The 576,716-nt window shown below is 46.1% G+C and overlaps 1 pseudogene; it reads right to left on the bottom strand.

The window, feature by feature from the left end:
- Positions 1-528,102: 528,102 nt before the first annotated feature.
- On the bottom strand, positions 528,103-536,843 carry LOC126949808 (uncharacterized; annotated as a pseudogene).
- Between the last annotated feature and the right edge of the window lie 39,873 nt (positions 536,844-576,716).

Here is a 576,716-nt window from a genome sequence, read left to right on the forward strand (position 1 = left end):
CCTCCCAGGCTCAACCGATTCTCCCACCTCAGCCTCCCAAGTAGCTGGGATTACAGGCACCTGCTACCATGCCAGGATAATTTTTGTACTTTTAGTAGAGACAGGGTTTCATCATGTTGTCCAGGCTGGTCTTGAACTCCTGACCTTAGGTGATCCACCCGCTTTGGCCTCCCACAGTGCTGGGATTACAGGCATGAGCCATCATGCCTGGTCTACTCTTCTTTAATCTTTTGATATGGTGAATGAAGTTCATGAATTTTCAAATATTAAAACACTCTTGAATTTCTACAATAAATCCAACATGGCCATGGCAAGAGGTATTTTCTTATTCACTGTTGGGGTTGATTTACTAATATTTTGTTTAGGATTTTGGCATGTATATTCATGAATAAGGTTAGTCTTGCCTCAATTCAACAGGAAGTTTGCACTACCCTCATGGAATAAGGTGGAGATAGTCCTCTTTTTATTCCCTAGAAGAATAAGGTTGCATGAGATTGCAATGACCTGGTTCCTGAGAATTTGTTAGGACTCACTTGTAAAAACTGTCTTGCTTTGTGTTTTCCTTCTAGGAAAACCCTTAACTATGGCTTTGGTTTCTTTAATAGTAAACAGATTCTTTAGGAATTCTATTTATTTTCCAGTTCTTCTAAGTTATGCTATTAAAAATTTATCTTTGTCCACGTGTTCCCATTTTTGGCATTAAATCATTTTAAGAGTTATACCTGGCATCCTGTCTCTTTATTCACGACTAACATTCCTTAGTTGTATCTTCTGTCTTTTTCTGTATCCGTTTCTCCAGAAGTTTTCCTATTAACTCTTTCCAGAGAACCTGTTGATGGTCTTCAGATTCCTGGAGGCATTTCGGGAGGGAGTAAGTTTGTGAGAGGAGTGAATTCACCTGAGCTGCAGCTCACTGCTGAGGATAGACTCTCCAGGGGTCTTGACACCTTGCAGGTGTCAAGCCCATCAATGGGCTCTGATCCACTGGAGAAAGGGCAGCATCAACCACTGGCCAGGCTGCGGGACCAAAGCTGATTTACGATGGTGTCATTGGGTACGACCTCCCCTGCGCTTGGATCCCTCTTGCCTCCCCCAGCCCCTTGACCCCCAACAAGAAAGACATGGTGGTGGCTGATGGCATCAGGCGCCTAAGCTGCTGGCTGGAGGAGGAGCGTCGTGAACCATGGAGCTGCAGCAGGAGCTGGGTGGCCACAGAGGTCTTGGTGGGGCGGCAAAGGTCGATTTATTCAGGGCAGAGGTTTTGGTGTCTGGAGGGGACTGGGCATTTTAAATTGCTGACTTTGGATGGCATCTGTTGACCCCAAGTGGCTAAAGAACTTCTTATTTCCTGGGACTGATTAGAAAATGTATAGGTCTGGCCTGGGTTTTCATCCAGGGATAGAGGGTGTCCAGCGAACAGGCTTAAAAGGGACAGTAGGAAACAAGCCAAAGCTGTGTCGGGTTACATCCAGTGCACCTGCCTGTACCACACACAGTTCCTCAGACATCTCCACCTAATCACAGAATGACGGAGGCTCACGTTTCCTCTCACGGCTGCCAACGCTGTGGGGCAGCCAACTTACAGAATGTCTTCACTTCAAGATGGGATACAGCCTGAAAACACAAGCAGCAAGTGCAAAATGGGTGGAAGAGGTATGGCTAAGCCTTTTGAGGTTGGCAATGGGACAGCAGCGGCACCTCCTCCTGACACATCCCCGAAGGTGAAGGCTGGGCTTCCACGGAGCGTGTGGATGCCTAACGCGGTGTGTTTTCTTACTTTTTCACGAGTGAGGTTGAATTTACTATTTTCCCTGGTCCGCGCTGTTTCATTTCTGAGGGTGCTTTTGTGACAGTGTCTTATGGAGCAGTCTGTCAGCAAGGATGATGTGTTATCTTTCCAAAAGTTCGGATGCTTGGCATCTGTCTGCACCATTTAAACATCGGTAACTAATTAGCTGCACAGAACGCATTTTTATTTTAAAAGTCTGCTACCATTATTTCATTCCCTACTTTAGGAAATTTTGGAACTCCCAAATAAATACCAGTCAGATATTTTGAATGATACTGTCTCCAACAGGAAACTAGCCTGAGAGGCTCTTTACCCGATAAGAACATCTCTAAGTCACCCTGCAGATTCTGTTTCTGTGTCTCAGAATATCTTTTCCCCTAGGGATTCTGCAGTAGCTTGTGACACCCTTATTTGGAAGAAGCACTTGCTGGAAAGTGAACTGGGTAAGGTGCAACTCAAGTCTCCTTCACCCTTCTTAGAGCCTCATGTGTCCTGGAACAGAGTTTGTTGGCTGTTACTTGGGTTTGGGATTCCCTTGTGAGCAATTCTCTGTCTCTGACAACTTTCAGAATTGTATCCCCTAGCCATCTAAACACACACACACACACGCACACTCTTACACACTCATCATTGTGACATTGAAAGAGATGAGTGTTTGGCCACATGCTTCAGTGGCGTAATCAGTGTTTAAGGTAACTATCCCCACCCCAGCCTCCCCCTTCTCTGTCTCTTCCTTCTTTCCTCCCTCTGTCTTCATCTCCTTCTCTCTCTTCCCTCTTCTTTCTTTTTCTTGTTTCACTAGCCCAGCCATTATGCCTCGACTTGCCCAAGAGAGCATCATTGAAAACACTGTCAGTAAGGGCTGCATGTTATTGCTTAATTTGGGGGATATTGCTCCATCTTTTGCTTTAAGGGAAGTGTTAACTGACGTTACAGTGCTAATGATACAGGTCTGCCTCTCCTAAAATAATTATAGATCAATAAATTACAGGGTGAATTATAGAACAATTATAAAATAATTTACTACAGTGTTCCTTCAAGGGTTGATATAATGGATTTAATTTATAAAGCTTTGCTTTTTCCTCTTTTCATAACTATTCAGTAAAGCAACAGTAGCAGTCATGATGGTGAGTATTATATTCCAGTGAATATCCAACGACACCACCAATCAGGAATTCCATGCTTTACTGTGGGGAACAAGCTATTCTCCAGAGCAGCTGCACCACTCTGCATTCCTGCTGCACTGTGTGAGGACCCCCATTCTCCATGTCCTCACCGACACTTCTTTCCCAGTGTTTGATTATAGCATGCTAGTGGGTGTGAGGTGCTATCTCATTGTGGCTTTGATTTGCATTTTCCTAATGAGTAATGACATTGAGCATCTTTTTTGTGTGAATTCTACAAAATTGGAATGGAAAATAAATAAGAACGGTAGATGCAGCACTTTTTTTTCTCTCCCTCTCTTTAAATTGATTTCCCTCTGTCTCTCTGTCTACACACACACCCCCCTGAGATGGCAGACCTTTTGGCTAGAAGGGCTCTGTGGGGGTCGTTTAATCCACACCCTCGGCTCAGGAGACCCAATTCAACACACATTTGTGTGGGCCCAACAGTGACGCAGAAACAAGATAGGCTCAGTTCATGCCCTCAAGAACTGACAGCCTAGTGAGGAGAAAGGCCTCCAACCGAGTCACACAGATAAGGAAGGAGGTGAGTGTGCAGCACACAGGTCAGCCGTGGACTGGCGCCTGGTGAGGAGAAAGGCCGAGTCACACAGATAAGGAAGGCGGTGAGTGTGCAGCGCACAGGTCAGCCGTGGACCGGCATGGGGTGCAGGCCTCTGTAGGAGCACATGGGCAGTCGCCTGGCCTGCCTGGCGGGTCAGAGAGGGCTACTCTTGGGGGTGACTCTCAGGCTCTGACACCTCTGAGAGAGCTGGGGCTGGGGGTGGAGGCAGCCTGGCGAAGGTGCCAAGGCCCACAGCGGGCAGGGAGGATGTGGTGGGTGCTGGAGGACACAAGGGTGAACTCGGCTGACAGCCCTGAGGCTGGTGTGTGAATTAGAAGGCAAGGGGAACCAGCAGCTGGGGAGGGTGGCTGGGATGAACGGACCTCAGGCAGCAGGAACGTCTGGCCCAGGAGGCCTGCCTCTGGGTGGGCAGCACCCAGGGCTGCCTCACCTCCTGAAGTCACTGCCTCCAGGGTCAGCAGAGGCAGAGCTACCAAGCCCTGGTCCAGGGCCCTGACCTGGGGGGTCCTGGGTGAGCCACTGAACTCCCTGTGCTTCAGTTTCTTTACTGGGACATGAAGAAGGTAGTTGAGGACCGTTATAGCCTTCCCACCCTGCCATTTGGAGAATCTCTGAGGCCGTCGTCCGAAGCGTCACTATCAAACACAACTTTGTCACCTCCTTTATCCTCACTTCCATCTCAGTCCTCCTGGCTCGTCCCTCACAGAAAAGAATTTGCTCAAGAATTCAGGCTTGGACAACATGGGATCCAAAGATGGATTTCCAGGTCAACTCGTAACTATGATGAAAAAGCAGCTCAGCACCCGCTCAGCCTTTGGATTTGTGGGGGTTTCTTTTTCCTGTTTTTAGTGGACAGATAGCCATATGTATTTACCGTGCACAGCTGATGTCCTGAAGTTACATACATTATGGAAGAGTGAAATCTCGCTAATTGACAAATGTATCCAAAGGTAGTTATCCAAAGGTAAGTGAGTTAACCTCACTTAGTTATTATTTTTGTGGTGAGAACAATTCTCACTCTCACCATTTTTTGAGAATGTGTCATCACTACCTATGGTCACCGTGCTGCACAACACACCTCTGGGGCTTGTTCCTCCTGTCTGACTGTAATATGTATCCTTTGACTAACGTCTTCCCATCCTCCCCTCCCCGAACCAAGCCGTCAGCTGGTTAGATTCTACCTGTGAATGAGGCCACGTGGTATTTGTCTTTCTGCATGGGGCTTATTTCACTTAACATAATGCCCTCCGAGTTTATCTAGATTGTCATAAATGATGAGATTTCATTCTTTTCATGGCTAAATAGTATTCCACTGTGTATCTATACCACATATTCCTTATTCATTCATCTGTTGATGGACACTTATGGTGATTCCAAATCTTGGTTGTCATGAACAGTGCTGCCTGTGCACGGGAGTGCAGATGTCTGCTCAGCACACTCATTTCATTTCCTTTGGATCCATACTCAGCAGTAGGGTTGTTGGATCATATGGTGGTTCTATTTTTAATATTTTGAGGAAACACCATACTGTTTTCCACAATGGCTCTACCAATGAACACTCCCAACAACAGTGTATGAGGATTCCCTATTCTCTACATCCTTGCCAACACTTGTCTTTCTTCTTTTTGATAGTAGCCTTCCTAACAGGTGCAAGGTGATAGCTCACTGTGGCTTTGATTCGCATTTCCCCGATGAGTAGCAATGTTGAGCATTTTTTCATAGACCTCTTGGCCATCTGCGTGTCTTCTTTTCAGACATCTTTTGTCCATTTTTAAAAATTGGGTTGTTTTCTTACTATTAGGTTGTTTGAATTCCTTATATATTTTGGGGATTAACCCTTTATCAGATGCACAGTTTTGCAATTATTTCCTTCCATTCTTTAGGTTGTCTCTTCACTCTGTCGATTGTTCCTTTTGCTGTACAGAAGTTTGACACATTCAAACATTTTAGTTTGATGCATTCCAATTTGTCTATGTTCGCTTTTGTTACATGTGCTTTGAGGTCATATCCAAGAAATCACTGCACACGCCCATGCCATGGAGTTTTTCCCCGTGTTTCCTTCTAGGAGTTTCATAGTTTTGGGTCTTACATTTAAATCTTTAATCTATTTTAAGTAGTTTTTTCACATGGTGGGAGACAAGGATCTAGTTTTATTCTTCTGCATGTGGCTATCCAGTTTTCTGAATATCATTTTTTGAAGAGACTGTCCTCTCTCCATTGGGTGTTCTTGGCATGTTAAATATCATCTGGCTATAAATGCACAGATTTATTTCTAGGCTTTCTATTCTGTTCTATTTGTCTGTGTGTCTGTTTTTATGCTGGCACCACGCTCTTTTGATTACTACAGCGGTGTAGTATATTTTGAAGTCAGGTAATGTGATGCCTTCAGCTTTGCTCTTTTTGCTCAGGATAACTTTGGCTGTTCTTTTGTGGGTCCATAAAAATTATATATATATATATTTTTCTATTTCTGTGAAGAATGTCATTGATATTTTTGATGGGGATTATGTTGAATCTCTACATCACTTTGGGTTATACGGACATTTTAACAATATTTATTCTTCCAGTTCATGAACATGAATATATTTTCATTTATTTCCTTTTTAGTGTCTTTCATCAATGTTTTACAGTTTTCAGTGTAGAGATCTTACACCTCCTTGGTTAAATTTGTCTCTATTTTATTTTTTGTAGCTATTAAAAAGTGGTGTTGTTTTCTTGATTTCTTCTTCAAGTATTTCCCCATTAGTATATAAAAAGGGTCCTGATGTTTGTATGTAGATTTTATATCCTGCAACTTTACTGAATTCATTTATTAGTTCTAAGAGTTTTTTGATGGAGTCTTTAGGGTTTTCCATAGTTATGATCACGTTGTCTGCAAACAACAATAATTTAACTTCTTTCCTTACAATTTGAATGTCTTTTCTTTCTTTCTCTTGCTTAATTGCTTTGGCTAGGATTTCCAGTGCTACATTGAGTAGAAGTGGTGAGCGTGGACATCCTTGTCTTATTTCTGATCTTAGAGGAAAAGCTTTGAGCTTTCCCCTGCTGAAGTTTCTTGAGAAGGAGAGTGACATACATTTCACAAAGGAAAGCAAACCCTTGTGGTCACAGACAGGGATTCTGGGCTGGAAGCCCTGTGTGCTTCCCCACGATATTCTTGGGACCTGAGAGAGGCTGCCTGATCATGAACCTGCTGCTGGATGAAGCTTTAAAAATTATACAGAAAAATGGATGATGCCCCCCTAAAGTTAAAAATGAGGTGGCCTTAGAGGTGGTTGAAGACAGCAAAGCCTCTCAGTATAATTTTCTGAAACCTTTTTGTAATAGCCCTGCTAAACCTTCCTGTTGTCTGTGCGTTTCCCCATGCAGGGACGTGCTGTGGGCAGGGGTTGGAGATAGAAGTGGGTTGACTTTGGCCCCATAACTCACTCCCTGGGGAAGTTGTAAGTGGGTTGCTTTGCAGAGAGAAAAACCTGGTGTGGATTTTTGGTGTTCTCAAAGCCATGTTGGATTCAAACTCATTAGCCACTTTTCCCACCTCCTCTAGAGGAATCTGGCACCATGAGGGGTGGACACAGAGTGGTTTCTTTTGGAGAAGGAAGGTGGGATTTGGGATTCTCCTCTGCCTGAGTAGGGCATTGATGGGTCCCTGAGGACACAAAGCATGAGTGTCGCCCATGTGGACCCTATAAGTTGGGGGGATGCCAGTGTGCCCACTTGCCGTCTTCAGGTCCTAGGCCGCGTCCCTTCTCTTCCTGTTCTTCTTTCTTCCCTTCGCATGCTCTCTCGGTCTCTGTCTCTTCTCGTTGTTTTCTTCCCTTCTCTCTCATCTGCTTGTGCGTTCGTGCATTCATTCCATCAGTGTTTACTGAGCGCCTTGTACCAGGCAAGCATGAGAACTCTGCCCTCAAGAGCCTGCAGCCCAGGACTCAGGACACATCAATGAGGTTGATCAGGCATGAAATAAGATCAAAATGGAGGAAGGAGCTGCCTGAGCATGGCGGCGGCGGGGGCGGAGGGGGGGGTGCTGACCCTGCTTAGGGACTTGGGGACGCTCCTGGGAGGAGCTGGCTTTGGGCTGAGTCATCCAGATAAGTAGGAATCTGCTGAGTGGACAGGCATTCCAGAAAGGCACATTGCACGTGGGAAGCAAGGGAAATGGGCCAGGCCACGTCCTGAAGGAATGAGGTTATTCCTGGGGCAGTAAGCAGCTTTAAGGGTGTCAAGAGACAGAGCTCAGCGTGGCAGGAGCATGGGGAGTGGTGGCGATGAGCCTGCGGGCCGTCCATCCTGCAGACCTGGGGCTGCAGTCTATGGTTGGTTTATAGCTCAAGGGCGATGCCAGACCTGCTGTGCAGACTAACAGAAACTGCCAGTGACCAGCTGCCTTGGGGATATTGCTTCTGACATTCCTTGTATGGGTTTCTTTTAACCCTCAAGGCCACCCTGCACAGGGTGCATGATTAGCTCCATTATAGGAACAAGAAAGCTGGGGGTCAGAGAGGTGGAGTCAGTCATTTGAGGTTAGCACCTGGTCAGTGGGTGACGTGAGGCTGAGACCCCTGGCATGCTTCCTCCCTCAGACCAGTGCCCCCCTCTGTGTGTGGTGAGCCGCAGGGATTGTGTGTGGACAGTGGTAGTAGTGTGTGGTGTGTGGCTGCGTGGCTGTGGCTGGAGGCTGGAGGTTGTGGCTGTGCCTGAAGTGTTGATTAGCATTGCTTGTCCTCAGCCTTCTCTGTTAAACACGCACAAGCCTGCTGTCTGTCACTGATTGCCGTCTCCGTGAGCCTGTGCTGAGGTGTAGGTTCACATGGCAGCGCAGACGTGGGTTGCGGAGCAGGCAGAACTGGGTGGGATTCCAGCTCTGTTATGTTCCCGCTCAGTGGCTTTACCTTTTTTGCTCAGTTTCCTCATCTTTAAAGTGAAGGAAATAATAGGGTCTACCTAAAGAGTTTTTAGATAAACCACTTAAAACATAGCAATTAGGTAACAACTGCCAATAAGTATTAGTTATCATCATTGGACACTGTAAAACGTTTAGTTTGCAAACCTATAAAATAGCTCCTAAATTGAATGATCTCATGGTCTAGCTGGGAAAATCATGTGTAATTCAAAAATAAAAATAAAAATATCAACTCTGTACAGAAATTCCCAAATGAATGTGTAGAGTCTATTACCCACATTGAGGAAAATGGAGAGATCATGACTTGGAGCCCCTGCAGAAAGTGTTTAGGGAAACAATGGGACTTGAACGGGAGCCTTGGAGGCATTAGGTAATGAGACAGGAAGGGAGAGAATATTCTAGAAAGGAAGAATACCAGGTAAGAAGGTCTATGATGTATTTGGAAGCCACCTCCTATGACAGTCGTGCTGAAATACTAGGTTTGTGTGGAAGAATATGGGTGAATCATGCAGAAAACTGATGAAACAGGATGGCGGGTCAGCATCATCCCAGGAGCCAACTACTGCTTGGAGAAGAGTTAACTCGGTGGCTGTTTGTACGATGAACTGAAGTCAAGAAGAAATTAGAAGCAAGGATGAAACAAGCGAAGTAAACCCTTCTATGTTTAACCACAACTTAGTAAACGCAGTGACTCATCTCCATTCATGGGTGTCAGCGTGGTTCTGAGCGTGCAGATGAATGTATCCAACCAGGGCTGAGGAAGCCCGGGTGACCCTGAGCTTCGGCCTTTTCGTTCTGTTCCTTTGCAGGCAGAAACAACTAGGAAATGAGGCCCATATTTTGGGAAGTAAAATTATTCTACTCTGAGATATTTGCAGTTTTATTTCCCTAATTATTTTGGATAATCAACATTTTCAATTTTTTTTTCCAATTTTCAAATCAACTTTAGATTTAGGCCCTTAAATATATCTTTTAGGAAGCAGCATCTTGTTGCCTTAGGAATGGTGTTTGAAAAAGTTCTTACTTGTGCTGTACATTTCAATGACAAAGAAAGTTCACTGCCATCCCCCTGTGGAAAATGCTTTTATCATTTAAAAAACATAGGCACATAGAAAGAGTTAGTAGAAGTCACTATGTTGTAAGAGCCCAGGGTTGGTATCAGCAGAACTTAACGTATTCCCTCTCAAAATAAGATCATCGTTGGAAAAACTATAAATAATTTTCAAGTTTATTTTCAGACTGCGTTTGTTGTTAGTAGCACTTTAGGATTTACTGTGATGAAAGACAATGGTTGTGTTTTTAAAAAGCGTTCCCCACTTGGACTAACAAAGAGACTCAGCACTGCAGCCTCGATGGCACGTTCTTCCTCCACACAGGCACCAGATGGCGCCAAGCCGCAGGTCCTTCGCCTGGATCAGCTCATTATTTTAAAAATGAATTTGGGAATTATGGCTGCTGGCATTCTGGGCTCACTAAAATTTGTGTAATGTTTCCAGCTGTGGACAGAAGGGTCAAAGGCTATATTTAATAGGTTTTTCGGAATTTATTCTCATCAGTGGTTGGAGTTGGAAGGCCATCTTCCTTCTCAATTCTTGACTTTGGAGGGAGGTGAGGGAAACAGCTTTCTGCTCAGGCTGTCCTGGGCAAAATCTGGACGTCTGCACCACCTGCCTTACAGTTTTTCTGTTGTGCTTCCCTTTAACTTGTAGAAAAGTGATTTAGTAGGAGTAACTTACACTAAAGCGTTAGTGACTTACTTCACTAGAGGAATAGTCACAAAAAATAATGTCAGATGCAGAGGGTTAGGTTGCTAGAGGATTTTAAATTCTCAGTGACAAGGCATTTCAGAAACTATGTTTAAGATTTACGTTTACTTTTTTACCTCTAACCTTACCAGTATTATTTTTATGTGAACAGATAATAAAAGCATATGACATTTTTGTATGATGAGTATTTCTTATCAAGGCAAATTTGGTTTTGGTTGTTTTCACAAGAGTAGTAAAATTAAGATTAGCCATGCTGAGCTCACGATGAACAACAACAACAACAACAACAACAGTTTTTGGAGGTTTGATTTGAACTCTGAGAGGAACAGCATAAGAAATGGAACAGGAAAAGACCTCCGATATCCAGGAATGTTGTAATTGACATATTTGAATCTGAAAACGCTGTTTATCCTTGCGGCTAATGCAGGGTAATATACACTGCCAATGCTTCAAACAAACGGGGTAAATGCCACTGCTGAAATTACAGCTTCTGCTCACATTCTTTCAGCTTATCCTTTATTTTTGTAAAAATATTCCTCTTGCCGAACATATATTTTGAGATTAAGAAGTGTCTTTTCTTTCTCAGAGAAAAATATTTCTCAGCCCTCCGTTCTCAAGACAGACGAGTGCTTTAGAAAGAAGACTCCACAGCAGCAAGGAGGAAGGAATGACAGGCAAAGCACTTAGGACCAGGAGATGGCTTCATTCCCTCAATCACTCATCCAAAGATGTTTAATGAGCACCTACTGTGTGTCAGGCATTGTGCCGGGCAATGGGGATGTCGTGGTCAGTAGTAAGTGAGGGGAGATGAGTTCATTTGTGAGAGGCTTTGACCAGTGGAATCAGAGGAAGGGAGGGCCCAGGGTGGGCCAGGTTCAAAGACATTTTGGAAGTAGAATCTGCAGAACATGATGATCCTTTGGAAACAGGGCAGGGATGTGAATGAGCACGTAATGTCTCCATGGGTTTGTCTTTCCGAAGGTTTAAAATCCTCAAGAATAAGGAACATAGGCATGTGTGGTAATGGTCTCCGCGATGGGGAGTATTATGTCAGTGCACCTGCATGTTAACTCTGCTCATGTAGAGGCCATGTCTTCACCACCACAAAGCCTCAAGTCTCTCCTACCCCCTCCCTATTGAGGTGGAATAAAGGTCCATGTGTCTTCTAGTATGGGAACAGAACTAAGTCCTTTGTTCTATTATTTGGCCGTTATTGCCTCAATCATTCGATGAGTATTGATGAAGTGTGTTCTAAGTTTGTACCGGGCTAGGTCTTCTACTACAATCCCCACACTTACAAACCTTGCCAAGCAGTGCCACCTGCAAGCTTTCTGACCTTGGGCAACCTCATCCCTTCACTTCCACTGGTAAAGATGAGCTATGGAAAGAATGTGGAGTACTCCTCAGCACATAGTAGGAATTTAGTGAATATCAGTTCTCTTCATTCACAAGCACTTAATAGGCCAGGTCCTGGAACAAAAGACAAATCAGATGGAAAGACGCTCATACCACATCCAGGCCTGGCAGAGTGAGAGCAGCTCCTGGAACTGGAATCCCACGTCAGCTTTCAGCTTTTTTTCTGCTTTTTCCTTCTTCTCAGGCCTTTTAGGATGTGGGTCTTGTTTTAAAGCTTCTGAAGGAGTGAGCCAAGTGGCGTGTCCTTGCTCTATGGGCTGGGAAGCAATGAGTGATTGCTGAAGAGGCTTTTTTTCAGCAAAGGGCAGAGACAAAGGAGAGAAGAAAGGAAGGGCCCCGTGCTGCGAAGGAATTTTCTCACCTTCTGCTGCTGGTGCTTGCGTTGGTGTCTTCCTCAGCGTGCAGGGGAGGCCCAGAGAGGCACTGCTGCGGGTTCCAGATGTTCCTTGTATTCTCGCTGCCTGGCTCTGTCCTCAACAACTTAGTTCTGGTGTTAGCAGTGAGTCTCAAAGGAACATCTTGCTGAACTGTTCTCCATCTCAACTACATGATCCTGCAGCCCTCAGAATGAAGGATTTCGGTCTATGATTCCAGTGTCCTGGAGTCTTGCTTACTGTCAACTCCATGCAGAGAACCATAGAAAACAGGATAAAGATGGAGACTAGGCCAAGGCAATGAGTCCACAGTGAGTGTGGCAAGTTAGGATGTTCCCACACTGCTCTAAAGAAATACATGAAATTAGGTAATTTAGAAAGAAAAGAGGTTTAATTGGCTCATGGCTCTGCAGGCTGTACAGGAAGCACGGTGCTGGCATCTGCTGGGCTTTTGGGGAGGCCTCAGGAAACTTACAGTCATGGCAGAAGGTGAAGGAGAAGCAGGCAGGTCTTACCTGGCGGGAGCAGGAGCAGGAGAGCAGGGAGCTGCCACACACTTTTAGACAACCAGATCTCGTGAGAGCTCCCTCACTATCACGAGAACAGCACCAGGGACGGTGCTAAACCACTCACAAGAAACCACACCTGTGATCCAGTCACCTCCCACCAGGCCCCACCTCCAACACCAGAGATGGCATTTCAATGTGAGGTTTGGTGGGGACAGACATCCAAACTATAGAAACTGGACAGGATGGCTGGAGCGGCAAGTTTTGGGAGATGAGGGAGGATGTCTGAGGGCCCTGGAGCCCGCTGGAGGGTAGCCATGATTGAGGGGAGCTGAGCAGGGCTCATGGAGGCGGGGCTTCTGTTGACCCGGATGGAGCGACTGGGCGGGCCCCAGCCCCAGCCATCCCTGCTAGTCTGCTGAACTGTGGGCTGGGGAGTGGTTTTTCTGTTGGGCCACATTAGTGGTATTGAGTTCAAGGCTGAGAGCACAGAAAGAACCCTGAGAAGCCTTTTGTGGGGGCCCATCCCATCCAGGACCTGGGCATGAGAAGCTGTCATGTGCATGCCATGATGACCGTTACTGTCAGGACCGAGACATCCTTGCGGTGCCACCCTCCTGGCACAGCACACCTGCCAGTCATTGGGGCTTTGCCCTGGTGTCTTGTTGGGACCTACAGTTCAGGTAAAACATCATTACACAGAAACTACTGCAGAGAAATTTCATAGAGTGCAGTGCCCCTCCAGCTCAGTGAACAGTTGGTGTTAGATGATCCTTGGCTAAAATGCTTCGTCTTAATCAGAGAACACCTCGTTCTTAGAAGCTCTGTATAGCAGTTTACTTTGTAAGCTGGAAGGGCCTTAGAGCTGTCCTATTGTTGCTGAGTTTTGTGATTTTTCTACTCTGCTATCCTGACTTTGCCTCTTGCCACATTAAGAATTCCAACCATTCCAGCCAGGAAAACTCACTTCAGCTCCTCGGTTACCAACAGCAAAGACACACATAGAGCTGCCCTCAGATCCCAGAGAAGGAGAAACGTTTGCATGGTGCCCTCTTGTTCTCCTGGGTACAAAGAGTTTCATTTTAATTACTAATTTACCGTAGGAACCCAGGGATTCGTCTATTGCCTCTCTTTGTCTTGTAGATCAGGAATGTGGTTTTAACAGTTTATTTGTTACAACAAAATTCCACTGTAAGAGAACCTGTAGAATTTTTTTTGGTTTTATTTGTAGGGATTTAGACCATATAATGAGTCCCTTTATAAATGGGTTGAGATAACACAGCATTGGAGTAGCTTTTGTCTCCAACAGACTGGAGGAATAATAAAATGTAGTCACTACTAAATTATGTCGTGGACTGAAGTAGATTTTTACCATTAATTGGATCTAGGCCCTCTGACCTTTTCGCAGGAAGCAAACTAAAGGTATAATAATTTTTACAAGGATGAGCTTTCTGCACTTCCGGTAATTTTTTTTTTAGAACACTGAAATAATTTCTGGACATTGAAAGAACTCTGACGTATCGTTCTCGAGATAAACAGAGCTTTGAATTTCAAGGTTGTCACATTTTTCTTTCTCTCTCTCCATACCCTCTGCCCCCACAAAGTTAAGATAATACAGGTAAATGAACTCAAAGATAACCCGCATTCAGGAACAAAAGTCTAATTGAATCACATTTATATTTTTACTGGAAAAGTTTTAAAATGATCTCATTCAGTCTCTTCCCAAGAACATCAAGATAAATAGAAGCAGATTACAACGTTTGGCAAATCTAAATGTATGTATTCAGTGGCATTTTCTTCTTCTGAGATTAAATACTTTTTATAAAACTCAGAAAACTCTGAAACTAAAATATTGAAAGGAGGCTAAAAAAATGGGAAACTCCGGAAGGGCTTTCCAGGTAATACAGGATGGAGAAGCAAGAGGAAGTTGTAGATGGGTGTTACTGTTGATTTCATATTTCAGTTTATTTTTGCTTTTTCCCTTCTGTGTATTTTGCCTGCTCTTCGCCCCACATGTTGGTGGGGCCACTATTGTTCTTACCAGCTCTGCTAAACCCTGTCCGTTGGTTCAAGATTTTTATCATTTTTAAAATGATGCTTACAAGTCAATTGATAGGATGGAACAAATACCGTGGGTGATTCACAGTCTGTCATTAACAGTGTGCTGAAAAGGAAGACTTTTCTGAGTTTAATAATAGGATGGCTGGGTCAAATGCTAGGTCCGTAAGAGCTGCTTAGTAAAATTTTTTTTTTTTTTTTTGAGATGGAGTTTTGCTCTTGTTGCCCAGGCTGGAGTGCAGTGGCACGATCCCGGCTCACTGCAACCTCCGCCTCCCAGGTTCAAGAAATTCTCCTGCCTCAGCCTCTGGAGTAGTTGGAATTACAGGTGTATGCCACCATTCCCGGGTAATTTTTGTATTTTTAGTGGAGACGGAGTTTCACCATATTGGCCAGGGTGGTTTCGAGCTCCTGATCTCAGGTGATCCACTTGCCTTGGCCTCCCAAAGTGCTGGGATTACAGGCGTGAGCCACCACGCATGGCCTGCTCAGTAAATTTTTAGTGATAGTTTAACATAGCTAAAGACTATACAAAGAACGGAAACTTTCCCAGTACCATCAGCTGCATCCTGCTCTCTGAAGGTGGAGAGGGTGTTGGAACTTCAGTTTGAACCACTTGACAGAACCAATCAGATCAATGTTCAGTTTTTATAAATTTAAATAAGAAAACCAAATAATTTAACCTTTAGATATGAAATAATTGCCTTGGGATAATAGTATAGAATCTCTCATTTAAGGACTATTGTATGAAAGGTTAGAGCTAATCATTTTGTTTTAGAATTTAATATGCAAAAAGTATGTGTCTCTTGGGCATATACTTATATCCATGTATTTTATGAAATTATTTCCAAGACATGGACGCATCTTTTTTCTACGCCTTCTTTGTGCAGCTGTGGGAGGATAATTAGCAACATGGAGAAAGTATTTTGAAAGTAGAGACGTGACAAGCAATCACTCATACTTCTGCCGAACTGTCCCAGGCTGTTTGTAAGTGGGGTCAACAACATGTTGACGACGTGGTTGAATGCTTTATTTGAAGTAAAGATGTGTGATCTTTGAATGAAGTTATTAATGATGTGACAGAAATCTTGAAAACCTCTCATTTCAATGGGAAACGACAGTCAAAGCCTTGTACTAACAAGTCAGCTGCCAGGACGCAGCTTGGAGCACAAGATGCTGTGCCTGTGGAGGTTGGCTGCACCAATATGAAGCAGGAGAAGCATGAACGCTGCGAATCTCTGTCTTTCTGCCTAGAACCTCATCAGGGCAATGTAGTACATGGCTAATGGTTTTCCTAATTAAGTTAGAACTTTCTTTTTCTAGTTTTGTACTGAATCAGTATAGATATGATTGTGCTAGAGAAGGAACAAAAGATTTCATTTCATGCTAAGTCTTGTTCTCACCACTCCCATAGTACAGGGGACCTGATGGAGAAAGGGTAGGCGCGGAGGTGTGGGCCAGGCCGAGGGGACTAGGCAAAGCTGGGGGACCTAGCAGAGTCCCCAAAGGTTGGAGGGTGGCACAAAGAGCAAATGACCATTTATTCCTGAAATTCCAGTATTCTTAAATAGTATTCTAGGCCCCACATCTCCCGTCAAGAAAAACATTTCAGGTGGACTGAAAATGAGGGAACCACTCCCTTAAAACAAAGAGAAAGTCTCCTCCCAGGAAGTGATGTGGAAGCTCCATCCACCAAGTCGTGGGTGGCAGCTGGACAGTGAACGGTGACTGACCCGTTAGTCCCGGGGTCACTGCAGGAGGAACGGATGCTCCTCCCTCTTCTCCTTCAGCTCTTTCGGCCACGGTGTCACTGAGAGGGACTGTCCTTATGTTATTACATAATCAGATCATGCAGGTAATAGGAGCTCTGATCCTTTTAGAAATAATTTGAGGGGAATGTTTTTAGGAGAGGATTGGAACAAACGCTTCTTTCTAGTTTACTGCACAGAAACCATTTGCAGCTTAATGAACCCCGATCGATCGCGAACCATCACATCAGGGTAACCGTCCTCATTTTCTCTGTTTTCAGATTTATTTTGGTTACTCAGATATCTACCTCTGCTCCTCAGAGCTAGTGAACTGATACTGTATTTTTCATCAATTTAGAACAATGCATGAGAAAACAAAATACTGGCTTTTCCGCACCTGCCCACTTCTCTGATTCACATCCAGAAACAATTCACTTCTGAGCAAAAAGGCCCCGCTCCTCTGTCATTTTTTGCAGCATACTGTGCTCCCTGAAGCTGTAGGTATGTCCCCTGTTGTTGATGGGATAGCCCCATCTATGTTTATGCTGTTTAATTGTGTGAGTTCCCCTGTAATCTGTAAGAAGAGAGCCGCCTGTCCCGGGCCGTGAAACGCCTGAGACAGCCGATCGTTATGCTCCGGTTCAGACTGTTAACGCTGTAAAAACAACAATCTCGGTTTGAAGGGAGATCAGCGGAGCTTATTCTGATTAAAAGGAAGCAAAGTATTTTAAGTGGCTGGTGGGTGAGGGGAAGTCAGGTACAGCCGCGGTATCTGATAGGTGGGGTCTTAGCCGGTGTTGACAGCTGAGGTTTAGGAGAAAATGCTGGGAGTAAAGAATGCCATTCTCTTCCCAAACATCCAACTATTTGTTTGAATATTATCGGCATTTTCAAGAGGGGTTTTCAAACATGTGCAGAGCTTCAAATATGTAGTCCTTCAGTTCAGCTTTTTGAAGCCTTGGGAAATCCAGTGTAGCAACCACAGTTGGACATTTTATTACAAAAATAACCTGCAAGTAAAATGTAGAGTGAAGGCGTTTTTCCCACTAACTTTTACAACTATGTTTTAATGTTAAATTTGTTAAAGACTCTTTAGTACACACACATATACACACATATGTATTCACTAATGTGCTTGTAATCTAGAAATCGTGACCTTGTAATTTATCACAAACAGGGTAAATAGGTACCATTTATAAAAGCCATTTTATGCTTAGCTAATTATGTTTTCCTCTGCTTGATACACACATCATATGGATTTTTTTTTTTAACAACATTACCTGGACATAAAGGGAAACAATCTGCATACACAGATTTTGAGTTTTAGAAAAACCTAATATTTCAGAGAAAAGATTCCTCTCCTTTCATAATCAAGCTGGATGTAGGCCTCATTCACTCACTCACTCACTCAGCAGGTACAAGAGGTGGACACAGAGCACCTGCTGTGTGCCAGGCACTGTTTGGTGTTTGGGAAATGTTAAACATACAGAGATCAAATCTGAGCTTTAATAGAAATCACATTCTCATTTGAGGAGACAGATAGTAAATAAGTGAGTAAGTTCCATGTCCATTAAGTCAGCCAGCCATGAGTGCTGTGGAGAGAGACCGAGGCAGGGCATGCTGGGTGGGGTGGGGGCCAGGGGTGGGGGCCGAGGGTGGCCTGGGCCTCGCTGGGCAGAGGCTGCAGGAGCGTGGGCATCCCCCGGCTCTGGGGAGATGTGCCTGCCGGGCGGCTGCAGGTGCTGTGGGGAGAGGCCCACGTGGCGGGGACAGAGGGAGCAGAATGTGCCCTTGGCCCAGGCCAATGGGCAGTGTCGTGAGCACAGAACCGTGGTGAGAAGGAGCCCTGAGGGTCGTGCCCAGCAGAGACGGGACTGATCTGAGCTTGAAAATCATGCTCTGGCTTCTCTCTCTCTTTTTTTATTGTTGTAAAATATGCACTATGTAAAATTTACCATTGTAATTGTGCAGCAGCATCAAGTACATTCATACTGTTGTGCAACCATCACCCCATTGTCTCTAGAACTTTCTCATCTTCCCAAACTGAAACTCTGTCCCCATCAAATTATTCACTCCCAATCCTCCTGCCAGCCCCTGGCACCCACCGTTCCACTTTCTGTTTCTGTGAATTTGATGACTCAGGGGACCACATACGAGTGGATCAGACAGTGTGTGTCATTTGGTGACTGACTTCCTTCACTGAGCATCGTGTCTTCAGGGTTCATACCCACTGTGGTGTGCGCCAGGATTTCCTTCCTTTCTAAGGCTGAAGAATATTCCCCTGTCTAGATGGACCACATCTGGTTTGTCCCTTCATCTGTTGATGGACACTTAAGTGGCATCTGCCTTTCGTCTGTTGACAATAACGTTGCCACAGACCTGTTTGAGTCCCGGCTTTCCCTTCCTTGGATGCACACCCAGAAGTGGAAATGCTGGGTCCTGTGGTGACTCCGTGTGACATTTTGAAGGATTGTCACACCCTTTTCCACAGTGTTGCACTGTTTTGTATTCCTGCCAGCTGTGCATAAGGGGTTGGGTATCTCCACATCCTCACTGATGCTTATTTTCTATGTTTTTTTTTTTGTTGTTGTTGTTTGTTTGTTTTGTGTGTGTGTGTGTGTGTGTGTGTGTGTGTGTGTGTGTGTGTGTGTTTATAAACTGGCTTCTCTTTGGGACAAGATTGTAGGGCCAAGGGCTAGAGCAGGAGGAGCCGTCCAGGTGGGAGCAGAGATGCTGAGTGGCGGTGGTGTCCTGGGATGGTGGGAGGTGGGGCACAGGCATTGCTGCTTGGTTAAACGTTGGGTTGAGAGAAAGGGAAACACCTGGGAGGGGCCCAGTGTTTTTGGCCTGAACAACAGACAGGAAGGTATTTCCTCTGCTGTGAGGGATGTGCAAAGAGCAGCTGGGGACAGGAGCACCAGAGGGCTTGAGGTGGATGTGTTACGTCTGAGATGCTCTTTGGCTGTGGATGTGGCGGGGATGGGTTGGGGCTGAGTGGCAGGTGGACAGGTGAGACTGGGCTCCGAAGGAAGTTTCCACTGCACATACAAATGCAGTCTACTGTGAACTGCCTTCATCTGGCTACAAGACGAGGAAAGGGGTCTGCTGTGACCTGTGTATCTCTGGTCACATCCTGACCCAGCTAACAGAATGACACACAGAAAGCACGTGATGGGATGCAGCGAGGGAAGGTGAGAACAGCCACTCAGCAGCAGCGTTAGAAAAGGCTCCTCCTTGGAAGGGCTGTGGCATTTGTCGTCTTGTCCTCCTCTGTCCTCTGCACCTCTCGGTCTTTCCTCTGTCCTTTGAGCCTCCCTCCTTTCCCCCAATCTCCCCTCTTCCCCCAGGTGACACCTGAATCCTGAGGGCCAAGGTCTTCCTCTTGTAGGTCTCACAGAAACCTTTTCTTCTCAGATTGCAGTGATTTCCATTTCAAATCCCAAGCTGAAGCCAGGAGCCACCGATTCTTAATTATGGAAAGTCTTATGCAAACCTGACGAATGTTCATGTCTTCCCGTCAGGCCTGTGTTTATGGTCCGATCGCTCTCCGGGTGTCAGCCATGTGAGAACGAGAAGAACATGGTGCAGGCCACACGCGGCACCTACCCATGTGATTTCCTGGCTGGAGCTCTCCCTGGAGCTGGAGAAGTCCCCAGTCCCCCATGCGTCCCCCCAGTGTCTCCTTTCTGGGCCTCACTTCTGCTGTCTCCCTGCATGAGATGATGTCATGATCACCGATTCTTCCCACCTCTTCCCCCTGCTCCTGCCACCACTGAGGTTCTTCCCAGGTTTCCAGGGCACTCCAAGACCTGTCCCCTCTGTAAGATCCTTTCTCATCATCACAGCCTGGATTCTTTCCCACTTCTCTGAAATCTCAAAGCTTTTTTGTTTCAAGCCATCTGATCATGTTAATCATGTTTTGTGGGAAGGTCTTGCTCTTCCACTCTGCCAGGCGGAGCTTCTGAGGACAGACGTCATGTCTGTGATCCATTTGGTCTCCTGCTGGTTTTCTGGCCCTGTGGTGGGCAGATCAGAACAGGCTCCACCAGTATTGCTGAAGGAGAGACAGAGCCTACCCTGTATACACCTTGTATATGAGGGTGTCTCACGGTTTCTTCCACATAAATTGATGGCTTCTTGTAGGGCATTACATGGTAAAAATAACAGAAGCAAGATTACCCCCAAAGATGGCCCATCGTTTTTGGTGACTGTGGTCATCTTTCTGCCAATAGTTCAGTCTGATGTCGGTACAGTGTCTGGATGTGAAAACAGAGAGCTCCTTGCGGGAGGCGTTAACCTGGCCCTGTGCTCACATGGAGATCTGGCCATGAACTAGAGCTAGGACGGGTCTGTGCACTTTGGAAGGCAGCAGAACTGGTCCCGTCCTACTCTTGAATTTTCACCAGGATCAAATGTTTGGGAACATGGGACGTTGGTGTGTTGGAGGAATGTGTGTCTTTGGTTGGCCCAAGCACTGGGGAGCTGTGTCTCAGAAGCCTGGCGCGTGCTCCAGATGTTTGGGGGAGACCGCGTAGTAGAAGGGCAGGGAGCAGCACCTCTCAACACGGCACCGGGTGTGCGTCTCCATCTCAGGCCACACAAGGCCACTGCAGTGCAGCACCCGGATCTCCCTTCAGGAAAAAGGATGAATTCCTCCAGCTTCCGGGAATGTTGCCAGCAGACAGCACTCACCGTGGGCATTCCCTGGGAACCGCTTCAGGTGAGTGGACAGACCTGCCAAAGTGCACGTCTCCTCAGAGAAACCCACATTCAGTGACGGAGAGAAGCAGGTATGCAAAGGCCTGGTCTCTCGCCCCGCGAGGGAGAATGCCGACGGTTGTGGGGTCGGTGGAGGCCTCCCTGAAACTGCAGCTCTGCTCTCCTCCTCCCCGCAGGCTGAGATTCCGCAGGCCGTCCTGGCACACTCCCGGTATGCCAGCCTCCTGTGCAGGGTTTTTCTCTTGTGGAACCCACGAGGACAGCCCCAAGGCATCTTGGCCGTTCACCCCCCAACAGCACCTTGCATTCGCCTTCGTGAGTTCCATCAACACCACCTTGGCCTTCAAGCCTGCCCTCCCCCAGGAGTAAGCATGGGGTGCTCGGATGGAGTTCATCGGTAAATCACCCTGGATGCTGAAATCCATCTAAATTAAGTAACGTGCACACAAAACCAGGTCTCGCTGGGGCCTTGCACATGTGCACATGTGTTGTGAGTTCTCTGGGTTTGAGATGATGCCAAACATGTTTAACACTCCCCTCGCGCACCCTACACTGCCGCATCTGACCGTCTCTTCCCGTGCCTGTCAGGGGCAGTGGGTGAGCTGGCAGCCCACTTTTTGTGTCCTGTGAACTCTGTGGCCCCTTGTTGTAGTATCCCTGTCTTGCGTGGCTCCATCTGCAGCATCTGATCATCTGTCTGTCGGGAGATGCTCTCAGGGCACCCTAACCGTGTGGTGGGTCCCATCGTGGTAGCTGGTGTCTTACCCCTTTCCATTGTTTTTATTCTCAAAGACCTAGCTCAGGGCTTTTGCCTTTCCTATTTGATCTGATGCCGTTTAATCAGCTAGAAGTCTTTTCCCTTTAAATTGATGAGCAGATTTCTTCATGGAGTTTTGTTACACTATGAGTTCCTTGCAGGCAGAGCCTGTGTTTTGTATACCCGAGCACGTCCCTGGGCATCTGACTTTCTGCTTAGTCCATAGCAGGCGCTCACACCTGCTTCCTGAAAGAGTAAGAGAATGCTGCCGAGGTCAGACTGCACCAAAACTCCCAGCCTGAGCGTGGCAGGTAGAAATGCCTTCTGTGGTTACCAAGGCAGGTTAATGTTCGGTAAGAATTCCTTTCAAACGCCTTCCAGTCTCCTGGAAATTCTATACACGAACAGTAACCTGCCAGGGATCGAATTGCAAGCCAAAAGTCGTCCTATGAGGGTGAATAGAGTTCTCAAAGTTTTATTTAGAACCTCCCTTTACAAAGCTATTTTTTTTTTCCTAAGTGAGAAACAAAACCAGAATTCTAACTCCAAGTTAAACCTAAGCAAACAGTGGTGAACACAATGGATTATGGAGCTGTAACCGGAGCTGGGCCCAACCCTGAGCAAATGGTGCAGCCAGCGAAGTGTGTCTTTGATGCCCTCTCCCTTCTGTGGGCTCCACCTGCACCCTGATCCGGGCTCCCTCACAGGCATCTCCATGAACTTCAAAGCTGGAACTCCACCCACAGCCGAGCTGCACCCAGACAGAGATGCAGGCGGAGCTTTCTAAGGAACCCAAATTAGCAGCTCATGGACGCAGCGTTAATTTGCTCTTGCTGCTGGCTGACTTTGAACTCAGTATCTCGGTTTTCTCTCTGTGTCACTGGCTTTGAACTTCAATGCTTCGGTGCCTGCGTTCTCTCTTTATAACTGACTGCGCCCCGGGACCTCAGAGGGCCCCATGAACCCAACCACCACCTGCCTGGACTGAGCCTGCCTCTGCTGCTCAAATCCTCACCTGCCTCAGCACCCCGAGACGGACACCTCGGACCCCGCGTGGGTTAGAGACACTTATTGGCAGTCCTCATGCACTTCTGTGACCTTGGAGGGCTCTTTTGGTTTAAGACTGAAGCCCAGGACTGAGCAAAAGGAGATGGGGCTGAGAAAATGGGGTCATCCTGTGTCTGTCCTGGGATTCCGGGCTTTTCTGTCCATTAATTCACCAAAGGAGGAAACTTAGCTCCCTGATCGTTCAAAACACATGTGCCTTTTCCCCTCAACTCCTCATTTTCTTTTCCTGACCAACCTCCAGTTGTCGGATAAACAAATCAGTGTGACTTGCCAGTAGTGACAGACCCTTTTGTAATGTGAATGCTTCCAAAGTAGTGGGTGCATTTCCAGAGGGTGTCCCTTTATCCACCCAGGTCTCATTTTCACAGGGACTTCAGAGCAGAAAATAATTTTGGTGACTTTTAGTTCTTTTCAAACAATAGACGCACAGCTGGCTACCTATTCTGCCTATCTAAGGTGGGCATCCAGAACTCAGTAGAAATGGGGGCTGAGGAACACACACTTGGAGAGCTTTAATCACGAAATAAGAAAAATAAACACAACTGCAACTTGCAAAAGAAATAAAAACGAACAGCTACCTAGATTTTCCCCTGCTAATCCCACACATTTTATGATTTGAAAACCAAGATATAACCGGCATCCCAGAATTCTTGAGCTAGACCTGGCTCCACCCCCTCATTTTAAAGATGAGGAAACTGAGGTGCTGAAGGGTTAAACGCCCAAGGTCAGGGTTTGTGGCAGTGGGTGGCAGGCAGGACCAGGTGCTGCCGGTTTCTGGCCATAACTCCAGGGCTCTCCAGGGGCAGAACAGGGCGGCGAGGCTTTGTCAGGCGGTGCTGCAGCTGTCCATAGCCCACTCTAATCTCAGTTCCGCTTCTCCCACAGGGACTCCTACTCCTGACATGTGGCCACTAGAATGTAGCCCATGCGAGGGTGGGTTATTTGTTTTGTCCACTGATGGATCCCGGTGCCTGGACTCATGCCTGCCACAAGTGTGTTGGGAGAACATCTGGGGGTCTCTGAATTCATCCTGTGTCCTCCTGACTCCATGGCTTCAGATGGGCTAACTCCTCATCCTTTCCACCTCTTCGGAACCTATTCCCTTCTTGAAGCTTCAGCTCAAATGCCTTTTTGTGCAATCATCTTTCTGAAATGTTTCCTCCTCTCCCTCTGGATTCCAGTGGCATCCCTGTGCATGGTGATTTGAAGTTGCCTTATTCTGTCACCATATGATAGGCACTCAGAAACATGTCTCATGTACCTAAGATGCTGCCCATTGACACCTGTTCTTTGGTTGATTGGCCCCTGTCAAGGAAGAGTTGCCCTGTTCATTGGTTGACTGGCTTTGTCAAGGAAGAGTTGCCCTGTTCATTGGTTGATTGGCCTTGTCAAGGAACAGTTGCCCTGTTCATTGGTTGATTGACTTTGTCAAGGAAGAGTTGCCCTGTTCATTGTTTGATTGGCCCCTGTCAAGGAAGAGTTGCCCTGTTCATTGGTTGATTGGCCTTGTCAAGGAAGAGTTGCCCTGTTCATTGGTTGATTGGCCTTGTCAAGGAAGAGTTGCTCTGTTCATTGTTTGATTGGTCCCTGTCAAGGAAGAGTTGCCCTGTTCATTGGTTGATTGGCCTTGTCAAGGAACAGTTGCCCTGTTCATTGGTTGACTGGCTTTGTCAAGGAACAGTTGCCCTGTTCATTGGTTGATTGGCTTTGTCAAGGAAGAGTTGCCCTGTTCATTGGTTGATTGGCCTTGTCAAGGAAGAGTTGCCCTGTTCATTGGTTGGTTGACCTTGTCAAGGAAGAGTTTCCCTGTTTATTGATTGATTGGCTTTGTCAAGGAACAGTTGCCCTGTTCATTGGTTGATGGGCCTTGTCAAGGAAGAGTTGCACAAGTTCCTTTCTCTGGAGGCCCTTAGGGTTTTGCTTCAAGGGTGGAGGTGGTGAGTCTCTGGGTCTCATGGAATAGACACTTTGCCTGACAGGGGCAAGTGCTGGAGGAGAGACCCGACAGCAGCTGTGGTGGAAACTCATGATAGGCAGGGAGGACTACTTCTGTTCCTGAAGGGAAGATAGGACAACTTTCAAGGCAGTAATTCAAGGCAGTTTCAAGGCTGGGTGCTGGCAGAGTCTCAGCATTTTTGGGCTATGGCAATCAGCCCCATGCCAAAAAGGACATAGTTTAAAAGAGTCAGAATATGGATCTCAAAGAACTGAGAAGAGCAGAACTGCCACGCTCCGGACGACTGGGCTGGGGGTGGGTGCAGGAGAGGGAGTGAAGCCACCGGAGTTGAGGGTGGGACGATTTGGGATGGTGAGCTGGCCAGGTTATTAAGAGTTTTCTGATTCTTCTATATTTATTAGTATTTTAATTTCAATCCTGATGACTTTTGTCAGTCCAGTGACTCCTAGTGATCAAAAGCACTTGAAAATCATGGGTCTTCAGATGGAAACCTCAGAGCACACAGACATTTTCCATGCAGTGTCTTTATTTTTATTCTTTATTTCCATGGTCATCACAGAAATTCCTGAGAGGATGGTCAGTGGCTCTGCCGGACCGAGGGCTTTGAAAAATGGCTCCATCTGCCTCCTTAAAGCCCAGGGCCACAGTTTGCCCCATGGAACTTACAGCCAAAGGTAACGCCCAGGAGGTTCCCTCGCTTTTGCTGAGGAGGCCGTGGCTGCGGAGGGCCAGTGTCTTGTCAGAGACCTCATCTCTTCTCACTGGTACTGGCGACTTCCTCCTGAGGTCCGGCTCTCCTCCTGTGTGGGCTCCTCTCTGGCCCTTTCTTCCTCTGCCCTCCCCGCCCGATGCTGCCCCGAGAGCTTGGCCCTGGACTGCGGCACACCCAGCCCCGTCCCTTCTGTCCACTGCAGACCTTCCTCGGGCTTCCGGTTGGGAATGCTCCCCTCTTCCTGTCTGAAGCTTTGTCATCTTGGAAGGTCCAGCTGGTGTCATTCTCCCCGGCATATGTTTGCTTATTTTTCACTTTACCCCATACAGGTTTAGAGCACTAATAACTCCTATTCCGCCCATCATCAGTGGCACACCCTGAATTATTCCTAGACTCTTAGCTGAAACATCTCTGTCCTAAGGGCAGGGGCTGCACCTTCTTTTGAATCCTGGTCATGTCTATTCAGTCAATACCTGACTGATACTTCAGAGTGAGCTGCCTAAAGTAACAGCTGAATTTTCTCTGTGAAATATAAGATCATAACTCATAACTCATATGCTCATGCAAAAGATGGGCCTTGTGGGAAACATGCTTATCTCTACTCCAGAGGCCTGCGTCCTTTCTGCAATGGGATTCAGGGAGCCCCAGGGCTCTGCGTGGCTCCTGCAGTCTTGTTGTTGTTATTATTATTATTATTATTATTAGAGAAAGAGTTTTGCTCTTCTCACCCAGGCTGAAGTGCAGTGGTGCAATCTTGGCTCACTGCAACCTCCACCTACCAGGTTCAAGCAATTCTCCTGCCTCAGCCTCCCAAGTAGCTGAGATTACAGGCACCCACTACCATGCCTGGATAATTTTTGTATTTTTGGTAGAGATGGGGTTTCGCCGTGTTGGCCAGGCTGGTCTCAAACTCCTGACCTCAGGTGATCCACCCACCTCGGCCTCCCAAAGTGCTAGGATTACAGGCATGAGCCACCACGCCCAGCCAGTCTTGTCCTTATTCTTAAAAGGATTGCCTTTCAGGACTCAGCCATTTCCCTCTGTCCCCTCTTCCCATGCCTGTCAGGGGCAGTGGGTGAGCTGGCGGCCCACTTTTCATGTCCTGTGAACTCTGTGGACCCTTGTCCCAGTGTCCCTGTCTTGTGTGGCTCCAGCCTCTCAGCCGCCACAGTCCATTGCTATGTGGTTTTGTGACATGGAAACACGTATCCATTAAACATGGAATTGAGAGCATTAAGCCATTGAAGCTAATAACACATTGCACTTAAGCGCCTCGAAATTCACCCATAAACTTGGGAAGGCTTCGCAGTCCTCACCTGGAATCGAAAGCTGGGATATGTTGCAAAGGCTTTGATGCAGGAGTGGAGTCAGAAGCCGCCAGATTTGTTAATAATTAGGCAAGAGAGCCACGTTCTCGACGTGGACTCGTTCCAGGCAGCAATGACATCTTACTTCCGGGTGCCATGCGTTTAAAGGCCCTTCCTCAGTTCCGAGTTAGCCCTCAGTACAGTCTGCTGAGGTGGGCAGGGCGGCTGGGACAGGTCTCACTTTATCAGTATGCAAAACACAAGCGAGAGAGAGAAATGTGCTTTTCCCAAGGTAAGTCCCTGGGGCTCTGGCCACGAGCATGGCTCATGTGAGACACTTCGTGGGTGCCATCCCAGGAAACCTGACCCCACCCCACTCCTTCAGCCAGCAGGACAGAGCCCTCACCCTGGGCCAGGTGTGGTGTTTAAGAGTGAGACAGTCAAAACAAATCTCATCTCCCAAATTTGGAGGAGTGCTCTTCTCGCCCCTAATGGCACGTGTGCAAATCCGTGCTGCGTACGTGCTGTGTTCTCCCTTCCAGACAGACACCCTTCTAGGATTAGCCTCTCTGGGTTCCCACTGTAAACCTTGGAACTGTGTTATTGCTGTTGTCATTCTCCCTTGGCATCCAAAACACTTCACATACGTTCACATTTTGCCCCCACGCATGCCCATGCACATAGAAAACTCTACCGAAGTCACAGCTGCACCTCACACTGAGAAAGTTCTGCTAGTTTCCATAACCCTAGAAGAGCTACTTTTACACTTTTATGAAGGGATTGCACAATATTATAAGCCGTAATTACTTTTAGTAATTTAACCATCCCTGATTGAGATCAGCAACGTCAACGCAATGCTCTCAGACTGCTCAGTTTCCCCAAATGGACTTTTAAAATATTTGGCTGAATCTTTAAGGGGCTTGCCAAGACTGAATGCCGTTCACTCCACTGCACAGCACTTTAATGTGACCAAAACTACATCAGATCAAAAGCTGAAGGCTTTCTTCCTTCATGTTTATTTGATAATTGTGAGCCATTAAAAAGATGGATTTGCTGTAAGCCTCTGATCCCGTAAGCATTTCACCAGCCTTCCCTTCGCTGCACTGTGGGTGACAGGAGCAGTGCACCGGTGTGGAGGCCACGGAGGCACAGGCTCATTGTGTTGAGATGTGTTTCAGCTTTCCTGGTTGAATTTCACTTTGACAAGGAATATGGAAGCAGTTAAGACCTGAAAGCTCTGAGCTTCAGAATCTTGTTCTAAGCAGTCGTGAGCTTGCTCTCTGCCCTTGGGAAAGTTACTGATCCTTGTAGAGCCTCAATTTCCTCATCTGTGCAAGGGTGATGTAGCTATGACCCACCCCATGGGGTTTGTGAAAAACCACAAGATAGCATCTAAAACAGCATTTGGGAAAACAAAGCATTCACGAAATGTGAGGATTACAATGAAGTGAAATCATGCATGTGTTTAATTTACGTCAGTTTGACTCTATTGCTGTGGGAGAGGCACCATTCAAACAGAGCCCAGGTTCCACCTGCCGTTTGCCATCGGCTCACTACTGGAGTTGGTCCCGTGGCTGGTGGTACAGACCCAGAGACCTCGGGGGGTCAGTGCCCTCGTGCCTTTGACAACAAGAGTGTCCCATGGAGTCACCTGCAGTGCTCAGAGACACCTGTTGCCCTATATGCACGACTCCCCACATGCATATCAACCACTCTGTCTACCCACTTCTGCATCAGTGATTTGTGGAGTTTTGGGGACATTGTCATTTTCAACACCTCCATCTTATTTATTTGCTCACAGTTGACTCAGCTCTTCTGACCGTTTCCAGACCCAAGGGTTCTGGATTGCTGGGGCTCGTGTTAGAATTTCTGAAACGTGTTTCATAGACCCAGTAAGGAGTTCGGAGTCACAGTCAGAAAGACAGTGCGGCACCTCCAGACAGAGCCTGACTCATGAGTAAAGAAAATCACCAGGCAATCCCTTCTCGAGTCTCCTTTACCTGCTCAATGGAATTCCTTATACAGACATAAAAAGTTCGATCCAGCCCTGAGTCTCAACACAGGGGATTAGGGCACAAGCGAAACAGAAACTCCAAAGTCATGAGAGGGAAGAAAAGGCCTTGGAAGGAATTAGATTCTTCTTCTTTTTTTTTTTTTTTTGAGACGGAGTCTCCCTCTGTCGCCCAGGCTGGAGTGCAGTGGCCGGATCTCAGCTCACTGCAAGCTCCGCCTCCCGGGTTCACACCATTCTCCTGCCTCAGCCTCCCGAGTAGCTGGGACTACAGGCGTCCACCACCTCGCCCGGCTAGATTTTTGTATTTTTTTTTTTTTAGTGGAGACAGGGTTTCACCGTGTTAGCCAGGATGGTCTCGATCTCCTGACCTCGTGATCCGCCCGTCTCGGCCTCCCAAAGTGCTGGGATTACAGGCTTGAGCCACCGCGCCCGGCTAGATTCTTCTTTTTTAAGCATTGAAATAACTGTCATGAAGAAACCAGAACTTGTTGAACTTCTTCACAACCATTTTATGAAAGAATTGGTATGGGCTGAAGCAATTTTTTCGGGGGCTCCTAAGCTCCAAAGGTCTTTATCTCCCCTTGACTTAGTGCCACGCTTATAAATGTGTCGGCTGGGCATGGTGGCGTGCGCCTGTAATCCCAGCACTTTGGGAGGCTGAGGCGGGCGGATCACCTGAGGTCAGGAGTTTGATACCAGCCTCACCAATGTGGTGAAATCCCATCTCTACTAGAAATACAAAAATTAGCCGGGCATGGTGGCGTGGCTCAGGCCTGTAATCCCAGCTACTCGGGAAGCTGAGGCACGAGAATCACTTGAACCCGGGAGGCAGAGGTTGCAGTGAGCTGAGATTGTGCCATTGCACTCCAGCCTGGGAGACAAGAGCGAAATTCTATCTCAAAAAAAAAAAAAAAAGAAAAAGAAAAGAAAGAAAGAAGTGTCAGTGATACTCCCTGCAGCTATGGACATGGAAGACAAACACTCGTGAACACTTGGCACTTGGGTGATGGTGGCTTAGATGTTTTTACCCTGACAGCACATACAATGTTAGAAGGTGGAGGGGAGGGGGTTTAAAAGGGTGCTATGGATATGAAAACAGTGAAAAGAAAAATCGGTGCTGCAGAGGAAAGCCAGCCTACCAGACACCCCTGTGGCCGCCTCACCTCTGTTCCCACAGACACTTTTGCTTCGTGTCCTTTGAACACTGAGGGGAGGAATGCATTCTGCACATACAAGTTTAAGGACCTGCATAGGATAAGCAAGAATATGGGAGAGTTTTTCATGCTGTGCAAATTAATGATATGCTTCCTAGAATCACAAGAAGTTGAAGAACTAAAATGAAAATAGTCGCCTGTGTTTGAGTGCATTCTTGCCTCCAAAAAATGACCATCTGTTGCTAAATACATAATTAACACATCTGAACCACTAGGATAACCATAGTATACTGCATAATAGATAAATAATTCATATTCTTATGACTTATAGACAATTAGCATTTTAACAAAGTCTTGGCATCTGTGGGAGACCCACAAAATATGGAAAAGGAAGACATTTTCCTAATAGTGTGAGCTTATTCATTTTTTAGTTAGGTAAGTTGATAATGAAAAACTAATTACCATCTTAACTCTACTAGTTCACGGAGTCAACTGAAAGTCCTGAGAACCACCTTCCAGCGGACAGCAAAGTAAAGTGGGCACATTTTGTCGTCTTCCTCCAGATCAGGGAATTAAGTAGATCACAACTCAGTCCTTTTGTAGTCTGGACAAATGTCCCTCCACATCGGGAATGCCTGAATGCAAGGCTGGTTGTCAGCCCTTTGGAGAATGATCTGAGATGCCCAGGATTCATCCCACAGTTCCGATTGCCTCACTCAAGATTTCCACCAGGCAGGAGAAGCCCCGTGGCCCCTATAATATGTGCAGGCTTCCCACCTGCGCGTATTATAGACAAATATGTTTGTTTTCCCACTGCAGCCTGTGGCACAGGGTGCTTTGGCATCGTGCAAGCTAAATGCACTAAAAAGAAATCATCTCCACAACCGAAAGTAGCAGTTTATCACTGCTACAGTGATAAACAGCGTTTAATATGAAACATATCTGGAGACTTACGTAAAATCAACCAACATATCGTCAATGCTCCCTTGTTCTCCTTTCTTCACATTTTTCTTTTTGCAGGGTGTGCACTCAGTAAAGGACGATTTTCTTCTGGGGGCGTTTGGATGATGTTCACAGCAATCATCTCTCACGTTTTCAGCTCTCACCTCCGACCCGAGCAGGCTGCTCTCCCTCCATTTCCAGGAAACCATGTATATTTTTTCCCCACGTTGAAACTTTCTCTTGTTTCTCTTGGCCAAATGGCCCATCCTCTACCCTCTGACTCTCCAACCCTTAGGAAGTTGCTCGGCTGCTCTGGGAGTGCCTCTTTTCCATCCCCAGATCACGTATTTCTTCCTTCTACAGGTGACTGTGATCATTTTTATGATGACTTTGCTCTGGTATGTAGTAGCTTTCTGTACCCATATCTTTCCCTGACTGTAATTTAAGCTTCTGAAGATCAGGGAATTTGGTTTCTGTGTCTCATTGGGTGTTCAGCAGGGTGCTGTGCACACAGTTAAGGCTGAAAAATGTTAACTGAATGGTTGGTTTCTACAAGTATCTACCAAGATGTATTTAGTGATATATGCTAGGAACAGATATCTTAAGGGAACCTGTATTCATGCCTGTGTTTTTCTAATTTTAACCAAAGTCTCTCTCTCACTATCTCTTACACACACACACACCCCCGCCCCCGCACCTGAGTGTATCACTGAGCCTTTGTAAGGCATTTCAGGGAATCAGAGCTGTCCTCAGTCAGTCCCTGTCCCTGCGTAACTTTGCTTTGCGTGATGTCTGCACATTTCATCCCCGCTGCTGCATCTGTTCAATAACTGATTATTTGCTGACAGTCTGTTGTATTCCAGAGAGTGTTCTGGGCAGTGAGGACACAACATGGCACCAGACAGAGGAGGTCTGTGTTCCCAAGGTGCTTATATTCTATTGGGCAAGCTCAGCAATGAATAAGGAAGCAAATAAATAACCAGTTTGCACTAGGATAAGCACCATGCTTCACCTCTCCCCCAAAATACCAGCACAATGTGATGAGAGTGACAGGGAGGGGTCTGGATGGTCACGAAGGGACTCTGTGTGGACGGAACATGCGGGTTGAGGTTTCTATGTCCAGAGGAACCATATCAATGAAGACCAGGAAAGAACATTCCAGGCAGACGGAACAAGGCCAAGGATCCTGTGTGGGAGCTTAGAAGAAATGAAAACTTTAAGCCTACTTTACTAATGTACATGCATGCAGTATCCTAAAGGAATATTAGTTTCCTTAATCCAATGGTGCATTATAAATGGTTTGGCATGGTTCATTTCGGGAAAACAAGACTGTTTTATCATTAGAAATTTCTCTAAGCAATTCACTATATTAACGTACCAAATGATAATTACTTCAGTAGATGTAGAAAAAGCATTTGATGAAGTTCAACATTTACTTTTGATGAACCTTCTCAGAAACTAGGAATAGAAAGAAATTTCCTTAACCTTACGAGGTCTGTATAAACAAAAATGAAGAATAAGCAACATAGTTTATAGAGAAACATAAGATTATTTCTTTATGATTAGAATCAAGACACGGATGACTGCTATCCCTGTTAATGTTCAACAGATGTGCCGACCCAAGAAATAAGACACAAAGATTAAAAAAATACCCACAAAGATAGAGATGTAAAGATAATAGGAGATAGACAAAACTATCATTTTTCATATGATATGATTTTCTATGTGGAAAACCTAACAGAATCAACAGATAAATTATTAAACGCATAAGAAAGTCCAGGAAAGAAACTGGATTCAAAATTAACTTACAGTTTTCAGTAATGTTTTTCTTCATCAACAGAAAGCAACTGGGTTATATAATATAAAGAAAGCAACACTCAAAATAGCAACACAGTTATACAATATTTAGAACCTAACTGACAGAGATGCATAAGACTTTTACAAGAAAATTAAAAGCTCTGTTCTATAACATAAAAGGGGATTTTAACTGGTGGGAAGATATACCAGGTTCATGGATGGATAGAACAATTTAATACCATAAAGATGTCAATTTGTCCCAAATTAATCAATAATTTCAATGTAAATCCAACAAACATTTCAGCAAATAATTTTAGGAACTCAACAAGCTGATTTATTTAGAAGGATAAAGGCACATGGATAACCCAGCAATTTTTGTAAAAGCAGATCAAAAAGAGAAACATTCCCTGTCACAAGGTGCTGAGGAATGTAGGGGTGAGGGGAGCCCCAGAATCTCTCAGAAGCTCAGGAGCTGTATCCTGTGGAAGCCGTGGACAATGGAAGGAATGCTGCCTTTGAAATGGGCAGTTTTACTACTAATTAAAGGAATGTAAATCAGGACGAGAATGTTATATGCACTGCTGTGTACACATCAGGTTAGCAAAAAGTAGACAGTGTTTTAATATCAAGATAGGCAAGGATGTGGGGAAATGGGAGATCTCACGAACACTTGGAAGGAGGGTGGGTGGGGCTGCCAGTCTGGAAGGCAATCTAGAATTCTGCTGCAAAATTAAATATTCATATATCTGATGATACAGCAACCCCACTCCTGGGCATACTCCAGAGGAACTGTCATTCAGGTCCGTGTATTCCAAGTTTGGGGTGTTTGCTGTAACTCTGAATGTGAGGCTAGGTGTTGGAGGCAGCCTTGGGGTTCATCACTTGGGAACAGCTGGGTCAAATGTGGCAAATGGACACTGTGGGACATGGGGCAATGGTAAGTGATGGATGAGACATGGCTTGCGTAGCAGAAACAGATCTTAAAAATGTGTTAGCCAAAAAAATAACAGACAGCATGAGATCTATACTTCATGACCACTTAGATCGATGTGTAACATACACACAAAAAACTGCAGGCATTGTCTGTTGAGTCTTCCTGGGTAACATTTTTGTTTTTCCCTCCAGTGGAATATCTCTTGGTTTTTAAATACCCAATTGTCATAGAGGCACGTTTCTTTCAATGCAACATTTTCCGGCTGATGTTTTACAAAAAATAATCTTATGCTTAGGATTCTAAATGTCAATACGAATACAATATTTAAAACAAAAGCAAAGAAGTAAGCAGGGAGAGCTCATTCCTTTCTAAATTCAATGACTGGATGGTCAGAGTCCCACGTGGATGTTTTGTGAAAGACAGGGCTGTGTGTCTTGGGTGTTGTTAACACTGGGTAAGACCACATCACTGCATGGAGCATATCTCATCTGATCACAATAATTTGCTTTCCAGTATGGAGGTGTTGTAGTTACATTTGGAAAAGTTGGTTTGGAGTTATTGGCTAAAAATTTCCTTTGAAAATAATAGATATAGGTTCCCAGTTAGCATTTTCACGATTTTAAAGAATATATTGCCTATGTTAAGTGGCAATATCTGTAAAAAAGAGATATACATATATGTGTGTGTGTGTGTGTGTATGTGTATATATACATGTATATATAAATAAATAAAATGCAGTTAACTCAACTGTTCTTGAGGTTTACGAAGAAAAAGTATCACCAGCACTACCTCTGTCACTACTACCCCCACTACCACTAACATCATCACCACCACCATCATTACCATTAACCCCCGACCATCATCATCACTATCACTTCCGCCACCACCATCATCATTGCTACCACCACCACCACCATAACTATCATCTCCACCACCACTACCACCATCATCATCATCTCTATCACCTCCATCACCATCATTACCATCACTACCACAACCATCGTGGTCACTGTCACCACCACCACGACTATCACCTCCACCACCACCACCACCACCATCATCATCACTATCACCTCTACCACCACCATCATCATTGCTATCACCACCACCACGACCTTCACCACCACCACCACCACCACCACCATAATACCTCCACCACCATAACACCGCCACCACCACTACCACCATCATTACCATCACTTCCACCACCACCATCACCATCATCATCACTATCACCTCTACCACCACCATCATCATTGCTATCACCACTACCACTACCACCACCATAACACCTCCACCAACATAACACCTACACCACCACTACCACCGTCATTACTATCACCTCCACCACCACCACTGCCACCGTTCCCATCACCACCACCACCTTGATGATCACTGTCACCACCACTATCATCATCACTGTCACACTACCACTATTACAATCACCACCGCCATTATCACAATCACTATCACCTCCACCACCATCATGCTTGCTATCACCTCCACCACCACCACCATTATCATCACTATCACCACCACTACCACCATCATTGTCATCACCACTGTCACCAGCACCACCACCATAACTATCACCTCCACCACCACTACCACCATCATCATCATCACTGTCACCATCATCATTGCTATCATCACTGCCACCACTACTGTAACTATCACCTCCACCACTACCATTACAATCCCCACCACCATTATCATAATCTCTATCACCTCCACCATCACCACCACCACCATTATCATCACCACTACCACCATCATCGTCATCACCACTGTCACCAGCACCACCACCATCATCATCATCACTATCACCTCCATCATCATTGCTATCATCACTGCCACCACTACCGTAACTATCACCTCTACCACCACCATTACAATCCCCACCACCATTATCATAATCTCTATCACCTCCACCATCACCACCACCACCATTATCATCACCACTACCACCATCATCGTCATCACTACCATCACCACCGCCACCACCACCACTACCACCATCACTTCCATCAGCATCATCACTACCATCACCTCTACCACCTCCGACCCCCCTACCACCACCACCACAGCAACAAAACTTAACAAAATCCATGAGAAACAACCAAAGGCAATGGCAAACAAGAAATCAAAAAAGCATGTTAATTATTAGTAATAGTAATACCTGATGTGAGCGGGTAGGACCATGGTAGAGCTAAAATACTGGTTAACAGAGCGTGGAGGAGGGGAATGAGTTAAGAAGTCAGACACTGTGAGATCTCTTTCTCCTTGGCAGGCATGAGTAGCCCATGGCTTTATACTCCTCCGTGGTGGCTCACTGGGAAATGGTGAGCCTGGGATGGGCAGTCAGTGTCCTTGCCTGAATCCCATCCGTGCCGGTTTGTGGCCTATCAAGATGCTGGTTTATTTTAATGTAAATGCAGCCTCCCGTCCCCTAAATGAAGATCAACTTCAGCTTTCAGCCTTAATGTCTTGAGAGAGAGACTTCTCTGTGAGAGTAAGTGCAGCGCCATAAACTAATTCCAGCTGAACTCCATTTCCCACTTCATCTGCAGGAGCCAAGTCCTCATCCTGGAGCTTTTTATGACAGTTTACACCATGTTGCATAAATTGAGAATCTCGTCGAAATAATCCCTTTCTATCCTCACTGCTTCTACTCTTTAAATATCTGATGATGTTTGTCTTGTCTTCACTTAGTCCGTGATTAGGAAAGCTGTACACACTTAGCGTCCTTAATCTTTCTTCGAACTAAATCAATCCTTGAAACCAGCCCCTTAATATTGTTGTTACTCTGTTCTTCTCTGAACCTATTCCAAATTGTCTCTCTTTCTTGTATTGAGCTGCCAGGCCTGAGTAAGCTGAAAGCGCTGTTGTAATGCGTACAGACTCACTAATGCACCCTTGCAGCATGCTAATACTTTGGCCCAAGTCTCCTAAGATTGTCTTCTCTCCCTCCTCCTCCATTTCTCTCTGTAGGTATAAGCCAGATTCTCCGCTCTCTGCTGACTCTATTTTGTCGTGCAGGATTATTGCTTTTTAATGATCTCCCCAACGTGTTAGAGAATGGAATGCAAACCGGGAGGAGAAGAAAGCTCAGACTGTAAAAGGAGGTGTGCGTTACTTCCTTCCCAGTCCTAAGAGTCAGTGCCCCTTATCTCTTTCCCTGACAATAACTGTATTTTACATGAATCTCTCCCTTTAAGCTTCCCCATGAGTTTTCATATAAGATCCTGACAGTCACTGCATAAAATAGAGAGGCAACATCTGATGTCTCATTTTATAGGTGTTGCAACCTGAGGCTCAGAAAGACAGGAAGTCAACTGCTCAGGCCACTGCGTGTAACTTGAACTTCTTCCCATTTCATAAATCTGTTCTTATGCTCCCTTCTTAAGTGAAATCTTAAAATAATTCCTGTAATACCCGGGTAGACACATTCCCAGTTTGGCAACCTTTTATCCTCTCTCATTTGCCCTCTTGTTGCGGGCTTTCTGCGCAGCTATAATAGACATGACTTATTTATATGTTGTAAATGCTAGGATGAGTTACCAAGCAAGCTTTTAGGACAGTCTGTCAGCTTTATTCTGATTAGTTCTAATGCATGACTGGTGCTAGTTTCAAGTCCCAAAATATCTAACTGCAAAACCCTGCTTTTTATATGAAGAACTGTTAGGGGTGGTGCCACAGTTTGAACGTCCCCTCCAAAACTTTTGCTGAAATTTAATCCCCCTTGTGGCAGTATTGACAGGTGGGGCCTTAAAGAGGTGATTGCATCATGAGGGTCTGCCCTTGGGAATGGATTAGTCTGTTCATAGGTTGATGGATGAATGGGTTAACCTGGGAGTGGGAACTGGTGGCTTTGTAAGAAGAGGAAGAAAGACCTGAGCGAGCACACTCAGCCCCCAAGTTGTGTGATGCCCTGGACCACCTCTGGATTCTGCAGAGACCTCCCACCAGCAGCAAGGCCCTCATCAGATGTGGCCCCTTGACCTAGGACTCCTCAGCCTCCATAACGGTAAGAAATAAACTCCAAGTTACTCAGTTTCAGGTATTCTGTTATAAGCAACAGAAAATGAACTAAGACAGGTGGGAAGAAAGAGTGAAGGGCAGGGCAGCCTCATCTGGCTGCATCGTTGAACACTGTATAAGCCTGGGAGCATCATTCTCACACATTCCAATGTGAATGGCCTCCCCTGCTGTTCTGTAGTGCACCTCTACGTCAGAGACCCTGGCAGTGGTTAGGATGTTCTGTGCAGCCTGCACCTGCACATCACAGACCCTGGCAGGGGTGAGGCTGTTCTGTTCAGCCTGCACCTCCATGTCAAAGACCATGGCAGGGGCGAGGGTGCTCTGTACAGCCTGCACCTCCATGTCAAAGACCATGGCAGGGGCGAGGGTGCTCTGTACAGCCTGCACCTCCATGTCAAAGACCATGGCAGGGGCGAGGGTGCTCTATACAGCCTGTACCTCCATGTCAAAGACCATGGCAGGGGCGAGGGTGCTCTGTACAGCCTGTACCTCCATGTCAGAGGCCCTGGCAGGGGCGAGGGTGCTCTATACAGTCTGCACCTCCACATCACAGACCCTGGCAGGGGCGGGAGTGCTCTGTGCAGCCTGCACCTCCATGTCGAAGGCCCCGGCAGGGGCGGGAGTGCTCTGTGCAGCCTGCACCTCCATGTCAAAGACCATGGCAGGGGCGAGGGTGCTCTATACAGCCTGTACCTCCATGTCAAAGACCATGGCAGGGGCGAGGGTGCTCTGTACAGCCTTCACCTCCATGTCAGAGACCCTGGTGGGGACGAGGGTGAGGGTGTTGCCAACTGCAGAAGCGGGGAACTGTTGTGCTCAATGGCTTCATCACACCCCATGCCTACAGGGAGGGGTTCAATGTAGCATTTGAGATAATTTCCAAACCAGCTTCCATTCATACTTTAAGCCTTGCCTTCCTTCATTTCCCACGCCAAACCTGTAGAATTCCCAAATCTCCTCCTTTGGCTCTGAACTTGCTTCTCTCCCCACCCAGTGCGGCCCGTTCCTGAGACATCTCCCCCACTCCAGAGCGAGCTGCTTCCTCCTCTGTGCCCTTACCTGTTTGCAGGTGCATGATTGCCTGACCACATGGATCAGTAGTAAATTCCCAGTTGGGCTGTGAGTTCTGAGGGGACTGGGCTCTTGGTTCAGTTGCTTCTTTCCAGCCCTATACACAGGTTGCATGCATGGCTGGCACTCAGTTTGTTGAATGAATGTTTGAAAAGACAATATTCTCTATTCTTCATTCATCTCTCTTATCCGTGATCCAAATTCACAAAATGGATTCTTAGGGAAATAAAGCAACGACCAAAGGCTATCACAAGAAAAGTTTACTCAAAAACGATCCGTTCAATGAAACATGAAGTGTCTAATATGTGCCCATTCTATGGTAATGTTTTTTAATAAAAACTTTTGTTCTTGCTTTCCAGGAGTTTGGAAAGGCAAGGCCAGCATGCTCTACAGGAAAACCGGATTGGTGATAACCTTGTTGGTCAATGGCACTGCCTGGAGACTTCCCAAGGGCTGCCATTTGGTTAGGCTCATTGAGAGATACACAAAAATAGGAGTAAAAGGCTTCACAATTTTAAGCATCTTGAGGAAGAGTGCTGCGTAAGGGGCTGAATGATGCCCCCAACCCCCCAAAATTAGTCCACTTGGAGCCCATGAATGGGACCTCATTTGGGCAAAAGGGCCTTCGCAGATGTAATTAAGGACCTCAAGATGAGATCATCCTGGACTAATCAGGGAGGCCCGAGACCCCATGACACAGACAGGGACACAGGGAGCGTTGCACGTGACAGTGGAGGAAGGGATTGGAGGGATGCATCTGTGCCCAAGGAACACCAAGGGTTGCCAGCAGCTCCCAGGAGGAGACGGGATGGAGCGGACGCTCTCCAGAGCCTTTGGAAGGAACCAACTCTGATACCGGATTTCTGTCCTGCAGAACTAGGAGAAAATGCATTTCTGTTTGAAGTTACGAAGTTTGCGGTCATTTGTGACAGCAGCCTCAGGAGATGAACACAGGGTGGCTCCATGCCAGGCCAGGAGGGCAGGAGGCCGGGGCTCTGTGTGCTCCAGGGCTCACTCAGGCTCACTCTGGGCATTCAGTGCAGTGTTTGGGGCGCCTGGCGATGCTGGGTGTGAGGAGACGTGGTCTGTGCCTTCTGGCCCATCACATAATTTGCTTTGGGTGCTGATACCAACCACAGGCAATTTAATTCTAGACTGGAATGGAGCTGGGAAGGGTGCACCTTCCTGGCAAAAGCAGCTTCGTCCAAAGCCTGCGCCTCGGAGGCTGAGCGTGGCAGGCCGGGCTGTTTTCACACGGCCACTCTAGAAAGAGCGGAAATGCAGACGCTTTCCTCCTTCACGATTTTTGGTTGCTTTGACTTTTGGTGTGTCTGAGAGGCTATAACTCAAATAGCTGTTCTCCACCTTTGGTTAAATCCTGGAGTCTCTGGTACGTTGTCGGTCAATGGTGCTGCGTGGAGGCTTCCCAAAGGCCGCCGTTTCGGTGGCTCCTTGAGAGATGTAGAAGAAATAGGAGCAAAAGGCTACACAGGAGAGATACAAGCTTCTACCTTCAAATTACTGTGGTTTTTATTTGACCTGTTGGAAGTTCTGGGGTTTCTATGAAGGATAAAAACTCCCTTTGGCACAGTTTGGATCAGAAAAGTCCTGACTCCGGCCCCTTCAGTTTATGACCTGAGGAGCCTGAGGAGCCTGAGGGCCTGAGGGCAGCCAGTGGCCCGAACACACGGGCTCTTTAGCTGGGGAGGGACTTGAAGCCAGGTGTTCCGATGCGAGGACCCTCTCCCACCACATGCAGCACAGCACTGCTTGTGTTTGGTTTCGTATTGCTTTGGGATTAGTCCAACTATCACCATTGATGTGAATAAACAGACGTGTATCTTTTCAGTTTGCACAACTTCAATCATAAATGAGTATTAGTGTGAAGACATGCCCAGGTCCTGGAACACTCAGCACATGTAGAGCCGGGTGAGTGCCGTTATCCAAACGATCACGTTTTGTGGATGAAGAAGCTCCACTCATTTCACGCTCCTGTGGAAGACGAACCAGAGCCTGTTTTTCTTCGTAGCAGCTGGAAGTCAGTTGATCTCGATTCATTATTCACTGTATTTTTTTAGATTACTTATTTCATTATTTTATGAAGGATAGGATTTATTTAACTGTGATTGCTATGATACATTTCCCCCCGCTCTCTCTAAGGTACCATTTCTTCTAATCAATACATCAAGATCTTGCGGTGAGACTGGGATAGCGCGGGATATTTGGGAAGAAATTCTGATGGAGTTTTAGAACATGAAGCGAGATTGGAAATACAAGTTCTGATTGGGAAGATGTTGCGAATCCTGCAGATGAGTAAAGACGCTAAGAGATACAAACCACGCAAGAGGTGGTCAACCAGGTGGCTCAGCGGCAGCCCTGAGTGCAGGCCGTGAGTGGTGCCTATGTGCAGGTCCGAGGGAGAGTCAGTTTGGGTGCGGAAGAGGGATACAGAGGAGTCAGCGATAGGATCTGGCTTTAAAGGGACTTGCAGCATCACGAATGAGCTGGGACATAATTACAATTAGGGTGCAAGTCAAAACGTGGCAAGTTTCATGGAGAGATAAAAATACAGTGGGAGCTCGATGGGGGAGTGATCACTTCTACGCGGAGGATAAGAGCGCCTCTATGGAGGAGAGGCATTGAGCTACGTCTTTATTATTACTTCCAGAAGCCAGTGAATTTTATAATCTTAATTTTCTAGATGCCTCAAAGCATGGAGTACACTTAGCTTCCCCAGAGCTTAACTTAAAAAGGAACAACTCCATGCACATGACCCAGGCAGGCCAGCAGCTGGCACATGCCACCCTTTCCTGGCCCTCTCTGGCAGTGCTGAGTTCAGAAAAGGTTATGCTTTCTGTTTCTTCACAAGAAAACTGGGAGGGGGGGGAGGAAGGACAAAAAACGTCAGTGCACCGTGTGCTGCTTCACAAACCCCCTGCCTTTTTCATTCCTCTGCTGCTTCCCCAGCTACAGAGAAAACGCAGGGATGATTGCTAAGAACTTAGAAGGAGAAAAAACAAAAAAAAAAGGAAGAAAACCGACCAGAGCTATCTCAGAAATGAGATCATCTTTTCATGTGTGCGCTTTAATGATCTCTTTCATTTGAAGCAATTGTAAAGGCCATAATTACTGTTATTCCTAATATTCTAATGCCAAATTGTCAACCAAAGGCGCTGGGGGAATCAATGGGGCGCTGCTGTTTGATGATCTCACGTGTGATAGGACGCTGCTGATAAGATAGATTAGGACCATTGCAGAGTTTGATCAGGTAGCCAAGAAACATGTCAGCAGCTTACTGCATTCACGTGTGTGTGTGCTCCACGCCGCGTCCTTCCCCCTGGAAAATAAAAGCAATTTGCAGAAGTGCATGGGGCTTAGTCCGGTGGAGCAGCTTCACCCGGTGAACACCCCAGGCGTTCTGGAAGGCTGTGTTGCAGGAGGCGAGTATCAGAGGTTTCTCCCTGCAGCCAACGAGGCTGCGGCTCTGCCTCGCAGCTCTGGAAATGCTAAGCAGGTAATTAACAAATCACAAGGCACAGGTGCGCCAGGTGAAGTTTGGTAAACTGCTTTTGATCTAAATTGAGATGCTTTGGGGATTTAACTTCTTAGACAAAAAGGGCATAAATAAATAATCAGGATTTTAAGGTTGGAACTTGCAAGCAAGCTCGAAAATGTCTTAATGCACTTGAGGAGGTGAAGCAGGGAGACTGTTTGAGGCCAGCTGTGGATGTTGTCTGCTGTGCCGTGATGTTCACGCACCTGATTTGCTCAGAAAGGCAGCTTGGCCAATGTCACACAAGTTTGGAAGCTGCACATTTTGTGAGGAGCTCAAAATGCCTCCAGTGTTAGTTTTCGTATCATAAGAAAGAAAGGGGAAGACGAGCACGGGCCACACAAGTTTGGAAGCTGCACATTTTGTGAGGGGGCTCAAAATGCCTGCAATTTTAGTTTTCGTATCATAAGAAAAAAAGGGGAAGATGAGCATGGGCCACATGGTCAGCCCTGTTCCCTGGACAGGGCAGCGGTGGACCCAGGAGTGTGGTTCCTAAACCAGGTTCCTGTGGTTCCGAGGAGGACAGATGCTCCCGGGACACCTGCATACGATACATAGTCTCTGAGCTGTGCCACCAGCCAGCACCTATTGCTTCACTAAACCGCACGCAAAACAAGGCCTTGTGTGTGAGAGAAGAGAGACCTCAGCTCTTGGAGGTGGGAGCTTTCTCCATCATCTTTCTCTTATGTCCACCTGGCAAAAGGAACAGGTGTGCCAGGAAGTCCCTCTTTGTCCTTTCAGACCCATATGCTGACATTCCACATCCAGTCTGGGCCCTGGGAGGCTGGTCTCTACGGACGCCACCCTCCAGGGCTCTGGCCTTCAGTTGGGTTTGGGCAATGGAATCCCTGGTGTAAGATCAGAAGGAGGTAAGGGGAGAGGCTGGGCCCTTATTTCCTGGCTACTTTCCTGCCAGGCCGTGTTTGGATGGGGTCTTATTTCTCTGCCTGCGGCCCGTGGGTTTGGGTAATCACTCTTTCCCCCGTCCCTTAGGGCTGGGGTTTGTGATGGCCTCCCACTGTGTGACTCCGGGTGCCTTGGTCCCCTGCTGAATTCCAGGCCCTGCTGTGCCTCTGCAGGGTCTGTGTATGCTCTGCTCTGTGGCTCCTCTGAGCGTGCAGTCTCATCATCACTGTCATAAATTGTCGTAGAAAAGTCCTAAATCCCAGAGTTTGCAATGGTCTTCTTCGCACCAGTTAGAAAACACACCACCTGCCCGAACCCGGGAGGCGGAGCTTGCAGTGAGCTGAGATCCGGCCACTGCACTCCAGCCTGGGCGACAGAGCGAGACTCCGTCTCAAAAAAAAAAAAAAAAAAAAAAAAACACACACCACCTTTGGAAGGGATTCACCTCTTGCGATTCAGGTAAATTGGATCTGATGTAATGCAGGAGTGTACAGCGGTGGTTTCTGTTGTTTGTTTGTTTTTTTTAGATTTATTTACTTATTTATTAGATGTATTCATGAGTCCATGCAGCAGGAAGTGGAGCTGTCACAGGGTATGAAGGGGGGACAAGTGCAGCGTCGTGAACGTGTACAGAGGGAAGTTGACAGCGGGGAGAGGCTTTGCTGAGGAAGTGGCATTTGGAAGAGGAAGAATGAGGTAAGTGAGGGGAGTAAAGAGCAATAGGGGCAGTTTATGCAAAAGCTGGGGGTGCAAGGATGCTGCCGAGCTGGAGGAAGGAGGCCAGAGGGACTGATCACGGCCTTGGGGGATGGGATGTGAGGTCAGTGGGGGCTTATGAAGAAGCAGGAGAAGGGGTCTGGAATCTCTTTGGAGGGTCACAGAGAGCCGCGGGAGGGTTTCGGGTGCAGGAGTGACCCAGTCAGATGGGTGGCAGATCAGACACTCTGGCTGTCGTGTGGGAATGGGCTGCGGAGCGTGGTCCATCCTACAGGAGCTACTTACAGGTGGGAAGCGGCGATGTCTTGGATGGGGGTGGGAGAAGGGCCAAGGCTTATGTGTGGGGTGTGGAAAAAGCACAGGCGCAGGGGAAAGCCCGATGGGATGTTGGTAGCAGCTTGCATTTGATTTTGGGGATGAAGTGGAAAGTGTGTCAAGGCGTGTGCCCTGGTTTTTGGTGTGTGCAGCTGGTGGTGCTGAGACAGGACCCTCAGGGAGGCTGGGGTGCAGGGGAATTGCCGCCTGGGTGTTGAGCCATCAGGACCCATGGAGGGGCTGGCAGCTGGACCTGCCGGTCTAGAAGGGAGGGCTGTTGGGACCTCAGCCTGGGTTTGGGAGGCATTGGTGTCGATTTCCTCACTGACATTTCCACTGGGCAAGAGCCAGGGACCCTTAAGGATCTCATCGTTTAGTCAGTAACGATTTTTGAACATGAAATAATTAGGCAGAAATATGACCAAACAAGCCTGCTATCACATAGGCAGTGTGGAAAACAGCTGTTAGGGGAAGCCGGGAGAGGAGGATGCTCCATGAGCCAGGGGTTCGACGGCTTCCTTCCTGGGCGTCTAAGGGACCTGGTGCCCCATCTGAGCCTGCCCGTTCTCCTTCCCTCTTCCCTAACTCTGGTGGGGCAGGGTGGAGGTGTCCGTAGAGGGCTTCCTCCTCTCTTGTCTTCTAGGCCAGGCACCAAGCCCACCCTGCATCCATTCCCAGGGAGCAGCCGTGGGCACAGGAGTGACTGCAGAAGTGAGTCAGATTGGAGCCCTGTGAGGTCTAACCCAGGTGACCAGGCATGGGCTGAGAGTCCAGGGCCAGAGAAGGAAGGGGCATAAGTGAGGGGCAAGCAAGTGGGCGCTTAGCACCCTGACATGCAGGTGGCTTGGCACCCCAACATGCAGATTGGAATGAGAAACCCACTCCTGTTAGGGGAAACCTGGAGAAGCCAGTGAAGGACACTGTGACTAGCGAACAGCTTCTCACATGCTTTCTTCACCCGGCGGCTGGGTGGCCCCGGGAAGCTCAGACGGAGGAAGTGGATGGAGCTAAGTGGCCCCAGGAGGCTGGAGGCAGGAGCAGATGCGGGAGGCACTGCTTCTCCTCTCTCTGGGACTCAATTATCTGCACAGGGTGTTTCCTTCTTGTTAAAAGTGCCACTGTCCACCGGTCAGTGACTCCTCAAGAAATCTCTGAAAGTGTCACTGCAAAGAGGCAACTTCCGCAGGGACCAACGGATGTGACGGGAGATGTGGCCACAGAGCAAGTGTGAATAGAATCTCTACAGTGGGCACTCACACAGACTTCGTCTTTCCAGAGGTCGCCCGATAGTCATTCCTGACCAATCTCTCAGCAGTGGCTCCTCTGAACTGTACACTTCTGTGCCTTATCCGTCTCCGCTCAGTGTGGTCAAGAAGGCACCACTTTATTTTTTAATTTTTCATTTGTTTTTGAGACAGGGTCCCACTCTGTCACCCAGGCTGGAGTGCAGTGGCATGATCTCGGCTCACTGCAGCCTCTGCCTCCCAGGCTCAAGCGATCCTCCCACCTCAGCCTCTCAAGTTGCTGGGACTACAGGTGTGCACCACTGCGCTTGGCTGATTTTTGTATTTGTTTGTTTGTTTTTTTTAGTGGGAATTTGCCATGTTACCCAGGCTGGTCACGAACTCCTGTGCTCAAGCGATCTGCCTGCCTCAGCCTCCCAAAGTGCTGGGATTGCAGGCATGAGCCACCGCGCCCAGCCACAAAGTCACAGCTTTATAGGCCACCACTTAAATGCACCTGGCAGCTTAATGTGCGAGAGAACTTTCCTGCAGCTCCTTTAAGTTTAACAATCCTTTGGCAAAATGAATAATACAAGCATGTTTCTTCTTCATATGCTTTGTTTTAGGAACATTAAAAAATACAGTTATTAAAAGCAGAAAGCAGTTATATTTGTATGTTTTGTAACAAATACTGTGGCCTGATAGAATGAGCTTCTGACAAAGGCTTGTACTTTCCAAGTGGGCCAAGTTCCAAAGTTGTCCGCAGAGTTGTCTCACGGGCTCATCCAGCCCATCATTCAAATATGTAAAGGTGCTACTAAGGGCCAAGTTACTCACTGTACATCTTTAAGGATGAGTTTAACTTATTTATCTATTTATTTTCAATCTCAGAATACTTTATATTGACTCCTAAAAGTATAGTGTATGTTTGTTTTGGGAATTTCATTACAATCCGTAAATTTATGTATCTCAAATGTACAGGGACTCATTGAATCAGACAGTGCTAATCTTCCTAAAACAGTGTCAAAAACAAGGGAATCAATCATGAACACGCTAAGCATGAGGATCTACTGTCACAAGACATGGCTGAGTTTATTTTTTCTTCCTTCTTACTACACTCATAGAACAGAGTTCTTTTGTTTGATTATGACCTGGGCAAATTTGCTGTATGATAGAAAAAAAAAAAAAAGTCACGTATGCATTTGATTCTCATCCAGATGCCCTTAGGATAAGAGGTTCATTTTCATCTTCTGTTTTCCAAATGAAGCTTTAAATCTAATTAGATCTTGAAAGAAAATAACTGCAATAGGGTTTCTGTAAGTAAAGGGCCCTCATTTAAATAATGCTTTTATTTGTTTATGTGATTTACAGTAAGTGATGAAACTCTTTGTGGCCAGCACGCCGCTCACTGCAGGGATCCTTTGCACAGAGCACTTTGAGTTAGTTACAAACCATTCTAGACATAGAAACATTTCATTGTTAGAACATTTCATAGTGTAACAGCATCTCTCAGTGCCTGGCATGGGCCTTCTCCATATCGAAGGCCCAGTAAATATTTGTAGAGTAAATGAATTCACACCCATCCATTGCCCGGATGATAATTGAGTGGCTCTTCTATTAAGGGTTAGCGTTTTCATGTTAATTTAAAGTGGGGGAGTTTGAAGGGAGAAACGCTAATTTCAGACTCTAAAATGAAGACAAGTCTCCTATAGAATGAGGTCCCAGAGACTCTAAGACATCTGTGTTGATAGGCATAGGGCTGCAGGAATTGAGAAGTGGTTGATGAGGGAGCATCTATCTGTTTCAGAACTGCTGTTTGCAGGTTGTATTTGTTTGTTTGTTCCACAGCTGTTTTTGAAGGATCTTTCTACTCTTAATGGAATCAGGTACTTCACTCAGAGGCCCAAAGGTGTACCTTAGGCTGGGTTTATGGCTCAATCCAGCATCCTAAAAGAAAATGTTTGCCTAAGCATTTTTTTTCATAAAAATATATACACTCATCATCATAAATTCAGATTTCCATGGTATTTGCTTTGTGATAGAACCCCAGTGTTAGGACAGTCTTACCAGGGACAGGACTAACGTGGAAACAGCTGACTCCGCTGGCCCTGGCTGAACCGCGACGTGGATGGAGTGGCCTGTGAAGTGCTCTCAGTTCCTGGTTCAAGGTTAGGGAGATGGTGAAAAAGGCTGAGCACCTGTCAGTGCATTAAAACCATCAACCATCACCGAACAGCTTTGGAATGAAGGCTTCCTACTCCTTAGAAATTCTGCCCTGGCTTCATTTCCTTTTAATTTTTTCCCCTACTTGGTGAACCCAAAGACACTTGCCCAGTGGACTCCCACTCTGAGGGGATTGGTAAATATTTGACAGAGTCGAATTGAAGATCAAAAATAAAACCCGGCGCCGCTCTCCGATTTTCTCTGTGCTCCTTGCCTTCGGGGGATAGCATGATAATTAGGACAAAGGGATATTTGAGATTATGCCTTAAATAAACTGGGGCAGAACTCCTTTAAGCTTCGCCAACTATTTTTATCTCTGAGGCAGAAGACACCAATTTCAGTGCTCAGCGTAACTTGACTTTGACACCACGTAAGAAAAATAAAGATGGGAGATGCTCAGCTCTGGGGGATTCCAGGCCCAGTCAGAGGAAAGCACTTAAGGGTTGCCCCCAGCTCTGGGACACGAAACAGGAGCTGGGAGAACAAGGCAGGCTGTGTTCTGATCTTGGCTTGGGCCACCCAAACTCAAGATTTTCTTACACTATCTGCTCAAAATTGAATGATTGGGATGAATGCAGTGGAAAGAACTGGCTGGGAATTAAAAAGCCCAGGCTTACAACTTCGGATCTGCTAGAATTTGCCAGCAACCTGTAGGAAAGCTCTCTCTCTTTGAGGCCTCAGTCTCGACAGTTCCTTCGCCTGTGAGAGCAGGTGGTGGTGACGTCTGACTCACTGCAGGGTCGATGGGAGAAGGGCTGTGATTTTACTGTCTGTGGGTTCTGAGGGTCTTGCTTGCACAACCAAACTTTCCTGGTGTGAAGGGGACGATGGTCTAGACAGGCAGGGTTTTCTGGGGATTCCTCTGCCGCCGTGGATTATTGATCAGCTAACTAATAATAACCTGGTGATTTGAGCCCTTTTGTAGAGGTAGGTGAGAGGGATGGGTCTGGATTAAAGGACAATTTGGGATCAGCCCGCAGGACAGAACTCTGAAGAGCTCAGGGACAAGCTGGCATGCTGGCCACATTATCAATTAATTAATTATTAATAACATAATACAATTATATTATCAACATATAAATTTATGTATTTATTAAAAATAATTTAATGATTAATAATAAAATTAATGTATCAATAACTATAATACAATTAATTATTAGTTAATATAATCCCTAACACATACATTAATAGTTATGTATTATATTAACTAATAATTGTATTATACTTATTTATTAATATACCATCAATTCTCACTTTCACATTCCTGACAAAGAATGTCAGGAATATTATTAATTATATTATATTTTAATTACTTATTTATTAATATACCATCAATTCTCACTTTCACATTCCTGACAAAAAATGTCAGGAATATTATTATTAATTATATTATTAATTACTTATTTATTAATATACCATCAATTCTCACTTTTGGATTCCTGACAAAGAATGGGTCTAGTCCACGAACTCCCTTTGGGTACCTTGCTCTGCCATGCTTGAATGACTGACTCTGCGTTTCTTTGTGTGCACGTGAGCTGTCACTTCTCTGCCACGTTGTGAGCCGCGTAAGTGAGTTAAAGGAATTGCTGCTCCTTAGTGGGGAGAATGGGTGGTTGTGAGGCTGTGGGGTGGGGGCTGGGCCTCTGGGAGCAAAGGCGCTGAAGTCACACCAGCCAATCTCGATGGAGGCTTTCCTGTCATGGTGATGTGTCCGGCGCTGTGTGGGTATTTTGGGACACACAAAATGTTGAGATTCAATTGGTAAGGACCTAGTCTCACTCTCAAGACACTGGGGAGAGAAGGTAAAACGTGATGTCAAGGAGGGCTTGGGGAAGTACTACCCAGAAAGTCACAAGGTGGGGGCTGCCATTTCTCTCAGTGTGACGCAGAAACATGGCACTGCCTCTTCTGTTCCCCTCAGGGATGCCTCACCTTCTACACCAGCCTCGAACGTTTCACCTGCCTGCCTCCTCCACACAGCCTCTCCTCTGTGCAACCTCATAAGATGACCTTGCCTCCCTCCAGAGTGAACAGACATCAGGCAGTGGTACCTGACCCCTCCCTGGCATCCTCCTGACCTGTCCTCCTTCCCTCCTACCAGGGGTAGCTTGGCCACCTGCCTTGGCAGTGACCTTCCCTTATGGACGCCTCTGCAAAATTTCTCTCTTTTTTGACACTTTTTACTAGACCAGAAGAGTTCAATCTCAAAATGCCTCTCCCTGCCCCCTGGTTTTCCATCACCCCAAACTCCATTTCTTTCCTTCCAGTTACACCAAATTTCTGAAGTAGCCTATCCATGCTAGCCATCCCTTGCTCCTACACACTCCTCAGTCCCCCGTCATGGGTCTTCTGCCCCTAAGTCCCTGGACTGGCCTCCCAGTCCGAAGGTGTTTCTTGTCCTCACCAATCTTGTGGCTCCTGCCTCCTTCTGAGGCACTGAGATCCACCTGCCCCACCTCCTAGAGCTCCATCATGGGAGCTTCTTTTTTTTCCAGCAACTTCCTAGATGCAGATGGTCCTCATTCTTGCTGTTTCCTACATGCAGGTGGTCCTCAGGCTTCTCCAGGCTCTGGCCTTCTCTCGGCATTGGCTTTTCCAGGCCGTATGTTCTGTACTGGTGCCTCCTGCGTCCTCATCTCATGCTCGGTCCCTCTTTTCGGCCTCAGGCCCACCTGTCTTCTGGAGAGAAATTGCATTTTGCACGTCCCACAAATATCTCAAACATGTCCCCAAATGAACTCATCCATTCTGAAGCTGCCTGGCTTAATGAATGGTGCAACTGTCTCCCCAGCAGCCTAGAAAGAAATGTGGGAGCCTCAGTCCATGACCTTGCCCAAACTCCCCGCTGACCATGGTCTGAGCTCCAGATGTTTCTGTCCAAGGCTGTCACCCCAGCAGCCTAGAAAGAAACATGGGATCCTCTGTCCATGACCATGACCATGCCCAAAGCTCCCTGCTGTCCCTGGTCTGAGCTCCGGATATCTCTGTCCAAGATTGCTTACTCCCAGCTGGTCTCCCTGTGTTCACCATGTTCACCTTTAACCCATTGTCCACACCGAAGATCCAACCATAAACCTGATCTAATCCTGTTTAGACTCTTGGTAGTTTCCCACTGTCCTTGGTGAAATCCTGAGTCCTGAATGCAGGGCCCAGACCCCTCTTGGTCTGGTTCCTGTTTATGTTTCTATCCATCTGGTCCTTCCTCTCCTCCCAGACCTCAGTTGCCTCCTCCACACTCTTCATATTCTAATCATACAAATACTTTGTTTTTGGCTTTCTGATTCCTCGAGGTGTTCTCTGTGTTGTTCCTTCTTCCTCCTCACTTTCTCTGGCTATTTTCTGCCCAGCCCTTCAGATCTTGGCTGGTACAACTCTCCCTCAGTAACCTTCTTTCCCATCCTAGCCAAGGCGGGGCTCCACGTTCACACTTCTGTAGCACCCTCACTTTCTATAGCATAGACCCTGTGACACTGTGTTGAAGCTGATTTTACATTATCTATAGCCCTCCTAGTCTACAGCTTTGAGAAGGTTTGGATCCTCAGGGCTTGGCCAGAGTATAAGCTTTAGTAAACTCTCAATGAATGCTAGTTGAATGAGCAAATACATGTATACAGAGGTACTGGAGTTCCAAGCCTTGTACATATGCACACACTCAGATATATACACAGATACTCCTGGACTTATGACAGTGCCGTACCCCAACAAACCCATTCTAAAAATATCTTGTCAAAATGCATCTAATACTCCAATAAACTCATCTTAAATTCAAAAAAATTTAAGTAGAACCATAGGTCTAGATGCTGTTTGACTTACGATGGGGTTATATCCCAACAAAGCCATTGTAAAGTTGAAAAATCATAAGGTGGGTATGGCCCGTGTGTGTATATGTGTGTGTGTGTGTATACACATGGATTGTAGATACATATTTAACATATATATGTATATATATGTGTATACAAATGTATACGCATGGGATAATTTTACTTTATAGCCCTGCTAGTCTATAGTTTTGAGAAGGTTTGGATCCTCAGGGCTTGGCCAGAGTATGAGCCATAGTAAACTCTCAATGAATGCTGGTTGAATGAGCAAGTAAGTGTATTCAGAGGTACTGGAGTTCCAAGCTTTGTATATATGCACACACTCAGATATACACACAGATACTCCTGGACTCTACTTACACATGTATGTATATATGTATATATGTGTATATACATATATATGTTAAATATGTATATATGGTCCATATGTATATACACACATATATATGTGTATACATATTTAAACCACATTATTGAGATATGATTGACGTGTCAAAAGCTGCACATACTGAACGTATACAACTTGATGAGTTTGGGGCTATGTAGACGCCTGTGAAACCATCACCACCATCAAGGTCATAAACATTCAATGCTTTTAAGAGCAGGGCTTCCCAGAATTAGGAATTTCATAGACCATTAAAATTGCAGAAAAAATGTAAACTACATTCAGGTCACCAACTTTACATTTTCTAAGTGAAGACATTGATTAAAATAATATTTGTTTTTTTTTTCTCACCACAATCCCACAAAAGATATAAAACTAAAATGGGGCTGGGCGTGGTGGTTCATGCCTGTAATCCCAGCACTTTGGGAGGCCGAGGTGGGCAGATCATGAGGTCAGGAGATCGAGACCATCCTGGCTAACATGGTGAAACCCCGTCTCTACTAAAAATACAAAAAAAAAAAAAAAAAAAAAAAAAAATTAGCTGGGTGTGGTGGCAGGCGCCTGTAGTTCCAGCTACTTGGGAGGCTGAGGCAGGAGAATGGCATGAACCTGGGACGCGGAGCTTGCAGTGAGCTGAGATAGCACCACTGCACTGCAACCTGGGCAACAGAGTGAGACTCCGTCCAAAAAAAAAAAAATCAAACAACACCAAAATGGTAGGAGGACATTATATTAGAATAAAAAAAATTAACTTAAGTAAAAACTCTCAGATTGTCATTAATCATAATATTTTTCCTCTTTTCCAAAGCTACTGAAAATCTCCTTGCAGACTGGTACCAGCCTACAGATGTACCATTAGGAAGCTGTTCTCTTCAAGAGCAGGCTTGGAAGCTAGAGAGGACTGAGATTGCAGCTGTGGTCTGAAGGACTGTGTGTGACTGGGGGAGCCAGAGAGACCTGGATCTATCAGTCAGGGTTTTCTAGAGAAGCAGAACCAATAAGAAGGAAAGAACAAGAGTTACGATGAGGAGTTAGCTCACATGTTTATGGAGGCTGATAAGTCCCGAGATCTGCAGGGTGAGTCGGGGAGCTGGGGGTCCGGGAGAGCCGATGGCGCAGTGCAGCGAGGTGCTACGGACCCTGGCAGACCGGTATGGATGATATTCTTTGCCAACTGCCTTTGGACAACCTCAGATTTCACCATGGTCAGCAAAGAGAGTTACCTCTGACTTCAGTTTGGAATTTTTTTTTTCCCCCACAGAGAATTCTTTGCAGAGTTCCAAACTGCTGTTGATTACTTTGTCAATAAAATTTATTGAGTGCCTTCCCATGTGCCAAGAACCATGCTCACTACTTTCCTCGACTGTCTCATGCAGTTGGCCCACAGCTGGGCGAGGTGATCCCAGGTCCCCCGTGAGGCCATGCAGCGAGCACTGGCTGGAGTCAGGGTTGGAACCCAAAGTCTGTCTGCACCATTAGCTACTACACTCCCTTTGAGGGACCTGAACGTGCTCCTCCTGTTCCATGTGACCTGCAGGTGCTTCAAAACAGCCATCGTGTCCTCTCCAAACCCTCTCTTCTCTGTCCTCATTTTTGATAGTTCCTTAAGTGGCAGTTTCTATCACTGCATCCTTGTCATCACCCTTTTCTGGATGAATTGTAGCATATTAGTCCGTTCTTACATTGCTATAAAGAAATACCCGAGACTGGGTAATTTACAAAAAAAAAAAAAAAAGGCTTAATTGGCTTATGGTTCTGCAGGCTGTACAGGAAGCATGATGCTGGCATCTGCTCAGCTTCTGGGGAGGCCTCAGGAAACTTACACTCGTGGTGGAAGGCAGAGGGGAGGCAAGAACCTCTTCCATGGCCAGAGCAGGAGGAAGAGAGATGGGGGGAGGTACTGCACACTTAAACAGTCATGAGAACTCGACCACAAGAACAGTACTGGGGGATAGTGCTGAATCATTAGAACGCACCCCCATGATCCAATCGTCTCCCACCAGATCCCACCTCCAGCATTTGGGATTGCAATTCAACATGAGATCATGAGATTTGGGTGAGGACACAGATCCAAACCATGTCATCTAGCTTGCCAACACTTTTAATATATGGCATCCAGAGTTGGGCAGAATGTTCCAAAATAGTCTGAGTAGTGTGAGGTTACCAGAATGGTTCTTTAAGATTTATACGTGTGGAGAAAATATCAGAGGGATGACATAGAGTTATTTATCTGACACGGGGAAACGTGGGCAAAGAAAGTTGATTGTGTTCATTAATTGCCTTCTCTCCCTGTGAATGATCTCTGATAAAGAATGAAGATATTCAAATATAAAGCGACTGCAGATAGAATTTTAAGAACAAATAAAGGGAAGTTAATGACAGTGCTTTTATCCTTTGATTTACACATTAGCTATAATTAATGCTTAGAAAATATTCTCTGTGGTTGCTGTCCTGAAGTACTGATTTGGGTAACTATGGCCTCGTATGTGCAGGAGTTGATCACAAGTGCTTTAGAAATGGGCTGCAGCTTTGTGATTTCTCCGTTGTGGTACAATAGCGCTATCACAGTCCTCTCCTTTATCCTCTTATTTTCAGAATCTTTGTTGTCTACACAACACTACTATATATGAAATATGCCTGAGGCTTAAAAGTACTATGTAATATGAACTGCAAAATTATTTGGGGTTAACAAAGCAAAATTTTATTAAAGTGGTGAGGAACAACTAGTGTGGGTCAGGGTGAGCAGGCATTCCCAAAGGCAGTGGAATATGGAGGTTACCAAGTGCTCTGCTCACTGAATATGATTTTTAAGCATCCAGCTTCCTATAATGTCTATAATTGTCCACAATTAAGGGTCAAAGCCATTTAGGTTTAGCCTTTGCTTCCAGAAGAGTTCTATAACATCCAGGAGTGCTGCCTGGTCTATTACCCCATCTACTCAGCTGGTGTCACATTAGTTTATCAATCTGACTGGCTGCTACCTTAGTTAGGTCCTGAAAAAATGGTGCCTAGGTCAGTACATTTTTTATCTAGGAAATAGATACTGAATGTGAGGGGTTATGATAATGGAGAGGAGAGATGACAAGTTCATAGCTTATTAAGCTCTGGCCTTAACCAAGGATGCAGATTTTATACAAATGTGCACATATGCAAAAGTGCAAACACACACACAACTGCTGAGCTCATTATATGGAAGACCTTAAGCATGAGGAGTCTGTTACACACAGGTACAACGAGACATGGAAATGAGGAAAGCCAGGCTTTGGGAAAAACAGGAGGCTCCATTGTGACTATGTTGTTTCTGTTGCTGTGGGAACTGCAAACAGAGGTGTTCAGAAGCTGAAATGTGCACCTGGTGCCACTGAGGAGAGGGACCTGGGCTGGAACTATACATTGTGGAACCATCAGTGTGCTGATGGCACTCGAGGCCATAAGTGTGGGTGAGAAGAGAGTCCCCAGGAGGAGGCCATTGGTCCACAGGCTCAAATGTTGCTTCTGGGTCAAGTAGGGCAAGGACTGAAAAGTATCCAGTGGATCCAGCGAAAAGAGTCATGGTGGTCTTGGCCGTAGCAGTGAGAGTAGAGGCTGGTCGTGTCGGGCTTTGGCTGAGTGACAAATGGCAGATTGCACAATTACAAGTGTCCTCTGCGATCATGTAGTTACATACTTTGTAGTATTCTGGGACAGGGAAATCCTACTTTAAAATGAAATTTCAGAGCCTCAGGGAGGAAACAGATACTACTTGGCTGATCCAGTTGAGTCAGGGGTGAGGCCTAGAGCCTCATCCCTTTGGTCTCCCTCTCATCTCCTGGGCCCTGGAGCATCTCCTGAGGAAACAGTTAGAAAACCACCTGACCTCTGAGGGAGCTGTAGCTCAAAGGCCTACCTGGGAGCTGCACAGCTAATGAGAGGCCAAGGCAACCAGGTGCTCCTCATGTGAGCCTGACCTCCCACGGAACGGCAGGGACTCCTTGTGGACTAACTTGAATGACTAAAGTTTAGTTCAGGTTTATGGGCAAGATCTGCAAACTTTATCAGTGGGTAGGAGAATTGTAGTCACCGTGATTTCATTTTAGAGTGATTTCTAGTGGATATATTTGAGACCTGGTAGTGATGAAAATACATCCAGTGAACAGCTGTGCATGGTAACTGGCTGTCTTGTAATTGATCACCTTTAAATGTAGCCCTGAGTTTTTCCCTCATCTGAGTTACTAGTGAGTAGCTAACTTCATTTCTACCTCTCTGTAGCCCTGTACTTCTGGGCAAGTGCTGAAATGCGGCAAAACTTCCACAGGGTAAGTCAAAGATGAACATGAAGCACTCCTGAAGTCATATGAGCTGCTGGGTTCTAGGAGGCCCTTCCTGGTGCTCCTGCCTTTGCTCTGCATAGTGAACGGCTGGGTTCTAGGAGCCCCTTCCTGGTGCTCCTGCCTTTGCTCTGCATAATGAGCTGTTGGGTTCTAGGAGCCCCTTCCTGGTGTTCCTGCCTTTGCTCTGCATAATGAGCTGTTGGGTTCCAGGAGCCTCTTCCTGGTGTTCCTGCCTTTGCTCTGCACAATGAACGGCTGGGTTCTAGGAGCCCCTTCCTGGTGCTCCTGCCTTTGCTCTGCATAGTGAACAGCTGGGTTCTAGGAGCCTCTTCCTGGTGTTCCTGACTTTCCTCTGCACAATGAACGACTGGGTTCTAGGAGCCCCTTCCTGGTGCTCCTGCTTTTGCTCTGCATAGTGAACAGCTGGGTTCTAGGAGCCCCTTCCTGGTGCTCCTGCCTTTGCTCTGCACAATGAACGGCTGGGTTCTAGGAGCCCCTTCCTGGTGTTCCTGACTTTGCTCTGCACAATGAACGGCTGGGTTCTAGGAGCCCCTTCCCGGTGCTCCTGCCTTTGCTCTGCATAGTGAACGGCTGGGTTCTAGGAGCCCCTTCCTGGTGCTCCTGCCTTTGCTCTGCACAATGAACGGCTGGGTTCTAGGAGCCCCTTCCTGGTGTTCCTGACTTTGCTCTGCACAATGAACGGCTGGGTTCTAGGAGCCTCTTCCTGGTGTTCCTGACTTTGCTCTGCACAATGAACGACTGGGTTCTAGGAGCCCCTTCCTGGTGTTCCTGCCTTTGCTCTGCCTCTCTATAGTCTACACAGAAGTCATATTGGTGACTTTAAAATGTGACTCAGATCTTGTCATTATTTTGCTTAAAAGACGTTAGTGGCTTTCTGTGGCATTTCCAATCTAAGCTCCCAGCCGTTTTCTGTGTGGCTCTGAGCTCCCTTCTCCCCCTTCTGCAAACTCAGTCATGTGTCCCCTCATCTGTGGGCTTCTGTAGCCACATTAGGGTTCACTTGCTCCTGGCTCTGCCCTGGCACTTGCGGTTCCCTGGGCTGAGTCTTCCCTGTTTGTGTGCAGCTCCCTCCCTTCCCTCCCTGAGACCCTTTCTCAGGCTGAGCTTCTCTGAAGTCTGTCTCTAGTGGCCTTCAGCCATATATGTTCCTTCCACTTCCTTTGTCAGAGCTGGGACAGTCTGCTTACTTGAAAAGCATCAGTGTCTTTTATATTTATGACAGTATCCGCAGCAAGCATTTCTGGCCTGAATCTTAGAAGGGGCTCCACGGGTATCTGTCGGATGAAGTAGTCAATGGGACAGGTTACCTCTCTCAGTTGACCTAGGTTATGCTGTGGGCCTGTTGTCTGCCTTGTTGCGGGTGCTGAGAGCCTGGACTGGCCAGTTACCCCAGGGCTATCTGATGACCTTTATAATTCTTCACTGAAAACTCATTGTTATTATTAAATCTTTATTGCCAGAGATGGTAGGCAAGGGAATAGCCATCACGAAGAGGTGGCGCCTTAAGTGATCACCGCTTTAGCAGATATCTGTCTTTGCGACAGACAGGTTTAACACTGTAAGCGGCCATTTATATTAATGGAATTCAAAGATCAGTATATTAAATAAACCGGCATTCAGCTCCCTGGGATGACACCACTGGGGCTCCTAGATCAATGGAGAGACAGAAATACAAACGTCTATATGGGATTTGGATCGCTCAGCCAGGGCTTGAATATTGATAAAGGCATGGCAGCATTTCCTGTGCCGCTATCGCTCTTTAACTGACAGGACTGCCTGAGTTCTCCTGAAACCGGGAACTGAGCATTTTGGATGAAATCCAAATGTCTGGACTTCGACCTAAGTAAGTCCAAGGGGATTCTGCTAGGCAGAAAAAGAACTTGAAGAAAAGATTATCTTTAGCTAGCAGTACATCATAGACATCTATCTTAGCTTCAGCGGCATTCAGAGCCAACCAATTTTTTCCCTTAGGGCTTGTGTTTCTTTCTTAATGTTTAAGTCCTGACTGACGAAAACCATGTAGTTAAATCATCAATGTTTGGCCAATCCTGCTTAGGTTTTGGATAAATTGAAGTGAATTTTTATTGTGCTGGTGCTAGCGACCTGGACTGATGAAGAGAAACTGAACAGTAGAGCTAGACCGGGTCAATCTGAGGAGAGGATTCACAGGGACAGCAAATGTGTTATGGTTCTGTCAAGTTCAGACACTTTTCCAATCAAGGTGTCTTTGGTATTTACCTTACAGTTAATAATGGGAACGGAGGTGGCATAATAAAATGAACACAGACTAATTGCTCAGAAATCTGGGTTCCAAGTCTAGGTCTATCCAAGCTTTGTTACCTTGGCCCCAGCACTTATAATGTCTATGATTAATTTCTCTTATAAACTGAGGATGCATATAAATCTAAATATACTCCATCTCATTCTACTCACTCCAAAAAGGATTTGAGGCAGGTTAAGACAAGCAGAAAAATACCATACTATTAAAACATACCAGCCTGAAACAGGCAGAAAAAACACCATTACTAAGAATTGGTAGTATGGAAATGGAAGTAGGAAAGTGGCCCTACTTAGTAGAAAAGGTCCATCTTTTGTGGACCAAAAGCCCTACAAAAACACAATATGTCAGCTTCAAATTTGACTCAGTTTCTTGGAATGCATAAAAAAGTAGAGACATGGTGAGAAGCAACATTTTCATTAGACATGAATAAAACATTTTAGTTCTTGGGAAGAAGGAAATCTTTTCTGAAAACCGAATGCACAAAGCATTACCTTGAATTTTTCTATCAGGTTTGAGGGTTGGTGTGCAGTGTCCTCAACAGTAACAAGTGCAACAAGAAATTACTTATTTATATTCTCATTTGTTCCATGAAAGATTTGGAGTGACCGTTTTCATAAAGAGATTTCTTGCAGTGACCCTCCGTAAGACACATTGCTCCAGGAAGCCAAATCTGCAAGAGACTAAGTGGCAAGGGCAGGTCCCCCATCTCCTGGTGGGCTGCCTTGTTCTAAGGCTAGGAGTTAGTGTGCTTAGAGTGGGGTTATCTCCCACCCCACCTGACCCCATAGGACTATGTGTGGCTAATGACAAAGTGGTTCTAGGGAGCAATTTAGAAATTTTAAAGTGCTAAAAGCTGCCAGTGGTTATTTATCCACTATGTTATAAAACCTGTCTTATTAGAACTGTTCTTAAAAATACCTACTTCCTGAGTCTTATGAAAATAAATAACTAAAATGGCATACTCTTGCCACAGCATCTGAAGCCCCTGAGACAACCCATACTGGGACATTTATTTCTTACCGTTGCCTGTTGGTCATGAAAACCCCTAGCAAGTACATATTTCAGAATTCAGAATTCCAGGTAATGGCTTTTCCAAAATGAGATTCATGATAGATTTCACAGATATTCCATTTATTTTTATTTTCTACTGTTGGAACAGAGAAAATTTGGTTTACAAAACAAAATTGAGGAACATGTTAAAAATTCTCTCTAGAATGTAAACTTCTTGAGGACAGAGTTATTTGTTTGTTCAGCTCTATCCCTGGTGCAGAGAACAGCGCCTGGCATAGAATGGAATTCCATGAACCTTGAACAAATGAGTGATGAAATCTTAACAGAGAGTTAATACCAGTGAGTATTTGAGATAAAAGTTGTCAAAGATATATGGTTATCATTATTATGAAGACAGAATTATCAAGGGTAAAAACAAAAGTAAATGGTGAAGTGTGATAAACGATCACTTACTCAAACCTACCTGGGTTTCCCCGAAGTTATTAACATGATTGCTTCTAAATACCTATTATTAATATGACTTCCTAATTTTGCCCGAATGTCACAAAAAATTGTAATGTCTCTGTAAATATCGGAGGAAGACTCTTCAAGTATGGAAATTTTGAATTCCTACTTGTAAAAAGTCTATTAAAATCCTTCAAGTGAATCTTTAGATGACAGATGATTGGCTGTTTGCCTAATTTTTTGTATCTATTTAACTTGATGCCAATGGACACAGGTGTGCAGCTCTCTTCTTCACTTCCAAGCACTAGTGTTTGGCAAGGACAAGAAATTGTTGCATAATAAGATTACCCCTCCCCCGCCCTTTTCAGGTTTAGCCTAAAGTGTTTTCAGTGGTTGCATTTGAAACCTTTGTAGGGAGCCAGAATGCTTTTTTTACATTTTAATCAGACTGTGCTTACAGAAACACCAGTGAATCGGGAACTTGTCTGCAAGTGTGTCTGTGCATGTGTGCATATGTATATATGTACACACACACGCATACACAAACATACAACACACAACACACACAACAAGAATGGGCTTAAAAGAAATGAACAAAACCTGCTTGTTTTAAAAATAACTAAATTTAGAGCAGAACTGGGCAAACTTAAGACCCAAAGTCCATACAAAAAATCAAAGAAACCAAAAATTTGTTCTTTGAAAGGATAAACAAGATTGATACACTGCTAGCTAGATTAACAAGAAAGATAGAAAATCCAAATCAGAAATGACAAAAGTGACATTACAAGCAATCCCACAGAAATACTAAAAATCCTCAGTGACCATTGTAAACATCTTCTATGCACACAAATTAAAAAATCTAGAGGAAATGGATAAATTCCTGGCAACACACAATTTCCCAGGATCGAATCAGGAAGAAATTGAAACCCTGAACAGACCAATATCAAGTTCCAATATTGAACCAATAATAGATAATACCAATAATAAAAAACCTACCAACCAAAAAACTCTCCAGACCAAATGGATTCACAGCTGAATTCTACCAGACGTACAAAAAGAGCTATTACCAATTTTATGAGTGGTTACCAATTCTACTGAAATTATTCCAAAGAATTGAAGAGGAGGGACTCCTCCCTAACATGCTACAAAGCTAGCGTCACCTTGCTGCCAATACCTGGCAAAGACACAATGAAAAAAGAAAAGTACAGGTCAATATCCCTGATGAACATAGATTCAAAAATTCTTCACAAAATACTAGCAAATCAAATCCAATAGCACATCAAAAAGTTAACTTACCACGATCAAGTAGGGTTGGTATGTAAGGTTGGTTCGACATACATAAATTAATAAATGTGTGATTCCCCACATAAGCAGAATTAAAAACCATACAATCATCTCAATAGACAGGGAAAATACTTTGGACAAAATTCAACATCTCTTCATGATAAAAACCTTTAAGAAACTTGGCATCAAAGGAACTGACCTCAAAATAGTGAGTCATCTATGACAGACCTACAGCCAACATTGTACTGAATGGGCAACAACTGGAAACATTCCCCTTGAGAAGTGGAACAAAATAAGAAGTGGTGAGAATAGGCATGGTAGTGGTATAAAAACAGACACAGAGAACAATGGAACAGAATAGAGAACCCAGAAATAAAGCTGCCCACTTACAGCCATTTGATCTTTGACCAAGTCAACAAAAATAAGCAATGGGGAAAGGACTCCTTATTTGATAAATGGTGCTGGGATAGTGGGCAAGCCATATGCAAAAGAATTAAACTGGACCCCTACCTTTCACTCTATACAAAATTTAACTCAAGATGGGCTAATGATTTGAATGTAAGATCTCAAACTATAAGAATCCTTGAAAAAAGCCTAGGAAACAACATTTGGACATTGGCCTTGGAAAATAATTTATGACTATGTCCTCAAAAGCAATTACAATGAAAACAAAAATTGACAAGTGAGACCTAATTAAAGAGCTTCTGCCCAGCAAAAGAGACTATCAATTAAGTAAACAGATAACCTACAGAATGGGGAAAATATTAACAAATTATGCATCCAACAATAATATCCAGAATCTATAAGGAACTTAATTCAACAAGCAAAAAACAAATACCCCTATTAAAAAATGGGCAGAAGACAGTAACAGACACTTCTCAAAAGAAGACATACAAGTAGCCAACGAACATATGAGAAAAGGCTCCACATCACTAATCATCAGAGAAATGCACATAAAAACCACAGTGAGATACCATCTCACACCAGTCAGAATGGCTATTATTAAAAAGTCAAAAAACAACAAATGCTGGTGAGGCTGTGGAGAAAAGGGAATGCTTACACAGTCTTGGTGGGAATGTAAATTAGTTCAGCCACTGTGGAAAGCAGTCTGGAGATTTCTCAAAGAACTTAGAAGTAGCAAGTGACCCAGCAATCCCATTACTGGGCATATATCCAAAAGAACACAAATCTTTCTACCACAAAGACACATGTACTTGCCTGTTCATCACAGCACTATTCACAATAGCAAAGACATGGAATCATCCTAAACGGTGGACTGGATGAAGAATATGCGGTACATACACAGCACAAAATGTTATGCAGCCGTAAAAAGTATCATGTCCTTTGCAGCAATGTGGATGCAACTGGAGGCCATTATCCTAAGTGAATGAATAACACAGAAACAGAAAACCAAATACCGCATGTTCTCACATATGTGGAAGCTAAACATCAGGTACTCATGGACATAAAGACAGCAACAATAGAAGCTGGGGACTACTAGACGGAAGAGGGAAGGAAGGAATCAAGGGTTGAAAAACTAATTATTGGGTCCTATACTCAGTCCCTGAGTGGCAGGATCATTCATACCCCAAACTTCAGCATCCTGCAATATATCCTGGTTACAAATCTGCCACATGTACCTCCTGAATCTAAAATAAAAGTAGAAAAAAAGTTAAAAAAGCAAAAACAAAATAAACAACAAAACATCTTTACATAAACGTGGTTGTCTCTCAAATTGTTTTTCTGTACCCTTCAAAAGTTTATAAAATGTCTTAGCTATATGTTGAGTCAACTTGAGTTCACAGAACTGAAGAGCATATTGGCAGGTATGGAAGATCCAGAGTGGACCTAGAGATCAGCAGCCATGTTTCCATTCTACCCATCACATTGAGTGTGTGGTCTTGGCCTGTGGGTTCTTATCTCTGGTCCTCAGTTTCCTCGACTGTAGACTGAAGATACTAAAAGGGACAGTCACCCCAACATTCTATGTGTCTGAGTCAAAATCTCAGAGTCTTTCCAAGGTATTAATTGCTATGTGGTGGGAAAACAGTCTTGAGATGGCACATGTTTGGAAAGTGTTTGATTAAACAGCTAAATTGCAGGACCTTTCAGACATTTTAATATATTAACACACAGTTTGACTCCAAAAGGAAGGTTAGTTCTTTTTTCCCAACTTGTTTGTCCATGGGACCTCTTGTTTCCCCTAATACCTATTAACATCTCACTAGACAGCAGCATTCTGCAGAATCACTTTGGAAAATGCTAGTCTAAGTCAATTCTTTTCTCTTGCTGTTCTCACATATGAAATGAAGCTGTGTTACAAGCTCAGTGATGAACAAGTTTTTCACACCAAACCGTATTTTGTGATTTTCCACACACTTTGAGCAACATATTTGGAAAGAATTGTCTGCACAGCACAATGTGTTTGTGAAATAACTGCTGGGCAGCTTCATTGTGAGTAGATGCATTGTTGGCATTAGGCTTTTGTTACATTAAGAAAGTCTCATTTTGCCCAATTTTCTCCCTTCAGGATCTTCCTGTTGGAAGTCACTTGGTCCAAAGATCTTGACTATTGTTTTCTGGAGATCTGTGTTAGTCCATTTTGTGTTGCTATAAGAGAATACTTAAGCCTGGGTATTCTGTATAAAGAAACGAGGCTTATTTGGCTCATGATTCTGGTGACTGGAAAGTCCAAGATAGGGCAGCTGTGTCTGGTGAGGGTCTCATGCTGCTTCCATTCACAGTGAAAAGAGGAGGGGGAATAGGTATGTGCAGAGGAATCTCATGGCCAGAGAGGAAGCAAGAGGACAAATGGAGGAAGTGAAACTCTTTAACAACCTGCTCTTATGGAAATTAATCAATTCCTGTGAAAGCCAGAACTTACCCCAGAGGGAAGGCATTAATCTTTTCATGAGGGATCCACCCCCATGGCCAAAACACTGCCCACTAGGCCCCACCTCCAACACCGCCACACTGGGGATCAAATTTCAACATGCGTTTTGGCAGGGACAGACCACATCCAAACTATAGCAAGGTGCGTTTGCTTTTTAAACTTTTTAAAACAATGTGGTATACATTCAGGAGTAACTCTACATAACAAACAGAAAAATGTTTAGATTCACATGTTTATCAATGCTTGCAGCACTGGCTTGTCCCAGGCAATCCTGGGAGTTCTAACCTCTGGAGGCTCCTGGAAGCTTTACTGGATGTTTTTAAACTAGTGGAAATGATGGACTCCATCAGTCATGCCCCTTGTAAGGATGAATGACCCTCTTCCATGGATGAGTGTGTTCCATGCTATGGCGGTGTGACTACAGATGGCTTATTAGGAGAAACTCCTTGGTGGATCTATTGTTGGGTGAATCTGGAAGCTCTTCTATTTAGAGTTGAGGTTATGGTCAGGGGATCTGCCTGGAAGATCCAGTCAGGGCCTGGAGTTGTATCTTAAATGTATTTTCTTTGGAGATTCTGATATACTCAATGATGTTCACCTGATACCAGAGTATTTGAAACATCCGACTTATGCAAGAGCCCAGGGAAGAGGTGTCTGACATGACATTCTCCACACAGTATCTGGCTCCCGTCACCTTCCATACCACCTCCTGCCCCACCTCCCCCTTCAAACCTCAACACAGGTGAGTTCTCTGCATGAGCTATGTCTCTCCCAACACTGAGGACATCCACATGTGGCAACATTTCCCTACAAAGCCTTTCTCTGCCTCATCCTCATGGTACACCAGGTACACAGAAGGTGCTCATTGCAAGCTCTGTTGTAAGAGCAGATAGATTCGTCTTTTAGCAGTTCTTGTAGGAAGTCATTGGATCAGTCTGTGATAGGTCCATGATGGAGAGATGATTGCTGTCCAGAGGAATCATCGCTGTCCAGGGCTGGGTGTTTTATGGCCTGGCAGTTCTGTGTCTGGATAAAACTATTTTTTGCTCTAACCAAAATATGTCTCCTTGGAGGTCAATCCGTTGGTCCTTGTTCTGAACTCAGGTTCTGCAGAAAGTAAACCCACTTCCATATGACAGTCCTTCAATCAGTGAAAGCAGTCATCATGCCTACCTTGGTTTTTGCTTGTTTTTTCATCTTTTAATTTTTTATTTTCACAATATGAATACTTACAGTGTCTTCCCTTCCCTAGGTTCATCTTACAACACAGTTTCAACATTGCCTCAGTATCTCATTTTTCTACTTTTGGGCTTGCAACGTGGTGTCTGCACCAAATTGGAATTACCAATGGATGCTGGCCAGTGTTAGCCCCACGGGGCCATCCTGTCCTTGCCTGGACAGGTAAGTGCTGTGGGAGCAGCCCATCCTGGGGCTTCTTTCATGCCCACTCTACACGCCTTCACAATGAACTCACCCAGCACATGTTTACTAAGTGCTTGATGTGTGCTCATTACTGGGTGTGATGCCAAGCAAACAAGGTACAGCCCCGGATGGGAGAATTTAATCACCTGTCCTCTGATGGACTGGATTTAAATGCTGTCATTAAAAAGACTCTGACATTTTTTTCTGAACATAAATGGCTATCATCAGTTTCCCCTAGATTCTGAACATTGTCACTGACATTTTGAATCACAGGACTTTTTATAGACAGTTAGTTTCAGCTGTTTAGAGGTTTTTTTTTTTTTTAGTCTGTCAATTATTTGTAATGCCACATATTATTTCTCCTCAGCCTTGTCACAGATGCACTTGATGAACGTACTTTGCAGTAGTTTACCCAAATTGTTGATAAGAATATCTGTCAGGACAGGGTCACACATGGAGCCTTGTGGCAGAACCCTGGAGGCTTCCCTCTGGGCAGGCCTTCGTCAACACATGGACCTTCCACACCATTCAGTCCATGATTTATGTTTCCCAGGAGCTTGGTTGAAATTAAGAATTCGATTGGTGGTTTACTCTAATTAGAAACCCAGTTGTTTGTGCAGATTGCGTTTTTGGTTAGTACACGGTGATAAGATTTTGGATCAATCAATGATAGGCTTTTACATCTTCTAATAAGTACCTTGTATCTTTGCTCAAATGGAAGGAGAAGCATGACAATTACTCTGGTGAAAAAGAGGAAGCCTTCAGCACTCTCCACTCAACCCCAGAAGCTTTCAGAGATGCCAAAATCTGTAGAAAACCAGAAATTTTTCCATGGCATGTTGAGAAACTAGAATTAGGTGTCTGAAGAAGAACTTTCTTATAAGAGATTAATTCTGAAGATCCAGTTATTAATAGATAAACCAAACCACCGAGGTGAAGTTTAGATACTTTTGAATTATAATCGAGCTGGAGAAATGAAAAGCCTTGTGCATCATGAAGAAACATAATGTATGCATTTTCAAGCCTAAGAGCTGGATTTGGGAATACACTCAGTCAAATTAGTAAGGAATTCAAAATCCACCCCAGGTAATTTCAGGGGCCTGACTGGGCCTCCTGAGAACTTGTGGTGTCATCACTTTCATCAGACCCTGTTGCTAGCATCAGACGATGAACGTCTCAGACAACGAGGAGAGGCATTTGGAGGCTCATGGATTTCTTAATGAAGAGTGTTCAGCTAAACAGAAGTGCAGATTCAAAATGTTCTCACCTCGCCTGACTTCTGTGTTTATGTAATCTTAAATTGCATGGCCTCATTTTCTCTGCTGATTTTCGAGATTGTCTGCCTGTAAGGAACAGGGAGTACAGGGGGTGAGAAAACATTCACAAGCCTGGAGAGGCCCTTAGTAGAATGAGTCTCACATTTTCTTACATTTTACCAAGGTAAAGAGGTTCTTATGCTTTTTTCCTGGCTTTAGTGGAGAATTATGGCTGTGCAGTTTGTCAAAAGTAGTATTACCCTCCATTAAGATTAAACTGTAGCTCTCAGAGATGACCTTTGAGCTTTGTAATAAATATTTCTGTTGGAAAGTTCCTTCCTCCAGACTGACTCTGCTTTTCCACTGTTCATTTCCTTTGCTGACATTTATAATATTTACAATCACATATTTACTTATTTGTTTACATGGGGTCGTCTCTCTTCCCCATCAGACTCTGAATCTTTTGAAGTTAGGGACTGTGTCCTGTTTTAGATGTCAATGTGTACTTGGGCCCGTGTAAGTGCCTGGCCCAGGGTAGGCCCTTAACTTAAAACCAAAGTTGGAGTTAAAGTTTGTTGTGAAGATCTAAAATCTAAACTTCTTGTATGGCCTCCAAAATTATGCCAATATATCATCCTCAAACATCATGTGGGTGGCTGGATGGGGGAATCTTTTCTTTTCTTCTTCTTCTTTTTTTTTTTTTTGAGACAGTTTTGTTCTTGTTGTCCAGGCTGGAGTGCAGAGATGCGATCTCAGCTCACTGCAAACTCTGCCTCCTGGGTTCAAGCAATTCTCCTGCCTCAGCCTCCCGAGTAGCTGGGATTACAGGCGTGTTCCACCACACCCAGCTAATTTTGTATTTTTAGTAGAGATGGGGTTTCACCATGTTAGCCAGGATGGTCTCGAACTCCTGACCTCAGGTGATCCACCTGCCTTGGCCTCCCAAAGTGCTGGGATTACAGGTGTGAGCCCCTGCATCTGGCCAGATTGGGGAATCTTTAGGATCCCTCCATGGGAGACTTTAGAACCAAGATGGCTGCGTAAGCATGGCCTCATGCGACTGACCCTGTTCCTTGGTGTTGTGGAGGCTACAAAAGAGGCAAGAGGGTGGAAAATCAGAAGTCTGTGATGCAGCTGAGAGGTCTAGATGGACTCATGCCAGACAATTAGTGACCATGATGGGACCATATAGAACCACGGATTATTGTAAACAGCAGGGACTATCGGATTTTGAGAGAAAGGAGACCATCGAGGCCTGGAGTCTCAGCCGCAGGCTTTGGAGAATCGTTGGTCATGAACCGGTCTCAAACAAGCTCGATTGTGTGCCCCAAACCAACTCTCTTGTCCGTTCTGAGTTGAGTGGTTTGTGTCAAAGGGACACAGTGAAGAGCAGGTGGATTAGGCTTCAGAAGAGCTTGTCATAGAGAAGGTGACGGCCTGCAGGACCTTGCCCAGTGCTGATCAGACCCCCGCCTGGGTGTGTGTTTGCACTGATGCTGCACCTGCTTGCTGCACATGCACCAATGCATCTCTCCTGTTCTCTGCTTTCAAAGGACAATGATAAAAAATCTCAGAAGTGGCCAGGCTCTTGACTTTCACGTCCATGTTTGGCTCTTCCCCTGAAAGATGAGGACTGTTATGACCTTTAGGGGAGCTCCTGGCTGAGCTGGGAATAAGAGTATTTGGGGCTGTTGTTTGTGCAACACTGGAGCCATGATAGCTCGTGATCGAGAGCCCTGGATGGGGCCCGGCTGGCACGCTCATCCTGGGCCTCTTAGCAGTGGCCTTCTGCCTTCACAGAGCATGATGCCTGCAGATGCTGCATCTCTGGGCGGCATCCCTGGCCCGTCACCTGCGAGCACAGAGATCGGAAATCGGCGGCTCTGATATCCGTCCCCTGTGGCTGCAGCAAAACTGTGGGGTTGATGAAGTTGGCTTTTGGTCTCCAGCTTCCACCTTTTCCTTCCTCTGTACAGGGCACCGATTCACACGGGGTTTTGTACAGAACATGCACACGTGTGTGCGCACACACACCTACGCAAAGTCCTGAAACTCTGTCTCTATCAGGATCTTGGCTTTGATTGAAATATTTATGCCGTATTTTCTTGCTGTGGCTGCATCGTCTGATTAGCTGCAGCTGGACAGAGAGGCTGGGGGCAAGTGAAATCCGGAAAAGCCAAAATTGGAGGAGCTCATTGACAACCAGCTTTGGAGAGGTCAGTCCCAGACAGAAGGGGCAGTCCCTGAGTCAGTGCCAGACAGGAAAACTTGCAAGCATACAGTCAGATTCCAGGCCTCACAGAGCAGAGCGGCAGACAGGTCACAGAACAGAGAAGGCGAGAGCCCATCGGAGAGCTGGGCTGCGGGGTGTGCTCCACCTCAAGAGCAAGCAGAGGCAAAGGCAGGACCAGGCCAGGGCGTGGGCACTTTGTGCAGGTGAATCCCAGACAGTCGGGGCTGAGCGGCCCACAGACAAGTGATCTTCTCTCCTCCAGGGCCTCAGGTGGGGGCCAGGGCGGCAGCTCTTGGAGGGAAATGCCGTACAAACAGGGGACCCAGTGTTAGTGACAAGAGTCAGTTTGTGTTACCCCTTTTGGACACAGTCGCAATTCAGAAGGGGAGCGGGCTTTGAATGAAAAGGATGAGTCCAGGGACAGAGGAGCAATTTTGGACAGAGGCCATGCCCCGTCTTCTGTGGGCCTGAGACAAGGCCAGGCTCTCCCTGCTGGCAGTGCCTCCTAGGCCTCTGGTGTTTGTGGTCAGCAGAAGCTGCTGCGCAAATTCCCTTAAAACATCCATTGGAGCTAACAGTCACATCCAAGGAAAAACACCGTTCTACTGTAGTTTTGGTAAAATTGGTGAAACTGCCATGTGTTCCCAGGGCCACGGTGTCAAGGACCTGCTTATCAGGATGGTAATGATGACTGGACAGTGGGACAAGCACTTCACTCGTTCTGAGGGCTACGAATAATACAGAATTTCAAAAGAACCTGTCCTTTTACGGCAAAGTTGTTCCATCATGAACGTATACAACTTCCACGTAAGGGTGTAACTGTCTTTGGAGGAACCCTGGGCATTTAGGGGGATGCAGACGTTCCTAAGGTGGCGTTTTATGTGGTCTGGGATGTGGCTTGTAGTAGGAGGTGGGCCAAAGGTGGTTAGGAGGAAATTGACTAAGGAAAGGAGCAGATGCAGGGGATCTTGCATGCTGGGGCGTTTGCTGTGCTGGTCAGCTGTGGCATGGGGTGCCATGAGGAGCTGCGAAGTGAGCTTGAAAAGGCGGTTAAGCCACACGGTGAGAGAGGCTGAATGACAGACAGGGTGTCTTGTCTTTGGTAGGTAGTGGTGCGGTTTCCAATAGCGAGTCGTGTAAAATGGAAAGCGGGGTCTTGTCCTTGTCCCTGGCACCGACATTCCTACGGGATTTTGCTGAAAGACATCACAGCACAGTGGGACAGCATCTGCTCTCGGCTGGACCTGAGTCAGAACCCTGCCAGCCCAGCTCTGGGGTGCCGGAGGAGCCATTTCCCTTTGCTGCTAACCTGCATCATCTGTGCACAAATTCTGTCTTTGCAGGGTTATTGTGATTTCTCCTGTGTGTTGTACGTTTAAGTAGCAAGGATTCAATGAAGAGCTCCTGTCAGTATTATTACTTGAGTGTACAGTCAGTAGTGACTGAGTGAAAAAGCAAGTGAAAAACACATCCCTTTCCTTTCCAATGTTGAACCTCCTACCGGGTGGCCTCGGGGCTGTTTCTGGTGCTTAGCTGTGACGTTACTGAAACACAAAGCTTCGGGGTGAAGTTGTCAGATGGAGGAAACTCACCGCGTAGGAACAGAGTGTGAATTCCGTCTCAACTCCTGAGCCCTGTCTGCAGGCAGTCTCCCTGGGACAGTGGCCGTGGAAAAGGTGGACCACACACCTCCCTTCTGGCCCTCAAGTCCCCTGCCTCGGTCTCGCTGTGTCTGCTCAGCTTGGCCAATTCTGCGCTGTTCACGACATTTCATTCCCAGGTCTCCCAGCACAGAGGACCCCCCTCTCACTTTCCCAGCCTGTGTCTTGCCTGCTCTGTCCATGGACAAACTGCATTGTGCTTAAATCATCACTTTCCTCTGAGCTTGAACCCCTCCATAGTTCTAGGTCAGTTTTGTCTGCACCAGTCGAGGTGGAGGACAGAGATGTGTCCTGTGCTTTCTCCCACCCCACAGGCCCAGCAGCCCACAGGCCAACAACAAGCCCTCGGGAAATGTAAACATTTAACAGTGCTTTTGGTAAAACACTCACAGGAGCATTAAAGATGCTAACTCTCCTGGAAGGTGTGGGTTTTCATTCTCTTCAGGAGAATTAGAGGAAATGGTATTATTCTGGGCATAAAAAGTGATTTTTGGCCCCGATGGGCTTGCTGTGTCCTGGTCTTGCTCTATGCCACAGTCATGGCCGATGGGCAGCTCAGGAAGCAGATGGTGCCTCTGATGAGCCGGGGTCAGGATAGTGCTGTAGGATGCAGGGGTCAGGATAGTGCTGAGTGTGCCCAGTGTTCTTGGCTGAACTCACGGGTATTAGGGAATCAGGGACAATGCAACCATTTGTGGCCTCAGTGGACCCTTGGATGGGAGTCTGAGGAGGAGGCTACTTCTCATTTATTTCCTCGCACATTTCCTCATGCGTCCACCATGGGTGCATTGCTGTGCATTTCCTCATGTGTCCACCACGGGTGCATCGCTGTGCATTTCCTCATGCGTCCACCACGGGTGCTTTGCTGTGCATTTCCTCATGCTTCCACCACGGATGCATCGCTGTGCATTGCCTCATGCTTCCACCACGGATGCATCGCTGTGCATTTCCTCATGCCTCCACCACGGATGCATCGCTGTGCATTTCCTCATGTGTCCACCATGCATTCCTGCATGTATTTCCTCATGCCTCCACCATGGATGCATGGCTGTGCACACTTCCTCATTCATCCACCATGCACTGCTGCATGCATTTCCTCAGTCCTCCATCACAGATGCATGGCTCTGCTCATTTTCTCATTCATCCACCATGCATGTCTGTGCTCCTTTCCTCATTTATCCACCATGCATTGCTGCGTGCATTTCCTCATGCCTCTACCATGGACGTATTGCTGCACTCATTTCTTTATTCATTCAGCAAACATTATTGAGCCTCTGCTGTGTACAAGGCCCTGTTCTATGTACTGGGAACACAGCAGTAAGCAAAGTGGAGAAACTTTGATTCATGAAGCACTTAGTGTAACAAGAACAATCAACAAAATAAATGAGTAAAATGCACCATGTTAGCATAAGAGTGGGGAGTGGCTGGGGGATGGGGCTGCGATTTTAAGTGGTGCCATTGTATTTGAGTGAAGGAGGAGGTGAGGAGAGAGATGCCCAGATATCTGAGGGGAGTCAGAGAGAAGGGTGCGTGTGAGGGCCCTGGTGAGCCCAGGACTGTCAGGGAGGCCAGTGTGAGTGGGGGCAGAGGGAGCCCAGAAGCCCCAAGAGTCCAGCATATTGCAAAACTTTCTCAAGGCACTAAAAATACCAAAGTACCAAATATTTAGAGGCCTTCATGGTCCTTAATATTTGCCTATTTTTTATTATGTTTTTAAAGATGTCATTGTGAAATACACATATGGAAAAGTGAATTAAGCATAAGTGTATAGTTTAATAAATAATTATAAACAAAATGTGAAACCACCTCTCTTACCTATTTATTTATCCTCCCCTCCCCTATTTATTTCACATTTATGGTCATTGTTCTTTGCTTTGCCTTGTAGTTTTACCACCTATCTATGCATCGCTAAATCATAGAATTAAAACAGTTTATTGTGAACTTTATATGAGTGGAGTCATATGGTCTCTATTCTTTGGCATCCTGTTTCTATTGGCTAATATTAGGTTGGTGCAAAATTAATTGCGATTTTTGCCATTAATATCATGTTAGTAAAGCTCACCCATGATGTCACATGTCGTTATAGTTTATTTTCATTTTCATTTAGTTTTAATTGTATTTGTGTATAGTGTTCCATCATGTAAATACACTCAAATACTTTTATTCATTCTCCTACTGGTCACTATTTGAATTGTTTCCAGGTTTTGGCTATCACCCAAAAATGCTATGAAGAGCATTCTTTTACATGTCCTTGGGCCTTGGTACATGTATGCATGAGATTATTTAGGGAATAAATGAAGACAGAAATTTCTGGGTTGAAGGGTATGTGTATCTCAACATTACAGGATAATGCCAAAATATTTTCCAAAATGGCTGTGCCAATGCTCACATCCACCGGCAGTGACAAACATTTCAGTTACTCCACATCTCTGCAACACTCAGCACTGTCAATCTGGTGGGGCATGTATTTCTTTTCCTTCTATATTTTCCTTAATTATTAATACATTATTTTCCTCAAAATACACAGTGATGATCGCTGGCTTCCTTTCAAATGGCAGAATTAATTATTAAGCACCTTTCTCTTAAGTTTATATTGCCCTATAGAGAAAAAAGAAGAAGACAGATTGCAGTGATGGAAAGCCTGGGTGCACTTCCAGGACCAGCTTGGCTGTCGTCAAAGGTCGCAGCCCTTTCTCTCTGCTTTTCCAGGTCTAGGCTCTAATAAAATGACATCAGGTCTCAATTTTAAAAACCACAATAATCTGATAAAATATTGGCCAGTTCTAAGATAGGTAAGAAAAGAGAACAAGGAGGAACATTTATTCCCAGAAACAGAATTTCTGAAGATTCCCAGCTCATCTGTTTTTTTTTTTTCCTACCAAATTAGTTTTAAAAAGGCATACAGTCTCAACCTGAGCTTCAAAATATTGTCTATGAGAGGCGATTGTGGTTGCTTTTCTGAGGAGGAGCATGGCAAGTTTAGATTGATTTTCCGACAGTGCTTCTCAACTTTCTGTTCTACTTGTCTTCAGAGTTTGAGAGAAACATTGACAGGCAATCCTGACCTGGTCTGGTCCACTGGACTTCCTCTAAGTAGTGTAAGAACTTCTGCTGGGAAAGATACAGGAAGAAAACGAGCCAATGCTAGTTCAGGTTAGAACTCGATTTAGGGAATCACTGGGTTAACGGAAGGCAAGAATCAAAACCCAGAACATGGGAGTTCAAGTTTATGGCAGCAGAATAGCTGGGTCAGATTAATTCTCCCACGGATAACCATTAGAAAATCTGAATGAAATGCACAGATCATTTCTGATAGTCCTGGAGAGTGATAACAGGTAGAAACTGGAGGAGAATCTACCCTTGGAATACAGGCTCTACACTTGGTAAAAACCTTTCGCCAGAGGCTGCCCTCCAGTTCACCACTTTGGACAGTGGAAACCTGCGGTGTTACAGGATTGAGGTGTCAGAAGAGAGAATTTTGGACTGTAAGACAATCTAGAAAGTTAGAGGGAAAACCCAGAGACTGTTCCAGATCTGCATATAAAATCTACCCAAACCAATGGCTGACTGCTACGCTATGCTAGTAGCGGGGAGATCACAGACAGTCTGGTGAAAAGCAGCATCTGGAAGTCAATATGATTAAACAGACATTTTATCTGTCGCCCCCTGTAGATTATGGAGTTTCAGTCTAGCCAAAGTAACTGCTTGGCAAGATAAAAGTTATTCCCCAGAGGAGCATAAAAACAATCCAGAGACTCTACAATGTTTCATACAGAATGACTTGCATTTACTAATAACAGAAAACCCCTACACATGTGAAGAAACTAGAAAATGCGACTCATACTCAAGAAAAAGGAAGAAACAAGTAACACCCAACCTTGAGTGAGCCAGATGTTGCGATGAACAGACAGAGACTTTAAAGCAGCAAATAAAGTGTGTGAAAGAACTTGCAGGAAAACAAATGCATAATCAATGAATAGGTGGGAAACTCTGACATAGAACCATAAATCTTTTTTTTTTTTTTTTTTTTTTTTTTTTGAGACAGAGTCTTGCTGTGTCACCCAGGCGGGAGTGCAGTGATGCAATCTCAGCTCACTGCAACCTCTGTCTCCCAGGTTCAAGTGATTCTCTTGCCTCAACCTCCCAAGTAGCTGGGATTACAGGTGCACACCACCATGCCTAGGTAATTTTTGTATTTTCAATAGAGACTAGGTTTTGCCATGTTGGCCAGGCTGGTCTTGAACTCCTGACCTCAGATGATCTGCCCGCCTTGGTGTCCCAAAGTGCTGGGATTATAGGCATGAGCCACCGCACCTGGCCTATAAATAAAATTTTTAAAACTTAGATGTTCAATAATAAAAACCAAAATTGTATAAAATTGACTTAACAGAAGAATAAAGATGGCAGCATAAAGAATCAGTGAACTTGAAGATAGATCAATAGAAATTATTATTTTCAAAGAAAAGGAGAAGCATTGAAAATGGACAGAGCCTCAGGGGCCTGTGGGGCGGTATCAAGTAGTCTAATATAACCATAATTAGAATTCCAAAAAAGAGATAAGACATATAATGCAGCATAAACATAGTTTTGAAGAAATAATGGCTAAAAACTTACTAAATTTGATTAAAGACATCAAGTAACAAATCCAAGAAGCTCAAAAAACACCAAGTAAGATAAATACAAAGAAAACCACACCTGAGCATATAATAATTAAGTTGATTAAATCCAAATATAAATACACAACATTAAAAAGTAGTCAGAGGAAAAATGCATGTTACATACAGAAAATGGTTATGCAAATGACTGAATAATTCTTACCAGAAATGAGGCAGGTGAGAGGACAATGGAATGACAAAGTGATGCAATGATAAAAGGGCTGTTAACTTAGAATTCTATACTCGTGTAACTAGTCTTTAAAATGGAAGGGAAAGAGACGTTCCAGGGATGTGTTGTCCATTTCAGTAGCCACTTAGGAAAACTATTGGGCACTAAATGTGGCTAGTCTGAATGGAGATGTACATGTAAAACGCATACCAAATTTCAAAGACGTGAATAAAATAAGGTAAACTATATTAATAATAATTTTGTTATATTTATAGCATGTTGAAATAATATTTTGAGTATATTGGGGTAAATAAAACATACTAATAGCATTGTAAAAATGAAGGTGAAAGATGTTTCAGATAAGCAGGTACTAAGATAGTTTATATTAGCAGACCCACACTATAAGAAATGCTAAAGGAAGTTCTTCTGGTTAAAGACGAATAATAAATGGTACTTGGATCTAGAATAGTTAGTGATGATCCCTGGAAATGGTAAATATGTGGGCAAACACAAAAGACTATATCATTTTCTTTCTTGTCTAAATTTTTAAAGAAGGCCAGGTGCAGTGACTCACACCTATAATCCGAGCACTTTGAGAGGCTAAGGTGAGTGAATTGCTTGAACCCAGGAGTTTGAGACCAGCCTGGACAACATGGTAAAAACCTGTCTTCATAAAACATTTAAAAATTAGCCCAGCGTGGTGGTGGACACCTGAAGCCCTAGTACTTGGGAGGCCGAGGTGAGAGGATCACTTAAGGCCAGGAGATAGAGGCTGTGGTGAGCTGAGATGGCATTACTACATTTCAGCCTGGGTGGCAGAGTGAAACCCTGTCTCAAAAAACTTTCTTTTTAAAGAAAACAAAATATTTTTTAAAATGCAAGTTACAAAACTATGTTCTAGGATTTATCATGTATGTAGACACAATATATATGAAAGCAATAGCACATAGGAAGATGGAACTGTAGTGTTGCATGATTACCATATCTTATATTAAGTGACTCAATATTACATATATGTAAATATAAGAAATTATAGATGTATATTATAATTTCTAAGGCAACCACTAAATTAAAAAATATATATATAGCTGAAAAGTCAATATAAGAATTAAACAGGAACATCAAAAAGTCTTTCATAAACTCAAAATAAGTCAAGAAAGGAAAAACAAAAAGCATACGAGATAAATAGAAGACAAAGGATAATACAGTAGAGCCTAAATTCAATGATATTAATAACTAGAAACATAGATTAATACACCATTTAAAAGGCAGACATTGTCAGATTGAATTAAAGAGCAAGATGAAGTATATGCTGTCTTAACAGATGTACTTTGAATTCAAAGACCTAATAGGTGCAAAGTCTGTGTGTGTATATATATATATATGTAACTAGTAGAAAACTGAAGTAGCTACAGTAACACTAGACAAAGCTATCTGAGAGAAAGCATATTACCAAAGATAAAGAAGAACATTTCATAATGTATTAGTGTGTTTTCATATGGCTGTGAAGAAATACCTGAGACTGGGTAATTTATAAAGAGGTTTAATGGACTCACAGTTCTGCATAGCTGTGGAGGCCTCAGCAAACTTACAATCATGGTGGAAGGCATCTCTTCACAGGGTAGCAGGAGAGAGAATGAGTGCCGAGTGAAGGGGGAAGTCCCTTATAAAACCATCAGATCTCATGAGAACCCACTCACTATCATGAGAAAAGCATGGTGGAAACTGCCCCCATGATTCAATTACTTCCAACTGGGTCCCTCCCATGACATGGGGGGATTATGGGAACTACAATTAAAGATGAGATTTGGGTGGGACACAGCCAAACCGTATCACATAATAATAAAAGACTTCATCAGCAAAACATAATTAAACATTTTTAAAAGCTTAGTAATAGAACTTCCAAATATATGGGCTAATAAATGAGAGAAGTGTGAGAGAGAGAGAGTGAGAAATGCATTATATTTATTTGTAAATACATACATTGAAATCATAAATCTAAATTATAGAATTTTAATGACATAATTGACATTTATGGGAACTCCACCCAACACTGCAGAATCCACATCATTTGCAAATGTGCATGAAACGCTTATGATACTCCATAAGTTGAGCCATAAAACAATTCTTAATAAATTTCAAAAGACTGAAATATGTTTAGAGTTGTTTTCTGGCTTCAGTGGAATTGCATTTGAAATCAATAAGAGTAAGAGCTTTAAGAAAGCAACAAATATTTTTGTTTTATGATCTTTAATAAATCTCATATATCAAATAAGAAATCACAATGGAAACAATAAATATTTCAAACTGAATGAAAATGATGGTGGCTTATGTTTTTAATCCCAGTGCTTTGGGAGACCGAGGCAGGAAGATCACTTGAGCCCAGGAGATCAAGACCAGCCTGGACAACACAACGAGACTCCATCTCTACAAAAGAAATGAAAAAAGTAGCCAGACATGGTGGCATGTGCCTGTAGTCCCAGCTACTCAGGAGGCTGAGATTGGAGAATTGCTTGAACCCAGGAGGTTGGGGCTGTAGTGAGCCATTATTGAGCCACTGAACTCCAGTATAGGCAACAGAAAAAAAAAAAAAAAGAAAATGAAAATAGTACATATAAAATTTTATGGAATATAGTTAAAAAGTACTGTTTAGAAAAGAATTTGTAACTCAAAATGCTTATTTTAGAAAGGAAGTGTTTTAAGTCAATGATCTAATTCTCCACTTTAAAAAGCTAGAAGCAAATGAACACATTAAATGCAAAGTAACTAGAAGGAAGGACATGATAGAGACAAGAGCAGAAATAAATACAATGGGAACAGATGAAACAGTTGAGAATTTAACAATGCTCAATTTGGTCTTTTGAAAATATTAATACAATTCATAAACCCTTGGCAAGAATAATTCATAAAAAATAGGGAAAACATAAATTAATAATATTAGTAATGAAAGAAGGGAGATAATTATGGAAGCTACAGACATAAAATACGTCTTATAAACAATTTTATGTCAATAAATTTGGCAAACATTGAAAATTTGTCAATAAATGACAAGTTGAAATGGACAGATTCCTCAAAAAAACTAGCTTATTAAAAATGATGCAAAATGAAAGAAAAAATCTGAATAGCTTCATACCCATCAAAGATCTTAAGCTTTCTATCAAAATAATTTTCCACAAACATAACTTTAGACTCAGATGGCTTCACTGGTAAATTCTTTCAAGCACCTAAGGAAGAAATGTTACCAATTTTACAATATTTTTTTAGAAATGAGAAAAGAGAGTATTCTCAACTCATTTTATCAGGGCAGTATAATTGTGACATCAAAACCTGACAAAGGAATCACAGGAAAAGAAAATTATAGACTGATATATTTTATGAGCATAGATGCTGAAATCTTTAACTAAATATTAGCACATGAAGTCCAGCACTACATAAAAAGGATAATACATCATAACCAACTGGGCTTTCTCCTATAAATGTAAAGTTGGTTTAATGTTTGAAAATCAGTATAATCCACCATAGTAATTTAATACACAAGAAAGTGATATATTCATCTCAATAGATGCAGAAAAGCATTTGACAAAAATTCAAACCCATTCAAGATAAAACCTCTCAGGAATCTCAGAATAAAAGGGGACTTCTTCAATGTGATCAAAGGCGTCTACAAACACCTTCATGTAACATAATACTTAATGTTGAAAGACTGAATGCTTTCCTCCTAAGATTGAGAACAAGGCAAGGATACCTGCTATCATCACTTCCATTTGTCGTTGTACTGGAGATTCTAACTAGTGTAGAAAGACAAGAGAAAAAAATAAAAAGCATACAAATTATAAATGAAGAAGTAAAACTGCCTTATTCACAGACAATATAATTGTTTACACAGAAAATCCAAAATTATTGATAACAACAACAATGAAACAAAACAACAAAAAAGCTTACTAGAATAAATATGTGAATTTACCAAGGTCTCAGGATAAAGGTCAATATTCAAAAATACAGTTGAATTCTTATTAGCAGCAAAAATTTAAAAAATAAAATACAAATTCATGTGTACTAGGGTCAAAAAAGCATACATGAACAGAAATAAGGTTAACAAAACATATGCAATAAATCTACACTAAAATCTATGGAATATTGATCGGATAAAATAAAGAATACCTAACTAAACAGAGATGTACCATGTTCATGAATGGTGGGAAGGCTCTATACTGTTAAAATGTTGTTAGTCATTCCTAATTTGATCTATATTTTCAACACAATCTCAATCATAAGTCTATAGAAACTTAAATAGTTGATTTTAACATTGATATGAAAAAACAGATAATATAGACTAACCAGAAAATTATGAGTGAGTTTGTGATATCTGACTTTATGACTTGTTAGTAAGTACAGTAATCAAACAGTGTGATTTTGGTGTAAGAATAAATAAGTAGAACAGTGAAAGAGAACAGAGATTATAGAGCTCACACTAGTATGGCCAATTGATTTCTGACCAAGGAATTTAAGAAAGTCAATGAGAAAAGTAAGTCTTTTCAACAAATATTACTAGAATAACTTGATACTCATGTGGAAAAATAAGAAACTGGGTCTACTTAACACCATAAGCAAAAATTAATTGGAGATCGATTATGGACATAAAAGTAAAACCTAAAGTGATAATGTTTTTAAAAGAAAACATTGAAGAATATCTTCATTACTTGGAGGTAGGCAAAGGTTTCTTAGGACACAGAAAACTATATTTGTAAGAGAAAAAAATCAAACTGGAGCAAACTTCCTTTTCTTGTTATTAAAAAGACAGTTTTTAAGAAGAGAATGAGCAAGCCGACTGGGAGAGAATATGCTCAATATATGTAGGTGACAAAGGACTTGTAGTAAGATTATAATTCCTATATTCGATAATAATAAAATGCACAAAAGACTTGAAGAGCTGCTTCTCAAAGGAAGATGTGATTCCTTTGTGAAGGGCCAAATGAGCACACAAAGAAGTGCTCAGCATCAGAGCCATCAGATACAAATTAGAACCATTACAGTAGGACACTACACATCCATTAGAATGACTAGAATTTTAACAAAGGAGCAATTAGAGTTCTAACATACTTCTGGTAGGTATGTAAAGTGGTATAATCACTTCAGAAAATGTTTGACAGTTTCTTATTAAACATACACTGAACCTTTGATGTAGTAATTGTACTCATATGTATTTATTTAAAAAAATGCCCAAAATATTTGTATCCTAATGATCATAACACCTTTATTCACAATGATAAAAAACTGGAAACAACTCCAATGACCACTGATGGGTGAAAAGATAAATTGTGGTGTATTTATTCATACAATGAAGGCCACTAACCAATAAAAAGAAACATACTATGGACAGAGCCAATAATGTGGATGATTGGCATAGACATTAAGCTGAGAAAAGAAGCCAGACCCCCTGAAACCCATTTCATATTACTCCATTAAGTGATGTTCAAGTACAGGCTAAACTAATCAATGGTGAAATATACACCAGCATTGATTGTTTCTAGGAGGTGGGACATTGACTGGGGAAGGACAGGATATGATGTCCTGATGAGGTGGGAATGTTCTAGATCATGAGAGTGTGTGGATTGCACAGGTGTCACTATTTGCCAACATTATTCAGTTATGAGGTATGCATTTCAATGTGCTTAAATTTATTCTCCAAAAAGGACTGTAAAAAACTATAATGATAATAATTGAGTGGAGAGTGGAAAGTGGTTGGAGGTCAATGAAACAAAAATGGTAGAAGGCATATAATTGTTGAAACTGGTGCTGGATCTTGAGACTTCCACATACAACCCATAGTGCGTGTCTGCAAAGGCCCAGTCAGGAGGCTGTGGTGCCTCTGGCTTCCCTCACTAATTGTTTGGTTTCGATCGTCACTCAATCTTGGCAGGTGTTGATAACTGTGCTGTGAAGTAACCAGAACACAGATCACAGGAACCCGTACCTGCACTAGATGGAGAGCTAAGAAAGAGAACCTAATGCACAGGCCAGGCAGACACTGAATGCCGTGTTGGAGAATTTGAGGCATGTTTATTTTCTACTCCTCCACAACTGGTTCATTTCACTGAGAGTATCAACAGGGAGGGCACGGACTCAAGGAAATGTAGGCTTTGGCATTTGTACCATGTGAAGAGCAGAGTAAGGCCTAGGCCTGTAGGCTTCCTGGAACTGACGAGATTTTAGGAATTCCCTTCCCACTACCCCCACCTCCAATCCATGCAAAATAAAATGAAACAAGCCACAAGGTGGTAGATTGTTGAGTGGCAGGATGTGGTGCCTAAGCCCAGAGGTCCAGATTACCACCCATGGAGGTTGCACCTTGTAAAGTGGGAAGAATTTGATTGGCCGGAGGAGAGTGGGTGTGCAGTGTCCAAGCCAATCCTGACTGCTAAGTAGGAGGCTGCTCTCTCCATTGTCTTCCAATTTATAAAATTCTACTGATGCTGACAGTGAGAGAGGCAATGTTGTATAATGGAAAGAATCCAGAGTTCAAAGTTTGGAGAATTATGCTGGAGTTCTGCTCTGTTGTTTATTAGGTAATTTGTGGTTCTTTTTTACTGTATTTACTGATACCATCATAACCCCAACTACTAACATTAGGTAGTTTGTTTAGTTGAATCTTTCTATTTATTGGAGTCATCATTGAATGTTTGTTTGACAACTGAAGGTCTTGAAAAGCCTCATGGTAACCATTTTCAAAACCAGTTTTTTTACTAGCTAGAAAGTTAAGGTGATAGGTCTACCCCAGGTAGACCCCGGGAAATTCTATGTTTGCATAAATGTTCGTTTTCAGAAATGTTTAGATAGTTTGCACTTTTCATTATAGCTTTATTTCTGTGCCTCTGCTCAAGTCTGTCTCCATTTTGCTCTCCAGTCCAACACATTCAACTACATTCTATTCATCCATAAACGCCAAGTTCAAATCCTGCTCCGTCCACGAAGTCTTCCCTGGTGATCTGGTGTAATATAGCAAATATAAGTAAACTAAACATAATAAAACTAGGATATTAAACATGTATATAAATGTGCTATTGTCGTTTGCTTTCCTTTTTGTGACCTCTCTTCTTCCTCTTCTTTTTTTTTTAGACGGAGTCTAGCTCTGTCGCCCAGGCAGGAGTGCAGTGGTGCGATCTCGGCTCACTGCCTTTCCTCTTCTTCAAGACACCCGTGGCTCAGGTGGGCTAGAATTGGTGCACAGGAGTGGGAAGGGTCAAAGCAAGCTGATGTTCAGTGTTTGATGTCCCAAATAGGATCTTTACAATGACAAGAAGATCATGAATTCCAGGCTTAGTCAAGAAAGAAAATCTCTAAATTCCTTTATTCCCATTAACCTACTGAGGACAAGGGCTCTGGATAAGACTTTAGGTCTGAGGTGGAGAAGACCCAGGACAGAAGGACCCTGATGTGACACTCCCTCCTTCTGCCACCGGCTGGGGGAGGAAGGGAGGGGAAGGGCGACAGCGAGGGCAGATAGAAGATGCCTTTTCCTGACTGGCCCTTGCAGAGTCAAAGTCTCAGAGGGTGGCGTGTGGAATAGTCAACAGCCGGGACATTCACCCACCTCCCCCATGATGCTCTAGGAGGAGTTGCACCCACATCCAAGATGGCGCCGCAGCTGCTGTGGGCCTGGCCGGTGGACGAACCTGAGGCCATACTCCTGGCTTCCCCATGGTCTCCTTGGGGTAGGAAGGGAGTCCAGGTGTCCACTGGGGTCTTGCTGAAGGGATACAGTGGGGGGTAAGTGGCCCAAGGTGTGGGCAGAGACTTGGAGTTAGGGCAAAGAGGAGCTGTTTGTGTGAGGATTTCATAACTAGGGTGCAATGGCCAGAACCCCCACAGGCCTGATAGGACTGAGGGTAACTCAGCAGTGACCTGCTCAGAGGTCACAGGGTCTCAGCCTGCAGAGCTGAGACCAGCAGATCCAGAGAGCCCTGTGTGTTATCAGGTGCCTCTCCTTCTTGTTGCCATTCGGTCACAGAAACCTCAGACATCTTAGGAATACTGTACCTTTACCCCCAAGAGACGATGACAGTGGAGAAGACTGGGATGACGTCTTGCACTGTTTTAATTTGTGGTCCTCCTTCCACCCACTCCAAAAGTACACACTATTTTTTTCCCATGTGCTGTGACTGTCACCATGAGGAGGGACCAGGCAGTGTGGCACAGCAGAGCGGTTGGTGGGACACGGGGAGCTGCTGGCCGTGTCTCCAGTCCAACTTCCTAGGGATTTGGTGAATCTATTAGATTCATCAGTTCCTGGCCGACTCATCTTTGCTATACACTTTGATACCATACGATCAATGGTTTTTACTGTGGGACCCGCAGCGCACACCAGAACATTGTCTCATTTACTGACTTGCTATGATTTCTCCTCTCCCTCTTCCCAAAAGGATATCCAGGATTTGGAGCAAGGGCATTTGCTGTTTTGCACTCCCTAGCAATAAGCATAATGCTAGAAAAATACATGCCCAATAAATATTAGCTGATTAAAGAGGTATGCAAGACCTTGGTCGTTTCTGTGTCATTGATGTTTTCTTGCCCTGAAATCCATTCTCACCAGCACCCGGTGTCTTCTCAGAATGCCCCATGAAACAAGTCCTGGTTTGCTTTTCCTTCCTGCATTTAATGAAATAACAATGTTTATCTTTAGTGATGCTGCTGTGAAATGTGCCTCTTCTCAATTTCACTAGAAATCTAATTTATTTAAGTATTTTAAAGTTCTTCGTCTTCAGAATGTATCTCTGACACAGACTTCAGTTTCTGTATTAGATAACATCGTTTAAATGAGGAAAGACTGTTTTAGTGAAATATTTTGTGTTTAAGTCTGCTGCACCCTCGAACTTTTCATGATTTTACCCCTCTCATTGGGAGGTAGACCATAGTATGCAATGAATGACTACATCTTTCTTTGAAAGTGGAAGCCATTTCAGAGAGGTGCTTCTATAATTAAGAAATCAAATAGGCCGGACACAGTGGCTCACGCCTGTAATCCCAGCACTTTGGGGGGCCGAGGTGGGTGGATCATCTGAGGTCAAGAGTTTGAGACCAGCCTGGCCAACATGGCGAAACCCCGTCTCTACTAAAAATACAAAAATTAGCTGGGCGTGGTGACACATGCCTGTAATCCCAGCTACTAGGGAGGCAGAGGCAGGAGAATTGCTTGAACCCAGGGGGCGGAGGTTGCAGTGAGCTGAGATTGCGCCACTGCACCACTGCACTCCAGCCAGAGGGACACAGCGAGACTCCATCTCAAAAAAAAAAAAAAAAAAAAAAAAAAGAGAAATCAAATAAACTTGAGAAGGACACTTTGAAAGGTTCTAGGTACAATTGGAAGGAACCTAATTCCCTCATTCCTGATTCAAGCTCCTTATCTTTTTGCCCTTCCCCACAGGTGATGAGTAAGTGGTGTGCCATGTGTTTAGCCTCAGCCCAGCGGGGCAGGTGTGAGGCCCTGTGGCCCTGCAGGCTCCACCACTGCTAAGACTTTAGGTCTGAGGTGGAGAAGACTCAGGACAGGAAGACCGTGATGTGACACTCCCTCCTTCTGCCACCGGTTGGGGGAGGAAGGGAGGGGAAGGGCAACAGTGAGGGCAGATGTAAGACACTTCTTCCTCACTGGCTCTCACAGAATCAAAGTCTCAGAGGGTGGCGTGTGGAGGAGAAGTCAACAGCCGGGACATTCACCCACCTCTCCCATGATGCTTAGCAGGAGTACAGAGTGACTGCCCATGCTCACCACCAACCAGCCAGCAAATGGAATCACAATGCCTGCGTCTGCAGAGAGGACATCTCAGTGTAGAGTGTCAGTTTCCCAGGAAAGCACATCCTCACCTGCACCGAGCAGCTGGAACCTGATCGAGCTGCCTGATTTAAGTCACAAGGCTTCAGAAAGGGAGATTCAAAATTTAAAATTTGTTCTACAGAACAAAAATCATCCCTTTAAAAATGCATTTGCAGCTGTGCCCAGTGATGATGGATTTATCGCCTGAACCGGGGATTAGTAAACAATGTGTGCCCTATAAAGAGCGAAACAAGTCCTTGCTCATCAGAGCACTTAATTGCAGTGGTTATATCAAAGCGATATAAAACTTAATCACCAACCACAAGTTAGGCTCTGCGTTTTACATAGGTGCTTCTGTCACTGTTTTTCCACCTGTTAAAATGAAAGATTCTTGGAATATCATAATATGTAAAACTTGTTTATGATGCAGATATAAAGATGCCCTTTCATCTTTCTGCAGCTTTGATGTCGTGATATGAAGCTTTGGTGCCCCTCCTTCCAGACACGCACCCAAGGTGTCATCTCATTCATAAACTTGTGTTCCATGTGTAAATACATGGAAACCAATTGCGAGATATTTCTGTTTTCAGTACTTTTTATGAGGAATTGGTCCACTTCTAAATTAATAGAAAGATGAGAAGAGTTTGTTGATATGTTTTTCTTTAACAGCTTGAGCAACAAGGTAAAGAAACCTGTTAAAATGGGGAAATAAAAGTCAGAACCTAAGTAAAGAGTTAATATACTACTTCCAGACAGAAAGGTAAGTCCTCAACACATCAGAAATACCTACTTGAGTATTCTTCCACTGATAAAAATGTGAATTTCCTTCTGTTTAGGTAAGGCAGATACTTCTCATTGTAATACGCATTTAACTAGAAAACTCAGACAGATACTTCTCATCATAATACACATTTAACTAGAAAACTCAAGACAGATACTTCTCATCGTAATACACATTTAACTAGAAAACTCAGACAGATACTTCTCATCGTAATACACATTTAACTAGAAAGCTCAGTTTTTCTCTCTGCCACATTGGTCTTACTTTTGATCAGGATCTCCCAACTTTTAAAAAACATGAAAGGTTGGACCCTGCCTTAGACCGTTTAAGTAATAATAATTTTTAAAAACCTCTAGGAGCGGGCCTGGGCAGAGTTTGTCTTAAAGGCTCGTGGGTCCTTCTAATGTAAAACTGGGTTAGAACCACAGATCTGCTGAGTCACATTATCTTTTCATGTTATTTTATTCACATACAAATATACTTGACCGGGCACGGTGACTGATACCTGCAATCCCAGCACTTTGGGAGGCCAAGGCGGGTGGATCACGAGGTCAGGAGATCGAGACCAGCCTGGCCAACATGGTGAAAGCCCGTCTCTACTAAAAATACAAAAAATTAGCTGGATGTAGTGGCGGGCGCCTGTAATCCCAGCTACTTGGGAGGCTGAGGCAGGAGAATGGCTTGAGCCCCAGAGGCGGAGATTGCAGTGAGCCAAGATCACGTCACTGCACTCCAGCCCAGGCAACAGTGAGAGACTCTGTCTCACACACACACACAAAAACCCAAAACAAACAAACAAACAAACAAAAACCTCATTATTCAAAGACTCATGAGCACATATGCATAAAGAAACCTATGCTTCCCAAAGAAAAATAGATTGGAAATGATAGCTGGTATGTTATTTTTGTTTATTAGAAAACCTTTGAATGAATACATTAAAAGTTTCATGAAAGCTATATCAACATACTAAAAATTTAGTTTTGTCCACTTTAATTTCTGTTGAGGTGGCTGGTAAACTGTGTGACCTGAAGCAGGATTTCAAAGAGAGAATACTGTAAAACAGACAAAATTCTGATAGTGGAAAATTCTTAACATTCAACCTCCCTAAAAATTTGCTCTCAAACTATCCTCTCATTCATTTTAACATCTAGAAACAATCTTCTTTAAAATATTTTTTTATCCAGAATTATAACATCCAGGAAGTTGATGTAATTAATTATAGTCTCTGTTATTAAAATAATGATGTTACTATAACATTTTAAAGGGAGAATGTCGTGGATATTTTGGGGGCCAGAAGAGATTTAAACCTGTGCTGTAACTTGCTGTGCCTACAGGACTGTGGATTTTTCTCTCCAAATTGATTCCCTGTGCACTCCACTCAGGGTCTAACGTGAGTCTTTTAGGTCATTTTCGAATGATGCAATTACATCGTGTTTGGTATAATTTTATCGTAATTTGTGAAAGCGAGTCTTCTGCATACATAGGTTCTTTTTCACTGACCAGAATGTTTAATTAATTAGAAGATCCCATCTCACCATCATTCTGCATAATGAGAGTTTACTGTACAGCTATTTTTGGTCGCTTGAAATAGTGGAAAGCTATTCACAGTGATGAGTACCTGAATCTGCTGATTGTAGACATGAGTAATTCACAATATCCCATCAGTCACGAGGGGAGCAGACAAGCTAATTGACCCACTTAACGGATAGCACTCCCCAAAGAGGGCTGTCTTTCATGGCTGAAGCCCCATTAATCAAAAATACTCGTCGGGCTCCTGCTGTGCGCCTCGCATGATGCTGGGGATGCTGGTACAAAGCGCAAATCAGGACCCCGGCCCGGAGCATCTTTGATTTGGCTGGAGAACGCGATGTACACAGGCAGTGCCGGGAAAACACGCTGCATTCGTGAAAATGATCACGTCGCATGCCCTGGAAAGAAGGTGCCGACTTGCACAGGATGCAAGAAAAGAAACAAAGAATGTGGAAGAGGAAGCCCCTTGCCCACACTGAATTCACGGGGAGGGAGAAAGCACAGAGCCTGCCTGCAGCAGGTGTTAACACAGAGGGCGCAGCGTCACGCGTGTCCACCTGAAATACTGTGTCTCGGATAAGAAGTAGACACCAAGGGCTATTGTCGGAGTCTGGGGAAAAAAACAAAACCCAAAAAACAATCGCCCTCAGTTGCTGGAGATTTTTGCTTTGTTCTGTTTCTGCTTGTGTTTTCTGATTACACTGGGAGTTTGCTCCAGGAGCACAGGATGGATGCAGTTAGGAAAAGGGACCTTTCCATGGGGCAGATTCACAGCCCAAAGTCAAAACAGCCACTTCTGGATTCAAAGTCCAATTAGAAGGTACATATCACTTCCATTTTATTATTAATTAATTAATTAATTTTTGAGATGGAGTCTTGCTCTGTATGTAGCCCAGGCTGGAGACATGATCTCGCCTCACTGCAACCTCTGCCTCCCAGGTTCAAGTGATTCTCCTGCCTCAACCTCATGAGTAGCTGGGACTACAGGAACCCTTCACCATGTCCTGCTAATTTTTGTATTTTTAGTAGAGACAGGGTTTCACCATGTTGGCCAGGCTGGTCTTGAACTCCTAGCCTCAAGTGATCCACCCACCTCGGACTCCCAAAGTGCTCGGATTGCAGACATGAGCCCTGCGCCCAGCCCATTGCTTCCATTTGACAAGGTAAACGCTTCTTGGTCGTGTAACCATGGGACCTGGTCGCACTTGAAAGTGTATTTATAGCATTTTTCACTTACAGGTTGCAGGCTAAACTCAACACTTTCATTCAGTCAACACTGTCACTGCCTGAAGTGCACCTCTGTTCACTCTGAGATTGTGTGTTTGCGTGTGCGCACCAGTGCGTGTACGTGGAGAAGGTGTGAGCAGTGGTGGAATGAGAGGAGCTACCCTGTGCTCTCACGGTCACCCTGCCTACTTGCTCACACCCAACCACCTTCCTAATCCAGGAGCTTCATGAAACCCCGAGGCCTCTCCTGAACTCAGAGATGGGGAGAGTGGAGGAGCCTGGGGAGGGGGGATGCAGCGTTGGGAATAATTTTTTGTCCTTTGATGTCTGAATAATTTTTTGTCCTTTGATGTTTATGAAAAATTCAGCTTAGATGTGTACATATAACACACACATTCATTTGTATATACCATCGCAAGCAATACACATTTTTTTTTTTTTGCGGTGGTATGTGTGGCTTTGGTAGAGACACTTCAAGTTTTTTGGTGGTGGGAGGGACTGGGAGAGGCTGGGGAGAGTGGGTGGCTCTGAGTCTGACAATATATTCTGCCCGCATGACCCCATTAGCTCTGACTTTGTGCTGAAGAAGTGAGAAACATAACAGCAAGTTTAAAAAAGACCAGAAACAAGGTAATGTGGGGCAGAAAGTTATTTCTAATAACACCCGATAGTCCACACAGGAACCTTCACTGGAAAGAAAGTGTTCAGCCAAAAAGTGATTAGTTCATGCCAAGATGGCCTCTCGTTTTTAAATTCAGCAACCAAATGCAATATGTTCCCCTTTCTTCTGTTTCATCTCCACTTAACCCTCCCACTCAGGCTCATTTCACCTACTTTTGATTTGATTTACAAATTTGCTATTGGATTTTCGAGGCATTATGGAGCCTTTGCCGGTGCCAGAATACTCATCAGAAGCGCCTCTGTTAGGCTTTTTTGGTGTCACTTCAAATTTCAGTTGTCATCTTATATTCCTGTTGGGATGTAGGCTGAGCACTCACTAATAATATCATTGCAGAGGCTTAAATTGCAGCAGGTGAGAACTGAGTTAGAACGAAGCAGTACAGTCAGCCACTTTATTTAGATATACCGTGTCCCTAAGAATGGGTCAGCACGCAGGGTGGCCCTGAGGGAAATATACCGACTCTCCCAGATAGTTCAGAAATGTTACGTGTCATCTTGTCTGTCTTATTTTGTCTGTTCAGTCCTACTCTGTGTCCTACGTAGAAGCCATCAAATGGTAGTGAGAAGGGACCTTCAGGGCAGTATTGTGCAGAAAATGTGGCAAAAAGCAGGTGTCGTTGGTAACTTGACAGTAAACAGCATTAAATATTAGAGATGAATTCCTCCTCTTGAATATAGCTGGGAGGGCAAGCTGACTTTCATAGTACAGAATATTTGAAGACTTTTAAATGACTAGATTATTATATCTATAAGTATCTTTGGACTAGAGGGTTAGAGGAGGGGAGGGAGCTGGCAGAGGACAGGTTGCATTCAATGCCTTGTGGGTTTGTGGGATGTACGCACTCTGCCTCACACAATTGGATTCTAGCCAATTCGATAAATGCTAAATTTCTAGAACAATCATGTCCACCTCTCCACACACTTTGCTTCACAGGTTCTTTGGTTTCTACCTCTGGCGTTTCCCCTCAACCTCCTCTGCCTCTCTGGATTTGGTGTAAAAGCAATCCTGCCTGGCAGACCCCACCCCCTGGACCAGCCCCACCTCTGTACACAACTGGCCTGATCACTGAGCCGCCCACCCCAAGACCCCAGCCGCGAGCTGGACACCCCCTGCCCTCTGTGTGTGCACATTCTCCCTCCCTGTCTTCCTCCCTTCTCCACAATTCTGGATCATGCACAGCTCACTCAGTGGACACAGGTCTTGCTTTCTCTATTGCTATCCTGGATGTTGTTTAGGAACATCCCAATAGGGTTTGACATTTTGTATTGTATTTTATTTATTTATTTATATATATTTTTTGAGAGGGAGTCTTGCTCTGTCACCCAGGCTGGAGTGCAGTGGCGCAATCTTGGCTCACTGCAACCTCTGCCTCCTGGGTTCGATTCTTCTGTTTCAGCCTCCTCAGTAGCTGAGATTGCAGGTACCCGCCACCATGGCTGGCTAAGTTTTGTATTTTAGTAGAGATGGGATTTCACCATGTTAGTTAGGCTGGTCTCGAACTCCTGACCTCAAGTGATCCGCCTGCCTCGGCCTCCCAAAGTGCTGGGATTACAGGCATGAACCACTGTGCCCAGCGACATTTTATATTTTAATATGGTGGGAAGAAGCATCTCCACCTTTGTAAGCTACACCAGGTGCCGTGCGTGCTCTGCCAGCACCCTGAGCAGGCGCTGCTTTCGTCCATGCCTGTGGCTCCCGGGAAGCAGCTCCAACTCCCTGCCTGAGATTTCTCTGGAGGTCAAGCACTTGGAGTGTTCCGTTCCCAGGGCCCTCGAGTCACACCCAGCTTTCTCCTCCCTGGAGTGAGGTGACATGGAAGGACACATCTATGCCCTTTCCCAGCAGCTGCTGGAGAATTTGGGCCTCAAGAGTCACGATTGTCTTATGTCCCACAAGCACCATTGCAACCATCCATGTGTAAACCCTCACCGCAGGGTCTCTTCTGGGAGAGCCCCACCAAAAGCACTCCAGATATCAATTCGAGTCATATTCGACAATTTCTGGTTAAATCTTCCGGCCTTTTCCTTCTGCCTCTCTCCATCTCTTCCTGTCTCCCCGTCTATTCCTGACATCACAAATCAATTTTCAGTTTCACAGATGGCTTTTTGTCCCCGACAGTGTATCTCAGAAGATCAACATAATGCGTGACTTTTAGGAACTGGTCTTTTAAAATTTATTTTGGTATTTTCCTCAAGAATTCCAATTATTTTTACCTTGGATCTTTGTTTTCTGTCTCTGATAATTACCATCTTCTCCCATTTTAATTTTGTCTCTGTTCATTGTGTTGGCATTGGAAAGCTTTTCAGGTTGGCCTCCAGACTGATGAATAATTCTCTGTGGGGGTCGTCCTCTTCCCCTCTCTCATGTGCTCATTCTAATGGGGATCCCACCACTTCGATCATGGTCTCTTTGCCATCCTTCTTCATCCCAGCCAACTTGCTTTCCATTTCAGCTCATTGTCTTACCATTTCGTCTTTGACTTTTCATGAGCGAATCCCTAGATTTCCTGATTTTCACTGGGAACACAGATTGGGTAGAGCTCCTTACGATCTGCTGGCAGCATTTAGCCATAGTTTTCCTGATTTTTCACTGGGAACACAGATTGGGGAGGGTTCCTTATGACCTGCTGGCAGCATTTAGTGACTTCATTCCAATGGGATGTTCTTCTTCTGTATAAAAGGTTCATACTTCTTACAATTATTTTTTGGTCACAAAATCTTTTCACTGGTTCTAAGTTACTTTCTGTCCATCTTCTCACTCCTGCAATGGTAAATTAGAATTTAATCTAGGATGATACATCCTCGTAATTCTGGTGTTTTCCCATGAACAAGGTTTAATATTTCCTTTCGTTCCACTCACGTTCAACTTGGCTGCTCGAAGAATCTTCCTTTGCGTAGCGAGGGCTGGTCGGGGTGTGTGTCCCTTGGTCAGCCTGAAAGATTTCCCAGTCTTGCATTTAGAATCCATCTCGTGGCTCGAGGAAGTGTCTGCTCACCCCATGGGAGCAGAATTTATTTTTGGAGTGAAAGATTCCGTAGTTCTTTCTTAACCAGAAACAGGAAAGAGGCACTGCCTGGTGAAGCACAGAGCATGCCCCTTTAATAACTGTTCTCTACTCTCACCCCGCGGCTGCGGTGTGCACTCCTGTCCCGTATTGGGGAAGGCTGTTCCGGGTGCATCGGACCCTCAGTGCTTCTTGGCTGCCACGTGTGTGAGCTGAGTTCCATCACACAAGAGCAAGGAGGGGAGAGGCACTGGCATGAAGGGGAGAGGCTGTCGGCGTGCCCGGGACCTCACCATCACTGCTGCACATGGATACCCAGGTGGACCCAGGAGGGGAGCCCTGGGCTCAGCATGTGGCTACCTTCCTGTCTATGGCCACTCTGCTTTCCCACCTCATTGTGCCGATTCACACCTCCCCTGGCAGCGCACGGGACTCCCTATTGCTCGACATCCTTGCCGATACTTGGTGTTTTCAGTCCTGGCAGTTTTGACCACTGGTAGGTGTATAGTAATACCTCATTGGGGTGTGTGTTTGAATTTGCTTGATACTGAAGTGGCTGAGTGTCTTTCCGTCTATTTATGAGTCATCTGGGTATCCTCTTTGGTAATCACCTGTGCAGGACATAGTGGTTTTAAAACATGTTTACCAATTCTTTGACATTCCAAGGGCGGCGGGACCAATTTCTCTCTCTCTTTGAATATAGGGTAGACTTGTGACTCACTCCACTAATGGAATTCATCACAAGTGGTGCTGTGTGATGTTCAAGGCAGGCCCCAGATGGCTTCATATCTTCCACCTGTTTCTCTCTTTTCCTTGGGGGTGTGTTTCTGCATCTCTCAGTTACTGTTCAAGGGGGGTTACTTTCCTGAAGCTGGCGTGCTCGGAGAGGCACATGGAGAAACTGCAGAGGGACAGAGGGAGACACAGAAAGAGACAAGAGACAGAGACAGATAGAGACACAAAGAGAGACAGAGAGAGGGAGAAACAGACACACAGAGAAACAAAGAGAGACACACAGATAGAAACAGAGACAGACAGAGAGAGAGGGAGAGAAAGGGAAACAGAGAGACAGAAACACAGAGAGACAGAGACAGAGACAGAAAAATAGAGAGACAGAGTGAGAGACAGAGAGAGACAAAGACATACAGAGAGAAACAGAGAGAGACAGAGACAGAAAGAGACACAGAGACAGGAAGAGAAAGAGGGAGAGAGAGAGGGAGGAAGGAAGAGGGTGAGGGGAGAGGAAAGAGGGAGGGAAAAAGGGAGAAAGGGAGGAAGAGAGAGATAAGGAGGGAAAGGAGGGGAGGAGGTTGGGAGAAAGGGAAGAAGTGCTGAGGAGGGGAAAGAGGGAGAGGAAGGAGGCTGAGGGGGAGGGAGAGTGAAGTGCTGGGGTAGCCGTTGCTGCTTCCACTCCCCTCGAGACTCATCCCCACCCCGGTGCCAGAGGTCTAAATGGAGTCTTAGGGGGGACCCAGATGCAAGCCACTGACTGCATGATGAAAAGAGCCAGCATGGCCCACAGCGGCCCCTCCCGAATTTCTGATCCACCGACATGGGGAGAAGGAATGATCAGCTTCGGTGTTACGCAATCCCCGCATGGCAATTCACCATCACGCAGTAAGGCTGGCACAGACTTCACCACTATTGGCTAGGGCGGTACTCCATCAAAACCTGTGGCCCACACGGGCGGCTTTGGAGTTGGTCAGCGAGGGAGCAGGGAAGACCTGGCTGGGGGTGCCCCATGAGGTGGCCGTTGGTGAGGAATGAAGGAGCGAGGAAATGTTTTGAAAATGGCCACCTCTGTTGACGTGGAAAGCAGAAGCTGTGCCTCAGGAACCACACGGTGGGTGGAGGTCGCTTCCAGCCAGAGCACCGGGGCTGCTGCCCACTGTCCTCACTGCCCACAGGACAGCAGGAGGGCAGGGACACCAGCTGGAGAAGGGACTGCCGGGCATGAAGGAGCCAGGAGGTACTGGTGTGAAAATGAACCTTTCTCAATCCAAGCTTCTCTGGATGGCAGACAAGACTACCATGAAGTGAATGTGCCAGGGAAACCTGGTCTGAGGAAGGAGGCCAGGGAGCGGGCCAGGCCTTGGTGGAGACGGCAGATGGACGACGATGCCTCGGAAAGGCAGGCGTCTCTCTCGGGGTCTTCAGGGCGTTTTCTCACGCAGCCTCATAGAAGGCTCGAGGCAGAGGAGGTGCTGCCTCAGTGGAGCATGTAGTGGCGGGCTCTTCTGTTCAGTGGAGTGGATTACGAGCCAATGTATATACCAAAAAAAAAAAAAAAAAAAAAAACCCCCCCAAAAATTGAACAGAATTATGTTGGCCAGGTGCAGTAGCTCAGCCCTGTAATCCCAGCACTTTGGGAGGCCGAGGCAGGCGGATCACGAGGTCGAGATCAAGACCATCCTGTCCAACATGGTGAAAGCCCGCCTCTACTAAAAATACAAAAATTAGCTGCGTGTGGTGGCACGAACCTGTAGGCCCAGCTACTTGGGAGGCTGAGGCAGCAGAATCACTTGAACCTGGGAGGTGGAGGTTGCAGTGAGCCGAGATCGTGCCACTGTACTCCAGCCAGGCAGTAGAGCAAGACTCCATCTCAAAAAAAAAAAAAAAAAAAATTATATCAGTGTGGACTAAAAGGACCAAAAACAGTAAAAAAAAAATCGAAAGAGGCCTTTGTACCTCGAAACCCCTGGGTGAGAGAAGCCCCCGAAGAGACAGGTGTAGCCACTGAAGAGATGGAGGCACGCGCTGGCGGTTTCTTGTGGAAAATGAAGTCTCAGAGGACAGAGCCCGGAGTCCAGGGGGCAGAGCCTGCAGCCACGAGGGGCTTTCTTGGGCAGGAGGAATGAAACTTTGTCAACGCCTTGACTGCAGGTGCCCACGTGGATTCCTGAGTTTCTGTGGCCTGGTGGCTGCGATGTCTCCAATTCTCCATTTGGAAAGAGGGCACCCACTGCACTGACCTGTGTCTGCCCAGGACTGCATGGGGGTGTGTGATGACACCTTGTCTCTTCAGTTCTCAGGTCTTCAGACAGACACTCTCCTCGAGGTGCCACCCTCCAGGAACCACACCCCAGGAGGTCATCAGGCACGCGCACGGTGGGTTCCGGGATCTCATCCCTGAGCTCAATGCCAGGAGAACGGTGGCCCGTGCTGCGTTGGAAGCAAGTGTGCTTTGTATGGAGAAGAGTGTAAATGACCTGTGGCGGAAGGTCATCTGCAATGGTTTTACTTATTCTCTCACGGGGTGGGGTGCAGCTGTCCCCCGAATCTGGGTTAGACTTTGTGGCGGCCTCGGTGAGTAGATGGGAAGTGTGGTGTGGTTTCCGCGCAGCACTCTGTGTGTCGGGACCAGGTGCGTGCCTTTTGGAGATAAAGAGAGACGCCAGGGCGGCCCAGTTGTTTCACAGCAAGCGCTAGAATAGTGGGGAAGACCCCTGTGAGAGGGCCCAATGCCACCATCTGAAGGTGGCCTTGGGACAGACCCCGCGTCGGAGCTGCCTGGCAGGGCCACTGCCGACTTTGTGACCTACAGAAGCAGTGAGAGGTGACAAAGACTGTGGCTTTGTGGCTCCCGTGTTTAGATGTGACGGGAACAAGTCTCTTGCCCAGTTTTGTCTTGGGTTGTCTTTCTTAGTCTTACAGATTTATTTACCCCGGATACAAGTTCTTTGTATTGTAAGCAAATTCTTCCCATCTGTGGCTCTCATTCTCACTTTATTAATGGACTTTTTGACAAACAGAAATTATTCATTTTATTAAAGACAATCTTATCAAATCTTTTAAAGGTTTTTTTTTTTTTGGTAGGGGGTGGAGATGGTCCCAGGGAAGAAGTCTTTTCCTATCCCAAACTCATGAAGATATTTTCCTATATTATATTCAACATGTTGTCTGGTTTTATTTTTTGCAGTTAGTTCTACAATCCATGTGTAATTGATTTATATGCACAGTATGAGGTACTAATCAAGACTTCTTTTTTAAAAAAATGTCATATCTAATTGTCCCGGAACCTTTTATTAGAAAGAATAGCTTCTTCTCACTCTTTATCACCATCTTCTTTGTAAATAAATGAACTAAATTTAGAGGTCTATTTCTGGCTGTCAATTCTGTTCTATTGGTCTCTGTTTATAATTTCACCAGTACCACATTATATTAATTCCTATAAATTGAAAAGATCTTAATATTTAGTAGCACACGTTTCCTGCCTTGTGTTTCTTCTTCAAGAGTGTCTTAGCTCTTCTTTGCTCTTTGAATTTTTATAAAATTTTATAATCAGCTTGCCAAGTTTCCTTAAAACAAGTTTCTTGGGTTTTGATTGAAATTGCATTTAATATATAGATCCATTTTGAGTGAATTACTATCTTTACCCTATGTAGTCTTCTAATTTACGAGTACTTTATATACTTCCATTCATTTATTTTTTAACTTCTCATGATGATATTTTACTATGTGCAGAGAGGCCTGGCACACCTGGAAGATTTACTAGTAGTTATTGGTATGGGCTGATGCTGCTGTAAGTGGCCTTTGTTTACACGCCTCTGAAGGACGAACGTGGCAGAGGGGAGTGTATTTAGAAGGCCGCCCAAGATCCAGAGAGGCGGGTGGGACAGGGAAGAGAGGGAGGCCGAAAAAGTGTGTTATTGAACTAGAATCACTCTGGGCACTCACAACCACGTGGACACTCGCAACTTGGTCTCACAGAAATGAATGGACCTCAGGGTTTCCCCCACAACGGGCAGGTTGGCACATTTGCCAGTGGTCCCACCCTCCAGTGGCTGAGGGCTGCCTCAGGGCTATCGATGCTCCTGGCCTTCTGCGTGCCTCTGAGCCTCTGCGCAGGGACTGTTGTTCCTTGGTTGAAGGCCTAGAGGCAGAAACGCCGCCGAAACCTCAAGACGCTTCCTTGATGCGGGCCCTGGAATGTGCGTGGAACTGTCCACCACGGCTGTGCTGAAATCAGGTTGGCCAATGGGATGCAGCTCAGGCACTGCAAGCATCTGCCACGTTTTCTTTCTTTCCTTTTAAAATTTTGTTTGCTGTTAGTAGAAAGATATCCAATTGATTTTTATACTTTTACATATTGGCCACAACCCAGGAACTTTTCAAAATGTGCTCATTAATTCTAGTAATTTACCTATGGATTATTCTGGATTTTCTACCTACATGGCTATATCATCTGTGAAAAGTGACAGTTTTACTTCTTCTATAGAAGTCCCATCCTTTCACTCCTTTTCTTGCCTTATTGAAGTACTTACATCTTCCAGTGCAATGTCAAACAGAAGTGGTAAGGACGGGCAATGCTCCCTTTCTCTAAGGGACATTTCACAGTTAGAGCAGGATGTTTGCTGCAGGTTTCTTGGTGACATTCTTTATTGGGTTGAGAGCACTCTGTTCTCACAGTTTTCTAGGAGTTTTTAAATCAAAAGTGGATGTTGAAGTTTACTAATCTTTTTTTATTCTATAGAAATGCTGTTTCTTCCTTTGTCTTTTTTTTTTCGTGATGAACGACACTGGAACTCACTGCTATTCAGTTATTACCAAAAAAAATCAAAAGAATATTTCTTTTGTAATAGAAAAAGAAATCTTTCATTTGCAAGAAAAAAAACTGAGAGAGGAGCCCCTGAGAGATATTTAGTTCACGTATTACACCGCTGGGAATATTAAGAAGAATGGTTTTTCGTTGTTTTTGTTTGCTTGTTTGCTTAACAGATTGATGGGCCACATACCTCCAGTGAAGCCTCTGGGCTCCTTCTCAGAATAAAATTTCCCAGTCGTAAAATAAAATAAGATAAAATAAAATAAAATAAAAAGAATTTTAAATGAAACAAATTTTGTTGAGCTATGTCATTGCAAAGGAAGCAAATGTAAAAATTTAAAACACGGTGGCTCAAGCCTGTAATCCCAGCACTTTGGGAGGCCGAGGTGGGCGGATCACGAGGTCAAGAGATCAAGACCATCCTGGCTAACACGGTGAAACCCTGTCTCTACTAAAAATACAAAAAATTAGCCGGGCGAGGTGGCGGGCGCCTGTGATCCCAGCTACTCGGGAGGCTGAGGCAGGAGAATGGTGTGAACCTGGGAGGTGGAGCTTGCAGTGAGCTGAGATCTGGCCACTGCACTCCAGCCTGGGCAACAGAGCAAGACTCCATCTCAAAAAAAAAAAAATTACAACAAATGGGTGATGTAGTAACATTGTACTCTTAGAGTAACATGTTTGATAATAAGATCTAGCAGCAGGTAGTATAATTTTACAGTAGTACTGAGCCTACGCGGCATTTGGAGACAGCTCCCGCAGTATCAACACCGGCAAACAGCATAACCAAGTCAAGCAAAATGTAGTGCACCCTGGCTCTTCTGGTCCTGAGATGGAGAATCTCCCATGCAGGTCCCCACGCTGGCCACTGAGATGCAGTGACGGCAGCTCTCCTAGCCCGACAGGACGTGGAAGAGTGAGGTTACCCGGCTTGTTCCTATGGGGGCCTCCACTGTTAAAATGCAATTCAGAAAAGGGCAACTTTTCTTCTTTCGACAAACATTGCTGACCGCTGCCTGTGTGCCCAGTACCTTGCTAGCAGTGACGACGAATGAGTACACAACACGGCTGGCATGTCCCCTCAAAACGTGAACCGCCTGGCAGGGGAGACGCAGGTGCAGCCGCGCAGCCGCGGTCAGCCCAGGCCTGGGGCTCCTGGTGCGTGTTGAATGTAGTCATGTGGTCCCTGTTTCATCTGATTTTTCCCACCCTTATTCTTTCTTTGTTCTGGTGGTAGTGCCTCTTTTGAAATTTTATTTTATTGTGTGTGCTTGCTTCTGGAAGCACCGTTTAACTCTTTTCTTTTTAACAAGGTGTGTTTTTCTGTGCGCGGGTTGGGATGGAGAGTGGAATTAAGTAGGCGGACAAGTCTTTCTCTTCCTGCCCGGCAGGACCTCAGGGTCTACTGAGCACTTGTACTTCCTGCTATGGTGTCAGGAAATGTGGATATGAGGACACCGCATCCCGCGTGGATGGAGTCCTGGCAGCCCCGGGCCGGGGTGGGGAGGAGGTGGCACGCGTGTGCTGAGCCGTCCAAGGGGGCAACTCCCTCAGTCTGGCAGAGCGGAGCCCAGAACTTCATCTTTTGAGGGCACTGAGGGTGACCCAAGAAGGCTGGGCTAGTGATGCCTCCTGCAGCCCCAGTTATAAGGGATGGTTCCCCCAGGGGGAACCCATTCAGCCACTTGTGGGCCACATGGCACACTTACATCTGCATCTGATCCTGAGGCACGCCCCATTCATAAGCTCAGCTCTGGACAAACTGCACCCCATTCACAAATTTCGGCTCTGGACAAACTGCACCCCATTCACAAATTCTGCTGCATGGCAGCTTTTGCAACAACTTATTTTTGGTAAAAGTTTTGTGTATGTGTAAAGGTTCTCAGCATCTCTGACTCCCCCACTTCACTCTCCCTGGTTGCAAACCAAGCTCCTCCCATTAATTGCTGCAAACCAGATTTGCTTTCAGTGACCACCTGGCCCAGACCACTGGGATTGTGGGGAGGGGACAGGGAAGCTCTGTTCTTGGTGCTCAGGGTGGAGGCAAACTGTATCCTGTGTCTCTTAAGAATTTGTGTCTCTTTTGTGTAGAAGACAGAGAACAGAATAAAGAGTGTGTGATTTTTTGGTAAGCTGTTGTGCTTTCTCTATAATAAAGTATGTTACTTTTCCAGCACAGGGTAGCTTTGGCATAGTAAACAACATGCATAATGGTAGGTTATCTTTTCTGAGGGAGCCGCCATAAGCATGCTTCACATTTTCTCCCACATGATGGAAAAAGAAAGAAAGATTTTCGCTCCTCATTTTAGCATTTCGTTCCATTGCAAAGGACTTTGGGCTTGGAATGACACACATTCCATAATCTCTATAGTCATTCTGAATTCCAAACATGCTTCTGCATCTCCACGTCTTCTGAGCTTCCTGGGTCTTATCTCTGAAGTGCACTGCTGGTCTATCAGCAAGAATTCAAGAAAAGCAGACCTCAGCCTTCTATGCATCTTTTAATTTGGCCAAAATTAAATGAGAATAGCAAATCATGCCCTTTTCAGTCCAAATGGAGACTTCATTGTGAGCTACAAAACCATTTTGATTTTGCAGAAACTCATACAGTGCTGGTACCTGAGAAGCAGTTCTTGACATCGTTACAGTTAGCACCTGCTGCTTGGGAATCAGTCTGCTGAGAAAGGACATGTTTGTCCAAATGCATGAGAGGGAAACGAAGGGCGGCTGCTCTGGGCACTGGGCCCCTTAACTGAAGGTGTGTTTTCTGTGCACGGTCCTGCTTGGTCACAATAGGGTGTGATCCTAAGCAAGGGGGGTCTCTCTGTGCCTTAGGCCCCTCATGAGGACAGGCCAGCACATTAGAAAGCTTGTTGATGTCTACACCTGTGGGTGTGTCATATACAGTGAGCAACATTCCAGGGAGGTAAAAAGTAATCTGGTACTGAGGAACCAGGGTTTGCTGAGGCGGAGACCCTGGTCCCTGCGTGGCTTTCGACATCATGCACACATCTGCTCAAGCATCCGGGGGGCAGCAGGCCCTGCCAGCCTCCAGGGTCAGACCCCAGGTCAGGAGGCCACAGTCACAGTATCGAGTCTCCCATGGGGCAGGGTCTCAGCCTGGCCCCCTTTCAGAAACCTCAGCTTTTGTGCACACTAGTGAGAACGGCGCCATCTCCCAGCTTCTGACAAAAACACTTCGTAGTGTGTTGGCCCAAGGAAGGGGCCCAAGGCACGGCCCAAGGAAGGCAAGGCAGGATAGCAACCACCTTTAAATAGAAAAGAAGAAAGGCCAGGGATGAGAGAGGGATTAGAAATCGTCTGATTCAACTTTCCCCAAGACCTACAGGGGCCACAGATGGACAGGAGTACATCACCCCCAGCAGGGGAGGAGGAAGCCCCAGCTCCCTCCAGCCAGGTGCGTTTGAAGCTGTGCTGGCCGGCCCGCCCAGGCTGCTGCCAGGAGTGAGAACTGAGGAAACCCCACGCAAACCCCCGAGGGCCCCATGTTGCCCATGGATTGGAGCCAGAAATGCCAACAGAACCGCCCCTCCACCTGCAGGGCTGCGGGCCTCAGAGGGAGAGCTGGTAGACGGACTTTTCTTTTCAGGAGCAGCAAAGGGCATCCCGTGGTCGGAGATGTGGAATGAGATGCCCACGGGTAGCAAACCATGACACATGCTGCCACCTGCAGCCAGATCAGGAGACCCCAGCACCAACTTGGGAGCCCGCAGCAATATCCCCAACTGGCTGGGAGCTCAGGCTCTGAGGCAGAGGGCCTGGATTTGAGTTACCTTGGTTATGTTATTGAGCCTCTTGACACTTGAGTTTTCCCTTACCTAAAAAGTCAGGGCAGGGGGTGATGGCTCAAGCCTGTAATCCCGGCACTTTGGGAGGTTGAGGCGGGTGGATCACCTGAGGTCAGGAGTTCGAGACCAGCCTGGCCAACATGGTGAAACCACATCTCTACTAAAAATACAAAAGTTAGCCAGACGCGGTGGCACATGCCTGTAGTCCCAGCTACTCGGGAGGCTGAGGCTGGAGAATCACTTGAACCTGAGAGGCAGAGGCTGCAGTGAGCCAAGATCACACCATTGCACTCCAGCCTGGGTGACAGAATGAGACTCTGTCTCAAAAACATAATAATAATAATGAAAAATAAAACATGGGGACAATAATGTCATCTTTATAAAGTGATATGAGGTCATCCTTGTGCGGTGCTTAGCTTATTACCTGGCACCTGGTACTCAGCCAATGTTAACTATTATCAAGTGTCCAGCATAATGCATAAATAACTACATGAAGCAACACATTCTCCATGAACAGGAGCCGCGATTCAGCACGCACTCATGCCGTTCTAGTCACCGTTCTGGGCACAGCCACCTCTTTCAGCTCCCCTCATCTTATTCTGCATCGCATGCTTTTGCTACTGGAGTGTCAGGAATTTTCACACCATCTGAAGCTGCATGCCAGACAAAATATCAACACAGGGCCCAGCCGGGAGGAGCACTCAGGTGCAGGGGTGAGGGGCTGCAGGGTGCACGTGGCTGGCTTTCCCTCCTCGCCTGTGACGGGCTCTTCAGGAATGAGATCTGGGGAGTGGGAAGGAGCCGGGAGGGGTGAAGCATTGGAAACAGTTCCCACTTTCAAAAGGGAGCCTTACCCACAGAATGAGTGCTTGCCTCTGCCTTGTCGGGGCCACAGGGCCACTGGCTCAGAGGGTCTCCAGGCTGTTGGAGCTCAGGCCATGTCAGCTAAGCGGTTTCTCTCCACTGCAGGTGTTGCTGCCCTCACGTTGCCAGATGAGGGTAACCTCCAGTTTCTGCAGAGCCAATGTTCAGAATTAAAACACATTTGCTATGACACGCAATGCCCTGCGTGGTGGTTGGATTGCGGCACCAAACGGTGAAAACATCTTTAAACTACCAGTCTACATTTCAGCTGTATTTACCCACCGGGGACTGGTGGATTCAGAGCTGTCACTCAGAGCTGGAAACACACCTGTGATTCTGGAAGCTCGGGCTTCAGAGCTTCTGATGTTCCAGGCTGAGAGTGGCTTGCACAGGACCTGGGGTGGTCCTGCCTCGAACCCACCCACCCCCTTAACATAGAAGGGTGGCCCTTGGTTAGAAACTGCTGCTGGGAAGCAGATCACAAACACGCTTGATTTCAGGACGAATGGCTTTCTGACAGGTGGTCTTTGATTAATAGATGGCCTCTCAGAGAATAGCCCACTAGCCGGACTTGTGTCCACTATGGACAGTTTGGGAGAACAACTTGGTTGATCCTTAGCCTTCTGCTGCATGGCTTAGGTCAACCGACACCTCCTTCCAAAGAACAAGAAATTCATCTTTTTTTTCCCTCCTGAAACGTGCAGCAAGGTGCCTCCCAGACTGCTTCCCTGTGCTCCTGAATGTGTTTTGTAACTTTGGTATGTACCTATCAGGTGGATAAAGTTTTTTTAAAAAGAGCCATATAATTGCCTGATGAAGATTTATTTCATGAAAACACTCAACTTCCTTTGTTGTACTATGAACCCAAGATTACGAAATTCAGAAACCGAGGACGGCACAGTGTAAGAAATGAGCTGGGCCAGGGCTTAATTTGATAAACAGCCGGGAACCAGGTCTTGGGTAGCCTTAGCCAAGAGGTCATTCTACTTTCATTCAAGTACCTGAGTGACTCAGCAGGAAGTCCTTTACATAGTTTAGACCATCACATATTTTCCAGGGAGTTTTATAATCTTTCACCGTTCTCCTTCTGAAGGCTATTGATGGGTTAAATAGTGACTGTTTTGGGACATGTCTTCTAAAAGTAGGAGCAAATTGCATGATGCTTATTGCCACGATTTTTCTTCCAGAATTCAGCGTTGTTCCTGAAATGCAAGACAGAAAGTTGAAGTGTTTTTTCTGTGGTTATGATTAAACAAAAATGAGAGAAACATAGGAAACAAAAAAGCCATGGGGACTCTGCCTCATCCTCCTTCCTCCTTAGAAACTAATGCTTTCTCCTCCTTTGAAGAATGATGGTATCACCTTAACTTTTTCAAACGTCTGAGAGTTAAAAGCTGCCTCTTGAACCTGCAGTCCTTTAAAATTTACGGAGGAACATGCTACATCAGGCTCAACGAGGCTGGCCTTGCATAAAGTCAATACTTGTCTAAAAGCAAATACAGTCTTCGAATACAAGGTCAAAGTGAAAGAATGGCATCTCCCTCTGGCTTCCCCCAACCACTCGTCTCCCTTCAAAGGCTGAAACAGTGCACTGGCTCCTTGTGTGGGTCAAATTCGTGTCACAGCAGACACTGGAGTTAATGTTAAACTAAAAATTAATAGATTAGATAACTGTTACATGCTTTTAGTGCCAATTAATTTAATAGCTGTTTTTTTATTCTTCCTTTTACAAGGCAGGAAAATACAGTGCATAGTTTCCTGTGGTGAGTCCTCAGGTAGATCTTTTGTGTGGCAATTGCCACCAATTGATGGGGCTGACACGTGTAATCCCCTCCGACGCGGCCTTGGTATGATGTCAGGCAGGAGCTCTTCAGGCAGGGCTATTAAAAAGCACATTAACCATGCTCCTTGCTGTAAGATTTATGCTAGCTTATGCTAGAATAACAATGATGCAGTGGTATTTGTTTGAAAATGAAAGGATTATATGGTCTTTGTAAAATGAGGAATTTCATTCTGGGGAGGGGCAGTGAAATGGTGATTTAGTTTTTGTTTATGTTCCATGAATCCTTTGATATGTCAGCTTCTGTCACTAAGTATTAGGACACTTGTAATTTCTTGAATCAACTGAGATGAAATACATATGGCTTCAAATAATTTATGTCAGAAACTCAACTCTGCAACCTCAACGCCAGTGCTTATGGTAAGATTACAATGGCCACGGGCTACCTGGTCTTAAAAAATCTGCAGGCAATTAAATTTTGTGTTTCAGGTGAAAAAAGCCACAATTCTCCCTATAGTAGTTAATGGTAAGAGGAGTGTTTCTCTTACGTTCAGTTTTGTTCCAGGAAGAAACTATAAAAGCAGCGACTCCTGGGGCGGTTTGGTCACTTTCCCAGACAAATCTGGGGCTGCTTTCAGGATAGCCGCTGTTCCTCCGATCGGCTCTCAGGAGTCTAGAATTCTCACATAGGGTCTTTTCTAAGGAAAGCAATTGCTTGAATTTTGGGGTTTGATAAAGCAATGGCCTTCAGGGAGTGTGCCTTCCTTCACGTCTCATACACGGGAGACCCCGCAGGTGTGAAACACCTGCTTTCTCTCACCCTCCCGCCTCCTCCCCTGCACGCCCAGACACACAGGGGCAGCGGCCACGGGCCTGTCTCTGTCCCAGCACATCCCGGACAGTTAGGTTTCATTTGTGGGTGATGAGATGAGCGAATAGGATCCACTATTCTTCAGATGAAGAAAGCCAGGACCAACCAGGAGGGTTCCTTAGCGGAGGCCACCCAGCCCCTCCATGGCAGCCTGGGTCTCAAGCTCAGGTTTCTGGACTCCGGCTTCAGAATCTTTAAAGAACATGGGTGTGGACCCTTCCTGATGGCTTGGGGTTGCCACTTCTCCCACAGTAAGTAAACCAGCCAGAAACAAACAAACCACCTCAAACAAAGCCAACCTGACTGCCATTCCTGCCGGCAACAGCTCGGTCTCCCTGACACACTTACTGTACGTAATGTTTTGTGAGTGATAGTGTCTGCTGGCATTTTCCTCTATTATTGAATAACTAGAGTGTAAAGAAAGTATCAGACACCTTTTATTTCCTCTTTCTTTTTTTTTTCTTTGTTTGTACTGCCATCCTTTAACAAATTGGCTCCAAAGAATACATCCTATGAAAAATTAGAAATGACGCAAATTGTATCACCAGCTAAAGGAACAAAAAAACAGTGTGGAATCTGGAGAAGGTCCTGGCACTTCTTAAGGGAAAACTCGAGGCACCCAGAGTGAGATGAATCACTGTGAGGTTACTGAAGACAAGGGACTGGGGATGCCGGACGGGTCTTTTTTTGTTTTGTTTTGTTTTTTATTTTTTGTTTTGAGACGGACTCTGGCTCTGTCACCCAGGCTGGAGTGCAGCGGCGCAATCTCGGCTCACTGCAATCTCTGCCTCCCGGGTTCACGCCATTCTCCTGCCTCAGCCTCCAGAGTAGCTGGGACTATGGGCGCCTGTTTTTTGTAGTTTTTAGTAGAGATGGGGTTTCACCGTGTTAGCCAGCATTGTCTCGATCTCCTGACCTCGATCTCCTGACCTCGTGATCTGCTCACCTCGGCCTCCTAGAGTGCTGGGATTATAGATGTGAGCCACCACGCCTGGCCCAGAGTGGGTCATTTTGTGATGAGACCCTTGCAAGATGCCTGGTCTTCGTGTGCAGTGACATTCAGAGGAATCACCCTCGATCCGAGAGTATTCGGCTCTTAGAAGGCATATTGTTTCCCATCGTTTCCTTACACAGGAAGCCCTTCCTCTGCAGTGCTGACGTCCTGTCCTTGGTTTTACCTGAAGGACTTTCTAGAAGGGGCAGCTAGATGTTCTGGCTAATATCCATCTCCTAGATGGATATGTCCTTTGGAAAAAAAAAATCATTATTGAGCCATCTGGGAATCCGAAATAACAGAAATGGAGTTATTCATTTCCTATGATTAATTATGCATCAGGAGCGTATGGCTTGGTGGGGTTGGGACGAGCTTGATGAGTGTGAAGCACAGATCTCATTTCTCGGCCCTGGGAAGGTCACCCACATGACCTTGGAGACTCCTGGCCTCAGTTTACTCATCTCTACAATGGAGAGTGCAGGTGTCATACAGAAAGAATTAGACAAGTAGTAAGAAAAATGGCATCTACTCTTCCAAATCTGTGAGATACGAGCCATGCTGGATGCCTTCTCTTTAACTTGCAATTCAGGACTCTTTACTTTCTAGCCTCAACCCCTTTGCTTCACTGTCTGGAGAGCTGTGTCATTCCCACCTGTGTAGTCACCACCCACCCCGGGTGCCCGGCTCCCTCATGGGACGGTCCTTTCATCACAGACGTCCTCTGGAGCATACGGGGGGCAGGAAGGACACGGTATGATCAGAGAGGGCCACTCTGTAGACAGAAACAAGTGGTGTCCCTTGTCTGTCGTGCACACTGATACAGACGTGTGTGTGCACACACATATGTGCATGCAGACAGACATGCACACACATGCTTACACAGGCGCACACACACCCTTGATGTTTGGTGTGTTTTTTTTCTGAATCCAGTCATTTTCAACTTTTCATCCTTTTCTAGCTGGCCTGTGTGTGGACAAAACAAAGCAGAAAATATTTTTTGTTTTACTCTGAGAAAGCGGAGAAGGGTTGTAATTTATTTACAAAATAAACTTTATAAAAAAGTAAAGAAAATCAAACTGCTGAAGGTGGACATCTTAGATCATGGCCAGTTTGGAGAGACCTCAACTAGTTCACATTGATATTTGGCCCCTTGTTCTTGTGAGAACACAGTTTTTAGTCTCTTGGGAGTGAGATCATCATGGCACATTTTTAAACCCCTGAGCGGCTGCACTTGATCTCTGCAGAGCTGCTGGGGCCGCAGTTGCTCCCTAAGCACTGGTCCCAGGGGACAGAAGCCTTTTCTGAAACTTACCCATGAGGCGTCTGCTCTGCCGCCGGCACAGCCAGCTCAGCCTGGGCCTGCTTGTCCCCCCGAAGGTGTTCAGACCTCTGCTCATCTTCTTTTTGCCCTTTTGCCCATTTGCATTTAAAAAATGTATTCAGAATTTATTGAGAGAGTCCAGTTCGGAAATAGCTACGTCAAGACAGCATTTTCCATCTTATCCTGTCGAAAATCACCCAAAAGAGTGAGAAGAATGAGACTAATAAGGCAAATGCCATCTTCACAACAAAATCAGGAGACATCTGTAAGCCTGAAACACAATATACAGGGAAGGCTGCCAAGGAGAGAGAAGGTCAGAGAGAGGCTCAGGAAGACTTTAGGGAGAACGCCCACAGCTGCAGATCTCAGGAAATGTAGACAGAACCATCCCTTCCGGAGAAAGTGACCTATCCCAAGGGGACAACCAACAACCGTTTGTTGGGAAAGAGGGAAGAAAATGATGGGACTAAGAGCAGGTGTTTTCTGCGTGTAGTTTGCCATAAAGTCTCAAGAAGCAGAGGAGGCATGGAGACATTGAGAAATTATGCAGGCGGCTACATTTGTAAAAAACACAAACAAACAAAAAATCAAAATAAAAAAACCCTGCAAGTTGGTGAGGCAGGGTGGAGAGAAACTCTGCATTAGGCACAGCCGTGCAGTCCTGCCTTGATTGGCTGGAGCTGAATTAATCTAAATGAATTTACTCACACAGAGAACCTGAGATTTACATCTCAGGAGCACTCAGGAGCACTCCTCCCTGCTTAGGATAAGGCCTGCAATTTTCTACCATGTGTAGCTTCATTTAATGGCACCTAGGAATTAATCCTCTTGCTCAATAATAAATTATAATCTTAAAGGTCTAAAACACCAGAGGGAAGTGTATTAAGTTAATAAGATGAACAGATAGCAAGTGAAAGCCCTTATTTGTAAAATATTTCTAAAGGGAAAACAACAATTGTGAGCAAACCTATCACTATGATATTTTAACACTAAGAAAGGAATTTACTTCTGTAAAACAAGAGTATGAATACAAGGTATAAGAGCTCATGAAATATCGTCTGCTTGTAGAGAATAATCAACTATAGGCTGCCAGACTTCAGGAAAGAGCTGAGTAAAACCATGAAACTATGATAGGCAGGAAAGTTGAATTGGGAACCTCAGAAAGAAGAAATAGTTGTAAAAACACTCTAAGGAACATGGAGGATACGACTGAGAAAAAAATGAGCAAAATGAAATGCAAATGAACAGATGAGGGAAGACAGAAAAAAAAAAGATCCTTCATGCACATCACTGTATCACTGAAGAAAAAACCAAAATTATTATTAGATAAATTAAAAATACATATACTTTAAAAAGCGTTTCAGAAATAGAAGAATCAAGGCTGGGGCATGGTGGCTTACGCCTGTAATCTCAGCACTTTGGGAGGCTGAGGCAGGTGAAACACTTGAGGTCAGGAGTTTGAGACCAGCCTGACCAACATGGTGAAACCCTGCCTTTACTAAAAATACAATAATTAGCTGGGCATGGTGGCATGTGCCTGTAATCCCAGCTACTTGGGAGGTTGAGGTAGGAGAATCGCTTGAACCCAGGAGGCAGAGATTGTAGTGAGCTGAGATTGCACCATTGCACTCCAGCCTGGGGCACAGAGCAAGACTCCGTCTAAAAAAAAAAAAAAAAAAAAAAAAAAAAAAAAGCAAAAAAAGCCAGACCAAGAAAAAAAAAAAAAAAAGAAATAGAAGAATTAAATGATTTAGAAAGCACACTATGATGCTAAAAAACAAAACAAAACAAAAAAAAGGCAAATGGTGAACAATCTGCCATATAGCCTAAAAGTGTTATTGCACTTCAATAAACTTGAATAAAGAAAGACTACTTTGGGATCTAGAGAGAAGATGAAGACCCCAATAGAAGGCATAAAATCTGGTCAGCCATAAACTTTCTTAGCATAGCTTTCTATGCTAGGAGTGAGGTGATGCCCACAACTTACTCAGGAAATGAAAACACAACAAAAGAAAAATGTATTTCAAGTCTGTGTCAGTTTTAGACATAAGCAAATTCTTTGACACACTCCTGTTTGAGAGATCGGGTCTATTTCTCCACCCCTTGCATGTAGGCTGTTGTGGTTCCTTGTACAATAAAGTCTGGTGGAAGTGTCCCTTGAGCTGGGTCACAAAGCTGTGCCTGGGAACACTCATGGATGGAGCCGGAGCCCTGGCGTAAACAGGCTCACTACCCAAACGCCACTGTTCTGGAGAAGCCACAGCTGTGTGCTCTGAGAGGCAGCCCCAGCAGGGCCCAGCAGTCAGCCAGCCCAGCCCAGAGGCCAGACGTTTCAGCTTTCTGGGAATGGACCCCCAGCCAGTGTGCTCCAGCTCAGCCCTTTGAATTATCTCAGTGGATGTCCAGGACATTGTAGACCAAAGAACAGTCATCCCCACTGGGCTTTTTCTGAATTCCTGACACAGATTTTTTTTTCTTTTTTTAAAGACAGGGTCTTGCTCTGTTGCCCAGGCTGAGTGCAGTGTCACAGTCACCATTCACTGCAGCTTCGACTTCCTGGGCTCAGGCAATCCTCCTACCTCAGCCTCCCAAGTAACTGGGACTCCAGGCATGTGCCACCATGTCTTGTATTTTTACTTGTATATTTACTTGTGTTTTTGTAGATACGAGGTTTCACTGTGTTGCACAGGCTGGTCTTGAACTCCTGGGCTCAAGCGATCTTCGCATCTCAGCCTCTCAAAGTGCTAGGATTGCAGGCAGGAGCTACTGTGCCCAGCCAGAATTTTTAAACACGATAAAATGAGAGTGATTCTAAATTTAGGGTAGTTTTTCACACAGCAACAGATAAGCAGAACACAGCTGAACCAATGTTTAGGTATAAAAGGTGACAGGCAATTGCTTTTCTGACATATAAGAACTTAGATAATATAATTCCCATGGGTCATACCAAAGATTATTCTTAAAGATACTGGCAGAGGACAAACTTCAATCGAAGAGATGAATGACAAAACTGTAGTCCTCGTTACTCAGCAGGCTGAGGTGGGAAGATCACTTGAGACTGAGTGATGGAGTCTGCAGTGAGCTATGATTTCCACACTGTACTCCATCCTGGGCAAGAGAGTGAGAACTTGTCTCAAAAAAAAAAAGGTTAAATGATAAAGATTATAAGAAATTATGTAATATATGAGAATACTTGGGAGAGGGTAAGAAGAAAACGAGAATGAGGATAGCAATAATATCATTAGCTTATTTAATATTATTTATTATATGCCAGGCTCAGTTTTACTTTACTGTGGATACTAATTTATTCACTCTTGAAAACAATAGTAGGTACATTTTGCAGATGAGGAAACTGAGCACAAGGAAGTTAGGTAAGCTTCCTGGAGACTCAGTTAGAAAGGAAGAGGAAGAGGGTTTGGACACACACAGTCACACTCCAGACTGCACTCCATTCACCACTCTGCTATCCTGGCTCTCATCAGGAAGATGTGAAAGCCTGAGTCATTGTGCTTGGCTTTTAGTAAGGTGTCCATGGATATTGTCTAAAACTGTGCTGTTCACAATAGAAGCCATGAGACACATGTGGATATTCAAATTTAAAACAAGTAAAGTTAGATAAAATCACTTTCTTAGTTGCACAAGCCACTATTCAACTGCTCGATAGTCACATCTCGCCAGGGCTATCATATTGGACTGCACAGTTATTGAACACCTCCATCTTAGCAGGAAGTGCTACTGGACAGCTGTGGTCCATGAAATAGTGTTTTCAGAATATTATATAAAGTTATAATCTTAAAGCCACCTTTAGAACAAAATTAAAGACATTTAAAATTATTAGAAGATACACGCTTCTATGATTTGAATGTGTCCCACAAACTTCATGTACTGGAAAATGAACCCCTCAATTCATATGTTGATTGGAGGTGGAGCCTTTGGGAGGTAATTAGGATTAGATAAAGGCTTCATGGTGGAACCCCATGATGGGACTGGTGGTTTTAAGAGAAGAGGAAGACACCTGAGCTGACGTGCATGCTCTCACCCTCCCACCATGTGATGCCTTCCACTGTGTTATGACATAGCAAGAAGGTCCTCACCAGATGCCAGTACCATGCTCTTGGACTTCCCAGCCTCCAGAACTGTAGGCTATATAAATTTATTTTCTTTATAAATTATCCAATCTATGGTATTCTGTTATGCAACAGAAAATGAACGAAGACACACGCACTGATACAGGAAAGGCAAAGACCATCCAGCAGATAATAAAAGAAAAAAAGAATTAAAAACAGAGACTATAACAAAAATATAAAAGAAAATAAACTGCAGTGTTCATAAGAGTTTGTGAGCTAAATCAACTGTTAAAGATATTTTTAGATTATATCATAACACAAAAGTGAACTATAAACTGTGTGTAAGATATGCTTCTAAAACAAAACGTCTCAAAATGAATTTTAAAATACAAAGACACAAAGGTTAAAGTTGAATTTGGGGTCCAAAGCATTATCTGAAACAAAGAGGGACAGTTATTCACCAAATAACATTTGTACCTAATGTCATAATGTTAGCATTCCTAAAACAAAATCTATAGGACTTATAGAAGTACATTAAGGAGAAATCCTGAACTTGGTCTATGGGAGACAAAGTGGTTTAAAAAAATGAGGTAGATACATAGATACATATTGAGTTCTATACCTTAAAAAGAGAAAGTACATCTTTCCCCCAAAGGATAAAATACTAGGGTACAATAAAACCTTAAAAAATTTTGGAAAAGCAGGAATAGCACAGATAATTTTTTTCTGACTGCATGTAATGAAACTAGAACATAATAGTAAAACCAAAAAAACAAACAAAAACTCTCTACCACTCAAAATTAAAGTTATCTTTATTTAACAATTTTACATCAAAGAGGAAGTTAAAACAAATCATTACATCAATGCAATGGAATGCTCTTTGTTATTAAAAACAATGAGGTACCTTTATGTGCACTGCTAAGGATGAATCGTGTTGACCCAAAAATTCATCTGTTGGCCCTAACCACAGTGTGGCTGTATTTGGAGACGGGGCCTCTAAGGAAGCAATTACCGTCAAATGAGGTCATGAGGGTAGGGCCCTGATCCAATAGAATTGATGGCCTTAGAAGAAGAGGAACAGAAGACAGTGTCCTCTCTTTACTTTCCCCCACCATCTCTTTCTCTCTTTGTGTTTGTTTCTCTGTCTTTTACCCCACTCCCCTGAGTTTGTACAAGGTGAGGTTAGGTGAACACACAATGAGATAGTGGCCACCTATTATACAAGCCACAAAAATAGACCTCAGGATAAAATCTACCTTACTGGCACCTTGATCTCGGATGTTCAGACTCCAGAACTGAGGTAAATACATTTCTGTTGTTTATGCCACTCAGTCTATGGCATTTTGTTATTGCAGCCTGAGCTAAGACACATGCAGCAGTGCCCCTTTATCTGTGGTTTTGCTTTCCATGGTTTCAGTTACCTGAGCTCAGTCCCAGTCTGAAAATAGCCAAGTATAGTACAATAATATATTTAGAGAGAGAGAGAGAGGCCACACTCACCTAACTTTCATTACAATATGTTGTTACAATTGTTCTATTTTATTATTAGGTATCATTACTGACCTCTTACTGTGCCTGATTCATAAATTAAACCTTATCATAGGTACGTATGTGTAGAAAAAACCATAGTGCATATATATAGGGTTTGGTACTATCTGTGGTTTTCGGCATATACTAGGGGTCTTGAAACAGAACTCTGTTGAATAAGGGAGAACTGCTGTATTATGGTTCAGGACTTGGACTCATCAAAAGTGCCAGAAAGTCATTAATATCCAGCTTTAGTGAGCAGGCTTCACATCAGCCAGATTAAGAGAAGCCTACTAGACTCTCACAAATTTGAAAAGATATTTTTGAAATAGATAACATGTGGATATATACAAACTCAAAATGTCCTGAAGGATAGAAGGGAAGAAAAAAACTTCCCTTCCCAGAGGCATCTCATGGTAGCTGAGAGATAGATAACTAGAGAGAGGATAGGCAGGTGGATAAAGATAGACAGATCCTTTGAGAAATGGTGTATGCATATATTCTATACAATTATATGCCTATATACATTCTTTTTTATAAAAATTGTAGCAAATTACACACACTATCCTGCATTTTGCTTCTCTACCTAAAGTCAGGGGAGATAATTTCATGTGAGTGCAGAAATCCCTCTCTAGCTATGTGTTCTGAGATCCCCAGGGCTTGCCTAAAACCGGATAGTACCAAACCCTATATACATATATTATGTTTCTTCCTATACATACTGTATTAGTCCATTTTCACACTGCTGATAAAGACATACCCGAGACTGGGCAATTAACAAAAGAAAGAGGTTTAACTGAACTTACAGTTCCACGTGGCTGGGGAGACCTCACAGTCACGGCGGAAGGCAAGGAGGAGCAACTCACATCTCACATGGATGGCAGCAGGCAAAGAGAGAGAGCTTGTACAGGGGAACTCCTCTTTTTAAAACCATCAGATCTCTTTGGGAGGCCGAGGCGGGTGGATCATGAGGTCAGGAGATTGAGATCATCCTGGCTAACATGGTGAAACCTCGTCTCTATTAAAAATACAAAAAATTAGCCGGGTGTGGTGGTGGGCACCCGTAGTCCCAGCTATTCGGGAGGCTGAGGCAGGAGAATGGTGTGAACCTGGGAGGAGGAGCTTGCAGTGAGCCAAGAATGCACCACTGCACTCCATCTCAAAAAAAAAAAAAAAAAAAAAAAAAAAAAAAAAAAAAAACCAACCAAACAAACAAAAAAACCCCATCAGGTCTCAGGAGACTTATTCACTATTATTAGAACAGCACAGGAAAGACCTGACTCCATGATTCAATTACCTCCCATTGGGTCCCTCTCACAATACTTGGGAATTCAAGATAAGATTTGGGTGGGGACACAGCCAAACCATATCACATACCTACTTATGATAAAGTTTAATTCATCAGTTAGGCAGAGTAAGGGATTAACAACAATAACAATAAAATACAACAATTGTAACAATATGCTGTAATAGAAGTTACGTAAAGGTGGCCTTTTCTCTCTCTCTCTGAATATCTTTCTGTACCGTACTCACCTATTTTCAAACTGCAGCTGGTCACGGGTAACTGAAACCATGGAAAGTGAAACCACAGATAAGGGGCAACTGTGGCTTCTGCTTGTGTTCAAAGCTTATGGACCCTCATATAGCCCATTTCTAGAACTTAATCCATTCACACGTCACTTTTTCCCTCTCAAAACACAAACTGAGCACCCTGTGTACTTTGGGAACCTCAAGAGGGTTCCAGTCTCCAGTCTGGGGACTACTGGACTCATAGTTCCAAGTTTATAAGAGGATAACAGATGTTGACCAGGTTAGTAATCTAGCCCTTCCTGTGCTACGTATCTGTTCTTCAGTCGCCAGATTTTAGATTTTCCCTGATGACTGACTGACTTCATTTCATCTCTACTTTTTCCTTTTGTCTTGGAGGTGATATTTTAAAATCACAGTCTTATCACAAAAATATAATTGTTCATATCATAAGAAGTGGAGGTGAGGTTCTTACAAAGCCTTTAAGATGTTCTTTTCTTTTTGTAGAGACAGTGCCAGTCGTCCTGATTCACTGAGTGCTGGGATCCTGTCTTACATCCTCCCTGTCCCCTCTGAACAGGTCATGCACAGGATTTTAGGTACCTGAAATCCTCACTGAACTCTGGGTCCTCTGCTCTGGATCATGGATTGTTTCTGCTGGGTGAGACCCTGGCAGCCCCACCCCTTCCACTCTCTCTTCACCTCGGTCTTTAAGAATCCCACCTTTCATTCCTGGGAATGTCCCTGTCTTCTCGCAGGGATCCACATTTTATGCTTCTTTCCAAGATCATGTAAATCTCATTGTTTCCCCCTCCAAGCCTTTTCAACGACTTCAACCAATTCCTATCTCTAATTCCAATCTCTTCTTTCTCTGAATTCCCATTTAGGACATGGCTCTTTAAGTTGTCTTGATTGGAAAGACTTGATGCCTTATGAAAATGACAAACCCTTGAGCATCATTTCTCATGTTCTAAACAACACAAAAAGTGAGGCTGGGCACCCAGGAAGGGCTCAATGACTGTCTTTTTACTACTTGATTGACATGCACGCTTGCGGGGTGTCGCCTGGGGACAAGCAGCGAGTGAGGCTGCCCAGCATGTCAGCAATCTTGCACCATGCAGGCCTGGCTTACTTGGGTTTAATTATTGTACAGATGTTTAATAGCCTGTGTTATGTGTGCATTTCCTAAATTGTCCTAGTTTATCCATAATTGACTTAGGGGATATGCAGGCTAAAATATTGGTGGTTTAAGAAGGATGGAAACTTGAGTGGCAGACGATTAATAATTGCTGTAAAAGTGAAAGTAGAGACGAGTTTTTAAGGCTTTGGCAAGGGAAGGATGATGACTCTGCAGGTTGCCCTGTGCTGAGAGGAATCCCCTTCCCTGCAATGTCCTCCCCGTCGAATGCTCCATGAGCCTTCTCTTTAGAACTCACCTCTTGCAGTGCTTCTAATACACAGATGGGGCTAGTTTTCCAAGAGCTGATCCAACCTTTGCGTAACTGATAAATTACAACAGAAAATTAGGCTGGAGTGGAAAAAAACCAGTTTGGCAGTTACAGTGATTGCCTCACGCAGCTGGCCCCTCCAGTGTCCCACGTCCCCTGCCTGCCAGCTCTGCCTGGGCATCCCAAGTGACTGGCTGGCACGTCTAATGAAAGATTAAATGTTGAGGGAAAGGTTTTTTAAAGCAAAAGTAGTAAAGATTTTAAAGAGATTTTTTGGTGTGGGTATTGTTCAGAGGGAAAGACAGGCTTGACATCGTCATCAGTGGGTCCGCAGCTCGGAGTTGCAGCAAAGACAGTGCCTTTCATCTCACTGAGCTCCTAAGTCCCACCTCATCAAAGTCATCTTCCCTGAGATCATACAGAACAGAGAATCTCAGAAGTGACAATATTAGGAAATTAAAATTCCCTCACTTTATGGATGAAGGAATTGAAACCTGGAAAAGAGCATTGACTCTACACAAGACGTTCAGCCAATGACCATTTGCTATTTAACTGACCAGCCATTCTGACGCTTTCTAAGTTCGTCTGAGTGTTTAACCACTGTGTGCTTGCTTTTCCTTTCTACCTCGCGGTTTCTACTGGAAGTACAGGCGACTCGATGGCAGGGAATGTTTTTTATGTATTTTATCTCCGCCGTGATGCTCACATTGTAAGATGGTGCTAGATAGGAAATGGCGCTCAGTGCTGGTTGAATTTGCATAAATATAAGTAAATCACCAATTAGTTAAACTGTTGTAGGTAGCTAAGCTGTTTAGCTGGGGCTCAGTTAAAACCGTGCCTTTGAGATGCTGTGTTCACAAGTTACATCTGTCTTTCTTTAATTTTTATGTATTAGTAGGCACATTCTTTGGCGTTACCAGTATTGTCCAATTTGGAAGGGCTTTATTCATTTATTTATATTATATTCATTAATTCATTTCTCCATTCATAAAAGGAGGCTATCCCTCACAGGGAGATGTTAAACAACGACATCACAGCAGGCCAGAGAGCACAGTCAAAAAATTAGGAAGCATGGATCTTTTTCAAGCCTTGACTGGTTTGTGACCTTGCCTAAATTATCAAAACTCTCCTGGTCTCTTGTTTTTCCACACAATGAAGAAGCGGGACCAGATGATCTAGGGTGGGGACACAGCCAAAGCTCTGGTCCTTCTGTGCTTCCCAAGAACAAACAGAAGGTCATCTAAGGCTGTGGCCAGGGGTCTGCGCTGTGAGCTTCCCTCTTCTCTTCTGACGATGCTACCGGGCCTCATCTGTTCAAGGTCTGTTAGGAGCATTGCTGCGGTCACGGCCGTGGAGCGAACGCAGGAGGCTGTGGCACACTCAGGGTGAGGTTCTTTCGCAGAGACGCTGAAGCCGTCCTGTGCAGGGTGACTGGAGTCGCCTCACACGTGGCTGCCGGGTGGCAACTTGTCACTCGGAATAAAGGCCCCAGGAACGTTGGACTGTGAAGCTTCCTCCCTCTCACTCTTCCCAAAACTCCTCGTAGGGGCTCAGGCACCCAGTGAAGGCAGGAGGATTCCCTTGTGGAATTCCCTAGGTGAGAGGACTCAGGGTGACAGGGGCAGGCTGCAGTGGGGAGAGAAGGAAGGCGTGTGGACACTGGACCTCCGAGTGCAGCAGCCCCAGGGGAAAAGCATGGAACCTGGCCCTGCCTGCACACCCAGCTGGTGAGTCCTGGTCTGGACCTGGGCCTTGGGTCTCCTGTTTCCTGTGGCTGCTGTGAATGGCCATCAGTCTGCTTTTCATGGAAAGCATGTCTTCTCTTCAACAAGTGCTCAATTTATCAGTTAAAGGTCAGCCTGTCAACTCAGCACAAACGAAAACACAGGTTCTTATCCACGAAAGGAAGGTGGACAGAGTGGTCCGCACGCCTCGTTTCCTAGGATGGTGGAAATCATCTGGTCTTAGCCACTGATCCGGTTCAGACTTCTCATTTTGCAGAAGAGGCCTTGAGGTCAGGAGCGGTCAAACAGCCTCATGTGACCAGTGACTGCTGGAGCCGAAACCTGCAGCCCCGCCACCTCCCGTTCCTATGGACGGATTTTCCCGCCAGCTCTGCCACCAGCTGCTTTGCCCAGGATCAGCCAGAAAACGGAAGGCTTGAGTTTGGCCTCGTACAAGGTTGGTTCAATCCTGATAAGAAAGGCACCCACAGGCCAGCTGCTCCTCCGCGGGGACCTCAGCCCTGCTTCTTAAACTCTCCGTGTTTTGGTTTCTTCATCTGCGAAGTGGGGAAAAGACTCACCTTCTGGCTTACTTAAATCAATCGTGAGAATTAAATTGGTTGACATGTAAAACCCACACTGAAACTGGCAGGGAAAGTCAGGAGAAAAATCTCAGCGTTGACAAAGGGACAGTCATTTCAATGAAGTGTTGGTTTAATGAGCGCTGGCTGCATGCCCAGGACCCTGCAAAGGGCTGGGGCATGTGAGAAACCAATGTGCCCCTCAGACCCAGGTGAGGGCTGTCCCAGGGAGATGCCAGGCAGACACCGGGGACCTGCCCTGATCTCAGTGCAGCAGAGCCGTGATGGTTGGAAGCCGGGCTGGTCCTGAGCTGCTGGGGGCCGGGGCTGAGCACAGCATTTTGGTGCCAGCTTGTGCCTATGCGAGCAGGAGGTTGCCATGGGTAGGCCTGGACCACACGTGGGCCCCACCTGGAAGCAGGGCTCACACACAGAGTGCGTCTCTTCATTAAGAGCTCAAAACGTGAGGACAGGACGTCACCAACCGCCATGCCACGGACTTCCAGGGAGGGACCATGACTTTCTCCTCTGAGCCCCGGTGGTGCCATGGAGCATCTGATCTGCAGGGAGGTGGGGCCACCTCTGCTTTCAGGGCCTCAGTTTCCTTGTACATTAGAGAGGGGTCAGGCTGGGGGCACCGTCCAGTTTCTTCTGGCTCAGTTGTTTGTAAATTCCACATCAGAGAACATGGAATAAAAAATGCAAACCATTGAGTCAGCGCAGGGAGCTGCAGTGACATATTCACGAGCAGCGCTGCTGTCTTGGAAGGCTCCTGATGGGGTGTCGGAGGCAGCTGGTGAGAAGCCTGAGGACGCGGAGCTGGGTGTGATTTATTTCATTGGTTTGCAGGCATGAGAGGGGCCCGTTTGTGTGTGTAACTGTGAGATTTGTGAGAGATCCTCTGCACGTGGTTTAGCAGGTGCACTTTCTCACCGGGATGCATAGAGTTTGTGTCCAAACGTGGCCCCGGGGGACGGGTGGGAGGCTCGAGAACCAGCCCGACTGCACCACAGGAGCAAGACGCCCTCAGGAATATTGACTTTCCCATGGCAGCTTCCCGGTCCAACGGGCAGTCATGAGTCTTTCAACTGTTGATGAAGAAGGGGATATTCTTCACCCGCCCAGCAATGATTCCAACACATCTGCTCCCAAACCTCTGCCCTGCCCCGCCTCTGAGCAGCCTATCATCCTCAACTCTCTTAGAGCAAATGCTGCTGCTTCCATGTCTTCAGTCCTATTTAACACATGCACGACCTTTCCCCAAACACCGATCTTCCTGGTGTCATTTTTTGGGCTCCTCCTCTTCCGCCGTCTCACCCCCTCGTCACTGGGGAGCTAAAATACATGGCTCCAGGCTGGGCTCAGGTCCAGATGTCTTCTTGCAAACCCCACCATCAAACTTGCATTAGTAACTATACTCATAACTGTATCCTTGAGTGGTGATGTTTGCTTCACAAAAGCCCTTTCAGAGTTATTTTCTAATCTGAGTCTCACGACAATCCCAAGACAGGCATTTTTAACCTCATTTTCAGCACAGAAACTGTAAGAAAGAGGTAAACCGCTCACAACAGCACCTGGGTGGCGAGTGTGAGGCAGGACCCAGTTTCTTGGTTTCAAGTTCAATGCCCATTTCCCTGGATTTACCTGCTGGGGAACCCTTGGGTAAAACCCTGACCCGAACCCACCTTCCTGGAGGGGCCTGCCCCCCAAGTGTGAGCAGTAGAACACATCTCTCAGATTCCATGAGACTGGTGCCGGGAGAGCCTGGTCTCACACGCAGACAAGGATGACTAAGCTGTGCTGGGTGCAGAATGCCCCCAGTTCAGGCTCACCCCGGGGAGAGACTGGAGAGGAATCCTTTTCACCCCCAGCTCTTAACTGCTGCTGCCTAATTCTGATCCTCCGGTCTACTGAGGACTTCTGAAACAAACGCTTCCCGACGTGATCACTTAAATAGTAACGCAACAGAAGATATTACTGTGCTTCCCCAAGGAGCTCACCTGCTCCCAGCAATGACTTGCTATTAGAAATGATTACCCTGTTAGGGAATTTGTCTTTTTCCTTTAAGGCTTCTGGGATAAATTGCACAGAATAATGCCTGGCAACAGAGTAGGCACTTAATTAAAAGATTTGTGGAGTGCTTAATTAATTAATAATATAGTCATGCAAATTTAAGAAAAAATGACACTTCTTGTTTGATGTCTGATACAGAGGGATTTGGGCTCTGCTTTCTTTTTATGAGCTGTCTTTTGGGGTGACACAGTGGAGCAGGAGAGGTAGGTCAGTGGGGCAATATTTTGGGACTGCCACTGGGAAAATTTTTGCTTGTTGCTTTTTCCTTGCTTTAGTGGTTAAAATACACTAGCACATTATTTTAAAACCTCTTAGTAATGGCTGAACCAATTCCAAGAAGTGAAGAAAAACCATGAGTGCAAAAGTGATCCACAAAAAAAGTGTCTGAGAATGGAGGCTGTCCAGCTAGTTTAAGTGCCCTGGTCCCTGCTGTGTAGGTCAGTGGCTCACCAAAGTGAGCCTAAGCTCACTGACCAAAGCTGACGCATCTCAGCCAGGCTGGGCTCCTGGGTTATGCTGAAGTTGATGCCTCGGGACAAGGTCATCTCAGAACGAAGGAGGCCAGATCGGTCAGCAAGGTGTCCAGGTAACAGAGCAGGTGAGGAAGCGTAAGTTTTGGTCTGAGGTTTGGAAGCAGGGTCTAGAATTCGATACGAAGGAGGGCCTGGGGTTGGGAGCCTCACGTGGCCATGGGTTCTGATATTCAGGAGAGGCCCCATGGCAGGAGTTTCTTAGTATCAGAATGCACTGGAAGAGGAGCCTGCTCCAGTTGGAAAAGGTGCAGCTGAGAGACACGGAAATGCACTTTGGCAGCTGCACCCTGGGGCCATTTTGTTGCCGTTACATTCAGAGCACCTTGCAATGCCACAGCTCAGTCTGACCTTGTTTCCCTACGAAACGATGAGGAGCTCTAAAGAGAGTCTCACTCAAGAGACTAAAGTCTTTCAGGAAGTTCGTGCCGAAAGGCCTGCTGTGGATAGGAAATTAGCCTAGCCATCGTGACATTTAGAATGTCCTTTTTGTATTTCTACATGTTTTAATTAAAACACTGAATTGCTTATTGAAATGATAAAATTGCAACCATGACACGTGTCCCATGGGGTCCAACTTCATTTTTCCGCCATAACCAAGTGTTGTCCTTGAGCCAGGACAAAACCAAATGAACCAAAATAACAGCAGCAACAACAAAGGCAGGTGACGTTTCTGTGTATGCCTCCGTACTTACAAACAAACAAACAAACAAACAAACAAACAAAAAATGGTGTTAAGGTTTAGTGTTAATGGTGAAAATGATGCATGTAATCTCAAACAGGAACCAAAGTCTGACCCCCTCCACCTCCTGTTCAGTGATCGGAACTGCTCCCACCCCAGCGGGCTGTGGCCTATTAGGATGACACAGAAAGTCCCCGCGGCTCTATTGTGTTTCCAGCAGTATCTGTGGCTCTTACTAGGCAATAGAAATCGTGTCCTAATAATAATTCCTGTGACGGATCCCTTTTTTGATGCCTTTTGACATCCCCACGGCTGGTTCTGTCACCTCTTTTGCTGAAACCTCCTCAAGCAATGTGATGAACCCAACCAAGCAGTGAAGTACCTGTGCGACTGCCTGACCCCAGTGGCTTGCCGTTCCCATGTTATCTGGGGCTCAAGACACGCTAGGCTGGTTTGTGGTGGTTTTGGCTGGAGGGGAGTCACGGCTGTGGAAAGCGTGTGCAGACAGGACATCAACGCACAGTGACCGTGTGGACTTGGGGGCTGCGTGTCCCCTTCACGGCAGTCAGAGGCTCTTGTTCCTCAGAAGCTGCCTGCTCTTGGATCACGTCTCTGCTCAGGAGCCCTTCTCCCATGGAATGCGGCTGCGGGATTCACAGGAGAGGAAACTTTGCTCCAGTAAAGGAGCTCTTCAAAGCTGGCACAGCTGCCATATCCGTAAAACACAGAGGGACACGGTTAGAGGCAGACACAGGAGAGCAACAGACGCGTGCAATTCCTTGCCGGGGCGAGCCGCGGCCGTGCCCGCCCTGTGCTCTGCACCTGCCTTCTCTTCACCGGGAGCCGCTGTGCTTTGTGAAGCCTGCCCCATCTCCAAGGCTGCACTCCTTCTGAGCCCACAGACACCTTCTCCAACGTCCTCAGCCCGTGCCGTTTCCTTCATGGCCCATGGTCCGGATGATTTCTAGGAGGAGGCTAATTTATTCTGTGAATGATCTTTTGGGGTATATTTTGAAGGGGAATCTTTGATTTTGTCACTGTGCCTAGCATCGCACCTGCCCGTGATAGACACTCCACAAACGCAAGCTGATGCCTGGCCTGGGTGGTTGCCGGATCTAGGGCAACCTGGCCTGGGTGGTTGCCGGATCTACTACCCTGAGGCAGTAGGGGAAGTAGGGCTTTAGTGGGTTGCAGTTGGGCGGGAGGGAGAGAGCAAGCCCATCCCTACTCTTCACTCACGCGTAGCTGCTGAGTCAGAAGGGCAGCCGAGGCGGGCGCCACCCTGGGAAGCTTCCTGGCTAGGCCCACTATGCCTGCGGGATGGCGGGGCATGGGTTGGCTCTACCTTGCAAGACCAGGCCTGGCTCTCCAGTACGTCCTGCAGCTGTGTAAGGATTCTCTGTGAGAACGCTCTCTCCTGTGGGATGGAGGCCTCTGCTGACGGTGGCCCGTGGGCTGGGAAGAAGGATTAAAGGACTCATTAGCATGCAGAGTCTTTCCACTGCAGCAGAAGTGACTTCATGCTTCTCTGCTCATTCGGGGGTCGTTTTGCTCACCTGAAATAGCCTCAATGCTGCTTCTGTTTTAGAAGACGCATGAAAGTCCTGTCGGGACTGGATGGCTCGGTTAGGGATTGTCTATTTTTAGGTGCTAATTTATGACTCGAGCGTTGACTTCATGGAGATGATGTCATCGTAAAAGTTGTCTGAAAATGGAATCTTCCGAAATCTAAACGCATTTCTCTACTGACTTATGTAATCCTCTCAGAGATGGAAATCCTACCCTAATTTTGGATTGATTTTCAATCAACATCAGCTACTAAAACATTAAAAATCTCTCTGCCTGATTCCTTTGAGTAATTAAGAAGCTGTAAGCAAATGTTTATTATTGGTGCTTGGAAAGCTTTTTAAAGAAAACACCAAGAGAGGCATTTTGTAAAATTCTGTACATATTGACCAAGGTCATTGTCGAAAGGGCCACACAAATGTAACTTTTCAAGTTGAATTATGTTAATTGATAATCACCCAGGTCTCTGCAGTGTTCCTCGCCTTAACTGTGGAGTTGTAGTCTCTTCTTTCATGGCGCAGGAGCCATCTCGGTCAGTGCTGCTGTCACAGTCCTTTCAAAGGTGGAGTTACTAAATTCTGCAGGCTCAATCCCATGGGGATCCCCCAGCTCCCATCCAGGGCAGGAGACACTCACTGGCCGTGTAAGCCCTGAGTGCTTGGCTTGGGCCTGTCCCTATCACCTTCTCTATGGCTTGTTCCTTGAAGCCCAGCTCAGTTGTATGAGGGGCCCTCGTACTTCTTTGACTGTAGCTATTGGGATAGATTTTTTTTCTCTGTCACATCATAGGAAAGTGACTGTCACTCAGCACCACATCACCAGCATCTCCTGCTCTTTGGATGCTACTGTGGCATTCACTTCTTGATGGGATGCCCTCTCTTTCCTCTCACACCCTCATCACCCCTAAACCTCCCTGCTCTTCAGTTAACATGCGTGTCTTAGAAGAGACAGGAATGCAGAGGCACCAAGGAGGTGAGGGAAATGAGAGGAGGACGGTGGAGCGGGCCTCTGTGTCCCAAGGTGCAGGGTGAGATAAGGACAGGTGGTTGGAGAGGAGGTCAGGTTGCCCAGAGAGGAGCAGTTCGTGGGTCTCTACAGACATCCTCCCTTCCCACCTTCCCCAGGACCCCACACCAAGGACACACTGAGTGCCCCTGCACCCATGTGCTCCTCAGAATACCGGTCTTCTCTCCCGCATGTCTCCCAACCAAATCTGTCTGCTCTGTGCACTGTTCCTGCAGAAGCTGGACTTGTTCTTTCCAAAAACCCATTATTTAAGTTTTTCAAAAGAAAACTTAAAGTGATGGCAACCTATATTTTAATAAAAAGTAACAATGATTAACTCATGGTGGGGGAGGTCCCTAATAGAATTTGAGGTATGAGGACATGGTTAAAAGGAGAACCATGGCTTTTTAAAAGAAATGTTGCTCTTATGATGGCTTTAAAAAGTCTGTAAAATAACATTGTACAAAGATTTACTTTCTTTACCAATGTGTGAACAGTCTTCGTGGATAAAACAGTCATAGTTCCAATTATTCAATTCATTCATTAATTGCAAAAAAACTCTTACATACCCGTTAGGTTCTAGGCCATGCACTGACTGTGGATATGAAGGTGAAGAAGATACCTTCCTTAGAGTCCGCGAGATTCTGGAAGGAACCAGGAGAGTTAGAAGGGTCTCAGAAGTCACACAGTCTATGTCACGGTCACACAGGGCCACTGCTGGGATGACTTTGGCCAGTAGCCAGCTCTGATCCCGTCCCTCCTATGATGGGTACTGACCACCTGGTAACATGGCCACTGCATTTTCGGCCAGCTTGGTTATACTGTGCTTCCTTATATTGTGCTCAAATGTGTCTTCTTTTATTCCTACTTAATAGTTCTTCTAGTTCTTCGTCTTAGAGAAACACAAAAAGTACTGAATATTTGAAGAAAGTTAGCAAGACTCTCCATTCCACCCAAGTGTTGCCTTCCCAGTCTCCTACAGCCATTCTCACCGTCTGTGAATATTTTTCCCAATGGAAATGATTTGGATTTTGGAGTCTGAGTTGAAGCTGAGATGCGATTCTGTGTTCTAGTTGCATGAGATTCTGTGTGTTCATTGAACACTTTTGAGATTGATTACAAGCCTGTATTTGCTCACTTGTAAAACGAGAACAAAAATCGTGCCTTGTAAGGTTGTTCTGAGTATAAATCAAGAACGCCTATGTGGGCTGGGCGTGGTGCCTCATGCTTGTAATCCCAGCGCTTTGGGAGGCCGAGGTGGGGGGATCACTTGAGATCAGGAGTTTGAGACCAGCCTGGCCAACATGGTGAAACCCAGTCTCTACTGAATATACAAAACTCAGCCCAGCATGGTGGTGTACACCTGTAATCCCAGCTACTCAGGAGTCTGAGGCAGGAGAATTGCTTGAATCCGGGAGGTGGAGGTTGTGGTGAGCTGAGATAGCAGCACTTCACTCCAGCCTGGGAGACAGAGTGAGATTCTGTCTCAAATGAAACCAAACCAAACCAAAACAGAAAGAACACCAGTGTGAACATGCCACACGCATTCAGCACATGTGTGGGCACAGCCAGTGTTTGCTATGACAGCAGGAGTGGGCCAGCAAACAGCTGCGGGCCCCACTCTATCTCGTTAGCTCCCCTTGGACGCATCCCGACTGTTCACCTCCTCGTTTCCAAAAAAGCGTGTGGACTTGAGCAGAGCTTTTGAATGTCAGTCTGAAATGAGCGGTGGCTTTAGTTCGTGGTTTTGTCTGAACTTTTACGTACGACGCCTCATTGTACCTATTTTGTGCAGCCTTCAATGATGTGACATGTATCTCCGTGTAGGCTTCTTGAATTTGTCATTCAACCACAAACCCTAGATTGTTGTTCGTGTGAGAGATTGAGGTAGACCAGGCTTCCTGACCCCAGTAGTCGGTATCTGATTTAAAACTTCAAGGGCAGGGTTTCCACCTTCCTCTCAGTTGAACTGCAGGCACTCTCTCAAGTGCTCACCTCAGTGTCTCCAGGTAGAGTTGAATCTTGATTCATCATTGGTTTTATTGCTGCCTCTCCCAGCTTTGCATGTCACCTGCAGTTCAGTTGAGCAGATTTTATTTTAAAATCTGAGGCTGGTCTGGCTGCTGCATCTTCTCTTCATTGATTTTCAAGGTTGTATCAGCATGTGAGGACTGCACAGCAAGCACCCCACACCTCTAAATGAACGTGACCTTCCAGCTTAGAGGCTTTTTCTCCACTTAAGGACATGTCTTCTATATCTTCTTCTAGTCAACTCACACAAACATCAACATGGAACATGGACTAACGCAAAATCCTGCCATATGCCACTTTCCTCCAGAACAATGAAGACCCTTGTGCCCTCTTTTTTTTCTTTTTTTCTTGAGATGGAGTCTTGCTCTGTCACCAGGCTGGAGTGCAGTGGTGTGATCTCAGCTCACAGCAACCTCCACTTCCCAGATTCAAGTGTTTCTCCTGCCTCAGCCTCCTGAGTAGCTGGGATTACAGGTGTGCGCCACCACACCCAGCTAATTGTTGTATTTTTAGTAGAGATGGGGTTTCACCATGTTGGTCAGGCTTGTCTCAAACTCCTGACCCTGTTATCCGCCCGCCTTGGCCTCCCAAAGTGCTGGGATTACAGGCGTGAGCCACGACACCTGGCCCGTACCATTTATTCATTGTTCAGCCAACCAGGCATTTGTGTAACAATGCTCTTGAACAGTCACACCCAGGATCATCACTGAGAAAGAGCATCACAAAGGCACCACGCATGGAGATGTGAGATCTCAACAGCTGTGATGGCAGCGCCAACATTTACTGACAACACTGTGTGAAGAGGTGGTACTAAACTATCACGAGGAACCTGTATATTGAGTACAATTATTATCCCTGTTCTACAGATGGGGAAACTGAGACTTAGGAATGTTCAAGAACTTTCCCCAAATTACAGACAAGAAAGTCATGGAGCTAACTCTGAGCCCTGCAGACTGGCCGAAGTGCCATGGTCTTGACTTACTCTTGGATTTGGTGCTAAGTATCTCTGAGCCCTGCAGACTAGCCAGAGTGCCATGGTCTTGACTTACTCTTGTATTTGGTGCTAAGTATCTCTGAACCCTGCAGACTGATCTGAAGGCCGTGGTCTTGACTTACTCTTGGATTTGGTGCTAAGTATCTCTGAGCCCTGCAGACTGGCCGGAGTGCCATGGTCTTGACTTACTCTTAGATTTGGTGCTAAGTATCTCTGAGCCCTGCAGACTGGCCGGAGTGCCATGGTCTTGACTCACTCTTGGATTTGGTGCTAAGTATCTCTGAGCCCTGCAGACTGGCCGGAGTGCCATGGTCTTGACTAACTCTTGGATTTGGTGCTAAGTATCTCTGAGCCCTGCAGACTGATCTGAAGGCCGTGGTCTTGACTTACTCTTGGATTTGGTGCTAAGTATCAGCAGGTGTCTGATGTGTTGTAAATAATTATTGACTGTATCATGGATAGTGGTCAAATTCTTTTCAGGATTAATTTGAAGCAAGGGGTAGATGGTCTCTTTGGGGGAAGTTTTCATACTATTCCTGTTAAGGACGGAGTCAGTCTTATTTTACTTTTTTCATTCCAGGATAAATTAGCTTTTTAGGTTTTCTTCCATCCAGTGCAGCACACTCTGTCAGGTGCAATATTTTCACCATTGTGACATGTTCTCTTTTAAAATGAAGGGGCAAATACATTTACAAAATGGTAGTGACAACTGCTTTCCTGGAGTTATGACGACGTTAGCCTGGTTCTTGTATTTCACAATGGTCCCCCGAGGCGGAAAGCACAGATATCGGCACCGTGACGTTACTCATAGGTAGTGGCCACCGAACTTTGAAGCAACAAGTTTGGGTGGAACTGCAGTGTCTTCAACAAGAAAAGTCATTGAAAATCCACTTGCCAAGCCCTGCTCACAGAGCAGTGATAAGGAGAGGAATAAAAGGGCTTTTTTTTTTTTTTTTTTTTTTGGTGATTTTGAGGTAAACACTGTATTTTGCTGGTTAGAATGTGTCTTCCTCCAGTATTCCCATTCAATGAAGTTTTTACTCTACTTTATAGGTCTATGAATCCAGTCATCACTTTGACATCTATAAAAAAGATAAGGATGGGAACACATTGTATGAAAATCCAATTCAGTAGAAAACATCATGGCTGTCGATGGTCATACCTCCATTATTCACATTTTGATTACACTGTGATTCCTTCAAATTGGGTCCTGTTTTGTGCTGCACGTTGTTGAATTTTAAACTCCTCAGCAAACTGGCCTTTATCAGAGAGAATGTCAAGTACTCTCAGTCACTAATGAGCTGGCATTTTCTTGAAATTCTTCAAATAGTTACAATTACCCAGGATATAGTGAGACATCTGGCGTATGGGAAACGGGCCTCCAAATAGACCAATGAGAGAGGCCATTGAGAGGGAAACCATCAGAATGAGGAAACAGACATCACAGGGCGCCAAAGCATGCTGGGAGTTCAGGGGACCATCTGCTTCCTGCCTCCCTCCCCACCTGTATCATTGCCCTTCATCATCAAAGAGGCTGCGGCTGCTGCTGACATGGTCGTTTCCTGGGCCAAGATGTCCATTTAGCGTGTACTTAGAGTGCATCTTGCTGTGCCTGTGAGGGCGGGGAGGCTGGAAGACGGCTCATGTTGCAAGCCGGGTCACTGAGCAGCAGGTTATTCTGGGAAGATGCTCTGCAAAGCGGCCCCCGTGAGCATTCACCCAGTGTCAACCGGAGGCAGTGAAAATAAGAAGATGACGACATTTATTCTTCTTTAGAGATCTTGAAATACTTGACCTTGTCCTTGGGTTTCCCAAAGCAAGCATGCTTTATCTCACAGCCTTTACAATCAATGGAAGTCTCTCAAGCTGGTTTAGAATGCAGTAGCTTAGGGAAAAGGTTCTCTCGTTTTACGTATATATCAGAAACCTGTCCTCAAGAAGGGTACCATAATCTGATAAGAATAGTCTGCATATCCAAGCCTAGCTCCACACACCCACAAAGACAGGTGTGTGGTGTTTAAGGACAAATATTCCGGCAGAGGATGGGAAGCTCCAGGTGTACTGTGGTAAGAACGTTAGTCACAAGAGGAGAATTCTTCAGAAAGCATACTAAATAAATAGCAGAAAAAATACAGGTAGGCGTTGTGGTACAATTTTAGAGTTGCCTGATTCAAAATTGATATGAGAAGGTATAGAAAAAAATATATTGATTTATCACTGAATACCCAGAGTTTACAGTTAGATTTAGTGAGAAGAAGGTCCCCAGGGGTGACTGGCTCTAAGATCCCTACCATGGAACAAGAGGTCCCAGAGCATTAGCATTTAAACAAGACGGCATGGAAAGTATGCCACGGGTGAGAAATCAGGACCTGGTGAGACGGCCTGGGAGTGACCAGAGCCTCCAGGTGCAGGGAATGCTGGTGTTGACTAAAGAAGGGACTCTAACCCAGGTAACACCCAAGATTTTACACACATCAAACTCATCTATCCAAAAATCTATACCTTGAAAATATACATATAAGAACCTTGTATAATCATGTTTTAACTCAATATTTTAATAAGTTATTTTAATTTATATGACTATATTATGAATAATATTGATTTGCAAAAGGAAAAATAAAGCGATGGAAGTAAACACATTCAGCAGCAAGTTCTCGTGAAGCACTCCTAGGTCTGGGCATTGCTAAAGCAACCGCAGCCCTGGCCCTTGACACGTAAGGTTTAGTGGAGCTTACGGTGCGGAAATAAAAAGACAGTGGACTAGAGAAGCTGGTGTAGAGAAGTCTTTGAACAATAGAGGAGGACACTGAACCGTTAACGGACAGCTTACTTAAAAACCAAGCAAACGCGGGTCAGGCATGTCCCAAACTAAAGTTATTCAAAAGAGATTTAAACCATTGATTTGACACCTTTGGCCAACACAGACAAAAAGTCACCACATATGCAATAAGTAAGTAATAATATTTTTTAAAAAGCCAGGTGATCAGTAGACACATAGATTTCCAGAATAATCAACAGAAACATTATTGGTATTTGCAGTACATAATCATGGATAGTAAGGAAGGTGAGACTCCATTCAAAAGGTGTCAGAATTCTGTGCATGCCCCCTAAGGACGTCTCACTGAAGCAGAGCAAATTTGAAAACCGAGAACGTCGAAGCGAACCCATCTCGGCACCGGGGTTGGTAAAACATGCTCTAGGATCACTCGTGGCCTTGGGCACTGGTTCTTTAGGTGACGGTGCAGAAATTAGCACCTCTAGATACTTGTCATCTCACCTCTTTTTTAAAAAAAGAGCAAGGAATTTAAGTGTAATGGCTGTTAAACCAAAAGACATGGCCAGAGGATCTAATCTGATTAAAACCTATGCATATTTCTACCTGTAACTATTTAGTAAGGTCTTAAATCTTATAGGTCCTGCCTAATTTCTGTGACATCTGTGAGGTCATGAAGAAAGCAACTAAAATTAAAAATGAAATATTTGACTTTGAAGCAAGCAAAGGCCTCTTTGGTGGAGGTTGAGTGCTACGGAAAGCCTTTCTGCATTATGTATCCACGGTGCATTGTGAACATGTATTTATTTTCCAGATTCATTGAAATAGTTTTTAGGAAAACATTTCAGGAGCTCATTTTTACTTTACTTCAGTTTAGGAGAATACTTGCCGTGTGCCGACTCTGTAATTAAACGTGGGTGGTGTGGACATGAATAAAAATGAAACTTGCTTGAGGAGTGGGGAGGTGTAGACACACACGAACATATTTCAAGGTGGGACTGGGTTCTGGACAGAGGGGTACACGCAGTTCTGGGAGAACACAGAGGAGCAGCGCAGGGAATGGAGGGTACAGGGAAGGGTCCCAGGAAAGACGGTGGTAAAATTACTAGGAATGAATTGATGTTCACCAAGGACAGATGGGAGCCAGATGTGTGTGCACGAGTGCTTGTGTGTGTGCACGAGTGTGCGTGTGCATGAGTGTGTGTGCACGAGTGTGCATGTGTGCATGAGTGTGTGTACGTGTGTGCATGAATGTGCGTGTGTGCATGAAAGTGTGTGTGCGTGTGTGCATATCTGGGTGACTAAGTTGGGAGTGACGTGGATAAGATTCGGGAACATAGTAAAACTCAAGCTTGGGAATGATACAAGCATGTGTGGCAAAGGCAGTAGTGAGGGGCAGTGAGTACCTGTACCAGGAACTGAAGCAGGAGTGGGGATGGTTAACAGGCACAAAAATATAGGTAGAGAGAATAAATCAGATCTAGTGTTTGATAGCACAACAGGGTGACTATAGTCATCAATTTATAGTACATTTAAAAATAACTAAAAGTGTATACTTGGGTCATTTGTAAGGATAAATTCTTACAAATGGAAACAAGAAACAAGAAAGGATAAGTTCTTGAGGTGATGGATACCCCATAGGCCCAGATGTGATTATTATGCATTGTATACCTGTGTCAAAATAGCTCATGTAGCCCATAGATATTGTATATACACCTACTATGTACCCACAACAATTAAAAATAAAATGACAAAAATCAGTATTTTTCTGTTATTGTCTCATTTCGACATAACCTTTTCCAGCGCCTTCCCCACGTTTCCACCATATTTGGAGCTCAGATGGAAATCAAGCTGAAGCACTCTCGTTCCTCGTGCGGATCTGCTTCGGTTTATCCTGTTGTGCTTCTGTTCTCGCTGCTCTATACTGCTGGAATGCCTCAGCTTTGGTAATCAATGCTCAGTCAAAGCCCTGTTATCAGCACCACCCTTGCACCTCACAAGAGCTGCTCTTCCCTCGACCACCTTGCTGTAGAGAGACTGGGTCTGGACTTACTCTAAACTGTACTAGATGAGGCAGGATGGTTGAGTCGAGCCTTTGGGTAAAGGGGAGCCTTTGAAAGATAGTTTTTAGGCGGGGTGCGGTGGCTCACACCTGTAATACCGGCACTTTGGGAGGCTGAGGCGGGTGGATCACCTGAGGTCAGGAGTTCAAGACCAACATGGCCAACATGGTGAAACCACATCTCTACTTAAAAAAATAAATTAGCCAGGTGTGGTGGTGGGCGCCTGTAGTCCCAGCTACTCACCAGGAGGCAGAGGTTGCAGTGAGCCAAGATCGCACCACTGCACTCCAACCTGGGTGACAGAGTGAGACTCCATCTCAAAAAAAAAAAAAAAAAAAAAAAAAAAAAAGTTTTTACATAGAGAATTGACGAGGAAAAATTAGCATTTTGGACAGTTTATTCCGACGTGGTGCTCATTAAGGGTAATATAATGAAAGACAGACATGGGTGGGGGAAGATGTGCTATGCATCTACTGAGGTAGACTAGAAGAGGGAGGATGAAGTCTTCCTCTGGGTAACAGTGACCAGGATGACAAGAAGGGCTTGGTTTATAAAATAAGTTAGACTGGGTACGGGGGCTCACCCCTGTAATCCCAGCACTTTGGGAGGCGGAGGCAGGCAGATAACAGGGTCAGGAGTTCAAGTCCAGCCTGGCCAATATGGTGAAACCCGGTCTCTACTAAAAATACCAAAAAATTAGCAGGGCATGGTGGTGCATGCCTGTAGTCTCAGCTACTCAGGAGGCAGAAGGCAGAAGAATTGCTTGAACCTGGGAGGTGGAGGTTGCAGTGAGCTGAGATCATGCCACTGCACTCTAGCCTGGGCAACAGAGCAAGACTCCATCTCAAAAAAAAAAATGATAAAAATAAATAAATAAATAAACAAAATATATTAGAAGACTAATGAGCAGAATTTGCTTATTAGCCAGGCGGGAGATACTGTCATCAGAAGTCAAAGCGCTTACTTTCCGTGAAATGGATGGTTTTGAATGCAGACAGGCCCCACAAATACCATTCCTGAGTCATTAGACTGTAAGCATTTTAACCCACCTTCTGAATATCACCCAGTTGTTACTTTTGTTCCTATACCTTTAATGAAGAATATTTGACTGTTGAATACTCAAAGGCCTAGAGATCTCATCAAAAACCACAGATAAGAATTGTGTTGTTTCCAGGTTGGTGGGAGGCACAGTCATTTAGATTGTTTCTTCATTGGTCCTCAACATCGTTACTCAGTGTTTCAGAGAATGCACAGAGCACCTTCCCATTTTTAGAAAGAGGATATTAATTCTTTTTAATTAAGAAAAAATTGGTGGCTCACACCTGTAATCCCAGCACTCTGGGAGGCCAAGGCGGGCAGATGACTTGAGGTCAGGAGTTCAAGACCAGCGTGACCAACATGACGAAACCCCGTCTCTACCAAAAATACAAAAATTAGCCAGGCATCGTGACAGGCGCCTATAATCCCAACTACTTGGGAGGCTGAGACAGGGAGAATTGCTTGAACCTGGGAGGTGGAGGTTGCAGTGAGCTGGGATCATGCCACTGCAATCCAGCCTGGGCGACAGAGCAAGCCTCCATTTCAAAAAAAGAAAAAGAAAAAATTCAAACTTTCTAGGAAAGCGAGGAAAATAAGATATTAAATATCAAAGTACCTATGACTGGCGTTTAATAAAATGTTGCCATCTTTGCATTAGCTATTTTTCTACTTGAGCATTTTAGAGAAAATTGAGATATAATGATAATTTGTCTCTCATTACTTCAATATGCATCTCGAAAGTATAAGGGTAGTTTTCCTCACACCCACAAGGGCAAATACCTAACACAAAAACTCTGTTCTCATCTGTTATCTAACTTGTATTCGGGCTTCCCCAGAGCCCCCAGTGTTTGTTCTACAACTGGTTTGCTCTGTTGGGCTGCACCCAGAGGCTGTATTTGCTTTTGGTTGCCAAGTCCTGGGATCTTCTGCTTTCCAGCAGTAACATCCTTCATTTTCTGCTTGTGGTAAAATTATACGTAGGATTTCATTTCTAAAATGAAGGGACTATACTTAATTTTCATCAGAAATTTTACTGCCATTAAAGCTTTAATCAGAGCACCAATAAACCACAACTAGCTGATAAGTTTCATTCACTTTCTACTCACACTCTGATTGAAACAAACATTCATGTCAGATAGGCAACAAAGAGGTGTCATGGGAGTCTAAACATGGCCCGGGAAACAGGGCGTCATTCTCTAAGTGATCAGGGTTTCCTGGACTATGGATGAATTCATACCCAACAGTTGTTCTCTGGTTGTTAAGAGATTGATAAGGACTTAAAGAACATAGACATGCAGAATGATGAACACACCAAAAATAGTTGTGGGTAATTCAGGATGGAAATAAATGCTGAATTCTTAGAAATTGATTGTAAGGGTTTTATACTAGATGAAGCAGGTTTTTGTTTAAAATGTTCACTGTGGTTAGGTTTCCTTTGTTTTTAGCTGAAATTTTGGATTTTCTGCTTTAATTGAATTGAAATTTAATTTCTAACTTTAATCCCAATCAAATTTTGCTGAAATTTTGGATTTCCATCTGAGTTTCATGACCCCTTTTATTGCTGAAAGCACCTTTTGGGATTGTTGAAATTAAAGTCATCCTTCTCACAGAAGAAAACAGAAAATCCAGAGCTTCTCAATCAGTCTCCATCCACCCTTATTATTAAATGTACAAGCTCTGTTGACCCAGAAATAGGGTGACAGATGACATATTTCAGAACGTGTATTACATCTTTGCTTCTGACGTGGTTCAGTGTGTCTTCCTGCTCTGACCATCTCTGCCTGTCCATTTTGAAAAGCCAGTCATTCTCCCAAAGTTCTAAAATTAGCAAACAGTGACTAACGGAAGGCGCAGGAAGCCCACTGTAGGGTCTGGAGAGGGGGTCAATAGGAGGTGAGGGCTCTTCAGTGAGTGCAGTCTGTGCCTGTGGTTAGACGTCAATCCATCCCTGCATTTAGAAGTCTTCCTTTAGATATTGAGCTGTGGGGTCAAATTTTAAAATGGTCCTAAACATTTCACACGTTGAATTGTTATGTCTTTTAAATACGTGCCCTTGAAGGATTGTGCATCTATGATCGGGTCACTGCCAACATGATCTTCATTATTATCTTGAGGCAAAATACATACGCATAGAGACCTGCACGGGACGACACACCCCTATCGTGAAGTTCTGTTTAAGGAATACGACTTCCAGCACAAACATTCCACTTCTGGTAAATCTGAGAGCAGCATATCGATTCTGTGAAATGAAGTATCCCTCGCGACATTCATCAAACAGAACTGAACTCAGTTTGAGACGTGGCCCTTGGTTTTAGATGTCTCGCCGTCTGGAAGTCAGGAAGAACTGATAACAGAGCTAAGAACACAACCTGGGTTTCAAGGATCTTTGGATTTGTATCTATTGCCAAATCTCTTGAGATGTTGTAATTCAAGAAAACACAAACTTTTACTATTGTTGGTAAAATAAGAGACCCACCAGAAATTCCAGTGGTCATGAATCCAAGGGTCACTTCTTAAAGCTCAGCGTTTCCACTGAGATATGAACGGTTCCTTGTTTCCTTCTAAGGACAACAGACTTGGGGCCTGGACACCTGAGTCCTTGTCCTGCCTCTGCTGCTGATGGAATGCGGCCCGATGCCAGTCCTGACTCTTGAGTCCTGACTCTACTTCCACAAAGGAGTCGGCTGAACCTGAAGGCCCCTTTCTGAGGTCCTAGTCCATGTGTGAATATTCATAGATGGCCTAATTTTACTTATATTTATTTTTCCCCCAAAATTCCACTTGCATTTTTCACTTCAGAAGATTGTACACCTAAGTACAAAAGCTTTCACTCTCTTGTGTTTCTACATACGCTTACAAGCAAATAGAAAAATTCCTACAGAGCTGGGTATAAAAGCAATAAATGCCGGGAGCGGTGGCTCACGCCTGTAATCCCAGCACTTTGGGAGGCCGAGGTGGGTGGATCACCTGAGGTCAGGAGTTTGAGACCAGCCTGGCCAACACGGTGAAACCCTGTCTCTACTAAAATTACAAAAATTGGCCGGGCATGATGGTGCACGCCCGTAATCCCAGCTAGTCGGGAGGCTGAGGCAGGAGAATCACTTGAACCCGGGAGGCGGAGGTTGCAGTGAGCGGAGATCATGCCATTGCACTCCAGCCTAGGTGACAGAGCAAGACTTCATTTAAAAAAAAAAAAAAAAAAAAAAGCTATAAATGCTATAAATACGTAGGTGTTAATTTTGCTAGTCACTACAGAGAACATAAATCCCACCGTTGCTATCAAGTAACTTACAACTTAGAAGGAAGAAAAATCTCTCATTAAACAATGAGAGCACTGCTTAGCACAGCATGAGAAAGATGTGGAGAGGTTGATGGACAAGAATGGTGGCAAAAACCCACCACCCCCATTGACAAGCACTGAGGTGGGGCCGGTAGATCCCAGGTGTGTGTTTGTCCTTTAACAAGTCACTTGCAGGCTTCGAAGCTTGGTGTCCTGGTGGGTGAAACTAGCGGAACCGGACCTTCTCTCCGGGGTGGAAATCAAGGTCCCAGGAGCGATGTGTGTGGAAGCCCTTCCAGCCCGAGAGCCACGTAGCCGCAGTGCCCGTCGCTCTAACCATACTCACGTGGGCGGACAGGGACTCCATCCCCAGGGGACCATCCTTTATTTGGCAGTTAACAGAGCACAGGAGGCTCTCTCAAATTTGTATTTGAAGGCCCCTCAATGACCTCTGGTTATAGTCCAGTTCTACATTACTGACTAGATATACTGCTTTGGTCAAGAAATGTTTATCTCTCTGGGCCTATTTCTTCATTTGAAAAATCGACTAGATGACCTCTAGAACGCCATGAACTTAGGGAGTAAAAGGAGTGGTAATTATCCCCTAGAACGTATAGGTTCAAACTTCATTGTGTGCAGGGAAGGTGTTTGAATCACTGCCTTGCTTTTTTTTTTTTTTTCCTGGAACAGAAACAGATACACATTACCAAGCGTAATCGTGTGCCAGGACTTTTAAAAATTACTTTTTGTCAGCTGTGGCACGTTTAAACACCTGAAATATTTCAGGAGACAGTTAACTTCTGTGTTTTAAAAAAGATTTAATAAAGACGTGCGTGTTGGGACTTGCTCTGCCGGCACCTCTGTCTGTAGCCTTTGACTGTGTAGTCAGGGATTTTCACTACTTAACTTGCTCCACACACCGTTTTAACTCTTCATTCATTTCCTTATTTTCTCAAATCACCGTCAAACATTAGCATGTTGCTTACTGGACGGAGGCCCTAATAGCATATTAAGTTATTTCTTGCTCATCTAAAAATACCAAATCTATCCCAGTCTGGTATCCCTGGCTTGCAGCAGGATTGCTTTAGTTCAGAGATGGGCAATTTTACCTTTTGCGAGGGAAGGCGGGGCAAGGCTGGGCATTTGTTGTTTTGTACCAGTCTCTGGGTCCTCAAAACGCCCGCCATGGAAATACCCTTTGGTTCTGCAAAGCAGTTAAGATCCTATCTCTGCTCAAATCATCATCACAGGAGAGAGAAGCAATTTCAGTGAGACTATTAGCAGCATGCCCGAAACACCTTATTAACTTTTTCTTCTTTTGTGGTCCATCTTTTATCGAGGCCTATCTGCATTCAGCATCTGGCCCGCCTGCCAATACTAAATATCATTTTAATAATAATAATACGTTGCACTTTTCAAGCTCCCTTTCATCCGAGGAGCCGAGAGCACTTTGCAACATTAATTAATTAAGCTCCGTACAACACCCCTTTGAGGTAGGTACGCCCTGGTATGATACAAGATGGTTCAAATGGTTCTCTCTCAGGCTCGCCCACTCTCGAGCGTAAGCAAAAATCCCTACAAAGGCTCCCTGCTGCAGGGTTCAAGCGAGTCCTGGATGAAAGGCAGGCTTCCCTACTGAGAACTTTCTGGCGTGGATCGCTCTGAGTCCTGGCCCAGTCCTTCACCGCAGCTTCCTGCAAAGGCCCTTTGTGTAAGATCCGGAGCGTTGATGAGTCCTGGCGTCATCCTCTCTCCTTCTCCCTGCTTCCTTCTGCTGATGTGTGACTCGTCTCCAGGGAGATGAGACCAGCACTGATTCTAGAGCCTCTGCTCTTCTTCATGGAAGAGTGAAGGAATCAGAGGCATCAGGCTGTTGAGAAGCCCTGCTATGGCCGAGGTCAGAACAGAGACAAATGTTACCTTTCCAGGGTTCTGTAGCAACAGAAGTAGCAAGCTCTGTCACTGAGGAACTGGAACAAGATAGAAAAGCTGCTAGTTCACACACTGACGCTTCCAAATACTTGTGGGACAGCCCGTGATGACAAGGAGTGGAGTTAACGGGGCTGAAGCTGCGTTCCCCTGGGCCTGTCCTGTGTGAGACGATGCACACCCAGGGAGGTGAAAGGTGGCATTTGGTGGAAGGAAGGGAGCGGTGCCTGGTTCTGCCACAGTAACCAAGCTGACCAGGGCTGCAAGGAGCTCGGTTCTGAGCTCCAGGGGGGCCCGTAGGCTTCTCAGGGGAGCTGGTGAAGGCTGGCTGTCAAGATGGTCTGCTGGCTGCAGTGACCTGGTTCTTATTATTGGCTCGTGGGATTTTTCCATCTGTGAGCCCACTTGTCATGGTCGACGTAGAATTAGAACGGGATGGCCTACTCCCTTCACAGCTATGGGCTTTGATTCAGTTCGAGAGAAAGAGCGAACAGGTACCAAAGGGTCGATTGGGTAAAATCGACTAAAGACTGAGAGAGGAGAGAGCACGAGGCCGCTGTTCCCTGCCCGCTGGCAAACAAGGAAGGCGGCTCCTCTGCAGGACTCCCGGGAGGTGCCAGTCTAAGCCAGTCAGACCTGCTGCAGCCCAGGCAGAGGCCCCAAGGGGACAGCTGCTGTCCTCCCAGGGCAGACGTGGGTGATTAAGAGGTGTATGTGTGAGAGAGTGTGACTGTGTGTGAGAGAGACTGTGTGTGAGAGAGACTGTGTGTGTGACTGTGTGTGAGTGTGAAAGTGAGTGTGACTGTGTGAGAGTGTGACTGTGTGTGAGAGAGACTGTGTGTGTGACTGTGTAGTGAGTGTGACTGTGTGAGAGTGTGACTGTGTGAGAGTGTGACTGTGAGGGAGTGAGACTGTGTGTGAGCGTGACTGAGAGAGTGTGACTGTGAGAGAATGAGTGTGACTGTGTGACTGAAGGTGTGACTGTGAGAATGAGTGTGACTGTGTGTGTGACTGTGTATGAGTGTGACTGTGTGTGAGTGTGACTGTGTGAGAGAGTGAGTGTGACTGTGTGAGTGTGACTGAGTGTGACTCTGTGAGAATGAGTGTGACTCTGTGAGAATGAGTGTGACTTTGTGAGAGTGTAAGTGTGACTGTGAGAATGAGTGTGACTATGTGTGAGTGTGACTGTATGAGTGTGACTGAGTGTGACTGTGTGTGTCAGAGTGAATGTGATGGTGTATGTGACTGTGCGACTGTGTGTGACTGTGGATGAATGAGTATGGCTGTGTGAGGGTAAATGTGTGTGAGTGAATGTGTGTGTGACTGAGTGAGAATGAGTGTGACTGTATGTGTGACTGTGACTGTGTGTAAGAGTGAGTGTGACTGTGTGCTAGTGAGACTGTGTGAGTGATTGTTACTGTGTGTGAGTGACTGTGTGTGTAAATGAGTGTGACTGTGTGCATGTAAATGTATGTGAATGTGTGACTGTGAGAGTGTGACTGTGTGAAAGTGTGTGTGACTGTGAGTGTAAATGTGTGTGAATGTGTAAGTGTGACTGTGTGAGTGTGACTGTGAAAGTGAGTGTGACTGTGTGTGACTGTGTGACTGTGTATCTGTGTGTGAGAATGTGACTGTGAGACTGTGACTGTGTGTGACTGTGTGTATGTGAGTGTGACTGAGACTGTGAGAGTGGGTGTGAATGTGTGAGTTGACTGTGTGCATGAGTGTGACTGTGAGTGTGTGACTGTGAGTTTGAGACTGTAAGAGTGAATGTGACTGTGACAGTGTGACTGTGTGTGAATGTCTGTGTGAGAGTGTAAATATGTGAGTGTGAATGTGTGTAAATGACTGTGTGAGAGTGACTGTGTCACTGTGTGAGTGCAACTGTGTTGTGTGAGTGTAAATGTGACTGTGAGTGTGACTGTGTGTGAATGCATGTGTGACTGTGACTGCATTGTGTGAATGTGTGTGAAAGTGTGACTGTGAGGGTATGACTGTGCATGTGTGTGTGAATGTGTGCATGAGAATATGATTGCATGTGAGCTTGTGTGTGGGTGTAAATGTGTGCATGAGTGTGACCATGTGTGAGTGTGAATATGTGTTTGTGAACGTGTGTATAAATGTGACTGTGTGTAAATGTGTGTATGACTATGAGTATGTGTGAATGTGTGCAAGAGTATGAGTGTGAATGTGTGTATGTGAGAGTGTGTGACTGGGTGTGTGACTGAATGTGAATGTGTGTGTGAGAGCATGAGTGTGAATGTGTGTATGGCTGCGTGACTGTGACTGTGTGATTGTATAAGAGTGACTGTGTGAGTGTGAATGTGTATGACTATGAATGTGGCCATGTGTGGTATGAATGTGTGTGAGTTTTGTGTGTGGGGGGTGTCACTGTGTTTTGCCCATATGAGTGTGTTTGGTATGTGAATGTATCTGTGTGAGCATGTGTGAGTGTGATTGTGTATGAGTGTGTGATTGGGAGTTTGAGTGTGAATATGTGTGTGACTGCGTCAGCATGAATGTCACTGTGTTTTGTGAATGTGAATGTGTTTGGTACATGAGTGTCTCTGAGCATGCATGAGTGTGTGTGTGTGTGTGTGTGTGTGTGTGATGCTCAGTAGGGCTCTTCCATAGGACAGGCCTAACCCCAGGGCTTGTGGTTGCACACACACAGTTGTGGCCTGGCGCAGAGCTGGCTGGGACGCCGCTGTGCATGCATCTTTCTGGGGAGCTGGTAGCTCCCAACTGCACTGGCTTCGCACGTGTGAAGAGGGGCTGAGTACTTGTCTGACCTTATGACCAAAACGTTTCTGGGTTCTAAATATATGACCCGGAAATGAAGACCAGCCAGGCCTAGTCTTGGGTTATTTTTGCACAGTCATTAATGTTCACTGGGCTTTGCACAGCTTCAGCTCCCCGAGGAGCCCTCTGCACAGGAGCAGCTTTGCAGCCTGACTTGAGTTGCTCAGGGCTTCCCCACGCTCTCTGTGTACTAAACTCGCCTAGAGAGCTTTCGGAAATCCCACGCCCACACCTCAACCCACCACAATTAAATCAGCATCCTGGAGATGCGAGCCTGGCATTAGGATTTTCAAGGCATCCTCGGTGATTTCTGGCGCAGCCAACTTTGAGAATCAGATGCCTGGATGGTTCTTCTGTATCTTTAAATGGTTATTCTGAAAACAGCGACTTTTTCAGCCACAGCTATAGACCATTTTGTATTTTATTTGGGCTTGTTGTAATTATCTAGACCTATTGGGCTAGAGCAACAGTAGCAACAAGTCATCTGGAGATGAAATCTGAGTGACATTTCTCATAGCAATTACCTTAATCTTTGGACAACTCCCACGCTGGTTACATTTTGTTTCTCTCCCAGATATTTTTCTGCAACACTCTCAACAGCCAAATCTTCCTTTGCACAGTTGGTTTGAGGTCTAGAGATATTTGGCAATGTCTGTTTCAAAATGGCATCATCTTCCCAGATCTTAGCTTGTTGGATCATCTTTCCTAACATTACTGAAGAGAGAAGACAGAGAAGAAAAAGAAGGATATGTCTCATGTTCTTTGAGTAACACGAAGTCCACCTGCCATCTGTGCTCTAATAACACGCGTGTACACGACTAGTGTGGCACTCTTCCTTCTTGGGAGCATGCCTTCCAGCTCATCTCATCTCGAGTCATTCCCTCTGATTGACACACGAGTATCAGGGCCCCCACCCTTGGCATTCAAGAGGCCTGGTCGATGGACATGGTTGGACACCAGGGAAGAGGGCATCTGACCACGTGGCCATGGTGGACAGTGAGTTCAAACTGCACCTTGCCACCTGCAGCGTTCTTACCCGCTGAGCCAATTGACATGTTGCTTTTGCAGCTCTGCAAGGAATATAATACAGCAAAATACTTTCATCACAGTGCCTAGGAATATTCCCACAACTTCCCTGCTGGAAAATCAAGAGAGGGACATTATATAAGACTGCAGTAGAGAGGTAGACACCCCAGTCAAGTTTAGCTTAGGCTCAGGCAAGCCCCTGACAGTTCAGGTGTTTATCTGGAACTTTGCATTCTCTGCACGCATGGATTCTGAGAGACTGGCCAGGGATTTGGGGGAGTGTGAACTTTCGGCTGGAATGGGCTGCACTTGACCACATCCTTGGAGATCCCCTCCTTTCTCCAGGTAGACGAGGAAGATTAGCAAGCTCAGCAACAGAGACCAAAGCTCCTCTGGTGACCCTAGGGCTAGGATGGAGGAGACTGGGTGATAGGGATCATAGGCAATGTGGCATGGCTGGAAGAAGCCTAGTGAACAGCTTGTCTGCAGCTTTCTTTTAGCTCCAAGACCCATATTTTTAGTTTACGATATGTGGTTTTGTGTAAACAAAAGTACTAGCCATTGGGGAAACTGGACTTTGGTGTTGGCTGTGCCCATAACTTACTTGTTGGGAGCAAATCTTTTATTATTATTTTTTCTGGGATTCAGTTTCCTTATGTATGAAATGAGGACTAAGATTTATCCTATAGGCTTATGTTAATAGAAATAAAATTATGCATATTCAATAATTTCGAAGAATACATAAAGAAACACCACTTTTCATGTGACTATTATCATTTGAATACATTATTCTCATATGTTTGATGCACTAGCAAAATGGAACAGCAAATGGTTAACATAAAATTAGCTGTTTAGATGCTTTTACAATAATAAGTTGCAAGTTTGTGTAAAGTTGCGAGTTTGAGTGATAGAAAGGGCAAGTTTGAGATTTATTATGAAGATTTTTATTGATTTTTAAATAGATTTTTATGTGGGTCTTGGTATGTGCCTGCCACACTTTAATTCAGGTTCTAAAATGAATTTACGGTTTTAGTAGACATTTACTGTATTTCAGTACAGTGCATCCCACTTTCTCCCCGTCCTCTCCCACAGTGTTGTCAGGCCAGTCCCAAGGGTTGCTTAGAGTTTGGGTGTCCCTCAGGCCCTGCACAGAAATCATTTACAGAAAATGGGCTCAGGCTTGCCCTTGTCCTCTCTGGCTTTGGGCCCCATAGATGTGGGGTAGAGCCGCCGCCTGCCTGGGGTCTGTGGCTGGGATTCTGGGGCCATTGCCTTGGGCTCTTGAAGCTGTCCCCATCCTGGGCACCAAGGCTCCCACGCCCTCACTTGGGCTTCACTGGCAACATGCTGTCCTCAGCGACCAGCCCCCGAACCAGCCCCTGGCCCCTACATCCACGGCTGAACTGTTATTGGCTCTTCTTCAGAAACTGTTTTCTGAAAGGGCCTCTTTCCTAAAAATAAATTAGGACATTTGGAACTATTTTAAACAAGGTTTTCACATGCCCTAATGAACGGTGTTTGCTCTGAAAGAACAATTCCATGCAGCTGGGGTCAATGAGGGTCTCTTTCCTTCACACCAAAGCAGCCTTGGCAAAGTCCAGAAAGGAGGGGTTGGCCTGGGCCGTCCTGAAAGGAGCATGAACCCAGCTAGGCAGGATGTGGGGTCCGGTCGCTCCTGCGTCTCGGAAGGCTCTGCTGCTGCTCTTTGCACAGTTTGAAATGTACAACTTCTGTTGTGAGTGTCCCGGGAGTGCATTTTAGCAATAGGATTTTCTGGCTTAACTCTGCCCTTTGAATGTAAAAGGGCTTCCCTGCTGGAGCACTGGGCAGCGAGAAGGATGCTCCTGGCCTGGGATGTTGGAGTTGGCAAGGGGGAGACTCTCTCCCAAATGTACAAGACCCTCCTATGATATGCACCAACATTTGCCAAAATGTGCTGCCAAGAAAAGACCAGAGTAGAAAATAAAAGCCAAAGTCTCTCCCTCCTTTCTGTTAAGAGAAGTTAGAGTGCCTCCCGGGCAAAGAGACGTCTCTGATAAGTGTCCACTCTGCACTCTGTCCACTTTTTTTTTTCCTTTGGAGTAAGAGTCTTGCTCTGTTGGCAGGCTGGAGTGCAGTGGGGCGATGTTGGCTCACTGCAACCTCCTCCTCCCAGGTTCAATTGATTCTGCTGCCTCAGCCTCCCTAGTAGCTGGGACTACAGGCGCGTGCCACCATGCCCGGCTAATTTTCTTGTATTTTAGTAGAGATGGGGTTTCACCATGTTGGTCAGGCTGGTCTCGAACTCCCGACCTCAGGTGATCCACCCACCTCAGCCTCTCAAAGCGCTGGGATTATAGGCATGAGCCACCACGCCCGGCCTGATAGAGTCCACTCTTAATGTTTGGGTGAATGTAGAGGAAACCCTTGAGGATGGGGATTGGCTTTGCTCTCTGAAGACCATGACTCTGTTATCGACATGGATATTTCTGCATTTGTGTAATTACGTGTTGACAGTGACACCATGATGATGTTTTCACACTGTCAGTGTTCCAGTGGTGGGAAGAACCTGCCTGAGGACAGAAGGAAGACTCCGTGAGCAGAGTGGAGCTTGGCAAGCCAAGGTGGTGGAGTGGGGAGCCTTTCCATGGGCTTTCAGGCATCCTCTTGGGTTCCTCCTGTGCATATCTGAGACCTCTAATTCCATCTGCCCAGTGTGGTCAGGGCCCCTCCCCGGATATGCTTGTCCCTCGCAATCCCCAGGCTTAGCTTTGCTGATAGTTGAAGGGGCAGATGTATTAATAGAGGAGAAAATTTGGGTGTGGCTCACACTGTAAGGGTGTTTGCATTCTAATAAGGACCCATGAGACCTAAAGCCGTGGTCTGAAGGATAGATGTCTGGTGGTAAAATTTTAAGACATGTGGAGAAGTGTGTTTTACTTCTCTGTTTGTTGGGTTATATTTGGAATTTTGGTCTGTTCTTTTCCCTTGAATATTTTTATTGAAGCATAATTTATATATAGTAAAAAATCCTCTTTAAAGTATACAGTTAGGGGTTTGACAAATGTGTACAGTCATGTAACCACGATGACCGCAGCCAATAGAGAAAACACCCCCACAATCTCCCAAATTTCCTCCTGCCTTTTGCAATAAGTTCTCTCTTTCTACCCAAGACCCTGGAAACCACTGATCTGATATCTGTCCCTATAGTTTATCTCCTCTGGAATATTGTATGAATAGAATCATACGCTATGCAGGGTTTTGTGTCTGGCCTTCCTCCAGTTAGCAGAATGCTTTTAAAATTCCTCTGCAGGTACAGTAGACGGTAGTATCTCGCTTCTAATGATTGCTGCGTCACATCCGATTATACTACTTTTGACAATTTGTTTATCCATTCACCAGTTGATGAACATCTGGGTGTTTTCCATTTGGGGCTATTATGAATAAGGTTAATATAAACATTCTTGTGCGGCTCTTTGTTTCTCTTGGGTAAATACCTGGAGTAGGATCCTATGGTAAGTGGATATGGCTACTGAGCATAAGAAAATGTCAAGCCGTTTCCTAAAATAGCTGCACCTTTTTGTATTCCTATCAGAAATGTGTGAGAGTTCCAACAGCCAGCCTTTACCAGAACTTTAGTCATTCTAATACATACGTAATGATGTCTGATTGTGATTTTAATTGCATTTCCTTGATGACAAATGGTCTCAGATGTATAGATGCATCCTCTTTGGTGAAGTGTCTGTTCAAATCGCTTCCTTCTTCCCTTTTTAAATCATAGCGTTTGTCTCATGATTGATTTGTAAGAGTTCCTTATAAATTCTGGCGCAAGTCTTCGTTAGATATGTGTTTGGAAACATTTTCTCCCAGTCAATAGCTTGCTTTTTTTAAAAAAAATTTTTCTGAATAGCATCTTTCAAAGAGCAATAGTTGTTAATTTTGATGAGTTCCAATGTACAATTGTCCATTGACTTAGCATTTCTTTTTTTTTTTTTAATTTATTTATTATTATTATACTTTAAGTTGTAGGGTACATGTGCATAACGTGCAGGTTTGTTACATATGTATACTTGTGCCATGTTGGTGTGCTGCACCCATCAACTCATCATTTACATCAGGTATAACTCCCAATGCAATCCCTCCCCCCTCCCCCCCTCCCCATGATAGGCCCCTGTGTGTGATGTTCCCCTTCCTGAGTCCAAGTGATCTTATTGTTCAGTTCCCACCTATGAGTGAGAACATGCGGTGTTTGGTTTTCTGTTCTTGTGATAGTTTGCTAAGAATGATGGTTTCCAGCTGCATCCATGTCCCTACAAAGGACGCAAACTCATCCTTTTTGATGGCTGCATAGTATTCCATGGTGTATATGTGCCACATTTTCTTAATCCAATCTGTCACTGATGGACATTTGGGTTGATTCCAAGTCTTTGCTATTGTGAATAGTGCTGCAATAAACATACGTGTGCATGTGTCTTTATAGCAGCATAATTTATAATCCTTTGGGTATATACCCAGTAATGGGATGGCTGGGTCATATGGTACATCTAGTTCTAACTTAGCATTTCTATTATTTTTCTCAGCAAAATCTCTCCCCTAAAAGTTTGTACCAATAGGAGTGCCAATTTCCTGACTTCACTGGTGTCACTGGATTCATATCACAAATTTTAAAATTTTGGCTGTTTAATAGGCAGAGGGTGCAATCACGTTATCTTACGTGGAATTTGTTCTATGGTCAGCGAGATTGAACCTGTTCTATGGTTTTTGGCCAGTGGTCTTTCTCCTGTGAATTACTTGTTCTTGCACCTTACTGGTTTTTCTACAGGGTCTCCAGTGTTTTTTCTTATTAATTTGAACAGAACTTCCAAAAAATCACTAAGTGTTAATGATGATAAGGGACTAGTTTGGTCCCTGTTTTTAATGAAAGACTTAATTATTATTAAGTAGCTAATATTAAAGTTTCAAATATCAGATTTTGAAGAAATGTTATTTTAAAACAATAAAATGGGTACAGGTTGAGTATCTCTAATCTGAAAATTCAGCAGTCAAAATGCTCCCAGATGATGAACTATTTGAGTGTTGACATAATGCCCAAAGAAAATGCATCACTGAAGCATTTTCAATGTTGGATTAGAGACACTTAACCAGTAATTACAATGCAAATATTCCAAAATCTGAAAAAATCTGAAATCTGAAACTCTGCTGGTCCCAAGCATTTCAGATAAGGGATATTTAACTTGTAATGCTCATCAAATATTCCCTTTGACTGTGTGTTGATATCAGTAATACCTGTTTTTCTCCCTGATGGTCTTATATTTTCTAATGTCAAACCATCCTATTTCTAGGATAATTGCAATATGATCATGATGAGAGATACTTTGCTGTATTCATGAAATACATATTTGGCTTGATAAAATCAAGAATTTCTGTATGTCAATATACATCATGCATCACTAAAAAAAGAAAAAGCCATATATCATCTCAATAGATACCAAAAAAGTTTTGACAACATTCAACACCACTTCATGATTTAAAAAAAAATTCTCAGAAAATGCTGGATAGAAAGCTCTGTCTTAATCTAATAAATGCATCTGTGAAAAATCTACAGCTACCATCATCCTTGGTCAAAGAGCACACCCTTTTTCCCACAGATCAGGACAGGAGCAAAGGTGGTGCTGCCTGTTCAACATTGGGCCTGAGATTGTAACCAGTGGTGTAAAGAAAAGAAAGTTAGTAAAATTCATACATACTGATGGAAGAAATAAAACTGTTTATTCACATGTGATGGGATTATCTATATAGAAAAAACAAAACAATCTATAAAAAGTGTACTAGAACTCGTATAGCAAACAAGGTCAGACTGTAAACAATTGTGTTTCTGTATGCCAGCAATGAACAGTTAGAAACTGAAATGAAAAACAACACCTTTTGCAATAGCATCCAGAATCAGGGTTACATCTCACAAAATACATATGAGAGTAATATGTTAAAATGACAAAACATAAAATAAGTTATGTACAAAAGAATAATGCAATAACACTTTCTACCTATTAAACTGTCAAAATTAAAAAATGCTAATAATGTCAAAGAGACCAGAAAATTGGCACTGAGGTACAAACTTGGAAAATAAGCTTTGTTCTATGTATCAAGTGTCTTAAAATAATTTCCACATGGAGAAGTCTAGAATTATGTACCATTATATTGGTATGTACAACTGAACTTTATAAAACTGAAATTGTGAATAACACGATTGTGGGGAATTGATTCTAGAAACCCCCACGGGTACCAAAATTCATGGGTGCTCCAGTCCCGGGTAGGAAATGGTGGTGTATTTGTGTGTAACCGACACACATACTCCCGTGTACTTTACAGCATCTCTAGATGACTAGTAATACTGAATACAATGTAAACGCTGTATAAATAGTTGTCATACCGTATTGTTTTTTCATTTATATTATTTTCAATTATTGTACTGTTATATTCACTTTTAAAAAAATACTTTTGATCTTCTCTTGATTGACTCTGAGGATGCAGAGCCCGTGGGTATGGAGGGTTGACTGTAGGACATGATCATGAGATGGTTAAGCCAGTGATGGCTCCGCAAAAGATGGATGTAGCAGTTTGTTTTTCAAGAACATGAAGAGGCAGCTTCCCATTAGCATCACGCATGACGCACAACTGTGGAGGCCAGGGGTGCAGACATCAGAGCCAGCAGTGATAGTGTTCAAATTCTTGCTTCAATAGTTAACCAACCTTTCTGAGCTCCATGTTCTGCATCTATGAAATAGGATTAACAACACAGTATGCACGGGCTTAAATTTTATAGACGTCAAATTGCCTGGTAAGTATAAATACTCAGCTAACACTAGCTATCATTATTAACATCCTTTTGGTAGCAGGAAAGCACTATCAGAAATGTGCACGTTCATAGAACCAGGCATGTTCTATGTCTCTTCGTGGCAAAGTGGGGGCAGAAATGATTTCAGTTTTCTTCTCTGTACTTTCCCCTGTATTTCAAGTTTTCCTACAATGGTAATTTCTTATTTCCGTAACAAAAATTAGCTGTGCTAAAAACACTTTTTAAAGATACTTAATAATGATAAGTTCATGATACAAGGTGAAAAATACAGGAAACAGAATTGTATAAACACCGTAAACTTTAATTTATATGTAAAAGTATATATTATAGTGATTCTCCTGCCTAGTCTCCTGAGTAGCTGGGATTACAGGTGCACGCCACTGCGCCCAGCTAATTTTTGGATTTTTAGTAGAGACAGGGTTTTGCCATGTTGGCCAGGCTGGTCTTGAGCTCCTGACCTCAGGTGATCCACCTGCCTGAGCCTCCCAAAGTGCTGGAATTACAGGTGTGAGCCACTGTGCTTGAATTCGGGATGTGGAGGTTGCGGTGAGATGAGATTGTGCCACTGCACTCCAGCCTGGGTGACAGAGTGAGACTCCGTCTCAAAAAAAAAAAGTATAAATTATAAAGACTGAATGGAAATAGAATATGGCTGTCTCTTGGTAGTGAGAATAGATTTGAATTTTTGTCATACTTTTAGTTATTTAAATTTTTTTCTAAATGTCGTGTTTTTACAATGGGAAGAGAACATTAAGGAAAATTAGAGTAATCAATTCATTATAAATACAGTCCATCCTCATTTTTGGTGGATTCCATATTTGTGAATTGGTTTATGCACTGACAGTTTTAGCCCCCAGGTTAGTACTCATGGTGCTGACGTGGTCATTCACGAACACATGTGAAGCAGCAGAATGTGTGAGGCACCCACGTGCAGGTTCCCACCTGAGCTGAAACAGGCAGTGCCCTGCCTTCCTGCTCCAGCTTATGCTGTAAACAAGTGTCTTTTACATTATCTGTTTAGTTTCACATTTTTGTGCTTTTTTGTTGGTAATTCTGCTGTTTAATCTGGCCCCAAGCTTAGTGCCAAGGAGCTATCCATGTTCTCAAGTGCAGGAAGGCCATGATGTGCCTTACAGAAAACACGTGTGTCAGAGAAGCTTTGTACCATGCTGCTGTCTGTGAGTTCCGTGTTGATGGACCAGCAATATCCACCTGTTCAATAAAGTGTCCTGGGACAGAAACACACACCAAACACGGTACGTACTGATCAGTTGATCAAAGTGGTGTGCCCAGAGGCTTGCAGGAACCTAACCCTGTTTTTATGATAGGAGCGATGGTTCAGCAGCCTCTAGTTTAGCATTCACGGTGGCTTTACAGAGCGTGACAACCGTGGGTCGTGAGACTCAGCTGCATGTACGTTGGTTTAGTACTGGTCAGTCACTGTGATGGGGACCCATGAGCCAGGGGAGAGTAATCATGGACCTTGCCTGACACAGTCTCCACTCTGACCCACGTGGCTAGAGCCAGTGGAAGCCTTCATCCTGTGCCAGCCTCCTAGCCCCAGCCTCTCCTGACCTCAGCTTTTGCTGCCTGCTCACTGATCAGGCAGGGAAATCCTGCACCAGGCAGGCATGTTCTATGTCATTGCCTGCATGACCGACTACATGGTCAGTTTCCTTCTAGACTGGACTCTGCAGAGCCTCCTGGGGCCGTGGCACAGTGTCTTCAGTTCCCCTGGTGACTCCGTGGGGATGGGCTGGCTGCCACCTGATGTCTGGACCTGGGCTGTGCATCACCCACAAAGCCAGGCCTGCTGTGTGCCAGCAGGTCCCCATCTCCTGTCTTCCTCCCTGTGACTGCAGTGCTGGGTTAAAGGGGGCAGGCGGAGCTGCCTCCAGGCTTATAAAGGAACCTATGTGAACACTCGCACTTGGGAGTCTTTTGATGGAGAAAAGTGAAATCCCTGCCAAACAGCTCCTGTAAAACCTCTGAAAACTCCTGCTTTTCTTTCCTCATCTAATGAAGACATTCAAAAACCACCACTGACAGTGAGATTAGATTGCAGGGGACCCTCCACGTGGCCTCTGCTGCATCCCCTGGCCCTGGCATCTCACCTCATTCCAGCCAAGGGCCTTTCACATGGGGACCCTCAGCTGCCATCAGGGTTGCACGGGCAACTTCCCAGTGGCCCCATTCTCACCTGCATAATGCAGGTAAGGGGGGGCGATGGATGTCATGAGACATACCTGCACCGTTACATTCAATAGTAGCTGCCATACAGTTTTTTCTAAATGAAATTATTTTTTATTTTATTTTATTTTATTTTTTGAGATGGAGTTTCGCTCTGTTGCCCAGACTGGAGTGCAGTGGTGCGATCTTGGCTCACTGCAACCTCCACCTCCTGAGTTCAAGTGATTTTCCTGCCTCAGCCTCCTGAGTAGCTGGGACTACAGGCATCCACCATCATGCCTGGCTAATTTTTGTATTTTTAATAGAAACAAGGTTTCACCATATTGGCCAGGCTGGTCTCAAACTCCTGACCTTGTGATCTGCCCGCCTCAGCCTCCCAAAGTGCTGGGATTACAGGTGTGAGCCACCGTGCCTGACCCAGTGAAATTATTATTTTTTATTATTATATTTTTTTGAGACAGAGCCTCGCTCTGTGGCCCAGGCTGGAGTGCAGTAGTGCAAATTCGGCTCACTGCAGCCTCCGCCTCCTGGGTTCAAGCAATTCTCCTGCCTCAGCCTCCCGAGTAGCTGGGACTACAAGCACGCAATGCCACACCTAACTAATTTTTGTATTTTTAGTAGAGACAGGGTTTCATCACGTTGGCCAGGATGGTCTTGATCTCCTGACATCATAATCCGCCTGCCCTGGCCTCCCAAAGTGCTGGGATTACAGGTATGAGTCACCATGTCCTGCCCCGTGAAATTATTTTCACAATATATTTCACCGAATCCAATATATTGTCCAAAACACCGTTCAGTGTGCAATTAGTGTGGAGGTTAGGAATGAGACATGTGTGTTCCTCGCACCCCATGTGTACCCCACACCTGTCCCTGCCACTTATGGACTTGGAGGAGCCACATCCCGGCATTGCAACCACCGTGGCCGGTGACCGCCATGTGTGAAGGCACCATGTGTGCTCCACAGACAGTTTTCCCTCAAGGAGCTCATGGAGCTCACTCCATACACAGTCACAGAAGAACGGGAGACCAGGATGTCCCTGGGATCTGAGGCTGGGGGGGAACAATGTGGCGAGGGCAAAATGGTGAACAAGACGGGGAGGCTTGAATGACGGGACCGAGACCCGAGAGAGATGGAGAGCCCAGTCCTGCTCTGCTTAGAGAGAGGTTTTTATAGCTTTTTAAATGGTGCCTATCATTTACATCCCAGTGAAAGTGAAGGAGCTTAGAATGGACTTTGATGAAAGAAAGAAGGGGAGAGTTTGGCTCGTTGGGCTGGTGAGAAGGGAGCTGAGAAGAGAGGGAGAGAAAGCAAACAGCAGCTGCCTGCTTCATCATGTTGCCATCTCCTTTCTTGCCAGCAATGTGAGTCTGACTGCTTTGGTACAGGAAATAAAAGGGCCCAGTGGCTTTTACCAACAATAGAATTATTTGTTCCGGAAAGCCTTGCATATGTCCTGCACACCATAGATCATGGTCAAAGCCTCTGGCACAGAGGGAAAGCCGTGTGAGCGTATGTGTAGCCCCAGCCGCTGCAATGGAAATATCTATAAAATGATACTTACTTCATAATATTTTGTGAGGATTCAACTAGTTAATTTATGCAAAGTGTTTAGAATGGTGCTTGGCACATAGTATCCACTTTGTGAGTGCAATTATTATTAGTATACTACCCATAGTACATTACATTATACAATAGTGTAACTATTGTTGTTATTTTATTTCTTTATTTCTTTTTGAGTTGGGGTCTGATTCTGTTGCCCAGACTGGAGTGGAGGGATGCAATCATGGCTCACCGCAACTTCAAACTCCTGGATTCAAGCTATCCTCCCACCTCAGCCTCCTGAGTAGCTGGGAATGCAGGCACACACTACCATGTCTGACTAATATTTTACATTTTTATAAAGATGGGATCTTGCTATGTCACCCAGGCCAGCCTTGAACTCCTGGCCTCAAGCAATCCTCCTGCCTTGGCCTCCCAAAGTGCTGGGATTACAGGCTTGAGCCCCTGTGCTTATCTGTCACTACTATTTTCATGTGGAAAGTGTGTTTGTATCATTCCCTAGGTGATTTTTGAGTCTGTATAAAGCACCCCCCCAGGACACTGGGTGCTGCAGTGGTCATCCAGCCAGGTAAGCTGTGGTTTCCATTCCTTAAGGACTCTCTTCCTAATCTAGTAGATGGGATACCTGCAGCCAGACAGCTACAGAGGATAATGGAGGGCAGCACCGCGCCCTGTGAGCTCTGAGAGCTACAGATATTGGGAAAGGGGTTAGCCTCCCTCCCTCCCCTCACTCCATCATCAGTCAGTAATCCCATGACCTGTTGTGATCCCATTGTGATCCCGTGATCTGTCAGTGATCCCACCCATGCTCTCATAATCTGTCAGTGATTCCATGACCTGTTTGTCAGTAATCCCGTGACCTGTTGTGATCCCATCAGTGATCTTGTGATCTGTCAGTGATCCCATGACCTGTCAGTGATCCCACCCATGATCTCATGACCTCTCAGTGATTCCCATGACCTGTTTGTCAGTGATCCCGTGACCTGTCGTGATCCCACCAGTGATCCCATGACCTGTCAGTGATCCTGTGACCTCTCAGTAATCCTGTGGCTTGTCAGTCATACCACCAGTGATCCCATAATCTGTCAGTGATCCCATGACCTGTTAGTGATCCTGTGACCTCTCAGTGATCCATGACCTGTCAGTGATCCCATGACCTCTCATGATCCCACCAGTGATCCCATGACCTGTCAGTGATCCTGTGACCTCTCAGTAATCCTGTGGCTTGTCAGTCATACCACCAGTGATCCCATAATCTGTCAGTGATCCCATGACCTGTTAGTGATCCTGTGACCTCTCAGTGATCCATGACCTGTCAGTGATCCCGTGACCTCTCGTGATCCCACCAGTGATCCCATGACCTGTCAGTGATCCTGTGACCTGTCAGTGATTCCATGACTTATCAGTGATCCTGTGAGTTATCAGTGTTCCCACCAGTGATCCCATGATGTCAGTGATCCCATGACCTGTCAGTGATCCTGTGACTTCTCAGTAATCCTGTGGCTTATCAGTGATCCCACCAGTGATCCCATGATGTCAGTGATCCCATGACCTGTCAGTGATCCTGTGACCTGTCAGTGATCCCATGACCTCTCAGTAATCCTGTGGCTTGTCAATCATCCCACCAGTGATCCCATGATGTCAGTGATCCCATGACCTGTCAGTGATCCTGTGACTTCTCAGTAATCCTGTGGCTTATCAGTGATCCCACCAGTGATCCCATGATGTCAGTGATCCCATGACCTGTCAGTGATCCTGTGACCTGTCAGTGATCCCATGACCTCTCAGTAATCCTGTGGCTTGTCAATCATCCCACCAGTGATCCCATGATCTGTCAGTGATCCCATGACCTGTTAGTGATCCTGTGACCTCTCAGTGATCCATGACCTGTCAGTGATCCCGTGACCTCTCGTGATCCCACCAGTGATCCCATGACCTGTCAGTGATCCTGTGACCTGTCAGTGATTCCATGACTTATCAGTGATCCTGTGAGTTATCAGTGTTCCCACCAGTGATCCCATGATGTCAGTGATCCCATGACCTGTCAGTGATCCTGTGACTTCTCAGTAATCCTGTGGCTTATCAGTGATCCCACCAGTGATCCCATGATGTCAGTGATCCCATGACCTGTCAGTGATCCTGTGACTTCTCAGTAATCCTGTGGCTTATCAGTGATCCCACCAGTGATCCCATGATGTCAGTAATCCCATGACCTGTCAGTGATCCTGTGACCTGTCAGTGATCCCATGACCTCTCAGTAATCCTGTGGCTTGTCAATCATCCCACCAGTGATCCCATGATCTGTCAGTGATCCCATGACCTGTCAGTGATCCTGTGACTTCTCAGTAATCCTGTGGCTTATCAGTGATCCCACCAGTGATCCCATGATGTCAGTGATCCCATGACCTGTCAGTGATCCTGTGACCTGTCAGTGATCCCATGACCTCTCAGTAATCCTGTGGCTTGTCAATCATCCCACCAGTGATCCCATGATGTCAGTGATCCCATGACCTGTCAGTGATCCTGTGACTTCTCAGTAATCCTGTGGCTTATCAGTGATCCCACTAGTGATCCCATGATGTCAGTAATCCCATGACCTGTCAGTGATCCTGTGACCTGTCAGTGATCCCATGACCTCTCAGTAATCCTGTGGCTTGTCAATCATCCCACCAGTGATCCCATGATCTGTCAGTGATCCCTCCCCATCTTTCCTCCAGTCTCCCCTAACTCAGACAAATGGCAGTGTCTGCCCACCTTGCTCACAATGGAAGCCCGGGAACCAGCCTGGGCACCTTCCTTTCTCTTGCCCCTAAACAGAACAGGTCTCCAGGCCCGGTTCACCCACCATTGACTGACATCTCTCCCAACTCTGACTTTGACTGGTTCAGATTGGCTCCTTCCTGCCGGGACTCCTTCAAGACCTTTGCTATGACTCCGTCCCCACAGCCTCTTCTCCACTTTGTGTCCAGAAGGAGAGTGTGAGGCGCTTGCCTGGCTTTCTGCTGACTTAGGAGTGGTCTGGACTCTGCAGCCCGCACACGACATGGTGGGGCCTCCCCATCCTCAGCCTCGGCACCATGCCCCCCGGCTCTGCACACTCTCTGCTCCATTTTGATTACCCTATGTCCTTGCCATCTCTGTGCTGGTCTGCCATCCTTCTTAACTCCTTTCCCAGAAAAGTCTATTTCAACTCTCTCACCGGAGCCTCCACCTGGCCTCTTTCCCCTGCCGGCGGGGGTGGGGGTGCAGGCTTGAGGAGTCCCTCCACCTCAGTGCCCCCTCTGCAGACTCCGTGCCTTCTTCTGGCTGGTTCTGGGCATCCTTGCAGTGCTGGACTAAGACGTCCCTTTCCAAAGTAAACACCCCTATCCCTGGATGGGGTGAGCTCCCTCCACAGACTGAAAGCCTCTGGCCTCCTCCCTTCGGGCACTTGCCCTCTTGGTAAGGAATTGCTCACCTGGGCAATTCTGTGATGAGCCTGCCCTCTCCTGAGGCTGAGTTCAGCAGGGCAGGGACTGCCATCTACTGGGTCACAGCTGGGGCCTGGCATGCAATAGGTGCTCACAGAGCAGTCATCAGACAGCTCTTAGTTATTTTGATGAAAAAGCGTAATGAAGCTGCAGGAATGAGAGGGTGTGAAACCAGACGTAGGGCTGGGGCTGAGAGAGGGAGGATTTGGAAAGTTGAGGAAGACTGCGGAGGAGGGGATGACAGGCGCACAGCCCTGCAGACCCTGCCCTGGAGGCCAGGCAGTGTGCAGGGGAGAAGCGTGGAACCAGCAATGGCTATTTTAGTCTAGGGTCATACTAAAGGCTCTTGAAAGCCAAAAGAGAAATCAGGTCATCTTGCGTTAGAAAATAAAATCAACGAAGAATTTTGAGTTGAGGGGATTTCTTTATTGAAGCAGTGTCTGGCTTTGAGGTCTCCAAGTCAGTTTTCAAAATGCACCAGGAGGGCTCAGTTTACCTTTGGTGTCTCTTGTCACCCAGAATAGGGTCCAAGCACATTGTGACCCTCCCAGAGGCTTCTATTCCCACTAAGATACACAGTACACAGCTCATTGCTGCAGAAACATGAAATGGTCACTGTACATTTACGTGACTAAAGAAGCCAGCCTGTAAAATAATTTTTTAAAAGTCTAAATTCATATATCTCTGAGTATTGGGATAAGGTTAGTTGAATGTCTTCATAAGGAGTAAGTAGGCGGACACTGTAACTTCTACTGTTTTTTCTTTACGTTAAGGAGAACTTAACCTTTGTGTGCTTTTCTGCAGTGGTGTGGGTATGGGTGGCAATTTGCTGGACTGCCCATAACTTCATTTTCTCATCTCTCAGGCAAAGATGAAGACAACACTTGCCCTGTTATTGTTCCCATTGACAAGGTATAGTTGTTTTGAAATATTCCTAGTTGTTTTGAAATATTCCCTCTTTTTTTCTGAGCACAGGGTGGATGGCTGGTTGAAAGGTTGAAAGTTCATGGAAAAGCTCTACAGATAATCCCACAGCGGAAGGGCTTCGCATATATATTCCTGCACATTCAAACATGGCAGGAATTTCAGGGTGAGCTGAGCAGGCGTAACACAACCTGGGGTACCCTCATGGGAAAGAAGTCCACTTCCCAGGCAATGTGCAGAAGCCAAGGGCCCCCGCAGCTTCCTTGGCAGCATGCTGGATGGCAGAGAAATCTCTTCGAGCTGGAGGAGCATGAGGGCATGCACTGAGCTCCAGGGGCTGGTGGGACTCAGAGTTCAAATCGTGGCTCACCTGACCTCAGGATATCCATGTCAGCTGCCAGGGGTGGGAAACTGTAATCAAGAATGAACCAGATGAAGGAATCACCCCGCAGAGGGCCATGGAAAACAGCCCAAGGCTGCCCCCTTGTAAAGTTTAAGAGTGGCATTTGCTGAGAGGCACGGTGGACACTGTCCCCTCTACAGGCCAGTACAGGTGCCTCCCACAAGCAGGAAGGGAAGCCTGGGGCTGCGGGGCCCAGGGAGGGGATGGGGAAGGGTCTGGGGTTCAGAAGACCCAGAAACTGTCATGACCCCTTGCACCAGAAGTGATGAGTTGGGACTTAGCATTTCAACAGCTTTGCTTATGAGAGGGACCCAGGGAAAATGACTGTTGTAGTTTCATTACATCCTCATTCCAGAGCCTTGCCTCCCACTATGCTGGTGAGATGTCCTTAGCACAGTCGCCTCCAAAAACCATGTCTTGTGGATGTCTTGGAGCCAGCATCCCACAAGCTCATATCGACTCTGGTCCCTGGAATGCATGTTCATATTTGGTGCAGAAATGTGGAAACACACTTATGTATTTACTTTTGCTGTTATTTTGTTCACATTGGTATTTGCTATCCTAGTGATTCTCCTTAATTTAACATAATAGGTGAGTTATAGGGGAAAATAATCACACTAAAACCTCAGTTCTACCAACAATAGAATCATTTGTTCTCATTTTCTCTGGCCAAGAAGAAGCAAGGAGCCATTGGTATTCTTACTAATTATTTTAGACATTTAATAATGGGCTGACTCAGGAAGCCAACAGAAGTTTTCCCATAGGGTTTCAATATTCCCTGAAATTGTGTGGTGAACTGCAAGCAAGCATTTGGTTTAGAGAAACCGCCCGACTACAAAAGGCTTTTCTTTTAGTTGCTGTACTGTACCTTTAAACACCCCAAGCGGCTCCCACGCCCATCAAAGGGTCTTCAACTCTTCCTTCAATTTGCTTTTTGCTTTCAAGACATTAAAGAACACTTTCAAGTCAAACTTATAGCAGGAGAGTGTGAAAAGGAGTCGCTAAAGTGCCGTCCTTGCTAAGTTGACCAAAGGGATTGTGCGGAAAAGCTTCGTGTTTTCCCAATTCAGGCTGAAAGGAGTTGGGGGATCTTGCACAGAGCGAACTGTGGATCCCTCCCCGGACAGGACCAGCTTTCATCGGCGCGGCCCCTTCCCCCACCTCCCTTGTTTATGTTCTTCTCCAGTCCAGGGAGGGCCCTGAATTTTTCTTTAGCTTTTGTTTGCTACAGGAAGGTTCAGGGCTTATGTAAAAATTGGCACCTAAGTCTAAAATAGTTTCTCCAGCCTGCAGGAGCGCAGGCCTCTGAGAGAGTGAGGTCAGCTTTTAGGCTTTGCTTTAATTGTTGCTCTTGTAATCCCAAGATGTTCAATGCTTTTTTTATTGCAGACATGGGCTGGGGAGACAAACCTTTTTACAAACTAAGTGCCCTGCTAAGCTTCTGAATGTTTTCATAAGACACCTCAGGGAATGTTGAGCTACTCGGGCTTTAGCCACTCTGGTTTTTGTGGAAATGTGGCTTTGTGAAGCCCCTGTCCCTGGCCATGGGAGCTCACAGGCTAGTTGGAGGGGATTAGCTTCACAATAGACTGCAGTCAATATGGGTGATCCCCAAGAACAGTGTCCTTGCTGAAAATCATGACCAGCAGTTAAGAAATTAGTTCCAATATGAACATTCCAGGGAGCATGAATACCATGTCTAGACTTGCTTTCACTATTGGGCAACAGCCTTGCCAGCCAGCTCTGCAGGTGAGGCCAGTGCTGTGCATTGGAAATACAGAGGGTGGCCTGGCTTGAAAACCCGTAAGGTGTCACCAGTCCTAGGAAGGGAGTCAACAATCTACTACCAAAGAAGGGATGTGGGGTGCCAGGTTTTGAAGTAGATCTTGTGATTAAGGCAACAGCATGGCCTTGGGCACAAGTATGGTGATGGTATTCGTTGGTATCTGATGGCACCTGTTGGTATCTAATGGTGTCTGTTGGTATCTGTTGGTATCTGATGATGTCTGTTGGTATTTGATGGTGTCTGTTGGCATCTGATGCTGTCTGTTGGTATTTGATGTTGTCTGTTGGTATCTAATGGTGTCTGTTGGTATCTGGTGGTATCTGATGATGTCTGTTGGTATTTGATGGTGTCTGTTGGTATCTGATGGTATCTGTTGGCATTTGATGGTGTCTGCTATCTGATGGTGTCTCTTGCTATCTCATGGCATATGGTGGTATCTGATGGTGTATGTTGGTGTTTGTTGGTATCTGATAGTATCTGTTGGTATCTGTTTAATATCTGATAGTATCTGTTGTTGTCTGCCAGTATCTGATGGTGTCTGTTGGTATTTGATAATATATATTGGTGTTTGTTGGTATCTGTTTAATATCTGATGGTATCTGTTGTTGTCTGTTGGTATCTGATGGTGTCCGTTGGTATCTGATGGTGTCTGTTGATATCTGATGGTATAAGTTGGCATCTGTTGGTATCTGTTGATATCTGTTGGTATTTGATGGTGTCTGTTGGTATCTGATTGTGATACCAACATATATCTGGTGGTATATGTTGGTATCTGATGGTGTCCGTTGGTATCTGATGGTGTCTGTTGATATCTGATGGTATAAGTTGGCATCTGTTGGTATCTGTTGATATCTGTTGGTATTTGATGGTGTCTGTTGGTATCTGATTGTGTCTGTTGGTATCTGGTGGTATATGTTGGTATCTGATGGTGTCTGTTGGTATGTGTTTAATACCTGATAGTATCTGTTGTTGTCTGTCAATATCTGATGGAATCTGTTGGTATCTGATAATACATATTGGTGTCTGTTGGTTTCTGTTTAATATCTGATGGTATCTGTTGTTGTCTGTTGGTATCTGGTGGTATATGTTGGTATCTGATGGTGTCTGTTGGTATCTGTTAGTATTTCTTAGTGCCTGTGGGGCCCATAGAGCTGCCTAGGAGTGGGGGTACAGTATTATGCATGGGGGAGGAGCTGTGATTTTGGACATCTCTGTGGAAGGTTCCTGAAGTTGTCGTTCTTTTGCAGTTTGATGCTTTACACTTCATGTAAACTGGCCCAAAGTATCCAGTTTGATTGAAAGTTGCAGGTGGGAGTGTTTAGCTGAACATGCAACTAATTCTGTAGAAGGGGGAACATTTTGTACAGGAAACATCAGTGAGCCACAAACCAGACCAGCAGGTCTGAGTTCAAATGTTGGCTCTTCTATCTTCTGGCTACTTCAACATGAAAAAAAAAAAACAACACCATGACTTAGTGAATTTAATAAATGCTTTAGGGACACCCAATATATGTAAGCTGTTTTGTTACCTGCTGAGAGTAAGAACAATTGGTAAGGCAATATCTTCTCTCAGGAAATTCATAATCCAATAGGGGATACAAACTGCGAACAACTCCTCAGATGTTGGGAATTAGCATGATAGATACATGATTACAAAAACACACAGTTACAGGGTGGAAGAGGCCTTAAAATGGTCAAGGTTAAAAGCATTTGGGATGTATAGAATAGGGAGTTATTAATTCTCTCTCTCTCTCTCTCTGTCCTTTTTAAGACAGGGTCTTCCTCTGTCGCCCAGACTGGAGTGCAGTGGTGAGATCTCGGCTCACTACAACCTCCACCTCCCAGGTTCAAGTGATTCTCCTGTCTCAGCCTACCGAGTGGCTGGGATTATAGGCGCACACCACCACACCTGGCTAATTTTTGTATTTTCAGTAGTGACGAGGTTTCACCATGTTGGCCAGGCTGGCTGTGAACTCCTGACCTCAGGTGATCCACCACCGTGGCCTCCCAAGGTGCTGGGATTACAGGCGTGAGCCACCACGCCCAGCCAGGAGTTATTAATTCTGACTAAAGGTTTGGGGAGGGCTTCGCAGAGGAGAATCCATCTGAATTGAACCTTAAAAGTGAATAGTTCAAAATAGCCCTGTTGCTGCAGTTCAGGGCAGTGGTGAGGGTGCTGGGAGTCTCACATCTGTATCTCCAGAGTGAAAGTACTGGTCTCAAAGCTCCAGGCTTTCCCTCAGCACATGTCTCTAAGTTGAGAGGAACTGACAAGTGTTTTCTGATGTAAGGGCATCTGCAGCGTTCTGGTTATCACAAGACTTTTGGAAAATTTGGAGGGTAAATAAAATACTACTTTGTACTGGAAAACCTAACATTGGGAAGACTTTGCTCATGGAGATGAAGGCTCCCATTCAGTATCAGCAGCAGCATTCCTGGGTCTCGCTTACCACACTGCAAGCTCCCACAAAACCCTCGGAACACAGCATCTGTTTCAGATTGTGGGTCCATCCCTTGAATAACATGTCACTCTGTATAGTCTATTTTACAATTTAAGACAAAACACACACACACATATGTTTTGAAATTTAACTTGAAAATGTAGCAACTTACTTTATACTGCAGACCATTTGGACTCTGAGTTTTGAGAGCTCACTAAATACACTGATCTGTAGACTAAGAAAGAGCCTTTCCAAGTTCTCATAGTATTTTGATATATCCACACAGAGGCCTCTGAATCTGACGACCTGAGTCCCAGCCTCCACCCCTATCTCCAAAATTGCATTTGATGCTTATCAGCAGAGGAATTTGAAATTTTTTGTGTCATACGGAAAAGCCCATTTTTTTAAATTGGACATGAATTATTTCAGAGCTTTTGTTACCCAAGGCTCTGAAAATTATAACCAAGTTCAAAGAAGCTCACAAACATGTTCAAGAGCTTAGTAAAATAGAAACTTACTGTTGCCTTACTTAATATTACAGGCACACATTGTTTTATGGTGCATTGCTTTATTGAGCTTCACAGATACCATGTTTTTTACAAATTAAAGGTTTGTGGTGACCCAAGCCAGGCAAGTCTATTGGCGTCATTTTTTCAGCAGGCTGTGCTCACTTCACTTCTTTGTGTCACATTGCAGTAGTTCTCTCAATGTTTCAAACTCTTCCCTTGTCATGATATCTGTAACGGTGATCTCTGATGTTACTATTGTAATTGTTCTTAGGCACCATGAACTGTGCCCATATAAGGTGGCAAACTTGATTGATAAACGTTGTGTGTTCTGACTGCTCTGTCAACCAGCTGTTCCCCCACTCTCTCCCTCTCCCGAGGCCTCCGTATTCCCTGAGAGACACCAATATTGAAATTAGGCCAATTAATGAACCTACAATGGCCTCTAAGGTGTTCAAGTGAAAAGAAGATTCATTGTACATTTCTCACTTTCAACCAAATGCTAGAAATAAACTTAGTGGGGAAGGCAGGTCAAAAGCTGAGACAGGCTGAAGGCTATGCCTCTGCACCAGTTAGCCAAGTTGTGAATGCAAAGGAAAAACTCTTGAAGGAAATTAAAAGTGCTACTCCAGTGAACACCCAAATGATAAAGAAGAAAGCAAAGCAAACTCATTGCTGCCAGGGAGAAAATTTGAGTGGTCTGGATAGAAGATCAAACCAGCCACAACATTTCCTTAAGCCAAAGCTTTATACAGAGCAAGGCCTACCAGTCTTTAATTCTATGAAGGCTGAGAGAGGTGAAGAGATTGCAGAAGAAAAGTTTTAAACTAGCAGAGTTGGTTCGTGAAGTCATGAAGTTGATTCGTGACTTAAGGAAAGAAGCCGTCTTCATAACATAACAGTGCAAGGTGAAGCAGCAAGTGCTGATGGAGAAGCTGCTGCAAGTTCTCCAGAAGATTCAGCTAAGTGATTTGGTGAAGGAGGCTACGCTAAACGACAGATTTTCAGTGTAGACAAAACAGCCTTCTATTGGAAGAAGATGCCATCTAGGACTTTCTTAGCAAGAGAGGAGAAGTCAGTGCCTGGTTTCAAAGCTTCGGAAGACAGGCTGACTCTCTTGTGAGGGCCTGATGCAGCTGGTGACTTGAATTGAAGCCAGTGCTCATTTACCATTCGGAAAATCCTAGGGCCCTTAAGAATGATGGTCAGTCCACTCTGCCTGTGCTCTGTACATGAAATAACGAAGCCTGGGTGACAGCATGTCTTTTTACAGCCTGGTGTGCTGAGTATTTCCACCCAGTGTTGAGATCTACTGCTCAGAAAAAGATTCCTTTAAAAGTATTACCGCTCACTGTCAATGCATCTGGTCACCCAAGAGCTGTGATGCAAATGTACAAGGAGGTGAATGTTGTTTTCATGCCTGCTGACACCACATCCATTCTGTAGCCCATGGATCAAAGAGTAATTTTGATTTTCAAGTCTTATATTTCAGAAATAGATTTCATAAGCGTCTAGCTGCCTTGGGTAGTGAATCCTCTGATGGATCTGGGCAAACGATATTGAAAATGTTCTGGAAAGGATTCACCCTTCTAGATGCCATTTATTGAGAACATTGGTAGTTCATGGGAGGAGGTCAAAATATCAACATGACCAGAGGTTTGGAAGAAGTTGACTCCCACCCTCATGAATGACTCAGAAGGATTCAAGACTTCAGTGGAGAAGGGAACTACAGATGTAGTGGGAACAGCAAGAGAACTAGAATTAGAACTTGAGCCTGAAGATGGGACTGTATTGCTGCGATCTCTTGATAAAACTTGGATGGGTGAGGAGTTGCTTCTTATGGGTGAGCAAGGAAAAGTGGTTTCCTGAGATGGAATTTACTCCTGATGAAGTTGCTAAGAACATTGCGGAAATGACAACAAACAATTTAGAATATTACATAAACTTAGTTGATAAAGCAGTGGTAAGGTTTGAGAGGATAGATTCCAATTTTAAAAGAAGTGCTACTGTGAGTAAAATCTTATCAAGCAACATCACATGCTACGGAGAAAGCTTTTATGAAATAGAGTCAATCATATGACATACTTCATTGTTGTCTTCTTTTAAGAAATTGTCACAGTCACCCCAACCTTCAGCAACCCTCACACTGATCAGTCAGCAGCCTTTGACAGTGAGGCAGAACCCTACACCAGCAGGAGGATTACAACTTGCTGAACGCTCAGATGATTATTAGCATTTTTTAAGTAATAAAGTATTTTTAAATTAAGCTGTGTACATTGTTTTTTAGACATCATGCTATTGTACTACTATAGTGTAAATATAGTATTGACTGCTATAGTGTAAACATAACATTTATATGCACTGGGGAACCAAAAAAGTTGTGTGACTTGCTTTATTGAAATATTCCCTCTCATGCAGTGATTTGGAATGGAACTCACAATATCTGTGAGGTGTGCCTATAGATTTGAAAACCCAGCCATCTTCTATTAAGTCAGACATTAAAGAGATTTGTAAAAATATAAAACAATGACACTCTCCTAAGAAATTTCTATTTAGCTTTGAAAAATGTAACTATTTTCCAAAACAGTATGTTGTTTAAAAAATAAGTATAAATAGAATATTTATATGAATTAAAAAATATATATGTGGCCGGGTGCGATGGCTCACGCCTATAATCCTAGTACTCTGGGAAGTCAAGGGGGGTGGATCACAAGGTCAGGAGTTTGAGACCAGCTTGACCAACATGGTGAAACCCTGTCTCTACTAAAAATACAAAAATTAGCTGGGCATGGTGGCGCATGCCTGTAATCCCAGCTACTCAGGAGGCTGAGGAAGGAGAATTGCTTGAACCCAGGATGCAGAGGTTGCAGTGAGCCGAGATGATGCCACTGCACTCAACCTGGGTGACAGAGTGAGACTCCATCTCAAAGAAAAAAAAAATTATCTATCTATCTGTCTATCTATCTATCTACACACACACACACTCACACACACACATATATATTCCAAATTGTTTTGATTTCTAATACAGTAAATTTTGAGCTACATAACCCACATAATCATAAACTCTTTGAGGTTCTTTGTAATTTTTAAGAATGAGAAGGGGCCCTGTGACCAAAAACGCTGGAGCAGGGTGCTTAGATGGCTGCTTTTCTAGGGCATTGCCAGCTCATATGGGCATGGAGGGTGCTGCCCACCACTGCACCTGCCCTGAGTGTGCCTGACTCCAAATTCCATGTCCTTTCCAAATATTGTTTGGCCCTTTCACTTTTAATGGGAGGTGTCTAAGACATTGGAGTCAGCGAAGTGGGCATTCAACTGCCTGGGCTCCAACCATGAAATTCTAGGAAGTTAGCACTTCCTCTACCATTCTTTTCTCTCTTAACCACTTTCCAAACTCAACTAATCGTCTTCTGGTTTTCAAACTGCTCTGAGGGTTGCTGGTAGAAGAAGCCAACCCAAATGCCCATCAATGATAGACTGGATAAAGAAAATGCAGCACAGATACACCACAGAATATGCAGCCATAAAAAGGATGAGTTCATGTCCTTTGCAGGGACATGGATGAAGCTGGAAACCATCATTCTCAGCAAACTAACACAAGAACAGAAAATCAAACACCACATGTTCTCACTCATAAGTGGGAGTTGAACAATGAGAACACACGGACACAGGGACGGGAATATCACATACCAGGGCCTGTTGAAGGATACGGGGTTAGGGGAGGGATAGCATTAGGAGAAATATCTAATGTAGATGACGGGTTGATGGGTTCAGCAAACCACCATGGCACATGTATACCTATGTAACAAACCTGCACGTTCTGCACATGTACCCCAGAACTTAAAGTATTAAAAAAAGAAGAAGAAGTTAGGCAGTTGTAATGGTATGATGAGGAGATGCTTGTCTACATCTTAGCTTAATGTTTAGAATGTGCCCAGGACTTCCTTCTGCCTGTCTGCCATTCCTCTTCACTGTAGCATCTGTGGTTCAAGGAAAAAACAGCATCTCTCTGCACCATATTTCTAATTCCCGTGGATTTTGTCCTTTCAGTGGTAACTGATGAAATATCAGGTAATAGCACAAAGTTTTCATTAAACAAAAAACCTCCCTTACTTTAGAAAACAATACTTGTGGGGTTTTCTCTTTGACTTAGACAGGTACTTTGTTTCTGACACTTTTAAAAGGGTCTTCAAGATCAAAGATTTTTGTACAACACCTGTTCCAACATTATTTTCAATGGCTATTGACCCATTCTTTAAGATTTTTATTTTATGCAGGTGCTTTTTCTTTCAGTGAGATTATAGAATTAAAATGAACAAAAACTAAAGTCTGTGTGTTCACGGGGATCTATAGGTACACGCATACACAAGTACATAGCTTTTTATAGCACATTTCCAGAAATCTCAGCGTTAAGTCCTTGGCTGCTACCAATGCTGAGTTATAAATGCTCTTTTGATAATCTTTTATTAACAGTAAACTGAATAACTGAGGGATTAATGCACAAAAAAAAAAAGGAAACAAATACATTAAGAAATGTCTGCTTCACATGAAAAATACATCTGGGCATTGATCACAGTCCCTATTTGAGTTTTCTTTTGCATATTATCAGAAAAAAAGCCAACTTTTAGAATCTTGATGCCCTTCAAGGGTCTTTGACTAAAGAAACATCAATTAGGTTAGCTGCTGTACAACAGTAAAGTCCACAGGCCAATTCACCAATATATGGTGTAAATATCAATATCAAATGGCTAAATAATAACAGAAAATAAACACACAAGATTTTCTCCAGAGACGAAGAGCCACATTCACTTAGACATTTCTGTCTAAGCTGGCCCTCTGGATAAATTTTTTATGTTTAAGAACTATTCTGTTGAGTTAAAACCAATGCTTCTCAATCACTCACTTTCAGAAGTTGGTCTTCCAGATACCTCAGCTGTCTCTGAGACTGGCCCGGAAGACATTAGGATTCTCCAGCTGCAGCCAAGGGCCTTGCCTAAGTGTCCAAGAGCTGCTGCACTGGGCCAGGCATGGTCCACACCTGCCTCGTGTTGGGGCTCACCAGGTGCCAGTGAAGGCGCCAGGAAACACAGGACTGCCCTCCATGATAACTAGGAAATAAGAGAAGTACTTAAATAGCTTACAGTTTTTTCCTTTCCTTTCCTTTCTTTTCCTTTCTTTTCTTAGTTTTTGAGTCTCACTCTGTCACCCAGGCTGGAGTGCAGTGGTGCCATCTCGGCTCACTGCAACCTCCACCTCCCGGGTTCATGTGATGTTCCTGCCTCAGCCACCCAAGTACCTGGGACTACAGGTATGCACCACCATGCCCGTCTAATTTTTGCATTTTTAAAATAGAAGCAGCGTTTTGCCTTGTTGGCCAGGCTGGTCTTGAACTCCTGACCTCAGGTGGTCTGCCTGCCTCAGCCTCCCAAAGTGCTGGGATTACAGGCGTGAGCCACCGCGCCCGGCTCTACAGTACATTTCTTACTGCAGGAGGGGTTGCTCTGCTTTTCACCGTACCCTGAGCCGTCGAACCATCTTCCCACAGCTGCTCTCTGTGCAGGCATCGGCCGCCCCTCCAACCACGAGACCCTTATCACCCTGCTCTGTGCTCCCCAAACACTTCGCAGAGTCAAACTGGAGCCCTTTTCCATCTCGTGGGCCTCAGCTCTCAGGATCATTGCGCTGGCACTCAGTGCAGTCTGAAAAGCCCCGCACACCTTGTCTTCCCCAGCAGACCCAGTTTTCAGAGGCCAGAAATAGCATCTCTGTGCCTTGAGCTCAGCGTTGGTTTTGAAGGACGTAGGTTGTGTCAACACAAGTACACTGGAGTTGTGTTTACGTGAATTCCCTTCCCTGCTTGGTCCTGGGCTGTGAGGCCCAGAGACACCTTGTGTGATATTTAGCAGGTGGATGTTTTGGTGGCGAGTCATGATTCTAGACTCAGAAGGTAAGAGCAGGGGCAGAGGCTTCCCTGGGGCTCCCACATGGGTGCCCGCTGTTGGCTGACCGGGTGGGTGGGGCAGCCACTGGGCCCTCAGCAGCCTCCACTCCTGTCAGATGGAGCCTCCTTCAGTGTCCGTGTGTTTAGCTGGATGATGGAGGGAATCGCTTCTGCTGCAGGAAGCCGCGTAAGGAAGCATGGGGCTTCCCGGGGGAGAGAGAGGAGAGGATGCAGTTCAGGGCTGCCCTGGCGGGTCCAGCTCAGCCTCCGTGTCATGGTTATTTCTGTTTCCCCAACTTCATTTTCATTTTCACCTTCCTGGCTGTGTGCTCCATGGATTTCAGAGTCCAGCACCAGACACAGAAAGAAAGTCTTCACACACGGTGTCCAGCTCGCTCCCACAACTGCGTGAGGTCGAACCCCTCCAATGTGCTCTCCTAGTGGTTCTGCTTCTCCCCCGTGGTCATGCGCGCAAGTCAGGAAGGGGCCTCATCTCCGGGTCAGGGCCGGAGCCATCATGCTGCTGTTCCCAGGTACTCAGTGAGTGAGCGCGGGAGCTGGGGTACTCGTGGTTTGGAGCTCTTTACATTCTAGGGTGCACTTGGTAAACTTTGTTTTAAATTACCCTCACCTTCTCAAGCTTCATGAGAACACACAGATTTTGCATTCCGGGTTTTACTGCAGCTGTTTCACTACTATTGATTATTTTTAAATTTCTTCTCTTCCGAGCTTTGGCATTTTTTGGTTAAAAAGCTCTCTCTCCTCTCTCTCCCTTTCTCTCTCTCTTTTCTTCCCTAGCCCCTTCTTGATAACTTGTTTTTTCTGACTACGTCCTGCTTATTTTATGTGTTTCTTGAGGCCTGGTGATCATATTTTACGTATGGAAACTTCACATCTTTTATACACATGAAACTCCACCACCAGAAGGGGATGCTTCGGTTCATCTCTGTCCATAAAGTTACAGGAGAACCAAGGAAAGTAGGATGAGGTGTCACAAAACGTCATCCCTCCCTTACAGTAGAGGGAAAAAGATAACACTAAATACAGAAACAATCATCTTTTACTTTTGTTACTTTTTGCGAAAGCTTGTGTTTTCAGGTACTTTCTAGCAATGAATGGCAATAGCAGGCAGAGGCTGTCTGCCTCATTTACCAGTGTAGATCTCTGGCGAATCAGAATGGCGATTTTCCTGGCACCCAAACTCCTCTTAGAGCTGGGGCTCAATCAAGGTCTGATTTCGAAGAAAAAATTCTGTCATCACTTGAACATTCAGGCTCACATAATGACGGTAGAAACCTCTGCCATTGTAATGGGTCTTCAGTCTTTCAATATTTATTCACTAACCTTATTTAATAACCAAAGTTCTGTGGCATTGGTAGTCTGGGCTTTACTGCCATAAGATTCTTTGACTGGTTTTATTGATGCTGATGTATAGGGTTGAGGAACTGTGCATGGCTAGACAGTTTGTGGATGATGAGCTTGGGGGTAGAACCTGGGCCCTGAAACTTTACTCTGAGCCCTTCCCACAAGATCACTCTGCTCATGTGGATAATATTTCCCTTATTTCCTTTATTCTAAAGGCTTTCTGACAGACCACATTCTGGAAGCCAAACAATTAAAGTATACAAAAGCGAGAAAGTTTTTTATATCCATCAGAACCCAGGTAATGAAATGTACTGTGTGACCACCAAACCTAATTATACCATGGTGCATGTGTGTTTTTATAAAACACTATTTTTATATATTTTAAGTTTTTATATAAGATCTTATAACAACATTATTTTTCATTGCATTGTTATAGTAAATGTGATAGTGGAACACTATGTTTAAATACCAAAGGCAGGAATTTTGACAAACATGCATGAATGAGAGTACCTTTGTGGAAGCCTGAGAGTTCAGTGGAGAGGTCCCAGCAACCATTTGGAGCAAAAAATCCAATAGCAGACACATTGAAGGGGGTAAGAAGAACAGTTTCATGTTACTCACATTATCTCTCCCTCAATGTGGCACTGCTTAGTGCCATGGGAGACCTCCTTGGCCTGTGATTTTTCCCAAGGGGGAACATGAGAATGTAGTGAGTGCCCAAATTCTTCAGCTACCTGAGAGGCTCACGTCTTTCTTCCTATACCAGGACACTGAGGATATTGGCATGGCTGAATAGTTTGGATGTAGCTATGATCAAAGAAAAGGAGCAGGGGCTCACAGCATTTGGGTGCAGAACTCAACAATGAGTTCAGTTTCTACTAACAACTTTATGGACTTCACGAAGAGATTTGCCTACAAACCATGTAGGGAGGATCAACTGTGAATCCCCTCCTCCACCAAATAGCCCATGCATATTCCCCACACTCCATGCACCTCCTCTCCATCCCCTATAGTGGGCAGTCTGTGCATAGCCCTTCAGACTGTGTGTCTTAGTCTCTGTTAGATTGTGCATAAACACATGTAGATAGCTGGCTCAATTCTGCGAGACTGGAAGAAGGCACACAGCCTTGAACAAGTCAGGATGCTACACTAGGACAAATAAATGGAAGACTCTCTGGACTTGACCTGGTTTTGTGGGATGAAGGGAAGGCTTATAAGACTCTGCCCACTCCCAAGAGGAAGCAAGAGGAGTGAAGTGGGCAAATCTATAGAAAAGGTCTGAGAGACCCTCAAATCCCTCACTGAGCTGACTGCAGAAGGTCTTTCTCTCTCAAAGCCAGTCAGTAAAGACTAGAGGAGGTGACTACATCTTCAAATGCAAAGGTCCAGGTACAGTGGCTCATGCCTGTAAATCTACCACTTTGGGAGGCTGAGGTGGGTGGATTACCTGAGGTCAGGAGTTTGAGACCAGCCTGGCCAACATGGCAGAAACCCATCTCTACTAAAAATACAAATATTAGTGGGTGTGGTGGTGGGCACCTATAATCCCAGCCACTCTGGAGAATTGCCTGAACCCAGGAGACGGAGGTTGCAGTGAGTCGAGATCACACCATTGCACTCCAACCTGGGTGACAGAGAGAGACCCTGTCTCAAAACAAAATAAGACAAAACAACACAACAACAACAGCAACACCAAATGCAAAGACAGCAATGCAGGACTTCAAGGAACATTAAAATCAAGGAAATATGACACCAACAAAGGAGCATAAATTTCCAGTAAGTAACCAACCCCAAAGAAATGGATACCTATGAATTACCTAACAAAAATTCAAAACAATTATTATAAGGAAGCTCAGTGAGCTACAAGAGATCATAGACAATTCAACAAAATCAGGGAAAAAATACATGAACAAAACAAGAAGTTCAACAAAGAGAAAGAGGTTATAAAAAAGAACTAAACAAATTCTGGAGCTGAAGAATAGAATGAATGAAATGAAAAATACAGTAGAGTGCTTTAAAAGCAGACTTCTCAATGAGAAGAAAGAATCTATAAATTTCTAGATAGGTCATTTGAAATACTCAGTCAAAGGAGAGAAAAGAAACAAGAATGAAAAAGAATAAAGAAAGCCTATGGATTTTATGGGACACTATTACATTATGGCAGTTCTAAAAAGAGAAAGGTGGGGGGCACATATAGCTTATTTAAAGAAATAATGGTTGAAAACTTTCCAAATCTTAGGAAACATATGGGCATCCAGGTTCATGAAGCTTAAAGCTGTCCAAACAGGACAAACTCAAAGAAGATTGCACCAGGCCATATTCAAATTGTCAAACGTCAAAGACAAAGACAGAACTTTGGAAGCAGCAAGAGAAAAGAAGTTTATTATGTACAAGAGAAGTCCCTATAAGATGATCAGTGTATTACTCAGCAGAAACCTTAAAAGCCAGGAGAGACTGAAATGATATATTCAAAGTGCTGAGAAAAAAGAAAAACTATAAATAGCTATATTTTATGTAGTAAAACTGTCCTTTGGAAATTAAGAAGAGATAAAGACTTTTCTAGATGAACAAAAACTGAGGGTGTTCATCACAACTAGTCCTGCCTTACAAGAAATGTTATAGAGAGCTCTTCAAGTTAAAATGAAAGGATGCTAATTAGTAACATGAAAACATATGATATGTAAGACTCATTGGTAAAGGTAAGTATATGGTTAAATTCAGAATAACTCTATTACTGTAATGATGGTACATAAATGACTTAACTCTAGTAAAAGAGTTATAAGACAAAAATATTAAAAATAACTATACCCACAATAATTTGTTAATGGATACACAATATAAAAATGTAAATTTATGATATCAATAACATAAAAGATGTGGGAAGAAGTAAAAGTGCAGTTTTGTATGTGCTTAGACTCTTGAAGCAGCTTAAAATAGACTGTTATTGCTATATTTTACGTAAGTCTCAGTGGTCACTAAGAAAAAAGCTGTAGCAGACACACAAAAGATAAACAGAAAGGAATCAAATTATATCACTGCAAAAATTATCAATTACAAAAGAAGAAAGCAAGAGAGGAAGAAAGGAATGAAGAACTACATTTGGAAAAAAATTCACAAAATGGCAATAGAAAGTCCTTACCTATTAATAATTACTTTAAATATAAATGGATTAAATTCTCTAATCAAAAGGCATAGAGTGGCTGAATTGATAGAAAAAAAAAAAAACAAAATCCAACTATATGGTACCTACAAGAGATTCACTTTAGCCTTAAGAACCTAAATAGGTTGAAGGTAAAGGAATAAAGAAATGATATCCCATGAAAATGGGAGAAGGGCTGGCTATACTTATATCAGACAAAATGGACTTTGAGTCAAAAACTGTCACAAGAGGCAAAGAAGTTCACTCTATCTTGATAAAGGGGTCAATTCATCAAGAGCATACGGTAGTCCCCTTTATCCATGGGGGATGCCTAAGAATTGTGGAGAGTAGTAAACCCTGTATATATTATGTTTTCCTATACATACATGCCTATGACAAAGTTTAATTTGTAAGTTAGGCACGGTAAGAGATGAACAACAATAACTAATAATAAAACAATTGTAACAATATACTGTAATAAAAGTTATGTGAATATGGTATTTGTCTCTCAAAGTATCTTATTGTACTATACTGTGGGTAACAGAAACCATAGAAAGTGAAACTACTGATAAGGGGGGAATACTATATAACAATTGTAATGTACCCAATACTGGAGCACCTAAATATAGAAAGCAAATATTAACAGAAACAAATGAAGAAAAAGAAAATAGTACAGTGATAGTAGGGGACTTCAAAACCCCACTTTCAACAATGGATAGATTATCCAGACAGAAAGTCAATAAAGAAACAGCAATCTTGAACAACACTATGGACCAAATGAAACTAATGGACTATATGTAACATTTAATCAAACAGTAGAATACACATTCTTCTCAAGTGCACATGGAATGTTCTCCAGGATAGAGCATATGTTGGGTCATAAAACAAGTCTCAACAAATTTAAGAAGATTGAGATCACATCAAGTATCTTTCATAATCACAATGGTATAAAAAAAAGACAGGAGCAAAACTAGAAAACTAACAAGCATGTCAAAATCAAACAACATACTCCTGAGCAATGGATCATAAAAGAAATATAAGTGGAAATTAAAAAATACCTTAAGACAAATGAAAATGGAAATACGCATTCCAAAATTTATGGCATGAAGCAGAAACAGTTTGAAAAGGGAAGTTTGGTTAGGCACAGTGACTCACGCCTATAATCCCAGCACTTTGGGAGGCAGAGGCGGGCGGATCATGAGGTCAGGAGATCGAGACCATCCTGGCTAACATGGTGAAACCCTGTCTCTACTAAACATACAAAAAATTAGCTGGGCATGGTGGTGGGCGCCTGTAGTCCCAGCTGCTTGGGAGGCTGAGGCAGGAGAATGATGTGAACTCGGGAGGAGGTGGTTGCAGTGAGCTGAGATCGCACCACTGCACTTCAGCCTGGGTGACAGACCAAGACTCCGTCTCAAAAAAAAAAAAAAAAAAAAAAAAAAAAAAAAAAAGAGAAGGGAAATTTATAATGATAAATGTCTATGGTAAGAAAAAAAGAAGGATCTCAAATAAACAACCTAACATTAGACCTCCAAGAACTAGAAAAAGAAGAACAAAGTCAGCCCAAAGTTAGGAGAAAGAAGAAAACAAGAAAGATTAGGGCAGGAATAAATGAAATAGAGACTTGAAAAACAATAGAAAAAAAATCACCAACATTAGTACTCATGTTTTTTGTTTGTTTGTTTGTTTGTTTTTGAGACGGAGTCTTACTCTGTCACCCAGGCTGGATTGCAGTGGCACAACCTTGGCTCACTGCAACTTCCACCTCCAGAGTTCAAGTGATTCTCCTGCCTCGGCCTCCCAAGTAGCTGGGACTACAGGCATGCGTCACCATGCCTGGCTAATTTTTTTTTTTTGTAGTTTTAGTAGAGATGGGATTTCACCATGTTGGCCAGGCTGGTCTCAAACTCCTGACCTCGTGATCTGCCCATCTTGGCCTCCCAAAGTGCTGGGATTACAGGCATGAGCCACAGTGCCCGGCCAGGACTTGCTCTTTTTAAAAGATAAACAAAATTGAAAAACCCTTAGCTAGACTAACCAAGAAAAGAAGATGATGCAAATAAACAAAATTATAAATGAAAGTGAAGACATTACAACTGCTACCACAGACATACAAAGGATCATAAGAGACTGCTATGAACAATTACATGACAACGAATTAGAGAATTTAGAAGAAATGAATAAATTCCTAGAAACATATGACTTACCAAGACTGAATCATGAAGAAATAGAAAATCAGAAGGGGCCAATAATCAATAAAGAGATTGAAACAGTACTCCCAAACCACCCAATAAAGAAAAATCCAGGTCTAGATGACTTCATGGGTGACTTCTACAAAACATTTAAACAATAATTAACACCAATCCTTCTCAAACTCTTCCTAAAAGTTGAAGAAGAGGAAATACTTCTAAACTCATTTTACAAAACCAGCAATATTCAAATACCAATGCCAGACAGGGGCACTAGAAAAAAGAAATTAAAGGTCAATATGCCTGATGAATATAGATGCAAAAACCCTCAACAAAAACTAACAAACCAAATCCAACAGTACATTAAGAGTATCATACCTCATGATCAAGTGGGATTTCTCCCTAGGATGGAAGAAAGTTTCAGCATATGCAGGTCGATAAAGGTGACACGCCACATTTATGGAATAAAGGACAAAGATCATATAATCATCTCAATCGATGGAAAAAAGGATTTGACAAAATTTAACACTCTTTTATTATAAAAACGCTCAACAAATCAGGTGTAGAAGACTATATCTCAACATAATAAAGGCCACGTATGGCAAGTCCACAGTTGAGATCATACTCAACAGTGAAAAGCTGAAAACTTTTCCTCTAAGATTAGGAACAAGATAAGGTTGTCCACTCTCACCACTTCTATTCAACATAATACTGGAGCAATTAGGCAAGAGAAAGAAATAAAAGCCACCCAAATTGTGAAGGCAGAAGTCAAATTTTCTCTATTTGCAGATGATATGACATTACATATAGAAAACCCTAAAGACTCCACCAAAAAGTCTCTAAGAATTAATAAATGAGATAAGTCAAGTTTAAGGATACAAAATAAGCATACAAAAGTCAGTTACATTTCTAGACACTAACAACTAACTATCTGAAAACAATCTCATTTACAATAGCATCCAAAGGAATAAAATACTTAGGAATAAATTTAACAAAGGAGGTGAATGATCTGTACACTGCAAGTTATAGGACATTGAAGAAAGAAGGACACAAATAAATGAAAATACATTCTGTGCTCACAAATTGAATTAATGTTGGTAAATGTCCATTCTACCCAAAAGAATCTTAAGATTTAATGCAATCCTTATCAAAATTCCAATGACATTTTTTCATAGAAATAGAAAAGCAATCCTAAACTTCATATGCAACCACAAAAGACTACAGATAGCCAAAGCAATCTCGAGCAAGAACAAAACTGAAGGCATCACACTTACTCATTTTAAAATATATTATCAATGGCAGTAATTAAAACAGCATGATGCTAGCATAAAAACAGTCATACAGACTAATGAATAGAATAGAGAGCCCAGAAATAAATTCATGCACCTACAGTCAAGTGATCTTCGAAAAGGGTGCCAAGAGCACAGTGGTAAAGGATAGGGTTTTCAACAAAAGGTTCTGGAAAAACTGGACATCCCCATGCAGAAATTAATTTTTATCTCACACTTAGTAAAATCAACCCCAAAATGAACTAGAGATATAAATCTAAGATGTGAAACTGTAAAACTACTAGAAGACAACGTAGGGAAAAAGCTCCTTGATTGGTCCAGGCAGTGTTTTTTAAAAATAGGACACCAGAAGCACAGATAACAAAAGCAAACATAAATGACCGGGGTTACATCAAACTGAGAAGCTTCTGCACAAGAAAGAGGATGATGAACAGAGTGAAGTGACAGCCTATAGGCTGAGAGAAAATGATATGTGCAAACTGTTCATCTGGCAAGAGGCTCATATTCAGAATAGATAAGGAACTCAGATCAATAGCAAAACCCAAAGGAAAACAGAACCAAAAAACACAAAAAATTGATTGGAAACTAGGCAAAGGACCTGAATAGACATTCCTCCAAACAGATGGACAGTAGGTATTTGAAAGCATGCTCAGCATCACTAATCATCAGAGAAATGTAAATCAAAGCCACAGTAAGCTATCCTCACATCTGTTAGGTTGGCTATTATAAAAAGATGAAAGATAATACATGTTGGTGAGGGTGTGGAGAAAAGGAAATCTTTGTACCCTGTGGTGGGGGTGTACGTTGGTACAGCCGTTATGGAAAACAGTATGGAGGTCCCTCAAAAAATGGAAAAGAGAGCCACTATGGGATCCGGTAACCTCACTGGAGGGTATATGCCAAAAGGAAATGACATCAGTGTATCAAAGAGCTGTCTGCACTCCTATGTTTACTGCAGCACTATCCACAGCAGCCAAGACGTGGAATCCATCTAAGTGTCATCAATGGATGAACGGATAAGGAGAATGTGCTATGCATACACAATGGAATACTATTTAGCTTTACAAAAGAAGGAAATCCTGTCACATACTATCACATGGACGACTCTGGAGAACATGATGTTCAGAGAAATAAGCCAGACACAGAAAGACAAATACTGCACTCATAAAACCGGAGAGTTTTTTGAACTCATAAAACCGGAGTTCATAAAACCGGAGAGTAGAATGGTGGTGTCCAGGGGCTGAGCAGAGCGTGGGGGGTGGGGTGCGGAATGTGGATATTCGGGAAACGGGTGCAAAGTTTCAGTTATGCAGGATGAATAACTTCTGGGACAGCCTGGGACCACAGTTAGTAAGGCTGCACTGTACACCTGAAATGTGACAAGCAAGTAGATCTTAACTGTTCTCATCGATGGACAAAAAGGTAACTATGTGAGGTGATGGATATATTAATTACCTTGATCATGGTAATCGTTTCACAATGCACAGGTGTATCAAAACATTATATTATGCATCTTAAATAGACACAATTTTTACTTGTCAAGTATACCTCAATAAAACTGGAGAATTTATTTATTTCTATTTATTTATTTTTTATTTTACTTTAAGTTCTGGGATACATGTGCAGAACGTGCAGCTTTGTTACATAGGTATACGTGTGCCACGGTGGTTTGCTGCACCTGTCAACCCGTCGTCTAGGTTTTAAGCCCCACATGCATTAGGTACTTGTCCTAATGCTCTCCCTCCCCTTGCCCCCCACCCCTGACAGGCCCTGGTGTGTGATGTTCCCTTCCCTGTGTCCATGTGTTCTCATTGCTCAGGGAGTTCTATTTTCAAATCCAGTCTAGCTGTGACAAATTAAAGAAGCAAATGGGAAAATGCTTTAGTTTCTCCCAGCAGTGCTAGCAGCTGAGGATGCCTAGGCAGGGCTCCCTCCATCGTCACACCAGCCCCGCGTTCCCACTGTCTCCCACCATGAAGCAGCAACAGCGTTCCATGAGAGACGGAATTCCTGTCCCTCAACTGTGCCAGACTGTTTAGGAAGAACCAAGGCCCTGCTGTTACGTTTGCTATTTCAATTGGCTGATAGTAGAATAGATGTCATAGTTTCTCGGGATGTAATGACAGATTTATCAAATTGTTCCAGCCGATTACAACAAACAGCTTCAGACGGAGAACGTTATTCAGTGCCAGTGGATTTCCAGGGAGTGAGTTAAGCGGCTCCTTCCTTTGGGGCTGGAGTCTTGGCTGCCGTCTCTGGCCCAGCAGCAGCTCAGAGCGGCTTGCTGGAGAGCTGCCTTCGTGCCCACTTAGTATTCCAGACACTGCTGCTCTTTCTCCTGAGTGATGCTTTTGACAACTAGAGAAGGTCCTTCAACACCGTAGGATTATTTGGGAAATAGAATGCAAGTCTTAAGGCATTGTCACTGGTTTTGATACAATGGGATTTTAAATCTCTCCTTTGTAGATAAATATATTTTTTTCCTTTGCTGCCAGAAAACATGTTAAGGCTTTCTGCCAAAGTCAGTACAGCTTAATCAATTAGCAAACACTGAGCACAGTCTACATGCAAAACATCAGTTGCCATTTGGGGAGCAGGAGAAGTAAAACGACATCTTACATTTGCAACATTGGCAATTGCAAAGCACCATGTTTCACTTAATTTGATCTTTCTATCAACTATTCATTTAGGTTTCTCTTGGCAGGATTTGTTTTAGATTTATCATTTTTTATTCCTCCAATCCCCCTGGCTAAAGTTAGTACTGAATATTTATTGAAGAAGAATGAATGAATGAATGCCCAATCTTAAGCAAAGTGAAATTTCTTCACCAGCCTAGAACAGTATTGCTGTGTGAAGATTCGCCGGCAGGTCTCTAACCTCTACAAGTCACTGTTGGGATGGAGCAATGAACCTGAGGTAATAAAAGGTGACACTCGCAGGTGTCTGACCCCAGGCCAGTGGGGCAGTGAGAAGGAATTCAGAGGAGGGAGCCCTCAGCCTCCGTGGTCTTTCCTGCTACCTGGCTCTCCACCTACTCCTTTGCATTGCACAGACTTCCTGCAGGCACTCACAGCCAAAGCGTCTGCCCCCGCCAAGAGGACAGCATATTTTTCACTCTTTTCCTTATCATTTTTTTCCATAAGTGAATAAAATGTATTGGGAAAGGGATAACCAGTTCCCTATCAGTCTCAGCCTGTCCCGTCTTCGTTTTCCTCGAGTTAGAACAAAATCGGAAATATGGATGGAACTTAGCAAAGAGAAAGGGCTCTCGGAGGAACTGCCTTCCTCAAGTGTTATCAGAGGACTGTTTGGCATCCACAACGGCCTCATGACTTCTCAGGATTTGCCCCTCTGTGTGCACTGACTTCACCCCCAGCACTGCATGGTGGGTGCAGGAAAGGGCACGTGGCTTCTCACAAGGGCAGGCAATAGAGAAAGTCCAAAAGAAAGCAGGAAGGGCATGAATAAGAACAAAGAGCAATGCTACAGAGAGGAAAAAAAATGAGAGCACTTTGGAGAGGGGTAGCTTCGACTGGCTCCCGTATCCTCGATAACCACTCCTAATTTCACAGGCCTGACAGATAATCAAGGTCTCATTATACCCGGTGTCAGGGAGAGGGTAATATTTTCAGAGGGCAACTACTTAAAAAACAATTTCTGTCACACCGTCTGCCCATGCGGCAGGCACGCTGCCTCCGCGTCTTGCTGCTGATTTGGAGATAAATTATGCTGATTGCTCCCGATATGAGGGGAATCCATCATCATTCCCCTTTGATTCATCTCGGCCACCCTGTAATTGCTCAGGGCCTGTCTCCGAGGAGCCGCCCCTTCCTCCGGGGTGCTAATGAGTCCCTGGGCCCCCTGCCTCCTCCTGCAGGCCCCTCGCTGAGCCATGGAGGCTGTGCGGTGCCGGGAGACCCTGGGACTCCCCAGGCCAAACCCTCTGCCACGGAAGGATTTTCCGCTTCTGCCCGTGATGACCAGAGGCCAGCCTCTCTTCTGAAGTCCAGCGGAAATCCACCTGCTGGTTATGGGTGGTCAACGCTGCTGGACTGGGTCTGGGGAGGGCTCTGTTGATTTCAAAACCTTCTACTGTTAGTAGTTTTGGGATGAAGAACCACATCAAAACTTCTCCCTACCCTGTCTCCTACGTTTTCTTCCTTCAGCCCTGATGTTTGGATTATGGAATACAAGATGAAGTTTTTAGGTAATCCACGATTTCCTAGGCCTCAGAATCTCGAGGTTGGTAGCAGTATGCGCTTTGTTACAGTTCAGACACCCTGAATCAGGGTAGGGTTTTAGAACTTACAGGACCCCATAGCTCAGCCCAAGTGTGCCCGTTACTGAATATGTTTATTGGATCTCAGGAAAAGGGTAAGATAAAATAACAGGCATGAAAGCACTTTGAACTTTGAAAGTTCTAAATGAACGTATGTTAGGAACCCTTAACACCTAACCAGCAATTGGAAGCAAAATGTCGTGGGACTGTCCACGCCAGCCTTTGTCTGGAGAGTGGGCTTAGAGCTTTCATCAGATTCTCAAAGCCGTCTGTGACGACTGAATAACGAACTAACTCGATAGAAGTAAATTGCTGCAAATCACAGATATACGGCTCTGCTGTTGTTTTGCTGGTTAGAAGCACTGTCGATGTTGTGAAAATTCACATGCGGTTTGATGATATTTTTCTTATTTTTGCTGATGAGCTGGAGGCAAAACTGGGATTCAAATCTGGTTTCCCAGCTCTCTGTCTAGGCTATTTTTGTGACAAGCCCTCTTCTCCGACCCTGGAGGGATGGGCTGCAGAACGGACTGTGGGATCCTGTGTTGCTTCATGCGGTTCCCTTCCCTGTTCATGTCCTTGTCCTGATTCCCAGCAGGGACTGTGGTCACAGTCATGATCTCACACTCTCATCCTATTGTTTTCACTGCAGCATTCAGCTTTACAGATGCCCCCCAGCCTACAGTGGGGCCCCATCCCCATAAGCCAATTGCACTGAAAATACCAAAAGTCGAAACTGCATTTAATACACCTCACTTACAGGACACCATAGCTCAGCACAAGTGTGCTCAGGCACTTACATTAGCCTACAGTGGGGAAAAAGCAGCTAACAGAAGTCCTTTTTTATAGTAAGAGTATGATACCACATATCCGTAGCCCAGGAAAAGATCACCATGCAAAACTAGAAAGATGGTGTCTACTGAACTGCTATTGCTTTCACCCCACTGTAAGGTTGAAAAATGAAAATATTGTTAGTGGAGCCATCCTAAGTCAGGGACCATCAGGAGGACTTCCCTTAGCAGATGCATCAGACTCTGCTCCCCTCATTATCATGAGCTGTGGACAGAAATGAAAAAACTCCATTGTAAAATGGCTGTGGGATGCTGGAGACACTGGAGGCCCCAGACCCCAAGCTTGCAGCAGGATGTGGGTGATGTTGGAAATGCTGAGAGGACCAGAGATGCGCTCTGTGGCTGTGGGCAGAGCGTGCACCCAGCAGCACTGTGCTGGCTGTCAGAGTCCCTGGGGCAGGGAGGGGACAGGGGGACCCAGCAGGACCATGAACTGAACAGGAATACGTCCAAGAGGCCATTGGAGGCAACACCCACAAATATGACGGGGACACCCAGGCAAACCAGAGACGTCTTGCAAGGGATTCAGGTTTAGCAGGTGAGGTAAGAACCGTGACGTGTGGGTTACACGTTCTCTCACGGATGCACACCTGCATTGATTCCTGGCTCCTTGTGTCCATTTATTCACGGGATGATTAGTAAGTGCTTTTCCATTCACCATGCTTTCCTGCTGCACCCCTGTCCTGAGGCCCCTCCACCTCCCCACCCTTGCACCGTTTCCCTCTCTCTCCCATCCAAACCGGCTCTGAGCCAGGAATCAGACCTTTGGCCCAGCGTAGGTATTTAATACAAAGGACAGGTGCTCAGCTTCCAGACTGAATATACTCGCTTTCCTCCTCTAACCTGGACAGGAAAAAGCAGGAGAGGATGCATTCTTGCTTTGAGGGGCCCTAAAACCATCACTTGGTGGGACACATGGCAGTGACTCCGAGGCGGGGAGGGCGGGGGGGCTTGGATTCCAGGGAGAGGGAAGAGATGAGTCAGAAGACAACCTGCCAGGAGGAAGCTGCGAGACCCTGGATTTCACAAGAAGAGCTGCTGATTACACTTGATTGCGTGAAATTTATTTTGCCTTTTTAGTCTTGTGAGCCTGGAGAGAACGCCAAGGCTCCCCAGCCTCTCTGGGTGGATTTGATCTTGCATTCTTCATGGTGAGATGAGACGCTCTAGAGGCGACTGGGCTGGGTTTTCCACTTCTTACCACAAAACAGGTATTGTTTATTGAGTGCTTACCCTGCGTTAGACACTGCACCAAATGATTTGCAGAAATATCTCACTGAGTGCCACCTTGAGCCACAAAGTCAGCACCTTCCTCCCTGGTTCTCAGCATACACTGGTTTATTTTAGAGGGATGTGCTTGTGTGTGTGCACACGCGCACGTGTGTGTAGTATATGTGTCTCCTGTTCCCCCTATTTGGTAGGTTTCTTAAGGATGGAGTCTGGTCTCCTTAATCACCTCTTTAAACTTCAACGGCCAGCAAAGACTCTTCCATATCATAGGCCTCGAAAGCATTGCATATATAGAATTAGAAAGAAAATCTGGAAGGGGGTTATCAGGATGCTCTGTGGGTCTGCAGACACAGAGCGAGAACAGCAGAATTGGTCTCCGTGGGGGAGCCCTGGTCCATAGGCCTGCAAGCCAGCCCTTTATTTTTTATGTGCCCTTGGCTTTGTGGGCTTAAGCCACCTTCTTGATGCTGTTCTTTCATTTAATAGAATGGCTCGAAGGTGAGCATTTTCTTTCAGAAATTGTATATAAACCCTGTGTGTTGAATCGGAATTGGAGGTATTAGTATGAATCCATAGTTTTTAATATACTTAGGTAGATCATCAGCTTGCTGGGGGAGCAGATACAGATGTGTGTTCCTGTGTTTGTGTTTCTTACATAGATTCCTGGCTTTGTCTGCTAAGAAGGCCTGGAAGCTCAGGCACCCTAAAGCAATGAGCACCCCACATGCCCAGGCCTTGGTTTCTGAATCCCATTCTGCAATGAAAGGAAAGAGCATTCTTTGGAGAAATGGCTGATTTAAGGGCTGGGCTGGGCCAGGGACTGAATGAGATGAGCCTGCAATAGGAGGTGCTCAAAGCATGGTGGGGATGCTCCAAAAAGATGCCACTACCAGTTTGAATGTCCAGTTGATGACAATTTGTTGTTGTAGATATCAACATTGGAAAAATGTACTATCACAGTTTTTTAACAGTATCATTGGGTTATAAGATTGACACACAATAAACGCTACCCCTTAAAAGTGTACAGTTTGCCGGTCACAGTGACTCACACCTGTAATCCTAGTACTCTGGGAGGCCGAAGTGGGTGGATCACTTCATGCCTGGAGTTCGAGACCAGCCTGACCAACATGGTGAAATCCCATCTCTACTAAAAAAAATACAAAAATTAGCCGAGCGTGGTGGCAAGCACTTCTAATCCCAGCTACTCGGGATGCTGAGGCAGGAGAATTGCTTGAACCACGGAGACAGAGGTTGCAGTGAGTTGAGATCGCACCACTGCATTCCAGCCTGGATGACAGAGCAAGACTCTGTCTCAAAAAAAAAAAGTGTACAAGTTGACAAATGTAACATCTGTATATACCTGTGAAGCCATCAGCACAATCAAGACAATGGACACAGCCCCCGAAACTTCTTTATGTTGCTCTGTAAGGCCTGGTCCCTGCTCTTACCCTGACTGTCCTGATCAGCTTCCTGTCACTAGAGATTCATTAACAATTTCTAGACATTTATGTAAATGGAAATATAAGGTATATATTCACTTTTTCTGACTTCTTTGCACAGCATAACTATTTTGAGATGTTATTGTACACAACAACAATTCATTCTTCTATTGCTAGTAGGATTCTACCATATTATTATAATATAGCACAATTTGCTATTCCAGTCACCTGTTGGTGGGAATTTGGGTAGTTTACAGTTGTGGCTATTACAAATAAAGATGCTGTAAGGTATCATGGATAATTCTTTGTGTGGACATATGCTTTCAGTTCTCTTGGGAGTACTTACGAATGTAATGGGTGGTCATAAAATGGGTGCATGTTTAACTTTTTAAAGAAACTGCCTGTTTCTAAAAGTACTGTAATTAAGTTAAAACGAGGTCTTAATTTCATATTCTTTTTTTTTATTTTTGAGACAGAGTCTCGCTCTGTCACCCAGGCCGGAGTGCCGTGGCGCGATCTCGGCTCACTGCAAGCTCCGCCTCCTGGGTTCATGCCATTCTCCAGCCTCAGCCTCCTGAGTAGCTGGGACTACAGGCGCCCACCACCACGTCCGGCTAATTTTTTGTATTTTTAGTAGAGACGGGGTTTCACTGTGTTAGCCAGGACGGTCTTGATCTCCTGACCTCGTGATCCACCTGCCTCGGCCTCCCAAAGTGCTGGGATTACAGGTGCGAGCCACCGTGCCCGGCCCTTAACTTCATATTCTAAACAGAAGGTGGGAGAGTTCCAAGGGCCTTGTGTCATTGCCAGTACTTGGTATGACCAACGTCTCCGTTTCACATGAGCCATTCTTATAGGTGTCTAATCTCATTATGGTTTACATTTGCAAGTTTATAATGACTAATGATGTTGAGGATCTTTTTCAGGTGGTTATCTGCCACCTGTCTATCACTTTGATGAACTGTTCATTCACACTTTTTTATTTTTATTGAATTGTTCTGTTATTGAGTTTTGAAAGTTCTGGTTACCTTTTTTTAAAAAATCAGATACTATTTTCCATTTTTTTCCAGCCTGTGGCTTATATTTGCATTCTCCTAACAGTGTCTTCTGAAGAACAAGTTTTAAATGCTGAAGAAGTCTAATTTATCAGTACATATGTTTACAAATTGTGCTTTTACAGAGTTGTTTGGCTATTCTAGATCCTTTGCTATTCTAGATTCCATGTGAGTTGGAGAATCAGCTTTTTAAATTTCTTCAAAAAGAGAAAGCCAGCTAGGCTTTTGATTGGGAGTGCATTGAGTCTGTAGATCACTTTGGTGAGAACCGTTATCTCAACAATACTAAGTCTTCCAATCCATGAACATCTTGTAGCTCTCTATTTATTTAATTCTGCTTTATTTTTTTTCTCTGCATGTTTTGTGGTTCTCAAGGTACAGTTTTTACACATTTCCTAAATGTGTTTCTAAGCATTTCATTTTATATTTTGATCTATTGTAGGTGGTCTTACTTTTTTGACTTCAAATTCTGATTGTTTATTGTTAGAATAGAGAAATACAAATGCTTTATGTTTGCTGTATTAGTTTGCTAAGGCTTCTATAACCAAAGACCACACAGGTTGAGTGGCTTAAACAATAGACATTTATTTTCTCATCTCCCAGTTCTGGAGAAATCCAAGATCAAGATGTCCTCAGGGTTGATTTCTTCTGAGCTTTTTCTTATTTTAGCTTAATTATCTCATTAAAGTTTTTATTTTTATATATGGTTACATTCTGAGGTACTGAGATTAGGACTCCAACACATACATTTTAGACTGACACAATTCAGTCCAAAACAATATTGGTCTCATATTCTGCAATCTCACTCAATTCACTTCCAGTAGTATCTTTATAGATGCCACAGGATTTCCTAGACAGGTGGTCATGTCATCTCACAAGAAATGCTACTTAACTCCCAGTTTTCCAATCAGATGTTAATTTCATTTTTTCTTTTCTTTCTCTCTTTTCTTTTCTTTTTTTTTCTTATTGCACTGGCTAGAACCTTGAATGCAATGTTGAATAGAGGGATGAGAGCAGACATCCTTGCTTTGTTTTTGAATTTAGATGGAAATCACTCAGTCTCTTATCATTAGGTATGGGGTTAGCTTTATCATTTTCATAGATGTCTTTTATCAGGCCAAAGAGATTCTTTTTCCTAGTTTGATGAGATTTTTAAAAATTATGAGTGGATGTTGGATTTTGCCAAATGGCTTTTCTGCAATATTATCATATGGTTTGGTGTTTACTGTGTTCATAAGTTGAATTACATGGATTGATTTTTGAGTGCCAAAACAACTTTGTCTTCCTGAGATAAATTACACTTGATTATTATGTTCATGAGGGATATTGACTGTGGGTTTTTAAATGTTATGTCTTTGATTTTTTTGTAGCATACTAAAAAACAATTTTTGTAGCATACTAAAAATAGTAGTATACTACTTTGTAGTATGGGAATAATGATGACTGAATTGAATGAGTTAAGAAGTATTTCCATCTCTTCAATCTCCTGGAAGAATTTGTATAGAGCTGTTATTGGTTTTCCTTAGATATTTGAGGAACCCAGACATGAAGCCCTCTGGGCCTGAAGGTTTCATTATGAAAAGTTTTTCAACTACAAATTGAATTTATTTGATAAATTTTGGGGTATTCAATTTATCTATTTCTTATTTAGTAAAATCTGATAGTGTCCTTCAAGAAATTTACCATTTCATCTAAGTTGTCCAATTTCTTGGTGCAAAGTTGTTTATTATATTCTCTTATTGTCCTTTTCATATCTGTAGGATCTCTAGTGATGTCACATTTCTCATTCCTGATATTGGCGATTTGCATCTTCCTCCCTCTCTCACTTCTAAAAATCAGTCTTTGACAGGTTACTGATTTTACTAATTTTCTCAAGGTATCATTTTTGGTTTCATTGATTTTCTCTATTATATTTCTATTTTCTATTTGTATTATTTTCCACTTTGACTTTTATTATTATTATTTTGGTTTCTGTTGGCTCTTTTTTTTCTAGTTTCTTAAGAAGCTAAAATCATTGACTTGAGACCTGTCTATTTTTGAGTATAGATATTTTGTCCTGTAAATTTCCCTATGAGTACTGCTTCCCATACCTTTTTTTTTAACATGTTGAATTGTGTGTGTGTGCATTTTAGAGACAGCATCTTTCCATATAGCCCAGGCTGGAGTGCAATGGTGTGATTATAGTTCATTGTAGCCTTGACCTACTCAAGCTGGAGTAACATCATCATCAACAACTAATGATGTTGAGGATCTTTTTCAGGTGCTTATCTGCTGCCTGTCTATCACTACTCAAGTAATCCTCCTGCCTCAGTCTCAAGCCTACTCAAGTGATCCTCCTACTTCGGCCTCCTGAGTAGCTGGGACTACAGGTGCATGCCACCACATTGGCTAATTTTAAATATTTTTGTGAAGACAGGGCCTCATTATGTTGCCCAGGCTGGTCTCGAACTCTTGGCCTCAAGCTATTCTCTTGACTTGGCCTCTCAAAGCACTGGGATTAGAAGCATGAGCCACCACACCTGGCCAACATGTTGAATTTCTATTTTTACTCAGTTCAAAATATTTTCTAATTCCCCTTTTGCTCTCTTTGCTGAACATAAGTTTTTTTTTTTTAACAAAAGATTTAGAGATGTGTTAGTTTCTAAATATTTTAAGATTTTCCAAATATCTTTGTTATTAATTTCTGATTTCATTTTATTGTTATCAGAGAACATTGTGGTATGACTTGAATGTTCTTATAGTTATTTAGACTTGTTTTATGGCCCATAACATAGTTTGTCTTGGAAAATGTTCCAAGTACTCTTGAAAACTTCTTGAAAAGAAGTTATTACCAAATCCAATGTGTATTTTGCTGTTTTTAGATGGAGTTTTCAATAGAGATCCATTAGGTCATGTTGGTGGATAGTGCTGTTGAAATCTTTTATATCCTTACCAACTTTCTGCTTACTCGAATTCTTGAGAGAGGGTGGTATTGACATTTGCATCTATAAATATGGATTTTTCTGTATCTCCTTGTTCTATTAGATTTTGCTTTATGTCTTTTGAAGTTCTGTTAATAGATCCATAAACACTTAAGGTTACTGTGTCCTCTTAATGAATTCTTCTTTTACTATTTGGAAATAGCCATGTTTATCTCTGTATAATGGGCATTGTTTTACAGAGTCCCCATGGTTTCTGCCTGCTGGAGTTCACGTCCTGTGTGGCCTTGCCATGACGGGGGCAGTACCTGTGACTTGGTTCTAGCAAAGGTGACAACATGTGCATAATTATAAGTAAATAACATATAATTTTATTTCATAATTAAAGTGACCCTCTTGCTTGTGTCTCTCTCACTCTTCCTTTCTGACTGTGGAGGCAGGAAGCCATGCTTGGGAATTCCTCATGACCAGGAACCTAGCGGAGGCATGCTGGACTCCAACCTGCAGAAACTGTGAGACAGCAAAAGTGTGATGCTAAGTGTGTGGCGATACTGTTACATAGCAATGGAAAGCTAATCGACCTGATAATAGTCTTTGCTCTGAAATCTATTTTGTCTGATAGCTTTATTTTGATTAGCAATAGTATAGGAGATGTCTTTTTTTTTTTTTTTAAATAAAAGTAGGTTCGTTATAAGTAAGATATATTTGGTCTTTCTTATTTTCTTTCAATCTGACAATCTCTGCCTTTTACTTGGGGGTGGTTACAGTCTTTATATGTATTTTTTGTTTTTTATTGTCACATACATAATATAAAATTAATTACTTTTGCCATTGAAGTGTACAGCTTAGTGGCATTAAGTATATTCATAATGATATGTAACCACTACCACTATCAATTTTTCAGAACTTTTCTAATAATCTCAAATTGAAACTCTGTACCCAATAAACAATAACTCCCAATTCCACCCTCTCTCATTCCATCACACACAACCCCAGCCCCTGGTAACCACCATTCTGCTTGGTGTTTGTATGAATTTGACTACCCTAGGTGCCTCATACAAACGAGATCATATAGTATTTCTCCTTTTGTGTTCAGGCTTATTTCACTTAGCAGAACATCCGGAAGGTTTATCCAGGTTGTTACATGTATCAGAATTCCCTTCCTTTTTAAGGCTGAAAAATCTATTGCACGGATATTCTACATTTTGTTTATCTGTTTATCTACTGATAGACATTTGGGTTATTTCCAATTTTTGGCTGTTGTGAATAATGCTGCTATAAACATTGGCCTGCAAATATCTGCTTGAGTCCCTGCTTGCAGTCCTTTTGGGTATATACCCAGAAGTGAAATTTAAGGACCATAGGGTAATTCTATGTTTAACTTTTTGAGAAACTGTCTGACTGTTTTCTTCCAAGGCTGTACCATTTTACATTCCCACCAGCAATTTAAGTTTCTTCATATCTTTGCCAATACTTATCTTCTGATTTTTGATAGTACCCATCCTAATGAGTGTGGATTTCACTGTGGTTTTGATTTGCATTTCCCTAATGACTGGTGATGCTAAGAATCTTTTCATGTGCTTATTGGCCATTTGTATATCTTTAAAGAAATATATTTTCAAGATTTTAGACCATTTTTTAAATTGCTTTTTTCTGTTGTTGTTGCTGGTGGTGGTGAGCCAAGATTCTTTATGTATTCTGGATATTAATCCCTTATCAGGTATATGATTCACAAATATTTTCTCCTACTCAATATGTTGTCTTTTTAATGCCCCCAAAGTTTTTAATTTTTATGAAATCTAATTTAACCATTTCTCATAGCCAAGAAGTTATTACCAAATCCAATATCATGAAGATTTTCTCCTCTTTTGTTGTAAGAGTTTTAAAGTTTTAGTTCTTAGGTGCAGGTATTTGATCCATTTTGAGTTAATTTACCTATAGGGCCTAAGATAAGGGTTGAATTTCATTCTTCACATGTGAATATCCAGTTTTCCTGGTACCTTTTTCTGAAGACTGTCCTTTCCTCATTAAATCGTCTTGCCATCTTGTCAAAAATCAGTTGACCAGATATGTGAGCATTGGTTTCTGGGCTCTCTATTCTAGGCCATTGCAGACTATTTATATTTAATGTAATTATTGCCATGGTAGGATTTAAGTCTATCATCTTGCTATTTGTTTTCTTTTGACTAATGTTCACTCCGTTTCTTTGTTCTTTTTCTCTTTTTATTTAGACTAGTTTAGTATGTTTTATAATTTTGTTTTATCTCCTATTTTGTCTTTTTAGTTATTACCCTTTGTTGTGTTATTTTAGAGATTGGTTTAGGGTTTTTAGTATATATCTTGAACTTAGTCACAGTCTACTTGCAAATTATAATGTAGTACATGTGTATAGTATTAGAACTTTTTAACCGTATATTTTCATTTTTTTCCCTTCTAGACTGTATACTCTTACTGTCATTCATTTTCCTTCTACACATGGTGTGAACTCCGTAATGCAATTGTCTTTAAATGGGATTCAAGTAATAAGAATTTTTTTATGTTTACCCACGTGGCAACCATTTCTGATGCTCTTCATTTCTTTGTTGCGATCTAGGTTTTCAAGTTGTTTTCCATGCCGCTCAAAGAACTTCCATTCGTACTCTCTGTAGTGTAAGTCTTCTGGTGATGAACTCTGCCTGCTTTTGTGTGTCTGCAGAAGCGGGCTTTGTTTCCAATGCATATGGTTCTTTGATTTCCGTCCTGTAGAGGTTGCCTCATTCCTTGGTTCATGGTCATCTTCCTCCTCTTCTTCCTCTTTCTTCCACTTATAGTCTTTCAGGATTGCCTCAGGCCCACCCAGATAATGCAGAAGAACATCCAGGTTTAAGGTCATCTGATTAACAACCCTAACCCTGTCTGCTACCTTAATTCCCCTTTGCCATGAAGCGTAACACATTCACAGGTTCCAGAATCTAGACTTCACAGGTTCTTGGACATGGGTCTCTCTAAGGAGGGGAAATGATTCTGTCTACCACAGCGGAAATATGCTGCTTAGAGGTCAAGGAAAATAAACACGGAGAAGTTCCACTAAATCCAGAATCAAGGTGGCCATGGGGGAACCTAACTTTCATAAAGGCAGGAGGCCAGTGAGAAATGGGTTACAGAAACAGTGGAAGGTGACAAAGTGGAAAGATCAACTTTAGACTTCTCTTTTGGGAAGTTTAGCAATGAGGGGAGACAATAGTCACCAAAAACTGTATTGGCAATATCCAGAGACAGTGTGGTGAAGATAAAAGGAGTTTAGATTACACGTCTAAGACTGGGATCTGCTCTGATTCAATGTCTGAAACTAGACAATTCTTTGAAGCTCTGGGGGCCTCAGTTGTATATAGAGGGAAAGTGAAAATGCTGGCCTTATCTACAGAACTATTCTCGAGAAGCAAATGAGACAAGGGATGTGAAAGCGCTTTGTAAAGTGCAAAATTCCACATAGCATAAGATGTTATTTTTGGTGGGCTTGCCTGGCCTACTGTTTCCATGTTTAGGTACCTTGGGAGTTTGTAACACTTCGGCTCATACTCAATCCAAGCAACGGTTCACTGCCAGCTGTTCCCCAATCTGTACTTCCAGCAAAACACCTTCAAATGTGCTTTCCTAAGGGAGGGCGAGAGTTACAAGAAAAAAATGTACTTTTACTAATATTTAGAAGTCTTATCCTTTATTGATTTCCTAATTATTCTTCATCTCATAGAAACCATTATGGTCTCCACTATCAAAAAATCCAACTTTAGTTTCTTCTACAGTTAACACTGAGATCGTTCCAAGACTTACTTGGCCTGGAGCAAGACAGCACCATGGTTTCTTTATTCAGTTGCTGCAAAATCCCACAATTATTGAACAATGCTTTTTTGTTTTTCTTAATAGAGCCACCAGTTGTAACTACTTTCCTTTCTTCATCTGTGTTATCTTGGTTGTCATGATTGGAAACTCCTATTGTTATTATTTACATGAATAATGCTGAGAGACCTTCCCCTGCTCTGTGCCTCCCCCAGCCTTAGGGAAACGAGAGTATTGAATGCCCAGTTTCTCATGTCCCCAAGGACCACTGTCGTCTGGGATACACGGTTGCCATGTTGTTCAAATCATTGCTCAGAGGATTCTTTCCAAATGGAATAATGAATGATCCAGGATTTATGATGTTTTTAAAATACAGTAGAGTGTTTTAGTTTCACATGGTAAATCATTAGATGTTTAGATGGGAATGCATTGTTGGGAGTTAGGCCTAAAATAAGTTCACAAAACATTCAACAAAATGGTGATTTTCATGAAATTTTTGTCTGGGACAGAGCCTGTCTGCTGGCTGCAGAAATGAGAGCTATGAGAAACAGGCTAACAAAAGAATGGCCGTGGCCAAAGCACTTAAAACCCTTTCAAAGGAGATTTGCCATTTACTTATGGTGACCGTAGGAATTCCAGAATTTTAGCCTTTTCCACCTAGTGCTTTTTATTTCTAAATATAGTTGTGTTGTGAAGTTGAAAAAAATGATCTTTGAGTTACGGTATACCTTGACTGAACTAATTATATTTCAGCATGGATTCTCAATTTCTCATCTTTGCGAAGAATTATAGGATTTTATTAAAAACACATTCTAATGTAAGAAATACCTGATTTAAAAAAAATTAGAGTGATGCATATAATTCTATGGACCTAGAAGAGTGGGGCGTTGAAGAGATTTGGAAGCACTGACAGTATTCTGCTGCAACTGGCTTCACCCCTTTGATCAGACCTTGACTGATACAAGATAAATAAAAACAGAGGCATCACCTTTAGCCTTCTAAACATCCAATAGCAATTTCCTGACGTTATGGACTTTAGTGTCTAATCCATAAGCTGTGCCAAGGGTTTGATTTGTGGCAGAATTTCAGTGGATGGGGAGTATAATATGTGAAATAATCTCCTCCCTGAGTAATTTCTTGGGCTTTAGGGAGCAGAGAACATAGAAATAAAGAGAGAAGATAAAATAAATGAGGAAGATATAATTGTCCCTCTCATTTTAAGAATTCTACCTAATTTCTACTTCCCAGGGGTATAGAATAAGTAGTTTTTTCTCCTTATTTAAAAAAAGAATTAATTTGATTTTTCTAATTGGAACACTTTCTACCTGCTGATTACCAACTGGAGTCAAGATCATGAATACAAGTTTTGAATTATAATTCAAGAGAATTATGTAGTTAAATAATTAAGTTATCAACAAGGAAAAAGAAAGTCTGGATGCTATGAAGAACAAATGGGAGCTGCTGGGCCTTTCTCCCAAACCCAACCCTGCAGATATAATGCAAGCCATGATGTGATGAACAGTCGGAAATGTTCAACAGCAGACATGAGTATGATCTCAGCAGCCAAATGGTGGGAGGGTCCAGATGTGAGGGAACAAGGCTAGAGAGCGTCAGGGACAACAAATGGGGGATCTGCTTGGCCTGTCTTCCTAGTTGTGCTCTTTCTTCTTCCTTACCTTGCTCTGAATGGGTCATTTCCTGCACAATATAATTGTATCAGGAAAACTACAGTGCCAGCCAGAAGAATTTATTATCAGGACAGCATCAGAAACTGGCTGGGGGCCAAGCAGTCAACAGTAAAATGCCCTGGTGGCTGGCCCACCCTTAATGATCTCTGCTACTCCTTTCCAATGCAAGAGTTAGGCACAACTGTTCCTGAAAAGAACAGGCACGGTAATGCCTAGGGCAGACCTACTGGTAGACTCCTTAGGGGAAAATGAAGAATGATGGAAACCATGCTGTGAAACTGGGACACCCTTCCCTGGGGTTGTCCTGTCCACCCACCTGGATAAGAACACAGTAAACTCCCCACCTCTCCCAACTGTTAGACATCAATTGACAGCCCAGAGAATGAAATTGACCCCAAAGGGAACATCACCTGACATACAAGAAACTCAAGCACTGAGAAAGACAACCAACAGAGCAGTCTATGCCAGAGGAAGCAGATGCCGTGGAACAGACAGAATAATGACTGAAATTAGGAAGGTGCTCTTAGAGAGTGAATATGTTCTAAGAGCTGAATGAAGATGTTAGGAATGTGGAAAATGAACAACTAGCTACGAATAAAAGACTTGTAGATTTACACTGTAGCCAAAATAAAGCAACAGGGATCAGATTTATCCTCCTGCCTAGGAAAACCAACGAACGAAAGAAAGAAAGAAAGAAAGAAAGAAAGAAAGAAAGAAAGAAAGAAAGAAAACAAAAAAACCCCAATGGTTTTCAAGAAACTGGGCATCACGCGATGAAGGACAGCGATCCCTGGGAGATGGGAGCAGGACTGTGGACCCCATGACTGCTTGGGCATGCACCCTGGAGAGAGCTTCCCAGGCACGGTAGAGGAGGGGGAACTGAGGTGGATCCCAGAGGACTGCCTGAGTTGAGAAAGAGCTAAGAGTCAGAGAGAAGAGGGTGACTAGAGTTCATAGGACAGAGAACCATAGGAGAGAGCCACAAAGAGAGAAAATCCCAGAGATCTGCAGGGGGTTTCCAATGAATATCCCACAGAGTATTGATCAGCATAGGCGTGTGACAAAATTATTTTATCTCAGAGAAAGAACCATACAAAAGAATTAGAGAGAACAGTGTCCAGTCTTCACATAGGTCTCAGAATAATACTGGTTTCTACCAGCCAAACTGGAAAAAAATCATAGCTCATGGGAAACTGGGTCGAATATTCAGGGAGCTCTTGCCTGAATAAAGGGTGATAATTACCCTACACTGATCTGTACTCGAGAACCACCCAACAAATTGTAAAGCAAAAGCCAAAAGGCTCAAATCATTTACAAATAACTAAACTACATCCCAGAATAAAGTTGAAGATTTTTAGAAAACAAAAATATCCAGCACACATCAATGTAAAAATGTGTGTGCTAACTACACAGCAATGTAAAATTCAATATGTGGCATTCAATCAAAATTACCAAGTCTACAAAGAGGCAAGATAATTAGATGCATAATGATAGGAATAATCAATCAAATCTAATCCAGAACTGACAAAATGTTAGCATAGTGAATAAAGACATTGAAGCAGTTATTATAACTATATGTTTTAAAGGAACATATATTCTATATTTTATATGAGTATAGACATTAACGATACAAAAATACCCAAATAGAATTTCTAGAGATGAAAATTAGAATGTTTAAGAGGAAAAATACACTAAAAGGGATTAATGGTAGATTAAACATTGTAAACGAAAGATTAATGAACTTGAAGGTAAAACAACAGAAACTATCCAATAGGAAATACAGGAAGAAACAAGAATTTTTAGAAAATTAAAACAGCATTGGTGAGTTGTGGGGTATATTCAAGTAGCTTAATATATGGATATTTAAAATACCCAAAGGGAATCATAAAAATATTTGAAAAAATAATGACCAAATTATTTTAAACTTGGGAAAAACTATGAGCCCATAGATCCAAGAAGATCAGTGAACCGTAGCACATTTTAAAAATGACACTGAAGCACATTATATTTAAATTACTCAAAAGCTGTGATAAAGAGAAAATCTTAAGTGTACTGAGAGAGACAGATGGATACACAGTCAGACACAGACATATTACATACAGAGGAATAAGAACCTAAATAAATGGAGCATTATTATTTGTCTGTAGGTCAGAAGACTCAATTTTTTTTTTTTTTTTGAGGCGGAGTCTCGCTCTGTAGCCCGGGCTGAAGTGCAGTGGCCGGATCTCGGCTCACTGCAAGCTCCACCTCCCGGGTTCACGCCATTCTCCTGCCTCAGCCTCCCGAGTAGCTGGGACTACAGGCGCCCGCCACCTCGCCCGGCTAGTTTTTTGTATTTTTTTTAGTAGAGACGGGGTTTCACCGTGTTCGCCAGGATGGTCTTGATCTCCTGACCTCGTGATCCGCCCGTCTCGGCCTCCCAAAGTGCTGGGATTACAGGCTTGAGCCACCACGCCCGGCCAAGACTCAATATTTTTAAGATGCCACTTGCCCCCAAGTTCATCTACGGAGTCAGTGCAATCCTAATCAAAATACCAGCAGATTTTTTAAAAAAGAAATTGAACTGAATTTAAAATGTATATGGAAATGCAAATGATGTAGAATGGCATAAAACAAATCAACAACAACAACAACAACAACAAAAACCAAGACACAAAACACTTTGATGAAAAGAAACAAAATTGGAAGACTCACCCTACCTAATATTAAGAATGATTATAAAGTTACAGTAATCAAAGCAGTGTGGAATTGGACTTATGATAGAAGATGGATCAATTTCTGAGAACAGGGCATCCCAAAATAAACTCACACGTATAAACCCACAGAAAACAGATCTTTGACAAATGTCAAAAATCCATGCATTTTAGAAAGAATATTCTTTCAATACATGGTGCTGGAATAATTGCATAGGCAAAAAAAAAAAAAAAAAAAAAAAAGAAACACTTGAATCCATATTTAACACCATATACAATAATTGACTCAAAATTACTCATAGACAATGTAAAATTTAAAACTGTGAAACTTGTAAAAGAAATCATTAGAGAAAATAATTGTGACTTTGGGCTAGGCAAAGATTTCTTCAATATGATACCAAAAAGATAATTCATAAAAGAACAAATTGATAAATTAGACTTTGTCAAAATTGAACACTTTTTAAAGACACTATTAAGAGAATGATAAAAAACAAGCCATGGGCTTGGAGAAAAACTTTGCATAGCATATCTAATAAAAATACTTGTGTCCTTGATATGTAAAGAACTCTCAAATTCTGCAAGAAAATAAGCAGCACAATTAAAAATGAGAAAAGATTTAAACACTTCACCAAAAAAGATGAAAAATAAGCATAGAAAAAGATGCTTAACACCACTAAGCATTAGGAAAATGCAAATTAAGATCACAATGAGATACTACATCTGATACCAGATCTAGCAGGCTAGTTAAAATTAAAAAGACTGGTTGCACTAAGTGTTGGGAAGGATGTAAGGGAATTGGAACACTCATACACTGCTAGTTGGGATGTTAAATGATGCAATGGAAAATAGTTTGGTAGTTTTTTTTTTTTTTAAAGTTAAACATCCATCTACTGTCTTATTCAGCCATTCTACTTTTAGGTATTTGCCCAAGAGTAAAGGAAATATATTTTTATAAAAATACTTGTAAATGAATGTTAATAAAAACTCTCTTCATAATAGCCAAAAATCAGAAACAACCCACGTGCAGATCAACAGTTGAATGAACAAACACATTGTGAGGATCTTGCAATGGAATATCACTCAGCAAGAAAAGAAATGTATGACTGATACTCAAAACAAACGGATGAAACTCAAAATAGCTGCAGTCAAAGCCAGGCACGAAAGAGTATATTGTATAACGCCGTTTATATAGCACTTTAAAAAGTGCAAAGTATTCTGTAGTGACAGAAAGCTCAATGATCCCACTTGCAGATATTCATGCTCTTGTGTAAACTCCTCATGTTGGATGTGGGCTGGACCTAGTGATTCACTTTGAATAGATAGACTTCAGCACACATGGTGGGCTGTCTCTTCTTAGGTTAGGTTACATAAAGACCGTGGCTTCTGTCTTGGGCTCTGTCTCTCACTCACCTGCCTGCTCATTTGCTCTGAGGGCACCATGCTGCCATGTTGTGAACAGCCTTAGGGAAAGGCCCATGTGACAAGGAACTGATGTTTCTGTCACAGCTACATGAAGGAGCTGGGAATCAAGTCATCATCGCAAGATGACAAGAGCACCAGTTGACAACTTGACTGCCATCTTATTAAATAGTATACCTGCAGTACTCAAGAAAGCTATGACTGCATTTCTCATCCTTAGATGCTGTGAGACAAAAAAAATGTTGGTTGTTTTAATCTGCTAAACTTTGGGATAAATTGTCACACAGCAATAGATAACAAATACACTATGCAAGGTGTGAATATGGATACGAGGAATGTTATTATGCTTCTCATTTTGTACAGGGAAAGACATTAAAGATATAGATGTTATGCTTTAGACATTAATAAGAAGAATAAGCTGATATTAGGTCTTAACAATGTGTAGAGAGCAGTAACAAAAATAAAATAAATAATTTTCAAACCAGTAGAATGAATATCTGTACTCAAGGCAAGACAGAAGAAGAAAACCAGAAAGAAAATCTATAAGTTAAAAGTGTACAATAAGATAAAACAAATTGCCTAATATTATAGTATTTGAATAAATATAAATGGTTAAAATCATTGCTCAAAAGAAAAGAGACTCTCAGATTCTGAAACCAATGAAGGGGACTCAGAAATATGTCATTAGTAAGATTCATATTTAAAAGGATCCAGGAAGGTTGAAAATACAGCAAAGGGAAATAATATACCATACAAACGTGAAACTAAGGGAAGGCAGAGTAGTAACTTTAATTTTGTGTAGAGTATACCTTAGTGAAAAATGTAAAAATGTAAAAAAATAGATGTGTTTCACCTGGGACAGATAAGTGAAGGGGCAGAGAGAGAGAGAGAATGCATTTGGGAAAAATCCTTACCCATCGAATAAAAGGAGCGAAGAAAAGACAATCCTTTCATAAATCACAAACTGAGTGAATTGGAGGAAAATAGATAAATGAACAAAGTTTATTGGATTTCTTAGTACACATCTCTCAGAAAGTAATGGACAAGCAAACATGAAATAAGCAGACTTGGCTGCTTCCAGTAATAGTGCACCAGATAATTCAGACCAAAGCATATGCTGAGAACAACTAGAAGACCAGACACACACACACACACACACACACACACACACACACACACACAGAGTCCTTGAAGAATCTGGAGAGTTAATGATGTGGTGAAGAAGTCTTGTAGCAGGGCCCGGCGGACAACTGAGAGGAGTAGGTAACCCAGCATGGAGTCAACTTCGATCCCTGGGAGATTCTCCGATTCAGGAGGGAGCAGCTAGAGGCTGACTGGTGGGGGGGTGGTGGGTAGAGAGTTGACAGCTCTGTAGGGGTGGAGGCCCTGAAACCTACTCTTTAGGAGTGATCTAGCAAAGACTAATCAGTTTCAAGTTAATTTTTGTGTATTGTGTGAAGTAAGGTTTGAAGTTTGTTTATTTATTTATTTAGAGATGGAGTCTTGCTCTGTTGCCCAGACTGGAGTGCAGTGGCGCAATCTTGGCTCACTGCAGCCTCTGCCTTGTGGGTTCAAGCGATTCTTCTGCCACAGCCTCCTGAGTAGCTGGGATTACAGGAATGCACTACCATGCCTGGCTGATTTTTGTATTTTTAGTAGAGACGGGGTTTCACCATGTTGGTCAGGCTGGTCTTGAACTCCTGACCTCGTGATCTGCCTGCCTTGACCTCCCAAAGTGCTGGGATTACAGGTATGAGCCACCATGCCTGGACTATTATTTATTTTTTTGCATGAGGATATCTGGCATCATTTATTGAAAAGATGATTTTCTTGTTTCCATTGACTTTTCTTGGAAGTTTTGTGTAAAATCAATTGACCATGTTCGTGTGGTTGTTTTACTCTCTACTGTCCCATTACTTTTTGTGTCTATGCTTATGCCAAAAATACATTATGTTGTTTTCTATAGATTTCTAAGTCTTGAAATCAGGTAATTTAAATGCTTCATCTTAGTTTACTCTCAAAACCATTTTGGCTACTCTAAATCCTCTGTAGTTCTATATAAATTTTAGAACCAACATGTTAATTTTCACGTACAAGGGATTTGTTCTAGTATTCCATTGAATCTATAGATCAATTTGGTGAGAAATGACATCTGAGCAATTTTGAGTCTTCTAACACACAAATATGATGTATCTTTCAATTAGATTTAAAAATTTCTCTTAGCAACATTTCATAGTTCTCAGTGTTCATGTCATATATATACATATATACACATATATATATACACATACATATGCATACATGTATCCATAAGTATTTAATTTTTGTATTGCCATTATAGTGGTTTTAATTTCCCATTGTTCATCACTGGTAATTTTGTCTTTGTATCCTGCAAACTTGCTTATCTCACTTATTCATTTAGAAACTTTTGGGGGGAGTTACTCTTTTAAAGATGTTCTACCTAGACAATCATGTCATCTTCAAACAAATATAATTCTTCCTATTCTTTTCCAAATAGTATGCGTTTTATTTTTTTTTTTGTCTTGCAGAAATGCTTTGGGTAGGTCTTCAAATACAATGTTGAGTAACAATGGCAAGGGTGGTCATCCTCCACATGTTCTCAATCATAGGGAGAAAGACTTTCGTTGTTTACTATTAAGATTGGTGTTAATCAGTCTTAACAATCTGGTGTATTAGTCAGTCTGGTATATTTCTGGCATAATGCTGCATGTTTTTCTCTAAAATTATTGTTTTAAATTCACCATTTAAATTTCGATATGTTGTGTTTTCATTTTCATTCAGTTCAAACTATTTTCTCATTCCCCCTATTCATTGTTTTTTATGTTTTTACCTTTTCTCAACTTTTACTTTAGATTCAGAGGGTACATGTTACCTGGGTATACTGTGTAATGCTAAGATTTGGGGTACAAATGATTTAGTCAACCAGATACTGAGCGTAGTATCCCACAGTTAGTTTGTCAATCCTTGTCCCCCTTCTTCACTCCTCCCTCTAGTATTCCCCAGTGTCTATTTTTGCCATCTTTATGTCCATAAGTACTTAGTGTTTACCTCCCAGTTACAAGTGAGAATGTGGTATTTGGTTTTCTGTTCTAGGATTAATTTGCTTAGGATAATGGCCCCCCAACTGCATCCATGTTGCTGCAAAGGACATGATTTCATTCTTTTTTAATGACTGCATATTAATTCTTTTTGATACCTACATTATTTAGATGTATGTTGTTAAATTTCTAAATATTTCAGAATGTCCCCAAATCTTTCTGTTAATATTTTATGTTAATTATTTTGCAGTCAGAGTAAACACTTTATTGCAATCCTCTTAAATTTTATGAGGCTTGTTTAGAAGACTTGAACATGGTCTATTTGGTGAATATTCCATATGCCCTTGAAGAGAATGTTCTTCTGCTATTGTTGGGTGGAGGATTCTATAAATGTCAGTTAGGTCGAAGTGCTTGAAGGGTTGCTAAAATCTTCTGTATACTTACTGGTTTTATGTTTACTTGTCCTTGTCTACTCTGGCTGCTATAACAAATTACCATAGACTAGATAGCTTAAACAATAGCAGTTTATTTTTCACAGTTCTGGAGGCTAGGAAGTACAAGATCAAGATACCAGCAGATTTGGTTCCTGATGAGGGCTCTCTTCCTGGTGGGCAGACCGCTGTCTTCTTGCTGTGTCCTCACATAGAAGAGAGACAGTTGTAGTCCCTTTCTCTTCTTGTAAGGATACTAATCCCATCGAAACCTCTTCTAAACCTAATCACTTCTCAATGGCCCTACCTTCTAAAGCCATCACATGGGGGTGAGGGTTCCAGCATACGAATTTGGCAGGGGGAAGGGCACACGCATTCAGTACATCACACTTGTTCTGTCAAATAGTGAGAAAGGAAGGCTGAAATTTTCAACTACAATTGTGAAGTTGTATATTTATCTTTTATTTGTTTCACCTTCTGTTGCATTTCTTTAAGCATTGTTATTAGGTGTGTGCCTATTTAGGATTTTTTTATCCTTTTGGTTACCAATTTGTCATTTTGAAATATTTCCCTTTAGCCCTGGTCATACTTTTTGTTCTAAAATCAACTTTGCCTTGTATTAATACAGCATCTTAAGCTGTACGTGTGTGTGTGTGCGCACTTGTGTGTGTGTGTGTTTGCCTGGTACCTTTTTCCATCTGTTTCTTTGTATTTAAAGTGGATTTCTTGTAGACAGCATAATGATGGGTCTTGCTTTCTTTTATTCAACTTGACACCATCTATCTTTCAGCATTTATTGACATGCTTGGATTAAATTTACCATCTTGGTTTTGTTTTGTTTGTCCTACCTGATCTTTGTTACCTTTTTTCCACTTCACACATAGTGTAAGGACCTTATGAGGCTTTCCTTCTGTAAATTCCTGCTCTCCACTATATAATGCTGGCATACATTTTTCCTTCCACATATGCTACGAACCCCACAATTTAGTGTTATTGTTTTGTTCTTAATAGTCAATTATCTGCATTTCTGCTGTAGTAAGGTATAACTAGTGTATAAAAACTATGCATATTTAAACTATATGGTTTTGATAGGTTTGAATAATGTACAAGCCCATAAAACCATCACCACAACCAAGACAATGAAGATAGTCCACACTCCAGAATTCCTTATGCCCCTTTGCAATTCACTTCTCTCTTCCCCAGTCCCAACCCCAGGCAATCACTGGTCAGCTTTCTGTCACCATTGTTTAGTTTGCTTTTTAAAGTATTTATTTAAGTGGAATTGGGCACAATGAGTTCTTTTTGGTTTAGCTTCCTATACTCAGCTTAATTATTTTAAGAGTCAACCTTATTGTTATATATATTAAGGATTTATTGGTGAGTAATATTCTTTTATATTAATAAATAGTATTCCATTGTGGATTGAAAAATTTGTTTATCCACTTATCTGTTGATTAACATTTGAGTTGTTTCCAGTTTTGGTGTGTTGCAAATAAAGCTGTTGTGAACATTTGTGTGCAAATTTTCCTGTGAAAATATGCATGTATTACTATTGAGTAAAACTCAGAGAAGGATGATTGGGTTATATGGTAGGTGTATGTTTAAACTTTTAGGAAATAAACAAAAGACAAAATATAGGAAATAACAGTTTTTATTATTCTAGACATCAAGCAACAAAGAACACAGATCCATGAGAGATGGGAAATAAACAGGGTAAGTCCTACAAGTACTCTGGCAAACAGCCTTATAAGAGTTTCCAGGTCATGACACAGATGCAGGAAAGCCATACAGAACTTAGAAGACCCCCTGATTTGAAGGGATGAAGCTAAAAATTTTACAAGACCAAGGCTACTAGAGTTCATATTACAGAGTACCAAAGAGGAGATGGCTGCATAGAGAGAGAAGTGTGAAAATCTACTGAGGCCCTCCTCAAGTATTTATATGAGTTTTGATCAGCATAAACATATGAGGAAAATACCAAAGCCTAGCACAAAAAAGACACAAAATGATTAGAGGGAACAGTGTCTTGTGCTCACACTAAGTTGCCAATAGTGCCTGTTTTTTCCTAGCCAGATTGGAAAATCTTATGACTCATGGGGCAATGGGTAGAATGGTCAGAAGGATCTTGCCTCAGTGAGGAACAAGTAGTCCCAGACTAAGCACTATCTTGGTTCCACTTAACAAATATTAAAAGCAAGATGCAGAAGAATCAAACTGTCTCCAAGTAACTTATCTGTGTTCCAAGATAAAGATCAAGACTATATCTAGAAATATTAAAATACCTACTACCAAACAGGGTAAAATTCACAGTAGTTGACATCCAATAAAAAGTTCCCAGGCATACAAAGAAGCAAGAAAATATAATACATAAGGAGAACAAAAGTCAGTCAATTGGAAATTGACTGATTACTGATACAGATATTGTAACTAACCAATAAAGACATTAAAGCAGTTATTATAACAGTATTCATATGCTCAAAAAGTTAAGTAGAAATAGTAAAGATATGAAAGAAGACCAAAAGTAACTATGTAGAGATTTTGAAAATACAGTATCTGAGATAAAAATTACTCTGGAAGGGATTAATAGCAGATTAGATATTGCAGAAGAAAATAATAGGTAACTTGAAGACATAGAAATAGGAACTATAAAAAATAAAATACAGAGAAAGAAAGATGTTAGAAAATGAACAGAATATCAATGAACTATTGAATGGCTTGAACCACTTCAATCACACACACACATACTCACCCCCCAAAGAGGAGAAAGGGTGGAACAGAAAACACGTTTGAAGAAATAATGACAAAAACTTTCCAAATTTGCTTAAAACTCTGAGCCCATACATCCAAGAAGTTTGGCAAATCCCAAGCACAAGAATATAAAGACACTATACAGAAGCACATCATAATCTAATTTCTCAAATTCAATAAGAAAAATCAGTCAATAAATAAATTCAATTAGCAATCATAAATTTTGCAAAAACAAAGCAATGCAAAATTATAAAGCAGTGAGTGGAAAAATGCAGGTTATATGGCAAGGAAAAAATATGGGAATGGCAGCTGACTTCTTGTTGAAGACAGTGCAATGGAGAAAACAGTGGAATGGTGTCATTAAAATACTAAAAGAAAAACTTGTTAACTTAGAATTGTATATTTTGTGGAAATATCTTTCAAAACCAAAGATAAAAATAAAGACTTTTTTAGACATAGAAAAATAGCAATGTATGGTGAGTTTGCTAATGTGTGTAAGAGAAGATATAGATGACAGTAATATCACTAAGGTTGAGAGGAGAGAAAGGGAAGTACACTATTTTAAGCTTCTTATTTCATAGGCTACATGGTATGAATAACTTGAAGGTATACTTCAATAAGTTAAAGATGTATATTATAAACCCAAATCCACTCCCACCCACAAAATCCTCCCAAAACAATTGAACAAATAATCCAACAAAGAAAATAAAAGGATTACTAACAAAGACTCAGTCCGAAAGAAGGGAAAAAGTAACATGAAACAGGTGATCTAAATATAAAACACGTAAGATGGTATGAATATATTCATACCCTAATATATCACTTGTCATGTTAAACATTAATGAACTAAACACTTCAATTAAAGGCAGAGTTTCTCAATGGGTTAAAAAATAAAATAGCAGCCAACTGTATGTTGCTTATAAATGACATATTTACATATAAGGAGACAGAATGATTAAAAGTAAAGAGATAGGAAAAGATATATTTTTCAAATATTAACCCTATAAGTTCCAAACGGTGTACTGATGTGTCCTGTGTTACCATAGCCAACTCAGGATTACATGGAATATTTAAAAAATTGTAAGAAAACATAGCAAATCTGTTGTATTCCACACAAACCATAAGCTCTCGGAAGTTTGGAGTTTCAATGTTAGATCTCTTACATTTTTTTGGATGATGATGTGTCATTGCGAAGTTGATCCTTCATCAGTTGCTGCAATAAAAGAGCAAATACTGTGGAAAAGTTCTTGTGGTCCCATAAACAAAGGGGTGGTGTCTGATCTGATTCCAAGTTCTGAGAAGTCCGTACAGTGCCCAGTAAGCGCCGAGTTCTTAGGACATAAATATTTATCAGTTGTTTGGACCTGTTTGATAAAACTATTGGGTTTTATTTTTGTCTTGGGCCCTCCTGGCGGAATTACTGAGACACTAAGGGTGCCATGAACAGGGAACGTTTGAGAACCTCTAAACTAAATTTCTCAAAGTGGTATTGTTACAGTAATATTAAAGTAGAGATTAACTTCAGAAGTGTTACTAGAGATAAACAGGAATGCTTCAAAATGAAAAAAGGCTGAAGTCACACAGAGGATACAACAATTCTAACAAAGCCTCAAATTCTAGTAAGCACAAACTGACATGGAGATTATGAGGAGTCAAAGAGCCAAAGTCATAATCATAATGGACATTTAAAAAACGTGTCTCTGTTAATTATCTGATAAAACGACTTATTAAATTTTAAAAAGACTTGTGTTGACTGTAAAATCAATACCATGGTTTGAATGTTGGTGTTCTCTCCCGAATTCATGTTGAAACTTAATCCCAAATGTAACAGAATTGAAAGGTGTGGCCTCTAGAAGTGACTGAGTCATGACGTCTTCACCCTCATGAATGGGATTAGGTGCTCTTATAAAAGGGCTTGGCAGAGAAATTCGGGTCTTTTCACCCATTCTGTCCCTTCTGCCACATGAGGACACAGCGTTCCTCCCTCCAGAGGACACCGCAGGGCACTGTCACAGCAGAGAGCAGCCCTCATCAGACATTGCACCTGCTGGGGCCTTGATCTTGTCCTCAGACTCCAGCACCATGAGAAATACATTTCTGTTCCTTATGAATTACCCAGTCTCAGGTATTTTGTTATGGCAGCACAAATGGACTAAGATAATCAATAAGGATTAAACATGTCAACAGTGAGAAAACTTTATCTTATGGATGTATTTTTTTTTTTTTTTTGAAATGGAGTCTCACTCTGTCACCCAGGTTGGAGTGCAGTGGCACGATCTCGGCTCACTGCAAGCTCTGCCTCCCGGGTTCACGCCATTCTCCTGCCTCAGCCTCCCAAGTAGCTGGGACTACAGGCGCCGCCACCACGCCCGGCTAATTTTTTGTATTTTTAGTAGAGACGGGGTTTCACCATGTTAACCAGGAGGGTCTCGATCTCCTAACCTCGTGATCCGCCCCCCTCAGCCTCCCAAAGTGCTGGGATTACAGGCGTGAGCCACCACGTCCAGCCTTATGGATGTATTTTTAAACACTGCACCCAATAATAACTGCAGAGTACAAGTTATTTTCAAACACATGCAAAACATTTATAAAAGTTGATATATTATGGCCACAGAGCAAGCACATATCAACAGATTTCAATAAACTAAAATAATAAGAGTGTATATTTTGAACATAATTTACTTGAATACCAGTAATAATAGGACAACTAAGAAACAAGAACAAATACAAAAAGATTCTTAAGAGAACTAAGACATAAACTTCTAAATAATCTATGGGTGCAAAGAAAAGTGATGGTGGAAATTAGAAAATACACTGAACCAAATGATAGTAAAATGTAATGTATCAACACCCGTAGAGTGCAGTTAAAGTTTCAGTTTCTTACTTAGAAGAAAATGTATGGATTTATGTGCATAAATTCTTTTAAAAAAAGAAAATAGCATAAAATCGTTGTGTTAAGAATCTGTCTTAATCAATTCGATGACAACAGCAAACTAACTCCAGGAAAATAGAATGATGAAAAAAACACAAATTAATAAGCTTAAAAATGTGTAAGAGAGAGGATCAAAAAGAGGCAAAATTTGGATCTTTGTAAAGACTGAGAAAATTAGTAAACTTTGGGAAAGATTAACCAGAAGAAAGAGAAAAGAAGTAGTTAACCAGTGTCTATAATGAAGGATTCACCTCTCTAGATCTTTTAGACATTAACATAATAAAAGTGTTTTTTCTTTTTTCGAGATGTAGTCTCCCTCTGTCACCCAGGCTAAAGTGCAGTGGTGTGATCTTGGCTCACTGCAACCTCCGGCTCCCGAGTTCAAGCGATTCTCCTGCCTCAGCCTCCTGAGTAGCTGAGACTACAGGCATGCACCCCCACACCCGGCTAATTTTTTTTTCTATTTTTAGTAGAGAAGGGGTTTCACCATGTTGGCCAGGCTGATCTTGAACTCCTGACCTCAAATGATCCGTCCACCTTGGCCTCCCAAAGTGCTGGGATTACAGACGTGAGCAAAAGTGTTTTTAAGAACCACTTTATGCCAATAAATTAAAAAACTAGATGAAATGAAACTAAAACTTATCAAAAATTGACCCCAAAAGAAATGTAAGAATAATTCTATGAGTATTAAAGCAATTTAATTAAGAAAAAATTTAAAAATTTTTCCTCAGAGAAAATGCTTGGGTGGTTGCTTAGGCTGGTAAATCCTACCAGTTACTTAAGGAGAGAATAATGTCGCGGTGGCACCAGCTCCTGTAAGGAGCAGGAAAACTGGGAACACTTCCCACTTTCTAGTAGCGTGACCTTGAGCGAATTACTTATCTTTATGTGTCTCCATTTCCTCATTTGTAAAATAGGATAATAATAATTACTCTATTGGGTTGTTATGAAGAGTAAATGACTTAATAGTTGAGACAGTTCCTGGCACATGGTAAGCCCGTATAAATTTTGTTAAACAAACTAAATTGTCATAATAACAACAAGATCGATCCACTAATATTTCTCAGCTCTGCCTGTGTCCCAGGGGCCATGCAGAGCACTTTACATACAGTACTTAGTTCTTGCTAAGGTAAATCTTATCAGGCAAATTGAGATCAGAAGCTGACTTAGACACTGTATTTTCATTTCTCAGCGTGCAGCTCCCTGCACCCCACTTAATTTGTAAAGTTGAACCTCCCACAAACCTAGGAAGACAAGTCTCTGATTCAGCATCCTTGGGGGAGTACATTTCACTCTTCAAAACCATGTCAGAGAAATCTCACTCCCCTTCACCAGCAGGTGTGTCCTCATCTGTACGTTCCTGAAATGTGTTGCTTTTGAGCTGATCCTCCAGTTGGCCGACCCCCAAGACCCTTCTCTCCTCCTTTTAGTCCCCACACTGTCCGTGGAGGGCTACACTATGACCATGGCACTAGGAACCTCCTGCCCACTGGCTGGGTTCTGGTTGGGTATAGCCAGTGGAAGCACTGGGCAGGAGATCAGAGGTCAAGAGGAGGAAGAACTCATAGCTCATCTTGCCCTGCCCATCCATGCCCCAGTAGCATTGTTTGGCCAAGGGCTATGAACCCTGTCCACTGTGTTTTCTGCTGGATGGGTGGCCTCCTCCTGTGGCTCTGACTTGGACTGAGGTCTCCTTTGCTCAGGGTCTTCCCACAATTGCCAGTCCCTCAGCCCTTCTCATTCCTCTGTTCATAACTTCCTCTTGATTGGATTGAAGGATGCAAAGTCTTGTTCCTGAGTGTGTCTGTGAGGCTGTTACCAGCAGAGATTAACGTTTGAGTCAGTGGACTGGGAGAGGCAGACCCACCCTCAATCTGGAGAGGCCACCATCTAATCAGCTGCCAGCACAGCTAGGATAAAGCAGGCAGAGGAACTTAGAAGGACTAGACTGGCTGAGTCTTCTGGCCTCCATCTTCTCCTGTGCTGGATGCTTCCTGCCCTTGAACATTGGACTCCAGGTTCTTCAGCTTTTAGACTCTTGGACTTACACCACCAGTAATTTGCCAGGGGCTCTTGGGCCTTCGGCCACAGACTGAAGGCTGCACTATTGGTCTCCCTACTTTTGAGGATTTTGGACCCTGACTGGCTTCCTTGCTCTTCAGCTTGCAGATGGCCTGATCGTGTGAGTCAATACCCCTAATAATCTCCCTTTCATCGACATATCTACATATCTATCCTATTAGTCCTGTCCCTCTAGACAACCCTGAGCAATACAATATCTTCAGCCTTGGGCACTGGCTTATGATTTAGTGGAGTGATAAGTCATTGAGCATGGTCATTATTCTCTAGGAAGAAGCTTCTAGTGTCCAGATTGATATTCTGCTTCCTTACAAACTGTATATTCTAGAGGTATAGATGACAAGCTTGAAGGAAAATAGGTCAACAGTACTTAAGATAAGTAATAGTTTAATCAATCTGAAGGTAGTTTCTGATGGCTAATGTGTAATGGTAATATATTACTTTTAAAATTTCCCTTTAAAATGGTGTAGGCATTTAGAAACGCTATTGTATAAATTCCTTTTCAGAGACGCAAATACTCATTTTATCTCTCCTCAAGAGTTATGTCTATTAAAATAGGCCGTAATCGAGTTTTCATATTTTCTATAATTTTTGTTGTGGACTTAGGACTCGGGAAAAGTCCCATATTACATTGTGGACTCAGGAAAAGTTGGTGTGAATTTAAACAGGGAACTCACGGGGCATAAAAAAATATAGAAGCAGCTTTAAAAATTATCAGTCACATTATCACCTTTCACTTCATGAGTACTAGGTCCATGAAAACAAGGTAGGTCATCTCTACATTTCCCAGGGTAAATGAATCCACCAGGTGCCTCTGGAGCAACAGCAAAAAGCAGCCAGTCAGAGGTACTTTCAATTTCCCATCTGCCGTGCTGAAAAGGCTGGGGTGTACAAAGGGAGTAGCTTCTGGTCCTTTTGTTACTTAGGCATGGAAAGTTAGGGTTTTCCTTTTAATTTAGTTCTAGGAAGTTGGTGGGAGATGGCCTTAGGTTCCCTGCCTCCAGACACTATTTTCCTACCTCAATATTACCCCCAATACAATAAAAATGTTTTAAAACAAAAGAAGGCTCAATCGGTATTAGCATTTCTGCACCCAGCATTGGAGAGACTATAGGAAGTCGGGACCTCATGAATGAGGAGGGACCAGGTGCAGGGGTCTCAGCATGTCCCCTGTGGGTGCCCCTAAAGGAGAGGGAAGCGGAAGGTTGGCTGGAACTCAGAATGCTTGGGATTTGTGAGGCCACAGAAGCTGCTCTGATAATGGCAGGACCATGGGTAAGAGAAGACGCCCTTGAGGAGAGGGGTGACGAAATTCTCGGTTTATATGTGGGGAAACTGGACATTAGCTAGACCAGAGCAACAGAATTGATGAGCAGCCCCACAGCCAGGCATCAGTCTCAAAGGAAAGACTATTTTGTTAAGAGCTGTAAAAGCAGTGGTTGGTGGAACTGACAAGAATTCTTGACAACTAGTGCTTAGTCATGATAGTACTATGCCCACATAAAGAAAAAAGAGAGCTCCAAGTTTTAAAAATTAATTTATACACAATAAAGAATTACATACATAGTACTATGTATGTAATTTATGCATAATAGAGCGCTAGTGTCTTCAATCTCTAAAGAATTGGAAAGGCTCAGAAGTTCTTTCCCCCTTGCCACCAGAAAACGCTATCTACTGCCTTTCTTCCACTAAAGCAATCTATTTTTAGGCTACAGCACAGGAAAAAATGACTATCACTCTTGAAGTTCAGAGGATTTTAAAAAAATTATTGGTGCCATCATCCTAATTTCTACTATTTTTTTCCAGCAGCCATGGTATTGCAGCTGTATTTTTGGTTTAAATAAGCCTTGTGGGTGAGTCTAGAAACCTCGTCACCATTTATAACATTGTTTTTATGGGAAAATGCTTTTAAATTAAAGTAACTGAATTAAAAATAAAGTGTTGAGATGGAAACAATTTTTAATAAGGGATTTCATGCTTATGCAAACCTATTTTTATACAATAAAAGCATCTGTACAGTCTTGGCCAGTAGCTTATAAATAAAGCACATAATTCTTATTATTATGGTTACTTACATGTGGCTAATTACATTATACGACTTACATTTAAATATTCCATCAAATGGTCTGTATTCGTCTCTCTGTGCCTTTGAGCTCAAACTATTATTCCGCAGCAGGTGATAGGCAGAGAGTGGAATGAGATGCCACTAGGTTGGTTATGTAAGGCTCAGTCCAAGTCTAAAAGCTAGGAATAAAATCAAAATTACTTTCACATGAGTTGGCCACGTTTTAAGTTGTGCCAGTGAGCATAATGGAGTGGATAGAAACTCTTGAAACTGTAGAAGCTCTAACCCAGCCCGCCCCGACCTGCAGCCTTGTCAACACATCACAATACTTCCTTACCACTCCATGCCCACATAGATGGCTCTTGATTTTAATGAGGGACCCTTTAACTGTACATAAAATAACTAATGGAACAATGGATTCCAACATCGATCAGTTTGGTAATGGGAATGAGACATCAACAAGCTCATTATAATGCTCTAAGCGCAATTATTCTTTTAGATCCTCTTTATTTTCTTTTAATGTTTCGTGGCAAGCTAAAGAACTAAGAAATTGCAAATGTGGAACAGCACATAATTCTTCTTATTATTTTAATTAAATAACACTCTCTGTGACATGTCATGGTAATTATCCCTTCCCCCTACTCTTCTTTTCCTGTTAATTTAGTTCCTAAATTCATTTCTGAACTATGGACTTTAACAGAGAGTTGTTTTAATGAGGTCTTTAAAAATGCGAGTGCTGTTGATAAGCTTGCTTTTAAGATTCATCTTGAATGTGACAGACATCTCAGGTAATTTAAAGGTGATTTAATGAGAGGCCCAACATTTCTTGTGAAATAATTAGGAAAATAATGGAACTATTTAGTAGTAATCCAAGCCTTAGCAATTTCCTTCAAGTCTTGATTTCTATTCTGTTGTGATCTTCTCTGATTTGATTTCTTGTCTTGAGTCTGATCCACTAGCTATGATCCAAACGTTTTGTAAGGTGTCAATTTATGTTGTCCTGGGAGTATAGCCCAGGTGCAGGGAAATGCCACAGGCACCAAACGCAAGGCAAATTAGGGATGTCGGCAAACGCTGTCTTTTCCTTAGGCTGCTGCAGACTCCACATGTCTCCTTGTGTGATGCCACAACTTTTTAAATAATATATTTCTGATATTTTAATTCAGGTGGAAAAAAGGGGAGTTATTCTGAACATTGAAATTATATATCCTAGAAGAAATAAGACATTGAAATCACATTTCAATATCTGTGACTTAAAATCTCTAACACTGGGCCAGTAGAGCATATGTTCAGGAATGCTGCGGTCGTTCTCTGAGTCATGTCAGCCTGAAGGTTCAGGGCCATCTCCCAACCCAGCCCTGAGGGGATCCATCAGCCAAGCTTGTTGATTTCTTTTCTTTTTCTATTTGTCCATTAGGCTCCATCTCTATTTCCAGCATCTGGGAGATATCACCTTGATCCTTCCAAAATGGTTGTATTATGTTGCTGTCCTTTTCCAAAGGGAGGACGGTCTGGAGCAGTGGGAGAGGCTCCCAGGAAGCGTTGTGTCTTGTCCTGATGTGGAGGCCTTCCCAGGTGGCAGATTGCAAAGCAAGGGAAGGAATGGCTTGGCTCAAGGCAGGACCCAGTCTCCTCTGAATTCACCGACCCCGTGGTATTCACTCTCCTTGGTATCAGTCTAGTTTAAGGCTCTTTGCACAAATCTTCAGCCTGCAGCTCAGTGTTTTTGGTGTGTCCACAACCATCCCCATGAAGCCTCCCCATGCCTCTTTCTTTCAGCGGCCCCCATAGTAAGCACCATCCCACAGGTCATGAGCTTGTATTTTGCTTAATTTGTTATTGCTTCTACAGCCCTCACAGTGCCTTGTATAGAATATTTATATAATATTTAGTCACATTACTCTGTAAAGGAAGGAAGGCTGCAACATGCATCACGTTTGATGAAATGTCAACGTCCAAATACAGATCTCTGGACTTGGGTCTTACCCAAGTAATTTAGTTCCTAATTCATTTCTGAACTATGGGTCTTACCCAAGTCCAGAGATTTTTGTTTCTAAGGGTATCTTTTAGTTTATATTTGTCTTTTGTTATAAATTTGTACTTGTGCTCTGAAGGCCTTTTATTCTGAAATTTTAAAATATTAAATTCAAAGCAAACTAGTATTTACCACTGTTCATTAGAAACTAAATGACCTGTCATGAATCACAAATTCAACCTTTTCACCCAGGAGTCATCTTGAAGAGTGAGATGCCACACATTTCCGTTATAAGGGTAACTTCCATAAGCCCACTGTGTTTAGTGCAAAGGAAGAAGCTGAATGATGTTAAATGTCATTCATGATTTACCAGTATCAGTGAAATCACAGTTTAAAATGTTCGTTTATTTCACACTTACAGCTGAAAGTGGGGGAGAAAGAGATACTGGTTTCTCTGCTCCTGTAATCACCTGCCCAGTTTTTTGAGACAGAGTCTCTCTTTCTTGCCAGGCTGGAGTGCCATGGCACAATCTCAGCTCGCTGCAACCTCTGCCTCTTGGGTTCAAGTGCTTCTCCTGCCTCAGCCTCCCGAGTAGCTGGGACTACAGGTGTGCGCCACCATGCCCAGCTACGTTTTGTATTTTCAGTAGAGACGAGGTTTTACCATGCTGGCTAGGATGGTCTCAATCTCTTGACCTCATGATCCACCTGCCTCGGCATCCTAAAGTGCTGGGATTACAGGCGTGAGCCACTGTGCCCGGCTGTGTTCTTGTATTATGATCTTTGCATAAGCAACCGTGCCTAACTCAGTAACCTGGACAGAGTAGAATTCACAAGTGCTTGCTAACTTTTGAAAAAGAAGGTAACTACAGACATAATGACCTCTCCCTTGCAAGAGACCTGTGAGGGGTACATGAGGCCAGAAATTATGGTTACCCTTCTCTTACTTGTTTTGCCTTAACTTTTATGGACTCCATCAGCTAAGATTTCAAGATGAAGAAGTGACCAGACCTCAGCATTCTTCATTCCCTTGCTCTTCTGACCCTTAGCAGTTGGACATTTTTGTCATTTTTCCCCCAATTTTGGATGACACAGAAGCTGAGTGGACATCCAGTTTTCTAAGCAGATTTTTTTGGTTGGTTTTGCCATTACTTTTTGAAAAGAAAGGGCTAGGGGCGTGTCTCAACAACATTCTTGGAAGGAAAATTAACAAGAGTCACAAGCTACGGAGATGGTTAATGGCTATGATAGTGGCAGGAGGCAGACAGATCCTAGGCAGACAGGGGCAAGTCCCAGGGAAACCTGACCTCCAAACCAAAGACAGTTCAAAGCCTGAAAACCCAGCCACAAGTTTCAGATAAATCCACAAATGAGATTGAGAACCTCTCTCCCCATTTGGTGCACTTTCCTCTGATAGATTGCCATCCTTCACCTATTTTACACATACCTACCCTTCCCTAATTAGTTTTTTACCCTGTGGTTCCCATCTGTGAGTGGTGCCTTTTTTGTAGCCTTTTTGCATACTCACAAACCAGTCAGCACGCACTCCCGCAATCTGACCCCATAAAAGCCCTGAACTCAGTCACACTTGGGGACTCCCTGCCTTCTGGTAGGGGGTACTACCCAACTTGGGTCCCCTCTATGCTGAGAGCTGTTTCGTCGCTAAATAAAACTCTTCGCCTTGCTCAACTGCCAGCTGTCAGCATAACCTTGTTCTTCTTGGATGTGGGACAATAACTCGGGACCTGCCAAAAGCAGGTATGAAAAAGGCTGTAACATGGTAGCCCTCCACCCTCTGCCAGCACCAGGGAGCCACCCCACATGACAGGAAGCAGCAACAGAACTGGACCAGCCCCAGAACCATGGACCAGAATGGGGCAGGGGGACTGAATGAGCTGTAACATAAACGGGCCCAGTGGGTGGGGTACCTCCAGCAGCCAGCCTGGGGCTGAGCAAGGCCTGGGCAGGGGCGTCACCAGCAATGGAGGTCTCCAGTTGGTGAAGTGACACCAGAAAATCCTGTGTCAGGTGGACCGGCATTGGAAAACGGTCCATTCTGGAGTATCCCACTGGGCCATATCTGTCTCCTAAGGCCAGGGATGGCTTTGTCCTCATCAAGATGACTTAATGTATGTTTCCAAGATCTGCTTTTGTCTGAATGTTCTAAGTAGTAAGTGGAAAGTTATAGCATTGGTATGGATTAATATTCAAAACCAACTACACTACCCGGATTCATGGAGCAATTGTTCATCTTGTTCTCAGAAATCCTGTGGATACAATCAAAAGCAATCTCACAGTGTGTCCCCTTCTATTAATGTTGTTGTTGTTCAATTTTCCTGTTACTTTTATGATGTCTTGAATTAAAATGAATCCTAGCAGAAAGTTAACCAGGCTTGCTTCAGCTTCGAGAACTCAAGAGGAAGCACCAGGACTTTTTGTCAGGGAAATCGTGTCCCATCTATAAAGTAGGATCATTCCTGCCATCCTTCTTCTCATCTATATATTAAGCTCTGCAAAATCCCAAATTGAGTTTGACTCAACATATTTCTTGTAACCACATCATTTTAAAGGTTAATATCATTGGCCAGATCCTCATGGGATAAATCAATGAGATGGTAATTACCTTGCACAAATTTTTGGCTAAAAATGAAGTCCCACACAAAAGTGAAGCAAAACAATTCACATTTCAACTCTAAGACTTCTTAGCTGTGTGTACACAAAAGTATTATTTTACATTTTGGTGACCCAGGTTTTCCATCTATAAAATGAGGATACTATTAGGAATCACCTCCTAGATTTTTGTGTGAATCAACAAGTTCACAAATGCTTTAGACAATCCTGGCTTGTAGTAAGCACTCAAGAAATATTAGCTATTGTCATAATCACTGTTATTTATTACCTAAATAGAAATACAAAATCTACAGACAATATTGCATTACAACGGGCTAGCCATGTCAAATTTGAACCTAACTGGCCCTGAGCATACTTTGTAGATAGGATCATCTCAACCAACTCCTGAATGGGCTTCCCCAGGGTACTCCATACTATCTTCAAGTCATAACTTTAAATGGAACAGTTGTTCTCAGTATCTTTTCTGTTATGGTCAGTTTTCTGTCCTAACCAAGAAGAATCCATATAAGTAGAGAAAAAGTGTACTCTAAAATTTGTCTCCTTGCTCTCCCTGCCCCCAAATTATGTGATGCCATAGAAAGCTGGAAGTAGTTTTTACTATTTTCATTTATCAAATTCTATGCACTGCAAGATAGATATAAAAACAGGACTCAGAGGGTAAAGGAATGGGAGAAAGTGAAGGATGTAAAGGATGTGGAAGAGAGAAAGGAATGGGATCTGTGCCCAAGATACACTGGCCATTCTCAGATTCTCTCCCTCTTTCCCGCCTTCACATCCCAACCCGACTGAACCCTCCACACAAGCTACGACTCTAACAGTAAAGCCCTCATTGGTCTCTCCTAGATGAGAAGTTCTGCTGTGGTCAAAATGCAACCAATTCTGCTTACTTTGTTATTTTGTTGTTCACATTTGTGACTTAGACAATGTTTAGAATGTCACAATTTGAAATTACTGGGTAAGTGGCAGATATTTTGAGCTGACCACATATTTTCTTGTGCATAAATTAACCTGGATGTTCGGTTGGACGTGTAAGTGTGTTTAGACACGTCAATTCCAAGGAAGTTCCAAAGAACTATTCTCTTTCAGAAGAGTTATGTGGCTTATGTTGTGTTTCTAAGGCGCTGGTCTTTCGGTAGGCTGCTGCAGGCTAAAGACGTGATAAATCTTTTCCATTGATCTTTTTATTCTACAACCCATAAAAGAAAATGCTAGACTCTCCCATTCATTCCTTTCTCCCTCTCCCATCCCTCCTCCCCATCTGCCCCCAGCCTCTCATGTGTGGTCATTAGAAGCAAACAGAGGACCACACTTCTACCTTTTAATTGGGTGTTTAACGGGACAGTGTTTGAAAGCAATTAATGGGGAAAAACATTTTTGTCCTGTTTTATCAATTGGTCTTCAAGAAAAATGCCTACCCAAGGTAATGATTCCGTGTGAGCCAGGAAACTGCTGTCCTTTTCAGTTTTTCCCATGTCACAATTTATTCATTTAATTCAGCTCTCCAAAATCACCACAGTGCCAATTATCTCTCTGTGTGTGGAAAATGAGTTCGGCCTACTTGAGTTTTTCCTTCATCTGATGCCTGCTTTTGGCTTTTCTTCTGTGCCTGAGTCATGTGCGATGCGAAAAAAAGGAGAGGATCTTCAGAAATATGTGAAGTGGTTAAAGTGGCTTCTTGGTACCTGCGAAGAGTCCCCTCGAAGCAGCTTAGGAGACAATGGCAGGTTGCGTCTGGCCGGGGTTTGTTTTGTCCACATGATCCATTTCACACGCACCCAGGCAACTGATGAATAGAGGATTAGCACAAGTTTTCACCTTATTGAAATGAGTAATTCAAAGCAAACAAATAGGGCTAACTAGTTAGAATATGAAATTAAAGATTCTCTAAGTCCCTTTGTTGTCCTGCAACTCACATTCACACTCAACGAAAAAATATGCAGATAGACACACAAACACCAGGTCACACGGTGGCCTCCAGGTTAGCCTGCTCGGGTGAGGCTGCATGTTGGAAACGCTAGGCAAATGGATGGGCACTGCACAGTGTGACCTCTCACACTGCGAGGTCATCTGCATCTCCATCATCAGGACTGGAATTTTAAAAGTAATTAATCTGTGCATTGAAAAACATGAAGATGATGCTCTGCTTTTAGGTTAATCTCTCTTGATACGACGTTTAAGTTTTTAGCCACTGTGACTGTTATAAAATCTGTCATTAAATTGTGTAGAACAAACCCAGACAAATGCTGAACCTAGGATGTCTTAAGTGCATACTCTGTAGCTTTCTTGGTAGCCAGAATTTCTTTATGACTATTCTTGACTAGTTCATCCCATTGGGGTCACTGTGGCGATTAACAGTGATGTAAAAGAAGCACACACACCCCTTTACAATCAGAGTCCCTGAATTTCAGTTTGTTAAAGGGTTGGATGCCAGAATATGAAAAGCCAGCATGAAAAGGAACTAACTTGATGAGTATTTCACTTCTCAATAGTTTTAGTTTATACAGTGACACTCACATCTGTCTTTAATAACTTCAATAGCCTGTTTATTTCTATGCATGCTCCGCAAGCAAAACCAGAATGTGAGCTCAATTTCCTATCCCTAATGGGATAGGATGCCTATTTCCCTTTCCTAATAGTCCAATGTTATTGAGCAATAAGGAAAATAAATTCTGAAAGGAAAAGTGACTTTTTTTTGATATGTTCGTTTTCAGTCATTGAAATGAAAATTTTTGCAGATGCATAAAATCTATTCTCAGTTATTCATTTATTTTTGGGCACTGAAAAGATGTCCAGCTTGTGTCTATCAAGGAGAGAAAAGATAAAAAGCAATAATGCCCAACTTTTGCAAACTCATGACCCAAAGAGAGAGAACAGATACACAAATTCAAAAGCAATATCACGCAGTCTGTCATAAGTATCAAACTATTGGTGTTGACATTTAGAGAAACAGAGCAGGTGTAGCTAGTAGAAACACAAGGTTCTTGTTGCAGAGTCATGGAAGCCTAGATTATAAAGACAAGTTTTTAGGAAGATGGTTGAGAAATCTGCTGTATCTGGCCGGGAATCCATAAATGGAGTAAGAGGATGAAGGGGCATTTCAGGAAGTCATCCAGCACTGATGTGCAGATGAATTATATGGGAAGAGAATGTTTGCAGCAGAGCAGCCAAGATGCCATCCCACAGGCATGGAGCAATCAGAAGGCAGTTACGGACATTGCAGGAGGTGAATGAGGGATATCAGGCTCCTCCAAAGAAACAGTCAACTGGATACTGGGAGGTGGAGTGGATGCATGACAGACCATGTACCCTGGGCTTGTAGGTCTCTGAGACCTCAGAGACACAATACGGTCTCCACCATGTAGACAGACTCAGCATATAGGAGAAACAGGACAGTCTCCACCGTGTAGACAGACTCAGCATATGGGACAAACAGGACCGTCTCCACTGTGTAAACAGGCTTAGCATATAGGAGAAACAGGACAGTCTCCACCGTGTAGACAGACTCAGCATATAGGTCTGAGCTTAGGGGCAAATGGGCTCATTCTGAAATGGCGGAACTTGTGTTGTTGATGGGAAATTCAAGCTGGAACGCCAGGGTGGAGTTGATGGTGGAGGTTGAGTTGGAGACATAGATTGGGAAGTCAGCCTATGGGAGAGTAACCCGAGAGTAACCAAGGAACCAAAGGCAGACAGTGGGGAAATGCTGGGTGCTGTGCATCTGGCTAAATCTCAGGGCTGGGTGGCACGGGGAGGAACAGAGCCAGAGGAGTCCAGGAGACGTGGTGGTGGGGGACGCACACATTTGGTTTGGAGGGATGCTTGGACATGACAGGCAGTTCTCTGGATGCACAGTGGGGTACTCATGGCCATCAGGGGAGAAACAGCTTCCAGGACGTCCCCTGCCGCCCACAGTGCTGACCCTACCTGCGCGGTGAGCCCAGCTTCTTCACCAATACGATTATCTTCACAAATTTCACAGCTGGAAAGTAGATAGAGGAACAGCTACCTTTTCCTTAAGATGAGCAAAATAAATGATCTTTAGTACAAAAAAAAAAATCTTCTTTGGCCTGAGACATGCACAGTAATGCTATAGTCAAACCCTGATGAGACAGGGCAAGTTGGGGATTTCAGAACCCAGTAAAATTCTAATCTGTTCTTTGAGAATATGTTTTTGCTGTCACCAGTGACATATCTTTTATTTTTTGGTAAATTGAACTGGGTTTAGTTTTTGTGGTAATTGTAGTACAAAATCATCATTTTTAGATTTACATTTCAAATAGACAAAAATAAATGCGAAATGAACACATGCACATATGCAGATGATGTTTGTATATCTTGATATCACGTCTTACTATTATTTGTTTCTAATGAAGAATTACAAATACACTTGGCCCCTATTTCTCCCTTTCTAGTAGACACTTTCACTAGTGCAGCGTTCGCCACTCCCACGCAGTTTTATTCTTTATCTGCATTTTTGTGTATCTATAAATGTTATATAACATTAATTTAGAGGGTTGTTTTTAAGTTTTTACAGTTTATTACTCCTCTTGAGAGATGCACATGACAACCGTGGCTGAAGTCACGCAGGATCTCCCTTGGCCGCTCTACAGTCTCCTGCCTGCTCTCTGCTGGCACCAGCACCTGCCCCACAGCACCCCCCGCGTCCTCACTCTGCCCTTGCATTCCCTCTGCTGCTTCTTTGAGATCTTTCTGTCCTCAGACAGGCCATGTGTTGAAAGTCTATGTCCAAATTCATTTTTCTTTGCATAATTTCAGGAACCCCAAGTCATGCCTAAGCCAGTGGCCTTGTCACCTCCCAATGGGATATGAATCCACATACGAAGATGACATCTTCCACGTCTTGTGTTCTTCAGTTTAATTAGATCTCACTTGTCAATTTTGGCCAATCTACCCATCTGACAAAGGTCTTATATCCAGAATCTACAAGGAACTTTAAACAAATTTACAAGAAAGAAACAACCCCATCAAAAAGTGGGCAAAGGATATGAACAGACACTTCTCCAAAGAAGATATCTATGCAGCCAGCAAACATATGAAAAAATGCTCATCATCACTGGTCACTACAGAAATGCAAATCAAAATCACAGTGAGATACCATCTCATGTGTCAGAATGGCAATTATTAAAAAGTCAAGAAACAATAGATTGGTGAGGCTGTGGAGAAATAAGAATGCTTTTTCACTGTTGGTGGGAATGTAAATTAGTTCAAGCATTGTGGAAGACAGTGTGGTGATTCCTCAAGGATCTAGAACCAGAAATATCATTTGACTCAGCAATCCCTTTACTGGGTATACACCCAAAGGAATATAAATCATTCTATTATTAAGACACATGAATGTTTATTGCAGAACTATTTACAATAGCAAAGACATGGAACTAACCCAAATGCCCATCAATGATAGACTGGATAAAGAAAATGTGGTACATATACACCATGGAATACTATGCAGCCATAAAAAGAAATGAGATCATGTTGTTTGCAGGGACATGGATGAAGCTGGAAGCCATTATCCTCAGCAAACTAACACAGGAACAGAAAACCAAACACCGCATGTTCTCACTCGTAAATGGGAGTTGAACAATGAGAATACATGGACACAGGGAGGGGAGCACATACACTGGGGCCTGTCAGGAGGTGGGGGGAAAGGAGAGGGAGAGCATTAGGACAAATACCTAATGTATGCCTGACTTAAAATCTAGATGATGGGTTGACAGGTGCAGCAAACCACCATGGCACATGTATACCTATGTAACAAACCTGCACGTTCTGCACATGTATCCCAGAACTTAAAGCAAAAAAAAAAAAAAGAGTAGTTTTTTAACAACTGCCTTCATTTTCGGCATCATGTTTTCAGTTGTGCCCACAACAGTTAAGTATGTATCCTTAGCTAGTTTGTCTTTCTGTGTCCCACATCTGCATTTTCACCTGCATCTCTGCTATTGTTTTTGTTGGAATGTATTCACTATGAGCTCCCTCAGAAAGATTTAAACACTGGTAAATTTTTAAAATCTGAATCTGAAATATATTATTTTTATCTTATTTTTGTGCTTGTATCAAATTTTAACTAGGTGTCAAATTCAAGCCTTCATATAATTTTTCTAATAACATTTAAAGGCATTATTTCATTCTCACATAGCCATGCTGTCAGTAACTAATTTCATGTCAGTCTGATCATTGCACCTTTGTACGTAAGCTGGTTTCTTCCTGAGTCTATGGCTTTTCTGGAACCTTGGTAACCTGGAATCTCTGTAAGTCATGTGAGGGAGTGGGCATGCTTGGCACCGTGTGGCCTTTTCCATGGGAAACTCAGAGTCTTTGTTTATACAGCAAGTCTTCTGCCATTTCTCTGATCATGTTTTCTCCTGTTCCACAGCTGTGAACATGTGTGGATCTATTTCCCACTTCTTTTAATCTTTCTCTCATTTTCTTCTTTTTTTTGTTTTTTGCATTGTCTTCTGTGAAAACAATTTAGCTCCAGCTTCTGGTGTCCTAACCTATTTTGAAAAATTGTTTTGCAATAGCCATTTCAACTTTAATTTCTTTTTTTATTTATTGCTTTTTTGGGGGACAAGTTCTTGCTCTGTCATCCAGGCTGGAGTGCAGTTTCACAATCACAGCTTACTGCTGCCTCGACTCCCCAGGCTCAAGTGATCGTCCCACCTCAGCCTTCCAAGTAGCTGGGACCATAAGCGTGTGCCATATGTCTGGCTAATTTTTTAATTTTTATTTTTTTGTAGAGACAGGGTCTCTCTATGTTTCCCAGACTGGTTTTGAACTCCTGGGCTCAAGTGATCCTTCTGCCGCAGCCTCCCGAAGTGCTGGGATTACAGGTCTGAACCACCATGCCCAGCCTATTTTCTTAATTATTATTGTTTCCTTTATTTTCAAGCACGTTTCAGTCATAGTTCTCAGCATCTGGAAGTACGACAGGTTAGCATGTTTGATATTTAAAATATTTAATTAATATCTATAGTTCTTTGCTTTTGTTAATTTTATTTCTTAATTGACAAATAATTGTATATATTGATGGGCACAACATGATGTTTTGATATATGTTTACATTGTGGAATAATTAAATCAAGCTAATTAACATATCCATCCCCTCGCATACTTATCATTTCTCTTTTAGCAATTTTGAAAGGCACAATGCATCATTATTTATTATAATCACTTTCTGTGCAATAGATCACTAAAGCTTATTTCTCCCGTCTAACCAAAACTGTTTACCCTTTGACAAACATTTCCCCTTTTCCCACCCAATCCTCCCACCCCCACCCCCAGCTTCTGATCACCTCCGTTCTGCTCTCTACTCCTATGAGTTAAACTCCTTTGGATTTTTCATCTGAGCGAGATCACGCAGTATTTGTCTTTCTGTGCCTGGCTTATTTCAGTTAGCATAGTACCTTCCTGACTCAACCATGTGGTAGCACGTGATGGGATTTCCTCCTTTTTTATGGCTGAATAGTATTATTACATGGTGCCATTGTATCACATTTTTCTTGATCCATTCATCTGCTGATGGACACTTACGCTGATTCCGTGTCTTGGCTATCGTGCACAGTGCTGCAGTGAACACAGGCATGCAAACACCCTTCCGCATACTGATTTCAATCCTTTGGGTCTCTACCCAGAAGTTGGATTGCTAGACCCTATGGTAGTTCTATTTTTAGTTTTTTGAGGAACCGCTGTACCGTTTTTCATAACGGCTGTATTTACTAACCCATTTTTTAATCCGGCTCTTCCTGCTATTAGGACCTTCTACTGAAGTTTTTGTTTGTTTTTACGTTCATATTTTAAATTCATAATATATTTGATAAATTAACTTTCGTATAATCTATTTGTAAGCATGAGCTATCCTTTCCAATTTCTCTGAATGTATTTTTTAAATATTGATTTTGGCACGTTTCTTCATATCGTTTGTTTTCCCCAACACTGAATGATCCTCTCCCTTGTTGCGGATACGGCTTTCCGGTCGAGGCTGTGGGCTGAGCAGGTTTCACTGTGGGAATCGGTTCTCCTTGCAGGGAGTGCAGGGGCCCAGGCTCAGGCTGTTTACAGGGAGCAGTGAGAGGGGAATGGGGGTGGCCCCATGAGCATCCGCCCATTCAAGGGTGTTAGGCCTCTGGGTGCAGGAACGCCCTCTTCGTGATGGCTGTGACTTTGCCTGGGCACAGGATTCACAAGTCACAAAAAGATATTTGCGGATCTTACCTAAATGGAAACGCTGAGGCCAGCCAATTCGGAAGCAGGACCCTACTTTGTGATTAATCACTGATGTAATGAGACCCTGGGCTCCTTCTTCCAGCCTGTGATGTCTCAAATTCTATGTCTATTCTCACTGAATTCCATGGGAAAAGCCACTTGTCCCCAGGTTCTTTCTGGCCTGGACGGGACTGCTGACTCTTTGGTTTTCATCCTCCAGACGGTTCCATTCAGTCCATTCAAGAGATATCTTCCAGCGATTCCTTACTGCTCTGCTCTGCGGGTGGAAGCCTTCCGAAACTCAAATTTTAAACATTTCTTTTGTCATTTCAATGGGATTTGAGGAAGCAGGAAAAGCGAACACATGCTAATTCAGCCACCTCTTTAAAGGCTTCTCTTTTATTTTTCTCCATATCCTCTTCTCTCAGCACCAAAGTCTACTGGAAGACCTGCTCCTTTAAAAACATCTCATACTTGGGGTCATTCCTGCCAGCCCCAGCGCACCAGTCTGTGTGCGCAGAGTGACACACTGGTATGACAAAGATGTATTTAAATTGCCCCTCAGCCTCGCAACCCCTCCCCAGCTCTACTGATGCTGAGCTTGAATGTCTTTTAAAGATCTGCTGGGAATATCAACACCCTTTTTTCCTTCCTTGAGTTGCAAACTCTTCAGATCTGTAATTTCAACCCTATCTTGTCTCAAAAATTGTAAAAGTTTCTAATTGAATGATAGTTCACTTTTAATTTTTCTAGCGGTGCTATGTACTGATCTATTCCCTTTTTATCTTTTTCTAACATTTCCATGTTAACTCTCAATAAATATCAGCTATAATAATCTCAGGATCAGATCTAGCAATTATCGAGTGTTTGTTACTTACCAGGCACTTCTCTAAGTGCTTTACACATATTAACTCATTTAATTGTCTTATCATCTTCAATCTTATAAGGCATTATTGAGAGGCCAAGTGACGAGTTCAAGGTTATAAAAGCTACTAAGTACAGACTTGGGATTTGGAGAGAAGAATTATTAACACAGTCTGCAATCTTAAACAGAAAACCTTTTATATTTTCATTTTATTAATAATTATACACATCATTTTTCCTTTAAAGTTTTTTACTGTCTAGAATTATTCCTCAATAATACTAATAAAGTAGTACATGGAGTGAGAGAGTATAGTCATAAGCTGACCCCACTGGGTACCAGTTAGGATTAGTTTAGCTGCATATAACAGTAAAACTTTAAACAATAGTACTCTAAACAAGATCAAAGTTACACAAGATCAGTTAATCAGGCTGTTAATTGTGTCCTCTAAAAAGACATGTTGAAGTCCTAACCCTCAGCAGCTCACAATGTGACCTCATTTGGAAGTAGGGACATTGCAGATGGAATTAGTTAAGATGAAGTCATGCTGGAGTAGAAGGGCCCTTAATGTGATCTGACCGGTGTCCTTTTATAAAGAGGGAGATTTGGACAGGACACAAACACACAGGTGTAGGGCAGAACAGTAGGTGACCATGGAGACAGAGACTGGGGTGATGAGTCAACAGCCAAGAAACACTAAGAATTGCTGGCAAAGGCCAGAAACCAGGAGGGGCAAAGAGGGCTTCTCCTCTGTGGGCTTCAGAGAGCACGTCCATGTTGACTTTCTGCCTCATAATTTGTGCTACTTTGGGTGACTTTGCCATATTCTAGGGCTTCACTCTCTTCTCGTCCCCATTCAGCTAGTAGATAGGAAAAGAGAGGTGGTGGAAGAGCCCTTAGGAGATTTTTGGAAGCCAGGCTTGAACTGGTAGCCACCAAGTTTATTTCTTCCTCTAGGAAGAACACACATATAAAGTCCATGGGTAGGTATGGCAGCCCCATTATGTCACTGGCCATCTTTCTGGTCTTCTGCTCAGTGTTCATAAGGACTGGCTTCCATCCTCAGGTTACCTCATGGTGAAAGGTGGCTGCCTGAACTCCAGCTATCACGTTTGTGTTGCAAGCCACAAGCAGGAGCAAAAGCAGAACAACTAAAGGGCTGTGCCTCTGGCTGAGTCAGCTTCCTGTAATCCCTCCTCTGGAAGTTCATTTAACATTTCTACTCACATCTCACTGGGCTTACTCATAGAACTGCACTTAACTCCAAAGAAGGCTGACAAACATCCTCTTGTAGCAGGTAGCCAAGTGTCTTGCTAAAACAAGAGACTACTGGGAGAGGAGGAGCAATATTGTTTGGATCTGTGTGTGTCCCCACCCAAATCTCATGTTGAAATGTAATCCTCAGTGCTGGAGGTGGGGCCTGGTGGGAGGTGATTGGATCATGGGGGTGGTTTCTAATGGTTTAGCACCATCCCTTTGGTGCGGTTCTCCTGATAGAGTACTCACGGGATCTCGTTGTTTAAAAGTGTGTTGGCACATCCCCCGTCCCTCTCTTCCTCATGCTCTGGCCGTGTAAGACGTACCTGCTTCTCCTTCACCTTCTGCCATGACTGTAAGTTTCCTGAGGCTTCCCCAGAAGCTGAGCAGATACTGGCACCATGCTTCCTGTACAACGTGCAGACCATGAGCCAATTAAACCTCTTTTCTTTATAGATTACCCAGTCTCAGGTATTTCCTTATAGCAGTGTGAGAACAGACTAATACAGAGAGAATGGATATTGGGGGGTAACCGGCAGCCCAGATCTCCACTACTAACACTTTTTACTTCCCTGGTACAATTTCCTAGGAAAGCAACAGCCTTGTGGGCAGGCTGAGCTGTTCTGCTGGATCTGAAGTTAAGCTGATTTGGGTTCTTTCTCCCTTGGTAAAGTGCCTTAACTCTTAATTGACTTACTATCATCAGTCCATAAGTCAGTAAAAATAACTCATGTGATAATTTTTGAATAAATTGAACCAATTAGAACATTCTTGCTATAAGTCATATGTTGACATTCTTTTTGCCCAGAGAGTAGGTGGTATAATGTCCTAGAATAATTAACTGGTCTAGTGATACACTGATCCTATATCAAAGCCTCAATCACAAAAAGAAGATTTTAAAAATTCCTTGAAACTTTATTAAGTAAGATAAATTAATTATAAACATTACAATGCACTTTTTTTGAGACAGAGTCTCCCTGTGTCACCCAGGCTGAAGTGCAGTGACATGATCTCAGCTCACTGCAACCTCGGACTCCCAGGTTCAAGTGATTCTTGTGCCTTAGCCTCGCTGAGTAGCTGGGATTATAGGTGCACCCCACCACACCTGGCTAATTTTTCTATTTTTGGTAGAGATGGGGTTTCATCATGTTGGACAGGCTGGTCTTGAGCTCCTGGCCTCAAGTGATCCTCCTGCCTTGGCCTCCCAAAGTGCTGGGATTAAAGGTGCGAGCCACTGCGCCCAGCCCCAAACATGATTTTTTTGATTCAATAATGAAAGTCTTTCTTATTTTAACATGCTCTTCATTAGCTTAAAGTTTTAGAAGTTGTGGGTTTTCACTAAGTTCTTTTTAATTTAAAATCAATGCTTTCTTTTTTTCCTAGTGAAAGTAGAAGATAGAGACAGATTTACAGTAATAATAAGAGTCTTGCCCCTTGCCTGGCTCTTCAGCCCCAAGTAACCATTCCCGACCACGCTTGGGCACCTTGCCATATATGTACGTGTATTTGCACACATGCAGAATCTTTTTTCTAAAATATAGAAAGACAAACTTTATTCTGAAGCTTGCTGTCTTTGGTTTCTGAGACACCTTCACTCTGTCTCCATGGAAGCTCATATAGATTTGCCTCATCAATCCAGACAGTCACAAAACATCCCATTGTATAACTATATCATGGCCCATTCAAGTAGGTTTCTATGCAAAACATTTGTTTCCAATATTCTGTAATTGCACATAATGCTACAATAACTGCCACTCACACACCTTTGCCTATTTGTGTGAGCAAATCTGTAGGCTGAATTCTTAGTGGTGAAAGCGTTGGGTCAAACACCATGCACACTTAGATTTTATAAATGATGTTGCACTTCCCTCTGAAAGACTGTGTGGATATAAATGATTGTATTTCACTCACAGCGTGTGACAGTACGTTTCACCCCACGGGTTTATTAATGCTGCATGCGACTATGCGACTATACTCATTTTTAACCTTTGTCAATTGGAGAGGAAAAAATTTTTATATTGTTTCCTAAAAGAACGTAGTTGATCATCTTTAGAAAAGCAGACAAGGAATACGCATAATCAGTTATCAGAAAAAATAAATGCAAATAGTCATGCAGCAAAACTCTTAAGCTCAGGAGCCTCAGCCTTCCTCCGGTGTCAACACTCGCTGCACTGAGCCCCGCCGAGAACTCCCAGACACCTGCCCGTCTCCCCCGCACTTGCCTCATCTCCAAAGATGGGAGAGGTGTCTCTTGATGTTTCTATCATTCATCAACTTAGACTATTACAAAGCTGTTTCATAGTTTGGACAAGAGCAAAACAGAAACCATTACATAAACATTACATAATGGGAACATTTTTATACTCATTTTAATTTTAAAAGAGGAGTGACTTACATGCCACATTTTTAACATTTTGAAGGGCTTGATTTATGCATGTCAAGGTGAGGAAGAGAATTGCCAGGAAATGCAACATAACCAGGCATACTTAAACGAGCGTCCAAAAGAGGAGAGCAATACAGTCACTCCCCACCGGTGAGACTAGTAGAGAAAACAAGGCCAACGAGCATTTTACATAAATTTATTGACAATCATTTCAAAATTAACGATTAAGGGGAACTCAAGGATGATCAAAAAAGCATTCTTCATCTGTTGAGACTCCTATAATGAAGGTAAAATATGCTTTTCTACAAATCAAAGTCAACAATAAATATTTATAGCTGTGCTAAGCACCGTGTTAGGAAGTTGATGAGATGAAAAGTTAAGATGTGTTTTCCGGGCCAGTGTATGTTGCAGAAAGTAAAAATACACCATCTTCCCCACCATCTGAGTGCAAGGGATGGGAGGAGGGAGACAAGGAGAGTGGCCTTGTTTATCGAGGAGGGAGCTCCCCAGAAAGCCAACACTGGAAGACTGGTAAGCAGGACGCGTAGGAGGAGAGGCCCAGGACTCATACCCAGGGGAAGAGTGAGGCAGCAGGACTGGGCGGAGGGAGGTGCTGAGCTTGGAAAGCCACCACCAGACCTCAGCCGGGCCACGGGAGCTCCAAGGCCGGGTGGCCAGTGTGGCTTATCCAGTCCTGAAGCAGTCTTCTGATGTCTCAGTCCATGCAGGCTGCGGTAACAGAGGACCACAGATGGGGCAGCTTATAAATAACAGAAATGGATTTCTCCCAGTTCTGGAGGCTGAAGCCCAAGAACAAGTTGCTGGCAGATTCGGTGTCTGGAAGGGGCTGTCTCATTGTCTTGTAGAGGACACTGTCTTCCTGTGTCCTCACAGGATGGGTATGGGGACAGAAAGAGAGACTATGAGCTCCCTGGGGTCTTTTATAAGGACACTAACCCCATGCACGCACACTTTGCCCTCATGACTTAATCATCTCCCAAAGGCCCTACTGCCTGGCACCACTGCATTAGGGGTTAGGTTCCAGCACATGAATTTCGGGAGGGCACACACATTCAGACCGTGGCATTTGTATGGCAGCAACATGCCCTGCAAGCTGATAGCCACTGGGAGGAAGACAGGAGTAAGGGAGCAGATATTGCCATTGAAAACCTCCTCTTTGCCCATGGACTGTAATGCAACAGAGGTAGATCAACTCCGGGAAGTCAGAGAAACGTCCATGCTCAAGTAAAACAATAGTAACCTTCGTCATCACAGAGGCTGTCCTGCAGCTAGATTGACCGAGTTCAAATTCCAGCCTCACCCGTCACTGATTTGAACTCTCTGAGACTCCATTTCCTCAACTGTAAAAAATGTGGACACTCTCTCACCTCCTTGGATTGTGGTAAGGATGAATTGAGTTAATATTTGTAAATAATTTAAAACACAGCCTGTTGCGAAGTGCATGCTATTTGTGAAGGTTGTATCTGTCATTACCCTGTGGTTCCTGCCTCATCCCGCCTCCACCATTCCTCTCCAGGACTGTCTCTCACTGCAGACCCTGGCATCTGTTCTGACGGCTCCTGCTGGAGCCCAAGTGTCTTTCGGGTGGTCTCTTGCTTCCTGTCATGTTGCTCCTCCTTTAGGAAAGTCTGGAGATGCACACATCTGTTTCCAAGTTGTCTGTGTCCATCCGTTCTTGCATTGCTATAAGGAAATACTTGAGGCTGCATAATATAAGGGAAAAAAGGTTTAACTGACTCATGGTTCTGCAAGCTGTACCTGCTTCTGGTCAGGGCTGAGGAAGCTTCAAACCATGGCAGACGGTGACAGGGAGCCAAGGAACCACCTGCTGAGACAGAGAAAAGGGGAAGGCACCACACACTTCTAAACAACCAGATCCCCTGTGAACTAACCCAGTGAGAACGCACTCATCACCAAGAGGGTGGCACCAGGCCATTCCTGAGGGATCCTCTCTTGTGAATGTAATGTCTCGTCATCTCTTTGGACATTACATTCCATATGTTTCAAACTGGCTCTGGAAAGTCCAGAGCGGCAGGCACTCTTTGGAGGCCACCCCACAGGTACAGCATCCCTCTTCCCAGCAATAAACATGGATATTTGCTCAGCGGTGATGGAAGCCCCTTGGTCCTCACCATCCCCAGGACGTAAATCATGTTTGCTCTGCATCAGGGCTTCTCAGCCTCGGCACGATGGCCTTGGGGACTGATAGTTCTTTGTTGTGGGGGCTGCTCTGTGCAGCGCAGGATGATGAGCCGGGCCTTCACCCATGAGATGCTCGCAGCACCCCTGCCCACATTATGGTAACCAATCATGGGGTTCTGCAGACACTGCCAAGCTGCCTGCCATTGAGAATCACGGGTCCAAGGCGGTCTAAGCCCCTCCCATTCACCGAATATTTGCTTTCCTGTTCTCTCTGGAGTTGGGGGCCAATGAAAGGAGTCTCCCAAGAGGCTTTGAAAAAAAACATTCTTCCTGACAAAAATGAATGACCTTTTCAGGAGGAAACCTGCGTCTGCTCCTCCTTCTGACTTAGGACACCTGGAGCTGCTCCACCCACCAGCAGCCCCGGAAGAGGGAGTGACACTCAGGGACGCTGAGCTGCCAATGGGGTGTGGACGTTCCTACCTCTATTCCTCTCATTCTGTGACATCATTAAATACCATCATCATCTAAGCCATTTTTATTTGAGCATTCCATTATTAGTAGCCAGGCATATTTTTAATTAACTCATGAGAAGGATTTCCTCTGTGTTCGCCTTAGAAGTGTCAGGCATCCCCCAAACCCCTCAGAGCTGAAAAATGAGCCCCTATGTGTGGTCTCTGTAATATGATTTACAGACCACAATTTCATTTGCCCACAAATGTTAGCTACTGAGGCTGAAAAGTTCTGTTTTTTAAAGTAATTCTAGATTTTCTGTGTAGAAGTGAGACTCAACCAGCTATGGTCAACATCCTTTCCGGTGCCCGAGTTGTGTGTCTGTTTTGATCAATTAGGATGCGTGCATAGAGATGTAAGTTGTTACACCTTTGCCACATTTCCAAGGACCGAGTCTCCAGTACGATGGGGCTCACCTGGAAACAGCTGCTGTCTCTGGTCTTGCACATACATGAGCCTCCTTCACTAAAGCCATTGGCCCACATATATATATAATAATATATATAATATTAAATATATATATGTTTAATTGTCACTGGAATTCGTGGCTGGAGGGAACTACAAAGGTCAATGGGTTCACTTTTCCCGCTGTACAGATGGAGAGACTGAGAACCAGGGAGGCTCAATGACCCAGGGCCCCACAGCCACCAGGTGGAGGCGGAGCTGGGAACAGGACTCTTTGGTGCCCTTTATATTTTTCTCTTTTGTTGTTCTTCCAATTCCTCCCCGCTTCTTATGTTTCTCTACCTGGATATTATGTCCTAAATCACTCATTTACAACATACCCAGGCACTCCCAAGTGCTGTGCCAACTGCCATGGGGTGCCCAACAGAATAACCACCACGGCACACCCTCCAGGTCCACTAGCTAAATCAGCTTTCCCTGGGAGGACTCCTGTGGCCCAAAGTCCTCCAGCCTCATAGCATGACTGGAACAACCACAAGCCTCCCTGGAGGGCTCCGTGCCTCCTCGATGTGCCTTCGATTTGGATGCCATGGCAGAAGAGCTGCACCATGCCAAATGTGTCTGTGATGAGCCCCTGTGTCTGTGAGCTTCTGCAGGCCCAAAGTGCTTCCCCATCCAGGATGCAAGTTGGGCCTCCCACCAAGGTGGCAAAGTCAGTAGGGCAGATACTTTTCTCAAATACAGCTGAGGGTGTTGATGTTTAAGTCCTAGTCAGAGGCTGTGCACCAGGGACCATAGCAGCAGCATATACCAGGGTCCTGGTCTCAACTGTGTCTGTTCTGGCCAGAGGACCAGCGTCTCCTTGCCTGAGCTGCAGCGTGGACTTCTGCTTCTTCTGGGGATCCTTGAGCTTTGCTCCCTTCTATCTCTTAGCAAAATATGTAGTGAGAGTAAACTTGACCCTCTCGCCAGTATCCTGACACACTCGGCTTTTTATTTTGGAATGTTCATAATTTCTGGCTTCCAGATAACCTACCTCTGATGCAAATTGCACAGGAATCCCTCATTCTGCATCGCTGATCCTGATGTAGACGCACTTGTAATTTCTCTATGAATAGACGTCTAAGTGCTGGTTAGCTTTCACAGAGCGACACGGGAACGAGCAGAAGTGGGCACAGCAGCACATGAATATCAATCACCTCTATTATGATCCATGCACAGTGGAGCCGCCTCGGCAAATCAACAAAAGCTTGCTTCTCCACTCACGGGGCCAGCATGGATTTCGAGGCCAGACCGAGCTGCAAATGCATCTCTTAGTTCAATAAGCACAGAATGGTTTTGTTATGGTAGTTTTAATTTCCGTTTTCCAGTTGTTATATGTGACTTTCATGGCTAGAAATCCCAGCGTTGCAGGAGGCGTTGCCCTCCCTGAGCCCCTGCATTGTCTGCACACACACTGCGACTCTCACGAGAACACATCCCAGCCTTGCCTTCCCGTTTCAAAGGCCACCAGTGACCAGAGCACCAGGCACTGCCGTTTCCACAACTGCACGGGTTTGGCGGGGGAATCCCCTTTAGATAGATCTCTTTTTCTTATCTCAATGACCAAAATCTCTTATGTTACCTTTATCTCACCTGCAGCTGCTAAATTGTACTTCTGTAGGCTGAAAACTCATTAATAATTGTAGGACTGTTATCAAAATGTTTAAGCCTTATTGGAAGATAATGGAAACTCAGGGAGGTTTTAGTGCTTCATCAACAACTTTTCTAGGAACTCTAATGGGGAAGCAAAAGAAATAGCAAATGAGAAAGGATTTACAAATTTGGATTTCTTTATTTTTTTTTTCTTGTTTGGAGATGAAGTTTTGCTCTTGTTGCCCAGGCTGGAGTGCAGTGGCGTGATCTCGGCTCACTGCAACCTCCCCTCCCAGGTTCAAGTGATTCTCCTGCCTCAGCCTCCTGAGTAGGTGGGAATATAGGTGCATGCCACAACTCCTGGCTAATTTTTTTGTATTTTTAGTAGAGACAGGGTTTAACCATGTTAGCCAGGAGGGTCTTGATCTCCTGACCTCAGGATCTGCCCGCCTCAGCCTCCCCAAGTGCTGGGATTACAGGCATGAGCCACCGCACCCAGTCACAAATTTGGATTTCTTACAACAGATACTTGGAAGTCAACTGAGGCTACTGGGTAGGGGAGTGACTGGGGAGGAAGGAACAGGTTCAGAGGGAGTAGAAGAATTCCAGGGATGTGGAATGGGGGCTCTGAAAGAAAGCAGGGGTGGAGCTTGGCTACTACTTTTAATATTTTTATTTCAGATTTTGTTTCCCATTACTTATTGGCATGTTTTTATATAGCTAGGTTAAATATTTTCAACAATTCTTTGACATAGTAGGTCTATTTAAAAGATACTAGAGTACAGAAATATAGACCGAAATATACAGGAAAAATATGTCTATATGTGCACACACACAAAGATACTCTTTGCACATTGTCTGTAATAGTGAAAAAGTAAAAACAACTTACGTATACATTAATAAGGGACTGGTTAAAAACTGACGGTACATCTACAATAGAAAATATGTGGCAGGCATTAAAAAGGATGAGATCGACCTGTGTGTTCTGGCTTAGGAACATGGCCACAATGTAGGCAGAGTTATAATAACAAGTTGCAGAACAATATGTATAGAATAATTGTATTTACAAAATAAATACATGTGTGCACATAAAAAGCTATGGAAAGGATGCAAACTAATCTCCTGAGTTGCTGTCTCTGTAGATGAGAAATGCAGTGGGTGTCCCCACACTTCCTCCCCTGTCCTCTACTGTGGTGTTTGACTGTTTCCTACAAGCGTGTATTACATTCTTAACAATAACAGGAATGGTTGAAAATTGTAGTGGTTCTATTCTTAAGCATACACCGAGGAGAACTGCAATAATACACCCACACAAAGTCTTGTACATGAATGTTCGAGCAGTCTTAGCTGAAAATCAGTGTAGCTTCACTCTCCCCACATCGCCTTCCTTCTCATGGTGCTCCAGGCCCAACAGACAGCGCGTGGCACAGTCTGCCGCAGCCTTCCTGGTGGTGCCTTGGCATAGATGCTCCCTCAGGCAAGATTCATCTCCACTACCGTCGTGTCTGCCTGTAGACCTCTACCTCTTCTGTGAGCTAAAATGTTCATGTCTGGTTATGACAGTTCCAGCTAAAGTAGCCATTTATTTCTGGTGCTTTCCCCGAAACCCTCCAACTTTCCATCCTCAGAACACCCCTCCTTTCCTTCCTCACTCATGGATTTTCTTAGCGACAGCGACTGCTGCATGTACCACTTTTACTTTTTCTCCAGAGTGGTTTCTCCCTGTGTCTGTCTCCCCGCGAGCTCCTGTTCTCTTGGAGGCAAGGACTGTCTTGTACACATCATAGTGTTTCCACAATTTCTGGTTCAATGTCTTGAACTTGGTACATTTTAGTAACTTAATTGGATCCATTTCTGACTTCCCTGAACTTCAACTTTTGTCTGCTACATTTATAATATCCACATTACACTTCCAGGCGAATCCAGCCTTCCCTCCCCTGAAGTGAACTAATTTCAGGTTGGAGGAATCTTTGTGGTTCCTTATATCCAGGATGAAGCCTATCTTTGAAGTTTATGCAAAAGGCATCTTTGAATAGATCATCAATATGTCTGATAACAAAACAGCATTTTATCCAGTACGATTCCGTCTTTTCTCTATCCATAAAAACCGTTCAGTGGATCAGAACTGGAACACAGTTCCTTCAAGTCTAAAATGCTGTGAAGTCCAGTGGACAAAGAGTGGTCACTGGCCAGTGATCCAGAAAGGGCGCTGGAGACCTTCCATCTGGAGGGCAGGGCGGGCATGTGGGCTGGACTCTGGTGCACAGGGAGGCATGGCAAGCAGGGTGGTGAGAGATGTGCTTGCTTAGACCCCTAAATGACTGTCGATCTTTCTTCATCCTTTTTCTCTGAGGTCCCTCTGGATGATCTGATCTATTCAAACGTCTACACACTGATGATTTTTGAGATGGTAGCTCTCCTGAATTCCAAACCTGAATGTTCTTTCTATGGGAAATAGCCACATGAATGTCCCACAGGCATCCCAAATAAAGTATTAATGAAACTGAACTCCTTATCTTTCTTCCAAAACCTTCTGGTCTTCCTGGATCTCTATCATGGTTCAAGACATCGCTCTATCTTGTCCCACAAGGAATCTCAGGTAAGATTTTAGTCCTCCCTCTTTTTCACCCACACAGAAGCCTGTGACACCACCTGTGAAGCACCTCTGTGGTCCATTTCTCTGCACCCATGGCCATCCCACCACTCCCAGTCCATGGGTACTTAACAGTGTCCAACATGCTTCTCTCTTTGTTTACCATTACTCTGATCGGAGTGCTATCTTTTAAGAATATAAAATTGTTATGTTACCCTTATGCTGAAAACCTCTGAGGGATCCTAGAAGGGGGGTAGAGCAAAACTGCAGAATAGAAGGTTCCACTGATCATCCCTCCTGCAAGGACACCAACATAACAACTACCTACACAAAAAAGCACCTTCACAAGAATCAAAAATCAGATAGGCACTCACAGTACTGGCTTTAATATCATATTTGCCAAAAGAGGCACTGAAGAGGCAGGAAAAGGTCTTGAATCGCTGGTGCCATCCCTTCCCCACCTCCAGCCGTGGTGGCATGGAGTGGAGAGTGTGTGAGAGGGAGGGGGAGAGGGAGAGTGCAGCAATTGTAAGGCTTTGGATTCAGTGCTGCCCTGTTATATCAGAAAACAAAACCAGACCAAACTCAGCTGATGCCCACACATGGAGGGAACATTTAAGCCAGCCTTATCCATGGGGGAATTGCAGAGCCGAGCCGTTCAAACTTAAGGGGAGGGAAGGGTGAGGAAAAGTGCATCTTGTGGTTTGAGTACCAACTCAGCTGCGGTACGATAGAACACCAGGTAGAGTTCTAAGGTTTTTGGCTGTAGTCTCTGGCTCCCAGATGGCACATCAAGCCCAGCAATTCAAACCTAAGCCTTGCCTCTGCAAGCTAAAGTGCTCTGGGCTCTAAATAACTTGGAGGGCAGTCTAGGCCATAAGGACTGCAACTCCAAGGGGAGTCCTAGTGCTGAACTGGGCCCAGAGACAGTGGACGGCAAAGTGGCATGGGGAGGGCATGTGACCTACTGAGAAACCAGCTGGGGTGGCTAAGGGAGTACTGGCATCACCCTTCCCCTAACCCTAGGCTGCACAGCACACAACTCCAAAAGAGACCCCTTCCCTCCTCTCAAGGAGAGGAGAAGAAAGCATGGGGAGAACTTTGTCTTGTATTTTGGATACCATCTCAGCCACAGCAGGCTAGGAGGCCAGTCAGAGTTGTAAGGCCTCCTTTCCAGGCTGTAGCTCCTAGACAGCATTTCTAAACATACCCTGAGCCAGAAGGGAACCCACTGCCTTGAAGGGAAGGACCCAGTCCTGGCAGGATTTATCACCTGCTAACTGAAGAGCCTTTGGGCCCTGAATAACCAGCAGTGATACACAGATACTAACTATATCGAGGGCTTTGGGTGAAACTCTGAGGCTTGATGGCTTCACGTGAGACTCAGCACTTTCCCAGCTGTGGTGGCCATGGGGCGAGACTCCTTCTGCTTGAGAAAAGCAGCGGGAAAAGTAAAGGGGACTCTGTCGTGCACCTTAGGGACCAGCTCAGCCACAGAGGGATAGAGCACCAAGTAGGTTCTTGGAGTCACTGATTTCTAGGACTTGGGTCTTGACATCTGTGGACCTGCCCAGAGTCAGAGGGGAGCCCACTGCCCTGAAGAATGAGTCCCAGGCCAGGCAACATTCACCACAAGCTGACTGAAGTGCCCTTGGACCTTAAGGGTACATTGGTGGTAGTCTGCTAGTATTCTCCATGGGCCTGTGACAGCGGTGGCCGTGGGAGAGGCTCCTCTGCTTTTGGAAAGGGGAGGGAAGGGTGAGGAAAACTGCACCTTGTGGTTTGAGTGCCAACTCAGCTGCGGTGCAATCGAACACCAGGTAGAGTTCTAAGGCTTACGACTGTAGTCTCTGGCTCCCAGATGGCACATCAAGACCCACCCAGAACCTGGGGGAGTTTACCATCCAAAGAGGACACGGCCTGCCTGGTTTTGCTACCTGCTGATTGTAGAGCCCCAGGGCTTTAAGCAAACATAGGCCGTAACCAGGGAGTGATTACAGTAGGTCTTGAGTGAGACCCCAGTGCTGTGCTGGCTTTAGGTATGACCCAGCGCTGTCCTAGTGGTGTTGGCCACAGGGTTGCTTTTGTCACTCCACCCTCAGTTCCAGGAGGCTCAGAACAGATACAGAGTGACTCCGCTTGTCTGGGAGAAAGTCAGAGAGAAGAACAAGAATCTTTGCCTGATAACCCAGAAAATTCTTCTAGATCTTATCTAAGATCATCAAGGTGGTACCTCTATGAGTCTGCAAGAACCATGGCATTACTGGGCTTGGGGTGCCCCCTAAAGCAGATACAGCTTAGATCACAACACCCAAGTCCTTTTGAATATCTGGAAAGCCTTCACAAAAAGGGCAAGTACAGACAAGCCCAGACTGAGAAAACTACAATAAATACCTAACTCTTCAATGCCCAGACAAAGATGAACATCTGCAAGTATCAAGACCATCTAGGAAAACAGGTCCTCACCACATGAACTAAATGAGACAACGGGGACCAATCCTGGAGAAACAGAGACATGTGACCTTTCACACAGCGAATTCAAAATAGCTATTTTGAGGAAACTCAAAGAAATTCGAGATAACACAGGGAAGGAATTCAGAATTCTATCAGATGAATTTAACAAAGGGATTGAAATAATTAAAAAGAACCAAGCAGAAATTCTGGAGCTGAAACATGCAATTGGCATATTTAAGAATGCATCGAAGTCTCTTAATAGCAGAACTGATCAAGTAGAAGAAAGAATTAGTGAACTCAAAGACAGGTTATTTGAAAATACAGAGTCAGAGGAGACAAATCAGAAAAGAATTTTTAAAATGGAGCACATCTATGGGATCTAGATAACAGCCTCAAAAGTGCAAATCTAAGAGTTACTGGCCTTAAAGAGGAGGTAGAGAAAGAGATAAGTGTAGAAAGTTTATTCAAAGGGATAATAACAAAGAATGTTCCAAACCTAGAGAAAGAGATCAATACCTAAGTACAAGAAGGTTACAGAACACCAATCTGATTTAACCCAAAGAAGACTACCTCAAGGTATTTAATAATGAACCCCTAAAAGATTCAGGATAAAAGAAAAATCCTAAAAGTAGCAACAGAAAAGAAAGAAATAACATAAAATGGAGCTCTAGTACATCTGACAGCAGACTTTTCAGTGGAAACCTTATAGGCCAGGAAAGAGTGACATGACATATTTAAAGCACTGAAAGAAAAAATACTTTTACCCTAGAATAGTATATCTGGTAGATATAGTATTCAAATCAAACTATATATACTATTCACTGTCAAACATGAAGGAAAAATAAAGACTTTCTCAGGCAAACAAAAGCTGAGGGACTTCATCAACACCAGATCTGTCCTACAAGAAATGCTAAAGGGATTACTTTAATTAGAAAGAAAAAGATGTTAATGAGCAATAAGAAATCATCTGAAGGTACAAAACTCACTAGTAATAGTGAGTACACAGAAAATACAGAATATTACAACACTGTAACTGTGGTGTGTAAATTACTCTTAAGTAGAAAGACTAAACAATGAACCAATAAAAAATAATAATGACTGCAACTTTTCAAGACATAGACAGTATGATAAGATATAAATAGAAACAACAAAAAGTTGAAAAGCAGGGGGATGAAGTCAAGGCTTAGAGTCAATAAAGACTCTAAGTTTTCATTTTGTTTGTTTATGCAAAAAGTGTTAAGTTGTTACCAACTTAAAGTAATGGGTTGTAAGATAGTATCTGCAAGCCTCATGGTAACCCAAAAATATGCAACAAATACAAGAAAAATAAAAAGAAAGAAACTAAATCACACCACCAGAGAAAATCACCTTCACTAGAAGAAAGACAGGAATGAAAGAAAGAAGGAAGAAAAGACCACAAAGCAGCCGGAAAACAAATAACAAAGCGGCAGGAATAAGTCCTTACTTATCAACAATAACATTGAATATAAATGGACTAAACTTTCAGTCAAGAGACATAGGGTGTCTGAAGGGATTAAAAAAAAAATAAGACCCAGTGATCTGTGGCTTACAAGACACATACTTTACCTATAATGACACATAAAGGCTGAAAATAAAGGGATGGAAAAAGATATTCCATGCCAATGCAAACCAATAAAGAGCAGGAGTAACTTTACTTACATCAGACAAAATAGATTTCAAGACAAAAACTGTAAGAAGAGACAAAGAAAGTCACTATACAATGATAAAGGTGTCAATCTAGCAAGAAGATAAAAAAAATTGTAAATATATATGCATCCAACACTGGAGCACCCAGAATATGTAAAGCAAATATTATTAGAGCTAAACAGAGAGATAGATCCCAATACAATAACAGCTGGAGACTTTAACACCTTACTTTTAGCACTGAAGAGATATTCCAGACAGAAAATCAACACCAAAACCTCAGACTTAATCTGCACTATAGATCAAATAAACCTAATAGATATTTACAGAACATTTAACCCAATGGTTGCAGAATATATATATATATATATATATATATATATATATATATATATCTTTTCCTCAGCACACTGAGAACATGATCATTCTCAAGGATTGATCATATGCTAGATCACAAGACAAGTTTTAAAACATTAAAAAAAAAACTGAAATAATATCAAGCATCTTCTCTGACCACAATGGAATAAAACTGTTAATTAATAACAAGAGGAATTTTGAAAACTATACAAATACATGAACATTTTAAAATATGCTCCTGAATGACCAGTGGGTCAATGGATAAATTAATAACAAAATTGAAAAATTTATTGAAACAAATAATGGAAGCACAATATACCAAAACCTATGAGATACAGCAAAAGGAGTGCTAAAAAGGAAGTTTGTAGCTATAAGTGCCTACATCAGAAAGGAAGAAAAACTTCAAATAAACAACCCAATGATACATCTTAATGAAAAAAGTAAAGAGCAAAGAAAATCCAAAATGAATAGAAAAGAGATAAACCAGGGCAGAAATAAATGAAATTGACAGAAGAAAACAATATAAAATATAAATGGAAAACAATATAAAATATAAATGAAAAACAAAAGTTGACTTTTTGAAAAGTTAAACAAAACTGGCAAACTTTAGCCAGACTAAGAAAAAAAGAAAAAATCCAAACATATGAAATCAGAAATGAAAAGGGAGACATTACAACTGATACCACAGAAATTCAAGGTATCATTAGTGGCTACTATGAGCAAGTGTATGCCAATAAATTGGAAAATCTAGAAGAAATAGACAAATTCCTAGACACATACAACCTATCAAGATTGAATCACGAAGAAAACCTAAACAGACCAATAACATGTAACAAGATCAAAATCGTAGTAAAAAGTCTCCCAGTTAAGTCCTTGACCTAATGACTACACTGCTGAATTCCTACTGCCCCCCTGATATTTAAAGTAGAACTAATACCAATACTACTCACACTATTCTGAAAAATGAGGAAGAGGGAATACTTCCAAACTCATTCTATGAGGCCAGTATTACCCTGATCCTAAAACCAGACAAAGACACATTAAAAAAAAAAAAAAAAAAAAGAAGGAAGGAAGGAAGGGGAAGAAGGAAGGGAGAGACAGAGAGAGAGTGAAAGAAAGAGAGAGAGAGAGAGAAAGAAAGAAAGAAAGAAAGAAAGAAAGAAAGAAAGAAAGAAAGAAGGAAAGAAGGAAAGAAAGAAAGGAAGGAAGAAAGAAAGAAAGAGAGAGAGGGAGAGAGAAAGAGAGAGAGAGAGAAAGAAGGAAAGAAAGAAAATGAACAAACTACAGGCCAATATGTCTGATGAATATTGATGCAAAAATTCTCAAAGAAATGCTAGCAAACCAAATTCAACAATACATTTAAAAGGCCGTTTATCATTACCAAGTGGGATTTATCCTTGGGATGCAAGGATGGTTCAACATATGCAAATCAATCAATGTGATACATCATATCAACAGAATGAAGAACAAAAACTATATGATCATTTCAATTGATACTAAAAAAGCACTTGATAAAATGTCAACATCCCTTTATGATTAAAACAACCCAAAAAACTGTGTATAGAAGAAACATACCTCAACATAATAGACAGCATATGCAATAGATCCAGCTGGTATCACACTGAAGGGAAAACTGAAAGCCTTTCTCTAAGATCTGGAGCACAATAAGGATACCCACTTTCACCACTATTATACAACATAGTACTGGAAGTCCTAGCTAGAGCAATCAGACAAGAAAAAGAAAGGGGATCCAAATTTAAAAGGAAGAAGTCAAATTATCCTTGTTTGCAGATGATATGATCTTACATTTGAAAACATCTAAAAATTCCACAAAAAACTATTAGAAGTAATAAACACACTCAGTAAAGTTGCAAAATACAAACTAAATATACAAAAATCAGTAGCATTTCTACATGCTACAGTGAAAAATCTGAAAAAGAAATAAAAAGAATCCCATTTACAATAGCCACAAATAAAATTAAATATCTAGGAATTAACCAAAGAAGTTAAAGATGTCTATAATAAAAACTATAAAATATTGATGAAAGAAATTGAAGAGGACACCAAAAACATGGAAAGATGTTTCATGTTCATGGGTTGAAAGAATAAATATTGTTAAAATGTCCACACTAGCCAAAATAATCTACAGATTCAATGCAATCCCTGTCAACATACCAATGACATGCTTCACAGAAATAGAAAAAAAGATCCTAAAATTTATATGAAACCACAAAAGACCCAGAACAGCCAAAGCTATCCTAAGCAAAAATAACAAAACTGACAGAATCACATTACCTGACTTCAAATTATACTACAGAACTATTCTAACCAAAACAGCATGGTACTGGCATAAAAACAGAACCACAGACTGAAGGAACAGAACGGAGAACCCAGAAGCAAATCCACACACCTGCAGTGAACTCATTTTCAACAAAGATGCCAAGGACATACACTGCCAGATAGCAGGGTTGATGTGCTCTTCATTTTCATGTTACTAAGAACTGGCACAGGCTAAGTTCCAAATAAATGTTTGCTGAGATACAATACAAGCCTTAGGGGCTACTGACATGTGAGGGCTTTTGTCATATAGCAAAGGATCTCAGGCTACTTTGCTTTTTGAGTTCTTGAGCTTACTTTGATGGTTTTTCTTTCTCTTCTCTTCCTGTTAATCTGTCAGGATAGTCTGCTTCCTGCCCTGTGTCCAGAAGCCCCACTTTCCTCTTTCCTAAATTACTGTCATTCTGTTGTGTTGTAGAAAATGAGATAGCAAAGCTTGTTGTAATCCTCACAAAATGAAGTTCTTTGGGGTCTGAGTAAATGCCTCCCAAAGCTCCTCTTCTGAGCCCAGCGTGTGAACCTAGAGACCTTTCCCAGTGATTGCAGGTAGCTGAGGTTTCTGGATAACAGCCCTCGAAATACATCAGGGTATTATTATAGAATATTAATTCTTAAAACTTTCAAATGAGCAATATGGCCATATCAAAGTTGTGGAGAATCCCTGGGAGTTTTCAAAACTTGAGGAATATAAAAGGTAAGTAAAAAGTAAGAATTTTTTTTTTTTTTTTTTTTGAATACTACCCAGGCTGGAAGTGGCCGGATCTCAGCTCACTGCAACCCTAAATTCTCCTGCCTCAGCCTTCTGGGACTTCCATGGAAAAGGTTATGAATGAGAATTATGGACAGATAGCATAGGAACATTTATAATTAAATTTTTACAATGATATTAGGAAAGTCTGTTCACTAAGTCAATGACCTAATCCTGTCAACACTTTTTTTTTTCAGCTGTGTGGTTCCCAAGCCACTTCAGTCTACTCCATGTCAGAGGATTGTGTATTCCCATGAGGTCAGCCAAGTTTTTCTGGAGGTCAAATAATCTCCCCCAGCCACTGGGCCCACAGCCTGTGTGTGTGTGGGGTGTGCCGATTTGGCTGTCTGGCTCTTCTCCTGTGTCCTGAGAACCACCTGCCCCAGGTGGCTGCCTGCCAGGTTGGATCCCCTAGTGAAAAGGCCTGTGGTAGAGGTGTAGCAGCCAGCTCACCACACACGCAGGGAATAAGTGCTGGTCGTGACCAGCCCCTGGGATGGGGATTGTGGTTACTGCAGCAAAACTGACTAATACAAGCATTAAGGGGTATTTATTTACCTGTCTCCTAAGCTTTCCATTAGCTTAGTTTCCATGTTTTAGAATGATTTCTGGTGTATAAATATTATAGGAAGAGTTAGAGCCATACATTTATTTTAAGCTTCTCAAATCAATAAATTGTCATTATTACACTTCTCATAAGTGTCATAAAATCTGAATTAAATAGGACCCTGGAGGTGACCTAATCATCCTCATTCTAAGTTCTTCTATAAGATTGTCTCTCAGCCTCTGCTGAGCTGTTTTCACTGATATGTGGCAGTGCAGACGGGTTCATCGTGGGACAACCCTGATTTGTTGAAAATTCTCCACTGAGAGAGGCAGTTTATCCTCAGCCATAAGAGCGTGGACTTGACTGTCAGACAAGTGTTCGTTTTCTATTGCAGCTTAACAAATTGCCACACTCTCAGAAGCTGAAAGCAGCACGCATTTATGATGTTTCTGTGGGTCAGCAAAGCTAACTCCTCTGCGTGGGTCTCTCAAGGGCCACAACCAAGGCTGCAGGCTGGGGCTGAAATTCTCGTTCGAGCTCACAGGTGTGTTGGCAGCATTCATGCAGAACTCATGGCAGTTGGCTTCTAGAAGGCTGGGAGAGGAATCCCTGATTTCTTATCTCCCCTTTAGGGAAGGCCTGGCTTGCTGGGTAGGTCAGGGACACCTAGGGCAATTTCCCTATGGTTGAACTGAAAGTCAACTGAATAGGGACCTTATTTACATCTTCAAAATCCCTTCACCCTCACTGTAGACATAACCTGATCTCGGGAGTGGCATCCTAGCCTGTTCACAGGCCTCCCCACACTGGGGGAGAGGGGCTACAAAACATGTATACACCTGGGGCGGACTCTGGGACTGACTCAGAAGCCTCCTAGCACACCTGCCTTCAGGACTGACCTCTGCAGACTGTGGCTACATCCAGTTGGTGCTGTGCTTCACCTACCTGCTTCTCAGAGTCTTCAAAGACTGAGACAAAGATAAAGCAGCTTCACTGCAGGGCTGTGATGAAGGCTCCCATGCAAAACAGCCCACAGCGTGCTTGGCATGTGTTAAACCCTACCATGTTTCTAACGTTACCTTGGGTTAGAATCACGTGAATGAGGCCAATCCTTCCCCAAGTAAGATGCTCTGGTATTTGAAGTCACCCACCAGCTTCAATGGTGCGATTCTGTGGCCACAGCCCCAGGCTCTCCAGGCACTGCCTGTCCGCTGTTTCTTAGAGAAGCTTCACTGTCACTGTTAACCTGTTCGATGTTCTCTAAATGGAACACAATATTTGGGCTGAGATGCACTCTCCTCAGAACGAGAAGGTGCCTGGTCTGCCCTGATGTGGCTTCTTGGGGACGTGGGTGGCAGGGTGGGGGGGTGTAGGTGGTGAAGCCGTTCTCCTGTATCAGCCAGTGTTGTGCTCAGTTAATCCTCAGGTGCATTTCAAACGAACGATAAAGGAACCTTCCAGATCTGAGTCAGATAACTGCAGGGCTGTCTGGAATATAATTTCTTTGAATGCAGAGAGAGCTCAAAAGTGTGCATTTTGGACAACACATACGACATGCCCCGACAAGGACAGGCACTCTGTCACCAGCAGCAGAATGCAGGAGGCCTTCAGGGCTGGACCATGGAGGCGGGCGCAGCATGAGGCTCGAGCATCGCGTTCGCTGGGTGACCTCGCTGCACCGCGGGAGACGCGGGTGTTCTGAGCCTTGATAATCTCCCATTAATTTGATTTTTCCAAGACCTTACAGAACACTGGTTATATTTAGTTCCAGAGGCCTCCAGGAAAGAGATGGCTGACTGCTAACGTTTCCATCTTTAAGAAGATGAAGTGGGTTCTGAAACAGATGAGATGATGCTGACTTTCCTTTTTGTGGGGCGTAGGTGCAGGGGTGGTGGGTCCTGGGTGTCAGGTAGGCATCTTTTGTAGGATTCTGGATGTTGCCTTTACCTTGAGGAATAGTATTACAAGTCCCTGCACAAAGGCAAAAGCTCTGGTTGCTATGGCAATAGCCAATCTGAGGAAGCTGTGACCTAAATCATGACTGAGAAAAATAGTACCTTGTCTGTATCATCGCCGCTATCGCTTCCTTGGATTAGGGGAGGCAGCATTTATTACCTAAAATGAACTCTTTTACCTCAGGAAAAGTGAAACAGTGATATTTTTCTGCAGAAACTTTTAGGGAACACAGGTCATAAAAACTGTGCTGCTGCGGGATCAAAGAAGGGGAGGAGGTGGCCCAGGGCTTTCTGCTCCCAGGTGAGGCCCAGTCCCTTTCCCTGCACAGGGGCTGCTCCACCGGCCTGGGCCTCCAGGAAGGGCTCTGAGGGCCCCACCTGGAAGCCGACCACCTGCCCATCCTCAGCAGGTGTGCCTGTCACACACCTGGCTCACACAGCGCACACACATGGCACCTCACCTCACACAGACCATGCACACAACACACTAGGCACATGTACACTAGGCACACACACAACACGCATCATGCACACAACACGGATCATGCACACACACACACGGCACACAACACACACAGGCAGTCAACACAGACCATGCATACGCACACACACAGGGCACATGCACAGCCCACACAACACACACCAGACACATAACTCAGACCAGGCACACACACATGGCACACACACACAAGGCACACAACACACTCTAGGCACACAATACAGACCATGCACACAAACACACACAACACACCATGTACATACACAACACACACTGTGCACACACAGACCACACACACACACACGGCATAGAACCACACACCATGCACACACAACACACACCAGGCACACACACAGCACATACAACACACACCAGGCACACAATACAGACCATGCACACACACACAAGGCACTTGTCATGCACATACACAACACACACCATGCATGCAGACACATACCACGCAGACACAACACACATAATACACAGCACACAACACGTAAAACACAACACAAAAAACAAAAACACAACACACACACACACCATACATGAAACACAAACACACTACCTCAAACACCACATATCCCACATACACCCCACACACCACATGCACCACACAGATGCACCATGCATGCACACACCGACACACAGACACACATCACACAGTGAGAGCGCCACGTGCTCTCCTGAAGGCCTCTGCATTGCACAGATGCGGTGGTGATCTTGATCACTTCTATTGAAATCTTCAGTAGAAGGATTCAGAATGATTGTCACTTTCTGCTCTAGTGAGAAATGCCCACAAGCTCCCTGACTGTGATGCCTCCTCTGGTCTGGCCTGGAGCCTGGTGCCTGGGCAGGAGTGGTGCTGAGCTGGTGAGGGCAGACATCCCCTCTTCCGCAGCCTGCACGCATGGACGTGTGTGTGTGTGTGTGTGTGTGTGTGTGTGTGTGTCGGTAAGTTCACTCACCCTGGCACACCAGAACCCACAGTCTCGCTGTATAGCCCCACATCCCCTTGTTGGTGTTAATTAAGTCACCCCTGACATGCGTTTGGAAACTGGGGCTGAAGTGGAGGCCGGCCTTGGTGAAATGGTCCACATCCCTGACCACCTTTGCCTTTTTTATTCTTCCTCAGCCTGAACATCCAGGTGATGAAATCCTGAGTGCCTGGGGACAACTAAGGACATTTGGGAATCAAGGTTGATGTCTATGCTACTCTCAGGGACGTTGACAAAAGCTCTCGGCCTGGGAGAGATGATGCTAAAATTGCCTGCCTCCCTAGGCCACCTGGTCTCTCCAACATCTGTCGAGAATCTGGCTCCGAGACTCTGGCAGCTCTAGGACAGTGAGCACTGCACAGGACGGGTGTCAACGCTGCAGACAACTGTGCCACATGGGGTGTGCTCAGGGGAGCTGTGCTGCAGCCTCGTCAGCTTCCAGGCTCTTCCAGGCTGTCCCTGTTCTTAGAGGGACGACAGAGGATGCCTGGGACTCATTTCCTTAACAAGGATTTCCAGTTGCCCAAATTGACAAGACTTTATGCTGTGTCCAGCACAAAGAGTGCTTGCACATTGGTGGTGAGGACATTGCCCTCATTCACCCCATGCCGCTCTCAGTACCGATCCTCTGCACCTCAGTCAGCAGAGCTCATGGAGCTGCTCATCCCTCCTCTCTCTTTTATCCTCCTAGAACAGCAGGCAGGGACGGTTGGGATTTGTTATAAAAATGGGAACAACTACCCAGGAGGCTGAGGCTGGAGGATAGATTGAGTCCAGGAGGTCGAGGCTGCCGTGACCTGGATCACACCACTGTACTCCGGCCTGGGCAACAGAGCGAGACCCTGCGTCAAAGAAACGAAAGGCAAAAATAGGAACACCATCTCCATTTTTTGTTGTTGTTGTTGTTACTCCAAAAGCAAAATGAGGGTTTCAGATTTGCTTTGTTTTTTCACCTGGAGGGTTTGACGTGGGCACAATCTTCTTTTCCCCCTCCCCTTCCAGTTCAGCGTCTCCATCCAGTGTGGTCCCCCTGCATCAGGCATGACAGTGCTCCCTGCGGAACAGGGGAGCCATCAGGAATAGGTCCATAGACGTGAAGGTGCTAGCCATATTCTCCATCACTTTCGCCTCCTCCCTCCCAGCCAGCCCTTTCTTGCCCTGTGTCCCACCCTTCAGAACTCTATGGTGGTGGAGCTAATGCCGCCAATCCTCAAACATCCAAGTTGATAATCATTCCATATGTCACTCCTGTGGAGGGAATGTGCATTTTATCATGGTCTCTGAAGCATTCGTATTAGGAATTAAAATCTAGCGTTAAAGGGTCAGGTGCATTCAGTAGCAGGTAAGTAGGGAATGCATGTGGGGAAGGCACAGTTGGCCCCTGAGCTGGTCTCATATGTGTGGCTGTCCAGGTGATAATACTTCAAAGAGTAGTGAAGGGTCCTTTGTCCTCACTGCCCTGCTGCTGTTCTCTGCTATCCTGCCTGAACCAGCCTGGACCTTCAGCGAGGTCCGTGCAAAGACTCCATCCCTAGATGACCACTTTGTCTGGTATGTTTCTGCATTAAGTTGTTGAACAACAGTGCAAGTAAATTAAGGTCCATGGAAAAAAAAGCCATTTGAATGATGAGCTTGCTACAATAATCTATGTGCACAAAGATACCCAGATTGGCTGGCTCTTTAGGGGTTGGGTCTTCAGAATAAGCATCTGGGTGGCTCGGCCACGTGAGTCTCTATTCACTGGGCCACCAGCAGGGTGGCCAGGGCAGGAGCTCAAATGCTTTCTGGGAGGGGCTTTTGGTGGCTTGTTCCCCCACAACATACAACCACTGGTTCTTATGAGATTAGAAAAGGCTTAGACCCTGTTCACCACCGAGGCCCAAAGTAGAAAAGCCACATCCTGAAAAGGAGGCAGAAGAAAGAGGCAGACCTGGCCCAAGAAGGGACCTTGGCTAGGACTCTGTCCACTAGGTAGCCAGGGAGGCTCCTTTCTGCACTGCAGCTGAATAAATGACAAGTGCGATCCACTAGGACACTGCCCACTACATGGCCTGGGAGGCCCCTTTTCACACCAGAGCTAAACAAATGCAGAAGTGTGATCCACTAGGACACTGCCCATTACGTGGCCTGGGGAGCCCCTTTCCACACCACAGCTAAATAAATGCAGAAGTATGATCCTCTAGCTCTCCATGCAGTGGCCACATGGAACATGGGGCATTTCCAGGGCAGAGGTCCAGGAAAAGCAGTGAGGGCCCATCCCTACCCAGGACTGGGGTCTGATTTCCTGCAACCATGCCAGTCAGCGTCCCTAACCACTAAGATGGGGATAACATGTGGGGTCCACTCACTGGGTATGTGCTCCCAGCCTTACCACTTTGCTCAACTGTAAAGTGGGACTGATAACCCCATAGGGTTGTTATGGAGATTAAAGGGTTTCATACTTGTAAAGCACACAAAACAGTGCCTGGCACATCACAAGGACCATGGAAGCGTTAGCACAGGCATTCGTGTTAGTGGTACCATGAGCGTTAGCACTATTAGTATTAGCATCAGCATTACTATTGGCATTCACACTAAGATTATTACTAGCGTTAGCATTATTTTACTCTTAGTATTAGCATTAGTATCAATGTTCCTATTAGCATTAGTGTTACTAGTGATATTAGCACTATTACTAGTGTTACTATTAGCATTACTGTTATTAGCATTAGCACTAGCATTAGTGTTACTATTAGCATTAGCATCACTACCTGTATAATTATAGTATTAGAATTAGCATTAGTGTGTGTTGTTATTAGCATTATCATTAGTGTTAGCATTATTACTAGTATTAGCATTAACATCTGGTATTACATCAGCATTAGGATCAGCATTAGCAGTGACATTAGTATTAGCACTAGCATTAATAATATTACCAGCATTTGCATTACTATTGGTATTAGCATTAGCACTACTATCAGCATCTAGTGTTTGCATTACCACTGGTATCAGTATTAGCATTAGCATTAGCATCCATGTTACTATTGCCATTACTGCTGGTGTTAGTATTAGCATTTGTATTGGTGTCAGTGTTACTCTTAGCGTCAGCATTACTGCTCACATTAGTACTAGCATTAGCACTGGCGTTGGTGGTACTACTGGCATTAGTGTTGCTATGGGTATCAGTATCAGCACCAGCCTGCATATCAGCATTAGCGCTCTGCATCCTCCAGCAGGGAGAAAGACCCCACGCAGCACGTCAGAACTGGTGGCAACATGTGTGGCTTCTCTTGTGTCTACTGAATTGGAGAGTCACCTGGGGGCTGTCACGGTGGACAGATGCCATACGGGAGACAGAGAAGCCGCATCCCATGTCCCATGGCTGCCCTTATTGGAAGTTCCACCTGTTGTGACCCCTGCCTCTGTCCAATCATCTCTTCTGTTCTCTTTGACTCCTTCCCAGAAGACGCTCCTGCAGGGCCCTCCAAGCTCTGGGGACCTGACTTTATCAGCCTCTCCAGGGAGGACACCTGTTTTCTTCCCCCGTTCCCCGCAGCCCTGCGCGGGTCCTGGTGGTGGCTCTAACTTCCAGGCCGAGTTCGCCTGCAAGGTCTTGGGGGTGCCCCTCCCCCTCCCCAGAATGGCATCACGAGGCCCGGGCCTCCATGCAGACCTGTCCTGTGCCGTCTCAGCCGCCCAAGCACCCCCTGCCAGCGGTGGGGCACATCCATCCCAGGAGGCCGGGACCTCGGGGAGAGCCCCCCCACGCTCCATTTCTGTCCTCCCCGCGGGCTCTGTGGGTGGAATGCGCCGCTTCCCACGTGCTGCCCTTGTCGTTGACATTCTGATGCAGTCTGTAATCAACGCAAGCTTCAGCTCCTCTCATTACTGGCTCTTGAAGGGATTCTTCAGACTCAGCAAGAACAGCCGCCTCGTCAGAGGACAGCATCTGCTCCCCCCGACCCCGCCCGCCGCCCGCGACAGACAGGGGGGTGCGCATTTGCATTCGGGTGCTCAGCCCGGGAAGGTGCCCGGGAGGTGCGGCCTGCTCTGCCGCTCCTGTCCGGGCTCCGTGGACTCTTCCCCTCACCTGAACCACAGGTGGCTCCTGTCCTGGTTCTGGGTCACGGAGCTGCAGGGTTCTCATGGGGACACTGGGCACTACGGTCCCCACTCCACCTTTACAACATGGACTCTGACCAGAGAATGGGACTGGGGGCAGGAGTGTGTCCTCATACATTTACGTAATTTAAACCCCACATGTTCCCAAAAAGGACCCATCGCAATGCAATTACAACCCACGTATCATGATTAATTAAAAAACTAAACGGACCTTAAGAAATGCGTATGTGTGCACACACATGCAAGCATGTCTGGTGGAGGAGAAACGTGCAGAATTGCAACAGGACCAGAAGCTGGCAGGGACACAAGCAAGTGCTGTAAGATCTGACGTGATTTTTAAGACGGGGCTGTAGGTTCAACTCTGATTGTAGTAGCAGCGAAAATGAAAAAGGAGTTGTGACATTTTCCAAAGTTTATTTTTGTTTTGAGCTAAAGTCACACCAGTGGCAAGGTCAAGAAAAGGTGACTGAAGAAGATCTCAGTGCTCGGAAGGGGACACAAGGTGGGTGCAGCCAGGCGGCAGCCAGGCCATCATGATGGTCCTACAGTTAGCCAGGCAGACGCAGCCTGGCAGCACCCACAGAGGACCCTGCGATTTCAGGCCAAAGGAATTCTTCAAGGGGAGATATAAAAGAGACAGCTTTTTAGTGTCTTGGCTTAATGGAGAGATAAAAGCAAAACATCTAGAAGAATAGATGGGTCTGAGCAACTTGTCCCAAGGCACAGTCGGTGGGAGGCAGAGCCTGGCCTCGATCCTGGGTCTCCTGACACTGTGCCCAAAGGGCAATGCCAATCCCAAGCTGCTTCCAGCTGCCATGCCTCTCCAAGCCACACCCGTCCCTGTGGCATTTCTCTGTTCTCTGGGTTCAATCGATGATAATGTCATGGATATTTGAATTCCATTGAGGTAATTTCTAGTTTGATACTTTCCCACTATGAACATTTAAGGCCCATTAAGGAGGCTTCAGTTACCCATGTTTTCAGTGGTTTTCACAGCTACCTAAAACAAACAAGAAAGCATCTATAAGTGTTTTATTTTTGGTGTAATTTCGAATTCATCTGTTGCCTCGTTTGAGACTAAGAATTAAAAGATTAAAAACAGACTTCCTAAGGGACAGTAACCAGGTAAGCCACAGTGGGTGTTCTTTCCATAACACTGAAAATTTATTTGGTTTAAGAGGCAGACATCTGAAAAGTAAACAGAGAAAAGCTCCCTAAGGGGGACCACATGGTAGGCTGAAGCAAAAGTTTTCTCAATAAAAACAGAATTTATTTGGTTTGAGAGGCAGACATTGGAGTAGCAAAGGGAGATGTTACAAAAAATATAACCTGTCCCACCACAGAGAAAATTCTGTGCAAGGCATGGCCATCACTCAGAGATCTGCCCTAAATTTATAGAAAATATAGGCCAGAAAGGGATAGAATTGAAACTGAGTTGTTTGTTATTCTCCTGAAGAGGGAAGAGCAGCTAAAATCACCTTGATTAGTTACGAGCCCCTGACATTCAGTGGAATAGCTGTGCCAATGGGACACTTTACTATTACACTGTCCTGGGTTTCTTTTCTTTTTTTTCCCTGCTGTGGGACAATGGTTTGATTAGACTGTATCAGCCCAGAGTCCCATGCCCAATCAGAATTCAAAAGTTCCTGCTACCGGAGATACCAAAGGATCCATTTCTTCATGTATATAAAAAAATAAACCCACAATTTATATGTTGAAGGCTTTTTTAGTAACATATGCACATGTAAAAAAAATTCAAAAATTATAAAAATTATAGAGCAAAAAAGGATTTTCCTTCCACTGCCATCCCGTTGCCAACTGGAACCCTTCATGGAGGTGGCTGCTGGGTTCTTCCAGAGATGAGTTACACATACGCGGGTGCGCGGCGGGCACACGGTGGGCACGCACACCAGCGCACGCACTCCCCCCTTACGTCGCATGCTCTGTATGTCCTGCATGAACAACAGTTATAGCAGAATTTTGTTTCATATAAAAGCATCTAAAATGGCTCCGTTCTTCACACCTGTATGACATTTCATTGCGTAGCTATAGCGTGACTTGTTTGACCTGTTCCCTCTGCTGTTCTCAATCTTTTGCAATTAAAATCAGTGCTACGTTGAGTGTCGTTTTATGTATGCCATTCTCATGTATAGGACGAATCATTAGAAGTGGCATGGCAGGGTCAATGGTATGAGAGATTTCAGTGTTTATAGCTCTTACCAGGATTTTCCCCTCAAAGCTTTGCCTATTGCAGTCATCTCTGCACTGCAGGGCCCGCTTCCCCGGCTCTTTTTTTTTTTTTTTTTTTTTGAGACGGAGTCTGGCTCTGTCGCCCAGGCTGGAGTGCAGTGGCTGAATCTCAGCTCACTGCAAGCTCCGCCTCCCGGGTTTGCGCCATTCTCCTGCCTCAGCCTCCCGAGTAGCTGGGACTACAGGCGCCGCCACCTCGCCCGGCTAGTTTTTTGTATTTTTAGTAGAGACGGGGTTTCACCGTGTTAGCCAGGATGGTCTCGATCTCCTGACCTCGTGATCCGCCCGTCTCGGCCTCCCAAAGTGCTGGGATTACAGGCGTGAGCCACCGCGCCCGGCCAAACTAAGCCCGGCTCTTAACAGAATAATATGTCATCAGGTGCTTTAATCTTTGTCTAACTGACAGATTTCTAAGCATTATTTCCTTGTATTTTTAATGCATACTTCTCTTATTCTGAGCGATAGTTTCTTTTTATATATCTAAGAGTTATTTGGATTTCCTTTTCAATGAAGTACATGCTTGGAAAAATTGCCAATTTTTCTATTGTATTTTTTGGTTGTTTATTTGAAAACCCCTTTATAGAAAAAAATTGTCTCTTTTTTGTTATGTCCTGCAAATATTTTCTATTTTCCTACTTTGAATTGGTTTTTGACTGTATTTCCCACACTTTTCCTTATAAAGATAATATTTTATATTTTTAAGTATTATACCAATTTTTATGGCTTCTGATTTTTGTATCATACACTAAGATTTAAAGAAACCATCCCATATTTTCTTAGACTATTCTTATATTTGGGGTTTTATGTGTAAAATTGTATCATTCTAAAATTTACATCCGTTGAAGAAGTGAGCAGTGCTGTAACTTTATGTTTTTTCCGATGCCAACCCACTTATTACAACATTAATAACGAGACCATTCATCTTTCTCTCTACTGATTTGAATTTCCCCTTTTATTCTACATGAAATTCTATATGTATTTGGTCCTATTAATGGACTTTGTCTTCTGTTACATTGATCTGTTTATCTATTCATGTACCAGTGTAATGCAGTTTGATAGTTACAGCTTGATTCCTTCCCATTCATTTCTCTTCTGCAAAGTTGTCCTGGCATAATACTTTCTGCAGGTTTGCCTTTCTTTTCTTTTTTTATGAACTGAACTGAATCTACCTGATTTTTTTTTTGCATCCTTTTATTTTTGAAATTTCTGAGTCACTGTTGAGGTGTGCTTCTTGTGTATTATATTGGCTGCCATGGTATACTATTAATATACTCTACCTGATCTTTTTCTTTAAATATAGGAGTTTATCACATGTCTATTTCTTAACTAACTGATGTTTGCTTGCAGCATTGATCCACATTTGATGTTGCTGTCATCTTCATGTTTGTGTGCCTCTCAAAATAATAATATGTTGAATTCGAATCCCCAATGTGTCGTTGTTGAGAGGTGGGGCCTTTGGGGGGTGATGAGGTCATGAGGGTGGAGCCCTGTGAATGGGATTAGTGCCCTTTTAGAGAACGAGCTTATTTATCCCTCTTGAGTTTCCGCCATGTGACGGCACATAGAAGGTGCCATCTATGAGGAATAGGCCCTCACCAGGCACCGAATCTTCTGGCACCTTGATTGTGGACTTCCCAGCCTCCAGAATGGTGAGCAATGAAGTTATGTTGTTTATAAATTGCCCAGTCTCAGGTATTTTGTTACTGCAGCCCAAGACATATGTCAGGCTTTGGATATTTACTGATTCTTTTTTTTCATAGTCTGTCATATTATTTTGTTGTGTGTTTTGCTTTGGTGTGTTTTGTGTGCTTATAGATTTGTTTTTATTTCAGTAAAGTTTTTTTAATTATATCTTGCAATATTTTTATGTCCCGTTATTTTAGTTCTCTTCAGGGATGCTCATGTATGTGTGTCAAGAGCTTTCTTTTGTCTAGCTTTAAAACCTAACATTCTGTCCCTGTCTTTTTTGCTTTGTGCAGTAGTTCTATTTCATTTTCACTTCTCCGTGTCCCTCACTGTGTTCACAGACATGTCTCATCTCCTTTGTGCTGTTTTTTATACGACTTCTGGTCTGTGGTGATTTTGTGTTCTGCTCATTTCTGGAATGTCTCCAGCTCCTGATCCATTCTGATGGCGATCTTACTTTGTGTTCATAACCACTAACTTCACGTGTCACTTCCCTCCCCACCTCACTTATAGCAAAACTCTACAAAACGCTTTTCTATCCTTGTGTGACCTTCCTCTTCTCCCATTTTCTTTTTAGCTCACTCCAATCAGCCATTTAGCCTTCCACCATTCCATGGAAATTGCTCCTCCTCAAGCCACCAAAGGTCTGGAAATTGTCAAGTCCAGGCGTAGATTCTCAGTTCTTACCTGACTCCACTTATCAGAGGTTTTCACTCATATGCTCACAGCCTGCTTCTTAAAAAAAACATCCATGTGGCCTCCAGGATATCCATCTCTCTATGTTCTCAACCTACTTCACTGGTCTTCCTTCTCAACTTCCTTTTATGGTTCATCTTTTGGCCCCTAAAATTGTCTTGTCCTAGGGCTTCCTTTGGTCCATTTCTCTTCTGTGTGTACCTTCATTCTCGTAGTGATTTCATTTGACCTGGGAGCTACATTATAATACTATAGGCTAAAAGATATGCAGAATCACACGTTGAGCCCACATGTCTATGCTGAAGTCTAGAGTTACATTATCTGCATGCCTTACACCATCATTTGTTTGTTTTTTGACATTGCAAGCTTGATAGATCAGAAGCCTGATCTCCACCCCTTTCCTGCACTCCTCCTTTTGATGTCTTTCCTACTTGGAAAGTGAATCCAAACCACTAGAAGAATGCAGTTCTTGAAACAATGACCACTCTTGGGCTGTGCCTGGAAAATAAGGTGTTGCCCTGGGACTGCCATTGGTCAAAGGGTCCTGGGAGTGGCAGTGATGGACCAGAGCTATTGGAACAATGCAAGCCTATGCCTTCAACTGCTCAGGTCCAAACTCAGACTTATCCACAACTTCAGTCTTTCATATCTCACATCCAATCTGTCTGCAATTCTTGTCAACTCTACCTGCAAAGTATACCCCAAACTTAACCACTTGTAATCATTTCTAACACCACCATTGGGTCCAACCCATTCATATAAAATGAAGCAAACATGTGTCTGATATTTCTGTGATTAAAGTCTGTGCAGATTTAATTGCATGTGCATCGTTTCTGTTGCCTTTTGTTCATGGTGTCTTGCTTTCTTGTGCACTTTTTGTTTTGGAGTCTGAGCTCACATTTCTTGGAATTTTATCTATGGGGATTTTCTGAGGCCTGGTTTGAAGTCAGGCTCTTGTGGAGAGGATTTTCATTTGCTTCTTCAAATGCCTGGGTTTACTCCTAAGCCCAATTAACCAGAATAAAAATGCTGGCTTGAGATTTAATGGGCCACTGGATAAAACAAATTTGAAAGACAAACTTGCATGGGGACAGCTTTTAGTTTCAAAAACTCACAAGAGGTATTTTCACCTCTTCTACTCAAGATGGAAAATGCCTGGTCTCCTGAGAGGTATTTTTCCTAAATGATTCGTCTGAAGTCCTTTAATAAGGACAGTGAAAGTTCATGGGGAGAGTTCCTTTAAACACCTCAGTCTGCCTTGAGCACCGTCCTCTTTCCTCCAATCCTGGGAAATGACGGGAACCAAAGGTCAAGTCCACCTGGTTTATCAAGTCCACAATTAGCTTCTGTCTTATTCTTTCTTCTCTATTAGGCCTGATGAACCAAGAGGTCCCTGGCTGATGCCCCCATCCCTGACCCCTCTGGCACCTGCCTGGGACACTCCTACCCTCATTCCTCTGCTGGCTCAGTAGAGCCATTTTTTAAGGACTGCTGCTCACTCTTTTGGGCATGATAATGGCCCCATCTCTGGATCCTGTAACCCTGTCTGCTTTTCAATTTCTAATTCTGCAGTAGTCCTGTCTCTTAAGTGAGATCTGTCTCCTGATTCTTCCCAGTCCCCCTTTATACTGCCATTTGTGAGAAGAACATCACGCTTCACAAGAAGATCCTGAGTTGTGGCATGGAATAGCTTGAACTTTGCTTTTCAGTGGCCGGCGATGACCTGAGCCCTGTGCTGACAGAAGTTGCTTGACCATGATAGGTTTGTAATGTGGTACTTTGTAATCTCACATGGCACTCCAACAAGGGCCCTGCGGAGTTTCTTCTGCAGTGACTTATATATACTCATGAAATTTATACTCAGAAAATAGAATGAGTGTCTGAAGAATATCCCATGACAGTCACAGAAACAGCAAACCCCTGCTGACAGTCCTTTCAGATAGAAACCAAAGAAGCAATCACATGTGTCTTACCCTGGGGATTCCATGCCATGTTCACCTCACAGTGGCCTGTTCTTTTCCAGAGCTTTGGAAGGTAGTTGAAGAAAGAAAACATATCGATCACAGTTTTAAAAAGAGATAGGGCAAAAAACTAGAAAAAAAAAGAAGGCGCTATACTAAAAAAAAGCCAGGAACATTGTGAAATTGTGCATGCTTTACAGTTGTCTTCTATGTTTATATTCTGTGCCACACATTTCTAGTGTTGGTAGGTCTTGAAAGATGGCTCTGTTTAGGCAACTGTATAGAGATGACTGGCACTTGGAGTTGCTTCAATATAAGCCCTTGAAAATGAGTACGCAGAAACCTTGTTATTGTTATTTTTATATTATTATTATTATTATTATTTTGAGATGGAGTCTCGCTCTGTCGCCCAGGCTGGAGTGCAGTGGCCGGATCTCAGCTCACTGCAAGCTCTGCCTCCTGGGTTTACGCCATTCTCCTGCCTCAGCCTCCCGAGTAGCTGGGACTACAGGCACTCGCCACCTCGCCCGGCTAGTTTTTTTGTACTTTTTAGTAGAGACGGGGTTTCACCCTGTTAGCCAGGATGGTCTCGATCTCCCTACCTTGTGATCCGCCCATCTCAGCCTCCCAAAGTGCTGGGATTACAGGCTTGAGCCACTGCGCCTGGCCTATTTTTATATTATTTTTAAGCTGACTTCTGGGACATATTCCTATGGAGCCTGAAGTTTTGTGGCACGTAGATGAGGAAATGAATGGTTGTGTCAGGCTCTTACCACCTTCTCCTCCTCTTCCAAGCTGGTGCACCCTGTCATTCAGCTGGGTCACACAAGCCCTGGTGGTGAAATTCGAGGTTTAAAAAAAGGGAAGGGTCACTTCTCAAAGATTCCAGGCAGGACCAGTGCTCAGTCAGTTCATGAAGTGGTCTGATTTTCTGTGGTACCCTTCATCTCCTCTCTTTTTCTCTTGTTCTACCATCTTGCTACATCTTCTAATTCCTAAGGATGTACCAGCTACTTTTGCCATGTATCTCACCAATGTTTTCTTACTATTGCATATGAGTAGCTAATTTCTATCCGAATTTCTAGATAGATATAGGAACTTGAGCTGAGCTTCTCCTTTCTTTGACTCTGATGGTAAAACAGGATAATAAGCACCTATTTGCAAGTACCAGGTAAAACAGGAGGATTCTAAGAAATGAATAGCTCATAAACTGAATATTCAATAGGATTTTGCTAGTGCACAAGGATGCATAACCTATTAAAAGTATGAATGAAAGAGAAATGCCTTGGTTTCAACTTGGCCATTCTCCCCTTTGCCAACTTTTGAAAAACGGAGCTCAACATTAGTTACTGAACACATAATTATTATGACTGTAGTTTCTCCTTCTAAAAAATAATTGTGTTGAAAAATGTAAAGATTCATTGCAGTCACAACCTCTATTTAGTTAGTTGGAGTGGATTAGTAACCTATGACTACATAACAAATTACCACAAACTTTGTGACCTGAAAGAACATTTGTTATCTCATAGATTCTATGGATCAGGAGTCAGGCATGGCTCAACCAGATCCTCTGTTTCTGGGTCTCACAAGGCTGTAGCCAAGGTGTCATCCAGGGCTGCAGTCTCATCTGAGACTCGACTGGGGAAGGATCTGCATCCAAGCTCACTCACATGGCTGTTGGCAGAATTCAGTTTCTCACTGCCTGTTGGCCAGAGACCATCCTCAACTCTTTTCCAGGAGGGCTTCTCCAACATGACAGCTTGCTTCATGAAAGCATGCTGGACAAGAAGTCCAGAGAGAGAGTGCCACAGAGATGGAAGCGACAGTCTTTTGTCACCTCATCACAGAAGTGACATCTCATCAATTTCGTCTTATTTTTCTTGTTAAAAGGAAGTCTTTAGGTGCAGATCACACTTAAAATAAGGGGATATATCACAGAGACGTGAAGAGAAGGGGTCTTGAGTTACTGAAGACCATCTTGGAAAGACATCTGCCACAGCAAGGTCTGCCTGCATTTCACCCCAGTTTCTTGTTCTTTAGCAGTTTTCATCTGGTCCTGGCAAGGCAGGGCAGCCTGCTCCTCAATGCCTTGGAACTCTGTCATGAGAACAGACACTTTGGGCTTTTCCTTCCTGCCTCCCTCAGTCCAGGAGTGGGTTGGGAGGGAGCAAGAAGCTAAGGAAGTGTGAGTCCAGTAGCCCCACTGGTTCAAAGCAAGCCCAGGAATGCCTCGTCACCATCAGAACAGGTTCTCAGTGTTTGAGACAAACGCTATAGCCTTGGCACAGGGCTGGGGATTTTATGTACCCCAGTAATCCCCATAAAGTCCTGTGTCTTTAATTAGACAACCCACAGAAACTCTTAAAGTGGATGATTAAATAGGAGATAATTAATGACTTTCCATGGAAACCTGCTCATTTGCCAGTGGAAATCATTGGCTAGAGAGTTGCCTGAGTGCTCATGCCGGCTAGAGAGTCTGCGTCCTAATCTTCCAAAAGGCTGGGAACCTCCTGCTTCTGAAGCCCCTGGCATCTTACCCCTGCTGCACGCAGGTTGAGCACCCCTGTGTGACTCCATGGGCTGGTCTCCCCTGGGAAAGACTGTGAGACCTCTGGGGCTCCAGGCTGACATTGTCACTGCTCCACTAATAGCCCAGTGGGAGGGGGATGCATTGTTGCCACAGCACACACCAGCAAGCAGAGGCCAGGGCACGGGGGCTTGCCAGGGAGTTGCCCTGTTCCCCACAACCCAGAAAACCCTTGAGCAAACTTTTCACTGATAATGGCTTTGCTTTAGACTTTGGGATTGAGCCTTCACCTGTGAAAAGCTTAGCCTACTTCTCAACCAATGGAAACAATTGTGAGTGTGTGTGTGTGCGTGTGTGTGTATAACAGACAGTGAGAGAGAGAGAGAGATATTCAGATATAGAGAAAGATGGAAGATGTAGAGAGAGATAGAGATGGAGAGACAGAATCAGAGACAAAGACAGAAAGAGGCAGACATGGAACGGCTTAAAGACAGAGAGAGCAGAGACAGAGAGAGACAGAGTCCGAAAGAGACAGAGTCCGAGAGAAAAAGACGCAAAGACACGGATACAGAGATAAGAAAAACAGACAGAGAGAGATGCAGAGACAGAGGAGAGGGGGAGGAGAGGAGAAGGAGAGAAAAGAGGAGAGCAAGTGAGAATACAAAATAAGATGGTTGTTGCCAACCTGTGGCGTTTTATCCCAGCATTATCACTGACACTGATAAAGGGTGAGCCAATGTTCCTGAAAACAGCCCCGGGGTGGTGCAGCCCCTCCTGTGAGTAGCTGGCTACAGTTGGCATTGCTCCAAATTAAAGGGCAATTGTAACACCATTGAATGTATCGCTGTTACAATGAAAGAAACGCACCAAGAATCAGAAGCAAAGGTGTCTGCGTATGATTCTTCTGGAGAACAGCCTATTTTTTTACTCATAGCTATTATCCTAAATGGGGCCTCTTAGCACATGAAAGTCAAGAAACACTAAAGGTTTCACGTAAGTGTGACAAATCAACACATTACATTCTGATAGACATTTGCCCACTGGTTCAATAACATAACTTCCTAGGCAGTTACTCCTTATTGCTTTGTGGTTGATCAGCGGAGTTGTTGATTTGCAGACTTAAGTTGTGATGACATTTTTAATGAAGCTTCTGCTGAGTTTTTGCTCAGAATCTTAATTCTGGCTTAGAGGAGTCATGTTAATACAATCAGCTGAAATGCCCTTCCCTGCAGTTAGGCCTGTCCCCATGGTTGGGCCTCTCGTGCTTCCTGCACAGCCTGTGTCTCGTGGGTTCGCTTGGTCATTGTTGCCTTCTCGTAGGAGGAGTGAATGATTCGGCCTCAGCACCATCCACTAAGTTGGAAGCTGGAGGGAATCTGCCTTTCTTCTTGCCTCAAGCACCCCCAGGTCCTGAGCATTTGACCCTTTCTACAAGCAGAGGAAAGCCATGTACAGAGCAGCTTCTGCAAAAACCCGTTGTGCTTCTCCTCCCTGTTCACTAACCACAGCTTGGCCTACTGCAATTCAGGATGAGGCCTGAACATAGAGGCTACCGGGTAGCTTCTAGGTAGTACCCATGGTGTGGGTCCAGGGAAGGGGAGGGGAAGCTGGTTTTCAAATGGAAACGAGATTTGAGTCTAGTTATCCCCAGTCACCCGGAGTGTATTGAGCACTAGTTATGTGCAAGGCACGAAGCTTTGTGGCCAAAGAAAATAAGTCTCTGCCCTCAAGCAGATCTTAGAAATGGAGGAAATCCTATGTAATGGGAAGATGCTACTCATTGTTATGTCTGGGACAGGCTCTTCTCTGGAACTAGCACAGGGCCAGTGTCCCCATCCAGGTGCACGAACCTGCCAGGATTGCCGCAACCGAGTCCTGCAGACTGTGGGGCTTGGACAACTGGGATTCCTTCTCTCACCATCCTGGAGGGCAGAAGTCCCAGATCAGGGTGTCAGCAGGGTTGGTTTCTCCTGAAGCCGCTCTCCTGGGCCTGCAGATGCCGTCTTCTCCTGGTGTCCTCTCTAATGTGTCTGTGTCCTCGTCTCCTCTTCTTAGAAGAACACCAGTCATATTGGATTGGGGCCACCCTAATGAGCTCATTTCACCTTAATAACCTCTTCAACGTCCTCATCTCCAGATACAGTCACATTCTGTGGCACTGGGATTCAGGACTCCAGCATATGGATCTGGGGATAGGGTGGGATAGAATTCTGCCGTAATGCCAGGCTTTTTTTAAGATGAGGAGGTTTTTACAGGCAGGGAAAAAGAAGTAGTGTTTGTGGAGCAACAGATAACAGGAGCAGAGGCAGCAGGGCGGACGGTACTCAGTGTGCACCGGGGGCTGCCCTGTCCAGAGCCCAAAGCCCACTCCAGCAGAACCGGGACCTTGCTGCAGCCTCCGATAAAGAAAAGTTTTCTTTTGCAACCAAATCATCTTTCAGAGGAAAGCCTTAATAAATAGGTTCAGCATAGTTTGATACCCATTTATAAGAAGATACTAAAACAAAAATTAAAGGTAAAACATTTATTATATCAACATATAATCTGTTTGTAATTTAGACTAATGACAGTCTTGAAACCTGTCATTTTTAGGCCAAAGTCAATACCAACATTAAAGAGGGGAACATGATCAATCCAGGTGTTTCCTTTAGCAGGACGATCTCAGCAGGGAGGGCCCTGCTTTTCAAAGTTGTTTAGAGGACGCTTAAACCACGGGCTTGTGCCCCGTGCAGAGACCTGGCTGATAAGAACTCGACGAGTCAAATCCTTGCTTCCATGAACTCAGCTGCCTTCTGCCTGTGCTGGAACCCCCTTGCATTTTAAAAAGTATTTTAAAAGTATGTGTGTGCTAATAGCTGTGAGAGATTACATGGCTCTGAAATGTACAGAAAACACATGTGTTTTCAGAAGCCACAGGCCAGTCCCCGAGGGGTAGAAGTGGTCAGTGTGGCAGTGGCCCCAGCCCTATTCTTCCTACCAGTCTCTTCGCCCCGTTCTAACCTTCAGAATTGTTTTATGAGCATGATTGCTTTGTATACCATGGGTGCACGTGTTGTGTGTGTGTGTATTTGTGCTATGCACATACCACACAGCCATCTGTGCACACGTGTCATCACACACACAGTGTGTGTGGCGTCATCTATGCCGTGTGTGCGTGTGTGTCTATGAATTCCAGGTTATCTCGGCCTCATTTCTCCAGCAGTTGAGATGACGGAGATTAAAGTGTCAAAGCTCCGAGCTGACGAGTGGGTTCTCACGGTGCACATCACCTGTCTGTTTTGACAGTCTTTGGCTGTTAAGAGTGATTAATGGAAGGCATCACAGAAAGGAACGTGTCTCAATTCTGTCCCATTCTTTGCAGCTAATAGCCCCAGTATATGAAAATGTTAATGTGTGGCTCCCGGGGAAGCGTCACCTATCCTAATATTGTTACTGTCGTGGTAACGTCCATGAAGCTCGTGCTGGAGCTGGAGGAGCTGGGGCCTGCAGCATGGGGTGGAGAAAAGTCTGGTGCCTCTGCCTTGTTACCAAGGACCCTGCACACCAATGTCCTCTCAGCATTTGGGCGTTTGAGAGGAGCAGGGAAGAGGGGCTCTGTGAGAAGAGCAGGGAGACAAGAGGAGTCCGGGAGGGGAGTGCTCAAGAAAGAAGATGAAAGCTGGGGACAGGACAGATGTGCCAAGTATTCACCCAAACCAGAAGGCAGCAGGACATTCGAGAGCCACCATCCTGCTCTTCGGAGATGCATTTGCACTTGTGCCTTTCTTGGAAAAGTCAAGTTGTCATGGAGTCACCAGTGCCCCTAGTACAGGGCTGTCTTCACAACACCCCAGAGTGCTCGCCCCGAATGCTTGCTCACCATGTTCACACGCTCTGGAGACAGCACACAGCCTGTGGCTCGCCACGTTCACACTCTCTACAGACAGCACACAGCCTGCAGCTTGCCACGTTCACATGCTCTGGAGACAGCACACAGCCTGCAGCTCACCATGTTCACACGCTCTAGAGACAGCACACAGCCTGCGGCTCACCGTGTTCACACACCCTAGAGACAGCACACAGCCTGCGGCTCACCGTGTTCACACGCCCTGGAGACAGCACACAGCCTGCGGCTCACCGTGTTCACACGCCCTGGAGACAGCACACAGCCTGCGGCTCACCGTGTTCACACGCCCTGGAGACAGCACACAGCCTGCGGCTCACCGTGTTCACACGCCCTGGAGACAGCACACAGCCTGCGGCTCACCGTGTTCACACGCCCTGGAGACAGCACACAGCCTGCGGGGTCACTCTATTAGGAACCTTTTCTCCTTGGATTTTCCTGAATTCCCTCTCCTGTGTGCCTCTTAATCCTCAAGCTTACTAGACAAAAAGGAGCAGGAAGAAATCCTAGGCATATGTGAAGGCAACTCCTCTCTTTTCCCTGGGTTTTCTGTGGCCTTTGCTGGAGCACTGGGTCAGGAGCAGTGTCTGCTTCTGCGGCTCAGCCTGGCTGCACCCTGGCAAGGAGGGGGCAGGCAGTAGCCATACAGGTTACAGGAAGCATCCTCAGAGACCCAGAGGGACAGGTGTGGGAAAATCAAATTGTCTACCAGATTGGTCACAGTTTATGAGGAAATTGTTCAACAACAACAGTACCTCCAGCCCAGCTTCTCTGAGGAGGAGTGTGCCATCTGAAGCTCGTGAGGTAGGTGCTGCTGTCGTCCAAGCTGGACTCATGGGTGTAAGTCAGCCTGATGCTTAAAGGAAAGGCGAAAGCCTCCAGGATCCCCTGGGACCCACTGGAAAGAGCGCACAGAATGGAATAAATAGTGAAGACCAAAATAAAAGGACCTTAAGCGGGGGACATCGAAGTCTGCATTGGATCGGATGTCTGAACAAAGGAGACCAAGGACAAGCAGGAGAGTTGGAAGTCCTGGTCCCATGGGACAGGCGGGGACCCTGGAGAGGAAGCGGCAGGGCCCATGCGTCACTGTGGGGTAGGAGGAATCACAGGCTCCGAGGTTGCAGCCCTGAGACCTCCTGCTGCCGAGGACCTCCTCCTACTCCATGTTCCCTGCAGACTGAGGACCTCCTCCTGCTCCGTGCTCCCTGCAGACTGAGGACCTCCTTCTGCTCCGTGCTCCCTGCAGACTGAGGACCTCCTCCTGCTCTGTGCTCCCTGCAGATTGAGGACCTCCTCCTGCTCCGTGCTCCCTGCAGATTGAGGACCTCCTCCTGCTCTGTGCTCCCTGCAGATTGAGGACTTCCTCCTGCTCCATGCTCCCTGCAGACTGAGGACCTCCTCCTGCTCTGTGCTCCCTGCAGACTGAGGGGACAGTGGGGCAGTGCTCCTTCTGTGGGGCCTCAGCCAGAATACAGCACCCCCCTTGACAACTGCCCATCTGCTGACACATGTGCCAATGAAAGTGGCACCCAAAGGAACCTGAAAAACAGCCAGCAACTCATCAGAAAGAGAGCTCACTTCTCAGACACTTAGGCAGATGTCTTCCTGAGGGCATGCAAGAGTTAAGCCTTCAGAGTGAGACCAGCCCCAGTCTGCAGGCTGCTTCTGTTGATCTCCAGTTATGTGACCTTGAGCAAAGTCTACCAGGTTCAGCTTTTCCTCTAAAAAGCAGGAAGAATGATGCTGCCACTCAGAGCTGCTTGGACACAGGAAGGGGAACATCACACACCGGGGCCTCTTGTGGCATAGGGGGAGGGGGGAGGATTCCCATGCCAGATGGGAGTCTGGACTAAGACTCCCATCAAGGACTAAGCCAGATGAAGCAAGTGAACGTTAGGGATAGTCTAATACACAACGTTTGCTCAATCTACAGTACCTACCTTTTAGGATAACAGAGGAAAAAAAGGTTCAGATAAAAAAAAAAGCAGAAACTACTCTGCCACAAGACTGTGCCTTTGAACACTTAGCTAAAAGTTGAAGGATATTTATCAAATATGTAAATGTACACAATTAACATGTTGCATATTTAATCTAGTTTCAACAAGATTGCAAGAGCTTTAAAGATTGCCAGATCTTTATGCATGAATTTCACTTAAAGCCATTTACAGTAAGAAAATAATCAGAAGTGCACAAAATGATTTATGAGAGTGTTCATTGCAGATTGATTAACACTATGCAAAGATTTGAAACAACCTATATCCAACAATAAGAGTTTGGATCATTTTTATTTCCTTGATTATACTGTTCTCTCTTTCTAAAATTCCTCTTAGAAATAAAGGAAGACTATTAAAATAACTCAGAAGTCTATAAAAATGACTAAGCTGTGACAAGAAGAAATGGAAGATGAGTTCATACTGTCTTCTGTAGTTGGGTCCAAAAAGTTAACTCTGTTTAAAAAATAAGAGAAAAACACTTTAAAATGTCATTTTGTCATACACTTATTTTCTGTTTCCATGGGTTGAATCTGGGCACAGCTTAGCTGAATCCCCTGCTCAGGATCTTCTAAAGCTACAATCAAGGTGTTGGCAGGACTGAATTTCCTTCTGGAGCTCAGGTTCCTTTTCCAAGCTTTCATTGTTGTTGGAAGAATTAACTTCCTTGGGACTGCCTGCCTGATGGCCCTGGCTTCTTACTGGCTGTTAGCTGGAGGCCATCCTTGCGTCTCAGAGGCCACCTGCAATTCCTTGTCACATGGCCATCTCCATAGGCAGTTCTGGCATGTCTGTTTGCTTCTTCAGTGCCAGCAGGAGAGTATCCTGCTGCTAAATCAGCTAAGATGGAGTTTTAAAAAATGAAATAGTCACAAGAGTGACATCCCATCCCATCACTTTTGCCATATTCTGTTGGCTAGAAGAAAGTTGCATGTCCCACTTATCCAAGGACTGGAGATGATTACGAGAACATGGATCACTGGGGGGTCAAGAGTAGGGTGTGTCTGTTACAGATGGCCAAGCAAACAATGAAAACAATATTTTAAAAAGACCAAAGCCAAATCAAAACCAGAAATGATTAACATCTTATTACATAAAATTACATCTATGTGTTGGATAATTAAAAAAAAACAGACATTAAGAAAAGAAAATTACTTATACGCCTCAGACCATTAGCAATATGTATTTCCATAAGCTCTTCTGAGAGTACTATTACTATGCATTGATAAAATATCATGTACTTCCTTGGGTTCTTCATAATGAATGTCCTCTTGGGTTTTGTTGTTTTTCTTCAGACTTTGCTTCCATTCTATATTTCATCCATTCTAATTTGGTGTTAATTGTCAGAGGATTATTATTTTATGTACTACAATTAAAGGAAAAGAACTCTGGTTAAAAAAAATAAATAAATAAAATGTCATTTTGTGAGAGATTTTGTTTTCACTAACCTCGATAGGAGTGGTCAATGAGACGTAAGTTCCCAAGGAATATTTCCTTTCTTTTTTCTTTTTTTCATTTATTTATTTATTTATTTATTTATTTATTTATTTTTATTGTACTTTAAGTTCTAGGGTACATGTGCACAACGTGCAGGTTTGTTACATATGTATACATGTGCCATGTTGGTGTGCTGCACCCATTAACTCGTCATTTACATTATGTATATCTCCTAATGCTATCCCTCCCCCCTACCCCCATGCCACAAGAGGCCCCGGTGTGTGATGTTCCCCTTCCTGTGTCCAAGTGGTCTCATTGTTCAATTCCCACCTATGAGTGAGAACATGCAGTGTTTGGTTTTCTGTTCTTGTGATAGTTTCCAGCTGCATCCATGTCCCTACCTGATGGTTTCCAGCTGCATCCATGTCCCTACAAAGGACACAAACTCATCCTTTAATATGACTGCATAGTATTCCATGGTATATATGTGCCACATTTTCTTAATCCAGTCTGTCACTGATGGACATTTGGGTTGATTCTAAGTCTTTGCTATTGTGAATAGTGCCGCAATAAACATACGTGTGCATGTGTCTTTATAGCAGCATGATTTATAATCCTTTGGGTATATACCCAGTAATGAGATGGCTGAGTCAAATGGTATTTCTAGTTCTAGATCCTTGAGGAATCACCACACTGTTTTCTACAATGGTTGAACTAGTTTACAGTCCCACCAACAGTGTAAAAGTGTTCCTATTTCTCCACATCCTCTCCAGCACCTGTTGTTTCCTGAGTTTTTAATGATTACCATTCTAACTGGTGTGAGATGGTATCTCATTGTGGTTTTGATTTGCATTTCTCTGATGGCCAGTGATGATGAGCATTTTTTCATGTGTCTGTTGGCTGTATGCATGTCTTCTTTAGAGAATTGTCTGTTCATATCCTTTGCCCACTTTTGATGGGGGTGTTTGTTTTTTCTTGTAAATTTGTTTGAGTTCTTTGTAGGTTCTGGATATTAGCCCTTTGTCAGATGAGTAGATTGCAAAAATTTTCTCCCATTCTGTAGGATGCCTGTTCACTCTGATGGTAGTTTATTTTGCAGTGCAGTAGCTCTTTAGTTTAATTAGATCCCATTTGTCAATTTTGGCTTTTGTTGCCATTGCTTTTGGTGTTTTAGATATGAAGTCCTTGTCCATGCCTATGTCCTGAATGGTATTACCTAGGTTGCCTTGTAGGGTTTTTATGGTTTTAGGTTTAACATTTACATCACTAATCCATCTTGAATTAATTTTCATATAAGGAGTAAGGAAAGGATCCAGTTTCAGCTTTCTACTTATGGCTAGCCAATTTTCCCAGCACCATTTATTAAATAGGGAATCCTTTCCCCATTTCTTGTTTTTGTCAGGTTTGTCAAAGATAAGATGGCTGTAGATGTGTGGTATTATTTCTGAGGGCTCTGTTCTGTTCCATTGATCTATATCTCTGTTTTGGTACCAGTACCATGTTGTTTTTGTTACTGTAGCCTTGTAGTATAGTTTGAAGTCAGGTAGGGTGATGCCTCCCCCTTTGTTCTTTTGGCTTAGGATTGTCTTGGCAATGTGGGCTCTTTTTTGGTTCCATATGAATTTTAAAGCAGTTTTTTCCAATTCTGTGAAGAAAGTCATTGGTAGCTTAATGGGGATGGCATTGAATCTATAAATTACCTTGGGCAGTATGGCCATTTTCACGATATTGATTCTTCCTATCCATGAGCATGGTATGTTCTTCCATTTGTTTGTGTCCTCTTTTATTTCACTGAGCAGTGGTTTGTATCATTGTCACAGCCCAAAATCTCCTTAGGCTGATAAGCAACTTCAGCAAAGTCTCAGGATACAAAATCGATGTGCAAAACTCACAAGCATTCTTATACACCAATAACAGACAGACAGAGAGCCAAATCATGAATGAACTCCCATTCACAATTGCTTCAAAGAGAATAAAATACCTAGGAATCCAACTTCCAAGGGATGTGAAGGACCTCCCCAAGGAATATTTCTTAAAGTCTATTATCTACTCTTCATTTTTGATGACCAAGGCAGTTCATAACATATCTCAAGAATCACATCATTTCTGGCAATAGAGTTGTAGGAGAAGCATTGATAAGGAGCCTGAGGAGGTGGAGAAGCAGGTAGGGTTCCTGGGACCCGTGCCGCGGAGATAGTTGAAAGATGCCCTGGAGGAGAAGACACAGAGAGGATGGAAAAGGTGTCTTCAAGGGCTAGAAGGGCCTTCGCCAGGCTTCTCCTGCCTGTCTTAAGCTGGAAGCCCCCAGAACCAAGGATGGAAAGCCGTGTGGAGGGGAGTTTGCTGAGCATGATGCTGGCTTCCTCAGCAGGGATCACCAGGGAGGGTGGGGCAGCAGGAGCCCAGAGGCCTTGGGTTCCTCTCCAGGAGGCGTGGGAGTATTTTTCAGGTTTAGCCTTCCCTAGTCCCTGTGCCACGTCAACTAGTGTCTCAACCCTCCATCCCCTTGACTACAGCAAATGGCCAGGGTGAGTGATGCTGACACGCTTGCTCCCCAGCTTCCAGGCCTGATGGGTGGCAGCCGGGTTGGGTAGAAGCAGTTATAAGAGCAGAGAGCTGCTCGGAAAGACAAAGGGGTTCTAGAACATAGACAGAAGGTCTTTATCATCCAAGGTCACTAAGCACTGGGAAAAGGTCACTCAGAAAGAATTCAGTTAAAACATAGCCAATATGTTTTAGTAAATATTAAAAAAAAAAGAGTCAATTGGAAATTTAGGAAAAATAGGAAGCTAACAATATGAAGATATATTCCTCTCTTCTAGTCAACAAAACATGCTATCATTGTGATTATGTGCCAATTTTTAAAGTAATAAACGAACCAAGTGTTGACTAGCTTTGTCATAATATTCTGGATACAGTTGCAAGGTAGCATTATATAGTATCCCGTACTTCCCATTTGAATTTCCTGACATCATCAAAAGAGAATCTTTTTTTAACACACAACAGCAAAATCAAGAGTAGCATCAATTTTACCATGAGGTTCTCTTAAAACTTCTTAAATCAGTCTCTTCTGAGTGCATATTTTATAACCGTCTTGTAAATGTCTTCTCTCCTGTTGTTCATAGTTCAAACTCTGCCATCTCCTCATTTGTGAGCTGTGTCCATTTGCTTAGAACATGGAGAGTTCTACGTCCCTTTCACTGACTTGGAATCTGCCATGTTGTGTCGCGCTCTCAGCTTCTCCTTGGAACTGACTCCTATTGCATTTGCCCTGTGTTCTTGGATGTTTGCAACCTCAGACCATCGCTGACTCACTGGCCAGGGGAGACTTTGACCTCATGGACAGAAGAATGGAGGCTACATATTTTAAGCGTTAAGTTCATGAGCGAACGTTTTAATCCTCCAATGTTTCCTTGTTCTGTCTGCAGGTTCACAATGGAAGGAGCTCAGATGCTGAACATGGGGGAATCAGGACCATTTATTTCACCTTCAGGCGGGGCTGAAGAGACTCAGAGACAGACAGGGCCTCGGGTGAAGGAAACCTGTTCTGTTGATGGAAGACAAAAGCTATTTCCAATGGGGTTCACTCTTCCTTCTACATTTGAAATCCTTGGGACCAGATGTGTTTCAGAATTCAGAGTGACTCCGGTTTTAGAAAGGTGGTAAGGTGCACACAGTGAAGATTATGCAACAAACCCAGAGAATCTGGAGTGCCCCCGAATCAAGCACATGAATTCTTCTGCAAAGAAACCTGAATCTTCACATTAAGTGGAACAAATAAAGACTAAAAATAGTCCCATGTCAGTTCAGAACAGGATTCACCAAATGAGTGAGAATGTTCTGTGCTTAGGGTGTCGAGCTTGGGCTTCAGGGTGTAGGGTTGTGAACTGGCCTGCATGTTGCATTTGAGGACCTTGAGATAAGAGGATCCTGTGGCCTGTTCATATCTATGCAGCTCGTGGTGGAACTTGTGTTCCAACCCAGGTCTTCTGTCTCTGACTCCGGTGAGTTCTCTGCCACACCCACCTCTTGGGGTCGTATTGACTAAGATGGGTCCGTAACTCTCACTGCAGTGGGCACTCGGGGGAACCCTGGAAAGTCACAGAGAAGAGCCACCAGCACAACTGCGCCTTGAGGAAAGCACTTCGTCTGTTTGTTTCAGCTGTTCAACAAGTCCTGAGCTCCTGTACGATGAAAATGTTTCTTCATCTCTGACACTTCCGTGGGGCTTAGCATTCAATGCTGAGTTATATCGCGAGTTATCAACAAACATTTCTGAAATGAATGATCCACTGAGCTGGGACAGAAAGGCCAAGGGCGGATTTTAACACAGAGGGCTTTCTAACTGGAACTAGAAACTGGTGACTCCATGTCCCCTAGGAATAAAACAAAATAGGAGAGAACTGAAATACGAGGTTACAAATCAACAAGAATTCCCCATTTTAAAAAGAGAGAGAGATGAAAGATCTAGAGGGGCTGTGCGTCAGACCCTGATGTCTCACCTCTCAGAAGGGTCTTCCTAGACTTCAGGCCCCAACTGTCCTGGCAATTCCAAGAACAGGAACTGGGAAAGGAGGACCATCCGTCCAGGAAGCACGCATCTGGTCCTGGGTGGCTGGTCACTAGGCGTTCCTCCTCTGCCCTTAGAAACATGCCAGGGGGCATATTTCTCACAGAGCTCCAGGGGCTGGGGTAGCTGAGGGCAGGAGGGTGGGGCCTTCATCTGTAGTGTTTGCTGGTTTCCACACTAAATACTCCTGCCAGGACCAGTGTCACTTAAACTGGCTTGGCAAATTCTTGCACATTTCACACTCAGCTGTCTCCAGTCAGCCTCACACACCACTGTGACCTCTTTAAATCTTAAGGTTTTTTGTTTGTTTTGAGACAGAGTCTCGCTCTGTCACCCAGGCTGGAGTGCAGTGGCACGATCTTGGCTCACTGCAACCTCCGCCTCCCGAATTCAAGTGATTCTCCTGCCCCAGATCCCAAGGAGTTGGGATTACAGGCGTGTGCCACCACAACCAGCTGATTTTTGTATTTTTAATAGAGGCACGGTTTCATCATGTTGGCCAGGGTGGTCTTGAACTCCCGGTCTCAAGTGATCCCCCCGCCTTGGCCTCACAAAGTGCTGGGATTGCAGGCGTGAGCCATAGTGCCCAGCCCTGAATCTCAAGTTTAAGGAGGCATTGCCCAAACAGGGGACCCATCCCTGAGGCATACATAGTATCTGAAGTAGCACAGCCTTCCCATACACAGCATCTAAAACGAATACGCTGGCTGAATTTGTGTCAGCAAGGACTCCGAATCCTGGACCTCTGGTCAATACTGATGACATGCTCATGAAGGAAATGGGTGAGCACACACCAGCGATGGCAAGGGCCATGCCAACCCCACTTCACATTTCCACAGATCTTTACTTTTAAGGCATTACACGGCTATTAGATCATTGGACATCCTCACATCTCTATGAAAGGGACAGAGTGGTTATTTATTATCATCATTTGCAGATAAGGACATGAGACAGAAAGATTAAATGACTTGTCTAAGATCACACAACGCATTAGTTCCAATCAAGCACGGATGTCAGGTTTTCTATTTCCCGATCCTTTTCCTAATTCTGCCTCCCCCCACCCCCAGCTCCCAACAGGGCTAAATAAGTCATTCTCAAGAGGAGTTTCACTTGAATTTTAATCAGAAAACCTCTTTTACTTCCCAGACACAATACTTTCTGTCTGCTCTTCAAGGAGGACAGTGTCTATGCTGGTGATCTAAGCTGCAGACTGGGCATCCAGATCTCACAGGCCGTTTCAGATCCAACATTTCCCACCCCTCCTGCAGGTCCACGAGCAGCACCCAGCAGCTGGAACGAGGCCCTCACTCAGGGTCTCTACCGACCCCTCATCGACTCAGCTTCTGGCCCCATGGCACAATTCAAGCCCTGCAGCAGGGAGAAGCGGGGCACATCCCTCCAACACAGGCCCAGAACCTCCCCTTTCACCCACAGAAATGCACATCAGTCCCAGCATCACTGCACTCGGGCCTCGGGCCAGTCCCTCATGAGTTCTGCCTGTTATCCAAGACCCCGACACCACAAACCTGGGCTTCAGAGGCAGCCCGACCTCGGTGCGTTAGGCAGAAAACTGGAAACTTGCAACGCCGGCTTTCAGAGTAAATCTTTGAAAGTTGCAAATTATTTTTTTCACTATGAAAAAGTTAACTTGTGGCTGGGCGAGGTGGCTCACCCCTGTAATCTCAGCACTTTGGGAGGCTGAGGCGGGTGGATCATTTGAGGTCAGGAGTTCAGGGTCAGCCTGGCCAACCTGGAGAAACCCCATCTCTACTAAAAATACAAAAATCAGCCAGGCGTGGTGGTGCTCACCTGTAATCCCAGTTACTCGGGAGGCTGAGGCAGGAGAATCACTTAAGCCTGGGAAGCGGAGATTGCAGTGAGCTGAGATCGCACCACTGCACTCCAGCCTGGTCAACAGAGACTCCATCAAAAAGAAAGAAGGAAAGAAGGAAGGAAGGAAGGAAGGAAGGAAGGAAGGAAGGAAGGAAGGAAGGAAGGAGGGAGGGAGGGAGGGACAGAGGGAGGGAGGGAGGGAGGGAAGGAAGGAAGGGTGAATTTGTAAACTGAAGTCTGTGCTTGGGCAAGACCTCATATACATGGCCTCTGCCTACCTTCTGAGTCAGCAGGTGTCTCCCAGGTGCTTTGTGGAGGACACCTGACAATTCCTGTCACGAAGCTCCTAACCCAGAGACAGAGAAACACTGAGAAGAGAGATGCGCAGTTTAGCTTTTCGTCAAGGCTATGAGTTTAGAGAAAGAAGCAAACCAAAGCCAGGGGGTCTCAGAACCCCTCATGGGAGACGTGGGCTCTGGGACTTGTGCAGCAGTAGATAAACACTGGCTCTGGGCCCGTGTCGACCAGGGTTCAAATCCTAGGTCTTTTCTCATGGTCTTGGCAGATTATCCTCTGGCAGATAGCAACAGAATCCACCCCATAAGGGGCTGTAAGGGTTCCATCATGTTTTGCACATTTCATTAATTCTTCAGGCAGGCACTGATAGAAAACCAGAATGCAGACTGGCAGAATGAATGGGAGAGAGCAACGTGAATGACACGACCGAGATTGAAAGGGTCTAGCAGACAGATTTGCCAAAGCACTTGTGGGAAAAGAAAGCAAGTTGGAAAATCAGGTGACCTGGCTGTGGAGAGGCCCTGACGTCTGACTGGGGAGACTTCTTGCTATAGAAAGTCAGGAACTGGAGAAGAGTTTTTGAAAAGGGAGTAAGCATCAGGAGTTAAGTTACTGCAGTCTAAAAGAGTCACTGCAGGCTCTGCAATATGCTCAGGCTTTGCAGGTGTCGTTTAAGCATTTTCAGTGTGTACGCTGACCGATCACTTCTGATGGAAGCTTGTAGCTCAGTTGTCTCACCTGTGCAGTCTCATGATAATACTTGCCAAAAATTCTGTCTTCAGTGTGGCATTTTTTCTTTATAACGGGCCCTGCCCTACCCCCATGAAAATCTGCATACCATTTGTGTGTGAATTTTCTCTCTCAACCGTCAGTTACAAGCACTGCTAATTGGGGATCGGAGACCACAATCCAGCTGTTAGGAGAGCAGGTTCATAAAGAAAAGAGAGCAGGTTCAGATGCAAACTTCCTGGAGTCACATCCTTTGTCCATCACTTACAAACTGAGGACTGGGCTCGGACAAGTCAGTGGCCTCTCTCAGCGTCCGTTTCCGCATTTGTAAGTGAGGGCCCTGAGAATGCCTCACCTGGATTGTTGTAAGGATTGAAGCAGGTGGCACAGGTAACCCCACAGTCCCTGGCTGTCATCACCATTGTCATCAGCATCTTCAGGGTACCTTGGCCAGCCGGGGCTGGGCTTCCTAAAACTGCCTACTATTCGCAGTGTGGCAGCAGCCTAATTCCACCAAGGCTGAAATCCATCATTGTGTGAAGATTAGCAAATGCTGCTCTATTAATGATTTGTAACCATCATCTTCAATACACTTAGGGCTAGTGTGTACCTCTAGAGTGAACCAATGAGACGTTTTGGAGTGGTACAGATTCATACTAAAATTCAAAGATTCATAGTAAAAGTAGTAAAAGTCTGAATCTTTCTATACCTTATTTTTTGTTGTTCAGTTAAATGCCATATCCTCTACGTCACCTGTTAGGAATTTTTTTCCTGGAATATTGAATGTTCTTTTTGGCAGAGAATCAATAAAATGTTTGGCGTCTATGAATCAAGGGTGCATATGAGGTACACCTTAGCTTCACGGCCTTTATGTATCGTATCTGTGATCACCATTGTCTTAGCTGGGAATTACGACGCAAACTTTCTAAACATTGAAGGATTACTCAGGATATCCACTGTTGTGCGTATGCATATCGTGTTTAAAGCAACAGGCCTGAAGTTTGAGCAAACGTGCAATGTTAGATCCCTAACTGTGAAAACAGCATGCAGGTGTCCAGCCCATACTGAAAGCCTTGAGCCCTGATCTGCTCCCAAACAATGGGGTGGCCGGGGGAGCTGTCTTGGGACTCTGGGAGGTGCAGGTTGACAATAACTTTCATCCAGCTGTAATGGTCTGGTTGGGTTATTGACAATGGCCAGAACCATTGAAGAACAGCTCCTTGCCTTCCTTCTTTGGTGAATATAGAGAGACCTATGCCAAAATAAAGCAGTTATATGACATTTTCTTTTGATCCTTGAAAATAAAAATAGTTTGTGGTTCTGTTAAGATTTCTTGATCATATTGGGTAAAATACTACATTTGGTGAAGCAATTGTGTTATGCTTGGTTCAGGCCTGTGTTACCAAGAGTTCAACTGTGGAGTCCAATGTTCAATTTCTGAGAGTGTGATTCTTGTTTTTGTTTTTTGTTTTTGGCTTGCCTTTTGGATATTAGAGATTTTCTAATGCCGAATGCTATGAATTCAGTCTCCGGTTGAAAATTTTTCTTCTTTGTAAATATTCGGTCATTAATGAAAAGAATCTGGAGCTTCGGAGACTTTAAATAAATTTCCCTAATTTATTCAACCTAACCCTAATAATTCCTGAGATGCTCTAGTGAATGCGGGGAATTTGGCCGTGTCTTCTCCCATCTCAATCTCTGGCACAAAGGGGTAAGTCGTCACTTAACTTCCCCGGGATCCAGACGGCAGTGTTTCCCAGAGAAAGGAAGAAGTGTCGAGTCTCAGTGCCCTCTGGAACATTCTGGTTATTCATGAGTTAACTGACAGGTCCCATAAATAAATTATAGGTGTGTTTTTAGAGCACTTTGCTAAGAACAAGGATGGCAGAAAGGATCACAAGGCTGTCAAGTCACATTAAAGCTCGACTACTCGCCATGCTCTGTGGGGAAAACGGACAAACTATACTTTTTGTCATGTATTAAAACCTATTTTACTGATTGGCTGGTTGGAAAAGAAATTTATCCATCACTGTTTCCTTCCCTCGGAAGCAGCCTTCTCCCAATGGCTTGTTCTTCCTCCACCGTGTAGGGCTCAGTCAGGGACATATTTCACAGACATAAATATCGTCCATTAGGGCCTTTAAAAGTGAAGATAATATCATTTTTAATGTGGATTCCATTATGGAGAAAGCTGCCCAGGATGGGGGTTCTGTCTCAGCGCCATCTGCTCGCCTTGGCTGGATTCTCGCTGCTGCTCCTAATGCGGACGCCCCACCCCTTGGAGCCCTAACCTTCAGGTCCCTCACTGTGGGAGCTGGGGTAGGAGTTTGGGCAATTGCACAAAGGAAGTGATTTAGGACATTACAGGCCAAGAAGAGGAGGAAAAAATCAATATCCATCACCATCAGATGGAAGCTTGTCACCACGGCTGTGAAACAGGCCATTTTCCCTCGGCCCCCACTTCTCCATTGTGAATGCTGCGAGAAATAAACTCCCTTCCTGAGCCCCGTGGACGCCCCCAAACATCACAGACCCACCAGGTCTACATGAACCTCCCCCATCATCTTTTCTGCCTGTGTCTGAGGTTTTTTTTCACTTGCAAATACGATGAATGTTTACCAAGCACGTACTCTCTCTCCGGCGTTGTTCTCCAACTCTCACTCTGTCGTTAACTAAAGCAAAACCTTTATTTGAGAAATTGTATTTTTCTCAGCTATCTCATACTGCATGTGTAGTCTGACACGTGAGAGGGATGAATTTTTAAAATATTAAAATAAGAAAACACGAATTTTTAATGTATCCATTAAACGTGGTCTACAATTCATTCATTCAGTCTTTCATTTATTCCACAATATTTACAGTGTCTCAACTCTCCAAAAGCTTTTCTGCAGGAAAAAGTCTCCTGCAGATACTGATGTCAGGTCTGGAGTGGATCCGGGACCCTGGGAACTGTAGGATCATTTAGACCAGAGCACTCAATACGGTAGGAAGGGTCTAGGTAAGAAGTGGCCATGGTCAAGAATTTAGTTCCTGGAAGCACAAATAGGGAGAGCATAAAAGGAATCTGAAAAGGGCTGATGGGTGTCAGAGTCCCAGACAGGTTGGATCTAAGACGCTCATCCCCTGCATAGCCCGTGGCTGGGGAAGAGCTGAGGCAGACGAGAGAGGCGCAGGGATTGGGACTTCCGATCTGGGATCCTGGGTGATGCCAAATAGATCTGGAGTCTGGCTAAAAGTATAGAAAATTTCCCCAAAACATGGGCAAGAGGATCAGAAACCCACTAGCACTAGCAGAGTCCTGTGATGCTCCGGGAACTCAGCACAGCCAGGTTGGCGAGGGGGCTGAGCTCCACTTCTCTTTTCTGTCTCTCTCCTCCAGAGATGTTCTCTTCCTCTTTTCCAGCCTTGGAAAACAAGAAGGTTGGTTCCAAGAAAATGGAGATAGCAATCTGCATCAGACTTTGTTTTCGCCTCCAACCTTGGCCTTTCTCCAAAGGCAAGGAAGAGGAGTTTCCCAAGAGCAATTCTCACTGAACAACTGGCCAAGCTGGAGACAATCCTGTCTGGTAACTTCCAGTTCGGGGCTCATTCCCTCAGCCACCGATACGGAGACGTGAAAACACCCATGTCCGAAAGGGTGAATTTGAAGGCTGGGAGTCCCCTGTTTATATTTTTGGGACCTGGGAAGATGTTGATCCCACTGGGGTTCTTTTCATGGTCAACCAAAAAGAAAAGCTTCACTGACATCAGATAAAGAGCCTCGGCGTGTGACTGGATTAAAATGCTTCTTCACTGGAACCCGGTCAGGTCTTCATGAGTGGCATACCTTACTGGTGCTTCCTGCCACAATCAAGAATTAAGGTCACCATGAACAGTCCATATTCGCCAATCTAGATCAGGGGTTAAAGATCCATTCCTCAGGAACCCTCTCTCTTTCTGAAGAATCTTAGGGCCACTGCTTCTCTTCCAGAGGGTGGTACTCAGTGTTAGTTTAGGTTCTGTTCTGCAAGCCACAGGAAAGAATTCTAACTTATTAAAAAATTGAGAAAATCAGAAAAATCAATGCTCAGGAAAGGGAGGGATTAGGGTAGCTCCAGGAATCTCTGCAGGGGAATCCTGTGGACTTCCCACTAAGTGCCACCATCAGATGCATTGGCACTCACTGTCTTCTGTTTATTTGCACTCAACGTATAAGTCCCATGACAGAATTCCATTGCTTCATTTCCTCTGGTGCTCACCCAGTGGGTCTGCCACCTGATTGGGGAGGTAAGATGCTATGATCAACCCAGGGTGTTTCACATGCCTTCCCTGTGGCCAAGAGATAGGACTTGCTACCTGAACAGGGTCAGGAGGGGTTGCTAGGAAGACTAAAGACACAGCCATGGTATGGTCCACAGCTTGGCCACTGAGCGCATATCACACTCTCTTCTTTGTGCTGATGTCCACGTCACCCCCACCTCCGCCCTCAACATAATGGAGTCCTGCTGCTCCAACTGCAAATGTGCTCACTTTCTCACCCGCGGGAGGAAAACCCAAGGTATACACAACCCTCTCACCCACAGTTGGTGCTGTGGAGTCCTGGATCTCCAGGTGGACGGTCTCGACTGATGCCCATCCCATGGCGATCCTAGCAGGATCCTGCCTGTGAAATACATGGCACATTTTGCCAACATCAATGCATTATATATATATCCACACACACACACGTGCACACACACACGGTGTATATAAATTATATATATACACACGATGTATATAAATTATATATATACACACACACGTGCACACACACACGGTGTATATAAATTATATATATACACACACAAGATGTATATAAATTATATATATACACACGATGTATGTAAATTATATACACACACGATGTATATAAATTATATATACACACGTATGTAAATTATATATACACACACGATGTATGTAAATTATATACACACACGATGTATGTAAATTATATATACACACACGTATGTAAATTATATATACACACACGATGTATATAAATTATATATATACACACACGTATGTAAATTATATATACACACATGATGTATATAAATTATATATACACACAGGATGTATGTAAATTATATATACACACACGATGTATGTAAATTATATATACACACACGTATGTAAATTATATATACACACACGATGTATATAAATTATATATACACACACGATGTATGTAAATTATATATACACACACGATGTATGTAAATTATATACACACACGATGTATGTAAATTATATATACACACACGTATGTAAATTATATATACACACATGATGTATATAAATTATATATACACACACGTATGTAAATTATATTTACACACACGATGTATGTAAATTATATATACACACACGATGTATGTAAATTATATACACACACGATGTATGTAAATTATATATACACACACGTATGTAAATTATATATATGTATGTAAATTATATATACACACACGATGTATGTATATAATTATATATATACACACACGATGTATGTAAATTATATATACACACACGTATGTAAATTATATATATACACACACGTATGTAAATTATATATACACACACGATGTATGTAAATTATATATACACACGTATGTAAATTATATATACACACACGATGTATGTAAATTATATATACACACGATGTATGTAAATTTTGTATATACACACGTATGTAAATTATATATACACACACGATGTATATAAATTATATATACACACACGATGTATGTAAATTATATACACACACGATGTATGTAAATTATATATACACACACGATGTATGTAAATTATATATACACACACGATGTATATAAATTATATATAAACACACACAAGATGTATGTAAATTATATACACACACACGATATATGTAAATTATATATACACACACGATGTATGTAAATTATATACACACACGATGTATGTAAATTATATATATACACACACGATGTATATAAATTATATATACACACGTATGTAAATTATATATACACACACGATGTATGTAAATTATATATACACACACGATGTATGGAAATTATACACACACACGATGTATGTAAATTATATATACACACACGATGTATGTAAATTATATACACACAAGATGTATGTAAATTATATATAAACACACACAAGATGTATGTAAATTATATATATACACACACACGATGTATGTAAATTATATATACACACACGATGTATATAAATTATATATACACACGATGTATGTAAATTATATATATACACACGTATGTAAATTATATATACACACACGATGTATGTAAATTATATATACACACACGATGTATGTAAATTATGTATATACACACGTATGTAAATTATATATACACACACGATGTATATAAATTATATATACACATGATGTATGTAAATTATATATACACACACGATGTATATAAATTATATATAAAAACACACACATGATGTATGTAAATTATATACACACACACGATGTATGTAAATTATATATACACACACGATGTTTGTAAATTATATATACACACACGATGTATGTAAATTATATATACACACGTATGTAAATTATATATACACACGATGTATATAAATTATATATACACACACGATGTATGTAAATTATATACACACACGATGTATGTAAATTATATATACACACACGATGTATGTAAATTATATATAAACACACACAAGATGTATGTAAATTATATATATACACACACATGATGTATGTAAATTATATACACACACGATGTATGTAAATTATATACACACACACGATGTATGTAAATTATATACACACACGATGTATGTAAATTATATATACACACACGATGTATGTAAATTATGTATATACACACGTATGTAAATTATATATACACACACGATGTATATAAATTATATATACACACACGATGTATGTAAATTATATATACACCCACGATGTATATAAATTATATATAAACACACACAAGATGTATGTAAATTATAAACACACACACGATGTATGTAAATTATATATACACACACGATGTATGTAAATTATATATACACACACGATGTATATAAATTATATATACACACGTATGTAAATTATATATACACACACGATGTATATAAATTATATATACACACACGATGTATGTAAATTATATACACACATGATGTATGTAAATTATATATACACACACGATGTATGTAAATTATATATAAACACACACAAGATGTATGTAAATTATATATATACACACACACGATGTATGTAAATTATATACACACACGATGTATGTAAATTATATACACACACACGATGTATGTAAATTATATACACACACGATGTATGTAAATTATATATATACACACGATGTATATAAATTATATATACACACGTATGTAAATTATATATACACACACGATGTATATAAATTATATATACACACACGATGTATGTAAATATATATACACACACGATGTATGTAAATTATATATACACACACGATGTATGTAAATTTTATATAAACACACACGATGTATGTAAATTATATATATACACACACACGGTGTATGTAAATTATATACACACACGATGTATGTAAATTATATATACACACACGATGTATGTAAATTATATACACACACGATGTATGTAAATTATATATATACACACGTATGTAAATTATATATACACACACGATGTATGTAAATTATATATACACACACGATGTATGTAAATTATGTATATACACACGTATGTAAATTATATATACACACACGATGTATATAAATTAATACACACACACGATGTATGTAAATTATATACACACACGATGTATGTAAATTATATATACACACACGATGTATATAAATTATATATACACACACACACGATGTATGTAAATTATATACACACACACGATGTATGTAAATTATATACACACACACGATGTATGTAAATTATATATACACACGTATGTAAATTATATATACACACACGATGTATGTAAATTATATATACACACACGATGTATGTAAATTATATACACACACGATGTATGTAAATTATATATACACACACGATGTATGTAAATTATATACACACAAGATGTATGTAAATTATATATAAACACACACAAGATGTATGTAAATTATATATATACACACACGATGTATGTAAATTATATACACACACACGATGTATGTAAATTATATACACACAGCCGATGTATGTAAATTATATATACACACACGATGTATGTAAATTATATATACACACACACACAAGATGTATATAAATTTTATGTGTGTGTGTGTGTGTATATATATATATAGAGAGAGAGAGAGAGAGACAGTCTTGCTCTGTTGCCCAAGCTAGAATGCAGTGGCACCATCTCGGTTTGCTGCAGCCTCCGTCTCCCAGGTTCAAGCAATTCTCTTGCCTCAGCCTCCCGAGTAGCTGGGATTACAGGCGTACACCACCACGCCCAGCTAATTTTTGTATTTTTGGTAGAGACAGGGTTTCACCATATTGGCCAGGCTTGTCTCCAACTCCTGACCTCCAATGATCTGCCTGCCTTGGCCTCCCAAAGTGCTGGGATTACAGGTGTGAGCTACTGCACCCAGCCCAATACATATATATTTTTAGATGGTAAGCAGAAAGAAGAAAAGGAGTACTTTTTAAATTATATGAAACAGCAAGGAAGGTAAAGCAAAATCAGGAAGCCTAGCGATGACAGTTGGCTTAGGCTACAGCCAGTATCAAGTGCATCCGTCCTTTTCCTCGGCTCTCTCTCTTTCCTTCTTCTGTGGACTGGGCCACTTTGCTTGGCAGGGGGAGGCAGCATTTATTCCTACAGGGCTGGGTCTTGGCCGTTCTTCCTCAAGAGGGCTATGGTGCTTTTCCACTGCTGTGATCACTGAACAAGATACTCTAAGGGGAGACCTGCAAGGGTCGCCATATTTCACCATACGCTTCCCATCGATTTTGATTCAGAAATTGTATGTCGCTTTGTTTGATCAGGAATGAAATCACCCTGGTTAACTTTGCCCACATGCATCGTCTAGCGGCAGACTGAGCTCCCAATTCAGTGTAGAGAAAGAATCGCGTACCCTGGAAGATAATCTCTCTGTTGAACACCAAGCCGTCTGGAAACGAGAGCTCATAATTCCAGGGCCGGGGGCACAACCCTGAGAGTTTTTTGAGTATTTAGCCATGAGACAATCATCGCCTCTTCCACCAACGCGACTTGTGACCAAAACAAGGCTAGAGGGGAGTAACACCAGAACACTGGGGAGTCTTTCACTGGGGTGGCAGCCCCTCCGTTTAGTGACCTTCTCTTTCCTTTAATGGTAACCTTCAGGAAAGGAGGAATTTGATGCCAACTTCTCACCACTTGGAGGAGAAATGGTTACCAATATGTTCCGTCTCACTCGGAATGTTTCCTCTTTAAAGCCTTCTTCAATTATGGAAAAAACAAAACAAAACAAAAGCACCTGTTTCTAGCTAAAGAAATTTCAAATGCCATTGACCTGGAAGGAAGAGAATTTAGAATTTAGAGGTGGGGGAGAAGCTGGATTACGCAGGCAGCCACTATTTTGCTTCTGTCTGACTCTGGCTGGGGCTTCTCAGCTCCATCTGTGTTGCTGTTTTTGCTGTTGTTATGATATTAACCCGAGATCCACACTGCACTGCGATTAGACGGTGTAGGGGCGGGGAGTGAGGTGTACGTCTGAAGAGGTGAGTGGGGAGAGTACGTTTCATCCTTCCTCAACAGTGCAGGGCACTTCTCTCAAAACAGCCTTGCTCCTGAATATTGTCCTGCCGGTCATCACAGAAATCACAGATGTCTATGGCCACATGACAGTGACCATCTTTGCACTCACAGCACACGCCTGCATTCAAACCATTGCCTTGTACTTAGGAAATAAATGCAGGCTGGGCGCAGTGACTCACACCTGTAATCTTAGCACTTTGGGAGGCTGAGTTGGGCAGATCACTTGAGATCAGGAGTTCAAATCCAGCCTGGCCACAGAGACGAAGCCCCATCTCTACTAAAAATGCAAACAAATTAGCTGAGCGTGGTGGCAGGAGCCTGTAATACCAATTACTCAGGAGGCTGAGGCAGGAGAATTGCTTGAACCCAGGAGGCGGAAGTTAAAGTGAGCTGAGATCATACCACTGCACTCCAGTCTGGGCCACAGAGCCAGCCTCTGTCTCAAATAAATAAATAAATAAATAAGATGCAGAGTAAAAAAAAAAAATCAATACTCTATATAAGGCACATTAAAATGGAGCACTGGAGCAATGAAGACTCTTTCATTAAGGAAAAAAAGTAAATTTGGAACTGAATTATTGGGACTGAACAGCTGGAATGGTCTGAGCCGCCAGACAATGTCCTCCCAGATAACCCTTCTCTCTGCTCATACAGAACTGAGCGGGTCCAGTACCACAGAGGACCAGACCAGAAGGCACTTGCTGTTTCAGGTTCCACGTGGTAGAAAGAAGCTGCCATTAACGGCCTTTGGAAATCTGTTTAAGTGGAACTTCATTGTCCTCTGAGCTAGAACCCAAACCAAACTGGTTCCCTACTTACTTTGATTCCCATAAATAATTTGAGCCCTTTTTCAGAGCCCAGGAAACCACTTTTCTACTGCCTCCTTATTCCTTCTAGGATTTCTGTGGCTTTTTATTAGTTTTAATTTGTGCAGTATTCTGAAACTTTGAAGCAATTTGAAATACGTTCTAGGTCTGCTGGAATTGACAGAGTAGGAAAATATGAAATCAGGGATCCCCTGGGAGAAAGGGCTGAGAAAGCTGGGTGCGGTGGCTCACACCTGTAACTCCAGCGTTTTGGGAGGCCGAGGGGGGCGGATCACCTGAGGTCGGGAGTTTGAGACCTGCCTGACCAACATGGGGAAACGCTGTCTCTACTAAAAATACAAAATTAGCCGGGCGTAGTGGCACATGCCTGTAATTCCAGCTACTTGGGAAGCTGAGGCAGGAGAATCACTTGAACCTGGGGGCGGAGGGAACTGTGAGCCAAGATTGCGCCATTGCCCTCCAGCCTGGGCAACAAGAGCGAAACTCCATCAAAAAAAAAAAAAAAAAAAAAAAAAAAGAAGAAGAAAAGAAAAGAAAGGGCTTGGGAACCAAGGCAGAGGCTATTAGGGGATCTTCCTGACAATACAACAGACTCTGCTTAGAAATGCAGGGAGAGACGCATGGCGAGCAGAGAGGGTAATGAGAACTGACAGGCCAGGCAGTGAACATACATGACACATTCTAACAGGAGAACCACTCAGCGTTGAATTCCACATGGACTGGGAACTATTTACAAAAAAATTAAGCTGCATTGGTGAAAAGGACTTCTGAGGTCAAGTCGCATCAGGGAAATAAGAGCTTATTCAGCACTGACTCAGGGGCCTTACCTTTCAGGTGTGCATGTGCCAGGGTGGATGTGTGTGGTTGGCCATTGGGAACCTTTGCTTAATGCCAGGTTGAAGGCAGACTGGGGTCTGGGGGTGCAATAATGGTTAGAAGCACCGTGTTCAGGTGATGGAGGGCTCAGGCACTGAGACGGAGGGGTGATGGTGAAGGGCCCTGTGCTCAGACGCACAAGGTCATCATGTACCGGTTGGGCGTGGTCAGTCTGTCTTGGGCTGACTTAATCTTTGGCAGCCCTGATTTCACTCTTAACTAACTTTGGAGTTATCTTGCCCTATCAAACTCCCTGTGGTTCTACTGCTTCTTCAGGTCCACAGATCTCTATAGATGGAGTGTTTGAAAAAATTACCATGGGTTCCGTTCACAAAATCCCATTGTTTTGAGATGGATAGGGGATGAATATGGGTTTGAGTTAGGAAAGCTTATAGGATGCAGTAAGGGCTGAAATGAATTTGATTATGTGACCGCAGGTCAACAGTGAATTCAAGAGCCTTTCACTCAATGGGATCTTTACATAAGGTGTAAGGATTTCCACAGAAAAGACCTGGGTCTGCTCCCGAAGCCCCTCCCTCACTGGGGGACAGGCCTCCCCTGAGCAGCCCAGGCTTCCCGGCCTCCCCTTTCCTAGGAGTGAGAGCAATGGGCTCTGCAGGCCTCTGGAAATTGCCTTGTGTGTCCATGGGCAAGATGGCTCGATGGGCCTGGGCCATGACTAAGGCAGGGAGGGTTTCTCACCAGTCTCCAGCTGTCGTCCACCCCAAGCAGACATATTGTGAGCAAACCCAGACCCTGCAACAGGGCGGGCATCCTACCGGGGTGAGCGATGCTGCTCCTCGCCTATGTTTTGCTTCTCGCTTTGGGAGCTTGGCCTCTTCGGTTTTGCAGCAAAGAGGCTCCCGTTTTCCTTTCTTCTCCATGGAGCAGAGACATGATGGTGCCACAGCGAGGACATTGATGCCTCCGGGGTCCTGCTTCTCTCTCCAAATGCTCCCTTCAGGGGCATCTTCCTGCCTGTTATTCCAGACCCACGAAGGTCAAGAACTCAGAGAGACGTCTCTATGTGCCTGGCCTCCAAGCACCAGACGGCGGAAGGGAAGCTTCCCACAGCCAGTCTCACTGTCCCAGACGCCAAGTAGAGCTTTACATCCTGGGGATCAATGGAGGGCGAGTTAGGCGACGCGTTACCGAGCGGCCTGGAGACCTGCGTCGGAATCTCCCTTTGATCTCTCGGGGAGAACTGGTGTCATGCTCTTCCCTTCCTGAGAATTGAACAAAGGCATTTGAGCACGGTATGTTTCACAGGGGAAAACAAAGACACGATTACAGACTGAAATAATCCCGGTAAACAATTATTTCATAGAATTATGAATATACAAAGATTTCCAACTCACCTCTCCTAAGACTATTAAAGTGCTGGAATTTTGAATAGTAAAACAGACAATGGGAGATATTCAGAAGTTCAAATAAATAAAAACAATCATTTTCCTTTGCAGCAGCAAATAGTTCAGTAAATATATGGGAATGGTGAGACACTCCCATGAAAAACATTAATTAAGTAAATTCTGTGGGGCTGGGGGTGGGGAAAGTAGACTCAGAGAAGCAAACCTGGGCCTCGGGGACACCTGACTCTTCTTTAAAGGTAACCCACCCCGCAGGCGGGACCAACAGGACCACGCCAGCCACAGCACCACTTTCATCTTAGAAGGTCCTGGGTTCCGCAGACCTCAGAGATCTGATGACACTGAAACTCAGAAGATGGCAGAACGTTCTAGAAGGGAGGGGCTGTCAAGGGGGATAATCTTGTGTCATGAGCACCCAACTGTGGTCAGAGATGGTCAGGGCTGTGCTGGGTGCAGATGGGCCTATGGGGGCTGGGGGACTGCCTCGGATTTCTGTAGAACATGATTAGAATACATCCCCCTAACCTTTTCTTATGGACAAAGCACTGTGCCCATGGAGGACACACAAGAATTCCTTTCTTTTCGATTTAAGATGACGTCTGCCTCTTCTTTCTTCTCATTGTTGATGTTTGTCTTTTCTTTTTTTGTTAGCCCTGCCGAAGTGACCCTTCCCATCAAAAGCCAGATCCTGGGTTTCCGTCCCCTAGAAACCCCCTTCCTCAGGCTGGAACCTGACTTGCAGTTTGGAGCTAAGTTGCTGATGACTAACTAATGGCCGTACATTTTTCCCTTGCACTTAGCACCATCTCATTCGCGGGAGCGTGCTGAGGGTCAGTAAGGAGAGGATTGGGCTGGAGCCTGCAGCCCCTGCAGGTGTGGGAGCTCTCCCCGTCACCTCCTCGCAGATGTGGGCCTGGCAGATGTGGCTCAGATCTCTACAGTAGCCACATACGCTGTTTTACTTGTTTGTACTTTGACTCTTTTAAGTGACATTTTAGACCATTAGAAGCTACTTGTAACAAAATGCTCATTGCAGTAACCTGCCAGCCAGTGGATCTTGTTTTGGGGTCATTGAGAGGATGGAGAACCTTACAGCCGTGTCTCTCCTGGAGTGGAGCCGACATTTCATAAATTCATCAGCGTTTTGACCCAGTGAGTTTTTATTCCCATGATGGTAATGCTTCCCTCTTACTCTTTCCACTTTCTGGTTGATAAGGCCCTAAAAGTTCTTATTGAAATCTGCAGTTGAAGATTCCAACAAGATTTAAGGCTTGCCAGATCTCAGCTTGCGAAAAGCAGACATCCCTGTCGTTTGGGACACACTGGGAGCCTGGAGTCCGGCATCTCATGTGTGCTCAGTGGCCTGCACTATCCAGAGCCCAAAGTACAGTCAGAAACCAGGTGCAGCTCCTTGGGGGGTTCCGGAGACTCCCTTTGGTCTCGCCAGAGGTGAGGCTGGGTCTGCTGAGTAGAGGTATGGGACGAATTATTAACAAATGTTTGTGGACGACCTGAGTGACATGCTCTCTTCATCATCCTGCAGCAGGCAGTGGTGTGTGGAGCCACCTTGGACTGGCTCCTGACACCCAGGGGGAAAATACACTCAGGAATGTTTACACCACAGGAATCAGCATGTGCTACAAACCAGGGGGCTTTCTCCCCTCGAGAGGCCTCTCACCAGCACAGCACTGCGACTCTCAGTGACAGAGTCAGGGTGGAGTTCAGAGCTCAGGTCAAACGAAGCCTGCCTCTATGGACTCTAACAGGGGGTCGCTGGGATGCTCCGAAGGGCGTGGTCTGATCTATGCAACCTCCGTGTAAAAACAAGTTGTGTAATAACAGCCCTCCAGTTTATTTCTTAAATCTCAGCATCTCTTTAAGCCAGCTTCCTGAAGGTGTTAACTTCAGGATAAAAGGTGAGGAAAAAAGTGAAGCCTTTCATCTTTTGCCTGTCAGAAGTCCTACATTCCCTCTGTGAATTAATGTGTCCATGTTTGTTTTTGCTCTTTGGCCTTAAATGCATAACAAATATTTTCTAGAGACAAACCAATAGGAAAGGATTTAGAATACTGTTTGTTTTAGAATCAGGTGGCACTCAAGGACGAATAGATGTAGTTTTCCCATATATGCTTGGGAAATTCTTAGGGTTACTTAACATTCTCTAGTTAGATCCAGTTAATTAAAGCCAAATAATTCTGAACCTTCTCCCTAAATTATCTGGATATTTCAAATAGACACAGTACTTGGATCTAAGCTATAGGGTGCAATTCACTGGCCCACAGTATTTTTCTTCCGAAGAATTGGAAAATGAGCCACACGTGGATCTTCTGTGCTTTACTACTCCTTCTGTGTAATACTCTGGACTGACTTCCCACCAGACAAAAGCTTTCTGAGTCGATCTTGGTCCCCAGAGACTTGCTGTCTTGTTTTTTATTCTCCTTGTCACAATTTGAGGTTGGCTAAAGGAAAATCCACTATTTTTGATTTCTAACTCCCCAGCTCACCAACATATCAAAATAGGCCTGGACAGATACATGTCACCATGGGGCCAGTTGCTGGCACCAGAACAGAGCCACTCGGCCATCAAGACTCAAACCCCAGTCCCCGCTTGCGTTGCTTAGCTAGCCGGGAAACCGCAGGACCCCAACCTTGTGCTGCTCCCTGACCCGACTTGCCACGCTCCCCACTGCCCTACTCTTCTCCAACAAGCTGCGTGGAGAGGGGTGGCTGCACTCTACCTTGTCTTTAAGGAAACCTTTTGATGTATTCTCCATAGGAAGATTAATACATGAGGCCACGGAACACGTGAGGTCACTCAGCACAAGTCCTGAAGTGGGATCAAAATGAGGTGTTTGTGGCCTGCAGTGATCTGAGGCAGAGCAAGGGGTTCCCCCCAGACCAGAGAGATGGTCCTCAGGGCGGGTGCTGCTCCTTTGACACTGCAATGACCTGGAGAGTGGCACTCCTGGGCAAGGCGATGGAACCCGCTGTCAACACCGAGGTGCAAAGGCCAAGAGTCATCAAATCGAGGGCGACTCACTCACCCACAAGCAAGCTCTAATACGCGGCTTCAGAGAAGAAGAAATCCAAGGACGCACCTGCAGTTCTCTGTGATCCTCTTTCCCCAACAAAGGAGGGTAAAGTACAGGAACAGCAGCCCTGGCCCCTGGAGAAGAGCCTAGGGCAGCAACTACGGATTCAAGAGGATTAGCTGCAGGAAAGGAAAGGATTGGGGACATGTCACCCGCAGCCAGGAGTCACCTGAACTACGGCTCGGATGTGGAGACCTGAGTGGAATCATATTGCTGTGGCCCGGGACAATTTATTGGCCACACGACATCACTCAGTTTGATAAGTCACTTGGCATTCTTTATAGGATACAGTATGCCATCCTCATGCTGCCAAAATAGATTAAGACAGACTCTGAAATGACATCAATTCCCTGCCATCCCCCAAGCAGTAGCAGGAAGGACGAGGAGAGTGACAGCTGTCTGATAGTTCACTGCGGCGAAGAGGGAGCAAGACACAGATGCTCCTTGAGAATGAAATGTGTTGAATTTGTCCATAACAAATGAGGGCGTCCAGGTGAAGACTTAGGGACTTCCTTCATGAAATGGGAGGAGCACTCACCTGATGTTATTAGGAGCCAACATTTTATAAAGGACCTAGTATCTTTTACAGGTGCCATAGATAGAAATTAAAGTCCTGTAACATTCCTTCGTCTGGTCTTTTTGGCCCCGCACTTTCTTTCTTTTCTTTTTTTTTTTTTGAGACGGAGTCTAGCTCTGTCACCCAGGCTGGAGTGCAGTGGCCGGATCTCAGCTCACTGCAAGCTCCGCCTCCCGGGTTCATGCCATTCTCCTGCCTCAGCCTCCCGAGTAGCTGGGACTACAGGCGCCCGCCACCTCGCCTGGCTAGTTTTTTGTATTTTTTTTTTTTTTAGTAGAGACAGGGTTTCACCGTGTTAACCAGGATGGTCTCGATCTCCTGACCTTGTGATCCGCCCGTCTTGGCCTCCCAAAGTGCTGGGATTACAGGCTTGAGCCACCGCGCCCGGCCGGCCCCGCACTTTCTGAAACAGTGTGTCTTGAATTTAGTTTGCAACAAATTACCTGAAGAGCTTGTTAAAAGTGTAGATACTCAGGACACATCATCAAAGAAGCTGACTCTAAAGGTCTGGGTGGCACAGAACTCTTCACCGCTGTGGGGCTCTCGGTGAGTTTGGAGACCACCCTTTGAGAAACCCAGCTCCAACACAGGGATCTGAATGGGATGCTGCAGGGGGATGCCGCAGGGGGATGCCGCAGGGGGATGCCGCAGGGAGATGCCACAGGGGAGGCTCCCCAGGAACCAGCTCTGGAAGGGAGCCTGGTGGCTGGGAGAGGGTCCACACCTGCAGGCGAGGCAGAGGGAGAAGGTGAGCGGCCTCATGGGCCCACAGGGAAACTAAAGCTGGGGGCCCCTTCCAGGGTATCCAGAGCCACGGAGCAAGGGCTGGGTGGTACGAACACCCCACATGGACTGATCTAGGATGTGGGTAGCTCCTGGAGCTGTGGCCCTGAGTGAGGCAGTTCTGTTCTTCACCTGAGACAATTCCCGGAGTTGACCGTGAGGACTCAGGGAGCAGGGACTGCCATGGCTGGGGACACAGCCCTTCACCCCGGGACAGGGACTCCCATGGCTGGGGACACAGCCCTTCACCCCGGGGCAGGGACTCCCATGGCTGGGGACACAGCCCTTCACCCCGGGGCAGGGACTCCCATGGCTGGGGACACAGCCCTTCACCCCGGGGCAGGGACTCCCATGGCTGGGGACACAGCCCTTCACCCCGGGGCAGGGACTCCCATGGCTGGGGACACAGCCCTTCACCCCGGGGCAGGGACTCCCATGGCTGGGGACACAGCCCTTCACCCTGGGGCAGGGACTCCCATGGCTGGGGACACAGCCCTTCACCCCAGGGCAGGACTCCCATGGCTGGGGACACAGCCCTTCACCCCAGGGCAGGGACTCCCATGGCTGGGGACACAGCCCTTCACCCCAGGGGCAGGGACTCCCATGGCTGGGGACACAGCCCTTCACCCTGGGGCAGGGACTCCCATGGCTGGGGACACAGCCCTTCACCCCGGGGCAGGGACTCCCATGGCTGGGGACACAGCCCTTCACCCCAGGGCAGGGACTCCCATGGCTGGGGACACAGCCCTTCACCCCGGGGCAGGGACTCCCATGGCTGGGGACACAGCCCTTCACCCCGGGGCAGGGACTCCCATGGCTGGGGACACAGCCCTTCACCCCGGGGCAGGGACTCCCATGGCTGGGGACACAGCCCTTCACCCCGGGGCAGGGACTCCCATGGCTGGGGACACAGCCCTTCACCCCGGGGCAGGGACTCCCATGGCTGGGGACACAGCCCTTCACCCCGGGGCAGGGGTATTGGGGCGGTACTCTCAGTGGGCCTGCATGTGGAGGCCCTGCCTCTGCCGGGTGTTCTCCCCACTGGGCCTGTCTGCCTTCCCCTGTGTCTCACTCTCCCTCCTCTTCCCTTCCTTCCTTCTCTTCAGCTTCTTTCTTCTTTTCTCTCTAGTTTTCTAGACTCACATTTTCTTAATTTAAAATTAACCCCTTACCTTTTGTTCACAGTTCCTCTTTGTACCATCTTCTTCTCTTGATGGCTGCAAATAAACATCCTTATCTCTCCTATGGTTTCCTCGAGCTATGAGTGATGTGTAAATTCCTTATCACTGATCATACAATGCCACAGTGTAATGTAAATTCCTTATCACTGATCATACAATGCCACAGTGTAATGTAAATTCCTTATCACTGATCATACAATGCCACAGTGTAATGTAAATTCCTTATCACTGATGCCACAGTGTAATGTAAATTCCTTATCACTGATCATACAATGCCACAGTGTAATGTAAATTCCTTATCACTGATCATACAATGCCACAGTGTAATGTAAATTCCTTATCACTGATCATACAATGCCACAGTGTAATGTAAATTCCTTATCACTGATCATACAATGCCACAGTGTAATGATTTGTTTGTTTGTCTCGTAGGGTCCTGTTTTCTCGAGTACAGGGCATATGCTCATTAAAATCCAGACTTAAATTCTATATTAGGAAATCTAAAGCCTGCTCCGTTTAAGAATAAGCCAAGAATACCTGCTCCCCCGAACTGGCACAGGACTTGGGGTAACCCGGGCAAGGCCCACCGTGTGGAGCGGGTGAACTAAGGACACCTGGGAGCAGCTCCCCTTTGGCTCCTTGTGGTCCCGGGCATTCGCATGGCACCTGTGTTTAGTGAGTCACCTTATGGTAAGTCCAGCTTGAGTCATTGACAGAAATAATCAAACGAAGCATACGTGTATCTCATGAAGCAGAGGGGAGCCCTGATGGGCACTTTCGGGGAGGCTGAGAATGTGTTAATCACAGGCATGCCGAGAAAGAAAATGCAGACTCAAAGCAGATTAAAGGGCAGTGACTTGTGCTGGGAAAGAATCCCTCTCGTTCTGACTTTTCTCAGGGCGTACGCCTGAGGCACACCCCTAGTGTCCTCCAGGGTCACTTTATTCTGTTCCGGCATTCGGTCAACACGGCACTGGAGCCCTTACTGTGATGTAGGCACTGTTCCAGGGGCTGGAAATCCAGAGGCTTTGGCACAGAGAGACTGCACCTGGGCCCAGGGATGGAGGTGGAGATGGCCCCACACGTGATCCCGTGGCCTGTGCAGAGCTCCCACGGCAGGACTGCTGGAGGAACACCTGGAGAGGGGTCTCAGGGCCCAAGCCATCACAGCTGCTTCTACTTTTTATAGTTTTCCCCAAACTGAGAGCATCCTAGGGATGAAGATAGAGTCGTTCTCACTGATACGTTTATTCTACGGATAGGGAAACGCAGGCACTGGAGCTTAAGGGACTTCCTCATCACACAATTCTTTCCCACTAGGGCCGAGACAGATGCCATCATGCGTGGCACGGTGTCCCCCACAACTCTCTGCTACCTTCCTACTTAGAGATTGCAAATTCAACCTCCAGGAGTTGTTGGTGAGACAGGGCATTCCTGGGACCACAGTAGGCTTGGGTCAAAGTCAAGTTCCTACAGGAGACAGCTTGTAAGTAACTTAACTCACAATCCTGACGGCACTTGGCATTTGCAAACTTGTATTATTATTATTATTATTATTATTATTTCTTCTTTACAAAGGTGTCCTGTATCCTAAGCTATGTCCTGAGTCCAAGAGGGGAGATGCTTCACGTTTCAACTCCTATCAAGTTTAGCACCTTCTAAGGAGTGGGTATGCAGTGCCGATGCCCAGGCGTAACTACTGAGAGCTGAGTTGCCTTGTTTCAAATCCATTTGCACAGGACATTCCCAATGTTGTTAATGATTGTAGCACAGGGAGCACTGGTCAGAGATGACCAGCTCACAGCTAGAAGCAGAGCTCAGTGATGCCAGGAGGAGGCAGCAAGCCAGAGAAGGCAGGTGGCCTCGAGAAGCTGGGAGGGGTAAGGAGACTTCTGCCCCGGAACCCCCAGGACCAATCCTGCAGCCCATACTGGACCTCCGGCCTCCGGAACTGTAGGATAAGAGGCTTGTGTGGTCCTAAGCCACGAAACGTAATTCGTTACAGCAGCCGCAGGAAGGGAATATGCCGTCCGTTTTAAAAGAGTGAATCATATGAAGATGTTTTATTTTACAATACAGTGACCCCAGTGTTTCTGTGGTTTCTTGTAAATCACGCCACCTTCCCTAGCTGGGAAAATGGGTAGATGCTTAGATTTGCGGCCATGATTGGAAAGTATAGGTGGATTTTATTTTAGCTCGGGTGGTCATGTTGCCTTCAGAACCATTTAGAAGAGAAAGAAAGAGAAGCTAAGAAAGAAATGAAAACAAGAAGAAAGGAGCAGGAGAAAGAAAGAGGAAACGAAGAGAGATGGGAGAGAACCTGAAAATGAAGGGCCTTGGTGTGCAACAAGTGGGAGGAAAGCTTGCTTGTCCTCTGAGCATTTGCTGATGCAGGCCATGGTTCCCCGCACTGGCCGAGGCCACACCGTGTCATGACGGTGAGTGTGGCCTTTGGAGCATGACCAAACCTCAGACCAACACTGGACTCAGTTTCCTCCTCTATAAAATGGATCTAGTGACAGTGTACTTCTCATAGTCTTGCTCTGAGGATGAACAGCACTTAGTGGTGTGACTGGCACATGGTAAGTCAGTGGAAAACGTTGGCTATTACTTAAAAATAAACAAAGAAACAAACAAAAAAAAAAAAACATGAGCTATGATGACATTTGACCGTGCTGGGAGATTTTTGCAAAGTCCACCTTGCAGAAGGTGGACTCACTCCAGCACCAAGGAGTATAGACCATCAGACATAAGGAGACACGGTGCACATTCCGGCCTGGAAAGGAGCTATTCTCTTGTCACACACTTTGAATAGGTTTCAGATGGAAAAAACAAAAAGCAAAGAAGCAGTGGAACAGGCACGCGTTTGTGTGCGTGAGTGTGTGAGGGTGTGTGCTTGACTTACTGTGGTTTCCAAAATGCCTTGAAGCAGAAACTGTACCCGTCCAATAGACAGTTTTGGCTTTGGTTTTGGTCAAACTCACCACGCTGCAAACATCTACTCCTGATGTATTTACTCTTTCACTCTTTCCAATCCTCTGTTCATGTTGGCTGCAAGATAACACAAAAGGTTAACTTTGCCGTGATCCACAGTCGTAAAGTACCGTGCCAAAGTAACAAGATTAATACCTTTTTGACAGAGTTTAATAATATGGTTTTATAATATTTAATTTTGTTCAGCAAATATCTCCCAGTAGGAAGCCTTTTTTCCTTTACTTACCTAACATTATTGCTTTAAAACAATTTAATTCCTATTTCCTGGCACAAAGAACTTATTATGTAGACATGTTGTGATCTGATTCTTATAGGCCTTTGAGGGGTGGATTAACTTCAAGTTAATTTGGACATCCAACCAATTTTGACAGGCGGAGCTGTCAGCCTCCTGTAAAGGAGGGTTGTTAGGTCTGGGTGTATCTTACTGTAAGGATAACTGACAGAGAGAAATGTTGTGTTTTGCTTCAAACAACAGGGGCTCTTTCCCGTTGAGTTTCCCTGGCGTTGGAGTTGGGCATCGTTAGCCACGCTTCCTTGTCTCCCCTGTCGGTTTCTGAATACAGCTCACACATAACTGCCCCAATTACCTCTCTAACCCCCCAAACAGCGATGTACCATCCATTAGGAAATTCCTAGTGGCATCTTCTTGCTAATATGCTCGTGATAAGACCAATAAAAATAAATTGGTTCTGTGGAATATACTCTGATGAGGCTACAGTTCTCTTCATACAGTGAGAAGCGGAAGGACTTCAACTTGCCCCGAAGGGCAGTGTCAGCAGTTGCAAACAGCCTCCAAAGTGTGCAAAATGACTTTTTGGAATGATCTACATGGTGTCCTCAGAACCATTATACTTAAGGGAAAAAACGGACTCTGGACCCGTGGCTGCCTGGCGTCCTCACTCCCGCCCTGGCTCTGACCCCCGCAGTGGCACTCTGTGGCTCCCCGGGACATGGCAGGAAATAGATGCCTCATGCAGCTGGCAGGAGGGGCAGCCCTGAAGACCAACAGGGAAGTGCCTGAGACCTGGCCACGGCTCTGCACTGGTAACGCTGAACCTGGTAATCAAATGGGACCTGGCTCTGCCTGTCTCTCCCTGCCCGTCTTTGCTCCCCAGTTCCTTTTCAACATGTAACCCCATCGCAGAGGCCCAGCTGTGCTCATTTCAGAGGAAAACTCCAGTGAAGATATCAGGGGGAAAAAATATCAGAAAGAGGCCAACAGGATTTCTGAGTGACAAGACTCTAAGGTACAACTGCACTTCTAAAAAGGGTGTAGGAGGGCACAGTGACCACACATCACTTTCAAATGCGCAAAATAGCAGCTTATGTCGAACTCTTCCTCCGAGGTACTGGTAGTGTGCAGAAGGCCTCATACATATCATCTCTGTCTCCCTCAAAAAACACTATGGTTTCCATTCTGTTATTATCCACATTTAATTGAAGGGGCAATTTAAAAAGATCACGTGAGTTGTCAGTGAGAGGACTAGTTTTTGCGTAAGATACATTTATTCCAAGAAGAGTAAGTATGGAGAAGAAATGAAGAAGCACATCTAGCAGTCTCCGCATGTGAGCTCCAGCCTTTGGAGAAGATCGCTGGGTCACTGTGGAAGGGATGCTGCTGTCCCACCCAGATCCTCCAAGAAAGACCCTCATCTCCAGCCTGCGAGGTCCTGGGGCTCCCCTTCTCCAGGAATTGTCCCCCAATGAAGGAGCCGCCTTTCCAGCGTTAGGGCCTCTCCCCGGGGGCACCCACATTCACTGACCTACTGCTACAGGGATCAAGGCCCCGTCCCACCCGGATTTGGGATAACTCCGAAGTAGGTCAACTTCTCTCTCGGCCCAGTTCTGCTTCTCTTACCTTCTTAAAGGTGCTATTCCCAAGAGTACCCCACACGCCCCTGCACACTCATCTCCATCTCAGAGTCTGTTCCCCGGGGAACCTGACTGAACAATTCATGGGCAGGGCAGTCATAGGTCACAGACTCTAAACTGGGATTTTGGAATTGGATCTCCTGCTGGCCAGCTGGAAGCGAGAATGTACCATTGGTGGTGGATGAGGTGCTGACGGCCCTGACATGCAGGGGGGCGTGGCTAAAACTGCACCAGGGTGAACCGGGGCGATGTACCGTGGAAGGGAACCGTAAGTGCCACATCTCAGGTGTGTGAGAGGTGCTGGGGCAGGAGTAACGGTAAGGGACATGGAATTGGACGGCTTCTGCTGGGAGTCACAGAGGTATCGGAGGCAGCCAGCGAAAGCCTGGAGGTGCATTGTGAGTGCTGCAAGGCCTCCTGGGAAGCACACAGAGTGATATGGTTTGGCTGTGTCCCCACAGAAATCTCATCTTGAATTGTAGCTCCCATAATTCCCACGTGTCACAGGTGGGACCTGGTGGGAGGTCATTTCATCATGGGGCGGGTCTTTCCCGTGCCATTCTTGTAATAGTGAATAAGTCTCACGAGATCTGATGGTTTTATAAAGGACAGTTCCCCTACACACACCCTCTTGCCTGCCTCCACGTAAGATGTGCCTTTGCTCCACCTTAGCCTTCCGCCGTGATTGTGAGGCCTCCCTAGTCATGTGGAACTGTGAGTCCATTAAACCTCTTTCCTTTATAAATTACCCAGTCTTTATCAGCAGTGTGAGAACAGACTAATACATAGAGAGAGTCTCATCTCCCTCCAGTTGCACAGCATCCCCTAGGAACTCTCCCTCCTTTTGTCCCTAGGCCCTGGACCAGTAGCTAGGATCCAGGCTCAGCATATCCCAGCCATGAAGGTGTTGGGCCTCAGAAGGGAGGAAACGCATGACTCAGCAGCAAGCCAAGAGCTGAGTCATCAGGGCCACAGAGGCTGGAAGAGGAGATGTGGACATGGATCCCTGGGAGCTGGATCAAAGGGAAATTCAGGACCTGAAGTTGGGCAAGGAAGAGGCTGGCAAAGATAAACCATGTCGATAAACCCCTCCCTGCATTGATCAAAAAATAAATTCCCAGGATCAGGAATAAAAGAAGGATTATCACTACAGATCCTAGGGAATTAAGGGGATAAAGAGGGAATATTATGAAAAGGTTTATGCCAACAAACTTAACAACACTTAGATGGTAGGAGCAAGTTCCCTGAAAAAACAGAAATGCCCATGAAGAATGTATTGGGGAGTGGACATAGGAATCTCCGAGAGACTCCTTGGTGGCCGTTCTCCGTGGATCTGCACTGGCAGAAAGAAGCCATCATGGAGCTCGACGTGCTGATAGCAACAATGGCACCGGGAGCGACAGAGGCCAAGTGGCAGCACTCAGGCTTTTTTGTTACTAGCGGCCCATTTGGAGGGGTAGCTCAGGACCTGAACTACAGAGAGTGGTTTTAGAAAAATACGTACATTTTCAGAGAAACATAGTATTTAAGGCTGGGTGTGGTGGCTCACGCCTGAAATCCCAGCACTTTGGGAGGTGGAGACAGGAGGATCACCTGAGGTCAAGAGTCCGAGACCAGACTGCCAACATGGTAAAACCCCGTTTCTACTAAAAATGCAAAAATTAGCTGGGCATGGTGGCAGGCACCTGTAATTCCAGCTACTCAGGAGGCTGAGGCAGGAGAATCGCTTGAACCTGGGAGGTGGAAGTTGCAGTGAGCTGAGATTGCCCCACTACACTCCAGCCTGGGCAACAAGAATGAAACTCCATCTCAAAAAAAAAAAAAGAGAGAATATTTAAATAGAAAATAAATGGGGAGCCAAGGAGGTGCCACACAGTTTATGCTATCGGAAGAAATCCGGGGTGGCTGGGCACAGGTCCTCCAAGCAAGCATCACAGCTTCTCTCCCCGTTTCTGGGCCTCAGCCCAAGGACAGAAGAAGAGGGTGGGTCCCTAAAAGAGGCCTTCCGTAACCCAGCAGATGTTCCTGACAATGATTCCAACACATCCCACAGGGCTCTGCAGCCATTGGCCCAGGCGGTCACACCCTGAGGAAGGAGGAATAGCAAGGATGTGACGACTTCCAGCGGGCACAGCCAGGGGACATGTTTTGCACCCAGGGACTGAAGTGTCGTCTGTGCTAGAATAGGGGGTGGAGATCAGGCAACACGTGGCGTCCTGGCCGAGGACTGGCTCACCTGGACCCCCAGGTCCACAGGCCTGCCTCAAAGCATATTCCCGGCCCTAATGTACAAGGGGACCAGGCACACGTGGCCATTTTGCTTCCCCTCTGAGGAACTTCAAGTGGAAGATTCAAAAATGTCCGGTGACTCCCTGACCCCCGCCATGCAGTAAATAAAAACAATATCGTTTCCCAGCGGAGATGGTGAAAATCAGTGCCACTCGTAAAGACGGAAAGGAAGCGAGCATGGTGGCCCCATCCTACCTCCATTTAATTCCCCAGTCCCTTCCCTGCAAAACCAGACAGATGCTGCAACGGGAGAATCTCAGGCAATCCCCTAGGATTCCCAGGAGGCCATACCCTCTGCAGCAGAGAATTACATGCCTGTTGACAAACAGCTCCTGGTGTTCTACTGGGCTCCAGTGGAAACAGAGCACCTGGCCATTAGACACAGAGTGACCACACAGAGACAACTACCTGTCACAGAGTCACCACATCAAAGATTCACATGAGCCCAGTAATCCATCATGTGGATCGCGCATGTGAAGAACCACAGGGCACAGGTCACAGTAGATGACTCAACCAGGACCACAGGCGTGGCTGAGTAGTGGCCCTATTGCAGTTCCTGGGCTGGAGGCAGTATCATGACAAGATAAAGTGTGCAAAAATTTCCATGCCTGCTGCAGCGTAAAATGTTAGGCGGTTCAATAGCCAACGACATGCTGAGTGTCCCATTTAAAGTACAGAAAAAACACTCCATCCTGCCACAAGGAAGCAGGTGCAGTGCGTAGTAGGCCTCCTTGGGTTCCACAGGCAGCATAGACTGTACTTGTGAACGGTGCTCCCACTACCAGTTTTCTGTGGAGCCCGGAGCAGGAAACAGCTATTTTGCATGTCCACGCTGCGGTACAAGCAACCCTGCCACTTGGCAGATCCCATGGCATTAGAGATGTCATTGCTGGGAGAAGATGCAACGGGAGAATCTCAGGCAATCCCCTAGGATTCCCAGAAGGCCATGCCCTCTGCAGCAGAGAATTACATGCCTGTTGACAAACAGCTCCTGGTGTTCTACTGGGTTCCAGTGGAAACAGAGCACCTGGCCATTAGACACAGAGTGACCACACAGAGACAACTACCTGCCACAGACCCACCACATCAAAGATTCGCAGGAGCCCAGTAATCCATCATGTGGATCGCGCATGTGAAGAACCACAGGGCACAAGCAGGCTGCACAGGCAGGAAACCCGGGTCCCCAGACTTTCGCAACTGTTTCAACACCACCACCCCCTCATCCCATGCTTAGCGCCACGTGGAGGGGCACGTACAACCAGCTGGTGGGGAGAAAAGGCCTGAGCACTCGCTTTATGAATGAGTTGCTTTGATCCCGATATATAGGTGCCACCCAAAAGTATCCGAGCACTGCACTTGGATCTTCTGCCTGAGTGATGTTGCATGACCTGGCCAGGAATGCCCTCCCAGTGGGCGAGGCTGTGGGGAGTCCATGGCCATCCACTTGATGTGGAACAAGAAGTGGCTCAAGGTGAGAATAAATTTTGAGAAAATGAAAAGACACCTGGGCAATGGCAAACAGTCTGGCTGGCTAGTCAGGGGCTTGGAAGGGGAAAAGCTGGAATACTGGGGACAAGGAAATCTTGGCTTGTGGCTGGACATATGGAGTGGGCACGAAGTGCAACTATCTTTGTGTGGAACATTAATATTTGACAATTAACACCCATCAGGAAGAGGCACTAAAACCTAAAGAAGACACAAAACCACAATGCTGGCCCAATGACACCTGAAAAGGGTAACGCTGTTGGTGAGGGTGGGAGTCATGCATGGGTCCCAGGCTTCTTGTACGGCCAACACGCCACATCAGCAACAGAAACACATGCTTCACCCTCAAAAAGGCTCCATATCTTGAGGACACTTACCAGCCACTCAGTGGCAAGTTGACTGCACTGGATTCTTTCTAGAGGAGATGGGCAGTGATTTACCTGGACTGGGATGGACACACATTGCAGGGATAGGACAAGATTGTCTTCCTTACCTGCCAGCTAACATAGGGCTGGATCCGCTAACACAAAACATGCCATCATATCTCCTTGGATGAAAGCCACATCTCACCAAAGAAAGTCGGCGGGAGGCACAAGATCATGGCAGTCACTGGTCCATCCTGGTGCCATCAACCTGATGGAGAACTCGTTGGCTTGAAGATGAATCCCTGGGGCATCTGTTGGAACTCTGCCCAGCTTTGATGGTAAATGAGCAAGCACAGCGGCTACATCCTAAGAAGAGCATAATTATCACAGGTGGGAATATGGTTTTCTCCACATCGATAAGCCACCCAGGGCAGCAGGGGTGCTGGCCAGGGCTGAGTGCTGCCATGCATGTGTGGGGTAGCCTCAAGGCCACTGTAGTAGTGAAGGTCAGAACTTTTGGGGGCTGATTCTTAGTGAACCTGTCTTATGATACATGATTGGAACTGCTTTTGAAAAATTAGAAATACCATTTCTGCGATTGTTATTTTATTAATTAATTAATTTATTTGAGATGCAGTCTCTCTCTGTCACGCAGATCTGGAGTGCAGTGGCATGATCTTGGCACACTGCAACCTCCATCTCCCAGATTCAAGTGATTCTCCTGCCTCAGCCTCTGGAGAAGCTGGGACTACAGGCACCCGCCACCATGCCCAGCCAATTCTTGTATTTTTAATAGAGACAGGGTTTCACCATGTTGGTCAGGCTGGTCTCGAACACCTGACCTCAAGTGATCCACCTGCCTCGGCCTCCCAAAGCGCTGGGATTACAGGGTGATTTTATTTTTGGTTTATTATAGGCAAACCTCAAAATTCCTGACCGTGTCTCTACCCAGCTACTTAATCTGTAAATCTGAATAGAGAAGTTTCTGGCCCTAAGGCTTTTTCCTAGGAAACTCAACTTTCCTAAAATATCCACTGGACCGACTCTTGTCTCAATTCCTGTGTTGTTCATCCCAGACACACTAATATTCACACAACTTGGATTCATTCTTTCACCAACTTAAAGCAGCAAAGGTGCTAGCTGCAGCTGAGTGACGAAGGAGATGACTGGCATCAGAGGCATAAGCCAAGCAATTCTCTCTTCCCTTGGGGCTCAAAAGGTAAGTTGTGACTTCCAATGGCCATCCATTTGATAATTAACATAGTCAGAACTACGCCGTTTAAAAATATGGCTATGCCACTAATTGTGTCACATTAGGTAACACCACTGGTAGTGCACCTGCGATGATTTATAACACGGAAGACCTCGTGTGGAGTCGCATTTTATGGTTGATGGAAGGCTTTTAGATACTTATCTCCATAGTTTTCAAAGCGTACTCCTGAATATCCAAGGGGTGTGGCAGGAGCGTCTTGGAGTTTGGAAGTGTGGGTGGACGACAGGGACAGGTTCTGAGGATTCTACCTTAAATCTACCTGAGTGTCTCTGCTGTTACCTGCTTCCTATGTGGGGATTCCTTACAAGATTTCCTCTAAAGAGAGTCTGTTTCCTGATGACTCCAACATTCAAGATTTTGGGTGGACTGAGCATGAAAATTCCACCACCCCCAGGGCTCAGGGTGGGATATGAGCCCCTTTTGTCTAAAGAGTCTCTTGAGTGTTCTGTCCCCCAAGTGACTTCGGAAAGTTCTGGTGTTTTTCAGTGAATATGAACAATGACTTTGCCAAAATTCTTTCATGATATCCTGGTACAGCTAGGTTTTATTTGGCCATTATCTCCGATACTGCGTTCTGGGCACGTGTGCCCTCGATAGCTGAAGCAGGAGACACAGCCAGTGGGGTGAGTGAAGGAGGATGTGGTTCAGCACAGTGACATTTAGAGGGATCTTACACGGACTTTTTGGAATTGTATGATGTCCTACTTGCTTAAATCAAACTCCCTTATTTTTCATAGAAAATGCCACATGCATTTAAGAAAATTCCATCACTGGATAGTTTTTAGCAGTGAATATTAATTAGAATTGGTTATTATTGCATTAATGCCTCCAGGCACATAAATGCTCTTTGTTAGTAATATTAATAATAGTCCTAATAGTATCAATCATCCGTTCAGTGCTCAGATGTGCTAGGCACTGTTCTAACTGCTACTTTATAACAATTTAATCTTCATGGCAGCTCTCTGAGGTGAGTGCTATTAAAAGTGCTATGTTGTAGGTAAGGAAACTGAGGTACGGGAGTAATTGCCTGAAGACACAGGGCTAGGAAGTGGTACAGTCTGAAACCCACTCCAGGCAGTCTGACTAGACTGCTCACAATCGTACTATGGCAAGCAATTCTGCTCATATTCAGTGGCCCATTTCTTTTTATCTGAAGAACAGTGAATTCCGGGATAAAAGAAGAGAATGCTGATCTCCCTGGTTTAACTATCGGTGCATCTCCTTTAAAGAGGAATTATGAGCAAAAGAGTCTGTTTCATAAAGATCAAGTTTCAGATGTTGCTGATGTTGCCTTGTCAAAGCCCAGCATCCCCTGGGGACTGCAGCATTGCTGGAGGGCATCCCAGGGCTCAGTGCCCAGGGAGGCAAGCCCACAGCTGGGCAGCCTGCTGCTCGGAGTCACACGTGTAGAGTGACATGGAGGACTTCAGGCTCAGACACACACGACACTCGTGTGTTGAGTGGAGTTGTGCTATGCTGATTGGCTTACTGTAGATAGTGTAGGATGCTCCCACTTCTTGTGTCATCTCCAACTTATATTTGGAATATTCATGGTAAACAGTACCAAGCCATGCTGTTGGTACTGCAGTTAAGTAGTCCAAAGTTTCCTCAAATCCCTCAACTCCATTCCACTGCACCAGTAGCCAATGCATTGGTGATCTCAACTCTGTTCCAGGACTTTGTGTGTTATGATGTCAATCTTTATGTTTTCTTCACTAGACTGTGAGCTACTCAAGGCAGGGACTCACTCATGAGGTTTATGTCTTTCCCAGTGGAGAGTCCAAGCCAGTGTAGATACTCAGTAAATATTTCCAGAGTGTCTTAGTCTATTGGGGCAGCTATAACAAAATACTGTTAGTTGTGTAGCTTATAAGCAACAGAAATTTATTTTTCACAGTTCTGGAGGCTTGGATGTCCAAGGTCAGGGCAGATGTGGTGTCTGGTGAGGGCCTGCTTTCTGGCTCATAGACAGCACCTTCTCCCTGTGTCCTTACATGACGGCAGGGGTGAGGAATCTCCATGGAGTCTTTATAAAGGCACTAATCACATTCATGAGGGCCCCACCCTCATGACCTAATCTTCTCTCAAAGGCCCCATCTCCTAACACCATCATATTGGTGATTAGGTGTCAACTTAGGAATTTTGGGGAGACAAAATTATTCAGACCATAAAATGAATTAATGAGTGAAAGTTCAGTAGAGAAACAGATCCTTAGAATTTAGGGAAAAGAACTTTATGGAAGTGGAATATGAGTTCTAAAATAAATTAATATAGTGGTATTTGATCCAAGGCTTCCCTTTGGGAAGGAAGTTCCACCTTCTACTTAAAGATTTCTTCAACTATCATAGGCTACAAGGACATCCCTTTTTAAAATTCCTACATCAATTTAAGAGGGAGCTCCTAAGATGGGCTGCTGAATACCAACTCAGAGTTAACAAGAAGAGGTCTCAAGCCTTGGTGGGAAGGATTTTCACTTCTAGCTATGGTGGAATAGCTGGTTTTAGGCTATCCTCCCACTAAGTACAACTATACAATATGCACACACAAAACATCTGTGTGCAGGCATCAGGAAATAGTTAAGATAGGCAAGGCTAAAGAGCCAACATCCTTAAAGAATCCACATAAAATCGAGGTGAGCACTTAGCTGGTCTGAGTACAGTGGTGTTTACACCTAATTGATCACAACCAGCTACGGATTTATTTGTTCCTTCTCCACTCCCACAGCTTCACTTGACTAGCCTTAAAGAGGTAAACTAAAATTGAGGTGAGCCCAACATTTCCCACCACTATTTCTCCTCAGAAAATTTGACAATTATTAATACAAAGCATTGTATCCTTAGGTTTAGGGTTAGGCTTAGGGCTAAGCAGACACTGAAACACAATTGGGAGTGCACACAATTGTTTTGAGGATGATTCCCATGAAACACAAAAGATAGAGGAAGCAGAATAGGGCCAGGATGCATAAATGAATCCCATAAAATTAAGTGGGATGGGAATAAGAAGGATTTGAACAGGGAGAGCTGCAGGCCTGGAAAAATCTTGGCCAACCATAAAGGGAGCACAAGAGCAAAGATTTCCCTGTAGAGAAGTCCTGCATTAGGTGGAAATGGCCAGTCATTTGCAGAGGACTGGGAAGGAAGAGTGGACTGGGAAGGTGGACTGAAAGCTGAAGTGGATCCTGGAGACATTGAACTAGGGCCTGTCAACTAAATGCATTCATTTTGGATGAATTGCAAGTCCTTCCTTTGAAAGGAGATCCAAGAAGCACACCTCCATGGCTGCCACAGAGGTGACAAAAAGATCTAATGTGTGAGTAACTAGACTCTAAGAAGGACAAAAAAGAGAGATTAGGGGAATAAGCAGTATTTGAAGAGAGATTGGCCAAGAATTTTCCAAAATTGATGGATGGCAACAACTCGCAGATTCATGAAGCCCTAAAAAATGTTAGCAGGAAAAAAATAAAGACAGTCACATTCTGTACATCAGAGTCAAAGTGCTGAAAAATTGGGACAAAAATAACTCTTAATAGAAGGCAGAGAAAATAAGTATTGCTATCAAACAAGCAATAAGATTAGAAATCACTGATGTTTTAATGGAAATGATGGAACCGGGAAGACAGTGGGATTGCATCTTGAAAGAGGGATGTTGTAACAGCCTACATCTAGACCTGGGTTACACAGATGTAATAGCTTGGCAAAAAATTGCTGAGCTGTACAATTGAAATGTGTGCATTTTAGGTATGTATGTGATACTTCAATAAAATTATCTGAAACAACCGAAAAACCTGTATAGTGTGAACAAATCCAATGGTAAAGTAAATGAAAAACACAATCCTATTTACAGTTTTAAAAGGCTATTCTGAATCCTGTGTGGAGAATGGCTTATCACAGGGGATATTTAGAAGCTGAAAACCATTTAGGAAGCTACTGTAACAGCACAGGAAGATCAGGGTGGTTGCAGCAATAAAAAGGGAGAGAAACAGAAAAATAGGTAAGTCTTGGCAAGACAGTTCACAAGGTTGCTGGATGTGGGGTGTGAAGGAAAGAGTGAACATAAGAACGACTCCTAGAGTTCTGGCTTCAGCCAGTGGATGGAAGGTGTTGCCCATTACTGGGATGGTACCAGCTTTGAGAAGAGCATGTTCACATGAAAAAATAAACGATTCCATTTTTGACATGTTTTTTTTTCAAACAAATTTGCTATTGGACATCCAAGTGGAGATGGACTATCAATTTGGAGTTGGTCATTGTCAGATATGACTTCATTTCTACTTTTCCCAGTGTCTATACAAGTTAATTCACTTTCTTGTCTTATTGAATTCACTAAAATTCTTTAAGATAATGTTAACTTCTAAATTTAATTTCTATTGAATCACACCCATATGCTCATATGTGCAATAAATAATTTTGTGAATGCAAAAATGTGATTCTCTGGTATGTTCTTTTTCTTTATAGTGGGTTCTTTTCCTTTTTCATTTTAAGCTTGACTCCTCCTTATTTGCCTCTACTCATCATACTTCACTATCCTTCAGTAACCGTGGTAACAACCAGGTAGGCTCCCTTCCATCCCTCACACTGTGCTCTGATGACTGCATCTGACAAGCAATCATGGTTGTGCAAAGACTGGATTACGTCAGACACTTTCCTGCTTCACTCAGTGACTCTGTATGGAGATCTCACCAAGTGACTCTGCTTACCTCTGGTTTATTACATTTAATGGTTGCTTTCTATTCCATAGGGTGGGCACCATCATTAATTTGACAATTCCTCCATTATTCTTGTAGAGATGGGGTCTCACTACATTGCCCAGGCTGATCTCCAACTCCTGGTCTCAAAAGATCTTCCCACCTTGGCCTCACAAAGTGCTGGGATTACAGGTGTGAGCCACTGCACCCAGCCAACAATTCCCTATTGACAGACATTCTCTTTCTTCCTAGATTTTTTTCCTGCTGTGAAGAATATTGCAAGAAACATTCTAGAATATATGTCCTGACATGACAAAGTCTTTCTTCTGTGAGAGGTTCTCAAGGAAGAATCTCTGGGTCAAAGAGTAAATGTATTTTTAATTTTAATATATGCTGCCATATCATCCCCACTGCTCCCTCCAAAAAACTATAGAACTTTTCTCTTTGTATGATTAACATATGTATGCCAACTTACCAAGCTTTCAAATTAATTCTAGTAGTTTTTTTCAATTCAACTTCTTCGGGATTCCAGTATACAATCAATCTTCAGCAAATTCAGCAACCAGATATGACTTCATTTCTAATTTTCCCAATGTCTATACAAGTTAATTCACTTTCTTGTCTTAATGAATTCACTAAAAACCTCTAAGATAATGTTAAAGTGTAATGCTATTATGCACAAATCTTCTAGCTCTGGATTTCAATTTCAATTACTTCAATATTTTGTTGTTCAACATTTAGTATTGTAACATTTGCTTTTGGTTTCTGTTAAATAATTGATATTTATGTTTTTTCCTTTTTTTGTATCTTACATAAAGTTTTCATTAGAAATTATGGCTGTATTTTTCAAATACCTTTTAAGTATCTATTGATGTGACTAATTTGTTGAGGTAATGGTATATTGTTTGCCTTTTTTATGTTGATATAATCTTGCATTCTGCTTGGTCATGGTGTGTTATTTTCTTAAGATAGTGCTAATATTATGTTTATAATTTTGGCACATATTTTAAAGTGAGATTAGTCTATTTTTATATTGTTTTTATCATTAATAGGTTTTTGTATTAAAAGTCATGCTGTTTTCATAAAATGAGTTTTCTATGTCCTGAAACAGTTTAAATAACATTAATATCACACATTTGTCAAATCTTGATTCCCCTCCTATATGGTGATTTGTTAGTGCTTCCTAGTTTTGTAATCAAATATGACCTGGAGTCAGTTAAGATGAAATTGTAACTACTTGGCACAAAAAAGACAGGGAATTTAATGTCCTCTGTCTCAAAGTAAGCTTAGTTTTTGCAGTGGGAAACTTCTTAGAAGAAAAATGTCATAACCAACTTCACAAGCCATTTCTTAAACCATGATGCATGTTTATGTGTGGCAGGTCACATGGCCGACAGAATGCTCAACCCAAACTGAGAGGGTTTATTTCCAGGACTGACATTATCTGTTCTAATAGTGTGACCTTGGGCCTTAGTTCCCACGGCTGTAAAAGGGAATTTAAAAAGCCACCTCACATACCACCTTATAGGCAAAGAAGTGAAAACAGGAGTGCCCCTCATGCCAAAGGCTTCATATGTCTTAAAACCAAGCAGACCTTGGGTCCCGTGAAACGTATTTCTTTACAAAGCTTCCTGCAACCCCTGCAAAGTTCCATGCAACTGCCATGTGTGCAAATCATTTCTTTATAACCCAGTGACTTCACCTGTCTCTATTGGGAGTTTTAGATATTCAGTAAGCTTTCATTGATGGTGATATGTAGAAAGCAGGTAAAAAGGGAAAGAGAGAAAATCACCTTACCTTATTCTTTTATAGCCAATACCTGCATTTTTTTAAAGGTGATTTTAAATCTGAAGGTCAGGTCCACTGTGATAGTTCCTTTAAAATGTTCCAGAGTCTGTATTTAAATGATGGCTATTTCTATGTTAGCCTTCCCTTGTATTTTAACTCCTGTCAATCTCAACTTACTATCCAATAGTCTAAAGGCCAAGCATAATGTAGACCCGCAGCAAATGACACGTCTTCAGCTGCACACTCAGCGCATCTCCATCACGCCTTCCAGGAGGCTGTCATTCCCACTAATGACACAGTTCACATTCCACTTGGCCTGCTTCTCACCCAGCCTCTCCAAGGCTCGCATTCAGAAAATGGCTCAATTAGGACTGGCTTTCGGGTGTTTCTGCTGGATATCTGGAGTGGTGAGGGGGTGGGGAGACAGAAGAAGGTGCATCGTTTTTCACCTCCAGAAAGTTCACCCATCTTCACGATGAGTGATTTTCTCTTAAAGTCAGACACATTTAGGGGGACTGAATGAGCCAGACTTTAGGTCTTGCCCTTGCTAAGGCAGAAGAACGTAATGACTCCATCAACAACCAGATGCATAAACACTGGGAAAGGGGAAGAGCACTGGGCGCTCTGGGTGTGGGTCTTCAGGAGGCTGTGCAGGCTTTCCCTCTAAGGGAAACATGTGGTCAGCAGGGAACAGGGAGCGCTGAGGCTGAGCATGTGCACGTGAGGTTTGCGTCTGCTTCTAAAGCTGTTTAGGAAAGCAAGTTTCTCTGTAACCACTGTCTTCCCACCTTCTGGCTCTAAAAGCAACATTTGCTCCTGAATCCTGAAGTATGAATGGCAGCTGCTCTGACTCTGTCCCTTTCCTTGGACTCTCATCTTCCTGGGTGTTGCTGCTCATGCCTGGATGGGAGAAGCCTGGAAATCCAGTAAAGCTTTGGTTCCATGGCACTAACGTCCTGTTGATGCTGACATCACGTTAATTGAATGCCTTATGGGATTTAGCCCCCCAAACCAGGCCTTATCTGTGTTATTGAAGGTGGCTGATTGGCATGAAGTGGAGCAGATGAGCTGGAGATTCTTCTGTTTCTGTGTCTTCACGTGCAAACGCCACCAACGGGGACACCGACATTTCAGTCAACTCAGAAAACAAGGTGCTGTGTGGGCATTTGCTCTAAAAGAATCCAAGGATGGTCACATTACTAGGCGCTTTGAGCCAATCGTCTGGCCATGGTGGAAGTATTTCATCCTCTGAGCTCCAACCCTGGCATGTCAGGGCACTCCAGTGGCAGGAGTCGGTCTCATAATGTGGTGCTTGTTTCCAGAGCAAGGAGCCGGCCGTGGGCTGGAGGGTGTCTTGGTGCAGAGCAAGGAGCCGGCCACAGGCTGGAGGGGTCTTGGTGGAGCCTGTGAAGGCAGTGCTGCATGCATTCTGTGCTTTTGTGCTTTCTGTTTCTCCTCCTTTCTCCAGACACTGCCTCTTTTCTGCCTGGCAGGGCCTGGGCCCTCCGGCTGAGGCAGGTCACCTGGGGAAGAAAGCTGGCTCTCTCCTAGAAGAGCCATGCTGGTGACAGGAAGAGGGGTGAAGTGCCACAGATTCCCAAGTATTGAAAAGTGCCTCTGATACAGGGAAGGGGAGGTGGGCAGGGCAGGTCACAGAAGGTCGAGGAGTTTCCCGAAGAATTTGTCCACCCACCACCCTCCACCACTGTCAGCCCCCGGGTGTTCCCACCTGTGCAGGTGAGCAGGCTCCTCTGCAGGAGGCCTCTGCGGGGCTGCCCTGGCTCCCACCCTCCTCCCTGAGGCTGCTCATTGCAGGGGAAGATCGGTCCCATCACGCCTGCTAACGACCTTCCCATAGCAGCCCACGCTTCTCAGATTTGAGTAACAGTTCCTTTTATTTTATTTTACTATTTTAAATTATTTTATTTTATATCTTATTGTCATCAACTTTTATTCTAAGAATGGCCAGGGCAGATAGGGAATCAGGTTAGAGAAATCAAGAACTGTTATGGCACACGTCGCAATTCTTGATTCACCCTCTACCCTGGGCGTCTCGAATCACCTTGTGCTTTCCACCACGGGCCTCTCGCACACATCTGGCCCTTCTATGTGCTTCTCCATCAGTTTTCTCCTCCCCTTGTCTTCACCTGGCGTGGATGTCTTCCAAAACTAAACAGAGTTGTCGCTACCCCAGGAGAGTCTCCTGAGCACACTGGGTTGCCTGCCTGAGCCTTGGCATCTCCCGGTCGTTTAGATGAGTCCAGTGGCTCACAGCAACCCCGGGGCGGCCGGTTCCACAGGTCTGTGCAGCGAGGTGAGACTATGATGACAAGGACGCATGTAACACATCCCCCGGGAAAGGTCTGCTGAGAACCCGCTGTCTCTTTTGAGTGTGGCTGTCTTCGCTCACAATACTTTGCGGAGTCCTTTCACAGCACGGCTTCGATGTGTACAGCACAGCCTTTGAGTATTTCCACAGCAGCAAGTATTAATCTTTTAAGTCTAGGCGTAATTTTTGGAAATAGTCAAAATCATGAGGAACATGGCTGGGGGATGAGTTGGGTGACTTTATTTGGGATGAACTGTGGCTCATGGCTGTAAACAGTGTCTCTGAGGACAGTCCTGTGAGGGCAATTCTGCGAGACTTACTACCAATGAGAACATCACTGAAATTAGGATACACCATCGTCAGGTGCTCTCCGCTTTAAAAAGACGAAATCTGGGGCCTTAAAGCCATCCTCGCCTGCATGTCACCTCTGGCTAGGTTTCTCCATCACTCGGGGAAAGGTCCTGGCGTCCTAGGGCGTTGGAGGTTTCATTTGGGAGCCAGCAAGGCTCAAGACAACAGGAAGGGCAGTTCCCATGCCCAGCTCTGGCCTGCCCTCCTCCCCAGCGACCCTGCAGATCCCCAGGAACAGCTCCTGCTGTCTCTGATGTGTCTCAAGAACGTTCTGCTCCTATGGGGCTGGAGCTGTTCAACCTGCCCAAGTGGGGCTGGGAGGCTTCCCATCTCTTCTGGTACTGACAATGCCAGAGTCCCTCGCCAGGACTGGAGAACACACGGGAGACACGTCACGCAGGCTGGAGAGCCTTTGATCCGCCAGCTGGGAGATCCGGGAAACGTCCACCTCCCCGTCTCTGCACCTCTATGCCCCAAGCAGCTTCCTGTTGCTCTCAGATCCGTGGTCCCCCCTTTTCCACTGCGGGCTACACAACAGGGCCCTACTTTTTCCCGGATGCCTTTGACCTCCAGCTTCTCTGTAGCTTTGGCCAACAGGAGGCACAGGTGGAAACCTTCAGGGTGGTGGAGAAAGGAGCCTGTGCCACTTCTCCCCCCACCCTCCCTGCTGCCCCGGCCTCTCTGTGGTTCTTGTTCCTGGCGAGGGCCCTGACTCTGGGCTCTAACGATGCCAAAGGGTGCAGCGGCCCTTCTGTGAGTGACCTCAGGGCCTGCATCGACTTCACGAGAACCATCTGGATCAGTTTTCCTGCCGAAAGGCCTAGAGTGCCTCCATGGCCCTGAGGAGGACCGGGCCTGGGCCTGGATTCCTCCCGCACTGAGCGGAGGCCAGAGCTGTCTTGCCACGAGGTTTTTATAAAGGTCTATTAACGAATGCACTGAGCACACCTTTGTGCAAAGGGAGACGCTATGGAAGAAAGGATGACCGTTATCAGGAATCATCAGGAAAGCCTGTGGCTGCCTCGGGTCCACGACATGCTCCTGCCGTCGTCAGCAACACCAGGAGCCAGATTTCAACAGACAGTGAGGAAGGAAGATGCCCCTTTAGTTTTCTTTTTGAGAATTCCAAGTTCAGCTTCCAAGAAGACCCTGCAACCCCAGTTTTCCCTCCCCACCTTCACCTCCTCTCTCCTTCCTCTGCCTTCACTCCCGCGCCCTCCCTTCCTCGCCCCCCATCCCGCCTCTCCCTGCTGCACTGACTCCGGCCCGGCTGGTGGGGAGGATGTGTGGAAGCTCAGCAGAGCAGCGCTGTCTTCCTCCCTCCCTCCCTCTCACCACAGGCTCAGACTGAGCAGTCACCCTCCGGAGCAGGACGGCCTGCAGAGCCTGCAGAGATGTCCCCAGAGAGGCCTGCTCCTTCCCCGTCTCCACGCAACGTAAGCGTGGATCTTCTCAGCCTCGGCGTGTCCGAGTGTGTAGCGTGTACATTCTCCTGCTTTTCTTCTTCCTCTTCCTCTTTCACTTTTCTCTTTTCCTTTTTTTATTTTTATTTTTGAATTATAAATTTTTTATCTCAATAGGTTTTTGGGGAATGGGTTGTTTGGCTACATGAATAAGTTTTTAGTGGTGATCTCTGAGACTTTGGTGCACTCATCACTCAACTACTTTTCTCTTTTCTTCTCTTCTTCCCTCTCCTCACGTTCCCCTTCTTTCTTCTCTCCTCTTCCCTCCCCACTTCTCCCTCTTTCCCGACTTCAGCATTCAAATCAAAACCAAATGCAATAAAGAATAAAAGTCCTGTGGTTCCCCAGCCCTCTCCCAAAGTGGGGAGAAGGGCACGTCTGAAACTCCCTGTCTGCTGACAAAGGAAAAGGTAGTGAAAAGCTCCCTCTTTCAAGAGACCTGGCCGCCGCCGTCATCCTGCCTTAGAATTAGACATCATAGACATCCAAAACAAAAACAGCAAATCCAACGCCATCCACGAGATACACATTCCCTAATTGCTAATGTTTCCTTTTGATAACTAAAAAGACTGTGCACATTAAATAAAAGGAGATTTAATTTCTAGTTTAAATACAGCTGCTGTGATTCTTATGCACCACACAGCTGTGGTGAGGCTGGCACGAGGCCACGACGCGGAGGCCCCTCGAGCCGGTCCGCATTGTCTCTGACACGCGTACACAGAGCATCCTGGAGTGCTCGGGAAAGATTTTTATTCATTCTCAGGTCTGCACTGCATCACGGGGATGAGCCTCACGAGCCCACACCTCGGGGCTCCTTGCACCTGTCAAATCATTTTATTTTTCTCCCTCTGGCAATGTTTTTTCTGTAGGGGAAAATAATTTGTTTTACCATTTGTCTTCCAATTCTGGGCAGAGACAGACCTAATCGAGTGCAATATTTCTTAGTCTTCCTAAGAAATTTCTTTTCAATGAAAAGGACTGATCACATGTTTTTATTTTGAAAACCACGAGAGCAAAATTTGGGCTTGGAGTCTTAAAGAGACATTGTCGATCTGGGTCTGTGTCTCTTGGGGTGGGGGAAAAGAAATCCCTGCCAACTGGTGTCATTCCCGACTCATTTCAGAATGAAAATAATCTTAGAAGATACAGGAAAAAATTAGAAAGATTAAAGTCTTCAAGGACATTCTGGCCACTGATTTTAATTTAGGAGCTCTCCTCCAGGAAGCCTGAAGTATTTCCTGCTCTGTTCAGTAAATGAGGATTGTTGCCGTTGGACTGCCGTGAGGCCAGCATTTCCTGGAGCCCTCCGCAGTCCTGATGTGGGACCACTCTTGCTTTGAGAGGATTTAACCTCAGGAAGGGCCCTGCAGCCACCTTCGCCTTTGAGCATTTCTATGGCTCCCAAACTGTGGACACGACCCACCTCCTTCGAGGCCCCCTCCTCCTGACCACAGCTCTGCACGTCTGTTAACACTACCCTCAGCCTTCGGTCTCCAGCCTCTGACCCCATGTCGTTGAACACGAAACGGACTTCCCAGTGCAGCTTGCAGAGGCAGGGTGTGAAGACTGCGGCCCGAGGAAGAGCCAAGGTGACGTCCTAGCCAGTGAGGTGGAGACTTGGGTCTCACTTCCTCTTAGGAACATCGCCCGTGCAATCCCTTCCTGCAGACATGCGGTGAGTCCCCCTGAGGCTGCCGTCACAAAGTGCACAGGCTGAGACTCGAACAACAGAAATTTATTTCTCACAGTTCTGGAGCCTGAAAGCCCAAGATCAAGATGTTGGTAGGTTTGGTTCCTCCGGGGGCTCCTCTCCTTGGCCGTCTCCTCCCTACGTCCTCACATGGCCTCTCTGTGTGAGTCTGCGTCCTGATCTCCTCTCTTCATCAGCCACATTGAACGAGGGCCACCCTAGTGACTTCATTGATTCCCTCTGTCAAACCCCATTTCCAAATGCAGCCACCTTCTGAGGGACTTGGGGTCTGGGCTGCACCTTATGACTCTGCGGCCACGGCACACGCTGAGCCTGTAGGGAGGGTATGCAGTGAGGACCTTCCAGCCAGAATGCAGGCCAGGGCCACTCCAGGGTGACACACATGTCCTTTATCCCTTAGCCCAGGCCATTGGGACACAGCCACTCTGACAATCCTGGGAGTGAGCTCACCAATGGCAAGAGGAGGAAAGGATAAAGTGACCAAGCAAAGGTGTGGACAGGGACCCCAGACCCAGCTCAGCTATTCACAGACTCATGTGGCATGGGAAGATGACTTCGTTTCTCTGTGAAAGGAAGGGGTGGGGTAAGTGTCCTTGGAGGTTCTGGACACACCCCATGTTGACCAGATGCAGGAAAGAACATATAGTCAGCAAACTACAGCCTGAAGGTTACATCCGGCCCTGTATCTATCTTTGTAAATAAAGTTTTATTGGAACACAGCCACACTCATTCACTTACACATTATCTCCATGCCACCATGCAGAGTTGATGGAGACCATATGGCCTCTAGTGCCTTAAGCATTTCTATCTGGCCCTTTAGAGAAAACACTATTCAGTCCCTGGACTAGAGCCCTGAAACTGGGCAATGATTGACTTTTGTTGGGAGGGTGGCAGTTTGGCAGAACTGACTTACTAGGCCTCAGTGGGATACCCATTCATTTGCCATGATGTACAATATTTACTTGAGTCTGTGTGAGTGAAAGTTGAGACTTTGGGGAACAGCAGGCCACCCACTGTGGACCCAGAAACTCAGCCATGCAGGATTTCTACTGCCACTCCCCCTGGGCCCACCAGACGGAGCCAACAAAAGGAATGGGAACGGGGAAACAGGACGAAGGCTGATAGACAGGGGTTATGGCGGGGGCCCAGCACTGCCTACCTCGGGCAATAGAGTGTGTGTCTGAGATTAGAGGGCAGGGGCTGGGGGCAGCAGTCATTCAGGGGCTAAGAACCACGCAGGAAGGGAGTTCTGTAGGTGCGGAGGCACAGGAGGGTCACCCGCATCCCCATAGCTACGCTCCCTCCGATGCCTCTGCAATGAGGACGTTCAAGACCTCAGCTGGTCCAAAGAGCGGTGCCACGTGGACTAGGAAAGGCCTGACACAGCTCGGGCGCAGGGCTCGCCGAGTAGCTGTAGCTGGTCTCCAGTTCCTGTCTCTACGGCTGTGTGGGATGTGGTCCCAAGGGGCAGGGCTGTTGAGAGGAGCGGATGAAAGATCTGCTGCCCAGCACTCAGCTCAGGCCCTTCCATCTGAGCACCCAGGGCTCCTGCACCACTGGAGCCAGAGCTGGGCCCAGCTTCTATGTAGAGGGGACACCCTAACCCCGCTCTGACTCTCTCCACACCCACCCACCTCAGGGAAATGTGCTTTGGTAGGTGGAGAACTACTGAGGGTGTTTCTTGGATGTTCAAGATTTCACTGTGGTTTGAGGGATTATTTCTTCCCTTCAATGCCAAGAAGGGGAATTTAGCCATGTCCATGATGGCCAATATAACCTGTCTAGTCTGGGCAGCGTCTTGGGGGCCCCAGGCCCCACTGCCTCCAGGACAGCATGGCCAAGGCCCACCTGAGTGGGTTTGCTCATGCCCCCATTCTTCTCCGATTTCTGTAAACTCCCGTTCATCACGCCAGAGAGCCTGGGTTCTGCCCCGACCTGTGAGCCGGCCATCCAGAGTGGTGTGGGCCACGCCTCAAGTGTTCTCTCCTGTTCTCCCTCTGCTCCCTGTGCTGTGCTGCCTGGCTGGGTTGGCTGGGAAACCTGCCCCTCCCAGGCGCCCCAGCCTCTGCCCGTTGCTACTCTGTAGCTCCTTTCTCTGCCAGCTCTCTCTGGTTCCACCTCCATGTTCCAACAAATTCAAAGCTGGCTGTGCACCGGGGGTGTTCTGCTGACATCTCAGCCCCTTCCCGGGGCTGGCAGGTGCACGCTGTCAGGATTCTGGCGGGAGCAGAGAATCCCTGGCAGAAGGGCCTTCTGGAAACAGCCCTTGCTGCCCACCATGCAGCTCTGGGGTATTGGGCTCAGCATGGACGGCTGTAGGAAGCCCTGAGCCTGGGGTCCTCTGGAAGCTGAGCAGCAGTGCGAGTGTCTTCAGCAGCAGTGCAGGAAAAACGAGCTGAGGCAGGGATACACCTTGGAGTCAACACCTCACAGGCTCGCTGGTCCGTGACGAGGTTTATGGAGTGCCCACCATGTTGAAGGCCCTGGGATCCCGCATGCCTCAGAGAAGGTGTCAGCCAACTGTGTTACGCAGGAGCCCCGGCCTCACCCTTCACTATAGGGAACCACCCAGCAGCTGTCACCCGTTCAGCACATGCACCCTGAGCCTTTCACATGAGCCAGGCACTCCTGAGGGCTGGGGACAGAGCCACCCCCAGCAGAGGTGGGGTTGCCCCCTCGGGACTGGACACACACTTGCATGCCCACATGCACGCTCAATACACAGACACACACACACAAATGAGAGAGAGAGAGGAAACTGAAGGTCCAGAGAGGGGCTGGTAGCCTCGAGCCACGTGTCCTGTGAAAGGGGCATCAGGACCTGGACAGAGCAAAGCCAGGACTCTGCTGTTTCCTCAAATCCGAAAGCCGGGCTGGCCCTGTCTCTGGAGGGCACTGACATTCAGAGCCACCACCGTGCTGGTCTAGGAGAACACAAAGTGGACTGGCCTGGCCCGGCCTCAGCTCAGAGGGATGGAGGGTGTTGGGCCGGCAGCACGGGACAGTCGGGCCTCCCAGAGGAGACATGGCAGCAGCTTCAAGGCTTTTCACTGCTCACTCTCCATTCTCTTCTCCTTTCCCTCTCTCACTTCCTCTCACTTCCTCCAGCCTCAGCCCTGCAGTGCCTGTCTCCTCCAGGTTGCCCTTGTCCTCTCGGAGGCCCGACTGTCCCGTTGATCTTGATGTCTCACCCAGTCTCACACCTATCTTGGAGAACCAAGGAAATTCCAAAGGCTATAGTCTACGTTTGACAGTTCAGGCCGGGACGATCACTGTGGGGACAGCCTGGCCCTTGGGGAAGAGACAGAGAGACAGGCCTTGTTGCCTCACCTTGGCAACCTGCAGAACTCTGGGTAACACATTCCAGGTCTAGATGAGCTTTAGGGAACGAGTGAGCCAAGAACCAGTTCAATATCAATGATGAAAGGGAGTTGAGTCCCTTCCTAGGTACCCAGGTCGCCTCCCTTCTAGAGAGCTATGGGCTCATCAGACATCTCCTCAGCAAGCCTTCACTCAGGGAGCAAGAGGACGGGAGGGATATTCCCAACAGTGTGCTGAGCCTGCAGGGTCACTCCTTGGTGACCGAGAGTACCTTTCAGGCGGCTGTATGCTTGGGTCTGCCAGGTACAGGCTTTCTCTTTGCTGGCCAACATGGACCACCTTATTCCATAGCTTTCATCCTAAAATATTTCCGTCTTTCTCCACCCTGGCAATGCAGTCCACCAGGCCTGGTGGGGGCCGCTCTCGGGGGTGTGTTGAGGTGAGGCAGCTGCCTCATCTTCTGGGGCAAAGCAGGAGGTGGGATGCTCTATTTATAATTTGGGGGATTTTTGAAATCATAACTCTTTCATTATAAAAATGCCTTAAGCTTTCAGACAGCAATCAAACACAGCAATATCCGGTGTTGTTAAAGAAGGACCTGTGTGTTTTTAAAAACATTATCAAAGAGCATGAGTCTAAATGATGTTCACCGAAGGAACACGCTGACAATACTTCTGACTAAGAGATGCAAATATACGTACCGATAGGGAAGAACCAAAGCATTCATAACTGTGAATTATTTAATGTTCCTAATATCAGAGTCTTCCTGGGTGCGATATTATTTTTTGACATGAGTTTATAGATGTATTCTAATGCCTCTGGTATAACCAATAATTTACAACTCAACCAGACATCTACTCTGTGGAGCAATTCAGAATTTTTGCCTTTGAAATCCCCTCAGGAGACCTGAAAATCCAGTTTGTTGTGTCTTTCTTTAAGACTTAAAATAAATTAACATGGAACTGAAAGATGCTGAGGTTCATTTGCACACCAGCCTCTTCTACAAAACCTGTTTGTACATTCCACTGAGAAAGGCCTCTGCTATGCTCCTTGGACTGCTTTAAAACGCTCCAGATTTTAAAGAAGAGCAGGTAGAACCTTTGTCACTTGGAAATGATACAGTTTGCTGGAATGAGTGGGCATCCATTTTGCTCATATAAACTCCTGGGCAGCAGAAGGAATCTCCCGTTTGGCATTCCCTGTGGTCTCTTGCACACTTGGAGAACATCTGTGGACTGAGTGGCAGCTCCGGTGTTTTAAAAGCTCAGGAAACTATTGCACGTATCGTGGAACAGGCCAATGGTGGAGCAAGTCTTTAAGTTACTGGGAGCCAAGGCAGGACTATCTGAAGCAGACAGGGCAGAGCCAGGGATTTGATGCATACCTGATTTTTAATGGCATGCCTGAAAAATCAGTGCCAGAAATACGATACCTAAAATAGGACAAGGGCAGCCACAACTTGGTATGCATCATGACAAACTATGACAAAGAACTTACTGAGCACTCTGTCCCATTTTCATAAGAGTGCTTGAGGGTCCTACGTGAGATTATCCTGTGAAAGTTCATTTTTGTCTTTCCCAAGAACACTCTGGTCTCGAGCTGCACCCAGTGTGGCTGCCACCCGCCTCCGTCGTCCCTGAGTCCTGGAAAGGTAGCCAGCCCAAACTGGGATGTGCCGTTCTAGGTTTTGAAGACTTAGTAAAAGGAAAAGAATGTGACCCTACCACGGACAATTCTTGACGTTGATTCAATATTGAAACCTAATCTTTTGGGTTGTTCAGTTTAAAACGCATAGTATTAAAATGAATTGCACCTTTTTTTTTTTTTTTTTTTTTTACTTTCAACAACGTGGCTATTAGGAAATCTCAATGTCACATGCAGCTTGTGCTGGAAGCTGCCCTTGGTTGTCTGAGGATGGTGTCGGCCTAGAATAGAGAGGAGCACACAGCTCTCACCAGGAGGCCGCATCTGAGGGGCCACACCAAGATCCCAACCAGCAGGTGATCTAGGAGTTCACAGCAGAGGGAGCGTGCTGGGACCTGGGAAGGCAGAGACTGTCCTGGGAGGGATGTTTCTTTTCAGCCTCCTGAGTAGCTGGGATTACAGGCATGCTCCACCACCCCGGGCTAATTTTGTTTTGTATTTTTAGTAGAGACGGGGGTTTCTTCATGTTGATCAGGCTGGTCTCGAACTCCCGGCCTCAGGTGATCCCCCCGCCTTGGCCTCCCAAAGTGCTGGGATTACAAGCGTGAGCCACTGTGCCTGGCCTCTTTTCAGCTTTAAGAACGATGGTGATCTAAGAAAATGGCCTGGAAGTGGTGGAGTAGGCAAGAAGGGCCCTTGCAGGTGAGCCATGGGTGCAGCAATGAACGTGTGCAGGACTGAGCATGAAATGCAGGGACGTAGCCTAGGCCTTGCTACGCTCCAGGCACTGCGCACATCTGCTTCTAGGCTGAGTCCTCACAGTGAGCAATGAGTTTCACACCAGCCATCTCCCATATCACAGATCAGGAGGCCGGGGCTCAGCAAGGTGGACGGACCCGACTGAGGACGCCCTCTGAGAGGAAGGCGGGATTCACCTCCCGCAGTCTAACTGATTCCAGGGCTCAGGCTTTCAGCAGTTAAGCCTTGAAATGGATATTGCTGAGGGTTACATTAGGGCAAGCTGGGGGCCACCTCCCTACCTCTCCTAAGCCCTCAAGGAAGGGCGTTGTTTGATCTGTGTGGCTGTGCAGGCCTTGGCAGGCAGGCATCTCGGAAGGACCTGCCGCGCTGGGCTTTGGCCACCATAACGTCCAAGCATCATTTCTGTCCCTGCCGGCTGTCCTCACGCAGGGTGAGAACACAGAGCTGGCCACAGAGTCCTGGAGCAGTGGCTGGTGACTGGTGGAGAGGAGAGCACTCCTGCCTCGCCTGGAAGGGGCCGGGCCTCGGAGGACAGGCAGCGCCGCAGAGCTGGAGGGCCTGGCCCTGTGAAGGGCTCTGGGAGTGGGAATGTGTCCTTCCTTGGGGTGTGTCCACGCGGGGCCGGACCCAACACTTTCCCAGCCAGGCTGGAACTGCCGAGCGGGGGCTCCTTGCAGACACGCGGCTGGGCTTCTGTAGAAAGTGACCATGCGGGGAGGGGTGGGGCAGGCGTCTGCTCTGTGCTCCCCCCTGCACTTCCAGGCCTGGCGGGTCCCAGGACGGCTCAGGGTCCACTCCCTACCGACATCCGCTCTGGCTCAGGCACAGCTGTCCCAGGCCACCAGGAGCAGGGACCCCCAAGGGGAGCGTCTTCCTGCAGCGCAGCAGGGAGCCCCTACTTCAGAGGAGGGTGTTTGCAAGACTCTAAGGGCGTCAGCCGGAGGCAGCAGAGGGGTCCTGGGCGACCTGCGTGGTGTGGATTCTCTGGCATCGACCCGGGGTCGATGAGAAGGGGCTGGAGAGGAACGGAAGCTGCTTCCCCACTAAGTGGCAAGGGCGGCCCCTGCCCCGGGCCCGGGAGGACCAGGCTGCAGGAAGCCTGAGAGGCACAACCGGCTGCAGGAGAGGAGCTGGGACCCCGCGTTCCCATCAACGGTTCCCTCCCCAGGAGACGGGACAGGCTGAGCCCTCCACCTACCCCCCGGACAGGCTGCGGAGGCCTGACCTGTGACCCCGTGAAATAGAAAGAGGTGAAAGTGCAAAGTCACTTAAACCATCTCAGTTCCTTTTCTTTTCTTTCTGTCAAGAAACACAGATGGAATCCCTGGCAAGACCGCTGGGAGCACCCACCCCGCCCAGTGCCCTCCCACCGGGAACGTCCCACCCCACACACGGTGCCCCGCTGGAAATGTCCCACCCCACCCGCTGCCCTCCACTGAGAACATCCCGCCCCACCCACTACCCCCCCAGGAGCCTCCCACCCCGCCCACTACCCCCTCAGGAGCCTCCCACCCCCCCCACTACTCCCCCCAGGAGCCTCCCACCCCACCCGCTGCCCTCCACTGAAAACATCCCGCCCCCCCACTACCCCCCAGGAGCCTCCCACCCCTCCCACTACCCCCCCAGGAGCCTCCCACCCCACCCGCTGCCCTCCACTGAAAACATCGCGCCCCCCCCACTACCCCCCCAGGAGCCTCCCGCCCCCCCCCACTACCCCCCAGGAGCCTCCCACCCTGCCCACTACCCCCCCCCAGGAGCCTCCCACCCCACCCGCCACCCTCCACTGAGAACATCCCACCCCCCCACTACCCCCCCAGGAGCCTCCCACCCCGCCCACTACCCCCCAGGAGCCTCCCACCCCACCCACTACCCCCCCCCCCAGGAGCCTCCCACCCCACCCAGTACCCCCCCAGAAGCCTCCCGCCCCACCCACTACCCCCTCCCCCCAGGAGCCTCCCGCCCCACCCACTACCCCCTCCCCAGGAGCCTCCCGCTCCACCCACTACCCCCCCCCAGGAGCCTCCCACCCCACCCACTAACCCCCCAGGAGCCTCCCGCCCCACCCACTACCCCCCCAGGAGCCTCCCACTCTGCCCACTACACCCCTCAGGAGCCTCCCACTCCACCCAGTACCCTCCCAGGAGCCTCCTGCCCCACCCAGTACACCCCTGGAGCTTCCCACCCTGCTCACTGCCCCTCCCAAGAATGTCCTGCCCCATCCACTGCCCCCCCTAGAGACATCCCACCCTGCCCACTGCCTCCCCAGGAGGGTCCCACTCAACACATGGCCTCCCCTACCCCGCTACGAAGGTCCCACATAAACCCACCAACTGCCCTCCCCAGGAGCGTCCCACCCCACCCACTGCCACCCCTCTACAAGCGTACCAGTGCCCCCACTGGGAGCGTCCCACCTCACCCACTGCCCCACTGCCCCCTTCTGCTGGGAGCGTCCCACCCCACCCACTGCTCTGCCCCTCCCACTGGGAAAGTTAGGAGTGTGTCACCCCACCCACTGCCCCTGCTGGGAGTGTCCCACCCACTGCCCTCTGCAAAGAAGCAGGAAAATGTGTGCTCTGCCCACCAAGGCACCCCAGATTTGGCCTTGTCCACTCCTCTAGCTACTGTAGGAAGGCCTCATGGATGGCAGAGCCCCTGGGCTTTGGGGCCACATTGCAGCCTGATTACCCATCAGTCCCTCGTCTTAGATGAAGTAATGGAGTAAACTGTTCACCCGGCAGCACCCCAGGGAGGTAGCCGGGTGTGTCACTAGCGTAAGACTCTTCCAGAAGAGCGTTGGAGTGGAGTGGACGGTGAGATGGGAAGGGGCCGCGGGCTCGCTGGGCTGGAGGAAGTCATGCATTGCTGGTGGTGGTTTTGTTGTTGTCATTACTAAACAGCAGTTACTGCATTCATGGCTGAGTTCTTACCAGGTGAGGATACTGTCCTAGCTGAGTTACTTGGCATGACCCTCACAACATTCATTTGAGACACTTACTGTTAGCTCCATTTCACAAGTGCAGCAGGTAAGGCTTAGTGCAGGGCAGAAATGTGTCAGATCCCAGAGCTGTGAAACAGGCAGGATCGGCCTGACCCTACGTCTGGACCACTCCAAAGCCTCCACCACTCCAAAGCACGCTGCCGCCCCACTGAGGCTCTGGGCCCAGTTGGAGGAAGCTGGGAGCTGGGCTTGTGGAGGGGGTGGATGGAGCCCTGAGGACAATTTTGTCCAGAAGGAGCTCTTGGCAGAATAACTGAGATCCAGGTATCGGCTCACTCACCTCCATCCCAGCTGCCAAGCCGCTTCCTCTCTGTCTCCAGTTGCCCAGCTGCGGGAGTGGTGATAATATCTACCCCAGAGGATATGCAGCCGTTCACTCTTACTGCACATAAACTGATGAAAGACCCTGCAGAAGTTCAAAGGCTCTGGAGCTATGTAATTACTGTGAAGCAAAACACCTTTTAGAAGTCCTGAATTAGCTTTCTCTCTGAAATGTCTATTTCTTCTCAGATGTGTGCTTTCTGCATCATAAGAGGCTGGAATTTGGCCTTCGTGCCAGCAGCAAATGCCAGCTCTGTAAGGGCTGCTGGATGGTAGCTCACATCCTGTGGCATGTGGCCAGAACGCCTCACCTTGTGTATACGACACTTTGTGGGTCTAGGGGGCCTGTTACATGTGCACTCTCAGAAGCCACCTTCGAAAGCTAGATGCCCAGAGTTTATACATGAGCTAGAACTCAGCTTCCAGTGTGACCTAGAACAGCTCATTTGGTGCCTTTGATCCTTACTGTCCTCACTTGAGAAACGAGGATGGCAGCTGGGGCCTCTCCAGCCTCAAGCCTGCGATCTGGGATTCTGAAGTGGAATCTGTTATCAGATGTTGCAGTGTTTGCCTGCTCATGGCCCATAAGCAAAGACTTATAAACAGATCAGAGTATCCTTTTAATTAAAATAACTTAGTAGGAAAAAATTTCACTCACGCCCCAACTCTCCAGTTTCACTAGTGGCCACAGAGTTGCTGAGAACTGGCCGCGGCGAGCACCTTGCGCACGGAGCACAGCTTCCTGAGTCAGCACCATTTCCTCACGTGTGTCAGGATTCACACTGCAGAGCGGGCGTGTCCGGCAATGGAGGGAAAGATTCAGGCACATGGATAAGTTGATCCTTGCTACTGGGATAAGAGAAGGTTTTGGAAAGAAACACGGTTTGAAGAGGGTCTTGAAGAAAACATTGGTGTTCTCCATGTGAACAAAAGGAATGAACTCCATTCCAGGCAGAAGCATAGGCATGTTAATCGCTGGTTGTGTGTTCAGTACCGTTGGCCATTGGCAGTCCCTTTGCTCAGGCTAGGGTGAACACGAATCAGGACCTATGGCGGGTCAGGTGCGAGAGCCGGGGAAGGAGGTGTCAGGGAACCCTGAGAGCCTGTGAATGAGGCAAACATTGGAGGTGGGGTCCTCGAGGAAGACCAGGGAAGGTGGGAAAAGCTGGACCGGAAGGAGGAGTCCTGTGTACCTGGAAAGGATGTGGCAAGACCCTTCAGGATAGGGAGGAGGCATCAGCTCATCAGCAAATGTCTGGTACAATCGAGTGTGCAATGTATTGGGGCAGTGTTGGGATTGTGTTGTGGCTGAACTGTTTGTGTAAGAAAGTTATAGAGGACAAGTCCTAGAAGCAATGAGCTTCCCAGCTTGAGGGTAACATAGACCTGAAGTTTTATGGATTGAAGCACAGCCAGGTCATTTGCTCAAAGGCTGATAGGGTTAGAAGCAGGTTGGAACCCAGGGTCTTTACCCCAAGCCACTGCTCTTTGGGGCCAGATTATAGATTATGGGGGTACAATGTGATGCTAAAATATATGTGCACCTTGTAGAAAGATTGAATCAAGACAGTTAATATGTCCTTCACCTCAAATACTCATCACTTATTCCTTCCGCCTAACTGAAACTTCACACCCTTTGATGAACACTTCTCCATTGATCCCAGTCCCCAGACTCTGGTAAACGCTACTTCTACTCTTCTTCTACAAGTTTGGCCTTTTTATCCTCTGCATAGGAGTGAGAACAAGTGGCATTTGTCTTTATGCTTATTTCACTTACCATAATGTCCTCTAGGTCCATGATATCACAAATGACATAATCTTCCTCTTTTTAAAAAGGCCAAATAGTGTATATACCACATTTTCTTTATCCATTCATTCATTGTCAGACGCTTGAATTGATTTGATAACTTGGCTGTTGTAAATAGCACTCAATGAACATGGAAGTGTAGATATCTCTTAAACATTCTGATTTCAAATCCTTTGGGTATATATCCAAAAGTGGAATTTATGGAAGTATAGTGGCTCCATTTTTAGTTTTCTTGAGGAACCTCCATACTGTTTTCCATAACAGCTGTACTAATTCACACTTCAACCAACAATGTACAAGAATCTTCTTTTCTCCACATCCTCACCAGCACCTGTCTTTCATCTTTTTGATAGCAATCATTCACAGTAAAGTGGTACCTTCTGGTTTTAATTTGCATTTTTCTAATGATTAATGATGTTGAGAATTTTTTCTGTCTCTGTTGACCATCTGTATGTCTTCTTTTGAGAAATGTACATTTAGTTCCTTTGCCCATTTTTAGTGGGTTGTTTTCTTGGCGTTGAGTACTTTGGGTTCCTTATATATTTTGGATATTAATCCCTTATCCGGTGTATGACTCACAAGTATTTTCTCCCATTCTGTGGGTTAGCTCTTCACTCAATTAATTATTTCCTTTACTGTGTAGAAGCTTTTTAGTTCAATGTAATCCCATTTGTCGATTTTGATTTTATTGTCTGAGCTTTTGGGGTCAAATTCAAAAATCATTGTCCAGACTAACGTTATATAGTTTTTCCCCTATGTTTTCTTCTAGTAGTTTTAGTTTCAGGCCTTACATTTAACTCTGTAATCCATTTTGAGTTGGTTTTTGTTGAGACTGTGTTGTGGACAAAGAGTGAGAGATACATGGTGAGAAATAAGGGTCCAGTTTCATTCTTCTGCATGTGGGTGTTGTTTTCCCAACATGCTCTTTTGAAGAGACTGTGCTTTTTCCATTGTGTATTCTGAGTGCCTTTGTTGAAAATCAATGGACCATAAATCCACGGGTTCATGTTGGGCCTCTGTTCTCTTCCGTTGGTTGACATGTTTGTTTTTATGTGAAAGGAATGTACCTCAGTGCAATAAAGGCCATACATGACAAGCCAACAGCCAACATTGCACTTAAGGATGAAAAGTTGAAAGCTTTTCCTCTAAGATCAGGAACAAGACAAGGATGTCCACTCTCACCGCTGCTTTCCAATAAGCACTAGAAGCCCTAGCCAGAGCAATTAGGCAAGAGAAAGAAATAAAGGGCAACTAAATTGGAAAGGAAAAAGCCAAATTATGCTTGTTTGCAGGCAACATGATTTTATATGCTGAAAACCCTAAAGATTCCACACACAAAAAAGGTTAGAACTAATAAGTGCAGGAAAGTTGCAGGATACAAAATCTACATGCAGAATTTAGTACCATTTCCATATAGTAACAACAAACTATCTGAGAAAGAAATCAGGAAAACAAATCACACTTACAATAGCTCCAAAAAATTAAAATGTTTAGAAATAAATGTAACAAAGGAGTTGAAAGATCCATGCACTAAAAATTATAAAGCTTTGGAGAAAGAGATTAAAGAAGATGTAAACATATGGAAAGATACATGTTCATGGATCAGAAGAATTAATAATATTGTTAAAACATCTCTACTACCCAAAGCAATTTACAGATTCAATGCAATCCCTATCAAAATTCTAAGATACATGTTCATGGATCGGAAAAATTAATAATATTGTTAAAACATCTATACTACCCAAAGCAATTTACAGATTCAATGCAATCCCTATCAAAATTCCAAGATACATGTTTGTGGATCGGAAGAATTAATAATATTGTTAAAACATCCATACTACCCAAAGCAATTTACAGATTCGATGCAATCCCTATCAAAATTCCAATGTCATTTTTCACAGAAACAGAAAAATCAATTCTAAAATTCATAGAAACAGACTCCCCCAAATCCGGAATAGCCAAGGCAATCTTGTGCAAAACAAACAAACAAAAAGCTAGAGGCATCACATTACCTGAGTTCAAACTCTAAAGCTGCAGTAATTAAAATAGCATGGTACTGGCCTAAAATTGAGATGTTTAACTTAAATTAATAATTGCTATTTGTGTACCCTTGAGTATGAGTTGCATCCTGGAGTAAGCCCTAAGTGATGAAGATAATGGTAATGATAGTAACAATAGCAACAGCAACATTGTCACCATTTGCATTAACTTCTTTTGTGAGATAGGTACTATTCTCATTTCTATCTACAGGTGGGGCCCAGACAGTTTCAGGGCTTCCCCACAGCTGCTCATCCAATAGTGGCTGGGCAGGATTCAGACTCAGGTCATCCAAATGCAGAGCTTGTGCCCTCTATCAGTCAGTTCCAGGGTTTACACATTGTGCCTTTTCTATTTTAAAATTTAATGTATGATTTGCATACACTACTGCTGGTTCTCACGTTGCCTCACCAGGTAGACATAATCATCCCGATCTTACAGATGAGCAGGCTGAGTCCCAGAGAGGTGTGCTGCTTGCAAGACAGCTCAGTAGTGAGAGGCAGGACCTAGGGATTTGGGTCCAGACTGATCCAAAGTGCAGGGTCCTCCCCCCACTCTGTGGGCTTCCTATAGGCATCCCAAGGGAACCACTGAAGATTTCTAGCTGGAGAATACCGTGGCCGAGGTAACATTTTGGACGTCCTTATCTGTGTGCCGGGGAGATACATAGTTCCTTCTGACAGTGTCTGGGCAGATCTGGGATTTGCATTCTCTCTAACCCCCTAGCCCTGCATCCAGAGGTACCAGGGATCAAATAAAAAGATCCCACAATACCCCTCCGATGACGATGATGATGATTGGTGATAATAATAATCTTTATGAACAATGGCAATAACTATAATGATAGATTCAAAAACGTGGATGAGGTTTTGCCTGGTGTATCTCCTTTCATCTCAGGATTTCAAAGTACCTTGCAAATATTGATTAAGCCCTGGGAGGTAAATATTATCATTTCAGTTTTATGAAGGGGGAAACTGAGGTACTGCGAGGTTTCGGTGCTTTGTGATGGACCACCCGGTGGCAGAAATCCAGTGGAGGGGTGATGTTTTCCCCAAATGCTCATATTTTCTTCAAATGTCTTTGGCTCAAAATATTAGGATTAAATTCCCTAAGTATCTATTTTGTATCTAGATCTGTATTAAAGTATGTGAACCATCTAAAATAAATATTTATGGTGCCTTTCCTCTTATCGAGGGGAAACATTTATATGTACCTGTAACACAGATAGGATGTAAGATATGCAATCACTTATCAAAGCGATGTCCAAAGAAGCAAGAGAGCAGAGGAAGGACACAGAGATGGTCTCTTAAGACAAGGCAGAGTTAGGGTCGGGGAGGTTCAGAGATGACTTTTCAGGTAAATAAGAGAATAAGGCTAGCGGAGGGGTGCCAAGGAGACGGGCTGCCCTGGGGGACATGGGCACCGGGTGGAGTGCAGCAGACATGCTTGGAGGGATGATGTCTGGCTGGAAACTCTTGACTTGGAGCTGTAAAATCTGGATTTGATGTTATGGGTAAAAGTGGTTTCTTGAGGGCTCGGCGATGAGCATCAGGAAGATGAGCGTGGCAGCCAGGTGAGTGGCCATGGGCCGGCGGTGGGAGTGCTCCTGCCCACTCCAGTGCAGGGAATAAGTGCCTTGTTTGTGGAGAATTTACAATCACTGTAATGCCAAGGGGGAGTGAGCCTGTGGTCCTCAGCACTGTGCACCTGCAATTCTGAACACTGGCAATGACTTAAAGACCTCCACTAACAAAAGACCGTTTGTTTGAAACAATTGCTGTGGTTACTGCTGACTTTTAGTGACATATATGTAAGATTCAAAGGAGTGCTTTTTTGTCATTTATTCTTGTTTTTGTTTTTCTTTTGAGATGGAGTCTCACTCTGTCGCCCAGGCTGGAGTGCAGTGGCACGATCTCAACTCACTGCAACCTCCACCTCCCAGGTTCAAGTGATTCTCTTGCCTCAGCCTCCCAAGTAGCTGGGATTACAGGCACGCACCACCACACCCCACTAATTGTTTTGTATTTTTAGTAGAGACAGGGTTTCACCATCTTGGCCAGGCTGGTCTTGAACTCCGGACCTCAGGTGATCTGCCTGCCTTAGCCTCCCAAAGTGCTGGGATTACAAGCGTGAGCCACTGTGCCCAGCTATCATTTATTCTTAATTGACCTTCTTATTTACATGGAAGTTAATTTGGAGAATTGCCTGTCACAAAGTGAGCCCCTGACCCAATGGGCAGGTTTTTAATCGTTCAGAACCTTTGAGCTGGCTTTGGGTGAAGTCATATCTCCAGCTTCTGCATTTAAATAGTAGATTCAGAATAAACAATCATGACATACCCATCAGAAAGACGAAGACACGATACTGGAGTCTCAAACACTTGTAGTTTTCAATTTCATTTAAAATTTAAAACAGTGAAATGGCAAACCTGCGGAGGTAGAATATTTTTGTTTGGCAATTACACATTTTTATTCATATGTGCGATATTTCCCTGAACTTGAATCATATATTTAAAATGAAAATGTGTTCTTCTTTTAAAAATGTTACTTGTTTTGACTCTAAAGAACAAATCAAGGGAATAAAGATTACTGCTGATTATCTGTGGTTACTTCTAAAAATAATCTATTGTGCCGAGGAGGGAGGTGTTGAAATGGTCCACGTGAGGGTCAGAAGCCCTGAAGAACGCCTGGCGGGTAGAGAGGCAGCCCGGAGGAAGGCCGGCGAGGAGGGCGTGGCATTAGAGGAGGGGCGGCGAGGGGGGCGTGGCATTCGAGGAAGGGCGGTGAGGGGGGCGTGGCATTAGGGGAAGGCCGGCGAGGAGGGCGTGGCATTAGAGGAAGGCCGGAGAGGGGGGCGTGGCATTAGAGGAAGGCTGGCGAGGGGGGCGTGGCATTAGAGGAAGGCCGGAGAGGAGGGCGTGGCATTAGAGGAAGGCCGGCGAGGGGGGCGTGGCATTAGAGGAAAGCTGGCGAGGGGGGCGTGGCATTAGAGGAAGGGCGGTGAGGAGGGCGTGGCATTAGGGGAAGGCCGGCGGGGAGGGCGTGGCATTACAGCTGGTGGGTGCAGTGGTGGGAGTCGCTCAAGGCAACAAGGAGAGAGAAAGGGAAACCCAGGTTGCTTTATGGTTAAGAGACATCCAGGGTCAGAAGAGGAGAGCGGCTCTTCTGTGTAGTCCTATGTACAGCCTGGCAATTAAATTCTGAAATGTCTTGTTCTATAACTGTCGTTTCTTTCTTTCTTTTCTTTCCTTCCTTTCTTTTCTCTCTCTCTCTCTTTCTTTTCTTTTCTTTCTCTCTTTTTGAGATGGAGTCTCGCTCTTTCGCCCAGGCTGTAGTGCAGTGGCGCGATCTCAGCTCACTGCAACCTCTGCCTCCCGGGTTCAAGTGATTCTCCTGCCTCAGCCTCCTGAGTAACTGGGATTACAGGCATGTACTACCATGCCTGACTAATGTTTTGTATTTTTAGTAGACACAGGGTTTCTCCATGTTGGCCAGGCTGGTCTCAAACTCCTGATTTCAAGTGATCCATCCACCTCGGCCTCCCAAAGTGCTGGGATTACAGGGGTGAGCCCAGCTGTCTTGTTTTTTTCACAAGCCGCTGTCACTCCAAAATTATGAGTTCCACAATAGAAACTGACCTGCACGTCATGTTTCCCCCGCGTGCCTAAAATGGTGCTGGGTGGATTCACCATTATTTGCCGATGGGTTTACTTGGGTAGTTCATTGTAAACCGTAGCTGTTCCTGCTCAAGCCCCTTTACTTCTCCTCAGAGATCCTTCTCCATCCAATATCAAGGACTCAACTGAACTGCATTCAGCAAAGCCCTCTCCCAGTGTCTCACACCACACCATGCGCGCATGGTACTTGCTGTATGGAGTGAGTGGGAAGGTCAGCGACCCCACTGCACCAGCCAGGACGGATTTACAGCCTAGTAGGAGGATGAAGCTACAGGCACAAAACAACGCAGGCGAAGCCCAATGCAGGATTGGGCGGCCAAATAGGCTTCTCTGACTGTAAGTGAGCTAAGGTGTCGTGAAGACAGCAGGCTCTGGGCAAGGTCCCGAAGAAAGGCGAGAATTTGGACGGGAGCAGAGAACTGGGAAACAGGGTAAGCACAGTGTGGCAAGTGGATCCTCAGGAATCCCGTGCCCCGTCATTTATGGAAGTGATATTTACTTGATTTCAGTATACTTTCCGCATCCTTCCTAAAGGTGGCCAGGGAGGGCCTGAAGTGCTTAGAAGTCCAGGGAAAGAAGGAGCCCCACAGCAGGGAGGTGTGGAAGGAGCTGCGTGAGAAATATCGCCAGGCACATCATCTCGGGTGCCCACCGTCAGACCTCCGCCCTGCCTGCCCAGCCCTCCAGACAAGCACGGGCTCACGCTCAGTCAGGCCAAGAGGCTTGGGAGATGTTTGTGGAGTGACTGGGAGCTGAGGCCACGACCGGGGTGGGCTTTGGGTCTCTACAGCCCTTCCGTGCTATTCAAATCACACAGCGTGTCTCCCTCAGGGAGCGTGTGGCTAAGTCCTAGAGGTGGAGGCCCCTTATGAGAAAAGCAAAGTTTCTGCAGAGTAAGTTGGGCTTTTTTGGTTTTTTTTTTTTCACTTAGAAATCACAGAAATGCATGGTCTGGGGCCTCCTGGGGCTGTATGTTCATACGGCGTTGGCATGTCCCCTCGGCCCACGGGCCTCGTTGTCCCCCAATCCTGGCACTGTCTGCTCTTGATCCAGGTGCTTCCCACATCCTCAGCTCTGAGCCTCCCCGCACAACTCAGCCCAGCAGATGCGTGAATGGGTGCCCAGGATATTAGCTAGTAGTTTAACATTGGGGCATTCCGTACTGGAAGAGGAAATTATCCGCCATCAAAGAGTGCCCAAGGCCACAAAGAAAGGTGGAAGAAGGGAGAAGCCACAGCTAGTGGGGCTGGTGTTCTGGGGGAGACACGTGCTCGCATATGTGTACACACGTACAGGCAGCCTGCTCCGCTTCCCCGGAGAGTCTGACCAAACGATCCGTCCCCATGCTGCAGGAGCGGCCACTCGGCCCACACACCTGGGAAGAGCTGTAGCCTCCTGGAGAACCTGCCTGTTGGAACCAGGCAGCGCCTGAATCTTCGTCCTCCCAGGGGCCGGCCATCTCTCCTGAGCACTGCAGCCAAGGGCAGGTGGGGCAGCCAGCTGATCCCCTCGGCAGGCTCACTGGCAGCAGCTAGAGCACTTGCCTTTCCAGTGTTAATAAGCGGTTGCTACAGGTCATCAGCAGTCACCTGATGATTTTGAAGGCTTATTTCAAAGCCACATGCAGCGTTGTCATTTGGGGTTGTTCAAAATTGTTCGAACAGCCCAAATCGTACTAATCCCATTGTTATCTGGTGATCAAATAAAAGCCGACTTGGTGATTGGAAAAGCAAATGGACACAGTCAGCTTGGAGAGGGGCACTCCTGCAGGCTCGGGGCCTGGAAAGATGAGGAGATGTGGGGAGTCTAGCGAGGCCGGGCCGAGGCCTGGCTCTGCCTCACCTGACACTCAGACTTGGACAATGACACAGACATTTTATGCCCCATCCTGACGTTTGCTCCCCCCACACTAACACACAGAAACGATCGTGGGGAATGATCCCCCCCAAGTCAAGGCCACTGCCCTTGCCAGTTTCGGGGCTCCAATACCCCAACTTATAGCCCATTAAAGCCTCCCCAGGGCAGAAACAATTAATGATCGAATGATTAATGATGGAATTGCACATAGGAAACCCTGAACAAATGTGTGTTTGAAAGAATGGGTAAATAGATACACAAAGGTGCAAACGAATTCCTACCGTCTGGGGCCAGACGCTAGAAGACAGAAGGCTCAGTACAGGTGGGCATGCGAGGCTGTGGGCCAGGATGGAGGCTGCGTCCGGGTCGGGACTGGGCTGTCACTCCTGGAGTTTCTGCCCACACCCTCCTGTCTCCTGACAATCTCAGAAACACAGACACGGTTTTAGAGATCTCCGTGGACAAGCAACAACAACATGGGCTGGCCCCGGAGGGGTCCCCCTGTGTCATCAGGGATACCCACCAGGGACTCTGCCTGCAAGGCCAGGCATCTACAGGTGGCATCGTGTTCTTGTTGGAGACGCACATCTAGAGAGGGAAGGGGTGGCTGCACCCAGTCAGCACGGTGGCCACACAGATTAATGCAGATATATATACTAATGCAGAGATATATACGCCTGTGTAGACACAGGCATATATATATCTGGCATATATATGGCTCTTCTGCCATTTTGCAGGATCTCCCACCTCCTGTCACACACCCTGAGCTCCTCCAACCATAATATACTTTCAAAAAGACAGACCACCTTCACCTCCCCCACTTGGCACCCCCACCCTTGCACAAACCGTTTGCCCAGCATCTCAGTAAACTCTGCTGCCCTGGCCTCCACCAGTCCCTCGCTCCAAATGCCGGAGCCCTGGGTTGCCAGATTGCTCAGGAATTTCTCAGGTGATGCAGAGAGCAGTCAGTTCTGGAAGTTGACCAACTGAGAACTTGTTGTTCACTACTGTCTCCTCCTGAGACAGAGGAATGGGTAGCTGTCCTTGGAGATTGCCCCACAAGCCGTCCCCATGGGCAGCTGCTCACCTGATTATACAGGCACTCTTCCCAAGGGCCTTACCATGGCCTCCAGGCCTCACCCAGTACACCCCATGGCATCCGGCTCTCCAGAGGCTGCCTTCTTGCACAGTGATGCCTTTGGCTGTGCCTGGTGGTCTCCCTCTGTCCTGCTCTCCCCTTCCGTCTTTGCTCAGGCTCCTGCCCGGCAGCAGAGCCTGGTGTGCCTAGTGGTCTCCCTCCATCCCGCTCTCCCCTTCTGTCTTTGCTCATGCTTCTGCTCAGCTTGCAGCAGAGCCTGGTTCCTCGGGTAACATTCTTCCTTTCCATGCTCTTCTCCCGCCCCAGCCGCACCTGCCTGGCTTTCCCCTGCTCCGTGCTGGTAGCATCCAGGTCCCACACAGGATGCCAGCAGTGCTCGCCGGGCAGCCGGAGGTGCCAGGGTGGTCATGCATTGCCACGTAATCATTGCTCACCTATCTAAGGGAACACGTGCTCCCCTGCTCCTCTTGGCATTGTCCCCACTCCTCCCTAGTGCCCACCCCTGTGTCACTATGGGCCAGTGAACCAGTGGCACCGAGATGTGGCCAGGGGCTCAACTCTGGAGTGGGAGGTGGGTTGCAGGCCACATTGTGCCTTAACCTCTGGGCTAAGACCCTGCAAATCCTCCAACGAAATGAAAATATCCCGTGGGACCGGAAGACGGGGGAGCTCATTAGGCCGTGATCTGCCAATAAGTGACTGAATGAATTCGTCAGCCCAGCCCTGGCAGAAGCAAGATCCCTGAGGCATAGGCGGGGGAGGGGAGGGGACCCGGGACAACTCCAGGTGGAGGGGGCCTGGGAAGAAGGAGTGAGATGGCAGCAGAACTGGGCAGTGGGGGGCAGCGGGAGAGCATGGAACCCCCAGCCAGGAGCCCACCTGGGAGGCGAGAGGAGACAGAGGCGAGCCCTGCACCCCAGGGTGGCTACAACCAGCCTGGAGCTTGGGAGCAAATTGCTTTGCAGTGAGCCCAAATGAAAGCATCCATTATAGTTTCTGCTCTCAAGAAATCAGTTGATTTCCCCTCTGTTTAATCAATCAGAGACATCCACAAATGGCAATCTACGGGCTTCTCTGTGTCTAGCTCCTGTCTGGCTCTCTGCCCGGCACTCATCTGCATCCTAATCCAAGCAATTCACCCTCCTCCTCACGGCCCAGCTCAGATCTCAGGACCATTGTTCATCTCTCAGCCATTCTCAGGCCACAGGCAACAGCAGACTCAGATGGTTCTCGTCCCCAAACCTCCATTTAACCGGCTTTGGCATGGCTGCCCTGGGAGGTGAAGGCCATGGAGACACAGAAGGAAGGAGTGCAGAAACAACCTTTCCCTGTCTCCACAGCACACAAATACCACAGCCGGGGCCTGGGAACGGTCCCACGTAATCCAGTCCTGCAACTACAGTCCAGCCCGGGTCCGTCCCACAGTAATCCAGTACAGTCCAGCCCGGGTCCGTCCCCCGTAATCCAGTCCTGCGACTACAGTCCAGCCCAGCTCCGTCCCACGTAATCCAGTCCTGCAACTACAGTCCAGCCCGGGTCTGTCCCCCGTAATCCAGTCCTGCAACTACAGTCCAGCCCGGGTCCGTCCCACATAATCCAGTACAGTCCAGCCCGGGTCCGTCCCACATAATCCAGTCCTGCAACTACAGTCCAGCCCGGGTCCGTCCCCCGTAATCCAGTCCTGCGACTACAGTCCAGCCCAGCTCCGTCCCACGTAATCCAGTACAGTCCAGCCCGGGTCTGTCCCCCGTAATCCAGTCCTGCAACTACAGTCCAGCCCGGGTCCGTCCCACATAATCCAGTACAGTCCAGCCCGGGTCCGTCCCACATAATCCAGTACAGTCCAGCCCGGGTCCGTCCCACATAATCCAGTACAGTCCAGCCCAGCTCCGTCCCACATAATCCAGTCCTGCAACTACAGTCCAGCCCGGGTCCGTCCCACATAATCCAGTACAGTCCAGCCCGGGTCCGTCCCACATAATCCAGTCCTGCAACTACAGTCCAGCCCAGCTCCGTCCCACATAATCCAGTACAGTCCAGCCCGGGTCCGTCCCACGTAATCCAGTCCTGCAGCTACAGTCCAGCCCGGGTCCGTCCCACGTAATCCAGTACAGTCCAGCCCAGCTCCGTCCCACATAATCCAGTCCTGCAGCTACAGTCCAGCCCGGGTCCGTCCCACGTAATCCAGTCCTGCAGCTACAGTCCAGCCCAGGTCGTCCCACATAATCCAGTCCTGCAACTACACACATGCTTTGTGTCTGCACCTTTGTGTCTGACTGTGTCCACACCTGTACTATGTTCAACCTGCATGGTGCCAAAACCTGAACTGTGTCTACACCTGCCCTGTGTCTACACCTGTACTGCGTCCACCCTGCACTGTGTTTACACCTATGCTGTGTCTACACCCACAGTGTCTACACCTGTACTATGTTCACACTTCCAGTGTGTCTCACCTGCACCATGTCTACATCAGCACTGTGTCTACACCTGTACTGTGTCCACACCTATACTGCATCCACACCTGTGGACTGTGTCTACACCTGCACTGCATCTACACCTGTACTCTGTCTACGCCTGTACTATGTTCCACCTGCATTGTGCCAAAACCTGCCCTGTGTCTACACCTGCCGTGTGTCTACACCTGCCCTGTGTCCAGACCTGGGCTGCATTCACACCACACTCTGGTCACCCTGTACTGTCTATACTTGCACTGTGTCTACACCTGTACTAGGTCTATACCTGCACCGTGTCTATATCTGCACCGTGTCCACACTTGTACTATGTTTATACCCATACCTGTGAGGTTCTCACTTGTCCTACGCCTATGCCCATGCCGTGTCCACACCTGTGACATCCCCACTTGTTCCACATCTATGCCCCGTGCCGTGTCCACACCTGTGATGTTCTCACTTGTTCTATGTCTATGCCTGTGCTGTGTCCACTTGCACCATGTCCACACCTATAATGTTCACACTTGTTGTATGTCGACACCCACAATGTGTTCACAACTGTAATGTTCTCACTTGTTCTGTCTACACCCACACCATGTCCACACCTGTAACATTCTCACTTGTTCTATGTCTACACCCACACTGTGTCCACACCTGAAATGTTCACACTTGTTCTAAGTCTACACCCACACTGTGTCCACACCTGTGATGTTCACACTTGTTCTATGTCTACACCCACAATGTGTTCACACCTGCAATGTTCTCACTTGTTCTATGTCTACACCTTCACCATGTCCACACCTGTGATGCTCACACTTGTTCTATGCCTGCACCCACACCGTGTCCACACCTGTGACATTCACACTTGTTCTGTGTCTGCACCTGCACCGTGTCCACACCTGTGATGTTCACACTTGTTCTATGCCTGCACCCACACCGTGTCCACACCTGTGATGTTCACACTTGTTCTATGCCTGCACTCGCACCGTGTTCACACAGGGGACCTGGTGCCACCAGGGAAGAGTTGAGTACTTGTGACAGAGGCCATATGGCCCATGGAGCCCAAGATATTTATTATCTGGCCCCTTACAGAAGAAGTTTGTGGACCCCTGATCTAGATATTACATTCACGAATACAGGACCATGATTGCTTCCAGCCGAGGTTGTCTCCCTGGAGCCTCCTGGGACTTGGCAGCAGTGGGCACTTGGATGTGCTTCATGAACAGATGGATTCGTGAATGGAGGAATGAATTCACACCAGAGATAGTTAAGTGAACACATCTTAAACTTCGATTGACACCTTTTTCTGGGGTAGTATTTTATATATGAGGGTATTTCTGTGGTTGATTGGCAGATTTGTTTCTCAATTTAATTTAAAAGTATTCCCTATTGGTGGTTTCATAACAGAAAGCCCTGGAACAGGCCCTCCTCCTCCAGGAAGCCATCCCTGACTTTCACTTTCCGTTGATCTCTCTGCCTTCTATTCCTATAGCCTCATCCTCTCTGCCCCCTGATTTTGTGCTGTCTTATTTGCCTTTGATTTCCTCACAGAGCCTCCCTGTGAAAGATAGTTTCCCGGCATGTCTTGGCTTTTAATTGATTTTTAGAAAAAGCTCACTTTTTGTGGCACCCTTTGCTCAGCACCTCCGTGCCCTCCGGGGTGAATCTGTGGGTGCACAATTTCCTCTGGGCACACCCCCCCCTTCACTGAACGAGCCCTTGGAACCTGGCACCCACAGACAATGCCCTGGTGTGGTGCATGGGCATGTGTGGGGTCCAGCCGTTCAGGAACAAAATTCTAGACACTCCTGCACAACCGAGGTCACTGTTCCTTGGCTGGCTCCCTCGGGTTCTTCCCACTGACGTCATCGCATCCTATCTTTTGCTATCTTGTTTTTCCCAAAGTTGTATCCTGTGAGCATACTCTGATGTCTTTCTAGATTGTGGCGGGGGGATTCTGCCATCTGTGTGGTGCTCATGGCTGGGCCCTGGGGATGGGGCAAGAAGGTGGCCAGGGGCATGCAGCCTCCTGGCATATGGGCAGCCCGGGAATGAACGTGGTCCCTTCCACAGGCCTGGCTACCCCGGAGCCAGCACTCGCTAACATTGCATCTCTCCATTGCTCTTGGTTTATCCATGTGTCTTCTCTGGATGGAGAAGAGGAAGGAAAGGGTGGGAAGCTGACAGACAGGTTCAGAGGTTGGTCCTTCCACCTATTCCCTGTTAGTCCTAAATCAGTATAAAATATCAACTTCTTAGAATTAGAATGAGAATTAGCTGAAACAAATGAATGCAAAGTGCAAAACTCCTAGCTTTCAATGAGTGGAAAGTGAATGTGCTCCTTCAAGTTCCAAAAAGCAGAGTGGAGAGTGGAGCCTTATTTCTATGTCATGCCGTCCGTGGCTCCCAGTGCAGAGCTGCATGGTTCAGTTGCTGTATTAGTCTGTTTTCATGCTGCTGATAAAGACATACCTGAGACTGGGCAATTGACAAAAGAAAGAGATTTAATTGAACTTACAGTTCCATGTGGCTGGGGACACCTCACAATCATGACAAGGAGGAGCAAGTCACATCTTACATGGATGGCAGCAGGCAAAGAGAAGAGTGTGTACAGGGGAACTCCCCTTATATAACCATCAAATATAGTGAGACTTATTCACTATCATGAGAACAGCACAGGAAAGACCTGCCCCCATGATTCAATTACCTCCCATCGGGTCCCTCCCACAACATGTGGGAATTCAAGATGAGATTTGGGTGGGAACACAGCTAAAACATATTAGTTGCTATGTAATGGCCACCAGGGTTGGATGGAGTTAGCTATTCCCAAGAATTGATCGAAGTCTGCTCTGACGAACTTGCCAGATTTTGTCAATAAAAATAAAGAACACCCAGTTAGATTTTAAATTCAGATAATAACAAATACTTTTAAGTGTAAGTATGTCCCAAATATTGCATGGGAGATACTTACACTAAAAAAATACTCATTATTGATCTAAAATTTAACTTGGCTCTTTCTACCTGGCAACCCTGAGTGGAAGGGATTTCGGAATCACATTTATGGGAGGATGGAAGGAGAAAGTACTTTCAGAAGATCTGTGTTTCTTCCTGTTAGAAAGCCTGGCTGGAAAACCTCCCGATTTACTGAAATACGCGAGCAGGAAAACCTACCGGATTTACTGAAATATGTGAGCAGGAAAACCTACCGGATTTACTGAAATATGTGAGTCCTGATTTTTTTTGTTTGTTTGTTTGTTTTGTTTTGTTTTGTTTTTGAGGCGGAGTCTCGCTCTGTCGCCCAGGCTGGAGTGCAGTGGCCGCATCTCGGCTCACTGCAAGCTCCGCCTCCCGGGTTTACGCCATTCTCCTGCCTCAGCCTCCCAAGTAGCTGGGACTACAGGCGCCGCCACCTCACCCGGCTAGTTTTTTGTATTTTTTTTTGTTGTTGTTTTTGTTTTAGTAGAGACGGGATTTCACCGTGTTAGACAGGATGGTCTCAATCGCCTGACCTCGTGATCCGCCCGTCTCGGCCTCCCAAAGTGCTGGGATTACAGGCTTGAGCCACCGCGCCCGGCCGTGAGTCCTGATTTTTATGGGCATTGGCCTCAGCTTATTGACTCAGAGTCAAAGCTCCTAAGTGGGGAAGACATGGAAACACGCTGGAGATCTGTCGAGGACCACAGAGACAGCTTCCGGCACTCAGCCTTGATTCGCTGGAGCAAGTCCATCAGAAACCGGAAAGAGCCGATGGTCATTTTTCAGTTTAGGTCAGTTGATGTGAATTTTTGTTGTCATTTTTATTTCTGAAATTTGAGGCATCTGATCAATGTGGTAATAACATTTCTTATTACAGATTTGAGCTGACCTGAACTTATTACATCATATCCAAAGGGCAGAAATGAGTTTTCTAAGACTTTGTGGAAGTCACTATCAATTTGTCTTCCCTGGAGTTATGCTTTAGAAATACTTCTGAAAACCAGGTTCTGTTTCTCCCTCGTGGACAAGTGACAACTCCCTTCTTCTCATAGTGGTTCTTAGGGATTCCGGATCGAAAAGCAAAGTATGTATGATTATCATTGTCTTCCCCACTACTTCTCACACCTCCTTTTATGCAGCAAAAACACTCAAAGAGAGTGCCACGAATTACAAGGTAAAGCAGGCCCGAAGAATTTTTTCTTAGTAATAAGTTATCCATTAAATACCACTGAAGCCGTTCTTGTTGTAAAATGCATGTCCACATCATCACAAATACTTTTTATAAAGTACTAGTAGTAAGACATTAAAAATGACAAAAATGCCTTTAATCTATAAAAAAATTAATTCCCTGAGATATCATTTCCCTCACAATGAAATAAGTGCTGCCCAGACTGGTCTCTCCAGCTAGAGGCTGCTGTGTGAGTCAGGAAGACCACGGCTTTCGAATAAAGCATCGGTAAGAACTGGATCATGTCGCCTTCTCTCCTCTTCAGTGAAGACGACTGCTCTTCTCATGGTTTATAACAATGGAGGATGTGACAGAACATCTCTTTTTGAGAAAAATGAACAAGCACTCTAAGTTTTACAAGCTGAAATGTGTCCATGGATCAGCCAACAACCACTGCTTTACAGAGCCAGAGAGAAAGGGAGACAGAGAAAGAGAAAGAAGAGCTAGAATGGTTTAGGATTTAGAGGTCTGAGTCTTCTGCTGTCCCATCCAAAATCCAGGTCAGCAGTTCTGCAAATGCAGTGTCATATCAGCCCTATGTCCAAAGACTGTGGTTTCCAGCGTATGTCTGTGCCTCACAATCACACCGCACCTTCCGTCTGCTTCAGCCCCCATGTTGGCCAAGTGGGTCTTGAACTCCAACATGGTGAAACCCTGTTTCTGCTAAAAATATAAAAATTAGCCAAGCGTGGTGGCGGGTGCCTATAGTCCCAGCTACTCATGGGGGCTGAGGCAGGAGAATCGCTTGAAGCCAGAAGGCATAGGTTGCAGTGAGCCGAGATCACGCCATTGCACTCCAGCCTGGGTGACAGAGCGAGACTCGGTCTAAAAAATAAATAAATAAATAAAGTACAGTTCAGTCGTGTTAAGCATATTCAAATTGCTGTGCAATGGGTCTCCAGAACCTTTTCTTCCTGCAAATCTGAAATGCTGGCCCCACTGAACAGCACCTCCCCTCGCCCCCGCAGCCAAGTCAGTAATTTGGAAGGGGGTTCACCATCAAGGAGGGGGCAAGGAGAGGCTTGAGCATGTACAGCTTGGAAAAGCGTCCCTAGGATTCTGATGGGCCCCTTAAAAGGCGCCTCTGGGAGTATCTGACCTAAAGGCACATTCATTTAAACAGACGGAAGGTGCGGTGTGATTGTGAGGCACAGACATATGCTGGAAACCACAGTCTTTTGATCCATTCAAACAACAGGAGCCTTGGCCCTGCCAAACACGAGCAGTGTGATTAGAGGAAGCGCTTAAGCACAGGGAGCCTCATTTTCCTCACCTGTTGGGGGAATAAAGCAATAGTAACTTGCAGGGCTTCACAGGGTTTAAATAAGATTCTCTGTAAACCACGCAGCACGCTGTGTGGCATGCATTAGATGCTCAGTAAACGCCAGCAAGTGCTACTGCAGTGTGTGCCTGAGGCCTCCTCCCTTTAATCTGGATGGATGAATTCTGGGCAACATGGCCCAGCTGTGAGTGGAATAAACTTAGAACCTGCAATGATGTTAACAGTCTCGAGTTCTCATATGCATGTTAGAATCATCTGGAATTTACAAAAAGTTACAGAGGCCTAGGCCTCCACTAGATGAAATGAATTGGTATCTACAGGCATGGGATGTCCTAGGTCTAAGCATTTTTCAAAAGCCTCCTGGGTGTTTGTTACTGTGAAGCCAAAGTCGAGAACGTTAGATTATGGGAGCAATGAAAACTCTAAGATGAAATCGGAGGGGAGGGATGTGGCTCTGGGAAGGAGGTTTTGCGATGCTCACAGCACGTCTCCAGGTGGCCCTCGAGATAAAATATTGGCCCCTTGGTGAGCCTTGGAGGAAGCACAAATCAGGGGAATTCAAAACCATGGGGTTCTGGCAAGAGCAGCGGATATGAACAACACAGGCGTGGCGAAGGCCCATGAAAGCAGGAAGATGAGCTCTGGGGAGAGGTCCTCGGAGCTGGAACAATCCTTCCTGTGCTTTCAATGGTTTGTTGTCTCTGTTTTGGTCTGTCTGGCCTTGGTCCTGTTTAATTGGCTTTACTCGGTGAAAAGACACGCTGAGGGCTGTCAATGAACCAGACCTGGAGTCTACATCCTGCCACTCCCTCCAGTGGGCCAGGCTTCAGTTCCTCACCTGTCGAACTCATGGATGGAATTAGATACGTGGAAACATTTCCTAGGTTTTGAAACCTTCATAAACTGGTATTGCGTGTGTGCGCTCGAGGGCCCTCGGTGTCCGTCCTGATGGTCTGGAAGCTCTGCCTCAGGATGCCCAGCGTGAGGAGCCCAGTGAAGGGGGAACAGGGAGGCCATGAGCCCCTAAGAGGCCCCACATGTGCAGCCAGGAGGGTGAAACTTCTGTGCAAAGCCAACCTCACAGAGCTTTGCACACACACCTCACAGCACAGGAGTCTGTCCCGCAGTAAGATCAGCAGACACACAGCCAAGTGACCAAGCTGAACAGACTCTGCATGAGGGGCTCCCCTTGCCTATAATGGAGACGCAGCCAGGCAGGGCACTGGTCCTAGCTAGAGAGGGAGGAGGGCAGGCGTGTTCGCACCAGGAGGGAAGAGCCGTCTCCAGCCCGTGGTGCACAACGCAAACCAGCAGCGCAGCAGGAAGGCCTCCACGTGCGGGCAGTTTTCTCGGGCACTCATTCGGGTAACTTATCTTTTTATTCACTGCAAATCCCAGGCCTGTGCCTTTTCCCTCTCAAGAACATTAAGTTCTAATCCCTTCACAATCCTTTCCATAAAAAATGTGATACTGTTAAGAGTTCTATAATGTCATCTTCCTGGGGATTCGGATTTTCACTAGGAAAGTTTTCAGCTACAGAAATAAAGCTTTTAAAATACAAGTTCAAGCAAAGCAAACAGGCAGACGCGTGGCCTAAAATACAGGTGGGCTTTCCAGGGCTCCACAGTGACTCAGCAGATGCAGGGCTCCCCTCACGGTGTCCACGGCCCAGGCCCATGGTGATACGGCAGGTGTAGAGCTCCCCTCGCAGTGTCCACGGCCCAGGCCCACGGTGATACGGCAGGTGTAGAGCTCCCCTCGCAGTGTCCACGGCCCAGGCCCACGGTGATACGGCAGGCGTAGAGCTCCCCTCGCAGTGTCCATGGCTGAGGCCCACAGTGATACGGCAGGTGCAGGGCTCCCCTTGCAGTGTCCACAACCCAGGCGCATGACCCAGGCCCACGTTGGGTCGCCATCTATGATTTCAACTCTCCTTATAAAATGTTAGGGAGTGGCTAATTTTACACGGGGCTCTGAGAAGCTTTGCGACTTACCCAAGGCCAGCAGGGACTTGTGTCGTGACGTTCAGAAGGGAAGGCTGAGCTGGAAAGAGTGGCCACATCATATTCTTTAGATATAATATTTTGTAGCACCAGCTTCTTAGTCATTTCAGAGCTGGGAAAAATGTAGTTTGGACTTTGGACTTTTGATAAATTGCATTCCCACTGGTCAGGGTTTGGCTGTGGTGACTCCTGTGGTAAGCTGGGGTGGCCTTCCCCGTGCTTGGTTAAAAGCGCTTCGGGATTTGAGGGTCATGGCACTAACCTGACACCCTGGTTCAGGAGCCCAGAGATTCCAGCAAGTTTCTCGATCTCCCCAGTGAATTCTTCCCATGGGATGGAGAGAATGCCGTGTCACTCCAATCCTCCTATTTAATGTCCAACCATGAATCGTTTTTACATCTTTAGTGTAATTAAGACCCTTAATCCCACTTAATCCCCCAGCCCCTATCACTGGACAGTGTCTATGTGCTTGGAATGGGCCATGAGGAATTGTCTGTCTTATATAAGTTTTGCTAAGTGAACTTTTATTGAAAGTGGCTTTAAACAATTTCAGTCTTCTGCAGTAGTTTTCAGTGACTTGTATGAAGGCTAGAAAGTAATAGGCTAATGTTCCAAGATAATAGAAATGAGGAAGATTTGTGTAGTTTGAGGGTTTGGTGATTTTTCCCCTGAGGTATATAAAAAAGATGTTCTTCTCCACTTCGTTAAGCCCAAGGAAGAATCCCATCTTCATGGATGGTGGTCAGCCTGTGACCCCTAGAAAGGCATGCAGTAACATTTTCTCTGGGTCTTTGAAACTCTTAACAGTCAGATTCGCAGTGCAGCTTGATTTCACTCCGAGTGGTTTCTTTCTTTCTTTTAAGAATTTTGCTATTCTTAAAAGCGGAATTTAAGCAGAATGGCAAAGGGGCTGACCAGGAGGGACATGGGATGACCAGAGGCAGGCCCAGCTCCCTGAGAGCATCTCAGCGGACTGTCACCCGTTCCTGGCACCCTTCCCACCTGCCAGAGCAAGTTGCAGCACAGCTTTCTATTCCTCCCTGTTCCCTGCCTTCCCGGAGCCTGAGGTGCTGCTCTTCACCGTCTCAACCCCTCTTTGGAACAATTAAGAAGAATAATCCACCACCTCTGACTCTTCCCTTCGTATGCCTTCCCCTTCTCATTTCCAAGGTCCCCCACAGGAGAGAACCTGTTGCCATGTCCTTCAGCTGGCTCCCCTACACCGCAGCCCGTGTGAGCTGGCGTTTACGCCGAGTTCATGCAGTTTCTGATCCCAACTTTCCTTGCTGCTCCTCTGCAACTTATCCAAATCCCAGTCACCCCTCAGGGGCCATCTTGGTTTCTTGTTCTTCCTTGAGGCCTTCTCCAGCCCTCCCAGCCACAGCAATCTCTTCTCTACTCCTTCTACACATAGAACTCCCTAACCATGACATGCACGGAGCCTGAGTTGTTTCACGGGACCTCCTAATCTGCTTGCCCTGCTGTAACAAAGTACCCCAGACTAGGTGGCTTAAACTGAAAACACGTATGTCTCACGGTTCTGGAGGCAGGCAAGTCCTAGATGAAGACCCTGGTGGATCCAATGTCTGGCGAGGGCTCTTCCGGGTTTGCACACGGCTCTTGACCTCCTTTACACCTACCACTCCCGGAGGCCCCACCTCCTCACGTGTCTCCCTGGGGGTTAGAATTTCAATAGATGAATTTCGGGAGAACAAAATGCGCCGTCCATAACATGGGGGTTCATGATTTTTTTAATGTGTGTATATTTCCCTAATTAGACTGCATGCTGAAAGGAGGTACCCAATCAAAATGTGTTGATGAGAAGGTGAATTGAACTGAAAACATTTAAAATCTATTTTTTAGCAAATTTGAAACACACCATGCATTATTATTAACTACAGTCATCAGGCTGTGCAATGTTTCACTAAAACTGATTCTTCTTGTCTGACGGACACTGTGGACCTTTTGACCAACGTCTCCCAGTCCTCACTCTGCTCCCCACACCCACAGCCCCTGGCAACCACCCTCCTACTCCCGGCTTCTACGAGTTTGGTACTTTCAGATTCCACACCCAGGTGAGATCACGTGATATTTGTCTTTCTGTGCCTGGCTTTTGGACTTAGCGGAATGTCCTTCAGGTTCTTCTGGTGCTGGATATGTTAAGTAGCTTGACTTAATCATTCTGCAATGCATGCATAGATCAAAACCTCACATTGTACTCCATAACTATATATAATTATTATTTGTCGATTAACAATTTTTCAAAGATAGAATTGGGCACAGCAAAGTAAGGTAAAGCTCTAGGTCACATTTTATTGGTGGGAGAAGAGCCTGGGCTCCTGGAAGAATCGGCGCCACCCCTTCTGGTCTAAGTGCCACCCGTGTGGGGAGCTGGGAACCCAGAAGGGAGCATGGATTCCTGTGTGCATGGGCAAAGCGATGTTTTCCAAGGAGTGAAAGAAGTGGGAAGGAGCATTGAAAGCCCATCTTCCTTAATAAGCAGCCTAAAAATAGAATGAAAATAAAAGCGTTATTCAAATGTACACAGTGTCATACAGTATGCACGTCTGCTGTCCGCGCTTTTCCATAACACGGTATCCCTCCATGTTCTACACACTTCTGCTCCTAAATTGATCACTGAAATGCAGTCGTGAAAAGTCTATTAGAACAAATCTGAGGCAAAATATCATGGGCTTGAAATAATGAGATAGAAACAACTATATTTTTAAGTGGGCATTTTCAAAGTAGACTTTTCCTAAGTTGGGGAGAGAATTTTGAATATATTAAATTAAGAGGAAGCATCCCCCTGCTAAGATCCAGTATAAATTAAGAAAATGAATTGCCCTGACGCCCCAAATGAAGAAACCTGGTTTGGAGGTCCAGAAGATAAAAGCCCCCGAGCTTCAGTGGGATCACAGATGGAAGAGCCGGACCTCACTCTCTGCTGGTCAGTCGGTCCCTGGAGTTGCATCCAGTGTGGGTTGTCACACGTAAAAGACGCAGGATACATTGCAATGTCCCCAGAGGTGACAGGGCTGCAAGAGATTGTGGACCGTGTCACATAGGGACGAGCTCCATGGACTGACAGGTTTCATTTGTCCTGAAGAAAAGCAGCTAGTAGTTGTCTTTGTCATTTAGGAAATGCTCTGAGCTGCCTCCAGGGCTGGAGCTCCAGGGTCCAGGCTCCATGGAGGGAAGGGGCAGGAAAGCAGTAGAGGAGTTGCACAGCCCTTCTATAGGACGCCTCCCAAGAGCGGGGCCCAACTCCCAGGAGGATGTGCCAGAGTCAGGGGACCGCACACTCAGCCATGGTGGAAGAGAATTCAGGGCTGGGCTGGAATTCCTCCAGTCCTTCCCCACCCTAGAGCTTGTGAAATAAAGAATAGTGAGGATGCAGGAGGCGGGGATACACGGCCCCATCCTTTGCCTCTGCCAGAGGCCTGTCCTCCAGCAAGGTGCCCATCTGGGCTGAGGGGTCCTCCGGGAGTGAGGGCCATCATGCTCCTTCCTGCTGGGCTGGGACAGGTGGTGAGCCAGGGGTCCCATCTCCTGCTGGCTCCCATCCGCCCTGGCACTGCTTCCTGCCTCTGGGGACCCTTCCTTCAGCAGCTCTGCAAGTGCCAGGACCCTTGTTCCCTGGGGCCCTCCTTTCAGGCCACGTGTGCAATGAGAGGTCCCTGAAGGCCCCAGATGTGGCTTTCAGGGTGACGGGGCGATTTGACACCAGGTGTGCCAGTGCTGTCCTTTTCTGAGTGTTGGTCAAAATTGTTCTAGTAAACAGGTGTTTTCTAACACGCCCGCCTCCACTGAGGGTCTGGGAGACTAGTGCCCCCGCCATGGAGAGGGAACTGGGAATGGCCAGGGAGGAAGAGACAGCCCCCTTCCTGAGCCTCTGAGGTCTTCACTGCAAGGCAAGGTGCCCAAGCAGGGCTGCCGGGGCCTGCCGCTCACATCCCCACAGGGAAGCCAGGGGACGGGGTGGCCATCTCGGGACGATGCAATGAGGAGATGAGCATGGAAGTGCACATGGAGGCCGACACGGCCCAGCATGTTCGGGATTTTCCATCTGCTCTTCCACTAACTAGGTCTGTGGTAATGAGCAAGTTGGCCCATTGAATGAGAAAATTCTAGAAGGTTGCGCTCTGAAAATCATCCAGCTCTTACGTCTTCTTTTCACATACTAGGCCTGTATTTGTCATGTTGGGAAACCATAGAGTCATACTTAGAATCACAGACGCTCAGAGCTGGAGGAATCTAGCCATGAACTAACACCACTGGAAAGCATAAAAACCTCCTTTAGAGCAAGGGTAGGAAGCAACTATACGGTCACATTTTTATTTTTTATGAATAAATGTGTGGTCAGGATGGATGAGTTAACTTAATTCATTCATTAAATGGAGCATGTGATCATAGAGAGGCTTTTTCCTCTTCACCCAACATTCTTCAAACTACCACAAAGTCAGAATATTACTTTGAATAGAGTCTTAAAAACAAAAATTCCATTTTTTACATCATACCATTCTAAGTGCATGACAATTTTCTTTCACTGTTTTAATCTTAACTTTCAAAGCAAGATATGCTTAGAACATTAGAGTGTATTTATATAAAATGTGCATTGCTGAGTAATCAGTGCACGCTTGAGAATGCTGTTACATGTTTAATACAACTTTTGTTTTAGTTGAGTTTCTTAAGCTGATTAGTAAGGATGACAGGATTTTAATTAGGGTCCTCATTTTCTTTTAATCTTTGGAAGACATCAGGTTTTTGTTGTTTTTTTTTTTTTCAGCCCACATAGTTAATCAGTCATGAAAATCTTCTCAAGAAGATCTTTGTTCTTAATTATTCATAGAGAGCATTATCCAGTTCTGGTCAAGACAGGTTAGCATTCCAAACAAAAGATATCTTAATGATGTCAAAGTAATGTGCACATTTCTCACCTTTGGGCCAGAAAAAATGGAAGAGTATCTTTTTTTTTTCAAATAGCCAATCTTTCCAAAGTATTCAGCCCTAACTTCATTATACGTTGGACTTGCACAAATCCTTACAAGTGTGGGTGCCTTTGACAAGAGCTTCCTGCCTGGGCCTCAGAGTGGCAGTGGGAATGGGACTCTCCATCACGGCAGGAATGCATTTATGATCATGCATTGCTTAAGTCTGTTTTTATTTCTCGTTTTATGGAAAATGCAGCAGTAATCCCTTTAGAATTCCCCTCAGCTTAAATCTCAGAGACCGTTCTCGGCCGCCTCTTAATGTCTCAAGAGTACTTCAAGTTGCGTAAGCCCCATATTCAACAGGTAAAGCCCACTTTGTTCTATAGAGATGGCTGGAAATAATGTGAAATTAAAGATTTAATCTTCTGGGGGCAACGCAGCCTTTCCATAGTTTGTCACAAAGAAACTAAAAAGTCTAGCACCTTTTCAGTAAGTAGAAAAGTCTTTGATTGGCAGGGCCTGCTGCATTGATCCCCAAAACTATGTTGCTAAAAATTTTATTAATACAATTAGGCAAAGAGACGACTGCAGAGTCTTAAATGTTGGGGGAGATTTCATTTCATGATGAAGTTTGCTTCTATTATTAACCTAATTGACAGGATTTATGTGCAGGAAAAAAAAAGGAATCAAGCTTTGGTGACAAATGAAGTCCTTTTTTTTCTACTCACAAGAAAACTCCGACTCCACCGACACGAATTAGAAGTGGCAGTCAGAGGACATTGCTGTGAGAGGAAGGGGTTCGATGAGCAGAGATTATCCCAGCCTGAATGTGCCCGTCGCTGATTTCATGACAGTGCATTGTATTTTGCTTCTAAGCAGAATATTTTTGATCTGGTCTATAATTTAATTTCCCATATTGAGATTTTTTTTGGAAACACGATAGGAAAATGAAAAAACATCTACACACTTTTTTAGAACCTGGCCCACAAACACGCTTTCTAGAATTTTGCCCAAGGATTCCTGGGCCTGGGCACCTCTGAAATTGTACCACAGCCATCATTACCAAAACCGCTGTGCTGGGGCTGAGCTGCCCTGGAAGACGGGAGGTGTGGAGGGTCATTCAGAGACATCTCTCATCCAGGCTCTGAAATTCTGAATTTGGCCAGTCGTCTCAGAAGACTTCAGATGCAAATATTTTTATTCTCCACACCCATGGTGCAGTAGCAGGCTCGTCTGGGCGAATGAACCGGGACACATGAACTTCATGTGCACACACTGTCCACGGTGGCAGCCGATGCTTGACACAGTTGAGGCCAGTGGAGCCTCCCAGTGGAGCCTCCCAGAGAGCGAACTGGCAACTCGGAATGAAACCATCTAAATACTCAGGCTTTGGGTTTAAACCCTGAGTGCTTAACCAAACACAGGATCTACAGAGCCACAGACCCTTTACAGATAAAGTCCACTGCAGCTGCCAGCCCTGCCAATGGAAGCTGGCACTTTCAATCAGTCAACAAGCACACAGAGGGCATCATTAGTTCATTTCAGCAAATTATTTTCATTGCTGTTTCTGTTATCTGTGTAACAAACCACACTCCATACATAGTGGCATAAAACAACAACTTATGACTTCTCTCGATTTTGTAGTTTGGACTGCGCTTAGCCGGGTGTTCCCACTGCTCTAGCAGCTGGGGCAACAATGTCAGGGGTGTGTCCTCGCTCACTCGTCCAGCGCCTAAGACGGCTGCAACAGCTGCAACCACAGGGGCTGGCTGAGCACTAACCCCCTACCACCCCACCCCCTGCCTGCCTCTTTCTCCTCTCTCTGTCTCACCCCTGTCTCTGGGTGTCTCTCATTATTCTCTTCATGTATCTCTCTCATCCCCTCCCTCTCCTTCTCTCTGCCTCAGTTTCTGTCTCTCTCTCTCTCTCTCTCTCTCTCTCCATGTAACCTATCCACATTCCCCGCTTGGGCTTGCATTAGTAACTGTGTCGAGATCCAGGACAGACAGGGTGATGTCTGTGATGACATCAGCTGGAAGGAACCACTGCAGGGGTTAGTCAAGCATACCTGAACCTTAACATGGTTAGGAGTCAGCCTAGAACCCAGTGTAGAATATGAACCCAAAAGAAACCACAAGAGGAGGGCTGTGGACATCTGAAAGCAGCATTCAGCTTCCATACAGGACTGCAGTGAGAAAGCTGAGGGTCCTAAGAACACACCTGCTTCTCATTGAGCCCAGTTATGCTCATGATGTGGGACAACTTGGGGATTTCTGGATCAAAACTTGTTTTAGGAAGGAAGCCAAAGCAATGTCCCAGTGATGACTGGAAGGAACAGGTGAGAAAGACTGCGCCTATCCTATAAACTGGTGGAGCTCAGAAAGTGATGGCATTAGTGGTGGCAGACCCTGGGGGCTGGCTGACACAGTGACCAAGAGGAACAAACCACTTCTCTCTCATTGCTCTGCCATTAGAGATGCTGATGAGGCCAGGTGTGCATGTCCTAACCTCCCATAAAGCTGGTGTACACGGGCCATGCGTCGTGGTCAGCAACCCAGAGGAGGAGCCGCAGACAGGCATTCGGGAAGTTCGTGCATCTTTAATAAATGGAGCTGAGAGGAAGAACAGTGGAAACTCTCCCTCCCTCTCTTTTCTTTGTCCTATTGTGGCAGCCACTTTGCATCAATGAATTGATGAAGAGGAGGTTGGAAAGGTGAACATTGATCCTTCATGGCATAAGAAGCTGTGATAATCGCCCCAGACTTCATAGCATGGGAGAGAAGTAAAGGGTCCTATTGCCAATGCCACCACTCTTTGAATTTACTTGCAGCCAAAAGCCTTCCTAACTGATAAAATCAAATTATTTTTCTTTAAAAAATGCTTACTTCGTCAAAAATTTGAGATGTGTGTAATTCGCTTTTCCCCCAGAACAATATCACTTATATCACTTAAATAGCTTTTCTTAACTAGTTTGCTTCAAGGTACCTCAAGGGAGCATAACAGGCACATTATGGTTAGATATTCTTATAGTAAGGATCACCTTTATTCTGAAATGCCATCTTAGGAGCATTTACAGATAAATCAGGGCTTACTTTTGCTGACATATTTGCAAGGATTGGTCCAGAAAGATTGAGGTTTTGTTGTGCTGGTCTATTTAATTCACTCACAGTTCACTTTGGTCTTGTATTGCTAATGCCACTGCTCTGAATTTACTTGCAGCCAAAAGCCTTCCTAACTGATAAAATACCATCGAATTATTTTTCTTTAAAAAATGCTTTAATTATTCAAGAATTTGAGAAGTGTATAATTTGCTTTTTTTCTCCAGAACAATATCACTTAAATTAGTTTTCCCTGACTACTTCACTTCAAGGTAACTCAAGTGAGTGGAATAGGCAGGTTATGGTTAGATCTTCTTACAGTCAGGGTCACCTTTTTTCTGAAATGCCACCTTAGGAGTATTTACAAAAGTGCTTACTTTTGCTGACACATTTGCAAGGAATTGTCCAGAAAAGGTTGAGATTTTGTTGCACTGGTCTATTTAATTCACTCACAGTTCACATTGGTCTTCTACTTTTCCACTTTTATAGGCTCATTCCATTCTTTAAACCACTCTTCTGAACATAAAAAAAAATGAGCTGCCTTTTGTGCAGCATTTACTGTAAGCCAGAACTAGATCTGCTGTGTGAGGCCCCTGTGGGCACTCAGGGCAGTCGCATGAGGAAGATGCTATCATTACACCCATTTTGAGGAAACAGGCTTAGAGTTAGCTCACTTGCTACAAAGCACAGTTAGGAAGCAGAGATGCTGGGGTGCAAGTCCAGATCAAGCTGACTACAGTCATATTTTTAACCACAGCACTATTCTGTCTCTCTAGAAGACACATCTCTTGATACAGGAATTATAAGTTTCCCATGTGAGCAAAGTGCCTTACCTTTTGATCTAATAGTTTCCCAGGCTGAATTAGACTCATTTCTTGTCTGTCTTAATTTGTGTTTCCCCAATAGCAGATACTGAGAAAACAATTCCAGTGAAGTGCTTTGTTTGGAATAGGATCCCAGGAAATATTGCTGGGAGAAGTGAAACTGAGGAGGAAGGCAACCAGTAGAGCATATGATACATTCTCAAATGATCACTGTGGGCATGCAGAGCCCAGTCCTACCAGGGACTCAAGGCATGTAGCACACAGCTTAGAGCTAAAGACCTGAGGAGGAGGGAGCTGGGGTATTTATGCACCAATTTCTGTTGGGCATCGGTTGAAAATTACTCTTGAGGACATTAATTCCTTGCACTCTGGTGTGCCAGGTAAACCAGTAGCATGGGATTCTGCAGTCAAAGAAGGCATTGGACAAAGGCACGGAGGTGGGCAGGCTGGGGCGGGAGCTGGGGCAGCATCACTGATGCAGTGAGTGAGGAACAGGATGAGCACCAATGGCATCTGCTACGTGGATATTCCACACAATCCAAGTCCAAATCATTTTTATTTTTATTGAAGCACTTTATGTCCATAGTTTTAAAAAGTTGCCCTATAGCCCTTATTCTAGATGACTCTCTAAGCTTTCTCTTTAACACACCCTTCCCTGCTCCAAACATACAGCAACTATAGATAAAACTAGAAAGAGGAAATTTTGAAGCACAGTCAAAAAACAAGAAAGCATGAATACATATTTTAAAAACTGCCCTAAAATGCCTGTAAATGGAATATATGAAAAGAAGTATACACCATGACCAATTAGGATTTATTCCAAGAATGCAAGACTGGTTCAATATTTAAAACCAATCAATGTAATCCACCACATTAACAAGGTAAAGAAAATTCACAGGATCATATCAATCAATTCAGAAAAAGCATTTGATAAAACTCAGTGCCTGCTCATAATAGAATCTCTCAGAAAAAATAAGAATCGATAATTTCTTTGACTTGATAAGGGCATCTATAAAAAAAAACCCTGCAGCTAATATTATACTTAATGGTAAAACACTGAATGTTTTCCTGCTAAGATTGAAAACAAGGCAAGGACAGCCTCTCTAACCATTTTCATTCAACATCGTGCTGGAAGCTCCAGCCACTGCAAGAGAAGGAAATAAAAGGCAAACATTGAAAAAGAAGGTATAAGACAGTGCCTATTTACAGGCAGCATGATTATACACATTTAAAAAAATCTAAGACAGTTTGGAAAGGAAACTAAAATTAATGAGTTCAGCAAGTTCACAGGATATAAGATAAACATTCAAAATCAATTGTATTTCTATAGAATATCAATGAATTCATGAACACCAATATTAAAAATACAGTACCGTTTATAACTGTTCAAAATACTAAATACATATGAATAAATCTATTGAAACATGCACAGGGCTTGGGTGCTGCAGGGCATACTATCTATGTTCCTGGACAGGAAGACTCAACATAATAAAAAAAGTCAAGTCTCTCCAAATTGACACAAAGTTTTACACAATTCCTATCAAAATGTCAGCAAGTTTTTTAAAGACACAAGCAAGATTATTCTAAACTTACATAGAAATGTAAATGAGATAGAACAGCTAAAACAATTTGAATCAGTCTACTTCCAGACTTATTGTACAGCTACTGTATCGGGGCATGTGTTTTGGCAGAGGGACAGATACATAGCTCAATTGAATAGAACAGAAAACACAGAAATAGACCCATACAAATAGGCCTAACTGACTTTTGACAAAGATGCAAAAGCAGTTTACTGCAGGAAGAGTGGCCTTTTCAACAAATGATGCTGGAGAAATTGTGAATATATAGGGAAAAAAGTAAACCTCAACCTAATCCTCACACTTCATATTTAAAAAATCATAAACTAAAATACAAACTGTAAAAGTATAGAAAAAAATAAAGAAGAATATCTTCAGGGTCTAGTCCTAGGCAAAGTGTTCTTGAACTTGACACCAAAAACATACTCCATAACAGAAAAAAAAATGATTAACTGGACTTCATAAAAGTAGATCACTTTTGCTCTCTAAAAGATAAGCTACAGACGGGAGAAAATATTTGCAAACCATATCTGACAAAGGACTAGTCCATAGAATATATAAAAATTGTCAAAACTCAACAGTGAGGAAGAAAAAAAGAGAGAGAAAAAAAAGAAAAACAAAAAGGAAGAGATATTTCATTGAACAGAATATAGAGTTGGCAAATAGGCCCATAAAAAGATGTTCAACATCATTAGTCATTTGGAAATGCAAAGTGAAACCACCACATGCCTATTAGAATGGTGATATGTTTGGGTCTGTGTCCCCACCTAAATCTCGTTAATGATGTTGAGCATTTTTTCATATGTTTGTTGGCCACTTGTATATCTTCTTTTGAGAATTGTCTATTCATGTCCTTAGCCCACTTTTTGATGGGATTGTTTTTTTCTTGCTAATTTGTTTGAGTTTGTTGTAAATTCTAGATATTAGTCCTTTGTCAGATGTACAGATTACGAAGATTTTTCCCCCATTCTGTGGGTCGTCTCTTTACTCTGACTGTTCCTTTTCTATACAAAAGCTCTTGAATTTAATTAAGTCCCTGCTATTTATCTTTGTTTTTATTGCATTTGCTTTTGGGTGCTTGGTCATAAAATCCTTGCCTAAGCCAACGTCTAACAGGGTTTTTCCAATGTTATCTTCTAGAATTTTTATAGTTTCAGTTATTAGATTTAAGTCCTTGATCCATCTTGAGTTGATTTTTGTATATGGTGAGAGGTGAGAATCCAGTTTCATTCTCCTACATGTGGCTTGCCAATTATCTCAGCACCATTTGTTGAATAGTGTGTCCATTCCCCACTTTATGTTTTTATTTGCTTTGACAAAGATCAGTTGGCTGTAAGTATTTGGGTTTATTTCTGGGTTCTCTATTCTGTTCCATTGATCTGTGTGAGTATTTTTATACCAATACCATGCTGTTTTGGTGACTATGGCCTTATAGTATAGTTTGAAATCAGGTAATGTGATATGCCGAGATTATTTATTTATTTATTTATTTATTTTTGCTTAGTCTTGCTTTGGCTATATAGGCTCTTTTTTGGTTTCATATTAATTTAGGATTTTTTTTTCTAGTTCTGTGAAGAATGATGGTAGTATTTTGATGGGAATTGCACTGAATTTGTAGATTAGTTTTGGTTGTATGGTCATTTTTACAATATTGATTCTACCCATCCACGAGCATGAGATGTGTCATCTATGATTTCTTTCTGCTGTGTTTGGTAGATTTCCTTGCAGAGGACTTTCACCTCCTTGGTTAGGTATATTCCTAAGTATTTTATTTTATTTTATTTTATTTTATTTTGCAGCTATTGTAAAAGGGATTGAATTTTTGATTTGATCCTCAGCTTTGTTGCTGTTGGTGTATAGAAGAGCTACTGATATTTATGTACATCAATTTTGTAACTGGAAACTTTGCTGAATTATTTTATCAGTTCTAGGAGCTTTCTGGAAGAGTCTTTAGGGTTTTAGGTAAATAATCATATCATCAGCAAACAGCAACAGTTTGATTTCCTCTTTACCGACTTGGATGCCCTTTATTTCTTTCTCTTGTCTGATTGCTCTGGGGAGGATTTCCAGCTCTATGTTGAAGAGAAGTCGTGAGAGTGGGCATCCTTGATTTTACAAGTTCATAGGTGGAAGGGACTTGACTTGTCTCAGATGAGACTTTTGACTTGGACTTTTATGTTAATGCTGGAATGAGTTAAGATTTTGAGGGATTGTTGGAAAGGCATGATGGGCTTTGAAATGTATAAAAGACATAAGATTTGGGAGGGGCCAGGGGTGGAATGATATGGTTTGGCTCTGTGACTCCACCCAAATCTCATCTTGAATTGTAATCCCTGTGTCAAGGGAAGGATATGTAATCCCCACATGTTGAGGGAGGGAAGAGATTGGATTATGGGGGTGGCTCTTCCATGCTGTTCTCATGACAGTGAGTAATTCTCATGAGATCTGATGGTTTTATAAATGGTAGTTTTCCCTGCACTCTCACACCCTCTCTCTCTTCTGCCACCATGTAAGACGTGCCTGCTTCCCCTTCTGCCATGACTGTAAGTTTCCTGAGGCCTCCTCAGCCATGCAGAACTGTGAGTCAAGTAAACTTCTTTGTCTGCAAATTACCCAGTCTCAGGTAGTATCTTTATAGTGGTGTGAGAACAGACTAATACAAAAGGTTAGAATGAAAAATGATGACAACGCTAGATGCTGGCAAGGATGTGGAGAAACTGGATCACTCACACGTTGCTGGAGGGGAAAGCTGTACAGACTCTCTGGAAAACGGTTGGCAGTTTCCTGGAAAACTAATCATGCAGTTATCACACCATCCAGTGATTGCACTCCTGGGTGTTTATCACAGAGAAATGAAAAAGCATATTCACATATAACCTGTGCACAAATATTTGTGGCAGCTTTGTTAGTAACCCCAACTGAGAGTCAACCCAGATGCCCTTAGCAGGTGAATGGTTAAACTAACTGTGGTGCCTCCATGCCACCAAGTGACAAAGAGGAGCAAGCTATTGATGCACGCAAAAACTCGCACAAGTCTTCAGAGAATTATGCTAACTGAGAATAAGCCAGTCCCAAAAGTTTACAGGGTGACATACTGTACGATTCCACTCGTATAAACCTCTTCAAGTGACAAAATCATTGAAATGGAAATCAGATGAGTGGTTGCTGAGGGTTCTAGAGAGGATGAGGTGGGAGGAAAGTGGTTTAGCTGTAAAAGGTCAACACGAGGATCCTTTTGTGGTGGAGGTGTTCTGAAGCTTGACCATACCAGTGTCAATGTCTTGGTTTGTGATGGTGTACTGTAGTTCCGCAAGATACGACCATTGGGGAGAAACTGGATAAAGTGCACACAGGGTCTCTCTGTGTTCTTTATACATATGAAACTACAGTTATCTCAAATAAAAACTTTAATTAGAACAAAAGCTTGTAGCGCAGTGATGGGACAAATGTTCAAAGTTTTGAGGTTCAGAAGTTTGCAGAGGTGTCCTTAGTTGGGTTTCTAAGGGGTAACAGGGTTATGTTCCCCAGGCAATGTCATAGACCAGATCTGGGATCACCATTAAATACCGGGAGTTCTAGGACAGAAGGCTAAATGCAAGCCCCTATGGAGCCCTGCATTGAGCTGTGGTTCAGGGAAAGCTGCAGGCCTAAGGGAGAGGTGAAATCAGACGCAGCATGGACCAGGAACTGAGGCAAGCTACCTGTGATATCCCCAGCATCAGCACAGGGCAAGGACCCCAAGCATTTTGTGAGTTGGCTCTGGACTAGGGACCCAAGAAACAGCTGAAAAGGCATGAGACAGAGAAGAATGGGTACAGAAGACACGAAAAAGACAGAGAGAAAATAGAGTATTCCACTCAACCTGGGACTACAACACAAGAAGAAAAACAATGTAGAAAACAACCAGCATAGCCCCCAGAGCACAAATTCCCACCAGATGAAAGAAAAATAATATAACAATTCAGAAGGACCCAGAGAAATTAAGCAATAACAGGCTGAAATTAAATAATAACAGACATAAACAACAAATCAGGATGAGCTCTTACAAATTAATGGTAGTCATTTAAAAAATAAACTTCATGGATGGAATGTACTCTATCCCAGACACGAACAAAGAATTAATAAACTTACGTTCTTTAGTTAGAACTCAAGAATTCATCCAGAGCACAGGGCAGACCCACAAAATAAGCACATGGAAAGCAGCTAAGAACAAGCAGGGAGAGAATTTCCAATCTAGATCAAAGAGGAATTCCAAAAGAAAAGAGCAAATCATGAAGAAGCAATATTTGGATGACTGGAAACTTTCCAGGATTGAAAAAAGACCTTAGTCCTCACACTGAAAATGCACTCAGAAGACAAAGACGCTTAAATAAGAATGAACTGACATCTAAAGACGTCATAATGAAAATGTAAAACATTAACAATAAAGAATAAAAATAGCATAAAGACTATGCGCTATTTACCATATATCTGCAAAATATAACATTTGAAAGCATAAATATTGAATAAAGAACTTAGCATCTTAGAAGCCACTAGGGAGGAAATAGAGATTATTATCAAATGGAACAATAATTACAGCAAGAGCAAATAGTCAGCAACCGAAGATGGTGGAAGGTCAGGACAAAATGACTTCAGAATGCTGGGGAGAGCAACACACAGCCTGGAGCTCTGCACCCAGAAGTTCTGGTGATGGCTGAAGCCGGGCAGCAGCTTGCTGCCTGCAGACAGAGCCGGCAAGGTCCAGATGGCCCCGGAAACCCACACCCTTTTTCGTGCAGTACGAGCCCTCCCAAGCTGCTGGAGCATTTGCCGGCATGGCCCCTGGAGCAGACGGAGAAGCCGGGTCCAGAGCAGTTCAGTGACTGACCCATGCGGATGCAGGGAGGACCAGGGTGTGAGGACCAGGGCATGAGGACCAGGGTGTGCGTGTGCTCGGGCCTGCCCCGAGAAACCATCGGTGCTGTAAGTGCAAAGTCGCGTTTCCTCTGCCTGTTTAGGGCTCTCCTCTGGAGTCCTTACCTAAGGCTTCCTGGACTCACCCCGGAACTGCCTGTACTCTATGTAACAGGAGTTTTGAAAGTGCAGGGGCCTTCGGTCTCAGAGATAAAGATTGCTGTCATTACCGACTTAGTGAGGGATTGGCAGTGGAGGCGATGCCTGTTTGTTAAAGTCCTTGCCCTGAAGGTTCATCCTAGAGGCTCTCTGGGGGCTGGTTGTTGTCCTTGTTGGCTACATATCCTGAATTTAGTGACAGGACAGTCTCCTTGTTCAAATTTCCCATGTGGTTGCTGCTTTTTTCCTTGGACAGATTTTCTGGGCAGTGGTCGGTTTATCTTCATTTGCTTTTGAAACTTGGACTTGAACACAAAACCATTTGAGGCTCATGGGAAGCTGTCAGATCTAGGAGGCTGAGTTTCAGGATTTTAAAACGCTGGCTGTCGGCATTCAGCCCTATTCATTGATTTTGGAAAACATGGAAAACTCCAATTCTCCTCCTGAAGACTATGACTGAAAATTCAGCCTAATGTGAAGTCAGCTACTTCCTGCCTGTATGGACTCAGGCACCTTGAGAACACTGAGCAGCCAGAACGGGAAGAAATGGGAATACAAAGTGGGAGGAGTGGCCGGAAAGCAGGCGGAATCCACGACTCCTGACTGTGCAGCCAGAAAGCAGGCGGAATCCACGACTCCTGACTGTACAGCCGGAAAGCAGGCGGAATCCACGACTCCCTGACTGTACAGCCGGAAAGCAGGCGGAATCCACGACTCCTGACTGTACAGCCGGAAAGCAGGCGGAATCCACGACTCCCTGACTGTACAGCCGGAAAGCAGGCGGAATCCACGACTCCCTGACTGTACAGCCAGAAAACAGGAGGAATCCACGACTCCTGACTGTACAGCCAGAAAGCAGGTGGAATCCACGACTCCTGACTGTACAGCCGGAAAGCAGGCAGAATCCACGACTCCCTGACTGTACAGCCAGAAAGCAGGCAGAATCCATGACTCCCTGACTGTACAGCCGGAAAGCAGGCGGAATCCACGACTCCCTGACTGTACAGCCAGAAAGCAGGTGGAATCCACGACTCCTGACTGTACAGCCAGAAAGCAGGTGGAATCCACGACTCCTGACTGTACAGCCGGAAAGCAGGCAGAATCCACGACTGCCTGACTGTACAGCCCCAAAGCAGGTGGAATCCACGACTCCTGACTGTACAGCCGAAAAGCAGGTGGAATCCACGACTCCTGACTGTACAGCCGGAAAGCAGGCAGAATCCACGACTCCCTGACTGTACAGCCGGAAAGCAGGTGGAATCCACGACTCCTGACTGTACAGCCGGAAAGCAGGTGGAATCCACGACTCCTGACTGTACAGCCGGAAAGCAGGCGGAATCCACGACTCCTGATTGTACAGCCAGAAAGCAGGCAGAATCCACGACTGCCTGACTGTACAGCCCCAAAGCAGGTGGAATCCACGACTCCTGACTGTACAGCCGGAAAGCAGGTGGAATCCACGACTCCTGACTGTACAGCCGGAAAGCAGGCAGAATCCACGACTCCCTGACTGTACAGCCGGAAAGCAGGTGGAATCCACGACTCCCTGACTGTACAGCCGGAAAGCAGGTGGAATCCACGACTCCTGATTGTACAGCCAGAAAACAGGAGGAATCCACGACTCCTGATTGTACAGCCGGAAAGCAGGCGGAATCCACGACTCCTGACTGTACAGCCCAAAAGCAGGCAGAATCCACGACTCCTGATTGTACAGCCCAAAAGCAGGTGGAATCCACGACTCCTGATTGTACAGCCGGAAAGCAGGCAGAATCCATGACTCCTGATTGTACAGCCAGAAAGGAGGCGGAATCCACGACTCCCTGACTGTGCAGCCCGAAAGCAGGCAGAATCCATGACTCCCTGACTGTACAGCCGGAAAGCAGGCAGAATCCACGACTCCTGATTGTACAGCCAGAAAGCAGGCAGAATCCACGACTGCCTGATTGTACAGCCAGAAAGCAGGCAGAATCTATGACTCCCTGACTGTGCAGCCAGAAAGCAGGCGGAATCCACGACTCCCTGATTGTACAGCCAGAAAGCAGGCGGAATCCACGACTCCCTGACTGTACAGCCAGAAAGCAGGCGGAATCCACGACTCCCTGATTGTACAGCCAGAAAGCAGGCGGAATCCACGACTCCCTGACTGTACAGCCAGAAAGCAGGCGGAATCCACGACTCCCTGACTGTACAGCCAGAAAGCAGGCAGAATCCATGACTCCCTGATTGTACAGCCACTGACTGCTCCTAATGAAGAGGCGAAGATTGTGTGTTTAGAATTTAAACTAAAATCAATCAAAAATAGCCATTGTGATTCTAGGATGCTTAATCATTCTTAGGACCAGTTTCCCTATGAAAAAGGAAACCAGTTTCCCTATGAAAAGGAAAAGGAAATTCCCTACAATGTCGCACAGAAACTTTACAAATAACGAAACATCTGCACTGAGGGCTTCGTCGTTTTGGGGTGAGCATTCTCTTACAAGGGCAGGGTGAAAACAGGAAGCACTTCTCCCCCAAACCTCAAAATAATGTTTTAAACACAAATCAGGCTCGCCGCAAACACCCATTTAAACCATCACCGAGCTGAGCTGTTTTACTTCTACACTTGTTTCCATATTTATTTGTTTCTACATTTGACATGAAGACTTTTTAGAGATAAACTACCAATACGAAACACTTCATTCCAACGTGTTGCATTCACCTTGGTGAGCTAGCCTGAGAACCTAGCCAGGGCTAGCGTTTTCCATGAGAAAATATTTCCTAAATGACAAGCCACTGACATGCAAATCAATGTTTGGAGCCCCATAGATTCGTAACTTGGAGATGGGGGTAACTATTTTATTCCCGAAGCTGTTAACAGATGCAAAGAATAGAAACCATTTACTCGCCTGAAAAAAGGAACAGAAGAACTTAGTAATTAATTATTATTAATAGTTACTATTGCTCTAAATAAATATGCTTCCGTTTGGCACACTCTTCTGGTGGCAGAGCTGTGAAGAGTCACAACTGAGGAGGCCAATTGGGCCTCTCTCTTCATTCCTACCATGAGTGCTGGGCAGGGAGATCCCCCCCACCCACCTGACCCAGGCTGCAGTGTGGTGTTTTTTTGTTTGTTTTGAGACAGAGTCTTGCTTTATCACCCAGGCTGGAATGCAATGGCGTGATCTCGGCTCACGGCAGAATTGCCTCCCAGGTTCAAGCAATTCTCCTGCCTCAGCCTCCCAAGTAGCTGGGATTATAGACATTCATCACATCTGGCTTATTTTTGTATTTTTAGTAGAGACAGGGTTTCATCATGTTGGCCAGGCTTATCTCAAACTCCTGACCTCAAGCGATCCACCAGCCTCGGCCTCCTAAAGTGCTGGGATTACTGGCATGAGCCACTGCGCCTGGGCAGCTGCGGTGTTCTCTTTGTGGCAAGTCAGGTAAGAAGTGAACCAGGGTTCCCTACCACTTTTCGTCTAACGTGCCTGCGTCCATGCGGGCCGGGGCAGGTGCTGTGCCTCCTCTCTCTCATTCCCAGCCCCGAGTCAGCTGCTTCAACCCGAGCCCATTGGCCTCCCGTTCTAAGGATGAAGACTTCCGTCGTGTTTTCCTTCTGTGGGTTACCCCAGGGTGCACGGAGTGCATAATCTTAAAGGCCAAACCTGAGCAGAAAGTGACTCGTGCCCAGACTTGATGAATGAGGGACGAGGCCGAGTTCACGGTGCCAGGAATTCGCAACTGGCCTTGGAATCCTCCTCCAGCTGGGAGAACGAGTCTCCATGGGATGACTTGAAAGGGAAGTCAATTTATCTCAAAGTGGAAAGGCAATGGCAAAATGGGAAAAGGCCGAGGCGGGGAGATCTGTCGCTTGACAGGAATCTACCGTGGGACCCTCACTGCCCGGAAACACTGTTAGGACGTGCACTTCTCTGTCTCCACTACTCGCTCCTCCAGGCCCCACCTGTCTGCATGCGGCCTCACGTGGTTTACCCTTTCCCTCTCTGCTCCTGTTCTTCCCGTCTGACCTCCCATCCTGATGACCCCCCAGCCTCCATCATGTCCACAGCCTCGAGCACAGGGTTTTCCTTCTTATTCCTACCAAGGTCTAGACGTTTACTACATCACTTTTCCCAGGAGTATTTTCATTTTAAAAGAGGACACAGGCCGGGCACAGTGGCTCACGCCTGTAATCCCAGCACTTTGGGAGGCCAAGGCGGGCAGATCACCTAAGGTCTCGAGTTGGAGACCAGCCTGGCCAACGTGGCGAAATGCCGTTTTTACTAAAGATTAAAAAAAATAGTGGGCTTGGTGGCAGATGCCTGTAATCCCAGCTACTGGGGAGGCTGAGGCAGGATAATAGCTTGAACCCGGGAGGTGGAGGTTGCAGTGAGCCAAGATTGCACCATTGCACTCCAGCCTGGGTGACAGGGCCAAGACTATCTCACACCAGAAAAAAAAAAAAAGAGAGAGAACACAGGACGAATGAAGGGAAACTTACCTCAAAGGAATGGATCGGGAATGGTGGACTATTAAGACTCAGTGGGTGAGTTTTGGAAGGCAAGACCTTCATTGCCTGCAGGTCTTATATTGCTGCAAGGGCCCAGAGATTGATTTTTCCTCTCCCTGGGGCCCATCTTCCCACAACACAGCAGTTTCTGTGGCATATATGAGCCTAGAAAATACCTTCTGCCTCCAGGTCATCCTGAGCCAAGCATGTTTCTCCCATGATGCCACCAGCATGCATGAGGGCCGCCCACTTAGGAGTTCAGAGTTTGATCCACTCCTCAGTGGGCAGTCGAGTACCCCCTCAGCAGTGTGTTCTCCACCTGTCTCTGGCAGCGTTCGCAGAGGCTCCCCAGCTGTTCAGGCAATGGCCCTGCAGTTACTCTCCAACCTCCTGCAGCAAGCTCGGCCTCCCAATGCTGCACTCTGGGCACTGCCCAGAGAAGCCCGGCTCCAGGATGACCCCGCACAGTGATGTCTGCATCATGGTGCCTTGTGTTGAGCCCGTCCCCTGAGAGCACCTTCCTACGATCCTCTCACTGGGTCCCATCTGACCCTCCCCAATACCAGCAGGTGCCTGTGGTACGTGGGAAGAGGATTATCATCCTGGTTCTACCAAGAAGGAAAACAGGGCACAAAGGCTGCGGCCATCCAAGGTCACAATCAGGGACATGCACCACCAGTGTGGCATTAGGGCTCTTTCTCTGGCATGGTCCACCACCCGGCCACTGCACCCGGCCACAGGTACCCACCCTCCATGCATCCTGTCTGAGTTAAAACAAACTAATGCCATTGGATTTGCTAAACCGAGGTTCTGAGCATTGGAAACGAGACTGGAGAAGGGATTCCCGGCTGTGCAGGTGCACTGGAAGCACCGCCGTGATGGGGGATCCTTCCAAGATTCCCCCAAAACAGAAGACCAGCAACCTTGTCCCAGAGCTGCCCTGGAGTTCTCAGGGCCCTCATTTGAGGAGGAGGGTGGGGTGGGGTGGCGAACAGGGAGGGCAGACACCTCCCCTGCATTGTTGTGCTTATAAAGAAAGCAGCTTCCAGAAATCAGACATTGTTTAATCACTTGCTGCCAAAATTCATGATTGAAAATAGAGAGTAGGCCTGCTGCTTCACATTTTTATGCATTCACTAAGCAAAGGGTTGCCAGGCTGGGGATTCAGAATCGGGCAACACGGTCCCCACCTGCCTGGGGTGACAGCAGGCGACTCCATCATCCTTGGGTGCAGGTGGGGAGGGCTTCTACTGCTGGGCAGCACGGAAGTCCCCTTCGGGGCAGAGGGCACAAGTGAAGTCGAGAGAGCTGGTGACAAGCCCTGGCTCTGGACAGAAGCAGCGCCTGCCTGGGGACAGAACTTCCCCGTTCTTCCTGTCGTCGTGAGCAGGTCGCCTCCTCACTTTCTGTCCCCAGGCTCTCACCCGCGGTAGAGGTGACAGCAGCACAGCCCACTCCATGGAGCTTCACTGTCGACCACACACATGACCTTGGAGGGAACCGCCACCAGCCTGGCCCCTAACATCAGACAGACGCACCCCGCAGCCCTCCAGCGCTGCACAGCACACCCCAGCGGTGGTCACCTCTCTTCAGCCTCGCTCGCTGACACCTCTTTCAGGTTGCGAACCACAGCCTAACTGCTGAGAACATTTTTCTGGAGCCTCCTCCGCCCCCCAGAAAAAGCCGTGGTGTTTCTGTCCACGCAGAAGGGAGAGGCCGGGATCTGCTGGGTGAAATTCACCGAGTCCCACTGACAAGCTCTGCATGGATGGAGCTTTCACGTGCTTTCCTCTTGCAGGATTACCAGTCCCAGGTAAAGAAACAGGTGTTCCGAGAGGCTGCTGCCCAAGCCGGGAGGTAAGCTTCGGTCGCCTGCCCCTGAGCTGGGACAATCCCTGTAAGGCCAGTCCTTTCTCGCGGCCTGGTGAGCAGGTCTGTGTTCCAGGTCTCTTGGGGGTGTTAGAGTTGCCCCACAAATCAAAAAACCATCCCTGATCCCCCTGATAACAGCCTCTCTGTGGTAACCGGCAGAGTCCAGGGCCATCCTGGCCCCAGGGAACAGAGCACAAAGGGGTCAGGGCCCAGGGCGCGTGAGGGACGGGGTGGATGCAGAGGTGGGGAGGATGTAGCCGTCAGCTGACACTTACCCACAGCCACTGCTGGAATCGGGACCCTGGCCCCAGTGAGGGACTCAGGACACCACAAGGAGGCGGGGGGCGGGAGCGGGCGAGGTGCGGAGGGCTCAGGAGGAACCCGGAAGACTCAGAAGGAATGACTGGGCCATGGCCAGGCCCTGCCTCCTTTCCGGCCTTCTGGCCGGTGTCGTGCTCTCTGTGTCCTGAGGCCCAGGGAGGGAGGGCATGGCCTGGTTTTCCCAAGAAACTAAAGGGCCACATTCAGTGCGGTTTTCTTCCAGCTTCTTCCTCAAACAGCGCCGGGCAGAGAGGGACCTCCCAGTTACCACGTTCTTCAAACGACCCCAGAGAAGCACAGGGCAGAGCCAACGGAAAGGAAGTGGAAAGGCTGCATGTTAGAGTCTCGTCTTCCTCCCAGTGAGTGGACGTGACCTTAGCTCATCATGGGCGACCTCTCCCGCCAACGCTCGAGGTCCGTGACAAGGAAACTCCCCGGCCAGGGAGAAAGCGTGAAAATGGCAGCGACCGCCCAGTGAGGTGGAGTGGTTTGGGAGGAGTGAAGCCATCCTGATAACGCCATCTGTGCCACCCAGAGACTCCCCCAGATGGGAGACTGGCCATGGAGAGGAGACCATGTGTTATCGTCCACCGAGCTCCCACGCAGCCGTTGCTAGTCAGTGCCGCTGCCTGGCCGCACCCTCTATTTTAAGTCTTTAAGTCTATGCTCCTAGTGTCTGGGCCTCTGGGATTTTGCCTCCACAAGTAACTTTTTTAGGATTGCCAAGTCCTAGACAGTGGGGCATTTAGGTGTAGACTATTTAGTACCAAGCGGTGTATTCTCCTGAATTAGGAAATTATCAGATGCCACCGTTTCCACGCCAAACTGTTCAGGGCCCCAGGGCTCCAAGACCACTCACAAGGACCAGAGCGAAGAGCGCTTGCGGGAAACGGCCCCACACCCTGGCTCCCACTGCCCCAGTGCCCTGGGTCAGCACCGCTCCCGGGCAGGACACACGGGTGGAGGCAGGCGTGGGATCAAGCCTCGGGACAGAGACCTGGCGCTCTCCCGGTGCTTTGTGTGACACCCATTTCCCTGTGGGAGACACCTGGATGCATGTGACCTGGAGGTTGGTTGCCATGGCTCCTGAGGCCTTCAGTTTCCATGGTACCACTCCTGGAAGGCGGAGGGAGATGGCAGGTCCCTCTGGGTTGGCTTCTCCTTTGATTGTATAAAAAGGCCACAGACACGGGAACTGCAGAGGGCTAAGGCCACCCAAGAAGGAGTGAGCCACAGCCACGTGGAGCGATCACGCAGGTGATGCACGCTGGGTGCCCCAGATCCAAGCCAGCAGGGCGCCCATGGTCCTTTCCTCTCTCGGGGCTGGTCCTGGCCGTGTCACCTGAGGACGAGGTGAGGGGCGAGGCTGGACACCCCAACCCAAAGTGACCGGGGTGGCTTCAGCGGGACACAGAGGCTAAAAATGATGCCAAACAGTGGGGGGCCCTGGGATGGTTTTCCTGGCATCTGAAACTCCTGTGACAAGAGCTGTGGCTGAACACGGCAGAGGTCGTGAACCTGGACTCCAGGGAGGAGCCTCGTGTAGGGGGAGGACATGGAGCTGGCGATGGCCTTTCTTCAGCCCACCCTGGCCCACCTCGGTGCATGCCTGCTTCACTAATGAACGCAGACTTGCCTCTGAAGCCACAGACATGCTTACGTTGTGGGTAGCACAGCGAGAAGGCGGATCGGAAGTCACACGTGGCCACAGGGGGCCTTGCTGTAGCCCTGATCCTAGAGACGTCTGCCTATGTGCTGTTGACTCGTTCACGGATTCCAGGGGTCCATGGAATCATGAAATATAGAAGCAGCTTCCCCCTGTGATCTCTGTGGACGGATCCAACCTCTTCCAGCCTCTGTGTCCCACCTGCTGATAATGAGACACGGCGCCCTCACGCAGGAAGCTCGTCCTCCCAGCAACCAAGCCCCGTGTCCACCAGGATGTCAGTCCTCCCGGAGAAAAGCGCCCGCCCTGCTTGTTCACCCCTGTCAGTCCTGGATCTCGACAGCTCCGGGGACCTATCCCGGGCTTGCTATATATCCCATGAAACAAATGAGTGAGTGGATGAACCAGGGATCAAGCAGGGCCATTCTGTACCTAGGAGCGCAGACCGCCCCTCACCTGAAGAACCCTTCTTGAGCCCAGTAATTCAAGACAGGCTCCGGGCTCAGCCTCGGTGGGGGCCGTCCCCTGTCTTTTGAGTTTGGCTTGTCAGGCCTTCAGTTTTACATGGGATTCTCTTCTGCACTGGACGAAGACCAGGTAGAAGTTTCTGGCAAGGCTCTGACTCAGGCAGGCGATGACGGAAGGGCTCGGTCCCACTGCCCTGCGGACCATGCCACTGTGCGGTGCCTCCAGTTGTCCCTGCGGTCCCGCCAACTCCTGGTCATTCTTGACCTGTCCCGGTCCTGCTGGGTCCCTGGCTCCTTCCCCGTCAGCTGCTGCCAGAGCCCAGCTTCCCTCACTTGCCTTTGCTGGCTTTCCAAGCATGGCAGGTGGGATCCAAGTCAGGAGGAAGCACCAGCACCAGGTTTCCACAGGAAGATTAGTACAAGGAATTGAGTGACATAAGCAATCGATGAAACGGGGCTGGAGGGAAACCGTGAGATGGCTTCTCCAGGAAGGAAAGGTGTGGGTTGATGAGAATCCAGGGGAGGATGAGAATCTGGGCAGAGCTGGACTCAGGCCACGGAGTAGGGGCCTGCCACAGGGGCCGGGCTGAGTAAACCCCACCACACAAATGGGGTGACTCCTGCTGCAGTGGAGACACTTCCCAGGTGAGGCTGCAGGACAGAGGGCGCACAGCTCTTCCTCCCCTGGACTGGGGTGTCACTAGCACCCATCTAGCGGCTTTTCACAGGGGCCCTGCTGGCCAAGGGGGCCCAGCTGGCATCACAGGGTAGAGTCTGGAAAGAGGCATGCTGCTGAGGGGCGCCTTCTGCACCCACCTCGCTGGTTTTGTCGTCTCATCTGGAGCAGGTGCTTCTGAGGGCCTGCCCGGGTGCTTTCAGGCCTTCTCTTGGCAGAGCTGAGGGACACACGGTCCCATGTGCACAGACGGCTTTGCTTCCTTGGCTTTCTCCAGGGCCCAGTGCTCTTCCTCAGCAGGTGCACAGGCACCTGGAGGTGTGGGGGCTCCACACACCAGGCAGTCCTCCATCAGTGTGGCAGGAAATGAAGGTCCTGGCTCCCCCCACCATTCCTTGGCATGGCTTTCACATGCCAAGGGCTTCCTGCAGGAGGGGGGCCCCATCTCCCTTCTCCATCCCACTATCCCCACCCCTCCATTTGGATCTCGTGACGTTGCCTTCCAAAAACCCATCTGCACCCAAGTCCTTCCCTCGGGCTTGCTTTGCAGGAAACCCATACTGAGAGTTTGCCCTGCTGGCCGGTGGCCCCATTGCAGTGGTTCAACATCACCAGCAGACGGGGGCAACGGCCCCGTCCAGGGTCTTCCCAACAGTGCACTGCTTGCTAGACTCATTGGGACATTTTAAAATTTGTGAGTTCCATGAACTTACTGACTTTCCTTCCTCACATAAGCCATATAAAGTTTTTATTCTGAATCCGGCCCCTTTTCTGCTGTTGTCTGCCAAGTAACTGTAGCATTTGGTCATCTCTAACAACATGTCACATCAGAGGGACAGTGAGCAGCCAGGGAGCAGATCAGTACAGGTGGGACACGTGAAGAAGCACCTCACTATCTCTGTATCTCCCTCCCCACTTCTCACCCTGGTATTTTCCTCCCTATACATCCCACCACCTGCCCCTTACGGGGATCACTGTCCACAGATGGCAGTGTGTATTTTCACTCTCTCTGCAATGACTCTTGGTCAAGATTTCAGGACGCCTTTTAGAGGAAAGGGGCTATGTCTATAAACGTATGCTCACATAAATTACAAAATGTAAACCACCTGAGTGCAGGTTACACTTGTCTCTGGCATAACAAATCCTTGCCTTTCTTCGCACAATAGTTTTGCAATCCACAAGGTGTCTCCTCCATTTAGTGAAAATCGTTGTGTGCACCAGAAGCCTTTTGCTCATCAAAGATAAAATAGATGAAAGCACCACTTCTTTCAGAGCCTGATGCTTTATCGGAGAAAAAGTTTATTGCATCTTCATAGAGACATGTCAGTGAGAAGTGGATGCTGGGAGAAGCTTGGCCAGAGGCAGCTGTCATAGAATTGGTTTGGGCTGGGAAAGGGGCACTAACAGGCCTTCTCCTCTCTAGGCTGAACAAGTGGCTCTGTGCTAATGAATTTCAGGTCCGGGCACCAGGTTTGAGTGGCGAAGGTTGCTGTTTATCGAGGTCAGGCACCTGGCAAGTGTGAAGAGTGAAATGAGAAATGAGGTTTCAACCTGGAGGGAAACACGAAGAGGGGAGACTCAGAGGGCCGCACTCCAATGACGAGGAGGAACATGGTCTCAGCAACTCCCCAGACCAGAGTGAGGATGAGCAGGTGAAAATTCGAGACAGGTTCTGGCTGGGCATGAGGATAGTCCAGCAGCTGGAGCTGCCTAGAAATGGAATTGCAAGATCTCAAGTAGTAGCCGTCTAGAGTGGCCCCTTGATTTCCCACGGACTGGACTCCAAGTCACACCTTGACTAGCCCATGAAGTCCCTCCTACCTTGAATAACATCTAAGTCTGTTGGGTCTCCCGTCTCCAATCTGACCTTCTCCAACCTTATCAGTTTGTGCTTAGCATCTTATTCCATCCTAAGGGCTTGGAAGATGACTATATGTTTATTGTTTTAGTAGTACTTGAGTTTCATAGTAATTTTAAAAGTTATGGGACTATTATCCTTTTTAAAAAATATAAATGGGACACATTAGTTTCCTTCTATTTTCCAATGTCACATCCAAATCTCCTTGAAATCTCAAAACAACTACTGGGCTTAATAGTGTTCCAAAGCTTAGGGTGTATTGGATTATATTTTCCTAACATCCCAGGACAAACCTTACATAAAAATACACATTAATTTGCTTTAAAGGTTACATATATTTTGAACCCTTGCGTCATAGCCTCAAGGAATTTGAAGGACCGGGGTTTGAGATAGAGACCTTCTTGAACATTTTCTAAAATGTTTGTGTCTGTTTCCCTTAATAAAAGAATCCAGTGAAGAGGACCACAACTTTAAGAACATTGCCAAATCACAAGGGCCACATTAGGACTATAAATATTAGTTGACCGGGACTAGATTTTTGGAAAAAGAAGATTTAGATGTTATGTAGAGTTATCTGGTATAGAATATTTTGCTTGTCTTTCAATATTTGCCATTTCCCTTTTATTTCAAGTAGGGCACAAGAAAAATAGAGAAACTTGGCTAATTAGTTGCTTGGGTTTATTGGCTTCTTATCATGGAAATTCTCTATACACAAGACATTAGTTTTTACTTTCAAAGATAGAGATAGACGTCATAATCTGAGTGTGCTGAAGCGGGTCGGGGCCCATGCTGACCGTGGCTGGTTACATATCCATCTATCCATCGACACCACCCACTGATTTTGCAGCATTGGCTGCCAAGTGATCAGGACAAGTCCCAAGTGTTGCTTTTCCATCCTTTCTGGTTGCTTTTTTTTTTTTAACCCTTTCTTCCTGCAGTAATGACTTGCATCAGTTGCCCCATGTCCTTCTGTTCTAGAAAATGCCTGATAGCAGTCATATCTTCCTTGCCATGAGCATATGTCATTGTGTTCCTTATTTGGAGCATTTATATGTTAGGCCTTCAGTCAAAAAAAAGGCTTGGTTGGAGAAATTCAGACATCAGACAGCAAAAAAGAAGAGGAACTCGTTTAGCATGGGAAGGCGAACGTCACAGATGTCCCTGAAATCACACTGTCTCTTGGCAAATCTGTTTTGGGGACTCCCTGGTCAGGCCTCTGCAGGATTCCAATAATAGTCTCCATTTCCTGCTGGCTGAGGATGCAGCTCCCAACTGCAAGGTCACTTTTTGAAGTTGAGTTTCATCTCCACTGTGATGAATCGATGTGTTAGAATGAACAGAACGTTCTGTCCCGCCACTAAAGATAAAGGATATAGATAGCAGTTTTAAAGGCTAAAGAGCAGAGACCCTACCAACAAAGACATTTTGTTTGCTTTAATTGTGGCTATTCTAATGCATATTGGTGGCTTGAGTCTATAAAGGCTGCATGAGATAATGCAATTGTGCTGAAAAATCACACACACAAAAACTTTCCAGCTTTATAAATTAGAGAAATTAATCAAATTAAAAGAGCCTCAAGAAAGCTCTCAGTGGGATTCCGTCCAAGTGGCCAACCAGCTCCTGGGCTTTTTGATGGCAGAGTGCCAAACCTTTTTCTCGCCACAGACACGTGGTTACCGGGGCTGCTCACCCAGGGACTCGCTCTGCGAGCTGCTGCCGTGGTGTAGGGCACACGCTAACGACTAATAACTGCAATCATATTAATAATGCTAATCTGAGTATGTTCAAGATGAAAAGGCAGCTGTCTTGACATTTAATTTTCTTCTGATAATGGGTTTGACTTTTAGAAACAGTCAAGAGTTGTGAACCAATGAAGATAAATATTTTTTCCCTTCCCAATACGGTAGAAGAAAATGCAAACTCATTGTCTTATTGTTCGATCTGATTGCTCATGGTGTGTGTGATGTTTCCAGGCCTTTATTGACTATGCATTTTTTTGTGTGAGTAAAATGTCCGTTTATGTCTTTTGACTCTTTTTAGTGACTCATAACGTCCTTGATCTATAAAGGCTGTTCCTCTTTTGTCATATATATTTCATCTGCTTAACCAGTTTTGTATGCTGTTTTCTTTCTTCAAAATAAAAAATATCTTTATTGTCTTCATGAACCGTGAAAAGTATCCATGTTCATTGCAAATGAAGAAAAAAGAGAATCAAGTACACATACAAAATAGGAGGAAGAGAATTAACATCACCCAAAATTACATGACAGCACCACAGAAAACCACTGTAACGTGTTTGTGAAAATTTCCCCAGACATTTTGTGTGAGTTAGAATGTTACACAAAGGCATTTTACTGTATGTACTTTATTATGTAACCTTGTATTCACTAAAGTATGTATCATGGATCTTTTGGCCAATACCAATGAATATATATCATCATATTTGGATACTGCCTATTATTCCAGTCTAAATAAGTACGAAATCACTAACTTTATTATTTTTGGACTTTTGTTTCCAGTTTTGGCTATATTATAAACAATGAATAGACAACTTTGAACCTACATTTTAAAATACATTTTTTGGTAATCTCTTACAGATAAATCTTAGATGTGGACTTGCCGGGTTAAGGCCGAGCTGCATTCTTTCCGGAGGCCCTCGGCTCTGGCCAGTGTCCAGAGGCGGCCTGAGTTCCACGGCTCATGGCTTCTTCCTCTTCAAAGCTAGCTATGGAGCATCTTCAAATCACGTGCTCCTCTCCCTCTCTCTCTCTCTCTCTCTGTCTCTCTGTTTCTCTCCGCCCAAACTTTCGTCACCCCGTCTCTGACACTTTCACCTCCCTCTTATAAAGCCCCTGTGATTACCCTGGACCTATCCAGATAATCCAGTATCATCTCCATCTCAGGACCCTTCGCCACACCTGCACAGCCAGTCCCCTTTGCCGCAGAAGGTCACTCATCACAGGTCTGGGGCTCGACTGTCTTGCGGTGCTGGTGCAGAGGTGGCATGATTCTCCCTGCCATGCTGGGCACCGCCACCATCGTGACCCTCAGCTCTGGACCTATCTTATTTTCATAAACTGATTATTCCAGATGAAACCTTTCTCAAGGCTTAACAACATCAAAAACATATGTATGACTAGGGTCTGGCCGCACTGCATACGTTTAAAATTAAGTGTGGTGGTGTGTTAACCTCAAGAGCCAAGAGTTGAATTCATCAGGTCCTTGAGTCTGTGTCACATTCTTATCACTGGCACCCATGGGGCCCACCTCCTGTCTCATTTATTCTTCTACTCAATGCCTTTATTCCCACTCGCCATCCTCTGGAATAGGCAACTATCCTAAGTGTGCCTTTTGGTCTACATGTGCTTCTTAAAAAGAGCATCGTGTGTGTGCCTGTGTGTGCACATGAATGCTGTGGGCATGTGCGTGTGTGTGCGTGTTCTCTTTTGCCAGAGATCTTATTCGGCTTCTTACTCCTTTCACCCAGGATTATATTTTAAGACGGTCTTTGTTGCTGTCAATATCATTGCGAAACGCCAAGTATCATGCATCCGCCACACACCCCAGCAAAGAACCACCAGATGTTTCGCCTTTATTTTCTATTTTTACTACTGGGAATTGGATCTTTTTCCTATTCTATTTTCGAACTAGTTGTTTTGATTCTATAGGTAAGCTCTCATTTTTGTATGTTTATTTTATATTTTTAGCTGATGTAATTCTGAGTTTTTGAAAAATATTTGTTTCACTTATGAGAAATAATAATTGCTTCTCCTGCTTTCTGTGTGGCTTTTTTAGGACCTCCATAATGAGTCCCATAAGCTGGATGGCTCTACCACGGTGTTTTGGAAGCGGGAAGTCCGGGGCGAACGTGTTGGAAGGGTTGGCTCCCTCTGTGGACGGGGAGGGAGGGTCTGCTCCAGGCCTCTCTCCAGCGTCTGCTGGTGGCCGGGTCGGGGGCATCTCTTGGCTAGCAGAAGCGTCACCCCGGTCTCTGCCTTTATCGTCACATGATGTTCTCCCTGCGTGTCTCTGTGTCCAGATTTCCCCTTTGTATAAGAACACCCGTCCTACTGGATCACGGCCACTTTCAAAATCTCATTTTTACTTGGTCATTCACAAAGACACTATTTCCCCATAAAGTTGCGTTCTGAGGTATGGATTTAGGATTTCACCATGTGAATTTGGGGGTGATGCATTTCAGCCCATACTACTTTCCAATGTTCATAACTCTAATTTGTTTTCTTATTTCATCACTTGGTCTTGGACATTGAGAATAATTGTTAACAACAGTTGCTCCAGCAGCTATCTGTGTATTCCCGTGGAGACCGATGGGCCTACCTCACCATAAAGGGCGGTGTTAGATATAGCTTGAGAGAGACCAATTCCGTACATCAGATTTCTAGTTTACTCAGAGGGTTTTCTTTTCATTTTAATCAGGAATAGATTTTTTAAACCAATGTGTTTTCAATGTTCACTGAGTTTATAATTTATATTTTGACATAGATTGAACTGTATTAACACATAACCTAAAATAAAAGCAATATTATAAGAAATATAACTTGGGCTTTATGTGTACTCTTTTATTTTAATGCTAAATTAATGTTTACTAGTATTTTACTCAAGATTTTTTGCATTTACATTGAAAAGTAAAATTGACTGTAGGACTTAGCATGTATGCTTTCTTTTTACAGTTCATTTCTTGAGTATTCATTATATACCCCAAAATGTGCTAAGCAATGTTGAATGTGCTAAGTAATATTGAGTATTATTTAATCATCATAAAAACCTCATTTATAAGCACTATTTTCCTCTTCATATTTTAGGTAAAAAATTAAAAGATGAAATTACTTGCTGGAGAACACACAGGTGGTTGATGCAATGCTCTTTTATTCTTGTTTGGATTTACTTTTTTTTTTTTATAGACAGGGTCTTGCTCTGTCACCCAGGCTGGAGTGCAGTGGCATGATCTCAGCTCATTGCAATGTCCACCTTCCGGGTTCAAGCGATTCTTGTGCCTCAGCCTCCTGAATAGCTGGGATTACAGGCCCATGCCACCAGGCCCAGCTAATTTTTGTATTTTTGGTAGAGATGGGGTTTCACCATGTTGGCCAGGCTGATCTCGAACTCCTGACCTCAAGTGATCTGCCCACCTCGGCCTCCCAAAGTACTGGGATTACAGGCGTGAGCCCCCATGCCCGGCTCATTCTTCTTTTCACTGAGAATTCTAAGGGACCATCAGGATATTTTAACACTTTTTATTTTTATTTTTTGAGACAGAATTTCACTCTGTTCACCCAGACTGGAATGCAGTGGCATGATCTCAGCTCTCTGCAACCTCTGCCTCCTGGGTTTAAGCGATTCTCCTGCCTCAGACTCCCGAGTAGCTAGAATTACAGGTGCCCACCACCACGCCTGACTAAATTTTGCATTTTTAGTAGAGACGGGGTTTCACCGTGTTGGTCAGGCTTGTCTCAAACTCCTGGCCCCAAGTGATCCACCCGCCTCGGCCTCCTAAAGTGCTGTGATTACAGGCATGAGCCACTGTGCCTGACTGGATTTACCACGTTTTTTTTTTTTTTTTTACTCTTCCTCCCCCTTTCTTTCTCCATTCCTTTGTTCTTCCTTCTTTCTTTCATTATTCTTTTCTAATCCTTCCTTCCTTCCTTCTATTCTTTCTTCCATATCTTTTCTGTTCTTAAATTCTTTATTTCATTACGATTTTCTTTCTTTTTTCCTTCCCTCCTCCCGAGCATCCCTTATTTCCTTCTTTCAAGAACCAGCTCATGTTTTTCAAACCAATGTTACTGTATCTCTTTTCCTATTCAGAAATTTCCAATTTTATTTTGAAATTGAATTATTTTGAAGCTGAATAGAGACTTCACCACTGTTGGCAGTGATATCTCCAGCATGGTTTTGAGGTGAAATTATTAAAACTTTCACTGGTCATGAACTGGGATGGGACTCCAGTAAAGGGCAGTGCACTGGGGGCGTGGCCTCTTTTGGGCATCGGGGAGGAAGGGGTAAGTGTAAATTATGACTGCGGTAGCAGATGGCTGTTGCTTTGGAGAAAGACAAGGCGAGGATGGAGTGTTGAATCACCGCCTTCAGGGGAAGCATGGGATTCAAGGGACTCCTGAGCACGTATAATGAACACTTCTTCTCAAGAAAAAGCTGTGATATAATCTTAGGAGTCAGAAATAAGTGCAGCCGAGCTCAGAGAAGTTCAGATACTGTGCTAAGACCAGTGCCATAGGCCAGCAGCATGCCCTGATTGGAAAGGAGAGAGCCCATAAGACTTAGAAGGAAGGCGCTGGTCCATGCACTTATAATTTCAAGTCCTCCTGAGGCTTCTGGGCCTGCAGATGTGGCCCAGTGCTCCCTGACAAGAGAGGGAGCTTCAAGACAAGGAAGAAAACTTTACTTCGCAAGACATGACTCCCTTCTTTTCTCGTCCCGCAAGATTTATTCCAATCTCCTCTGCTGGACATCAAGGAGTATATCCCAAAAGAACTGCAGGATGTAGCAATGAGAGTATTACGGGAATAGATTCAGGGGTGCTAGTTCAAAGAAAACTAATTATAAAGTGAGTAAGGTAAGGCTTACCGATATGGGGACATTAATGAGACACAGGATGGCCCTGGCAATAACTGAAGGAGATGATATTAAGCTCTTGGTAACTTAAAAAAAAAGTGATGGCTCATAGAAAAAATAATAAGTAACAGGTGTACACAAAAGCTCAGGAAAGTGTACACATTAGTATGTATTCACAGGCACACCTGCACTTTGCTTTATTGTGTTTTGCAGATATTGCTTTTTGGTTTTTTTTTTTGAACAAATGAAAGGTTTGTGGAAACCTGAGTCTGAGTTGAGTGTCTGTCGGTGGAACGTTACCAAAAGCATGTGCTCACTTCACGTCTCTGTTTCACATTTTGGTAATTTTCACAGTATTTTAACTTTTTCATTATTATTGTCTCTGTTATGATGACCCATCAGGGCTCTTTGATGTTACTGCTGTAATTGTTTGCGGGCACCACAAAGCATACGCATAGAAGATGGTGAACTTTGTTCAATGTTGTGTGTTCTGACTGCTTCACTGACTGGCCGTTCCCCTGTCTCTCCCCCTCTTTTCAGGGCTTCCTATTTCCTGGGATGCAGCAAAATTTAAATTGGGCCAATTAATAACTCTACAGTAGCCTGTAAGTATTCGAGTGAAAGGAAAAGTCACAAGTCTCTCACTTTCAATCGAAAGCTACAAATGATTGTGCTTCAAGATAGGCTGAAAGCTTTCCCTCTTGTGCCAAATAATTAGTCAAGTCGTAAATGCAAAGACAAAGTTCTTGGAAAAAATTAAAAGTGCTACTCCAGTGAACATACGGATGATAAGAATGAGAAACAACCTTATTGTTGATATGGAGAAAGATTAAGTGGTCCCGACAGAATATCAAACTAGCCACAACATTCCCTTATGCCAAAGCCTAATTCAGGCTTTGAATTAGAGCAAGGCCCTAACTCTCTTCAATTCCTTCAAGGCTAAGATTGGTGAGGAAGCTGCAGAAGAAAAGTTTAAAGTAAGCAGAGGTTGATTCATGAGGTATAACAACAAAGGGTTTAGAATATTACATAATTTTAGTTGATAAAGAAGAGTGGGGGTATGAGAAGATTAACTCTAATTTTGAAAGTTCTGCTGTAGGTAAAATGCTATCAAATCGAATCGCATGCTACAGAGAAACCTTTGTGAAGGAAGAGTCGATCGATACAGCAGACCTCATTGTTGTCTCATTTTACGAAATTGCCACAGCCATCCCAACCTTCAGCAACCACCAGCCTGATCAGTCAGCAGCCATCAACATCGAGACAAAACCCTCCACCAGCAACAAGATCACAATTTGCTGAAGGCATTAGCATTTTTTAGTAATAAAATTTTTGTTTTTGTTTTTTTGTTTGTTTGTTCCAGACAGAGTTTCATTCTTGATGCCCAGGCTGGAGTGCAATGGTGCAATCTTGGCTCACCGCAACCTCTGTCTCCCTGGTTCAAGCAATTCTCCTGTCTTAGCCTCCCGAGTAGCTGGGATTACAGGCATGCTCCACCACACCTGGTTATTTTTTGTATTTTTAGTAGAGACAGGGTTTTTCCATGTTGGTCAGGCTGGTCTTGAACTCCCGACATCAGGTGATCCACCCGCCTTGGCCTCCCAAAATATTGGGATTACAGGCATGAGTCACTGCACCTGGCCTCAAGTATTTTTAAGTAAGTTATACGTGTTGGGTTTTTTTTTTTTAACACATAGCACTCTTGCACACACAAAAGATGTAAGAGGTGCTGGGTGTGGTGGCTCATGCCTGTAATCCCAGCACTTTGGGATGCTGAGGCGGGTGGATCATGAGGTCAGGAGATTGAGACCATTCTGGCTAACATGGTGAAACCCTGTCTCTACTAAAAATACAAAAAACATTAGCCAGGCATGGCGGCGGCACCTGTAGTCCCAGCTACTTGGGAGGCTGAGGCAGGAGAATGGCATGAACCTGGGAGACAGAGCTTGCAGGGAGCCAAGATGGCACCACTGCACTCCAACCTGGGTGACAGAGCAAGACTCCGTCTCAAAAAAAAAAAAAAAAAAAAAAAAAAAAAAAAAAAAAAGATGTAAGAGTATGGAGTAAATGTAGTTTTTATATGCTTTGGGAAACCAAAAACATCCCTGTGACTTGCTTTGTGACATTTGCTCTGTTGCAGTGGTCTGGAACTGAACCTGCAATATTCCAAGGTATGCCTGTGCATCATAAGGGTACAAAGTCAACTGGCCAACTCTGTCTTGCACAAGGACATGGAGGACAAACGTTCCATTGGCCAGAATACCTAGAACTATGCTGGGGAAGGGACTCGTCCGAGAAGGTCGAGGGTGAGCATCAGCCACGGTTAGTCAGGGTTCCCCAGAGAAGTAGAACCAACAGAACCCATATATAAAGAGAGGAAGGAAATTATTTTAAGGAATTGCCTTACAAGAATATGGAGGCTGACAAGTTCTAAGATCGCAGTCAGCAAGCGGGAGACCCAAGAGAGCTGACGGTGTAGCTCCACTTTGAAAGTTGGAGGCTCCAGTGCCTAGAAGAGCTCATTTTTCACTTTGGGTCTGAAGGCTGGAAAACAACACGTGTCCCAGCTCAAGCAGTCAGGTGGGAGGAGCTCCCCCTTACTCGTGGAAGGGTCGGCCTTTCGTTCTATTCACACCTTCAAGGGATCGGATACGGCCCACCACATTCAGGAAGGCATCTGCTTTCCCCAGTTCCCCATTCAAATGTTAACCTCGTCCCGAACACCCTCAGACACACCCAGGACAATGTTTGACCCAACGTCTGGGCACCCCATGGCCTAGCCAAGTTATATAAAGTTAACCATCACAAGTGACTCTCCTTGTAGGCAGGGATGACAGTGGGAGACGCCGTGGCACAACTGGGAATGGGGAGAGGCTGGGGTGGGCAGCATTTCCCCATCAGCAGGTTGGGTGCCGTCATTGGATGGGGCATCATCAAGGGCCACCAGCCCAGAGGGCCCTCCCCAAACTGTGGAGTTGGTCAGTAAAACATGGTGTTCCTGGAGCACAACAGGTGGGCGGCCAGCATGGGTATGCTTTAATCTATCAAATCAAAAGAAACAAATGACAAAATAGATCAGAAAGAACGGGGCAGGCATCCCAATACGACGTTATATTACTGCCCAGTTTTGTAGACCCAGAACCCACGCACAGACACAGAGACAGGGTCTACAGAAGAAAGGGTAGGAAGCACTATGGCACCACATGGATGTCATGTGCCGCACAGGGGCATGCTGGGCAGTGGTAGATGGCATGTACCATGGTGGGCTCATGAGATTATCGTATGTATTTTTAGCACACCTTTTCTCTGTTTAGATATGTTTAGATACACTTACACTTACCGTTTTGTGTTACAACAGCCTACGGTGCACAGTGCGGATACAGGCTGTGCAGGTTTGTGGCCCAGGAGCAACAGGCCATACCATCCAGCCTAGGTGTGTAGTAGGCTACAGCATCCAGGGGTGTTACTACACTCTATGGTGTTCACACAATGGCGGCATCACCTAACCACGCGTTTCTCAGGATGTGTCACCATCGTGAAGCAGTACATGGCAGATATGGTAAGAATTCTTCAGGAATTTCCTCAAAGGAACCTGGAGTCATTCACCCTGGTAACCACAGACTGGGAAAAGACGAGTGCACAAACATTTGGAGAAAGTTAGACGCAGGGTCTGATCCGACCTGGATGCCAGGTTCTCAAAGTACTATCGTGGCTCAATGTGAGAGGGGAACCTTTGGGGACCGGAGAGCCAATGGAGTCAGGCCTGGTTTCAGCTCACACTGGATCCACTGGATCCACAGCCCTACTTAGAGATCAACTCTCCAGTCCTTGAATATGTAATTGGATACATGAATGTGGTAGTCAGAAAACCCCACACGTTGGTGATTTGGTCTGCGCATAAGAGCCAAGTAGAAGCTTATGAAATTGCTGTCACTCCTGCCAAGAGAGTGAGTCAAAAACAGCAGCATGACCCCGGGGACCCCAGGGCGGCGATGGCAGAGGCCAACAACATCCTTCAAGACTTCAAGAATGCAGGGAATTGCCCCCATCCTATTCTCATTTAAGTCATCAGTTTGGCCCCTGCAAAAACCAGACGGATGTTGGTGGGTGGCAGATGACTGCAAACTCAGCCCCGGTTGCAGCTGTGCCTGACGGGCATCTGTGCTAGGGCAGGTCAGCACAGTTTCAGGTTCCGATCTGCAACCGGTGTACACATGCATCCTTTTCCACGATCAGGATTTCAGGCTGCACTTGCTCGCGGTTCCTCCGCTCCATGTGGTGTTGGCTGAGGTCTCGTCTGAGGTTGGAGTTGATGACAGCTCGAAGCTCCCAGACGGCTTCACCCACGCGTGGTGCTCTGCTGAAGTCGACGCTCCACGTGCTAGCTCAGGAGGCTTCCTGACGAGAGAATCCCGCCAGTGAGCCTTCCAAGTTGCAAAAGCCGAAGTTGCAGACCTCTGAAGTCCCAGACCTAGAACCCACACGGTGACACTTCCACCACATCTGTCCGTCAGAGCAGCACAGAGCCAGCCCCAACCCACGGGGAGGGAAAGCGGAGTCCACCCGGGACGGGGCGGTGGTGCTGGCACATTGCAGGGAAATAGGAGACAAGCGCACAGAGCCAGCCCCAACCCACGGGGAGGCAAAGCAGAGTCCACTGTGGACGGGGCAGTGTCGCACCCACGCAATCCACCACAGCAGGGTTTTCGATGTCTTTATAACACAAGTGGAGTCTGTAATGGCAACTTTATTTTTATTTATTTATTTATTTATTTATTTATTTGTTTATTTATTTATTTTGAGACAAAGTTTTGCTCTTGTTGCCCAGGCTGGAGTGCAATGGCACAATCTCAGCTCACTGCAACCTCCGCCTCCCAGGTTCAAGCAATTCTCCTGTCTCAACCTCCCAAGTAGCTGGGATTACAGGCGCCCACCACCACCACACACAGCTAATTTTTGTATTTTTAGTGGAGACAGGGTTTCATCATATTGGTCAGGCTGGTCTCAAACTCCTGATCTCAGGTGATCTGCCCACCTAGGCTTCCCAAAGTGCTGGGATTATAGGCGTGAGCCACCATGCCCAGTGTAATGGCAACTTTAATTGAAATTTTGATTCATTTATGTTTTATTTTAATTTCAGGATTGTAAAGAAGTCTATATTTTAATTTCAAAGGTTAACATTGTTTAGTGTGAACAGCTTAATTTATTTCTCCTCCCTTCCTTCCTACCTTTATTCTTCTTCTTTTCTCTTCTTGTGTCTGTATGTTGTGACTATAGAATATAACCCATACACATTCTGCGTTTGCCAACTTGAGATGTAATTTATAGCATAATACATGGTGCATTTTAGCCAATTTTCAATGGACATTAAAAAACAGTAGTAGCCTGGATGCAGTGGCCCCATCTGTAATCCCACCACTTCAGGAGGCCGAAGTAGGTGGATTGCTTGAGCCCAGGAATTTGAGACCAGCTTGAGAAACACAGTGACACCTTGTCTGTTTAGGCGGATCACAAGGTCAGGAGATCGAGACCACGGTGAAACCCCGTCTCTACTAAAAATACAAAAAACTAGCCAGGCGCGGTGGCGGGCGCCTGTAGTCCCAGCTACTCAGGAGGCTGAGGCAGGAGAATGGTGTGAACCTGGGAGGCGGAGCTTGCAGTGAGCCAAGATCGTGCCACTGCATTCCAGCCTGGGGGACAGAGCAAGACTCCATCTCAAAAAAAAAAAAAAAAAAAATTATCCAGATATATGGCATGTGCCTGTAGTCCCAGCTACTCCAGCAGCTCAGGTCAGAGGATTACATGAGCCCAGGAGATAAAAGTTGCAGGAACTGTGATCACACCACTGCACTCCAGCCTGAGCGACAGAGACATTGTGTGGGGGGAAAAAAGTTATATTTTCTCTAAGGTATTCATTTTTATATTAAATTATCCTAATTTCTTTGTTCATTCCCTCTATACCTTTGTTTAAAATTTGCTTAAATGATCAGTCAAGACAGGCAGAAGTACTAAATATTGAGTGTCCTACCACATTTAGTTTCTGTACGTCTCTTAAATTGCCAACATTAATTTATCTATTTAAAGACAGCATAACTTAATACTTAAACGTTTATAGCAATTACATATCTCTGATGTGAATGGTGCCCTTTATAATCTATAATTATCCTCTCTGTCCTTGAATGATTCTCGCTGTGCTGCCTCCAAGCCTGAGGTTAACCCTGTGGTCTCCTCTTCCCTCCATGCAGCACCCAGCACACTTTTTGAATCCCTTTCCATCACTTTATTGCATGTGCTTGTAGAGAGCATATAGCTGGGTTTGGGTGTACAGCTCAATCCAGGAGCTGCGATCTAACTGAAAGCTGAGAGTGAGCTCATACCGGACCCGGCCGGTGCCCTGCCTGCTGTCCTCCTACGAGGACCCAGAAAACCTGTCTGTAGGCACAGCCCGGAGCCACCCTCACACCAGGGAGCCCCAGGGCCGCTCCACCCACAAGCCGAGCTGAAGGGAGAGGGATGGAACCACAGCTCCTTATTACTACACTGCTGTGGGATCCCCATCCCTGATGACACAAGAGAGGGACCACAAGTTCCAAATTATGCAGCCCAGGAGCCCACGTGCAAGGGTCAGGTCTCCCTCCTGGAGCTGGGTATCTGGTTCTGCTAGATTTCTGCCGACTGTCCCAGAATGAAGGGGCCTGGAGAGCTGCTGCTCCTGATTTGACGGGGTTCCTCAAGGACGTGGCTGCAGCAGACGGACTGTGTGGCTACCCGCGCATAAACCCTGATTTGCCCAATGCTCATCCACTTAGCATTCACCTGATCCTCTCAGCCATCTTCCACCAGGCAAGGCATTCTCTCCCGGGCACAGGACCCCCTTAGCTGCCTGGAGCTTGCTGACAATCTCACCGATCCAGAGCACAACCCGGATCAAGCAGTAACTGGGAGTAAAGGCAGCTGTGGAGCCCAAATAAAGCGGGCCCGGCATAGGGGTCATGCATTCTACTGGGCCTGCGGGGGACGGAGAACAGCACAAAGTCCGGAGTCCTTACAGGGACTTACAGGCCCCGCGGGGCTCCACTCTCACTCCCTTCTGACTTCCCCTCGCCTCCATGTGGCCCCGCAGGTCTTATTCAGGTTCCAGCTCCCCAAGCTTGCTTCCCCTTCAGCCTGCGCTTTTGTGGTTCTCTGACGAATGTCCCTGCCCCTGGCTGGCCGGGGGGCTTCCTTCTCATCTCAGAGCTCACCATGAAGTCTGAGTCTTCAGCAGGGCTGCCCAGGCCGCGCCATCAAACATGGCCTGCGCTTGCTTTCTGCCAAGTCACCTGACTTAATTCTCCGTGTGGCACCTCCTTGACTCTTTCTCCTTCCTTTATTTGCTTTCTCAGGCGTGGTCTGACCCTCACCTTCCCCACTAGAGTGGAAGACGGAAGGACGCGCAGCTGTTGCCATCAGACGGGAGGAACAAGCGGGGCTTCCCTTGGCAAGCGTACATTCCTCTCCAGGCTGTGCTCCCGGGGTGGGTGGGCAGGGCCCTGTCCCACCGCTGACACTGGCTCTGCCACTTTGGGCGGCACCACCTGAGACCCAGGTCTCCACATTCCCCTGGAGAGAAGAGAGAGAACGGAGAAGGCTTGCTGGGCTTCGCTTCCTCAGCCGGGAGTGAGCACCCTTGCCTTTCACTCCTGTTTCATGGGCTGGAGCTCCCTGGGAAGGGCCTGGGAAGGGAAGGGAAGGACACGCTTGGGGGCACTGCCACTCCTGTCTTCCAAGTCACCTCTCTGGTGCCAGTACCCACAACAGTGCTTGGCACAATTAGGGACTCGATAAAAAAATGTGGATTGAGGGGAGGGAAAAAGGACACCAGCTCTGCCTTCGCGACGCCCATTGTGGACTGAGCGACGTGGGCACGTGTAAGTGTGATGTACAGGGTGGCCTGCGGGTGTCTGAGGAGGGTGGCAGAGGAGGGAGCGCCACACGGAGTCCCCTGAGAGGAGACACAGCTCACCCGGAGACGCGGGTGAAGTGCAGAAACCCAGGGTGGCACGGGCTCTGCACAGTTTGGAATTCTGCACACCAAACTACGGTGCATACCTGTCATTTCAGAGATGACGTTCCGAAGAAAGAGTGTGACATTGTATGGCTTCAGTGTGGAAGATCTTTCTAGCAGCTGTATGCTGATGGAGCGGTTCAAGCAGGTGGGGGACACAGTGGAAAGAAAGCGGACCGGTGGCTTGGTGACAGCCATGTTTCCAAAAAGCAGAGAAGAGCACAGTGAAAGCACGGAGGAGGCAAACCACAGCTCCCAGCGGTGGCTGGTGTGGCTGTCGGGCTCTGGTTTGCATCGTGAAGGAGCAGTCCCCAAAGCACAGGGTAGGTCACAGGCTTGCACCAATTATGTTTCCACACTGTACTCTCAGAGGATCCCTCAAAGCCATGGCCGAGCTTTCTGCTACGGTGAATGCCAGGGTAAGGGGCTGGTTGGTCCTCTGGTTTCTACACTCAGCAGAAACATGTCCATCTAGTATGCTCAGGGTTTTTAATGATGAGTAAAGGAGTAAACTCTGTCTCTGCTATGTCCGGATTCATTCTCTAGCGCTCCGGACAACTGAGTTTTTACCATATAAATTTTGGGTTGTTTGAAAATAAGCCACTGTTGCTTTACAGCTATAACTCCAAGCTTGTCCCTTGAAATTAACCTTCTCTCCCCATTCTCTATGTGTGGGAACCGCTGGAACCCACTTGGCAGACAAGGCACCAGGCCCAGAGGCCCGTTTCTAGGACGGTGAGTAACCACCAGTCTGACCTGGGCATCAGGGTGCGCAGTGCCCTCAGGCAGCAAAGCCGGCTGCACTGCTACGGGACTACTCTGGGAGGGTCTGAGGGCTGTCCCTGTAATTCCCTTCAAGATCCCAGTTCCTTCTCTGGCTCATTCCCTGCTACCGAAAGTGTGGAGCAAAGCCACATCACAACCGTCAATTGGTGAAGGTGGTTATCCAACATGTTCAGGGAACGGTTTGATCAACTATTCTCATTTATAAGGAGCTCTAGTACAAAGTGATTACCAATGGCAAAGAGAATAAAATACCTTCAAGATCTCCACATGTAGTCACTGCACTGAAAATGCACCCTATCCACAAATCCTTGCACGACCTTCCATCTGGCACCATCTTTCCCTATTCCTAAATCCCAGAGTGGAGGCTGCTCGGGCCACTCAGAGTGTTATCAAATATTGCCTTATTTAAAGGTTTTCCTGTGTCCCCTTTCCTTGCATAATTTAATTTTAAGCCATCAGAAGTTAAAGACTATTTTATGCTTTGTTTTATCAGGTATTTAAGTTCAGCTGTGTCACCTGGGTCTCGCTGTGTGCAGACCACCAGGCTGAACTCTAGGGGAAAGTGAAGAGGGTCAGGTGAAGTCCATGATGCCAGCTAGTACAATGGGAGAGAAATGAGACAGTGCTTTCCATCTCTGCTATCAGGCAAGGTGTATGTAGTAAATATTGAAATATATAACAAAAGTCAAAGAAAATGGTCCAGAATACAGAGAAGGAAGAGATGAATTTAGGGAAGAGGGCATCAGAGAAAGCTCCTATGAGAGGCCATGCTGAGCTAAGCCTGAAATAATGTTGGACAGCCAGGATCTGCACAGTCTTTCTGTTTTGAAAACACTGGAGTCCATGCTCTTTGGGGACCACTCCAGCCTCTCCATGACCTGGCCTCCCCAGGCCTGGACACAGTGCTCTGTCTGTAATAAATCGGCTCCCTAACAGTTGTCTAACGTCACAGACAATGACTGCAATGACTCACACAGTTTAGTACTTGTTTAGCCTGCATATAAGACAACAGCATTAAAAATATCAATGACTAATGGGTTAGAGAAGCATAGATGGGTAAGATTAGAGTCTCTAGCTGATGAAAGGATATTTGGAAAGACCAGATTTCAGTACTTACACAGACCATCTGCTGGAAATTAATGAGGTTGGCACCAGAAGTGCCACAGGAATCCTCCCTATTCAACCATCTATCTTTTCATCCATCCATCCCATCCATCCATCCATCCATCCACTTATCCATCCATTATCTATCAGTGTATGTGTATATCCATCCATCTATCCATTAATCCATCCATCTACTCATCCATCCATCTATTATCTATCAGTGTATATGTATATCTATCTATCCATCCATCCATCTATCCATCCATCCATCCATTCATCCATCCAACCATCCATCCAACCATCCATCCATCCATCCATCCATCCATCCATCCATCCATCCATGCATCCATCCCTCCATCCAACCATCAATCCATCCATCCACTCATTCGTCCATCTATTATCTATCTATCAGTGTATCTGTATATCTATCCATCCATCCATCCATCCATCTCTCTCTGTAAATACAGATATCAATCTATCTGTTTATTTATGCATCCATCCATCTCTCTGTGTGTCTATCATCTATATCCGTGTATCTGTATATCTATCCATCCATCCATCCATCTCTCTGTATCTATCTATCTTTCTAGGCCCCTCTCTCTTACTAATTGATTATGACATTGCATATGCATATGTACAGACATACACATATATGTGTAAATCAAATAATAAAATACTAGACATTGCATTGCAGTAATGCTAAGACACATTATTTCACATTTTGATATCTCTGAAACCAGAATACCTCTCACAAGTAAAGACACAAAATAGTTTGACAGTATTTTTCCCTCTTAGTGTTACCTTGAAAAATGAAGCATCTTACAATCAAAACCTTCTGAGATTCAATGGTATGGTTATAAAGAACTCTGAAGTAATCTAGAACAATCTCTTCATTGAAAGACCTTAAGTGAATTTACCAAAGTGAAAGCTCGGGGTCTTAAGTGGAGATCAGTTGATTTTTCCACCATTTCACTGTCTGCTACTCCCATCCCGTATTTCCTCATGGACACAAACATGTATATACACACACACATGTACACCAGACACACACACAGACACACAGACACCAGACACACACAGAGACACGTACACCAGACACACACACAGACACACAGACACCAGACACACGTACACCAGACACACACACACACACAGACACCAGACACACACACAGACATGTACACCAGACACACACACATACAAGACACACACACCAGACACACACACATACAAGACACACACACCAGACACACACACATGCACACACATACACTCATGTACAGAAGACACACACATACCGGACACACACACAGACACACACACACACCAGACACACACACCAGACACATGCACACATGTACACACACATGTGCAGCAGACATACACAGACAGACACACCAGACACACGCACACATACACCAGACACACACACATACCAGACACATGCACATGTACACCAGACACACACATGCACACATGTACACACACACATACAGCAGACACACACAGACACAGCAGACACACACATGCACACACACATACACCAGACACACACACATATATACCAGACACACACATACACCAGACACACACGCATGCAGACACATGTACACACACTCATGTATAGCAGACACACGGACACAGACACACACACATGCACACACACGTACACACAGGCACACATTATGTACCACCAGATATAGACACACATGTACACATGCACACTGGACACACACGTGCACACCAGACACACACAGATACACATGCACAGATGTACACACAGACACACACACAAGACACACATACACACATACAGCAGACACACACATGTACACACATGCACATGCACATGACACACACAAACATGTACACAAACATGCCTACCAGACACAAACATACCCACACAGACACACACGTACACACACATACACCAGACACACACATACACACAAAGACACACATGCACACACACACACCAGACAGCACCTAGATGCCTGTTATATATTATATATCATATTGTTATGTCATATTTTGCTTAATGTTGGAATCTTATCCTCAGTATTGAATTTTTACAAAATAGTCTCCAAGAATATTGAATCTTAACCTAAATAAACTGTATCATATTACCTTGCATAGCCAGAAATGTAAAGAAAGGCAGAGTTGGATGAAATAGTCTCCACTTGTCCCTGCCCACCCCCGGGTCTTGGGTCTCCCATGCCAAGTGTGGCCAAGGCTGCTCAGGGGTTGCTGGGAACCGCCCCAGATTCCCAGAGCTCCCGAGTAAACTCTGTCCTTCCCAAGGGAAGAATGAGTTCCACTGTCTTTTCTAACATCATACAGAACGGAGTTTTTTTTTTCTTGCTTCCTGGGCCATTCTCACTCAGTTACGGGGACAACTTCTTATTGTTTGGAACCACCCCAGATAATCTCCCTCTGGTCAGATGTGCTCCACTGTGGAAACATTTCTGGAATGAAATTCGTTTGCAATTATAGCATTTACTATAGGGGCAACTCCTCGTTAATCCGGGCTAGCCCTTGTGGCTAAGATCCATCTCTCGGCTGTGCCTCAGCACTCAGCCCAGGACCTTGAAGATGAGGGTGTTCAGTAAGGACCTATCCAAAAAACCACCTGCTCGAACCTGTTCTGCCTTCTGGACCCAGGCTCTCTCTTTTCATGGTGAGTGATTAATAACCGGTGAATGAATGAGGGATGATGGAAAGAAGGAGAGAGAGGCAGAGAGAGAGGGAGAGAGAGAGAGGAACAGATACGCACCAACCATCTCTGGAATGTCTGTAGACTAAGGCCATCCTAAGGACCTTCCTAAAGACCTTAGAAAAACACATGTATTTAGAAAACACATGAAAACACAAGTTCCTTAATAAAGGACATGAATAAACCCAGGGGAGTTGTACACTTATTGGAATGATACAGGTTCACTTTCTAGTTCCATGTGTAGAATTCTGGGATGGATGCCAATTAAACCATGCTTGCTGGAGCTGGGAGAAGCCCTGCATTCTAGCAGCTTTTCCTCCAGGAAAGCGCGAGGCACTGGGCCTGAGTGTCCAGCTGAGGCGGGCACTGCAGACTTGGCTGAGCCATCAGCCGGGCTCCCAGAGATTCATGAAGGCCACTGCTCGCTACATCCAAAGCTTGCCAGATTAGCTAAGGGAGGCTTAACCTCACACTCCATCTTCCAACTTACAGAATTGAGTGGGGCTGAAGGTGGCTAGCCTAGAGGAAAGAAGGTGCCTCCTAAGCATCTGGGACTCAAAATGCACCCTTGGAAGGTGCTCCTGGACCCAGGGTGCACTCTCCCCGGAGGAATCCTGCCTTTTCCCGGTGACACATTCTGCAGTATCATCATTTACAGGTCACCCTGTACTAAAACCCAACAAAGCCACTGACCAACCCAAGATAATTCACTGCCTCTTCAAGGAGCTGTTTCACAGCAGGGCTGAGGCTGGAATCCAGGCCCCTGCACCCCTCTCATCCCCCTCCCCAGGGATTCTCCCAAGGCATGTTAAAAAGAAAAAAGCTGATGTCTTTCAGGACCTACCAAAAAGATAATGTGCAGTACACATTTCCCACATTGGCACAAAATTTGGATTTTTGAAATAGCAATGTTTTTCTGAAACTATCCTCAGTTTTCTCATCTCAAACAAGACAAAACCTAAGGCCATCTGACACAGCCCCAGGTGGATTTCCTCTTTACTCACCTACACTTCTGGTTTAATATGTTTCAAGGAAGGTTTTTCAGGCTACAGCATTTGCACCTGGGGGAATTATGGCTTTAACTTTCTTTGTAAAAAGAAGATCAAGAATTGTTGCCAAAATAAATTCTTTGCTATTCTTTTTTTTCCTCGGTTGTCTCCAAAAAGAAATTAGCAGTCACAGTCTCTCCGTGTACATTATCCTTAAAAAAATACCATTGTGTTTGCTCCAGAATTAAGGGGAGCGCAGGCCCGGCCGCTCCTTTCTTGTGGTTGTCTGCAACGGAGCCCCCGGCTTTGTGCTAAGACGAGAGTCTCTCAAGCGTTTATTAAGTGATGTTCGAAGGCACCAGAATCTTCTCTTTCATTCTCCTCACAACCGACATGCAGTATTCACTCAGAAGGGATCAACTGGCCACAAAGCACACACACCAAGGCAAGATATGGCTTTCTAACCTTCCCTGGAGCTCTGTGGCCAGTAATACCCTTCCCCACCAACAGACCCAAGAGGTTGTACAAAAACAGTGGCATGTTGTCCTGCAGAAATCACCAGGTGGAGGGGGAGGATGCTTGCTTTTGGTCTCTGGTTCTCTAGTAGCTAGCACATTGACATGCCTCAGTTTGCCCATCTGTAAGATGGTGCTGGTAGTGATGACTTTGCTGGTAGAAAGCACAGGAAACTAAATCATCCCAAAGTCTCACTGAGCTCCAAAATATCCTGATTGTTGGCCGGGTGCAGCAGTGACTCACGCCTGTAATCCCAGCACTTTGAGGCCTAGGGGGGTGAATCACTTCTGGTCAGTGGTTTGAGAGCAGCCTGGCAAACACGGTCTCTACTAAAAATACAAAAATTAGTCAGGTGTGGTGGCGGGTGCCTGTAATCCCAGCTACTCAGGAGGCTGAGAAAAGAGAATCACTTGAACCTGGGAGGTGGAGGTTGCAGTGAGCTGAGATCACATCACTGCACTCCAGCCTAGGCGACAGAGCAAGACTGTCTCAAAAAAAAAAAAAAAAAAAAAAAAAAAAGTCCTAAAATATTCTGACTGTCCCTTAGAATTCTCAGTGAAAAGAAAAGTGAGCCAGATGTGGTGACTCACACCTGTAATCCCAGCACTTTAGGAGGCCAAGGAGGGCAGATGATCTGAGGTCAGGAGTTCAAGACCAGCCTGGCCTACACGGTGAAGCCTGTCTCTACTAAAAATACAAAAATTAGCCAGACATGGTGGCAGGCGCCTGTAATCCCAGCTACTCGGGAGGCTGAGGCAGGAGAATAGCTTGAACCCAGGAGGCGGAGGCTGCAGTGAGCCGAGATGGCGCTACTGCACTTCAGCCTGGGCAACAGAGTGAGACTCTGTCTCAAAACTCCCACAAGTTAAAGTTGCTTTGAATCAGGAACCCAAAGACCGTAGCCTTCATCCTTTTGCTAATTGACATGCCGAAGGCCATATGGCATTTTTCCTTCTTGGGCCTAGTTTCCTCGTCTGCAAAACGGAGTCCTGGGACCGGAAGACCTCTCTGTGAAATCCAACCTGAAAATTCCATGACTCGCCCCAAGAACATAGTCACAATGTGTACTTTTAACACATGGAAAGCCTGCCAGGGACAATGAGGATGAAATTTTAGTGGACACGAATTTGGAAGGTGAGTGGAGTTGCCAAAGACCATTTCTAGAGCAAAGATTTTAGAGTGAGACTAATGTGCCGTCTTTTCTTCTTTCAGGGCTGAGGAGGAGGCAGCCTGTACGTTTCAGTTTCATGGCACCAAGAAAACCCTTCTTGACCTGCTGCAGGGTAGGCTCCAAATTCCACCTGAGAGTGCAAACCCCCTTTGCCTGAGGCTCTAATCCCCCTGCAAACCAAACCCTTCTGGAAGGCTGTGGTGGACATAGGCCTAACAGTTTATTTTCAGCTACTTTTACTTCCATCCCAACACAAATCAGATTTTTCCTCTGAGAAGGTTTGACGGGGGAGAGGCCAAGCCCATCAGGATGCGGAGGGATCTTTGAGAATTAGGGAGTGGAGAGACAGGGGCAGAGCTCCAATTTCCTGCTCTCTCTCAACTCCAAGCAGGTGGCCCTCCCGGTTTTTATCCGGGCCCCCTCCCCTGCTCCAATCCAATGGTGATGTCACCAGCCCGGATGCCACAGGGACACCACAGGTTTAGGTGCCCACCAATTATCTTTCTGCCCCCGGGGCCCCCAAGCCAGTGTTCTCTCTTTTGGTCAAAAGCGCAACATTCCTCAAGTGTTCAGAACGAGAAGTCAAGCTCTGAAGGCCCCCAAGTGTCTCTCCCTCTGTCCCTACCACGGTGGTCTTCCACGAGGCACCCTGCCCAACTCTCCCTCTACCACTGCCTTCTGTGGGGCTGTAGGACAGCCCTGTGGAAACACGGGGTGGGGATCCGGTCTGCACTATGGGAGCAAGGCTGCCCACGGCAGTGCCGTCTGCCTTCACCCACCCACTGGTTCCCCAGTATGGACCACCCACGGCATCGTGGCACCTAAGTCAGTGTTTTGCTTCAGTCAAATTCAAGTGTTGCGCGGGAAGCGTGTTCTGCTCTGTGCGATGACAGGCCCCGCGTGCCTGGAGTCTCGCTGACACACAAGACTTCCTCAGAGACATGTGTTGCTGCATACATTTTACCGTTAAAAGAGCCAATATAAACAAAGAAATGGCAGGAGTCCCCGCCAGAGGCTTCCTAGAGTTCACACACTAGAGCGTAGCACCAGTATCTTGGCTCAATACTCAGCGCCTATCAAGACCTCTAGCTTCCCCTTCCAGCCACATTGTCCCAAACGGGGCTGCCCCACCGGGGCTGGGACCTTTGTTCGGCTGTCACTCTGCGGGAGTCCTGGCCCCTCATCACATTCCCAATTGCAACAGTCCTCCTGAGTCCTGCAGGATGTCCCCTCAGACCTGCACGCCCTCCTCCCCAAGGGCTGGAATGCCAGGTCCTCAGCCCCAGCACTCAGACAACGTCAGGGAAGGGCAGCATGGATGCCTGGGAGGTGAGCTTGATTCTTGATTCTGCCTACTTAGGACTGCTTGCAACCCAGCTGTGAGAGGGTCCAGCAGTGACGCTGGACAGCAAAGGGCCTCTGCTGCAATTGCTCACACGGACGCACCTGTGTGGGAGGCCGGCCGAGCAACCCCAGCCCCTGCAGAGCAGAAGTTGCTTTTCTTGTGTTTCAGCAGCAGGGGAAGTTTCAAAGGAAAAAGTTATGTATGTGGTTTCAGAAATAAAGCAAAAAGATCATCCCGGGGGGAGGGGTACCCAGGTGGGATGGGAGGGGACGGAGAAGAACAGGGAGGGCCGTGACTGTCTGTTGGGGTCTGTGGAAGGGAGAGCGTATTTACAGAAGCCACTGCATTTTCAAGGGAACAACTCCTGGCCAAAAGCCCTCAAGAAACCAAAACAACAGGTAATTTAGAGACAAGCCAGGCCCCAGAAGTGGCTTCAAAGGCTGTTTGAACAAAGTGGTGACGATTTCAAAGGCTGGTAGGAGGGGAAAGCTGCTTGTTTTTTGGGGGCTCTCTTCACGGGCACTCCCTAATGGCGATCGTCCCCTCTGTTGACTCAACTGCCTGCAGAGGCACGGGGGTGCTTGTAGCATCCCGCCTGCTCTGAGGCCAGACCCAAGGAAGGTTTGAGGCTGACGGTCTGACGCCGTCCACAGGGGAAGGGGGGCTGAGCACACCCCTCCCTGGGCCACTGTCACCATGGACTCATTGCATCCCAACTGTCTGTCACCCGGACCCCTCCTTCCTCCTGACCAGTGTGGGTTGGGCACCTTCTATGTACTCAGCATGGACTGAGGCACCAAGGATGCAAAGTTGCCCCTGAAACCAAACACCTGCCTGAGGTCTGCTCACAGGGCCGCCCTCAGGGAGCCCTGGACATCTCTCTTCCACGTGCGGCAGCTGCGGGACCCCACGTGCAGGCGTCCCTGAAATGGGCTTCCTTCTGCAGCCGTGGGAGGAGAACCCGGCCGTGGGGACAGGAAATGGATTCATCACTGAACAGTCAAGGATGCTGATCTTTTGCCACTGGTTCTGATCCTGACCCCGATTCCCTTGGGACCCCCAGAGTCGAATGATGTGTCTGTTTTTGGGTGCATAAGAGGGTCTAAGACCACCAGCCAGGCCGCAGAGCTCTCCGGGTGTAAAAACAGAACACGCTGCCACAGTGGCACAGCTGAATGGAGAATCAGAGGGAACCAGAGACACCCAGAGCTGGGGTTGGGGGAGCTGCAGCCCTAGAAATCAACAGTGCTGCGCAAGGTTAGAGAGCCAGGGACAATAAACACCTGACCCCTCTCCTCTCTGCCAGGGTTTCCCATCGGCCAAACCTGGCTGGAAGCAGAGGGCTGGAAAGCCCAGGAGATGGGGTTCCCAGGGGTCTGCGTGCCACAGCTTGGGGTGCGGTGGGCCCAGGGAACACAGGAGGCAGTGGAGCCGGCTTCCTTAGGGTCCCACACCTAAGCGTCTCCTGCACGTCCGCGTGGCCCCAGGCCTGCCTACCTTGGCACCACCTGCAGCCCCCAGCCACTCCAGGCCTGCTCTCCGGGGCCCCCCTACTGGCCACACGACTGCTGGCCACCCTGGCCTGAGGCCGGCTGCAGACCTGGTTTCATGCTCCTTGCCTGCCGCTACTTCCACCCAGCACATCCCGGCGCAGCTTCTGCTAGGTGGATGTTCAGGTCATTCAGGAATCAAATTCAGCCTGACACGGGGCATGTGGTGGCCCATTAGCAAACAGTCACTCGTTACTTAGAGGACAGACACCAGCCGAGTCCCATGGCCGTGGGAAAGTTCAGCCAGATGGCAGGAGCGAGGCCTGGGTGGCTCACAGTCAGCTCAAGGAGAGAGCATGCTGCTTTTCAGGGCTGTCCCAGGCCCCAGGCAAACTGGCACCTGCTGAATCACTGTGAGTGCTGCAGTGCACACACCCACCCCAGGTGCACCTAGGGAGAGTCTGTGACCCCTCGGGGGTGGCCAGGCTGGGAGCTGCCTACCAGCTGTCACTCCAGGTCCAGACCAAATGAGACGGGGTCCCCTCCCACCTGGTCAGCCGCAGATCACAGTGAACCTGGGCAGTAGGAGTGGAGTGGGCTGGGGAGGGGGCTCCTAACCATGCACGTCCCACTGCTGTGCCGTTGGCTTTACCTTTATCATGCGTTTTCATGAGATTTGATTGAATTTTTTAAATGGAGTTCAATAACGGTTCCATTACATGAGGCAGAGCTTCTCCTACACGAGGCATTCCTCATACCCTACACCTCCAAGTCCAAAATGCCTGTCCCCTCCATCAGAATGGAGTCTAATCACGGAGAATCGTGCAGCCTGATAATGGAGAATTGTGGAGTAGCTAGCATTCCCCACTGTGTCAGTCTGTTCTCGTGCTGCTAATAAAGGCATTCCCGAGACTGGGTAACTTATAAAGGAAAAAGGTTTAATGGATTCACAGTTCCACATGGCTGGGGAGGCCTTACAATCATGGTAGAAGGCAAAGCAGGAGCAAAGTCATGTCTTCCATGGTGGCAGGCAAGAGAGCGTGTGCAGGGGAACTCCCGTTTTAAAACCATCAGATCTCACGAGACTTACTCACTATCACGAGAACAGCATGGGGGAACCACCCCCAGGACTCAATTACCTCCACCTGGCCCCACCCTTGACACGTGGGGATTCTTACAATTCAAGTGAGATTTGTGTGGGGACACCACAAAAACCATATCGCCCCCTAACTTTTCAGGGACCTGGGGCTCCCTCTTAGCCTGCCTCTCCATAGGGTCCTGGGTGCTCCAGGCTGCAGACACCCACCCCTTCCTTCCTCTGGGCCCTACGTCCCACCACGTGACCAACAAAACAACCACCGCACAGCCATGTGCTGCTAATGACATTTCCCTCTGCAGTGGGCCACCTATGCCATGGTGGCCCCATGAGATTTCAACAGGGTGAAAAGCTCCTATCACCCATCACAGCGTCACAGTGCCACACATTACTCACGTGTCTGCAGTGATGCTGGTGTAAACAAACCTCCTGCACGGACGTTTTACCGTTATTGTAGAAAGCATTCCTTCTAGGTCAACTGTAAAGCAGCCCCGGCAGGTCCCTTCAGGAGGTGTTGAGAAGAAGGCATTGTTATCATGGAAGATGACAGTTCCACATTCGACCCCTGAAGAACTTCCAGTGGGACAGGACGTGGAGGTGGAAGACTGTGACACTAAGAATCCTGACCCTGTATAGGCCTAGGCTAATGTGAGTGTTTGTGTCTTCGTTTGAAACAAAAACATTTAAAAAGTAAAACAAATAAATAAATAATTTCTAATGGGGAAAAGGGCTACAGAATAAGAATATAAGGAAAGAAAATATTTTTATACAGCAATACAATGTGTGTTTTCAGTTAAGTGTTATGATAAAAGAGTCAAAAAGTTTCAAAAAGTTAAAGTGTATAAAGTAAAAAAGGTGCAGCAAGCTAAGCTTAATTTGCTACTAAATAAAGAAAATATTGGCCAGGTGCAGTGGTTCACAACCGTAATCCCAGCACTTTGGGAGGCCGAGGCGGGTGGATCATGAGGTCAGGAGATTGAGACCATCCTGGCTAACAAGGAGAAACCCCATCTCTACTAAAAATATAATAAATTAGCTGGGTGTGGTGGTGGGCACCTATAGTCCCAGCTACTCGGGAGGCTGAGGCAGGAGAATCGCTTGAACCTGGGAGGCGGAGCCTGCAGTGAGCTGAGATCGCAACACTGTACTCCAACCTGGATGATAGAGCAACACTTCATCTCAAAAAAAAAAAAAAAGAAAAAAGAAAAAAAGAGAATGTTTTAATCACTGGGGTGCAGCCTAAGTGTAGAGTGTTGTAAAGTCACTGTGTGTGCAGCCATGTCCCCAGGCCTTCACATCCGCCCACCACTCACTGCCTGACCCAACCAGAGCAACTTCCAGCCCTGCGAGCTCCACTCATGGTAACGGCCCCACACAGGTGTCCCGCTGTTTATCTTTCATACGTGTTTTTACTGTACCTTTTCTGTGTAGATGTATTTAGACGCACAAATACTCACCGCTGTGTGACGGTGCCTACAGTGTTCGGTGTGGTACCATGCTGTCCAGGTTTGTGGTCTGGGAGCCAAGGACTACAGCATCTGGCCCAGGTGTGCAGAGACCGTCTCATCCAGGTGTCCAGGTGTGTGTGAGAGAGCACTTTAGGAAGTTTGCATGACAACGAAATCACTAATGATGCCTTTCTCAGAACGTATCCCCATCGTTAAGTAATATGGGACTGTATTCCATTTTGGGGGGCACCTGCCCTGCCCCCAACACCAGGAGGGAGGAATGTGAGGGTTCAGAGCAGCCTGGAAAGGGTCTTAGGGTCATTTTGTCTTCTCCTTCAGCCCCCCAGGCTGCATCCACTGCCTTTAGAAAACCCCAGACCAGAGGCCTCTATTCCCTGTGCTGGGGCAGCCATGCCTGCAAATCTGGGCTCCCTCTTCAGAAAATGAGTTTATGTCGGCAGAGATTTCCTCAACATGTGCAGGGAATGCAATGGGAAGAAGAAGAGGACAGGATGGGCGAGGACCCGGAGGTCTTTCCTCGGGCCGAACGCTCTTCCTGACACCCCTGGGCAGCCTGCAGGGAGCGTGTCTTGCTTGTGAGGACAGATGAGCAGTTGCCTCCCTTAGGATCAGCCTCCCTGGCGGCCGATGCTGGGGCAGGTGCTGGGGCCCGTCTTCCCCTGGCTGAGGTCTCGCTCCACTCAGAGGCAGCCTCATTTGCTCCGATGTGGCTGCTTTTGAGGTTAGGGAGCAGTCTACCCCGTCCTCGCCAGCTTTCTTGAGATGCAATTCACACACCGCACAACTTAGCAGTTTCAGGTGTACAATTCAGTGGTTTCTAGAACATTCACAGAGTTATGCAGCCTTCACCGCAATCACCTTTTGAGCACTTTCACACCCCCTATAGAAACCCTGAGCCCATTCACAGTTCCTCCCAATCTCTGCAACCTTCCTGCTGCTCCACTCCAGCCCGTGGCCCAATCATCCACCTGTCTCTCTGGATCTGCCCGTTCTGGGCATTGCATGGAAGGGAACCATGCGCTGTGTGGTGGCCCACTCATCCACCTCCTGTTTCTGTGGATCTGTTTGCTCTGGGCATTGCATGGAAGGGAACCATGCGCTGCGTGGCGGCCCACTCATCCACCTCCTGTCTGTGTGGATCTGCTGTTCTGGGCATTGCAGGGAAGGGAACCATGTGCTGAGTGACTTTCTGTGTCTGGCTCCATCACTGCACATCAAGTTTTCAGGGCTTCCCAGCACTAGAGGCTGTGCTAGAGCTTCCTGCACAACTGCTTTCGGGAATACAGCTTTGATGGTGGTTCAAGGCCCTGGAGATTCTCTGAAGGGGCCCCTGGAGGAGGGGCCGGGCCTAGTGAGATCACAGTGTGGAGTGCTCCCTGGCGTCTTGGGGTAGGTGGGCCTACGGCCCCAGGTGCGTGGCCCAAGACATGTGGTGTCATCCCCCCCAACATGCTAACACCGATAGCATTTACCTGATTTGGAGCCTCGGAAGGGATAAAAGTGACAAGACTGGGAGAGTGTGGACAGGGGGGAGGAGAGGCCAGGTTGTGAGCCAGTCAGGTGTAGATGTGCAGATGAAAGGCAGGACTCAGATGCTCAAAAATAAATAAATGCATAAAAGAATCGACTCCCTTTCCCAGCTGCGTGCTGTTTGCCTAGTGGAGCCAATGAGGCAGGATGCAGCATCTTTTCGAGGCCCGGAACCTGCTCCCTCCGCTCCCGCTCCAATCTTGAAGAATTCTCCATTCTCCTGAGCCTGAAACAACTTAGTACCCTTCCACTGGTTAAGTCTTGAACTGTGTGATGGACATTAAGCACTTTGGAAGGCAACGGGAGGTGCAGGACTAGAAGAAAGGAAGTAACAAAGAATGCATGAAAAGTAGCGTTAAGGCACAAGGGGCATGACACAGCAGTCCTGCAGCCATGGATCCACTTGCCACCCCCTTCTCCAGCCTCTCAGGTAGCACTGGGTGACCAGTCCCAGTGAACCAGGAAGGCCAGGAACCTTGGGTGCAGAGAGGAAACATCACACATGGGGAGAGAGATGGTGGGGCAGGCAGCAAAATGCCTCACCAGGACCAGCCTCTGGGGAGCCCGTGGACCAGGCAAAGATCACTGTCAACAAACGAAATAAATGCGAGAGGGGTCGTCAGCAGCAAAGCCACATCTAACAAAAGGGCAGGTCTGAGCTCTCTCGGCCCAAGGTGTTAGAGTTTGGGGCACCCGTTTAAGAAAAATAATACAAACCCTAATTGCAAAATCACATATGGAGTGAATCTACACTTAGAACGAGAAGAGAATACAACAAAATACAAGTTCTTAAAAATTGACAAATGCAGCAGACACTGCAGCATTTTACAAACTGAGACTTTGGCCTTCCTACTCGGCAGCACACCTTCCTGACACTTCCTCCTGCACTTCCTGCCCTCTTCGTATGACAGTTTTGTAAAATCGGTTCTTCACATCTGGTGTCTATGGATTATACAGATTGGTTTTCTTTATATCCCTCCCATCTGTTGCCTTTGTTTCCCGTTTAAGAAGATCCTTACAATTTTCTTTTTCTCTTCCGTTGTTATTTTAATTGTCTTTCGTTTTTGGGTGCTGTGATTCTGCATTATTGAGACGCTCAGAGTTTTTATTTGCTGTGGTGTAGAAGGGCAATGCTTTCAAAATGCATTTTGAAAGTCCAACCTCCCATTTTTCATTATGTTTCTGTATTCCAGCGGGATCATTGCTTCCCACTGTATTCTAATTGTACGACGGTCAACATGAAATTTACAGGAAACAGAGGCACAGGTAAGAGTAGGTTGAAGCCGGGCGCGGTGGCTCACGCCTGTAATCCCAGCACTTTGGGAGGCCGAGGCGGGTGGATCATGAGGTCAGGAGATCAAGACCATCCTGGCTAACAAGATGAAACCCCGTCTCTACTAAAAATGCAAAAAATTAGCCGGACGTGGTGGCGGGCGCCTGTAGTCCCAGCTACTCGGGAGGCTGAGGCAGGAGAATGGCATAAACCCAGGAGGCGGAGCTTGCTGTGAGCCGAGATCGCGCCACTGCACTCCAGCCTGGGCAGAGCAAGACTCCGTCTCAAAAAAAAAAAAAAAGAGTAGGTTGAGAGAACGTTAAAGTTGCCACTCTGCTTCCCTGAGCAACTTAACTGAGTATCAGACGTCTTACTGACTTCTTTGTGAGTGCGTTTATAATTTTTGTCACCGGAGCGCTTGTGTCTTCAAGCTGTGTCACTGCGTTGGTGGCCATTTTTCCTGCCCTTTTGTTGGGAATGGGCAGAATGAGTCAAGACCAGAAGCACCCAGCGTGCTACGAAGCCACAAGAGGCGTCAGAACGGCGAGAGGGCGGCTCCCCACGGGCCCACACTGTCCGGAGGCAGGCCACAGTGGCAGGGATTCTGATGCGTTCTCGTTCTCACAATTTACGACATCGTGAGAAGAGTGTGGGCTGCATTTCAGTGTTCACACACTGCCTGGGAAAGTGTGTCCCACCGGGCGGACACAGGCATGTTCACTGGGCGTTTAGAGCAACCACGTGCTCTTCACGTGGCTTATGACTGGAAGAACTTCCCATAGACTAGCTCCTGCCCCTGACACTCGAAACCCTGTTTCTCCTCCGCTGCTGCCTATGTTGGGAACATTCACCAAGGGAATGTCTCAGATTCCAGAGGATCGTTCACAAAGCTGCGGAACCTCCGGCCCTGAGAGGTATTTCTGGAAGCCATTTCTATACCTGGATGGGTAGCAGTACCCAGCCCCACACTCAGCTGGCTGTGAATCACAATACCTATTCCATTAACCCAAATTACCGCATTTCCAGCTCAACTTTGCCTCAGCTGGACCCAGGGTATTGTGGTGAATCCAGCAACACAGAACATGAAGGCAAATGTGATAGAGAAAGACGGCAACTCAAATGCATTGTGATTAATGCATCTTTCTTTTGCAAATCTTATAGAAATATAACTGTGTCAAAACATTACGAGGGCTCCTTCCCCGGTTTTGCTGCCACTCCTACTGTGGGCAAAGGCCACCTGATGCCGAGTGTCTGCCTCCCGCTGCCCACCACATACCCCTCCTGTGCTTTCTCTGTCATTTCCCTCCTCCATCTCTTCATTTTCCCACTGAGAAGAACGTGCCATGAGGTGTCTGAGAAGGGCAGAGGACCCGCAAAACTGCACCAGGAGAAGCATAGAGTGGCAGTGCTTCCGCGGCTGGATTTTGCACACACGTCAATTCAGGTTTAACAGAATTTCGGTAAGATTTCTATTTGGAAACTTTAAAAAATGAATCCAACATACGCTTTAATGACAAATAAGTGACAATAACCAAAAAAGAAAATTCAAAAAGTGGAGATGGTGGGTGAAATAGTTGGGATACTAATGCCACCAAAATCTCTCGTAAAAAACAAAGACAAATCAAAGACTGGTCCTGCACTCAGTAACTATTAACTGAGTTAAAAATATATTCAAGGGACAGAATTAACAGAACTCAATCACATTACACAGGATATATACAAATGGATTCTATAGTACAAATGAAAGAAATGCATATGCAATAAGTTGTTGGGAAAATTCACCAAGGGAATGTCTCACAAATCCACCGGTGTGGTGGAACCAGAGCCAACAGTGCACCTCCCCTCCCTGCTCCACCATCAGCAAAAGCTTGGGAGTTGGCCATCTGGGAGTATTTACACCACAGAAAGCAACAAATGTTACACATCAAGGTTGTGTGGGGTTTTCCCCCCTAGAGACAGTTGTTAACAATTGCCATCACACTACTGGCTGATATACACAAACTTAATTTCAGACTAAGTGAAATTTAAGTGTCAACAGTAAGAATTTTAATGAGCTGGAAAGACATAAATGGGTATTTAACCAAGCTCTACATGAAAGCAATGGAAGGGCACTTGGAGTGCAGGATCCACTGATTTCTCACACCTGGGAATTAACAATGCATGGACATAAAATAGGAAACACAAAATTCAAACTACGTGACACACTGAGAAAATGATATAGATGAAGATACATGGTTCACATTTACATCAATAAGTAATATACAGCATCGTATTAGAAAATGAACAAAGAAAAGGTAAACCAGAAAGAAATGAAAAATAAAGAATAAATATCAAAAAATATTCCACCTCAGTAAAAATAAAAGAAATGAACATGAGGTGCTGATGTAACATGATTTTCGAATCCAGTAGAAGATACTCTGAAATGCTCCTATTCAATACTGGTGTGAGTAGAATTAAACTGATGCTTATAGAGGGCAGATAGAGAAATCCCGCGGCTGAGCAATTCGGCAACATGTCTCAATAGTGTTTTACTTTTTGCTCCAATATTTAGGAATTTATACTAAGGGAAAGTCACTAGCTACACAAATACATAAGTAGAAGATATTTACTATAGCATTACTTATAATAACGATTAACACAACGTGATTTAAATGACAGACAATAGAAATACACTTAAATAGGCCGGGCGCGGTGGCTCACGCCTGTAATCCCCGCACACTGGGAGGCTGAGGCCGGCAGATCATCTGAGGTCAGGAGTTCGAGACCAGCCTGGCTGACATGGAGAAACCGTGTCTCTACTAAAAATACAAAAATTAGCCAGGCGTGGTGGTGGGTGCCTATAATCCCAGCTACTCAGGAGGCTGAGGCAGGAGAATCACTTGAACCAGGGAGGCAGAGGTTGCAGTGAGCTGAGATCATACCCCTGCACTCCAGCCTGGGCGACAAAAGCAAAACTGGGTCAAAAAAAAAAAAAAAAAAAAAAAAGAAAAAGTAAAAGAAATACCCTTAAATAAATTACGGTGCTTGCATGGTTGAAATACTACATTGCCATAAATGTTGCTTTTCAACTTGTAATAATGCATAGGAGAAAATTTGTGATATAATTTAAGTTTTAATAAAACAATAATATATGTCTCTTTAGTCACATTACACAAACATACACAAAAGGCACACAGAAGAAGAGATCATGTCAAAATTATGCTAACAATGTTAACCACCTCTGGATTAGAGATTTGAGGTGATGTGCCTTTTTAAAAGTGCATTATCAATGTGTCAGTAAAGTCCTAATACAGAAGTTCTTATACATGGGACAAAAGACCAACTTGAGAATCTGACTATGGTTCTAGGCCAGTGCTGTCTAATAGAAAATAATGCAAGTCATATATGCAATTTTAGATTTTCTTTTTTTTTTTTTTTAAATTTGAAACAGTGTCTCGCTCTGTCCGCCTGGGCGGGAGTGCAATGGCATGATCTCAGATGACTGCAACCTGCACCTCCCTGATTCGAGTGATTCTCCTGCCTCAGCCTCCTGAGTAGCTGGGATTACAGGCACACACCACCACGCCTGGCTAATTTTTGTATTTTTAGTAGAGATGGGGTTTCACTATGCTGGCCAGGCTGGTCTCAAACTCTTGACCTCAGGTGATCTGCCCACCTTGGCCTCCCAAAGTGCTGTGATTACAGGCGTAAACCACCACGCCTGGCCCCTGCAGTTTTAGATTTTCTGGGAGACACACAAACAATTAGAAAAAGGAACCAGGTGAGATTCATTTAATAATATATTTTGTTGGCCGGGCGCGGTGGCTCAAGCCTGTAATCCCAGCACTTTGGGAGGCCGAGACGGGCGGATCACGAGGTCAGGAGATCGAGAGACGATCCCGGCTAACACGGTGAAACCCCGTCTCTACTAAAAAATACAAAAAAATAGCCGGGCGAGGTGGCGGGCGCCTGTAGTCCCAGCTACTCGGGAGGCTGAGGCAGGAGAATGGCGTAAACCCGGGAGGCGGAGCTTGCAGTGAGCTGAGATCCGGCCACTGCACTCCAGCCTGGGTGACAGAGCAAGACTCCGTCTCAAAAAAAAAAAAAAAAAAAAAAAAAAAAATAATATATTTTGTTAATCCAATATGTCTAAACATTATCATTTCAAATGTAATAATTTTTTAAATTATGAAGAAAATATCTTGCATTCTTTCTTATTTTCATATTAAGTCTCTTACTTTATACATACAGTGCATCTGAATTCACACTAGCCACCTTCCAAGGACTCCGTAGCCACATGTGACCAGCGGCTGCCATACTGGACAGCACAGCTCTAGGGCCATCCCCAAAATACAGACATGGCGCATCCTGCCTCAGAAGATTGACGTCTGAGACTCCAGAACAACAACCCATGTGATCACAGTTTCCCAGTGTCTCACAAGCAGAGAATGTCTTGGATAGTCAGTAACAATTTTGTAACCTATAGTTTAGGTACTGAAAGTCACGGAGGATAAGGATGGCCAAAGTTGATCCGTGCCCTTTTTGTACATTTTGACTGCTAAATGTGGAGAAATGAAAACTCTTCCTTTTCTAGCATATTTGCACAAGGCCTAAAAATAGAGGTAAGTTGGTCACTCTTACATGTTCACACACTGATTGGACTCTCAAGAGTTAACCCGGGTGGTGTTTCCGAGATGTTTAGCAACTGCCTTTCCAATTTTGAAAGCTATTTACAAGCTGGCCATTTCCTCACTCCTACAATTACCAAAACCACATATAAGTTAAAATTGATTTGATTTATCTTGTGATTAGGTTCATGAACACTGTTCTTTTCTTAATTCAATTAAGATTAATTCTCATACTGTCTTGGAGATCTGTGACATAAGGGCTTCTGATATCACTGATTTCTTCCATTTTTTACTGCTTTAACTTAGGGACACCATACCTCTTATACTTGGCCATATCCTCTTTGCTTTGCAGCAAAAACACACTGAGACCTGAGTTTTGACTCATCTTGACCAGCTGTGCAAGCCTGATGGTCCATTTTTGAGTACTGGTTCCACTGATGACTTCATATTACCTTTATCTTATGTTGGCCGTAAAATCTGTCCTGATTTTACACTATGTGTATTTCACTTCAGAAATCCTTTCTGGAATGAGTCAGCTTTTAATTAATTAATTGATTCCGTTTTAGTGTCATCCAAAAGTGACACTGTGAACACCTACTAAGAATGCTGAGCTGCAATATAGTTCATGAGTTTCATTTCTGAGAAGTGGCTAATGTACCCATTAGTCATGCAGATTTAAAGTAGTGAATTAAAGGCAACCTATAGAATAGGAGAAGATATTTGCAAGCCATGTATTCAATAAGGAATTAATATCAAAATATACAAGGAACTCACACAACTCAGGAGAAAAAAAAAAAACACAGGTCATCAATTTTTAAAAATGGACAGAGATATAACTCCCAGTGCCATCCCTCCCCTCTTCCCCCTCCCCATAATAGGCCCCGGTGTATGATGTTCCCCTTCCAGAGTCCAAGTGATCTCATTGTTCAATTCCCACCTATGAGTGAGAACATGCGGTGTTTGGTTTTCTGTTCTTGCGATAGTTTGCTGAGAATGATGGTTTCCAGCTGACTAGTTAATGGGTGCAGCACACCAACGTGGCACAAGTATACATATGTAACAAACCTGCGCGTTGTGCAAATGTTCCCTAGAACTTAAAGTATAATAAAAAATAAAAATTTTAAAAAAAGGAAAGAAATGCTGTCATTTGCTACAACATGGATAAACCTATAGGACATTATGTTAGGCTAAAAAAATCAGGTACAGACAGACAAATGCTGCATGATCTCACTTATATGTGGAATTAAAATAGTCCAACTCATAGAAGCAGAGAGTACAGTGGTGGCTACCAGAGGATAGGGGTGGATGAGGAAGAGGAGAAAGGGGATATGTTCATCAAAGAATACAAAATTTTGGTTAGATTGAAGAAATAATTTCAAAGATGTATTGTACATCATCGTGACTGTGATTAATAACAATGTATTGTATTCTTAAAAATGGCTAACAGAGAAATTTGTGTTTTCCACACAAAAATAATAAGTATATAAGATAATTCATGTTAATTAGCACAATCTTGACTTCCCACATGTATAAATATTTCAAAACACCACATTGTACATAATAAACATATACAATTTTTATATGTTAATTTGTTTAAAAGAGAAACAATTATGAACAAAATCTATAAGCTCCTACTATGTCAAAAAAAAAAAAAAGGACAGAGAACCTGAATAGACATTTTTCTAAAGAAGACTTACAAATATCCAACAAGCATGTAAAAAGGTGCCCAACATCATTACCATGAAAACACAAATCCAAACCACAATGAGATATCACTTCACATCTGTTAGCATGGTTTTTATTTTTTTAAAAAAAGAGAGAGGTAACCAATGTTGATGAGGCTGAAGACCAAAGAACTCTTGTACACAGTTGGTGGGAATGTAAATTGTACAGCCATAATGGAGAACAGTATGGAGGTTCCTGAAAACATGAAAACTAGAGCTACCATATGATACAGCAATCCCAGCTCTGAGCACACAGCCAAAGGCTTTGAAGTGAGTGTGTCGAAGAGCTCTCTGCACCCCCGTTCACTGCGGCTTATTCACAATTGCCAGCAGAGGAAGCAACCGAAGTGTCCATCAACGGATGGATGGATAAAGGAAATGTGGCCGTATACACAACGGTGTACTCTTCAGCTTTAGGAAAGGAAGGAAAGCGGTCATTTGGGACATCGTGGATGAACCTGGAAGACAGTAGGCTAAGTGAAATAAGCCAGACACAGAAAGACGCGTGCCGCATGGTCTCATTTCCATTTATATGTAGAATCTAAAAAAGGCAAAGTCACAGAAGCAGAGAGCATAAGGGGGGTTACCAAGGGCCAGGAAGTGGGGAGATACCGGTCAAAGTGCGCCAACTTGCCCTTATAAGATGAAAAAGTTCTGAAGACCTAATGTACAGCATAGTGACTGTCATTAAAAATAATGTATTGAGGCTCATGCCTATAATCCCAGTACTTTGGGAGGCTGATGTGGGCAGATCAATTGAGGTCAGGAGTTCAAGACTAGCCTGGCCAACATGGTGTAACCCCACCTCTAGTAAAAATTAAAAAATTAGCCAGACATGGTGGCATGTGCCTGTAATCCCAGCTACTTAGTAGGCTGAGGCAGGAGAATCACTTGAACCCGGGGGGCAGAGGGCGCAGCGAGCAAAGAGCACACCACTGCACTCCAGCCTGGGCAACAGAGCGAGACTCTGACTCAAAATCATAAAATAATAATAATAATAATAACAAAGTATTGAATACTCGAAATTTGCTAGGAGGATAGCTTCTAAGTACTCGCAACACACACAAAAAGGTACTTACGTGAAGTAATGAAAATATTCATTACTTGATTATGATAATCATTTCACAATGTATACATATATCAAAACATTACATGGCATACCTTGAATATATACAATTTTTGTCAATTATACCTCAATAAAGCTGAAAAAATAAAATACTCCATTAAAAAAATTAATAAAATCAAATAACAGGTTAAAGATCCTTAAAATTTTTCGGTAGCATGAAGGCAGTTGGCCAACAGGTTATCTGTACATTTTCCTTGCATAGGAGGGTTTCTCAGTTCTTGCCAGCCCTCCCCTTAGCTAAATGTACATTGCACTGTTTTCTATATTGTCACTGTTTGCTGGTTTCAAAAGAATCTTCCCTATCCACACACTTTCTCTCTTGCACTGAGTTCACCCAGCTGGATGCCTCTGGTCCTTGGAAATCCTCCCATTTTACCGTAAGGGACCTCACTGGTATTGATTTAAATCTGCTTTCTTTTTTCTTAACTCAAGTCTCTTTGAACAAACAATAGAAGAAGAATTCCCTGGAAGTTGTCATGAGAATGTTCCCTATGAAGTAGCTCTTAAGTTAGGGTCATTTACTAAGCGTGGTTAATTTAGAATAATGTGGTTTGCCTAACCAGGGTACACAGTCCAAGTGGCATATTCAGGGGGAAAAAATAAAATAAAACAGAGTGACAGCTTCAGCTAATAGTTACAACCTCCTGCTACAGAGTTTCGTCTAAATATAGAACATAGTTCACTCCACAGAGATGGAGCTCCTGCCGCGCCAGGGAGCAGGGAAGAGTCCTCCATGGTGATGTTTAGCTTGATGATAATACATTTAACACATCAGGCCTATCAAATGATGTGATGGAAGGTATGACGAATGTGAATCTCCTCCACTCTTGTAAGTTAACAGGAGGTTTATTCAACAATATTCAGCAAACATTTACTGAGCACTTCTATGTACGAATCATTAAGAACAGAGGGATATAAGCCATGGGCTCTGTCCAGGGCAGCTCCACTTTCTCAGCCTCAGCACAACTGATGTTTTGGAGTGGTTAATCCTTTGTCCTGGGAGCCATCCTGGGCATGGGAGGATGTTAGCAATGCTCTTGGCCTCTGTACACTGAATGCCAGTGGCACCACCCGTCATAACAAGCAAAAATGTCTCCAGGCTTTCCAAATGTCCTTGGGAGGAAAATCACCCCCAGTAGAGAATCGCTGGTCTGGTGGAGGACTCAGACCAGCAGGTAGGGAGTTCCTAGGCCACAGTGTTGGGATAGGGGTGAGAGTTGCGGGGGCCCACGGGAGGGGTGCCTGACCTACGGGGGCCACCTGGGGCAGGAAGGCTCTCCAGGCTGGAGTGCTCAAGTGTGGGCCCGGAAGGTGACAGGTGTTTCCATAGTCCAGTGGGGTGGGAGTTGGTGGAGGGCATCAGAGGCCCAGAGGGCAGGAGTCCTCGGTGAACAGTCCTGGGATGAGATGGGCAAAGGACAGCTGGAAATTGTGGCCCTCACTAAGACGAGGACTGAAAAAGAACGATAACTCTGAGCATCGGAGAAGGAGGAAGACAAGGTGTACTCCTCCCTCCAGTCTCTGTCTGGTTCATGCCTTGGCACAGGTGGGTGTAAGCACTCATGCTAATCAAGGCCTCTGCCGTGGAGGCCCCCAACAAGTACTGACTCAATTTTTTAGGAATCCTCAGTGTCTACAGCCCCAAGACAACCTTTCTAACGACCTCCTAGGGTCGTTTAAAGGATTAAGAAAGATGACATGCACGCAGCCAAGCACCCGACGGTAACTAACACAACTGACAGTCACTCAACCACAGCAACTTCCCTTTGCTCTTTTGAAAGCTAGAGTAAGCATCGATCCATCCTAGTGGTCAGGATTTTTATTTTCTTCTATGCTACCTCCTTAAAAATAAGCAAACAAACAAGAACATAAAAGTTTTGGGAGGCTAACGCTGACATTCAGGTGAAATCAATGCTATACACCTGTCTGTGGAAGACCTAACCCCACCCCACCCCCCCGCCATTTCCATGTCCCAGGCAGGACAAGTGCACACATGTTCTGAAAGGGCCGGCATCACTGCACTACCCTCAGTGTACAAAGCAGGGGTGCAGTCCCTGCTCTCTAGACTCTCACACTCTTGTGGACAACAGGAACAGAGAGGAGGCAGAGAAGGAGGGTCCAGGTGGACGAGTATTTATCCAGGTGTTGTTTCCCTACATTGTTTGCTAGAATAATGGGCACTGCTCCCAGGTTCAGACTGCCTTTGTAGGCATCCATTAGGAAGATGTATAAGAAAATCACCCTCCACAAAAACAACCACAAAACTGGAGAGATGTAGGCTTGGGGTATTGTCAGGAGCAGGTTCCACCTTCAGCACAATTGCTCCTGGCACTTGGTTCTTCCTGCGACAACACCTATAATCCTTGCCAAACATGATTCATCATCAACATCTGTTTCAGACAGACACGAACACCTCTGACATCATTGAGAGCCTATTCTACTTCCAAGGAGAAAGCAGCTCCGGGATACAATGTCAGGTGCACTACGAGAGAATCTGTGTGCTCTATTTTTGCTTGGGGTGAATAGATCCCAATGCCAGTCACGGATAATTATAGTCTGGAATATTACACGAAAACTAAAATGTGTAAAATGTCTCTCTCCTTTCAAATAAATGTCAAAAACTGCACATACACTTCAGTGATGAGACTGGGATCAAATTGAAGCAGGCACTCTATCTCTGCCCAAAAACCAGCCAAGCCTCTCTCTGGGTTTCGCAGCGCTGCATTTTCAAGGACAGATGTCTGAAAGTTCCTGATGTTTGGCTCCTGCAAAACCATACTTGGGCAGAGGAGGGCACAGCACAGAGAATCTAATTTATTCACTGGCAGCATTCACACTCGTCCAAAACAGAAAGTTCAAATTCAGGCCATGGACAGTTAATAGCTTCAAGAAAAACTGATATTCAACTGAAGAGAAACAATTTCTTTTTTAATCTGTTGGAGGGGATCAATACAGTCCATCGCAAGCCTGGGAAATTACACTCTCACATTTTCTTGGTGTCCCGAAAGTTGAAGTAAAAGCTTTTGCTGAGCACAGCCTCATTCCTGTGATAAGGGTCCCTACATTGCTACCTCTAGTTCCTAGGGTGAGGCACCCAGGCAGAGGGTCCCTCTCCCTTAGGGACTGAGATTCTCCCGGAAATTCTATCCTTATTCTCATGGCTGCAGATTAAAATGTGAATTTTCTGGAAGAGGAGAGGCTGTGGCTGGCCTTGTGGGGTTGCTCGGAAGCTGGTGTGGCTGTGGACAGGTGATTGGCTGGGCCCGTGTCCTCGTCCAAGGGAAGGGGCTTGAACTGAATGTCCTTCCCATCTCAGGTGCTTCGATGCCAGGGAGTCCATGCTGCCGGTCACTTCTGTCCTTGGGGGACTCCTAGTCGCTAGAGCAAGTCTGACACAAGGAGGGAAGAAAGACCAAATCCACTGTGAGGGGCCAGCTGCCCCAGGGAAGGCGATGCCGGGGGTGGGGTTGGGGTGGGGGGAGGCGATACTGGGGGTGGGGGTGGGAATGGGCTGTGTTTCAAGCGTCTTCTGCTCTGTAGTTTACCTGGGGGGCGTCCCTGGTTCCTCCATCCAGACACACACACACACACACACACACACACACACACACACACAAGGGGAAGGGGCAGGGAGAGCTCAGACCCCAGGGGAGATATTCACACTTCCTTTCATCTAGCACCCCTCTCAAATAGAAACAAATTTGATTGCATTTCCTGGCACTAACTTTCGGAAATCAGGTGTTGCACTGCTGACCTCTTTTCGTCTGAGGAAGGGGAGTGTCCTTAGGAAGCGAATCATAAGGGATGCTAGCGTGAGTGTGCACTGGCCCCAAATCAGCTTGCCTGGTTGCTGTACCGGATCCTCGTTTGTCAGAAGCTGTGAGTGGGCCTGGAACGAATGGGGAGAAGGTTCAGGGAGCAGACGGCGGTCGGACGAGCAGAGCTGCCCAGCGATGGAGAACGCGGCTTTGTAAAGTGGCCAACATTTCAGACTCTGGAGGAATTCCAGCAGGGTCTGCCCATCCAGGGAGCCTCTGGGAAGCCTGAGTGTGGGCGAGCAGGCAGGTCCGCACTCTGATATCTTAATGATTCCACGGCTTCTTGGTTCAACCGGTCTTCACCATGGGCAACGCTGCAGGCCAGAGGGAAACAAACAGCCCACAGAGGCAAGCCCGAAGGGAGACTGGGGAGGGCACGAAAAATGACCAAAAAAAGAACTGAATAATCATAGATGCTGAGAAAAGTGTGTTTCAGAGTTCTGTTATTCAAAACAAAACAAAAACAATGTAATTGGATCTTCTTGCTGGAGCCTGGAATGCAGGAGAACAAAAGCGACCTTACCGCTGCTGTCAACGCTGGTCCAGCCTGGGCCTCTCTGTTTCAGAAGACCGTTATGAAGAATCAGGAGGGCCTCGCAAACAACCCCCAGACAGGGCTGGGAGAGGCTCACTTCAGAGTTTGGAACTTCTTTCCAGTAGAAGAGCCAGGTAAAGAATGACATGTATTATCATAAAACACACACAGTGCAAATGTAGATGAGTATGAACTGGCTGTCTCCAGCTTCACAGAAGAATGATCAAGATCAAGAATTTACCCTGCAGCAGAAAAGTTCAGCTACAGCAGAGACCCCACACTCAGGCCAATGGGGCCTGGAACTAGGCCCCCAGCGAGCCCTAGGGTGGAGAGGACATTCACCCCTCACCTTCCACCTCCGCTGGTTAAAGAGGAGAAAAAGGAAGAATTTAGGGTTGCCCTGACCCCCAGGGTAGAACACACCTACCCCTCACTCTTTGATTGCCTTTCCTAACCTCTTTCAAACACTCATGCCTAATGCAAGATGATGAACTCATACTAAGTACAATTTAGATCACAGATGTTTTAATTATTTTGGTTTCAATTCAGTGATTTTTAGAAAGACGTATTAGTTCAAGTTTCCAATTATTCCCTGGATTTGCAAACTTAAATTTCAAAAACATACATACTTGTGTTTGTTTAAATGCACTTCAGATTCTCAGGTTTAACTCACAGGTATCTGTAGCTCACCTGTCTCCTTGACTTCTATTCGCTCTCTTCCTAGACAAAGCCTACTCAGAAAAGCATGGCTCTGGCACTCAATCATGTCAGCAATGTCCTTCCCCTCTCAGGTGCCTTGATGCCAGGGAGTCTGGGCTGCCAGTCACTTTTGTCCTCGGGGGACTCCTAGTCGCTAGAGCAAGTCTGGCGCAAAGAGGGAGGAAGGACTGAGTCCACTGTGAGGGGCTGGCTGCCCCAAGAGAGGTGATGCTGGGGGTGGGATGGGCGTAGGAACATCTTACTTCCTTTCTGCACCTCCAGAGACCATACACACAGTTTTCATACTTTATGGATTGTATATATTTGACAGCTATATTTTGCATGAAAAAAAATTCATGAGCTAAAACCATTTTAAACAGTGAAAATCTACTATAACCAAACTGGTTTGAAACCTCAACACCAGTATATTAAGGAAAATGCTTTTCACCGCAATGCCATTGGTTTTAAGCTCTCCTGAACTCTCTTGAAAATATCAGGACGAGAGTTGTATTTTGCCAACTGGAAGTAGGACTGAAGAGATGAAAATGTCTGGGATAGATCTGTTCTCTGTTCAAGACTCTGCCACATTCACTAAAGTTTCAAATGATGCAGATATTGTTTAAGGAGCCTTGAATTAACAACCACAAAAGACAGAAGGGAAGAAACGTGTGATGCGAATCATTTCAAAGTACTTTCTTTGCATTCTCAATGTCAATGTGGGCAAACTTTTAAAAGCATCTGCTACAGCAATGCACAGAGTTTTTTAAAAAATTATGGTTGACATAGTTTAGATGTGTCCCCACCAAATCTCATGTTGAAATGAGATCACCAGTGTTGGAAGGGGAGCCTGGTGGGAGCTGATTGGATCACGGGAGCGGGACCCTCATGAAGGGTTGAGCACCATCCCCTTGGTGCTGTCCTCGGGATAGTAGGTGATTTCCTGAGAGATCTGGCTGTTTAAAAGTGTGTGGCACACCCCTCTCTTGCTCCCCCTCTTGCCATGTGGTAGGCCGGCTCCCCCTTTGGCTTCCCCTTCTGCCATAATTGAAAGCTTCTCGAGCCCTCACCGGAAGCCAAGCAGATGCCTGTGCCATGCTTATACAGCCTGCAGGTGCATGAGCCAGTTAAACCTCTTCTCTTTATAAATTACTCAGCCTCAGGTATTTCTTCATAGCAATGCAAGAACAACCAAACACAAGGATCATAAATATATATTTAAATAAATATGGTTTAAGTGTCCATAATTATATGGTGAATTAAGTTGTACAATTCTAGAGCTATCAGCCCATTCAGCAGAAAGACTTGGAAAAATGAAGAGTGTTCTGCTACAATCACAGAGCACATTCACATCAACGTTAGGACTGAGGGAGGGTCTCCCGGCTTCCAGGCCGTGAGCTCTCCCCTGGATCATATACACCCTCAACTGAAACTGCTGGAGCATCCCAGCACTTCACAGTGCTTTCACGGCCGGGATTTCCTGCATGAACCTCAAAGTAAAGTCCTCTAGGGTGCAACCATAGCCACATCAACTGGACCTGCAGCCCATGTTGTATTAATAAATTAGTTGTGTAGAGAGTTGGGACAAGAATGGCTGCCAGATCTCCTGCTAAAAACTTCCAATTCAGGAAGAAACATCTGAGGTCTTTCTTGCTGGATCTCCATAGGGTAGAGTAACTTAATTTCACAGGGCCTGCTGCATACGATTCCACAGGCCAGGTCAGACAGGGACAAGTGGTGATGAACCCTATGAAAAAGACACGTTTGTTCCACGGTATTCCCGCCACCTCCCTGCTTACCACGGGTCACTGGTGAGCAGCCGGGTTTGAACACTGTCAGTCTGATGCTGGATCCCCTCAACCTGTGCTGGCACTGGGGCACTCTGTCATATTCTCCCAGAGTTTTCCCCAATTCCTGATGACTGTGAACTCCAGACTCTGGAGGAGAATTCCACACAGACTTCCACTGCCAGGACAGGGAAAGGATGGAGAGAGGCAGCTCTGATGTCTGTCCTGTGAGTTCCTACCACTCACAACCCGTGCAGCCTTGGGAAGCTAGCTGGCCTCTCTAGGCCTCAATTTTCTCATCTGTAAAATGGGATTATAACGAAATCTGCATTGTGTGATCGTTGTGAGGATTAAATCAGATTGTAAAGCGCCTAAATTGAGAGGCTGAGGTGGGTGGATCACGAGGTCAGGAGTTCAAGACCAGGCTGGCCAAGATGGTGAAACTTCGTCTCTACTAAAAATACAAAAATTAGCCAGATGTGATGGTGGGCGCCTGTAATCCCAGCTACTCAGGAGGCTGTGGGAGAGAATTGCTTGAACCCAGGAAGCAGAGGTTACAGTGAGCCAAGATTGCAACACTGCACTCCAGCCTGGGCGACAACGCAAGACTCCGTCTAAAAAAAAAAAAAAAAAGCGCCTAGAATGATTCCGATCACGTGCTGTGCTAACCATGCAGTAAACGCTGGCTGTTTCTATCACTGCAGTTTTTTCCTCTAAAAAGTTTCTGTTTTGGGAAGAGAGGACTAATGCATCACTCCGTGAGAGAACGTGTGAAATGACATGAAGGAAGTCGCTTTCGTTCGCAGATCAGAGGTGTGGAGAAGGCCGGGTGCTGCCAGGACCAGGGAGGGGGGCCTCCCATGAACGCACAGAGCCTTCTGAGGGTCTGCACGCCGGGAACGGGTTCGTGGATGCATGAGCTCCCGTGAGCCGGGCCAGTGCCCCGCAGAACGAGGGGACACAGGACCAGGTCTCAAGGGAGGGTCTTGACGAGGTGGCGGAGAGAAGCGCGCATGGTCCAAGCAAGGCAGGTACCAAGAGCCAAGTCCTGCGAGCACCCGTGCCACCAGCCTGGGGCTGGCCCTTCTGCAAGAAGCAGCCACTGCAGGAAGCTCGGGGTCTGACCCAGCACAGAGCTCCTCAATTTCAAAGAGGTAGGAGAATTGTGAGGTTCCATGAGATGACCACGATTAGGACAGGAGACGCTGTGGAGCCCTCAGGGCAGTTGAGACGGCGGCGTCCCGGCAGAGCAGCCGGAAGAATCGCGTGGCACCTGGGAGAGCGCCCCCGCATGGCCGGGAGGTGTTCCGCTTCCCCGGGGGCCACAAGGGCAGGCTGAGATACGACTGAGCATCTCGTCTACTGTGCTGCGAATGAAAGAGGAAGGGCATTTCCCACTCCCTTTAGCCTCCACTGGGGCTGAAACTCCCCCCACTGATTGAGGACCACAGGGAAAGTCCACGTTGCCTGGAGAAGGCCCCACTGCGAGTCATGACTGTGATATGAAGGGGCCTTTCTTCTCTGGAGGAGACCAGCAGGCGAAGGGAGTGAGACTCAGAAGTGGAAGTTTCTACCAGGAAAAGGAAACCAAGAACATCTAGAGCGGGGTGTCCAAACTTTTGGCTTCCCTGGGCCACACTGAAAGAAGAAGGAGAATTGTCTGGGGCCACACATTAGATACATGAACGCTAATGATAGCTGATGAGCTAAAAATAAATAAATAAATAAAATAAAATAAAATCACAAAAGAATCTGATAATGTTTTAAGAAAGTTTATAAATTTGTGTTGGGCCACATTCAAGTCATCCTGGGCGGCGTGTGGCCTGTGGGCCGCAAGTTAGCCGAGCTTGCTCTGGAGGGAATCTGCAAGGTCAGAAATGGGGGTTGAGGAGATGAAGGTGTTGGGAGGAGAACTGTGCAGCAGGGAGCTAGAAAACAACCCCAAAGATGATAAATTCAGGTAGGAAAAAGCCATTCATTCCTGACATTGCCCACAGCTGGTGACGTAATGGCTCCTAAGAGGCCTATGCCTTTCATTCCACTTAAATAAACACCCTTTCATCATCATCTCCTCCAACTCCGAGTTCTACACAGGGCTCCCTCCAAGTGGCGTTTTAATTCTCACAGCTCCATACGAGAGCAAAGGCAGGGGGTGCCGCTCCATGGATCCAGAGGCAGAAACACACTCAGCCCAGCCATGGACACCCCTCAGGCCCCACACCCCAGGACGGGATAGGCAGGAAAGGTCCTGGGTTTAGTGTCTTCTCTCTGGCACCACAACCATCAGGAAATCTCGAGAATGAAAGAAGAGATTATTTTTAAGAAACAAAAATTACTTTTAAAAACTATTTTCTCCATTGTACAGATCAAATACTTGGTTTCTCAGTAGGAATATGGCCTTGAAATATACCTGTAGATGAGAAAACCATTCAGGTCACACTTGCATCATATTCAGATATACAAATTGCATACATGTCTGTGATGGATCACAAAGGAAGTATTTACATTTGTTTTATTTGTTAAGACTCTGAAAGAGCACTTATTTTGGGGAATGAACCCAATACTTGCAGAGCACTCAGAACAGTGCTGGGAACGTGCTAAGTAGACAAGCAATGAACTTGCGAGATTTCCCCATACAAAGGAAATTCAAAGTGAAAATGCAGCTTCTTTCTAACTTATGCTAAAATAATTGCTCAAGTTAAAAAAGGAGCTGGGACAGGAGTGAGTGTGGCTGTGGATGTTTTCTACAGGCCTTGCTTCAGCTGCACGGAGACCTCAGCAAGTGACCCACCCCTCCCTGCTCTGACACCTGGGCTGAGGCTTCAGGCACTCAGTGGTCACCAGGAAGCAGCAAGTCCCACTGCAAGGGCTAAGCCTGTCCATTAAAAAACTGGCATCGGTTTGTGTTCGCTTATTCAGCTGAGCCATGTTCTCTGTAAACCAGGCTTGGGGTGTCGGGAAAGCTGCTGAGAGCTGGAACTGTTCTGCTCTGCGTCCCTGCGTCCAGCCTCCTTCCTGCATCCAGCTCCCATTTGCCTCATGGCCCTGTCCACAAGGACACCCAGAGCCTCTTGCCCAGGGCTCCAGCGAGGCTGCTGTTCCCTCCTGGGAAGGGAGGATCTAAGCTCCAACCTCTGGGCCTTCCTGAAGGACCCCCCCGCCCCCGCAATTCTCCCACTGGTCTCCTCTTGGTCGCTGCCTGAAAGGGACAAGATCTGACTACAGATCCCAACACTATGCTGACTACTGATATTGTTTTATGTATGGTCCTTCCCATTTGCATCACCCAGGAGGGTGTGTGAGGGAGAGCAGGGCTCTATAAGAATGAGATTCTAGAAGGACGAGTGGAAGAACTTTTGTAGACTGGAAGGCTCCTCCAAGGTGTCAAATCCACTGCCTGCCCTCTGTGCCAGCAGCCAGGCTGGCTGACTAAAAGTTTTCTAGACCTGCACTCATACAGTAGCCATGAGTCACATGTAACTATCCAAACTTGTATTTATATTAATCAAAATTTAAATAAAATCAAAACTTTTCATTTTTCCATCACACAAGCCACATTCAAAGGGATTGAGGTCCACATGTGGCCAGCGGCTACTGCACAAATCTCATCTTAAATTGTAATCCCCATAATCTGTACACGTCGCGGGAAGGACCCAGTGGGAGGTAATTGAATCATGGGGGTGGTTTTCCCCATGCTGTTCTCATGACAGTGAGTGAGTTCTCATGAGATCTGATGGTTTTATAAGCGTCTGGCTTTTCCCCTGTTGGCATTCATTCTCTCTCCTGCCGCCCTGTGAAGAGGTGCCTTCTGCCATGATTGTAAGTTTCCTGAGGCCTCCCCAGCCATGCAGAACTGTGAGTCAATTAAACTCTTTTCTTTATAAATTACCCAGTCTCGGGTATTTCTTCATAGCAGTATGAGAATGGACTAATACACCCACCATCCTAGAAATCCTGCTGGACAGAGAATGCCTTACCCCAGACTGCTATAACAACCACCAGTACCTGTGTGGCTTAGACAACAGACTTTATTTCTCACAGCTCTGGAGACTGCAAGTCCAAAATGAAGGTGACAGCAGATTCAGTTGTTGGTGAGGGTTCTCTTCCTGGCCTGCAGACAGCCACCTTCTCACTGTGTCCTCACATGACGGAGAGAGAGGGAGCTCTGGTTTCTCTTTTCCTTCTTTATAGGACATGGATCTCATGATGGGGGCCCCAGCCTCATGTCCTCATAGAACCCTGATTATTTCCCCAGTGCCCTGTCTCCAAATATCATCACTTGGGAGGTCAGGGTTTCAACATAGGAATCGTGGGGATCCCAACATTCCATCAGTGACAGATAGGCAATATCGGCTCTAGAGGATCAACACCCCAGAGTCTCTTTAGTATGTGCATGTGAGAGACCAGTGCCCATTCAGTTAGGGACCCATGGGTTCCTATAGGACTTGATTCCCACAGAAAGTTACTGCTGTGGTGCTGCTGTCTCCATTTGCACATCCTTGTGCCATGGCACAGTCACCTTCCCTGGTCTGAAAAATGCAAACTCTCCACGGGACCTGGACAGTTCAATGCAGCCTACTGAGGCCACGTGTTGAAGATTTGTCTGAGGCACCTGTCTCCTGAAGCCAGCCTTTCTTTTTTTTTTTTTTTTTTTTTGAGACAGAGTCTCGCTCTGTTGCCCGGGCTGGAGTGCAGTGGCCAGATCTCAGCTCACTGCAAGCTCCGCCTCCCAGGTTTACACCATTCTCCTGCCTCAGTCTCCCGAGCAGCTGGGACTACAGGTGCCCGCCACCTTGCCCAGCTAGTTTTTTGTTTGTTTGTTTGTTTGTTTGTTTTTGTATTTTTTTTTTTTTTTTTTAGTAGAGACAGGGTTTCACCGTGTTAGCCAGGATGGTCTCGATCTCCTGACCTCGTGATCCGCCTGTCTTGGCCTCCCAAAGTGCTGGGATTACAGGTGTGAGCCACTGCGCCCGGCCCCTGAAGTCAGCCCTTCAATCCCATGTTGTTTTGTCTGCCGTGAGGCATGGATACAGCCCCCAGGGTCTGAAAGGCAAACCACTAACAAAAGCCCCAGGACAGCTCCGGTTCCAGCCTCATTCTGCCTGGACCCAGGTTTTGGTTCATTAACCCTGAAACCTTTCCTTCACAGAAAGCTGGTGGCAGGCAATAAACATGCCGGGGGTGCCCTTGCCTGTAGCCTGTAGACAAGAGAGACAGCTCGGGCTGAGGCTTAGTTCTGAGACATTCAGAAAGGAAATGGTGATGTTGAGAGACGGCCACACTTCTGTGACTGGGGACTCGGGCAGCCACAGTCCTAAGTCATTTTTAGTCTGTGAGTGTTTAACATCCATTGTGGCCTTACCTGCCTTTCCCTTTTCTGCGGGTAACTGCACAGTACCAGCCATGCAGTTTACAGTTGGAGAGTGCTCCAAAAAATGCCTGACTCAGCCCTGCCCACCCCTGTAGGTCAGGCATCCTGAGGCCCCCGTGTCCATTCATAAACTGAGGCTCAAGCGTGGTAAGGATTTGCCTGGGTTTGGTTGAATGTAATTTGTGGGCTGGGGGATCTGGGACCTGCCATCTAACATCGATGACCCCCATCCCACCCCCCATCCCCACAGCTTGAACAGGAATATTTCTGAGAGCTATTGCCAGCTTCCAGGTTCCAAAGGAGGGGCAGGACCTCTAGTCTCAAGGTAGCCAATGGAGCACCTGCATCACCTCCCTCTTCTCCCAAGTTCATGTTGAATGAAACAAGAAGAGCACCATGATAGAAAAGAAATTCTTGGTAAATTCTTGGAAAATAGGAAGCATGAGCAACCAGCCTGAAAAAAAGAGAGAGAACAGAGGAAACCACAGAGCAAGGACTCTAGAGGTGAAGGGAGTCTCCAGGAGATCCAGACACAGAGGTAAGAAAGGACCTCGAGACCAGGATGAGGGGCAGGGCAGCCGAGAACCTTTGTGCAGGACTCTCACACAGAACAGCTTGGATGCAACACTATCACTTAGTTGGAAGTAGCTTGGTTTTTCTCAGGTTGAACTCAAGGGCCAGCTCCCACGGGGAAGGATGAGGTCTGCCCTGGGGAGTGATCCTGGGAGGGACAATCGGAGCAGAACTTGCAAGACTCAAGGCCACTGGAGGAAGGAAGGGGTGGCGGCCCCGCCTAGGAATGAAGTCACCCGCCTGCTTTCAGAGAAGGCAAATACACCCCTTCCATCCAACAGGAGGTGACTTTGCAGTGGCCCTGACCACTGCGAAATACACCCCAAGTATCTCCCAATGTTGAAAGAGATCATCCCTTCTGTGATGGTGAATATTAGGTGTCAATTTGATTAGATTGAAGAATGCCTAGATGGCTGGCAAAAGATTGTTTCTGGTTGTGTCTGGGAGGGTGTTGCCGGTGAAGACTGACATTTGAGTTGGTGGACTGGGAGAGGACGACCCACCCTGGGTGTGGGTGGGCACCAATCCCGCATGGCCAGAATGAGGCAGGCAGAAGAGGTGGGAGAAGCTGGCCTGCTGGGTCTTCTGGCTTTCATCTTTCTCCCGTGCTGGATGCTTCGTTCCGCTCTTCTTGCCCTTGGACATCAGACTGCAGATTCTTTGGCCTGTGGCCTTGGACTTATGCCAGTGGTTTGCCAGAGGCTCTCGGACCTTCATCCACAGACTGAAGGCTGCACTTGCACTTTTGAGGCTTTGGGACTCAGACTGAACCACGGCCTATTGCGAGACTCCACCTTGTGATCGTGTGAGCCAGTTCTCCCTAATGAACTCCCTTTCATATACACATACATCCTGTTAGTTCTGCCTCGGAAGAACCCTGACTAACACAGACACCTTCACTCACAACTATGAATCCCAAACCAAGGTCAGTAGGCATTTGGTGAAAGTAAGAGCATGAGAAAGGAGCAAGATGAAGAAAGAGGAACTCAGCATAGAAAGCAGAGAGGACACAGAATGAAAAAGAACTTTAGAAAGCTTCAGGGCAGGCACGGTAGCTCACACCTGGGAGGCCGAGGCAGGCAGATTGCCTGAGGTCAGGAGCTCGAGACCAGCCTAGCCAACATGGTGAAACCCCGTCTCTACTAAAAGTAGCCAGACATGGTGGTGAGTGCCTGTAATCCCAGCTACTCGGAAGGCTGAGGCAGGAGAATCGCTTAAGCCTGGGAGGTGGAGGCTGCAGCAACCAAGATCGAGCCACTGCACTCCAGCCTAGGTGACTGAGCGAGACTCTTTCTCAAAACAAACAAACAAAAAACAAAGGTAAGGAATAAATATAGACATTTTCAAAATTCAGAAAATTCACTTTCGTGAAAAAAAATGGGGAGGGGAGAGTTGTTTTAAAAAAGGGGAAGAAACCAAGAGGAACAAAGGGATTGGAGGCACAGACGTCCTGGAGTGTGACTTAATCAAAGAAAGACTAGACAAAAATTTCTTAAAATGTCATTAGATCTTGATGCTTAGAAAAGTGCCCAAAATGAGTAACCTTACATGAACTTCATCCTAAGAATGCTTTCTATTGCCTTTGATTGTTGAATACGTCTTAGAGTCAAACACATATCGTGACGGAAAGTAAATGTAGTAAGAGGTGACGAAGCAACAATCCTCATGTAACCACCAGACCCTGAGAAGCAAAGCTGCATGGAGAAGTGGGAGGAAAGGAGCTGCTCTTCCTTCTTCCCTTCTTGTGGCTAGGAGTCGATTCTTGCTGACCAAAGTTGGCAAATCAAGGAATGGTTATTTACATATAATGCAATCATGGGAACAAGTCAAACAGCTAAAAACAATAGTACAACTGATGCAAGTTGGGATGTGCTGGTGGCAAAGAGAAGCGGGAGGCGGTGTAATAGTGACGGTGAACGTTTATGCAGTGCTTGTGCCTGCTGGGCCCTGTTCTGTGCATCGTCACATGGTCAGTTCTCATAATAACCCTGCGGCATGGATGCTGCAGATGTGGAAACTGAGGCACTACCATATAACTTGTCCAAAAATCAAGCAACTAGTAACTTAGCTGCATTCATCTTGCATAGTGCAGAATCCACAGACACTGTCTACAGTTGGTCACACTGTTGACACCATCACACCCCAGGGACGTCTCTCACTAAGACCATCGCTGAGCTCCATCCAGGGTGCCCCTCCCAGCGTCAGTCATCACAGCCCATCAGCCTCGCTGGACATAGCTGGTGCCCCCTCGACACAACTCACTGCCACTGCCGCTGGCCTCCTAGCTCTTCCTCCCTCCCTTCTTGAGAGGATCCCTTTTCCAATCATGGAGTGGCCCAGGACCAGTCGTCTGCATTCACCCTGCAGTGAGACTGGTGACTTCATGTGGACTTTAATGCATTTGCCAGCCACAGCCCCCATTTCGGACCTCCAGTGTCATCCTTTTCAAAGCCACACACGCGTATGTCCAGTTGCCCACGTGACCTGACAGAGCGTTCACGCTCAACACTTCCAAAGCCCCACTCGTGCTCTGAACCTCATCTAACCTGCTCTGCACATCCACATACCACACCTCAGATGATGGCAGCTCCATCGCTCCTGATGGTCATCTCATGGGGGATCCTGCTGGATCTATCTTTGAAACACACTCCAAGTCAAACTTGTCGTCTCTGCTGTGAGCTCCCCGGCATTAGCCTTCGTCCCCTGCCGGGGTTGTCCTCCCCAAGTTGTCCCCATCTTTGCTTCCTGCACAGACTGCTTCCTGTGGTCTATTCTCAAACCAACAGTCAAGGTGGCTCTTAAGACCTCGGTTACACAATTCCCTCCTCTGCTCACATGTCCACCGCTCACTCTGCATAAAAGCCGTGGGCTCGCAAGGACCTAGTTGAGCTGCATCTCCCTCCCTGGCCCTCTGACCTCCTTCCTGGTTCTCCCTCCGCAGTGACTGTACCGGCTCCCTCGCTGCCCCTCTGCATGCCAGGCCCTCTGCATGGGGTGTTGGTGGCTCCCTTTTCCCAGAACTTGGTTCGCTCCTTCACTTCCTGAAAACCTTTACTCAAATGTCCTCTTCTCGATGAGGCCTCTGCTGCTCACCCTACTTGATACTGCAGCAACCACCTAACTGTATTCTACTTCTCTTTCTATCCACAGCACTTACCACCTCCCAAGAAGCCAAATAATTTGCTCACTTTTAAGATGCATTAGTTTATTATCCATCCTATCCCCCTCCCTAATAGAATGTCCACTCCAGACGAGCACGCACCCCTGCCCGTTGGACCCTGAGTTCCCAGAGCACCATCTGGCATACACTAGGCATCCAATACATGTTCCTGATGGGTGAATGAGCTCCCTCTGGTCTTCGTGACTCCTATGGCCCATCCTAGGCCAAACCCTGTGGCCACTGGGGTAGAGTTCTCTCATTGTCCAGAGCTGGGCCTCCAGGATGCGGTCAGTGTAACCTCAACCATGTGGAATGAGGATGAGGATGGAATGACCCCACTCAAATGGACCACCACACATCCCTCGGGGAATGAGAAGAGCTTGAATAAGCTGAAAGTAGGCAAGTCCACAGGAATGGGTGAAATGACTAAAAAAACAGATACCTGGGGCGTGAGCACCTGGGGGTACTCACACATGCATGCACGTTCTCACACCCGATCAGCTGTCTGAAAGGATGCATTCAGAGCTGCCAACAGAAGCTCTCTCTGGGATGTGGGATTAGGAAACCTGGAGGGAAAACAAGAGTTTTGTGCCTGCTTGTGAACTCTCTGGTTATTTTTACAATAAGCATGAATTATGCCTAAAATAACTTGTTTAAAGCATGTTCTGGGGAGGAGGGCTGAAGCTAGATGATCTGAACCCAAATCACTCCTTTTCCTCCTTTAAAGACAGGTTACCCCTGCTCTATCCAGAATACATTGAGACATGGACTGAAATCTCTGAAACACCCATACAGGTATTTCCGGCCCAACCGCATGGAACCGATCTTTCCATAGTGGCCACATGCACAACCAGGGACCCTGGGACTCTCGGGTGGTTTGGATGAGGCTGCACAGAGGAGACACCTGGCTTCAGCCATACCTGGAACACACCCTGAGGCTCTTCCTGGCTTCCTCACACCGACAGGCTCCAGGCAGCCACTCACAGCAACTGCAAATGTCTTGTTCACTTTCAATTCCTAGTTCACTTCTTCCATTCAGAAAGAAAGCATATTTACTAATCTTCTCCATAAACATGTATTACAATCTTGGGATTTCATCAAACCGTGTACACAAAGTAATTACAGGAAGAATAGTGCACTATTTGCATATCTAGTATTTAAAGTGTTACTTATGTAATTATTGAATGTAACTTAGAATAAGCTGTTTGATTCCCTTTCATCGTGAGCCAAACATTGGGTTTTGAAAGGAATTCCTTTAAACTTCAATAATGTAAAGGCACATGGTAATGTGAAGTTACAACTCTAGCTTAAGTGAGTCAGACATGAAAGTATTTATGGCTGGTATTCTGTGAGTAAGTTAACTTTAGACAGTTTTAAAAAGAAGTCGAGTATCTGTTGCTCTTGGTAGACACAGGATATTATGAGCAATTAGCAATTCCTGTCCTCACTTTCAGACAGCGTCCAGTCCTCCCTGGCTTTTGTTGGTTTAAGCTTCCAGCATAACAAACCTCACTGTGCCGTCAGCACCTGAAACAAGTAAAAGCAATTCCTTTATCAACTCCCGCCAGACATTTGCCTTTCGAAACTCACACAGAAAGGGGAGGGCGAGGGGAGAGGAGAAAGAAAAATGAAGAACGCAGTGAGAAACTTAACCCAGTGGGTGGAAAGCATCACACATGAGAGAGATGGAGAAATGAATCCAATGCTGTTTTTTTCCCGATGAGAAAGCCGGTCAGGTCTCAGCCTTGTTCACACTGGAGGCTGGGTGGTCATCGTTCGCTTGGCCACGAGTGTTTTCCATAACGAGGCAGCTATGAGCCTAAGGATCTGCAGGGACTGAACGGCACCTGGGACACTCATGAAAAAGACCCTCTTAGGATGGCTCAGCACTTTCACCTCGCTCAACCTGACAGGCAAGAGCTGGCTCAGCCCGGAAATCATGTCCACTCTCCAGTTCACGACATGAAGGAGTTGGTTTGGGCTAAGGCTGCAATTCACACACACACACACACACACACACACACACACACACACACAGCTCTACTTAAAAGTTTTCAACAAGAACTTAAATCTAAGTGCTGAAGAGAAGGAGCAAGGTTGAAAGGGGTTGGATCTGAACTTTGATGTGAGCATCCCAGCTCTTTTGGACAGCAGCCATATCTTTGATCCTACACAAACTGTTAAGAACCAAGTGTCTTGAACCCTGATCGGTTGAAGTATCACAAATTTTGCAGTTATTTCCAGGTTAAGTTAGCTTGCAGGTGATTAATCGTGGAATAAAATGACAAGGAGGACAGTCTTAAGAATTCCTCCAGCTAACAAAGACATTTAAATAAATTAAATGAGTCCCAGTGTGTTGAAAAACTTGAAGTTATTTCCCTGACATTCATTTGACATCTGGTAATAACCTTTAATATTTTCAAAGTATTTTCTTTTCCTTTTCAGATGTGCCAGGGAGCTTTCTGAGCCCCTGGCTGTGTTGCTCTGTGATGTCAGCCTCCTTTTTGACATGTGCAAAATCAGCTGTTATAAAAAGAACACAGGGCTGGAAATCAGGTGGCTTGCATTCTGCACTCCACACCAACTCTGAGACTTTAGGTCAGTTACTTTACCCGTAAAATGAAAGGGCGAAAACTAGACGGGGTCTGAGACTCCTTGGAGCCCTGTAATTTTAAAATTCTTTATCACCTAGCACGTCAAGCCTTGTTTCCATTGAGGATTTTCATTTTGGCTGCACTTTTTGAAGGTGGAGAGCTTTAAAAATAGATGCTTATGCCTGGGCTGCCGGCAGATTTTCTAGGTGAGTCTTGGGCATTGTTTGAAAAGCCACTCGGGTGACTCCAATGCTCAGCCAAGAAGGAGACGCACTGGTGGACCAGGTAAGAGGGGTGTTACTATGAACTGGGTGATGTGGGAGCAATGGTTATTGCTCAGGCGTACTGGGCACCCAGCACTGGCCCTCGGAGCAGTGCGGTGGAAAGGTAAGCAGAGTTCACGGTCTGAGCAGAAGTTTCGCTGTCCGCAATCTCTCCCGCCTGGTAACAGCCTCTCTCCAAGTTCTCATCATCTGGTAGGGCCCAGAGGTGGGCACCGCAGCCAGGAGAGCTCACGGGCCCGGCGCAGAGGGCTGGCTGAGAGGCGACACTTGGAGTCATTTCCGGGGATGAATATGCGTGACTCGGTGAGAGGCGCGCTCTCTCTTTCCCCTTTGAGACCACTCTCGGTTCGGCCCATCTAAGCCTGGCCATTATTTCCTACCATCAAGACGGAATGCCTACCTGAGAACAAGGACAAACAGAGGAAGGCCAAGTAGACGCATGGAACTCCGGAAAATTGGTTGAACGTCTGGAACCAGATGCACCTGCGGCCGTCTCCCCATGAACTTCTCAAGGCCTCGAGACATTCCTTCCTGCCCTTAAGAAAGCGGAGTAAGGCTTCTGCCTCTGGCGTCCGAGGGACTCCTGACAAAGGCAGCAGCCGGTCTGGAAAGACCTGTCTCATGCCCTCACTTTTTGACACACTGTCATTTTGGGAGGACAAGAGAGATCATGCTGAACAATCGAGGAGAAAGGCATCTGTGATCCTTCGTGTCTGCCACGGTCTGACCTTCTCTGTCGAGTATCATCCCGGACCTGGGAGCTCGTCAGAAATGCAGAATCTCAGGCCCCATCCCACACCTACTGAATCTGAATTTCCATTTAAACAAAATTCCCAGGTGAAGCCCGTGCACATTAAAGTCTGAGAAACGCTGCTCTATAAAATCCATATGGCCGAATGACTTGCCCAGAGAATTATGAATATGTACAGCAAAAGCCTATTATCATCAATTCCAAGGGGCAAAGAACTCATCCGTCTTTATGTGGGGAAAATAGCACAGGATGTCAGCCCTGAAACTGGGTCGCCTGTGTGGGGATTTGGGGATTTGAATTCTGCAAGGAGGGATCAGGGAAGGCAGATGTGGTGGAACGTACTCTGTTCCATTCTCAAATAAGTCTGTTCCGTGCACCTGGAGGTGCCTCCTGAGCAGAAGAGAGAACCACAGAGACGTCTCAAGCCCCCAGGGCAGGGGACCCTTGAGCTGAGCCCCCGGCACACAGGCGGCCAGCCCCATCCAGAGCACCACTGTTTTGAGGGTCCTCCCGCTGAATGGCCATCCAGAGCCCACAGAAAACACAAGCACTTACCGGCCACTGCAGGAGCAGGGGGAGTTGGGGTCATGACTTAGCCCAAGAAAGCACTGCCCCCAAAGTGTGCGAAAGACAGGCCTTTTTATCTGGATGCAAGTTCACAAATCGTCCAAGTACGAGGTGCCACACCGGCAGATGGGCTCTGGCCACACAGAGTGGGGAGGGAAGAGGCTGGCCCAGGAGGGACGGCCGTGTAGAGCAGATGTGCCCTAGGATGTGCCCAGGAGGGAGGCACCAGGAAGGCAGCTCGGAAAGGGGAGGCTGGGAAGGACCAGCCCAGGAAGCCCAGGTGTGGAGAGTCGAGTGTCCTGGAGCTGAGGACGTCCTGTCCAACCAGACCACAGGCCTGGCAGCCACCTCAGCGTCAGGGGAACCGGGAGGCAATGAGGACACAGCCACGCAGACTCAACTCTGGAAGACCAAGCTGGAAAGGCAGGGCCAGGGTCATCAGATCTAGGAAAGGGCCTGTGTGGGGCGGGACAGAGGGCACGTGGGGATTCCAGTGAGACCTGGTGGGGCAGGAGGGCAGGTGTCCTGGCACAGAGAGCTAAGCGTGTGTCAGCCACATGCTTCTGGCCCAGGAAAGTGAGCCCCGGGGATCACATTCTTCCTGCAGTAAAAGACCGTGCATAGTCCAGCTCCAGAGGCCACCGGTATACTTCCCACCACACCCCTCTGCACTCTGCACCCACAGCGGTCTCTGAACAAGCACTGTGGACCGGGAGGACCATGCCATCAGGATGTTTTCACATGGGGTGGGGGTGGGAAGTGGGAACAGGTCTCATGTCCACAGTCAGGGAGCCATAGGAGACCCCTACTCATCCCAGAGCAAGCAAGAGTGTCCCGGAGCCACAGATTAAAAGCAGCTGCCACAGCCACTCCCTGTGCCCACCCTATAACCCCCAAACACACATGCACAGCAGACACACACACTCACACAGATGCATGCCCAGCACACATGCACACATAAACATTTATACACATGTGTGCACACACAGAGACACACATACACACATGTACACACACAAAGAGACACACATACACATGTGCACACAGCGACACACAGAGACACACATACACACGTGTGCACACACAGACACACAGAGACACATACACACGTGTGCACACACAGACACACAGTGACACACATACACACACGTGCACACAGACACACAGTGACACACATACACACACGTGCACACACAGACACACAGAGACACACATACACACGTGTGCGCACACAGACACACAGTGACACACATACACACGTGTGCACACACAGACACACAGAGACACATACACACGTGCGCACACACAGACACACAGTGACACACATACACACACGTGCACACAGACACACAGACACACATACACACGTGTGCACACACAGACACACAGAGACACATACACACGTGTGCACACACAGACACACAGAGACACATACACACGTGTGCACACACAGACACACAGAGACACATACACACGTGTGCACACACAGACACACAGAGACACATACACACGTGTGCACACACAGACACAGAGACACATACACACGTGTGCACACACAGATACACAGAGACACATACACACGTGTGCGCACACAGACACACAGTGACACATACACACACGTGTGCACACACAGACACACATACACACGTGTGCACACACAGACACACATACACACGTGTGCACACACAGATACACAGTGACACACATACACACATGCGCACACAGACACAGAGACACACATACACACGTGTGCACACACAGATACACAGTGACACACATACACACACGTGCACACACAGACACACAGAGACACACATACACACACGTGCACACAGACACACAGAGACACATAAACACGTGTGCACACACAGACACACAGAGACACATAAACATGTGTGCGCACACAGACACACAGAGACACATACACACGTGTGCACACACAGATACACAGTGACACACATACACACACGTGCACACACAGACACACAATGACACACATACACACGTGTGCACACACAGACACAGACACACATACACACGTGTGTGCACACAGACACGGAGACACACATACACACATGTACACACACACAGAGACACATACACACATGTGCACACAGAGACAGAGACACACATACACACATGTGCACAGAGACACACATACACATGTGTGTGCACACAGACATGGAGACACACATACACACATGTACACACACACAGAGACACACATACACACATGTGCACAGAGACACACATACACACGTGTACACACACACAGAGACACACATACACACGTGTATACACACACACAGAGACACACATACACACGTGTACACACACAGAGACACACATACACACGTGCACACAGAGACACACACATGCGTGTGCACCGAGACATATGCATGTACACACATATATGCACACACACATGCATCACACAGAGACACATGCACACAACTGTGCACATGCATCTGTGTGCTCTGCATGTCATGACGGCTGCTCCTAGCACTGGCCCTTCCTAGAACCTAATTTGAGGGCATCTGACATGAAGATCAGAGAAGCAGAATCTCAGGTGATGATCCAAAGTAAGCCTGGGACAAGGTCGGCAGTGTCGGTGGGTGACAGGTGTAGGGAGGACCAGGGAGTAGCGTGAGTCCTCGGGACCACACCTTTTGGTGGTTTTGTCTGAAAGTTTTAAACCACAGACCTTAGCTGTCCTGGAGCCCTGTCTGCCCGCTGCTGCCTGGAGGGAGGAAACACTGTAGCAATTTGACAGAGCAAGTCAGTGCACAAATACAGACGCTCTTCCACTTGCCATGGGGCTACGTCCCAATAAACCCAATATATACTGAAAATATCATCAGTCGAAATGCACGTAACACACCTAACCTACGAAACATCGCAGCTCAGCCTCGCCTATCTTGAATGCATGCTCAGAACACTCGTACTAGTCTACAGTCAGGCAGAATGGCCTAACCCAGACCGTATTTTATAATAAAGTGATGACTGTCTCAAGTAACTTCTTGAACACCATACTGAAAGTAAAAAACAGAAGGGTTGGATGGGTGCTCCAAGCACGGCTTTCCCTGAATGAGTGCCACTTTCATGCCATCGGAAAGTCGAGAGATTGCAAGTTGGACCATGGTAAGTCAGGGACCACCTGCATTCTCTGCTGAGGACAAGGGGTGGATAGGAAACAGGCACCCCCACACCTCCAGAGAACACTTGGTTTCATGGAAGATGAACCAGCTCACAGACACCAGGGCAGATGTGTGGCTTGACGGGGACAAGCGGGCATCACCCGCAGTTCAGTGTCAGCCTAAAGTCCAGACCAGGGTCCTCTCTGTGGCTCTCCCACCTACCAATGATGCCACACGGCTCGGCTGGCTGAACCTCTGTGTGCCTCAGTTTCCTCATCTATCAAGTGAGCATAACCACAGCTGCCTCTCTGAGTTGAGGGAAGGATGAAGTGAGCTGAGAGCAGTGGAACAGCCGGTGGTGTGGACGGCAGCAGCTGCCACTGTGCTGGGAGTATCCCTAATGGAAGGGATGGCCATGGGAGTCACAGTTCTGGGACAGCCCACGAGGAAGACAGTGGCACTGGGGACCTGAGCTGGGCACTGAAGGATGGATAGGGTTGGGAGATTCCAAGCAGGGGAATTCCAGAGCCTTCTTCACCCTGCGTGGCTGTGTTGTGCAAGGGTGTGGGAGCCTGCGGAGAACCTCTGTGGGCGGGGTGGCCTCACGCATCTGGTTCCAGCTCTGACAGCTTGTGGCCTCTGACAACCCTGGGACCTCCCCACCCCTGGGTTTCTGACATCGCTGGTATCAAAAGCCTGAACCAAATTCCCCAAGTTCTGTAAGGCCCCTTCCTATTCCAAGATGTTGTAAGATTACAGCATGTTAATTATCTCTGAGAGTGCCAGGTGAGTGATCCATGCCACAGATGCCTTAATAGGCCCTTCAGAGCCTGTCTGGGAAGAACAAAGATAATTTTAACTGATTTAATAAGGAAAGAAAAACATAACTAGCTTGAATTATTGACGCTTCCTTTCACCTTTTGCCAAGATAGACTTGAACTCGTTTGAAAGAAAAATGTTGCTGGATTGCACAAAATACGTAGAACCTGCTTTCTACTTAGGAATCTCTTTATTTTATCAATTAGGAGTGGGAAATGTAGAAAAATGTGGAAATGAGGAGTCTCTGCAAGGGTCACTCGGTTCCCTTAGAGGCTGATTGATGGCAGGGACTGAGACGGAGGCGTCCGCCTGCCTGAGCAGGAGATAACTGAACATAGCCGTCATGTGTCTGTGCTGGGCCTTCAACCAAGTTGGGCGATGCTGGCACGGATTGTGAATGGCACGAATCACTGCTGGCCTGTTGGTTTGCCTCTTCCACAGCCCTTCCTGCTCTGTGCTCCCAAGAACCAATGTCCCCCACTCCACAGGTGCCAGCAAGGGGTTTGGCTTTCTCCACATGACTCTGGGCACTGGCAAGGAACCAAACAGGAGGGTCCCAAGAGTCCCACCACCCCGGTGGCCAGCACAGCGCCAGGCACAGAGTGGCCCCAGAAACACTGAAAGCCAAGAAGGAATGAGAACACAAGATGGCATCTGAACCATGAGGCATTTCTCAGGCAGCCCTTCTGCTAACTCGTCATGAGCAATGGCAGAAATGAAACGAAGTGACTGTCCAAGTCAGCAGGAGCTAAGGCTGCCGCCCTGAGGAACTGGTAAGATTTCACTTCCTTAAGAGGAGGAAAGGGCCAGGTGCAGTGGCTCACACCTATAATCTCACCACTTGGGAGGCCAAGGCAGGCGGATCACAAGGTCAAGAGATCGAGACCATCCTGGCCAACACGGTGAAACCCCCATCTCTACTAAAAATGCAAAAATTAGCTGGGCGTGGTGGTGGATGCCTATAGCCCCAGCTACTTGGAAAGCTGAGGCAGGAGAATCGCTTGAACCCGGGAGGTGGAGGTTGCACTGAGCTGAGATCGTGCCTCTACACTGCTGCCTGGGCGACAAAGTGAGATTCCGTCTCAAAAAAAAATGAGAGAGAGAGAGGAGGAAAAAGGGTGTATGTGGGGAGGAAGGGAAAGCTCCTTAGTATTCAATGCCATAAGGGCACTCACCTCCTTGAAGAAAGGTCCAAGATGTTCCCAGTTTTAATACCAGGAATACATTAGGGTGATAGCCACACACATATAAAACAGAAATTGATGCTTGTGGAAGAAATGAGGCAAAAGCAAAGAATCAGATATAGAGAACTGGACACAACGCAACATAAAACCTGGTTCATCATCATCTCAAGAGTCCATTAAAATTGTTTTTATTTTCCAGTGGAAAAGTAGGCCACACCTCGGTTTTGCAGACATGTAGGTTGTTTAGTTGGGTTTGCTCTGGTTGGGTTTTGACTTTCCTAATTTTTTTTATATGCTTCACAATGATTTCACAGAGAGGTAGAAACCTTTGATTTTTCCAGCATTTAGCTGCTTTCATCTGGCTCATGAATGGGTGGCCAAGCCCAAGTGTCAACTTGACAGAAACAGAGTTCACAAGTCAAAGTGTTTGGACAAGAGGCCCATAAAAAACAGAGTTCGGGCTTGAAAGGGATTTCCACGGAATCACAGACTTTAGAGCTGGCACTTTAGCAATTACCAAGTCCAGCTAGAGCTGGAATCCAGGTGAACCTGTTGCAACTTCTGGTGCCGCAAGGAACAGATCCCCGAGTCTAAAGCGGTTTGCCATTTTGCACCATTGAAAAGTCTCTGGTCAACGCTGGCTTCTGCTAGGCTGGACTCGCTGCTCAAACTCTGATACTCAGCTCCAGGGCCTTCTTGGATGCGGGGTCTTCTTCAGGCTCCACACGGAGACTCCTCACGGCTCTCAGCGCTCCCCAGAGCAGCACCACCCCCGCTTCTTGGTCCTCACTGTGCACAGAAAGAGGAAAGGGGGTCTCCTACAGAAGCTGAGAAGCTTTCTTCCCAGAAGGCCCCTTGCCATAGCTCTCTCTTCCCGAGACAATCACAGTGGCCGGGGGCAGGTGAATGGAGCCTCCACCATTGGGATCTGCAGTTCTCCCTTGGGAGTGGGAATATGGTCAGTGCCCCCTAGGCCTTCCCAAGGCAAAACTGGGGAGTCACTACAGGGAAAAGAAGGCATCGATGCTGAAGAATCAACCCGCAAAGTATTCATCTGGCAGCTTCAAGGGTTTTTCTATTTATGCTTTGCATAATATTTTGAAATACTTATTTTCAGTTTTTGGTTACCTCACTTTCCCTGTCTCCTCACCATTTCCCAAATCTGGGGAAGTGGAGCCTTGTATTGGAGAGGTCCCCCGGCTCTTCAGTGACCGATCCACTTGGCTGTCCCGGAGCCTGGGGGAGGAGGGCAGGTAGCAAGTCCTGGTGGACGAGGAGGTCGGGTGAGTGTGAATCTCAGCACAGGGGAAGCCCAGGGAGCCCCCAGCCCCGGCACCACCTAGGACGGCAGAGCTACTGAGCCTGACAAAACGGAACAGCCACCTGCACCCTGGCGTCCTCACCCCACACCCATGCCTCTTGATTCCATCTAAGACTTCGGTGCCAGTAAGGCCAGAGTTAAATTCTCTACCAGCCCAGAGGCTCTAACAGCAACATGGTGAAAAGCATGCCATCTTGTGTGTGGACTGTGCTCCTGGCTCTGATGCCTGCAAGCTGGGTAACCCTGCCCCACTCACTTCAGCATGCATGCTTCAGTTTCCCCACCTGTAAGATGGTGGTAACATTAGTCTCCTCTTTATCTGTGATGCCTCAGCCTGGCACAAAGTGAGCTCTAAGGAAGTGTTGGCTCTTATGGGGACTTCAATCCAAAATCAAGGTGAACCATAGGCAGTAACACTCTGCCACGTTTCCTGTAAAGTTAAGTTGGTAGACTGAGCCTTGTGCACCCCCACTGTACCAAGTGATCTGGCGACCCTAAGGCCCTCAGACCTGGGAAGCCATTGGTAAGTCATGTTTGCAGCACACTCTGGAAGGGATGTCCATTTGCCCAACTTTAAGGGATGTCTTCTGTGTAAGTAATTAGAGACACCCACAAGCGGAGATGCCTGACTTAATTAATATTTTCTTATAACTGACAAGCAAGTCTTCACACAGGAGGAAAATAATAACCTTGACGTCAGAGACTGGGCTGTTGTGGTGAATGGATGCGGGTTACCCTGACTCTCAATTAAGGAAGGTTTTACTGTGGGAGTGGGGCAAGCACCACTGTGGACTTATTTAAAGTAAAACTTTGACACGCAGAAAGAACTGAAGAGGTCTTGCAGTGCGTTCCCGCAAAGCTAAAGGGGCCAGTGTGGCATTCCCACAGGAGAAGGGGATATTCAGAGACCAGACTGCGAGCAGCATAGACAGTAGAATCGACATCTCAGGTGTTTCCAGAAAACAGCGGCTTTTAGAGGAACTAGAAACTGCTGCCGCTGAGAGTCGCCACCCACCCTTGGCCAGCACATGGGAATCCTTGCTTTTGGTCTTAGGGCAAACTTCTCTCTCTGTTATGTCCAGGATGTGATGACCAATGGCTGTGTCAGGAAAGGAGAAGCAGAAAGCAGGGAGCCCTGTCCTACCTGACTCCACACAGGTAACTGCAGCTGCGGGGCAGCTCCAAAGCTGCCTCTGGCCATCCCTGTGGCCCAAGCAGACCACTCACTGGGGAAGCAGCAGCAATGTCTGAAGGAGGCGTGGGTGCAAAGGGTGTCTCTGGCTCTGTGAAGTGAGGGTAGGAGGGAAGGGGGCCTGGGGCACGACCTGGATGCTGTGACCTTTGGGCTGCTGTGAAAGAAGGTTGACCGCATGGACTTCTAGGCTGGAAGAGGGGGGCCCACCAATCCTGGAGGCAGGAGCTGGGGCATGGCTACCACAACCGGCCAGAAAGGCCACATTGACACAGGTGGGGACGGGCCCTCATCTCTGCCACAGGTCACCATCCTCGAGTTATTTCCCGTAAGTCGATGTAGAGACGGCATTTCCAATGGTGCCCTTTACCCAACACTCCAGCTCAAGGGAACATTTTTACTGAATAATGTGTTAAGAGCCAGATTTTAAGTAAATTTCTTTCATCTTTCCTAAGTTGGGTACTCACATTAGCCTAGCAAATATGTAACTGGGAAACACGCAGCGTGCGTTAAAACACACATCGCTCAAACTTCATCGTGCAAACGTAGATACTGAATGCTCAAAATCAAAAAACCTTATATTGTCAGACATTAAACTTGTCTTGGATAAAAATCAGGGCACTGATAAATAAATACTTCCAAGACTTTCTTCATCTTAAATAAAAAATATTTAGAAAATAATCTCTGCTATTTCCTCTGAACTGAAGGATTAAGAGAAAAGAAAAAATATATATCATGAATTGGAGTAATCCAGAAGGAAGCCTTGAAGATAGAATAACTTAAGCCACATCTCCAAAAATGAGCTAGGTAGGGAACAACAGAACATCAGGATTTGTTCTTAAAAGTAAGAGAACGTGGGCCGGGCAAGGTGGCTCACACCTATAATCCCAGCACTTCAGGAGGCTGAGGCGGGCAGATTACAAGGTCAGGAGTTTGAGACCAGCCTGGCCAACGTGGTGAAACCCCGTTTCTACTAAAAATACAAAAATTAGCTGGGCATAGTGGCACGCACCTGTAGTCCCAGCTACTCGGGAGGCTGAGGAAGGAGAATCGCTTCAACCCGGGAGGCAGAGGTTGCAATGAGCCAAGATCGCACCATTGCACTCCAGCCTAGGTGACAGAGGAGACTCCATCTCAGGAAAAAAAAAAAAAAAAAAAAAAAAAGGTAAGAGAACATAATTTATATCTACTACCAAAAATACTGCTCTGTGAGTTGGAGATGGTGCTCTAGGGGTCTTGGTCACAGAACTTGCAAGAAAGGATTTTTTTTCCTTTTCTTCCTTTGAAACAGGGAAGGTAAACAACCCATTGCCTTCCCACCAGCATGTTCACAAAAGGTGTTGAATAGATGGCTGAGTGGGTGGATGGATGGGTGGAAGGATGAATGGGTGGGTGGGTGGATGGATGGATGGATGGATGGATGGATGGATGGATGGATGATGAAAACACACCATCTATGCAGGAAGCTTGGCTCCAAATCCCGATGAGCTGTCTAATTATTCTGACATATGTTAAGGATAGTTCATCTTTAACTATCTTTAAATGTCAGTGTTCATAAACATTTTCTGAACAAATGACAAGTGACAGCCTTTGCTGTTAGTGGGAAGTGTTTGTCCAAGTCTTATGACTGTATCAAGCTGTAAGAACTCATTTTACAGCCCTCAGCACATGTGCACACAAGTGTTCTATCAACTCCTGTCCCTACTCCATGAGTGTCTATCCCTATCCATGATGTCTACACTTGTCCATAAATGTCTACCCTTATCCATGCGTGTCCACCCCATCCATAAGTGTCCACCCATATCCATGAGTGTCCACCCCATCCACGAGTGTCCGCCCCATCCATGACCTTTACCCCTACCCATGAGTGTCCACCCCATCCATGAGTGTCCACCCCATCCATGATATCTACCCCTATCCATGAGTGTCCACCCCATCCATGAGTGTCCACCCCATCCACGATGTCTACCCCATCCATGATGTCTATCCTATCCATGATGTCTACCCCATCCATGAGTGTCCACCCCATCCATAAGTGTCCACCCCTATGCACGATGTCTACCTCATCCATGAGTGTCCACTTATATCCATGAGTGTCCACCCCATCTGTAAGTATCTACCCAATCTGTGAGTGTCTAATTCTATCCATGAGGGTCCACTCCTATCCGTGAGTGTCCACTCCTATTCACTAATGTCCACCCCATCTATAAGTATCCACCCAATCCATGAGTGTCCACCTCATCCATGAGTGTCCACCCCATCCGTGATGTCTACCCCATCCATGAGTGTCCACCCCATCCATGATGTCTACCCCATCCATGAGTGTCCACCCCATCCATAAGTGTCCACCCCTATGCACGATGTCTACCTATCCATGAGTGTCCACCCCATCCATGAGTGTCTACCCCATCCGTGAGTGTCTACCCCATCTGTGAGTATGCACCCCATCTGTGTCTACTTCTGTCCGTGATGGGCCACTCCTATCCGTGAGTGTCCACTCCTATTCATGAATGTCCACCCCATTCATGAGTGTCCACCCCTATCCATGAGCGTCCACCCCTATCCACAAGTATTAACCCCTATCCATGAGATGTCTTCTGGTATTTTCTATTTTTATTATTCTATTTCATTTTTCATGTAAGTGCTTGTCATGACCTAATAAATTGATTTAAAAACCCACCAATGGTTTGCAACCCACAGTTTTAAAAGCAGTGCTGTAGAGGACACAAAAGGAAGATGCCGGATCTCTTTGTGTCAGAGGGAGGCCAGTAAGATGCCCACTAGTGAATGGGTCCAAGCCTGTGTGCTCATCACTGATCTCCCCACTGATGTGAGAAATAGTTCTGACACCAAGAGAAGAGAAAAGGATGAGCAGGAAGGTGAGTCTCAAGGCTGGATAGCCACGTGGCTGATGTTTGGATGTGGGCTGTGTGAGAATGGGGCGGAGGCTCAGCCTCCCTGCCTGCCCCAGGCATCCTGAAGGGCAGGCATCATTCATACTTCCCAGAGAGAAAACTGAAGCTGAGATCAAGCACTTGACCTGCTGGAGGCAAACACCCCCTAAACATGGCCCCCTGTCTGGCACCAGTCCTGAGTAGTGCTCTGACCCAGGACAGGGAGATGGGCTGGGCAGCTTTACCGGGCAGCTGACAGTGTGACCAAGGTTGTACACTGGGCTTGTGAGGCTGGAGGGGGCAGTGGGATGTACAGTTTGGCCAGAGTCCTTCTATTCAGTGCCTGCCTCACCAGTGGTGTTCGACAAATCCCTGTGGATGGACAGGTGGGTGGATGGGTGGGTGGATGGATGAGTAGGTAGGTGGATGGGTTGATGGAGGGATAGATGGGCAGATGGAGGGATGGAGGGATGGATGGAGAGACGAAAAGATGGATGGAGTAATATATGGGTAGATGGAGGCATAGATGGGTGGATGGATGGGTGGATGAAGGGGTGGATGGAGAGATGAATGGATAGATGGAGGAATGAATAGGTGGATGAGGGATAGATGGGTAAATGGATGGGTGGATGGAGGGATAGATGGGTGGATGGTTGGGTGGATGGAAGGATGGATGTGTGAATGGAGGGATAGATAGGTGGAAGAATGATGGGATAGAGGGATGGAGGGATGGATGGGTGGGTGGGTGGATGGATGGATGGATGGATGGATGGATGGATGGATGGATGCAGGGATAGATGTGTGGTGGATGAGTAGGTGGAGTGATAGGTGGATGAGTGAATGGATGGGTGGGCAGAGGTTCTCCAGGGCTTGGTGAGAAGTGAGGACACAGTCCTTGGTGGCCCCCTTGCTTCAGGACTTGGGGAAGGCATTAGGAGCTCTCTCCTCCCCAGCCCCTTTCTCCACCCGCTACCAGCCTGCATCCCTGCTGTCCCAAGTGGCTGCATCTTTCTCTCTGCAGCCTTTGAAGCTGAGGCAGGGAGCCCTGCAGGCCTGGTGGGGCTCCCACTTCAAAGAGCCTGGCACGCTGGGATTCCCCATCCATGTGAGCCCAGAGGCACTGGAGTGCTGATGGGGAAACTCCAGACCAGGATGGGGGCAGCAGCCCTGAGAAGAGGGGGTTCCCAGGCAACACAGGGCTCCCTGGATTGCCATGGGCCCCCTCAAAAGTGAGAGATTTTCCTGGGGGTTCAGGGGCAGAGTGGCCCCCGAAAAGATTCCCAAAGAGATGTAATCCTAGGGAAGGGGTGAAAAGACTTGGTGAGACCCTCTCCTTCCTTGCTTGCTTCATTCATTCATTCATTCATTCATTCATTCATTCATTCATCTATCCATTCATATATTCAGACCTTTCCCAAGGCCTCTACCCTGGTCTCTGGACCTCTCTAGCTCTCAGCCTCCAGGACATTGGGCAAATGCCATAGTACCTCCTGAACATCCTCGGTAAGTTGGGTTTTTGTTTGTTTCTCAAGGACTGACACCATGCCAGGGGTGGGCTGTGGTGCAATTCCTTGTCCAGTATCACTTGGGCCCATGGTTCTTGGTTACATGCTAGGGCGCCCTCCAACATGACCCCTGCAAACCTTCAGAAGCCAGGGGCCTGCAGCTGTCACACACCAGGTGCTCATCCACCTGCTCTCCCGTGTGATGCTGCAGAGAGTCCCCTCTCCCTCTCCAGCGGCATTTGGGGAGCCCAGGTTCACGGGGGACAGGTTTTGAGGGTGAGCCCTGGGTGGGTGAGGGGAGGGCTCCAGGGAGCACCTGTGCAGATCTCGTCGGCAGCACAATTCTGATGCCAAGTGAGTCTTACAGAGTGAAGGATGTTGTTGCCTTTAAGGAGTTTTTTCCTCCCCTCTGCAAGCCGTGGATTCGGCATGGGGCCAGGCCGGCGGCACTGGAGTTGGAGGCTTGGTTTCTCACCCTGGGTTTCTCCCATCCTCCGGTGGGATTCAGGCACTGCTTTTCCCCGAGCCACCTTCTTTTGTCGCACCTCACAGGCTGCTTCCAGGTACCCCCTCCACACTCCCACTGTCTGTGGGAGTCCCCTCAGTGCCTCTGCCTGAGTCAGTTCACGCTGTGTCCAGGCCGTGTAATTTCTTTTTCTTATTAAAACAAAATTTCAGAGACTCCTGTTCAAAGCACTTTCTCTATGACGTAAGGTTCTCTTCTTCGACAGGTGAAGGAGCTGGAAATGCCTCTGCCTCTGTGGGAGGCACAGCTGGCACACACTTTTTTATGGAAACGGGGGTGCCAAGTGGTCTTCAGCCAGGCCTGGCCCGCAAGTATGGAAGGGCATAAAGGGAAGGGTGTGAGGGATCGGCCATCAGGAGAACCCCAGGGAGAAACCCGTTGTTTGTTTGTTTGTTTATTTATTTATTTATTTATTTATTTATTTTTGAGACAGAGTTCTGCTGTTGTTGCCCAGGCTGGAGTGCAGTGGCATGATCTCAGCTCACTGCAGCCTCTGCCTCCCAGGTTCAAGTGATTCTCCTGCCTCAGCCTCCCAAGCAGTTGGGATTACAGGCATGCACCACCATGCCCAGTAATTTTATATTTTCAGTAGAAAATATCACCATGTTGGTCAGGCTGGTCTCGAGCTCCTGACCTCAAGTGCTTCACCAGCCTTGGCCTCCCAAAGTGCTGGGATTACAGGCGCGAGCCTCCATGCCCGGCCAAGAAACCCATTTTAAATGCATATCAAGCGGGGAGGAGACAGAGGGAAACAGGAACGTCTGGAGGTAAAAGACCCAAAACTGAGTGGGGGCATTCGGCTGCCCAGTCCCAGGTCTACATGACAGCAGCCTCCTGCTGAACGTTTCCTCACCCACCACAGCCCTCTCAACCCCTCTGCACCCCATAGGACTTAGTATCTGAAGTCCCAGTCACAGCAAAAAGCCTGCAGGGGCATCCTGGGCCCATCAGCTCCCAGAACATTTTGTGAGGCAGACCCCAAGCGCACGCTGTCGCTTGACGGCTACAGCTACAAGCCTGGTGCTCTCATCCCTGTTTTGCTGACAAGGAGACTGAGGCCAGCCAGAGAGCAGCAGAACTGGGAGCCCCACTCAGCCTTACCCCTGAGCCAGCACACCGACAGGGTGTCCTCACCCACACCAAGGACGGACAGCGGGGTGCCCCGAAAAACCAAGGGGACTCAGCCGCAGCCACTGTGGAGCCCGCGTGTAGGAAATGTTCACTATTTTTGTATATTTTGCCCTAAATGTCTGAGTATGTCAGAAGAGTTAAGTGATTGTAATTTCCTGATACAATGAAATGTTATGTAGCCACAGGGAGCTATGTGCACTTACCAAGTTGGCAGAGTTTTTTTTTTTTTTTTTTTTTTTTTTTTTTTTTGAGACGGAGTCTCGCTCTGTCGCCAGGCTGGAGTGCAGTGGTGTGATGTTGGCTCACTGCAACCTCCGCCTTCTGGGTTCAAGTGAGTCTCCTGCCTCAACCTCCCGAGTAGCTGGGATTACAGGCATGCGCCACCACGCTCAGCTAATTTTTTTGTATTTTTAGTAGAGATGGGGTTTCACCATGTTGGCCAGGCTGGTCTTGAACTCCTGCCCTTGTGATCTGCCTGCCTCGGCCTCCCAAAGTGCTGGGATTACAGGCATGAGCCACTGCGCCCAGGGAGAGAATTTTAAAAATATAAAACTCCAGTATTGGGAAGGAGGGGAGAAACAAGCACCCCCAGAAAGTGCAACTGGAAGTATAAATTGTTCAGTCTGGAGGCCAACTGAGGATATGTGCAAAAGTACTTACAGTGTTCACGTACAATAGCTCAGCAGTTCCTTTTCTAGAAATGTATCCATAGATCCTAAAGAAACAGGAACAGTTACATTGACAAGGATGTTCATTGTAGCATCTTAACAATGGTGAGACATGGGAAATATGCTACAATAGGAAGCAGGATAAATAAATGATCACACGTGTAACCAAGTACTAGAAGGACGTTACAGTGGCATAGAACACTTGATAACATGAAAATGTGAGTGATAAAACTAAATTACAAAACAACCTTGCAAGATGACCTCATTTACAAAGAGAATTCCTAGAACGTGCCATAAACCCAGAAGGATAGATGGCAAGGTTAAAAATGTGTTTCTTAGTCACGGATAAGTTTTTCATCTTTTTTGATTGTTTTAATTTTAATTTCCTAACTTTTCTACGATGAAACCATCTTATTTCTAAGTAAGAAAAGTGGCATTTTACATATTTTTTAAATTAAAAGTGGTTTTAATGACCTGGGGTAAAACCTTTTATCAGACACATAAATATAAAGAAAATAAAAAGAGTTCAAAATACAATGATGTATGTAATCTAAACTATGCAAAACAAATGCTATATGTATATTTAATACATACCTGAATAGACAGCTATTAGAAGATAATATTTCAAAATATTCATGGTGATTTTCTTGGGTGCTGGGATCATGGGTGTTTGTTTTTCCTTTTCATCTTTCTGTCTTTTGTAAAGATTATACAATGAACATGCGTTGCTTTAAAATCAGGAAGCAATTATTTCTTTTTTGTATGTGGTAGAACATGCAGTATGTAACATCAAACTGACCATGTCCTCTGTTTTTGAATGTCCATCACAGTGGCACTAAGTACATCACACTGTCGTGCTATCCTCACCACCATCCCTCTCCAGAAATTTTCTGTCACCCCAAAATGAAACTCTGCACCCACTAAGCAAGAACTCCTCTTTCCCCTCCCACTGTCCCTGGTAACTACCATTCTTCCACCTGTCTCTCTGCATTTGACTACTCTCGGGACCTCTTACACATGGACTCTCACAGCATTTGCCCTTTTGTGACCGGCTTATTGCATTTAGAGTAATGTCCTCAAGGTTCATCCATGTTGTAGCCTGGGTCAGAATCCTCTTCCTTTTTAAGGGTGAATAATATTCTTTTGTGTGTGTGTGTGTGTGTGTGTGTGTGTGTGTGTGTGTGTGTGTGACATTCTGTGTGTCCACTCCTCAATGGGTGGACACATAGGTTATTTCCACTTTTGGCTATTGTGAATAATGCTGCTATGCACGTGGGTGTGTTAGAGACCCTGCTTTCACTTCTTCTGGGTTTATACCCCCAACTGGAATTACTGTATCAAATGGTGATTCTGTGTTTACTGTTTGAGGAACCCTTTTATATTCTCACCAGCAATGCATGAAGTTTCCAGTCTCTCCTCAAACCTTATCAACACTTGTTATTCTCCGGTGTTTCGATCACAGCCGTCTTCATAGATGTGAGTGGCAGCCCACTGTGGTTTTGAGTTGCGTTTCTCCAATGACTGGTGATATTAACATCCTGAGTTTATTGGCCATTTATATTTTTTGTTGATGTTGAGAAATGCCTATTCAAGCTCTTTGCCCATTTTTAATCCAGTTCTTTGTTTGTTTTTGTTGCTGTTGTTGAGTCCCAGAGTTCTTTACATATCTTGGATATATGCCCCTCATCAAATACATATTTGCAAATACTTTCTGCCATCCTGTGGGTTCAAATTTATCTATTTTTTCTTGTGTTGCCTGCGTTTTTGGTGTGATATCCAAGGAATTATTGCCAAGGCCAGTGTCATAAACCTTTTTCCCTGTTTTCCTGTAACCGTTTTATACTTTCAGCTCTTACATTTCAGTCTTCACTCCATAAGAGTTTTCTTGTTAAACCCCCTTCCTTCATTTCTGTCTGTACTTGGCTTTTCTCTGTCACCAATACTTAGAAGAATGAGTGGGCTAACTCCCCAGTATCTCTGAGCTTCCAAATGAAGAAGCAAGGTGTGGCTGCATTTGGTCTTGCCAGGGCTATGGACCATCAGACACAGCTGGGGTCCTGTCCCTCTGCCCTCACCCACAGCCCCAGGGCCACATGCTGTCTCTACCCCGGGAGTCCACCCGCATTTCCCAACAGCTGGACAGGGTCCTATTTTCTGCCTCTTCTGCCCCACACTTCAGCCTTGGTGCTTCTCCTCAGAGGTCAGTTCTAGGCATTTCACACTGAAGAGGGAGTAAAACAATGCTGGTCAGAAAGGCAAATTCTTCCTAACTCTTCACTTCCGGTTAATATGATAACACAGAGCCCATCAGAAGCCTGGTGACCTGGAATGCTAACGGAGGTGAGTGTGGGCATTGTGGCAGGCAAGGAGGGGGTGTCCTTGAGGACAGAGCAGCCCAGGTGCAGGCAGAGGAGGGAAGCAAGAAGAACCTGAGCACGAAGGCTCTCGCCGGGTGCCTGGCAGAGGGCACCGGACATGGCGGTGGCCACCCAAAGCCACGCACCTCCTACTGGACCTATAGCTGCAGAAGTGGCTGCTACCCCGGGTTTTCCAGACCCCCCGCCCTGTGGGGCGTGTGCCGGCAGCTGTGACACGGTTTGGATCTATGTCCCCGCCCCAATCTCATGTGGAGTTGTGACCCCAGTGTTGGAGGCGGGGCCTGGTGGGAGTGACTGGATCCCAGGTCGGTTTCTCTCGAGTGGTTTAGTGCCATCCCTTCGGTGCTGATCTCCCAGCCGTGAGTGAGCTCTCCTGAGATCTGGCCGTTTAAAGTGTGTGGCACCTCCCACGTCTCTCCTGCCCCTGCTCCCGCCATGTAAGGCGCCTGCTCCCACTTCACCTTCCGCCATGATCAGAAGTTCCTTGAGGCCTCTCCGGAGGCAGAAACCACGTTGCTTCCTTTACAGCCTGGGACCGTGAGCCAATCAAACTTCTTTTCCTTATAAGTTACCCAGTCTCAGGTATTTATTTATGGCCATGCTAGAAGGGACGAACAAAGGGGAATGAGCACAGTGGTGTGCAGTGCTCCCAGCTGCATGGCTCAGAAGGGGCTGTCCCCTGCTCTACACCACCACACAGCCATAGCAAGGAAGGGGATGGGATCTCTGAATGCCACAGGCGGCTCAGCTTCCCACTGCGGGGACACCTGCATCGTGCACTGACACAAGCAATAGGTAAGTTCCCATGGTGTCAAGCAGCTGGGATTTGGAGGTTTGTGTTCTTTCCAACAGCTGCTAGCATTATTCTAATCCATAGCACAGGCCAGCAGTCGCCATGGTACTGGTCAGCAGACTGTCCGCAAGGGCTGGGGAGAGAGACTCCTCCTCTAAACTTCTCCAATCATGAAGACTTCAACTTTCAGGCATCACCATGAACACAAAAGCAAAATGACACATCCAACCTCAGCTGGCTGGAAAGATGGCTGACACTAATAACTAGTGAAATCTATTAGGCTGGAAATGAGAGTGAGGAGAAATAAATCAAGCGCTAATTACAGGCTGTTCCAGGGCGTGGAGGAGCAGAGGCTTCCTGGGCAGCAGAGCCCTGCCTGGCCAGGCACCTTTGCATGGACTCTTCAATCATACCTCCGGGTCTCACAGTGCTATTATCTTAATTATGGACCGAGGACTTGGAGTTTCCTTGAAATATAAATGAGCGTGTCCCATCTAATTATTAAATGCAAGAATAGTTCAACCATTTTCTCAAAACTGTTAATACTCAGAGGAAGAAGGTGCTGCCATTTCTTATTAATTCTGACTTCATTGCTTAAATTGAAGCCAAGTACCTGGGCAAGGAGAGATGGTTGTTAATTCCAAACTGTCTTTGAAAGTCACCGAGACCACTTCCAAACATCCCAGATAGAGGCTGAACGAGAATAAAATGACCCTGACTTTCAAATGTGGACTTTTCCATTTAGTTATCAATCCTATTGATATGAACAATAAAGAACATGAAGAATAACAGACAGCATTTGTTAAGTATTTACTATGTGCAAAGCTCCATGCCAAGGGTCTTACACCTATTATTTAATCCTCAGCAACAGCAAAAGATGGATTTTATCATCTGCATTTTGTGCATGAGAAACCTGAGACCCAGAGGGGTTGAAGACCTTGTTCAAATTGCACAGCAGAAGCAAGATTTACGCAAAGGTCTGTCTGATTCCAATGTCTATGTTGTCAGCCAGGACCCCCGGATATCCTTAACACTTGTGGTTCTATGGTCCACAAATAGCTCTTCCTTGAAACGCAGAGAAATGCTGCATTGAACATAATCTAAGCAGGACTCTTTCTGTAAGATTTTTTAGAGCTTTACCGTGCAAATATGCATTGTGAGTCTGTGAACAGGGCCGTGCTGCCTGTCACAGATGCACTGGACTAGAAACCTGCAGTGTTTTTTTTCTTTTTTTGAGACAGAGTCTCACTCTGTGGCCAGGCTGGAGTGCAGTGGCAGGATCTCAGCTCACTACAACCTCCGTGCCACCACATTCAGCTAATTTTTTTTTTTTTTGTATTTTTAGTAGAGACAGGGTTTCACCATATTGGCCAGGATGGTCTCGAACTCCTGACTTCATGATCCGCCTGCCTCGGCCTGCCAAAGTGCTGGGATTACAGGCATGAACCACCGTGCCTGGCCTAAACCTACAGCGTTTTCATTGCACAGTCTGCATGCTGCCCACCACCGAGGATGCAGGGGAGTGCAGGGTAGGAGAGGGCCCACAGTCTTCACAGGGACCTGCCTGCCATGGTTCTTGGAACCCCAAAACTCAGGAGAAGCCAGAGAGCAGTGTGTGTCCCTCTGGCTGGACCCGACTTGGCACCTCTTGGCTGAGTTCCCTGCCCAGGGAGTGGGATAGGGGTGCCGATTCTGAGCCTCTGTGCTGCCTCTCACAAGGGATGTGACTCACGCATTAATGAGCCCTCTTCACCCTGGCTTCTGCATCTGTAAAACATGAGTGATGCCCTGGGTCGCATGCAGGTGGGTGTAAGAATGGATGGAGTTGATCAACGCCAGCGCCTGGGTCACCCCTTCTGCCATTCCGGGATCTACCATGACTCTCGGGGCACCTGTTTCTGCTGCCCCCACTTTCCTGTGGGACACCTTCTTTGTGTGTTTATTTCCTCCACTTTCAGCCCAGAGACAAAGCTTTTGGCAGTGCCTTGAGCCAGGGAGCAGGAGGCTGGGTTCCAATTGCTGTTTGACACCTGCTGGTCTTGTGACTGCAACAAGACCTCCCTCATAGGACCCCCACAGTGCAGGGAGTGAGAGCCCACACTGTCCGGTGTTCCCTGGCCACCGGCATTCTGTTTCTTGAGAAGGGTTTTGAGGCTCTTCGAAGTCGACTTCCCTAATGAGAAGAACTGGAGGCGTCGCATGGCTGAGGCCCTCATCCATACACACAAATGATCTGCCTCAACAGCAAGACCACGGCTGCCCTCAGGATGCACACAGGCCCCGGTGGGTATGAAGTTTGCTACTTCATAGCCACCCAGACACCCTCCTTCCTCCTTACTGGGGACCTCCTCTGGCTGGAGCAGTCATTTGAGAAGGCAAGTTCCTGTTTGTGGCTGGGAAGTTTGGAATGTGACTCATCTTCACTCACTTCCAGGTGGGTCGAATGAAGGGCTGAGAAACACTGGAGTTCACATGACAAAATGTCACTCTGGATAACGGGCACAGCGGTCGTTACTTGCCCTCGATGTTTACCTGCAGCAAGCAGGTTTCACTCAAGGATCTGGGCTCTCTGAATCATCTGATAATGCGACTCTAGAATTGTGGTAGGGACAGTGCCAAGCATCAGGGTGTAAATCATGAGTTCAATGTCGTTCCTACAGGTTAGGTTATTTTAACTGTTTCCACACTCCCACCTTCCAGCAGAAAAGTATAAACATCCACATGTCTGCAATTCACAGAAAGAAGGCTTTGGGCAAAATGTCATTGTTCAGCTAATACCTACAGAACCCCGTCTGTGTAAAGCCCTTGGATAAGGCTTTCTCTGGGGAGATTAATTCTTCTCAAATAATTACAGTGAAACCCGTGGCCATCCCTGAGGCCACCTGACACCTCTGCCTCTGCTTGTGCCCTCCTTGTGTCCAAAGTTCCCAACGCATGAGCCAAGAAGAGGCCTCAGACTGTCTTAGGAATCCTCCTCTGGCTCATCCTACCCAGCGCTCACTGTCCTCAGGCAAAAAGCACAATAAAGGCCAGGCGCAGTGGCTCATGCCTGTAATCGCAGCACTTTGGGAGGCCGAGGCAGGTGGATCTCGAGGTCAGGAGATCAAGACCATCCTGGCCAACATGGTGAAACCCCGTCTCTACTAAAAATACAAAAAAATTAGCTGGGAGTGGTGACGGGCGCCTGTAATCCCAGCTATTCGGGAAGCTGAGACAGGGGAATCGCTTGAACCCAGGAGTCAGAGGTAGCAGTGAGCTGAGATCGTGCCACAGCACTCCAGCCTGGGGACAGACCAAGAATCTATCAGAAAAAAAAAAAAAAAAAAAGGCACAATAAAAACGCGCCTTCACTGGGCTGAATTTTAGAAAGTAAAGAACGTCCCGTCCAGAGGCGATGGTATAAACTAGTGACTACGGAAAATCTGGCCTGTCCCAAGGCCCCCCTGCTCTGGCCCCTGCCTTCCCTGGTCCCAGCACTGCTGAGACCCCCAGTTTGCAGACACCTCTCAGCGCCTATTACCCCACCTCAAGTCCCTGTGAGCTCAAGAAGCAGCTGGTTATTTCAGCCAGTTGATCCAGTGGGAAAAAATGAAAAAATATATACATATATATACGAAACACCTCTACCGAATCCATCTTTAGGTGATGACTTTGATTTTTGAAAATACAAATGCCTTGCGTTGTGAAAGTTCTTCTTTCCTCCTAAAGGAAAGCAGCCTGGTGGATCCGGCTTGGTCTCCGCAGGAGCTGGGTCTGCACCCTGCCCGTGCGCCTGGAGCTGGGCGGGTGCTCGGTTGCCCTGAGCCCGCTGTTTCCCCAGCTTCCCCCCTGGGCTTGTCCAGATTCTCACCAGGAGCAAGCAGTCCTGTCCCCAGGTTCCTTCCCCCAGGGCTTATGTGGAAAGCGGATGCCCGGAGGAGTCAGGGAAGGACGCAGCGACGTGGAGACCCACCAGACGGACCTCCTGCAGGAGGAGCGTGCCCTGTGTCTGGGGGGCCAGGGGCTGCCGTGGCCGGGGTTCCTGTCTGGAGGCGACAACGCAACGGGGAGAAGAAAGAGGGAGGCCGACCCCGAGCCCTGCCTCCTGAGGAGCTCTCCTGCTCTCTGTGCTGAGAAATCTTTGAGGCCTAACTTCCTATCCCGGCAAGGTGGAGGGATCCCATCGCGAGGCACACCGCTGAAGCCAGGCCACAGATAATTGCACCTGAAAGATGTGCGGGGCTTCGACTCCCGGCATCAATGTTCCATTTGGCCGCCTGGGCGCATCCATTATTCATGGTAATGACAACCATAACTTCTACGGGGCTTTTCATCTTCAAACCACTTTACAAATACGGTCTGTTTAATTCGAACTGCAGCTTCCCTCTCTCTGCGTGCAAGTGCATGCGTCCCGGCTCCAGGAGCACAGGCAGGGTGCAGACCGAGCTCCTGCGGAGACCAAGCCAGATCCACCAGGCTGCTTTCCTTTAGGAGCAAAGAGGAAACTTTCACAATGCAAAGCATTTGTGTTTTCAAAAAGCAAAGTCATCGCCTAAAGATGGATTCAGGAGAAGTGTTTTCTGGTATTTTTTTTCTTCATTTTTTTTCCCAGCAAGGAGCATGGTTTATTTATGTATTTAAAAAGAAAAGTCCACAGTTTCCAAAACAACAACATCACCATTGTGAAAAGTACGTGCTGAACATGGAAACTACGTACATGACCCTGCATTGAAAAATGCATCTTTTTAAAGCAGCATCCTATCTGGGAATCCATTTAATTCACCTTGCTCATTCCAGTCCCACTACCCTGCCTTGACTAAACAGGTCTGTGAACAGTAATGCCCACCCATGGACTTCCGTTCTGTCAAATCCCGGAGACAGTGGGTGCTGGGTCAGTCCCTGGGTGCTGGGGAGAATGAGCGCCTCCGGAAGGTGCTGGGCTGGGGAGGGCGGGGAGCAGGTGGTGCCAGGGGAGAGTGAGGGAGGGCAGCGGGGAGAAGGGACGGATGGAGGGTCCCTTCGCCTCCCAGGAAGGGAGGAGCTGGGCTGGGCTGGGCTGGGGGCGCCACCCCTCCTTCCCTGCACCCATCCAGGGATCCGGAGTCTGCTCAGCCCAGCATCCCACGCCACCCACACCGTGCAGAGCGCAGGGCAGCTGCAGATGCCTTCGGCAGAGCGCCTGGCTTCCTGTACTTAGCGTGAGGAATGTTCTTTTTGGTGATAGCATCTCGACATAAGGTGTTTTTGGAAAACGACAACACACTCATTTCCCTTCCATTATGTCTCAGTCAGGATAGCCCAGGGACTTCATGCACACGGGGGACCTTGGATTATCCGCTGTAGGATCCATACCTGTGATCACCCCAAGAAGTCAGCGTGTCGCCTGAGGCGAGGCTCCCTAAGGACACCCCCAGGGACCCCCACCCGGTGACAGGACGGCAGGGGCTCTGTCGGCTGTCACTCAGCCAGGTCCTAGGGAGCCCTGATGCTCAGGCTCCAGGTATGGCGGCTGCCCTGGGCCCTCTGCTCTCACTCTGTGGTTACCTCTCACCCGCTGCGACATTAATCCTTCCCCAGCAAGAAAGAGAAACGCTTCCCCAAAATAAAACCATTCCCCTCAGGTTCAGGTCGTCATCACCAAACTGCCGGTGCCCTCTGCCCCCGAGGCCCGGGACACCCGGCTGCAGGCCACCCCCTCACCCCGCCCCGTCTGCTCTGGTACAGGTGTGTCCCCAGGCCAGTGACCTCTTACCTGCCCAGCCCACCTCAGTGGCCTGGCCTTGCTTCTTCCTGCTTCTTTCCATGTTCCTGGACCAAAGCACCGAGGACCAGTCTAGATGTAGGCTCTGCTCCTAGGGGAGGTGGGGCAGCCTTGGGGAGGTACCCACTTCCCAGGGCCTGGGCATGTCCCTTTGGGAGGAAAAGAGTAGCAGGCAGCACCTCTGATCACTCTGTCCCCACTGCTATGTGGTCCTACCCCTAACACGAGCTGATCCCTGGGTGTGAACACCCGGACCCTCTGCCCCACAGGTGTGCACAAGGTCCAGGTGTGCACAAGGCTGGGCTCCTGCTGGGGGTCCAGGGAGGGTCCCTCCTCCTCTCCCAGCACTGGTGTTGCCGGCGGCCTCGGCGCCTGGACTGGTAGGTGCCTCCAGCTTCCACCTCCACTATCCACGACATTACCTCTGTGTCCCCACCGTCTCCCTCTGTGCATGCTTGTCTCCGAGGGAGCCCTTTCTTATGAGGGTGGCCAGCATGTTAGATTAGGGCTCATCTTACTGCATAAAGATGTCACCCTAATGACACCTGTGACACTTATTTCCAAATAAGGTCACATTCACAGATACAGAGTTATAGGCATTGACTGTCCTTTGAGAGGGGACACAGTAAACCCACAACAGGCATGGAACAGAGCTCCGATCTCTGCAAAGCAACAGAGCTTGGGGGCCCAGCACCAAGGGCAGAGGCAGAAAACCCAGCCAGGGGGCAGCCTCTGGGGACACGATGACAGTTCAGTCTTCCGGCCACAAGCCAGGCACTGGGGCTGGGGGAAAGGCAGGCTGTGGAGGATCGGACAGGCACAGAAGCCCGCCCAGCACCTGGGCCAGCGGCGAGGCTGGTCGGCTGCGCAGGGAGCTAAACACTCCAGCTGCTTCCATCTCTCTGCCCAGGCTGGAAGGAAAGGCCAAGGCCCGGAGGAATCTGCCTGTGGGGCTAGCTGGGCTCTGCTGGAGACAGCTGGGAGATGAAAGCTACCAGGCTGCTACATAAAGGCTGGCCCTCAGCGTTCACAGCCATCTCATGTACAGCAAGAACAAAAGCAACTCCCCTCTTAAGGAAAGGTAGACTCTGCCCCACATGATGTCCAACTGTCCCATCATTAGAAAGAGCACGCTGTAATGAGAGTCAAGAAGGCAGGTGCTCATGGAGGCTGCACCTGCAGATCTTAAACCATATGGAATAGAGGAGGTGGAAAGTAAGCGCCTACCGTTTAAAGGGCTTGCTTTTGAGACTAAGAGTATTTTCCCCTACATTTCTCTTCTCTTCCAAGTGGATATTGATGAATATTGTTTTATGGTAAAACATGTTTTATTTCATTTTACTTTATTTTATTTTGCATTTTTTTCAGGTTCTCACTGTAGCCCAGGCGGGGGTGCAGGGGCATGATGTAAGTTCACTGCAGCCTTGACCTCCTGGTCTCAAGCAATCCTCTCACCTCAGCCTCTCAAGCAACTGGGATTATAAGAATGTACCACCATGGATGGTTAATTTTTTATTTTTTTGTAGAGAAGGGATTTTGTCATGTTGGCCAGGCTGGTCTTGAACTCCTGAGCTCAAGCAATCTGCCCGCCTCAACCTCCCAAAGTGCTAGGATTACAGGCATGAGCCACCACGACTGGCCAACACGCTTTATTTTAAAATCCTCCATTAAATGAAATAATTAGAGAATAAACATTCCACTTCAAATAAGCAGAAATTCCTTTTGTTATGCTCTATTTGTTACAAATCTCTCTAAAATGGTGCCTGCACTTTCCTGCAGAAGGAACCTGAAGGTGTCCATGTTGGGTGTTCCCCTCCTTGGGGTGAGTCCTGCTAATGCTGACCCTCAGTTACTGCTGGGCAGCACAATAGCTAGGCCGCCGCAGAGGATGAGACCGGCTTGAGGGGCTCTGACCAAAGGGAATCCACTGGGAAGTGTTAAAATATGACATTTCTGAAGGGCTCCCTTGATGTTCTCTTAAAACAGGGCTATGAAGAAAACAATGACTGATTGTCCCAAGGAGTTTATTTGTCTGAGTCAAAACTGTGCTTCCTCTGCCCAAGGAAGAGCTCGGCTGGAGGAGGAGGCCCTGGCCTCATTCCCTTCTTGTCACTGGGATGGGAAAACATGGGGCAAAGAAGCTTCATTTTCCTAGTGTTTAAACTCTACCACTACCCACGTATTGTTCATTTATGGCCATGAATCCCAGACTTAAGAAACTATTTAATTTGATCATGAATTTCTTCCAAGAAATGGCACCTTCCCACAGACAAATGTGTGTCTCTGCCAATGGAGGGGCGGGGCAGTGTTTGCGGGGGAGGTGGGCTCCCTCTTGCAGAAATGCCTCACCCCACTCTTTCTGCCAAATGTTTCCCAGGTACTCCTCTCTAAGGGTGTAAATGGAAGACATTTCTTGCTTTTTAAAGCCTGTACTATATTCATTGCTCAAACATTATAGGGAAAATCCATTTTCTTATAAAGCCAAGGCAAATTCTTAGGGTCAGATCTGCTTAACAGAAAATTAAGATGTTCTCTGTGTTACAAGTGAGGAAAATCAAACTTGGAGAAGTGAAAGGAAGTGTCTAGGTTACACTGAGTTGCAAACCCTCATGTAAAACAAATTCTCTGTGGTGCCCATCGGAAGTTAAGGATCATTATTTCACTGGGCAAGGAGGTGACAGTGGTGATGACGACAGCCAGAACTGAGTCTGTCTACATAAGGCCGAGAGGAACTTGTTCAAATGAAAAATGAACTGATTTATTTAAAAGCAATTTAATTGCCAACTGAAAAATTTAGTTTTCTCTCAGGAGGCACACTGGGGGTTGGGTAGGGTGACGGAGAAGTTAGAGCCTGGATGAATCTGCTTTTACTCCTGGATATAAAATGAGTCACTCCTTTGATTTAATAAGGGAGTGGGGATTTTATAGGTAATGTGTACACAGAAGACAGCCCGAGTGAAGAGAATGTCATTTCCATTTTGGCAAGGAGAAAAAGACAGAGAACAAGGAGAAGAGGGAATTTAGAATGTAACAGTGGTTGGATGAAAGTCCTGTGTTTAATTTCTGCAGCTTAAAATGTTATTTACTTATGGTTTTATCCAGATAGCAGATTTATGGATTTTTTTCTATCTACTTTTCTAATAATGAGCATATATTAAGTGTATAATTTTTTAAATTAACCTTTAAAATATGCCATTTATTCAGTTAATAACATTGGAACTTGGAAGAGAAAATGTTCTCAGTAAATTAAACCATAAAATCTACAGATGAATCAAAATAGATATATGTAAGGTTCCCTAAAGAGACAGAAGGTGTCCTGTGGCTAGCAAGATTGGTGTATGATGCAAGGGGGTGTACCGTGGAGGCACACATCAGTATGTAATGCAGGCGGGTGTACCATGGAGGCACACATCAGTGTGTGACGCAGGCGGGTGCACCGTGGAGGCACACATTAGTGTGTGATGCAGGGTGGTGTACTATAGAGGCACACATCAGTGTGTCATGCCGGCGGGCGCACCGTGGAGGCACACATCAGTGTGTGATGCAGGCCAGTGCATTGTGCAGGCATGCATCAGTGTGTAATGCAGCTGACTGCAACCTCTGCCTCCCGGGCTTAAGTGATTCTTGTGCCTCAGCCTCCAGGGTAGCTGGGACTACAGGTGCAAGCCAGCATGCCTGGCTAATTTTTTATATTTTTGGTAGGGATAGAATTTCACCATGTTGGCCAGGCTGGTCTCAAACTCCTGGCCTCAGGTGATCTTCCCACCTCAGCCTCCCAAAGTGCTGGGATTACCAGTGTGAGCCACTGCGCCCAGCTGTGCTCTTTATGGATTACCAGTGTGAGCCACTGCACCCAGCTGTACTCTTTATGGATTACCAGTGTGAGCCACTGCGCCCAGCTGTACTCTTTATATCCAAGTAGTTTTGCCTACTTCAAAGTCATGTTCTCGCCTGCGGTTTTGTTTTTTTTTTTTTTCCCTATAAGCTTAATATGGTTTGACCGTGTGTCCCCACCCAAATCTCATGTTGAATTGTAATCCCCAGTGTTGGGGGAGGGAACTAGTCGAAGGTGATTGGATCATGGGGGTGGATTTCCCCTTTCTGATCTCATGATTGTGAGTGAGTTCTCCCAAGATCTGGTTGTTTGAAAGTGTGTAGCACTTCCCCTTTTGCTCTCTCTCTCCTGCTGACCATGAGAAGATGGGCTTGCTTCCCCTTCACCCTTTGCCATGATTGTAAGTTTCCTGAGGTCTCTGTACAGCCTGCAGAACTGTGAGTCAATTAAACCTCTTTCTTCATAAATTACCTGGTCTCTGGTAGTTCTTTATAGCCAGGTGAGAATGAACTACTACAAAGCTTGATGGCTTTACTTCTACTTGTAGATCCTTGCTCCATCTAGAATTACTTTCGGGTGTAGCGTAAGGTAAGAGTTGAGGTTTTTTTGTTGTTGTCATTTCCATATGGTTGTCCAGTTGCTCCCATACCATTTATTGAAAAGACCATCTTTTCTCATTTATTGTTTTGGCACCTTTGCCAAAAATCAATTGATTTTATATATATATATGTGTGGGTCTGCTTTGTGCCTCGATTCTGTCCTATTGGCCTATATGTCTACTGTACACTAATCCTACTGTTTTTATGACTTCAGTTTTATATTGTCTCAAAATCTGGTAATGTGAGTTTTTCAATTATTTTCCTGTTTTTCAAAATTGCTTTAACTATTTTAAGTCCTTTGCCTCTCCATGTAAATTGCGGAATTTGGAAACTTCTGCCAAAAAATAAGCATGGCTGAGTTTTCATTGAGATTTCACTGAATGTAAGATCAGTTTAGGAGGACTAGACTTCTCTTCATTATGTCAAGTCTTCAAGTCTGTGAATACAACTAATCTTTTAACCACTATTGGTTATGTTTAATTACTTTTAGCAATATTATATATTTTTGTATACAAATCTTGCACGTATTTTGTTAAATTTATCCCTAAACGTTTCACATTTTTTATTATATTAGAAATTATGTTCTTAATTCAATTTCCCATTGTCCATTGTGTATATATTGTAATAGAAAGGGTTTTTGTATCTCAGCTGATGTCCTGTGGCTTTGGTACACTCACCTATTGGTTTTTTGTAGGTTACAAGTATTTTCTATGTATACTAACCTGCCATCTAGGAATAGAGGCAGATTTTCATCTTCCTTCCCAATCTGTGCTTTGAATTTCTTTTTCTTGTCTTATTACATTGGTTGTGAATTCTAGTACAACATTGAGGGGAAAATAGAATTGACAGCCTTACCTTAGGGAAAATAAATTCAGTTTTTCATCATTAATTATGTTCTCTGTAGATTCTCCACAGATTCTCTTTATCAGATTAAGGAAGTGCTCTTAGATTTCTACTTTTGCTGAAAGTTTTTATCAAGAATGGGCCTTGAAGTTTTTCACATTTTTTTCTGCATCTGTTAAGATAATTACATGATCACCTTTTGATTTCAATAACACAAGAGTTACATTTATTGGTTTTCACATATTAAACCAACATTGCATTCTTGATATAAAGCCTGTAGAGTCATGTTTATTTTCCTTTTTATATTGCTGGTATCATTTGCTCGTGTTTTGCTAAGGGATTTTGTTTCTACATTCATGAGAAATATTAGCCTTCAGATTTCTTTCTTGGTAATGCCTTTGCCTGTTCTTTTTGGGAAGGGGGTTTCTAATCAGTGTAATGTTGATCTCATAAAATAAGCTGGGGAGTGTGCCTTCTACTTCTATTTTAAAAATAGTTTGTGCAAGGTTAGTATTCTTTATCTCTCAAGTGTTTGCTGTCGGGGCCTCATTCCTGCTTTTCAATAAAGACCTGAGAAAGTGAGGGAGTCATCCACGCTGTTGTTGGAGGAAGAGTGCTCCAGGCAGAGAAGGCAGTCGGTGTGGGAGCCCTGGGGAAGAGAGCCCCTGACATGTTCCAGGGAAGACAAGGGGCTCAGTGTGGCTGGAATAGAAAGGATGAGAGGGTGAGTGTTGAGGGACAAGGAAAGAGATATTGCAGGGAAGGAAACCCTGGAGGGCCTTGTAGATCCTATTAGGGACTTGGGCTTTTGTTATGAGTGGGGTGGGAAGCCTTTGGAGGGTGGGAGGCCTGATGTGACTTTGCGTATGATCCCTGTGCTGGTGACAGACTTCCAGAGGGCACAGGGCAGCAGGGAGCCCCGATGGGAGCTGCCCTCTGAATGTGGGTGAGAGACCCCGGGATCCGGCCAGGCCAGTGGCAGTGGGAGGGGAGCAGATGATGAATGTGAGACCCCGGGATCCGGCCAGGCCAGTGGCAGTGGGAGGGGAGCAGATGATGAATGTGAGACCCCGGGATCCGGCCAGGCCAGTGGCAGTGGGAGGGGAGCGGATGTTGAATGTGAGACCCTGGGATCCAACCAGGCCAGTGGCAGTGGGAGGGGAGCGGATGTTGAATGTGAGACCCCGGGATCCGGCCAGGCCAGTGGCAGTGGGAGGGGAGCGGATGTTGAATGTGAGACCCCGGGATCCGGCCAGGCCAGTGGCAGTGGGAGGGGAGCGGATGTTGAATGTGAGACCCCGGGATCCGGCCAGGCCAGTGGCAGTGGGAGGGGAGCGGATGTTGAATGTGAGACCCCGGGATCCGGCCAGGCCAGTGGCAGTGGGAGGGGAGCGGATGTTGAATGTGGCTCCATCATCAAGGCAGATACAGCAAGATTTGCTGACAGACCAGATGTGGAGTGTAAGAGAAAAGGGAGAATCAAGGAATAGACCATGGTTTCGGCTTGGAACCCTGGAGTTTTCACCGGCAGAGACAGGGAAGACTGGAAGGAGCTTGGGTTTTGATATGTTGGGTTTGAGGTGCCAGAATTCTCAGCGCAAAATCAGGAAGTGTGTGTGGTGGGAGCTGAGGGGTCTGTGCTGACAATGCGCCTCAGATGTGAGTCCAGGTGGCTCAAAGGAGAGAAGGTGACCGTGGCCAAGGCTGTGTGGAGGACAGGGTCCTGGCAGTGGGACTGAAGTGATGGCGAGGACTCAGCTAAACTAGAGGGACAGTGCTGACCATGGCTATGAGACCAATAACCACACGGTGGGGTATGTCCTTCTGAGGACAGGTCAGCCTTGTTTCTGTCCGTTGAGTGTCCGTGGGCCCAATGTTATGAAACCTTGTTCTCTCATCTTATCCAGAGGGAGCTGTGATGGTTAAATTTTGTGTCACCTTTGCTGGCTGAGGGGTTCCCAGACACTGATTTAAACATTATTTCTGGGCATGTATGTGAGCGTGTTTCCAGCTGAGATTGGTGACTGAATCAGTGGACTCAGGAAAGCAGGTGCCCCTTTTCATGTGGGTGAGCTTCATGCAGTCCCTTGAGGTTCAGTGCAAAATAGAACAAAATGGAGAATTAACCTCTCAGTGTGGCTGCGTGAGTTGGGACACCAACCTTCTCACCTTCTTGGGCTGAGACTGAGACCATCAGCTCTCCCAGTTCAAGGGCCTTCAGACTTGGACTGAACCACATCGCCAGGCTTCCTGAGTCTCCAGTGGGCAGAAGGCAGACTCCGTAACCGCATGAGCCAATCCCTCAGAATGAATCTCTTTACACAGGCATCCTATTGGTTCTGTCTCCCTGGGCTCATGCAAAGGTGGCAGAGTTTTCAGATGTGGCATGCCTGAGAGCCGGTCAGAAGATGAAAGAGCCTTGGCCCCGTGGAAGCTGGAAGGCTGGGAGAATTGCCATCTACCCACCTGGGGAGTCTCTGTGTTTTCTTCATGTTGAATCGTGACTATTTCCAGGTAGGCTCTCTGAGGGCTGAATCCAGGAGTCATTAGATCGCCCCTAGGCAAATGTCTGCCTTTTACAGATGAGCACGCAGAGCTCAGGACAAGAGCAGCTGGTCCAGCCACACTGCGTGCACAGGGACAGGCCTGTCTGCACCTGTGCTTACCGGGGCCCCTTCCAGAGGTCTCTGCAGCAGAAAACGTGTGCTCCACGTACCGGCCCCCAGCGTCCCACCGGACTAGCTCCGATCCCCACGGGAACTGGAGAGGAATTGTGCTGAATGAGGATATTTAAAGTGAATTGCGTGTGCACCCTATACTCCCTGACTTCTTGTTTATTTCCCCTTTTCTGGTGAATGCTATTAATAAAATTTCAGGAAAATCTTTAAACATGACATGAGCCAAAGGTACAGAGATCTCGGTTCAGGAGCTCAGTGCCCAAGAAGCATACAAGAAGCATATTTTATTGTTTTTTTAGAATGCCACATAGTTTTCGATTTCAAGCTCCCCTTCTCCCAGGGCAGATGAAACTCTGCTTCCAATCATGAAGATCCCCTCCCTTGCCCCCTGGTGTATTGACGAGATTCGAGGGCAGGTCTCTGGGTCTTCAGAACCATCTCTCCATGCAGCATCTGCTGCAACATCCGTCTCTCATCCGACCTTGGCTCTGAGTCTGTGAAGGTCACTGCTAAATTGTCGATGACATCGCTGTCATTTCCAGCCCCTCGTGGCCACCAGGGATTCTCACTGGCCCTAGGTTCTCAGCAGCCTGGACTGGCATGTCTTCGCTAGCATCCTGCCACCTACCCACCCAACCCCTGCCCTGGAACTCTATCCAGGAAAGGGGCCCAGGACAGGGAGGCAGAGGGGCTGGTTCCTTCCTCTGGAGCCACAAGACACCAGCCCCTCCCTGTACCCTCTTCCCTCCCTCAGCTCAAGAAACCAAGCTCTGACTTTTTTTTTTTTTTTGGCTTTTCTGTCTTCACTCACATCCAGATCCCTCCAGGACAATGCTCTTGAAACTCAAAACCCAGAAAAGGTGGCCCCACCCACTTCTTTAATTTTTTTTTTCTTGGTGTAATAACCCCGAGGCGGAAAATGCTAAACAACCTGATGGGGCTTGAGCCAACAGCGAGAAGACAGACAGACAGACAAACAGACAGCAGCGCAGAGCAAGGGCGCAGTGCAGCATGCCACACCAGCCGAGACAGACAGACAGACAGCAGCGCAGAGCAGAGCGAGGGTGCAGTGCGGCGTACCACACCAGCCGAGAAAGACAGACAGACAGACAGCAGCGCAGAGCAGACAGTTTGTGCCACACCAGCCGAGAAAGACAGACAGACAGCAGCACAGGGCAGGAGCTCAGTGTGTGCCACAGCAGCTGAGACAGACAGAAGCACAGAGCAGATGCTCAGTGCGTGCCACACCAGCCGAGAAAGACAGACAGACAGGAGCACAGAGCAGGAGCTCAGCACATGCCACACCAGCCGAGAGAGACAGACGGACAGACAGACAGGAGCACAGAGCAGTAGCTCAGCGCATGACACACCAGCCGAGAGAGACAGACAGACAGCAGCCCAGAGCCAGAACTCAGAGCGTGTCACACCTGCCAAGAAAGACACATGGAGACTTAGCAGGCTGATCTTGGACTGTGAAAAACCTCAGAAAGGACTTTGGGGATCACCTAACCACGGCCAGCAGAGCAGCGCCAGAGCGCCCGCACCCCTCCTGCAGCCTGGCAGACACTGCTAAGATACCACTGCGTTCTTTCCCCTGGGGCTTGAACCTGGCCTCAGATGCCTTCTCAGTGGTCCTCTGCGTGGCATAGTCATCCCTGCCAACTAGTCCCTGAGACGGAAGGACTGGCTGCCTCTGAGCTGGCCCCACCAGGCCACACAGTGGCTGGCCCCAAGGGGCAGGTCTATGGGTCTCCGCCCTACTTTTCTCACCAACACTGGGGGCTGTCCTCCGTCCCACGTGGGCAGAGGCCAGGAGCAGAGGAGGCTAGTGAGGAGGTGACGCAAGTAGGTCCTGGAAGAACTCCCCAGAGCTCCCATGGCAAAAGACATCAGGTCTGTGTCCAGTGGAAGAGCCCATCCAGATATGCCTTTGCCTGGTCCCATGAGTCCCAGAGCTACACTGACCCACAGCAGGCCGGGAAAGCCCCAGAGCATCACGAGGGTCTAAGTGGCTCCTCTTGCTCTGAGACCACCTCCCTCCCACACCCCCACACACCCTACACATCCCTCCATACTGGCCCATCCAGGGCTTGTGTCCTGGTGACTGCAGGAACCCTCTGTGGCCAGCTCTTCTGCTGCCCCAGTCATGGGGTCTGGCCCTGCCCCTTACCTCCACAAGCAGGAAGCGGCTGAGACTCCACCAGGCACTGGCCGTTAGCATCCCGTGGCAGGCATCTTCGACTGCAGGTATGCACGCGTATACAGAGATGCCGTATATACACACAAAATACGGCAGGCTGTCTGTTCCGGCAGAAACTCACACATATATAAACGGACACACACACACACATGTGCACCCACCACCCCCACAGGGTGTCTTTGTCTAAAGTGTTAAGCATTCAGCACTACAAATTGGCCATTTTCCTGAGGCCTCCACGCCCATGAACACATGGCCTCTAACACTGAGGGACAGAGAGGCATTTAGCAGCAACACACAAGCCTGTGTACTTGTGCAGGGTAAGACCACGGAGCCTGTGTACTTGTGCAGGGTAAGACCACGGAGCCTGTGTACTTGTGCAGGGTAAGACCACGGAGCCTGTGTATTTGTGCAGGGTAAGACCACGGAGCCTGTGTATTTGTGCAGGGTAAGACCACGGAGCCTGTGTACTTGTGCAGGGTAAGACCAAGGACACAGACTCGTCCACAGCGAGGATTTCTTTTTGACATAGAAAGGAAACAAGAATCTTAGACTCCACATTTTCACACTCACATGATTTGAGGAGGAAAAAATATTCCCCAGGGATTGCAAATTCAGAAAACCACTTCCTTAAGGGAAAGTGAATAATGACTTCAATAGAAGGTGGACATCAATTTTAATTAGTTGGTTATTTGATCTCGTGTCGTCAGTGATAAAGGATCTCAAAGGGGAATTAACTGTGCTTAAGTCTGAGACTGCTTTAGAACCAAAACACTCTGAAAGGTAAGATTCCACCCAATTAACATGAAACTTTCAGCCAGTTAAATATGCAATAAAATAAATGCCGCGATGAAGTGCCGCCAATCACACTGAAAGCCACAGTATGAAGTGACGTAAGGAACTAGTAAGCTACAGGCGGCCTGTCCGCCCACTTGTAGAAAATCATTGAGAGGAAAACCAATTTCTCACAAAATCGACTCAGACAGAGGCTTGGTGCTCCCTGCAAGGTGGGAAGGAGAAAGTGTTTGAGAAGCAGGTGGCCACGTGGGCACTTCTAGTCATCCTGCTCGCCACTCCGTGTCATATATCCCCAGTTATCAATAAACAAATACGTACATGTTTGGTGAATTTGCGAGTTCATTAGTCAGTTATTACCAGGACGCAGGATCGCCTAGTTTCTCATTTTGGTTTGGCTGGTTATTATCTGTGCTAAAAGTTATTCAAATATCTCACTGTAATTTACTACTGGAAATAAATGATCAAAATGTATGGATCGCTGAGGGGTTCCTTTTCCTTCTCCGAGAACATCCACCACGCCACAGCTCCCTGTTCAAAAGACGAATGTGTCATTCAGAAAATCCCTCCATCCAGCAGGCGGGCGGGCTTTAAGTTAAGCACCGTTTTAAAGAAGAATGTAAAGCAGACTGTCAATTCCTAAGTAATGAAGGCAATTGGCAAATTTTAGTTCACAAATTACACCCTAATTGTCACTATCAGTGAAGAGCTTGTTAATGTGCTCTTTATCCTTTGAAGAATGTAAGGGGAAGAGAAGACTTGGCAAAAAGTAGAAAATCAAACAAGGAGGTCCAAATATTTTACATTCCCCAGTGTTACTAACTCCTGAACAGACAAAGCCCTGCAAATTGTTTCTGAACAATCGTGGAAAAGCACGGCTACAAGCAAGGACTCTAAAATGCTAACCGCGCTGCCGTCACCAAACGGGAAACACATTTCTGCCACTCAGGTAAAATGTAAGGTCTTAACTAAAAATCCAGAAAGACCCTGTTATAAATATTTAAGAGAAAAGAAAATAGTGAGATTTATTTTTAAGTATTAGCTATCACGATTTTGAGCTAATTACTTCAGTTTTCAGAGTGTCTGCATCACCAAGTGAGGCTGATAACGCATACTGCCTCTTACAGAAGGTGGGAAGCACGCACAGCAGCAGGCACACGGTTGATGCTTCCTAAGGCCAGCCTGTCTCTGCTGCTTCTCACTGAGGTCTGCTTTCCAATTCTCAGCTGAGTGTGCAACCCCTGGCTCATGTGTGTTACACGGAATCCCAGCCACAGGTCAGCCAGGGCCCCCCTCGGACAAGAGAAACCTCTTCACTCGGCCTCTATGAACAGAACCGCAGTGGCACACCACATGCCTGAGGAGACAAAGTGCTGTGTGCCCTGGGGCACCAGAAGGCGACCAGGAGGGGGAAAACGTGTGTTAAATGCTGTGCTCCAGGTGGCGTGCTAGAGAATTCCCAGACACTATCTGTGAGAAACACATCATCTATCCAATTCCATAAAAGACAAAGTAGAAATTCTAAGAACATTTAGACAGTTGGGAAGTGCTGGAGCCAGGATTAGAACCCACGATTGTACATCAAACCCCCATGCGTATCTCACTTCCTGGGCCCTTGTTCTGTGTCACAGTTCGTTCAGTACCCAGCGGAAACGCTAACTGCAGCCCCGGTCAGCATCCTGCACCGGGATGGTGCCTGAGCAGGCGAGGCCGATTCCAGTTTGATATATATATGTTTAAATTACATGTATGTTTGTTTATCTACATACTAGACTGTACCATTCTATCCTGTTCCGCTCTGTGTGCCTATCGGAGGTGCACAGCACTGGCCCAATTCCCACCCTCTGTACTTCTCTAGGAACTGTGCCACTGACTGACAGAAGGATGAACATTTGGCCCATTACCAATAAATGACCTACGTTTTCTCCTTGAGAATATCAAAGGACTAATGAGCTGGCACACAGAGCTGACAGATAGACGCGCTTCCAGAAGTTTCCTTTCATGAAGGTGGACTTGCAATGGGATGTTGGACAAATCCCATCACTTCTCTGGAATCCAGTTCTCCCATCTGAAAAATAGGAGCCTAGGCTAGAAAACTTCTCTGATCTTCTCCAAGTTTGAGATGATATGATTCCAGGCCAAGCATTTTAATGGACTCAGTCGAAATATCCATTGATTCAAACCAAGCATTGGCAAACTCTAAAGCTGCCAGATCAAATAAAAGACATCCAGGGCAAGTGTGCCCAGTACCAAGCTTGGGGCACTCTAACAACGTACTCTCTGTTTATCTGAAATTCAGACTCAACTGGGAGCAACCTGACCTGGGCCAAATCCAGCTGGCAACCTGGCTTTTGTTTTGTTTTGTTTTTGAGATGGAGTCTCGCTCTGTCACCCAGGCTGGAGTGCAATGGTGTGATCTCGGCTCACTGCAAGCTCTGTCTTCTGGTTGCAAGCGATTCTCCTGAGTAGCTGGGATTACAGGCGCCCACCACCACGCCCAGGTAACTTTTTGTATTTTTAGTAGAGATGGGATTTCACCATGTTGGCCAGGCTGGTCTCTAACTCCTGACCTCGTGATCCACCTACTTGCCTCAGCCTCCCAAAGTGCTGGGATCACAGGCATGAGCCTCTTCGCCCAGGCTTCTGTCTTTGTAAATAAAGTTTTATTGGCAAACAGCCACTCGCATTCATTTACATATCATGTGTGGCCGCTTTCCCACTACAACAGCAGGGTTGAGGAACACAGACTGTATGGCCCACAGAGCTTTAAGTATTTACTATCTGGCCCTTCACACACACACCCACACCCACCCAGACACACACCCACCCCCCGCTCACACATACACACAATGCGTTTTCTCATCCCTGGTTTAGGTGATGCATGTCACGTACAGAACTTGTCCAAACGCTGACTTGGTAGTCGGTAACACACAACTTGACTTGGTGGCAGGTTCCCTGTGGAACTTACTGATGAATATGTGTTTGCCTTCCCCACCACACGTAGGGGAGAAACTCCTTGACGTTGCTACCTAATGCAATATCAGCAGTCCTCAAAGTCTCTGGCACTGCATATGCAATAGATGTTCAATATCCACTTGTGGATTTATTCATTGATAAGCACAGTTCCAGAGGCCTGGGATGTGCCTGAGAGTTGATGACTAGATGCTGCACAAGGGCCCCTATGCTGGCTCTTCAGTCACCACAGGAAGCATAACAGATGACCAGCCAGGGGACGTGCTTTCATCTCCATTTCACCCCATCTCGAAGGAAGCTAAGATGGTGCCCTGTTGATCAGGAATACAGGGCAGGACACCGCATTCAAGACAATTTTCTTTCTTGTTAACAGAGTAAAGTCCTCAGGGAAGATTTAGCACATCAGTTCCCAGCAAGCACTGTCCGATTGGCAACTTTGTTCAATTAAGCAAATATTTTTCATAGGCAAAAGCTAAAGCTTTTAATTTCCCAGACACAATGGAAATATAGGCTGGATTTCTTGAGGTCTAATGCCGAAGACAACATCTAAGCCTGGAATCCCATGAACTGCTCTGTCCTGCCTTAAATCCCCTATTGAAATCTTTCCCAAGGGCTTTGAAAGGGGCCGCTTACTCATCTTGCAAAGAAACCCCGAAGATAGGCCTTATTCCTCCATTTCAAAGGAAGAATAGGAAGCTTTTTAAATCTCACAAAGGAGGCGAGAAGCAGCAATCTCCCCAGCTGACAAGGGCGGGCAGCTGGGGTGTGAGGAAAGAATTTGAGAAGACCCTTAAAAAGGGGGTGGGTGGAGACCAGGGAAGCTGCCGGCAGCCCCTAGCCGGACCAACATGGCAGCCTCTGGTGCTTTTGCAGGGCTCAAACGTCTGAGCAAGAAGAGAGCGGCTTGTGGATGAGCACCAACCGCTTTCCAAAGGCTAGCACTTGTCTGACTGCTTCAAAAGCAGAATTTTGAATCTTCCTAGAAGTTCCCAGTCAAGATAAGTCTAACGGCAGAGCCCTGGGCTCAGCCCAGGATGCCACAGTTTTGCTTATTTTTTGCCGCCTGCACCCAAGCCCTTTGGGCACCTTCATTCCATTATCTGCCAGAATGGGGGCAGACAAGGTGTGGAATTCACACAGGACTCTCAAAAGTCAAGGGTGCTCCAGTGGTATTTATTTTCTCCCCCAAACCCCCGCTTTCTTCTCCCTTTTGCAGTCCTGCCGTATTCCTGATTCAGTGGCACTGCAGTTGAAGGAAACCCAAATCTACAAAGTCATCCTCACACAGAGAATCATGAGCAATCAATCCTCTTTACAACTGCTTCGCGGCTTGACGGCAGAACAATCGACTCTTGTAATACCTTCAAAGTAAGATTACTTTTCCTGCACTTTTCAAGAAAAAGACTGTTGTAGAGACGAATGTGCCTCCTATGACTCGACTATTTCACACTCCAGTGAGGAGGTTTACTTGACCAACAGTGGCTTAAGCAGGAACTTTAAGCTAACGTGTTATATTTATTTTCTGAGAGTGGCCCACCAAACACACCATGAAGGCTCTGTTCTTTGTTCAGCATATGACCCAAGGCCTTTTGATGGCTCCAACAGGATACCTTGCATTCTTGTTATTTCCTGTTTTCTAAATAGAGTGGCAAAAAAATTGGAACAGGATTCAGAAAACCTGGGTTCAGGCCTTAGGTCTCCACCGTACAGCTCTTCGGCTTTGGGCATTCCACCTTCCTCCGGACCACCGTATGCTTGTCTTGAACCACATCTAGGATGGGAGGTCTGAGGGACGAGGGCCATGACTGACGAGGGAGGCTTCCCACGGTGCTGTGCAGATCCCTGTCTGCAAAATTCTCACATATGCACCATGCAGACCATGGCGTTCTGTGAGTCCACAGCCAAGACGATAGAGTGGAAGCTTTCCCTACCTATCCGCCCTCCAAAAAGCATCCGTTACAGGGGGCCAGTGCTCCCCATCCGCACTGTGTGGACGCAGATTCTGTGGACATGCATGGTCTGATTCAGCAGGGCTGCAGTGGGACCTGAGATGCTGCACTTCTAGGAAGCTCCCAGGCGAGGCCGACGCTGCCGGTCCGTGGGCCGCACTTTGAGTAGTGAGGACTGAAGCCATGGAACAGTCGAGACTGCACTGCCGCAAGGGAACTTGGTCATAGTCACTCGGGACAGACGGTCACTCTCCATTTCCTGAGGCAGCTTGCTCCAGTGGACGGGACATGAGGCCTGATCTCCACCAGCCATCCCTCAGCAGGGGGCCTTCCACTCTCACGGAACGGCAGGAAGAGAGGGGTGAACCTGCTGTTTTCACAATGGCCATAGTCCCATGCCGTGCTCAGGCATGGAAGGTAACCTCAGGCTGGGTCCAGGGTCCGGCTTACATCACCCGCAGGGCATATTTAGTGACCGTGAAGTCGGAGGATGGGCTACACCAGCTTCACAGGCCTCAAAGCAAAGTTCAAGGAGCCAGTTTCACCGCAGTTCTCCACGTGGCCCCAGGTTCTCATCTTCTTGGGGTACCTTGAGCCCAACGTGAGAAAACCCTGGGACTGGACTTGGGTGTTCCCGCCAGAGAACCCCTGCCCTGCCAGAGACACTGTGAAATGAACCATGGCAATTTCATTGTAAGGGTTTTATCCTGTGATTCAATTACATATTCCAAAAGATTTGCTATTTGTGAGATATGAAATTCTATGTACCTTCTTATCTCCACCTGTCATTCCTGACAAAATACTGTGGGCTTTGGATTATCTTCAAGTCCTCTAGCAGGTGGCTGACTTGGGACTTGAATTTAAGTACTTCAGTCTAAGCCTTACTCTTTTCCTTTCCTTCCCTCCTTTGTTAGGCTACATGCTATGTTATGTGATGAAAATCCCTTAGGGAGTGAACGTACTTGGTGCATTACTGCAAAACTAGGAGCGGCCAACAAAGCCGAGTACATTCACCTTCAGGGCAAAGAACCAGTCTCATCAGTGTATGCAGGTTGTGCCTGAGAGAGCAAAAACAATAATTCACAGGCACTGAAGCTGCCCCGGGGAAGGCCCCATGGGAGGGCGGCCGGGTAGGGCGTATGGCAGCCGGGTGTTTGACTGGTCGTGAAGGGTATGGCCGAGTTCAGGTAACGGGAGAAGCTGAGCCTGCCTGGACAGCATGAATCACTTTTCTCACAGCTTCCCATAGTTATCCAAGAACTCGCTCTGTACCTAGCACTAGGCAGGCCACATATTTTAATCTTAATTTTTATTTTAAGTTCTGGGGTACATGTGCAGGATGTACAAGTTTGTTACATAGGGAAACGTGTACCATAGTGGCTTGCTGCACCTATCAACCTATCACTTAGGTTTTTTTTAATTTTTATAATGTATTTATTTATTTATTGAGATGGAGTCTCACTCTGTCACCCAGGCTGGAGTGTAACGGCGCAGTCTCGGCTCACTGCAACCTCTGCCTTCAGGGTTCAGGCGATTCTCTCGCTTCAGTCTCCTGAGTAGCTGGGATTACAGACGTCCACCACCACGCTTGGCTAATTTTTTGTATTTTTAGTAGAGATGGGGTTTCACCATGTTGGTCAGGCTGGTCTCAAACTCCTGACCTCAGGTGATCCACCCGCCTCGGCCTCCCAAAGTGCTGGGATTACAGGTGAGAGCCACTGCGCCCGGCCACTTAGGTTTGTTAGAAGGTGCTGAGTGATCATTTACTCCAGGACTGTCCCAGAAGTCATTGACATAAATCCCCTATGTCTAAGGTTGTCAGATAAAATACAGGATGCCCAATTAAATCCAAATTTTAGATCAAGAAGACATACGTTTTTAGTATTTCCCAAATATTGCATGGAGAATACTTATTCAAAAAAGTATTCATTGTTCATCTGAAATTCAAATTTAACTTGGCATGCTGTATTTTTATTTTCTAAGTCTGGCCACCTTCCCCACATCCTGTGAAACTTGTTTGCGTTCAGTCTCGCCCCCAGACCTGCCCCTCCTGGTTGAGGGGGTTTAGGAGGCTCTAAACCATACCGACTTCCCCCAACAGAGAACATTAGAAAGTCAAGGAGGTTTGATTCCGAACTTCTGTTTAGCATTTATACATATGTCTCTGTTTGGAAGTACTAAGAAAAACTTAAAGTGTAAATATCTTTATTTAAATTGCTCACTTCTTAGACATGGAGTAAAAGCAATTACCTAAAAGTGGAAACAAAGTGGTTTCTTGGAAATAGAAAATACTATTCATGTTACAGACAAGGAAGTGTGTGTGAATGTTGAATCATGCCTTTGCCATCAGCCATCGTGGTCTACGTCCCCAGAAAGGGCCTCCCCGAGTCAGCCCCACAAGCCCCAGCCCTGGCATCACCTCACGCCTGCCCCCTACCCCTGTTCCAAGCATGTCAATCATTCTTGACTATGGGGGTTCTTCTCCATTTTCATCTCCCAATTTCCCCTCCCTCCTCAGTGCTGAGCCAGGCTCTTGGCTTTACTTGAAGCCCCATCAGCCCACCCTGAGTTCTCCCTACAGACCCCACCCATCTCCTTTCATCTTTCTTTAATCCATCCTTCTGCCATCAGCAAGCGACCTTTCCAAAACCCAGACCCAATTAAAGGCTGCAGCCCACCGTTCCTCACCTCTCCTGCTGCCCACGTGTGCTTCTCGGCTCTGCCGTGAGACATCCTTGAAGTGCCATAAGCAGTCACCTTCCTACGTGCCTCTATGCCTGTTATCCAGACAATCCCCCAGCAGAAGCAAGCTTCCCTTTCGGCTCTGCCCAAATAACCCCACCAGTGCCTCAAGGTCCTAGTGAGCCCCGGGCCCCTCAGTGGGGTCTGCGCCAGGTCCTGGTGCCCACCCCAGCCACAGCCCCAAACACTGGTGTCAGGCAGCACTGGCTCATCTCTCTTTCTCCTAAGCAAACAGCTCCTTGAGGATAGGATCATGACATATATACATTTATGTCCCCACTACAGAAAGTTAGTACTTAACATATAGCAGAGGCTCAGTAAGTAAATACATGGAGGAAGGTAGCCTGCCTCCAAGGTGGCCCCAGGATTTAAGCAGTGCGTAATCCTCTCCCACTTTGAATTAGGACTGGGCCCATGTGACTGATAGAATGTGACACAGTGACACTTCCAAAGCTGGGTCATAGAAGACTTGAGACTTCTGCCCAGATCTTGTGAGTGGCTTGCTCTGGAGGAAGCAGCCACCATGCCAGGAGGATGCTCAAGCAGCCCCGAGGAGAAGGCCATGCAGAGAGGACTGAAGCAGTCAGTGACAACTTGCCAGCCACAGGTTGTGCCCCTTTGGAAATGGATCCTCCAGCCCCTACTGAGCCTTCAGATGATGCAGTCTCAGCTGATTTCTGACTGGAACTGTATGAAAGGCTTCACATGAGAACGGCCCAGTCAGGTCCTTCTCAAATGCCTGACCCACAGAGACACTGTGAGATGAAAGGTGATGATGGCTGTTGTAAGTCATTAATTTTTGTGATTATTTATTACGCAGCTTTAGGTAACAAAAATGGACACAAACACTCACACTCATGCTCGCACAAACACATATTGGTGTAAAATAATTATACTCATTTTTATAATGTACCCCAAATCATTCCTTCCTTCATTTACTTAAACATCTTTTCTTTGAACACTGACCAAGACCTGGTTCCAAATGGCTTATCTATTTCTGAAACACAGAGCATCCATGTGGATGGGCGATTTCTGTGTCTGTTTTTTTAAAATGTCACCTCCAGGGTATTACTTGGGTCTATTCTACCAAATAGGGCAGGAATATAGGCTTCAGATACAACTTTCAAGGGTGAAACAAAACGTCTTTTCGTCTTTCTGGTGGGCTTCCGCACACAAGCACATCAGGCTCGTCAGAGAGGGGATCACGCCCCTGCCTTTGGTATAGATGGTTTTTGAGGAGTCTGGCTCCATCTGACTCATCGGGGAAACGCACATCCCATTTGGCTGAGCATAATTTCATGAGCACCTCCTGTGGCCAGTGGCCAGCCCAGGGAGCTCAGAGCGAGAAGAGGACCCTGACCCTCCAGGGCCTTGACTTCCCTTGGGAAATGAGGCATGAACTCCAAAACAACACATGACCAAGACAAAATGCAAAGTACAGAGACGGCAAGGCTGAGAGGCAGCCTTGGCATCTCATTTCTTCAGATGATGAGAGACAGAAATGAGCACCCAGTGCTGGCAAAGCTGGTCCTACCCTCCAGGGAGAGGGGCTGGCTGCCCTCAGGCTACGGGGCTCTTTGGGGCTGCTCTGCCTGCCCCAAAATATCTCCCAGGGAACAGGGCTGAAAATCATCCGCTGGTCCTCGATGACACTTGCAGTCCCGGAAAGTGCCAGGCGGGGTCAGGAGCTGGGAATTCTATCATAAGTTTTGCTGCTGGCACGAAGCCAAGTTGCACCCCGGGATGTACTGAGACTCCACAAGATAAAAGACGTGACACATTTTAGAAAGTTAGTGAGGATCACAGACCAAATAAGCACCAGGTCCAGAACTCCTCCACGGCTCTTCCCACTTTCAATTCCCGGGAGCACATGTAGCTAAGCAATGTCCCCGCCATTCAGTGTGGGACTCTCCGTCCTCGCATTTCCAAGGCTGCACCGCCGTGACCTGCTTCTGGAGCAAGCGAGCCTGGTGGCAGCACGGAGATGCAGTGTCACTGAGGTCTCCACCCTCAGAAGCTGAGCGGAGGCTCATGGCCGGCACCAGCCATCACCCTCTCCAGGCCCCTCTTGGAGAAGTGGCGTGTCCTCAACTTCTGTCCCTCTCCTCCTCCTGCTCAACCAAAATGTCTCCCAGCCAACTGACGTGCGGAAAGGATCTAACCAATTCATGGCAGGACGTATGTGACAAAAGATAACTTAATAACTTCTGTTTCCTAAGGATAATTTAATAGGGACTAATCCCTTTATCGACAGAAGGGCAAGAGCAAGAAGGACCGTCCCACGCCTTTGGCAGGCAACGGCAGAAGCTGTTTGGAAGAGAGGGCCTCTCTGCACACCTGGCAGTCCTGATGGCGCGTCTCCCACCTGGCTCTGCGCGTCCTGCCCGTGAGACTCCTCTGCAGCTGCCGGTGCTGGGGGCACATCACACTCCTGCATTGCGTTCCATCTTATTCTGATGTTAGGCCAATGGCAGCAGTGGCTCCAGCCCAGACAACACCCACATTACAGACATTGCTCGTGGATCTAAGGTACAGCAGCAAAGCATTTGAATTGCTTCAGCGGACAGGAGCATGGGCCATGAGATACAACCTTTTGAGGGCTGAGCCAAAACGCTTTCTCATCTTTCTTGTCAGTTTCTGCATTTTGCATACAAGGACATTAGGGTCCTCAGAGAGGGAATCTTTTCCCTACCTTTGGAAAAGAGCAAAACCCCAGGCTTTCATCTCATAACCCTCAATCTAGCCAACTAAATCCCCAATTAGCAATTCAAAAAGATTGATTGGCACTCCTCTCTGCTCTTGAGTACAGCTCCAGATAGTGCTGGTGGGGTTTTGAGCATCTTATTTTTGTCACCAGTTAAAGGGAACTAGCTGGATTTCCACAGAAGAGGCTAATAATATTTTAGAGGTTTTTGCCCCCCAGATACCTTGCACATTCAAACACAGGGCATCCAAGCCAGAAGATCCTTGGAGACGGCCCGATGAGTCCAAACCTCCCACTTTCCAGATGAGACCGCTGAGGCCAGAGGGGCTCTCTGGGGACCCCAACTGCCCCTTTTCCCCTGGGTTGTTGTGATAGTTCTGTGGCAGTTGCAGATTTCACTGACAGAAGATGAGATTATGGGAGTTTTCATTCACTTTCTAAAAGAATTTTAAGGTCATTATATTTTTAAATAAAGCTTTTATTTGTGGATCGTCTTATATTTACTGAAAAAGTTGCAAAGATAGTACAGAGAGATCCCGTATCCTCCCCATCCAGCATCCCCAAGTGTTACCCATGACACGTGGTTCAAAACAAACATTAATATGGTCTAGAGTTCCATGAAGCGTCTCTAGGAACAGACCCCCCGATTCCATGCATTTTCCCACTGATGTCCTCTTTTGGTTTCAGGATCCCACGGCCATTACATTTTAGCATTCTAAAATCTATCAAGAGACCAAAGACCTTCCCTGCCCAAACCTGCATCACACCCTCACCTCATTCATGTAGGCGGCTGGTGACTAAGTTGCTGGTTCATTCATTGGAGTCCAAGACACACTTATCCATCACAGTGATCATGCCTTTAAAAAAACTGTTCTAACTGTACTCCTGCCTAGAACTGAAAGATGATGTGTTTGACTTCAATAGATCCTGCTTGTCGCATCATGGACAATAGTCAATACTTTTGTATTTGGACACTGGGAGTCAAGGCAGAAGATCTAACAGAAGATATGAAATAATTATAACACATTAATTACAATAGCACCATGAACAGAGTGTTCTGTCTGGCTGCGGCCAGGGAAGGACTCAGAGCAAGCAGAACTGTTGGTGTGAGGACGTGGCCATGCTGGCCTCATGCAGTCCTTCCTGCATTCATTAGATGAGCAATGCAGAATGCAGAATCTATACTGATGTGAAGTTCAAGACAAAGCAAAGAAAGATACATTTGTAAATTCAAATCTAATTCTTCGTTCACTTTACCAAACCCAAGACACAAAGTCTGTTTTGTACACAAGAATTCATCTTCGCAATAACAAGCTCTGTGAACAACAACAACGAAAATTCTTTCTGGCAGCATTGGTAGAAAAAAATTAATAAAGTCTAGAATCTTGGTAATCGTCAAGGGACCCTCTCCCAGTCCCACCAGAGAGAAACCACTCACTCCACTCCAGGGCAGTGTCCACCCTCAACAGGAGACAAAGAACTAGAGCAGGGAGCATGTAAGGGAGGGCGAAGACGGCCTCACCCGGGGTGTGTGGGCCCAGATGAGAGGGACACTCGTGTGGCAGGCAGCATGAAGTGGGGTGGTGCTGTTCATGCTCCTGGGGGGCTCCGTCTCAGGTAAGGCCACGCACCCAGACACAGTGGCTGTGGCTTCAAATGGGAAGATGTTACGTCCCTACACAGGGCTGCCTCCTGAAACCCCAGCTCAGCCCCCCTGTTAGGGACACAGCACGCAGAGGAGCAGGCAGCCAAAGAGGAGTTGCCTCCATGTTTCCCGCCAAGGCTGCAGAGGACCAAGCTGTGCCAGCATAAAGCCATCCACTCAAATGTCCAGCCCGGATGGATTTAGAATCACACTTACCATCCGAAAGGACCTGGAAGACCCCCCAGTCCAGCCCCTCAGCTGGGACCTCATCCCGATTAGATTAGCAGTGACCTCCACATGAAATGCTCAGCTCCAAGGTCTCCCTTGGCACCTTCTCACTCTGATCAGTTACGTTTTCCTCCTCAGTGGTAGAAGGAGAGAATCTATTCCAGACAATCTATCAAATCTCAGTAAGAAGAGTGAGAGTTTGTGGTTCCTGAACTATGACCCGTTCCCCATTGCCTCCTTTTATGCCTGATACAAGCTCCGTGCCTGGTGTGTGCGGCCAAGAATATAGGGATCCCTCTTTCTTCGGCAGCCAGACTAGGTCTGTGGTTTTTCCCTGGGAGGGGCAGGCCACCAGCACCTGAACTCTGAGTTGCAGAAGCTTTACTGCACTCAGGAGCAGCCGAAAGATCTGGGGCTCCCTCCTCCACCCAGGCCCCATTCACAGGATGGAAATGCTAGCTCAGGTGCAGCACACCAGCAACACTGGGCTGTCACCCGGCACACTCAGGGCAGAGGTTCCGTATCAGAAGAGGCGAGTCAAGAAGACCCGAGGCCAACACCGCCACCCAATGCCCTACTTGTAAAACAGGGGCGCTACTCAAGAGAAGCAGGCTGCTCTTCCCCCCAGCTCCAGAGAGAGGATGCAGAGGTCTTACCCAGGGATAGAGATAGGCTCTCAGAACAGAGAGCTCTGTAGCTCTTCTCAAGGGAACTGACTTTCTTTGGAACATAGTGTGAGGAAGTTCAAGCCTAAGGGTGCTGTCAAAAACAGTGGGTATTTTGGTATTAAAAACTCAAGAAGCCGGTAGCTCCATGAGTATAAGCTAAACTATAGACCAGCTAGCGGTTTACCAAATAGAACCAGGGAAAAACAGTTAAGAAGCCATTCTGAGACTGGAACAAGACTCAAAGACAGGCCCCAAAGAACCAGCCCTGCAAAGGAGCATAAATGAAATTGAAACTGACTGTGGAGAGACTCATGCCCAGGGCATTGTCAGAAACAATAGAGCAATAAGCCAGCATTAGTGGTAGCTAGCAGCTGAGTGTGATACTGACAGAGGAAGACAACTTAAAGAGATAAGGGAAAAAGAGACAGTCAAAGAGAGCCCTACTAAAACCCCTGTCAGCCCAAGGTGACCGTGCACATGCCCAAGGTGGTAACATCAGAGGCTTCACACTGTGAAGGTAACAGACTTGACTGAAAGCGTCCAGCCAGATTACTAAACAAACACAAGCAAACTACAAGCCCTGAGAAGGGAGAAATCAGACTCCAGATTTGCTACAATCTATTCTCTAAAGTGTTCAGTTTTCCACAAAAAAAAATATAAGACATGTAAAGAAATAGGAAACTGTGACCCATATACAGAAAAAAACATCAGGCAACAGAAATCATTCTTGAAAAGACTCATATGTCTGACTTAACGAAGACTTCAAAGCAGCAACTATAAGTATGTTCAAAGAACTAAATGAAACCATGCTTAAAGAAGTAAAGGAAGGTATTATAACAAGGTCTCATCAAATGAAGAAGATCAATAAAGAAATGGATATTATATAAAAAAAGAATCAAATAAAAATTCTGGACTTGAAAAGTGCAATTGACAAGATAAAAAAATCAATGGAGGCATTCAATAGTTGATTTTAGTTGGCAGGAGAATCAAAACACTTGGAGATAGATTGATGCAGATTATTTAGTCTAAATGAAAATGAAGAAAGGGAATGAACGTCGTAGCCTTAGAGAAATGTGGGACACAAAAAGCCCACCAACATATGCAAACTGAGAACACTAGGAAGAGAGGAGTAGGAGAAAGGAGTAGAAAAATGTTTGAAGAATAATAACTAAAAACTTTCCAAATTTGGTGAAATATATTAATCTACATATCTAAGAAATTCAGCCATCTTTAAGTGAGATACATGTGAAGAGATCAGACACATCATAGTAAAAATGCTGAAAGACAAAGAGAAAATATTGAAATTCGAGAGAGAAAAATGATTCATCACATGAAAGGGAACTCTAAGAAAGTAACAGATAATTTATCATGAGACATAATGGAGGCCAGAAGGCAGTAGATGACATATTCAAAGTGTTGAAAAGAAAAAAAAAAATTCACTATCAATTGAGAATTTTATATCTAGCAAAACTATCTTTGAAAAATGGTGGTGAGATAGACATTTCCAGATAAATAAAACCTGAAGGATACTGTACAAGAAATCCTGAAGAAATCTCTTCAAACTAAAAATAAGTGACACTAGGTCGTAATTCAAATTCACTAAAAAAAATAAAATAAAATAAAAAAATAATAAGTAACTGTAAAAGACAGTACAATTACATATTTCTTCTTCTTTCATCTCCTAACTAATTTTAAAAGCAATTATATAAAACAATATGTATATTATTCTATCCATTGGACCTATAATATATAGCTATGTAACCTATTTGGCAACAGTAGTATAAAGGAGGTGGGTAATGATAAACAGTATTAGAATAAGCAAATAACAACAGATGGTAACTTGAATCCATCTAGTAGATAAATTATTATAACATAATACTTAAATTATGTTATTAATTATAATTTATTATAGCTATTATATTTGAACAGGAAATGGTATATAACAACACTAATATAACAAACAAAAATATGCATGCTTACTCTCCCTTCTTTTAGCTTCTTTAAAAGACGTTCAATTAAAGTTATGCATGCGTAATGACATTTTGGTCAATAACAGGCCACGTATATGTCGGTGATCCCATAATTTTATAATGGACCTAAAAAATTTCTGTTGTCTAGTGACATCATAGCTGTTGTGATGTCACAGTGCAATGCATCAGTCACGTGCTTATGGCCATGCTGGTGTAAACAAACCTACTGTACTGACAATCATATAAAAGTATAGAACATACAGTTATATACAGTGCAGAATATTTAATGATAATAAACAGCTCTGTTACTAGCTTATATATTTATCATGCCGTACTTTCATGGTTACTTTAGAACATACTCCTTCTGCTTACAAAAAAGGAAAACTGTAAAACAGCCTCGGGCAGGTCCTTCAGGAGGTCTTCCAGAGGAAAGCATGGTCCTCACAGGAGCTGGCAGCTCCACGCATGTGATTACCCAGAAGATCTTCTGGTGGGACAAGATGTGAAGGTGGAAGGCAGTGATACTGAGTGTCCTGGCCCTGTGTAGGCCGAGGCTGATGCGAGTGTTTGTGTCTGTGTTTTTAACAAAACGTGTTTTAAGTTTTAAAAACGTTTTAATGATAAAAGCTTATAGAATAAGGATATAAAGAAAATATTTTTGTTCAGCTGTATAATTTGTTTGTGTTTTAAGCTAAGAGTTATTACAAAGGAGGTGAAAATATTTCTTGTTTATCAAATAAAAATGTTACGGTAGGCTAAGGTTAATTTTACGAAAGAAGGAAATTTTAAAAATAATTTAGCATAGCCTAAGTGTCTTGAGTTCATAAAGTGTAAAGTGGTGCACAGTAATGTCCCAGGCCTCCATGTTCACTCACCAGTCACTCACTGATGCACACAGTCTGGCAAGCTCTGTTTCTGCTAAGTGTTCCACACAGGTGCACCATTTTTCATCTTTAATACCATATTTTTACTGTACCTTTCCTATATTTAGATATGTTCAGATACACACATACTCACCATTGAGTTACAAATGCCTGCAATGTTCAGTACAGTAACTTGCTGCACAGGTTTGTATCCTGGGAGCAAAAGGCTATGCCATGTAGCCTAGGTGTGTGGTAGGCTAGACCATCTCAGTTTGTATAAGTACATGCCATGATGTTCACACAACCAGATTGTCCAGTGACACATTACTCAGAATATATCCCCATCATTAGGTGATGCCTGACCGTAGGTAGAATAATTATAACAATGCATTAGTGTATTTGTGACATCTATACATGTGATCTGTGTAATATGTGTACTAATAGCACAAAAAGGGGAGGCGGGATAGAACTAATAGCTCAATATTACACTGAATTGTTAGAAACCTGAAGTAGATTCTAAGGTAAGATGTAAGTTGTAAATCCTAGGACAATTACTAAGAAAACAGTTTTTTAAATGTAGGGTGAAAAAGTCATTACAAAATTAAAATGTTGTAGAATATATTCACTTAGTGCAGTGGAAATCTATAGAGGAGAAACAGAAGAACAAACCAGTAGACCAGACACAGAGAAAACTAAAAACAAAATGACAGGGCCGGGTGCAGTGGCTCACGCCTGTAATCCCAGTACATTGGGAGACCGAGGCAGGCGGATCACCTGACGTCGGGAGTTTGAGACCAGCCTGACCAACATGGAGAAACCCCATCTCTAATAAAAATTAAAATTAAAAAAATAAAATAAAATACCCGGGCACGGTGGTGCATGTCTGTAGTCCCAGCTACTCAGGAGGCCGAGGCAGGAGAATCACTTGAACCCGGGAGGTGGAGGTTGCAGTGAGCCAAGATCGTGCCATTGCACTCCAGCCCAGGCAATAAGAGCAAAACTCCATCCCAAAAAAAAAAAAAAAAAACAAAACAAACAAAACAAAATGATAGACATAAGTCAAACTGTATTAATATGGACACTAAACGTGAATGGATTAACAATCCAATCAAAAGATAGAGATTGTCAAAATGGATTTGTTTTAAGTAAGATCTAACTATTCTGTCTATAAGAGATGCACATTTGATTCAAAGATACAAATAGGTTGAAAGTCAAAGGAAGGGGAAAAGTATGCCATGCAAATAGTACCCATAAAAGACCTGGAGTGGCTTTACTATCACATCAGAACACATAGACTTTAAAACAGGAAAAAATGCTGCCAGACCTAAAGAGGGGCACTTTCTAATGATGAAAGGGTGGCTCCATCAGTAATACAGAATGGCTATCAACTTGTATGCACTATCAATGGAGCCCAGAGAAACACAAAGCCAAAACTGACAGAATTCAAGCTAGAAATGGACAATTCAGCAACCATAGTTGGAGACTTTATTACTCTACCTTCAATAATGGATGCAACTGGTCAGACTAACAGGCAAATGGAAGACTTTAATAACACTGTGAACTAACTAGACCTAACAGGCATCTATAGAACCCTCCACTCAATGACACCAGAATGCACATTATTTTTAAGCATATATGGCCTATTCTTCAAGATCGACGATCCGTGAAGGCCATAGAAAAACCCAACCAGTGTTAAAGATGTATATTATGCAAAGTAAGTTCTCCAACACAGACAGAATGAAATTAGAAATGAATAACAGAAATAAATGTAAATTTTAACATATGTAGAAATTAAACAACATAGTCCTAAATAATAAATGTGTAAATAAAGACATCCCAAGGAAAATTAGAAACTACTTCAAGAGAAATGCAAGTAAAAAAACACAACATACCATAATGTATGTGATGCAGCTAAAGCAGCACTTGTAGGGTCATTTGTAGCTATAACAATCCACACGAAAAAAGAAGAGAGATCTCATATTGATATTCTAACTTTCCACCTTAAAACACTAGAAGAACAAACTAAAACTAAAGCAAGCAGGAAAAACAGTAAGGATTAGATAAGAAATAAATTAAATTGAAAATAGAAAAAAATAAGACAACCAAAAGTTCTTTGGAAAAAAAAAATTGACACACTGTTCATATCACTGAAAATCAGGAATGAACATGTAACATCACTACCAACTTTACAGATATAAAAAGTATTTTAAGAGAGTACTGGGAAGAACTACATGGCAGGAAATTAGACAATTCAGGTGAAATGGACAAATGCCTAGAAAGGCACAAACTACCAAAACTGCCTCAAGAAGAAATAGAAAATCTGGATAAACCTGTAATGAGTAACAGAATTAATTAATAATTTTTTAAACTCCAGCAAAGAAAACCCCAGTCCCAGATGTTTTCACTGGTTTCATTGAGTTCTACAAAATATTTCTGAAAGAATTAATAGTGATTATTCATCAACTATTTTAAAAATATTATTTCAAAACTTAATCCTAAAACTTACTCTCTGAGGCCAGTATCACCCGGATTTCAAAGCCAGAAAAACAAATCACAAGGTCAGTATAGACCAATGTCTCTTATGAATATAAATGCAAAAATCTACAACAAAATACTAGCAGAGAGAATTCAGCAACATATAAAAATGGTTACACTCCATGACCAAGTGGGACTTACCCCAGAAATGCAAAGTTGACCCAACATGTGAAAGCCAATCAATGTTATACAACATATAGTAAGAAAAACAATAACATGAACTTATCACTAGATATAGAGAACACATATGATGAAATCTGACATGCTTTCATGATAAATGGTCAACGAACTAGGGATAAAAAGGAAATTCCTCAACCCAACAAAGAGCATCTATGAAACACCCACCCCTAACATCATACTTAATGGTGATGGACTGAACGCTTTTTCTAAAATCAGAAACAAGACAAAGACTTCCATTCTCACCACTTCTATTCAACATTGTACTGGAGGCTCCGGCCAGGGCAACTAGGCAAGAAAAAGAAATAAAAGGCATCCAGATTTGAAAACAAGTAAAACTATTTCTTTTCACAGATGACATAATAATCTTGTATGTAGAAAATCCTAATGAATCCACTCAAAAAGTATTCAAGCTGATAAACAAGTTCAGTAAAGTTGCAAGATACAAAATTAATATACAAAAAGCCATTGTATTTCTATAAGCTAGCAAAGAACAATCTGAAAATGGAATTAAGAAAGCAGATGCGTTTACAATAGTGTGAAAAAGAAGAAAATACTTAGGAACAAGCTCAACAAAGGAATTAGAAAACTTGTACCTTGAAAACTACAAAACATTGTTGAAAGAAATCAAAGAAGATACAATAAATGGCAAGTCATCTCATGTCCATGGGTTGAAAAGCTTCGTGTTGTTAAATGCAACACTCCCCAAGTTAACCTATAGATTCAGCACAATTTCTATAAATATTGCAGCTGCCTTTTTTGCATAAATTGACAAGCTGATTCTAAAATTCATATGGAAATGCAAGTGCCCATAATAGTGTAATCAATCTTGAAAAAAAAGTTGGAGAACTCACACTTCCTGTCTTAAAATTTCCCACAAAGCTACAGTAATCAAGAGAGTGTGGTGCTGGTATAAGGACAGATGTATAGGTTATCGAGATTGAGTTGAGAGTTTAGAAATAAACCCTCACATTCTATAGTTAACTGATTTCCAACAAGGGTCCCAAGAAAATTCAATGAGGAGAAAATAGTCTTTTTAACCAATGGTACTGGGACAATTGAATATCCATGTGCAAAAGAATGAAATTGGACTTCTACCTCACGCCATACACAAAAATTAACTCAGAGTGGATTATAGACATAAGTGTAAAAGCTAAAACTATAAAACTCTTAGAAGAAAACATAGGAGCAAATTCTCATAACCTTACACTAGGCAATGTTTTCTTAGCTATGACACCAAAAACATAAGTGACAACAACTATTAGATAGTTGGGACTTCATCAAAATTTTCAACTTTTGTGTTTCAAAGGGCACAATCAAGAGATGAAAAAGACAATCCACAGAATGGGAAGAAATATTTGCAAATCATGTATCTGGTAAGGAACTGGCATACAGGATATATGCATGCAGGATATATATGGCATACAGGATGTGGCATATAGGATACATATACAGGAAAGACTCTCACAATGACATGATAAAAAAGACAATCCAATTTAAAAATGAGTGAAGAACCTGAATAGACAATTCTCCAAAGAAGATACACGAATTGCCAAAAAGCACATGCAAAGATGTCCCACATCCCTGGCCATTAGAGAAATGCAAGCCTAAGCTGCAATGAGGTCCCACTTCAAACCCATTAAGATGGCTATAATCCAAAAGGCCGACTATCAGAAGTGTCAGCAGAGATGTGTAGAAAGTACAATCCCCACACACTGCTGGGGGAAATATAAAATGTGTTGCCAGTTTGGAAAACAGTTTAGCTTCACCACAAAATGTTAAATACAGTTTCCATGTGACCCAGTCATGCCACCACTAAGCGTATAACCGAGAGTGAAATATAGCCAAGTATATAACCAAGTGAAAACACACGACCACACTAAAATTTGTGTGTGGATCTTCATAACAGTATGACGGCAGTCTCCCCTTATCTGCAGGGGACATGCTCCAAGACCCCCACTGGATAGCCGAAACTGAGATTAGTACTGAACCCTATATAGACTATGCTTTTTTGATATGATGGCCAAAATGGCTACAATGTAGCTAATGGGGAGGTGGCAGATCCGGTGCAGATCTGCTGGACAAAGCAATGATGCAGGCTGGGTGCGGTGGCTCACTCCTGGAATCCCAGCGCTTTGGGAGGCCAAGGCGGGTGGATAACATGAGGTCAGGAGTTTGAGACCAGCCTGACCAACATGGTGAAACGCTGTCTCCACTAAAAATACAAAAAATTAGCCAGGTATGGTGGCAGGTGCCTGTAATCCCAGCTACTTGGGAGGCGGAGGCAGGAGAATCACTTGAACCCAGGAGGCAGAAGTTGCTTGCAGTAAGCCGAGATTGCGCCATTGCACTCCAGCCTGGGCAGCAAGAGCAAAATTCCGTCTCAAAAAAAAAAAAAAAAAAAAAAAAAAAAAAAAATGATGCATATCCCAGGCAGGATAGGGCAGGATGGCACAAGATTTTATCACATGACTCAGAATGGCAGACAACTTAGAACTTATGAATTGTTTTCTTCTGGAATTTTCCATTTAATATTTTTGGACCAGGGTTGACTATAAGTAACTGAAACCATGGAAAGCAAAACTGCAGGCAAGGGGGGACCACTATGTTCCTAATAGCTATAGAGAGAAAAATCCAAAATCTATCAACCAATAAATAAGCAAAATGTGGTATATCCATACAATGTAATATTATTCAGTAATAAACAGCAATGAACAACAACATGAATGAGCCTTGAAAACATTTTGCTAAGTGAAACAAAAGACTACATATTGTAAGATTCTATTTATATTTTTAAAAACTACCAAACAGGGAATGCCATAAAGACAGAAAATCTCTAGGTGGTTGTCTATGGCTGGCTAGGTTGGAAGGAATGGAAAGGACTGGGAGGAGGTCTGGAGCTTCTTTGGGGTTGATGCTCTGAAGTTGGCTGCGCTGGCAGCCAGGCAAGTCTGTGAGTAGAATACACTAAAAACCATTCAACTGTGCAATTTAGATTTGCGAATTGCATTAAATGTGAGTAATATCCTCATAAGGCTGCATGGGAAAAAAATATGACACACGAACACATATGTGAGAATCCAGACATCCTGTCTTAAGCCAGACATGAAAGACATTTGTAAAAATATAAATCAATGCCACAGTCCTATTTGTATAAAAATACTGTATATCGTGGGTTTATTATTGTTATTTTTATATGAATTAATACATGTCATAAATTTTTCAGTTTTAATTCCCAATACAATAAACTCAGGGATTTTTAAGAATGTGACAGGGTCTTGAAAGCAAAATGTTTGAAAACTGTGAAGTCAGAGGAAGGTGTCCCCTCAAGACAATGTCAGTGGGGTCAAAGGAGGGGAGGGAGAGAGCCCAGGGGCTGCCTCCTCTGGCGACGCCTTCAGGGGGGACTGCCTCCGAGGCACCTGATGCTTCTCAGAGCATGAGAAGCTGAGGGACGGGCCATCAGGACTGTAGTTATTCAAAAGCTGTGAGGGGCGGGGTCCCGGGTCTAAGGATAGGATCAGTCCTCAATGCCCCGGGCACCCTCCTGCTGCAAAAAGAGGACATGACTCTGAGGACGCACAGGTGGGGCAGTGGGACACTGAGGAGCCCTGAGGAAGCCGCACCTTCTCCCTCCTGCGGATGGCCTGCAAGGGAGAGGAAGCAGGGTCCTCTTCAGGATGAGGACAGGGGACACTTGAGGAACGGAAGGGACTTGGGCAGGGATGTGCAGTGGGCTTGCTGGTGCCACTGGGCCCAGGAGGCCTACAGTCCTGGATGCTCCAGGCATCTGTCTGCTGCTTGGTGTGGCTCTCCTGCTGCTGGAGGCTTCTTGGCACATGCAGCCATTCTGGGGTGGCCCTGGTAGCTGTGACCCCTCCACCTGGGGCTCCCTCAGAAATAGCCTCCCTCCGCCACTGGGGAGGCCTGCTCCAGAAACCAGTAGGGACAGACAAAAGCTGTCTTAGGATAAGTCATAGGACCCAGGGTATGGATGCCACTGTCCGAGCTGGCACACGAGACGGGGCCCATGTCTTCTGCCCTGCAAGTGGGTGCTGGTGAGTTAGTGGTGCACCTCTGCCCTATGCAACCACACTGTTCCACTAGACTTTCTTGGACCAGATGCTGCCACCAGAGCTGAACCCGTGCCCTTACAAGCCATGCAGGCCAAGCCTGTGCCCGGGCAGCACCAACTCCTCACATGCCTGCTGGGCCGGCTGGAGAAGCACTGCGGGCTCCTGGGCCTGGACACGTCCTTCCTGCTCCATCCCTTGGCTACCTCAGTTGTAAAACAGAGACGATGGTGGAAGGCACGCGCTTCCCAGAGTCTGTGTGCAGACCTAATGGGGTCCTCGGGGACAGTGCAGAGAACACGTGTTCATCCCCAAGTGACACGTGACTTCCCCATCATCATGACATCCCTATCAACATGTGACATCTCCGTCATCCTGCTCCGGGCTCGTCCCCAAGCTGGCCCAGCTCTGCGCTCCTCGTTCACGCCATGAGTGGAGGGGTTCTCTCTAGAAACTCAGAGTGTGAGGTGATGCCTAGTCAGAGCAGACTCTCCTTTAGGAGTGAGGAAGAAATCTTCATCCTACTCAGACACGCTCCAGTGGGGACCTTGCTGGGATGTGTGCCAAGCGACGGGAGCCCCAAGGAGGTGTCTGAAAACTCCAAGTTGTGCTGCAAAGTCGGGTGCACAGGACAACGTCCAGGCGGTCACCAAGGATTCACCTAAGTGCTTCCCAGCCAGCCTTGTTGTGCAACCCCTTCCTCCCTGGGAACCGTGACACCAGGATATCAATGGCAAAGTCAGTGGTGAAGTCAGTGGTGATTGTGGCTCCACGCTTGGCCCCGCAGCAGCCCTTACCTCTATGCAGCTAAAAATAAGTTCCATGCTCATTTCCAAAACAGGAACACCTATGAAAATTGACAGCAGCCAGGTGAGGTGAGTGGATGGGAGTGGGGGTGTCTAGAGATCCCCATTCTGCCCCGACACTGTGCAACGTGGGGTGAGCTGTGTACCCTCAGCCTCTCCATCTGCAAAGCGAAGGGGCTCCAGGGAAGGACCCCTTGGATCCCTCTGTGTCAGACGAGGGGCAGCCTCTGTTTAAGGCATGAGAGGAGCCCTGTCATGGTCTCCCTAACCAACAGTTGATAAAGATAAATGATCAGATCCGGGGGCCATTAGGCAGCGTCCGGGCCCCTGCTGGGAGCGCAGGGCTGGAGCGTGCATTCAAAAAGCCCATTTTCCATCCCAGCACTTCTGTCTGTTTGAATTACAGGACTCAGCCATCCCCTCCTGCCAGCCGCCGCCTCCCCTCAGCCCACCCTTCGGCCCTTGCTTTTGGAGCGGAGGATCTGTGCTGGAGGCAGACTCAGCCTGCTTCCTTTTCACCTTCTCCTTATGCACTGAAAACTGGCTGCTGTTGCATTTTGCCAAAATTGCTATTAAAAGATCCTAACATTGAAAAGTGTGAATGGGCAGCATAAGACACCCTGACTCCCTCCAGCACCCTAGCAAATTCTCCCACTGGACCAACAAGAACCATCTGCCTGATTGACATTTTTGTTTTAGGGATCTTGTTAAATTTGCGCTGCAAGACTAGACTGGCCTCAAGGCAGTAACTGCCTGAGCCTCAGACCGTGGTTAGAAACACTGCTCAGTCCTCAGTGCTCCAGTGGTCCTGAGATGCATCTCCAGACTCCTCCCAGCCTCCCTTCCCGGGGAGCAGTGCCGGGAGAGAACAAGAGCACGCAGCCGGGAGCCAGCTCTGCAGAGCTGCTGCATCCTGGTTACCTCAGGAACCACTGCCCACCCAAGGCACCCTCCTCACAGCCCTGCATCCGAGGCACTTCTCAGCTCAGAGTCACCGCTCAACCCGACCCTTCCTTCTAGCAGCTTCTCCAAGCAGCCCCCTTCCCTCCCCATGTGAAGGGCCAAGGGGGAAAGAGAGCTGAAGTCTGGGAAAGATTCTGCTTGTCAATCATGCCCACCTGGTTTGGTACATGTGCCCTAAGCGCTTGGCACTGGGTGTGTTTCTTATAAATCTAGATGATACATTTGGGTTTGAATGAACCATAAAATGCCCCAATCTTGGCAGGGAGGCGTCTTTGCTTTAGGAAGAAAAAGGAAATAATCCAGCTTATGAAGGTAAAGTTGAGTGGGTGGTGCTTTTTGATAAGGACACCCATAAAATGAGTAAGAACACGTTTTATAGGTGCTGGAATCTTTAGCAGGAGGTCACCTGGGAGGCTGCAGAGGGGAGGGAGAGCTGACCTGTACAGGGGCAGCCAGAGAGCAGGAGATGCCCCAGCACCGACGGGAAGGAGGGCCGCCTTCCTGGACAGGGCGGCGCTGGAGACGTCCCAGGTGACAGTGACGATGACGGGGCAGCTACGACTTACTGAAGGCCTGCCGCATGCCAGGCGCTGAACTGGGGCTCGCCCACGTGCTCTCATGTAACCTAAGCCAGCAGCCTGTGTCACCACTGCCCCGTTTCACCGACGAGGAAACCAAGGCCAAGTGCAGTCCATTCACGCAGCCAAGATTACACAAGCAGGAAGTAGCCAAGCTGAGCCTCAAACCCAGGTCTGCTGGATTCCAAAGGTCATGACCTTCACCACCGTGCTCGGCTGGTTCAGCAGGTCATGACGTCATCATGACGTCAATTATACCTGATTTATGAATTCATTTAGTTTTTCGTTTTAATGTTCCTTGAAAACATGTGAATGTGGTTCACACAGAAACCTCCATGGCAACGTTCATAAGTCCAGGGTGGATTGTGTCATGTCAACCCCTACCCTAACACCAGCCCTGCCATCAGCAGGACGAGGCCAGAGGGCCACGAGGGAAGGCAGCTCTGACTCCCACCTGCTTCCCTCTGGGCCTGGAACGAAGCCCTGACCTCTGCACAGTCACCGTGGCCCTTTTGTGCCATTGCTCTGATCTTCAGAGCCGTTCTCTGCACCCAGCACGCCGGCAGAAGCGTCAGGTTCCAACACGATCCTACTTCCTTGTTTGACTTCCAGCCCGGGGCTGCCGTGGCCCGCTCCCACCGGAGCCTCGTCGTGACCTCGCAGTGATTTCGTAAGTTTTAATGAGTAAATTCCAGACTTAGCCCCACGCACGCATAAGACACCCCGGCACACACCCACGGAAACACCGTGACTTGGGTGGGCGTGGGGTTGCTCCATCGGAGAGGAGACCCAGGTAGGCCCAAGAGGTGTGGCGGGGCCCTGGGATGGCCAGGACGAGGAGCTGTCCCACGCAATGCAGGCCGTGTCACTGAGCGGCAAACGCCAGGATACCAGGGGAGAGCAGGGCTTGGCAAAACGCGTGGCATAACTTGGGCAAGACAACATTGTAGTGAATGACTGTGTGGAAGAAAAGACAGCGCCCTTAACCCCATCATAACAGAGTTAACTGGGAGGTTTGGAAAGTACCTTTAGGAGCCACTCAGCCGAGCTGTCCCTGGTCTGCAATCCTCAGAGAGGAAATGAGGGGCTACGGCTGCAAACATGCTGATGAACGAGGGGAGAGGTGAGGACGCCACTGCGGGATGCGACACCCAGGCCTGGGAAACACAGGTGCCATTGGATTCCCTGGGAAGCCAGAGGGTGACAGCTTGTCTCCAGCTGAACAAAGAGAAAAACTGACAAAGATCAAGGAAGAGGAGGGGGCTCCCATAGAGGGGCTGGGAGGCCACTCTACTGCCTCCCCACCCTACCGATGAAACTGAGACCCACCAAGGGGAAAGGGCTGGCCCAAGTCCCCAGCCACAGCCTGCCGAGTTGGGGCAAATAGGACACTGTACCTGAAACCCTCTGCAGCCACCCTGTCACAGATGACACATCTAATCCCTTCACATGTGAAACTTCGCCAGGTTTTTCCCTCCACAAATCATCCCCACAGAGAGAGATTCTTTCCCAGCGCCGTGAGAGACGGTGAGGACCCCAAGTATAAATGAGCGCGTCCCAGAACGCCCGGCGTGCAGGGGACCTGGGAACAACAGGTGAGGGCTGTGCCCAGGGAGGGGGCTCTGCCCTGGGACAGCCGCCCTCCAGGACTCTGCCATCAGCTACATCTTGTCACCCAAAGGTGTTCACTTTCCCGTGTGCCAGCACATGTAAAAGGCTTGGCAGCACTGCCCTAAAGGACGTCCTGACATCTGGCAGCCCTAGCTCCTCCTGTACGAGGATTCCTCCTGAAGGGCAGAGATCCTCACCAGCTCCTGACGTAGCCTTCGGGGGCTCTGAGGCTTTCCCAAAGAGCTTGGGCTTGTTGCTGTTTGGTCTTAGCCACTGAGCATCACGTCTGTGAGTGACGATGTGCCAGGCACAGGCTCAGCCCTGGTGGGGCAAGAGAAGAGGAGGCGAGAGGTGACGGCTCTACAACGTGGTCCCTACCCTTCATCCCCTGAAACCGAAGAGGAACCAGAGCCTGGGCTGCTGCAATGAGCCCAGCCGGTCAGTGAGTGCCTGGGGAAAGACAGCAGAGGCAGCGCCCTGCAGAGGCCGGGGCACGGCAAGCAGCCAAGGCAGGGCCCGTTCGCTTTTTGAAGCCAACCATATAGAAAGAAGGAAGGAAGGGCGTGGTGTCACGGTTCGCTCTCAGCTTAATGCGTTCAACTTGGCAGATGACAGTGACCCAAACCGAGAGGGAGTCTCTAGGAGGCTGTGGGGATGGAGAAGGCTGAACCTCGCTCTCCGTTGATGTCCAGACCCATACAGGACATCCAGGCATGAGAGGGTCTGGTGGTGTTTGTGCATAGGGCCTGGTGCCCAGGAGAGAGGCCAGCCAAGCCTGTGGAGTTGGCAGTTACAGACACAGGGGCATAGAGTTGTGGCTGCGAGCCCACCTACTGAGGGCAAGTTGGGGTGAGCAGTGAGGTGACCCAGGAACCCTGACACCTACTGAGGAGGAGGCAAGAAGAGACAAGACGTCGAAGCTCACGTGGGGTGTTGATGCCACAACGCAGGCCAGGCCAGCAAGCTCCAGGCCTCAAGGGCCTGAGAACAGCTCAGCTTTGAGAAGCCCTGCACTGTGAATGAGAAGCTGGCGGGCAGCTCCACACCAATGCAATTCAGGAGCAGAAACACGTGGAGACACTGCAGGGCCACTGGTGTGCACTTGTTGACAATGTGGGTGATTTAGAATGTGCTGGTTTTATCCTATTCTTCTTAGGTTAATGGAAAAACAGCTGCCAAAGGCCTCAGAGATGGCAGCTGACTGCAGGCCCCAGCCCAGGCAGCCTCACCTGTTGGCCGAGAGCCCTTCCCACCCGTGCATGTGTGACTCCCCACGAGGTGAAGGAGGAACAGAAGCAGGCTCTGTCCTCTCACCTGTCCCTCTCATTCTTCCCATGAGAAATTACCGAGGAACCCAAGCCCCACTGAGAATGACCAAAGAGAGCAAGGACAAAGTCTCATACAATCCATTTTTCAACACCACTCACCATGCCCAGGGCTCGGTGTCCAGGGGTCCCAGACACTCCTTCACTGGACTGTGGCCCCCAGGGTTCCAGGGCCCCAGCACCAATGTGGCCTCTATCCACCCACACCTGGAACCATCCAGTGTCCTCCTCCCTCCAGTTCCGGGGCAGGCCACAGCCACCTTCCCTTCCCAGGGTCTTGGATAACGCTGCTCCCCTGGCGTCCAGGGTGTCGGGTCACCCTGGGTCCTCCTGGTCTCGAGTGGGCTCTGCACAGAAGCCAGAACACATTCTCCCCAGACCTGTGTTTCGAGAGGTCGCCCAGCCCCAGGCAGCACAGCCTGGCTCAGGATCCTATAGCTGACCTGGGGCCCCACTTTGAGGGAGCAGCGGGCAGCCTGGTGGACACCGCATCAAGTCAGCCAAGGCCCGGCCTTCTTCTCACTAGCCGAGGCTGGATTGACATAGGGCAGCCAGCCCCCGCCCCGCCCTGGGAACCCACAAAGACCCAGGGACCCACAAAGGCTTGTGGACGGCCCTAGACCAGGGTCCTCTCCTCCTCCTTGCAGGGACACAAAAGTAGGGAGGAGGTGGCAGGAAGGAAGCTGAAAGGTTAGGCACACCCCAAGAAAGCTAGCGCACCCCAGGGCGACATGGGAAAGGCAGACAGACCTGAGAATGGTGAACCTGCCCGGGCCTCCCACTCAGCCTGGCAAAGGTGCTCCTGGGTCCACTATAGGCCAGACCAAGAAACCCGGCAGCTGCAGATGTTCACACAGCCCGACTCAAAATGGGCCAAATCCCGCCTGCACCGGGGACACAGTCCCGCCCTGCAGCCTCCAAGGAGGGACGGCCTGTCCGGCTGAGGGCTGGGACCTGTGCCGTGGCGCTGCCTGGCGGGCTCCCAGGTGGACCTCTGTCTCCTGCACCTTGACCACATGTGCGCACCTCGTCGGGGGCTGCACCTTAATTAAATGTGTGCTTTCTCCAAGCTTGTTGTCCTCGTCCTCTTTTTTAAAGAACATTGAGTGGTAAAATTCAGGCGACAGGCAAAGCAGTCCCAGTGCCAAGACCGAGGGATGCACGCCTCCAGACCTCAGCCAGAGCCATTCTCGCAGCTACCCTCTAAGGCCGCACAGATCCGACCATCTGTGCCAATGGAGAAGATGGTTTTCCAATCCCCCACGGAGCATGTGGCCAGGTGGGGGCGCGGGGGCTTCCAGGCATCCCCCCAGGGCAGGGCTGCCTCCTGGGAGCCCCCCACCCCCGCGGTTCCACGCGCCTGGGCCCCTCCTGGACGACCGGGGATCCGGCCCCGCCCACTGCCTAGTCAAGTCCAAACCTCGCTCCTCTTCCGAAGCGTCTTTCATGTGGTTTCCGTCTAATCTGAAAACGCCTCCCTTCCCCATTGTCTTCGTATTTGTGAGCTGTTTCTTAAGTCATCTTTTGAAAAATCTGGTGCCGAGGAACACAGGTATTTCACGTGTGCACAGTGCCCGTGTCTGCAAAGAATTTGGATTTCACCCCATGAGAGAAGGGAGCAGCGAGCTGTGTGTGTGCAGAGCTGGACTCTGCTAAGAGGCAGGGCAAGGCTGGGGAGCGGTCTCTCTCTGGGCCTCCGTTATCCAAGCTGGGGGAGAAGGGCACACGTCCGTCCACGGGGCTCCTGCACAGCGGGCCCTGTGCCCAGCACCCCATGGCTGGGAGTCCTTGAGTGCTGCTCATTAGGGCTCCATTACCCTGCAGGACGGATCTGCTCGCCCTGGCATTAAGAAGAGGAACCAGGCTCAGGGAGGCTTGGGGACTCCTGGGTGGCAGAATCAGTGCTGGCCCCAGGCCTGGCTGACTGCCACATGCCATCTGGGCCCTTCCAGCACCCCCAGAACAGAGGCCGCCTGTCTGAACATCCCTGTTTCTCAGAGCCAAGAGCCAGTGGGCTTTAGCGGCTCAAAGCTCTTTGCTCACTCACATTTCAGTGGCCTCAGAACCCAAGGACAGCCCTGGGTGCTGCTGCAGGGAGCAGGGCAGTGAGGACGCAAAGTGCCACAAACTCCTCCTGAGCACCGAGGAGGCCGCCTGCCTCCCGTGTCACCCCATGTGTGGAGGACAGCGTGGAGGGACGGCTACGCACGCTGCACACGCGTCCATCAAATCTGCTTTCTTGTTCCTGCCAGGAGCCGCAGAGCCTGCCTTAGAACTTCCCCCGAGATGGATCTAAATGATATTTAAGGTTTGACAAGTTACACTTGTGGTTTTCAAAAGAAATCATTTTTTTGTGAAGAATTACCTTTCTTGGCATAAAATAATTGGAAAGTACCCGGATATCTCAATAAAACACATCAAAAGTAACTTTCTCCAGCTTGTTTTGACACGTCCACTTGTGGTTTCTGTCAACTTTAGCTAAACATCAGGTTTTCTCAGACAGAACAAACCATTAAAATATTCAACAGAAAAAGCAAATAGATGTAATTCCTTTCTGTTTGCCTCTTTTCAAATAAAAGGCAATATTGAAAGGAGAGGCCAGCCTAATTCAAAGCACATTTTTCTGATTCACACACTTGCCATAATTATTTGCATAGGATGTAAATGTGTAAACCCTGGACCCTGTCATTTTTTAAAAATGCTGCATATTGTAAAGCTGAAGCACACGAAGCCAGTTTGGTATTTACGGAGGTCTGCCCAGTTCTGTGGAGTCTGATAAACGTTAGAGGAAACGTGTATGGGTTTGAGATTAGAACGTTAGAGTGAGGGCCTAAAGCAAACACCTTCCCGTGAGAGATGAAGGGAGTCTGTTGTGTCGCCCGCAGACCCTCTGCTCCTCGTGCCTCACGAGAGGACAACAGACACAAGAGCCTCCAGAAAGCAGACCCCGGCCCCAGACAGAAGAGCGGGCGCCTCACGGCAGGGCTGCCACTCGGACTGGCTTTGCAGCTGGGCATGGGGTTTCCTGACAGCTGAAGCAAAACAGGAAACTTGTCCAGGAGCATAATTTTCATTTTCTAACAGAAAGAAAACTTCTAAATTTGTCCAAAGAACAAAAAAGCGAAAAGCAAAACCAGCTTTTTCCCGGAGCTAAATTGGAGCGGGAATCTGTGTGAGGCCACCCTGGCGGTGCTCTACAGGAGCCCACCTGCAGCTGGGGAATTTATAAAGACAAGAGGCTTGATTGGCTGGAGGTTCTGCAGGCTGCAAGCACGGCGCCAGCATCTGCTTCTGGCGAGGCCTCAGGAAGTTTCCAATCATGGTGGAGGGTGAAGGGGTAGCAGGTGCATCTCACGGTGAGAGAGGCAGCGAGTCAGGGGGTGCCATGCACTTTTAAACGACCAGCACTCATGTGAACTCAGAGCGGGCACCCACTCATCACCAAGGAGATGGCGCTAAACTATTCATGAGGGATCCGCCCCCAGGACCCAGACACCTCCCACCAGGCTCTGTCTCCACCAGTGGGAATCACATTTCAACATGACACCTGGAGGGGCAAACATCCAAGCCATATCTAAATCTGTTCTTATGCCAAGGCTGCCTGGTGATACCCAACAGTGTCCTCAAGAAGGGTTCCGAAACAAAAAGACACAGAACTTCTGTCCAGCCAGGCATGGTGGCTCACACCTGTAATCCCAGCACTTTGGGAGGCCGAGGCGGACAGATCACTTAAGGTCAGGAGTTCAACACCAGCCTGGCCCACATGGTGAAACCCTGTGTCTACCAAAAATATAAAAATTAGCTGGGCACGGTGGCACACACCTGTAATCCCAGCTACTCAGGAGGCTGAGGCAGGAGAATTGCTTGAACCTGGGAGGAGAAGGTTGCAATGAGCCAAAATTGTGCCACTGCACTCCAGCCTGGGTGATAAGGGGAGATTCCATCTCAAAAAAAAAAAAAGACACAAAGTTTCTGGGCAAAGGGCCCTTTCTTTCCTGAGCACCTCCCAGGAAGCTGAGTGGCTATGGTGGGACAGTCACCCAATGTGAGTGAGAAGGGAAAGTTGGGAAACTCTCAGCCCCCTGCCCCTGCCCCCGCCCCTGCCCCCACCCCCACCCTCTCGCAGTCTGAGGAGGGGGTCTTTGCTGCTAATGTACTTACCAATATTTTGTGGGAAAACGGGGTAACCCGAAGAGGAGAAAGATGGAAGCCGAGAGGAGACAGAAGTGCTCTGAATGGGCACATGAAAGATGGGAGCCGTGTCAAGGACACCAGGCAGCCACTGTGGGGCATGGCCTCAGGGAGATGATAGTGAAGGTCCCGTGCAGCCACTCTGTGTCAGAGCCCCCATGTCCAGGCACTGGTCTGCGAGCCTGGAGTGCTCTTACATCAGTCCTTGTCACAGCACGGTGAGGCAGCTTCTTGCATTTTGCCCATTTTCCACATATGTGGAAACTGAGGCAGAGGCCCAACACTCCCAAAGGCCAGACAGAAGGTACCGGAGCCCACATCCATGCCCAAGGAGCCTGTCCCCCTCTCCATGAGCTCAGGCTTCCCGCCAGGGCTCCCGTGTTACAAGATAGCATTCTGCCTTCATCACATCCCCTTCCAGAACTTTGAGATAGCAAAAATAGATCAAAACTACTCTTTTCTGATGCCTGGAGCTGCATGTGAGCTTCTCTGGATGCAATTTTGTGCTGAGTTTGTATTATGTAAGAAGCGAATGGCTGGGCACGGTGGCTAATGCCTGTCATCCCAGCACTTTGGGAGGCCAAGGTGAGCGGATCACCTGAGGTCAGGAGCTTGAGACCAGCCTGGCCAACATGGCGAAACCCCGTCTCTACTAAAAATACAAAAATTAGCTGGGCGTGATGGTGTATGCCTGTAATCCCAGCTACTCAGGAGGCTGAGGCAGGAGAATCGCTTGAACCCGGGAGGCAGAGGTTGCAGTAAGCTGAGATCGTACCATTGTACTCCAGTCTGAGGAACAGAAGCGAGAAACTCCATAAGAGGAAGAGAAGGAGGAGGAGGAGGAGGAGGAGGAGAAGGAGGAGGAGGAGGAGGAGGAGGAAGAAGAAGAAGAAGAAGAAGAAGAAGAAGAAGAAGAAGAAGAAGAAGAAGAAGAAGAAGAAGAAGAAGAAGAAGAAGAAGGGGAGGAGGAGGAGGGGGAGGAGGAGGAGGGGGAGGAGGAGGAGGAGGAGGAAAAAGAAGAAGAAGGAGAAGGAGAATGAAGGCATCTACGGGGAAAATGAGGATTATTTTAGACAAACACTTGGTTCAAGGAGCTACCAGGCCCCCAGGAACCTTCATCAGCAATGCCAGGAGAGAGGGCCAAGGCTGGGATCTGAGAAGGGAGTGCAGCTCAGGCCAAAGGCAGGGGAGAAAACGCAGGCACTGGAGGGCTCAGGTACACAGGGATTCCAAGGGGGTCAGGCCCGGGTGGCAGGATGGCAGGTCTGTGAGGACAGAAAGACCCCAAAGGCAGATGGAAGCTCAGGAGGGAGCTGAGCAGGAAAGATCAATGGGCACACATGCATCTTAGCAGGCTCAGCCTGGACAGAGTGGGCAGTGGATCAGAGGGACAGGACCAGAGATGGGGACGTTGACAGCCTCGGTGAAAGCCTGAGATAGCAGCAGAGGACAGAGAGGAAGGAAGGGGGACAGGACCGATTCTAACAAGGAAGGCTCCGTAGGATTTGGGATTGGCTGGATATGAGGGGAGAGAGGGACAGAGGGAAGGAGACAGAGGGAAGTCCAGGGCAAGACCCAGGTTTCTGGTTTGGGAGCAGGGCCCTGAGTGTGCACAGCAAAGGAGGACAGGCCGTTTGCTGAGGGAGAGCCCGGGCCAGGGAAGGATGAGGTGGGGCAGGGGCGGAAAGAGGGGGCTGGAATCAGGTCAGTCGAAGGTGCCCCACAGCCACCAGGTGAGATGCAGGCCAGCCACTGCGTGCAGACCTGGAGCTCAGCAGAGACCCGGCTGGGAGCCGCAGGGCAGCATGGCGCATCACATCACGGGCGCTGCGCTCAGCTGGGGCCTGCTCTGGTCTGAGTTGTGTCTCCAAGTTCCTGCTGAAGTCCTAATCCCAGGACCTCAGAATGTGGCTATATCTGGAGACAAGATCTATAAAGAGGTAACTAGGTAAGAAGGAGGTCTTTAGGGCAAGCCCTAAACCAATCTGACTGTCCTTACGGCAAGAGGAGTGTGGACACAGACAGGCACAGACAGGCAGCCTCGTGATGACACAGGGAGAGGGCGGCCGTCTGCCAGCCAAGGCGAGCCCCAGGAGGAGCCAGCCCTGCCCACACCTGATATCGGACTCCTGGCCTCCATGGTGGGGAGAAGATGAATTTCTGGCTTAGTGCCTTGTTACAGCCTCAGGGGACCCTCACAAGGCACAGCACCAAGGGCCCTCACTGCGCTGTGTCACCAACCAGGGGAAGAGGTGCACATCAACGGGCAGCACCTTAGACTACAGCAGGGGCTGATGGAGGCAGGAATGAGGAACGCAGAAGCCACAGTGGCAGCCATGGCCACCGTGGACATGGGCCTTACGGGGCGAGCCTGGGGCTCAAGGCCAGAGGTATGTGGGCTTCCAGGCAGAGACCCTGTGTCTGACACCGGGCAGGACTTCAATTCAAAACCTTTCCACGCATTCCCTGTCCTCAGGAATGGCCAAAGCTGAGGCGATGAAAACACAGTCACCCAGCTGAGCTGGTTGCAAAATGGGCCCCCTATAGCTGAGTGACAGCGTCTATGCAAAGCCCGTTTAAGAATAGCCGTTTAAGTGGTGGCAAATGCTTGTCAGCTACAAGCATCCTTTCTGAGATGTAATTGAAGCTGCTCCTCCAGCCCGAGTGAGCTGGTGGGTCCCACTCCCTGTGAAGATGACTCGTAATGAAGGGGAGGAGGCTGCCTCATCCGCTGTGAGCCACGGGCATCACAGGAAACCCTGTCTCCCCAACTACTTCTCCAGGGTCAGCTCCTCCCCAGCTACTTCTCCAGGGTCAGCTCCTCCCCAGCTACTTCTCCAGGGTCAGCTCCTCCCCAGCTACTTCTCCAGGGTCAGGTCCTCTCCAGCTGCTTCTCCAGGGTCAGCTCCTCCCCAGCTACTTCTCCAGGGTCAGGTCCTCCCCAGCTGCTTCTCCAAGGTCAGGTCCTCCCCAGCTGCTTCTCCAAGATCAGCTCCTCCCCTAGCTACTTCTCCAGGGTCAGATCCTCCCCAGCTGCTTCTCCAGGATCAGGTCCTCCCCAGCCTAGCCATGTTCTGAAACTCGCCTCTGAGGACACTCCAGATCAAAGGATGCATAGGGTGGTTAGGTTGCGCTCAAACATTCTGCAGAGTGAACCAAATGGTGATAGAGCCACAAGTCCTGCAAACAGCCTTAAATTGCTCTCAGTGGTTTTCAGGACACGGTGGAGCCAGGGCAGGTGCCTTCCCAATTGCAAAGACGCCACCCAGAAGTCTCACCCCCAGATTGCTCAGAATGCCCCTTCTTCTCCCCCACCCTTGCCCCACACCCCCACAGCCTCAGACCTCAGTTTCCTTTCTGATTCCTATCATACTGTCAGTCCACGCTACTCAACACCCCTCTGTGTGCTTACACTGACCCAGGAGAGCCATTAGAGGCAAGAGGCCATGTTCCTCCCTCCTTCTCCCACAATCCTGGAAACAGAGCCCAGCACATGTCAGGAACCTGGTACCTGTCAAATGAGCAAATGAATGGACAGATTCCAGTTTCTCAAACATGCCAATTACTAGGGCCAGCAATGAGCAGAAAGAGAAATGCAGCTGAGCTTGGGGCTTCGCGTGACTCCAGCAGGAGTCAGACAGGAAGAGCTCTGTACTCCGTGGCGGAATCCCTCATCTTGGTTCCTGTGTGTTTAGAGTGTTCTGAGTCAACTTCTCTGTAAATTTATTCTTTTAGTTCGGGCCTTTCCATGTGGGTTGTGTGTGGAATAGATGTGTTAGCTTAGTTTGTCACCATAACATAAAAAGTGCTAGAAAACAGATGAGGGCTAGCTAAATGAAGGCTAAGAATAGAATCTCATTTATGCAAGTTGATTATACTTGTAGCAAGAGTGATAATTAGAGATATTTTGAAAAAAAAAAAAGAACCCGAAGGTGGAGATAATTGGAAGATTTCTTTCTCCTAGGCTACTAGATAGGAAAGAATGAGATCTTTAATTACATTAATAAGAAAATAATTATTGATAGTCACAAATAATGTCTCTGCTTGATTCAGGGAAGCACATGACCTTCCAGAACTACCTAATCAATGTAAAACCTAAAGAGGTTTTTTTTAATAATACAGGCAAACTCTAACGTGAATGAGGCAGTCATTGGAGGAGCAGGGGGCTGCTGTCCTCCTGAATCCTGAAATGGCAAACATTCCAGCCTGAAGGGGAAGAAGGCCAGGAGCGGGAGTGGTGGGGAGGAACATGGTGCCAGTCCTAGGTGGGCCTGGCAGCGATGCCCAGCCCGCTTGCCCTCCAGTGGGGGTCCTTGGCCTTGTGGGAAAATGAATGGAACCCCAGAGTGGAGCACGTGACACATGGCAGGTGCCTCCCCTGCTCCGTTCCTGTCCACAGTTCATTTCCAAATCTTCTTTCAGCTCTAAGAACATGAATGTGTAGCCATTCTCCTCACTTTGTAACTGAAAAAGTGCTTTCTTCTCAATCAACCCACTGTGAGGGGGCTTCTGAGAGAAAGGCTGTACCTAGCAGGCCTTCCAGGAGCCCACCCTCTTCCCCAGCTCCAGAGCTTCCACCTGAGCTCAGGCCCAACACCACCCCCATCTCATCTCCCAGACTCTCCTCTGCCCTTACCTCAGCCCATGCCCTCCTCCGAGGTCAGCTCCTCCGGGGCCAGCTCTTTCCCCAGCTCCTCCCCCAGGGTCAGCTCCTCCCCAGCTGCTCCTCCAGGGCCAGCTCCTCCCCAGCTGCTCCTCCAGAGCCAGCTCCTCCCCCACTTGCTCCTCCAAGGCCAGCTCCTCCCCCAGCTGCTCCTCTGGGGCCAGCTCCTCCCCCAGCTACTCCTCCAGGGCCAGCTCCTCCCCAGCTGCTCCTCCAGGGCCAGCTGCTCTCCAGTTGTTCCTCCAGGTTTGACTCCTCCCCGGCTCCATGTAGCTCCTCCCTTCTGAAAGAATTGATTAGTGCCTGCTTCCCTGTGACTGGAGGTTCAGAGCTGATGGAAGCACAAAAGTCTCTTTCTGGGTAAAGTTTTCCAAAAAGTCATTTTCTAAGTAAATCGCTCTCCTGTGCAGATGTTCTCAGTAAGCACCAGACAAGGCTCTGGCTCTCAGTGAGCAACGGATAAGGGCCAAACTCCCCAGCACAAGAGGCAGAGCCCCTCACTACCTGGACCAGTCCACCTGGCCCTTCCTCACCCTCACCCCCTCCCTCACACCCCCTCCCTTGCAGCAGGACCTGCCATCATCCCTTCATTCCTAGAAGGCTTGTCCTCATCCTTCGAGACCCTGCAGATGTCACCACATTGGGACACCTCCCACGGTCACATGTGTCTACACAGGACACAGGAGCCCAGAGCACAGGACAGTGCAGAGGCAGCACCCGTGTACTCATCTCTCTTCCACCAGACTCTGGGCTACTTGAGGGCTGGGGCCTTAACTGACGCCTACAGCCTTCCCAGGGAAGGGCAAAGGCCCAGGACTCTGTAAATGCTTGGAATGGATAAATGTGCTTTGCCACAAAACAAAATTTAAGGAACCTTAAAGAGACAAACCATGGAAACCATTGTCAAGCAGTTGACAGGCCATAGGGTGAAAAATTGTAAAACAGAGTTGGCAGAGCGTGTGGGATTTGTAATTAACACTTGCTTTGCACCTTCTTACCTGCCAGGCACTGGACAAAGTGCTATCCAAGCCTTGGCCAGGGTGGGTGGCTGGGGGGCATTCATAGATTCTTGCTCTCTGGTCTTGTTTCCGCAGACACGTAGGCCACATCTCTTGAGAATCCAGAAGCTTTGCAGAAGTCTGAGATCCTCATCCATGGATGCCTCCTGCTGGGCCTTCACAGGCTGCACTGGCTAATCTCCATTTTCCAGAACAAACAAAGCAAACAACAGAAAATCCTGCAGCTAAGACTCATGTCCCAGACTCCTTAATGCTTCTCGTCCAACTTGCTGTTCTTGCCCACCCCAGCTGTTCTGAAGTTCACATCCACAGCTCAGAAGTGCTCACCAACAGGCTGCAGACAGCCAGAAATGACAAAGGAAGAGTGTGTCCTCCATCTGGGCACTTGGGATTTGAAGACCTGTGGATGGACATTTCAAACCCAGATCTAGACGGAGAAGGTGACTCTCCCCCAGCAGGGCCTGAGGCTGCCACCCCATCAGTCAGTCTTTCTGCAAACAGCCACAAAACGTCAGGCTGAATTCAACGGGAAACACGGATCCAGTGCGTGAGTCTGTGGGCTGAGCTGAGCTCTCACCAGGGCTCTGGTGCATCTGCCGAAGGTTGCTTAGGGGACTGTCGACTGGGCTGGACTGGCTTGCAAGTCTAGCAGCCAACTGATGGCTATGATAGTGCCTCCAGCTAGGACCAACCAGAGACCCAGCATGGCCCCAGCTGCCTCCCTGGAGCAGACCAGCCCCAGCACTTCCCCAGGCCATGGTCGAGGGGCCAAGGAGAGATCAGTGGTGGACAAGGCAAGTCACCTGGCCAAGTCCAGGGCAGGGAAAGGGCAGGCCAAGGACACCCCAAAGCATGTGACCAGGGAGGGACAAAGCACTGGGACCACTGGACTGGCTTTATCATCCTGACAGCCCTACACACCTGAAGCTCCTCTCTCCACAACCATCCTTCTGCTAAGTGTGGCCCAACTTTTTTTTTCTCTTTTGAGTTCCACCTGCCCCAGAAAGGTTGCACACAGACTGTGGGAGAATGACCTCCTGAGCTGCTTCCTTGCAACCTTCTGCTCTGTGGGGCCGTCACACTAGGCCCAGCAGCTCTGCCTCCCACACACCCTCCTCAGATCCACCCAGCCCACCCAGACAAAGTACTGCCCCGAGGGGGACACTTTGTTTCGTGTCTGCTTCACACCTCTGCCTTTTGGAAGGAATCATCTTACATGCTGTGTGATCCCCACAGATCTGACAGTGATGGTGTCTGGGGAATCCCCTCATCCCAGGAGGTGTGGGTCAGGCTGGTGGGTCAGAGCAGCTGCCCTCACAACCACGGTGATTGGTCTGGGACAGGGGTCTGGTGCATGCTTCCAGGCAGGGCCAGTCACAGCCCTGCTCCAGGATTGATGTGCATCCCTGAGGGCATGGGCTTCCTTGTTCTGAGCTTGCTGGTTATGAATCTTAAAGACTGGAGCTGCCAGCTTTCGCCCCCAAGAAAAATTCCCCAGAGAAAGCAGGCAGGACAGAAGAAAGCAAAGGCCAGTGTTCGGGGAAGGCACGTCTAGCTGAAGCTGCACCTTCCAGGCTCTTCCAGAACAGGAACCTTTGAATTGTTTTGCCTTGGGTAGGTTTCTGTCACTTGCAACCTAAGCAGTCTTGGTTAATATGCGTGCCCTGAATACTTTTGGAGCAGGACTCTCCTACTGTATTAGTCTGTTCTCATGCTGCTAATAAAGACATACCTGAGACTGGGTAATGTATAAAAAGCGGTTTAATGGACTTACAGTTCCACGTGGCTGGGAAGGCCTCACAATCAGGGTGGAAGGTCAAAGAGGAGCAAAGGCACATCTTACATGGCAGCAGGCAAGAGAGCGTGTGCAGGGGATCTGCCCTTTATAAAACCATCAGATCTCCTGAGACTTATTCTCTGTCATGAGAACAGCATGGGAAAGACCCTCCCCCATGATTCAGTTACCTCCCATCACGTCTCTCCCAGGACACGTGGGGATTATGGGAGCTACAATTCAAGATGAGATTTGGGTGGGGACACAGCCAAACCATATCTCCTTCCCTCCCTGTTTGTTGCGCCTCTGTAGTTGTTACTGCTGTTTTCATGTTCTCTTCCCTAACTCCTTCTTCCAAATTCAGCCCATCTTTCCAAGCATGGCCCAGGTCCCATCCCCCTGCCTCAGGCAGTCAGATCTTATCACCCCCCAACCCTCACTCCTAGGACACAGGTGGGCTCTGTTGCCCTCTGACCAAATCGCCCCTCCCCAGGGAGGCAGACAGTGTGAGGCCTCTTGCTGTGAATCTCGGTGCTTTCAACACAGAGCATAGTCTGTGAGCAACAGATATAAACTCATGATGAGGCATAGATACCATTTTCCATCCTTTTAGAGATGATCAACTAAGACCACATCTTCCTGCAGGGTGGCAGCCGCTGTCCCATCCCATCCAGAACCTTCATGAACACGAGGGCTGTGGTCGGATTGAGTGAGGACTTCCCTTGTGTCCCAAGTCCCCTCTCCCTTCATAAAGAGCCGGCCATGTCACACCTCTCTCATCTCATGGTCCTCAAGCCTCTTCCACTGCACTGTGGCCACAGTGTGTGCTGCACACAGCATTGGACTCTGAACGAGCTCTTTTCAGTCTTTAATATACAGCCCTATCTTTGAAGCCATGTAGGTGAATAATTAAATTTCTGTGCTTTGTGGCCCAATTCATTGGAGTGGAGAATAGGTGTATCTCTATCACACTCAAAATTTTCAGGCCTTCCCACTCAAAGAATGACATCCTTCAAGAGTGTCCTGGGTCCCGGCTCCCACGGTGCTCCTCCCTGTCCTCTTTCAGAGCATCGCGTGGAGTTAAGGGACTTAGCATGCTATTGTGTAGGTGTTGTTCACCTTCTGCAACCTCGGATGAAAGTTATGCTCACAAAGGTCTTGTTTTGTGTGAATAAAACATGTCAGAAGCCACTCAAGGGTTAGTGGCTTGAAGGAAACTCCAACCTGGAATTGTGTGGGCTGGGAATCTGACCTGGCCTGGCTGGGCAGCTGGATTCCTCTCAGAGGCTGGATGGTCTGAAATGGTTCCTGTCACAGGCCTGGTGTTGGGCTTGTGGAGGGCCAGCTGTGCATTAGCCAGAATGCCCCAACTGTCTTCCATGTGCCTCTCAGGTTCCTGCAGGCCAGCTCAGGTTGGCTGTCATGGTCTAGGGGTTCCAACAGCGGCAAGAGAGCCCAGCTGCAATGTCCAGCACTCTCCAGGTATACACCACCACTGCCCCACGGCTGAGCGAGTCACAAGGCGGAGCCCAGCCTCACCGTGTGAGGACACTGCCTTGGATGTCTACAAGAAAGGAGGGTGCTTACAGGCATTTTCACAAACAATCAACCACAGAACCTGTTTGCTAGGGCTGTCGTGATGACTGGATAAGAGCTCTGAATGCATGCACATGCACACACACATGCACAGGCTCACACACATGTGTGCACACATGCACACACATGCACAGGCACACACATGCACAGGCACACACGTGTGTACCCACGTGCACACACATATGCACACATGCACAGACACATGCACAGACACATGTGCACACACATGCACACATGCACACACACGCACAGGCACACACACATGCACAGGCACATGCATGCAACACACATGCACACACATGCACACACATAGACATGCACACATACATGCACAGGCACACGTATGTGTGTACACACATGCATGCACACACACAGAGCTAAACCAGAACTCCAATGCCCAATAATACAGTACTACCATTATTTTTTTTGTACTCATCTTGTGGATTCCTCGAACCTGCCACAATGCCTGCATGTAGAAATTGTTCACTGTGTGTTTAGTTAATGCATCTCTTTGGCTTCACCTGGGCTTCTTGACCATCCAGGCTGCCCAGGATCTTCCAGGGGAGCTGCTTGGGTGACTCGATTCCAAAGAGCTTCTCGTCCATTGTCCACCGCTTGGGGTTGTGTTTTGCAGTTTAGCAAAATGTTTGATATTTGTAAGACAATGCCCTGGAATGTGGAAATGGCTTCATGTCCCAGCACTCCTGGGACCAGAGTTCTCACGTGCTCTTCTCCTCCAGCACCTGACGGTCCACCTGTGCAGGAGATTCAGGCCAGCTCTGAACCCTCATGGAGAGAACACCATGAGGGCTTTGCTAACTCTCAGGTGGGGCCCAGCTGCCGAGATGCGTTGGCACAGAACAGAGCCATGCAGCGCTTAAGTCCTTTGGTAAAACATATGCTCCTGAAAGGCGGTTCAGGTTCCTTTTCACCTGGGAGAAAATTGAGACTCAGAGACATGGAGGGATGTCTAATAATTGCAGAGCAACTGAGAGGCAGACGCAGACCCTGGGACTCCCGGGCGAACCTAGGCTCTTTCCCCCACTCACCATCCACCTCCAACTAGCAGTAAGAAAAGGGCTGCATGCTTGGGGCCCTTTGGGGAAAGGCAGGGCTGTGTCCCCTGAGCAAGCCACATACCAGGAGCTGTCTGAAAGAGTCCACCCAGGGACAGAAGCCCGTGAGAGCCTGCTGGGCCACCAGGTGCATGCTGGTGATGACACCTCCCCAAGCCTTGTGCCCCTTTCCTTAGCATCCACCTTGCTTCATGGCTGAGCAAGGGTGCCCTGCTCTCAGCAAGCCACACTCTACGGGAGAACATTCAGCACCCCCAAGAGATAGGGGAGCTGCATAGAAAACAAAGCACAGAAGGGGACAGGAAGAACAAGTCAGGGCACAAGGTAGGGTGGCCAGGAAGCCCTTAAGACCGGAAGAAGGCCGAGGAAGAGCTACCCAGGCCCAGGTATCTCTGCAGAGGCACGGAGGATTGGAGGCGGGCACCTTCAGGGAGGGTCCACTTGCCTTTGCCATGGCAGCTGGAGTGGGAGAGCCAGGGCGGGAGGGCGGGAAGGTGTGGCCGGAGAGCGGCGTCCCGGAGGCCACCGTAGGGTTGGAAATCTGCAGGGCGGGCTCAATCACACTGGCCGGCTGCTGCTTTGGAAAAACCTCCAGAAGTGAAATTCAAAGCTGTAGTTATGGAGAAGAGGCTCCTGCAAGGACCAGATGGGAAATGATGGAAGCCACGGGGTAGAGGTAGAGGCTGGATCCCGACAGAGTGCACCGGGTTCAGAGCTCTCAGGTCTGCCAGCACACGGCGCCCTCCATCATAGGAGAGGCTGATCCTCTCCTATGGGAGGTGAGTCCCTCCTTGGGAACTGACTTTCTCCTATGGGGCTTGGGATCCTTGGGATCCCCAGAGTGCTGCTGGCTTCTTCATGCTAATGTTGACCAACAGCTTCAGGATGGAGCTGTTCACCTGAAAGACGGGCATGACCAGTTGCTTGGACTGGTTTTTTGCTACTTAATTCCAATTCTTAGAACACAGCTCCTAAAACCCAAGCACAAGCCTCTCCCTTGTTTGGCATTCCCTGAGATGGAGTGACATAACATGAACTCCTTCAGGGCCGACTTTATGGCCCAGCGTGAGTCTGGCATCCCAATGTATAAGGTCACACACTTGTCTTCTGAATGTTGTGACCACCATCCTCTGCCCAGCCCAATTCACCCTCCCACCCGCGCTGCACCCAGCCCTATCCTGAAATCTGTTTTCAATCCAGGGGCTAGGCAGCTGTCCCCGTACTTGTCACCCACCACAGACCAAGCCCTGGCAGTGGGGACAGTGCTGCTGGGTTCTTCCTGAGTATCACCAGGAATCTGACGGAGTGACGCCCCCATGCAGCGGGTGGGCAGCACCCCAGCTCCACGGGGACTTCTTAGGTAACATTACGCAGTCGACCTCTTAGCCAGCATGGGCAAAAGTAACCATGGAAACGAGATACAGGTCTTTCGTGAGTCCTTTTGGAGGCTCTGCCCATACCCGGCATTTCCCCTCTAGGCCTCGCCTATGCCGCAGCCTTGTGGGGAGTGAGGAGCCTGGAGCTGCACCCTCTCCCCAGCTCTGCCCACCCTGGGCAGAGTTAGGCCACGATTCTCAGCTGTTCGACTCCTGGGTTGTCTTTGTGTGAAAGGTGATACAGCTCCAGGACTGACCCCAGGGAGCCCTCCGCACATGCCAGCCCCTGTTATTTCAGGGGGATCTGCAAGCTTGGAGCAAATCGGGCTTGCACACGCTGTCGGGAAGGATCCAAGCAGTTGCTGAATAAGGGCTGAGCTGGAGCAGATTATTAAGCAGCAAGACAGATTCTCCTATGTATCTGGCTCTGGTTTTTATTTTTAGCACGAAACACACACACACATACATGCACGTGTGTTTGGGGGGAAGGGCTCCATTTCTCCAAAGCCACCCTTAGGATGGCGTGTGTCCATGTCTCCACCTGAGCCTGGCACGACAGTCTGGGTCTGCGGGCACAAGTGCATGTCAGTCACCTGTGAGCTCACAAACCCCAGGGCTGCTCCAGCTTCATTCACACCAGACATCCCAAGGCCAGGGCTCTGGGAGCAGGACGTGAGCATCCAGCCACATAGGTCTCTGCAGAGGGTCCCTATGCTTTGCCAGGGATCCATCTTGTGCTCAGGCAAATATTCCACATGCCTCCTGGATTGCACGGTGCCCAGCCCCAGGCCTCTTTTCTTCTTCAAGGAAATCCCTGTAAAAGCATTGTGCAGTGTAGATATTCAGGAGTCAATGAGACTTTGAAAAGATGTTAGGGCCAGGAGGTAGAAAGAGGGACAAATCAGAGAGTGACTTTAGAGTCCCAGGGATGGACCTACCTGCCCTTCCCCCGAAGGAGTGGCATGTGAGCAGCCTGCACTCAGCTGAAGCTCAGCTGTGAGACCCAAGCCCTGGGGGCCAGTGTGGGTACAGACACCCAGAGGACGCCAGCACCTCTCAGATACACCATACACTGCAACCCCTAGCCTAGGGTAAAGTCAGCATCTTGGCTTTTTAGCTAGGTAAAGTGGCATAAAATCAGCAAACTTCTCCAAGGAGCTTTCAGGAAATATGAAAACATTCACCTTCTGAAACTTGGATTGCAGTAAGAACTAGGTTCCTTCAAATAAATATAAATATTCTTTGGAGGGGCAAAGAGAGAGATGTAAGACCTGGGGATAAGTGGAGATAGATAGATAGATAGATAGATAGATAGATAGATAGATAGAGAAAGATAGATTAGATAGATAATACATACATAAATAGATGATATATGATAGATAATAGAGATATATAATAGATAATAGATACATAAATAGATGATAGATAGCTACATAGATTGTACATAGACAGATGATAGGAGATAGATATAGATAGATGATAGATAGGATGGGTGGATGTATGGATGGGTAAATGGGTAGGTGGATGAGTGGGTGGGTAGGTAGATGGATGGGTGGGTGGATGAGTGGGTGGGTGGGTGGGTGGGTGGGTGGATGGATGGATGGATGGATGGATGGGTAGATGGATGAGTGGATGGGTAGGTAGATGGATGGGTGCGTGGATGAGTGGCTGGATGGATGGATGAATGGATGGATAGGTAGATGGATGGTAGATGGGTAGATGGGTGAGTGGATGAGTGTGCGAGTAGGTAGATGGATGGGTGGGTGAGTGGGTGGATGAGTGTTTGGGTAGATGGATTGATGGATGGGTAAATGCTTGAATGGGTAGATGGGTGGGTGGGTGGATGGATGGATGGATGGATAGATGGATGGGTGGATGGATAGATAAATGGGTGGATGGGTAGATGGAAGGGTGGATGAGTGGATGGTTGGTTGGTTGGTTGGATGGATGGATGGATAAATGGGTGAATGGGTAGATGAGTGGATGGATGGATGGATGGATGGATGGATGGATGGATGGATGGGTGGATAAATGGGTGAATGGGTAGATGAGTGGGTGGATGGATGGATGGATGGATGGATGGATGGATGGATGGATGGATAAATGGGTGAATGGGTAGATGATGGATGGATGGATGGATGGATGGATGGATGGATGGATGGATAAATGGGTGAATGGGTAGATGAGTGGGTGGATGGATGGATGGATGGATGGATGGATAGATGAATGGGTGGATGGGTAGATGGATGAGTGGATGAGTGGATGGATGGATGAATGGATGGATGGATGGATGAATAAATGGGTGAATGGGTAGATGGGTGGATGGATGGATAGGTAGATGGATGGATGAATAAATGGGTGAATGGGTAGATGAGTGGGTGGGCGGGTGGGTGGGTGGATGGATGGATGGATGGATGGATGGATGGATGGATGGATGGATATATGGATGGGTGGATGGATAGATGAATGGGTGGATGGGTAGATGGATAAGTGGATGAGTGGATGGATGGATGAATGGATGGATGGATGGATGGATGGATGAATAAATGGGTGAATGGGTAGATGGGTGGATGGATGGATAGGTAGATGGATGGGTGGATGGGTAGATGGATGGGTGGATGAGTGGGTGGGTAGGTATATGGATGGGTGGATGGGTGGGTGCATGGGAGGGTGGGTGGGTAGGTGGATAGGTGGACAAGTGGATGGGTGGGTGGATGAGTGGGTGGGTGGATGGATGGATAGATGGATGGATGGGTGAGTGGATGATGGAGATAAAAGGGGAGACTTGCACAGGTCACTGATGAGGGTGTCACTGTGCTCTGAGCTGAAGCTTACAACTAATTCAAGCTTTATACCTGCGTTCCAAAATCAACAATATCAAAATTATGAATTCCTGCCAGAAATGAGAATCTTGCTATAATGTGGGTTTCCACAAAGCTGCCTAAGCAGAAGGTTGGGGAAGAGCCGGGGAGTCTGAAGCGCTGGAATCCTGGTCTGGCTTTGCCTTCACGAGCCGTGTGCTCCCATCGCTGTTCCCAGCCATAGGAACCCGGCTCTCCTCCCTGCAGAGCAGCATCAGCAGCCCTACCAGCGGCCAAGGTAACTCTCCCCTCACTGCAAGAGGGGTCACAAGCACCGGCAGGCCATAGGAATTCCAGCCTAACGCCTGAGTTCCCTTCAAGTGCCTTGGAGTTCCTCCATCTTGGGGTCGCCTGTGTCTCGGGCTCCTCCATCTCAGGGGTTCCTCATCTGACTCAGGGTCACAGTGCCCCCACTGCAGCCCTCCCCACTCTCCACTCTCGGGGGCCACAGTGCCCGTGCTGTGGGGGATGCTTCTTCTCGGGGGTTCCTCTGTCTCAGGGGCTTCTCATCAGTCTCGGGGCCGCAGTGCCCACACTGCAGCCTCCCCACTCTCCACTCTCACTGCCCTTCAGCAGCAGGTCTTCCCCTTGTGGCCCACCAGGTGGTTTCTGTCCTTTGAGAATTTGGTGTCCTGTCCAAGGGGGACAGTTCAGACCCTGGTGTCAGAAAAGAACGCCTGGCTAACTGGTAGGCGATTTTGTCTCAGAAATATAGCTGTCATTTTTGTTGGAAACACAGGGAGTGTCTGAAAATCCTAATCTGATTTGACTCTGATGGGAAAGAAAAACTAGGAGAGGATTCTCCTCACATGGGTTCCGAAGAGGGGCCAGGATGGACTTGCGGGAGCGCAGACCCTGCTGGAGAACTGGAGCGACCCAGAGAGCTAACCCCACAGAACAGGTGATTGAGAGAGAAACCCTAGCTGGAACCTCTCCGTGGGGTCCTGGAGGACCACCTCAACTGCTTTGTGTTTCAAACAAGCTTCTCTGTTTCACAACTCCAAGAGGCAGCTCCACAAACCTGGGTCTGCTGTAGGGTGTAGTTCCCTGACGAGCTCAGTGGTGTTGATATTCTGCAGTATCTCTCACCCCTGTCTGGTAATGACGAGTGGGCCCCGAAGGTCATTCGGAGGCATCCCAGCTTCCACAGCAAGGTATTGTGGGGTCTCCCTTCTGACTTCCTAACCCAGTGGAGAGGGGTGAGGGGCTCCACACTCATTCTCCCCTCTCCTTACTGAGCGACCCCAGCACTTTGCAGGCAGCTGTGTGCACGGATGCTTCTAACCTGAGTCTCCCGCTTCCTCTGCAGCTGGTGGCCTCTTTGATGCAGCTATATCCAGGGGTGGAAGGGAGGGGTAATAGGGACTTCTGGAAACTTCTGACTTTCCCGATTTGGGTGCCATATTTCTTTCTTCTCTTTCTCCTCCTCTTCTTTCTTTTCTTTCCTTTTCCTACTTCTCATTCTTCTTCTTCTTCCTCTTCTGGAGAAAGTGGACATGAGGCAGGAGATGCAGCAACCATTTTGTGGCTGTGAGGCATTTGTGAGGATGAGAGGAATAGAAAAATAGGAACAGAAAGGGAACTGTTTCCATCCTGGCAGAACAAACCCCCATGTGAAAATAACTTGGCCCCTGGTTTTAGAAATCTCAGTAAGCATTGTACTTAGTACTTATCACTGCTCAGAACAGAACGACTTTTGAGAAGTGCTTCCACTTTGCTGGGAGATGAATCTCACTCAAGACCTTTAGGGGCAAGGCACCAGCAGCATGGGCTCCGGCACGAAGATGACTGAGGGGCTAAGAGATGAGGTGTTGGGAGAAAGCCACTGGGAATTATCCAGAAAGCCTGCTTGGAGAAGGTACCATCTGTGATGAAACTTATTTTAACTGGAAAAGGCCAGCAAAATTAGGATGTGACAAGTCCTATTAAGAGAGGGCACGCCTGTTTGCTTACTCTGTGGGTGCAGCCAACTCAATTTATCCAAAATTCCAGCAAACAGAAAGAACTCATAAAGATTATTTTCATCTACAGCTGTAGACCTATGCAATGCTAATTGATGTTTATTAAGACATCTTTGGGGAAACAGAAAAACCCCAAAGGACCTTATTATCCAAAGAGTCAATTACTTCCAAATTGTTTGGATGTTAAGAGTAAGTTAGTACATTGTCAATTCACATTCAGGCTGGTGTTTGTAGAATAAATGAAGACACTGCATCTTTTCCTCAGTCTGTTAATTATGTTCCCCACAAACTTATCCCTACAGAGAATCTGTGACTAGATAGTAATTTGCTTAGATTCAGTCTGCATATTAAATGATCATCTGCTTTTTCCCCCTTTGTTTTTGCTTTATTTCTCTTTTGTTTTCCTTATTTGTATTCAGTTACTTCTGTCAGCATCCTAAAAAGCAAATGGCTACAGTAATTAATTTCTAATAGATCATATGGATGCAGATGTCATGTAGGAAATCAATGTTTTTAGCCCAGTTACGCAGAATGTCCTCACAAGCTCAACTCCGTCGTCATTCAGCAGGCATTCATGTCAAGAGCAAATTCATTTCTGGCAAAATGGGAAAAAGATTATTTTGTATTCATGACAAATGAAAGGACTTTGCTCAAAATTGGTAATCTATCAAAGATCTGTTACTGTGAGTTTTCCAAAAACAAGATATAACCTAAGTCCTATGGGCATTGATTAGCACGACCCAAGTCAGCCTTTCTTTCTCCCAAACTCCCAGTGCACAGGGGGCTTGGGGTGTCAGAGAATCACAGCATCTTAGTGCACTGGACTGAGAACAGGTATGAGCCACTGCTACTGTCATCCTGAAGCCCAAAAGGATAATGAATATTTCAACAAATGACCAAAACCTGAACACGAACTTTGACAAAAGGCAAATGAATTATTTACACAAATGGAAAGCTGAAACTGGCTAGTGGTATTTTCCGATACCAAACGCATGGAGGAAAATAATCCTTGGACACCAATTTGCCTGAGAACAACACAATTCCATAGAACGCCACAAGAGACCCTTCGGTGACCGCCCCCACTCTCTCGCAGGCGGCCTGTTCCAGGGGATTCTGACTTCCTACCACGTCGAGATTTTCTTCTTCCATGGCCCAAGTCGTGTTAGAGCCCATGGGGAAAGCAATGCCCACTCTGGGACTTGTGTGCTTTTTATTCCACTCTTGCCTCTTCCTCACCTTCACAGTCTGACTCCAACTCCATCCAGTTTCTTCAGTAGTTCTGCATCTCTTGCGATAATTAAATAAAGTTCAGTGTTTTTATGCACTTGTTTCAGTTGAAAGTTATTCTTGTAATATGCTTAAAGCTGAATGGTGGCTTAGATATCACTCATTTCAAACTCTTCCTTTACACAGATGAGAAAACTGGGACCTAAAGAGGAGCAATGACTTAGTCAAAGTCATGCAACTAGAGGGTGTGAAGCCGAGACTAGAATCCGCATCTCCTAAAGCCCATAGTAGTATTTTTTCTTTATACCACTTTATCTCAATTGTACTTTAGGATGCAAGGGAGGTACGATTTGGCTCACTGTTTCAGTGACTTTAAAGAAACCTCTGAACCAAAAGTTAATATCAGCAGGACTCTGTTACAACACATGTTTTTAAATCTACTATATTTTTAAATCTGCATGATTTAAAATTCCCCATATAAGAAATAATGTTCCACTCCTCAAAACAATTAAAAGTAGAGGCTGGGTGCGGTGGCTCATGCCTGTAATCCCAACACTTTGGGAGGCCGAGGTGGTTGGATCACCTGAGGTCAGGAGTTCGAGACCGCCTGGCCAACATGGTGAAACCCCGTTTCTACTACAAATACAAAAATTAGCCAGGCGTGGTGGCGCATGCCTGTAATCCCAGCTACTTGGGAGGCTGAGGCAGGAGAATCACTTAAACCCAGGAGATGGAGGTTGCAGTGAGCCGAGATCTCGCCATTGCACTCCAGCCTGGGTGACAGAATGAGACTGTCTCAAAAAAAAAAAGTAGAAGTACCATATAATCCAGCAATCACACTTCTGGGTATACATACAAAAGAATTAAAAGTGGGATGTCAAAGAGATATTTGCATGTCTGTGTTCATAGCGGCACTAGTCACAACAGCCAAGAGGTTGAAGCCACCCAAGTGTCCATCATCGGATGGATAGATAAGAGGACTTGGTCTCTATACACCACGCAATATTATTCAGTCTTAAAAACGAAGGAAATCCCGACACCTGCTATAACACAGGTGAACCTGGAGGACATTACGCTGAGTGAAGTGGGCCAGACACAGAAAGACAAATACTTAATGAGGTCCCTAGAACAGTCAAATTCATAGAGACAGAAAGTAGAACGGTAAGTGCCAATGGCCGGGGAGTAAGAGAGAATCGGAGCGTGTTTAATGGGTGCAGAGTTCTAGTTCTGCAAGGTGAAAAAATTCAGGCAATCCATTGCACAGCAGTGTGAATATAATTTACATACTGAACTGTACACATGGTAAATTTTTATGTGTTTCTTCACAATTGAATTTTAAACATTTTTAATAAATAATGTTTCTTAAGTATAACCCTCAGATATAATCCAAGCTCAAGATAAAACGACCCCTGACGGGGACGGGCCTGCTCAGGTAAACATTACAATGTGAGACTCGAGTTTTCACTGGAGTCAGCTGTAGAGACATCCAACAAGAAAATACGAGGAATGTCTCTTTTTCTTTTCAAATATCACCCAAAGAAGTATTTTCGTTTCACTTTCCCAGGTTCCAAATCTACTAAGAAGAAAGCAACTCTAAGACCTTTCTCTCTGCTACATAATATAACTGAGACAACTAATTAAAAGTTTCACCGAGAAGGCTTTTGGACAGATGGTTTCACTATTTTAATTACGTATATATATTAGGCTGTTGGAATTAATATATCTGACACGACAGATGTTTTCTGTGCTCATTTAGAATTTTTAGTCATTTACTATCTACGTGGTGTCGGAATTAGGGCCCCTTGTGAATTTTATTCTGTTCAATTTTGCAGTTTATTCATATTTTGTCATGTTACAGTTATTACTGAGTAATCTCAAGCATCATATGTACAAAGGAAATTGTAAAGAAATAGAAAGTGCTTTTCTGTGGGCATGAGAACTGATTTTAGTTAGGATGAGCCATTTAGTGACCACAGATTCAACTGTGGCATCTCGTGACTCCAGCCACATTCCAGGAGGGGTTTCTCGGTGCGTTCTTATTGTGCGTCCATCTGCACTGCCCTTTCCAGCCTCAGTGCCACTGCCAGATTTAAAAGCCTTCTGTGTTCACACCACCCTGAACCTCTGCCAGTCCCTGCCTCTTATTGCCCCCTTCCCTCCACCATCCTGCTACCAAACCTGTCTTCCTAAAATCCTGCTCTCTGCATGGCGCCCTTATTTAGGAGCCTGGGAAGTCTCCATGTCCCCTGACTACAAGCCTTAGCTCCTCCTTGTGGTTCCCAAGAGCATGGATGTTCAGCCCTCCCCAAGCTGCTCAGCCTCTCCCGCCATGAGTGTCCTGGCCGCCATCTCATCACGCTCCTCATTTCCATGCAGGAGGGGCTCAGCCCCAGTCGCGGCTTGCACCCGCTCTTGGATCCTCTCCCACTTCCTCACCCCTCCTCAGGCTTCCTGAGCAACAACACTCAGGGGGCACTCCTGAGCACCCGCCCAAGAGAAGGAGCCGCGCATGTCCACACAAAGACTCCTAACAAGGGTCTATGCCATCAATATTCATCCTAGAAACAATTCACACATATTCAGACTGAAACCATATTCAAACTGGAAACAATTCAAGCATCTGGCTGATGAATGGATACGTAAAATGTGGCTCCTCCATACAGTGGATTACTCTTCAGCAATAAAGAATAAACTGCTGATGCTTGCTAGGACATGGAAGAGCCTCAACCATGATGCTGAGTGAAGAAGCCAGTCTCAAAAGATCCTGGACTGCCTGATTCCATCTACGTGAATGTCCAGGAAAGGCAAACGTGTAGGAATGGAAAACCAGTTTGTGGTTGCCTGGGCTGAGACGAGAATGGAGATTGAGTACAGATGGGCACTAGGGCCTTTCCAAGGGATGGAAATGTTGGAAACTGAATTGTAGTAGCAGCAGTTGCATAATTATATATATATATATTTTTACAAACCATTGACTTACACACTTAAAATAGGTGAACCTTACAGCACGTAAACTTTTATCACTGCTTTTAGGGCAAAAACAATTTAAACTTTAAAATATGTTTTAAAACCTGGTAACATCCTTCCCCTCTCTACCACATCATTTCTGTGAACTTCAGAAACACTTAGGGATCGTGCCACAGGGTGGTGGGCCGTGACTTAGGGATCGTGCCACAGGGTGGTGGGCCGTGACTTAGGGATCGTGCCACAGGGTGGTGGGCCGTGACTTAGGGATCGTGCCACAGGGTGGTGGGCCGTGACTTAGGGATCGTGCCACAGGGTGGTGGGCCGTGACTTAGGGATCGTGCCACAGGGTGGTGGGCCGTGACTTAGGGATCGTGCCACAGGGTGGTGGGCCGTGACTTAGGGATCGTGCCACAGGGTGGTGGGCCGTGACTTAGGGATCGTGCCACAGGGTGGTGGGCCGTGACTTAGGGATCGTGCCACAGGGTGGTGGGCCGTGACTTAGGGATCGTGCCACAGGGTGGTGGGCCGTGACTTAGGGATCGTGCCACAGGGTGGTGGGCCGTGACTTAGGGATCGTGCCACATGATGGTGGGCCGTGTAGGGATTGTGCCACATGATGGTGGGCCGTGACTTAGGGATCGTGCCACATGATGGTGGGCCGTGACTTAGGGATCGTGCCACATGATAGGGATCGTCGTGCCACATGATGGTGGGCCGTGACTTAGGGATCGTGCCACATGATGGTGGGCCGTGGAGTCCTTCCTAGTTTATGCTGGTCTTGTAGTTTAGGGAGTTTTTTTCTTACCTGAGAAAACTGTGTGAAAACCTTGAGTCGTTAACTTCCCTTTACTTTCTTCCCAGTGTGGACCCTGGTCGGGGGCTCCAAGCCATCCAGAGTCTGGCCCCACCCTTCCTTCTCCAAGGTCAACAGGAGCTCAGCTGTGGTCAGGTGAGATCCCCAGCCACCACCCAGGCTGCCTCCCCTGTTTCTTTTGTTCTTCCCTGCCTAGGAGCAGGTATCCCACCTTCCTGTCTTCCTATAAGAAACCAAGCCATTCCCCAGCCCATATGAAATCCCATATTCTCCCTTTTTTGACGTCCCCCAGCACCCACCTTCCCCTGACTTCTAGGAGCACTCACTCCACCCGGGGAGCAGGTCTCCACAACCCAAGCGTGAGGAGCCCTGGACCCAGTTACATCTGTATTTCTTGATGCTCCTGGGGCACCTGGGAGGAGCCTGGAAGAGAATCTCTGTAAATGAAGTCGATGGCTCATGCTCATCAACAGCCTGCAGACCCAGCCCTGGGGCGGCCACATGCTTAGGCTCAGGCCATTGTCCACCCCATCCTCACCTCCTGTCTGAATTCCCCTGGATCGTGCCCTCCAGGTGGGATCCTGTGTTTTGCTCTTGACACCCTCAAGGGCATGGAAATTCTACTTTTTGGAGCAGTCCATTCCAATTTGTGAAAGCTCTCGCTGATGGAAACTTCTTCCTTGTGCGCAGCCCACCGTGACTGCCCCTCCCCTCCCCCACCGACCTGTCCCCTCCACCTGTTGTCACAGGGAAGCCCTTAAGGCCACACAAAATGACCACAGTCCTTCTTCCCACTGACAGTCCTTCCTGCCTTCTCAGTTTTCAATCCTTCCATGCAAAATTCTAGAACTCCTCAGCACCAGGCCACTCTCCACTGGGCAAGCACCACCATCTCCATCTGTCTCACTGGGATGCAAACAGCGAGCTCAGCGACCCACCACAGCCTGGCCAGCCTGAGCAAGCAGCACCACTGCGGCCGTGCAGGTGCCCGTGCCGTCCTCACCGCGGCCGTGCGGGTGCCCGGGCTGTCCTCACTCTGGCCGAGTGAAGAGTGAAGGGGCACCACGCTGAGCCGTCGGCCTCCATCCCTGAAGACACTCACTTCTTTTTCACTCTGGCTGCTTAGCTATACTCTCCTGCCTTGTGCTAGCAGACTTGGAGTTTGCGGAACTAAATTCAGAACGGTCCATGCATCCCTCTCCGGCACTGGCAGGACCACCGTGGCAGGCAGATCTGGAGTTGTCACCTTTTCCCTGGGGAGTGGCATCCTGCCCCTGTCCTGCAGCAGGCCCAGGCATCCTCCCAGCTCTACCTTCCACAGCGTTTAGATGTGCACTTTCCATGATTTATCCAAGTCATGGCTGTCGTCAGTTGTAAGTCAGTTTAGGAACAAATAGCAGAAACTCGGTCTGACTTGACTTAAACAAATGGGTTCTTATTTGTCTCATAAAAACAAGCCTGGAAACAGGTGAGGCCTGCCAACGAGGTGACCAGGGCCCTGCCCTCCCCACGCTCTGCAGTCCCATCCCCAGCACGGCTGCCTCTGGGCACAGACCACTGTGGGCACGTCCCTCTGCCAAGGACAGACAAGATGTTCAGGATCAGGGAAGGGCTTTCCCAGGAGCCTCTGCCTTCCCACTAGAGGAGGGGGCACCTGCCCATGTCGTTCCGCCTGAGTGCCACTGCCTGGAGCTGAAAGGAAGCTTAGAAAATTGAGTGCTTGGTAGGGCACGTTGTTCCCTGAGAAAAATCAGAATTCTACACTTAAGGAAGAGTGTGGCAAGGACATCGTGTGCTCTGCCAGTAGCCTCAGTCACAAGAAAAACTGTGAGAGAGAGGAGAGCCCTGGGGCTCCCGGCAGGTTCTTGCTCCAGACCTGTGTGGGAGTCAGCTCGGCTGTCTGAACAAAATCCCACGATGTGGCTATGGATGGGGGGCTTACACACAGAAGTTTATTTCTCACAGCTCTGGAGGCTGGACCAATAGCAAGGTGTGGGCAGGGCTGGCTCTCTCCAATGCCTCCTTCCCTTTCTCTTCCCTGGGTCCTGGCAGGGTCGGCCCTCTGGGTGTGTCTGTGTCCTTATCTCCTCTTCTTATAAGGACACCCGTCAGGTGGGATCAGGGCCCACCCTAATACTCCATTTTACTTTAATTAACTCTTGAAATGCCCTATCTCCAAATACAGTTACATTCTGAGGTCCTAGGGGTCAGGATTTCAACATGTGAATTGGGGGGTGAACTTAATTCAGCCGCAGCGACTGACAATGACCTATCGTCCCTCCATGAGGCCACCAGCCTTACCCAGATGCATCCACACCAGCATTCTTGCCCAGACGCCTCTACACGGGCATTCTACAGACTGCCTTTATATACTCCCCCATAAATATACGTATTGGTCTGAGCTTGTTTTTTAAGAGAACTTAGGAAAATCCAGACACAGTATGTCCACAACCTTGCCTCATCCAATAATTCTAAATAATCCTTTCCAGAATCATATAGTACATGGAGCCGTTAATTAGATGGTTACTTTTATACTTGTTATCCCAATCTGTCATAACTAAAACCAAGTTTAACCTACACACCGTGAAGTGGAAAACTATTAAGTACCCAGAAAACTGGCTTAATTATCTGCTAAGTATAGGTACAGAGGTTCCTATGGCTACACCCTTCTTGGGTACAAATGGCCCCAGCTTTGGGGATAAAAAGTGTTCCTGTAAATCATGTAAGACAGAGAGAGGGCTGTGAGCCTGCGCTCCTGAATTCAGATTCCAGAGAATGATGGGCATCATTAGTGGGCAAAAATTGAAAGATTTTTTTTTTTAATAGCTGCCAAAGGCTGAGAAGAAGCCGGGGCTGGAGGTTTCAGTGGGAAGGGTTCTCCCTCTCCGCCCGCGTTTCCCACGGAGCGCCTCTCCCATTTACTGCTTCGGGCTCTCCAGGTCTTCCTGGATTCCTGGTGGGCATAGAAGGCTTTGAGAGTTGGACCAAGCCTCTCTCCTTCCACTCAGAATTGGGGCTGAGACATCCATCCTCACCGGGGTCTGGCCCTCGGAGAGATGCCACTTTAAACTTACTGGAGGGAAAGTGCTAAACACCCAGGCCTGGACAACCGAGGAGAAGGAAGAGGAAGAACAGATAAAACCTTCCCTGCATCAAGCTGAGAAAAGAAAAGAAAAAAAAAAAAAAGAGGTGAAGCCTCAGCTCAACCAGCTTGCATACTTGAATAAGGTGCAGAAATGAAAATCTTGAGTTTCGGGTAAAGCTCATGTCTGTGCCACTGGCCCGGGTGCCCTACAGACCCTATTTCTGGACTGCACACCTCGTTTACCTGGGACTAAGCAAAACCCAGGGGAGGACCCAGGTGTCAAGGCTGCAACTGCTCCGTGCAGGAGGCCTGCATCCTACCCAGCACTGAACACACAGATCCCACTCTGTCTTCAAGGAACTCGTGGCCAGGACCCGACCCGTCCTCACGGAACTCATGGCCAGGTTCCCCCCACAGTCTTCACAGAACTCGTGGCCAGGTACCCCCATCTTCATGGAACTCGTGGCCAGGTCCCACTCTGTCCTCACGAAACTCGTGGTCAGGTTCCCCCCCGTCTTCACAGAACTCGTGTCCAGGTGCCCCCCCATCTTCATGGAGCTCGTGGCCAGGTCCCACTCCATCCTCATGGAACTCGTGGTCAGGTCCCCCCACCCCGTCTTCATGGAACTCATGGCCAGGTCCCCCCTCCATCTTCACGGAACTCGTGGCCAGGTCCCACACCGTCATCACGGAACTAGTGGCCAGGGCAGAGGGACACGTTAAATATGAGTGTTTGCTTTTCTTTGAGTATGACAGTTACATACCGTTGATAAGGGATTTAGAACATACGGGATTTGAAAGCAGAGTGAATTTCATCCAAGATCTAGCAAACAGTCGGTGATCAAAAATGTTTCTTTAAGCTCTTCCTGAATAAACTCAATACTGTGAATATCCAAAGGGCTGAGTTTTCCGAGATGAGGCTAGACAAGTCCTGTAGGAGACAGAGTGGACAAGTGTGTCATAGTCCCTCGAACCACTGTGCCCCCAGTTTCATTGAGAGGAGACAAGCATCCTACAGAATAGACCAGCACAGAGGGCTCAATACTTTCAGTGATCCCGGGTCACCCTGCGGAGGAGTGGGCTATGAGAGGAGTAACAGCATCAGCCCAGCTCTGGATGAGGTGGGAGATCTTAAAAGACACACTTAGCTCACAGAACCAACTATATTCTCCTCTGAAAAAGAAAATAAAAATGTAAACGGGAAGTCAGAATTTCCTCTTCAGAAGCTAGTCCCTTTAGGGAGCAGAAATGGGCTAAAATAGACAAAGAAACTGAAATTAAGTCATTTAAGAATTTCATGAAAAAAATAAGGTCATCATCATCAATCACAATTTTGATAAAATTTCTTAAATATCTTGTGGAAGCTCCATCCCATGTTACAAGAGCCCTAGAAAGAAGACGGACATGCTGATGAGGAAGCTTTGGAATCCTGACTCTGTCAAGGCTGCCACACTCAACAAAAGCAGACTTAGAAGCTAGACCAGGTCCTGGACCCAAAGGTCTTTCTGGAAAACCTGCTAGACATGCATTAGGCAAAGAAAACGCAAAGGGGCATATTCAGCTTCAACTGCTCTTCGAAAAGAGAGGAAGAGAAAGGATTTCCACTGTGGAGAATATCTAATAAGACTGTGTGAAAAGAACAAAGAGAAAAGCCCTACCTGTGCTTGGTTTTTAAAGCTACCTTCCTCATTGCTTAGAAATAGGCAGACAGGTCAAACGCAGTGGCTCATGCCTATAATCCCAGCACTTTGGGAGGCCGAGGCGGGCAGATCATGAGGTCAAGAGATCGAGACCATCCTGGCCAACATGGTGAAACCCCATCTCTACTGAAAATACAAAAATTAGCCAGGCATGGTGGTGCATGCCTGTAATCCCAGCTACTCAGGAGGCTGAGGCAGGAGAATCGCTTGAGCCCCAGGAGGTGGAGGTTGCAGTGAGCCGAGATCTTGCCACTGTACTCCAGCCTGGGCAACAAGAGCAAAACTCTGTCTGAAAAAAAAAATAGGCAGACAGCCCAGCCCTGTACCTGCGGAGAGGAACACATTCACCCTACCACCATCACCAAGTGCTGGTGAAATGGAGAGTCCTGGGATGAAAAGCCCATGACTAAAATTTCCCCCGGTGTACTGCCTTCTGGGTGCTAGAGCTTTCCAAGCCTTATCTCCTCCAACCGTCACAGCACACTTGGAGCTGTACCACTTTACAGACAGCATCCGTGAGTTTTAGAAAAGTTAACTCACCCCTTGTCACATGGCTCTTCATCGTGGAGGCTAGCTTTGCACTGGGACAGTCCGACTGCAGAGCCGCTCCTCTAAACCCTAGAGGAGGAACGTTAAGCAGAGAGGACGTGGGGTGTGCAGTCACTGTTCCAGGGGTGCAGAGAGAACGTGGAATCTCTAACCACGAGAAGCTTAACTACCAGGTAGAATGACCAGCCAGGTATGCATGAAACAGTTAAGCCATAATGTCAGGTGGCAGGTAACAAGATGTGAACGTGAACGATAAAATGGGTCCAACCAGACACCTCAAGCCCAGGATCAACTCCTGCTATGATGCCAGTCCTCACTCAGCAAGAGCTCTGTGATGGGCCATCTTCTGGCTCCCATCCTTCCCCACCTGCATCCATGCCTTCTGCCATGGAACTGTGCATCCCTCTTTCTAAAACAGTTGAGCCAGTTTCCTTTACTCTTGGGTCTGAAATCAGCGATAGGATGTGTTTTGGATCATACAGCAGTTCACAGAAACACGGCCTGTGGATCCCTGAGGGTCCCCAAGCATTCTGGGGATCCATAATGTAAAAATTATTTTTGCAATAACACCTACATGTTATGTACCTTTTTCACTGTGTTGGTATTCTGAAATGTGTCAACATTTGGAAGATCTGCATGACTCAGTGAAGTAATACGAATTCACTCCGGGAATTAATATGACCTTTATTATTTTAAGGTATGTTTCTTCTATACTCAGTTTATTGAAGGTTTTATATCATAAAGGTATGCTGAATTTTATCGAATGCTTTTTCAGCAGCTGCTGAAATTATTTTGTCAAATGTGTTTTCTGCAATGTGAACAGAACATTAACAGAATCAAGAACATTAATAGAACTGAGAACAAAAATCATGATCATTTCAATACTTATTGATTTGCATATGTAGAATCCTTGCACCCTGAGGTGAAACTCGCTTGATCATGGTGAATGATCTTTTTGATGTGCTGTTGAATTCAGTTGGCTAGTATTTTGTTGAGGATTTGTGCATCTATGTTCATCAGTGATCGTGGCCTGTAGTTTTCTTTTTTTTGTTGTATCCTTATCTGGTTTGGGTATCATGGTAATGCTAGCCTTGTAGAATGAGTTTGAAAGATGAAAAGGTTCTGCGCAAGGCCAGGCATGGTGGCTCATGCTTATAATCCTAGAGCTTTAGGAGGCCAAGGTAGGAGAATCACTTGAGGCCATGAGTTCAAGACCAGCCAGGGCAACATAGTGAAACTATTTCTCCAAAAAAAAAAAAGGTTTCTACACAGTAAACAAAACAATCAACAAAGTGAGTATACAACCTACAGAATAGGAGAAAATATTTGCCAATTCTTTATCTGACAAGGGATTAATAAGCAAAATATATAAGGAGCTCAAATAGCAAAAAAACAAATAATCTGATTTTAAAATGGCCAAAAGATCTGAACAGACATTTCTTGACAGAAGACATACATATGGTCAACAGGTATATGAAAAAATGTTCAACATCACTAATCATCAGAGAAATGTAAGTCAAAACCACAGTGAAACATCATTTCACCTCAGTCGGAATGCTTTTTCTCAAAAAGACAGGCAATAACAGATGCTGGTGAGAATATGGAGAAAGGGGAAACCCTTGTTCACCATTGGCAGGAATGTGAATTAGCACAGCTACGGTGGAAACCAGTATGGAGATTCCTCAAAAAACTAAACATAGAACCACCGCATGATCCCGCAATCCCACTGTTGGGTATATATTTAAGTCTGCACTCTCATGCTTATGGCAACACTATTCACAATAGTCAAAATACAGAATCAACGTAAGTGTCCATCTGTGGATGAATGGAAAAAGAAAATGAGGTATAAATACACAATGAAATATTATTATTCAGGAATAAAAAAGAACGAAATCCTGTCATTTGTAGAAACGTGATGTTAAGTGAAATAAGCCAAGCACAGAAAGACAAATATCACATGTTCTCACTCATATGTGGAGGCTAAAAAAGAGAACCTCATGAAGATAGAGAGCGGATTGGTGGCTACCAGAGGCTGGGAAGGGTAGTGGGAAGGGTAGGGAAAAAAGAAAGGCTGATTAAAGATATAAACCTACACACAGAAGAAATCAGACCTGGTGTTTGATAGATGAGTAGGAGTGACTACAGTTAACATTAATCGGTTGTTTTGAAATAGCTGGAAGAGAATAATGCAATTGTTCTTAGCACAAAGAAAAGATAAATATTTAAGGTAATGGATATCCCCATTACCCCAATTTGATTATGTGACTGCATCAAATTTTGTACCCTGAAAATGTGTACATCTAATAGGTGTCAATAAAAAGTAAATAATTTTTTAAAAAGAGAATAGATGTCTGAGTTGTTTCCACCACATGGCTATCGTATACCGTTGTTATGAATGTGGGTATAAAAATCGCCATTTGAGATCCTACTTTTATTTCCTTTGGGTATATAACCAGAAGTGGCATTGCTGGATCCTGTGATAGTTCTATCTCTAACTTTTTGAGGAACAACCACACTGGTTTACATAGTGGCCCCACCATTTTACATTCTCACCAACTTTACATTAAGTTTTCAATTTCTCTACACACTTGTCGACACTTCGGGTTTTTTTATTGTAGCCATCCTAATGGATGTCAGGTGATACTTCATTGGGGTTTTGATTTTCATTTATCTAATGTTAGTAATATTGAGCACCTTTTCATGTGCTCATTTGGCTATTTGTATATTCTCTTTGAAAAAATGTCTAGTCAAGGCCTTTGCCCACTTTTAAATTGAGTTACTTATTTTGTTGTTGTAGCTAAGATTTAAATGTTCTTTATGTATTCTGGATATTAACCCCTCAACAGATATATAATTTGCAAATATCTTCTCTCATTCTGCAGGTTGCGTTTTTACTGTGTTGACTGTGTACTTCGATACACAGAAGTTTTTAAGTATGATGTAGTCCCATTTCTCTGTTTTTGCTTTTGTCACCTGTGCTTTTGGTGCCATATCCAAAAAATCATGCCAAATCAATGCATGAAGTTTTCCTTGATATTTCCTTCTAGGAATTTTATACTTTTTGGTATTATAGCTAGTTCTTTCATCCATTTTTAGTAGATTTTTGTATATAGCATAAGGTTAGGGTCCAACTTCATTCTTTTGCATATATATATATCTAATTTTTCCAACATAATTTGTCTTTTCCCTATTGAGTGGTCTTGGCACCCTCACCAAAGATCATTTGACCATATATGTGAGGATTTATTTCTGAGATTTATATTCTATCCCATTTTTCTATGTCTTTGTGACAATATCATGCTGTTTTAATTACTGTAGCTTTTTAATTACTGTAGTTTTGAAATCATAAACTGTGAGACCTCCAACATTGTTCTTTTACAAGATTGTTTTGGCTATTTGGGGTCCCTTGAGATTCCATGTGAATTTTAGAATGGATTTTCCTATGTTTGAAAAAAGTGGGGTTTTGACAGGGATTGCATAGAATCTATAGTATTTGACATCTTGACAATATTGTCTTTCGATCCATGAACATGGGATGTCTTTTCATTTAATTGTGTCTTCTTTAACAGTTTTCATCAACATTTTCTAGTCTTCAGTGCAGCTTTAACATTTTGTTTACAAGTCCTTCACCTCCTTGGTTAAGTTTATTCCCCAAAAGATTATTTTTTTTTAAAAAAAGCTACTGCATCTAAGCAGGAGGGAGTTCTTCTTCCATTTTCTGCTTTCCTTAGTCAACGTAAAGTCTAAATAACTGCCACATGGTATTTAATTGTTCCTTTTTAAGAAACTATACTTGCAGGTCAAAATAGCCTTAATAATTGTGTATTGTCAGCTTACTTCAAAGCAGCTCACTTAGATCCCAGCCCAAGACCAGGACCACCTGGGACCCAGAAGGCACATTCTCCAAAGACAACTTTCACTGCAAAGATTAGCCGTGTGTAACTGGCAACCATTGGAGAACTGAAGATGAAGGACTGTATTTTTTTTTTTTTTTTTTTTTTTTTTTTTTTTAGTTTTCCAGCATGGACTATGCAGTTAGACTGAGCCCTGAGACTGCTAATTACAACAATTTCAATAAATACAAATAACTCTAACCCACCATGCCACCAGTCTTTGGAGCAAAATAGGAGCAATTATATTTCAAGCAAGTCAGTTCAAAGGCATGACTAACTCCTTACAAGGAGCCAAATTGTCCATGGGTGTTGAGTGGCTGTGAAACATCACGCCCTTCATCTCTGCCAAGGAGCAGGTTCAGGTGTGCACAGGTAGGTTTGGCCGCCAGCCTTCCCTTGGGAGAACAAGTGCTATAGTCCCTGGTCAGACTCCAGGCTGAGCTCAGAACATCAAAGGAAGTCATTGGTGGAGAGTGACTTGTCCTGACAGCAGCAACATCATCTCGACATCCAAGTCCTGTGCATTTTGATTGAAGTTTCCCCTCAACCCTAACGCCATCAGAGCGAGGTGTAGGCCTTGAGGAAAGCCCCCCTATCCAGCAGGCTCACTTTTCACACAGCTGCACCTCATCCCTGAACCTCACCTGCACAGCTCAGCCAGCCCACTGCTGCTGTGCTCCCAAAGGGGACGGGGACAGAACATGACAGAGGCCACGGGGACTGAGCAGGCAAAGGAGTCCTTTACAATTTCTCTTCAGCATGAACCAAGTGACATCCCACAGTACAACAAAGACTTATCATGCGAGTAGCTCATGAGCACACAGAGGATGCCAACTCAGGTGTGTCCTTGCGCGAGCGCTGGGTGAGAGGAGAAGGTAGATAAGGCCTCAGCCTTCTGAGCACGAGTGGCCAGCCCTGCCAGGCAGTTGACCCAGGCAGTGGCAACAAGCGACAGAGTTCCCTTTCCCAACCCCTCCCCCAGGGTTGCCCCAGCCCTGGGAAGCCAGCACTGGGGAGATGCTAGACCCTCATGTTGGTGCCCCTCCTCCCGTGGTCATGAAAAACAACAAGCAGACTCTGACCTCCTGAGGACATACTGGAGAGCAAAACAAGAGTCATCAGCGAGATGGGCCTGAGTCCAGCCCACAGCACAGGGCTTGCCAGGTGCTCCCTGCTGAGCCTGAGTCCAGCCAACAGCAGCTTGGAAATCAACTGACAGTTGCTGAGCTGAGAGTTATCCACGGTCCCAGGTAACCTGGAAACTATGCAGCTCAGACGAGGCACCCACAGACCTATATTGAGAGAAAAGGGGAGTCAGAAGGTATTTAACATGTTTTTAACTATTGTGATGTGAGCTCAGGTCCCAGGAGATGGCTGCCTGAAGGGTGGATCTGATGAGGATCCCACAGCCCTCCGCAGCAGCCTCAGGGTCCTCTCCCCAACAAGGATCACTCCTCCTGACCAAAGGAAAGGAGGAGATGCTGACTGCAGGGTCCCTGCTGAAACCATGTCTCTCCTGGAAAGGGAAAGGAGGGCTGCCACCACCCTGACTCCACTTACATGTGAGCAGGGACATGCCACTTCCTCGGGTTCAAATCCTAACTCAGTCACTTACTGGCTGTGTTAGGGGATTAACGAGCTCATTCATATAAACCATTCTATGAGAGTCTGGCAGGCACATGGCCGGCCTTAGGCCTTTGTCTGTGGTTATGACTGTTATCTTCGTTAGTCATCACTTAGAGAGAGACGTGCAGAGCTCCCATGATGGGGTGTGGAAGACAGCACAATCAGCAAACACTGCGTTAGAATAGTTGAGGTCAGCGGCAAAGCTGGGGGTGCGCGTGAAACGGGAAGAGGCCATAGCCAGGGGGGTGTCAAAAAGGAGGAAGGGCCTGGGAAAAGTCACCATCCAGCAGGGAGCCCATGGGAACACATGATGGAGGGCCCTGGATGGCCCAAGTGCCTGCCGTGCCTCCTAGACCCCCGCCCCCCTCCCAGTAAGCTGTGCTGCCCTGAGGGTGTGGGACAACTCCCCGGAGCTGGGCTCCCTAGAAGGCCCAGCCATCACCCTTCCACCTAAACAGAGGCCTACAAATCACCAAGGCCTCCTTGGTCTCTAACCTTGGAGCCAGCTGGACATACAATCGCCTGTGAGCCCAGAGCAAGACCACAGCGGGCCCGAACCGTGACCGCCTCAAAATGCGACGTGAGAGAGACCGGCAGGGTCCTCCTTCCCCAAATCATCCATGACATCTGTAAAGACCCCACCACTACAGCTTCATCCCTGTGGATTCATTCTACCACTGTCAGGCTTCAGCAGCGCCCACCACACGGAGGTTTAGACACTGTTGCCTAAACTCTCCAAGTTCATCTGAAGCGAGCTCATCACAGCCGCTCTAAGCCCCTGCCCTCCAACCTGTCTCTTACCTGGCGGGACACACACAGTCTACATCTCTGCAGACCTGGACCTCAGCCTCAGCGCTCCTTCTCCTCCGCACCACCCCATCCCCCTGGTTCTGCCGCTTCACTTCCTCCGTGTTTCTTGAACCTCCCCTTTCTCCCAGCCTACACTAGAGTCTGGACACCACTGGCCTGGCGGCCTCAGATCCGGGTCCCCCAGCAGGCTCCGGAGGATGCCCTCTGCTCATCCACCCTCTGCAAAGACCCCCAAGCAGCCTCTCTGTGAGGCTGCACCCCACAAAGCTGGCATTTGTCTTGGCCCTAAATGGCCGAATATTGTCTATTTCACATGGTTCAACCCATAAACGGTGGAGAGGAATCCAGAGGTCCTGTTTCGAATCCTCAGTAGCTCCACTTGCCAAGCTGCTTAGCTACCTAGCTCCAGCCTATCCTTTCACACTACCCAGCAGCACCAAACACGCAGCTTCTAGAACTCTCCCTCCATTTCGCCTTGGCTGTGACTTGGCTGTGTAGCCCTTCTGCCTGGCGTTATCCACATGTTCTCCTCTCTTTTCCCACTTGTCCTTTAGACCGAGACTAGCTGTCACCTCCTCCAGAAAACCTTCCTTGACCAGCCCTCGTCCACAGTAAGTAGTGCCCGTGCTCCTAAAGCTTCCCTGGGATTAACACTGCACTGACCACATCGTCTTCAGTTTTTCCTTCCACTTCCTGCTCTAGTGTAGAACTCACAGGGCAGGAACAAGGTTTTCATGTCCCCAGCATCGGGAACAGCAGCCCTTGGTTAACACATACTGAGTGACTCACAGGAAGTGTTGGCTGGAGCTCATTCACACTAGCATGTAAATGACTGATACACATCTTTTCCTGAAAACAACCCTTGCTGGGGGAGAGGAAGGGGAAACCCCAGAGCCCTGGGCAAGTGAAGCGGAGGAAGCAGCCCCACCTGGAGAGGGACAGGTCCAGGGAGTCCGGAGGCCCAGCGTCAACCCTGGTTGTGAAGGTGGGCTCCGTTCTGCACGTCTCCCGAATGGCTTGGGTGGAGGGAATCGTGGTTCCTATTTGAACAAGTGAGAGGCCCTTAAGGCAGTTTCTAGACGGAAAACTTCTCAAAGGGACTGGGAAGCGTGGGCAGCTCGGGAAATCGGAGCATCTGAGCACAGAAGCAGCTGAGCAGGTGAACTCCAACTGCCTCTGCTCAGAGCGGCTGCTTCCCAGCAAACCGCAGTCCTGCCCCCACGCCCACGCACACTGCGGATTGGCACTTCACACAGACTAATTAACAAATAGCAGGGCGATTAAATCACGCAGCCCATGGTATTTTCCTAACTCCTCTCAGTGGCGGCAGAGCATGAAAGTGAAATCAGGAGCTCTCCCCAGAGGCCTCGCTGCCGACCGCAGGCCGGTCTTCAGAAGGAGCAGCAGCCACCGAAGAGGCACAGCCCTCACGCACTCCGGAGACCATGGACAGCTGCCTCTGTGGCCATGTCCTGCCCTGTCTCTCCTCCTAGTCCTGGGCTGGGCTCTGGCCCCCCAGGAGTAGAGAGCAGGTCCCGGTCACTGGCTTTCCGTGCTTTCTGTCCCTGGGTCTTGCCCCTTGTGCGGAACTGCTGGCTGCCCCCCTCAGCTCCCACCCACCTGCTCTCAGGGCACAGCTGCTCCAAAGCCGCCCCTCTCCTTCCTCCCCTTGGCTCCAGGCACGGGCGCTGGGCCCCGCCTGGACACTCACGCGTTCGGTTGTCTTCTCTCCTGCTGGTCAAGCACCCCTTTCTGCTAGGGTTCAACTCCTCTGGGCTCTGTCCTCCTCTCTTTACACGGCAAACCGAGGACCCAGCTGCCCCTTGTTCAAACGCCAGGAGAGGGCTCCCAGCCAGCAGTCCAGACAGAACACTCCAGATGCTCCGTGACACTCAGACAGATCCTTGCAGAAGAGAGACTTTCTAGAGCCTGGACAATTCCATAAATGGCCGTAAGGACTTTGCTGTAAGGACTGTGCTCTGGGAAACTGGGTTTTCCCTCTATGAGTTAGAATTCCATGACAACACGGCCCCCAAAACACAGATGCTGTTTACCTCTGTTCATACAGCCAAGCTCATTAAAATTCATTAAAGCCACCGACTATCATTCTACTGAAAATCATTTATAACAAATCAGACTTACAACAGAGTTTGATGTTGCATAGTATTCAATTTGATCAAATCAGTCAAGACATAGAAAGCTCCCATAAGGAGAAGAAAGAGGGTGATGTAGAAATATAAAGGGGTAAAATGATGGCACGATGGCTAGAGTGCAGAGTGCACAGAAACCAGAATTCACCTTCCTCAAGGCTAGCTCAGGGCAGGATCCTAACACACACACACACACACACACACACACGCTCAGGCATGCACGCACATGTACACACACATGCACACGTATGCACATGCATGTACCTAAGCACACAGTGGCTTCACATTACTGCTCGATCACTCCTTTCTGACATGCAAACGCTACTTTGCACTTTTCACCCACTCCCCAACTAGGAATTCCTGCATACTTATTCCCAGAAGTTAGAATTCACATGGCAGATAATAGAATTTCTGCCAATTAGTTCACTTATTTAACAAGGTAGGCTCTTTCTCTTCCGGAAATGGTCATCTGTAGGTTATCATAACATTTCACGTGGGCTTCCTCCAGGGAATAGGAAGGAACAAGGACAGTCAGCAACTGTCTGGAGAGCATTGCCTTGCTGGTTTCAATGCTCCAGCAAGTGTTTGCAGTGGGACCAACAGCAGGTAGAGACACGGGTGGAGTGTGCTGGGGGCAGGAGGAACTGCCTGGGAAGGTAAAAAGGAATGGAAGAAAGAGAGGGACCATCCCAGAGAAGAGCAGTGTGATCTTGATAACTTCAATGCCTGTCAGCCAAGCATTCAGGATTTATTTCTACCCAAATTATCCTAAGAGAGGCAATGGCCTCATTCAGTGCGGTGGAGAAATGGGCTCTAGCTCCTAGATGAGAATGGCGGCCAGCCTCTGCGGATGGACAGGACAGCTGCCAGAGAGAGCCAGGGCCATCCTGGTGGCGGTCGCAAGTCTCACCCCAACCCGCTCCAAACCCACCCCGGAGGCAGGTGCTACCAACGCCATGTAAAGCACCTGCTGAGGTCTGGGAGAGGCCACGCCCATAATCACAGCAGGGCGTTTGTTGTGCTTTTGAGAGTCAGCCCATTACTCCTGCTGAGACGCCAGCATCTATGTGTGCCAAGAACGCTGTGACTAAGGGCTATTAACAGGGTGGCCCTAGTTCACTGGAGAAATTGCCTGACTTTCAAGAAGTTCCCCATCTCGTTCCTTTCTGAAGGGTAAGTGTAATGTAGACCTAGGTCATCGTTTGTATTAGAAGACACGTTGGCCGCTTCACTGAGTCAGGCTTTCACTGAAACATAATCGCTACTCACCTCCCAAAACAGAAACTATATTGCACTACACTATTCCATATTATACTCTGTGGTGCTGTGCCGTGCTATACTGTGTAATATCATACTGGACTACACTATATTATGCTGTACTATACTACACTATGTTATACTATACTATACAATATGACATTATACTGTGTGTACTACACTGTCCTCTGCTGCACTACACTATGCTATACAACACTATACTATACGATGCCACACTATACTAAACTACACCACGCCATACTGTATTATACTCTACCACACTATATTAGGCTACAACACACTACACTATGCTACACTATGCCATATTATACTATACCATACTATATTACACTACACTACAATATGGTTCACTATGCTATACTATACCACACTATATTATACTACACTATATTATGCTACACTATACTACACTATGCTGCACTATACTGTATCATACTATGCTACCCATACTATACTATGCTATAAAACAATACACTATGCTATGCTACACTATACTATATTATACTATACTGCACTATATTATGCTACACTATACTACCCTATTTACACTATACACTATCCTACCCTATATACACTATGCCATACAGTGCTATTTTATACTGCACTGTACTATATTATGCTACACTATGCTATGCTATATTATATTATACTATACCACACTGTATTATGCTACACTATACTATACAATGTTATATTTTACCATACTGTACTATGTTATGCTACACTACACTATGTTATGCTATATTATACTATACCACACTATATTATATTACACTACACCACACTATGCTACACAATGCTGTATTATACTCTACTGTACCATAATATATTACACTACACCACACTATGCTACCCTATGCTACATTATACTGTACCATGCTGTATTACACTATACCCCACTATCCTACACTATGCTATATTATACTATATGAGCCTATATGCTACACAACAATACACTATGCTACACTATACTACACTATATTTTTTATACTGTGCTATACTATGCTACACAATGCTAAACTATACTATACAATGCTGTCTTACACTATACTGTACTATATTATGCTATACTGTGCTACGCTATACTATATTACATTATACCACACTATATTATGCTACATGATACTACACTATGCTATGCTATACTTTACCACATTATATTATGCTACACTATACTACACTGTGCTGCACTATGCTGTATTATACTATCTTATACCATACTGTAGTATGTTATTCTACACTGTAATGCACTATGCTGTATTATACTATCTTATACTATACTGTAGTATATTATTCTACACTATACTGCACTATGCTTTATTATACTATCTTATACCATACTGTAGTATATTATTCTACACTATACTGCACTATGCTGTGCTACACTATATTATACTGTGCCTCACTATATTATGCTGCACTATACTACACTGTGCTGCACTATGCTGTATTATACTATCTTATACCATACTGTAGTATATTATTCTACACTATACTGCACTATGCTGTATTATACTATCTTATACCATACTGTAGTATATTATTCTACACTATACTGCACTTTGCTGTGCTACACTATATTATACTGTGCCTCACTATATTATGCTGCACTATACTACACTGTGCTGCACTATGCTGTATTATACTATCTTATACCATACTGTAGTGTATTATTCTACACTATACTGTGCTATGCTGTGCTACACTATATTATACTGTGCCTCACTATATTATGCTGCACTATACTACACTATGCTATATTATACTATACCACAGTATGTTATGCTACACTATACCATACAATGCTTATACTATACTGTACTATATTATGCTACACTATGCTACGCTATGCTACATTATACTATACCACAGTATATTACCTTAAACGATACTACACTATTCTACACTATACTATACAATGCTATCTTATACTATACTGTACTGTATTATGGCATACTACGCTATGCTATGCTATGCTATATTCGACTATACCACACTATAGTACGCTTCACTGCACTACACTCTAGCACACTACATGACACTACACTACACTCTACAACACTGTACTACACTGCACTGCATTACTCTATGCTGCTCTACGGTGACTGCATTACCCCACACCACACCACACTACACTCTTCTTTCACAGCCTATCTCCAGTACAGAAGAAGGAACAAGGTCTGGAGTCAGGAATGGACATGTACATGATTTAAGGCCGACCTCACCTCCCTCTGTGCCTGCCTTTTATCTATCACAGAGGGACTCTAACATGTCCCTGGTCTATGGGCCAGAGCTGTTTTCGTGACCAGATGCAGTCTGAGAAGCCACTTCAAGACGCTGAGGCTCTGTCCGTAGAGCCCTGTGATCCTTTGAACTGTGTACGTCGGAATCCACTGAACATCATGTACCTATTGGGTGACTGAATAACTGACCCCCTCTCTCTTCCTTCCTCTTTTTCTTCAATACTGTTTGACCAATCTGGAAAGGTTTGATCCCCATTTTTTAAAATCCCAGGTGGCCACAGCAGCTGCCCCGGCCCTGTGCCTGTCTAGACCTGCTGTGGAGTTGGCTGCACTGCCCTTGCATGTTGCCGCTGACGTTTCCGTGGAGCCTCCGGCCTGCACAAGCACGTAGGGTGTGACAGCCTCCTGAGGCTGCCATCGCGAAGGACTGCAAACATGCGGGTTAAAACAACAGAAATGTCCTCCTTCACAATCCCAGTGTCCTGAGGCCTGAAATCAAGGTGTTGGCAGGGCCCTGTTCCCTTGGAGGCTCTGGATGGAATGTCCCTCACCCCTCTCAGCTTCTGTGACTGCCGTTGGTCCTGGGAGTCACCAGGCTTGCAGCTGCATAGCTCCCATTTCTGTCTATAATGCTATGCTATACTATATTATAGCATATTGACCTATGCTATACTATGCTATGCTCTATTGCACTGTGCTATACAACACTACACCGTACGATACTATGCTATACTACATTACACCACGCCATCCTATGTTATACCCTACCATGCTATATTATGCTACCTATGCTGTGTCGTATCCTACTGTACTTGGTATAGCACTTGATAGAGTGCAGTGTAGTGTAACAGCATACTGTAGCATTGCCATTGCGTGGCCTTCTCTCTGTGTGTCCATGTGCTTTTCCCTCCTTAGAAAACACAGCTATTGGGTTAACGGCCCGTGAAAAGACCTCATATTAACGTGAGCGTATCTGGAAAGACCCTATGTCCAAACAGTCACATTCATAGGTACTGGCATCGGGATGTCAGCACAGTTTTAGGGGGACACGATTCAACCCACAACACCGAGAAATTATCCCAGAAGCACCTCTGTCCTCCCCTGTCCCTAGAAACACTGTCACCCCGGCACAATATGTGCCCCTGGGGAGGGGAGGCAGGCACCCCATGGCTTTCTCCAGGTAGGAAGGAAGCAGTGGGTGACAGTGGTGTGCCCGCTTTGTGGGAGGCCACCCATCTCAGTGGGTCTTCCTTTCCTCACCTGTACCTGTTCACCCCCAACGTGAACCAGCAGAGGTGGTTAAGAAGCAAAGGAACTAATTACAGAAAAAGGAGTCACAAGTTTCAAGACCTAGTTAACACGGGAGGAATTGGGTGGAGGGACCAGCTCGGAGGCCATTCACCTACAAGCTCATGGAAGCTTCGGTCAGTGATGACAGTGCTGTCAGGGACCAGGTGGGAGATAGCCATCGTGCAGAGCAGGGAGGGCACTGCGTCCTGCTACCACCTGCCCCACAGCCTCCCAGGACCACCTCCAGGGTGGGTTTCCAGCAGGTTGGATGCCCTTGATGGAAGGACACCAGATGCTGCCATGTTGGGTTTCACTGTGCGCAACAGACCCACAGACCAACTTCCTACCAGGAAAGAGCAAGGGAAGAGGGTGGGGAGTTGGGTTTCCTGCATCTGTCTGCAGTGGGGAGCACCTGCACCTTTCCTGCACGGGGTCATGTGTTGTGCTGTTGCGTTTCCAACAGGTGCAGCCAGCTGCATGAGCAAACCTTGTAGTGGACGAAGCAAAGGAAATGGTTTTGCCATCTTGGTGACTGCCGTTCTCTGTGTACACGTCTGGAAATGTGCTAGTCACACCATTTATTTAACTCCGAGAACTTTAACAAACTCTGTTGTCAAGTTAAAGTAACTGTTCATTTTCTAAGAGACTCACTCAGGGCTGGACAGAGACGCCTGAGGGGAAGGTCAGCTAGAACCCTGAGTCCTTGCAGGACATACTGTTACTGAGATGGAGACCCTTTCCCCAGCCCACAGCCAGTAAGAAACCAAACACGACTAGAAGACTATGGATGTCACTGTGTTTGAGGTGGAGGGAGGAGCATCCAGCTAGTGGTCCACGAGGAAGCAGCATCTCTCCAAAACCAGGGGCACAACAGCAGGTCCGACAGGATCTCCACAACCTTGGCCACAGTAGGTGGTGGTCAGGGGCCTCTGCAGCGTGCTTAGCAACTTCATGGTGGTAGGAAGACTGGACCCTCAATCACTTTGCTTCTGGACATCCTGGTGGCTAATGAGCTCGGTAGCAGTTCCTCCACTGGTAAGCACCAGCAGCAGGGCACTGTTGAGAGGGCGATGGTCCTTCCATGCCGGCTTCATGCTCCCCTGTGGACTCCCTACACCTTCATCCACTGACAGCCTCAGAATGGTCATACGTGTGCATGCTAGACAAGCAAAAGCTACTTCACCGTGGGTAAGACGGTGGACGCTGACGTCGATTCCAGGTTCAAATCCCTGCCCACTGTGTCCCTGCTGTGACGGGAAAGTTGGTCTCCCCATCTTTGCCATGAGAGCACTGTCATGCTGGCCCCACTGTGCCGACGTGGTAAGTGCTGGGATAATACCGAGTGGAGGGCATGGCCGAGCATCTGGTGCCTGGAAGAGCCAGAAGGACAGTGGACATTAGCGTCGTCACTATCATCATCCTGCCCCCACCCCACCATCCATTTGCCCTTCTGACAGGTGCCTGCTCCTCTCCTGATGGGTGCAGCCACTAAGCAGCCCTGTCAGGAGGTAGAGGGCAGGAGGAAGGAGTGCCAAGGGCATTCTCCTCCCAGGCCACCCCCGACTCAGGGCACAGCCAGTCCCAACATGGGGCACCTCCTCTGGCTGAGCTCCCGTGGGACAGCCTCACAGTCCTGCTCCCACCAGGCACATCTCTGCACCCCACTCTAGCACTTGCTGGTCTCTATGTGATCACCCCACCCCCTTCGAGTTCTTAGCTCTTCCACACGCACGTGAGAAAATGCTCCAGATTAATCTCTTCCTGCTGCGAGCACTCAGAATGGCTTTCTGATTGGACCCAAATCAGTACTGGGCGTAGTCTTCTCTCTAGAAAACAAAGGTCCTGCAGCCTTGAAGGTCTCCATCCTCCCCTGAGAGTGAGGTGAGGCTCAGTGATAGAAGGTGCCCTAGGAGGGGTGGCCGTGGTGGGTCTGCAGCCTCTGCCAAAGTACAGGGTCGGCAATCAGCCCTCGGAGGCCTCGGAGTCCTCAGGGCCCTTGGCCACCAGGAGGCCCTGACCAGGCAGATGGAGTCTTTGTTACAGAGCTGGGCCCAAGGGGAGGGGCAGATGTGTGCCGGGGACTGAGGGCTGCGGAACCACCCTGGAAGCAAATATTTGTTTCTGCAACAATCTCCATTCCCCAGAGTGCAGATAAGATTAGTGTGGCACTGAAGATAAAGAAAAATCGAATTTCACCTGTTGCCCTTGGCCCCACCTAGGCTCAGCACCTACCCATCTCAGCCGCAGGGGCAACCCTTGTGCAGGTGAGCCCAATCGCCTCCCCCACTGCCCCAACAGAGCTGCTCGTGCAGCCATCAGCAACGCAGCTCCCACCTCTGAGAACAGCCGCCTGCTAGGACCTCGGAAAAGCCAGAGGAAAAATGTAGGCAGACAGGAGCCGAGGCAGCCGGGCAGCTGGGCAGACCTGGGCAGGGTGGGCAGTGATGCTGCAGTGGCACAGGAGGGCCTCTTGTGTGTCCCCCCAACCATCCACCGTGCTCTGCTGGTTGCCCCTGTGGACAGGACAGGACCTACTTGGGCCCCACTCATGCACAGCAGGCTCTTCCTTGGAGCCATCCTCCCCTGGCTCTCAGGGGCTCCTCCCAGCCTTCCTGGGAGCTCCTTACAGCTCCTTGGTGGCTTCTCTGTCACGCTGGCAAGCACCGCATCCCCCAGCCCTGGCAGGGCTCCCTTTTCTTCTCTCTCCTTGACACCTGCCTACCACCCACTGCCATGGCTTCAGTCTCCACTCATTGCCTTCTTCTCCCAAACTTACGTCCTTTTCTTTTCTTTTCTTTTTTCTTTCTTTCCTTTTTTTTTTTTTTTTTTTTTTGACAGAGTTTTGCTCTTGTCACCAAGCCTGGAGAACAGTGGCGTGATCTCGGCTCACTGCAACCTCCAACTCCCGGGTTCAAGCGATTCTCCTGCCTCAGTTGCCCGTGTAGCTGGGATTACAGGTGCCCACCACCACCCCCAGCTAATTTTTGTATTTTTGGTAGAGAAGGGATTTCACCATGTTGGCCAGACTGGTCTCAAACTCCTGACCTCAGGTGATCCACCCGTCTTGGCCTCCCAAAGTGCTGAGATTATAGGCATGAGCCACCGCACCCAGCCTAAACTTATTTTCTACCCAGATCTTTCCCCCGGGCCCCACCGTGTATCCCCAGGTACCTTCCTATTGAATATCTCCAACCAGTTACCCCTTAGACTCGTCCAACTTAATCTACCCGAGATGGAGCTCACCTGCTCCATGTACCCTCACCTGATATGGCTCTCTCTCCTCTGCCTTCCACTGGTGACACCTGCCCATCCCAAGCCGCTCATGCGGGACAGGGTGTCCTCTCACCGCTTTCTCTCACATGGCCTCACATCCAAGCCCTGTCCCACTCCCACCAGCCCACGTCTGCAGCAAACCTACTTCTCTGCAACATGGTGTTCCAGCCCCAGCCATATCCTGGCTTCCTGCTGGGCCACACCAGCTGCCTCCCCACTGTCTCGCCATTGCCGGACTCCCCCTGCACCCATGTTATAATTAATACACGAGCTGGGTGTTCTTTCAAAAACCCAAACCAGGTGAGTTTACTGGATGAGCCCTACCTGGTCTGTCGCAGACGTGGTCCAGGGCCCCCTCCCCACTGTGTTTCTCTCCTCCTGGGCCCCTTACTCACTAAGCCCCCCCACCTGGCCCAGGGCAGGCACCATTAGCGGAGCTGAAGGCTCAGCCTGTGGGCTTGGGGGCTGACTCAGAAAAGGCAACGTGAGCACACCCACATCTTCGCCTATTTCAGAAGAGAAATGCAGGGCTCTGCAGCCTAAAGCCATCAGACCCAAGGGGACATCCGTGGGGATTCTCATCCTTGAAGACGCAGAAGCCCCCACCCCACCACTTGAGGCAGCGAAGAGGAAACGCAGCTGCCAGGCACCTGCAGGCCTCCGCTGGCCCCTCACTCCCCTCTCCATCCAGTAGTCTTGAGTTCTAAGGACCGTCACAGGCCATAGCCCCAAGCACTCAAGAGAATGGAGGTGTGGGGGTCCCAGACAAAGAAACCACCTGGTGTCACCGAGAGAAGCGGAGGAGATGATCAGGGGCCCGGAGTCCCAGACGAACAGACAACCATGAGGATGTGCGGTCTGAATGCTCTCCTCATGATCAAACACACTAAACTGTCACCGGAAGACTCCCTTCCTAGGCCTGGCTGTGTCACCCACCAGCCAGGTCACTAGACAGGTCTCCCTGCCCCTCTGGACACAGCTGCCTCTCCTGGCAGAGCCGTGGGTCGAGTTGGAAGCTCACGCGGCCCCTTTTGGCTCTGACACTCCACTGTCTATGAGTCACTGCGGCTTCCGGTGGTTTGTCACTGAGGCTCACAGGGAAACCAAAGAAAGAACAATCGCAGCCCAGGGTAGCGAGTTCACGGGCACCGGGTCCAGGACTTGCGTAAGGAGGCCCGGTGACCTTCAGCACCGTGGTGACTCAAGGTGGTACTTTTCCACTGCCAGCAGGCACAAGCCCTCTCACGCGTGGCACCGGCACCTGCATTAAAATGATGTTTTGATGATGTTGCAGGACTTAGATCCACCTTCAAACATGAAAACAAATAAGAGTCCTGGCCTGGTGTTGTTGGAACAATTCCCTGGATTCCGTGTCGAGTCGAGTCCTGCATGGAGGGACAGTCAGGGCAAGCTGGTTACCTGGCCTTGAGTCACCACCAGCCTTCTCCCAGAGCCTCTGACTCATGGGCATGTTATTTGGGGAAAGAGTCACAAAACCATCACCAGCTCCTTCCTCTCGCTCCTCCCAGCTCCACACTTGGCCATCACGGAGTGTTTTTGTTTCACTGCAGTAATCCAGATGAACCCTAATTGTGTTTGTATATCCCAAATGGGAGGTGTCAAACAATCAGAATTCTCTGCATTTGATTTGTAGGACTAAATGGCAGTTCCTTACAGAACGGGCTTAGGTTCCAGATTCATCTGAAAACAAAACACTTCTAGCTCTGACCTCTGCGGAACAATAAATTCATGTTTTCAGTGTTCCCCTAAGGCCTGGCCAGATCCTCAGGAATCCTCAATGAATCCATCCTCCACATCATTTCTACTCCCGAAGTCAGGACAGACGGGTTCACCAGCAAACATCCTCTACCGAATCCCGGTTGACCAGCACCTTTTCCTCCCAGTGTTTGTAGGTAGAATTTTCCTAAGCCACATGCACCCTGCCGGCCATGGACCGTGCTCTGATGGGAAGGGCAGTCTCGTGGGAGTGACACACGGGGCCTCTGCCATCAGACACCCCTGTTCCAATCCTGGTGCCCCTACTCTGCCTGAGCTCAGCAAAATGGGACACTCACAAATCCTACTTTAGAGGGTTTTCTCCTGAGTACTCAGTGAGTATTCATGTAGAGAAATTAGCCCAGTTCCTTCCCCACAAGGACCTCAACAATCCTGTCCATGATTGTCATCCAGGATGAACTGCTGCTTACCTATAACCAGAAGAGTTAGAACTCGTTCTGAACCTCCTGAGGCCAAACTGCCACAAAATTCCAAACAAATAAAATGTGAATGAATATTTGAAGACAGGGTCTTGGAAGCCTGACTCTTTAAGAGCTTGCTTTTAAGTGAAATATGTACACACACACACACACACACACACACACACACAAAGCGGAGAGAGGGGGCAAAGCAAAGATGTCCTTGAAACTTAAATCATGCGGCTTTTCTGTCCAAGAGTCCAAGAAAAACACAGGTCTTCCCTTGACATTTGGAGGCAGTTCCTTGTCTCTATTCTCCTACCCTCTTCGCTGCCATTTCTTTGAGAACAGGCTGAAGAAATGGGCTGTAATGCAGCTATCAATCCAGGTTGCATGCATTAGTAATATTTGGGGTAGAGGGAACTCGAGAGAAAGAATCCTGCAGAACCATGAGCCCAGATGAATCAAAATGTCTAACTATTTGGCTACCAAACTAAATAGAAATTAAATGTTCACACTCCCAGATCTTCCACTTTGAGAAGCTTTTTGTTGCTTCTATTTTGGAGCCCACCACATTACGTACAAATGGCACACAAGGGGGTCCCACTCATCGAATACCGTGACCCCCTGTGTTCGCTGAAGGTCAGCTTCACATAACTCCGAAATAGCAACACCGAAAATCTGAAATTACGGCATCTGAGTCATTTTATATCAAAAGTTACACTTCTTCTTGGAATTGAAGGGGAAAACATCAATAGATTCAACATAAAAGCCTAACATTTGGTACATCAACCAAACATAACATTTTAAAAAATTAAATAGGAATCTGAGAAGTACTTGTAATACATGTCATAAAGGAAGGTGATATGCCAAACTACAAAAGTTACAGAAAAAACCCACTAAGATGCAGACAGAAAAATAGAAAAGGCAGCTAAATGGACAGAAAAGGAAATAAAAATCGCTAATAAAAAATTAACTGCATTAGTATAAAAGAAGTATAGTTAAAATAGCAAGGTGGTGTTTTTGCCTATCAAATTAGCCAGGGCATGTTAGGGGTGTGTACACAGCCCTACAGAGGGCTGGTAAGGTATGCTGGCGGGAACATAAATTTATTTAACCTTTCTGCAAAATAATGGGCTCACATTAATCATAGACCTTGAAACAACACCCTTGCACTTTGGTACACTAGCTGTAGTGCGAGTAATCTATCTGAATGAACCAATGAAAAATTGCTAACAAAAACACAGTATTTTGTTGACAAAGACAGGTATCAAAACCTCATTTGTAATAGCAAGCCTGTTAAATCAAAAAAGCTTACCCAAATCATGAAATATTATTCAACCACTTTAAAACCCTGCTTACAAAGGATCTTTAAGAGTGGAGGAAAATTATATGACAATACCAGAAGTAAAAATAAAAAGGAAGAATATTAAATTTTAATAGTCTATAAGCTCAACCATTTAAAAATAGGAATAGAGAAAAGACTGAGGGGAATACATTCATATTTTGGAGTAATCATTGCTATGATCCTCCTTTTATTTCTTTTTCTCATTTAAAAAGGTTGCTGTATTTTTTAAACGTTCAATTATAAGCATAGATTCTTTTCCAAATAACTAAAAGGCTTTTGAAGCTATTCTATTCTACAGGAATTCTGAATGTACTAAAACACCGGTGTTAGGTGCATCCAAAGAGTTGCAAGAAACAAACGCTGCTTCCAGACACGCACAGGTGAATCCAACATGCGTGCACTTCTAACCTCCCACACGATTCAGCAGTCGCCTGTCACTGTAGGGCCTGCCGGCCTTCACCTCGCACACCTCCGTAACACGGTGCACTCAGCCACACGCATCTGTCTCCCGGACTAGACACATGGCTCTCAGGGAATATGCCTTATCTCTCCTTGTATCTCCAGTGCCAAGCAGGGTTTGTGCAATGCAGTAAACACTCAATAAATATTTGTTGAATACATCAATGGCATACAACAGGCATTAAATAACTTCTTGTTGAATAACTCAAAACAAGAACTGTCAAGACCATGACCAGGGCAGCTCCACAGAGCTGATGGGGAATTGTGATCTTCGGCTGGGCCATTTCTGAGTCAGGGGTTCAGAACACACCCCATGGACTGGACAGGTGTCCGGTGGGCAGCAGGGACTCCTCCTCCCTCCCAGCCTACTCCTCCCTCTTGACCCCACACCTGCTCACGGGGTCAGTGGGCCCCCCAACCCATCACAGGGCAGACTTCATGCCAGCCAGAAAGTTAAAGACTTCCCACAGGATGAAGTCTCCGGCCTCCCTGGGATGACAGAGGATGACCAGCCCCACAGCATGCCCCAGGCTGCTCCACAAAGCTGGTTTGGACAGAGGCTTGTGAGGAAGAAGCACAGTTTGGTGACTGCAGCTGCACAGCGGTGTTCTCCAGCACGCCACATCCCCATGGTCCCTTGCTGGCTCAGGAAACCCCTGCGCCTCCCTTTCTGAGGCAACACAATGCCAAGGTCCAGGAACATCAGCCTTAGCTGTGAATTTCTGCAGTTTGAGTGAGTTCCCAACAATATCACTGACAAGAGCTCTTGAGTGCTTGAGAAAGTTGGATCACGAAAGATGCGGAAAAGCCTCTATTTTCTGCCTTCGGTGATTCCTGAATCCTCCTTTGAATCTTTGGAAAATAGTTTTGCAGATGACCTGAGGAACATGATGCGGATACTTTTCTAAACAATCTCTGGGCAACTTTATGCCGATAAAAGAAGGAAACCACCAGCTCTTACAAAGGAACATTGCTGGCATTACCAGCAGCCGCGAGAGCTTACGTGCTGTATTTGAACTAGCTGGTTCTACAGAACAGACAAGAACAGAAAATGACACAGCACTCATGCCCTCAGAAATCTGACCAGAGGCCAGGCGCGGTGGCTCATGCCTGTAATCCCAGCACTCTGGGAGGCCAAGGCAGGTGAATCATTTGAGGTCAGGAGCTTGAGACCAGCCTGGCCAACATGGTGAAACCTCATCTCTACTAAAAATACAAAAAATATATATATAGTTGGGCGTGGTGGCATGTGTCTGTAGTCCCAGCTACTTGGGAGGCTGATGCAGGAGAATTGTTTGAACCAGAGAGGCAGAGGTTGCAGTAAGCAGAGATCGCACCACTGCACTCCAGCCTGGGTGACGGAACAAGACTCTGTCTCAAAAAAAAAGAAAGAAAGAAAAGAAAAGAAAAGAAAAGAAAGAAATTTGCCCAGAGTATAGAATAACTGGAATAGAGAATTTTAGGAAAGACTTAGTCCTTATGAAGGATCAAGGAGGTGATTGGACCCATCAAGTTCTACACAACGAACAGCTCTGCCTCCTCCCGCCGCCAAGTGGCCCCCAGCACTGAGATACCCAAAAAGCACCCCCTTCCTCGTCCTGCTCAGCATCCTTCCTACAGCACCAATAGGCGCCTCGACCTACAACACAACATTTACAGCTGACACGGGCTTTTCAGGAAACGATACAATTTGGAATAATCTTTTCAGGAAGATCAAAGTTGCCCACGTTAGCAGAAGAGCATTTCGATCAGAACCACAAGTTTGGAATCACGTTGGCGACTAGCATTCTTGCTGTGCGTCAGCTGATGCTGAAAAACAGAGGGAGGTTTGTCAGCGGTAGCCAGGTAGAGTGGGGACATGCAAGGGCTTTAGGGAGGGACTTCCTCGGAGTCCTGGCGTCACTAAGGATACGGCAAACTGCGTCGTCTTAGACCAGTGCCTTGAACCCTTGAACTTCTGTCTCTGCATCCGATGATGAGGTTAATAGTGATAATCCACCTCTCAGAGTTGTGAAGATTAAACAGCAGTGTGTGGGGAAAGCCTTGTTAAAACGTCCTCAGGATGTCCCCATGGTGAATGGCTTCGTCTTAACACCTAGTGCAGCAGTAGAACTGAGTGGATCACAGCTGCCGAAACGCACAGGGAAAAGTCCCTGCTGAGGCTCCTGGGTGACCCAAAGGGAAGAGAGCACAGAATGGAAGCCGGGGACACGCCTTCTGAATGAAGCAGAATAAAAGTTGTTGACAGCGGCATCGCAGAGCCAGCACTCCACTCCCCCTGGAAAGAGTCAAGGCTGAAGTGTCACTGGTAGAGGGTTATGACTGGTACTTGTCCAGTTTCTTGGTGTTTTGAACAAAGGACTGGACAAGGCCAGGTGCGGTGGCTCACTCCTGTAATCCCAGCACTTTGGGAGGCCGAGGTGGGTGGATCACCTGAGATCAGGAGTTTGAGACCAGCCTGGCCAATATGGTAAAACCCCGTCTCTACTAAAAACACTAAAATTAGCCGGGCGTGGTGGCAGGCGCCTGTAGTCCCAGCTACTCGGGAGGCTGAGACAGGAGAATCGCCTGAACCCAGGAGGCAGAGGTTGCAGTGAGCTGTGATCACACCACTGCACTCCAGCCGGGATGACAGAGTGAGACTCTGTCTTTAAAAAAAAAAAAAAAAATGTGGACAAAACGCCCAGCAAAGCAAAGAAAGAATGAAGCAACAAAAGAACAAAAGCAGGGATTTGTTGAAAACGACAGTACGCTCCACAGTGCAGTGGCACCAGAGCCCAGATACAGAATCTTCCTGGGTCCAAATACCCTCTAGAGATTTCCCATTGGCCCCTTCCTGCTCATCTCATGTAAATGAGGTGGTAACCAGGCATCAGTCTGACCGGCTGTGGACAGCAACCATTCAGAGGCTAGAGAGAAGTTACAAAGTTGCAAACAAAGACTGGACCAGCAATCCGCCTGATTTGTTGAGGACAGCCAGTTTCCCATCTGCCGCACAGAAAAGGTCAAAGGGAGTAGCCTCTGGTCCTTTTGTTACTTAGCGCGCAAAGTTAGGCTTTTCCTTTCAGTTTAGTTCTAGGAAGTCGCTGTGAAACAGCCTCAGGTCCCCTGCCTCCAGACCCTATTCTCCCGTCAGAAGTACTGTTCCCCCTGCCTCCAGACCCTATTGCCCCGTCAGAAGGACTGTTCCCCCTGCCTCCAGACCCTATTCTCCCGCCTCCGAAGGACTGTTCCCCCTGCCTCCAGACCCTATTCTCCCGCCTCCGAAGGACTGTTCCCCCTGCCTCCAGACCCTATTCTCCCGCCTCCGAAGGACTGTTCCCACACCATCTTGATAGGTTTTCACCTTCTACAGGTTCCTGCAGAAGCGGCCCTGGATGGAAGTAAACACTGGCAGCACCCAGTTCTCAAGCTCCGTGAAGACCCCCCCTGGACCCCTCCTGCTCCGACAAGCTCTGACCAGTAAAATGGCACCATCCAGCACCCCAGGCTCGGATGGGATGCTGGCGTCCAGGGAGAGGTGAGCACACCTCTACTTTACTTTAGGAGAAAGAACAAGAATAATCTACTAAGCAAAACCGCTTCACCTGACGTCAGGCCTCACGTGGTCCTTGCCTGTTCTGTGATCCCACACGCCTCTCAAAAACACCTGCTGTGTGCCCTGGGCTACCCAGGTGCTGGATACCACAATGAAACCCAAAACACGGCCCCTGCATCCCGGGCAGATGGACAAGAACAGCAGCATGGTAACAGGAGGGGCGTGTTCACGGCCTCGGAAATGCTGCAGCTACTTCCACAGCAGAACCGTGAGCTTACTGCCCACTGACTTGTCAACTCCATGAGGGAGGGATTCTTTCACTGATGGGTCTCAGAGCGTAGACGAGTGTCTGGCGCACAGTAGGATCTTTGCAAATATGTGTTGAGTGGATACGTGTATCGTCTTTTGCAAATTATCAAGCTACCTGGGAAATATTTTGGACCAGGAGTTCATGATCATAACAAAGACATTTCTAAAACACCTCTGTGCTTAAATGGGGGGAAACAAGTAAAAATTATCAACATATATCCTATTGAACGTGGGGTCATTATTACGTACATTTTAGGTTAGAATGTCCAGAACCTCTTGCGCCCTAATTGCACCACCATCACCGTGATAACTTTCTATTGCCTTTTTGCATTTATCCTGATTGAAAGAACCCATACCTGGTATCACACCGAACCACTGAGGTATCTTCACTCTATGTATTAACTCATAAAGGAAACCTCCCCTGCTGCCTGCCCATCGTCATTTAATAAATCAACAGGTCTGTTTCAGTGGCCTGATGTGTAATGGCATTTATGAGCACTGGTGAAGTTATGAACACTTAACTGAAGCAATTAAGTCGTGCCTTGCTCTTATGATTGTAAGAGATTGACTGGTGGTAATTTATTTTTTCCAATGCAGCTGACAAAAAGAGGTAATATTCATACTTACAGGTCATGCGGAATATGGGTATCAAAAAACCGCTTCCTGTCATTGTTCATCACTGCGTTCTATTTTTCCTCTGAAAGGGATGGTGAAATATTCTCTTCACACAGATTTGGGTATATTCAGTGAGGCTTTCCTCGGGACCAGGTGCTGCCACGGAATCTCAGAATTCTTCTAGAAACCAGAGCTGGGGCTTTAGAGCCAGTCTCAGCTGAGCCTCTCACTTACGGAGGAGAACACCAAGACCCACATAAAGGAAGTGGCTGCCCCTGTTCACCCAGAGCCAGCGAAACAACCCAATTAGACGGTCACTTCCCTCCAGCCTTCCCAGGGATTCCCCTGGGTGGGTGAGGATGGGTGCAACCCTACGCTTCCCAGGTGGAAGGAGGCAAATTGAGCACAGCCATAGTATGCCTTCTGGAGTTGGGGTTACCAGATCAAAAGCCATAAGCATTTTTAAAATAAGTAATTTCAATACATTAAATATTATACGTTGTTTTAAATTAAAAAGTTAACGTTTTAAAATAAATATACAGACCGTCCCCCAAAGGGATGAACTGATTTATACTCCCCTCTACTAATATACCCTTATTAAAATAACGTGTTAGCATTGAAAAATCTCTACTGGTTTAATGGGCACAAATGATCTCGTTATTACTTTGACTGGTGTTTGTTTACTAGTGGAGTTGAGCATTTTCTTATGTTCCAATAGCTTATTGCATTTTTCATTTTGTAAATTGCTAATTTACATGCCAAGTATAGTTTTAATACACATCATGAATGGGCCGTGTGGCCTTGGAAAAGTTGCTCAAGATCTGTGAGTCTCAGCTTCGGGACCTGTCTCTCAGGGTGACTGTGAGACCTGAACACAGCACGACAGAGACCAGAGTGGGTGCTGAACTCCTGAGCCCCACTCTCTCCCCCAGCATTTCTGTCCATTCGGCTCCGCTGACACCATTGAGAAGAGGAAAGAGAGGACCGAGCCCCTGTGATGGCCCCTCCCCATGGCAGGGGCAGCCGCCAGGGCACTGGGGCTCCGGGCAGAGGACACATGCCTGCTGGGTGTCCCTTCATCCCGAGTCTCTAGAAGTGAGTCCCTTTTTTTACCCTCTTGTCCCTCAATGATGCATGAACAACACAGCATCTTTCTTTCTATGCTATTCGGGGGTAAACCCAAAGTCCGGATCAGGGAGATGGCCCCTTCCCTATTTCCACAGCCTTCTCTCTTATGTCTCAGAGGGGCTTGAAAGATGGCACAAGGAAGAGGAGCAGAATGGGGCACATGCACTGTGAGTAATTGGTTGAATCAGTTTCTTGCCTGGGCGACACTGGTCTTTCCTTGGTGAGTGTGAGTTGCGTGTGTGCACGTGAGTGTGCCTGTGTGCATATGTGAGTGTGTGAGGATGCATGTGTGGCCATGTGTGCATGTGTGAGCTTGTGTGTGAGTGAGTGTATGTGTGTGAGTGTGAGAATGTGCATGCATAAGCATGTGTGCGTGAGACAGTGTTTAATCTAAATACTTGTAAATGCTGCCCTGAGTGGTTTTCTTACAGACGCAAACAAATGCCATTTCCTCAGGAGCCAAGCATGAGGTTCTCTTTTCAAACTTTCTGTGCTCCAAAGAGCTGTGTTTAGATGCATGATGCTGCTTCAAAGTTCTCAGGCAAGATCGTAAGATCCTGCAACCCCACAAGCTCACTTACAAAGCATCACTGTAATGCATCCCAGCAAGAAGCTCTGTTTCATTGTAGCTTGTAGCACAAGATTGCCTTGTAAATAGGAAACGATGATGGATGGAAGACAGCAGAGGCTTGTGGAATTTCAACCCTGATGGTAAGGCTGCAGCTAAGAATAACCCGCTGTGCTTCAGACCAGGGCGGCTGAGCAGAAAACCCTCTTTTCTCATTGCCCCACCTGCCTCTTCTGGACACAGTCAGCCAAGGAGTGAACAGAGTTGTGGATCCCTTGTCTGCAGAGCCTCAGAGCACTCTTGAGCCTGCCTTTTCATCTTTCCCAGGCCTCCTGGATGAAACTGAGCAGCCCTTGATGCCTGCAGACAGTCTCCGCTGAGCTTTCCAAGTTCATCTTTAGGTCCCGTCCCAAGAGATTTGTCAATCTCTGTCAAATAAGACACGTTGCTCACACTGAGACCTTGTTCTTCTCCAGGCACAAATAAACTGCTATTTTCCATGATGCTTGGACTTCACTCTTGTTAACTTATTAAAGGCCCTAAAGGCCCGGAGGGACAGGTGCTATTGTCATCTGCATTTAGTGGATGGAGTGTGTGGATGTCACATGGCAGAGCCAAGACCCATTGTCATCTTCAGGCCACATCACCCAGCTCACCACATGGCTCATGGCAGGTGGCAGGTGGCAGGTGAGGGTGACAGTGGAGGCACACTTTCCCTAGGATGCTGTTAACAGAGCTCGGGGGATGTGGAAAGGCATCACTTGGAAGTGTTCCCCACACATTAAAGTTACCTATTCCTGAAGATTCTTACAGATGTTCAACCACTTTGGAGGGATGTATGCATTGCCTCTTATTAGGTAGGTTTTTAAATTTTCCTAAATCCCCTTCCTCTCAAGTTTTCTCATTAGAGAACTCCAGGATTTGAGCAGACATATCCACATGCTCGTTTTCAAGGTCCTTCATGATATCAGAGACCTGGAGTCATATTCACTGACTGTCACCAGCCACACCCGTCTCACCTGCAGCCTCTCCAGAAGCAAGAAAGGCAAAGCTTCGCCTGCCCACGCGTTGAAGCTGCGCTTTACCCTTCTTGATTTGCATTCTAGTGTTTCATTCACAAAGTCTTCTCCTACCAGGGATCTTCTTTTAAATGTATACTTTCTTTTTAAAGTCTTAAAGTTTTGCTTCACATAATGAGAAATGCCCCTGAAAGTTTTTCTAGTCAACGTGAGGTCAGTATGTAATTTTGTTGTTTTTCTTTTGGAAAGCAAATTGTCCCAGGTCTATTGTTTGGCTACTCCATCTTTTTTCCCACTTCCCCCTTAGTTTTTAATGGTCACTCTTTCATATAATCACTTATTTATTTAATCTTTTGGATGCCTCTAGTATGCCAGGTGCTGTTCTAAATGCTGCTGCTATGACACAAAACCAGAGAACAGCCTTGCCCTCATGGAGTGCAGACTTTAATGGACCTGGAGGATTTTCCAGGCAGAGAAAACACCAAGTACAGGGACAAGAAGCAGAAGTTCTGTGTGTTTGAGGCACACTTGAAAAGGCAGTGTGCTGGGAAAATAAATAAGGTAGGATAAGGGTAGAAGACAAGATCAGAAAGGTAGCAGCTAGAGCCCAAGCTAAAAAGTTTGGGGTGCATTTAAGTGTGATGAAAATCCACCAAGAGTGAAATCCGGGAGGCCGATAGAAAGCTATTTACATAGTTTAGACAGCAGATGATGGTAGCGGCTTTGATGCATGTACAAAGTATGTTGTGCCCTAAGAAGAGTGATTGGATTTTAGATATAACTTGAAGGTCAAGCTGATGAATTTGTGTATAGTTGGAGAGAAAGGGAGAAGGTTTTTTGTTTTTTTTTTTTTAAATCAGAGCAATAATGTAAAATAGTAGTGCCGTTTTGTTGAAATAGAAATCTTGCAGAAGCACGTTCAAGGGCAGCAGTAGAAAGTGAAGACAAGAGTTCCATTTCTAAAACGTAAGCGTTACATGCTCGTTAGACATGGAGATGTCTTGCAGGCAGTTACGAATGCATTCCAGCAGCTCGGGAGTTAGGGTTGTAGATATAAATGTGGTTGTCTACACTGAATTTATAAATTAATTCAAAACAAATTGACATGACATTGTGCTTGTTTTTCCATGAATAAGGTTTACTTTTACTTTCTCTTTTTCTTATCTTATTGCATTGGCTAGAAATGTCAGTGTCTTTTTGGGGGCTTTACTGAGGGTATTTGGTGGAGATATGCTCATTAAGTTTAATGTTTGTTACAAATTTCAGGTTAGGAAAATTCCTTCTATTCTTGGTTTGCTCAGAACTTTTTATAATGTGTTAACATTGAATTGTAATAAATGCTTCTCTGCATTTAATGACATGGTCATCTTTTCCCCTTTACTCTATAATCTTTTCATAGGAATAGATTTTCTGATCCTGAACTGTGCTTGTTCCCAAAAATAACCTCTACTTAGGCATTGCAATATTATTACTTTTATAAATTGCTAAGTTTATTTTATTAACATTTTATACTTAATTTTTGCATCTATGTTTATAAGTGAGATTGAAATTTTAACCTATAGATTTATTTTGAGTTGAAGATTCTCTCTCTCCCCCGCCACCTTCTTTTTCTCTCTCTCCAGCACACCTCTTTGTGTGACAATAATACAGCTGCTTCTGCCCAGCTCCCCACTCTCATATTCTGTAGCCAAGTTTTCTAATGGTGTTGGGGGGCTTCTTTTTTATCACTACTACTACAGAGGAGATATCAGTTATAGCCAATAAAGAGCTTGGCTCAGTTAACAAGTTTGAGGCTGTGTGTTCGCCATTTCACTTCCTTAGTCACACATACTTTCATAAAAGACATACCTGGGTCAACAGCACTTCCTGTTTCCAGCCTCCCTTATTGAGCTGACTGGACCCATGCCCTTCCCTGATTCCATGCAGCAGGCTTGGCTGGTGCTCCCAGCCCCAGCTCAGTCCAGCAGGAAGGACACCCTCCTTCACTGCCTGCGGGAGGTGGGTTCCTAGCCTTCACTGGCTTCTGCACCTGGACTCAGCAGGCCAGCTCACCACAAGAGTGTCATTTCCATTGCTGATCCATAAAGATGTCTGCCTTGCTTTTCAGCCAGACTATTTCTTTTTAACTTCCTCTTCTTTGTGTTTTATATTTTTTTTTATTGCTCTGTTTTATTTATTTATTGCTTTGTGTTTTATTGCTCTGTGTAATGCAGAAAGGATGTATCAAAGTGTAAACTCATAGCACTCTCTTTGCCTAAATGGCACAACATAATAGTTTCCCTTTAGAGGGAAAACTATGTAAAGCTTTGTTCAAGACAAAGCTTGCCTGAATTCGTTAGTCAATGCATTCATTGCCTGCTGTATTCACAGTATAACTGTAGGATGAACAGGAAATATTTCATCTTTAACTTGCCTAATATCTTCCCAAGAGAAATTTCCTAGTGTCTTACATTTCTATATTGGGTGGAAACTTTTCTGTGAAGTTCTGTCTCATTGGCAAGTCATGATTACAGAAATTTGTAGACAGCCCATAATTTCAGATAAACATGGAAAATCCCAGAAAGTTAAGTGACTTACCCATGGTGTATCAATGAGTTAATGGCAAAGATCAACCTAGATGAAGGCTCCCTGGCTGTGCTTAAAGCTTCCATGAACCCTGGTTTGTAGACCTTAGCTTGGAGAAGAAAAGGCTGGGAGGACCAATGAAACTGGGAAGTGAAGGACCTGTTGCAGAAACCCACCTAGTTGTCACACCTCCATCATATCAGCCCTCATCACACCCCTGTCCTCCAGATCTGTCCTTGACCCCACTTGGCCCTGGAGCTCTGGTCGCTGTTAAGCTCTCCCACCTGGACTGACCCCAGTCTTGACCACATGCACCTCTGGACCCATGTTTCATTGAACTCTCAACCTTGGCTCCTAGGGGACAGTCCTACTTTTTCATCACACAGTTTATATCACAAAATCTTTGTTGCAACCTTAGAAACAAAGGGAGGGGGAATTTTCTTCCTTCTCCCTAGAAGGGAGATTTTCTCTTATGCTCCAGTTTGGTTTCAATAAATATTTATCCAAATTTGATAACGATTTATCTAGAAAGCTAGAAATAATCACAACAGATTTCTACCCAGCCCCTCACCCCTGACGTCTTTTCCCTGGGGTTATCCTGCCTTCCAGCTGCTGACTTTTCACTTATTGCTCTTGACTTATCCTCTGATAACTCTATGATAAGCTGTTCAAAGTCAGCACCCCACTGTCTCTGATCTTAAACCATCCCTGCCCCTATATCTTCTGAAACCCCATTCTAAATAAAATTCTAAAAACAAATGGAAATCCAGCAGTGCAGTGTGACTATGCAAAGTCACCCTCTAACACTTTCCTGACAGCTGTAACCTCAGGCCTCATGGTTATTTTTCCTTCCAGAAGATGGTGAGACTCACTGCACGTGGACCTGATTTTTTCCTCCAGAAGATGGTGAGACTCACTGCACGTGGACCTGTGTTCAGATCTTTTTCCGTTCCCCCCGGGAAGGATGAGAGGAAGGAAAACGAACATTCCTGTACATCTACCATATGCCCAGCACTGCTCTCCAAGCATAACAACTGCGGTCTGTTTGTTGGCCTCATTGCATAGATCAGGCACATCAATCTTTGAGGAGCTGCCATTCAGCTACTGAGTGACAGACCCACGATCTAAACCCAGGTCTGTTGGATGCAAAGGCTAGGCTGTCTCAGAACAGAACAGGATGGTCTTCACTCTGTGTGAGAATATGTGTCTTGCTTGGAGACAGTAACAACGTGCAGAGAAACTGCAAAGCAATGCTCTGCAGCGGCTCGACTGGGAAGTGCAAATGGGAGGGCTGTGGAGGAGTCCACTCGGCTCTCCCACTTCCCATCTGTGAACTCACAGCCACCTCCTGTCTTCTCCAGTCTGCAATCTCCTGGTATCAGTTTCTGTTGCTCCCAAAGAAAAGGACAGGACCAGAGGGCAGAAATCACAGCATACCAGGCTGTGCTTCTCAGAGTGGAAGCTGCTGGCAGCCTAGTGGGCAAACTTTGGATGAGGTGATGCCCAAGTGGAGACAGGATGACCACTGGGCAGAGGGAGGCCGAGCATCCTTTCAGAGGTGGGACCAGCCCAGGCCTCCCAAAGCCTGGGCTCCACACTGGAGGCAGTCTACAGGGCCTGGGGTCACCATGGAGCCCTGCACAGACCTTGGATGGCTACCTCAGTCCACCTTCAGTAGCTCATCCTAGCTCCAGTGCGATGTGCAAGTCTTGTTTTCTCTGCATGCCATGATGTGAAAGAAACAAAGAAGCAGCAGGCCAGACACCGTTTAGACTGTCCCCAAGCTGAGTGTTGATGGTTCTCCCACACTCACGGGTTGGGACTCTTGTGAGACCCAGTGAGATGACTCACTAACAATTCCCCTGAAAAGCCTGGGAGAGGCAAATCCATCTCAGCTCCCATTCCATCTCCAAGCTATGCCAAGTGCTGTCTGGAGCTCTGCAGAACCTGCAGATCAGCCAATCTCCACTCCCCTATGCTGACCCCACACATGCCCACACTAACTGCTGCCTGTGGCCTCAGGCCACCTCCCTTGCTGCCTAGGGTCCTCTCTTGTAACCACCCAAGAAGCACCCGGTATCTGTGAGTTTCAGTCGACTTTTCTTGCCGTGGCCCTGCTCCACCACGGCCCCTCTCTCTGCAGCCCCTGGCCTGCTGTAATCGCTGGAGCAGAGAGATGAAGCATCATCTGGCTCTGCCCCTCCCCAACAACACTGGCACTTTGCTGTGGGCATTTCAGGCACCTCAGCCAGAGAGGGAGACTTTGCCGAGTCTGCCGGTGCCACTGCAGGCCCTGCAGAGTCCTGTCTACCAATTATTCTTCCTGGACTTGGGAATCCCTCACCTTAAGCCCAGCAGGCTCTTTCCTTCTGTGTCTGAACCTCTATTTGCTTCAGGCTGACTTTGTGCCCGGCAGCCTCTCATCCATTATCTGCTCTAGTCCTCCAGTCCTCACGCCACAGCTCTAGAGGAAAATATTATGCCCGTTTTACTGATGAGGAAATGGAGGACCACAGCATTCCATGGCTGGGGGCAGGCAGCCGTTTCAGTCCTAGGGCAGGAGTGCTAGGGCCACCTCCCAGTTCCACAGCCTCTGGATGGAGAGCTTGAGCACTCCTTCCTCACCGGTAACAGGATGATAATAATAACAGTGCCCTCCTTCCTGGGTAGCTGTGAGGATGAAATGAGTCAATACACGCTAAGTGTTTAGAAATCACTGCACACGTGGTACTCAAGCAATGATGACAATGAGGGCAATGATGAGGAGCACTCCATAAGTAAGGAAGAGGAGGAGAAGGGGCAGGCTGCTGCTGATGACAACAGCAGTGATGATGACAAGGAGCACTATGCAAGTCATCATGATGAGGAGAAGGAGGAAGAGGTGTAGGAGTACTACACAACTGATGAGGAGGAGGAGGACTATACAGTGACGAGGAGGAGGACACAGTGATTATGATGAGGAGGAGGACTACACAGTGATGAGGAGGAGGATGACACAGTGATTATGATGATGAGGAGGAGGACTATACAGTGACGAGGAGGAGGAGGAGGACACAGTGATTATGATGATGAGGAGGAGGACTATACAGTGATGAGGAGGAGGAGGAGGACACAGTGATTATGATGATGAGGAGGAGGACTATACAGTGACGAGGAGGAGGAGGAGGACACAGTGATTATGATGATGAGGAGGAGGACTATACAGTGACGAGGAGGAGGACGACACAGTGATTATGATGATGAGGAGGAGGACTATACAGTGACGAGGAGGAGGAGGAGGACACAGTGATTATGATGATGAGGAGGAGGACTATACAGTGACGAGGAGGAGGAGGAGGACACAGTGATTATGATGATGAGGAGGAGGACTATACAGTGACGAGGAGGAGGACGACACAGTGATTATGATGATGAGGAGGAGGACTATACAGTGACGAGGAGGAGGAGGAGGACACAGTGATTATGATGATGAGGAGGAGGACTATACAGTGACGAGGAGGAGGAGGACGACACAGTGATTATGATGATGAGGAGGAGGACTACACAGTGATGATGATGAGGAGGACGACACAGTGATGATGAAGAGGAGGAGGACGACACAGTGATTATGATGATGAGGAGGAGGACTACACAGTGATGATGATGAGGAGGACGACACAGTGATGATGAAGAGGAGGAGGACGACACAGTGATTATGATGAGGAGGAGGAGGACTATACAGTGACGAGGAGGAGGAGGACGACACAGTGATGATGAAGAGGAGGAGGATGACACAGTGATTATGATGATGAGGAGGAGGACTACACAGTGATGATGAGGAGGAGGAGGACTACATAGTGATGATGAGGAGGAGGACTACACAGTGATGATGAGGAGGAGGATGACACAGTGATTATGATGATGAGGAGGAGGACTACACAGTGATGATGAGGAGGAGGAGGATGACACAGTGATTATGATGAGGAGGAGGACTACACAGTGATGATGAGGAGGAGGAGGATGACACAGTGATTATGATGATGAGGAGGAGGACTACACAGTGATGATGATGAGGAGGAGGACGACACAGTGATTATGATGATGAGGAGGAGGACTACACAGTGATGAGGAGGAGGAGGACTACACAGTGACGAGGAGGAGAAGGAGGACTACATAGTGATGATGAGGAGGACTACACAGTGACGATGAGGAGGAGGATGACACAGTGATTATGATGATGAGGAGGAGGACTATACAGTGACAATGAGGAGGAGGATGACACAGTGATTTTGATGATGAGGAGGAGGACTATACAGTGACGAGGAGGAGGAGGAGGACACAGTGATTATGATGATGAGGAGGAGGACTATACAGTGATGAGGAGGAGGAGTAGGACACAGTGATTATGATGATGAGGAGGAGGACTACACAGTGATGAGGAGGAGGAGGACTATACAGTGATTATGATGAGGAGGAGGAGGACTATACAGTGATGAGGAGGAGGACGACACAGTGATTATGATGATGAGGAGGAGGACTATACAGTGACGAGGAGGAGGAGGACACAGTGATTATGATGATGAGGAGGAGGACTATACAGTGACAAGGAGGAGGAGGAGGACACAGTGATTATGATGATGAGGAGGAGGACTATACAGTGACGAGGAGGAGGAGGACGACACAGTGATTATGATGATGAGGAGGAGGACTATACAGTGACGAGGAGGAGGAGGACTACACAGTGATTATGATGATGAGGAGGAGGACTACACAGTGATGAGGAGGAGGAGGACTACATAGTGATGATGAGGAGGAGGACTATACAGTGACGAGGAGGAGGAGGACGACACAGTGATTATGATGATGAGGAGGAGGACGACACAGTGATTATGATGATGAGGAGGAGGACTACACAGTGATTATGATGAGGAGGAGGAGGACTACACAGTGATTATGATGATGAGGAGGAGGACTATACAGTGATGATGATGAGGAGGAGGACACAGTGATTATGATGATGAGGAGGAGGACTACACAGTGACGAGGAGGAGAAGGAGGACTACATAGTGATGATGAGGAGGAGGACTACACAGTGATGAGGAGGAGGAGGACGACACAGTGATTATGATGATGAGGAGGAGGACGACACAGTGATTATGATGAGGAGGAGGAGGACTACACAGTGATTATGATGATGAGGAGGAGGACGACACAGTGATTATGATGATGAGGAGGAGGACTATACAGTGATGATGAGGAGGAGGAGGACACAGTGATTATGATGAGGAGGAGGACTACACAGTGACGAGGAGGAGAAGGAGGACTACATAGTGATGATGAGGAGGAGGACTACACAGTGATGATGAAGAGGAGGACTACACAGTGATGATGAGGAGGAGGACTACACAGTGATGAGGAGGAGGAGGAGGACGACACAGTGATTATGATGATGAGGAGGAGGACTACACAGTGATGAGGAGGAGGAGGATGACACAGTGATTATGATGATGAGGAGGAGGATGACACAGTGATGATGAGGAGGAGGACGACACAGTGATTATGATGATGAGGAGGAGGACTACACAGTGATGAGGAGGAGGAGGATGACACAGTGATTATGATGATGAGGAGGAGGACTACACAGTGATGAGGAGGACTACACAGTGATGAGGAGGAGGAGGACGACACAGTGATGAGGAGGAGGAGGAGGACTACATAGTGATGATGAAGAGGAGGGGACTACACAGTGATGATGGTGAGGAGGAGGCAAAATGATGGTGATAGTGATGGATGATGGTGGTGATGATGGTGATGATGACAATGGCAATTAGCACCACACCAGTAGTCACAGCAATGATCATCACCATCATTTGCCTGGATCAAATAAAGAGGAAGTGGCAGTACCAAGAGTTTAGCTCAACCCTTCTAGATTCTCATCCAAGGCATCACAGCAAAAGCTGCTGGGCATTTTAGTAAAAGGAAACCATCTGGTATTGGCTTGTTGCCTTTTATAATTGTCTGAAAATATTAAGGGTGGTAATTCATAGGCCTTGAACAGATTCTGACATGGGCCACTCATTTGAGTTCAACTCCTGAAGCCAAATACACTGGATGTGGTGGCCTCATTTCCAATAAGCTCTTCCAAAAGGGAAAGCCCAAAATCATCGAGCCCGAATGATCTTGAAATCCACATGAAGAAAAGCCCCCTGAATGGAGATCTTGCCCTCCTTTTTCTCCCCTCCCCTGACAAGTCACTTTGCCATGTTGTTGGGAAAGTTCAAAGTGGCATTTTCCTGGCATTTTCCAGGACAGGCCGTAGCCCCTGACACCTAAGATGCCTAAGGGAGGACAAAGATTTTTCCACACCACCCACAAGAGGTGGCGCTAAAGTGCAAACTCCAGAGATCCACGTGCACACATGTGCGCATTTGTGCACATGTACACACATAAACACATGCACACACATACACACACATACATATACATGCACAAACATACACACATGCACACATACACACATGCACACACATACACACATACACAAACATGCACACACATACACACATACACAAACATGCACACACATACACACATATGCACACACACGCACACATGTGCACATTCACACACAAACATGCCCACACACATGCACACACATACACATATACACATGCACACATATACACACATGGACACATGCACACACATGCACACACATACACACATGCACACACATGCGTGCATGCACACACATACATATGCACATGGACACACATGCACATATACATACATGCATGCACACACGTACACACATAAACGCATGCACACGCATGCACAGATGCACACACATGCACACACATAAACGCATGCACACATGCACACAAACATGCACACACACGCACATACACACATGCACACACATACACACATGCACACACATACGCATATGCATGTGCACACACACACATTCTTCCTAAAGATTCAATGACTGACCGGGCATGGTGGCTCACGCCTGTAATCCCAGCACTCGGGGAGGCCAAGGCAGGCAGATTACCTGAGGTCAGGAGTTTGAGACCATCCTGGCTAACATGGTGAAACTTTGTCTCTACTAAAAATACAAAAAATTAGCTGGGCGAGGTGGCAGACGCCTGTAATCCCAGCTACTCGGGAAACTGAGGCAGGAGAATTGCTTGAACCCGGGGTCAGAGGTTGCAGTGAGCCTAGATCGTGCCATTGCACTCCAGCCTGGGTGACAGAGCAAGAGTCTGTCTCAAAAAATAAAAAAGACTCATTGACTCATTGACTGAATCCTCAGGCTTCCTGGGAATAGGGTTTAGGGTGGGAAGCGTGCACTGAAGATGGAGAGGTCCCCTCAGGCAGGAGGCATGGAAAGGGGGTGCAGGGACACAACCCCAAAACTGAATGCCTCGCAGGCTGACTACCACTTGCTGTGCTAGTGATGCACGCAGCATGACACTCACATTTGCTAAGCCTCTGAGGCAGATGGACCACGCCGCCGTTTCCTTCTGAGAGGATGTCTTCATTGTGGCAGGACAGGCGACACTGCTTCAGCACAGGAGCACCTGGGGGCGAAACCCTCAGTCCTGCTTTCCCACCTTGATCCTCTGATCTTCTCTGGCTGCCAGAGCACAGAGCATCAGGTGATTTTCCAGCTCCACTGCTCCCTTTATATGTTCCGGGGCTGCAGTCACAGCCATCACATTCTGATCCAGCCCCTCAGACCCCAAAGACAAAATCGAGAGCTGGCAGGGGACTCCTGGCTGCCCTCCAAGGCTGACAGACGGGTCAGACTTCTGAGAAACGTCTCAGGCTGCCATGTGTCCGGCCAGATTCTCCCCGGGATCTGCAACTCGCTTGGGTCAGAAAATGGGGAAGGAAAAGCAGCCAAGGTCCAGCCAATGTGCGAGAGAAGCGGAGGTAGAGTCTCAGTGTAGGCTGACCTGCGCTCAGCGGCAGGTGTGCCTGTGGTTTGTTTGACGACTTCATTTTTCATTGCCCTGATTTACTCATCTGCAAAATGGGGTTATTAATAGCATCATCATCACAGGTTTTTAGTAATGATTAAGTGAAATAATACATGTAAATAAAATGTGTTTTGTAGTGTTTGCATGGAGGAGGAACTCCACAAGGGTCCGCTGTTGTTATCATGGACTTTAATAATATTAAATAATTAATTTTAATCATTTTAACAAACCCTGCCCTTCTGACCATCTAATCTTTTCTGTATAAGTACGGCATGCTAGCCGATTATGCCACGGGAGCTCCAGACCATCTAACCTTTTCTGTTCTGGGAATGGATGAATTGTAGAGATGGAAGAATTCCAGAGATGACCCCAGAAGTTTTAACAGGGGAACAGCAAAGAAACAGCTCGGCGTGAGCCGGAAGGATGCTGGGCTCAGGGGTGCATGTGAGACACGGATGAGGAGGACGAGGGGAGGGAGGCGGTCGGTGAAAGTGCCAATGTTTGCTGGAGCCACCTGGCCTGGGGGGCAGATCTTCATGGCTGGTGAGCAGGATCACAGGATCCTCAACTGTACAGAGAGGGGCAGAGTGGTTCCCGCTTCACAGAGCCCCTGTGAGGATGGAAGGAGCTCTCGTGGGCATGGCATGTTGAGAGAGTGAGGGACACGTGGCAGCTGTCCATCCAAGGCTGGCTCTCATTCCAGCGGGGCTGACATGCCTGACGGACAGTTCTAGTCAGTTACTCAAAAGCACTCTGCATTTTTCTTTCAAATAAATCTTTCCTGTGACTACGGTAACCAGATAAAATTCAAGATGCCAGGTAATTTCAGAGAAACAACAAATGTTTTTTAGTGTAAGTAGTCCCATGCAATGTTTAAGAGGTGCTTATACCAAAAAAAAAAAGTTGTATATCTGAAATTTGAATTTAACTGGGCACCTTGTATTTTTCATTTTTTGTTTTTGCCAAATATGGCAATCTTATGTATGATAGGAATTGGTGTGTGCTGTCAACAGTAGAAATGTGCCACAAGAAACGGAACCTGATGGAAACCAACAGCCAGCAGCAAGGACCTGTAATGGAAATGGTTACTGCAACTTGTTCTGGTTCTCAGAAACTTCAGCTGTGTAAGGCAGATGTGCCATCCTCCTTCCTGAACGTGATTGCATGAAACACACAAGCCTGCCGGCACTGTGACTGGGGGACACTTCCGCTTTCAGATACAGAACCTAAGGAAATGATTGTGAGTATGTACAAAGAGTTTGCCAAAATGTTAGTCCTAGTAATATTTTTATAACAATGAAGAAGCATAAACAATTTAATTATCCAATAATAGGAGACAGGTTCAATTCACTGCTGGGCGTTCTACAAAGGAATGAGAGAGAGTCATTGACACCCACGGCAATCCTACTTAGTGGTAGAGAAAGATGCTCCTGATTAAAAAAAAAAAAAGAGGTTATAAAACAGAATGTCTTGTGTGGTTCAGGTGGTTGGCAGATTAGAAGAGTCTGGAAAGATTAAACCAAATGTTAGTGGTGATTTCTTAGGCAGGTACAATTATGAGTGTTTTTGTTTTCTTTTTTTGTCACTCTGTATTTTCTGATGTTTTTACATCAGGAAGGTTGAAAAGGCATCTATGCTGAGTGTAACAAGGGGAAAGTGGATTGACAAATGAAGTCCTCCGCTCAGCTCTGCCTTCTCAGGTTGGAGCCCTGAGGCAGCTCAGTGCTGGTGGAGCTCACCTTCCCCTCCCTCCCTCCTCATCCAGTGTTGTGGACATCAACAGCCTTCTGCAGCTTAACCCACTCCTGATTTTCCAGGCTGTGTTTCTCATAGTTCCCAGCATGGCACTTCACAAAAGGAAAAAATCATGATAATATGTAAGTTCTCCACTTATTTTGCAGAAACAAAAGGGTGAATGTGTATGTGGCTGGCACTAAGCTCAGTTCTTTCATGTGCAATGTCTTGCTCTTTAGCCATGGAAAAGAGTCCCGGCACGAAGCTTGTGGTCAGCTTTCAGGGATGGATATTCATAAGTTTTGCATGAGTTCACACGAAGCTTCTTGAAGATGGAGACCAAATCTCATCTTGAGCAATGATGTATTTAGTCACTCACTAGTTCAACAGTGCCTACTGAGGCCGTCCTTCATGCCAAACCCGCACTGTGTCTTGGAGATCCGAGAAGCAGGGAACAGGAGCAAAAGGTCCTGTTCTCACTGAGGGTATCACTCCGCAGGAGAGACAAGTAGGCAAGTCAGGAAATGTCGCAGTGCCAGAATTGTGGATGTGCAGACCCCCCGCACCCCTGAGCACACAGGAGGCAGCCTTGGATGCCGTGCCCCCATGCCTTCATTGAGTCCTTATGTAGTAAGGATTGCCTGAAGCCGGGCTCCTCTCCAGGCCCAACGCAAGCAAAAGCGACTATGCATGAGATGGCTAGGTGACAGCTGGGCTGAGAGGGGACATTTGAGCTGAGGCAATGACAACTGAGCTAAGACTTGGATGATGGAATGGAGTCTGTCTAGGTGAGAGCTGGAGGATGAAGGCTGTGGACAAAGGTAAGCACATGTGCAAAGGCCAGGTGAGACTTGGGTGTGGCTTGCTTGTGAAACAGAAGGAAGATCAACAGAGCAGGGGCAGAGCAAGACAAGAGCAGCGCAAGATGCAGAAACTGGATCCCCTGGAGCTTAGCAGGTCACGAACTCGCCTTGTAGCCTAAGCACAAGGAAATGCCAGGGGAACTCTTGGCCAAGTGGGTGGCATGACTCCATTCATGTTTTCACTGGGTCACTCTCTCTGCTGGTGAGAAAAATACATCCCGTGGGAAGAGGGACAAGAATAAAAACAAAAGACCAATCAGGAAGCATTAGAATAACCCAGGAAGGGAAAACAGAGAATGTGGACTAGAGTAGTAGTGGCTGAGGGAGGGAGAGGTGTGCCCAGCTTCAAGGTGTCATTTAGAAGTATCCAGGAAGAGTGACAGACAGCTCCCATGACGTGGAGCTCCCAGGGATCCCAACACTTCATGCATGCTAATCCCATGGAAGCCACATGACCCTGTGAGTCAGGCATACTTGCATCTCCATTCCACAGAGGACATGGAGGTCTGAGATTATGTTTGTGGTGCTCAATAACAAATTTGCTGTGAGAATTAAGAAAAACATTGGACAGGGAGTGGGGAGATATTGGTCAAAGGGTACCAAGTTTTAGTTATACAGGAGAAATAAGGTCTGGGGATCTATTGCATAGAATAATGACTGTAGTTAATAATAGTATATCATACACTTGAAAATTGCTAAGATAGTAGATTTTAAATGTTCTCACCTCAAAAAATGATAAGGACATGAGGCAATAGATATGCTAATTAGCTTAATGTAATCACTCCACAATAAACACATGTATCAAAATGTCACATTGCACACCAGAAATGTATATGCTTTTCCACTTTTCAATTTTAAAACAAATACATTATAAAATAAAATGATAAAAATAAATCAATAAACATTTAAAAAAAAAGAAAAAGGCTTGATGTTGCAGGTTGACCATCACGTCAGTCAGGATGGTCCAGATTGTGCTGCATAACAAACAGGCCCCACATCTCACTGACTTAAGACATTTCATTTCCTCCTTGTACTATGTCCGTCACAGGTCCATGTGGCCACAGGGAGCAGGAGTAAGAGTCAGCCAGGTCATAAGGCTGCCCAGATAGTCACCACCTTGAATGTCAAGGGCCCTGGACCAGAGAGAGAGAGAACTTTTGATTTTCCTAAATTTCCAAGTAAATGATTTGGCCCCCAAATGACACCAGTGATATCCACTTACGACACATCAGCCAGAGCTAATTTCATGAGAAAGGGGTCTGGAAAGCATAACCTAGCAACCAGTATGGCACTAGCAAATGTCATTGCTGCATCAGTTAAAGTTATTTGGTTGCAAGCAACTGAAATTAGCTCTTCTTGATGTAAACATCAAAGGAGGGGAGAGTTCAGAGGAACACAAGCCAACATCTGTGCCTCAGGGAAGACAGGAATCTAGGCGGCTCCCAGGGTCCCCGCAGGAGGAACCAACGGACAGCTCAGGACAAGTACCACCAGAAAAAACAGCTCCAAGGCCTTCACCCTTGACTAGCTCTTCCCATGGAGAGAACATAGTCCGCTCAGCTCAGATCACATACCAGCTCTGCGGCCAGAGAGGGCATGGCACCTTGACGAACCCACCGATGGCAGCGCTAAAGGAAATGCACAAAAACGAGAGTGTAGTGCTGAGATGCAGAAACAACAAATGTGCCCCCATGGTGGCCTGAATGTCCTCGTCCATCACATCTGTGTGGTCTGTGATCTTCATCAGGGCCTCCTTCGTTTATCAGTGGGTTTGATCAGCAAGCATTTAATGTGTGCCTCCAAAGCCACGCACACCCACATTCACTCTGTGCACCCCCGGATCTTCCCACACATCACGTGTCCACCTTCATGATGCTGGGCGTTACTGAAGAGCACAGATGCCCCATGTAAGATGCCACCTTTCTCATCTGTATCCCCAGAAGCCACATGCTTGCATGTGGAGGAGGCTGTTCTGGGAGGAATCTTGTCTGCGTGCTTGAGTGAGAAGGTCCTCAGGTCAGAAGCTATCCAGCCAGGGCTGCCCACGACTGACCCCCAGACACAGAGGACTTGCCAGTGGGTGACTGAGGACCCCACAGGATCGGCTGGGCCAGGGGTTCCCAAACAGTCGTCCTTGGACTAGGTCAGGATTTCATGGAGGAAATGAGCACAGTAAGTACAGTAGAGGAGAATGTTTCTGCAAACCCAAATTTATTGAAGGACTGCCTTCATTCTGAAGGTTTCCTTTTTGATACTAAAATGTTCTATTGTTTATAAAGCAATGAAGCTGGTCAGGCATGGTGCCTCATGCCTGTAATCCCAGGACTTTGGGGGGCCAAGGCAGGTGGATCACCTGAGATCAGGAGTTCAAGACCACCCTGGCCAAAATGGTGAAACCCTGTCTCTACTAAAAATACAATAATTAGCTGGGTGTGGCAACAGGCACCTGTAATCCCAGCTACTCGGGAGGCTGAGGCATGAGAATCGCTTGAACCTGGGAGGCAGAGGTTGCAGTGACCTGAGTTTGTACCACTGCACTTCAGCGTGGGTGACAAGAGTGAAACTCAGTCTCAAAAAAACAAACAAACAACAACAAAAACAAGCTAAAAAAAAACAGAAAACAACAGATCTTTCTAATGTCCTGGGCAATGAGAGAGAGAAGAGCCCAGCTTGTTAGTCAGCAAGCTCATTTGTTCATTTGTTTTGAACGTCCCGGTAGATGGTATCCAAGCCTCAGAATCACTAGCATAATCTAACAGCTGACTGATTCGACAAGGAAATCAAAGCCTAGTAGGTGCAGACGCCCAGGCTCACACACTCCCCACGAGCCTGGCTCTTCCACTCAGCGAGTATGTTGCCCTCTCCCAGGTCTCCTCCTGCCCACGTCTTTGCCACCTCCTGTGGGTCCTTCTTTGACCCGAAACTCACAGGAGGAGCACTCCCAGCTGGCCCCTGCACGTTCCTGTCCCCAGACAGAAGAGAACAGACCACCACCTGCCACCTTGTCCAGTCATCTCAGCACAGGGAGCCACTCTGCCCTGGCCACCAGATGCCTCCTTCCAATCCAACACGGTTTTCAGTGGAAGGTTGAATTATAGGTGCTGCCTTCTTAATGTTATCAAAAGTAACTACAGTCGTTTAAAAAGCCAAGAAGTCAAACTTCCACCAATTAGTTAGGTAATTTGTTTCTTTAAGAGCCCCCACCATGAATTACCCATTAAATAAATATCTGATGCATTTACTGTTTCCTGCACCATCAAGCTGAAAAGGCAAATGAATGATAATTACACATAAATACACTCCAGTTCCATAGTACTCATTCCCAGGATCGGATACAATTTACAAATCCCACTGAGATTGACTCAGTAATGCAAGGCTCTCACCCATTTTCACGACAGGAAAGCTGAAGAAAATCAACAAGAAATATTGAGGTAGAAAACATGACTTTTGGACTACTAAGAATCCCCAGATATCTCATGTATTTATTTTGAATTGTTAATGCATGCTTACCATGCACCTGGGTTTAGGTTCACAGCCCAGGGTTTTGACTTTCGATTACCATTTTTCCTGGGCTATTGGGTTTACAGAGGATGAGGCTGTTTAGACAGGAAAATAACTTGGGAAATGCTTGGTTAGATACCAAAGGCCCTTCTGAACTTCTATGACATGAGTGTTCACCAAGAGCCACTTTAGGATGTTGTATTAGGCCATTCTTGCATTGCTATAAAACAATACCTGGGCCAGGTGTGATGGCTCACGCCTGTAATCCCAGCACTTTGGGAAGCTGAGGCAGGTGGATCATGAGGTCAAGAGATCGAGACCATCCTGGACAACATGGAAACCACATCTCTACTAAAAATACAAATATTAGCTGGGTGTGGTGGCATGCCTGTAGTCCCAGCTACTTGGGAGGCTGAGGCAGGAGAATTGCTTGAACCCGGGAGGCGGAGGTTGCAGTAAGCAGAGATCGCACCACTGCACTCACTCCAGCCTGGTGACAGAGCAAGACTCCGGGGGGAAAAAAGAAAACAAAAACCCGAGACGGAGTGATTTATAAGAAAAGAGGTTTAATTGCCTCATAGTTCCGCAGGTTGTGTGGGAACCATGGAGGCCTCTGCTTCTAGACAGGCCTCAGGGAGCTCTTATCCATGGCAGAGGGGAAGGGGGAGCAGGCATCTTACATGGCAAACGCAGGAGCAAGCGAGAAGCGGGGAGAGTGCTACACACTTTTAAACAACCAGATCTCACGCGAACTCACTATCACGAGAACTGCACCAGGAAGGAAATCCACCCCCATGAGCCACTCAGCCCCACCAGGCCCACCTCCAACACTAGAGATTACAATTTGACATGACACTTGGGGCAGGAACACAGATTCAAACCACATCAGACGTGGAAAGTTGACGGTGTGTGTCTGTGGTCCCAGCCACTCAGGAGGTTGAGACAGGAGGATTGCTTGAGCCCAGGAGGTCAAGGCTGTAGTGAGCCATGATCATGCAGCTACACTCCAGCCTGGGCAACAAAGCAAAAAAAAAAAAAGTGGAAGAAATTCAAGAATATTGCCAAGAACAAAGATCCTAGTAATTTTTTTAACCAAGCTGGAATGTTTCATGAAAATGAAAACCTTTATTTTGCCTAATATCCTATCTTATTAACTTGACAGAAAATGTTTCGCTTTTTCAGAAGAAAAAGCTCTTTGCTAAATGAGTCGATGTTTGCATGTTTTCTAATGAATTTAAACCTCAGAGCCCTTCTCTTCTCAGAGGCTGCCTGGGACTTGGGGTCCACCAGATGAGCATGGCCCCCATCGTTCCACTGCCTGCCCGTGGTGTGACTTTTTCAGCAAATCACCTCGTGTTTCCAGCCTGTGCTCTCTGATCTGTAGAATGGGGAGCATTGCAGCTGCCCCACGGGGCTTGCTATGAGGAATGAAGATGGTGAGTATGAAGCACACAAACCCTCAAGAAATCAGGCCCAAACCCTCCCAATGACACTCGTCTCCAGGAGGAGCTCAGGGATCGGTCTTGATGTCCGTGAGCACCAGCCTGCCCGGGCATCACGCCCACAGCCGCCATCCACAAACATGAGCGCAGCACAGACGCACAGCAAATGTGCTTGTGAGTGATCCGAGCCCACAGTGCCCATCTCCCGCCACTGGATTAGGACTTTTAAAGAACTGCTTCTCTTTGGAACTACAGTTTTCTCTTAGAACTCAAATGCAAAGAAAGACCTCTCAGCATGAGGGCCACAGAAAATCTGCAACTCCAATTATTCTGCGATGTACAATTGTATTTCTGCTGATGTTCACGGGAGCTTGGGAAACAAGGGCTTCCATTCTCAAATAATTAGAAGATGTCAGCCAGGCACGGTGGCTCACGCCTGTAATCCCAACACTTTGGGAGCCCAAGGCGGACGGATCACCTGAGGTCAGGAGTTGGACACCAGTCTGGCCAACATGGTGAAGCCCCATCTCTACTAAAAGTACAAAGATTTGCTGGGCATAGTGGTACCTGCCTGTAATCCCAGCTACTCAGGAGGCTGAGGCAGAAGAATCACTTGAACCCCTACGAGGCAGAGGTTGCAGTGAGCGGAGATCGCTCCACCACACTCCCACCTGGGTGACAAGAGCGAGACTCCATCTCAAACGAAAAAAGGAAAAAAGAAGATGTCCCCTCTAAGTGGAAATGGCAATGAGCTTGCCTTCTTGCCTTTGTAGCATAGTGAAGAATGGGATGTTCAACTTGTCACTTAATCACTTCAGGTTGCGGCTTTTAATCTATTAAATAGGGATATTCACAAAACTGTTGCAAAGGATTAATGAGATAGTATTTGTAAAGTGATTGGAGATAATATGATGAAAAGCACATATAAATACAGAGTATTACTATTAAGTCTCTAAGGAATAATAAAATGCGTAATGACACGTCTGTGGTAATCTATACTTAATTATGTAATTTTCTAATACCCAGAAGGTATGCACAAGCCTAGATGAGTAAATGGCATTGCATGGCATTCATTTCATGAGGTCACTGGCCATTAAAGTTTAATCATGTCCCATTAAAAAATAAAGACTTCTGTTTTTACTCTTTCCCAATACTTACTAATATGTGCATGTGGTAAGGTATGAAGTCATATCGATTTTTTAAAGAGAGAGAGGTTTCATATCAGGCTTAGCCAACTCTCTCCACCCATTCCCCATAAGCACCTGCCAGGCCATCACAAATGCCGGAGGTGTGGTCCCCGTCTTCCCTGGCTGGTGCTCTGACTGGGCAGCAAAGACCAGCCTATGTGAAGGATGGTGACAGACAGGTGCTGCACGACATCCTGCCGGGCTACAGAGTGTATCTTTCAGAGCTGGGATCAGGAAACAACAGAAGCAGCTTCATGAGGTGAGAGACTTGATTCCTGTCCTGTCCCCAGAGCCTCAACGCTGGTACGTAGGGAGCACCCCACAGGCATTTTTGGACACACAGCTGAGTGACTGGATGAATGAGGCCCCGCTGAACCCCAGGAATGCTCCCGGAGGAAAGGGCCCTGGGAGCCCCTGCAGTAGGGCTGAGCTGGCCGGGGAGGGCCCCCGTCACCAGGAGCAAGGCCCAGAGGGAGTCAGAGTGGTGCGGCTAGGGAAGAAAACCGGTTTGGCTGCTTCACACAGGGCCGGGGAGACGCTGGTGAATCTCAGAGGGGCCCACCCAGCGGCCTTGCAAGTCTGGCGGTTCTTAGCTCGAACTCTTCGAAGAGTCCTTTTGCCCAAATTTCAGACCCAAGAAAGAACAAAACCGCGTAGACCCCATCTCACCGTATCTTCTGCTACCACGGCTTCTGGCCACTGCAGTGCACACAGATACAAGGCGTCAGGTCCAGAAAACACCAAGTGCTTCCAAATGGAGCCCATGGGGCCTGCAGGACCCCAGATGGCAGCCGCGGCGACCACGGACGCACCCACCATGAGACAAACAGCCCCGGCCAGCAAAACAACTGGAGGAGGCCTCCCTGAGCACTCTGATGACCACAGGCTTTCTGGATTTCTCCGGAGGACCTCTGGGTGCAGCTGAGGGTACCCGGTGTACCTTAGCTAGCTGGTGAATTCAACAGGTGGTGAATCAGACCGTCTGGAGTCAGACCCTGAGTCTGACCCTCACCCACCGGGGACCTGAGACAAATCATGAAATGGGCAAGGCCTCTAAACGCCAGCTTCATCTATTCGATGGCCTCCTGCAATGCCCAGGCCGTGCACGTGGAAACTCAAAGCTGCCCCAAGCGGCACTGGCCACGGGAATTAAGGGGCAGTGGACAGAGCACACACAGGGCAGGCAGTATGTGGGTGCACAGCTTTGGACAAATCACTCAGCTGCTCCAAGCCTCAGTTTCTCCACACATGAGATGAGATTGTTGGATGAGTTTAATGGCTCCTCAAGTCCCAGTCTGTGAAACAGCTGCATCACAATTGCCTGGGACTCCCATTTCTAATGCTGATGGGCAGGCCCCACTTCAGACTGGCAGGGCCCAGAGTCGGCGGCTGGAATGCTGTTCCCAGTTCCCGGTGACAGATACACAGGCAGCTGGGTTTGGAAGCCAATGGGCCAGGTCCCTCCCTGCTCTGAACCCAGGGTTTCATTCACCTTAGCAAGTGCAGCTGAGGTGTAGAGCTCACTGAGGGTTGGCTACAGGCAGGTACCCACCACCCTCAAAGCTGCAGCTGGCACGGTGGGTCCCCAACACCCTAAAAACTGCCCCTTGCAGGGCTGTCTGTTAGCTTCTTCCTTGACACGATGGGCTGTTATCATCCATGCTGTTCATGCCACGCTGCACACAGGGTCCCTCAGGGGCCGCAAGTCCAAGCTGCTCTGGGGCCACTGAGGCCTCAGATCCCAGGAAGAAGTGCGGGGCCTGCCCCCACTCAGCATCAGCTTCTTCTTTGTACCACTATCCTCTTGAGTTTGTGCTCTGGAAGGAAGGCCAGCGACCGGAATGAGGCCTGTTCTTTTCTCCGAGGACATGTGCCCCTCCTCCCAGCCCCCTCAACTTCCCCCTACCCCCGCCCCACCAAAGCTCTGCTCACCCTTCTTTCCAGACCTCGTTGTTGACGCCCCACACGGGGGCAGGCACCAAAGCTCCACGAAACTGAGTGAACTGCATCTCCACGTATCCTGGTTTCTAAAACGCTGATGTGATTGAAGCACGCAAATTTACACGCTTGGCTCTCCTAAAGAATGCAGTAGAGCTCCTGGAGCTTCCCAGGTGGAGGGGGCACCTGCTGACATGACCAGGGCATCCTTCGACCATGGGGACATCCTATATGATATGACCTGGTGATGGGGGGGCACCTGCTGATATGACCAGGGCATCTTTCGACCATGGGGGCATCCTATGTGATATGACCTGGTGATAGGGGGGCACCTGCTGACATGACCAGGGCATCTTTCGACCATGGGGGCATCCTATGTGAACAATGCCCCTGGGGAGGGCGGCTTCTCCACACGCACTGAAGCAGGATCACACTGGGCCATCCGGGCACCGGGTCCCCCTCAGCAGCCCTGGCCCACACCACGGCTCCCCCGGCTGAACCCCGATGGCCACACGTCTCTGTGGTCCCTCAGTCCTGAACGAGCAAAGCATCCCTCAGCTCCGCCTGGGCATTTGTCTTCTCTCAGGCAGGTGGAGTGCGCCGCGGACAGCACAGTGCAGCCTTCACAAGATGAAGCGCAATTTTGAAGAGAAAGGGAAACTAGGTCTGGACGACACCCCACCAGGAAATTTTTCTCTCAAGGGTCTCAGATCCTCAGACAAAAATAAGCAGAGTGACATCAAAGTTAGGGGAGTTCTTCCACCCCCACCTCAGGCCTGGATTCATGATGTTCTGTTACATTCAGGTTCATTTTTATTGCAATGCATCCCTGGAAAGTCACCACCAAATAAAGAATGACACAGACCCCACACCCGTGGACGGAGCAGGACGGCAGGGGGAGGCCTGAGCAACGCTTCTGGGACCGTCTCGGGTTCCAGGAATCCTTTTCCAGGGGGTTTTCCAGGAATCAAAGCCCTGATGCCCACCAGTGCCGCCACCTCCTGGCTGGGAGCTGCTGCCCCTCTACGGTGCTACCCCAGTCTGCAGGGGCGAGGCCGGCTCTCCCAGCCCCACTTGCCCTGAGCCTGCACCCAGGCCCTCCAGCTGCTGTGTGGGGTTGGCCACTGGGAACACAGGCAGGACGCTGGGGGTGGAGAGGCCACAATCACGGTGGCCCCGTGGCGGTAGCTGCAGCCCTCAGCAGCACAGCCCCACGTCCATCACTGCCCTCACCAGGCCCTATGACCCTGATAACCCCGTCCAGACTTGGCTCCTGCACTCGACCCTGCTGCTTCCGCATCCCACAGGGGCTTGGAGGGTCCCGTGCTGGCCTCTGCAGGGACCCGCTCCCTAAACTTTCAGCCCTAGTGATACTCCGTCTCCCACAGGACCCTGCCCAAAGCAGTCAGTGGTCACTGGCGCCTTTGACACCCTCCCATAAAGCTTTCCTGGAACACGCCAAGCCGTGGTGACCTTTCTCCTCTAAAGCCTTGTGTGTTTATCTTGGAACTCAGAGCCACCGCATGCTGCTGTCTGGTGCATGACTGCACACCCCAGGCCCAGCGATCTCACCAGCTCCTCTGAGATCACGTTTGCATCCTCAACGCATAGTTCAGTATCTGGCATGGCCAGTGCTACACACAAACACACACATGCACACGCACACCAAACAATCACACAATGCACACACAAACACACATACCACACACAATGCATGCACAAACACACACCACACACCATGCACACACAAACAGACACAGAAAAACACCACAAATACACATGCAAAATGCACACACACACTACACACAGACACACACAAAATGCACACACAAACACACACAAAATGCACACAAAAATACACCACATATATACACATACCATGCACAAAAATGTACAAACATACCACACACACATACATACATGCACACAAAATACACATATACAAACACACCACCCCAAAACATACCACACACACATATTCACAGACATCACACATACATATACACACATAAACCACACACATATATGTACAACACATAGGTGCACAAAATGTGCACACAACACACCACACACACATACAAACACAGATATAAGCTCCACACACACAGTTACACACACACACAGTTACACACACACACAAACACACATGCTGGTCATATTTATTTAGTTCTGCAGTGGTTCTAAAAGATGTCCACAAACAATTCTCCATTGAGGAGGGGAAGCTTAGACCCTCCCGTTGAATGTGGGCACCACTTAATGGCTGCCCTCTAACAGACAGACGTGATGGAAGTCATCCTGGGCCACCTCCAAGCCAGGCCACAAAGGCCCTGCAGCTTTCTCCTCACCCTCTCCGATCCCTCGCTCTGGGGAAGCCAGCTGCCTTATCAAGGGCACTGGGCATCCTGTCATGGGTGCCTGCATGGAGGAGCTGAGGCTTCTCCCGCAACAGCCCTGAGAGTGAGACTCAAAAATGGGTCTTCTGGCCTCGGTCAAGCCTTCGGGTGAGCACGGCCCTGGTCTACGTTCTTGACTGCGGTCTCCTGAGACCCAGAACAAAACTACCAGCTAAGCTGTTTCCGAATTCCTGGCTCACAGAAATAGTGTGAGGTGTTAAACGTTTGTTGTTTTAAGCTGCTGGGTTTTGAGTTAATCTGTTACACAGAAATTGATCACAATTACAGGTTCTGACACATCAAAGCTATACAGAAAATCCATATTTTCTCTGATGACTGGAAATAGCAAAAAAGAAATAACCTCTGGTTGCAAAATCAGTTGCCTCCTGGAGCACCTCTCCCCACTGGTGCCACAGCTGTGTATGAGGGACGCTTTTTAGAGCAAAAGTTGATCCGCCTGCCTACCTGCCACTACCCACGTGCTGGGCTGGGAGAAAGCGATGTGGCCCAAATTAGGAAAACTGGGGATATGAACAGAGACGACGAGAAAAGGAGAAGAGACTGTCTGCCTGGGGCCATGGAGAGTGGCCCCACTGCACCTCCTGCTTCTGCCTCTCTGGTACACAGAGATCTGCCCTCAAATAAGTGAGGAATCTGTGCCTTCACCAAAGGCGGCACCCACAAGCACCTTCCACAAAGCCCTCACTAAACACGCAATCGAGATAAGCGTTCACGACGGATCACTGAAGGCTCCTCACTTGGTCACCTTCCAGATCAGGGTGAGCAAATGCTTTCTGTAAACAATCAGAGAATGAATACTTCCAGCTTTGCAGGCTGTGTGGCTTGGGCCTCAAACTACTCAACACTTGGAGGTATTGCAAAGTGATATTTAGGTGGCAAGTGGTATTACTGGTAAAGAAAGAAGAAAAGGCACAGAAGACTACGGAGACAGAAGTGTCTCCCCTGAGCTGAGCCTGGAGGGCTGCAAGGAACCAGGCAGATGGAGGGGGCGGTGAGAGACAGGAAAGGACGCTAGGAAGGCGGAGGTGAGAGCAGTGGCGCTGACAGAGGATGGCGTTGAGGGGCCTCCAGAGTGGTGAGGAGATGGACCCAGTTGGAAGCAGAGGTCCCACAGAAGAGCAGTGGACACCAGGGTTCTGGAGCTGGGAGGACATCGGCTGCTGTGGGCCAGAGAGGGCAGGAGGAAGTGTGGAGTTAGCTCTTAAGAATATGAGGGGCCCACTGAAGGTCTAAATGGAGGGACACAATGTTCAAATCTGCACTGGATTGAGAAAGGAGATGAAAGGGACCTTGGCAATCAGCAGCAAGTGGGATGAGCTGTTGACAGAGGATACTGCTGAAGGCCTTCCATGAGCCCCAAGAAAATGGAGTAGGTGACCACGGGCCAGAACTTCCTGTGGAGTTCCCAGGCAAGCTTTGTGGATATTAATGTCCAGAAGGCCACTGATATCTGCCAGAAATGCCACAGCCTTGCATTCAGGGTCCTCAGCCTGCGTCTTCCAGGGGAAGGTGGCATTCTTACAAGAAGACTGGTGATCTTGGCGTGCCATCCCACTTAATCCTCACAACCACGAGGCAAAGTGAGCATCACTATCCCCACCAGATCTGTGGGTAATGGTGGGAGGACACGGCCAGGATCACACACTTCCCTGGGACAGCGTCATCTTTCCATCCTTCATTGGACGAGCATTTGCTAAGCCTCTTAGGCCAGCCAGGCAGTGGGCTGGGCACCAGGCACTCCTCAGTGAGCAGAGACCCTCCCCAAGGTCAGCCCCATTCTTGTGGGAGAAATCAATTGAATAAATAAGCAGATGGTGGTGGCCGCCATAGGGGAAGAGCAGGGAGAACCGATGGGATGGAGCGGGGACTCTGAGAAAAGACTGCAGGTAAGTGAAGGAACAGCCACTTGAAGGTGTCTGGGGAAGAACATTCCAAGCAGATAAGCCAGCCAGCCAACCCCACCTACATGTTCAAGGGAGATAAAGAATGGCA

Source organism: Macaca thibetana, chromosome 3 (assembly GCF_024542745.1).
Source record: "Macaca thibetana thibetana isolate TM-01 chromosome 3, ASM2454274v1, whole genome shotgun sequence".
Taxonomy (NCBI): domain Eukaryota; kingdom Metazoa; phylum Chordata; class Mammalia; order Primates; family Cercopithecidae; genus Macaca; species Macaca thibetana.